At 43.1% G+C, this 501584-nt stretch overlaps 4 protein-coding genes, 2 non-coding genes and 1 pseudogene across 13 annotated transcripts; 3 read left to right on the top strand and 4 right to left on the bottom strand.

Moving 5' to 3' along the window:
* Positions 1 to 109259: 109259 nt before the first annotated feature.
* MKKS (McKusick-Kaufman syndrome) lies at positions 109260 to 132634 on the bottom strand. 7 transcript variants are annotated; one of them, XM_027560306.1, is made up of 8 exons: positions 132509 to 132586; positions 129872 to 129933; positions 126136 to 126251; positions 120870 to 121100; positions 116088 to 117498; positions 112911 to 113086; positions 111899 to 112009; positions 109260 to 109763 (listed from the first exon to the last, which is right to left on the bottom strand). In XM_027560306.1, exons 5-8 carry the CDS (start codon positions 117070 to 117072, stop codon positions 109323 to 109325), a joined length of 1713 nt encoding a protein of 570 aa, XP_027416107.1. In that variant the 5' UTR covers positions 117073 to 117498; positions 120870 to 121100; positions 126136 to 126251; positions 129872 to 129933; positions 132509 to 132586; the 3' UTR covers positions 109260 to 109322. The 7 variants fall into 7 exon arrangements, with proteins under 7 accessions (XP_027416107.1, XP_027416103.1, XP_027416106.1 ...); XM_027560302.1 differs by lacking the exon at positions 129872 to 129933 and having other exon boundaries at positions 132509 to 132596; XM_027560305.1 differs by lacking the exon at positions 129872 to 129933 and having other exon boundaries at positions 126151 to 126251; positions 132509 to 132596.
* Positions 127937 to 128044, bottom strand: LOC113903769. Its single transcript, XR_003514306.1, has one exon. It is a non-coding gene; the product is annotated as a U6 spliceosomal RNA (small nuclear RNA).
* Positions 132635 to 133071: 437 nt separating the features above from the next.
* SLX4IP (SLX4 interacting protein) lies at positions 133072 to 351885 on the top strand. Its single transcript, XM_027560309.1, is given in 13 exon segments — positions 133072 to 133147; positions 154310 to 154400; positions 155524 to 155579; positions 271765 to 271854; positions 278899 to 279019; positions 317772 to 317849; positions 325623 to 325711; positions 346887 to 346990; positions 348076 to 348306; positions 348308 to 348525; positions 348528 to 348640; positions 348642 to 348685; positions 348687 to 351885. Coding segments are annotated over 11 exon segments (1260 nt in total). The 5' UTR covers positions 133072 to 133147; positions 154310 to 154400; positions 155524 to 155552; the 3' UTR covers positions 348832 to 351885.
* Positions 351886 to 365328: 13443 nt separating this feature from the next.
* On the bottom strand, positions 365329 to 409745 carry JAG1 (jagged 1). Of its 2 annotated transcripts, XM_027560299.1 has the most exons (26): positions 409153 to 409745; positions 408428 to 408733; positions 399830 to 399881; positions 394462 to 394716; positions 392799 to 392859; positions 388941 to 389071; positions 388614 to 388733; positions 387797 to 387910; positions 386550 to 386663; positions 385851 to 385964; positions 385392 to 385438; positions 384878 to 385051; positions 384231 to 384381; positions 383246 to 383410; positions 382670 to 382783; positions 382056 to 382169; positions 381858 to 381971; positions 381605 to 381721; positions 372126 to 372153; positions 371637 to 371722; positions 370180 to 370293; positions 369426 to 369535; positions 369106 to 369339; positions 368767 to 368898; positions 368215 to 368365; positions 365329 to 367511 (listed from the first exon to the last, which is right to left on the bottom strand). In XM_027560299.1, exons 1-26 carry the CDS (start codon positions 409231 to 409233, stop codon positions 367054 to 367056), a joined length of 3657 nt encoding a protein of 1218 aa, XP_027416100.1. In that variant the 5' UTR covers positions 409234 to 409745; the 3' UTR covers positions 365329 to 367053. The 2 variants fall into 2 exon arrangements, with proteins under 2 accessions (XP_027416100.1, XP_027416101.1); XM_027560300.1 differs by lacking the exon at positions 382670 to 382783.
* Positions 372444 to 376424, top strand: LOC113902850 (annotated as a pseudogene).
* Positions 409734 to 411700, bottom strand: LOC113902740 (translation initiation factor IF-2-like). The gene is made up of 2 exons (XM_027558133.1): positions 411680 to 411700; positions 409734 to 410681 (listed from the first exon to the last, which is right to left on the bottom strand). Exons 1-2 carry the CDS (start codon positions 411698 to 411700, stop codon positions 409734 to 409736), a joined length of 969 nt encoding a protein of 322 aa, XP_027413934.1.
* Positions 411701 to 420241: 8541 nt separating this feature from the next.
* Positions 420242 to 420314, top strand: TRNAG-CCC. Its single transcript has one exon. It is a non-coding gene; the product is annotated as a tRNA-Gly (tRNA).
* Positions 420315 to 501584: the final 81270 nt, after the last annotated feature.

Genomic DNA, 501584 nt, shown 5'->3' with positions numbered 1-501584 from the left:
CCAGGGAGCAGGAATGAGGGCTCTGGTAAGGAAGAAAAGCCAATACAAGCATGCGTTGTCAACATCACTGCTCTGAGCAATGGAGCTCAGTTCCATGGGCACCTCTGAAAAATTTACAGAATGCCTCTCAGAATCCTCCATTCTAAAGAGGAGAGACAGTAGCACACTTTTTTCTTTTCTTTTCTTCTTACTTTACTAAGATATAATTAGCATACAACATTTTGTAAGTTTAAAGTGTACAAGGTGATATTTGATACGTGTTCATATTGCAAACTGATTATCACAATAAAGTTAACTAACACATCTGTCATCTCACATAATTACAATTTTGTGTGTGTGTAAGAACATTTAAAATTTACTTTCTTAGCAACTTTCAAATATATAATGCAGTATTAACTATAGTCTCCATGCTGAATATTATATCCCCAGAATATATTCATGTTATAACTGGCAAGTTTGACCCTTTGACCAAACCTCCTGATCACCCTCATCTGGAGCTCCTGACAGCCACTATTCTAGTCTCTGTTTCTATGAATTCAGCTTTTTTCGGGTCCCACGTGTAAATGAGATCACATAGTATTTGTCTTCTTTTATCTGGCTTACTTCATTTAACATAATGCCCTCAAAGTTTAGTCATGTTGTCACAACTAGCAGGATTTTCTTCCTTTTCTAGCTGAATAATATTCTATTATGCATAAATACATTTTTAAATGTAGTCATCTGCTGATGGATACTTAGGATTGTTTCCATGTCTTGAATTATGAATAATGCAAGCAGAAGCCTTTAATTCATTAATTCACATTCACATGAGTGTGATTGATTCCCCCACAGAGGTATTAATTCCCCAATCCCTCTAAGATTGCTTGTACTGAGCAAGCTGTCACTGGTGCGCATGGCATTGGAGAAGTTCCGGACAAAAGGGAATACTCTAAGTACAAACCAGAGGCAAGATGATGCCTGCTCGAAAAGGCCGTACAGGACTATTTACCCAGCCATGGCTGCAGTCAAAGCTGAGGCCAAGAGACCATGGATGGATCTCCTACTGAGAAATAGTTAACAACCCTTGTTGTCTCCATTTTCTTGTCTACTCTCTGCAATATATCTCTGACCCTTCCTGAACTTTAATTCAACTCTTGGGCAGGAACACCATGAAATTCAGCATAGTTTCTGGATACAAAACCAAGAAAAAACTTTCCAGCCTCTCTGGAATATTTGATACTTTTGACCTCTGACTTCAAAACTCAATCTTCATGTTTTAAGAAACCACTTTCTTCTGAAACTTCTCAGTCTCCTTTCTCTTTTCTCAGTCTCTGAATGTTCTCTTCCTCTGCCCATCTTTTAGGAGTTGATGTTTCCCTAAGGTACTAAATTTGGTTCACTTCTCACTCTACATAAAGCCAACATTCCCTGTAAAAGCTTCAGCTACAGCCTCCAGGCAGATGTTTAAAACTGGGGCTTCTCTTCTGAAGCCCCAAATCATATCTGCCTGCCTACTAAACACCTCCTCCCAGCTCACCCACAGACATTTCAAATTCATCATGACCCACAATGAAATGCTTACCACTCCCCCTTACAAAGTTTTCTCCTTGGGACTGAAGCCAGGTACCACTCACTCCCTCACAAAATCTGTTGCCAAACCTTGTTTACACCACTTCTTAATATCTCCCTTCTCTTGCCCTCTTCTTATCTGTGGCTATATCTGGAAGATCATTGATTCAAGACTAGCCTCCCCCAGGGGATAGATGCTTGGGTTCATACCACTCCCAGTGGAGAAGGCAATGGCACCCCACTCCAGTACTCTTGCCTGGAAAATCCCATGGATGGAGGAGCCTGATAGGCTGTAGTCCATGGGGTCGCCAAGAGTTGGACACGACTGAGCGACTTCACTTTCACTTTTCACTTTCATGCATTGGAGAAGGAAATGCCAACCCACTCCAGTGTTCTTGCCTGGAGAATCCCAGGGACGGGGGAGCCTGGTGGGCTGCCATCTATGGGATCACACAGAGTCGAACACGACTGAAGTGACTTAGCAAAAAAAAAAAAAAATTACCACTCCCAGAATGAACTTAAAAAATCACCAATCTGTTCATGTTATGTACCTTCAACCTTTCAATGGCTACCTTTAAGATAAAGAACAAGGTTTTCAACAGGACATATAAAGTTATTCATGATCCAGTGGCTGCCAAGAAATAGGACTCATTTATTATTATTGCTCCCTAGCTTACTAAGATGCTTAAGTTTTCTGAAAAAATGGGCTTCCCTTGCACCTACCTCAATCTCCCAACCCACTCTAGAAAACACCTGCTCATGCTTAGGACTTCATTCAGGCATGAGCTGAAGTCTTCCACCGCCCTGACTGCTCTGAGGGATATTTAGGCACTGCCTACTCACTCTTCCAGAGACCCTATTAGATCCTCATGTATGACATGCATCATGTTGCACTGCAAAATTTGCCTGTATATTTGTCTCTTTCTTGACACTATAAACTTGTATCAGTTACTATTTTTGTGTAACAAGCAATCACACCAGCTCTGTGGTGTGCAACAATAAATATTAATGTCTCACATTCAGTTCAGCAGATCTGAGCTGGCTGGTTCTGCTGGTTTCTGCTGGGCTCCCTCATGCCTCTGTGGGTCGTTGCATTTCCCTCTGGTCTTACTTTGGCTGGGACGGTTTAGCTTGGATAGCACTGTTCCATCTGTATCTTATCCTCGAAGGTAGAGGTTTGACTTCATTCATCATGGCACTTGATATTGAATTGTTGAGTTGAAGGATGTAGCAAGATAGCTAGTTCATATTGAGTATGTTAAACAGAAAGCACTAAACTGAAGCCAGCAGCACCCCCTACTCTTATTCTCATAAGTATGACTCTTTGTCACTATTTCCATGATTATGATGTAAGACTTTATACCCCTTGCAACCTCTCAGCAGACCATTCACATACCGGTATTTTATCCACATACCGGTATTTTATCCACATACCGGTATTTTATCCACATACCGGTATTTTATCCACATACCGGTATTTTATCCACAGGGTAACTTGTTTGCCTTCTCTGGAGCTATTGGAAGGAAAGCTCCTCTGGTGGTTTAAATTCCTTGATGTTCCCTCCAGTAGATGAAGCCTAATTCTCTTCCCTTTTAGTGGACATTTAGTGACTCACTGCCAAGGAACAGAATAAAGCAGAAGCGCTAGTGTGTAACTTCTAAGACGAGGTTGGCAAAGCCCTGTGACTTCTTCCTTGTTTCCTCTGGGACCACCAGCTTTAGGAGCAGAAGGCAGTTTCCAGGTCATGAGGTCACTCAAGCATCCCTATAGAGAGGGCTTCATGACAAGGAACTGAGGCCTCCAGCCCAGGGGCACAGGAATCAGCCTCCTGAAAGCAGATCCCGCGGCTCCTTCTGAAGGCTGTAGTAGTCCTGTTATCAACCACAAGTTCATGTGCCTGGTGCACAGTGAGGCTGAACAGTAAAACACTGGAGTTTGGAGCAGAGAAAGATTCATAGACGGGCCATGCATTGCAAGGTTAAGTGGGTGGTCATGTCCCTCAAAATTCTAAATTCTTGGAAAGGGTTCAGGAAAGCATTTTTAAAGGCCAGGTGAGGGAGGGGCATCGCCAGATGTGTGATCAGCTTGTGCACAATTGTCTGATTGGTTGATGATGAGGTAACTGGGCAATTAACATTGTTAATCCTTAGGCGCCCAAAGATCTGGGGGCTAAGTGCTCATGATCTTCAAGTAGTTTATTTCTTCCACTTGGTGTTGGTTTTAGCATCTGAAAAACTCAGGGATTATGCATGAGATACGACTATCTGGGTGGGCTTCCCAGGCAGTGCTAGTGGTAAATAACCGGCCCGCCAGTGCAGGTAGACGTAAAGAGACTGGATTTGGTCCCTGAGTTGGAATGTTCCCCTGGAGGAGAGCGCAGCAATTCACATCAGTAATCTTGCCAGGAGAGTGCCACGGACAAAGGAGCCTCATAGGCTGCAGTCCATGGGGTCAGTCAGACCTGACTGAAGCAACTTAGCACACATGCATGCACTATTATCTGGGTACTTCAGAGAGGAGCTACAGCAAAAGATATGGGGGTGGGATCTGTCCCAGGAAGGCCCATAGGGTCCTACTCAGTTACAGCCCCAAACAACATTTTGACAGGAACTTCACGAGAGACCCTGAATCAGAATAACCCCTGATTCTCAGAAGCTTTGTGAGACAGTCTATGCTTGTTGTTTTAAGCTGCTAGGATTGGGGAGAGTTTGTAACATAGCAAAAACCCTCTTTAATGGACTCTACACATGGACATCATCAGATGGTCAATACCGAAATAAGATTGATTATATTCTTTGCAGCCAAAGATGGAAAAGTTCTATACAATAAGCAAAAACAAGACCAGGAGCTGACTGTGGCACAGACCATGAACTCCTTATTGCCAAATTCAGACTTAAGTTGAAGAAAGTAGGGAAAACCACTAGACCATTCAGATAGCACTAAATCAAATCCTTTATGAGTATATAGTGGAAGTGACAAATAAATTCAAGGGATTAGATCTGTTAAACAGAGTGCCTGAAGAACTAGGGACAGAAGTTCCTGACATTGAACAGGAGACAGGGATCAAGACCATCCCCAAGAAAAAGAAATGCAAAAAAAGAATGGTTGTCTGAGGAGGCCTTACAATAGCTGAGTAAAGAAGCTAAAGGCAAAGGAGAAAATGAAAGATATACCTATTTGAATGCAGAGTTCCAAAGAATAGCAGGGAGAGATAAGAAAGTCTTTGTCAGTGATCATTGCAAAGAAACAGAGGAAAACAATAGAATGGGAAAAATTAGAGATCTCTTCAAGAAAATTAGAGATACCAAGGGAACATTTCATGCAAAGATGTGCCCAATAAAGGACAGAAATGGTATGGACCTGACAGAAGCAGAAGCTATTAAGAAGAAGGGGCAAGAATACACAGAAGAAATGTACAAAAAAGATCTTAATGACCCACATAACCATGATTGTGTGATCACGCACCTAGAGCCAGAGCCAGACATCCTGGAGTGTGAAGTCCAGTGACCTTAGGAAGCATCACTACAAACAAAGCTAGTGGAGGTGATGGAATTCCAGTTGAGCTATTTCAAATCCTAAAAGATGATGCTGTGAAAGTGCTGCACTCAATATGCCAGCAAATTTGGAAAACTAGGCAGTGGCCACAGGACTGGAAAAGGTCAGTTTTCATTCCAATCCCAAAGAAAGGCAATGCCAAAGAATGCTCAAACTACCACACAATTGCACTCATCTCACATGCTAGCAAAGTAATGCTCAAAATTCTCAAAGCCAGGCTTCAACAGTACATGAACTGTGAAATTCCGGATGTTCAAGCTGGATTTAGAAACACCAGAAGAACCAGAGATCAAATTTCCAACATCCGCTGGGTCATCCAAAAAACAAGAGAGTTCCAGAAAAATATCTACTTCTACTTTATTGACTATGCCAAAGCCTTTGACTGTGTGGACCAAAATGGGAAATTCTGAAAGAGATGGGAATACCAGACCACCTGACCTGCCTCTTGGGAAACCTATATGCAGGTCAGGAAGCAACAGTTAGAACTGGACATAGAACAACAGACTGGTTCCAAATAGGAAAAGGAGTATGTCAAGGCTGTATATTGTCACCCTGATTATTTAACTTATATGCAGAATACATCATGAGAAATGTTGGGCTGAATGAAGCCCAAGCTGGAATCAAGATTGCCAGGAGAAAGATTAATAATCTCAGATATGTGGATGACACCACCTTTATGGCAGAAAGCAAAGAAGAACTAAAGAGGCTCCTCTTTCAAGGAGAGTGAAAAAGTTGGCTTAAAACTCAACATTCAGAAAACTAAGATCATGGCATCTGGTCCCATCACTTCATTGCAAATAGATGGGGAAACAGTGGAAACAGTGTCATACTTTATTTGGGGGGCTCTAAAATGATTGCAGATGGTGACTGCAGCCATGAAATTAAAAGACGCTTGCTCCTTGGAAGAAAAGTTATGACCAATCTAGGCAGCATATTAAAAAGTAGAGATATTACTTTGCCAACAAAGGTTCATCTAATCAAAGCTATGGTTTTTCCAATAGTCATTTATGGATGTGAGTGTTGGACTGTAAAGCAAGCTGAGCGCAGAAGAGTTGATGCTTTTGAACTGTGTTGGAGAAGATTCTTGAAAGTCCCTTCAACTGTAAAGAGATCCAATCAGTCCGTCCTAAAGGAAATCAGTCCTGAATATTCATTGGAAGGACTGATGTTGAAGCTGAAACTCCAATAATCTGGCCACCTGATGTGAAGAACTGACTCATTAGAAAAGACCCTGATGCTGGGAAAGATTGAAGGCAGGAGGAGAAGGGGATGATAGAGGAAGAGATGGTTGGATGGCATCACCAACTCAATGGACATGAGTTTGAGTAAACTCCAGGTGTTGGCAATGGACAGGGAGGCCTGGCGTGCTGCAGTCCATGCGGTCGCAAACAGTCGGACATGACTCTGCAACTGAACTGAACTGAACTGTAACACAGCAACAGATAACAAATATTTGTTATTTGAATAACAAATTCAAATAATTGTGAATAAATTATTGCACCTTCCCCTAATGATCAGGTTCCATAATTGCAACCTTACAGTGGCTTCTAAATAGCGTAAAGGGGGGAAAAGGCAGCAGCAAAACCCTTACCTTGGAAGCCGTCTTTTGTTGTTGTTGTTTAGTCACTGAGCCATGTCCAACTCTTTTGTGACCTCGTGGACTGTAGCCCAAAAGATTCCTCTGTCCATGGGATTTCCCATGCAAGAATATTGGAGTGTGTTGCCATTTCCTTTTACAGGGGATATTCCTGACCCAGGGATCAAACTTGAGTCTCCTGTGTCTCCTGCATTGCAGGTGGATCCTATACTGCTAAGTCACCTAGGAAGTCCCTGGAAGACTTCTGCTGCTGCTGAGTCACGTCAGTCGTGAATGACTCTGTGGGACCCCAGAGACGGCAGCCCACCAGTCTCCCCTATCCCTGGGATTCTCCAGGCAAGAACACTGGAGTGGGTTGCCATTTCCTTCTCCAATGCATGGAAGTGAAAAGTGAAAGTGAAGTCGCTCAGTCGTGTCTGACCCAGTGGTGCGCCATTGCCTTCTCCGGGAAGACTTCTACCTAATACTTAAAAAAAAAGAGAGAGAAAGAGAGAGACAAAAAATATCTCTCTACCTTCCTTGGAGGCTAATGGAAAACAATCAAGTTTTAGGAGGGACTGTTAAATCTGACTACAAACACTGTCCCGGAAATCTGAGTTGGGAATTTGTAGAAGAACTAAAAAACTCTAACATCATCCCTTTGACTGAAACCCAATTCCTAATCTTCAGATTCCATATTTATCCACTACCCCCTCAGAACAACTAGACTGCCAGAACTCTAAAATGACACCCAGTTTCTTGAAGTGTCGCATGCTTTGTGTTCCCTAGGTTGGCTCTGAGACATGAAACACTGCTGGAGAACTCCTGTTTTAAACCCAAAGGTGATAATGAGGGAAATTGTGAAACTCCTAAAAATCGTGGGAAAAGGGATCCGCGTTTGTGGTTGTAAGTTACGGTTGTTTAGGAGGCAGGAGAAGGAAAACGGACAGAGGAGGAGACTAGAAAAAGAGCATGGCAGAAAATAAACACAGGCTCTGCAGGTGCAAAGCGGAGGGGAGCCCCAGGTCAGAGGCCTCAGGAAGCTTCCGAGCAGGCTGAGCTGGAGGTCTTGATGGGCGGGTTCACAGGGGAGCGGCCACCCACCCACACACAGCCAGCTCTGGCCAATTATGTGAGGCCTTGGGGATCCTCACATCTCCCCATTAGCCACTGAACAGCAGCATCTACCTCCTCTTCATGCCAAGAAACAAACACTTGCTAAGATGCCACTTTGCACTCAGCATGGTACCAAACCCAGAAAATACAAAAATTAATAAGGCCCTTGGGGATTCAGAACTTAACAGGGAAATTGACTTAGGGACAGTCATACAAGAGAATAGGGGGAAAAATAATAGAGCAAAAGCAACGAGAGAGGATTGTTCAAGGAACTGTGGGAGGGACTTCCCTGGTGGTCCAGTGGCTGAGACTGTGTGCTCCCAAGGCAGGCAGCCTGTTCCCTCCCTGGTCAGGGAACTAAATCTCAGAAGCTGCAGCTAAGAGTTCACATGCCACAACTTAAAACAACAACAAAAAAATCCCACATGCCATAACAAAGATGGACGTTTCTGCGTGCTACAACTAAGACCCAGTGCAACCAAGTAAATATTCTTTTTTTTTAAAAGAAAGAAACTGTGGGAGACGGAGGAGGTGTGTTGACTCAGACTGGGGCCTGGAGGTGGTGGGAGGAGGGGTCTAGAAGTCTCCCTGGAGAGGCAGCACCTGAGCTGCAGACAGGCATCATTCTGTTGGAGTGTGTGTTGCAGGGACAGGTAATACCAGAAAAAGGTAATATTCCAGTTGTAATACTTTCTGATGGTTTCTATAATAAATTACCATAGTTGGGTGGCTTAAAATCATAGAGTTTTATTGTCTCACTGGTCTGGAGGTTACAAGTCTGAAGTCAGGGTGTTGGTAGAGCCATACTCCTTATAGAGGCGCTAGGGCAGAATCTGTTCCTGCCTTTTCCAGCTTCTGGTGGTTGCAGGTACTCCTTGGCTTAAGGCCACATCCATCTCTGCCTCCATCTTTACAGGGTCAAATTTCCCTCTGCCTGTCTTATAATGATACATGATTGCATTTAAGGCTCACCTGAAGAATCTAGATAATCATCCATGTCAAGATCCTGAATAATTATAAAGATGTAAAGATCTGTACAGATCCTTTCCCTTGTCAGACTAACAGTTTCCAGGGATTAGTACTTAACATCTTTGAGTGACTTTTATTCCATGTGCCACAACAACCTAAGACCTACATGTGCAAAGACCACAGTAAGTGGGTATTTTAGCCACCCTCCAGCTGAAGGAAGAGTGAGCAATGAGGAAGGTAGACATCTAAGCATGAAGCATGTATTTACAAAGATTGAGGACATTGGGGAAAGTCAGGAGGTCAGTGAACGTCAATGGAGGGGTCCCAGGGCCTGCAAATTCTTACTGAAAGCACTGATGGGAGGTGCCCCACGCAGACGATGCCACATGAACCAGGGCAACCCACCACCAAGGCTTGAGTGACATTGGGGTACTAAAGGGTGGTCCCTGAGCTAAAGTGGCACGTCTCTTAGTGCCCTTCACGCCCCAGAGCTCCGCAGGGGCTCAGGTTGAGGCTACAGATGAGACCACACCTCCGTCCCACTCCTGCCTGGCTTTGCCCTGCTCTCCTCACTCCGTCAGTTTCCTCCTTAGTGCCTGCCCTAAGTAAGAATCCTCATCTCAATCTCAACCTAAGATAGTTTCTTCCCCTTATGACGATGTGGATCTTAGGATGGTGTTAGCTAAGAGGTCAGCAAGCAGAAGTTCAAAACAGTTGTCAATGAGTTCTGGGAGAATGCTAATTCTATACGCACTAAAATGAGGGAAGAAAGTTTTAGCAACAAAATTGATATTCAGTAAGTGTTAATAGATACCAAAAATTTGATGGTCTGCACAAAGTAGAGTGTTTTTCCCTTTTCCCCATAACTGGTTTCTAATTAAAGTCTATTCCTTTGGCACTTATCTCATTCCTCCTTGCACTGAAAATTTGTTTTTGCAACACATGTTTCGTTTTCACTAACTAAAGTCTTAAGTCTTTGTGGATGAGGGTCATGCAGTAGGGCCTTCCCCCCATAATGCCTGTCACCATAGCTGCCATTCAATCAGGTGCTTCACTAACACTCAAAGTTCACATTCACCTGGTTTACATGGGCTTTAGCATTTACAGGGCACTTCACGTACCCAAAGTGTGGCCGTGGGCTGGTAGCACCAGATTCACCTGAGAGCTTGTTAGAAACGTAGAATTTCAGCCCGCAGCCCAGATCTGCGAGTGAGAGCCAGCAGGAAACCACTGGCAATGGATAGATTGGAGAGACGATTGTGGACAGAAAGCCACAAAGAAGTGCGAGAGCAGCAGGAGCTGATCCTGCCCCAAACCTGCCTCCACTGTGTCCTGCCTTAGGAGTGCTGGGCCAGGCCAGTGCAGCCCCATTCCACCACTGAGCTTCAGACCCCATGTTCAACACAGGCTGCTTCAGCAAAGGACTTCCCTCAGCCTCTGTTTTCTCATCACTGAAACAGGAATAATCTCAGTACTAGCTCACACTGCATAAATAAATTGTGGTTCATCCATGGTACAAAGGAATACTGTGCAACCTGAAGAATGAGGTGGGCTTATATCTATTGCTATAAAAAAATGGTCAACTTATATTTCTATGTAACACAAGATTCTGAACAGTAAATTGTGCACATGTCTGTGTGTGTGGTTAAATATAAAAGATGTTGCGTGTATATGTGCATTATACACATATGTATACATTGCCTATGTGTGTTCCACATATGCATTACATATTGTGTGAAGTTAAAGGATTCATTAACATAGACACACAAATAATTATTACTTATATATTGTGTATGTGTGTGTGTGTGTAAGAGTTCTCCAGTTTTAACCTCTCATACACACATACTGATTATAGGTGAGATTCAGGAATATCAGTGAAAATAAGAACATCAAATTCTTGTATATGAGAAATGTACTTTCTAAGAAGGCAGCCAACAAAGAATTAAATACATGAATAGGATAATTATAGATTGTGACTAATGTTATGAACGAAGCTATCTAAATGGTCTGATTGCAGCTTGGGAGAGGCTTGTTGATAAAGGACAGTGAGGATCTCCAGGAGGAGGTGATGCTTAAGCACAAACTGATGGAGAGTGTGGTGACTCACATTGCTAAGGAAAGGGCATTCCAGAGGGAGCAGTATGGGCAAAGGCTCAGAGACGGAAGGGGCTGGGCTTATTTGAGGACAAAAATAGAGCAGGTCAGTAGAATAGGATTATAATAAAAGGATGGAACAGTGTTTTATAATAAAACTCAGATGAGCAAGCATGGTATGCAAATCTTGAGAACTGTGCTAACATATTGGATTTTATCCTAAGAACATCATGGACATCACCAGATGATCAATACCAAAATCAGACTGATTATATTCTTTGCAGCTGAAGATGCAGAAGCCCTATACAGCCAGCAAAAACATCACCACAAGTTGACTGTGGCTAGATCGTGAACACCTTATTGCAAAATGCAGAAGTAAATTGAAGAAAGTAGGGAAAACCATTAGGCCATTCAGGTGCAACCTAAATCAAATCCCTTTTGATTATACAGTGGAAGTGACAAATAGATTCAAGAGATTAGATCTGATAGACAGACTGCCTGAAGAACTATGGACAGAGTTTGGTGACATTGTACAGGAGGTGGTGATCAAGACCATCCCCAAGTAAAAGCAATGCAACAAGGCAAAATAGTTGTCTGAGGAAGCTTTACAAGTAGCTGAGAAAAGAAGAGAAGCTAAAGGCAAGGAGAAAAGGAAAGATATACCCATCTGAATGCAGAGTTCCAAAGAATAGCAAGGAGAGATAAGAAAGCCTTCCTCAGTGATCAATGCAAAGAAATAGAGGAAAACAACAGAATGGGAAAGACTAGAGATCTCTTCAAGAAAATTAGAGATACCAAGGGAACATTTTATGCAAAGATGGGCTCGATAAAGGACAGAAATGATATGGACCTAACAGAAGCAGAAGATATTAAGAAGAGGTAGCAAGAATACACAGAAGAACTATATTAAAAAGATCTTAATGACCTGGATAACCACGAAGGTGTGATCACTCACCTAGAGTCAGATATCTTGGAGTGAGAAGTCAAGTGGGCCTTAGGAAGCACCACTACAAACAAAGCTAGTGGTGATGATGGAATTCCAGCTGAGCTATTTCAAATCTTAAGATGATGCTGTTAAAGTGCTGCGCTCAATAGCCCAGCAAATTTGGAAAACTCAGCAGTGGCCACAAAACTGGAAAAGGTGAGTTTTCATTCCAATCCCAAAGAAAGGCAGTGTTCAAACTATAACAAAATTGCACTCATCTCACATGCTAGCAAAGTATCAGGTTTCAACAGTACATAAACTGAGAACTTCCAGATGTACAAGCTGGATTTAGAAAAGGCAGAGGAACCAGAGATCAAATTGGCAACATCCATTGGATCATAGAAAAAGCAAGAGAATTCCAGAAAAACACCTACTTCTGCTTCATTGACTACACTAAAGCTTTTGACTGTGTGAATCATATGAAACTGTGGAAAATTCTGAAAGAGATGGGAATACCAGACCACCTTACCTGCCCCCTGAGAAACCTGTATGCAGGTCAAGAAGCAACAGTTATAACTGGACATGGAACAATGGACTGGTTCCAAACTGGAACAGGATTACATTAAGACTGTATATTGTCGCCCTGATTATTTAGCTTATATGCAGAGTACATCATGCAAAATACCAGGCTGGATCAATCACAAGCTAGAATCAAGATTGCGGGGAGAAATATCAATAACCTCAGATATGCAGATGACACCACCCTTATGGCAGAAAGTGAAGAGGAACTAAAAAACCTCTTGATGAAAGTGAAAGAGGAGAGTGAAAAAGCTGGTTTAAAACTCAACATTCAAAAAACAAAGATCATGGCATCTGGTCCCATCACTTCATGACATATAGATGGGGAAACAGTGGAAACAGTGACAGACTTTATTTTCTTGGGTTCCAAAATCATTGCAGATGGTGACTGCAGCCATGAAATTAAAAGATGCTTGCTCCTTGGAAAAAAAGCTATGACCAAGATAGACAGCATATTAAAAAGCAGAGACATTACTTTGCCAAAAAAAGGTACGTATAGTCAAAGCTATGGTTTTTCCAGTAGTCATGTATGGATGTGAGAGCTGGACCATAAAGAAGGCTGAGCACCAAAGAATTTATGCTTTTGAATTGTGGTGTTGGAGAAGATTCTTGAGAGTCCCCTGGACTGCAAGAAGATCAAACCAGTCAATCGTAAAGGAAATCAGTCCTGAATATTCACTGGAAGGACTGATGCTGAGGCTGAAGCTCCAATACTTTGGCCATCTGATGTGAAGGACTGACTCATTGGAAAAGACCCTGGAAAGATTGAAGACCAGAGGAGAATGAGATGACAGAGGATGAGATGGTTGGATGGCATCATGGACTCAATGGACAAGAGTTTGAGCAAGCTCCAGGAGATGATGAATGATGGGGAAGCCTGGTGTGCTGCAGTCCATGGGGTGACAAAGAGTCAGACCTGACTGAAACACTGAATAACAACAACAATCAAAAGTTTTATCTAGGGGAATAACACCCTCTGAAATGTGTTTTTAAAAGATCCTTTGCCTGCTGAGTGGGAACAGCCTTGTGGGGAAAAGTGAGGGAAAGTGGGGCTGCTTCTAAGAGGCCCTAGCACAGATGCTTTAAACTAGGGCAGTGACTGTGTAGGTGGAAAGAAGTGAGCAAACTCGAGAATGACATTGGAGATAAAACCAGAACTAGACCATGGATCAAAAGATAAAGGATTGGTATGGGAGTCAGTCGGCCCTTGATTGATCTAGATTGTCTCTACCTGAGACAAATGTAACAACTCAGTTCTGCTCCATATATCTCTCATTCTCCAGCAAGAAAGGCTGGGCACATGTTCCTGGAGACAGCAGAGACACAAACCACAGTGGAAAGGAAGAAGCTCCTTTTCAAGCCTCTGCCTGAGTCACATCTGCTCATATCCCATTGGCTAAGGCCAGGTAATATGGATAAAATCAGAGTCAAAGGGCAGGGGAGCAAGCTCAGCCTCTGGAAGGAAGACGCTGGAAAGCCACAGGGCCAAAGGCGTGGATACCAGAAGGGCTGAAGAATAGGAAGACAGAGCTTTTCAAAGGACTGGCAATGCTACATTAACAGCTGGGAACCGGAGACAACAGAGGTTAACATGGTCCTGAAATGTTGAAAGTGATAAGTGCCTGTCACTTAGGAAGCCAAGGATTAAAGTGATGAAATCAGTGCTAGTCTGTGAAGTGCCTTAGGGTCCAAGGCTATGCCAAATATTCAGGATTCTCTGCTCTCTGACCAGTTTTATTTTATCTCAGTGAAGCAGAAATTGTGGGACAACACGAGATAGGCTGGTAAACAATTTCATTTTCCCTTTAGTTAAACTATAAGTCCTTCTCAGTTATTATTTAACTGGTGCCTTCCCTGAGTGCCTCCCTGATAGCTCAGTTGGTAAAGAATCCACCTGCAATGCAGAAGATCCCAGTATGATTCCTGGGTCAGGAAGATTCCATGGAGAAGGGATAGGCTACTGACTCCAGTATTCTGGCCTGGAGAATTCTGTGGACTGTATAGTCCATGGGATCCCAAAGAGTCAGTCACACCTGAGCGACTTTCACTTTTTCCCCCTGAGTGAGATTTGCCTGGGTCCCACACCCCCAGCCTCGCAAAGCCCATAGTAATTTCTCTAGAGGAAGCAGAATTTCTACTACTATCCTCAGGCAACCCATTCCAACAGTCAGGTGAGGGTGGTGGTGGTGGTGATGTATGGTCACTCTTTTTTTTTTCCACTTAGGACATAAATTATAGGTCCTTAACGGCATCAATTGTAATGTAACCTCATTGGGACAAGAAAGGATAAGCAAGCATCTCCCTAAAATTTCTAGAAACATAAATAGCAAAGAAATAGGACATTTAAACCAACAAGAGCTTTTAGCATTAGGTCTGCAGATGTTGCTTGCTTCTCTCCAGCACTGTAGATCTGTGGCCTGTCTCTGGGAAGGAGCGGGAAGCCTTTGGGCACCTTGCTCAAGAACAGGAGATAAAAGTCATGCTCTGGCTATCCCATCTGCTTCCTTGAAGAGGGAAATATTATAAAACAGTAATGCCAGGGCTCCAGGCAAAGCAGTTTCTCAAGGGATCTCTGAGTTAATTCAACCAACATGTCTTCTTCCATGTAAACTTAGAATCGTGATAAGGGTGGGGCAGACGGCTGCTGAATGCACTGGCTGTTGGCGGACAGTGCAAATGAAAAGGTACCATCTGTTCAGTTGTTGAAAAATGATGATGCATAAATGCGACTTTTTTTTAATGTTCCATCTGGGTATAACTGAATTGCCTCTTTAAAATAAAAAATATCCTTCTTTGATATAAATCCTTTCTTTTAATGTTCTCCGTCCATTCTTTGTTTTTTTCTGTAGGGTTTATTTCATGAGAAGTATGATGTGAAATATTAAAAGCTAAGAACGAAGGCCTCTAGGGGATGACTGTGGTGTTTTTGTTTCTTTGCCTGACTTGTTCTTTATTTTCTTGTCATTTCAAAAATACTTTCCATATGCAAAATTTCCTCTCACCCCCCACCCCCCAAAAAAATACCCTTACTGAATAACTGGAAAGACATGCGGAAGGAAATTATCAGTCTGTTTTCTACATAGAGGAAGAAAACAGCAGATGAATTTGCCAAAATACCCAGTCGCCCACATTTCTAAACCAAGAAAAGGTGTAATTAATCTCCTTTTAGAAAAATTGTGTTGGTTCTCAATAACATTCTGAGAATAATAGTAAGGGCAATTAGAAGCACAACTTGAGTTCAGAGTGACTACCTTTTGAAGCATTGAAAGCATAAGCAGGAACAAAAGTATATGGAGGAGTCTTTAACGTGCCTCTCTCCAGGTACAATTATAGATTTGAAATCTGCTGTTACTTTACCATGGCAACCTTCATACTTAATTTCCCAACCGTTGAACTCCTGTCATCCTATTCCTTTGAGAGAGCCCTTCAACTACTGCTTTCCCTGAACCCATGTCATGTCATTGCCTTAAAAACCTAATATTCCTCCAAGTACATGCTATGAGCACACTTGCCCAGACCAAGAACAACAGCAAAGACTAGGAAGAATTTAGCTATGTTCTCAGCAAAAGCACTTAGATGTGTTCTATCTGAATGATGGATACCAACAATTGAATGTAACTCTGAACAGTGCCGACTTTGAAAATAGAAACTTGGTTTCTTGTTCTATGCAATTCCCTTTAAATAAAGTTATTAACTATCTACAGTTGCTGGGAGCCTCAGGAAATACATGATTAGAATAAACCATATTGTCTGATCTCAAGAAGTTTACAAATATGGAGGGAGAACTAGAAAGCTGCATCACCTGGGACTTTGTTAGAAATGCAAATTATCAGACCCCACCCCGCCCCCACCCCCTGCCCCCGCCCAGACCTTCTGAGTCCAGATCTCGGGGAGACAGGCATAGAAATCGATTTTCACAATTCTTCCATGTGATTATGATGCTCTCTAAACTTTGAGAATCACGGCTATAAAGCAATAGAGCCATCGCACTGTAAGACAGATACAAAGTGCTTTGAGTAAAGGGAAAATCACATCTGCTTTGGAAGGAGGACTTCCAGGATTGACTGTTTCTATAAAGCTTTAAAAGCTTGCTAAGATATTGAAATGTCGGGAGTGCAGTGGAAGAGGACATTCTGGATGAGTGAAGTGAAGTGAAGAAACAGAATTAAGAAAGCAGAAGGCAAATCAGAGAGTCTAGATTGATGAGCATGGAGGGAGATGGAGAATGGGATCAGAAGACAGGTTGGGGTCTCAAGTGCCTGCTGAGGAATGAGCTGTCTAACTTGGTGGGCAATGACAAGCCACTCCGGTTTTTAATCAGAAGAGTAACAGGATTAGAGGGGTGTTTTTGGAAGATTCATCTAGGGTTTCCACAAGATAACGGTGTAGGAAGACATGCAAAAAGTGGGAAACAATTGAATCGACAATTGCAATGGTTTGGGTAGGTGATAATAAAAAGTTTCAACTAGGGAGTTTTCAGCAGAGATAGAAAAATGAGGAAATTAATTGGAGAAGATTTGAAGGACTAGACCAATAAGATTTAGCAATTAATTCTACATTAGGAGGGAAAGAATAAGGAGAATCAAAACCTTGGTTTACAGCAAGAGATTAGTAATGTCATAAACCAAAGAATAAAGTAATTAGGAAGAGGAGTTGGATTTGGTAGGGATTTGTTTTGAACGTGCTTAAGGCTCTGTGGTAGGGTCATTATGAAATTGGGAATGCAGGCACAGAGTTTATAATATTTACAATGTTTCAGCTGCGTAGGGCCCTGCCTGGCTAAGCACATGACCTATAATATAGGCACATGACCTATATTCTGCGAGTCAACCTCACACTGACTTTGTGAGAAGCATTATTATACCCATTTTTTTATTACCTAAATTAGATTCTGTGGCATATACAGAAAATCTGAGCTAACAATGGCTTAAACACATAGAGTTTATTTTAGCATGTAGAAGAGATCATAAAGTGCAAGGCTGAACAAATATGTCACAGCCAACAGAGTCATCAGGGAGTCAAGTTTCTTCTAAAGTGCTCTTCAGCATCCTACAGTGGGGGACTCCATCCTCAAGGGATCTCAACATTCAAGATTGCTACTGAAGCTCCAGCCATCAGGGAGGGGATGGCTAAAAAATATGAGAATGGATACTTACTGAATATAAAGAACAGGAGGCTGGAAGAAAGAGCCTTTGAAGAATGACCTGAAGGGAGACCTGCAAGGATGCCCAGAAGAAAGAAGCATCGTCCTCACCACAGGCAAGGAAACAGGCTTCAGTACGAAAGGTGGAGCAGGCAAGCGGTGTCCAGTGGTGCGGCCCTCAGGGCTGGAAAATGCTTACTGGATCGGAGAGGGTGAGGTCCTTGATGAATTCCAAAGAACAACATAATTCAAGTGTTCTGTGGCAGTAGATCTTAGAATCAAGGAAATATTAGGTGGTGAAGCAATAACATCTCTACCATAAAGTTTGGTGCTTTGGGGAAAGAGAAAATCATGATAGTGGCTGAGTTGAACAGTGTTGAGGTAATGTTTCCTTAGATTAGAAGACCTGAACATAATTTCCTTTTATGATGTCAGGTCTCTGGGAGACTAGATTTAAATTGCTTGAATGTGCATTGAGACAACAAAGTATGACTTCTTCCATGATCAGCAGCTCCAATCTGATTCCTCCCAGGGAAAGTGAAGCAAATATTCGCTGATATTATATCATAATAAACGGCTGATATTACATTTTGTAAAGGCTGTCTGATAATCTTAATTAATTCATTTTTGTTTTTCACTTCAAAAGCTGGCTGGAAAATCATCTAGCCCTGCCTTGTGTTCTTGAAGAAAAATTAAATTGCAAAAGCGAGGATGTTTCATTAGCCTCTGCCCTTTCTCAAGGTCAGCGAAGGCTCTCTGGATGCTTTTGCAAGGCTGCAGAATCTGAAATAGCAGGGCTATGGCTCCATTTCAGCAAAAATAAATATCATATTACAATACATTGTTTTTGCAGCTGACTGAGGCTTTGGTGTAGGGGAGATTTCATTCTACAATTGCAAATAAAGAGAGAAGTTGCTGGCAGGGCAATGTACAGTGTTTGCATCATTCTTTATGAAGCCATTTTCTCCCCTCAAGGAGTGCATTCCCAGAAGACTTTTTCCCCCAACAAGCATCTGGTGTTTCTGCAGTGCTCAGCATGCATGACTTGCTTTGAAGGCTGTTAAAAATCAAGACAGATAGTTGGACCAGCTTCCTTGGTACATTTCATTCCTCACTCCCTAACTTTATCCCTCCCCCTATATCCTGCCTCCCCCAAACCCTTATACTACAAAACTATAAAAGACGGGCAGAGACTAAAACTACAACATACTTTGAATGTCTAATTTTTTAACCTGAAGCTAGTGAGCCATAAAACCCTAGGAGCTAAAAGCTGCCTCAGACAAATCCAAATCTTCTAGCTTTAAAATAGCTACATATATTTTACCATTTTAGCTATTTTGAGGTAGATTTTCTCACACATGTGTGCTTATTGAAATTAAATGTGTTTCATCTTAATCCTCTTTTTTCTGCTGGAGAGAGAACAGAGGGCACTTGTTTTCTAACTCGTAAAGAATAAATTTGAGCACCTGGGGTAGGCATTAAGTCATCTGACTATGTGATTTCTATCTAAACTGATTATGTCTGATGCTGCTTTGGAAACTAGGTACATGTAGGCAAGGGAGTTGACTTACTTGAACCTGCCTTTTAGTGTACAGGTGTTACCACAGGGCTGTCATGGTTTGTATCCCTCAGAAACAAATCCTAAGAAGAGATTTTGAGGAAAAGTATCTTATTTTGGAGGTGATCACAGGAAACACTAGTAGGGGAGTGGGAGAGTGAGCAGGGAAGAAAAGATATTTAATAAGATCAGATCAGATCAGTCGCTCAGTCGTGTCCGACTCTTTGTAACCCCATGAATCGCAGCACGCCAGGCCTCCCTGTCCATCACCAACTCCCGGAGTTCACTCAGACTCACGTCCATCGAGTCAGTGATGCCATCAAGCCATCTCATCCTCTGTCGTCCCCTTCTCCTCTTGCCCCCAATCCCTCCCAGCATCAGAGTCTTTTCCAATGAGTCAACTCCTCGCATGAAGTGGCCAAAGTACTGGAGTTTCAGCTTTAGCATCATTCCTTCCAAAGAAATCCCAGGGCTGATCTCCTTCAGAATGGACTGGTTGGATCTTCTTGCAGTCCAAGGGACTCTCAAGAGTCTTCTCCAACACCACAGTTCGAAAGCATCAATTCTTCAGCACTCAGCCTTCTTCACAGTCCAACTCTCACATCCATACATGACCACAGGAAAAACCATAGCCTTGACTAGATGAACCTTTGTTGGCAAAGTAATGTCTGTGCTTTAGAATATGCTATCTAGGTTGGTCATTCCTTTCTTTCCAAGGAGTAAGCGTCTTTTAATTTCATGACTGCACTCACCATCTGTAGTGATTTTGGAGCCCAGAAAAATAAAGTCTGACACTGTTTCCACTGCTTCCCCATCTATTTCCCATGAAGTGGTGGGATCAGATGCCATGATCTTTGTTTTCTGAATGTTGAGCTTTAAGCCAACTTTTTCACTCTCCACTTTCACTTTCATCAAGAGGCTTTTCAGTTCCTCTTCACTTTCTGCCATGAGGGTGGTGTCATCTGCATATCTGAGGTTATTGATATTTCTCCTGGCAATCTTGATTTCAGTTTGTGTTTCTTCCAGTCCAGTGTTTCTCATGATGTACTCTCCATGTAAGTTAAATAAACAGGGTGACAATATACAGCCTTGACGAACTCCTTTTCCTATTTGGAACCAGTCTGTTGTTCCATGTCCAGTTCTAACTGTTGCTTCCTGACCTGCATACAGATTTCTCAAGAGGCAGATCAGGTCTGGTATTCCCATCTCTTTCAGAATTTTCCACAGTTTATTATGATCCACACAGTCAAAGGCTTTGGCATAGTCAATAAAGCAGAAACAGATGTTTTTCTGGAACTCTCTTGCTTTTTCTATGATCCAGCGGATGTTGGCAATTTGATCTCTGGCTCCTCTGCCTTTTCTAAAACCAGCTTGAACATCAGGAAGTTCACGGTTCACATATTGCTGAAGCCTGGCTTGGAGAATTTTGAGCATTACTTTACTAGCGTGTGAGATGAGTGCAATTGTGTGGTAGTTTGAGCATTCTTTGGCATTGCCTTTCTTTGGGATTGGAATGAAAACTGACCTCTTCCAGTCCTGTGGCCACTGCTGAGTTTTCCAAATTTGCTGGCATATTGAGTGCAGCACTTTCACAGCATTATCTTTCAGGATTTGGAATAGCTCAACTGGAATTCCATCACCTCCACTAGCTTTGTTCATAGTGATGCTTTCTAAGGCCCACTTGACTTCACATTCCAGGATGTCTAGCTCTAGGTCAGTGATCACACCATTGTGATTATCTGGGTCGTGAAGGTCTTTTTTGTACAGTTCTTCTATGTATTCTTGCCACCTCTTCTTAATATCTTCTGCTTCTGTTAGGTCCATACCATTTCTGCCCTTTATCGAGCTCATCTTTGCATGAAATGTTCCTTTGGTATCTCTGATTTTCTGGAAGAGATCCCTAGTCTTTCCCATTTTGTTGTTTTCCTCTATTTCTTTGCATTGATTGCTGAAGAAGGCTTTCTTATCTCTTCTTGCTATTCTTTGGAACTCTGCATTCAGATGTTTATATCTTTCCTTTTCTTCTTTGCTTTTCACTTCTCTTCTTTTCACAGCTATTTGTAAGGCCTCCCACAGCCATTTTGCTTTTTTGCATTTCTTTTCCATGGGGATGGTCTTGATCCCTGTCTCCTGCACAATGTCACGAACCTCATTCCATAGTTCATCAGGCACTCTATTTATCAGATCTAGGGCCTTAAATCTATTTCTCACTTCCACTGTATAATCATAAGGGATTTGATTTAGGTCATACCTGAATGGTCTAGTGGTTTTCCCTACTTTCTTCAATTTAAGTCTGAATTTGGCAATAAGGAGTTCATGGTCCTAGCCACAGAAAGCTCCTGGTCTTGTTTTTGCTGAAAGGATGTTTTAATGAGAAATTGGGAGCTTCCCTGGTGGTGCAGATGGTAAAGAATCTGCCTGCAATGCAGGACCTGCTGAGTCGCTTCAGTCGTGTCTGACTCTGTGCCACCCCATAGACGGCAGCCCACTAGGCTCCGCCATCCCTGGGATTCCCCAGGCAAGAACACTGGAGTGGGTTTCCATTTCCTTCTCCAATGCATGAAAGTGAAAAGTGAAAGTGAAGTCACTCAATCGTGTCCAACTCTTAGCAACCCCATGGACTGCAGCCTACCAGGCTCCTCCATCCATGGGATTTTCCAGGCAAAAGTACTGGAGTGGGGTGCCATTTGAGATCTGGGTTCAATGCCTGAGTCGGGAAGATCCCTGGAGAAGTGAATAGCTACTCACTTTGGTATTCACTGTGGGAAACCGGTGCTTGAACCTGTGGAGACCTCTAGGAAGCTCTGCGGAAAATGCACAGAGATGTCACACTTGAGTAGCGGGAAAACTTGGGCATTCATCAACCAACTCCCATGAGTCATTAGTGACAGTCCTGGCCAGAGATGTCGATTCTTCCCAAGTTTATCTGTAGATGTAATGTAAAACAAATCAAAATCCTAGCAACTGTTTTGTAAATATCAAAGGATTCTAACATGTATATCAAAAAGGAAAAGACCTGGAATAACCAACACCATATTGAAAAAGAACAGAGACTTAAACTGCCCAATTTCAAGACTTACTAGATAGCTACCATAATCAAGACAGCATGGTACTAGGGGAAAAAATAGATACATAGATCAAAGAAGCAAAATAAAGAGCCCAGAAATAGACCCACAGAGTATAGCCAAATGCCTATCACACAAAGTCTAACTGATCTGTGACAAGGGCTCAGAGGCCATTCAATGGAGAAAGAACAGTATTTTCAATAAGTGACACTAGACACTAGATACAGGCCTAACACTTTGACAAAATTTAACTCAAAGTGGATGCTGATAGACTTAAATGTAAAGTGAACAACTGTGAAACTTCTGAAGAAAATGGCGAAAATCTTTATGACCTTGCGTTGAGAGACAGTTTTTAGCTGCAAGACCAAAACTGATATGTTGGATTTTATTAAAATGTAAAACTCCTGTTCTAAAAAGACACTTAAGAAATAAAAGACAAAATAGAAGAAAACAATTGCAAAACACAAATCTGATAAAGGACTAGTATCCAACATATACAAGGAATTGTTAAAGCTCAATAATAAAAAAATCCAATTAAAAACTATAAAGATTGTCATACTGGATAAAAACAGCAGGTAGAATATGATCCTGATTTTGTAAATAATAATCATAACAAATAAATTTTTTTCAATAGCCAAATCCTTTATTCTCTCATTTTTCTAAAGGGAGTTGTAAATTGTAAATATTTCCTTTCTTAGATCCTGTTTTTTCTAAACTTGCATAAATGGGATTATACAATGGAAGAAGGAATTGCAGGACAAAGAGTGACAGGCAGATAAGGTAAAATCCTTAAAGGGGAGTAGGTACACAGAGAGCGTGGAGGCCTCGGGCCCCATGCTTCATAGACTGTGTGTTGTTACTGTTGTTTAGTCACCAAGTTGTGTTCGCCTCTGTGTGACCCCATGGACTGCCAGGCCTCTCTGACCATGGGATTTCCCAGGTAAGAATATTGGAATGGGTTGCCATTTTCTTCTCCAGGGGATTTTTCCAACAGAGGGACTGAACCCTTGTCTCATGCATTGGTAGACCGATTTTTTACCACTGAGCCACCTACCCTTTGGTGGTGACAAGACCTCAGAAGGAAGCTTCCATGGGTAATGAGCCTCCCATTGGAGCAGAGCTCTCTGTGCTCTTGCAGGCTCTGAAATAGTACAGCTCCTGTCCTCCTGAACTGCTGGACAACAGACAACGATGAAGGATACCATGGTGGGTAGAAGGGCAAAGGCCTTCCCCAACTCTGCAAGTAGTGATTAAGCCTCTCTGTTTTCTCTTTGACTTCAAGGAAAGTCAGGAGCCTCAATACTTACAAGGATCTTTGGACAACCTTGTAGGTTGAAAATCAGAGATACACTTAATTTTATTTGAAGAAAATAAAGACACAATGAGTTTGCTTATACGATGTCATATGTGCTGGAAACACGTGAATGGAAAAACAACTGTAAGAATGCATATAAAAATGATTATAGATGGGGAACACTGGGTAAAGATTACTGATGATTCTTTTTTATTTAGCTGTGCTCTTTGATTTCCATACAATGAAAAAATATTACCTATCGTAAAATGGGGAAGGGTAAGCTGAGTGGTATGGTATAGAGGGCCTAGGTTTTAGACCCACATAAACCTGGGTTTGAATGACTAATTCTTTTACTTATTAGCTGGGAGAATCTGAGAAAATTATTTCCATTTCTAAACTTCATGTCTTCATCTAAAAATGCCAGTGATGTCAATCTTGCAGAGATATCATAGAGATTATAATGAGCATAGAGTGCAGAATCCTTTTCTACATAATTGTACTCATGATAATTGTACACTTTAGACTGGTGAACTTTGTAGTATGTAAATTATATCTCAGTACAATTGTCAAAACACACACACAAAATACCTATAATACTGTTGTATGAATATTTAGACCAGCTATGGAAATAGCTAACTTAGATACCTTGAAGCATATTTATAAGTTTGGCATATATCCATCATTTATATCTTTAAATTAAAGACAAAGAAAAGAGCATTGCTTTCTTTTTCTCTAATGCCAACTCTGAAATTTTAAGGTCTCCTCCTAAGAATGACCTTAAAATGAGTCCTAAGAATTAGAGGTCTATCTGTGTTCCTTACATTGCTCAGAGGTCACTTAGTCCCTGAATACCTGGCATTTGTCTTCTACTGAAATAGAAAGAACAGTCCTTGTTAAGGGATGAATTATGGCCCTCCAAAATTCATATATTGAAATCTTAGCTTTCTTACCTCAAAATGTGACTGTGTTTGAAGATGGGGGTCTTTAAAGAAAGAGTTAAGTTAAAACAAGATCATTAGGGTAGGCCCTAATCCAATGTGACTTGTGTCCTTAAATGCAGAGGAGATTGGGACACAGAGGGAAGGCCGTGTGAAGACACTGGGAGATGTAGATAGACATCTACAACTCAAGGAGAGGGGCCTCAGAAGAAACCAACCTGGAAACACCTTGATCCTGGACTTCTAGCCTCCAGAATTAGGAGAGAATAAATTTTTGTTGTTTAAGCCATCCAATCTGGGGTACTCTGCAACAGTAGCCCTAGAAAACAAATACAGTCCATCTGCTTGCTGAATTTTGAGACTGTCGAGAGAAATCCAGTTAACATTTAGAAAAAGCTCAAGAATCCTTTCTCAGAAAAGTTACCATTTTTATAAAAATTGTTATCTAGTATGGTGCACATACTTAAAAGTATGATATGTGGCAGCTATTTATATTCCAAGACATATAGCAAAGAGACTTAATCTTTAGATGGAAATAAAGTGTGACAAGAAGGAACATATCAAATTACAAGTTTTTGTGGTATCCCTCTTCATTCACTTCCAAGGATATAGGATTTGCTTGGTTTTGTTTGGCAGGACATCGTGCTGAGAGACACAGTAGAAACAGAAAAATTGAAGATGAGAAGATGAAGTTATTATCTCTATTTAAAAAAAGAAATAATAAGGGGAAGAGTTTGCACAACTGAACACAAGTGAGAGAGAAGAGATTCAGGAACAGCCATTAGAGGTGGGATTTGGGGGTTAGAGAAAGAGGTGTAAGAAAGTAGTCAAGAAGGCTTGCTGGACAGAATGAAGTGTGGTGTCTTGGTGTCTTTTGATTTCTCATGAAAATTGTCATAAGACTTTCACATTATTCTCCAAAGCATTTGATTCAAGGTTCAAGGATTCACAGTGCTTTTCCTGACGTTCCAAAATGTTGAAACTCGTGAAATCAAAAGAGTGTAGCTTGAAGGACATCTCGTTCATGTAGTGTTTCTCTTAAAATTTTCCACACCGTGAAACACAAAGCAATATGCTCTAAAGACAATGATTAAGCAAAGGGTATTTTAAAGTTTACTCTCCTTCCCTTTGATTTCTCCAGCTCCCAAGTACCTGCTATTCAGTCCGTCTGTTGTCCTGTTTTGATTGTTTCTGGCAAACAGACGCAGGAGGAGAGCACGGTTGCCTTTTCTGTTTTATAGAACCTTAGAGAGACAGACATGATGTTAGTCAAGTTTTCTTTTGTAGGAAGAAGTTATGAAGGACTGAAATACAGCCAAAACATTCTCGGATGTTTTCAGTGGAAAACTAGCAATGTTTGTCTCCAAGTTATCTGATTCTGCAGGGCCTTTACATCTGTCATTGTATTAATGTTCTCCACAGATCTTTAAGTTATAGACAACTGAAAGAGATAAAAATGATTCTTGTCCACAGATATGCAAATGCATTTGGAGGAGGTTCTATTAATTTTCCTCCCTCTCTGTGGAAGAAGCGATTTTGGCACCAATGAAGCAAATCCAAATTCACTGCAACATTCCTGATAGCCTACATACGTGTATTTTTTGGGAGTCTCCTTTGAACTGGTGGTAACATCCTAGCAGTTCTCTCACTAATTAATGAATTAAATAAAATCTTTGACGTGTGCACATTTTTTATATTTATGAGGATTTTTTAAAAAATTATCTTTTAATACTTTCATAAATTGACTGTCTCTAAGCTTCTAGGAGCCCAGCTGAACCTTTTACCTGAGATTGAACTAGACATAATAAAGTGAACTACTCTTTTGGAGTGAGGAATAGCAGGGGATGGCTGGGGAACAGCATAGCTGAACTGACCTCTCTGTACCTTGTCAAGAGTCTCAGCTGTGTCCATCTCCAATGAACCCAGGATAACTGAGTTATGATCTGCATGACATTTTTATCTCTGACATTCAGTTTGACTTTCAAGTCAAATCAAAGAGTAGGAAAAAAGAAAAACATGATCCAAAATGAAACAGCATATTTTGCAGCTTGTCACTACACCATCTAGTCTAATGTGAAAGAAAATCCATTTCATTTTGCCACTGCCTGCTGATTGGCGTGAACTCGGCTCTCCTTCAAAGGTTCAGCCTCTCCTGAAAGTCGGTACAGTCGGTACAGTCGGTATAGTCATTGCTGTGAGCCGAACTGGAGTTGGAATTTTCAAATTCCCCTATGGCTTGCTTTTTGGGGAAAAAATACATTTAATGAATGGTTTTAGCATACACTATTACTTTGCCAACAAAGGTCCGTCTAGTCAAGGCTATGGTTTTTCCTGTGGTCATGTATGGATGTGAGAGTTGGACTGTGAAGAAGGCTGAGTGCCGAAGAATTGATGCTTTTGAACTGTGGTGTTGGAGAAGACTCTTGAGAGTCCCTTGGACTGCAAGGAGATCCAACCAGTCCATTCTAAAGGAGATCAACTCTGGGTGTTCTTTGGAAGGAATGATGCTAAAGCTGAAACTCCAGTACTTTCGCCACCTCATGCGAAGAGTTGACTCATTGGAAAAGACTCTGATGCTGGGAGGGATTGGGGGCAGGAGGAGAAGGGGACAACAGAGGATGAGATGGCTAGATGGCATCACTGACTCGATGGACATGAGTCTGAGTGAACTCCGGGAGTTGGTGATGGACAGGGAGGCCTGGCGTGCTGCGATTCATGGGGTCGCAAAGAGTTGGACACGACTGAGCTACTGAACTGAACTGAACTGAATAGCTACTTTAATTCTATCTCACTTTCATGTATGGAAATAAAGGTAACATCAGAGAAGCAGAGAAGCGGGGCAGGCCAGAGGCCGGTACACCGGCTGCAGGGACTTGGGAACCTGGCAGAGCAAGGCCACGCAGGCATGTGAACCAGAAAAGGCCGCCTCCGGGGTGCAACGCTGCGGGGTCTTTCGGCTCCGGGGTCTTTCGGCGGCGTGCCATGAAGCGCTATCTTCACGGATGCTCAAGTGTCGAGCGCAGTGTTCCAGCTGAAGCGCATCACCGAAGGCATCCTGGAGCGGCCGCCGGACCAGAGTGGCTGTGTACAAGGAGCCCTAGCTTCTGGACGAAGGCAGGGCATTGGGCGAGTGTGGCTTCACCAGCCAGACAGCGTAGCCCCGGGCCCTAGCCACAGTGGGGCTAGCCTTCTGGGCAGGTTTTTTGAGGCCCTGCGCACCCACCGAGGCCTTCTCCAGCCCACCTGAGCTACGAGGTGTGATGGAGCCACAGGACCCAGGAGGCAGTACCAATGAACAGGCTGTGCGATGAGAGCGACCCCTCTCCCCATCCACCCAATAAAAGAGATTTGAGTATTTAAAAAAAAAGAAAGAAAAGAAAAACCAGCCCAGATGTTGGTATTCCGCTCATCCATATTCTGGTATTTTCCTTCAGGCATCTGGAGATAGCACTTAAAAGGAAAAGTAGCAGGTAATCTTGCCTTGGTAACCATGTATACAAAAGGAGATAAATAAACATACAGAACCGGTTGTATTTTTGGAAATGGTGTTGGAGCAAAGGTTTTCAGACAGCCATCCAGATTAATCCAGTCCGTGTTGTTTCTTTAGAGGCCTACTGTCGCTAGACCACAACCAGTGTGAATTACAGACGCTGGTGAGATTCTGTAGACTCCCTGGTCCCATCTGCAAACAGGAGTAGGCAAAACGCCATCTTAACCTCAATTCTAAGAAATAAATATTGACAACATTTTCACCTAGGTTATCCGCAGGGCTGAGTTTCAGCCAGCACGAGCAGTTTGTGAACTGGTAGTGCTGACTGGTAGTTAACCATGACTGTGAGCCCCTTGGGTTATCCTCAAGTTATCTCAGTCATCCCATCCTCTCTCCCATAGATCCCCAGAATCAGCCAGCTCTGAGACTTAACTCGGGCTCAGAGTAGAGAAACAACCTTCATTGATGAGTCCATGGCAATTGCCAAGTGTCCTCAATATTTGTGTGCTAAATATTCTTCACTTTATACCCCATATTACATTCCTCACATTACCAAATTTTTCACAGTCTATTTTTAATTCAGTTCCTCTAGGCATCCACCAGCACAAATCAATGCAAATCTCTTTAAAAACAGCAAGTACAAGTAAATAAATAAATAATAGTGTTCTCAGGACCAAAAAAAAAAAAAACAGGGACAAATAACAAAGAAAAATTCAGGAGAACCAAACCAATCTTGACCCAACCTAGACAGCATACTAAAAAGCAGAGACATTACTTTGCCGAAAAAGGTACGTATAGTCAAAACTATGGTTTTTCCAGTAGTCATGTATGGATGTTAGATTTAGACTATAAAGAAAGCTGAGCACTGAAGAATTGATGCTTTTGAACTGTGGTGTTGGAAAAGACATTTAAGAGTCCCTTGGACTAAAAGGAGATCCAACCAGTCAATCCTGAAGGAAATCAGTCCTGAATATTCATTGGAAGGACTGATGCTGATGCTGAAACTCCAATACTTTGACCATCTGATGCGAAGAACTGACTCATTGGGAAAGACTCCCATGCTGGGAAAGATTGAAGGCAGGAGAAGATGGGGACGACAAGGGATTAGATAGTTGGATGGCATCACTGACTCAATGGACATGAGTTTGAGCAAGCTCTGGGAATTGGTGATGGACAGGGAAGCCTGGCATGCTGCAGTCCATGGGGTCGCAAAGAGTCGGACACGACTGAGTGACTGAACTGAACTGAAGCCAATCTTAATACTACATCCTGGGGTCTCAGATTCAAAAAGGATTGTGAAAACTATTCTAACAAAGGACTCTAGCACAGTCAAGTGAAGACTGAGTATTGAAGAACTACACAGCCTGGTCTAGTGGAAATGACTGGGATGTTTATCCACCCACTGGCAGAGGGGCCCCCAATTGGGAAAGTCTGTAGGGCAAGGACAAAAAAAATAGAAAAGAGAGGAAGCTTTGCAGATTACTACCTCATGTAATAAAATACACTGTTCTGTGGAGGTCTAAAAAAAAAAAGGAAAAAAATCTCTGATTTTATACATGTGCTCAATCCAACTTGTGTGCTCAGAAAAACTTATCCATTTTGATTTCGTTTTGTTGTTGTTTAGTCGCTAAGTCTTATCTGACTCTTGTGACCCCACGGACTATAGCCCACCAGACTTCTCTGTCTGTGGGATTTCCCAGACAAGAATACCGGAGTGGGTTGCCATTTCCTTCTCCATTTTGATTTCTAGTTTCCCTCAGTTACTGATACTGTGCTTCTACACACCAAAGATCGGATGCTGCTGCTGTCTCGCCCACATCCCCCTACTCCTCTGAGTGGCTTGGTGCACACTGGCCCAGCTTTCAACAGCCAGTCTCTGCATTTCTTTCCCCAGGGTTTTCACTGTCCTCTGGAGCCCCCTCTGCCAGTCAGTGTATAAATGTCCCAGTTCCTTTGACCCTAACCCTGACATATTCTTCACTAGCTTACAGAATTTCCCCAGCAAAATAAGCTCCAGTTCTCCATAATGGTAACTGACTCAGTGAGACACATCACTGACTCTTTCTTCCCCGTCTTAGAAGATTGCCAGTGTGTATTTCCTTCACCTCCTAAATAATCCTGAAACCTTGCCAATTTACACTCAAATTAACTCCCAAACTACTCTCAAATCCTTGTCTCAGGACCTGATTTTTAGGAGAACCCAAAATAAAACTCAAGAGACATTCATTCACTCACTAAACTCTTTTGAGTATTTCTTATTTAAAAATCAAATATTTTACAGTTTAATAATCATTTCAGGTACAGTAAACAGTATTAGGAAAGCATAGTTGATGATTATTTTCATATTATATGCTTTTATTATTAAATTCATTTCTGTTCAGTTAAGCCTTAAAACCACAGATATCCAGTATCATTCCTTATGATATGAATATAATATTAAACACTTCATTTCTTTGGTGTTGTAAAAATGTTTTGTTGAAAAGGAAGAAAGGAAAATAAAACTATTCTACATACACTACAATGGTGCCCAACTTTATAATCCAGTTCTTTTCTTGAAGTATATAGAAGCCACTTATATACAGGAATTACAGCTATATAAATGGCACTAGGTAATTTTGATTTTATACCTTTTAAAAATCTGTCTTCTCCAAGTTATCCCCAATAAGCATATGTAAATCATAATAGCAATCATTAGAAATGAAATTCTTAAGAATAGGCCCTCTTTTCTTCAGTTTCAGTGGTACAGGAGATTCTGAGGTTGTTTAAGCAAGACAACCACAAAGAAGAAAGCAAGCGTGGGAGCAAACTTTTCATGATTATCCACATAAATTAACTATGCCAGTAACTAATGACAATATGTGTTTTCTAGAACCCAAAACCTTCTCAAATTATGATACAATTATGTGTTTATTTTGTTTAGCTGTGTATCTGACTTTAATAGTAGATACTGTTTAAAAGAAAATACTTAGAGGGTCTTCCCTGGTGGTTAAGACTATACACTTGCACTGTGGTGGGCATGGGTTCAATCCCTGCTCAGGAACTAAGATCCTGCCAGCAGCGTGACATACCCACCCCCCACAAAAAAAATTGCATTTGGATGCAAGCTAACACTGTACTTATGATTTGGTCAGGTTGTATGTTCCTCTACCACTGTGTATTCTATATTTTACAGTTTAAATGAGAATGATTAATAATATAAAACTTTGGGATTTTGAAGAAACTGGTTATTAAAGTCTTTTCAAGTATTTCTACTTTTTGGAATTTATTGAGTTTTTTGTGTCCTGATTTTTTTTTTAATGTGGTCATTTTTATGAGTATTTCATGGGATGTTGAGGAAAAAATACATGTGCTCTATTTTCAGGGTATAACTTGATACATATCAATCAGTTCTACTTTAAAACTATGCTATTTAGACCTTCATTTATCCTTTCATATTTTTTATCCACTCAAGCTATTATAAACTCCAGAGTAATTTGAAGTCCTTTACTACAACATGCTTCTATTTCTCTTTTTATCATCTATATTTTTGCTCTATGATTGTAGTTGCTATGTTATTTGATACATAGATATTTATAACTGGTATGTTTTTTGGATTCTTCAAAACTACAAAGTGCTGAATTTGGAGCTGAGTCATACTTTTCTGATACCATTATCCTAATCCCTCCATTTTTTAAAATGTGTCCTTTTTTACTAGATTTTGCCCACTCTTCTATTCTAAGCATCCTGAATCACTTTGTTTGGCGTGTCTCTTATGTGACATAGAATTCACATATTTTTAATTCAATCTAATCTGAAATTCTTATTTTAATATGTCGGTTAAACCCGTTTATAAATACTGAGATGGCATATGTTTGTTCTTGGTTCTATCATTCTGTCTTCTTATTTTCTGCTTTTATATATTGTAAAGACTTTCTCTGTATAGTCTGTTGGTTTGTTTTCTGTCTGTAGCTCTGAGTTTTAGGAAGATCTGTAGTTCTGTTCTGGTGATTACTCTTACTAATGCATTTAGCTAGTACCTAATAGTCCTCTGCTAAGTGACTTAGCAGCAGCAGCAGCAGCAGCAGCATGAGAAATAATAAAAATAGCATTTTCTCTTTCTTCCACAACCCTTTCTCTCCTCTACCACTCATATCAATAATATTACCTTTCTTACTGTTATCTTTGCATTGTTAAAAACGTGTGCATCTATTCTTTGATTGAAAGTGAAGGTGAAGTTGCTCATTCATGTCCGAATCTTTGCAACCCCATGGCCTGTAGCCTACCAGGCTTCTCAGTCCATGGGATTTTCCAGGCAAGAATACTAGAGTGGGTTGCCATTTCCTTCTCCAGGAGATCTTCCTGACCCAGGGATTGAACCCGGGTCTCCTGCATTGTAGGCAGACGCTTTACCATCTGAGCCACCAGGGAAGCTAAACACCATAGTGGCAGTCGTCCAGCTTTTAATGATGTTATTTAAGTCAGAGTCACTATGGATGAGAAAATCATCACATTTAACTACCATCTGAGCTTCAACTTCTGTAGGTTGTAAAATTTCTGTATTGTCCATAGTCCTTTCACATGAGTGCATCACCTTCTAAAAGTGTATTCTTACAGTGCTTTCTGAGATCTGTTTTTTCCGGGTCCTTTTACTAATTTCTTGCTTTCTTCCTTCTCTTCCTTCTTGCAGCTGTTGCTCATCTCTGTTGCTTTATTTATTTCATAGTCTGTGGATCGTATTGTCTCCTACTTTCACAGAAGATGACATCTATGAGGGAGTAGAAGTTTTTTATTCTTCTAGAAAATATTATACAATTTTCAGGAATTAAAGAAGAAAGAGGCTTGCTTATACAGACTTGCTCATACCTGAAGTCCCTAGATTGGTGTTTTCTGTTGTTTTGCTTTCTGAACATGTGACCCTTACCCATTCAAATTCAGAATTAAGCCCCTTGAAGAAACACAAAAGAATGACTCCAATCATAGGAATTGTAGGTGTTTTAACAAGACAATGAAGGAGTCATTGGTAGGATAATCTTTTCTAGCACCTCTCAAGGTGCAGAAGTAGATGGCTCACTATTCTGGCTAAATAATTATCTGCGCCAATTTAACCATTCCTCATTTGGTAATAACCATTTTCCTTTCAGTTCAGTTTTTACATGTCTAATTTCATAGAATTACAGATTATTAGCAATAAGACTGATGCTAAAGTTTATGTTCCCAAAAAAGTTTCAGCTGTCGATGTTTTTTTCTTGGAAGAGAAACATCTTTTGCTTATTCTTAATTGCTCAAAGGCTTTTAGAAATTCAAACATGACAAAAACTCTCCAGGCAAAGATTTCAGTCAGTGAACATTTCTATCTAGATTACTTCAGCAAGATTAATAAAATTGAAAAGAATTGTTTGTCTATAAAGTTAAGGAACTGAGAACACAACCTATTGGTTAGGTCATGGTTCCCCCTTGCTTAATTCTCCCACCTTCGTGAAATATTGGCCCAACTGTAACAAGGGTTTGATGGAAATTCACTAGTAAGAAGATTCAAGCCACTGTCTATTACAGGCTAGGGAGTCTGACTTTCAATGTAGTCTTACTGATTACTTTTGCAAATGCTGTGAATACTCCAAAAGGAAAGGCTTTGCATGTCTTGATATTCCACTGGGAATCACTAGAACTTGAGGGATAAGGACGAGAGCAGTCTGGTGCAGTAGAACAAAAATGAGCTTTTGGACCCAGCAGTCCATATACTCAGCCCCACCACTTACTGGGCCTCAGATGCCCATCTATAAGATAAAGAAAATGACACCTTTCTAATACAATGGTATGAAGACTGCCTAAGGTCATGTACATAAAGCACACAGGATGTAGCAGATAATTGATAAAAGTCACTGGCCCTTCTTTGTGCTTCCCAGCTCCTCCTCTATTTCTTTCTTTATTTTTTTTAAATTTTATTTATTAATTTATTTTTGGCTGTGCTGGGTCTTCATTGCTGCATGAGTTTCCTCTAGTTGAGGCAAGTGGGGGCTACTCTTTGTTACAGAGCACAGGCTCTAGGAGTGAAGGCTTCAGTTGTTGCAGCGCGTGAGCGCAGTAGTTTGGTGCATGGGCTTAGTTGCTCCATGGCATGTGGAGGTCCCCTGCGTTGGCAGGCGAATTCTTATCCACTGCACCACTAGGGAAGTCATAATTCTTCCTTTTTGCCTTGGACTTAAAGTAGTGCATTTCTTTGTTGGGAGAAGGTAATTGTTTACCTAGTGGAGCGTATATAGTCCTCTAGTGATCTGGAGATCACGGAGAAGGCAATGGCACCCCACTCCAGTACTCTTGCCTGGAAAATCCCATGGACCGAGGAGCCTGATGGGCTGCAGTCCATGGGGTCGCTAAGACTGAGCGACTTCACTTTCACTTTTCACTTTCATGCATTGGAGAAGGAAATGGCAACCCACTCCAGTGTTCTTGCCTGGAGAATGCCAGGGATGGGGGAGCCTGGTGGGCTGCCGTCTATGGGGTCGCACAGAGTCGGACACGACTGAAGAGACTTAGCAGCAGCAGTGATCTGGAATGAAATGGAATTTTTGCTCCCAAGTCTTATTTGGCTTACTAGTGACCTGCCCGAATATGGCATCTCTCACTTTGTTTTGTAGTTGCTTTTTGCATATATATCAAGGGAAGCCTCTTGATTTCAAAATATTCAAAGGCTATATTTTCTTCAAATCTAAATATTTACCCTGTTAGTTATCTATTGCTGTACAAAAAATTACCCCCAAATTTAGCAGCTTAAAACAACAAATGCTTATTTCCTGGTGTTTCTCCAGAAGAAACTGAACTGGGTGATTCTGGCTTGGGTTCTCATAAGATTGCAGTCAAGGGACTTCCCTGGTAGTCCCGTGGCTAAGACTCTGTGCTCCCAATGCAGGGGGCCAGAGTTTGATCTCGGGTCAGGGAACTGGATCCCACATGATGCAACTAAAAATTCACATGCTGCAAATGAGAAAAAAAAAAAAAAGATTGTAGTCAAGCTGTCTGCTATGGCTACAGTCATCATTTTTCATATTTTTGGTTTTGTTTAATATCACGTCAAACAGATTCTCTTTCTGCCTTTTTCTTTTTGAGGTTCGATTCTTTATGAGACAGAAACTCCAGCATCAATTTACTTTTTAAAAAAACACTCAAATTACCCCTAAAGACAGTCTATATCCTCTTCAAAGAATTTAATACAGTTAAAGGCATGGATTAAGGCCGGTGACGATAGTTGGCTTGGCAATAGGTGACATGTTGTATGAAAAATTATGCACCTTTAAACACAAGAATTGTATTCAGCTCACACACACGGAGTTCAGGGACTCAGGAAGCTGAGGGAACAAAGACTCCCATCTCACACTGACTGTGGGCTTACCCCAAGTCAATGAAATGGCAAGTGCTAATTGAAAGGTGTGTGTTTTTGCCAAGTTGAATTCATATAAGTTAAATACATTTATGTTCAATACAGATGTGTTGAAATGTAAAGACATTTTCTAATTTATGTGTAAGCACTGAATTATTAGTTTTATAGGATTTGATATCTCACCTTATGCATTTTCTTTCCAGTATTTTAGAGCTTTGCTCTGCTTGTTCATTAATGTTCTAGTATTTAAGTACTTGGAAACCAAAGACCTTTTCCCAGAATTTGATGAACTTTTGGTATGTCTTATTCCAATCATATAGATAATAATTTAGCTAAAATTATATGCTTGATTTTTTACATTTATCTTGAAGGAAATCCTTAATTTAATTAAATTTATGCAGTATGAAAGGCAGTAGTATATCTCAATCACAAGTATAAAGTCCAACTAGACACGCACAGGCTTTTGAATTAAACCTATCCCTCAGTATTGGTTTGTCGTGCTCATTCCTCTAGCTATTGACTGGATCTCCTGGCTGATAATCAATGGCTTGAAAGTTTAAGAAATATTATATTTTCAAAAGCATTGTTGAAAAACAAATTTGAGAAAAATTTTATTGATCATTTTCCCTAAACTGGAATACTGTTTATCTTTATAGCTGAATCCCTTGTCCTTGTTCACAGGAGGTCAACATTCTACTGCAGCTGAGTGGACAAACCAACTCTAAACTTTCAGTTGAACAGAAATCTAGAGGTCATTAAATGTTGAATGTCTTCCTTCTGTTATCATTGTTAAAAAATAATATCTCCTATCTGAAAATCTAGTGCTTGCATTCTCCATGGAGAACAATTTCTTCCCAAGCTGTTATGTAATCTCTATTCACTGAGTGATGTCTTTACCACTGCTGTGTTTAATAATTTGCTCTGATGTGTAGGTACAGATGCAAAAACATTTTGGTTAAAGGTAAAGGAGTTTTAAATAAATTGGCTCCTCTGATCAGGAAGAATACTACTGAAACATATATGCCATGACTACAGTGGTTTCCATCAAGTTTGCCCACTGAGTTTTTCTAGAAAAATGCCTGGCACATAGTACATGCTCAATGAATATTTGTGGAATGGTTTTATGGTTGGAGCCATCTTTTAGGTGCCATTAACTTTTGTCACATATTTTACTTTATTTTAATACCTCTGTATGAGTTTCCTAGGGCTGCCATACCAAGTTACCACAGACTTAGTGGCCTCATTACCAAATTACCACAAACTTAGAGGCTAAAGAGCCTCTTGTTGAGGGTGAAAGAAGAGAGTAAAAGCTGGCTTAAAACTCAACATTCAAAAAACTAAGATCACGGCATCATTTCATATTAAATAGCATCATTTCATAATAAATAGAAGGGAAAAAAATGGAAACAGTGGGAGATTTTAATTTCTTCGACTCCAAAATCACTGAAGAAGGTGACTGCGGCCATGAAATAAAAAGATGTTTGCTCCTTGGAAGAAAAGCTATGACAAACCTAGATAGTGTATTAAAAAGAAGAGACATCACTTTGCCGACAAAGGTCTGAATAGTCAAAGCTGTGGTTTTTCCAGTAGTCATGTATAGATGTGAAAGTTGGACCATAAAAAAGGCTGAGCAATGAAGAACTGATGCTTTCAAATTGTGGTGCTGGAGAAGACTCTTGAGAGTCCCGTGGGCAGTAAGGAGATCAAACTAATCCATCCTAAAGGAAATCAACCCTGAATACTCATTAGAACAACTAATGCTGAAGCTGAAGCTCCAATACTTCAGCTATCTGATGTGAGGAGACGACTCATTGGAAAAAATCCTGATGCTGGGAAAGACTGAAGGTAAACGGAGAAGGGGGCAGCAGAGGAAAAGATGGCATCACCGACTCAGTGGATGTGAATTTGCACAAACTCTGGAAGTTAGTGAAGGACAGGGAAGCCTGGAGTGCTGCAGTCCATGGGGTGCCAAAAAGTCAGACATGACTTAGCCACTGAGCAGCAACAACAGTGGCTTGAAACCAATGAAATTTTCTCTCACAAGTCTGGAGACCAGAAGTCTATAACCAATCTGTTGGCAGGTCACACTTCCTCCAGAGGCTCTAGAGATAAATCCTTTTCTTGCCTCTCTGTTGCTTTGTGGCTCCATAACTCCAGTCTCTGCCTCCAACTTCACATGGTCTTCCCTTCTGTCGGTTTCTTCTTCTCTTCCTGTAGGGATATTTGCCCTTGGATCTAGGATACACTTTATTAACCCAGGTGGATCTCATTTTGAGATCCTTCCCTTAATTATTACAGACATATTTTTCAAAATAAGTTCACATTTACAGGTACCCTGGGGTTAGAATGTGAACATACATTTTTGGTACCCCAATTTAATCCACTGTAACCTCTGATTATCAGTTTTAAAATTCTGTCCATTCAACACACATTTTGTTAAATGTCTATTTTGTGTCAGACCCCAAATGAAGTGAGGATGCAAACATCACTGTGATACAGCCACTGACCTTCTTCAGCCAGATAACACTATTTTAAAGATTTTTACTCTAGATCTCTCAGACTTGGAATAATATAAAATTGAAATTTTATTTAAAATAGAACAGAATTTAAACTCACATAAAATAATGTCCTGTCTACTCTGAAATCTCTTCATGTTAGTTTTTCCATGAGTTCTAATGAACACAGTTCATTGCTGTTAATTTTTCAGTTGTGATACCATTCATCATTTCAGATATTATTTCACAGTAATCCCTTTCAAAAAATTCCATGATGTGAGACACTTTTAATTAGTTTCACCATATTTTATTTCACTACAAATCAGAGTTTGTGCAGGACCATTAAACTCAGTGAGAGCCTATTTACCTCTGCGCCTTTGTGTCATTAAGGTGTCATCAGTATTTCTCTGACTGAATTTAGCAGTATTTTGTCTTCAGCTGGTTTCTCCGGCAAGCACAGCCTGCAAAAATGTAGATAGTATATTTGCAAAATAATCTCAGGGAATAGGAATATGGTATAGAAAGAGGACCCCAGGGCAGGAAAGAGAAACAAAACAGGAATATCAAGTAAGACACCACTATGTGGCAACTGGTGCTTGACCACATAAGACTTTTTTGAAGAATCTTATAAAATATATCACAGGGACAAAATAGGGACCATTTACCCACCCATTGGCTTCCATTACTCATTGGTTAAGAGTCCACATCCCCTCTCATCTGGTTGCACACGTGTAGATGCTGAGCTGTTCCCTAAGGTACTTGCATAAAAAGGGAGTGGCTGGTCTTAATGAAATACATTCCCCAAAGATGATCAAGGAATGTCCTGAACTGGTCACTGTAGCAAAAGGTGGAATAAAAGGGCCAAGTTCAGTTCAGTCACTCAGTCGTGTCCGACTCTTTGTGACCCCATGAATCGCAGCACGCCAGGCCTCCCTGTCCATCACCAACTCCCAGAGTTCACTCAGACTCATGTGCATCGAGTCAGTGATGCCATCCAGCCATCTCATCCTCTGTCATCCCCTTTTCCTCCTGCCCCCAATCCTTCCCAGCATCAGAGTCTTTTCCAATGAGTCAACTCTTCACATGAGGTGGCCAAAGGACTGGAGTTTCAGCTTTAGCATCATTCCTTCCAAAGAAATCCCAGGGCTGATCTCCTTCAGAATGGACTGGCTGGATCTCCTTGCAGTCCAAGGGACTCTCAAGAGTCTTCTCCAACACACTATAGCAATAGGTGGAATAAAAGATAGGGCCAAAACGTTATGCAAATGAGCATGAGGGGTCCAGCATACTTTTACTTCCATACTGCCAAATGGGTTATCCTCAGCTTATGAGACTGTAGTTTTAGGAGCAATATGAATCACATCACTGGAATTTCACATCAAGAAACAAGGCCTCCAGATGGCTTCAGAGGTGAATTCTATCAAACATTTAGAGAAGAGCTAATGCCTATCCTCCTAAAACTCTTTCAAAAAATTGTAGAGGAAAGACCATTTCCAAACTCATTCTACAAGGCCACCATCACCCTGATACCAAAACCAGCAAAGGCAACACCAAAAAAGAAAACTACAGGCCAATATCACTGATGAACACAGATATAAAAGTCTTCAACAAAATTCTAGCAAACAGAATTCAGCAACACATTGAAAAGCTCACACACCATGGTCAAGTTGGGTTTATTCCCAGGATACAAGGGTTTTCAATATATGTAAATCAATCAATGTGATACACCATATCAACAAATTGAAAGATAAAAACCGTATTATAATATCTATAGATGCAGAAAAAACCTTTGACAAAATTCAGCACCCATTTATGTTAAAAACTCTTTAAAAAATGGTAATAGAAGGAACCTACCTCAACATAGTAAAGGCCATATATGATAAGCCCACAGCAAACATTATTCTCAATGGTGAAAAATTGATAGCATTCCCTCTAAGATCAGGAACAAGACAGGGGTGTTCACTCTCTACACTAATACTCAATATAGTTTTGGAAGTACTACTTTGGCAATCAGAGAAGAAAACAAAAAAAAGGAATCCAGATCAGAAAAAAAGAAGCAAAATTCTCATTGTTTGCAGATGACATTATAATGTATAGAAAACCCTAAAGATACTATCAGAAAATTACTAGAGCTAATTAGTGAATTTAGCAAATTGTGGGATACAAAATCAATACACAGAAATCACTTGCATGCCTATATACTAACAATGAAAAATCAGAAAGAGAAATTAAGGAATCAATCACATTCACCATTGCAACAAAAAGAATAAAATATCTAGGAATAAACCTACCTAAGAAGACAAAAGAACTGTATAAAGAAAATTATAAGACATTGATGAAAGAAATCAAAGATGACATAAACAGATGGAGAGAGATTCCATGTTCCTGGGTAGGAAGAATCAATATTGTGAAAATGACTATACTACCAAACGCAATCTACAGATTCAATGTGATCCCTATCAAATTACCAATGGCATTTTTCACAGAACTAGAAAAAAATTTTTCACAATTCATATGGAAATACAAAAGACCCTGAATAGCCAAAGCAGTCTTGAGAAAGAAGAATGGAGCTGGAGGAATCAACTTTCCTGACTTCAGACTATACCACAAAGCTATAGTCATCAAGACAGTATGGTACTGGCATAAAAACAGAAATATAGACAAATGGAAGAAGGCAGAGAGCCCAGAGAAAAACCCACACACCTATGGGTATCTTATTTTTGACAAAGGAGGGAAGAATATACAATGGGGCAAAGACAGCCTCTTCAATAAGTGGTGCTGGGAAAACTGGACAGCTACATGTAAAAGAATGAAATGACAACACTTCTTAACACCATACACTTTAAAGATAAACTCAAAATGGATTAAAGGCCTAAATGTAAGACCAGAAACTGTAAAACTCTTAGAGGAAAACTTAGGCAGAACACTCAATGACATAAATCAAAGCCAGATCCTCTATGACCCACCTCCTACAGTAATGGAAATAAAAAACAAAAGTAAACAAGTGAGACCTAATTAAACTTAAAACCTTTTGCACAGGAAAGGAAACTCTATACAAGGTGAAAAGACAACCCTCAGAATGGGAGAAAATAATAGCAAATGAAACAACTGACAAGGAATTAATTTCCAAAATATACAAGCAGCTCAGACAACTCAATAGCAGAAAAACAAACAACCCAATCAAAAAGTGGGAAAAAGACCTAAACAGACATTTCTCCAAGAAGAATATAGATGGTTAACAAGCACATGAAAAAATGCTCAGTATCACTCATTATTAGAGAAATGCAAATCAAAACTACAATGAGATATCACCTCACACTGGTCAGAATGGCCATCATTAAAAAGTCTACAAACAGTAAATGCTGGGGAGGGTGTGGAGAAAAGGGAAGCTTCTTTGGGTTCCAATTTTGTGGGAATGTAAATTGATACAGCCACTATGGAAGATGGTACGGAGATTCCTTAAAAAGCTAGAAATAAAACCACCATATGACCCACCAATCCCACTGCTAGGGATATATCCTGAGGAAACCAAAATTTAAAAAGACACACGTACCTCAGTGTTCATTGCAGCACTATTTACAACAGCTAGAACATGGAAGCAACCTAGATGTCCATCGACAGATGAATGGATAAAGAAGTAATGGTACATATACACAATGGAATATTACTCAGTCATGCAAAGGAATGCATTTGAGTCAGTTCTAATGAGGAGGATGAACCTAGAGCCTATTATGCAAAGTGAAGTAAGTCAGAAAGAGAAAGATAAATATCACATACTAACACATATATATGGAATCTAAAAAAGATGGTACCCATGAATTTATTTGCAGGGCCACAGTGGAGAAACAGACATAGAAAACAGACTTATGAACCCAGGAAAAGGGCAGGAGAGGGTGAGATATATGGAGAGAGTAACATAGAAACTTACATTACCATATGTAAAATAGATAGCCAATGGGAATTTGCTGGATGACTCAGGGAACCCACACAGGGACTCTGTAACAACCTAGAGGGGTGGGGTGGGGAGGGAGATGGGAGGGAGGTTCAAGAGGAGGGGACATATGTATACCTGTGGCTGATTCATGTTGATATTTGGCAGAAAACAACAAAGTTCTGTAAAGCAATTATCCTTCAGTTAAGTAAAATCAGATTAAATCCCCCAGAAAAGAAATCTTAATAACTAAATGTGCCATTTAGATTTGAAACTATTTTTTGAAGTATTACTTAAAGATTTTTAATATAATAAATCTAATGTATGTTAAACCTTAAAAAAAAAAGAAAAGAAAAGAAACCAGACCTCTGATCTTGGAGAAGTGTGCCTTAATTTCCTCATTTGCATAAGAGGATAACAAAAGCCACACTTACCTCATGGATTTACTGTAGTGAAGCCAAGATGAGAAAATATACAGAGAGTGCTTAGCCCAGTGCTAAGGATTTTCTGACACTAACTTTCTGATACCAGCTGGGTGTCCAATAATCCAGTTGCATTCTGATGTGCATTACCAGGAGCTAGCACATACCGGATGCGACTGGTGCACTTAGCACGGGCGGCTGCGACTGGCGCACTTAGCACAGCCAAGAGGAGCTACCCCACGTCCGAGGTCAGGGGCAGAAGCCGGGAGGACCCCATGCCCGAGGATCCGCTGGATCATCGAAAAAGCAAGAGAGTTCCAGAAAAACATCTATTTCTGCTTTATTGACTATGCCAAAGCCTTTGTGTGGATCACAATAAACTGTGGAAAATTCTGAAAGAGATGGGAATACCAGACCACCTGATCTGCCTCTTGAGAAACCTGTATGCAGGTCAGGAAGCAACAGTTAGCACTGGATATGGAACAACAGATTGGTTCCAAATAGGAAAAGGAGTACGTCAAGGCTGTATATTGTCACCCTGCTTATTTAACCTATATGCAGGCTGGAAAATCCCATGGACGGAGGGCCCTGGTGGGCTGCAGTCCATGGGGTCTCTAGGAGTCGGACACAACTGAGCGACTTCACTTTCACTTTTCACTTTCATGCATTGGAGAAGGAAATGGCAACCCACTCCAGTGTTCTTGCCTGGAGAATCCCAGGGACGGGGGAGCCTGGTGGGCTGCCGTCTATGGGGTCACATGGAGTCAGACATGACTGAGGCATCTTAGCAGCAGCAGCAGCAGCAGAGTGTATCATGAGAAATGCTGGGCTGGAAGAAGCACAAGCTGGAATCAAGATTGCCAGGAGAAATATCAATAACCTCAGATATGCAGATGACACCACCCTTATGGCAGAAGGTGAAGAGGAACTAAAAAGCCTCTTGATGAAGCTGAAAGAGGAGAGTGAAAAGGTTGGCTTAAAGCTCAACATTCAGAAAACGAAGATCATGGCATCTGGTCCCATCACTTCATGGCAAAAACATGGGGAAACAGTGGAAACAGTGTCAGACTTTATTTTTTGGGGCTCCAAAATCACTGCAGATGGTGACTGCAGCCATTAAATTAAAAGACGCTTACTCTTTGGAAGAAAAGTTATGACCAACCTAGATGGCATATTGAAAAGCAGAGACATTAGTTTGCCAACTAAGATCCGTCTAGTCAAGGCTATGGTTTTTCCAGTGGTCATGTGTGGATGTGTGAGTTGGACTGTGAAGAAGGCTGAGCGCTGAAGAATTGATGCTTTTGAACTGTGGTGTTGGAGAAGACTCTTGAGAGTCCCTTGGACTGCAAGGAGATCCAACCAGTCCATTCTAAAGGAGATCAGCCCTGGGATTTCTTTGGAAGGAATGATGCTGAAGCTGAAACTCCAGTACTTTGGCCACCTCATGCAAAGAGTTGACTCATTGGAAAAGACTCTAATGCTGGGAGGGATTGGGGGCAGGAGGAAAAGGGGACGACAGAGGATGAGATGGCTGGATGGCATCAGTGACTCAATGGACATGGGTCTGAGTGAACTCTGGGAGTTGGTGATGGACAGGGAGGCCTGGTGTGCTACGATTCATGGGGTCGCAAAGAGTTGGACACGACTGAGTGACTGAACTGAACTGAACTGAGCACATACCTCCCAGGTTGATGGCTCAGTCCCATGAGACTGCCCCCTCCCCACCCTCAGATGCCAGCTGCATGGCCACAGGGTCCCATGCCACCTACACTTATGGTTGAAAGCTACAAATTCACAGCTTCCTATGCCTGCTCAAGTTTGATAATTAACTGAAACAACTTGTAGAATTCATCAAAACAATATACTTACAATGATCATTTTATTAGGAAGTATACAAATCAATAGTCAGATGAAGAGACACATGGGATGCAAGGTCTGGCAGGTCCTAACGCCTGTGCAGTTAGGGTCCACTACGCTACCAGCACATTACATGTATAAACCCAAGCCTCACTGCTGAGCTTTTTAATTGAGGTTTTATTGAGTAGACCCGCTTGATTAAATCATTAGCCACATGATTAAACTCCATCTCCAGCTACTCTCCCCTCCTTAGTAGTTGGGAGATGGGGCTGAAAGTCTCAACCTTCCAATCAGGTGTTTGATTTTTCTGGTCACTAGCCCCCATCCTGAAGCTCTATAAAGCCCCCATCTTAAGTCATTTCATTAGCATAAACTCAGTGGAAAGCGGTGGAAAGCGGCTCATTATGAATAGCAAAAGATACTCCTATCATTGAGGAAATTCCAGTGGTTTTTGAAGCTCTATACCAGGAACTAGAGACAAAAATCAAATGTATTTTTAAAAATTATACTGCAGCATGATACATAAGAAGCTTTTGTTGAACATGGATGATAATTATTCCTAATTTCTGGAAGTTCTACCAGGTACCACCATCATCTATCATCAACACCCACACAACAACTTTGCTTCATTAACTTTTCAATTAAAAAGTAAATCTTTATATGTTGTTGCTGTTCAGTCACCCAGTCATGTCCAGCTCTTTGCGACCCCATGGACTGCAGCACGCCAGGCCTCCCTGTCTGTACCCATCTCCTGAAGTTTGCCTAAGTTTATGTCCATTGCATCGGTAATACCATCCAGCCATCTCATCCTCTGATGCCCTCTTCTTCTGTCCTCAATATTTCCTAGCATCGGGGACTTTTCCAGTGAGTTGGCTGTTCGCATCAGGTGACCAAAATACTGGAGCTTCAGCTTCAGCATCAGTCTTTTCAATGAGTATTCAGGGTTGATTTCCTTTGATTCACTGGTTTGATCTCCTTGCTGTCCAAGGGACTCTCAGAAGTCTTCTCCAGCATCACAGTTCAAAGGAATCAATTCTTTGGTGCTCTACCTTCTTTACAGTCCAACTCTCACAATCCTCCATGACCACCGGGAAGACCATAGCCTTGACTATACAGATCTTTGTTGGCAGAGTAATATCTCTGTTTTTCAACACCCTGTCTGGGTTTGTCATAGCTTTCCTGCCAAGAAGCAATCATCTTCTGATTTCATGGCTGCAGTCACCATCTGCAGTGATTTTAGAGCTCAAGAAGAGGAAATCTGTCAGTACTTTCACATTTTCCCCTTCTATTTGGCAAGAAGTAACAGGGCTGGTTGTCATAATCTTAGTTTTTTTTTAATATTTAGTTTTAAGCCAGCTGTTTCACTCTCCTCCACCCTAATCAAGAGGTTCTTTAGTTCCTTTTCTCTTTCTGCCATTAGAGTGGTATCATCTGCATATCTGACATTGTTGATGTTTCTCCCACCCGTCTTGATTTCAGCTTGTAATTCATCCAGCCCAGCATTTCTCATGATGTGCTCAGCATATAGGTTAAAAAAACAGGGTGACAACAGACACCTTCTGCCGGGGACCAGCCCCGGCTGATCCAGGGTATTCGAAGCGGGGACTGCGTCGGCGAGGATCAGGAAACAACTGCTTAATTAAACGTTAATTAAGGATATAAAGAGTAATAGAATGAGGATAGCTCAGTGAAGAAATTCAGTGGAGAAAAGAGGCTGAATAATTCAGCCAGAAGGTAAGAGAAAGAACGACATGGTGAGACCAAGTTTCGGTGAACAAAGCCCGTACTTTATTTTCCAAAGTAGTTTTTATACCTTAAGTTATGCATAGAGGATAATGGGGGAAGGGGTAGAGTCTTGCAGCAAACCAGGCTTTCTTCCTGCAAACTTATCATATGCAAAAGCTTAGGTGATTTGCATTATCTTCTGGCCCGGAGGCCTGTGAACATTTTAAGACCTTTTCTTCAGAAAACTTATTTTTCCCTAAAGGTGATTGGTCAGGAGCCACCCTCCAAAAGCATTAGATAAAGTTGCATTCCTACAGCGCAAAGGTGTGGTGGGCTATAACAAGAAAAAGAATTAACTCAAGGGTCCAGGTTACAAACATTAAAGCTACTACTTACACCAATTATATTAATCAATACACTGCCAGGGACACAGCAGGTAAGGGATATGGAAACTTAGCAGCAAACATTGGCCCAACAAGTGAAAATCCCTTCACCAATACAATTTCTAATCAATCTTTTAACTATTCAAAAGAATCTGTGTTTACACAGTTTAGAACATCTCCTGCCTCTCACAGTTGGGAGGCTCTGAACAATCACATGTGGCCGGAAAAACCTATTCAGGCAGGCAAGAGGATTTCCAAAGGAGTTTGTAGGTTGAAACACTGTCGCACCCAGGAATTATTAACTGGAGCTGTAAGCTAACTCTTTTTTCAGAGAGAGGTAGTGGGGGACAGCCCCCCGTAAAGTCAGAGGTGTAGCTGAAAGCACAAAGCAGAAAGTAGGCAGACTCTGGTTTTGGGGGTATATGCTCGAGAATTTCCAGGGGGACTCCTGAAGCTCGATCCCGCCTTTGCGTATGCCGAGCCTCCTTCCTCATGACCTTTGTCATGGGCGGAGTTCCTCACGCTGGCTACCGGCAGTGATAGAATTCCAGTTGAGCTATTCCAGATTCTGAAAAGTGCTGCACTCAATATGCAATATGCACTCAATATGCAATATGCCGGCTCCCGGCAACCTTCACAGATCACTACCTGGTCATGTATCACTAATATGTCCTGCATAACTCAATGAAACTATGAGCCATGCCATGTCAAGCGACCCAAGATGGATGGGTCAGACTGGCAAGTTCTGACAAAACATGATCCACTGGAGGAGGGAATGGTAAACCACCCCAGTATACTTGCCATGAGAACCTCATGAACTGTATAAAAAGACAAAAAACTTTATGCATACATACATACACAGAGTAAAAGAGTTGGAAGTGGTTAAAGTACCAGCTCAATTTAATTTCCTTTGGCAAAATGTAGGAAATATATGTTTAAAACAAAAATACAAGCAATAATTCCTGAAAGACCTCCTAAATGAAGGCATTAGATGGAGTAGGGTGCTATTACCTAGAAGCATAATCAACAGTTCTTGTTCTCAAGGTTAAAATTCTAGGCAGGGAGAAGTGCCATTAGCTTGAAACTGAACATTATGAAAGATAAATATGTGGTACAGAGAGCAAGCAAAGTAATATTGCAAAGCCATTCTTGAGCAAATTAATAAATGTATTCTACAAACAATACATGTCAGAGACAATCTATACAAATAAAGGAAGTGTTTATAAGCAATTTTTAATATCGGGATTGGTAGAATTTAAACCTTTGGAGGAACAGGAGAGGACCTTGAAAGATGTAGAAAGTGAAAGTTGCTCAGTCGTGTCCGACTCTTTGCAACCCCAGGGACTATACAGTCCATGGAATTCTCCAGGCCAGAATACTGGAGTGGGTAACTTTTCCCTTCTCCAGGGGATCTTCCCAACACAAGGATTGAACCCAGGTCTCCCACAGGTGGAGTCGTTACCAGCTGAGCCACAAGGGAACCCTGAAGGATGTAGAAGGGCAGGAGCAAAATCCAGGAGAAAAGAAAGACAAAATGCAGCCCAAACTTTTGTCTGAATAACTAGCTCACCCTTGCTCATGTTTTAGGTTTGAAATTAGCAACACAAATCTAACATTAGCAATGTGTCTAATGTTAGACACATTAGCAAAGGGTCTCATGTTTATTCATGGTCTTTTCACTATAAGGAGCCTGTGAGGATCTGTTGGGGAGTTTATTGTAGCAAAGGAGGGAAAGATATTGAGGTCAGTTGTAAAAATGGAATCTATGAAACCAGTGAATTCAGGACAATGTATTCAGGTCACCAAAACTTTGTGAAGAAACAAATATTATGAAGAGGGGAAAAGTGGGAATTTTTTATATTCTTGAAATCATGTAAGTGATCTGAGCCAGAAACATAGGTGGAATGTGACCCAGTAGGGCAGGGAGTTCCACCGAGCATGAACACATACCCACTGGGGGCTGCCTCCATGAGGACCTGGCTTCTCCCATCTGTTAATGAGAAAAAACATACCCAAGTGAAGTAAATAGTAATTAGAGGTGGACCTAGCAGTGGCCTCTAGGGCCACCTTGGCATTTAGATCACAAAGGATAAAGTCAAAATGAAAACACTCTTAAGTTATTTATAAAGGGATTAAACTGAACCTATTTGTGCAGGAGTTTCTAGGCCCAAAAGATATTTCTCTCCCTGGCCTTGGTCAGGGTCAGTCTATAACAAATCTAATGATGCTATATCCACATGGTCTGACTATTTTCCTATTGGCATTGCTACATGGAAGGAATCTTAAGCTGAAAATGACAGCTGAGAATGCTGACTTAGGATCTATAATATTGTGATTTATATTAACAACAAGAAATATACATTTGGTGTTCTTTTCACTTTCCTGGTACAGAGCTCCTAAAAGACTTGTAGTTTAAGTGTGGAGAACCATAATGGTATCTTTTATTATGTTAATGAGGTGACTTTCAGAAAGCCCTAGGTTCCCTAAGAATGTGAGAGAGAGATGTGAGAATTGGACCTTAAAGAAGGCTGAGTGCCAAAGAATTGATGCTTACTATTGTGTTGTTAGAGAAGACTCTTGAGAGTCTCTTGGACAGCAAGGATATCAAACCAGTAAATTCTAAATGAAATTAACCCTGAATATTCACTGGAAGGTCTGAGGATGAAGCTGAAACTTCAATACTTTGGCCATCTGATGCAAAGAGCTGACTCATTGGAAAAGGCCCTGATGCTGGGAAAGACTGAGGGCAGGAGGAGAAGGGGACAGAGGATGAGGCAGTTGGATGGCATCATCAACTCAGTTGGCATGAGTTTCAGCAAATTCTGGTAGATAGTGAAGGACAGGGAAGACTGGCATGCTGCAGTTCATGGAGTCCAAAAGAGTTGGACACGACTTAGTGACTAAACAAAAACAACAGCCTAAGAATGCAGGCTTCTAGCTTGTTAGAGGGTCAGGACTTTCAGTCCCCTGCGCCCTCCACCCACCGCTGGCAACCATGGGGGAGGGGAAAGGAGATGGAAATTGAGTTTAATCATCCATGGCCTATGATTTAATTAACCATGCTTATGTAAAGAAGCCTCCATTAAGAAAGACAGAAAAAGAGAGGAAAGAAAGAAAAAAAAAAGAAGGAAAGAGAGCTTCTAGGGCAGTGAACAAGTAAAAATTTGGGGACAGTGGCATGGTCAGAGAGCACAGACTCCTCATACATCTCCCATACGTTGACCCTATGAATCTCTTCATCTTGCTGTTGATTTGTGTCATTTAAAATCCTTTGTAATAAATCAGTAATCCAGTGAGTAAACTGGTTTCCTGAATTCTGTGAACCACTCTAGCAAATTAATCAAACACAAGGATTGGGTTGTGTTTGAGTGTGGTTGGCTATATAATTTACAGCCAGTTGTTCAGAAACAAAGGCAACAAAATGGACTGTGATTGGTATCTGAAGTGGAAGTCTGTCTTGGGGACTGAGCCTTTAACTTGTGGAATCTGATGCTCTCTCCAGGTAAATAGTGTCAGAATTGAGTGGGATTATAGGATACCCAGATTGGTGGTGTGGGGAAAAGACTCACATGTTGAAACAGTGCAGAATTGTAGGAGTACAGTGGTGGAGCCTGCCCACAGAGCATACTGGGAGGAGCACAAAAGTCAATAGTAGTGGCTATTATTTCATTTGATCTTTACAACCCCAAGAGAAGAATACGCTTTATTGTTTCTATGTTCTGCAGATGAGAAAACAGAGCTCCAGGAAGATTAAACAATTTTAATAGTGATAGCTCATCTAGAAACTAAAGCACACAGGTGCTCTGACTACAAAAATAAATGCTGTGAGCTTTCTATGCATTAATATTTTTCTGTCTAGTCCATGAATATTTTCCATGATACAGTTGCGGACTCTGTTTTCTGTATTTAGTATGTTTAGAACCTGAACAATAAGGCACAAATCACCTCTCAGGAAGCTCAATATGCTTTTCATTCTTTCTAACTCAGTGTTTCATTTTGCTTTGTTTCTTAAATAATTCATTACTCATTTATAACTTAATAAAATAAAATTCTTCTTCCTAAACAATTGGAAATCTGAAGCAATAATAATTTTTATGGACAGAGATTCTGCAAAGGCATATGAAATTGCTATGTGGGGAAATTTATAATGTTCTGGGAATCTGAAAAAATAAAAACAAAAGCCAATACAAACTGTATTGCCATAAATCATCAGTCAGTTCAGTCACTCAGTCATGTCCGACTCTTTGTGACCCCATGGACAGCAGCACGCCAGGCTTCCCTGTCCATCACCAACTCCCGGAGCTTACTCAAACGCATGTCCATAGTATTGGTGATGCCATCCAACCATCTCAATGTTGTCGTCCCCTTCTCCTCCCGCCTTCAATTTTTCCCAGCATCACGGTCTTTTCAGATGAGTCAGTTCTTTGCATCAGGTGGCCAAAGTATTGGAGTTTCAGCTTCAACATCAGTCCTTCCAATGAACACCCAGGACTGGTCTCCTTTAGGATGGACTGGTTGGATCTCCTTGCAGTCCAAGGGACTCGCAAGAGTCTTCTCCAACACAACAGTTCAAAAGCATCAATTCCTCGGCGCTCAGCTTTCTTTATAGTTCACATCCATACAGCCACTTTTCCTTTTTGCGTTTCTTTTTCTTGGGGATGGTCTTGATCACTGCCTCCTGTACAATATTAGGAACCTCTGTCCACAGTTCTTCAGGCACTCTAACAGATCTAATCCCTTGAATCTATTTCTCACTTCCACTGTATAATTGAAAGGGATGTGATTAGGTCATACTTGTATGGTCTAGTGGTTTTCCCTACTTTCTTCAATTTAAGTCTGAATTTGGCATTAAGGAGTTCATGATCTGAGCCACAGTCAGCTCCCGATCTTGTTTTTGCTGACTGTATAGAGCTTCTCCATCTTTGGCTGCAAAGAATATAATCAATCTGATTTCGGTATTGACCATCTGTTGATGTCCATGTGTAGTCTTCTCTTGTGTTGTTGGAAGAGGGTGTTTGCTATGGCCAGTGCGTTCTCTTGGCAAAATTCTGTTAGCCTTTGCCCTGCTTTGTTTTGTACTCTAAGTCCAAATTTTCCTGTTACTCCAGGTATCTCTCGATTTCCTACTTTTGCATTTCAGTCCCCTATAATGAAAAGGACATCTTTTTGGGTGTTAGTTCTAGAGGTCTTGTAGAACCATCCAACTTCATCTTTTCCGGCATTGCTGGTTGGGGCATAGACTTGGATTACTGTGATATTGAATTGTTTGCCTTGGAAATGAACAGAGATCATTCTGCCATTTTTGAGACTGCATGCAAGTACTGCATTTTGGACTCTTGTTGACTATGAGAGCTACTCCAGTTTTTCTAAGGGATTCTTGCCCACAGTTGTAGATATAATGGTCATCTGAGTCTTCTTTGTTAGAGCCACATCTGGTAAAAAAAAAAAGAAAAAAGATACTAATAAATTAAATGGAAAATTTGCATTCGAGTATTATCTCTATAGCTTCTAATCATAAACTGTTAGGTGGGACAATGGACCTTAGTTTTAGATTCAATAAAATGAGGATAATAATATTTACCCTTTGAAATATTGCTAAAGTTATGTCAAATGTGACATCAAGATCTCCATTGGGTTACCATTATCAAAACCAGAGACCCAGAGAAGAAAGGGAGAAAGGTGCAGAGTACTTACTTAAAGAGATAATGACTGAAAATTTTCCAAGTCTGGGGAGAAATTTGGAAATCCAAGTTCATGAAGCACAAAGTTTCCCTCTAAAATTTCAACCTGCAAGATATTATCCAAGACATAGCATAATAAAACTGTTCAAAGAAAGAGAGAATTTGAAAAATAGCAAGAGAAAAAAAATGTCATATACAGAGAACCACTATGTCAGCAGATTTCTCAGCAGGCAAATTATAGTCCAGGAAACATGGTAATATATTCAAAATGTAGAAAGAAAAAAACTGCTATCCAGAATACTTTACTTGGCAAAGCTGTCCTTCAGAAATGGAGTGGCAATAAAGACTTTCCCAAACAAGCAAAAGCTGAGGAAGTTCATCATGACTAGACTTGCCTTTAAGAATGCTGAAAGGAGCTTTTCAAGATGAAAAAAAGGATTCTAATTAGTAACACTAAAACATATGAAAATATAAAACACCTGTAAGGATAAGTATTAATATATGGTCAAATATAGAAAACTATAATACTGTATTATGTTGGTGTGCTAAGAACTTAACTCTAATATAAAGCCTACTGTTGCCGTTGCTAAGTCACTTCAGTCATGTCCGACTCTGTGTGACCCCATAGATGGCAGCCCACCAGGCTCCTCTGTCTCTGGGATTCTCCAGGCAAGAACACTGGAGTGGGTTGCCATTTCCTTCTCCAATGCATGAAAGTGAAACGTGAAAGTGAAGTCGCTCAGTCATGTCTGACTCTTTGTGACCCCATGGACTGCAGCCTACCAGGCTCCTCCATCCATGGGATTTTCCAGGCAAGAGTACTGGAGTGGGTTGCCATTGCCTTCTCCAAATATAAAATCTAATGGAAAAAATTATAAAAATAACTTGTAGCTACAATGTGTCAATGAATATACAATATAGAAAGAGGTAAATTGTGACATTCAAAACAAAATGTGTGTGTGGTTATGTAAAAGGGTAGAATTTTTGTATGCAATTGAAGTTCAGTTGTTATTAGAGTAGAATAGACTATTATGACTATGTGCTCAGTCACTCAGTCTTTGTGACCGCATGGACTGTATGACACCAGGTTCTCTGTCCATGGAGCTTTCCAGGTAAGAACGCTGGAGTAGGTTGCCATTCCTGCTCCAAGGGATCTTTATGACTGAGGGATTGAACCTGTGTCTCCTGCTTCTCTTGCATTGGCAGATGGATTCTTTACCAGTGCCACCTGGGAGTGTTTTATATAAATCTTATGGTGAAAATGAAGCGAAAATCTACAGTAGGTACACAAAAGATAAAAGGAAGGGAATAAAAAACTACCAGTATGGAAAATCATCAGTTACCAAAGGAAGACATCAAGGGAATAAAGGAACAAGAAAACTACAGAACAACCAGAAAACAATTCAGAAAAATCATACTATAAGTCCTTACCTATTAATAATTATTTAAGTGTAAAAGGATTAAATGATCCAATCAGAAAGTATACAGTAGCTGAATGGATTAAAACAAAAAAACAATGCCCAAATATATATTGCTTACAAAGACTCACTTCAGTTTTAAGGACACATGTAAGTTCAAGGTGGAGGAATTGAAAGAGATTTTCCAAGAAATTGGAAGTCAAAAAAGAATAGGAGGTAACTATATTCATATTAAACAAAATAGATTAAAAAAAGTAACAAGAAACAAAGAAGGTTGTTATATGATGATAAAGAGGTCAGTTCATCAAGAGAACACAACAATTTAAAATATATATGTGAGATTCCCTGGTGGCTAAGTGGTGAAGAATCCATCTCCAATGCAGAAGACATGGGTTCCGTCCCTGGGTTAGGAAGATCCCCTGAAGAAGAAAATGGCAACCCACTCCAGTATTCTCGCCTGGAGAGTCCTATGGATGGAGGAGCCTGGTGGGTCCTTCGGGTCGCAAAAGAGTCAGACACAACTTAGCAACTAAACAACACTGGCAAATATACATAACAACAAATATATATGCACCCAACATCAGAGGACGTAAGTTTACACAAATAGTAACAGATCTGAAGGGAGAAACAGACAGCAATCAATAATAGTAGGGGACTTCAATAGCCTGCTTTCAACAATGGATAGATCATTCAGACAGAAAATCAGTAAGGAAGCATTGAACCTGACCTGTACTTTAGACCATATGAACCTAAAAGGCAGACCCAGAACATTTCATCCTACAGCAACAGACTATACATTCATCTGAAGTACACATAGAACATTCTCCAGGGCCGATCGTGTCACAAAGCAAGTCTTAGGAAATTTATGAAGACTGAAATATACCAAGTATCTTTTCTGACCAAAATATTGTAACACTAGAAATAATGACAGGAGATCAATTGAAGAATTCACATATATGTGGGAATTATACAACTCCTGAACAAAACGTTAATCAAAGAAGAAATCAAAGGGAAATAAAAAATATCTTGAAACAAATAAAAATGGCAGCACAACATACCCAAACTTACAAGATGCAGTAAAAACAATTCTAAGAGACAAGTTTATGAATAATCACTTGGAAAAAAATGAAATCTGACCTCTGTCTTATACCACTCGCAAAAATTAGCTCCAAATGGATTAAAGGCTTAAATTTCAAATGTGAACTAAAAAACTGTTAGAAGAAAATATGGGAAAACCTCCTTGACATTGGTTTTTGCGATGGTATTTTAGATATGACACCAGAAGCACAAGGAACAAAATCAGAAACAAGTGTAACTCCATCAGACTGACAGCTTTTTACAGCAAAAGAAACAACCAGCAAAATGAGAAGGCAGTCTAAGGAACTGGGGGAAATATTTGCAAACTATCTGATGAGGGGTTAATATTCAAAATGTGTAAGGAACTCATATGACTCAATAGCAAGAAACATAAACAAATAAGCTAAATAATATAATTTAATCCAGTTCAGAGAACCTGAATAGACATTTTTCATACAGAGAGATTGTAGAATGATCATTGCCAGTGGCTCAGGGATGGAGAAAATGGGGAAATGTTGGACAAAGAGTACAAACTTTTAGTTTTCAGATGAATAAATAGTAGGGATCTAATGTACAGCATAGTGACTACAGTTAGTAATACCATATTATATATTTGAAAGTTGCTATGGGGGTAAATCTTAAATGTTTTTAACATACACACAAAGATAAGCATGTGAACTTACGGAGGTATTTACTAACTTTATGGTGGTAAAGGTATTATTTCACAATATATATGTTTGTGAAATCATTAAATTGTATATTTAAACTTATATAATGTATATGTCAATTACATCTTCATAAAATAAGTACTGCTATTTTGACCTTGTGTTACCTCAGTCTATAACTAATTTGTAAAACATCAGGAGCAGTGGTCTTGAGGTCCTCTGCATTGACTCAACAGAAAAAGATTATTTGGGGGAAACATGACGACAACTTTGCGATAACCTGTCTATTCGTACTAGAAAAATAACCCAATTGTTTTAGGTTCAAAGTCCAGCCACTCTGTTGCTATAGTGCGTAAAGCTCTATACTTTGCTTGGTGTTATTTCTTGCTGCCTCTGAAATATATTGCAAGCAATCTTTTAATTAACTTCAGTGTTGTTAGTTCTGCCTAATTATTCTCTAGAGGCAAACCAGAAAATACAGACATGAAAATAAAGCTTGGTATTACAGTGAAAACAGGTTGGTAGTGGGTAGTGAAAATGACTGAAGAGTAAGTAGGTGATATTTCTGCATAGTCTATATGTAGAATAAAAATCTCTACAGCCATGAACTTTTCTAAATTGACACCTCTGGTTATAAAAATTATAATAATAGCTTCATAGAGTTTTACACAAACAATATAATTAATATATTTTTGTATTTCAGTTTCTGCTGATATCTTAGTCCTGATTTTTACAGAGCCCTTCCCCTTGCATGGAGAAGGCAATGGCACCCCACTCCAGTACTCTTGCCTGGAAAATCCCATGGATGGAGGAGCCTGCTGGCTGCCGTCCATGGGGTCGCTGAGGGTCGGACACGACTGAGAGACTTCACTTTCACTTTCCCCTTGCAAGTTTCTAATTTTAATTCATTAAGTAGATTGTACATTTTCTATGAAAAGACCATCACATAGTACATTCAGTTGCCAGGATTTAAAAACTCAAGCTAATACAAACAAACCAAAAACCACAAGCCAAAAACCATTTTTTAAATAAGCGTTAATAGAGACTTTTTGTGGGTTTATTCTCTATTCTCTAATCACTTAATATTGGACCCGCAACACAGATACAATGCAAAGAAGGATGGTCAGATTTTTTGAAATTAATCTTAGGATTGCTTATTATGGCAAAAATGGAAGATAGAGTAAATGGAAGTTTCTGTTCCCTGCTACTTCTAGATTTCTATTTTGTAGAAAGAATATCTTTTAGTAAAGTACAGGAAAGTGGTTGCTTTTTCTTCCTTGTGACAAATGAAGCTGAATAAATACATATATATTTTTTCCATAACACCTTTTGTGTTCAAAGGTTAAGCAGGCTTCTAGAGGGACAAAATGATGCTATTAAATAAAATGCAAATCTTTAAAGAGCATCTGTATTATATGAAAGTGAAAGTCACTCGGTTGAGTCCAACTCTTTGTGATCCCATGGACTATACAGTCCATGGAATTCTCCAGGCCAGGATACTGGAGTGGGTAGCCTTTCCCTTCTCCAGGGGATCTTCCTGACCCAGGAATCCAACTGAGGTCTCCTGCATTGCAGGCAGATTCTTCACCAACTGAGCTATGAGTTAAGCTCTCTGTATTATATATCTTAGTTCAAAACCATCCAATGCTTATTAGATCAATTCTGCAACCTCACATGCACTTAGGCACTTAGAGGATTTCTACTTTAAATATTCTCACACTTTTCAGAATTTTTCAGCATCTTAGCAGCAGCTCAGAGGCTGCCAAGTGTGCTAAGGACGGACTTAACATAGACTGATGCTGAAGCCCAGGTTATGTCCTCCTCACTGTAATCCATGGGGTCACAAAGCGTCGGACACGACTGAGCGACTTTCACTTTCAAGTTCAAGGGGACAAAGTTCTAATCTCAGCTAATCATTCATGAAATAAAGAACAGGGAATGGTTGACAGCTAGAATATATAAAGAACTCATACAAACTTCCCTGGAGTCCAGTGGTTTAGACTCTGCACTCCCAATGCAGAGAGGACAGGTTTGATCCTCAGTTGGGGAACTAAGGTCCTGCATGCTACACAGTATGGCTAAAAAAAAAAAAAAAAATAGAACTCATACAACTCAGCAGCAGATCTGACAAAAATTGGCAGATGATCTGAATATATATATTCTTGAAAGTTGCTGAGAGGGTGAAATGAAATAAGTAGATGATATAATGCAGATGTTAGTGACACTTTGGTGGTGATCATTTTATAGTATAAAAATGTACAAATCAACACGTTGTATCCCTTAATTACACAGTGTCATATGTCCTTTATGTCTCAACAAAACTGGCATAAATAATTAGAATAGAATAGGATAGGAATATTGCTCCTAGCACCCTTACATGATCTTCAGTTCAGTTCAGCTCAGTCACGTCTGACTCTTTGCAACCCCATGAAATCACATCACGTCAGGCCTCCCTGTCCATCACCAACTCCGGGAGTTCACTCAGACTCATGCCCATCAAGTTGGTGATGCCATCCAGCCATCTCATCCTCTGTCGTCCCCTTTTCCTCCTGCCCCCAATCCCTCCCAGCATCAGAGTCTTTTCCAATGAGTCAACTCTTCGCATGAGGTGGCCAAAGTACTGGAGTTTCAGCTTTAGCATCATTCCTTCCAAAGTAATCCCAGGGCTGATCTCCTTCAGAATGCACTGGTTGGATCTCCTTGCAGTCCAAGGGACTCTCAAGAGTCTTCTCCAATATCACAGTTCAAAAGCATCAATTCTTCGGCACTCAGCTTTCTTCACAGTCCAGCTCTCACATCCATACATGATCACTGGAAAAACCATAGCCTTGACTAGATGGAGCTTTGTTGGCAAACTAGTATCTCTGCTTTTGAATATGCTATCTAGGTTGGTCATAACTTTCCTTCCAAGGAGTAAGCGTCTTTTAATTTCATGGCTGCAGTCACCATCTGCAGTGATTTTGGAGCCCAGAAAAATAAAGTCTGACACTGTTTCCACTGTTTCCCCATCTATTTGCCATGAAGTGATGGGACTGGATGCCATGATCTTCGTTTTCTGAATGTTGAGCTTTAAGCCAACTTTTTCACTCTCCACTTTCACTTTCATCAAGAGACTTTTTAGTTCCTCTTCTATTTCTGCCATAAGGGTGGTGTCATCTGCATATCTGAGGTTATTGATATTTCTCCTGGCAATCTTGATTCCAGCTTGTGCTTCTTCCAGCCCAGCATTTCTCATGATGTACTCTGCATATAAGTTAAATAATCAAGGTGACAATATACAGCCTTGACGTACTCCTTTTCCTATTTGGAACCAGTCTGTTGTTCCCTATCCAGTTCTAACTGTTGCTCAAGAGGCAGGTCAGGTGGTCTGGTATTCCCATCTCTTTCAGAATTTAAGAAGGGCTAATTCAGATAAAGTGTCTAAATCAAGCACTTCTCAAACTCTAACATGTATTAGAATCCCTTGGACCTCTTGTTAAAAGGAAGGTTCCTGCTCATATCTGGGTGGGACCTGAGCATCTCTTTTCCTAGCAAGCTCCCAGATGATGTCCATGCCATGATCCACTTTGGGGAACAAGAGTCTAAAGCCTAGATCACACTCCTTGACACACAGTCAGCACTTAACGAATAGGTGTTATCTTATTCGCTTATATACCCATGCATAAAATGAGGCCACGACTACATGAAACATGACATGAAACGTTTTATAAGTTATGTGCAGAGTCTACATATTCTTTGCCTTATGAATGTACATAAATGTGGCCACAAAATAATGGGACATAGAAACTGCATGTGATAATCACCCTGGTACCTTGACAGTCTCAAGTTAGGGTCAATGTTAGATTTTGCTAGAATTGAGTACACTTTCTCATTTAACTTTCCAACTTCTCATTGATTAACTTTTAAGACTGAATATTGCTCCTCAAATTATAAGTCCCTTAAACTGCTCTCTAAAAGTTCAGAAATGGTTAAATCAGTACACCTGTTTTGGCTGACAAAAGCTAGTCATTGAAGAATATGGAAGGCTGCAGCATGCTGTGATGCTAATGAAACAGTGAGTGAGGGACTTTTCATTTGAAACCTGGAATTACTTTATTTTTTTTTAATTGAAGCACAGTTGATTTACAATATTGTGCCAATCTCTGTCCAGCAAAGTGACTCTGTTTACACATACATATTTTTTAATATTCGTTTCCCTGATGGTTTACCAGAGGACATTCAATATAGTTCCCTGTGCTATACATTAGGACCTTGTTCATCCATTTTAAATACAATGGTTTGCTCTACCAACCCCAAACTCCCAGCCCACCCCTCGCCCTACCCTCTTTCCCCTTGGCAACCACGTCTGTTCTCTATGAGTCTGCTTCTGTTTTGTAGATAGGTTTTTTTGCACCATATTTTTGATTTCACATGAAAGTGATACCATATGATGTCTGCCTTTCTCTTTCTTACTTACTTGACTTTGCATGATAATCTCTAGTTGCACTTATGTTGCTGCAAATGGCATTATTTCATTCTTTTTAATGCCTGAGTAGTATTTCATTATATATATCTACTACATCTTCTTTGTTCATTCATCTGTTGATGGACATTTAAATTGTTTCCATGTTTGGCTATTGTGAACAGCGCTGCTGTGAACATAGGGGTGCATGTATCTTTTTGAATTATAGCTTTGTCTGTGTGTTTTCCAAAGTTGGATTGCTAGATCATATGGTAATTCTATTTTCAGTTTCCCGAAGAACTGGCATACTGTTTTCCACATTAGCTGTGCCCACTTATATTTCCACCAACAGTGTAGGAGGGCTCCCTTTACTTCAAACCCTCTTTAGCATTTGCTACTTGTAGACTTTTTAATCATGGCCATTCCAACAGTTGTGAGGTGGTACCTCATTGTAGTTTTGCTTTGCATTTCTCCAGTAATTAGTGATGTTGAGCCTACTGACCATCTGTATGTGCCTACTGACCATCTGTATGTCTTCTCTGGAGAAATATCTATTAAAGTCTTTGGCCCATTTTTCAGTTGGGTTATTTTTTTGTTGTTTTTGAGTGGTATGAGTTGTTTATGTATTTTGGAGATTAAATCCTTGTCTGCAGTATCATTTGCAAATATTTTCTCACATTTTGTAAATTATCTTTTGTATGTGTGTGTGTGTGGTTTCCTTTGCCATGCAGAAAGCTTTAAGTTTGGTTAGGTTCCATTTGTTTATATTTGTTTTTATTGCTATTACCTTGGGAAATTGACCATGGTATATCTCTGATATACCATTTATGTCAGAGAATGTTTTGCCTATGCTCTCTTTTAGGAGTTTTATGATGGCTTATGTTTAAGTCTTTAAGCCATTTTGAGTTTATTTTTGTGTGCGACATGAAGGTGTATTCTAACTTCATTGATTTAGTGCATCTGTCCAACTTTCACAGCACTTATTTGCTGAAGAGGGTATCTATTTTATATTCATGCCTCTTTTGTTGAAGATTAATTGACCATAGGTGTGTGGGCTTATTTCTGGGCTTTATATTCTGTTCCATTGATCCATATGCCTTAAAAAAAATACTGTTTTGATTATTGTAGCTTTGTGATATAGTCCACAATCTGGGAGAGTTATGCCTCCTGCCTTTTTATTCCCCACCCCTCAGGATTGCTCTAGCAGATCTTGGTGGGGGTGGGGGGTGGTTATGGTTCCAAATAATTTTTTGGATTATTTGTTCTAGTTCTGTGAAAAACATCATGGGTAATTTGATAAGGATTGCCTTAAATCTGTAGATTGCTTTGGGTAGTATTATCATTTGAACAATGTTAATTCTTTCAATTCTGGAGCACGGGATATCTTTCCATGGATCTATATCCTCTTTTATTTCCTTTATTAATGTTTTATAGTTCTCAGTATGTAAGTCTTTTACCTCCTTGGTCAAATTTATTCCTAAGTATTTTATTTTCTTCGTATAATTTTAAAAGGTTTTTTTGTTTTGTTTTTTTTTTTACATTCCCTTTCTGATATTGTATTGTTAGTGTAAAGGAATGCAACCTTTGGGGTTACTTTAAACCATGAGATTATTTTAAGACATAAGGAAAGTCTTGAAGTTTAATTTTGAGTATCCTTACAGATGGAATACAGAGGGACAACTTCAAACACTGAACTGAAAAATATTACCATACATGGAAATCTATTTCAAAATCACCATGGAATACCCATGTACTGCTGGTGTGAGCATTTTGGAAAACCCATTGGCAGCGTCTGCTAAAGCTGAAGGTCTGTATGCCATATGACCCACTTATGGAATCCCACTTGTAGGCACACAACAGGAAAGTATTTGCATGCTTACTGAGGGACATGCACGAGAGAGCTTAAAGCAGTACTAGTCACTGTAACCCAGAGCAATCCCAAACCAAAGGGCCACGAATGGTCGCAGCCTATCATACAACGGAAACCACACAGCAGTGCAACCAGTGCAACTCCAGCTGTGGCAACAATGTGGGTGAATCTCAAAAATATGTTGACCAAAGAAATAAAATTAAAGACAAGGAAATTAAATACAGACATGGAAAACCAGCTTATAGTTACCAAGAGGGGAATCAGGGAGGATAAATTAGGAGTTTGGGATTAACATATGCACACTACTATATACAAAATAGGTAACCAATAAGGACCTATTGTATAGCAAGAGAAATTATACTCAATATTTTGTAATAACCTAAAAGGGAAAAGAATCTGAAAAAGAATATTATATATCTATAACTGAATCACATTGCTGTATACCTGAGACTAACATATCATTGTAAATCAAATGTATTAAAAAAAAATAAAACTTAAAAAAAAAGTGAAATTAAAACCAAACAAAGTTAACCTATAGTCTTAATTTTGGATGGTGCCACCACTTGGGGTGGGGACCATAGGAAAGACTGCTGGAGTGCTGGTCATGGTCTATTTCTTATCTGGACACTGGCTACAGAGCATGTAAGCTTTGTGATAAGCTGTCTATCTGCTTGCTTGTAATTTGTGCAGTTTACTGTATGTATGCTATGTATTGATAAAATTTACAATACAAAACCCCCTGAGACTGTCTTAAAAGTGATTAATACTTTTGAAGTGCTTGGTTATTCTAGTCAGTAAAGTATTTGAGAAAAAATAGATGATTTGTTTATGAATTTTTAATCTGTCTTTGATCTGACACATCTTAGCTCAGATCCATTCTTTAAAAGATGATGTCAAAAGAAAAATCTTCAGAAATACACTTAGAAAAAAAAGTAGCATGTTTCTTAAAGGAGGGCTACAGCTTCCCAATTTCTATTTTCTTTTCATTAACCTGTGAGGTTCCTTGAGCAAAAGCCAATTAAACAATCACAGACTCAAGGGACCCCTTCCTTCTTCTGGCCGAGAAAGTCAGTGAGCAGAACTTGGGAGGCAAAAATCGGAAGATCTGAAAAGGATTCCTGAGTTTTCTCAAAAGCTGCAAGAACAATGGATCTGTCCTGAACCACCCACCATTAACCACACTGAAGTAGATGAACTTTAAAAAGAAAGAAACAAACGCTGTAAACTTCTTGGGGAATGAATCATCATTGAAAATTATTAGCCCACATGCAAGATGCCATTTCTAGGTGCTCCCAAAGCTTTTTAATATTCCCCTCATTTCATCTCTCCCTAAAACCCATCTCTCAATCCAAATAAGTCTCTTCTTTTATTGCAAGATCTCCTGGTTGGGTTTCTAAGGTTGGTCCCTGAGGAATCATACAATTTTCATTACAAATCCAGCTTGTTTGTGGGAAGAAATCTGTTAAATGAGCTTTTCCAGTGTATACCACTGTTCCTGTTCATTTGTTTCCCTTCAGCTTTTCCCAGCTGAAATTCACTTTTAAAGCTTTTTTTTTTAAACAGCAGCTTGCAGTCTACAATCTCTTATTCATAGTGCCCAAATAGGAAAAGCTCTGAAAACTAAGTTTCCTTTAAATTTAATGACAAAATCAGAACTCACATAAAACTGTTTATAGTGTCTATTTATCTCTCTTACTGTGAATTTTTATGTTTCCTTGCAGAGATTTAAATGTGTTTATTACAGGATGCTGCTTTGGACCTCCCTGGAGATGTAATACAATATGCCAGGTATGCACTGCATTAACTTTCTACACTTCCCGAATTTCCAGTTCCAAAGCACATCTGGGATTGTGGAGCTGTAAACAAGAATTCCTCTCCAGGAGTGGAAATGAACTTATTCAGCTACTAGAGAGATTTAGGTTAAATTTAAACAGCAGTCTTATGGCCAGAAGAGTGTTTCAAATGGATATTTTCTCCCAAAAGCCTGTATAGAGAGATCAGAACCAATATTTAACTTGGAATTCAAGCTTAAAAGTTAATTCCAGGCTGACTACAGGACTCTGAACCCTACGTATCAGGTCTTTTTCCTACTGGTGAGATAAGGAGGTAGATACAGGATGCAACTCAACACGTTTGGGGTGAGTCACATAATTAGGAAGAATGGAGGATAAAATATGAATGTTATTGCAAACGTTTGATGTGCCTATTTTTAATGTCTGAAGCAGGTGATAAAACTCAGTTCCCTGAATCCATTTTGTGGATTCCTCAATTGAGAGGGTTATTAGAGTGATAATCTTGGTGGAACCTACTTGCCTCCCACTTAAAAGTCTCCTCTGTGTGATAATAAAAAGATTGTGAGACTTTGCAAACTAAGAAACCTCTGTATTTCATTTGCTTGAACTTCCATTACCATAAATGTCAAGCTTAGCTGCACAAGCCATGTTGCATAGAGGAGGTATGGTAATTTAACCAAACTGTAGATAGCTGGTTCTCTAGTTTGGTGCATCCTTTAGAAAGAGATTAATGCTTGTAGCCCACACTCAGAAATTCACATTTGTCTGGAGGGCTTCTTGAATATCAGAAGTTTAAAGTTTAAAGTTACGAGGTGATTTGACCACATAGCCAGACCTGGGACTCCTGCTTCAAAGAAGCCTCTTAAAAAATTCGAAGATATACCATCTCCCAAGATGTTTGGGGGATATGCCTTTATAATGACATTGATAAAGCTATTATAAGGGACATTATATCAGCTAGTTATCACTGTGTAACAAAACCAGGGGTAAGGGCTAGACAGAAGGTAGAAGAGTTTTTGCAGTAGTTATGGAGAAGGAAATGGCAACCCACTCCAGTATTCTTGCCTGGAGAATCCCATGGACAAAGGAGCCTGGCAGGCTACAGTCCACGGGGCCGCAAAGGGTTGGCCACGACTGAGAGACTTCACACACACACACACAGACACACACACACACACGCACACAAATGCCAACCAAGGATTAAAAAGGAACAATGTAGACAGAACAAAAGAATGGGATGAAATGGACATCTGCTTACCAAGCAGAAGAGTTAAGAAGAAGTGACAAGATTACACAGAAGAACTATACAAAAAAGATTTTAATGACATGAATAACCACCATGATGTGGTCACTCACCTAGAGCCAGACTGCCTGGAGTGTTTGTTGCCTCAAAGAGCATTTCTAGGAACAAAGCTAGTAGAGGTGATAGAATTCCAGTTGAGCTATTTCAAATCCTAAAAAATAATGCTGCTAGAGTGCTGAGCTCAATATGTCAGCAAATTTGGAAAACTCAGTCATGGCCACATGGCTGGAAAAGGCCAATTTTTATTCCAATCCCAAAGAAAGGCAATGCCAAAGAATGTTCAAACTACTGTACAATTGTGCTCATTTCATATGTTAACAAAGTAATACTCGAAATCTTTCAAACTAGGCATTAGCAGTATGTGAATCAAGAACTTTCAGGTGTACAAGCTGGATTTAGAAAAGGCAGAGTAGTAAGAGATCAAATTTCCAGCATCCGCTGGATCATAGAAAAAGCATGGGAATTCCAGAAAAACATCTACTTCTACTTCATTGACTATCCCAAAACTTCTGATTCTGTGGATCACAACAAACTGGAAAATTCTTAAAGAGGTGGAAATACCAGACCACCTTACCTGTCTCCTGAGAAATTTGTATGCAGGTCAAGAAGCAACTGGATATGGAACGACGGACTGGTTCCAAATTGGAGAAGGAGTACCTCAAGGCTGTATATTGTCACCCAGTTTATTTAACTTATATGCAGAGTACATCATGCAAAATGCCCAGCTGGATGAATCATAAGCTGGAATCATGATTGCTGGGAGAAATATCAACAACCTCAAATATGCAGATGATACCAATCTAGTGGCAGAAAGCTAAGAGGAACTAAAGAGCCTTTTGATGAGAGTGAAAAAAACTGACTTAAAACTCAACATTCAAAAACTCTAAGATCACAGCATCCAGTCACATCACTTCATGGCAAACAGAAGGGGGAAAAGTGGAAACAGTGATAGACTTTATTTTCTTGGGTTTCAAAATCACTGCAGATGGTGACTGCAGCCATGAAATTAAGACATGCTTGCTCCTTGGAAGGAAAGCTATCACAAACCTAGACAGCATATTAAGAAGCAGACATCACTTTGTTGACAAAAGTGTGTACAGTCAAAGCTATGGTTTTGCTGGTAGTCATGTATGGATATGAGAGTTGGACCATAAAGAAGGCTGAGCACTGAAGAATTGATGGTTTTGAACTGTGGTGTTGGAGAAGACTCTTGAGAGTCCCTCGGACTGCAAGGAGATCAAAGCAGTCATTCTTAAAGGAAATCAGTCCTGAATATTCATTGGAAGGACTGATGCTGAAGCTGAAGCCCCAGTACTTTGGCCACCTGATGTGAAGAACTGACTCATTGGAAAAAGCCCTGATGCTGGGAAAGATTGAAGGCAAAAGAAGGGAATGACAGAGGACGAGATGTTTGGATGGCATCACTGACTCAATGGACGTGAGTTTGAGCAAACTCCAGGAATAGTGAAGGACAGAGAAGCGGGCGTCCATGAAGTCACCGAGTTAGACATAACCTAGAAACCGAACACCACCACTACTGGTTGAATTGAGTTTAGTTGTCAGTCTGAGCACAGGTCACTCAAAGCCACTGGTCTTTCATCACTCTCAGCTGGTTAGACATGATGAAGCACAGGGTTCATTTTGGTATATTTTAAAACTAAAACTCTAAAAGAGTGGGGCTCAGGCTTTAATGTGCACACAAATCCCTTGGGCATCTTGTTGAGATGCAGATTCTAATTCTCTAGTCTTGAGATGATTCTGAGATCCTATCAGTGGCCAGGAGACTGTTTTTCAAGGCCTGAGTTTTTCAAACTTCACTGTGCATTGGAATCACCTGGAGGGATTGTTAAACACAAGCCCACCCTCACATCCTGATTCTGTAAGTCTAGGGTGGACCTGCAGAGAAGGCAATGGCAGCCCACTCCAGTACTCTTGTCTGGAAAATCCCATGGATGGCAGAGCCTGGTAGGCTGCAGTCCATGGGGCACGAAGAGTTGGACACGACTAAGCGACTTCACTTTGACTTTTCACTTTCATGCATTGGAGAAGGAAATGGAAACCCACTCCAGTGTTCTTGCCTGGAGAATCCCAGGGACGGGGGAGCCTGGTGGGCTGCCGTCTACGGGGTCTCACAGAGTCAGACATGACTGAAGCGACTTAGCAGCAGCAGCAGGGTGGACCTGAAATCCTGAACATTCCTGCCAGGTGATGCTGCTAATTCAGGACCACACTTTAAGATTTTAAAAAAATCAGTTAAATAAAACAGTTACTCTTTTGGATTTATTGTTAATATCTGAATATTTGCTTTCAAATTGAAATAAGCATCTAGATAAAATATTGAATAAAAATTTCCTTGTGAGCTTTATGTGCTAAAATTCAATCATTCAGCTGAAATTTGTATTTATTACTGAAAGAGTAAAATACTATTATAATGAACAACTGTGAAAGGTTTTTACAATTTTAGGTAAAAAATTAATTATTAAAAACTTTTAAATAGTTAAATCGATAAAGAAATAAATCAGCCTAATAGGAATATTAAGCATGAATGCTGGGTAACTTTAGGAAGAATAAATTATTCTTCTTGAGGCAATAAATGTTTGTACAATTTTAAATGAGAATAGAAGGCTGAATAATTGAGATTATCTACAAATCATGTTTATAGAGTTTGCATAATTATTAGATTTGTATCATTTATGAGATTGAACAAAATATCTTCAAAAACTATATTTCCATTTTGCTATTTAATTCCATTTGGGCTGTGAGTTTTTAAAGAAAATAACCTGTCCTAGAAGTTCATTTTAAGTTGACAATATTTGGCTTCAGCCTATTATTTATTTTAACACTAGGCTATTTGGCATTCAGCCAAATTGAGGATTTGGTACACTTCCAACATGACTCAAGAGCTGGATTAAGGGAGCTCCCAAGATACTGGGTCAGGCACTGTCCCGAGGGTTTCTGCTCCTGATGAACTGGAGCATCTCACATCTCCCTAGCCAGCTCCCCTCACTGAGGATCTTTGGGAAGTCAAAGCCAGTCCATTGAACTCCTTTATTTCAAGGATCAAGTGAGATTAGGGTTGCCAGATTAAATACAGGATGCCCAGTTAAATCTGAATTTCTGATAAATTATTTTTTAGTGGACGGATGCCCAATGCAATGTGTGAGACATTCCTGTATTTCTTTTTGCTATGTCTCACATCATTAGGCCCCAGGTGCAAGACACTTGTCCATGGATTATAATACACCTTTATTTCAGTAATTTTAAAATGTGGGGGGAAATGAATATCTTAGAATTAATAAATATGATACTTTGACTTGCCTCATTTATATAATGAGAATATCATTATCGTATTGAATAAATATGAAGATCCGACCAAGAAATTAATAATCAGTTCTTGTTGCTCAATCCAGTTTTGAATTGCACAACAGGAACTTTAGCTTCCAAGGTAGAATGTTTTCCAATGACTGCTCCTGTCAAAGCAGCACAAGAGGAGGTTACAACTTCTTATAGACTTTTTAGGACAAATACTGTATAATTCCATTTATATGAATTATCTAAAATAGTCAAAATCATAGAAAGTAGAAAGGTGATTACTGTGAGTTAGTGGGGGATGGGAGGTAGAGTAATTAATATTTACTGGGTATACAGTTTCAGTGTTACAACATGAAAAAGCTTTAGAAATCTATTGCAAGAAATGTGAATACCTTTAACTCTGCTTGACCACTTACAAATGGTTAAGAAGGCAAGTTTAATGTCATGTATGTGTTACTTCAATGAAAAAATTCTTATAGTCTATTCGTTTAAAGTTCCTTCCTGTGTGGGTCAATACTAAGTCAGTCTTATGATCACTGAGTGAAGAATTATCTTTATTATTAAAATGCATCAGAATTCAATGTCATATAAACAGAAAGTAGCTGAATCCATGAGTCTGTATCACCTATGCACTCATCCATCCTTTGATCCATTCATACATGCATGCATCCATCAATCCATCGATTTATTCATTTAATAATTCATCTGACAGCTATTGAATTTCTATTCTGTGCCCAGTACTGGGATTAGATATGAAGGAAACAGAAACAGAAAATGTCCTTGTGTTCAAGGAAAGGTCCAAAAATGTATTGCAATGCCCTACTTCTTAAGAGACTATAATACTTTTTGCATCTCAAATCTCTGGAAAATAGTTAATTTCTTCTTTCACATGTAATTCTCATCCCTTTCCCTTATTGACTATTCAAATCCCACCCATTTCTTCAAAGGCAACTCACACCCTCCTATTCTATGAAGTCTTTCCTGGATATTACAAATCTCTCCCTTCCTCAGATTCCTAAGTTCATTAAAGTACATAATTTGGCTGCTAACTGGGTATTGGATGAGTAAAATATGTAAAGTGTTAGAGAGTTATATGAGCTAAGAGGAAAAATCAAGTGGGAAGAGAGGATATTAATATCTGCAAAAGAGCTGGGTTGAAATTTTAAATGAAGTAACCAGTAAAACTCTTACACAAAAGCAGAATTCTGAGTCAGATCAGATCAGTTGCTCAGTCATGTCCGACTCTTTGTGACCCCATGTATCGCAGCACGCCAGGCCTCCCTGTCCATCACCAATTCCCGGAGTTCACTCAGACTCACGTCCATCGAGTTAGTGATGCCATCCAGCCATCTCATCCTCTGTTGTCCCCTTCTCCTCCTGCCCCCAATCCCTCCCAGCATTAGAGTCTTTTCCAATGAGTCAACTCTTTGCATGAGGTGGCCAAAGTACTGGAGTTTCAGCTTTAGCATCATTCCTTCCAAAGAAATCCCAGGGCTGATCTCCTTCAGAATGGACTGGTTGGATCTCCTTGCAGTCCAAGGGACTCTCAAGAGTCTTCTCCAACATCACAGTTCAAAAGCATCAATTCTTCGGTGCTCAGCTTTCTTCACAGTCCAACTCTCACATCCATACATGACCACAGGAAAAACCATAGCCTTGACTAGACGAACCTTTGTTGGCAAAGTAATGTCTCTGCTTTTGAATATGCTATCTAGGTTGCTCATAACTTTCCTTCCAAGGAGTAAGCATCTTTTAATTTCATGGCTGCAGTCACCATCTGTAGTGATTTTGGAGCCCAGAAAAATAAATTCTGACACTGTTTCCACTGTTTCCCCATCTATTTGCCATGAAGTGATGGGACTGGATGCCATGATCTTCGTTTTCTGAATGTTGAGCTTTAAGCCAACTTTTTCACTCTCCACTTTCACTTTCATCAAGAGGCTTTTCAGTTCCTCTTCAATTTCTGCCATAAGGGTGGTGTCATCTGCATATCTGAGGTTACTGATATTTCTCCTGGCAATCTTGATTTCAGTTTGTGTTTCTTCCAGTCCAGCGTTTCTCATGATGTACTCTGCATATAAGTTAAATAAACAGGATGACAATATACAGCCTTGATGAACTCCCTTTCCTATTTGGAACCAGTCTGTTGTTCCATGCCCAGTTCTGTTGCTTCCTGACCTGCATACAAATTTCTCAAGAGGCAGATCAGGTGGTCTGGTATTCACATCTTTCAGAATTTTCCACAGTTTATTGTGATCCACACAGTCAAAGGCTTTGGCATAGTCAATAAAGCAGAAATAGATGTTTTTCTGGAACTCTCTTGCTTTTTCGATGATCCAGCGGATGCTGGCAATTTGATCTCTGGTTCCTCTGCCTTTTCTAAAACCAGTTTGAATATCTGGAAGTTCACAGTTCACGTATTGCTGAAGCCTGGCTTGGAGAATTTTGAGCATTACTTTACTAGCATGTGAGATGAGTGCAATTGTGCGATAGTTTGAGCATTCTTTGCCATTGCCTTTCTTGGGGATTGGAATGAAAACTGACCTTTTCCAGTCCTGTGGCCACTGCAGAGTTTTCCAAATTTGCTGGCATATTGACTGCAGCACTTTCACAGCATCATCTTTCAGGATTTGGAATAGTTCAGCTGGAATTCCATCACCTCCACTAGCTTTGTTCATAGTGATGCTTTCTAAGGCCCACTTGACTTCACATTCCAGGATGTCTAGCTCTAGGTCAGTGATCACACCATTGTGATTATCTGGGTCATGAAGATCTTTTTTGTACAGTTCTTCTGTGTATTCTTGCCATCTCTTCTTAATATCTTCTGCTTCTGTTAGGTCCATACCATTTCTGTCCTTTATCGAGACCATCTTTGCATGAAATATTTCTTTGGTATCTCTGATTTTCTTGAAGAGATCCCTAGTCTTTCCCATTCTGTTGTTTTCCTCTATTTCTTTGCATTGATCGCTGAAGAAGGCTTTCTTATCTCTTTTTGCTATTCTTTGGAACTCTGCATTCAGATGTTTATATCTTTCCTTTTCTCCTTTGCTTTTCACTTCTCTTCTTTTCACAGCTATTTGTAAGGCCTCCCCAGATAGCCATTTTGCTTTTTTGCATTTCTTTTCTATGGGGATGGTCTAGATCCCTGTCTCCTGTACAATGTCATGAACCATAGTTCATCAGGCACTGTATCTATCAGATCTAGGCCCTTAAATCTATTTCTCACTTCCACTGTTTAATCATAAGGGATTTGATTTAGGTCATACATGAATGGTCTAGTGGTTTTCCCTACTTTCTTCAATTTAAGTCTGAATTTGGCAATAAGGAGTTCATGGTCTGAGCCACAGTCAGCTCCTGGTCTTGTTTTTGCTGACTGTATAGAGCTTCTCCATCTTTGGTTGCAGAGAATATAATCAATCTGATTTTGGTGTTGACCATCTGGTGATGTCCATGTATAGAGTCTTCTCTTGTGTTGTTGGAAGAGGGTGTTTGTTATGACCAGTGCATTTTCTTGGCAAAACTCTATTAGCCTTTGCCCTGCTTCATTTCATATTCCAAGGCCAAATTTGCCTGTTACTCCAGGTGTTTCTTGACTTCCTACTTTTGCATTTCAGTCCCCTATAATGAAAAAGACATCTTTTTGTGGTGTTAGTTCTAAAAGGTCTTGTAGGTCTTCATAGAACCATTCAACTTCAGCTTCTTCAGCATTACTGGTTGGGGCATAGACTTGGATTACTGTGATACTGAATGGTTTGCCTTGGAAATGAACAGAGATCATTTTGTCATTTTTGAGATTGCATCCAAGTACTGCATTTCGGACTCTTTTGTTGACCATGATGGCCACTCCATTTCTTCTGAGGGATTCCTGCCTGCAGTAGTATATATAATGGTCATCTGAGTTAAATTCACCCATTCCAGTCCATTTCAGTTCGCTGATTCCTAGAATGTCGACATTCACTCTTGCCATCTCTTGTTTGACCACTTCCAATTTGCCTTGATTCATGGACCTGACATTCCAGGTTCCTATGCAATATTGCTCTTTACAGCATTGGACCTTGCTTCTATCACCAGTCACATCCACAGCTGGGTATTCTTTTTGCTTTGGCTCCATCCTTTCATTCTTTCTGGAGTTATTTTTCCACTGATCTTCAATAGCATATTGGGCACCTACTGACCTGGGGAGTTTCTCTTTCAGTATCCTATCATTTTGCCTTTTCATACTGTTCATGGGGTTCTCAAGGCAAGAATACTGAAGTGGTTTGCCATTCCCTTCTCCAGTGGACCACATTCTGTCAAATCTCTCCACCATGACCCGCCCTCTTGGGTTGCCCCATGGGCATGGCTTAGTTTCATTGAGTTAGACAAGGCTGTGGTCCTAGTATGATTAGATTGACTAGTTTTCTGTGAGTATGGTTTCAGTGTGTTTGCCCTCTGATGCCCTCTTGCAACACCTACCATCTTACTTGGGTTTCTCTTACCTTGGGCGTGGGGTACCTCTTCACGGCTGCTCCAGCAAAGCGCAGCCATTGCTCCTTACCTTGGACAAGGGGTATCTCCTCACCGCTGCCCTTCCTGACCTTCGATGTGGGATAGCTCCTCTAGGCCCTCCTGCGCCCGCACAGCCACGGCTCCTTGGACGTGGGGTTGGTCCTCCAGGCCACCACCCCTGGCCTCGGTCGTTTGGTTGCTCCTCCCCGCCGCCGCCCTTGGCCTCGGGCTTAGGGGCGTGGGGTATCTCCTCCAGCCCGCTGCCCCTGGCCTCGGGCTTGGGGTGTGGGATATCTCCTCCCGGCCGCCGCCCCTGACCTCGGACGTGGGTTAACTCCTCTCCTCGCTGCACCTGGCCTCCGGTGTGGGTTGCTCCTCCCTGCTGCCGCCCCTGGCCTCAGGCATGGGGTGTGTGGTAGCTCCTCCTGGCCGCTGCCCCTTGCCTCGGGTTTAGGGCCGTGGGGTAGCTCCTCCCGGCCGCCGCCCCTGACCTCTGACGCTGGGAATCTTCTCTTGGCCGCACCCCCGACCTCGGATGTGGGGTAGCTCCTCTCGGCAGTTCCTGTGCCGTGGCAGTCTGGTATTCTTGGCCGCTGCCCCTGATCTCGGAGGTGGGGTAACTCCACTTGGCCGCTGCCCTTCGGGCATGGGGTCCTCCCAGCTTCTGCCCCTGACCTCAGACGTGGGGTGGCTCCTCTCGGCCGCGCTACGGCGCGCCATGTCGCAGCCGCCTGCGCTAGTGACCTGAATAAAGTAAAGGGTAAGCAATCTGGGTATTTGGGAGTGTCCGTTCAAGCAAAAAGAATAATTAATAGAATGGTCCTGATCTGGGAGAGTGCCTAGTATGTTGGAGGAACAGGAAGGAGACCACTGTGGTTGCAATGAAGTCAACAAAGGAGTGAAACTGGGAATGAAGTCAGAGAAGACATAGAACCAGGTCACGTGGAGCCTGTAGGTTTTACTAAGAATTTTGGCTTTTACTCTGACTGGAATAGGGTGCCATTGAAGGGTTTGGGAGGAGAAGTGACCTGATCTAATATTTATTTTCTCTCTACTTATTTTTAACATTATCTCTTCATCCTCTGAGTTGAGAATAGAATATGAAGTTGGGTAGAAGTGAGGAGGCTACTGTAATAATTTAATCAAGAAATAATGATGGCAGGAATCAGTGGTGGCAGTGAGGTAGACAGAAGTAGTTGAATTTGGACTATATTTTAAAAGAGCTGTTAGGATTTGCTAATGGATCAGAGGTGGGATGTGAAAGAAAGAAAACAAAAGATCACACTTGCGAAGCTAGAAGCAGCCCTTGACTAAGAATGGAAAGATTGTTTGGAGTGTATATCCAGTTTGGAGTACACAGATGGTATTGAAAGCCAGGATACTGGGTGAAACCAGCTAAGGAGAGCATGTAAGTAGAAAAGAGAAAATATCCGAGGACTGAGCTCTAGAGATGTTGCTGTAATTATCTCCATCAGAGCAGAACACTCTGTCCTGCCAGAAAGGAGTGTTGCCCAAGTCTTCATGATCCTTAAATCTTAAGACAGGTTAGGAAATCCTCTGGAGTGGAAATTATAAATGTTCACTGGGCATCTTTGGCATTAAGGAGAAAACAGAAAAGAGAGAACTTTGGAGATAAAAATTGTGCTACAATTCACGGGGTCGCAAAGAGTCAGACACGACTAAGTGACTGATCTGATCTGATCTGGTCTGATGAGCACTCTGTGATACCTGTAAGCTGTCTATAGCATGTGAAGTGGACACAATCTATATAAGAGAGAATAAGACAAAAAATAAGAAATGATTTGGTAACTGAAGAAGAATCAATGTCACAAGTGTGACCATCTGACACCAATTCTGTACTACCAACTGGATGTCCAACAAATAAATTCTGATGCTAACTCCCCAGCATTAGTGCAGACCCCACAGACAAGGCCTGAGCAAGACTGACCCCACCTCAGACACTAGCCACAAATCAGATTCCAGGACATCTGCACTGCTTAACAGTTGGTTACAAATTCAGGAGCTGCATGAACCTCTCACTGTTTATAATTTGCTAGAATAATTTGTGGAATGCAGGAAAGTACTATTCTTAACAATTACAGTTTTCTATTAAGAGTATGGATCTGACAGATGGAGCAAGGCATGGGGCAAGGTTGGAAGATAAGGCAGAACTTCATACTGTCTTCTCATGGAATTCAGGTACGTCAATTTCCCGGCACGTCGAGTTATTCACTCACCAACCAGGAACCTCCCATGAGCTTCTGTGTAATGGTAAACCGGATGTATCAACTTGATTGGGTCACTAGCTGCCTAGATATTTGGTTAACCATTATTTCTGGGTATGTGTGTGAGGTGGTTCTGGATGAGGTTACCATTTGAATCAGTAGACTGAGTAAAACAGATCATCCCCCACCAACGGAGGTGGGCCTCACCCAATCCATTGAAGACCTGAAAAAGCATGAGTAAGAAAAAATTCCTTCTCTCAGCCTGGCTGTCTTTGAGCTAAGACATTGCTCTTCTCCTTCCCTTGGACTAGGGTTTGGATGGGAACTATATTATTGACTCTCCTGGGTCTCCAGTTTGCCAGCTGCAGACCTTGGGATTATCAGCCTCCATAAGGAAATGGCAACCCACTCCAGTATTCTTGCCTGGAGAATCCCATGGACAGAGGAGCCTGGTGGGCTACAGTCTATGGGGTTGCAAAGAGTCCGACATGACTGTGCAACTTCACTTTCACAATAATATGAACCATTTCTCATAGAAAAATCTATGAACATAGAGAAACAGGAGATCTCTTCGTCTCTCCCCCACTCTCTTATGCTCTCATTTGACCCTTCAACAACATGTGTTTGAAGTGCACACTCCACTCATATGTGGATTTTTTTCAATAAATTCTATAATACTACATGATTTATAGTTAGCTGAATTCACAGATGCCAAACCACAGATATGGAAGATTGACTATAAAGTGATACACAGATTTTCTAATGCACAGGGGTCAGTGCTCCTGACTGCCACATTGTTCAAGGGTCAACTGTATACTGCTGGTCCTTGAGAACCCAGATTAACGCACTCCAGAGATTTTCTTGTGGTTTCAGTACTTGGGTGTGATTGATCATATCACTGTCATATGATTGAACTCCATCTCCACCCCCCTCTCCTTCTAGGAGGTTGTTGTTCAATTGCACAGTCGTGTCCAACTTATTATGACTCCATGGACTGCAGCACGCCAGGCTTCCCCATCCTTCACCACCTCCCAGAGCTCACTTAAACTCATGTCCACTGAGTCAGTGATGCCATCCAATCATCTCATCCTCTGTCATCCCCTTCTCCTCCTGCCCTTAATCTTTCTCAGCATCAGGATCTTTCCAATGAGTCAGCTCTTCACATCAGGTGTCAACGTATTGGAGCTTCAGCATCAGCATCAGTCCTTCCAAAGAATATTCAAGACTGATTTCTTTTAGGATTGACTGGTATAATCTCCTTGCTGTCCAAGGGACTCTCAAGAGCCTTCTCCAACACCATAGTTAAAAAGCAGTAATTCTTCGATGCTCAGCCTTCTTTATGGTCCAACTCTTATGTACATACATGACTACTGGAAAAACCATAGCTTTGACTATACGGACATTTGCTGGCAAAATAATGTCTCTGCTTTTTAATATGCTGTTTGTAATAGCTTTTCTTCCAAGGTGCAAGTGTCTTTTAATTTCATGGCTGCAGTCACCATCTGCAATGATTTTGGAGTCCAAGAGATAAAGTCTGTCACTGTTTCCATTATTTCCCCATCTATTTGCCATGAACTGATGGGACCAGATGCCAAGATATTAGCTTTTTGAATGTTGAGCTTTTAGCCAGGCTTTTCACCCTCCTCTTTCACCTTCATCAAGAGGCTCTTTGGTTCCTCTTTACTTTCTGCCATAAGGATGGTGTCATCTGCATATCTGAGGTTATTGATATTTCTCCCGGCAATCTTGATTCCGGCTTATGCTTCAATCAGCCCAGCATTTCACATGATGTACTCTGCATAGTAGTTAAATAAGCAGGGTTACAATATACAATCTTGATATACTTCTTTCCCAATTTGGAACCAGCCCATTGTTTCATGTCTGGTTCTAACTGCTGCTTCTTGACTTGCATACAGGTTTCTCAGGAGGCAAGTATGGTGGTCTGGTATTCCCATCTTTTTAAAGAATTTTCCACAGTTTGTTGTGATCCACAACAAAGGCTTTAGTGTAGTCAGTGAAGCAGAAGTGGAGGTTTTTCTGAAATTTTCTTGCTTTTTCTATGATTCAACAGATGTTGGCAATTTGATCTCTGGTTCATCTGCCTTTCCTAAATCCAGATTGAATATCTGGAAATTTTTGGTTCAAGTACTGTTGAAGACTTGCTTGGAGAATTTTGAGCATTACTTTACTAGCATGTGAAATGAGAGCAATTGTGTGGTAGTTTGAACATTCTTTGGCACTGTTTTTCTTTGGGATTGGAATGAAAATTGACCTTTTCCAGTCCTGTGGCCACTGGTGAGTTTTCCGAATTTGCTGGCATATTGAGCACAGCAGTTTCACAGCATCATTTAGTATTTGAAATAGCTCAGCTGGAATTCCATCACCTCCACTAGCTTTGTTTGTAGTGATGCTTCCTAAGGCCCATTTGACTTTGTACTCCAAGACGTCTGGCTCTAGGTGAGTGAGCACACCATTGTGGTGATCTAGGATAATTCCAACTTTTAAATCATGGTTGGTCTTTCTGGTGACAAGTCCCCATCCTAAAGCAAACTCACTATGAGTAACCTCATTGGCATGACAAAGACATTTTTATTACAGAAAATTCCAAGGGTTTTTGAGGCTCTGTGTCAGGAACTGGAGATAATGAGATATTTTCTTTATTATACCACAGTGTGAACCATTGCATTCAATATTTTCCAAAATGGCTGCAATGCTATGTCATTTGGCACACTTTTCTTTGTAATTCACTTGGCTGCACCAGGTCTTAGTTGCAGCATGGGGGGATCTAGTTCCCTGACCAAGGAGCAAACCTGGGCCCCCTACATTGGGAACATGGAATCTAAACCACTGGACCACCAGGGGAGTCCCCCCACCCCCTACTCTTCTTACTGTCCTCCTAAGGAGACATGGTAACTATATTATTGTTTAGTCACTAAGTTGTGTCCTACTCTTTTGAGACTTCATGGACTGTAGCCCACCAGGATCCTCTGTCCATGGGATTTCCCATGCAAGAATACTGGAGTGGCTTTCCAATTCCTTCTCCAGAGGATCTTTCTAACCCGGGGATTAATCCAGCATCTCCTGCATTGTCAGGCAGGTTCTTTATCACTGAGCCACCAAGAAAGCCTGATGACTTCATTTCCTCCCCTTAAATTTGAGTGTGCTTGTGACTACAGTGACAGTGATGCTAGGTGACTTCTGAAGTTGGTTTGTAAGAGGTAAATGCAATTTTTGCATCATCTCCCTTGGGACACCTGCTCTGGAAATCCAGACACCATGCTGTGAGGAAACTCAGGCTACGTGGAGAAGCATCTATATGTGCTTTGGCGGACAGGTTCTGCTGAAGCCCCAGCAGAGAGCGACACCCATCGCTAGACATCTGACTGAGGAATACTTCAAGAGGACTCTGGCCTTAGCTGCCACCTGCCTGCAATTGCATGAGAGACTCCCAACTGAGAACTGTAGTTGAGACAGTGAGCCTCCAAACCATGAGAGATAATAACAATAACAAGTTATTGTTGCTGTTTTATACCACAAATATGTTGTGGGTGGTTTTGCAGCAATACGTAATTGATACACAGGGATTTCCCATGAATGAAATTTAGCTGATATGAACAATTTGCTATTTTTTTTCATCTTGGGAATAAAATCTAGATGAATGCACCCAATAAAATGAATATGTTGAAGGAGAATTTCATGCCTGGACTCTACTCCTAATGGAGTTTTCTCATTTGCTCCCTATATGACCTTGGACAAGTCCTGACATGCGTTTGGCCTCTGGCTTTTCATCTGTTAAAGGATGGGAGTGATGTGGATGACTAGAGTGTACTGTTCAGCCAAGTTTCTTGCTTTCTCTGTTCTCAGACATGAAACTTCCATGGTTATATTCTTCTTTCACAACAGATAACAATGGAAGGTTGGTTCATGTTGACATTTTATACTACAGTTAAAGGAAGAAACAAGTCTTAGCCCACAGGCTGATAAATCTTAAATATTATACATTTTTATAAAGAAAGAGTAAATTGTCCTGGAGTAATTAAACTCCAAGCTAAGACTTGAGCAAATTGGTTTGAAATATTATAAACTGATCACGAAGCACCTTTCACTCAGAAAATTGTTGTCAGTTCTTTTTAAAATGTGTGCTTTGAAAAATTACCTGTCACTGATGATTTTCCCTCCACTCTTCTGAGGCTGAGAATGATTTAACTCAAACTCTATAGTCAAAGCTATGGTTCTTCCAGTAATCACATACGGATGTGAGAGTTGGACCGTAAAGAAAGGTGAGCACCAAAAAGTTGATGCTTTTGAATTGTGGTGCTAGAGAAGACTCTTAAGAGTCTCTTGGACTGCATGGAGATTAAATCAGTCAATCCGAAAGGAAATCAAGCCTGAATATTCATTGGAAGGGCTGATGCTAAAGCTGAAACTCCAATACTTTGCCCAGCTGATGTGAAAAGCCGACTGACTGGAAAAGATCCTGATGCCGGGAAAGATTGAAGGTGAACAGAAAAGGGGGCAGCAGAGGATAAGATGTTAGATAGCATCACAATTGAATGGACATGAATTTGAGCAAACTCTGGAAGATAGAGAAGGACAAGAAAGCCTGGTGTCCTGCAGTGCTTGGGGTCACAAAGAGGCAGACTCGACTTAGCAAGTAAACAAGAACAACTGTAGTTTTTAAGCCTAGGCTTTCAAAGTTAAGAAGCTAAATAAATTTCTGTAATTTTGGCTTTTGATGCTCCTCTATATGTAATCTGAGGAGCTGTGGCTGTGCGGGCACAGGAGGGCCGAGAGGAGCTATTCCACGTTCAAGGTCAGGAGGGGCGGCCATGAGAAGATACCCCTTGTCCAAGGTAAGGAGCAGCGGCTGCGCTTTGCTGGAGCAGCCGTGAAGAGATACCCCACAACCAAGGTAAGAGAAACCCAAGTAAGATGGTAGGTGTTGCAAGAGGGCATCAGAGGGCAGACACACTGAAACCATACTCACAGAAAACTAGTCAATCTAATCACACTGAGCACAGCCTTGTCTAACTCAATGAAACTAAGCCATGCCATGTGGGGCCACCCAAGACAAGTGGGCCATGGTGGAGAGGTCTGACAGAATGTGGTCCACTGGAGAAGGTAATGGCAAACCACTTCAGTATTCTTGCCTTGAGAACCCCATGAACAGTATGAAAAGGCAAAATGATAGGATACTGAAAGAGGAACACCCCAGGTTGGTAAGTGCCCAATATGCTACTGGAGATCAGTGGAGAAAAAACTCCAGAAAGAATGAAGGGATGGAGCCAAAGCAAAAACAATACCCAGCTGTGGATGTGACTGATGATAGAAGCAAGGTCTGATGCTGTAAAGAGCAGTATTGCCTAGGAACCTAGAATGTCAGGTCCATGAATCAAAGCAAATTGGAAGCGGCCAAACAGGAGATGGCAAGAGTGAACATCGACATTCTACGAATCAGCAAACTAAAATGGACTGGAATGGGTGAATTTAACCCAGATGACTATTATGTCTACTACTATGGGTAGGAATCCCTTAGAAGAAATGGACTAGCCATGATGGTCAACAAAAGAGTCCAAAATGCAGTACTTGGATGCAATCTCAAAAACGACAGAATGATCTCTGTTCATTTCCAAGGCAAACCATTCAATATTACAGTAATCCAAGTCTACGGCCCAATCAGTAACACTGAAGAAGCTGAAGTTGAATGGTTCTATGAAGACCTACAAGACCTTCTAGAACTAACACCCAAAAAAGATGTGCTTTTCATTATAGGGGACTGAAAAGCAAAAGTAGGAAGTCAAGAAACACCTGGAGTAACAGGCAAATTTGGCCTTGGAATATGGAATGAAGCAGGGCAAAGGCTAATAGAGTTTTGCCAAGAGAACACACTGGTCATAGCGAACACCCTCTTCCAACACAAGAGAAGACTCTATACATGGACATCACCAGATGGTCAACACTGAAATCAGATTGATTATATTCTTTGCAGCCAAAGATGGAGGGGCTCTATATAGTCAGCAAAAACAAGACTGGGAGCTGACTGTGGCTCAGACCATGAACTCCTTAGTGCCAGATTCAGACTTAAATTGAAGAAAGTAGGGAAAACCACAAAACCATTCAGGTATGACCTAAATCAAATCCCTTAAGATTATACAGTGGAAGTGAGAAATAGATTGAAGGGACTAGTTCTGATAGATAGAGTGCCCGATGAACTATGGACAGAGGTTCGTGACATTGTACAGGAGACAGGGATCAAGACCATCCCCATAGAAAAGAAATGCAAAAAAGCAAAATGGCTGTCTGGGGAGGCCTTACAAATAGCTGTGAAAAGGAGAGAAGCAAAAAGCAAAGGAGAAAAGGAAAGATATAAGCATCTGAATGCAAAGCTCAAAGAATAGCAAGAAGAGATAAGAAAGCCTTCCTCAGGGATCAATGCAAAGAAATAGAGGAAAACAACAGAATGGGAAAGACTAGGGATCTCTTCAAGAAAATTAGAGATACCAAGGGAACATTTCATGCAAAGATGGGCTCGATAAAGGACAGAAATGGCATGGACCTAACAGAAGCAGAAGATATTAAGAAGAGGTGGCAATAACACACAGAAGAACTGTACAAAAAAGATCTTCAAGACCAAGATAATCACGATGGTGTTATCACTGACCTAGAGCCAGACATCCTGGAATGTGAAGTCAAGTGAGCCTTAGAAAACATCACTACGAGCAAAGCTAGTGGAGGTGATGGAATTCCAGTTGAGCTATTCCAAATCCTGAAAGATGATGCTGTGAAAGTGCTGCACTCAATATGCCAGCAAATTTGGAAAACTCAGCAGTGGCCACAGGACTGGAAAAGGTCAGTTTATTCCAATCCCAAAGAAAGGCAATGCCAAAGAATGCTCAAACTACCACACAATTGCACTCATCTCACACCCTAGTAAAGTAATGCTCAAAATTCTTCAAGCCAGGCTTCAGCAATACGTGAACTGTGAACTTCCAGATATTCAGACTGGTTTTAGAAAAGGCAGATGAACCAGAGATCAAATTGCCAACATCCACTGAATCATCAAAAAAGAAAGAGAGTTCCAGAAAAACATCTATTTCTGCTTTATTGACTATGCCAAAGCCTTTGACTGTGTGGATCACAATAAACTGTGGAAAATTCTGAAAGAGATGGGAATACCAGACCACCTGACCTGCCTCCTGAGAAATCTGTATGCAGGTCAGGAAGCAACACTTAGAACTGGATATGGAACAACAGACTGGTTCCAAATAGGAAAAGGAATACATCAAGGCTGTATATTATCACCCTGTTTATTTAACTTATATGCAGAGTACATCATGAGAAACGCTGGGCTGGAAGAAGCACAAGCTGGAATCAAGATTGCCAGGAGAAATATCAATAACCTCAGATATGCAGATGACACCACCCTTATGGCAGAAAGTGAAGAGGAACTAAAAAACCTCTTGATGAAAGTGAAAGAGGAGAGTGAAAAGGTTGGCTTAAAGCTCAACATTCAGAAAACAAAGATCATGGCATCCAGTCCCATCACTTCATGGCAAATAGATGGGGAAACAGTGGAAACAGTGTCAGACTTTATATTTTGGGGCTCCAAAATCACTGCAGATGGTGATTACAGCCTTGAAATTAAAAGACGCTTACTCCTTGGAAGGAACGTTATGACCAACCTAGATAGCATATTTAGGTTTAAAGCAGAGACATTGCCATCAAAGGTCCGTCTAGTCAAAGCTATGGTTTTTCCAGTGGTCATGTATGGACGTGAGAGATGGACTGTGAAGAAAGCTGAGCACTGAAGAATTGATGCTTTTGAACTGTGGTGTTGGAAAAGACTCTTGAGAGTCCCTTGGACTGCAAGGAGATCCAAGCAGTCCATTCTGAAGGAGATCAGCCCTGGGATTTCTTTGGAAGGAATGATGCTAAAGTTGAAAGTCCAGTACTTTGGCCACCTCATGTGAAGAGTTGACTCATTGGAAAAGACTCTGATGCTAGGAAGGATTGGGGCAGGAGGAGAAGGGGACGACAGAGGATGAGATGGCTGGATGGCATCACCGACTTGATGGACGTGAGTCTGAGTGAATTCCGGGAGTTGGTGATGAACAGGGAGGCCTGGCATACTGTGATTCATGGAGTTGCAAAGAGTCAGACACGACTGAGCGACTGAACTGAACTGATACGTAATCTGACCTCTACATACCTTACGTGAAAATATATTCCAAATGGGTTGTAGATTTAAGTATGAACGGTAGATTAATAAAGTAAAAAAAAAAAAAAATAGAATATCTTCATGACTTTGAATAGGCAAATTTTTTTCAAAGCCCAATACAGAATTCTCATCATAACACAAAGAATTGATTAAATTTGACTATATTAAAATTATAAACTTCTGTTCATCAAAAGACACCATAAGGGAATTAAAACACAGCCCACAGAAAGAACCCTTGTATTACATTTATCCAAGAAAAGACTTTCGTCCAGAATATATAAAGAACTCCTAAACAATCAATGAGGAAGAAAAAAGATGGCCATCTGATAGAAACAGGAAAAAGACTTGAATAGATACCTTATTAAACAGAATACCTAAACAGCCAGTAAACACTTGAAAAGGTACTCAACTTTATGCAAATTAAAACCATAAACAAAATAAAATCCACCAGAATAACCAATTATAAAGACAGAAAAGATTAAATGTTGGGTAGGGTGTGGAGCAACTGGAAGTTTCACACGGTTATTTGTGAGTTGCACTGGCTTTATCTACTAATGCTGTGAGCATACATGTTTCAGCAGTTCCACTCCTAGTTATATACCCCAAAGAAATTCATACATATGCTCACCAATGACATGTACAAGAATATTCTTAGCAGTGCTATTCGTAATAGCCAAAACCTGGAGACAACTCAATGTTCATCAACAGAAGAATGGGTAATGAATAAACTGTGATCTATTTAGACAAAAAAATAGCCAGAAGAATGAAATATCAATAACTTCACAAAACAACAAGGATGACTCTCATAAATGATAGGTGAAAGAAGATGGACATGAATACTGCTTACTGACACTATGCTGCCCATTGAAGCAAATTTAGAGATAATCACTAATGTCTTTACCTATTACCCATGAAGGGAATCAGAACATGCCAACTGAAGACATGCCACAATGGCATTTTGATTTTGCTGTTGTTCAGTGGCTGTCATGTTAAGCTAAAGGCATTTGAGAAATAGCAGGTGCCAGAAAGCCTCTCTGAACTCCCTTTCTACTCAAACACACTTTATAACATTTCCCATAAGAAAGCTTCCCTCCTTGTACCAGGAAGAGAAAAGCATTCTTATCATTGGAGATGATTTGATGCCAAAATGGATTTTTATAAAACAGCCCTACTAAAATAACCCTTATCTCCCATTGGTTTCCACTCAATATTTCCTTGCTGTGCATCCTGGGACACTCAGGCAAATCACATATCCTCTGCGCCTCAGTTTCCTCATCTGTGTTACTATTATTTGGTAGGGGGAGAGGAGGCATGCCATGGGGCTGTGGGATCTCGGTTCATTGCAAGGGATTGAACTGGGGCCACTGCATTGAAAGCTCAGAATCCTAACCATGGGGCCAGCAGGGAACTCCATCCCCATATATTTCCTAGTCCCCTTCGCATGATTTACTGTCCCAGCCCAAACTCCTTTGTCTTGTCACTTCCTCAAAATTTATCATGTCTTTGTTTACAAAAAGTATTTGAGCTCTTGATTCTAACTGCTTTTTTTGTGTCTCCATTTTTCTCCTGAAGATTCTTGTGTGCACATAAAATTATTAAATAAAATTGGTATGCTTTTCTTCTATTAAGGAAGTAGGATTCCATTTATGTAAAATACAAAAAAACAGATGAAACTAATCTAAGTTAGAAGTCAGAATAGTGGTTTCTGTTAGGAGGAGGTGGTGACTGAAGGAGACTTAAAGAGAACGGTCCTGTTTCTTGATCTGGGTGCTGGATACATAACAATGTTCAGCTTGCGAGTACTCATCACAGGTGTGTTTATGTGCACATTTCTCTATGTATGCTGCAGTTCAATAACGTGTAAAATAAAATAGCAAAAACATTCTCCAATCTTTTAGAAGACTGCACCTAAGAATGTAATTATAGTTATTCTATCTGATGGGTGTTTTCTTAAAAATAATAGAGTTAATCAAATTTGGATTATTTATTTCAAGTGCTCAAGTGGAAGCAACTCTCTAAAGAAGGCTGAGATGAATCCTTTGATACATGAATAATTACGGTTGGTGACATTTTGGAGTTCAGATGCTCTCAGAGTGAGACTTTTCTAAAATCTAGTTTCATATTTTGATTCTCGGATCAATATATGTAAAAATAAAATTAAATTTTGCTCACTTGGGAACCTAATCATATTAAGACCTTTTGAAGATTTCTGAATCATGACTCCACTTTTTAATGTTTATTTCCACCTGCATTGGGCCAATATAGCCAGAAAAGTTCTTTTGAACTTCATAAATAGCAAAAGCACTTAGAGGCAGAAATTTAAATGTATGCTCTGTTAATATTTTCATGTCAATGATATTATCAGATATGTGAGAGAATTAACATGGCATTCAATAGTTTAAAGGAAAAAAAGTTTTGTAATATTGAAATTGTTAGGACTTGTTTACAGTTACTGCTCTTCTTGAGGGCAAAAAATATATATATATCACATATATGTATACCCTATCCCCTTTATCCATTCATCTTTTCATGGGCCCAGTGGTGGGTGAGGACAAGTCCTGGAACTATTGTCAGCCCACTGGTGGGCAGAACTGAGTTCTGGGGTCTCTGGCTGCCCAGTACATGGAGGTCCTGGAGTTGCTGTTGACCTGCTGGTGGGTGATGCTGGAGCCCAGGTGGTCCCAGGCTTGTGTTCTCCCCATGGTGGGTGAAGCTTATCTTGAGGCTAGCGCCAGCCCACTAACAGTGAAAATGTAGCCCTAAGGTCTCTAGCTGTGGGACCAAGGATCCAAGAGCTAGTGTCCACCCTCTGATGGATGGGTCTGGGTTCTGGGCCCTCTGGTGGATTGTACCTGGACCTGGGGTGGCTGGTGGTTCAGGGAGTCCTACAGCAGCTATTCTGTGGTGGGTGCAGCTGTGTCCCCAGCTGGCTAGCTTCTTGGCCTGAGTGGGTCCTACTACTGATGCCTGCAGGCTGGGTGAGTGGGTTCAGGTCCCAGAGTCAACAAGCTAGAAATAGGACTTTCCAGCACCAATATCCCTGTGGTAGAAGAGCTCCCCCAAATGGCTGCCACCTGTGCCTGTGTCTACAGAGTGAGTCCAGGTGCCTGTTCCCTCTTCAGGAGTCCAAGATCAGTAGGTGGGTCTGAGCCAGACTCCTTTCACATTACTGCTTCTGCCCCTAGTCTTATAGCATGAGAGACTTTGTGTGTGCCTATAACAGTGGAGTCTCTGTTTCTTCCAGCCAGCTGTCTGACGCTTCCAAAAGTGAGCCCTGTGTGAGTGTGTGGTCGGTCTCTTCAGTTGTGTCTGATGCTTTGTGATCTCACGCCTGCCAGGCTCCTCTGCCCGTGGGGTTCTCCGGGCAAGAACACTGGAGCCAGTAACCATGCCCTCCTCCAGAGGATCTTTCCAACCCAGGGAGTGAAACTGCACCTCTTACATCTCCTGCATTGGCAGGTGGGTTCTTTACCACTGGTGCCACCTGGGAAGCTCAAAAGTAAGCCCCCTGGCCTTCAAAGCCAAATGTCTGGGGCCTTGTCTTCCTGGCCCAGGACCCCTGGTCTGGGGAGCCCAATGTAGAGCTCAGACCACTTGCTCCTTGAAGAGAACTTCTTCAGCTGTAATTATCCTATTTGTGGGTCACCATCCAAGGGGTATTGGTCTTGACTATATGCCATTTCTACACTTCTACCTGTCATGTTGTGCTTCCTCCTTTCTATCTTTGGTTGTAGAAGACCTTTTCTGCTAGTCTTTAGGTCATTCTCATCAATAGTTGCTTTGTAAATCGTTGTAATTTTGGTGTGCCAATGGGAGGAACTGAGAGCTTGGGGTCTTCCTACTCTGCCATCTTGGCCACTCCCCCTCAATAATTTCTCATTATCGATGTGAAAATCATCATACTTGAATTCATTTTGATATTAAATATCCTTTAAAAATTATGCAATTTTGCAGACATGTCTGACAATCCTAGATATCAATTAACTGTTTTGCAGATTAATAATGATATGTAGCTTTTTATTGTTCAGCCTGGTTGACTATATCCTGAATTCATAGCTGCACAATCTGTTTAATGTACTTTAGGCAGATTTATTTTTGTAGCAACTTGAAATACAAAAGAAAGACAAAAGCAGTGGTTTCCACTTCACTGTAATAAATGCAATAATTATTTTAAGAGTAGTGCTCACTAAACTTTCATTATTCTATTTAGATGGCAAGCTGTTATTAACAGGAAGCAAAATGCTATTAACAACACATGCTACAGGGTCATCATTAACTGTGCTAGACTATTACTTTTGTAGCCCTTTAGACATACATGCACTTTAGTTTGGCATGATGTCCCTATCATTTTCTATGTTTGCCTGATATATTTTAGGATGTAGATCTTCAACAGGAAAACCAAAAAGAGCTTTCTTGTTTGGAATTGCTAGGTCCATGTTATATCAATAGGCTTTTTTAATCCATTTAAACAGTAAAACAATCTTTTGAGATATAGTAATAATGATGTTAAAGCCCATAAATTATTTTATATATTTCTCACTTTCAATGTTAATTTAAGTATTTGAGGACACTATTAAATGATATAACCTTCCTTATTTCAATATCCCAAAATATATGTTTCTCATTGACTAGGGAAGATGTAAATTTATGAAACTTTTAACATCTCAAAAAAAAGTTCTTTAAAAAGTTCCAACTATCCCCTCTTACTATTCAAATTGTACTGTCAGTCTAAGTCAATGCAATGAGGTCAAAAAAGGGGGGGGGGAGGAGAAAACTCTATTCACTAATAGTATAACTGTTTATCTCCAAAGCCCAAGACAGTCAACTAACTAGAACTAGCAAGGAAGTTCACTAAGGAAATTGAATTAGAGTGTAACACACAAAATTGCTTTCTGCAGGTTTGTTTTAACCAGTGGAGAAACATGACATAAAGATATCATTCACTGTAACAAAAAACTTATAAAATAACTAGGAATAAACTCAACTATAGAACATGAAAGACATAATGATACAAAATATATTAAAGAACTAAATAAAATCAAAGTTAAGTTTGGAGATAGACAATTTTTCAGGATTAGCAGCCTAAATATTACATAGATGTCTTTACCATCTGAGCCACCAGGGAAACCCAACATAGGTGTCAGTTATGTACAAACAACGAAATCCCAATTAAAATCCCAAAGAATTTTCATGGGCCTTGTCAAGATAATTGTAAAATTTACCTTGGAGAGGAACAAAGTGGTGGAGGAGTAGGTGGACATGGAGTACATTTCTCTCCATGGATACATCAGGGATATACCTTCAGACACAGAAGTGCTTGCAGAACACCAGCTGAGAGCAGGCAGGAGTACCTGACCAGTGGAAAAGAATATATGCTGCTGCTAAGTCGCTTCAGTCGTGTCCGACTCTGTGCAACACCAGAGATGGCAGCCCACCAGGTTCCCCCATCCCTGGGATTCTCCAGGCAAGAACACTGGAGTGGGTTGCCATTTCCTTCTCCAATGCATGAAAGTTAAAAGTGAAAGTGAAGTTGCTCAGTTATGTTCGACTCCCAGCAACCCCATGGACTGCAGCCCACCAGGCTCCTCTGTCCATGGGATTCTCCAGGCAAGAGTACTGGAGTGGGGTGCCATTGCCTTCTCCAAAAGAAGATATAGAACCATGCAAAACTCGATAGGATGAAGGAAGTAGGGGGGGAAAGAGGAGAGTTTATAGGATTGGACCTGCCCTCAGCAGGTGGGGAACTGAAGCAGGAGTTTGATCCCAACATTAGGCAATTGTTTGGGACAGAGGAGAAACAATTGATGTTGAGAGTGAAGCAGCTGATCTGTGACAGTCTAAATGGAATGAAAATCACACAGACTATCTTTGCCGCAGCCATCCATATCCCGTACAGGAACACAAGTCCCCTAGATGGCACCGTGGCTGGAAGCTGGAGTATAGGGGTTGTGGGGAAATCCCAGGGTGAGTTCTGCTATTGACTGTGGGGAGACATCTCTGGGTGATATGAGGAAGGAGATTGTGGTGTGAAATTTCTGTGGAGAAAAACCAGGCAGCCATGGAAGCAAAAAACCTCACCTCTTCCCACCAGAATGCAAGCACAAGTCATATAAACCACTGGACCAACCTTATGAGGGCAGAAACCAAAAGGAAGAAAGAATTCAACCTCAAAGCCTGGGAAAAGGAGACCTCAAACATGCTAAGTTAAAAAAAAAAATAATGAAAAGGCAGAGAAATACTGCACAAATGAAGGAATAACCTAGAAACACATAAGTTCAAATAAATTAAGAGGAAATAGGGAAATTACCTGAAAACTGATTCAGAATAATGATAGTAAAGATGATCCAAAACCTGGAAAATAGAATGGAGAAAATGCAAGAATCAATTAACAGAGACCTAGGAGAAATAAAGCATAAACATACAGAAACAAAAAACACAATTACTGAAATTAAAAATACTCTAGAAGAAACCAACAGCAGAATATCTAAGGCAGAAGAACGAATCAGTGAGCTGGAAGACAGAATGGTGGGAATAACTGCTGAAGAGCAGAATAGAGTAAAAAGAATGAAAAGAACTGAGGATAGTATCAGAGACCTCTGGGACAGTATTAAATGTACCAACATCCCAATTATAGGGGTCCCAGAAGCAGAAGAGAAAAAGAAAGGGTATGAGAAAATTTTTGAATAAATTATAGTTGAAAATTTCCTCAATATGGGAAAGGATATAGTCAATCAAGTCCAAGAAGTGCAGAGTCTCATACAGGATAAACCCAAGGAGAAACACATTAAAACACATACTAATCAAACTAAAAAAGATGAAACACAAAGAAAGAATATTAAGAGCAGCAAGAGAAAAGCAGAAAGTAACATACAAGGGAAACCCCACAGGTTTAACAGCTGATCTTTCAGCAGAAACTTTGCAGGCTGGAGATGGAAGGATAGACAGAAAGGGAAAAATCTTTCTGTCTATCCTAACCAAGATTACTCTACCCAGCAAGGATCTCATTCAAAATTGATGGAAAAATCAAACAGCTTTACAGACAAGCAAAAGTTAAGAGAATTCAGTACCACCAAACCAGCTTTACAACAAATGTTAAAGGGACTTACATAGTCAGCAAATACAAGAGAAGAAAAAGATCTACAAAAGTAAACCCCAAACAATCAAGAAAATGGCAATAAGAACATATATATCAATAATTACTTTAAAGGTAAATGGATTAAATGCTCCACCAAAAAACACAGACTAGCTGAATGGATACAATAAAAGACTCATATACATGCTGTCTAAAGAAACCCACTGCAGACCTAAAGACACATATAGACTGAAAGTGAAGGGATGGAAAAATATATTCCATGCAAATAGCAAGCAAAAGAAAGCTGGAGTAGCAATCCTCATATCAGACAAAATAGACATTAAAATAAGGAATGTTACAAGAAACAAGGATGGGCACCATGTAATGATTAAGGGATCAATGTCTTCCAAGAGGAAGACATAACAATTGTAAAGATGTATGCACCCAACATAGAAGCACCTCAGTACATAACACAAACACTAACAGACATAAAAGGAAAAATTGACAGTAACACAATAATACTAGGAGACTTTAACACCCCACTCACACAAATGGACAGATCATGAAAACAAAAAATTAATAAGGAAACACAAGCCTGAAATGACAAATTAGATCAGATGGATCTCATTGATATCTTCAGGACAGTCCATCCAAATGCAGAAGAATACACTTTCTTCTCAAGTGCACATGGAACATTCTCCAGGATAGACTATATCTTGGGTCACAAATCAAACCTCAGTAAATTTAAGAAAATTCAAATGGTGTTAAGCATCTTTTCTGACCACAACATCATGAGACTAGATATCAGTTACAAGAAAAAAAGCTGTAAAAAACACAAACCATGGAGAGTAAACAATACATTTCTAAAGAGCAAACACGTTACTGAAAAATCAAAAGGGGAATAAAAAATTCCGAGAAACAGTTGACAATGAAACCACAAAAACTCAAAACCTATGGGATGAAGCAAAAGCAGTTCTAAGAGGGAAGTTTATAGGATTACAATCCTACCTCAAGAAACAATAAAAACATCAAATAGACAACCTAAAGAAATAAATGAATCAGAGAGAAAAAAAGAAAAACAAATTAAAAGAAATGAGGACAATCTCAGAGACCTCCAGGACAATGTTAAATGCCCCAACATTCAAATCATGAGTCCCAGAAGAAGAATACAAAAAGAAAGACCATGAGAAAATTCTTGAGGAGATAATAGTTGAAAACTTCCCTAAAATGGGGAAAGAAATAATCACCCAAGTCCAAGAAACCCAGAGAGTCCCAAACAGGATAAACCCAAGGCGAAACACCCCAAGACACATATTAATCAAAGTAACAAAGATCAAACACAAAGAACAAATATTAAAAGCAGCAAGGGAAAAACAACAAATAACACACAAGGGGATTCCCATAAGGATAACAGCTGATCTTTCAATACAAACTCTTCAGGCCAGGAGGAAATGGCAGGATATACTTAAAGTGATGAAAGAAAATAACCTACAGCCCAGATTACTGTACCCAGCAAGGATCTCATTCAAATATGAAGGAGGAATCAAAAGCTTTACAGACAAGCAAAAGCTGAGAGAATTCAGCACCACCAAACCAGCTCTCCAACATATGCTAAAGGATCTTCTCTAGACAGGAAACAAAAAAAGGGTGTTTAAACTCAAACCCAAAACAATAAAGTAAATGGCAATGGGATCATACTTATCAATAATTACCTTAAACGCAAATGGGTTGAATGCCCCAACCAAAAGACAAAGACTGGCTGAATGGATACAAAAACAAGACCCCTACATATGTTGTCTACAAGAGACCTGCCTCAACACAGGGGACACATACAGACTGAAAGTGAAGGGCTGGAAAAAGATATTCCATGCAAATAGGGACCAAAAGAAAACAGGAGTAGCAATACTCATATCAGATAAAATAGACTTTAAAACAAAGGCTGTGAAAAGAGACAAAGAAGGACACTACATAATGATCAAAGGATCAATCCAAGAAGAAGATACAACAATTATAAATATATAAGCACGCAACATAGGAGCACCACAATATGTAAGACAAATGCTAACAAGTATGAAAGGGGAAATTAACAATAACACAATGATAGTGGGAGACTTTAATATCCCACTCACACCTATGGATAGATCAACTAAACAGAAAATTAACAAGGAAACACAAACTTTAAATGATACAATAGACCAGTTAGACCTAATTGATATCTATAGGACATTCCCCCCCCAAACAATGAATTTCACCTTTTTCTCAAGCACACACAGAACCTTTTCCAGGATAGATCACATCCTGGGCCAAAAATCTAGCCTTGGTAAATGCAAAAAAACTGAAATCATTCCAAGCATCTTTTCTGACCACAATGCAGTAAGATTAGATCTCAATTACAGGAGAAAAACTTAAAAATTCCAACATATGGAGGCTGAACAACACGCTGCTGAATAACCAAGAAATCACAGAAAAAATCAAAAAAGAAATCAAAATATGCATAGAAATGAATGAAAATGAAAACACAACAACCCAAAGCCTGTGGGACACTGTAAAAGCAGTGCTAAGGGGAAGGTTCATAGCAATACAGGCATACCTCAAAAAAACAAGAAAAAAGTCAAATAAATAACCTACCTCTACACCTAAAGCAACTAGAAAAGGAAGAAATGAAGAACCCCAGGGTTAGTAGAAGGGAAGAAATCTTAAAAATCAGGGCAGAAATAAATGCAAAAGAAACAAAAGAGACCATAGCAAAAATCAACAAAGCCAAAAGCTGGTTCTTTGAAAGGATAAATAAAATTGACAAATCATTAGCCAGACTCATCAAGAAACAAAGGGAGAAAAATCAAATCAATAAAATTAGAAATGAAAATGGAGAGATCACAATAGACAACACAGAAATACAAAGGATCATAAGAGACTGCTATCAGCAATTATATGCCAATAAAATGGACAATGTGGAACAAATGGACAAATTCTTGGAAAAGTACAACTTTCCAAAACTGAACCAGGAAGACACAGAAAATCTTAACAGACCCATCACAAGCACAGAAATTGAAACTGTCATCAGAAATCTTCCAGCAAAAAAAAAAAAGCCCAGGTCCAGATGGCTTCACAGCTGAATTCTACCAAAAATTTAGAGAAGAGCTAACACCTATCCTACTCAAACTCTTCCAGAAAATTGCAGAGGAAGGTAAACTGCCAAACTCATTCTATGAGGCCACCATCATCCTAATAACAAAACCTCACAAAGATGCCACAAAAAAAGAAAACTACAGGCCAATATCACTGATGAACATAGATACAAAAATCCTTAACAAAATTCTAGCAATCAGAATCCAACAACACTTTAAAAAGATCATACACCATGACCAAGTGGGCTTTATCCCAGGGATACAAGGATTCTTCAATATCTGCAAATCAATAAATGTAATACACCACTAACAAATTGAAAAATAAAAGCCATATGATTTTCTCAATAGATGCAGAGAAAGCCTTTGACAAAATTCAACATCCATTTATGATAAAAACTCTCCAGAAAGCAGGACTAGAAGGAACATACCTCAATATAATAAAAGCTATATATGACAAACCCACAGCAAACATTATCCTCAATGGTGAAAAATTGAAAGCATTTTCCCTAAAGTCAGGAACAAGACAAGGGTGCCTACTTTCACCACTACCATTCAAGATAGTTTTGGAAGTTTTGGCCACAGCAATCAGAGCAGAAAAAGAAATAAAAGGAATCCAAATTGGAAAAGAAGAAGTAAAACTCTGTTTGCAGATGACATGATCCTCTACATAGAAAACCCTTAAGACTCCACCAGAAAATTACTAGAACCAAACAATGAATATAGTAAAGTTGCAGGATATAAAATCAACACACAGAAATCCCTTGCATTCCTATACACTAATAATGAGAAAATAGAAAGAAATATTAAGGAAATCATTCCACTCACCATTGCAACGAAAAGAATAAAATACTTTGGAATATATCTACCTAAAGAAACTAAAGACCTATATATAGAAAACTATAAAACACTGGTGAAAGATTCAAAGAGGACACTAATAGATGGAGAAATATACCATGTTCATGGATCGGAAGAGTCAATATAGTGAAAATGAGTATACTACCCAAAGCAATATATAGATTCATGCAATTCCTATCAAGCTACCAATGGTATTTTTCACAGAGCTAGAACAGATAATTTCACAATTTGTATGGAAATACAAAAAACCTCGAATAGCCAAAGCAATCTTGAGAAAGAAGAATAGAACTGAAGGAATCAACCTGCCTGACTTCAGGCTCTACTACAAAGCCACAGTCATAAAGACTGGCACAAAGGCAGAAATAGAGATGAATGGAACAAAATAGAAAGCCCAGAGATAAATCCATGCACCTATGGACACCTTATCTTTGACAAAGGAGGCAAGAATATACAATGGATTAAAGACAATCTCTTTAACAAGTGGTGCTGGGAAAACTGGTCAAGCACTTGTAAAAATGAAACTAGAACACTTTCTAACACCATACACAAAAAGAAACTAAAAATGGATTAAAGATCTAAACATAAGACCAGAAACTATAAAACTCCTAGAGGAGAATATAGGCGAAACACTCTCCGACATACATCACAGCAGGATCCTCTATGACCCACCTCCCAGAATATTGTAAATAAAAGCAAAAATAAACAAATGGAACCTAATTACAATTAAAAGCTTCTGCACAACAAAGGAAACTATAAGCAAGATGAAAAGACAGCCTTCAGAATGGGAGAGTTCAGTTCATTTCAGTTCAGTTGCTCAGTCATGTCTGACTCTTTGTGACCCCAAGAATCGCAGCAGGCCAGGCCTCCCTGTCCATCGCCAACTCCCGGAGTTCACTCAGACTCACGTCCATTGAGTCAGTGATGCCATCCAGCCATCTCATCCTCTGTCATCCCCTTATCCTCCTGCCCCCAGTCCCTCCCAGCATCTGGATCTTTTCCAATGAGTCAACTCTTCCCATGAGGTGGCCAAAATACTCAAGTTTCAGCTTTAGCATCATTCCTTCCAAAGAAATCCCAGGACTGATCTCCTTCAGAATGGACTGGTTGGATCTCCTTGCAGTCCAAGGGACTCGCAAGAGTCTTCTCCAACACCACAGTTCAAAAGCATCGATTCTTCGGCACTCAGCCTTCTTCACCCAACTCTTACATCCGTACATGACCACTGGAAAAACCATAGCCTTGACTAGATGAACCTTTGTTGGCAAAGTAATGTCTTTGCTTTTGAATATGCTATCTAGGTTGGTCATAACTTTCCTTCCAAGGAGTAAGTGTCTTTTAATTTCATGGCTGCAGTCACCATCTGTAGTGATTTTGGAGCCCCAAAACATAAAGTCTGACACTGTTTCCACTGTTTCCCCATCTATTTCCCATGAAGTGATGGGACCAGATGCCATGATCTTTGTCTTCTGAATGTTGAGCTTTAAGCCAACTTTTTCACTTTCACTTTCATCAAGAGGCTTTTGAGTTCCTCTTCACTTTCTGCCATAAGGGTGGTGTCAAATGCATATCTGAGGTTATTGATATTTCTCCCGGCAATCTTGATTCCAGCTTGTGTTTCTTCCAGTCCAGCGTTTCTTATGATGTACTCTGCATATAAGTTAAATAAACAGGGTGACAATATACAGCCTTGACATAGTCCATTGTCCTATTTGGAACCAGTCTGTTGTTCCATGTCCAGTTCTAACTGTTGCTTCCTGACCTGCATATAGGTTTCTCAAGAGGCAGATCAGGTAGTCTGGTATTCCCATCTCTTTCAGAATTTTCACGGTTTATTGTGATCCACATGGTCAAAGGCTTTGGCATAGTCAATAAAGCAGAAATAGATATTTTTCTGGAACTCTCTTGCTTTTTCCATGATCCAGCAGATGTTGGCAATTTGATCTCTGGTTCCTCTGCCTTTTCTAAAACCAGCTTGAACATCAGGAAGTTCACGGTTCACATATTGCTGAAGCCTGGCTTGGAGAATTTTAAGCATTACTTTACTAGCGTGTGAGATGAGTGGAATTGTGTGGTAGTTTGAGTATTCTTTGGCATTGCCTTTCTTTGGGATTGGAAAGAAAACTGACCTCTTCCAGTCCTGTGGCCACTGCAGAGTTTTCCAAATTTGCTGGCATATTGAGTGCAGCACTTTCACAGCATCATCTTTCAGGATTTGGAATAGCTCAACTGGAATTCCATCACCTCCACTAGCTTTGTTCGTAGTGATGCTTTCTAAGGCCCACTTGACTTTGCATTCCAGGATGTCTGTCTCTAGGTCAGTGATCAGACCATTGTGATTATCTGGGTCGTGAAGGTCTTTTTGGTACAGTTTTTCTGTGTATTCTTGCCATGTCTTCTTAATATCTTCTGCTTCTCTTAGGTCCATACCATTTCTGTCCTTTATCGAGCCCATCTTTGCATGAGAATGAGAGAAAATAATAGCAAATGAAGCAACTGACAAACAACTAATCTCAAAAATATACAAGCAACTCCTGCAGCTCAATTCCAGAAAAATAAATGACCCAATCAAAAAATGGGCCAAAGAACTAAATAGACATTTCTCCAAAGAAGACATACAGATGGCTAACAAACACATGAAAAGATGTTCAACATCACTCATTATCAGAGAAATGCAAATCAAAACCACAATGAGGTACCATTTCACACCAGTCAGAATGGCTGTGATCCAAAAGTCTACAAGCAATAAATGCTGGAGAGGGTGTGGAGAAAAGCGAACCCTCTTACACTTTTTTTGGGAATGCAAACTAGTACAGCCACTATGGAGAACAGTGTGGAGATTCCTTAAAAAACTGGAAATAGAACTGCCATACGACCCAGCAATCCCACTGCTGGGCATAAACACCGAGGAAACCAGAATTGAAAGAGACACGTGTACCCCAATGTTCATTGCAGCACTGTTTATAATAACCAGGACATGGAAGCAACCTAGATGTCCATCAGCAGATGAATGGATAAGAAAGCTGTGGTACATATACACAATGGAATATTACTCAGCCATTAAAAAGAATACATTTGAATCAGTTCTAATGAGGTGGATGAAACTGTAGCCTATTATACACAGTGAAGTATGCCAGAAAGAAAAACATCAATACAGTATACTAATGCATATATATGGAATTTAGAAAGATGGTAATGATAACCCTGTATGTGAAAGAGCAAGAGACACTGATGTATAGAACAGTCTTTTGGATTCTGTGGGAGAGGGAGAGGGTGGGATCATTTGGGAGAATGGCATTGAAACATGTATAATATCATATACGAAATGAAGCACCAGACCAGGTTCGATGCAGGATACAGGATGCTTGGGGCTGGTGCACTGGGATGACCCAGAAGGGTGGTATGGGGAGGAAGGTGGGAGGGGAGTTCAGGATGGGGAACACGTGTACACCCATGGTGGATTCATGTTGATGTATGGCAAAACCAATACAATATTGTAAAGTAATTAACCTCCAATTAAAATAAATACATTTATATTAAAAAAAATAGACAACCTAACTTTACACCTAAAACAATTGGAAAAGAACAACAACAAAAAAAAACCAAAGTTAGCAGAAGGAAAAAAAAATCATAAAGATCAGAGAAGAAATGAAAGAAACAACAGTAAAAATTAATAAAACTGAAAGCTGGTTCTTTGAGAAGATAAACAATATTGGCAAAACTTTAGCCAGACTCATCAAGAAAAAAAGAAAGAAGAATTAAATCAATAAAATTAGAAATGAAAAAGGAGAGATTGCAACAGACAATACAGAAATACAAAGGATTATAAGAGACTATTATGAACAACTATATGGCAATAAAATGAACTACCTGGAAGAAAGAGATAGATTCATAGAAAAGTTCAATCTTCCAAGATTGAACCAGGAAGATACAGAAATTATGAACAACCCAATTACAAGCACTGAAATCAAAACTGTGATCAAAACTGTCCGAAAAAACAAAAGCCCAGGGCCAGTTGGCCTCGTAGGTGAATTCTATTAAACATTTAGAGAAGAGTGAATGCCTATCCTAAAACTCTTTCAATAATTTTCAGAGGAAGGAACACTTCCAAACTCATTCTATGAGACTCCTGTCACCCCGATTCCAAAACCAGGAAAGACAACACAAAAAAAAGAAAATTACAGGCCAATATCACTGATGAACATAAATGTAAAAATCCTCAGCAAAATTCTAGCAAACAGAATTCAACAACAGATGAAAAAGCTCATACACCATGATTAAGTTGGGTTTATTCTAGGGATGCAAGGATTCTTCAATATATGCAAGTCAATCAATGTGATACACCATACTAACAAATTGAAAGATAAAAACGACATGATCATCTCAATAGATGCAGGAAAAGCCTTTGACAAAATTAAACACCAATTTATCACAAAAGCTCTTCAAAAAATAAGCACAGAAGGAACTTACCTCAACATAGTAAAGGCCATATATGATAAGGCCACAGCAAACATTATTCTCAATGGTGAAAAACTGAAAGTATTCCCTCAAGATCAGGAGCAAAACAAGGGTGTCCACTCTCATCACCATTATTCCACTTAGTTTTGGAAGTCCTAGCTATTGCAATCAGAGAATTAAAAAAAAATAGTAATAATAAAAGAAATCCAGATTGGAAAAGAAGTAAAACTCTCATGGTTTGCAGATGATATGACACTATACATAGAAAACCATAAAGATAATATCAGAAAATTACTAGAGCTAATCAGTGAATTTAGCAAAGTTGTGGGATACAAGGTGAGTACACAGAAATCACTTGCATCCCTATATACTAACAATGAAAAATCAGAAAGAAAAATTAAGGAATCAATCCCATTCACCATTGCAACAAAAATAATAAAATATCTAGGAATAAAACTACCTAAGGAGACAGAAGAACTGTATATCGACAGTATAAAACAAAAGACGCTGAAGAAAAGAAATCAAAGATGACATAAAGAGATGGAGAGATATTCCATGTTCTTGGGTTGGAAGAATAGATATTGTGAAATTGACTATACTTACCAAATGCAATCTACAGATTCAATGTGATCTCTATCATATTACTGATGGCATTTTTCACAGAACTAGAACAAAAAATTTCACAATTCATATGGAAACACAAAAGACCCCAAATAGCCAAAACAGTCTTGAGAAAGAAGAATGGAGCTGGGGGAATCAACCTTCCTGACTACAGACTATACTACAAAGCTACAGTCATCAAGACAGTATGGCACTGTCTTGAAGAGAAATATAGACCAATGAAAGAAAGAAAAAATATAGACCAATGGAAGAAGATAGAGAGCCCAGAGATAAACTCATGCCCTTATGGGTACCTTATTTTTGACAAAAAAGGCAAGAATATAAAATGGAGCATAGACAGCCTCTTCAATAAGTGGTTCTGAAGACACTGGGCAGCTCCACTTAAAAGAATGAAACTAGAACACTTCCTAATGCCATCAACAAAGATAAACTCAAAATGGGTTAAAGACCTAAATGTAAGACCAGAAATTGTAAAACTCTTAGAGGGAAACATAGGCAGAACACTCAATGACATAAATGCAAGCAAGATCCTCTATGATCCACTTCCTAGAGTAATGGAAATAAAAACAAAAGTAAACAAGTGGGACCTAATTAAACTTAAAAGAGTTTGCACAGTAAAGGAAATTGCAAACAAAGTGAAAAGACAATCCTCAGAATGGGAGAAAATAATAGTTAAGAAAACAACTGGAAAATAATCAATTACCAAAATATACAAACAGCTCATACAAGTCAATAGCAGAAAAACAAACAATGCAATCAAAAAGTGGGAAAAATACCTAAACAGATGAAATGTCTGTCCAAAGAAGACATACAGATGGCTAACAGATACATGAAAAGATGCTCAACATCATTCATTGTTAGGGAAATGGAAATCAAAACTACAATGAAATACCATCTCACTCTGGTCAAAATGGCCATCATTAAAAGTCTTCAGACAATAATAGTTGGAGACAGTATGGATAAAAGGGAACCCACTTTCATTGCTGATGGGAATGTAAAGTGATATAGCTACTATGGTAGTCAGTATGGAGATTCCTTAAAAAACTAGGAATAAAACCACCATATGATCCACCAATCCCACTGCTAGGCATATACCCTGGAGAAACATTGCAGCACTATTTATAACAGCTAGAACATGGAAGCAACCTAGATGTCCATTGACAGATGACTGGATAAAGAAATTGTGGTACGTATATACAATGGAATATTACTCAGCCATAAAAATAAATGCATTTAAGTCAGTTCTAATGAGGTGGATGAGCCTAGAGCCCATTATACAGAGTGAAGTAAGTCAGCAAGAGAAATATAAATATTGCTTACTAATGCATATATGTGGAATCTAGAAAGATGGTACCAATGAATTTATCTGCAGGGTAGCTATGGAAAAACAGAACAGACTTAAGGACACGGTCAGGGGGAGGGGAGGAAGGAGAGGGTGAGATGTATGGAGGGAGTAACATGGAAACTCACATTATCATATGTAAATAGATAGCCAGTGGGAATTTGCTGTAACACTTAGGGAACTCAAACAAGGGCTCTGTGACAACCTAGAGGGGTGTGATGGAGAGGCAGATGGGGGGAGGCACAGGAGGGAGGGGACATGTGAACGCCTATGGATGATTCATGTTGATATTTGGCAGAAAACAACAAAATTCTGTGAAGCAATTATCCTTCAATTAAAAATAAAATAAAATTTATCTGAATCCCCAGAACCTAGAACAGAACCTGGCATATAGTGATAGTGTTACCCATGTGGGGTGATTTAACAATCAGTGAATGGACAATTTTAACTTCTACCTATTCCCAGGTAGCTCAGTGGTAAAGAATCTGCCTGCCAATCCAAGAGGTGCATGAGATGTGGATTGTGTCCCTGGGTTGGGAAGATCCCCTGGAGAAGGAGATGGCAACCCAGTCCAGTGCTCTTCCCTGGAGAATCCATATGGACAAAGGAGCCTGGAGGGCTACACTCTGTGGGGTCATGAAGACTTGGTCATGACTGAGTGACTAAACACAGCACAGCAAGTAAGAATCATGGATCAAAAAACTGACTGTGCATACTCTATATTTGATTTCATATTTTGAAGTTGTTCCTGCAGCAGAGTCCCAATGTTTCCATTAATTCATTGATTAAGATGAAAATAAAAACAGAAAAGATTCAAATATGAGAAGAGAGGTTCATCCATGAAGATAAACAGGATTTAATTTATAATAGAAAATGGTGAAGATATTTCTTGTAATGCTCAATAATAAAGCAAAATACAGCATTTAAACAAGACCTTGAATTCATCTGTGTTTTAAAGACCTTATTTTCACGTGCCATGAAGATAAAACATTCTATTATACTTCATCATCAAGTGTAACCTAATTTGGTAAAATATTCATGCACAGTAAGTCCACAAGTAAAATAAGAAAGAATGGCTGACACTTTCTCCTGAGAAGTTGATGGAAATTCCTATCTTAGTTTTAATAAGTCATTTAATTTTCATGAGTAATCTAAGAATTTTCAAGTTGCTTACATAATTATAAAATAGATTCAAACATTCTTCACATATATTTACTCATTTCAAAACATATATAAACAAGAGTAAAGAGATTCAGAATAGTACCTTTGAAGTATCTTAAGCACCATTGATAAATCAGTTCAGTTCAGTTCAGTCGCTCAGTCATGTCCGACTCTTTGCAACCCAATGAACCACAGCACGCCAGGCCTCCCTGTCCATCACCAACTCCTGGAGTCCACCCAAACCCATGTCCATTGAGTTGGTGATGCCATCCAACCATCTCATCCTGTCGTCCCCTTCTCCTCCTGCCTTCAATCTTTCCCAGCCCCAGAGTCTTTTCAAGTGAGTCAGCATCAGGTGGCCAAAGTATTGGAGTTTCAGCTTCAACCTCAGTCCTACCAATGAACACCCACGACTGATCTCCTTTAGGATGGACTGGTTGATCTCCTTGCAGTCCAAGGGACTCTCAAGAGTCTTCTCCAACACCACAGTTCAGAGGCATCAATTCTTCGGCGCTCAGCTTTCTTTACAGTCCAACTTTCACATCCATACATGACCAATGGAAAAACCATAGCCTTGACTAGACAGACCTTTGTTGGCCAAGTAATGTCTCTGCTTTTTAATATGCCGTCTAGGTTGGTCATAACTTTCCTTCCAAGGAGTTAGCGTCTTTTAATTTCATGGCCGCAATCACCATCTGCAGTGATTTTGGAGCCCAGAAAAATAAAGTCAGCCACTGTTTCCCCATCTATTTGCCATGAAGTGATAGGACTGGATGCCATGATCTTAGTTTTCTGAATGTTGAGCTTTAAGCCAACTTTTTCACTCTCCTCTTTCACTTTCATCAAGAGGCTCTTTAGTTCCTCTTCACTTTCTGCCATAAGGGGGTGTCATCTGCATATCTGAGGTTATTGATATTTCTCCCGGCAATCTTAATTCCAGCTTGCGCTTCCCCCAGCCCAGCGTTTTTCACGATGTACTCTGCATAGAAGTTAAATAAGGAGGGTGACAATATACAGCCTTGACATACTCTTTTTCCTATTTGGAACCAGTCTGTTGTTCCATGTCCAGTTCTAACTATTGCTTCCTGACCTGCATACAGATTTCTCAAGAGGCAGGTCAAGTGCTCTGGTATTCCCATCTCTTTCAGAATTTTCCACAGTTTATTGTGATCCACACAGTTAAAGGCTTTGGCATAGTCAATAAAGCAGAAATAGATGTTTTTCTGGAACCCTCTTGCTTTTTTGATGATCCAGCAGATGTTGGCAATTTGATCTCTGGTTCCTCTGCCTTTTCTAAAACCAGCTTGAACATCTGGAAGTTCATGGTTCACATATTCTGAAGCCTGGCGTGGAGAATTTTAAGCATTACTTTACTAGCATGTGAGATGAGTGCAATTGTACAGTAGTTTGAGCATTCTTTGGCATTGCCTTTCTTTGGGATTGGAATGAAAACTGACCTTTTCCAGTCCTGTGGCCACTGCTGAGTTTTCCAAATTTGCTGGCATATTGAGTGCCATTGATAATAAATGTTAATGATTTGTTGACATAAATTCAATCCATTTTTCTTAAAAAGTCAGGGAATATTAAATTTCTTTGCAATGAAATCACCTAGTCAGTATTCATAGATGTGGCTGAGTCACTGATAAAAATAATATATAACACATTTATCTATGTTTCTAGTGAACCAAGACTGCCAGAGGGATTTAATAAATATGCCCATCATGCATAGTCTCTGACATAACCTAAGATAATTAAAATTATGCTGTTACTGTCTATCTGATTACTTGAAAATTAAGCAAATGATTGAATATCCTTGTGATCACTCCACCAAAGTTTATAAATTTGTAATTTCACTTTATCACAAGTAAAATTTTTAAACTCTTTCTAGGAGTTTCTAAAATAATGTGGAATTCCCAGCCTGTTGAAATCTGCTGGAAGATTTTTCCTAGCTCCTATTTATTAAGTGCTGCTTACATGCTTACATTCTGTGCTAAGAGCTTTAAATTCATTATTTAATTTACATAACAATCACTTGAGATTAAAAAGCTCACAAGAATTAAGAGCTTAGTTAAGTATTTAAACTAAGGTCTCTCTGTCTTCAAAACACCAGAATTCTCAAATACCTGTATCTTGACTCCTTCTATCTATATAGATTGCATAGATCTGTCTATGTCCTCAAATCTGTGACAGTCTATAAAACACATCATCAACTTAATAGTAACTATTTTGTGTGGGGAAAGAGACACCCAAATAATGTATACTTTGGTTTTAAGACACTTCAATATTAGAAAAGTTAAATGTAAAAATATGCAACAATAACAACAAAAACCAACTCATAGTTATTAAAAAGATCTATGGTTTATTAGCAATGAACAGTATTCATGGTCTTCTAAAATATAAAATCAAAATATTTTCTGGTAATGGAAAATCATTCTATTCAAAATAGCAACAGAACAATGAAATACTTAACAATTCATATAAATCCCATCCCTTGATCTCCAAGGAGAGTAGAAGGGCTGGAGGTTGAATTAGTTGCCAGTGAACAATGATTTAATCAATTATGCATATGTAACAAAGCCTCCATAAACCCCAAAAGGAGAGCATTCTAAGAGCTTCCCGGCTGCTGAACAGGTGGCAGTGTAGGGAGAGTAGCCCTCTCTGAGAGAGCGTGAAAGCCCCTTGCCCTTTCCTCATGACTTGCTCTGTGTATCTCTTCCATCTGGCTGTTGCTGAGTTATATGCTTTTTATAGGAAACTGGTGATCTTGTGAGCAACATGTTTCTGTGAGTTCTGCAAGTCACACTAGCAAATTAATCGAATCCAAGGATTGGGTCATTGGAACTGCTGATCTATAGGATCTATAGCCAGTTGGTCAGAAGTACAGGTGATATCCTGGACTTATGATAGGTGCCTGAAATTATTTTATTTGAAATTTGATTATTAGTGCATTTAAAAATATAATGTGACTTCTAGTTTCTCATCCAGTATATTAGGAACTTAGAAATCATCTCTACATCCAAACAAGTAAAAAGTCGAACAAACTGAAAAATCGACAACTTGCCTTAGATCTGTGAAATGTTGCTCTGATCACCAAATGTGTGTGAGTGTTTGTGTGTGTGTGTGTGTGTGTGTGTGTTGGAGGTGGGATAGACACCTTTCCCCACACCAGCAAGCAATTCTCCAGATATCAGCAAGGTCCTACAATTCAACTCAATTCTGACACTCTTTGCCTGGAGAGATAACATCAGATTCCATAGGCTCAAGGCTTAATCCAACAAGATCTCCCCCTGCTCTTCCTAAGGAGGGAAAACCCTGAGAAGCGCTGGTGAAGTTCAGAGTCCAGGAGCACCAGCTCACTGGAAGACCAAGACCTAACCATAGGACCTTAGAATGCCACTCTTCTCAGAATTTACCACTGCCTCATGAAAGACCTCTTTACCAAGATCCCTTTTACACAGTGTGACATATCTGCCTTCTAACACCTGATGAGAGTAAGCATGACGATGGTGCAAAGAAGGGGAGTACCAGAGGCACAGGGTGATTTAAGGAAGAAGCGGGGCAAGGAGATAGAACCCTACAAAAAAGATGATTGTAATTAAAGGACAACAATAAACAGAAACGAATTGAAATGTTTGGTGGTGAAACCTGGTTTATGGATGCCCATTGTCTCTGCTGGACAGATTTTACTCTATGTACAGCTGTAGCCCTGAAGAAGGAGGATTTACATCTTGACAACTTTAGCTATCTATAGGGAGTTGAGCGGTGAAACCCTCAAAATACCTAAGTCCTGTGCCCTATCCTGTGAACACGATCTTATTTGGAAATAGAGTTTTTGCAGATGTAATCAAGTTAAGGATATAATCAAGTTGACATCAGATCATCCTGGATTTTGAGTGAGTGCCACCAGGGAAGTCCCCCAATGTGAATTCTTAGTTGGAAATTGTCAAGTTTCTTCATTTCCCTCTTAAGTCACAGTTTATTACAGATAATGGTATTCCACTAATTTTAGCATACCTAGTCTATTGATTATCTCTCCAACAAATGGCTTAGTATACATATAGGAAAAATTTAAGAGATCAGATACTCTTTTTTGAGTATTACTATGTCCTATATAAAGAAGCATAAAAATCTACTTGTAATCCCAAAATACAGGCTAACATTGGGTTTAGAAACATCTAAACTCAAATTTTGTACATGAATGGCAAAAATTTACAAGGATTATGGGATACTTCCCTGGTGGCTCAGATGGTAAAGAATCCGCCTGCAATGCGGGAGACCTGGGTTCAATTTGTGGGTTGGGAAGATCCCCTGCAGGAGAGCATGGCAACCCACTCCAGTATTCTGGCCTGGAGAATAGCCATGGACAGAGAAGCCTGGCAGACTACAAGTCAGACACGACTGGGCAACTAAGCACAGAGTTACTAAGTGGAAATACTTAGCTACTTGAAAAAAAATTATAAAGCTATCAGATGTTCAAACTTCCCTCTTACTTCAGATTAAAAGATAGATTTATTTATACAGCTGAAACAGGACCCTATAACATATGTTTAGTCTCCTTGACTATTCTCCAAAGATTATCAGAAATGAATAACCTGACTAATCAGATATTTTGACAGGGCCCACATTGATTTTGAGAGTGATTTTTTTTACATGATATTCTTAAATAGTAACCTATATAATTTATGTCATTATAAACAATATTGTTTTATTTTAAACTTATCCAAAAAGCTGTTCAACAATATAAGAATACAGAATACGATAGGTCTTATAAAAGTACTTATAAGTTCTTTTCAATCATATGAATGCCTAAGTAGTTTTGATCATCAAACTGAGTCTGAGAATACCTATGATAATAAAAAATAATACTACTAATAATTTAAATATACTGTGGAAAATACTTCACTCTTAACAGTTGATTTAAATGTTTAACATATAAAAATTCTCTAATAGTATAAGTGGAAGAATTAAGAAATTGGATATTTACTAGACCAAATGAATATTTTGATGTAAAATGTCTTAACTTGTATTAGTTCTCCACTTTTTTTTCTGTGCTGCCAAAATCCTAACTTCTTTAGATTAATAAGATGCTAATCCCTACGGTTCAGTAAACTTCACTAATAAATAATAATGATAGAACACGAGACATGTTCTGTGAGTCCCACAGACATGCTGAGCCATGTTCATGGGCTTCATTCTCCTCTGTATGATGCTCCTTTCCCTTTTTTTCTGTAGCTATCAGGGCTTCCTGTTCTGTCCCCCGAGGAAATGCAATACAATGGTTAGACTTCATCCTACTTTATCAGAAAACAATGCCCAAAGCTTAACTCAGTTGATATTTTATTGTTGTTATTTCTGACAAGATGAGCTCCTTTGAAATTATTTTCTTCAAGAACTTGCATCTCATATTTTACCATCTGAGGTTGAATGATGATTTCCTTGTACTGTTGTTGTTGTTTTTAATTTCCAGTGTTTTCTACTTAAGATTGTATACCACTTTAGAAAACATGAATTTATAAAAATACTTCAACAAATTTATGACACACTCAAAATGAGAGCACTGGTGTTTCACAAAGAGACGTTACTGAACTCGGCAGAGTTAAAAACGACAATTAGAGATGGCTATCCTGAGAAGTGGAGACCTCCATAACTGATGAGGTCGGGTCGAGAGGTTTGCTCCAGCGTCCCTTCTTGGGCAACAGTTGAAATGCAGTCGAGGGCCAAGGAGACCCGGGACACTTCCCATGTTCCTAAGTGAGACCCTTTCTTAAGTGAATATAAAAACCCCTTGGTAAACACGTGTGAAGAACACTACCTTTGTGTTCGGAGTGATAGTGAAATGCAAAGCCATGGCATCAAGAATTTTTTTTCCACTTGTGTGATCAAATTTTTAGTATGTAATTATAAATAAGCTTTACTCTTGCCTTTATTAGGGGTCGACTGCTTCCTAACAAATTACACCCAAAACTTAAAGCAAAGTTTATTATCTCATAGATATATGAGGAATCAATCCAGGAGTGGCTTTTTTAGATGCTCTGCTTCAGGGCGTCTCATGAGGCTGCAAGGATAAACGTTAAACTCATCCTGAGGCCCACTAGGGAGAAACTGCTTCCAAATCCACTTCTGTGGTTACTGGCAGGATTTAGTTCCTTGTGGGCTGTTGGCTGGAGCCTCCCGTAGTCCCTTGTCCTGTGGGCCTCTACTTAGGGAAGCTCCCAACCTGGCCAATGGCTCACTCCATCAGAGTGATATTGAAAAAGAGGCCTATCTTTTGATCACACAGTATCGGAAACAATAGCCATCACTTCTGTGGTATTCAACTCATTAAAATCTAGTCATTTGGTTCCACTTACACTCAAAGGGTGTACGCCAGAGGTGAGATCAGTGGGAGCCATCTGGGAGGCTGCCCATCACGTGCAAGATACATCCACCTCCTTCCCAGATCCCCCAGATACTCATCACATTACAACATGAGCTAAAAGTCTAGAACCTCATTACTGAAGTCAAGTCAGGGTGGGTGAGGCTCCCGGGGTGTGATTCTTAGCTCCAGGAGCACAGGTCCTCTCCATCTGTAGACCCACAAAAACGAGTTATGTCTTGACATACAGTGATGGATCAGGCATAGGATAACCATCCTAAGACACTCCTGTTCACCAAGGGAGAACAGGGAAATGCAAAGGAATTTACACGCAGCCCACACTCAGACGGAGGGATTAGACCGGGGTCTACAAACCAGGAGGCGTCTCGAGGCTGCCCACCACTCTACCTGACTGACCCTAAAAATAAAGGACATGAAATTTTAGAGAAATATTTTATGAAGCTTGCAGTGTAGCTGATTTTTGGATATATATTGTATTGCTGTGAGTTTGTATTACAATTATTTTCTTTGACTTAGGATAAAAATTCTTTCAGATTTGTAAGAATTTTGGAGGAAATTGCTAAACCATTCTATCTCCCTCTATCATGACTATAGATATGACCACTGACTCTTAGGTTGTTTAATTTTTCCAAACTTTTCAAGATGTTTTCCTAAAATTTAATGTAACATGTTATAGCTCCATACTGACTATTCTAGCTATATTCTGTATTTCTTCTTCAATTTATCAATATATTTTGCTTTTCAAGTTATATTCCTTGATATGACATGTCTTTGAGTATGAGAATTGTTGTAGTTTCTTTTTGGCACTATTGACTGAAATAGAGAAATAGTTTTTCCACTTCTTTATGCTGTTTAAAATGAAAAAGTATGAAAGTGAAAGTTGCTCAGTCATGTATGACTCTTTGTGACCCCATGGACTATACAGTCCATGGAATTCTCCAAGCCAGAATACTGGAGGGGGTAGCCTTTCCCTTCTCTGGGGGATCTTCCCAACCCAGGGATCGAATCCAGGTTTCCCACATTGCAAGCAGATTCCTTATCAGCTGAGCCACAAGGGAAGCCCGAAAATACTGGGGTGGGTAGTTTATCTCTTCTCCAGGGGATCTACCCAACCCAGGAATCAAACCAGGGTCTCTTGCATTGCAGGCAGATTCTTTACCAACTGAGCTGTCAGGGAAGTTACTATATAAAGTCTATTTTTTTCTTGATTACACATTTCCTCAGAATAACAGAAATGAAGAACAATAATACAAACTAGCAGTTGCAGGTAGAGCAGCTTCTACATCAATTACCCAATTACTGAATGATACAGTCTCAGATAAAGAACCTGGAAATTTTACTGAATGTGCAGTTTGAACACTTCTTTTGAATGAACAGTCTGTATCAGATGCTTTGTGATACTTCGGAATCTAGCTTTATACTTTAAAAATATGTAATTACTACTAAGTAAAAAATATCTATAAAAGTATATCCAAGCAAGAACATAGACTAGGATGTTTTAAAATTTCTGTATGCTCTTAGAATGACGTCAAAATAACGAGAACAGAAACTTATAACAATCTACAGCGGTACCTATGAACTCACTGACATAATTACCATATTTTCAACAATGCTTCATATTTTTATTATTCTATAGTATTTCTATTCAAGAATCAATTCTTTTTTCCTTAAATAAGTAAATCTATGATTTTATGAATCATCAATCTCAATATGGAGAACAGGCCTTTCAGAGAGAACATATAAACTCAATGCTTTTCTTTATTGACACGTCACTAGTTTTTCTTTTTGTAAGATAACATTACATCAGTTTGTATCTTCAATGACACATGAAAGATCCAAAATCAAACTGGCAGTCTCCACAGCCACCTGCAGGCCACTAAGCTTCGCGGTAAAGCAGTCCAAGGTCAGGGTGTCGGCCGAGCCTGTGGCTTCACGGGAAAGGCAGGTTTGCGGTGGGAAGGGATGACGAGCACTTCTTAGGAAGGACCAGCTGAGTTCTTCCTGGCTGCTGTAGAGTCCACAGCCACATCTGGAAGGCAAATCTGGCCAGTTCACAGCAGAAGGCAAATTGGCCTGAACCGACCAGAAGTGTCCGTATTTGCTATCGGTAAGAATTTCACCTCCGTCGTGCTCTAGAGAGCCAGCGAGAGATTCAAGTGCGCTGCAGAATGCTTCAGTGATCAGCTGGAGTTCTGTCTGAGAGCATCTCTCATCTCGAAGAACACTTTCTGGCTCATTACGGGTCTAGAGAGTAACAAAACCATTGAAGACATAGAACAGAGCAATTAGGATGACAAAAATGTTTCTGAAAAATACTTGATCAAACACTTAGTCATACAGTACTTGGCTGTTGGCACAAGGCTAATGGGCAGGGATGGGCCAGCTGGCCAGGCTAATCCATTAACCTGGTTGTTACAGTAAAAGCATCCACTGCTACTGCTAAGTCACTTCCATTGTGTCCGACTCTGTGAGATCCCATAGATGGCAGCCCACCAGGCTCCCCCATCCCTGGGATTCTCCAGGCAAGAACACTGGAGTGGGCTGCCATTTTCCTTCTCCACTACCAGTCATTTTATCAGAATGAATGACTCAGAATTAACCCCACCATCAATTTGTTCTGAAGGATTGCCAGTAGCGGTAGTGCCTTTGTACAACACGAAGGACAAGGCATAATAAGTGAATCACAGGCTTCCATACACCCAGAAGGAAGCTCGTGAAGACTAATGAAGTCACAAACGAAGTACTTATTTATACTCAGTAAACATTTGAGATTTGTTTAAAATGCAAATACATGTGTTATAACTAAGACAAAAACCATCTAGGGACATGTATCATTTTCACCTTAATGTTTAAAAAATAAGTATTCTTCACTTTAATTAATGACAAGGTTATATAATTTTGAATTGCTTTTCTTCCACCGTTCTAAAAAGTTTATTCTAGAAATTTCATGAGAGAAAAAGTAACACATTAACAAACTCATCACTGAATGATCGTTAAAAATCTGTATCTTAATTACTCAAAAACAATGACCATTTTTTCCTTTTGCCCAGGAGACTGGAACCAGATATCATGTCTACTGCACATTCCCTCCCCACATTTTCAGTGCTATATTGTTTCCTCAAAAATCCTATTCACTGTCCTTCTCCAAAAGACTTTTTCCAGTCTACTCAGTTCCATTTGCAGACTATATTATTGTCTCTTCAGCATCAATAGATTGGCAATGGTTTTGTTTTTCATAATGTACATTCTGATAACTTTTCATGAAGAAGCTTTATATTCATACAGATTTTAAGTTATTTGGGGAAGCAAGTTATTTGGGCATGTCTGTGGAAAACATTCACACACTCACCAATCCCAGGCATCCCAGAGACTCTGCACTCCTGACTGATCAAAGAACCAACTGCAAGCACTTGGAAAACACATACCTTTTTGTAGCTACTTTCAAAGAAAGTAGGTCAGTGTTAATGAAATAATAAGAAATATGATGTGTGACATTTATCTACTATTAGGATATGGAGTCTCATAGATTAATAAAAACAATTCTATTTAATAGAATTAACATGTATCATAAATGAATACCATTTAAAATTATAACAGAATCTAATAATTAGATGCTTTAATAAATGAAACTTTTTCTGGAATATTCAGAAGGTACTGAAGTTTTTTTGTAGAATCTCAACACTTTCATCATGAATATCAATTATTACTGTATCTTAGCAGTAGAGATCTCTAGGACGACAACTCCCATCAACAGAATACTCATTCAGTACAAATGAACTTACTTAGAAAACAGAAACAGACTCACTGATTTTGAGAACGAGCTTACAGTTGCTGGTGGTAGTGGTGGGAAGGGATAGTTAGGGAGCTTGAGATGGACATATACACACTGCTATGTTTTAAATGGATAACCAACCAACAAGGACCTGCTGTGTAGCACACTGAACTCTGATAAATGTTATGTGGCAGCCTGGACGGGAAGGGGGTTTGGTGGGGAGAATAGATACGTGAATATGTATGGCTGAGTCCCTTTGCTGTTCCCCTGAAATTACGTCAACGTTGTTTGTTAATTGGCTATACCCCAATACAAAATTAAAAAGTTAAAAAGAAAAGAAACTAGAAAAAACCCCAGAATGCTCATTTCAACAGGCAGTATATTTAGACAGTCCTCAAAGAATGTGATCATCTGCTAAAAGGCTGGATTAATAATCATTGTGATAAAGATATGAGCTTATATTTTCAAGTATTATTTTCCTCAAGTGTTTTTAAATACAATATTGATTTCAAGACTACTGAGAAATTAAGCATTAAAGGCTCTTATTATCTCATAAAATGCATGTTGCTGAGAATTCAGATAATTTAGGAGGGACTATCTAACCTACCTTGTGTCTGATATATGCCACCAGATGAGTTTCAGTACAGCCACCTCCCAACAAAGCATACGGGTCCTTGATTGTTAACTGCAAAGCATGCAGTGCTGTTTGACACGTGAGCTAAAAAAGAAACAATCACCAGAATCTGACGTTGACATCATAAACACAAGGAAATAGAGCCATGTTTTCAAGGCAACTTAGACAGTGGACACAAGGAGCCTGATTTTAATTGCAAAAGAACAAAACTAGTGTCACCATGGTTGTCATGTGATGAATACATTTTGGAATAATAAAAATTAGAAACGAAAGACTACTTTAGCCAGATGTTTGTTTTCATGGACTGGATTAATATTCTCCTTCATATACATTTAGCTCTTCAAATTGAGATTCACAAACACAACTGGATCAGCAGAGTGCTAATATTTCTAACAAAAATACCTGCATCTAAATAAATTAGCTGTATAAATGCTATATAGAATTTATTTCAAGCTGCTATGGAAATGATCCAATCCAGCAGCAATAAAAACACACAGACCTTGAATATTTACCAGGCTAGAGCCTTGAGTATCCATTCTGCCAGTCTGTGACAGTACCATTGGGCATCACTTTCACTGTATAAAAACTGCATGTGTTATTGCTGTTTGTGAACATCTCTGTTAAGAAGTGGATGATGGGTATAACTGGGGAACCTATTTCTAAGTGAGTTATTCATACACATTAGCATCAAGTACACAATTCAAATTAATTTCTTAAGAAAATTTCCCATCAAGGACTTTTATATTGCTTGTAGATTACTAGAAATAATAAGAGGCAACATATGCCAAGTTTCTGTATCACAGGAAAATAAATCAGCTTACTTATAACTGTAATTCTCACATTTTGGTTGTTTTTGCTTTCTACACCACCTAGGAAAGTTGTGAAAAAAGCACAGCTGACTGATGTGAAAAAAATTATAGTACCTATCTGATTCTTTAATCCCTGCCCCAGTCCCTAGATAAGGAATTCAACATTTATTACCTACCTTCAGCTCATCCCAGGCTGTGTCATTTCTGTTGCAGAGAAGCAGGCTACAGATAGTTGTTTTGTTAGGAATAAGATGAAAAAAATGTTTGCAGCCAAACTTTGCAATGCACAAATCTTTTACACTTCCATAACTACTGGGGGAGATTGAGCCCAAGGAACCAATAGGCCATGTTCCTATTTTTTAAAAAAGTTTAGAAAACACAAAATAGATGAATAAACATGGAGCTTACAATCATTTAAAATTACAATATCCATTCCTAGCAAATATAAAAGTCCCAAAAGCACAGCATTTAAAATATGAAATATAGGATAAAGAAATAATAAGATGCATCTTCTTAAACTATAAATAGTATTCTATTATTCAAATGATGTGCAAATAAAGCAACGGTTCTTTTGATTTATAGACTTCTTTGAACATTTGTTAGAAGCAATTCTGCACTCTCCAGAAAAAGGCATGCACAATTTTGCATACCTTTTCAGGAAGTCCAGGAACCTTGGAAGCCCATTCAGGGATCAGAGACCCCAAATTAACAACCACACTAATCTGAAATAAGATGAAATTAGGAGACAGGATATTTTTAAAAGGTGTTATTATTTTTACCTTAAAACTCACAAACTAAGCTATGCAGAGGGCTGTATCACTGAATTCCTTTGGGGCTCCATTTAGTGAACATACAGGATTTTTTTTCTTTGCCAAACAATTGTTTGTATGTAAACAACTACCTAAAGCATGTCAAAATAAAGTATGTGAACTTATTATTTCATTTTGTTATTCTTTATATTTTGCCCTCCCTCCTGCATAGGTAAAATAATAAAATTTTACAAAACACAAATTAATAAAAAAATGAATGAAGGAGAAGTTAGGATGACTTGAAGGTTTCTAAAATCTCTAAATGTAATTAAGTTATATAAGAAATGGCAACAAACTTTTAAGAAGTAACAATGGTTTAAAGTCTTAAGATTAAAACTATAATTCAGCAATGCACCTCCTTGGGCCAGTTTCCTCTCAAACGAATGGAATTAAAACAATAATGTCTAAATATTCTTGCAGCTCATGAACAATTTCACTTCTTTGAATATCCTTTCTTCTTTACTTCTGAAGTCTCAAAGAACAAGGAATACTTGAGGGATCTAAAATTTAAGAAAAAGAAACAAACCCTACATCTTGTACAACTTCAATGGTGGAACCAACAGAAAATTTGTAAGGCAAGGCTCAGCTTTCCTGCTGCCCAGCCTCTGATGTGGAGCAAATCACTGAACTCTTCTTGGTGGGCTTCCCCATAGGACAGTAAAGTGGGGGTGATCATGTCCATTTCACAAATCAAACCAAAAGTTAAAAATGTTTTGTAAGCCATGACAAGCCTCATACCCACCAGTCTACCAAGCACAATAACCCCATTACTCATCCTAAATTATCCAAAAAGAGGAATTAGGTTTGAAGCAGGAGGGAGAGGTAATTTCAACCTAGATAAAATGGATTAGGCCCAAACATACTTCATCTATTGTTTAATGGAGCCACAGGGGCCTGATAAAGAGTTTTTCTCCCCGCTTTCTCTTTTGTCTCAAAAAAGTTTCTGTCCCCAAGATCCAGGACTATAATTCTGGCTTTATGTAAAAGTGTTGGTTGCTCAGTTGTGTCCAAGTCTTTGCAACCCCATGGACTATAGCCTGTCAGGCTCCTCTGTCCATGGAATTCTCCAGGCAAGAATACTGGAGTTGGTAGCCATTCCCGACTCCAAGGAACCTTTCCTACCCTGGGATCAAACCCGAAATTATGTGGGGGAACAGAGCACAGCATGTCTATAAAAGAAGTTCACACTCTCCCCAATCCCAGGCACCCACTGGTAGTGCTGCAGTCTCTCGATGACACTGCTAAGCAACCAACCAATCAGCAGCAAATACTTGGAGAACGCTTAACTTTTTGTATCCATTTGCAAGTGAAATAGGTCAGCTCATGTTGTACAACACTCTAGTTATCAGTGGGATAAAAATCAGTTGTGGGCTGGTGTGGAAACCAAATGCCCACTTACACTATTTCTATGGAAAAATTCTTCAGTTTAAAAACTGACATCATAGTATTTAATACTCAATATTCGTAACTTGAAATCACCTGCTCATGAAAAGCCAGTAAATACTTAGGGATGTGGGTCTGACCCACAACATCACTAATGAGTTCCAAAGAGTGATTGCCATTATTTCTTAACAATTTCCACTCTGATGATCGTCTGACAATAGTCCAGATATACTAGGGATTCGATACTGGCACTCACACTTCTTCTCTGATGACTTATAAAAATAGTCAACTTTAACAGTTTTACCAAAATTTATTAAACTCTTAAGTCCAACCACTTATAAATTGAAATTTATCCAAATGAAATGATTCTGATAGGTTATCAATGCAGTTAAGAGATAAAGACAAGTGGCTCAAATCAGGAACTCTCTAACTTGTCATTTCTCTTGGTCTCTATTAGGTGACTACCAACCTGTTTCCAATTTGCCAGGTTTGTAAAATACAGTGAAATTCTTGCCTGTTATAATTTTATATGTTAATAAATGTATTATTGTTAATTCAACAAACATTTTAGAACCCCTACTATGGACCAAGCTTGTTTTAAACACTAAAAGTAAAAGGCAACCCCAGCTCTCAAGGAGCCTAGCCGGAAATATCTGGGATATTTAATCATGTGCTAGCTTTAAACAAACATACACCCTAATAATACACACACATACCCTAATTAGAAACCACTATTTAGGCAGAAGTACAGTCGATTGTTGGAGTTAGATAACACAAAGTGACTTAAGAGCTTTGTAAAACTCAAGTAGAAGAAATCTGTTTAGATTATGAGACTTTATATGACTGTAAGAATGTTAGCTTTCTCGATAATCTGTTGAATGTTTGGGGGTTAATAGCTGTAAATTATGGCAGACTCTGCAGTACATTTGGGGCTGGAAAATACCTACAGAATAGTCATCATCACTCAATTTTTAGTAAGTGAACAATACAGGATCTTTTTCAGAAACAACCTTTGCTGCCAGAAATGATACACACACACACTGTGAGGTTGGCAGCTTTTCAAATTGTTCAATATGTTAACACAACACACCAAGAATATCTTTGTCCAAGGGAAGTGTGATTTATTAACTATAAAGGGCAAAAACTGAGAGTGCTTTTTACCTGTCACTTTACTCAGGGGTTCCATCAGAGACACGCCAATTCTGTCTACAGCAATAACATGATGAGTTCTGAGAAACTGTTTCAAAGATGGGTGTATAACTTTTTGACACAAGACAAGATCTACATGGTCACTAACTAGTTGTTTTCCTAGGTTAAACAACTGGTCCAGAGCTGCATTTTCAAGAGAAACTCCGTAACTGACCAACAGTGTTCCTTCTCCAGTATCAGAAAGGTCTCCGGATAAAGACACACAAAAGAGGGCCACCTTGAAGGAATCTGATTTTTTGATAGGTAGTATCTTCATCAATTGAACTTCTGATACTTCAATAAGTATTCCAGGTAACACAGCAGAATCTATAACCCTTTGCCCTTTTAAAGGAACAATTATACTCTTTCCTAAAATGATGTGCTCTTGGGCGTTCTCTGGAATTGTAAGCAGAAAGGCTCTCAGAATCAGAGTACTGATATGGTCAACTTCCTTTGCGATGAGCATGCAGGCAGGTTTACTTGTTAATATGCTGCGTACCAAACTCAGGAGGATCTGGGTGCTACTAAAGTCGACTGGGATTCGGCAAGCACAGCCCTCAGATTTCAAGTAACTGGTGCAGAGGCTCAAAAGATGCTTATTTAACTTAATAACCGTGGTGGGTGCCAAGCCTAGTCTCTGAACATTTTCGACAAGGTTGCAGCAAAGAATGGCTGTGAATAAGCCGCCATCGCTGAAGCAGGCCACGTGATTCCGCACGGCGGCCGTCAGGACCTTTAACACGGGGTGGCTGACGGGCAGGCCGGCGAGGAGGGCAGCCGACTGGGACGTGGTGACCACGGAGCCGCCCCGGCCGTTGTGCAGCTGCTTCAGCCTGCCCGCTGGGCCGTAGCACGACATGACGAGGCCCTTCAAGGCCGCCAGGCTGGCCCTGGCACGCTCGCCCGTCAGGGGGTCACTTCTGCAGATAGAGGGCTTTTTAGCTTCTAAACGAGACATGTTACTGCAAGGTAATTTGTGAAGAAAGTTTTTATTTTGTTAACCAGAGTTTTCTATTCATTGTATTGTCGTGGGTTTTAACATTTAACAAGATTATCTTTTAGGAATCAAGAGTTAGGATTTACAGCATTGTGGCTCTAAAATTAAATATTGAGCTCCATGCTTATGAAGCGAATCGGCACATAAGGATCGATATAATGACATTTTAGTAATTCCAAATATTTATTTTACTTCATTATTCAAATTCTTTTGTTTGCCTTCAGGCTGAGACTTTACAGACTGTTTTGCAGCCCTCTGTATAAAATACGTTCCAAGATGGACACCTATGAAGGAAACCACAGCTACAAGAAGCCAGTTCTTTCTGATCCAACTGCTATTTTTCATCTCTTCTTTCTAGCTCAAGCTCTGACTCAGAGCTGCTTCTTTCTACAAGAAATAAAAATAAAAAACATTTTAGAGAAGTAACCCCAAAACATTTTATAATTGAAGCTTAGTAATTAATTTTAATGCTCTGCTCCTTCTTTAGAAAAAGGAACCACCCACAGGTACAAATCTCCAGAAAATGAGAAACTTAAGACTAAAAACATCCATTTCTTTATTCTTCAATGAATCTCTACAAGGAAAAGTACTGGTATTTTAATAATTCTGGAATGCACAACAAAGTCAGGAAGCTTATAGTACACAGTTTTTTAATATGATATGGTTCTAGAAAATGGTGTGTGTATATATGTGTATATATATATAGTAAAACTCATAGAATCTGGTCTCGAGGTCTCAAATGTTTTTATTCTCTTGCATCAAGATCTAGTGATATTTTTTTCTCTAACTTTGGTTTGCTTGGAGACCTTAGGTCTGAATATAAGTGCATTTGTATCAAATCCTATTTGTAAATAATTATGAAAATGAGATAACCGTCAGGATTCCTAATATAGACACGATCTAATGTACACTATCTAGTCTACATCTAGCTGGACAAATGTGTACAACACATTTACCAAAGAAAAAACCATGTTTAAAATATCTGGCTAAAGTCAGAGCAATCCTATGTAGTTTTACCCTATCAGTTAATGATACTCAGTGTTGATATCTTACAACTAATCCACTCCCAAACTACAGCTATGACAATAAATACAAAAGCCGGGGAATGTGCTGGATGACAAGGAGAAAGACAGGACTGGATTGGCAATCTGGCCTCAAAGAGGGTAAATAATGTACAATGCTGCCGTTTACCAGGTGTGCCCGCACTTGTACTAGTTTCCTTAATGAGGCTGGAAGAAGGGAGCCGGAGGCGTAAACTTCTGATACTATAATAATGTGTGGAGATCTGTTGAGGTTTGGTGCTTTGAAGGTAAAGGTTCAACCAATTAGCGGTTGTTTTCATGAATATACTAACCCTGCTAACCACGTGGACTGTGTTTAGCATAAATAAAACTAACTGAACTACTCAGACTACAGTCCTGCCCAGAGTAGACTATGGCACAGTACTATACAGACCAGGAAGGTGATCTGAAGACATGCAAAGATGTGAAGAGAACAAAGGAATGTTATGCAAAGTGTTATTTTGGTTATCACACCTCCCAATTTAGTTACAGGGCTGTAACCATGGCAACTGGGCCCAAATAAAGTGAAAGCAAGGATGGCCAGCTTTCTCACTGCAATGATAAAGCTATAGTTGTGTCTTTTTACAGCACAAGGAAACAAAGTTTCTGTTCATCTCATATGAGAAAGAGCCAAATAACTTAAATATTATTTCAAAGCTTATTTTAGATTCAGCAAAATCTGTGAAATACATTTAAATGCAAGCTTAGTGAAGTGACTTCCATATGTAAATTTGCATATTACAACACCCACACAAACCACAGAAACCACAAATCTTAACAGACTGTGACCAATAAAGTGATTTACCTGGTTACTTTTCAATACATAATAGTGACATGCGACTTTTCAAAAGGGGCTAAATTGGCCCCTCTCACGTCTTGTGGTAATTGGACCAGTAACCACATCTTTTGGCTAGTATCTTTATGAGAAAGGAACAAAGTGTTGGTGACCGCCAAATCATTTTCAGGATGTCAAAACTGCTGACTCATGGTCCTATGTCTTTCTCTAGACAACATAACGTTCAACTGAGAAAATGGGGGACATAAAACACAGGGCTGGCTTATAGAATAGGTTTGGAAGTGCCAATTCAGTTCTTTCTTTCTTCCTAACAATGTGACCTATTATTCCTAAAGTTAACATCACATGAATGGCCCTGACTATTCCTGGATGCACTGGCCTGGCAGATGGTCTTTTTGCAGTGATGCATAACAATTAAATATTAATAATACTAAAACTTCCATGACTGTATTCTCAATTCAGAGCTATAAAATATGATCTAAAGAAATATAAACAGGTAAAATTTTTTCCTAAAAGGAAGCAGGGTTCTTTGGAGAAATGGCTGAGGCAAGAAAGAAATGAGACAAGCTAGGGACTTTTCCTGTCAAAAAGTAATAGTTATTAAAAAATGACACAGGAAACAACTGACAAAGGATTAATCTACAAAATATACAGCAGCCCATGCAGCTCAACGCCAGAAAAACAAACAACCCAATCAAAAGGTGGGCAGAAGACCTAAACAGACATTTCTCCAAAGAGGACATAAAGATGGCCGACAAACAATGAAAAGATGAGCAACACTGCTCATCGCTAGAGAAATGCAAATCAAAGCTGTAAAGGGTGTCACCTCACACTGGTCAGAATGGCCATCACGAAAAAGTCTACAAACAACAAATACTGGAGAGGATGTGGAGCAAAGGGAACCCTCCTGCACTGTTGGTGGGAATGTAAATTGATAGAGCAACTATGGAGACCAGTATGGAGATGTCTTAAAAAACTAGGAATAGAACTACCATGTGACCCAACAACCCCACTACTGAGAAAATTGTAACTGGAAGAGATATGTGTACCCCATGTCCGTTGCAGCACTTTTTACAACAGCTAGGACGTGGAAGCAACTTAGATGTCCACTGACAGATGAATGGATAAAGAACTTATAGTACATATATACAATGGAATATTACTCAGCTATAAAACATTAACACATTTGAGTTAGTCTTAATGAGGTGGATGAACCTAGAGCCTGTTGAACTGAGTGAAGTTAGCTGGAAAGAGAAAGACAAATATTGTACATTAACGCATGTGTAGGGAATCTAGAAAGATGGTATTAATGAACCTATTTGCAGCACAGCAATGGAGAGGGACACATAGAGAACAGACACTGGACACAGCGGGGGAAGAAGAGGGTGCAACAAACTGAGAGAAGAACATGGAGACATATACATCACCATATATAAAACAGATAGCCAGGGGGAATTTGGAGGGAATCTAAGATGGGACAATTTAAGCATTAAAAAGAATATTGATGATAATGACTGTGATAATTCAAATTTATGCCAACTTCTGAATTCATCAAGAGCAAAAACTCTCATTGCTACTAGAGCATTAACTTGTTATTATAAAAACTGATGAAGGGAAACAAGGGCTTCCCTGGTGGCTCAGTGGTAAAGAATCAGCCTGCAATGCAGGAGATGCAGGTTTGATCTTTGTGTTGGGAAGATCCCCTGGAGAAGGAAATGGCAACCCACTCCAGTATTCTTGCATGGAAAATTCCACGGTCAGAGGAGCCTAGTGGGCAACAGCCCATGGGGGGTTGCAAAGAGTTAGACATGACTTAGCTGCTAAACAACAACAAAGGAAAACAAAGCCTATATTTTGCTTTTCCTATATAAATGCATTTTGAGGGGGTAAATCAAACTCACCTGAAACTTGCAAGCCTGCTACTTCCCTGGGAGGTGGTTCTTCTTAGGACTTGTAAGTGCCAGACTGTCTGGTTCAGAGAGGTTGTCCTTACTAGGAATTTGGAAAACAGGGCTGCTTTTGATCCTGTGCCACCCCAAATGTATGAACCCAATCAGAGGTACCATAACAACCAGAACTTTGTAGTCTTTCCAGAACTTCTGAAAGCCCATAGTACTTCAGCATCAGTGTACCTAAGAAAAGGTTGACAGTTAAAAACAAAATTAAAAAAAAAAAAATCCCTCTAAAATTACACCTCTAAAGCACAAGCAAAATACTGCCCTCTAATAAAAGCTACCTGTTAAAAAGTTTCTAAGTACAATACATTGCAATGTTATTTAACAAAAAGAGGTAAGTTGCAGACTTACAGGGATAGCAGGAGATCAGGCTTGAAAACATACAGGACAACACTAAAAGTTTAGTCAGCAATTATGAAGGAGCAACATCACCTACTGGGAAAGCTGCTGGAAACTTTGGGAACACTCATGCATCAATGTTATTGTCTTTATATAATTAATTTCTCTGACCCACAACAAGTTAAATCTACTTAGTCACAATTTTAACAGATGAACCAAATGGCAATCCTTAAATATGCAGTGAGAATTCAGATTCTGCATTCTGATAGGGTGTGAGTGATGATCTTTCCACTGAAATGTTGTCAAGCATTGGTCCCAATTGTAGCAGAAGACTTTTGGCTTGAACTCTGTGAATGCCATCTCCACATTTCTGTGCTGAGCCTCTGCATTTAGAGTGTTTACCCTTATCACTAACTATATCCTGTAAGGGTTATTTCTCCTTTACTGACTATGCCAAAGCCTTTGACTGTGTAGATCACAACAAACTGTGGAAAATTCTTAAAGAGATGGGAATACCAGACCACCTGACCTGCCTCTTGAGAAACCTATATGCAGGTCAGGAAGCAACAGTTAAGAACTGGACATGGAACAGCTGACTGGCTCCAAATCGGGAAAGGAGTACCTCAAGGCTGTTTATTGTTACCCTGCTTATTTAATTTACATGCAGAGTACATCATGAGAAACGCTGGGCTGGATGAAGCACAAGCTGGAATCAAAATTGCCAGGAGAAATATGAATAATCTCAGATATGCAGATGATACCACCCTTATGGCAGTTAGTGAAGAAGAACTAAAGAGCCTCTTGATGAAAGTAAAAGAGGAGAGTGAAAAAGTTGGCTTAAAACTCAATATTCAGAAAACAAAGATCATAGTATCTGGTCCCATCACTTCATGGCAAATAGATGGGGAAACAGTGGAAACAGTGGTTGACTTTTTTTGGGGGGCTCCAACATCTCTGTAGATGGTGACTGCAGCCATAAAATTAAAAGACGCTTACTCCTTAGAAAAGTTATGACCGAACTAGACAGCATATTAAAAAGCAGAGACATTACTTTGCCAAAAAAGGTCCGTTTAGTCAAAGCTATGGTTTTTCCAGTAGTCATGTATGGACGTGAGAGCTGGACTATAAAGAAAGCTGAGTGCTGAAGAATTGATGCTTTTGAACTGTGGTGTTGGAGAAGACTCTTGAGAGTCCCTTGGACTGCAAGGAGATCAAACCAGTCAATCGTAAAGGAAATCAGTCCTGAATATTCATTGGAAGGACTGATGTTGAAGCTGAAACTCCAATACTTCGGCCACCTGATGCGAAGAACTGACTCACTGGAAAAGACCCTGGGAAAGATTGAAAGCAGGAGAAGGGGACGACAGAGGATGAGATGGTTGGATGGCATCACCAACTCACTGGACATGAGTCTGAGTAAACTCTGGGAGTTGGTGATGGACAGGGAGGCCTGGCGTGCTGCAGTCCATGGGGTCACAAAGAGTCAGACACGGCTGAGTGACTGAACTGAACTGCTAAGGGTTATTGTCAACAAAGTTTACTTGAAGAAACTAGGGCTAGGAACTTGTCTGCAGTTTCAAAGCTCCATAGTATTAAGAACAGTTTTTTTGCTCTGTCTGTTCTGGAAAGCATGAAATGTGGCCCAGGAGGTCTGTTTCTGATGATCTCTTGGGTTTGGGGTTGTAAGTCTAGATGACCTCTAAAGACTTCTTACACTTTTTTACTCAAGGGAGCTCACTAGGCTTTAGTGATGAGCTTATACACTCATAATGCTCTGAATGGACCCGCTCTCCAAGCTCCCTTCTGGGCAATGAAGGACAATAAGGACTGTTAAGAATTAGGTTCAGTGGCATATATGTGAGTTCCATTATGAAATCACTTATGGTAATTTTGTGTGAATGTGTTTAGAAAAATGTCTGAACATAATTTTTATTTATACCTTCCCTTTTAAGGCAAGATTAAAATATAGGACTAATGAGCTACATATCTGAACTGTGTTCTGTATGTACATATTAAAAATAAACAATGCTTAGAGTTATGCCTATGTACATATATTATTCCCAGCATTAGAAACGATTTCTCCTCGAAGTACAAATTCACATTTCATAAGGACTTTTTTGCTAACTTAAACAAATTGCTAGAGAAATCATGGCCTGCTTTGTAACTTCAAGTATTTTTAGCCCTCTCTCTTCCCTCAAGGGCTTTGGCATTCTATATGCTTTTTTGCAACCTTTAGGACCATACCTTTTATTGACAAACTCATGTTCTAATCTTTGGAGAAAGTCAATCACAAATAACTGTATCATGATTACATTTCTTTGTGGAGCCCACTGTGCAAAAGCCTTTGGGGCATTTGAGATTTGAGGAACAATAAAACCTCTGAGGGAGGCCCTGGGTGATCAGGAATAATGAGGGAAGAGCTTGAAGACTTACTTCTGAGATGGAAGGAGGGACTTGAAGCTGTGCCAAAGTCAATGGTCTGTGTTGACAGGTGGCATTTTTGTCCACAAAATACCTTCAATTAAAGGATCAGGATATACTGTCCTTTCACATCCAGTCTCAATACTTAAGGTGACTTTAAGCATCTCCAACTCTGTCCCTTTTGACATGAGCTTGTCAAGTCACAGCACTTTTCATAGACAGCACCTCTGCCCCTGTTTACTTCTCATGATCACTAACATATCATCATATTTGTCACTTTTTCGTGAGTTATGAACTTTTAGGAAAACAGCTTATAGAAAAGACTCATTAGGAACGGGGGTAGTAGTGGTTTAGTTGCTAAGTCATGTCTGACTCTTGCGACCCCATGAGCTGTAGCCCACTAGGCTCTCCTTCTCCATGTTTGGAATGAAAGAATAAAATAATAAAGCTGAGATGAATAACTCAATAACCAAACTTCAGAATAAATCCAGGTCCAAGCTGTAACAGCAATGTCTGGACTGTGGTACTATTCCCTCCATGCACAACAGATCACAGTATGGAATGTCATGTGCTAGGAGCCCTCGGATTAGGATCAACGTGGCTCCCTGTACTCAACGTCTCTTTGGGTCTTCCCTGGGTTAAGACAAGGGAGGTACTCCATTCTGTTTATAGTGTGTTTAACAGGTGAGTATCCTTTTCCACTAGAATAAGATGCATTAAGGATCAGTGCATCTTTTTCTAGATTTAGGTTTAGTTCAGCCTTGCAATTAGTATCTATTTTGGCTGAAAACTCATTATTTGCCAAATGATCACTGAGGCCCAGCAACAGCACTTCCTGATATAATAATTTTAATATTTGCTCAACACCTACATGCAGCCATTTCCTCATATTCTCTGCGTCTCATATATTGATTTGGCTAATGGAGGTGAAAAAGCAGGTAACTGACTTCCAGTGATTATTCTGTCGTCCTTTGTGAGGCTTGGAAGATGATAAAGATCAGAATGACAGGGCATTTTACTTTACAAAGTACTTTTAGAGTCTTCACATTTAAATCCACATAAACACGCTGAGTATCACACCATCTCCAGCAAGTAAGATAGACTCACAATGGCACAGCAATCTTCACCTACTTTGTTTCTTTTACTTAGCGTCTTTCCAGCATTTTATATATACTGTCGCTTGTATAAATCACATACCAGGGCAGACACGTTAGACTTTACTAAATAAGGCTCCTTGCTAGTTGTAAGAAAAAGACAACAAAGTAGTTAGTGAAGCAATGTGTTCCTTATTTTTCTCGTATCTTCTTGTGGGGCTTTTGCTATGCTAAGTCACTTCAGTCGTGTCCAACTCTGTGCGACCCCATAGACGGCAGCCCACCAGGCTCCACCGTCCCTGGGATTCTCCAGGCAAGAACACTGGAGTGGGTTGCCATTTCCTTCTCCAATGCATGAAAGTGAAAAGTGAAAGTGAAGTCGCTCAGTCGTGTCCGACTCTTAGCGACCCCATTGATTGCAGCCTAACAGGCTCCTCCGTCCATGGGATTTTCCAAGCAAGAATACTGCAGTGGGGTGCCATTGCCTTCTCCGTGTGGGGCTTTTAAATACAATCAAATATACTAGGGGTATACAATTTGATTTAATCCATTTTTTTCTTCTAAAGTCTTTTTGTGGAATATTTTCAAAATGAAACTTAGTATCACTGCCCTTTTCTAAAAACTATAACACAGGCTTACTTTTTAAAGTTAGAAAATACAGTAATAAGAAAGCTAAAAAAATCTGTAATCTTTTTGGTTTTAACAAAAATATGACTGCAATATACACTCTCTCTTTGTAATCTCTTCTCCCTCCAATAATATAATCTTCATTATGATTTTTAGTAGTTATATAGCTTTTATGGCGATATCCTAATTTAACAGATCACTGATTGATAGGAATCTGAGATTTTTTTCAGTTTTATTGCTAAACATGCTGAGTACTCTTGTAAATCCTCCAGAGTCCATGCTATAGCCTCTCTATGCTGCTTCTCAGGATAATCAAAGTCTTACTAGAATTCCTAACAATTAACTCATTTTTCAAATGAATTTAACAAGAAGGTTTTTAAAACTTTGACTTTTATAAAGGTTCACAGTGCTGAACAGCAGGGAGACAGGGAGTTCCAACTTGGGGATGGAAAACAAAGCTGGATACAGCTTTTCTTGAGATGGCCCTTCCCTCAAAACATTTGGCAAAGAGTTATTCCAAGTGGTGTGGAACTATTTTATGGACAGAAGAGATTCCTAAGTCTGAAGCAAGATTTTCTCAAGAATATGCTCCAAATGATCACATTTGCCAGGCAAAAACAGGCTGGCTTCTAAAATGAGTTAGTGCTTCTTCATTCACAGAGCGTTTCAAGTTTGCTTGGACTAAAGCAGTGACACAGACCACAGCAAGAAGACGTCTTCCCTCTCCTTACCCTCCTCCAGTCTACCTGCCACTGCCGGTATCTTTCCTGGGTCCTCTCTAAACACACTCCTAAGAAAAGCAAATGAAAGCAGAAGGTGTGGGGCTCTTTTGCAAAGATGGAGGAAACTAAGAAAAAGGAAAAGAGATTAGTAAATTTTACATTAGTAAACAGAAAGTAGATATTTACAGTTTTATCCATTGAAATGCCTCTGTTAAGTATAGAAAATGTTTATACACCATTGACACAGATGCTTTCTTATATCCTTCTTTCCAAAACAAATACTTTGTATTATTCAAAAAGTTTCCTATTTTTTCTATTTGTTTCCATAGCAATTTTATGAGACCAGTTTATATATGAGGAAACACTAAATGATTCTAAAATTATTGTCAGTTAATATGGCACACGTCTTGGAGTTTGGAGTCCTAAAGTCTAGGCTGGTATTCTTAATGGCAATTTTCAAAAGTTGAGTATTAGTATCTCAGCTTTGGCAAGAGTCAATCAGAATTGCCAGTGCATAATGATGTGTGCCAAGAACATTCTGGGCACTGCTGAATAGCTGTGCGGGTCGCTGAGGTCAGGTTCCCCAGTGTATTACACCTGGCATGTCTTTATTCTCACAGCGGGATACATTAGAGGTTAACAGGTCTTGTGCCACTTGGTCCAAAATGAGAGGGCAAACAAGCCCATATCCTCTAAACACACACCCATGATCTAGTAATGGATGAGTGGAGCTAATTTTAGCCGCTATTTTTTTTTTTTTTTTTTAGCTCAGTTCTTAGTGCTGAATAAATAGTGAGAAATTAATGAGCAGAATGGAGAAAAACTGGTTACATCTCTGCCCCACTAAAATATCATAATCTTTTTGACTGCATAGAACTGATCAGTAACGTGAAGGGCAAAAAGAGCACTTAATTCTAAACAACCTGGCCCTGGCTATCAGATTACTCTTGTATGCACACAGTTAAAACCCTATCCATTAGGCCTACAATAACCCGGATGCAGGCAATGCGGGGAAGGCTCTCATTCTGCCTATTGGGCTTGCGGGGCGCCATCTGCTGGCCTCTTGAACACAGTGTAAGGCAGATTCTTACGTCTTCATTTGGCTCCGTTTAAATTTGAAAAAAAAAAAAAGTTTAAAACATTTTTAAAAATTATTGAATGTAATTTAAACATGAAGAGAACACTAAATGGAAAGTTGAACAGTTAATTAACCCAGCTCTTGTGGCTGTGATATTTCATTAAATTTATTGGAATTGTATAATGCCTTTTCTTCTGGCGTGACAAATGTTGATTTTAAGTATCTGTGAATTCCTCATTCCTGAAATCTAATTACTGACCCTGAAAGTAGTTCTTTTTATCCTCAATTTTAATACAACAGTTCACATTTTGGCAATTTTGTGTACACGTTAGAATGGACTGCATGGTGTCTTCAGGCCTATTGAACTGACTGGTATGCCAAACAGAACAATAATTTCTTTTTCTTTTCCCCCTTTTCTAACTACATCACCTAAAATAACAGCTTTGCTGAACTTTGTCTTGTCAAAACACAGACAACAAAAAAATTACTGTCAATCCTTGATTAACTGAGTGGACCATGTGTCTTAGTGGCTTAGTCCTGTCCCGACTATTTGTGACCCCACGGATAGTAGCCTGCCAGGGTCTTCTGTCCATGGAATTCTCCAGGCAAGAACAGTGGAGTGGGTTGCCATTCCCTTCTCCAGGGGATATTCCCCACCTGACCCAGGGATCAAACCCGAGTCTCCCTCACCGCAGGCAGATTCTTTACTGTCTGAGCCACCAGGCTTACAAAAAAATAATGGAACGCTTCATGAATTTGCCTATCATCCTTGCACAGGGGCCATGCTAATCTTCTCTGTATCGTTCCAATTTTAGTATATGTACTGCCGAACCTGAGCTCTAAGTTTCCTTTCTGCAAAATCTTTCCCCTACCTTGACCAGTAGGCAGTAACTGGTCAGAATCAGCTGACCAGCACAGCCTGGTCTGGAGCGGGTCAGGACCAGGCGCAGAGCATGGTAAAAGCATAAGCATTTTACGATCTCTGATATCCTCTACTCCATTACTGTGAATTCAGTGTCTTTATAAATAAGTAGTATACTGGAAGCATCACAAGTTTTATATGGGAGCTTTTAACTGTCCACAACCTAAAATTTGAACAGCAAGTGAATAAGTAGCAACTAACAAGGAAAAGACGATCAGCTTTCTGGCAGGCTGTGGCTTATCAGAAAAGTGTGGAAAGTCGTTATAAAACTTCGGGTTGTCTGAGAATCTTTCCAGTCCCTTTCACCATCTTTACACCTGCCATTTGACATGGAAGCTGGTGGGGAGTTACTGAAGACAGTGGAGTGGGCTCTTAGTGCTGCAGCAATGCCTTTATGTTCCCCTGGTCAGATCTGAATCTCAAAAGGGCTGGTTTCTGTCCTCACCATTTCTGAGATTTCTATTTTACTCTCTAACTTGGTTTCTTCAGATAACCTACTGGCCAGAGGACACTGTGGCTACTGGGTCTGAGCCCCTCTGCTTCCCGCTCCCATGTGGTAAAACTTCCGTCTCAGCTCCCATTTTCACGTCCTTCCTCACTGTCTCGGAGGAGGACCAGACACTTCTGGTCAGTCAGTCCCACCTGCCACTGTGTCTTCAGGGTCCCAACTCCATCACCCCTCCCCCCCCCAACTTCTACTTTCTATCTCCCACTTGGAACTGGTCTTCCTCCTTGGCAAAACTGTTTTTCTCCACTGAAAAGGACCAAAAGCAAATTCCCTAAAGCCACTACCCTTTACTGGCCCTTCCTTCTAGGTACTAGACACTGATTCCTTTCAAATAACACATTTCTAGAGCCAATTCCCAGGAGAAGGCAATGGCACCCCACTCCAATACTCTTGCCTGGAAAATCTCATGGACAGGGGAGCCTGGTAGGCTGCAGTCCATGGGGTCGCTAAGAGTCAGACATGACTGAGCGACTTCACTTTCACTTTTCACTTTCATGCATTGGAGAAGGAAATGGCAACCCACTCCAATGTTCTTGCCTGGAGAATTCCAGGGACGGTGGAGCCTGGTGGCTGCCGTTTATGGGTCGCACAGAGTCGGACACGACTGAAGCGACTTAGCAGCAGCAAAGCTAATTCCCACTTCCATCTTCACACCCAAGTAATTTGCTTTTGTTCCACTCTCCATGGAAACCGCTTTGACTATAAAGATCACGAATCTCTCCCTATAATCTCTCTACAGCACTTTTGATGAATTCTTGAAACTCTTTAAGTACCTGAGACTAGTCTGATCCTTCTCGGTCTCCTTTAATGGTTCCTTGGTCTCCATCCACCTGTTCACCCTTCTCAAAGCTCTGTCCTTGGCTGTCTTCTCCCTCTGTTCATTTCCTGGGTGTCCTCATTCACAACCAAAGCTTTTACTTTAGCTTTGTGACTCCCATGCCTTCATTTCCAGCTTAGTCCCACATGTCCCATGCTGCTGTTCCCCACAAGTGTCTAAACTCATCTCATATAAAAATGAATCCTCTTTCCTTCCCAAATTGCTGTTTCTCCTCTACTTCCTGCCTTTTTTTTTTTAAATAAAGAAATTATCTACCTCACTGTTCAATTAGAAAATCTAAATACGGTGGATTCTGCTGTTTCTTAAACTCCCCATCAAGTCAGTCACCCAATTCTCCATTTGACCTGACATTTCTTTTGCACAATTTCTCCCTACCGCCATAGTCCAGACCCTCATTACCTCACTTGCTTCTAGTCCAATGGTTCTCAGTGTGGTTCCTTCGCCACTGGCAGTAGCATCACCTGGGAATTTATCAGAAATGTAAACTCTTGGGCTGCCCCGGAGCGACTGAATCAGAACTCTATACTGGGATTCAGTAATCTGTGTTTCAACAAATTCTTTAGGTAATTCTGAAGCTTAAATCTGAAAACCACTATTCCACTCTCTACCCTCTTAACACTGCTATCTTGGTGAAAACAACAACAGATACAGTTGTGTTGCTCAGAAGCCTTCAATGACATTTTTGACTAGAAGTGAAACCTACACTTCTTTGTACAGCACAAAAGATGGGATCTAGTTCCTGCCTACCAGTTTCCACAAGGTAAAGCACAATACATCGTCTTAGTAAGAATGCACTGTTGTGTAGTGATCAAGTGGACAAGCTGTGGAATCCTATTGCCTGGGCTTTGCATCTCTGCCTTATTACAGTACAGCTGGCTGTGACCCTGGATGATTCCTTAACCTCACAATGTACATCATCCATAAAATGAGAGTAACACTGACAGCCATATCACAAGGTTGTTGTGCAGTTATCACACACCTGGCACTCACGCTGGACTCTGTTACTAGATTTCAGGATGTTATAGAAAAGGTTGCTGCTAAGTCGCTTCAGTCATGTCCGACTCTGCGCGACCCCATAGACAGTAGCCCACCAGGCTCCCCCGTCCCTGGGATTCTCCAGGCAAGAACACTGGAGTGGGTTGCCATTTCCTTCTCCAATGCATCAAAGTGAAAAGTGAAAGTGAAGTCGCTCAGTCGTTCCCGACTCTTAGCGACCCCATGGACTGCAGCCTACCAGGCTCCTCCGCCCATGGGATTTTCCAGGCAAGAGTACTGGAGTGGGGTGCCACTGCCTTCTCCCATAGAAAAGGTTAACAGGCTCCAAAAGTGAGGGCCAGGAAAGTTCATCATGAAGGAAAGAAGGAAACTCAAGGACAAAGCAAAACAGCAAAGACAGGGTGATAAATTCATATTTGTTTCTCTGACAACAATTAATGAAGTTAATGGTGCTAAGTGATTAAATATGAGGGTTCCATATGAGGGTTCCATCATCCATAATGATGCTTTGAGTAATGATGGAAATCAAATTCTAACCTCCCCCACTAAGTATGATCTTAAGCAAAAGACTTATTTCTTGCCTCAATTTCATAGTCCATAACATGGTGCTATATAATGAGAATTCCTATGTATTTACCTAGGACTTCCCTTGTGGCTCAGACGGTAAAGCATCCGCCTTCAATGAAGACCAGGGTTTGATCCCTGGGTCAGGAAGATCCTCTGGAGAAGGAAATGGCACCCCACTCCAGTACTCTTGCCTGGAAAATCCCATGGATGGAGGAGCGTGGTAGGCTACAGTCCATGGGGTCGCAAAGATTTGTACACGACTGAGCGACTTCACTTGGTCTTGGTCTTACCTACGTAAATATTTATTGTTTATCCAATATCTGATATGTGAACATTCAATACAGGGCAGCAATTATTCTTATTGTATGTACAATATCTTCAATACAAATCAGATATAAAAACAGGCACTTCTGGAGACTCCTGTCTGATCCAAGCTCTGGGGAGTGTGCAGACAGATGTCAGTCCCAGGACTGACTGTGGGAAGAGTTGAAGTTATGCTGTCTTTCGGGAACAGTGGGTATCCAATAACTGATCACTGCAGGGATATAGTCTTGATTCTTCCCTCCAACTTAGGACAACTCTCAGAGTTACTGTGAGACTTGGTAGATACTCTCCTTGGGACCATACTGCAGCTCAACTTTTTCTACCCACCATTCTACCTCTTTTCTTCCTTGGTAAGATCCAAAAAGTACTAATAAATGTCCTGGTCATAAATCTCCTTAGGTCTGCTTCCCAGGGAACCCCATCTAGGACAATCTGGAAACATCTTGTTCATTTATCAATGTACTTGTTGACTGTTGCCCCTCCCATTATTAAATATAAGGTCAATGTGATCAGGGCCATGCTCGTGTTGGCCACTTCTGTATCTGCTAACTAGGCAGTGTGACAAATATGAATATAAACTGCCGGTGTTAATGAATGCATCAATGAAACTGCGGGTAGAGCGAGCCTCTGAAACACCAACAGGATGTGAGCCTGCTCTGGAATGGGAGGAAGAAGCATATGACCTCAGGAGGCCTCCATCTCAACAGGGTTTCCATGCCCAGAATGTCCAAAGCGCCAAGTCCTGCTTCTGCCGTCCGAGCTAGTACTGCCACACGCTGCGGAGTGCTCCCGTCAGAGGGCGGCTCTCCAGGCAGACACAGGTCTCAGGGCCAGGGCATTCGGCGCCTTCCCTCGGGCGCCTTTTCCGTCTACGTTTCGGTGCGGCCGCGCGGATCCGAGGGAGGAGAGTGCACACCCGGCGCTGTGCGCACACCTTCGGAGCACCCCCGCTCCTCCGCGTTCCTCCCGGCAGCAAGCGCCCAGCGCCGAGGCTGCAGGTTAAACGCAGTCTCTAAGGAGCCGGCCCCCCAGCCCCGCCCCCGGTCTCCTTCAGTGACCTTTCCGAGCGAGGACGAGGCACCGAGGAGCCCCGGCCCCCCTGCAGCCGGGCAGAGAGTCGGCTCCCCGCGGCGGCCCTGGCCTTCTCACCTGCCTGCCGGCCGCCGCCCGCAGACCCCAAGGCCGCACCTCGCGCCGCCGCAGCTCCCGGAGTTAGGCCCGCTCTGGGAACCGAGCATGCGCAGCCCCGTGCTCGCGCAGGCCCGCGGCTCCTCCGGGCGTTGGTGACGCTTTCGGCCGGGGACGCGGTGGTGGCGACCGGAAGACCGGGGGCGGGGCTCGTCTGGTGTCTCTCTAGGCACACTGTCGGAAGTGGAAACGTTAAATGACGGGTCACACGGCCTTGCTGAGGCACTGTGTCTCCCTTTTTGCCCGCGCTTAAGAGGCGCTCATGGAATGGAAACGTGACCAACCGCTCTCGGCGGGTCCCGGGCCTTCCGGCCTTGACCAAGGGCGACGCGCCGGATCCCGCGGCCGCTCACCAGCCCTGGTTTTCCGGAGCGACCGCCCAGAAGACCCGGAGAGAGGGCGCCGCCGCGGCCGCCCCTGTGGAGTGGGGCGTGCGGGAGGCCCTCAGCGGTGCGGCGGCCGCCCCTCGTCCACGCGGGGGCTTACGGGGGTCGGAGGCCCCTGAGTCTGTGCGCTCGCCGGCTAGCTCATGTCCGTGCCGTCACCCCTCCCGCTGATGCGCTCGAGGGCCAAGACTGCATTCTTCCGTTCAAAGGAACTGTAAGAGAAGTTATGTTCATGGATAACTGTCTCACAATGCACCCGCCATTGAGAAAGCCACCTTCATCTGCCAACCCGTGTTTTCTATACTCGTTCCCATCAAACATTCGGGAGACTTTTCCCCTTTTTGTGCTAGTAATTTTCAAGAAACATTCTGTGTCACAGAAATGTTGAGTTTTATTTTTCTCTGTTTCGATCGCCCTTCTCCCTGGCATAGCGGGTAACTGGTTTGTCACCGGCCAATCGAGCTCGCCTTGTTCGCGGTCCCTAGATAGAGGTCCTTCGCCGCCATGATTGTTTTGGGCCCTCGTTGGAAGCCGCGAGACCTTGCACGGAGGACATTTTTGTTTTTGGAAGATCCCGCGCGCTCTTCCGGCCGTTAGCTTAGTGTTCGCCGCCATCTTAAGTCCTGGTTGTGGCTTCAAGCGGGCCTCGAAGCAACCCAGGCCATCTTGTGTTTGGGCGGCGGCTGCAGGGCTTCTCTGCGCGCCCGGGAAGCGGGAAGGAGGTCGGCACCCGGAACACCAGAGCTTCCAAAGGCTGGCTTGGGAGCTTCTGGCCTCCTTTCTAGTCTGAGTTTGCACAGCCAGGTACCCTGGACAGTAACTAAACAAAAGCCCGACCCCAAACCCTGCCACCATCGTAGGTAAGAACTTGGAAATGCTGGGAACCTAAGACGTTCCTTCCCTTGCACTCAGCTGTGAGCCCAGCTCCTCTCCCGCTTCGGTTATTTCCTTTGATTAGTGAACCTTTCCTGAATCCTTATCCCTGTGCTTCCTCCTCTCTGTTTTAAACAGAAGGGTGCCGGAAGCCTGGGCTTGACAGTGGAAGTTTTGGCCTGGGAAATTGTTATTATTTGGACGAAATGGAGTACAGTGACAGGGCCAGGTATTTATATCAAACATCTACATTGTATGGAGAAGGCGAAGGCACCCCACTCCAGTACTCTTGCCTGGAAAATTCCATGGATGGAGGAGCCTGGTGGGCTGCAGTCCATGGGGTCGCTAAGAGTCGGACAGGACTGAGCGACTTAGCAGCAGCAGCAGATTCTCCTTCCCAGTTTTCAGTTTGTGACATACAGATTGTGTTTGTATATACATTCATTCATTTATTCAGTACATTTGTTGAGTACCTGGTGTGTACTAGGTTGTAAGGATTCTGTAGTAAATGAAAACCACTTTATTTCATGAAGTTTCCATTCTGTCACCTTGAGAGCTACTAGGTTGGGCAAATAACAGTGTTTTCTGGTTCTTAGACCTGCTATAATATACAAACAAGTATTCGTTTGCTCCTTCCCCTATCTTCCCCCGCTCCTTTTTCCTCCTGGACTAGGAATAAATCATACTGACACTTTATTTCTTGGATCCTGGACCTGACTGCATTTGTAGATGAACTGGTTAATTTTACAAACAATATTCAAGGTACTTAAGGCCTTGCTGCTCCAGTTGTGAACTGTGTATCAACCGCTTGAACATCACCTGGGAGCTTGTTAGAAACGCCGCTGACTCAGAATCTGCCCTGAGAAGCACATCTTAAGTTCAGACAGCACTGACTGAGGGCACGGACTAAAGACAAAGACTTTCTCTTTACAACTTGTGCTTCTGAAACAATATATGGTCAGTATAGTCACGCTTTAAATGAAGTGGACGTGTGGCTTTATATTCATCAGTTTAATGTCAAGATGCCAATTTAGCATTCTAAAAAGTTGAGGATTTGTCAGCCCCATATACTGTTATGTAACATTTGCTATGCAACACCTTTTGTCCTATGTGCATGTTTTATTTTTAATTTATTTGAAGTTGAACTCAAAATTCTGTTTGTTTTCAGTAGTTCAATATCAACTTGGAAAACCTTGGAGCATAGTTTACCAAAGCTTTTTTGGCACCTTGCATTCTGTCATTTTAAAATAACAAATCTAAATTTAATTTATTTCAGGGGTTCTCAGCTTTGGTTCTCAGCTATGAAAAAATCACTTGGGGTGCTTAAAAAAACCAACAACCCAGACCAGTATCAGTAGACTCTGAGATCTGTGGATGGAATTTAAGGAAGTTAAGGTATTTGAGAAACAACAAATGAGTTTTATATTTTCTGTGTTGCTATTTGTTAGATTTTTCTCGCTTGTAGATTTACTTAAAATAATTATGAAGAGAGTTGGACTGGAAATGTGGTGAACTAGCTTCTTAGTAACCCATCAGCTTGCTGTTTATTGTGTCCTAAGCAAGTTATTCAGTCTTTCTTTCCTTTATCCATCTAAATATTAATTGGGAAAAGAAGAACGAAGGTCCTGTTATGTTTTATTTAGTCTCTTGTGTATGTTGCAAAATGTAGTGGATATTTATATTCTGTGCATGTGAGGAAAAGAAGTATTTTGCAAGTGCAATATTCACTGCTTCTGATTTTCCTATACTGTATCTTGTATATGCTGGTAAGCATAATGGGTCTGGAAATGAACTCTAGAGCCAGACTCTCTGGGTTGAAATCCTAGCTCTTCCAGCTACCAGCTTAAACTGATTACTTAACCCTTTTGTGCTTCAGTCTCTTGTTTAGTTGCTAAGGGGTGTCTGACTCTTGCTTACCACATGGACGGTAGCCTGCCAGGCTCCTCTATCCATGGGGTTTCCCAGCAAGAACACTGGAGCAGGTTGCCATTTCCTTCTTTAGGGGATCTTCCCAATGCAGGGATCAAACCCGAGTTTCCTAAATTGGCAGGCAGATTCTTTACCACTGTGCCACCTGGGAAGCCCTATACCTTAGTTCAGTTCAGTCGCTCAGTCGTGTCCGACTCTTTGTGACCGCATGAATCGCAGCACTCCAGGCCTCCCTGTCCATCACCATCTCCCAGAGTTCACTTAAACTCACGTCCATTGAGTCAGTGATGCCATCCAGCCATCTCATCCTCTGTTGTCCCTTTCTCCTCCTGCCTTCAATCTTTCCCAGCATCAGGGTCTTTTCCAGTGAGTCAGTTGCTTCATCTCAAAAATAGGGTTGATATGAGGGTCAGATAAGTTAATATAAGAAAAGTGCTGAAAACAGTGCTTGGCACATAGTCACAGCTATGTAAATGTTAATTAGGTATTATTCTATTTAAGTCTTCGGATTATTAAAGTTTTGTTCATACATTCAAATCACTAATGGGTAAAGGTATTGTAGTTCCATGACTTTTTAGGCCACGTATCCATTTGGGAAAGAGGGTGATTTAAATACAATATGCCAAGCCAGGAAGATGTGTGAGTGAGAGGTTTTTTTAATGATCTTTTTCTTTTCTCTGAATAGCTTTATGGAGGTATGATTGTCGTACAGTAAACAGCACATACTTAAAGTATACCGTTTGATGGTGATTTACATGTATATACCAATGAAATCAACACTTGAGTCAAGATAGTGAATGTACTCATCACCTCCCAAAAGTTTTCTCTTGTCCTTTTGTAAACCCTCTGGGCTCTTCTAGACAACTGCTGCTCTGTTTTCTGTCACTCTAGCATTTCCCAGAATTTTATCTAAATAGAATCTTCATGTATGTGCTGTCTTGGGGGGTGGCGTAGTCTGCTTTTTTTCACTCATTATAATTGAGGGCCATCTTTGGTGCAAGTATCAGTGTTTCATTCCTTTGTAATTGCTATATTCAGCAATTTGTTAGACTAATTTGTTTGCACATTGTTAATTGAAGGGCATTTGGATTGTTTTTATTTTGATAGTGGTCATTTTCACATTGGAAAAAAAAAAAAATAATTATTTGGTGGCCAGTCAGTTCAGTCGCTCAGTTGTGTCCGACTCTTTGCGACCCCATGAATCGCAGCACGCCAGGCCTCCCTGTCCATCACCAACTCCCAGAGATCACCCAAACTCATGTCCATTGAGTCGGTGATGCCATCCAGCCATCTCATCCTCTGTCGTCCCCTTCTCCTCCTGCCCCCAATCCCTCCCAGCATCAGAGTCTTTTCCAATGAGTCAACTCTTCACATGAGGTGGCCAAAGTACTGGAGTTTCAGCTTTAGCATCATTCCTTCCAAAGAACACCCAGGCCTTCCATATGCAGAGAACCTAGGAGGTGCCAGTGGTAGACTGTGTTTGTTTGGGACTTTGTCTTTGACATTATTTAGTTTATGCATTCACGTTTTCTGAATGAAACGTTATAGTTTTTTAGATGCCAAACATGTCATCTATATTGAGTTGTTAGTGGGTTGGATCTCTTTTATTGAGATATAATTTATATGTAACGTAATAGTTTCATATGTACAACACAATTGTTTGATATATGTATATATAGTTAAACAACTCAGGGGGTTAGGGGTGCTGACCCTCTGTGCTGTTGAAAATCTGCATACAACTTTACAGTGACAAGCTCACAACTCAGCCCCCATCTGAGATTCCACATCTTTGAATTCAACCAACTGTGGATCATGTGATACTGTAGTATGTATTTATTGGGAAAAATCCAAGTGAAGTGGATTCTCATAGTTCAAACCTTGTTGTTCAAGGGTTATCTGTATAGTACGGTTTTATTAACTGGTCACCATGTGGTACATTCCCAGGGCTTACTTATTTCATAACTGGAAGTTTGTACCTTTTGACTCCCTTCACCCATTTCACCATCCCCTACCATCCCTTCCTCAACACCCCACCCCCTGCCCTTGCCCCACCAACGACCACCAATATTTTCTCTGTATCTGAGTTTGGTGTTTGTTTTGTTTTAGATTTCACAGAAAAGTGGATCATATTATATTTGTCTTTCACTGTCTTACTTATTAGAAGAATGCCCATTCATGTTGTCGCAAAGAGCAGGATTTCCTTTCTTCATGACTGAATAGCATTCCATTATATATGTGCATACACCGTAATTTCTTTATCCATTCATCTATCATGGACACTTAGGATGTCTCCCCTGTCTTGGCTATTGTGGTTAATACTTCAGTGAACATGGAGGTGCAGATTACCTTTTCAAGTTAGTGTTTTTCTTTTCTAAAGATAAATACTGTGAAGTGGAATTGCCACATCATATGGCAGTTATATTTTTAATTTTTTGAGGAACCTCCTTACTGTTTTCTATAGTGGCTAACCAATTTAAATTCCCATCTACAGGACACAAAGGCTCCCCTTTTTTCACATCCTTACCAATACTTCAGTTGCTCAGTAGTGAACGACTCTTTGTGACCCCTTTGACGTCAGCACGCCAGGCTTCCCTGACAGTCACCAACTCTCGGAGCTTGCTCAAACTCATGTCCATCGAGTCAGTGTGTCGTCCCCTTCTCTTCCTGCCTTCAGTCTTTCCCAGCATCAGGGTCTTTTCCAGTGAGTCAGTTCTTCACATCAGGTGGCCAAAATATTGGCCATCACCAGCACTTATTTGTTGTCTTTTTGATGATAGCTATTCTGACAAGTGTGAGATGACATCTCATTGTGATTTTGAGTTCCTTTTCTCTGGAGATTTGGAGGTGCTGAGTAGGCTGTCTGAGGTCATGTAAAAAGGTAGGATTTGAACGCATGTCATTTTTGCTAGAACTCGAGACCATGACTGCCTTGTGGGTCAGCGCCTGTTTCTGACAAAGTATTAAATAAAAATTAGATGCTGTTTTTTAGTGAAGCAACCACACAGGGCCAGGTGGGGATTTTCTGTGGGCCCCACAGGAATGGGAGGCCCAGAACTTGGCTTAGATGACCACGTTAAGGGTATAGAGTGAACTGTGGACTTAATCTTGGTGGGAGATTTCAGTATATGACCTACATTTAAAGAAAAAGAAAACAAAATCCTAATTTTTTTTGTGTCACTTGCATTATTTTCCTGTTGTTTCCATTTGTTTTTTGTTTTTTTTTTTCAAGTTCACTTTGGCATTCAGAATTATCATATGAATAATAGGAAAAGCTGATTCACTACTTTTTTACACTGTAATTACCTTTTCAAATTTTATCAGAGTTGTCAGCAAGATCTTTACTCATTTATCATTTTTCCTTGGTATTTTGTTAAGGTTTGTGATTTCTTCTTCATATTGTCCTTTTATGCGTGTGTGATAAAATTAGATTGGGGGAGTAGGGGCAACAGGTTATGAAATGATTTCTCATTCCTGAATTACAGTTGTTCCTTCATAAATTCTAGGGCCTTTGTTGTTTTAAGACAATAGAAGAGAGTATAACATATTCTTGGTAAAGTTTGAAATCTGGAGATTAGAAGCCTAAAGCTAATTTCTGATCTTTTAAATCCTGAGTAGGTGCTTTGGCTTGTGATGCAGACCGGCAGTGCTAGATGGAAGACAAATGTGAATTTCAGAGTGCCTTGAATTTTCCCACAGAATAATCTAGAAGGTCACAAACTTTAATAGAGTTTATCTCTGCTTTGTATTTAAATGACAGGACAATCATGATATTGTTTCATCTACTTCCATTCCCTCCCCAAATTAATTTTCTTAAGGATTTTAGGATCTTTCCCTCTCCACTAAAAACACATATTTTTGGTGAGGTCAGACGCTATTGAAGACTTTTTGTGAAAGAATGCCTGTTTACAGGTCAGAGAAAATGGGCTCAAGAATGCAGGGTAGAGGATGAGATACTGTTTGTAAGACATATACTTTAACTTCTCAGTATGTTTATGAAGATTATATGCTTTGAGATATTTGGAAAATTGATCTTTTTGGAGCTTGTTCTGAACTTCTTAAAAACAGGGTGTAAAGTAAAAATTCTACTGCATGTAGACTCGAATCGGCAGCTCTGATAAAGCTTTTTTAACATTTATGCTTTGAACCCCAGGCCCTGAGCTTGCTGTTCCCTCCTTAAAGTAATGCTAGGAGCCTAGGAAGGTAATTTTTTAAGGTGCATGTTTGCTTTTTAACTGTGTGTGTGCACATTTATCTTTTAATGATCAGTATGTAGAGGCTAATAATACCTTTTTCATTCAGATGAATGTAAGGATGTCAGTATTTTAAGGACAAAAACAAGTCACTGAAAACCTCACATTTATGACCTAATAAGGCTGAAACTCCAGTACTCTGGCCACCTCATGCGAAGAGTTGACTCAATGGAAAAGACTCTGATGCTGCGAGGGATTGAGGGCAGGAGGAGAAGGGGATGACAGAGGATGAGATGGCTGGATGGCATCACCGACTCGATGGACGTGAGTCTGAGTGAACTCCGGGAGTTGGTGATGGACAGGGAGGCCTGGCATGCTGCGATTCATGGGGTCGCAAAGAGTCAGATACTACTGAGCGACTGAACTGAACTGAACTGAACTGATGACCTAAAACTTCAACCAGGTATCTCTTGCCCCTTATGTTCAATACAAACACTTCCATATTTTCTTTACATTTATATGCATCTTAGCTCTCTCAACTTCGGCTGCATGATATATGTAACTTACGTGTTATTTGTGTATTGAAATAGGACCAGAGTACCTTGACCTCCTGTTTAGAGGGTTTAATAAGGAATTTGGGATTTGGAGACAGTAAAGATGTATTAGATTAATAGGTATAAGTCTAAAACAGTAACACAGTCTGTAGCCACTGATTTCAGTAACATCAGCAGATTCCAATTAGCAGGCTTGACACTTACCTTTGCCCTGCTCCAGGTTATCAGAGGGAATAAGAATGGCCCCTGTTCTCAGAAAGCTCTGGTCACAGGGAGGGGAGGGACTGAGGAGCAGAGTTAAGTGAGTGGAGGGGGTGTGGAAGGGCTGGGCTGGCCCAGAGAAGGGACCCTTCACTTTGGGGATCCCTAGAGAGCTCCCGAGGAGCAGGCGGCAGCTCAGTTGGGTTTCCAATGATAACTCGATCTTAGGAAGAGAGGACCTTCTCTAGTGTGACACGCATATGTACACATATGTGCTGGCCCTGCGTGTTCAAGGTCACATGCCCAAGTTGGCTGTGGAGGCCTCGGAGCTGTGACGGTCCCTGAGCCGGGGGTGGTGGGGCTCATACCTGCTCCAGTTCCTCGCCTGACGGTTTCGAGGCTGGAGAGTGCCAGGATGGAGACTGGAGCTTCTTGGAGAGGCCCGGGCCCTTCAGGACGACCAGCTCTTTGGGGCCTGAGACCGCCTGGCACCCCCTCCTGTGGTTTTCCCTCCTTGGGGGAGGCAGACGGCTGTCTGCGGCTTCCTCTGTCCTGTCCCGGACGACAGGCGCTGAGAGGAGAGAGCGCCCTGTGTGCTGCCCCAGGCCCCTGGCAAATGGCCTTCCTGTGTTTAGACTTCAGCCTCCCAGGGTTTCATAAAAGGACAGTGAAGACCTTGCCCCTCACCGCCCCAGGGTGGTCGTCAAGGCAGCAGTAACGCAAGGGGTCAGTCAGAGATGCCTACGGGCACCGCCGCCACCTCACCAGATGTGGGGAGACTCAGCAGGGAGGCTGGTGCTCTCTGGCGCTTCTGCTGCCCCTCCCTTCTGTTGGTCTGTTCTGTTATGAATACGCGTCTGCACGTCTTACACACACCTTCTCTCAGTTTGTGGTTCCACCTCACCCCCCTCCCCAACTGAAGTTTAATTTTTTTAACCTTTTTGTTTTGAAATAATTATAGATTTGCCCCAAATTGGCATAAAAGTACATGGAGTCCCCTGTACCCATCACCCAGCTTCCTCCAGTGGTGACATCTTTTGTGACTAGAGTGCAGCTATTAAAACCAGAAAGCTAACATCGGTACAACCTCCAGAGCTTATGAGATGGAACCAGTTTACATGCATTTGTGTAGCTGTTTTTATCATGTGTTTCTATTCCTGTAACCAGCACCATAAGCACAGTGTAGAATTCCATTGCCAGAGCTTCCTTCTGCAGCTTCCCTATTCCTAACCCCTGGCAACCACGAATGTGGTCTTCGCTTCTATAATTTTGTTGTCTGAAGAATGTTATATGAGTGGGATCATACATTCTATAACCTTTCAGATTGTCTTGTTTCTCCTGAGGATCATCCCCTTGAGATGATCCAGCCAAGCGGTCGTGTGTGTCAGCGGTTCAGTTATGGTTGCTGAGTGATGTCCCATGGTACACATACGCCAGATCTGTTTAACCACTCACCCACTGAAGGACACCTGGGCTGTTTCCAGTTTTTGGCTGTTATGAATAAAGTCACTATGAACATTTGGCTACAAATTTTTATGTGAGCCTAGGTTTTCATTTTTCTGGGGTGAATTACCAGGAGTGCAAATTTTAGATTATGTGGTAAGCACATGGTTAGTTTTGTAGGAAGCTGTCAACAATCTCTTTTCTAGAGTGGCTCTGTGATCTTTACAGTCTTTCCAGTAGTGTAGGAGACATGCCTGTTCTCTGCATCTCCACCAGCATTTGTTGTTACCTGTTTTTTTTTTTTAATCTCTTTTTTTATTAGCCATTCTGGTAGGTATGTAGTGATGGCTCATGATGTTGAGTGTTTTTTTTTTAATTGAAATATAGTCAGTGTATACTGTTATGTATAGTCAAGCCAACAAAGGTCTATATAGTCAAGGCTATGGTCTTGCCAGTCGTCACGTACGGTTGTGAGAACTGGACGATAAAAAAGGCAAGGCTTCAAAGAATTGATGCCTTCAAACTGTGGTTCTGGAGAAGACTCCTGAAAGTCCGTTGGACAGCAGGGAGATCAAACCAGTCAATCTTAAGGGAAATCAACCCTGAATACATGTTGGAAGGACTGATGCTGAAGCTCCAGTACACTTGGCACATTGGAAAAGTCCCTGATGCTGGGAAAGATTGACAGCAGAGGAGAAGAGGGCGTCAGAGGATGAGATGGCTGGATGGCACAATGGATATGAACTTGGGCAAACTTCAGGAGATGGTGAGGGACAGGGAGGCCTGGCATGCTGAAGTCCATGGGGTCGCAAAGAGTCGGACATGACTGGATGACTGAACAACAACTGTTTTTTAGTTTCAGGTGTACTATATAAATGATGCCTCATTTGCATACAGCATAAAATGATTCGAGTGTCTTTCATGCTTATTTCCCATGTTTGTCCTCTGCTGACATACCTGGTAATGTCCTTTGCCCACTTTTTGACTGGATTGGTTTTATTTTTTTACCATTGAGTTTTGAGAGTTCTTTATGTGTTCTAGTTTATAAGTTGTTTACTGGTTATGTGGATTGCAAATATTTTATTCCAGTCTGTAGAGAAGTTTTAATCTTAATACTGCCAAATCTACCATTCTTTTTCTTTTTGGGTTATACTTCTTGTATCTAGTTTAAAAATACCTTCCTTTCTCAGAGCTTATGAAAAACATTTCCTGAAAGCTGCTAACCGTTCACATTTGAGTTTGTAGCTCATCTGTAGTTGATCTTTATGTGCTGTGTGAAGTAGTGGTCCAGTTTTCTATTTTTCCAAGTAGACACACGGTTGTTGGACCACAGTTTGTCAAATGAACAGTCTCCTTATTTCCCACTGATGTGCACCACTGCTCCCGTCACCGTTTCCACGAGCCCAGGGGCTTGTTTCTGGCCTGTGAAGTCTGTTCCTTCGGCCTGTTTGTTTCCCCTTTGCCAGCACATTATTTGATTTACTCTGGCACTGTGGTAGTTTTGCAGTATCTGGTAAGACTGACTCCCTTCATTGTTTTTCTTTTTTTGTTTTCCTTCTCTCTTAGTCCTTTTTGTTATTCTTCAGATTCCCTGTTTAGGATTGTGCCTTGGATTGCATAAAGTTTGAACAATGTGATGAGGTCTGGCACATGTCTTATTAAATTCATCTCTAGATATTTTAAGTCTGTGGAATGCTAGTATGATGATATTTTCAGAAATCTATATCTTCTGCTTGTTTCAAAGAAATTGCTTTTAACATTCATCAGTAAACATGTTTGCTACTTTTTTTTTTTTGGTAGATGCTTTTCTCACATTAGCTTGTTTCTATTCAGAGATTTCTAGTGTTTTTCTTTTTTTTCTATTTCTATGAAAATGATCCTGTGCTTTTATTCTGCTTCAGTTTTTCAGTATGGTAATTGTTGTAGTATTAAACTGACCTCGCCCTGCTTGGATAAACCTCACTTGGTTCTGAAGTATTTTGTACTGTATCGCTTCTGTTTGTTCAGGACTCTTGTGTCTAGGTTCAGGCGTAGAGCTGGCTGTGATTCTCCCTTTCGTGGTCTGCCCTTGCGCAGTGTCAGTCTCCGGGCTTCATAGGCTGAGTTGCACGGTGGGAGGGGCTCCCTTTCACCCTCTGCTCTGGAATCATGTGTACATTTTGGCATTATTTATTCTTGGAAGAGCTGCTGGATTTTGGATCTCTTCTTAGATCACCTCTAAGAAGAGACCTTAGAGGTCAGCCTGTCCAACAGCATTGTTCTTCTGAGGCAGAAAGAATTAAATGCTGAGGCTCCAGTCCAGAAGGCCTGGTCCACTGTCTCAGGACTCAGCAGCCTCATCATTGTAGAAGCCCTAATCCCGACGTAAAGGTAACAGCCATTTTATTACCTGAGAGAGAGGGCACAAAGCCTTCACATCAGAGTCTACACAAATTCATAGGGAGACTTGAGAATCATCCCATCAGTATGACAAACAGGTCCCCTAGGTTTCTAGGGTCATCGGATTAAGTTAAAGAACCGAGAGGGGAAAGGGAGCCTTGGGCAGCACTCTGACAGCTCATGGAAAGCTGTGGGGAACAGGCAGAGGCTTCCCTGGCTCCACTGTGAGCAGCTCTGTGTAGGAATAACTCAGCGGGCCATTAATGCATGTATTGCCCTTTGTGATGACAGGTGATAATTTTCACCTGGAATATCAAATATTCACTGTATGGTGTTTTTTCATGAAAGTCAATAAAGATTCAGTGTATTTTTTGGAAAATTTCCCAGAAACAGCAAACATAAAATAGTGTCAGCTCCTGTTTCAGGATTATTTCTTCATCCAGCAGACTTTCTTGAGCACCTTCTAACTTTGATAACCTGCTCCTTCCAGGATGGATAAGTGTGCTTTTACCTGTTTGGAAAACAGCAAATTGTTTGGGTTCATTTTATGCTTCAGCTCCTCCTGTAGTTCATTTCTAGCCCCTGTGCATAAAGCTGTAGTGAGGCAGAGGATATGCGCCTTATTTAAAGGACTTCAGCAGGTGTGCAGGTCAAGGTCTACACAGCTGCTGTCCAGATGCGTTACGTGCTTTATCTTGGTGCCCTGTCACATAGCATGATGGTAATTAAATTGATTCAGGCCACATTTGCCTTAGCTGTGGAGTCCCTTCCTCCCTTCTCCACACCCCCTACCTCTTCTGTCTCTTACCTTTCCCTCTATTTCTCTTTCTTTGATGAGCAGGAGAGAACCACCCTCCTGCAGCCTTGTTTGAAGTTGTGCTCCGTGTTGGGAACGTCTGCCTTGGCCAGGGGAACAAGGACATGCCTACCTTGGCAGCCCAGTTAGCCTTTGACCTCGCAGTTCTGCAGGGGACAGATGATGCTCAATGGCTCTCAGTGAGGTGACCTGACTCTTCTCCTGCCCTCGATCTTCAGCTGTGAGACCCTGGCATGATCCCCCAAGTTCTTGTTGGGGGAATAGATGTCAGGCCTGGGAATAGATGGTCTGTAAGGGTGTCTTATAGTTCTAAAATTGTTAGTTTTTTGAGATTGCAAACACTGTGGGAACAAGTGAAAAAAAAATTGCATTGAGAGGCAGAATGCCATATGGTATTAAAAATGGGTTAAAAATGAGAGTAAGGTTATACAGTTGCTTTTTATTTATTTATTTTTTGCATGCAGTCTGTTTTATACTAGAGATCATATTATTTCATATAAAAATATGCCTTTCAGTTCTGGATTCTTACAGATTGTATTTTTGAGACGGGGCTTTGATGATGCTTTTTGAAGAATCCAGATCTTAAAACATAAATGCAGCTGCTCTTGCTTTACTGATTAAAGGGGGGGGAAATGAGCATTTTAAGAGTCAGCTGGAACCTTATTGTGAATTGAAAATATAACTTTCACTATAATATAGCTCTTAATCTATCTAACAGCAGATATGGTCTAAAGCCTTGTAATAGTCTTCTGTGTGGGCCACCTGTCCTTCTGGAAAAGGAAGACATACTGGAAAACCAGTGTGTAATTAAAAATAATTAGGGCGCACGTGCTTCAGATTTGGTTGGATACTTGTTGGCAGTACTCTTTTCCCTGTTCCTCTGTCTAGCTGAACTACTAGTATCCTCTAAATATCCCCAGAGAGGGACTCCCTAAATTCTTAACAGAAGTTACTCAAACCTGATTTAATATATTTAAAGGAGCTGACTGTGTGTTTATCTGGCTCAGATAATACAATGTAATTTTAAAGATTTAACTAGTTTTCAGAACAACCTTTATGGATGTTGTTTTAAAGCACATGTTCTTGACTTTCTAGAAAGTTATTTTTTCCATTTACACCTCTGTAGAAATGGGCTTGCTAAGATGAACATGATTAAAAAACATTCTAAAGCATATGCATTGCATTGTTCAGGGAACAGAAGTGAATAGATTAAAATGAAATTAAAATGATTTAGGGTTTGGATAAAGAAAGATATTTTTGTCTATTAAAAAATAGAATCAAAGATTATAAGATTTTTTTTTTAAATTTCCCATTGACTAAGTAATAATAACTGTTAACACTCATCTGGGGCCTACTATTTGTAAATGATGAGACTGTTTTCATGTACTTAGTCCTTTCAATAATTTTAAGTTAGGTATTGCTACCCCTATTTTATAAATAAGGAATCTGGGATTCAGAATAACTGCTTTTCTTCTTTTGCATTATGATTTATTGCAGGATATTGACTGTAGTTCTCTGCTGTGCAGTATCATATTGTTGTTTCTCCACTGCAGGTATGCTGGTTTGCATCTGCTAATCCCAGAGTCCCAGGCTGTCCCTCCCCAGCCCTTTCTCCCACTGGCAGCCCCCGTCTGCTCTCTGTCTGTGAGTCTCTTTCTGTTCTGTAGACAAGTTCACTTGTGTCATATTTTAGATTCCACATGTGAGTATTTGTCTTTCTCTCTCTGACGTACTTCACTTAGTATGATAATCTCTAGGTCCATCCAAGTTTTGCAGATGGTATTATTTCATTCTTTCTCATGGCTGAGTAGTAGTCTATTGTATGTGTGTGTTGGAGAAGACTCTTGAGAGTCCCTTGGACTGCAAGGAGATCCAGGCAGTCCATTCTGAAGGAGATCAGCCCTGGGATTTCTTTGGAAGGAATGATGCTAAAGCTGAAACTCCAGTACTTTGGCCACCTCATGCGAAGAGTTGACTCGTTGGAAAAGACTCTGATGCTGGGAGGGATTGGGGGCAAGAGGAGAAGGGAACGACAGAGGATGAGATGGCTGGATGGCATCACTGACTCGATGGACATGAGTCTGAGTGAACTCCGGGAGTTGGTAATGGACAGGGAGGCCTGGCGTGCTGCAATTCATGGGGTCGCAAAAAGTCGGACATGACTGAGCAACTGATCTGATCTGATCTGATCCTACGGAAAAAAAGAGAAATTCATGGGCAGTTCACATGGCCCTTGTGATAGTTAACTGTCAACTTGTTTGGGCTAAGGGATGCCCAGATAACTAACAGACATTATGTCAGACATTATGTCTGTGAGAGTGCTTCTGGAAGAGATCACCATTTGAATTTATGAACTGAGTAAAGCAGATGACCCTCCCCCGTGTGGGTGGGCATCATTCAATCCACTGAGGGTCAAAATAGAACAAAAAGGTAGAGGAAAAAATGAATTCAAGATCTAATTTGGGATATCCATCTTCTCCCGCCCTTGGCCATTACCACTCCTGGTTCTTGAGCCTTTGGACTTGGACTGAATCACACCACTGGTTTTTCTGGGTCCCCAGCTTACACACAGTGTATCGTAGGACTTCTCAGCCTCCAAAATTTCATGAGGCAACTCCTTTAATAAACACATGTATATATGCATACATGTGTGTGTGCATTTATATCTTCTATTCATTCTGGAGAAGCTTGACCAACACACCCCTCTATCCTGCTATAGTCTCCAAATAGAAGACTGAAACCTCCTCTTTTAGGGAACTGGATCTAAAAGTACTGACATCAGGGGTTCCCCAAGGAAACAGTCAAGACAGATGGTTCTAAAGTGAAGGCCACACCCACAAACCCCACATCTGTGTGCAGAACTAACTTCCATCTCCTAGTGCCCCACTCCCAAATACACACAGATAAACAACGACAAATCATCTACCATGTAAGGAAAAACTCTATTATGAAAGAAAGTTAAACAGAAAAAAAACTACTTGGCTGAAACCCAGACTATGCAAGGAGAAAGATACTTTCACTGATATCAGCAGGATAGAAGATATTACATCAATAAATATTTTTTTAAAGGAGCTTCTGAGAAGGATAAATATCATATTCTAATGCATATAAACAGAATCTAGAAAAATGGTACTGAAGAATTTATTTACAGGGCAGCAGTGGAGAAACAGACATAGAGAAGAGACTTATCAACATGGGGAGAGGGGAGGAGAGGGTGAGATGTATGGAAGGAGTAACATGGAAACTTACATTACCATATGTAAAATAGATAGCCAACAGGAATTTGCTGTATGGCTCAGGAAACTCAAACAGGGGCTCTGAATCAACCTAGAGGGGTGGGATGGGGAGGGAGATGGGAGGGAGGTTCAAAAGAGAGGGGATATATGTATACCTATGTCTGATTCATGTTGAGGTTTGACAGAGAACAACAAAATTCTGTAAAGCAATTATCTTTCAATAAAAAAATAAAACATAAAAAGGAGCTTCTAGAAAGCAACTAAAACTATGATAAGTGAAATTTAAAACCTTAATAGAAGGACTAAAGGATCAAGTTGACTAAGTCATCCAGGAACTTCAGAAATAATAAAGATGAAAAATAAGAGAGAATAAATGAAAAAACTAAAGGATCCATACAAAAGTACCAACATGTAAAACTTAGGATTGAAACAGACACATATCAGGGCATATATAACAGGAAAATTTCAGACATTGTTGAAAAAAGGATTTTAAAGTATGTGTACAGGAGGGTGAGTTGAGGGAGTAGGTGAGTTGGGAGGAGGGGGATGGGAAGAGAATATTTGGCTCCAAACTACCCAGAGCAACTCTGGAAGCTAAAATAATGGAAAACTATCCCCCAAAATCTGAAGAAAATTCTTTTCAAACTCCGACTACATTTAAACACAAGGGGGTGTGGGTGAAAACATTTTTAGATGTGCAAGATCTTAAAAAATGTATATTCTGTGCATCCTTTCTCAGTAAGCTACTAAGGATGTGCTTCACCAAAATGAGGAAATTGATCCCAAAAAAGGGAAGAGACAGGAAAAAGGAAGGCTGAGATAGGCAAAAGGCAAGAGGAAATCCCTGGATCTGGTGAAAGCAGATTCCTGCCTGGGACCCATGGGCTAGACAAGCAAAGAACCACAGTCCCGGAGAGGTGTCTTCAGGAAGTGTCTGGGCAGATGCAGATGAACTTCAGACAACCAGTATGGAATATGAGATTGAATTAGGACAGGTATGTGGAAAGCAAAGCAACTGAATAATACAAAGCAATCGCTGATTCCAGGATAAACAAAAAGTATGCAGAAAATAATAAGTAAAGAGTACTTCACACAGTTCAGTTATGACTAGCATTTATAATCATGATAATAAACAGCAAATATTGGCCTAAATAGTACTATGCTTTCAACAAAATTTAAAGAATGGGAAATGTGTGTGTATGTATGCGGTATGTAAGGTTAAAGGGAGCTCCCTTTAACCTTAATGGAATGTTTTAGAAACAAAACCTAAAACCAATAATAGCAACAATCTACACAGCCACAATAGTAATCATAAAGCAGCAATACAGCATGAAATTTAGTGATAAGGACTCAATTCCTTTTTTAAGTATATAGTTGATTTACAATGTTGTGTTAGTTTCTGCTGTACAGCACAGTGATTCATTTATACATATATATATACGTTCTTTTTTATATTCTTTTCCATTATGGCTTATCACAGAATACTGAATATAGCTCTCTGTCCTACAGAGCAGGACCTTGTTATTTACCTATTTTATATACACAGTTTGCATATGTTAACCCCAAACCCCCCCTTCATTCCTTCCCCATCCCTACCCCTCTTCTCTATGGATACGGATCCAATTCTTAAATGCTAAATTCTGCTCCAACCTGCAGAGCAAGCTGGAGAGAGCTGCTGTGGAGGAAGGGATGGGGTGGGAAGGATGCCTTAACTCATGAGTCTTGTGCGTGGAATTATCTGCCTGTTTAGATCCTGCACAGATACTTTTTGAGCAGCACTGTCCAAAAGAAATGTAATGCAAGGCACAGATATAATTTTAAAATTCCTAACAGCTACATTTAATAAAAAGTTAAACAGAAATGGTTAATTTTAATAATGTGTCTTATTTAACCCAATAAACCCATCCCGTTATCACTTCAGCATATAATCAATATAAAAATGTTTACATTCCTGATGTTTTAACTAAGCTTTCAAATCAGGTATGTATTTTGTTTCCAGAAGCTTAATTTGTACTGGCTACGTGCTAAGGGCTCAAGAGGTACTTGCAGTTAGTGGTGACCATAATGGACAGTGCAGTTTAAGGGATTTTGGTTATATTATAAGAAAAGCACTTATTATACAAACAGCTTGTGTGGCTCAATATTAAAAAAAAAAAAATCAAAAAAATAGGCAGAAGACCTAAACAGATATTTCTCCAAAGAAAACATACAGATGGCCAATATGCACATGAAAAGATGCTAAATATCACTAATTATTGGACAAATGCAAACTACCATGAGGTACCGCCTCACACCTGTCAAAATGGCTATCATTAAAAAGTCAAATAACAAATGCTGGACAGTGTGTGGAGAAAAGGGAACCTTCCTACCCTACTGGTAGGAATGTAAATTGATGCAGCCACTATGGAAAACAGTATTGAGGTTCCTTAAAAACATCAAAAATAGAACTACCACATGATTTAGCAATCCCATTTTTGGATATATATATATATGCAGACAAACCTATAATTCAAAAAGACACACACCTCTATGTTCACAGCAACACTATTTACAACAGCCAAGACATGGAAGCAACCTAGATGATCACTGACAGATGGGTGAATAAAGAAGATGTGGTCAGTTCAGTTCAGTCGCTCAGTCGTATCCGACTCTTTGCGACCCCATGAATCACAGCACGCCAGGCCTCCCTGTGCATCACCAACTCCCGGAGTTCACTGGGACTCAAGTCCATCGCGTCAGTGATGCCATCCAGCCATCTCATCCTCTGTCGTCCCTTTCTCTTGCCCCCAATCCCTCCCAGCATCAGTCTTTTCCAACGAGTCAACTCTTCGCATGAGGTGGCCAAAGTACTGGAGTTTCAGCTTTAGCATCATTCCTTCCAAAGAAATCCCAGGGCTGATCTCCTTCAGAATGGACTGGTTGGATCTCCTTGCAGTCCAAGGGACTCTCAAGAGTCTTCTCCAACACCACAGTTCAAAAGCATCAATTCTTGGGTGCTCAGCCTTCTTCACAGTCCAACTCTCACATCCACATATGACCACAGGAAAAACCATAGCCTTGACTAGACGAACCTTTGTTGGCAAAGTAATGTCTCTGCTTTTGAATATGCTGTCTAGTTTGATCATAAACTTTCCAAGGAGTAAGCGTCTTTTAATTTCATGGCTGCAGTCACCATCTGCAGTGATTTTGGAGCCCAGAAAAATAAAGTCTGACACTGTTTCCACTATATGCTGCACCTGGTATTTTCCAGACCAGAGATCCTCTGTCTTACTTTCTCCAGAAAATAATTCTCTAGGCTTCTAGGTAGGGTGAAAAGAGCAGTTGCCTGGCTGTAAAAGGTATAAGAATTTGATTCCTTTTATAGCCAAATAATATTCCATTGTTTGTATATATCATATTTTGTTAAGCATATAGCGATATAAGCTTACCTCAGAAAACAAGAAAGATCTCAATTATTCCATTATGTTTACCCATTCATAATTTGATGGGCATTTGGGTTCTTTCCACTTTTTGGTTATTATGAATAATGCTGCTATGAACATTCCTGTATAAATGTTTGTGTGGACATATGTTTTTCTTTTCCTAGGTACATATATAGAAGTGGAAGTGCTGAATCATATGACAACCCCATGTTTACCTTTTGGAAGAATTTCCAAATTGCCAAATTATTTTCCAAAGTGGCTCTAACATCTTACATTTCTCACCAACTATGGATGAGAGTTCTAATCAATCCATATCTTTGTCAACGCTGTTGTCTGTTTTTTGTATTTTAGCCATCTTAGTGGGTGAAAAGTGGTGTATCATTGTGGTTTTGATTTGTATTTCCTCAATAGCTAGTAATTTTGAACTTATTATTTGTGCTTATAAGTCCATTTGTATATCTTCTTTGGAGAAATGTCTGTTCAAATATTTGGTCCATTTAAAAATCAGGTTATTCATCGTTTTTTTTTGTTGTTCTAAGTGTTCTTCATGTTTTCTGGACATGAGTCCCTTACTTGAGATGTGACTTGCAGATATTCTCTCCCATTCTGTGAATTGTCTTTTCGAGTTCTTGATAGTGTCCTTTAAAGCACTCAAGTTTTAAATTTTCATGAAATCTGATTTAACATTTTTTTTTTTCTTTCATGACTTGTGCTTTTGGTATGTATCTAAAAAATTATTGCCTTATGCAAGATCAGTGATACACTGGTAAAGAGCCCGCCTGGCAATGCAGGAGATGCAGGAGACAAGGGTTTAATCCTGGGTTTGGAAAGCCCCATGGAGGAGGAAATGGCAGCTGACTCCAGTATTCTTACCTATGAAATTCCATGGACAGAGGGGCCTGGCAGGCTATAGTCCATAGAGTCGCAAAGAGTTGGACGCGACTGAGCATGCACATATGTAAGGTCATAAAAACTTATGCCTATGTTTTCTTCTAAGAGTTTATAGTTTTAACTCTTACGTTTAGCTCTTTCATCCCTTTAGAGTTCATTTTTTATATAGTAGAACATAGGAGTCCAACTTTATTCTTTTGCATGTGGATACTCAGTTGTGACAGAAACATTTGTAGTAAGGACTGTTTCCCCATTAAATTGTCATGGTATATAGGTTAAAAATCAACCGAAGATAAATGTAAGGATCTGTTTTTGAATGCTCAGTTTTAGTCCACTGATTTATGTGAGTTTTATGACAGTACAGTACCACACTATTTGGATTACTTTGTAGTAAGTTTTCAAATGGGGAAGTATAAATTCTTCAATTTTGTTCTTTTTAAAGATTATTTTGCCTACTACAGAAGTCTTATATTTTTATACGAATTTTGGGATGAGATTATCAGTTTCTATAAAGGTCAGCTGAGATTTTGATGGAAATATGTTATAGATTGATTTGGGGTATATGGCCATGTTAACAAAATTATTAAATGTTCCAATCTATGTATATAGGATATGTGTCCATTTACTTATGTTTTAAATTTCTTTAAATAATATTTTATGGGTTTTGTTGTATAAATTTTATTGGGTTTTTTTTTTTTTTGTTAAATTTTTTGTAAGTATGCTGTCTGACATTATTTTAAACATACTTCTTTTCTTAATTTCCTTTCAGGATTATTCATTGCCAGAATATAGAAATGTAGTTAATTGTTTAATATATTTACATCTTATAACCTTAGTTCATATGCTTTGTAATCTAGTAGTTTTTTTTTTTTTAAATTAGGATTTTCTACATATAAGAATGTGTTACTTGTGAACAGAGATAGTTTTATCTCTTCCTTCCCATTCTGGATGTCTTTTATTTCTTTTTCTTGCCTAATTGCCCGGCTGCTGCTGCTGCTGCTAAGTCACGTCGGTTGTGTCCGACTCTGTGTGACCCCATAGACGGCAGCCCACCAGGCTCCCTCGTCCCTGGGAGTCTCCAGGCAAGAACACTGGAGTGGCTTGCCATTTCCTTCTCCAATGCATGAAAGTGAAAAGTGAAAGTGAAGTCACTCAGTCATGGCCGACCCTTACCGACCCCATGGACTGCAGCCCACCAGGCTCCTCCATCCATGGGATTTTCCAGGCAAGAGTACTGGAGTGGGGTGCCATTGCCTTCTCCAATTGCCCTGGCTAGTACCTCTGATACAATGCTTTGTGGAAGTAGCAAGAGCAGACATCACTGTTTCTCCTCCTTAAGGAGAAAGCATTCAGTTGTTCATGATTTAGTATGGTTTTAATAGTGGGTTTTTAGTAATGGATTTTCTTTTTTTCTCTTTTGGATGCACTGCATGGCTTGCAGGATTGGAGCTCCTTGACCAGTGATTGAATCTCAGCCCTCGGCAGTGAAAGCAGAGTGTTCTAACTACTGGGCCTTCAGGGAATTCCTAGGTGTGAATTTTCTATAGATGTTCTTTACAGGTTGATAATACTTCTTTCTATATTCCTAGTGTGTTGGATTTTTTTGACTAAAAACTGTTGGGTTTTGTTACTTATTTGAGATAATAGTGTGCTTTTTCTTTTATTCTGTTAATATAGCAAAGGTTGCATGCTCTTCCTTCAGATTTATATATAGTAAAGAATGTAACCATTTGGGGTTCCTGGGTGGCACAGTGGTAAAGAATCCACCTGAATGCAAGGTGTGGGTTCCATCCCTGGGTTGGGGAGATCCCCGGAGGAGGAAATGGCAACCCACTCCGGTATTCTTGCCTGCAAAATTCCATGGACAGAAGAGCCTGGTGGGCTATAGTCCATAGGGTCACAAAGAGTTGGACACGACTTCGCACCATGATGATGATAGTATGTTATACAGGTTAGTTTTCAGATGTTAGACCAATCTTATATTCCTGAGATAAATGTATTGTGGTCATGATATATAATCCTTTTTATATGTTGCTGGCTTTGGTTTGTAGTGTTTTGTTGAATACTGGTGTGTAGTTTTCCTTTCTTCTGATTTTTCTTTTTGGTATTGGTACGTGTGTGCATGCCAAGTTGCTCAGTCGTGTCTGACTCTTTACAACCCCATGGACTGTAGCCCTCCAGGCTCCTCTGTCCATGGGATTCTCCAGGCAAGAATACTGGAGTGGGTTGCCATGCCTTCCTCCAGGGAATCTTCCTGACCCAGGGATTGAACCCACATCTCCTGCATTGGCAGATGGATTCTTTACCACTGAGCCACCTGGGAAGCCCCTTGGTATTGGTATCAGGATGTAACTGGCCTCTTAGAATGGTTTGAGAATTTTTGTTATGCTTCTTTTAAAGGGTCTGTGAAGGACTGATATTAATTCTTCAAACATTTGGTACAATACATCTGGGCCTCTGCCTTTCTTTGTCAGCAGATTTTAAATTGCTAATTCAATATAATATTTTTGTTAAGACCAGTTATAAGTGGGCATTCATCTTGCAAAAATACATATTGATATTTGATTCTTTAGCCAACCTTTCTCTGATATAATATCCAAATAGAAAGAAATTTTAATATACCTACTTATAACTTTCTTTTTTCTTTTGTTAAAGGTCTGTAATTATTCTGGAACCAGTAAACCATGGCATCAAAGAAATTTGCTGTTAAAGTAAGTGTTGCTTAATAGCTTTCTTTAAAATGATTAATCACTTTCTAAAATAACCAAGCCCTGTATTAATTGAAAATAGAAGCCCTGAACTTTCCTTTTGCTTTTTAAATTTGGGAGACCACTGAAAACTTGAAGTTGGTGATTGAAAATGAGAAAATGAATAGTTCATATGGTCATGGCAGTTTCTTGATTAAAGTCTTTTATAAATGCCTTTGGGGCTAACTTGGTCCTTAATGTTAAAAATTACGGTTCACACTGCATGTCCATGACATGATTTTTGATTATGACAGAGCAGGCAAAAGAAAAGAGGCAGGCAGCCCGTGCTGCACCCCAGTGAGTAGCAGGAGCTAGTTCTCCTGCCTCATGGCCCTGCTTTGTTTTCCTCTCATAAGCATCTCTTCTTTATCTGTTGATGACTGGGTCTGACCCTTGCCTGTGAGGGAAGGGTCACCTGAGAGGGAAAAGAGAGGAGAAGAATTGATAAGTAGTGACTATGATTGGCCCTCCAGGTTGTGCAGCCAGGGGTCCTGCCTCCCAGCAACTACAGATTCCGTCTCCCTAGAGGGACCACTGCATGAAGGATGCTTTCACATACGCGTGCTCTTTAGGGCATGTTCTCTATGCTAGTGTTTCATTAAGCAGAAATTGAAAACATCAAATCACACCAATTCTAGTGGTTGTTAACCAGATCAGATACTATATAATATTGTAGTCATGTCTTACCTTTATGGAGCCAGTGCTCATTAGATTTACAACCTATTTATAAATTTCATCACTTACAATTATTTCTAGTATTTGTATATTCTGTATGTAGTTTTCTTTCTGTGAGAGATTATAAGGTGAACTTTCACTATTTGTCTGTCTAGAAATGTATTTGGTTTTCCTCTAGAGAGTAAAGTTTGTTTAGAATTTCAAGTTGCACATCATTTCTCCTCAGCACTTTAAGGTATTTTCCCTTGTCTTCTGAAATCTCTTACTGCAAGTGAGAAATGTTTTAATTATCAATTGGTACTAAAAAACCACCTGAAAATATAGTGACTTGAAACACAAGCCGTTTTACTCTCAGGATTCTGGAGGTCACCAGAAAAAAACGGGTTGGTTTTTCCATTTGCGGTTGACTGGGGCTGCAGTCATCTGGGACCTCAGAGCAGCTGTTGCATCGAAGCTGACGACTGTAATGGCTGACTGTGCTGCAGTCTCACCTGGGCTGTTAGTGCTGCCCTTCAGTTCCCATTCAAGTGGCTGCTCAGTATGGCTTGGGCTTCTCCTAGCTTGGTGGCTGAGTTTTGAGGGATGGGCTCCCAGGGCAAGAGTTGCCGGAAGAAGGAAGTGTGTAATTCGTCCAACCCTTGAAGACCTGGGCTTAGAAGTCTCAGATGCATTTCCTCCACATTCAGTTGGTCAGGGCACTCAGAGGTCAACTCCAGGGAAGATGGAGCTCTTGATGTGAAAAGCAGCTTGTGCTCACAAGGAGGGGAGCCTCTGAGGGTGCAAATGTGGAGACCAGTCAGCTCAGAAATCTACTTGTGATTCCTTTCTCTGTTACCTTGCTTATCAAGCTATCTTGGTTCTCTGTGGTTACTTTTAAGGTTTTATCTTTGTCTTTGATAATCTACAGTTTCCCTGTGAAATCTTGAGATATAGACTTATTTTTATTTATCTGGCTCAGGATGCAATGTACTTCCTTTGGAGGAGTCAAGTCTTTTGTCAGTTTTGGAAAATTTTGGCTTTTTTCTCTTCAAGTACTGCGCGTCTCTGTTCTCTCTGTTTCGTTCTCAAAAAACCAAGATCATGGCATTCGGTCCCATCACTTCATGGCAAATAGATGGGGGAAACAATGCAAATAGTGACAGACTTTATTTATACAAAATCACTGTGAACGGTGACTGCAGCCCTTGGACGTTTGCTCCTTGGAAGAAAAGTTATGACATACCTAGACAGTGTATTAAAAAGCAGAGACATTTCTTTTCCAACAAAGGTCTGTCTAGTCAAAGCTATGGTTTTTCCAGTAGTCATGTATGGATGTGAGAGCTAGGCCATAAAGAAGGCTGAGTGCCATAGAATTAATCATTCTGAACTGTGGTGTTGGAGAAGACTCTTGAGAGTCCCTTGGACAGCAAGGAGATCAGGAAATCAACTGTGAATATTCATTGGAAGGACTGATGCTGAAGCTGAACCTCCAATACTTTGGCCAACTGATGTGAAGAGCTGACTCATTAGAAAAGACCCTGATGCTAGGAAACATTGAAGGCAGGAGAAGGGGATGGCAGAGGATGAGATGTTTGGATGGCATCATCAACTCAATGTGCATGAGTTTGAGCAGAATCCTGGAGATGGTGAACGACGGAATCCTGGCGTGCTGCAGTCCTTGCAAAGAATCAGACAGGACTGAAGCTCTGAAAGACAGCGATTCTTCTGGAACTCTTAAAACTTGTGGATAGTCCTGTATAATTGTTTCTTATATGCTGGAGGGTGATATTAACTCATCCAAGACTGAGCCCTTGCAGACTCTCTACTCAGAAAAAGACTGGGCCTCTTGCAAAGCTTTGCCCAAACTGACTGATCCGTTTGGGCAGACAGTACTCATCAGGGGCAAAGCGTGGGCCCCAGGCACCTGATTATGTCAGAGTTGGTCTGTTGATTTCCAAAGCATACACCCTGCTGTGACAAGTTCTGCTCCCAGATTGCTCAATCTCACAGCTGCACCAGGTGGCGCTAGTGGTAAAGAACTGGCCTGCTTGATCTCTGGGTTGGGAGGATCCTCTGCAGGAGGAAATGGCTCTCCACTCCAGTATTCTTGCCTGGGAAATCCCATGGACAGAGGAGCCTGGCAGGCTGCAGTTCATGGGGTCGCAGAGAGTCACAACTTAGAGACTGAACAACAGTAACAACAAAATATTTTCAGAATCTTTAAAAAAAAAAAGAGATACAAATGAGCATATTTACAAAACTTAAGCATACAGACATAGACGTATTTCCACTGTTACTTAATGTTTGAAATACGTGGTGGGAAGACCTACAAGCCTGGCCCTGCAGAGCCGTGGAGCGGTTTCAAGTTTACTTCTGCTGGAGCCATTGGCACTTGGGTGGTTTTGGACCAGGTTTATGTTCATTTCAGGGCTTGGAATTCTACCACCTGTGGGCAGTCTGACTTTGTAGCCCACAACCAAGTGTGGCACAAGCTTCGTGCTTTCAGTCTTTTCCACTCTTGTTCTCGCTCTTCTCCTTCCCCCTTCCCTTTCTCAGAACCCTGGGTCGGGGGCAGGCTTCCATGCTGCCTCCCTTGGTCAGGGAGCAGAAAGGTTTTTGCATTTTCATGAAGGGCACAGTTTCTCAAGAGAAAGAAGGAAAAGCTCTCTTGAATAGCTTTTATTCCAAGAAATTGTGGACAAACTTATCCACATGAACTAGAGTGTATTATATGAGATATCTCCAAATTGAATATTTATTTCTATAATATTTCTGTTTCAAGCTTTGTATTATGTCTTTAAGCTATTATGAAGAGCTGAAAGTTTTCTCCACAACTCCTGACTTAACTGGAATCAGTTTATTCCCAACTCCTCTCTCTCCTTTTCCTACCCTCTTTGGGCATTAGGATGCCAGCTCTCAGCTATCCTGGCTTCCAGATACTCTGACAACCAGGCTTGAACCTTTCAAAGGCATGATTATTTTTTTTTCCAGCTTGATTGAATTATTGACATAAAACCCTTTTGTAAGTTTAAGGTGTACAGTGTATTGGTTTGAGAAACATATAAATTGCAAAACGTTTATTTACCATAATGTTTAGTTAGCAAACATATCCTTCACTTAATTACTGTTTTCTTGTTACGGTGACAACATTAGAGCTTTACTCTCAAGTATACGGTACAGTGTTGCTAACTATAGTCACCAGGTTGTATATTAGCTCCCTGGAACTTTGTTGTTTTTTGGTCACTAAGTCATGTCCTAGTCTATTGCGACCCCATGTACTGTAGGCTGCCAGGCTTCTCTGCATGGGATTTCCCAGGCAGGCTTATCTTATAACTGAAAGTTTCTACCCTTAAACCAGTATCCTTTCATTTACCTACCCCCTCAACCCCGTACATCCACCACTCTACTCTGTCTCTGTGAATTCAAAGGTTAAAGATCCCACATGTAAGTGAAATCGTACAGTATTTGTCTTTCTCTAAGGTACTGACTGCACTTAGCATAGTGTCCTCGGAGTCTATGTTGTTGCAAATGGCAGAATTTTCTTCTTTGCTATGGCCAAATAATATTCCACTGTATGCATATACATTTTCTTTATTCATTCGTACGTGAATGGGCATTTAGGTTGTTTCCATGTCTTCACTGTTGTGAATAATGCTGCAGTGAACACAGGAGTGCAAATATCTCTTCAAGATAGTGATTTCATCAACATTGTTAATAGGCTATACCCCAATATAAAATAAAAAGTTAAAAGTAGTAGTGATAAAAAAGATAGCAATTTCATATTTCATATCCTTCACATATAATCACAGGAGTGGGATTGCTGGATCATATGGTACTTGTATTTTAAAATTTTTTTGGAACCTCTATTTTCCGTAGTTGTGCCACTAATTTACATTCCCACCACCCGTCTACCAGGGCTCCCTTTTCTCGACATTCTCACCAGCATTTGTCTTTTTTCATAATAGCTACAATAGCTTGTGTGGTTATAGCTCATTGTGGTTTTTAGGTATATTAGGATATTGACTAATACTGTTAGGGATTTATTAATTTTATTATTCTTTTCAGAGAACCAACTTTTGGCTTTGATTTTTTTTTTTTTTCCTGTAGGGTACTTGTTTTCTGTTTTATTGATTACTTTATTATTTCCTTCCTTCTATTTTCTTTGAGTAAATTTGTCCTTTTTCTAGCTTCTTAAGGTAGAAGTTTAAACCACTGATTTTGAACATTTTTTTTTTTCCTAATATATACACTTAAAGCTATAAATTCCTAAGCACCTACTTCGGTTCAGTTGTTCAGTCATGTCCAACTCTTTGTGACCCATGGACTGCAGCATGCCAGGCCTCCCTGTCTATCACCCAACTCCCAGAGGTTACTTAAACTTATGTCCATCGAGTCAGTGATGCCATCCAACCAATGATGCCATCATCCTCTGTTGTCCCCTTCTCCTCCCACCTTCAATCTTTCCCAGCATCAGGGTCTTTTCCAATGAGTCAGTTCTTTGCATCAAGTGGCCAAAATATTGGTGTATCAGCTTCAGCATCTATCTTTCCAATGAATATTCAGGACTGATTTCCTTGAGGGTGGACTGGTTGGATCTCCTTGCAGTCCAAAGGATTCTCAAGAGTCTTCTCCAACACCACAGTTCAAAAACATCGATTCTTTGGCGCTCACCTTTCTTTATAGTCCAACTCTCACATCCATACATGACTACTGGAAAAACCATAGCTTTAACTAGATGGACCTATGTCAGCAAAGTAGTGTCTCTGCTTTTTAATATGCTGTGTAGGTTGGTCACAGCTTTTCTTCCAAGGAGCAAGCGTCTTTTAATTTCACAGCTACAGTCACCATCTGCAGTGATTTAGGGGCCCTCCAAAATAAAGTCTGTCACTGTTTGCATTCTTTCCCCATCTATTTGCCATTAAGTGATGGGATCAGATGCCATGATCTTCATTTTTTGAATGTTGAATTTTAAGCCAACTTTTGCACTCTCCTCTTTCACTTTCATCAACAGGTTCTTTAGCTCTTAAACTTCACTTTCTGCCATAAGGGTGGTGTCATCTGCCTATCTGAGGTTATTGATATTTCTCCCGGCAATCTTGATTCCAGCTTGTGCTTCATCCAGCCCAGCATTTGGCATGATGTACTCTGCATATAAGTTGAATAAGCAGGGTTACAATATACAGCCTTGACATACTCCTTTCCTGATTTGGAATCAGCCTGTTGTTCCTGTCCAGTTTATTAACTGTTGCTTCTTGACCTGTGTACAGATTTCTCAGAGGGCAGGTCAGGTGGTTTGGTATTCCCATCTCTTTCAGAATTTTCTGTAGATCATAGTTTATTGTGATCTACACAGTCAAAGGCTTTGGCATAGCCAATAAAGTAGAAATAGATGTTTTTCTGGAAGTCTTTTGGTTTTTCGATGATCCAGCGGATGTTGGCCATCTGATATCTGGTTCCTCTGCCTTATCTAAATCCAGCTTGCACATCTGGAAGTTCATGGTTCATGTACTGTTGAAGCCTGGCTTGGAGAATTTTGAGCATTACTTTATTAGCATGTGAGATGAGTGCAGTTGTGTGGTATTTAGAACATTCTTTGGTACTGCCTTTCTTTGGGATTGGAATGAAAACTGACCTTTTCCAGTCCTGTGGCCACTGCTGAGTTTTACAGATTTGCTGGCATATTGAGTGTAGCACTTTCACAGCATCATATTTCAGGATTTGAAATAGCTCAACTGGAATTCCATTACCTCCACTAGCTTTGTTCTTAGTGATGGTTCCTAACGCCTACTTGACTTCACACTTCAGGATGTCTGGCTCAAGGTGAGTGATCACACCTTCATGGTCTGGGTCATGAAGATCTTTTTTGTACAGTTCTTCTATATATTCTTACCACCTCTTTTTAATATCTTTTGCTTCTGTTAGTTCCATACCATTTCTGTTCTTTATTGTGCTCATCTTTGCATGAAATGTTCCTTTGGTATTTGTAATTTTCTTGAAGAGATCTCTAGTCTTTCCCATTCTATTGTTTTCCTCTATTTCTTTGCATTGATCACTGAGGAAGCCTTTCTTATCTCTCCTTGCTATTCTTTGGAACTCTGCATTCAAATGGGTATATCTTTCCTTTTCTCCTTTGCCTTTCGCTTCTCTTCTTTTCTCAGCTATTTGTAAGGCCTCCTCAGACAACTGTTTTGCCTTTGTGCATTTCTTTTTCTTGGCGTGGTCTTCACCCCTGCCTCCTATACAATGGCATGAACCTCTGTCATAGTTCTTCAGGGACTCGGTCTGTCAGGTCTAACCCCTTAAATCTATTTGTCACTTCCATTTGTTAAGCACCTGCTTCCATCTGTTTGTCAAGCACATAACTTATTTCTATCCTTTTGCTTTCATAAAGATGCAGTTCAAGTAGTAATTTTGCTTTGATTCATATCAAAATATTTTCTAATTTTCATATTGTTTCATTTTTGATTAATGGGTTATTCACATGTGTAGCTTCTAAGTGTTTGGAAATTTTTTAAAAATCATTTTGTTATAGGTGTTTTGTATAATTCCTCTATTTTGGTTAATATTTTATAAACACTTGAATAATCTGATGGTTGTTGTGTACAGTAAACTATGTATCTGACTCATGTCAAGTTTGTTATATGTGTTGTATAAATTTGCTATGTGTTTACTATATTTTGTCTACTTGATTAATCAGTTGAGAGTGCTGTATTAAAATTTCCAACTATGATTTTAGATTTGTATATTTGTCCTTTTGTTGATATTTGCTTTGTATATCCTGAGGGCTTCCTTGGTGACTCAGTGGTAAAGAATCTACCTGCCAGTGCAGGAGATATGGGTTTGATCCCTGGGTGAGGAAGATCCCCTGGAGAAGGGAATGGCAACCCACTCCAGTATTCTTGCCTAGAGAATCCTATGGACAGAGGAGCCTGGCGGGCTATAGTCCATGGGGCTACAAAGAGTCAGACACAACTTAGCAACTAAACAACAGCATTATCTTGAGGCTCTATTAATAGATATATACAAATTTATCATTGCTTTTTCTGTTGAATAGAATCTTTAATCAATATGAAATATCTCTTTTTATTTCCAGTCATGGTTACCCGAAAGTCTACTTGTCTGATATTAGTAGGGCCTACATTTGACATTCTCCAACCAAATAGCTGGGACTCCACTGGATTCCTGAAGCCCAGTAGTCATTCAGTGCCACCCATGTAAGGAAAGTTTTTAATTAGCATTTCCTTGTCTGTTCTTAATTATGAATGGACAAAAGATACCACCATAGATGTAAGGATGACTTGAGAAACAGAGTTCCAAAGAATAGCAAGGAGAGATAAGAAGGCCTTCCTCAGCGATCAATACAAAGAAATAGAGGAAAACAATAGAATGGGAAAGACTAGAGATCTTGTCAAGAAAATTACAGATACCAAGGGAACACTTCATGCAAAGATGGGCTCAATAAAGGACAGAAGTGGTATGGACCTAACAGAAGGAGAAGATATTAAGAAGAATACACAGAAGAACTGTACCAAAAAGATCGTCATGACCCAGATAATCACGAAGGTGTGATCACTCACACTCACCTAGAGCCAGACATCCTGGAATTGAAGTCAGGTGGGCCTTAGTAAGTATCACCACGAACAAAGCTAGTGGAGGTGATGGAATTCCAGTTGAGTTATTCCAAATCCTAAAAGATGATCCTGTGAAAGTGCTGCACTCAATATGTCAGCAAATTTGGAAAACTCAGCAGTGGCCACAGGACTCATTTCAATCCCAAAGAAAGGCAATGCCAAAGAATGCTCAAACTACCACACAATTGCACTCATCTCACACATTAACAAAGTAATGCTCAAAATTCTCCAAGCCAGGCTTCAGCAATACGTGAATCGTGAACTTCCTGATGTTCAAGCTGGTTTTAGAAAAGGCAGAGGAACCAGAGATCAAATTGCCAACATCCGCTGGATCGTTGAAAAAGCAAGAGGCTTCCAGAAAAACATCTATTTCTGCTTTATTGACTATGCCAAAGCCTTTGACTGTGTGGATCCAATAAACTGTGGAAAATTCTGAAAGAGATGGGAATACCAGACTACCTGACCTGCCTCTTGGGAAACCTGTATGCAGGTCAGGAAGCAATAGTTGGAACTGGACATGGAACAACAGACGGGTTCCAAATAGGGAAAGGAATATGTCAAGGCTGTATATTGTCATCCTGTGTATTAATTTGTATGCAGAGTACATCATGTAAAATTCTGGGCTGGATGAAGCACAAGCTGGAATCAAGATTGCTGGGAGAACTATCAATCACCTCAGATAGCAGATGACACCACTCTTATGGCAGAAAGTGAAGAGGAACTAAAGAGCCTCTTGATGAAAGTGAAAGAGGAGAGTGAAAAAGTTGGCTTAAAGTTCAACATTCAGAAAACGAAGATCATGGCATCCGATCCCATCACTTCATGGCAAATAGATGGGGAAACAGTAGAAACAGTGGCTGACTATTTTTCTGGGCTCCAAAATGAATGCGGATGGTGATTGCAGTCATGAAATTAAGACACTTGCTCCTTGGAAGGAAAGTTATGAACAACCTAGACAGCATATTCAAAAGCAGAGACATTACTTTGCCAACAAAGGTCCGTCTAGTCAAGGCTATGGTTTTTCCAGTAGTCATCTATGGATGTGAGAGCTGGACCATAAAGACAGCTGAGTGCCGAAGAATTGATGGTTTTGAACTGTGGGTGTTGGAGAAGACTCTTGAGAGTCCCTTGGACTGCAAGGAGATCCAGCCAGTCCATCCTAAAGGAGATCAGTCCTGGGTGTTCATTGGAGGGACTGATGTTGAAGCTGAAACTCCAGTACTTTGGCCACCTGATGTGAAGAGCTGACTCACTGAAAAGACCCTAATGCTGGGAAAGATTGAGGGCAGGAGGAGAAGGGGATGACAGAGGATGAGATGGTTGGATGGCATCACCGACTTAATGGACATGAGTTTGGGTAGACTCCAGGAGTCGGTGATGGACAGGGAGGTCTGGTGTGCTGCGGTTCATGGGGTCGCAAAGATGACTGAGTGACTGAACTGAATTGAACTGAGAAAGAAAACTGAGAAAGAGAGGGGAAAAAAGCTAATGAACCAACTAGGGGGGGTAGGGTGATTCTAGTGAGTAAGAAAAGACTTTGAAAAAATTTGAAATTATATCTTCCTAGCAAAAAAGGAGACTGTTAAAACTATCTAACAAGTTGTAACAATAAGCATGTTATGAATAAGGGAAATTCCCCAGAAAATGTAAGTGTTCTTGTAAATTGAAAATATAATAGAAATAAAAATTTAGTAGTATACCGGACAATAGATAAATATCTGCCCAAATAGTAGAGCAGAAAGATAATAGATAAAAAAATGGAAATATACCATGGGCACTTTTTTTGGTGGTCCAGTGATTAAAACTCTGAGCTTTCACTGCATCAAGCATGGTTCGATCCCTGATCAGGAAACTAAGATCCCACATGCCATGTGGCAAAAAAAAAAAAAAAAAAAGGTGAGGGGGAGGATAGCGCAAAAATATTAGAAATTAGAGAGAGGTATAGTCTTAGAATGAAAAATTAGCATTCTGGAAAGGAAAACAAAAAAATGATGGAGAAGAAAATTATGAAGAAATAATAAAATTACTAGAAATGATAGCACAAAGTTACTATTTGAAAATTTCTGTGAGTGGACACCTAAAAAAGGCAGTGAGAACAAGTAATACTTAGTCATATTGTGCTAAAATTTCCTAACAATGGGAACTCAGAGAAGATCCTGAAAGGAAAATAGGTCACATGCCGAAGATCAGATTCAGAGCAGCCTCCTCAGCAGCCGGAGCTGGACAGTGGAGCAGGGGCTTCGGTATTCTGAAGATGATGGATTCCAACCCTGAATTCTTCCCTCAGCCCTGTTTTAGATCACATGGTCAGCTGGAATAGAAGTGTTTTCAGACTTGCAAAGACTAAAAAAAGAGTCCTTCTAATGTACTCAATTTTAGGAAGGATGTGATTTCTCCCAAATGCAAATGTGAACAGAGAAAGGATCAGATATAGGATCTTGGAAATAGGGAATCTAACAGGTGAGGGTCTCAGCAAATCCCATAATGATGAGCTATGTCTTATGCTTGGAAAGTAATGTTTGGAACAGGACAGATGGTTCCATGGACAATCTCCCCAACAAAAAATGAAATAAATAAAATAACACATGCATTTAAATGTATCGAAAGGAGTTTTGTAGGCCTGTCAGAGAGTGTGGGAATGATTTAGTGCTAGAAATAAGGGAACCTAAACAAAAGGAAAGTGACGTAGCCCTTCATCTAAGCAAGCAAAAGACTATGCAAGATAGAAAAGTAAGCATAGTATACTACACTCCTCAGCTTTGAACATTTCCTATGTTGTGGTCTCCAAATTTTGGAAGGCTGGCAAAGGGGATGTGTGAGAGAGTGGGTTGTAAGCATTGTGTTTTCATTTTCCACAGATAGTGCTTACATTTGAAATAATAAGAGGTTATAGTATAAACAAAATACCTAGAACTATTTAGTAAATACGAGGTGAAATGTCTAAAAGTTTTCAGTGTGGTTGCTCCTAGTGAGTGAGAGTTGGGGTGGGGGTGGAGGCGGGATGGGGCGGAAGAGGCCTGTTTTTTATATTTCATTTTAATCTGTGTACATAAATTGCTATGACAAAAAATCAAATGAATAAATGTAAGTTAAAAAGAATTAACCTATGCAGATTTTCATACTGATGCATTTACTTTTGACCCTTAGGGTTGAAAAATACCTGGATAGAACATGATTTCCAAAGTAACAGAAAACCAGATGAACACCAGTTTGCCACTCGCACCTCAGGTGTTTATTCTTACTCCAAATAGTATTAATTATCCATGCAGACAGATTATTCTTATTCAAATGAAGAAAGGTCTTCTGACCTTCCTTTGAGGAAGAGGGCTTTTTTTTTTTTTTAACTGCTGTGACCCTGGTCTTGATCTTTCTTATGATTGCTACCTAGGCTAGAATTCCAGGAAATGGCAGCAGTGTATGAGATGAAAAAGTCCTTGGAACCCCAGCTTTCAGGGTCTCAGGGCAGGAAGACATGTCCTGAACTGCAGTGAAGGCTTTCTTAGCTGAGAGTAGTAGTGGCAGCAGACACATGTCTTCCTGGGGCTCTTGAGTGATCCTAATTCTAGCTCTGCAGCCTCCCCATTATTTCAGAACTTCCGTAATTATTAGTTCTTTAGAGAACCAGGGGGCAGCAAATTACATCTGACACAGAGGAGCTGCCTGTTTTTGTAAATAAAGTTTTATTGAAACACAGACACTCCCATAAAAGCACCCTTGCTGATTTTATGCTATAATGGCAGAATTGAATAGTTCCAACAAGAGCCTTATTGGTGCAGAGTCTGAAACATTTATGATATAAGCTGATTTAAGTGTATAAATGTATCTCTCAAGGCACATCTCAGTTCCTGCCAGCCAGGTTTCAGAAGCTCAGTATTCACACGTGGGTAGTGGTTGCAGCTGGATTGGACCACTCGGATCTGAATCAGTGCTTCCTTCTGTACCCTTGCTTCCTTGTATCTTGTCAGAGTAGGCTTTCAACGAAGATACCTTGGGTTAAACTGGCTGCAAGGGCTGGGTAAGTTCGGAAGGTCAGGGCAACGCCATTTCCTTTGCAAGTGGAAGCAGAAAATAGACATGGACATATAATGTATTCAGAGTTTATTAAGAAAATAAATTTAAATAATAAATTTCTATTGAAATTGTCAAATCAGTATTCATGGCATCTACCTCTGAAAAGTTTAAGGATTGATTCCACTACAGGTTTTTAAAAAAACTATGCAGTGTCATCAAGTCTCATTCCCATGCAGTTATAATTACAATCTTATTTAAAGTGTTCAGCTTTGGTTCCAGCAGAGCAGTACTGTGAAAGGTTCCTACTTCATTGTCTGTCTCTGTTTGTAGATCATTTCCTCTGCTTCCTGCATCTGTTTTCTTGGATTAGTTAGGTATTACACCAAAGTCTAGAATTCTTTGGCTACAAAGCTTGCTCTGCTGTTTCCCCTCCCTGCAGCCCACTTTATTGTGGGTGGGAAAATTTTTGTTGGGAGGGTTTGATTAATTAGAAGGGATTCCTGGCTTCCCTAGCATTGGCAGCCTGGGAAGATTAGAGCCTGGCTTAGTGACAGGCCAATCTGTATTTAAGGAAAAACTCGGACCAGCCAGATTTCCCTGGAATGTGGATCTGGCTTTGTCTTCTTCCACAGGGAGTGTGTAATGACCGCTGCCTCCTCCTTCCCACCCACTCCAGGAGACCTGAGGCTTTTACTTGTGTTGATAGTTGTCTACTTTTTATTTGGCGGAAGGGGGTGGGGAGAGCAGGGGTGTGGTGTGTTAGACTACGGTTTAGGAAGGCTGAGTTATTTTCTAATTCTAAAAGTAACAGATTTAAGATTTTATTAATGTTAGCACAGAGAGGAGAGATTTTCACGTTTAAAAAAGTCTCCTTGCATCTTTACTATCAATGTTTTTCTTTCTACTCCTTTGTAGCAATTATAGTTTTATGTGTTCCCCTCTAAATTTCAATAACCTTAATCTCTGCATTCCTAAGAAAAACTGCAAAAAGAGAAATATGTCCAAGAATTGACAGTAGTTTTCCCTTTATAGTAAAAGTGAAGAGCAACTCTTTGAACTTCCAGAGAGAGAAAGTTTATGAATAGCAAGTAGCAAATGGGCTTTTGTCTTGCTGGTGTGCCTCAATGAATAACTTAAGTTCTGTGTCCTAGGTTTTTCAGTTACCTAAAGGGGAGTGCAGTACTTTGTCATCAGTACTCAATGCAGAAAAAGTTACACTGATGTTATGTATTGAAAAAAGATTTATGCAAATATTTTCATACTGTTTGAGTTCTAGTTAATGACTGTTAAGTTTTAAGAAAGAATAAAACTGATGTAACAAAATAAATCACGCAAGTTTTCAATGGTTACTTTTTCACCCCAGTATTTATGTATTTATTTGGCTGCACTAGATCTTAGTTGTATCGTGTGGGACCTAATTCCCTGACTAGGGATCGAATCTGGGCCCCCTGCAATGACAGCTGAATCTTAGCCCCGGGACCGTTAAATGGTCACATGTGTGTGTCGTCAGTCACTCAGTCATGTCCAACTCTTTGTGGACCTGTGGACTGTAGTCTACCAGGCTCCTCTGTCCATGTAATTTTCCAGGCAAGAATACTGGAGTGATTTCGAGTTGCCATTTCCTATTCCACAGGATCTTCCCTACCCAGGGATCCAACCCACATCTTGCATTGCAGGCGGATTCTTTACTACTGTGCCACTTGGGAAGCCCAAATGGTTACATTCTTTACTAGAAATAAATCTAAAGGAAGAGCATGCAACCTTTATCCTTGAGAATGTTTTTCCAAAGGAATTTGTCTTTGTGAAACTTTTCAAGGTGAAAGAAGTACCTCTGTCCTTCTCCCAGTACTTAAAGTCTTCATCTTCCAGTTCCTTCTTAATTCTGCCTATTCTTTGGGCAAACTTGAAGTTTTAAAGACATACAGGATCCCTATGAGTTTGCCTGGTGGAGGATGACACACACCAAGTTGGCTGCTCTTCCTTCCCCACTGCACAGTAAACTTGTTCTGTTTCATTGCTCCTGTTGGGAACTCAATGTGTGCTGAGTACTTGATCTGGAATAAAATTCATAGACGTTCACCAGCTATCACCCAATTAAATTCTGCCTCAGGCTTAAAGCTTTCAGGGACCATCACATTCCAGTGAGAGCATTTGTTCTGCGTGTTGATGACTTTGAAACCAAGTTCTTGTTGGGTCTGAAATGAAACTTCCAAGTGTTACCTCTGCCTCTCTGGCCAGACACCCAGTTTTCTGGGCATTATTTCCCCCATTCCTTCCCACATGTGTCAGCACATCTTTTCTTTTGGTCGGGGGTGGGCGGGGGGGGGGGGGTTGGTGTGATTAGAAAATGTTTAAATACAATCCTGGCTTCTCAAACCCTCTTTTCAGATTCAACTTTCCACCTGCCTGCTGAAGTCTATGCCTAAATTGATCCCTGAAACTGCACACTAAAAATTCAGTTTATCCTATTTTCTTCTAAATTGGCTTTTGCTTTGGATGTCCCTGGACTTAGCAGCCTACGCTGTCTCCTGGTCCTTCCCTCACCGTCGTGTGTAATGCATCCATCCTTAACAAAGTGTCCTGGACTTGCTTCTTCTCTCTCCTTTTCTTATAATTCAGCCTTTATTATCCTTGTTGTTTATATTTCTGCACTGATCTCAGCATGATCTCTATGCCTTTCTTGTGTTGCCATTCCAGTGCCTCTAGAGAAGTGCCAGGATAATGTTTTCTTAACACCATTTTCACCATGTTATTTCCTTGCTTAAGCGATCAGAAGTAATTCTTTCTGTTAAATGAGATCTAATCTAAACTTGCCAGCTGACTTCAAGCCACTCTGATAACTCTTTTCCCTTTCCTCTTTAACTTTGACCCATATTTTCATCTTGAAACTTGGGAACGTGTCCACCTGTTTCTATGAAACTGATGAATTTGCATTTCCTGCAGTGGTCTGGCCTGTGGTTTTCTGTCTTCCTGTGCCCTCTCACCTTTTCTTGCAAAGTCTGTAGCATCAACTTTTCCCAGGCTTGACCAAAGCCTTGCTTTTATTTTCACACAAGATCTAAACCTTTCCTGTGTTGATTACCCTCACACGTTGTTCCTCTGACTACGCGCAGTTACACCATCATGTGTTATATACACACACACACACTCTCTCACAGCATATTCCTCTTAGCTACATTTCCCAAGACAAAGGACCTGTGCTCTGCTTCTTGGGTATCTGCCTTGAGTAATTCAGAACTTTTCTGAGGCGCCCAGTATCCCTCATTTTCATATTACAAAGATGAGGAATTTCTTTCCTCATGTCTTACAGAGAACAGGGAAGTCACTCCAGCTTAGAGTTATTTCATACTGGTCTTTTTTCAGTCCCAAACAGGAAATGTTATAATCTCCAATTTTATTTCTTTTCTTTTAAAAAAATTTCATCTCAACCTGTTTCTCCTTTTAGGAGTTCCTGTTTGAAAATATTTTAAGTGATTCTTTTGAAAATAGTCTTTGTTAATAGCTAAAATGACGTTGTGTAGAATTTGCTTCTATGAGGCCTTTAGGAAAGTAAATTGTTTCAGTACAGTGATGTTAATTCTTTGGACATCTTTTTATTTTATTTTTATCAGGACCTTACTGTTAGACTATGTAGACTATGGTATTTAGATTCTTTTCCAACATGCATACAAAACACATGTATATTATTAACTTATGCTAGTGTAAAAAAAAAAATCTTAGTAGAAAAGCAGATTCAGGATGTCTCACAGATACAAGAGCTCATTCTGTCTCTTGAATTCTCTCTGAGGGCTGTAGAGGGCATCATTGTTCCACGAGTAACTCAGTAGACATGGCGATCCAAGAAAGGACAGCAGCCCAAGTGCTTTTAAAATTGCTGGCACGTTCCTACATGATCGTGACATCCTAAATGCCGATGTTTGTCAGCCTGGGAGTTGTTTGTTTACTGCACCAATAGCCTGCTAGCCCGTGGATGTGTAGATCGCCGTCTCATGGACCTCCTGACCAGGAAACACAACTGTTAACCACAGCAGTAGGAAGCAGTCAATCCAAGCTATCCACAGAGGCCTCAGAGAAAGCCTTCTCAGTGACACAAGACTGCCTCTGGCGTGCCGCCCTTCCAGATTCTGGAAGCGGAAGCAGGGGGCTGAGGGTAAGGGTCCTTTTGGTCCTGGGAAGGCTTTGGGACCCCAGCCCAACCCTGGTCCTAGCAGTAAAGACTGGAAGGATTCGGCTGGGACAAAGTCCTTGAAGTCACAGTGTTATTATAGTACTGTACTTCCTACTCACCTTTCCTTATTGTTATTGTTACATGAACTTTGGAGATGTGAGGCTGAAGAAGTGAGCTGTGGGGTGGGGACTCACAGAGGGTCGTTGCATTCCAGAGCCCCTGGGAATGGAGATGATACTTCACTGAATGGCCCACATGTGCAGCAGTCCAGTCATGAGCCCAGTGATCTAAAGGTGCACAGTGTCCATCTATTCTTATTGTCCTCTTCAGGGCTTCTCTGGTTGTAACCTCTTGGAATACCCATGATTAAGTAATATAGGAAACTAGGCCACTGCATATGTCACTTTTTTGCACGTGAGTAGCATGTGACAATAACATTCTGATTTTCGGACTACTAGAAACACCAAAGAAGGAATGAGTTTGTAATAGTCACTCTACACAGCAATAGGCACGTGCTATGTTTTGTGAGTGTGGTCTGAGATAAGGGAGAATGTTACGCCATTTGTTTCACAGAGATTTGGTGTCATATAGGTTCTGGCAAGGCCTGTGCCAAGTCTGACATCCTAGTTCTCATGACCTGAAAAACGCACTCTTATGGGTCAGTATTGAGATCATGTCTTATAAATTTCTGTGATTCTTTGTATCCTTTTCATGTGACTAGGTTCTTTTACAGTACTTCTTGAGATTTAGATCCTCAGATTTTTGAGGAAGATATCCTAGAAGATGAAATTAGCCTCAGACTTGCAATCAGGGTTCCTGATATCATGTCATGGCCTCACTTGTGAAACGTGGATGACTGGATGAATTGTGTTTACCCCTCTGAGCATCCATTTCTTCAACTATGTGAAAGTGCTGTTATTCCTGTCTGTTTAACAGAGTTTCTTATGGGTATCAAAGTAATAATTAAAGACAGTGCTGTCAGAGTGTTCGGGAAAAGAACACTTTATGCGGTAGTTATTTTACAGTGACATTCTGTACAGTGTTAGAGGGACTTGGCCTGGGTGTCTTACTTGTTCTTGCTGTCATAATTCTTTGGAGTGAGGACTAGTCTAATTCTTTTCATATGTGAGGTGTCAGTTAGCAGATCTTCATTTATCCCTAGTGTGCAAGGCCCTGGGTTAGGCACTAGAGACACAGACAAGGGTGATGATTGCCTGTCCGCCTCCTCAAGGTGGTTTGTAATGAGAAAACGTGTCCCAGTTTAAACAGCAGTAGGTTAGGTGACATAGACGCTGCCTTGCAGAGCTGAGTTGTGAACGAATGAGTAAGGTGATTTTGTTCAGGTCTCTCTCTTTATGGGACATTGTGGCAAAACCATAGATCACTCAGGTTTTGGGGAGTATCATTTGTGTGTCAGTTTCCCTGGTGGTGGGTAGCCAGGGCCAGAAACCAGAGGGCTTAGATTTCAATCCTTGTTGTTGGTTCTTGACTATGGGCAAGTCAGTTAACCTTTTGTTTCAGTTAGCCACAGCTGTATAACCAAGCAGCCCCAAACTTTCATAATTCCACGGGTCAGAAAATCTAGGTGGACAGTCTCTCTGCTTCACATGGCATTGACTAGGTCAGTCATTTGGAATGCATTCAGATACCCACTGGGTCGGAAAGCTCAAGAGGACTTCGCCCCCATGTTGGTTCCTTCTCCCCAACGCCTTTCTCTTCCCAAGGTGTCTTGTCATTCAGTTGTTTAGCTTGAGCTCCCTTACAGCATGGTGCTGGCCCTCCAGAGGCCATGACGCTGGAAGCTTCTCGGCTTCCTAAGGGCTGTGTCTAGAGCTGGCAGGCTCTTCCTTCTACCATACTCTAGCCATATGCATGTGTGCTCAGTCAGATCCAACTTTTTGCAACTCCATGGACTGTATAAATAGTGCTGTTCATTGATTTTTCCAGGCAAGAATACTGAGGTACGTTGTCTTGCCCTCCTCCAGAGGATCTTGCCAACCCAGGGCTCAAACCTGTGTTTCTTGCATCTCCTGCATTGGCAGGCATATTCTTTACCGCTGGCACCACCATATTCTGTTGGTCAGCAAATCACAGGGTCTGGAGAGAGAAAATAGCCTCATCCTCTTGATGGGATGAGCAGCATGCTTGTGCAAAGCGGGGAGGATTGTTGGTGGCCATCTTTGGAGACTGTAAAGCATTTCTTCGTATCTCTTAGATCTTATCTGTTCAGTGAGGTATTGAATTACTGAGTCTCCAAGGCCCTGTCTGGCCCTATATTTTTATAATTCCATAAATTCTTACTGGAGGAATTTTTTGTGTATGATGCAGTGGAAAGAATTTGGGCTTTGGCTGCAGAAAGGCCTGGGTTTGAACCTGGTCCTCACCACTGACCTGCTCTTTGGAAAGTGATATAAGTCTTTGTTCCCATCTGTTAAAAAGGGTTAATTAGTGTTAATATAAACTCCCTTCTGGGTTAATTGTCCATCTCAGCACAAAGTCATCACTTAGAAATAGTTAGCATTGTTTCCCCTTTCACTTCCTCCTTACCTGATAGGCGCCTTTTCAAAGCCAATATTAGTTGAAGACTTTAATTGCCATTCATTTTGCTTAATTTTGATATAAAGATGATTAAGTATTTAATCTTGTTTTGCTGGTACAAGGGAATTTTTCTAGTTCAAGTAAGACTGTTCAGTTTATCTGTTGTGGTTTTATATATTATTCCTATAACACTGTTGCTCCTTAGAAAGCATATTTAAAAATAAGTATTTTGAAAACACATTTTTGGTCTTTGAACAGCTGACTTATTTGGCCCCTGTATCTAGTATCTTTTGTCTGGAAGAAACAAAAAGCCATGTGCAGTGGCCAGCATGCAGTCTGCCTGTTTGCACTGTTGCGGTGCCTGGCCTGTGGACCAGCACTGGTGTGTGAGGATGGGACGTGCAATTCTGTCAGCCTAACTGGGTCCGAAGTGAAGCTCAGAGACAAAGGACAAGAAGAGAAAAGACAGAGTCTGGTTTTCAAAATATGTTCCCTGAGCCCAGCATAAGCATTTCTAGTGCTAATTGCACTATTTTTATATCAGTGTTATTGTGAGGGCTAAATGAGATGATGGACTTCCCTGGTGGCTCAGACGGTAAAACGTCTGTCTACAGTGTAGGAGACCCAGGTTCTATCCCTGGGTTGGGAACATCCCCTGGAGAAGGAAATGGCAATCCGCTCCAGGACTATTGCCTGGAAAATCCCATGGACAGAGGAGCCTGGTAGGCTACAGTCCATGGGGTCGCAAAGAGTCGGACACAACTGAGCGACTTCACTTTCACTTTCACTTTTCACAAGTGCTTAGCAGAGGTAACCATATTAATAAAAGTTAGGCACTATTTCAGTAGTAATCATCATCATAACAAAAAATATGCATTACTGAGATTAACTTTTTTCTTCCAGTGTTTCATGAAGCAGCTTGCTGGGTTTTCTTTTGTTTTTTGTTTTTTTTTTTAAAGCTACCAGAGTTCTTATTTATCCTTTAAAAATTTTTTTATATAAATTTTTTTATTTTAATTGGAGGCTAATTACTTTACAATATTGTATTGGTTTTTTGCAACTGATCTCAGTCTAAGAACATTTCATGTTGTCAAGTAAATAAAGTCTTGTTTAAGCAGTGTCTGAAGGTACTTAATAATTCTGAAGATAATCCTCCATTTAAAGTGGTGTTGAGAGATCATATAACATAGCTATGCAAATATATTCAAAGCCTTAATGTTTGTGGGAGTAATTAATGCTATTGAATGAGTCCTCAGGCAGTGTCTGAACTCTGGTTGTTGTTTGCTGTTAAAAAAAAAACCTATTCTTTCTCTAGACCTCCTTTCTTCATTTAGACAATCTGTATCCTTAAAAGTCCACATGGAGTCGTTTTCCTTTCCTTTCCTTCCTTTTCTCTTCCTTTCTCTCTTTCTCTCTCTTGTTTCTTTCTTTGATTTGTGGTCAAGTAAGGATCATGGTTAACCCCAGAAGGAAGGCCAATAGGGCCGCAGAGGGCCTGGACCCAGCAGGACCTGGGCCTGGGGGCCCGGAGCCTTTGTGCTCATCAGCCTGCTGCCTCGGTCGCTTCCTCTTTTTCTCGCCTGTAACCACTGTGTGTAAGCCAAATCCCCAGATGAAAGCTGTGCATTGGTCTTTGCGGCCTGGTGATTCAGAGGCATGGGTGCTCTTGGGTGTCGGTGTCTGACCGCGGAGCTGGCTGTCACTTACCTTGGCCCCCTCTGGCACCTCCATCCAGCGGGTGCTCTCACTGAGGGAGCCTTGGGCTCAGGGTGGCCACGGCAGCTGTCTTGCCTGCGCTTCCTTGTCTCGGCTTGAGGCTGGTCTCATCGTCTCGTCTGTCTCCTTTGGGCCAGCATGTGGAGAGGCTAATGTAAAGCTGCTCTGCCCTTGGCGGGTGGGATTCTGGGCAGAGCCAAGGGCCCCCGAGAGCGCTGTGCTCTGGGGTTTGTACAGCACCCCCTGGGAGTGCGGCCTTCCAGGGGAGTGAGCCAGGCCCTGGTCCCAGCCCCATCCAGGTGGCTCAGCTGCCGTGGCTTTGCTCATTGGGCCCGGCACAGAATTTAACTGGGAGCGGGACCAGGGAGGGAGAGATGGCATAGAACACACAGAAAAGCATGATGTAGTCCAGCTCCTTCACAGACAAGGTGAGCATCCTCGTGGGGCAGAAGGTGAGGCTCTGAAAACTTGCTCAGGAGAACTTCAGTTCAGTTCAGTCGCTCAGTCGTGTCTGACTCTTTGCGACCCCATGAATTGCAGCACGCCAGGCCTCCCTGTCCATCACCAACTCCCAGAGTTCACTCAAACTCATGTCCATCGAGTCGGTGATGCCATCCAGCCATCTTATCCTCTGTCATCCCCTTCTCCTGCCTTCAATCTTTCCCAGCATCAGAGTCTTTTCCAATGAGTCAACTCTTCTCATGAGGTGGCCAAAGTATTGGAGTTTCAGCTTTAGCATCAGTCCTTCCAAAGAACACCCAGGACTGATCTCCTTTAGGATGGACTGGTTGGATCTCTTTGCAGTCCAAGGGACTCGCAAGAGTCTCCTCCAACACCACAGTTCAAAAGCATCAATTCTTCGGCACTCAGCTTTCTTCACAGTCCAACTCTCACATCCATACATGACCACTGGAAAAACCATAGCCTTGATTAGACGGACCTTTGTTGGCAAAGTAATGTCTCTGCTTTTCAATATACTATCTAGGTTGGTTATAACTTTCCTTCCAAGGAGTAAGCGTCTTTTAATTTCATGGCTGCAGTCACCATCTGCAGTGATTTTGGAGCCCAAAAGTCTGACACTGTTTCCACTGTTTCCCCATCTATTTCCCATGAAGTGGTGGGACCGGATGCCATGATCTTCATTTTCTGAATGTTGAGCTTTAAGCCAACTTTTTCACTCTCCTCTTTCACTTTGATCAAGAGGCTTTTTAGTTCCTCTTCACTTTCTGCCTTAAGGGTGATGTCATCTGCTTATCTGAGGTTATTGATATTTCTCCTGGCAAACTTGATTCCAGCTTGTGCTTCTTCCAGCCCAGCATTTCTCATGATGTACTCTGCATATAAGTTAAATAAGCAGGGTGACAATATACAGCCTTAACATACTCCTTTTCCTATTTGGAACCAGTCTGTTGTTCCATGTCCAGTTCTAACTGTTGCTTCTTGACCTGCATATAGGTTTCTCAAGAGTCAGGTCAGGTGGTCTGGTATTCCCATCTCTTTCAGAATTTTCCACAGTTTATTGTGAACCACACAGTCAAAGGCTTTGGCATAGTTAATAAAACAGAAATAGATGTTTTTCTGGAACTCTTCCTTTTTCCATGATCCAGCAGATGTTGACAATTTGATCTGTGATTCCTCTGCCTTTTCTAAAACGAGCTTAAATATCTGGAAGTTCATGGTTCACGTATTGCTGAAGCCTGGCTTGGAGAATTTTTTTTTTTATAATTCAAAATATTTATTTTTTTTAATTTAATTTAATTTTTTAACTTTACATTATTGTATTGGTTTTGCCATATATCAACATGAATCTGCCACAGGGTATACACGTATTCCCCATCCTGAACCCTCCTCCCTCCTCCCTCCCTGTACCATCTCTCTGGGTCGTCGGAGTGCACCAGCCCCAAGCATCCACTAGCGTGTGAGATGAGTGCAATTGTGTGCCTTATTTAAAGAGTAAGGACTGTATATGTTAGTCACTCAGTTGTGTCTCACTCTGTGACCCTATGGACTGCAGCCCGCCAGGCTCCTCTCTCCTTGGGATTCTCCAGGCAAGAATACTGGAGTGGGTTTCTGTGCCCTCCTCCAGGGGATCTTTCCAACCCAGGGACTGAACCCGCATCTCTTACATCTCCTGCATCGGCAGGTAGATTCTTCACCACTAGTGCCACCTGGGAAGCCCCTAAGGACCATATAGGGCTGGTGCTAATCAAGGCTTTTGGAGGAAGAAACAAGCATGTGCAAACTACCGAACTGGAAAGGGTGCTTTAGGATAGGGAGGTGGAGTGTCTCAGAACCCTGGCCCGGGCTCTCTGGTTGAGCCCGGGAAGGTCGCAAGACAGCCTCAGGCTGCCCGTGGCAGCTCCCTGTGGGCCTCTGTTTGAGGAGTGGAGCCCTGTTCTCTGTCTCTGCTTGTTACCCATGCTTTGCTCTCCTGTGCATGATGTGCACCATCGCAATGGTGCCTCACCTCCCCAGTGATGTCTTTTATAAGCCTGCAGTGCCTTCCACCCCAGTGCAGCCTTCTGGAGGGAAATTTGGGTAGGCATTACTCCAGTGACTGTGGCACAGGGGCAGGGGCACTTAGTGTGTCATGACTGTCCATGCCCCCCTACCATTGGGCCTGGCAGTTGTCAGGATTAAATGCACAGATGAGCCTAAAAGTTACACAGCAATATTTTAAAGTTTAGAGACTTCACTATAAAGTTTCTCTTGGCAGTTCCATAGAAGGCCTTTTTATAGAACATAACAAGTACTTCAAGTATGTGGTGAAGCCTCTGGGGCATCCAAGAGGTAACTGGAATAATCTGACCCTTGAGAAATTTCTCTTGGTACTGAGGATGAGGGCGATCATAATTACTGCATTGGCTCAGACAGTAAAGCATTCATCAGCAATACCAGAGACCTGGGTTTGATCCTTGAGTCAAGAAGATCCCCTGGAGAAGAAATGGTTACCCACTCCAGTATACCTGCCTGGAGAATTCCATGGACAGAGGAGCTTGGCTGGCTGCTATTCATAGGGTTCCAGAGAGTCAGTCACGACTGAGTGACTAGCGATATTTACACTTTGCAACTTGCTTCATTGTTGATGTGCTTGTTGAAGCATTTTAGGGTCATTCACATCCTCAGTGTGTATATGTGTTATAACAGTTAAAATATTGCAATAATCAAGTCAAGTACCAAAGAGGGTGTCATCCTACCAGAATTTTTGAGTATCTACTCTATGGTTGGCATTCTGAATCAGGACTCTCAGTAGGATGCATCTGGCCTTAAATCTTGAGTTCTGAAGCACTGAGTGCATTCCAACAAACCCCTAGTTAGCCATGAGTCTGCATATTTGTCTCTGACTCAGCATTCCATTGTACTTTGCCCTGAGTGCAAAACTATAGAAAGTGCATTGTAGCTTCATTTTTAATTGTCATCAAGCAGTGCTGCATGCCTCTGTGCAGTCTCCCAACAGCTGATGAAATGCTTACTCTTTTAAAGATGGCCTGATGGAATCAGATGGTGCCGCGTCATTTCCGACGCTGCTGGGGTCTGTTTCACTTCCTACAATGACTGATCCTCCATCTGCCATGACATTGCATTCCTGGGCTGCTGCCCCTCACTGGGTTGGTGGCTGGACTGTTTATTTTTAAGAAAAGTTAAAATTATCCAGGGAAGGATGTCTTCTGTAAAATTTACATGAATCAGCCTCTCCCTGCAGGGATCTTGGGAGGGGTGTGTATGTGTATAGACTAAAAAAAAAAACATTTTCTGGAAAATTTTAAATCTATTAAAGGGGAAGGAGTATAATGAACATAGAACCCATCTTCAAAATTGTGGATAGTTTTAAGTAATATTCAAGCTAAAGGCTGGTTTAAGAACAGCAAGTGGTACCATGTGACTCCAACACTCGTGTGTTTAAGCTGACTTTTCCAAATTTCAGCACTGTTTGTAATTCTTCTCTACAAAACCAGAAAAGCCTTAGTTCTACCATCAGTCTTTGGTTTAAATAGTATGAGAAGTATGAGATCTTACTGGGGCCTTAGTGTGAGTTTTCTCATGACAAAAGCAGCCACCCAAACATTTTGGTGACCTTGGTTCTGAAGATGCTAATATTCCTTAGATTTCTGAGTTTACTGTGAAGGGAATTCTTGTTGAGATATCAGTGCATGGTGGTTAGATGGGCCCACCTCTTTTCCTACCTATGGGATCCTGATTCCTCCTCTCCAGTGTTGGGATGGCTTCCCCCATGGCTCAGCAGGTAAAGAATCTGCATGCAGTGCAGGAGACACTGGAGACAAATGTTTGATCCCTGGGTTGGGAAGATCCCTGGAGGAGAAAATGGCAACCCACTCCAGTATTCTTGCTTGAAAAATCCCATGGGTAGAGGAGCCTGGCAGGCTACAGTCCATGGGGTTACACAGAGTCAGACATGACTGAGTGACTAAGCAAGCAGGGTGGGGATAATAAGTGCCAACCTTCACATTGTTGTTACATAGAAAGTATTTAATCCAGTGCCTGGCAATTGTTAACATTCACTAAATTGAGCCCTTAGCAGTCAAGTTAAAGATACCAGCTGGGAGAGATTCTTACATTGTCTCGTATCTTGGGATCCATTGCCTATTCCAGTTCTTAAGTTATCTTCCTTCAGGATGTGTCTTCCTATTAAGTAATTTTTATTTGCTTTCCATGTTTATTAGGTTTTCTCTAATTGTTTTAATCTCCTTTTTCTTATATTTTTCATTCTGAAAAATGAGTATAGAAACCATACCACAGTAAACATGGTCCTAATGTATAGCACAGGGAACTATATTCAATATCTTGTAATAAACTATAATGGAAAAGAATATGAAAAGAATATACACACACATACATTTAACTGAACACTTTGCTATATACTAACACAACATTGTAAATTAACTATACTTTTCAAAAAATTGCACCATGACTATTGAAACCTTTTTACTGTCAGTTCATCGATATTCAGGGTTGTCAATTTCTTGACTGTCTTATTTTCACTTATTAATTCTGTAATAATACTGATTTTGATTCTCAATTTGTTTCTTTATTTTCCCCCTTGATAGTAATCTACTATTCTTTACCAGATTACTCCAAAATTTAGACATTAAGACAACAAACCTTGCTGACCTAGCTAGGTAACTTTTCTTCAGTATCTCTCACAAGGATTCCGTCAAGATGTCAGCTGGGCAGCGGTTATTATCAAGGCTTGATTGGTGGAGCCTTATCAGTACTTCCAGGCTCCCTCAGTGATCCTGACAGGAGATCTCAGGTACTTACTTGCTGTTGACTGGAGACATCTACACATGGGCGTCTCCATAATGCAGCTCACAACATGACAGCTGACTTTGCTCAGAGAGGGCAAGAGAGAGTGCCCAAGAGGGAAGCCACTGTCATTTTGTGAGCTTCCATCAGAGTGACATCACACCATCAGCCCTGCCATATTGTTTGCTAGAAGCAGATCGTTGAGCCTGGCCCACACTGAAGAGAAGGGGAGCGTGGAACCAAGAGATGAGGACAACTGGAGGCCGCCTTAGACGCTGCCTGCCTCACCCTCTTTCTCATGTTGTTGTGTTGCGTCTATCTTTGGGCTCTTGAGTTAGTGAGTTTAGCTCCTAACTGCTATTTATCACATTGTGTTTTATTTTATTTTTAAAATTTTTATTGATGTGTAATTGATTTACAGTGTTGTGTTAGCTTCAGGTGTGTAGCAAAGTGATTCAGTTATACATATCCAATATCCGATTATACATATACACTCTTTTTTAGATTCTGTTCCCACATAGGTCATTACATAGTATTGAAGGGAGTTTCCCGTGCTATGCCATAGACCCTTATTATCTATTTTGTGTGTAGCAGTTTGTGTATGTCAATCTCAATCTCCCAGTTTCTCTCTCCCTCCATTTTCCCCCTGGTAACCGTAAGATTGTTTTCTACAACTGTGACTCTATTTCTGTTTTGTAGATAAGTTCATTTGAACCATTTTTTTAGATTACTTATAAGTGATATCATGAGATTTATCATCTTTAGGGACAAATAAGTGACAAGTGAGTGACTTACTCCACTTAGTATGACAGCTTCTAGGTCCACCCATGTTGCTGAAATCACACTGTGTTGCCTTTTAGGTTGGCCTTGTACCTTTTGTTCTCCTCTCGTATTATGTTTTTGATGGAAATGCACTTAAAACCGTGCCATTTATTTCAGTCTTGATTTCTTGGTGCTCCTCCTCAGACATTCTCTTTGCTTTGGTGTAGTATGAGTGACTTTTTAATATTCTTCCCTCTGTATCTAAAGCCAGTTTGATTTCCTTTCAAGCTGTAGTTTGAGAACTAGGTATTTTGGCCAGCCTACTTTTATGTAGCTCTTAAGGATGGCCTCTGGAGGAAGGAAACAGTTGAGGTGAGGAGGTTAAACACCAGAATACCTGGATTCCTCCTCTCTTCTGAGGCCTTGTTAGCCACCCTGTGTTAGAGTTCACCTCTAGTCGGGGAGGGCTTGGGCAGCGCTGGATCCTCTTCCGTTGGGACATCCTGTTGTTAACTCTGCCTCCCAAATGCTCATTTACCATACTTCATAGCAGGAAGTTCAGTTCAGTGCAGTGTCTGACTCTTCGTGACCCCATGGACTGCACCATGCCAGGCTTCCCTATCCATCACCAACTCCTGGAGCTTGCTCAATCTCATGTCCATCGAGTCGGTGATGCTATCCAACCATCTCATCCTCTGTCATCCCCTTCTCCTCCTGCCTTCAGTCTTTCCCAGCATCAGGGTCTTTCTAATGAGTCAGTTCTTTATATCAGGTGGCCAAAGTATTGGAGTTTCAGTTTCAGCATCAGTCCTTCCAATGAATATTCAGGACTGATTTCCTTTAAGATGGACTGGTTGGATCTCCTTGCAGTCTAAGGGACTCTCAAGAGTCTTCTCCAGCACCACAGTTCAAAGGCTCAGTACTTTGGTGCTCAGCTTTCTTTATAGTCCAACTTTCACGTCCATACATGACTACTGGAAAAACCATAGCTTTGACTGGATGGAACTTGGCTGGCAAAGTAATGTCTCTGCTTTTTAATATGCTGTGTAGGTTGGTCATAGCCTTTCTTTCAAGGAGCAAGTGTCTTTTAATTTCATGGCTGCAGTCACCATCTGCAGTGATTTTGGAGCCCCCGGAAATAAAGTCTTGTCACTGCTTCCATTGTTTCCTCATCTATTTGCCATGAAGTGATGGAACTGGATGCCATGATCTTTGTTTTCTGAATGTAGACAAGCATATTTCCTGGAGTAGGTAAGTGGGCTGAGGAACTTTGGGGATAATGATAGAATCACTCTAAAACTGAATTATGATGATGGTAGAACAAGTCTACAAATTTACTTAAACTCATCAAAGGGGGAACTTAAAACAGGTACATTTTATCATATGCAGATGGTTTGCTACTACTGATTGGAAGATGTGTGAGAGTCCTACCTAAAAATGCAAATTCGATTTTAATTACTTTCTAACTGTAAAAGAAACCAGTACGAAAAACGTGGAGAAAATGAAAGTAATGCCTTCCTAAAAGTATTCTGTGATGAGATAGCCTTTTATTTATTTTATCCTAATAGTAAAACATGGAGTCTAGTAGAGTCAAATCTTGATGGGCTTTAGATAACAAAGATAGAAATAATGTGGCTGCTGCTGCTGCTGCTGCTAAGTCACTTCAGTCTTGTCGACTCTGTGTGACCCCATAGACAGCAGCCCACCAGGCTCCCCCGTCCCTGGGATTCTCCAGGCAAGAACACTGGAGTGGGTTGCCATTTCCTTCTCCAATGCATGAAAGTGAAAAGTGAAAGTGAAGTCGCTCAGTTGTGTCCGACCCTCAGCGACCCCATGGACTGCAGCCTTCCAGGCTCCTCCGTCCATGGGATTTTCCAGGCAAGAGTACTGGAGTGGGGTGCCATTGCCTTCTCCGAATAATGTGGCTGAAGGAATTAAAAAATAACCCCCACTTTTTTTAGCAGCAGCTTCATTAATATAGCTAAGGAATATTTATTACGGGCTTGTTACTCTGGTGATCAATTAGAAAGACAGACAAAGAAATATGGCAAGCTTCCCATCAGTCAGCCTTCCAGTAAACAGATGGGCAAAGACTTCTGTGTGCTTGTCGCTGTGTGAGGCACCACGGGATGTACAGAAATTGGGAGGTCCTTAGGGGGAGGGCTGTGTTTTATGAATTCTTCCTTTCTTTTTTCCTGCTGCGCCCCATGGCATGTGGGATATGAATTCATTTCTATGGCTGTGATTCTTCATATATAATAGGTGCTCCGTGGATAATTAGCACATAAATAAATGAAAGAATAAGTAAGATAGAGTCCTTATCCTCTGGAAAAGTTGTGTTCTGCTTAGCACACTAACCCATGTAAGGGGGAATGGTCCCATGTCAACACCAAGTGCTCATGTTGTCCATGTCGGGCCTGAGGAGAAGGAGCTGGCGGCCAGGACTGCTCAGCAGAGCCTGTGCAGTGAGTGGTACCCAGGTGGGTCCACCTGAATCCTTGACAGAGAATACATTTGAATGCTGTGCATACACAGGCTACAGGGTAGAAAAGAAGTTGGTTTGCGGGAGACCTCAAAGAGCAGGTGCTGACTCTGGTTGTAGAGGGAAGAACTGGAAGTTGAGTTGAGTGGTGAGAGTGGCTGCAGACTGCCTAGTGCCCAGGATTTGAAACCCAAAATGAGATTGGGTTTGTTTCATGGGGCATAAGGGAATTGGTGGTTCTTGAGCCAAAAGTGATTAGATTAAAATTTAGAAACTTGCTGTTAAAGTTATTGATGGACCGAGTGGGCAGTTTGGCTATTTTCACATCTTTTACCCAAGATGCTTATGTATTTAGCAAAGTTTGTATATTTGTTGTGACATGTTCTTTTTTTTTTTTTTTTTCCTGGCAGCTTAAGCAAAATAATCATCAATTCTTCACTTTTTCTGTTTGTTTGTTTGTTTTGCTAGATAGGAATTCTCACACTGTCTTGTAAGAACAAAAATGTTTTATCTGAAACATTCAAGCAGAAATTCTTTTAGGGCATGTCATATATAGGACACCAAGTGCTGCCTGGAGGGTTCAAGTGGAGCTATGGCACACACAAGCGGAGCAGACAGTTAGAAAAGTAGCTATGTGGTGTCACTAGGGTTGAGAGGAAGGAGGAGCCAGGAAGGAGAGGTTTGGCCCATGTGTGTGCGAGACACTTTCCCATGTCTTCATAATGTCTCAGTAACATTTTTAATCCCTACATGACAGAGAAGAAATGAGACCCAGGGCCAGTGTCTATGGACATGAGCATTTCAGGTATCAGGTATATGCTTGGGTGAATTTTCTGATAGAATTCTTTTTTGTCTTTTGTAAAATTAATTTTTATTGGGTATAGCTGCTTTGGGCTTCCCAGGTGGCACGGTGTATGTATAGAATCCACCTGCCAAGCAGGAGGCATGGGTTCAATCCAGAGGTTAGGAAGATCCCCTGGAGAAGGAAATAGCATCCCACTCTAGTATTCTTACCTGGGAAATCCCATGGACAGAGGAGCCTGGCGGTCTGCAGGCCATGGGGTCGCACAGAGTGGGACATAACTTAGTGACCAAATGGCGGCAGCAGTCGCTTTCCAACGTTGTACAGCAAAGTGAATCAGCTATGCATATGTATACACACATACACATAGACATACGTATACATCCCCTCTGTTTTGGGTTTCCTTCCAGGTTAGGTCACCACAGAGCACTGGGTAGAGTCCCCTGTCTTACACAGTAGGTGCTCATTCGTTATCTGTCTTATATGCATATCAATAGGGTGTGTGCGTCAGTCCCAGCCTCCCAGTCCCTTCCACCTCGCCCTTTCCCTTGGTACACATACATTTGTTCTCTACATCTGTCTCTCTACTTCTGCTTTGCAAATAAAATCATGTATACCATTTTTCTAGATTCCACATACATGTGTTAATATACAACTGATAGAATCTGGGTAGGAAAGGCAGTCAGGTCTGTGCGTCTTGTAAGTCAGCACTGTTACATGTTTGCTGGGATGGATGATCAGGCAGACGGTATAACCAGGGCAGCTCTGTGTATGTCCCTGTTTACAAAGTGTTAGACTCTCAGATAATAGTCCTTCAAATATTGCTTAGAATCAAATTCGTTACACTAAACATTCAACCCTAGCATTTCTTGGAAGGTTTAAAGATTGAACCCTTTGGAAAGATTCTAATCTGAAAAAATTTCTCCTGTTGGAACAAACTAATGCTTGAATTTCAGCACTCAAACTTGGTTTCTTTTGAATCATCAAATGAAGGGTGCAATTAAGTGTTAATTTAGTTTGCTTGATCACTGACTTTGATCCACTTAGCGTGGGCCTTAGTTCCTACTCAGTAAACAGAGTTTTTGGATTAGAGCAGCCCTCACACCCTTGCAGCTCTGAACTTTCTGTCCTGTACTGTAGAAAACTATTTATTCCTAGAGACAGTAGCTCTTTGAGGGTTAAAAATGAAAACAACAAGAAGGAAAGCCACATCCAGTCTAATCCTGCTCAGCTCTTATTTACTCCGACATTTTTGGGAACTGTAATAACTTGTTAGATCTTGTGCAGTAAAACATGATTCCAAATTTTCCAAGCCCAGCTGTAGATCAGGATTCTAAAGGCCTAAATGGAAAAGGGTGGGCGTGTGTTTGTCAAGAGGCCACTTAGGGAAATCAGTTCCATGTAATTTTTAATACAGTTCTTTGGATAGACTTTTTTATGACTCAGTGTTACAGATGTCATTAATTTATAATGGAAAATAGTGAGACAATATGAAAATTTTCTTCAGCCTCAAGAACACTTAGGCAACAGGGTGAGTGATGGTTGAACAGTTTGAACAGAGGCTGCTATGAAATACCACTGCTAGGCACCAGGCTGAAGGGTCAGTCCGGCCTCTGGCCTCTGATCCTGCTGGGTTGGCAGCCAGTCCCTGGGTTACTAGGGCAGCAGAAAGAACCAGTCTTGTTGGAAATGCAAGGCTCTCAAGGTTTCTTCTCACCAGAGGAGATTCTACATGCATTTCTGCTCTGGGCAAGCTAAGAAAGGTAGTCTCGGATAAAATAGGAGAGTGGGTTTAATTTGTCTTCCTTCAAAGGCTTGTTTCCACACACTCACCTCCTCTGAGCAGTAGACACTTTAGAGATGAGTACTGCAGAAATATTTCAGGCGTCTTTGTGAGGGAGGAAGTTAAAATATCTTGGTGAACGTTGATCAAAGGGTAAGATGTTTTCCTTTCTCTGGTTTTGAAGGTTTCATTGCCTTTTTCAAAATATCAACATATTGTGGGTGACTTCATAAGTAGGGACTCCATAGCCTAAGCTAGAAATAGAGAGAATCTTGTGAACAAGAAAGGCTGCTGGTGTGAAATTGTGAGACTTGGGTACAGCTCATATCATGATCAGAGTTCCTCCTGCTTAGTCCTTGTTCTGGGTTGAATTGTGTCCACTTCCCACCCACCAGAAGATTTGTTGAAGTTCTAAGCCCTGGTGCCCCAGTAGGTGACCTTATTTAGAAACAGTGTCAGTAAAGAGGTAATCAAGTTTTAGTGATGTCATTAGGGTGGGCCCTAATCCAGTAATACCGCTGCCCTTATAAAAAGGGGAAATTTGGATACAGTCACAGGCAGAAAGAAGGCCACGTGAAGATACTGGGAGAAGGCCATTTTGCAAGCCCAGGAAAGACTGAGGCCACCAGAAACCGGGTGAAGCCTGGAACAGCTTCTCATCATAGCCCTTGGGAAGAATCCACCCTGTGACAACCTTCTTTGCAGACTCCCAGGCCAGAAACTGTGAGACAATACATTCCTATTGTTTTAAGCCACCCAGTTTTTGGTACTTTGCTACAGCAGCCCCAGGAAATGAATATAGTTCTGATCCCTAAAAGGCACAGAACTGTGAGCAAGAATCTCAGTGTCCTGGGCTTCAGCTTCCCTATTTGTAAAGTAGCAGTCTGAGAGTGGATGATGTCAGGACCTTTGTGCTCTGACACTTGGTGATTAATTCTTCAAAAAGTGCACTTGATTTCCAGCAAAGTCACTGCTGTTGTATTTCCTAATGTAGCTTTAAATACGCAACAAATACATGTTTTTTTTTTTTTTTTTTTCAGTTCCCACTTTTCTTCTGTTCACTCAGGAGTCATTGATGATACTTCCCTTAAACTAGATATTGGGCAAGGCTGTCCTTCCAAGTTAACCCACTAGACAAATGACAGCATGTCTAGTCTGTATAGAATGTGTAACCAAAAGCATTTAACTGTCATCTACTACCTGGAGGTTAAAGTATTTTGAATGTCAGTTCTTTAACTTTTCATCCCTAGATTTGTGGCTTGATTTCTTTTAGACATCCACAGACATATTCTAGTTTCCCAGAGGAGCCTGCCACATAGACATAGGACACTTCTCAGCTCCATAATCAGTAGTGTAGGCAGCGTACAGATAGTAAAATAAGGGAAAGCGGTGTTACCTTTGAACCTTGTTTTTTCCTTTTCTTTTCCTTAATCCCTATATTACTGTGGATAATTTTTTTAAATGTGCCTTAAGCTTTTTAAGGAGAGATAAGTAATATAAAGTTTTCTTCTCATTCTAAAAGAAATCACTGTGTGTTAGGGTCAGAGTACAGGAAGGACAGGTCATGCGATGACTGGTACACTTGCCCTCCTGAGGTTCTCTCATGGTCTTCCTGTTTCCCTCAGAACCCTTTTAGAGCGTCTTCCTCTAGAATATTCGCTGTCCTCAGTCTGCCAGCACTGAGAGACCGAGGGGCCAGGTGAGGCCTAGGGAGAGAATTTTAAATGGGGATAGGCGGAGCCCTGGTGGGCTGTGGCTGGATGGGCCTTCATTGCCCTGTTTTCTCTGCGCTCCTTAGTGAGAGGGTTAGGAAATGGCTAATGAGGACAGTTTCACTGTATTCAGCCAAATTAAAGGTAATGATTTTATTCCCATGTTTAATGTCACTTGTCTGGTTCTTCAAGAATTGCTATGCCATCTTCTGAAGTATTTTAACACATGCCTTGTTTTCATGCCTTATGTCTCCCTCCAGTCTGACTTAAATTTTCTTTTTCTTCTTCATATAATTCTACTCCACCCCAAAGATAAATAATCTTTCATAGATTAAAACACTGGGAAGGGCCTAACATTAAGGTCCTTAGTGTTGGTGTCTATTCTAGCGAGGCTCCAGTGAATCACCGGTGTGGGTTATAAAGAATGACACACCTTAGGAAAACATCGTCACCATGAGAGGCCTCAAGAACAGCTCTGCCACCTGAACCTAAGACTTGTGTTTTAAAAGGAGATATTTTTAATATTTAAACTAATGAAACTCTGTTTTTTAAAAGATTACAACAATCTTTGTTAAAGTTCTATGCACAAATTATTTATGACTGTTTTTGATTTCATTTTGTGCCTGAACAAATTATAATAATTAAAATATTCCCCTTCCGGCTGTCTCTTCATGTGGTTCTAAGCCTCTGCCCTGGGCTGGGTTTAGCAGATCAGTGGAAACAAAGGACTTGTTCAGCTGAATTGTGCATGTGGTTTCCTGCAACATTTTCTTCTTATGGTGTTAAGTATAGATTAAAGATAAATATATCTCCCCTTTTTATATTAAGATTCATGGTATCATAGATTCCTCTGACATCACATTGTTGGGTCTAGTCATTCATTAAAATTTTGTGAATTTTACCAGCTCTTTGATTCCAGTGCCCTTTTTTTTTTTTTTTTTTCCTGGAGAATAGTGTTTTGGCATTTTATTTCTTCCTCTGTGCCTTTTCTGAAAGACTCAGTGAAATAAAGGAAGGATTTGAGACTCAACCAATCTTGCTACTAGTTAATAGAAGTTGAAAAGATGTAATGGGTTTTCTGCAGCTTAACATTACTAACTAAAATAGTGACTTAGATTTTTTTTTTTCATTGCTGTTTGATCATTTTATCTTAGTGTCTCTGTCGATTTCCCTTCTCCCTCTGAACATAGCTTCTCCTGGTAAGAGTCCAGTTTGCATTCATTATTTGATTTGAATGCTCTGATTCAGTGGTTCCCAACTTGTTGCTTTCTGCTGCCACACAGATGGCTTTCACATGCCTCACACGCTCACAGGGGTGTACCCAGGGTTGTGCAGAATGCTAAGCAAGCTCCTGGTAATTCCGCCCCTCTCTTTCCCATTCAGGATGGGACAGAAGGAAGCAAGTGAAAAAGAACTGTTTTGTCGCATGGCCGTCAGTTGTTCCACTTTTTAATAAAGCAAATTGTTATAAATTCTGGTGCTTGAGATTACTGTCTTGCCTTATTCATTTATAGGTTCAATGGCTTCTTAAAAATAGTTCTATTTGAAATACTAAATAAAATGAATAATAACAGAAGGGAGCACCTCTGTACTCATTCTCCAGATTGAACATTTCATGACATTTTCCCAAACATAGTATCTGCCACTTTGTTTTCTAGATAAGAAAGGAATTAATACTTTTGCATTCCCCCTCCTTCTCCCTTGGGTTCCCTATTTTTACATTATTTTTTTTCTTTTTATTTTTTTATTGAAGAGTAATTGCTTTACAGAATTTTGTTGTTTTCTGTCAAACCTCAACATGAATCAGCCATATGTCCCCTCCCTTTTGAACCTCCCTCCCATCTTCCTTCCCATCCTTCCCATCTAGGTTGATTCAGAGCCCCTGTCAAGTTTCCTGAGGCATACAGCAAATTCCTGTTGGCTATCTGTTTTACATATGGTAATATAAGTTTCCATGTTACTCTTTCCATACATCTCACCCTCTCCTCCCCTTTCCCCTTGTCCATAAGTCTGTTCTCTATGTCTGTTTCTCCATTGCTGCCCTGTAGATAAATTCTTCAGTACCATTTTTCTAGATTCCGTATATATGCATTAAATACAATATTAATCTTTTTCTTTCTGACTCACTTCACTCTGTATAATAGGTTCTAGGTTCATCCACCTCATCAGAACTGACTCAAATGCGTTCCTTTTTATGGCTGACTAATATTCCATTGTGTATATGTACCACAACTTCTTTATCCATCTGTCAGTGGACATCTAGATTGCTTCCATGTTCTAGCTACTGTAAATAGTGCTGCAGTGAACAATGGGATACATGTGTCTTTTTCAATTTTGGTTTCCTCAGGGTCTATGCCTAGGGTTGGGATTACGAGGTCATATTATGGTTTTATTCCTAGTTTTTTAAGGAATCTCCATACTGTCTTCCATAGTGGCTATATCAATTTACATTCCCACCAACAGGGCAAGAGCATTCCCTTTTCTCCACACCTTCAGCATTTATTGTTTGTGGACTTTTTGATGATGGCCATTCTGACTGGTGTGAGATGATATCTCATTGTGGTTTTGATTTGCATTTCTCTGATAATGAGCGATGTTGAGCATCTTTTCATGTGTCTGTATGTTGTCTTTGGAGAAACGTCTGTTTAGGTCTTTTTCCCACTTTTTGATTGGGTTGTTTGTTTTTTTTGGCATTGAGTTGTATGAGTTGCTTGTGTATTTTGGAAATTAATCCTTTGTCAGTTGTTTCATTTGCTATTATTTTCTCCCATTTTGAGGGTTGTCTTTTCACCTTGTTTATAGTTTACTTTGCTGTGCAAAAGCTTTTAAGTTTAATCAGGTCCCACTTGTTTACTTTTGTTTTTATTTCTATTACTCTAGGTGGTGGGTCATAGTGGGTTTTGCTTTGATTTATGTCATGGGGCATTCTGCCTATGTTTTCCTCTAAGAGTTTTATAGTTTCTGATCTTACATTTAGGTCTTTAATCCATTTTGAGTTTATTTTTAAAGTGTATGGTGTTAAGAAGTGTTCTAATTTCATGCTTTTACATGTAGTTGTCCAGTTTTCCCAGCACCATTTATTGAAGAGGCTGTCTTTGCCCCATTGTATATTCTTGCCTCCTTTGTCAAAAATAAGGTACCTATAGGTGCGTGGGTTTTTCTCTGGGCTTTCTATCTTGTTCTATTGGTCTGTATTTCTGTTTTTGTGCCAGTACCATACTGTCTTGATGACTGTAGCTTTGTAGTATAATCTGAAGTCAGGAAGGTTGATTCCTCCAGCTCCATTCTTCTTTCTCAAGACTGATTTGGGTATTCGGGCTCTTTTGTGTTTCCATATGAATTGTGAAATTTTTTGTTCTAATTCTGTGAAAAATGCCATTGGTAATTTAATAGGGATCACATTGAATCTGTAGATTGCATTTGGTAGTATAGTCATTTTCACAATATTGATTCTTCCTACCCAGGAACATGAAATATCTCTCCATCTGTTCATGTCATCTTGATTTCTTTCATTGTTGTCTTATAATTTTTTTTGTGTACAGTTCTTTTATCTCCTTAGGTAAGTTTATTCCTAGATATTTAATTCTTTTTGTTGCAGAGGTGAATGTGATTGATTCCTTGATGTCTCTTTCTGATCTTTCATTCTTAGTATATAGAAATGCACATGATTTCTGTGTATTGATTTTGTATCTTGCAACTTTGCTAAATTCACTATTTAGCTCTAGTAGTTTTCTGACACTATCTTTTGGGTACAGTATCATGTCATCTGCAAACTTTACTTCTTATTTTCCAATCTGTATTCTATTTATTTCTTTTTCTCCTGTGATTGTCATAGCTAGGATTTCCAGAGCTGTGTTGGAAAATAGTGGCAAAAGTGGACATCCTTGTCTTTTTCCTGAGCTTAGGGTTTATGCTTTCAGTTTTTCACCATTGAGAATGATGTTTGCTGTAGGTTTATCATATATGACTTTTACTATGTTGAGGTAGGTTCCTTCTGTGCCCATTTTTTGAAGAGTTTTAATCATAAATGGGTACTGAATTTTGTCAAAGGCTTTTTCTGCCTCTATAGATATTATCATATGGTTTTTATCTTTCAATTTGTTAATATGGTGTATCACATTGGTTGATTTGCATATATTGAAGAATCCTTGCATTCCAAACCCAACTTGATCACGATGTATGAGCTTTTTGATGTGTTGCTGAATTCTGCTTGCTAAAATTTTGTTGAGGATTTTTGCATCTATGTTCATCAGTGATATTGGCCTGTAGTTTTATTTTTTCATGTTGTCTTTGTCTGGTTTTGGTATTAGGGTGATGGTGGCCTTGTAGAATGAATTTGGAAGTGTTCTTTCCTCTGCAGTTTTTTGAAAGAGTTTTAGAAGGATAGGCATTAGCTCTTCTCTAAATGTTTGATAGAATTCTCCTCTGAAGCCATCTGGTTGTGGGCTTTTGTTTTTGGGGGGAGATATTTGATCACAGCTTCAATTTCAGTGCTTGTAATTGGGTTGTTCATAATTTCTATTTCTTCCTGGTTCAGTCTTGGAAGATTGAACTTTTCTAACAACCTGTCCATTTCTTCCAGGTTATCCATTGTATTGCCATATAGTTGTTCATAATAGTCTTTTACGATCCTTTGTATTTCTGCATTGTCTGTTTTAACTTTTTCATTTCTAATTTTGTTGATTTGATTCTTCTCTTTTTTTTTTTCTTGATGAGTCTGGCTAAAGGTTTGTCAATTTTGTTTATCTTCCAAAGAACCAGCTTTTATTTTTATTTTTCTCTACTATTGTTTCTTTCATTTCTTTTTCATTTATTTCTGCTCAGATCTTTATGATTTCTTTTCTTGTACTAATTTTGGGAGATTTTTTTGTTCTTCTTTTTCCAGTTGTTTTAGGTGTAAAGTTAGGTCATCTATTTGATTTTTTTTTTTCTTGTTTCTTGAGGTAGGATTGTATTGCTATAAATTTCCCTTAGAACTGCTTTTGCTGCATCCCTTAGGCTTTGAGTTGTCGGGTTTTCATTGTCATTTGTTTCTAGAAATTTTTTGATTTCCCTTTTGATTTCTTTAGCAATTTGTTGGTTATTTAGAAACATGTTGTTTAATCCCCATGTGTTTGTGTTTCTTACAGTCTTTTTCTTGTAATTGATATACAGTCTCATAGCATTGTGGTCAGAGAAGATGCTTGATATGATTTCAATTTTCTTAAATTTACTGAGGTTTGTTTTGTGACCCAAGATGTGGTCTAACCTGGAGAATGTTCCATATGCACTTGAGAAGAAGGTGTATTCTTCTGCATTTTGATGGAATGTCCTGAAGATATCAATGAAATCCATCTCATCTAATGTATCATTTAAGACTTGTGTTTCATTATTAATTTTCTGTTTTGATGATCTGTCCATTGGTGTGAGTGGGGTGTTAAAATCTCCTACTATTATTGTGTTACTGTCCGTTTCCTTTATGTCTGTTAGTGTTTGTCTTATGTATTGAGGTCTTCTATGTTGGGTGCATGGATATTTACAATTGTTATGTCTTCCTCTTGGACTGATCCCTTGATCATTATGCACTGTCCTTCTTTATCTCTTGTAATATATTTCATTTTAAGGTCTATTTTGTCTGATATGAGGATTGCTACTCCAGCTTTCTTTTGCTTCCCCTTTGCATGGAATATATTTTCCCATCCTCTCACTTTCAGTTTTTATGTGTCTTGAGGTCTGAAGTGGGTTTCTTGTAGACAGCATATATATATGGGTCTTGTTTTTGTATCCATTCAGCCAGTCTCTGCCTTTTGGTTGGAACATTTAATCCGTTTACATTTAAAGTAATTATTGATATATATGTTCCTATTGCCATTTTCTTGTTTGGGGTTGATTTTGTAGATCTTTATTCTTCTCTTGTATTTCTTCACTATATGAGTCCCTTTAGCATTTGTTATAAAGCTGGTTTGGTGGTACTGAATTCTCTTAACTTTTGCTTGTCTGAAAAGCTTTTTATTTCTGCATCAATTTTGAATGAGATCCTTGCCGGGTACAATGATCTTGGTTGTAGATTTTTCCCTTCCATTGTCTTTAATATTTCCTGCCATTCCCTTCTGGCCTGCAGAGTTTAGGCTGAAAGGTCAGCTGTTAATCGTATGGGGTTTCCCTTGTATGTTACTTGTTGCTTCTCCCTTGCTGCTTTTAATGTTCTTTCTTTGTGTTTAGTCTTTATTCATTTCATTAGTATGTGTCTTGGCGTGTTTCTCCTTGGGTTTATCCTGTATGGGACTCTTTGTGCCTCTTGGACTTGATTGACTATTCCCTTTTCCATGTTGGGGGAATTTTCAAGTATAATCTCTTCAAAAGTTTTCTCATACCCTTTCTTTTTCTCTTCTTCTCGGACCCCTATAATTTGAATGTTGGTGTGTTTGATATTGTCCCAGAGGTCTCTGACACTATCCTCAATTCTTCTCATTCTTTTTACTTTATTCTGCTCTTAGAAGTTATTTCTGCCATTTTATCTTCCAGCTCACTTATTCATTCTTCTGCTTCAGATATTCTGCTATTGATTCCTTCTAGAGTATTTTTAATTTCAGTAATTGTGTTGTTTGTCTGCATGTTTATTCTTTAATTCTTCTAGGTCTTTTTAAATTGATTCTTGCATTTACTCCCTTTTGTTTTCAGGGTTTTTTGATCATCTTTACTATCATTATTCTGAATTCTTTTTCAGGTAGTTTGCCTATTTCCTCTTCATTTATTTGGACTTCTGTGTTTCTAGTTTGTTCCTTCATTTGTGCAATATTTCTCTGCCTTTTCATTATTATTATTATTTTTTAACCTAACTGTGTTTGAGGTCTCCTTTTCCCAGGCTTCAAGTTTGAATTATTTCTTTTGGTTTCTACCCTCCTAAGATTGGTCCAGTGGTTTGTGTAAGCTTTGTATAGTGTGAGATGAGTTTTTGTTTGTTTGTTTGTTTTTCCTCTGATGGGCAAGGCTGAGTGAGGTGGTCTGCTGATGATTGGGTTTGTATTTTTGTTTTGTTTGTTGTTTAGATGAGGCGTCCTGCACAGGGTGCTACCGGTGGTTGGGTGATGCCGGGTCTTGTATTCAAGTGGTTTCCTTTGTATGAGTTCTCACTATTTGATACTCTGTAGGGTTAATTCTCTGGTAGTCTAGGGTCTTGGAGTCAGTGCTCCCACTCCAAAAGCTCAGGGCTTGATCTCTGGTCAGGAAGGAAGGTTCCACAAGTGGTTTTTTATGGCATTAAGTGAGATTAAAGCAAATATCCTACAACGAGAAACCAAAGATGAACTGCAGACAAATGGCAGTTACAGGATCATGAAAATAATAATTAAAATAATGGAATATACACATATACTCATGAGCAAAGTCAAAACAGTCCAACAAAAATAAAGTAGAATAGATTGACTCAGCAAAAAAGGCAATCATAAATTGTATTTACCAGTTAAGAACAAAACTAACTAAAGCACAAACTGGAAAACAAAACTAAAGCAAGGTGCCAAGTGGGAATAAAGTAATGAAAACAAAACTAACAAATATATTGAGAGGACAGGAAAGAAAGAAAACAAATAAAGAATAGATATGCAAAGTTAAATAGAGGTAGATGAAGAAGATTTATATACATTAAAGATTAACTGCAAGAGGAAAAGACCAGTAGGAAGGGCAAACAAAGGTATAAATGTATAAAAAATATAATAGAGTTTTAAAAATTAAAATTACAAGAAAGAGAAGAGAGAAAAAAAAAGGAAGACGAAAGAAAAAAGGAAAACTCCACAGAACTGCAAAAGCCCAATGTAGAGGCAGAGGTTTATAACAACAATAAAAAAATGTGACTGAGAAATATAAGAAGGAAAAAAAAGCTCAAAAGCTTAATTAGATTTCATCAGTTCTGTTCAGTTTAGTCGCTCAGTCGTGTCCAACTCTTTGCAACCCCATGAATTGCAGCACGCCAGGCCTCGCTGTCCATCACCAACTCCTGGAGTTCACTCAAACTCAGGTCCATCGAGTCGGTGATGCCATCCAGCCATCACATCCTCTCTCGTCCCCTTCTCAATCCTGCCCCCAATCCCTCCCAGCATCAGAATCTTTTCCAATGAGTCAACTCTTCGCATCAGGTGGCCAAAGTATTGGAGTTTCAGCTTTAGCATCAGTCCTTCCAAAGAACACCCAGGACTGATCTCCTTTAGAATGGACTGGTTGGATCTCTTTGCAGTCCAAGGGACTCACAAGAGTCTCCTCCAACACCACAGTTCAAAAGCATCAATGCTTCGGTGCTCAGCTTTCTTCACAGTCCAACTCTCACATCCATACATAACCACAGGAAAAACCATAGCCTTGACTAGACGGACCTTTGTTGGCAAAGTAATGTCTCTGCTTTTGAATATGCTATCTAGGTTGGTCATAACTTTCCTTCCAAGGAGTAAGCGTCTTTTAATTTCATGGCTGCAGTCACCATCTGTAGTGATTTTGGAGCCCAGAAAAATAAAGTCTGACACTGTTTCCACTGTTTCCTATCTATTTCCCATGAAGTGATGGGACCAGATGCCATGATCTTCGTTTTCTGAATGTTGAGCTTTAAGCCAACCTTTTCACTCTCCTCTTTCACTTTCATCAAGAGGCTTTTTAGTTCCTCTTCACTTTCTGCCATAAGGGTGGTATCATCTGCATATCTGAGGTTATTGGTATTTCTCCCGGCAATCTTGATTCCAACTTGTGCTTCTTCCAGCCCATCGTTTTTCATGATGTATTCTGTATATAAGTTAAATAAGCAGGGTGACAATATACAGCCTTGATGTACTCCTTTTCCTATTTGGAACCAGCCTGTTGTTCCATGTCCAGTTGTAACTGTTGCTTCCTGACCTGCATATAGGTTTCTCAAGAGGCAGGTCAGGTGGTCTGGTATTCCCATTAGATTTCATAGTGCCTATAAAATTGACAACTACAACTGAGTGGGTGGGGGGAACAAAAAACATCGAAAGGAATCTACAGAACACGTCAAAACATAAGAATAATAAATGTTTTTCTTGAGTCACTGCTGTCAGAGTCCTTTCCCTTGCTGGGAGTCAGTCTACCTCACCTCCCTTGGATGCCCTCCAACACTGTGCTGATCTCGGACCTGCTCTGGGGGCAGCTCAGATTCTAATCTGGTCCTACTCCTCTGTGTTCTTGCCTTCAATGTCCACAGCTATCAGAACTAGTGAGTTTTCTTTTGTGGGAGCTCTCAGTGGCCTTTTATATATTTCATAGACACAGAGTCTGCCTAGTTGATCGTGTGGATTTAATCTGCAGCTTGTGCAGCTGGTGGGAAGGTTTTGGGTGTTCTTCCTTAGCCACACTGCCCCTGGGTTACAGTTGCGGTTTTATTTCCACCTCTGCATGTGGGTCATCCACGGGGGTTTGCTCTTGAGGCTTCCCTGGAGGACTTGGATTTGCCCCTGTGAGGGCCAGGTGTGGAGGTGTTGCAGCTGCTTGGGTCACAGGGGTTCTGGCAGCACCAGGTACTCAGGGGAGTTGGCGGCGAGGGCAGCAAGAAGTACAGCACTCTAGAAGGGTATGGCAACCAGTATTGGCCAATATGCTCCAGTATTCTTGCCTGGAGGATCCCCCTCCCTGACAGAGAAGCCTGGCAGGCCACAGTCTGCAGGGTTGCAAAGAGTCAGACACGACTGAGGTGACCCTGTACACACAGATGCAAGAGTTTTTTTGCCTGTGGCAACTCTGCCCCAGTGAGGGTTGAGTTTGAGGGTGGTGCAGCTGTTTGGCTTGTGGGGACCCTGGTGGCATCAAGTGTGCAGGGACATGGACTGCCTCAACCCCAGGAGTTGTGGCCCTATCAGAGTCTTTTTTGGAGCCTCTTGTAGCTGGCGATCAGAAGGCCTCTTTGGCCAGTCTTTCTCCATAACTCTGCCACTTAGCTCTCCATAGCTCAGGCACTTAGAGGCCTCCCTTGCCTGGAGTCCATCTCTGTTGTTCAGTGCATCGGGCATATAGAGGCCTGCCCCCTGGCTGGGGTCCTACTCTGTACATTGGCACGTCAGGCACTTAAAGGGGCACCCTGGGTGGGGTCCTCTGTAGATCGGCGCATCAGTCACTTAAAGGGGCACCCTGGGTGGGGTCCTGCTCTGTAGTTCAGTACGTCAGGCATTTGATGGGCCAGCCTCTCTACTGTTCAGCTGCGGATGCTGGCATGTGGGGGGAGAGAGGCTATGATGATGGCTCCACCCCCTATGCATGACTCAGCAGTATCGCCTTGCTTCCATGGCTGCCTGGCTTTCCTCCACAGGCATTTCCCACCACAGTCTCCTCCCTCACATCCCCTCAATCCATCTCTTCACAGTCAACAGCAGCCCTCGCCCTGGGATTGCTCCACAATCCCCAAACTCCAGCTCCCAGCCGTTGTGCCTTTTAGGGGACCAGCGTCCTATCTGGGGTCTGTAGGGGTCAGCAAGGTCTGTCTGATTCTCATTCCGTTTAGGTTGCCACTGATCAGCTGTTTCACTCCCAGCCTTAAATGTTTCTTCTCAGACTCAGACAGTTGCCCTGATGTGGGGATTGGACCCCTGCTTCAGTTGCCCCGCCCTCTGAGGTCCAGTCCTACTAACACTCCTGTTTCCCCCCTAGTTCCTTCGTCCTACCGAGTTTTGCGTGGTTCTGTATATTCTTTTCCGCTGGTCGGGTCCTCCTGCCTGCTCTCAGCTGGTGTTCTGCATGCACTTCTGTGTCTGAAGGTGTGTTCCTCGTGTGTCCGTGGAGATGTATACTCCATGTCCTCCTTCTCCTCCACCATCTTGTTCCTACATTATTATTTTATCCAACTAGATTTTTTATGTTTATTCTCTGTAATCCTTTTTATGACACATTTTGTCCTTGGTTCTTTGTGTAAATGGGTTTCATGTTTATCGCTAGGCCCTTCTCCCTCTCTGCTTACCTCTCAGTGGGCTGGGGTTCTTCAAACTAGAGAATCTTCAAGAAGGGCTTCTGGATATTATCTTCTCTGAGGTTTTTGTTTTTTATTCCTTCTTGACATATGCCTTCTTGTCAGGTATGTTGGGACCAGTGACTTGGATGGATGGATGTTCTTGGGTTTAACTTTCTTTCCTTCAGAGCACTTAGACTTTGTACCATTGTCTTTTCCATTAAATGATGTGGAGAAACCCTTATGACTGAATTTTCTGTGTGTACAGCTGACAAATTCCTGACGTCTGTAAAGTAAACAGCTTTTTAGTGATTATGCTCTACCAGTTTTCCCCAAAACTTGATGTATCTTTTAGATAACAATAATTTTTTTCCCCTTAACTTCATATATAGGAGGTTTATTCTATTACATTTTTAAACTTTTGTATTATGTGAAAATGTGATCAGATCAGATCAGATCAGTCGCTCAGTCGTGTCCGACTCTTTGCGACCCCATGAATCGCAGCACGCCAGGCCTCCCTGTCCATCACCAACTCCCAGAGTTCACTGGCACTCACGTCCATCGAGTCAGTGATGCCATCCAGCCATCTCATCCTCTGTCGTCCCCTTCTCCTCCTGCCCCCAATCCCTCCCAGCATCAAAGTCTTTTCCAATGAGTCAACTCTTCGCGTGAGGTGGCCAAAGTACTGGAGTTTCAGCTTTAGCATCATTCCTTCCAAAGAAATCCCAGGGCTGATCTCCTTCAGAATGGACTGGTTGGATCTCCTCGCAGTCCAAGGGACTCTCAAGAGTCTTCTCCAACACCACAGTTCAAAAGCATCAATTCTTTGGTGCTCAGCCTTCTTCACAGTCCAACTCTCACATCCATACATGACCACAGGAAAAACCATAGCCTTGACTAGACGAACCTTTGTTGGCAAAGTAATGTCTCTGCTTTTGAATATGCTATCTAGGTTGGTCATAATTTTCCTTCCAAGGAGTAAGCGTCTTTTAATTTCATGGCTGCAGTCACCATCTGTAGTGATTTTGGAGCCCCAAAAAATAAAGTCTGACACTGTTTCCACTGTTTCCCCATCTATTTCCCATGAAGTGATGGGACCGGATGCCATGACCTTCGTTTTCTGAACATTGAACTTTAAGCCAACTTTTTCTCTCCCTACTTTCACTTTCACCAAGAGGCTTTTTAGTTCCTCTTCACGTTCTACCATAAGGGTGGTGTCATCTGCATATCTGAGGTGATTGATATTTCTCCCGGCAATCTTGATTTCAGCTTGTGTTTCTTCCAGTCCAGCGTTTCTCATGATGTACTCTGCATATAAGTTAAATAAACAGGGTGACAATATGCAGCCTTGACGAACTCCTTTTCCTGTTTGGAACCAGTCTGTTGTTCCATGTCCAGTTCTAACTGTTGCTTCCTGACCTGCATACAAATTTCTCAAGAGGCAGATCAGGTGTTCTGGTATTCCCATCTCTTTCAGAATTTTCCACAGTTTATTATGATCCACACAGTCAAAGGCTTTGGCATAGTCAATAAAGCAGAAATAGATGTTTTTGTGGACCTCTCTTGCTTTTTCCAAGATCCAGCGGATGTTGGCAATTTGATCTCTGGTTCCTCTGCCTTTTCTCAAACCAGCTTGAACATCAGGAAGTTCACGGTTCACGTATTGCTGAAGCCTGGCTTGGAGAATTATGAGCACTACTTTACTAGCGTGTGAGATGAGTGCAATTGTGCGGTAGTTTGAGCATTCTTTGGCATTGCCTTTCTTTGAGATTGGATAATGTGATACAAACGAAAAAAAGAATACGGGCATACCTTGTTTTATTACAGTTTGCAGATACTGCTTTTTTTTTTTTTTAACAAATTGAAGGTTTGTGGCAATCCTGTGTTGAACAAGTCCATAGATGCCATTTTTCCAACAGCATTTGGTTTCTTTGTATCTCTGTTTCACATTTTGGTAATTCTTAGAGTATTTCAAATTTTTCATTATTATTATTTTTCTTATGGTGATCAGCTATCTCTGATGCTACTGTTGCAAAAAATTACAACTCACTGGAGAGTCATGATGGTTAGTATTTTTAGCAATAGAATATTTTTTAATTAAGGAATGTACATTGTTTTCTATACACAATGCTATTGCACACTTAATAGACTACAGTATAGTCTAAACATACCTTTTACATACTCTGAGAAACGAGAAAATTCATGTGGCACCTCTTATTGCAGTGGTCTAGGACCGAAGCCCCAGTGTCTTCGAGGCCTGACTGTGTATGTAAACGACATCCAACAGAAGAGATCCTTCTGCCTTTTTCATTTTCAAAGTTTCTTGGCTGCTTTGGGTCTTTTGGTCTTCCTTAAAATTTTGAGATTTTCATTCAAGTGAGATTGAGTTTATACATCAGTTGGAGAATGTTGTTATCTTTATGATTCTGAGTCTTCGAAGGCCTTAAGCGGGATTTTTTGTTAAGTTTATTTGTAGACATTTTGTTTTTCTTGCTTCTGTATGCTATGCTAAGTATGCTAAGTCACTTCAGTCGTGTCCGACTCTGTGCGACCCCATAGACGGCAGCCCACCAGGCTCCCCCGTCCCTGGGATTCTCCAGGCAAGAACACTGGAGTGGGTTGCCATTTCCTTCTCCAATGCATCAAAGTGAAAAGTGAAAGTGAAGTCGCTCACTCGTGTCCGACTCCTAGCGACCCCATGGACTGCAGCCTACCAGGCTCCTCCGTCCATGGGATTTTCCAGGCAAGAGTATTGGAGTGGGGTGCCATTGCCTTCTCCAGCTTCTGTAAATAGGATCTTTTATTTTATTATGTTTTGAAATAGATTATCACAGGGTTTAGGAGAAACCACCAACCTTACTAAACTCTCTTATTTTAATAGTTTATTTTAAATAGTTTTATATTTAATAGTTTCTGTAAGATTCTCTTGATTTTTCTAAATGTATTCAGTCATTATCCACAAATAACATCAATTTTGTCTCTAGTATTCACTTCTTACATTTCCCCTTTCTATTTCTTGAGTCATTGCATTGGGTAGGGCCCCTAAATCAGCAGGAATGTAGTGAATGCTTGTCTTATGCCTAATTTTAATGGAGAGAATCTTTAAGTCTCACTGTTAAGAACAGTTCCTGCTTTAGGCTTTGATAGGTACCACTTTTCAGATCAAAAATGTTCCCTACTGATCTGGGTTTTGACCACATTGTGTCATGAATCAATGTTAAATTTTATTGAAGATTTTTTTTTAAATTTATTGAACTGATTATGTTTTTCTTTTAATCTCTTGTTATGGTACATTACATTAGTATATGTATATATGTATATAGTGTATGTATATAGTGTAATATGTGTTCTGCTTTTGTCAATATTATTATTCTTGGGATAAACTCTGCTTTGATTTGCCAGTATTACACTTAGGATCATTGAAACTATTTTCAGTTAGTTTGAAATTATTTCAAACTAATAAATGAGCTTTATCTTTAATTTTCTTTCTTTCTTTTTTTGGACTGTCTTTTTTACTGATCTTAGTAAGTGAATTGAGTAGCTCAGTTTTTTAAAAAAATTATTGTAGTTTAAATAAGATTGAGGTTATCTATTTCTTGAAGACTTTGTAAAACTCTTCTGAAACTCCCTGGGTCTGAGTTTTTGGGTTGGAGGATATTGACTTTTTATTATTGGTTCATTTTCTTTAACACTTATTGATTTGTACATATTTTAGTATTTATTTTAGGTTTGATTTAGTGATTAATATTTGTTAGAGAAGCAGGCATTTCATCCATGTTTTCAAAAATATTGATACGTTGAATTGAGTTATAGTTTTCTCTTGTTATTTTGTTTTAAAAACATTACTCTTAAGATTATGTCATCCTTTTCATACAGGATTATTTATTTGTGCAGGAGGTTTACCTGCTTAATTTGTTTTTCTAGTAAACCAGAATTAGGTTTTGTTAATGTTTGCTATTTTTTAATTTTCTGTTTAATGTCTACTTTATCTCTTTCTCACTTTCTCTCTCTACTGCTCCCCCACCACTGTCCCACCATTTCATTCTGTATGTCTCTTTCTTTGATTTATTTTGTTTTAAATTGAATTTATTGTAATTCCTTCTTGTGTTTTAGAAAATTCAAAAAATGCTATAAAATTGCTTCCAAGTATCACCTTTACTTTAACTGCATTTTATATATTTAGATGTTAATTTCTAAATATTTTGTGATTTTCATGGTTTTTTTTAATTGCTTTTTATTTAGGATTATATCTTAGATTTTGCAAATAAGTACTTAAAAGAACATTTTCTGTAGTCTGAATGATAGCAACTGTTGGAAATTTGAGACTTCCTTTTAGACCTCAGTCAGCTTTTGTAAATGTTCCATGTATAATTGAAAAGAATTGGCATTCTACATTTACTAAATACAGGATTCTATTTAAATAGCAGATCAGGCTTACTAATTTTATTTCTCAAATATTCTACCTGACTTCTCAGTTTCTGATGCTATCTCTGATTGTTGTTAATAGATTTATTATTTTCTCCTTATAATTTTGTTAATTTTTGTTTCATATATTTTGAAACTGGTGCTACTAAGCACAAACAAATGTATGATTTTCTATTATCCTTACATATTTTTCTATTTTTATTATCAAATATTAGTCTTTTGTCATATTAATGGTTTTTTGCTGAAATAATATTTTGTTTGGTATCAGTATTTTTTTAACCAGTTTATATTTTGGTTGAACATGAGACCTTTGTTTTTCCAGCTCTTTGCAGCTTCTTTTTTGTAAGCATCAAATAGCCAACTTTTGTTTGGTTTGTTTGCCCAGTATTATAATCTATACTTCTGTGTCAGTTACATTTATTGCAAATATTGTGATATACTTGGATGTATTTCAACTGCAGTATATTTTGCTTACCATTTATTTTCTTTGGATCTTCCCCTTTCCTTCCTTCTGCCAAATTAATCAGAACCTTTTCTCATTCCTGCCCATGTGAAGTCACTCTTGTGGTTTGAAATACATATATAGTAATTCTTTTCTTATAGAACTTTAGGTAAAATAATGTCCAACTACAAGTAGCAGAAACCAAATAGAGAGACACAGACAAGTAGATGTTACTCTTCTTGCACAACACAGAAGCTGGAGGTGGACCTGCCATCAGGGACCTGACTCTGGTCCAGCATCGTCAGCCTATCCCCTGTGAGGGTTTTTCCTTGGTTTTGCTGCTTCATGGCTGTGAGCTGGTTGGTGCACTTCGGGCATCAGTTTCCTGCGTGCCATGAGCCTCCCATAACCGGAAGGAGGCTGAAGAGAAATTGAGAATGGGGTTTGAGGTCAGACCGTCTGCAGTGTCTCCCACATATATTTCATTCTAAAATTTTCTATCGAATTCTGTGGTTGGTCAATATTTCTATCCTTTTTGCATATTTCACTATAATTTAGTATATTTTATTAAAACAAGCAACTTCCACACTGTTTTCTTAATACAAAATAAATTGGTTATTGACTTTTTTTTCCAGTCATAAGTTTATGCGTAAATGGATGTGTGTGTCTCTTTTTAAAAATTAGTATCTAGACTGATTATTGCTTCCTTTATACCTTGCTTTTCCTTCAAGACTCCTTAAGTGAGAGATTGTGGGGGTCTTTGGGGGATAGACTGTGTTAGTTGTTTGATGTTAGAAATGTTTCTGCAGAATCTTGGATGGTAGTTTACATGGATATAAATTTTTAGGTCAACAGTGATTTTCCCTGAGCATTTTAAAGGTATTACTGTTCCACTGCCTGCTAATTAGAAATATTCTATAAGATTTTATGATAACTTTTAAGCTTCACAACTTTCTTTTAATCTCTAGTATTTGTGGTTTCACTCTAGTGTATCTAGGTGTGGATTTGTTTTATGCTTTGTACCCAAAATCGTTTTCATCTGAGGAATCATTTCCTCAATTTAGAACATTCTTCACTATACTCTCTTGAAATATTGTTTTCCACCATTATGTCCAATTTCCTTTCCTTAACCCTTATTCTAACCTTATTGCAGCCTTTCAACTTGTCTTCTGTGATATATGTGTTCTCTCATACGGATGTATTCCTCTGTTTGTTTTTCTCTCTGTTCTGTTTGGGGAAGTTCCCCAGTAGTATCTGCTAGCTTACTAAAATTTTTTTCTCAGTCAACTTACTTTAGTCTAGACCTTATGCTGTTTAAATTTTTTTCAAAATATGTTCTAAGATTTCTTATTTTTTCGTTTTCTATTTTTCTTACCAGTTTATTTTTTTGTCTCTCTATTATAATTTCTTTATATTTTAAATGAAAAGTGTTTTCATGTATCTCTTTAAAGTTCTCAAATATATTTATTTATAAGTCTACTAGAATTTTCCAGAAAATTAATTTTTTTTTTTTTTTGTGGATGTGCCTTGCAACATGCAGGATCTTAGTTCCTTGACTAGCAGTGTTTGAACCACATGCTCTCTGCAGTAGAAGTGTGGAGTCTTAACCTCTGGGCTGCCACGGAAGTCCCTAATTATTTTTGTAATTGGTTTTATTGCCTACCTTTCTATCCATTAGAATTCTGTATATATTTTGGAATTTGGTGTTTATAGGCTCATTTTGAGTAGGTGGTGGTGATGGCTGTTGCTACTGCTGTTTCTTCTCTTCTTCTTCCTCCCCCTCCTCTTTCTTTATTGTTTTATTTTCCTCTATTGCTCTCTGTATGAAACCCTTATCTCTAATTTGCATTTTCTATAAAATTGTCTCTTCTCACTGAGAACCAGTTCTCTCTTCTCTTGGCTTCTCCAACATGAGGTCTAGAACCACATCTTAGAGTATATTTAATTAGTTCCCAAGTTCACATTGTTCTCATGTTTTAAGGTCTTTTAGTTTGGGACGCATCTGTAATTCATGGTCAGTCATGGCTTAGTTGGTGATTTTTGTTCCTTAGTTATATGTAAAATTATATTATGCCTTACAATTGATGACGTTATAGATTTGATGAAATATCAATAGCTAGTGTAGTTTCAGATCATCTGTCCTGCAGTCTAATGGGTGCTGTCCGGCTGAACCAGTGAGCAGCTCTGTTTAGCTGTCAAGGCTGTGTTTGTATTCTCCTGCCTCCTTGTGACCGCAGCATTCTTTCATCTTACTGTCTTAGGTCATTTGTTAACAGTTTTCTTCTGGGTAGTCCTTCCTCAGGCTTCAGTCCAGCCTTAGGGTTCTCTTTCCAGTTGTTCGGCAGGAGACTCCCCTGCTCCTGCCTCAGGTCCTGGCATCTACCCTGCCCCTAGCTTATCTCACAGTCATTTCTTTGAATTAATGTTTTAAATTGAAGTGTAATTGATTTACAATGTTGTGTTAGTTTCAGGGGTTCATCATGTATATATGTATAGATTCTTTTTCAGATTTTTTCCCATATAGGTTATTACAAAATATTGATGTAGTTCCATGTGCCACCCAATAGGTCCTTGTTTATCTATTTTATATACAGTGATCTGTTCATGTTAATCCCAAATTCCTAATTTATTTCTCCCTGTCTTCCCCTGTGATAACCATAAGTTTATCGTCTATTTTGTGAGTCTGTTCTGTTTTGTGAATATGTTCATTTGTTTTTTTTTTTTTTTAAGATTACGAATATCTGTTGTTATTGTTATTTAGTCACTAAATTGTGCCTGACTCTTTGAGAGCCTATGGACTATAGCCCACCAGGCTCCTCTATCCATGGATTTCCCAGGCAAGAATACTGGAGTTGGTTGGCCATTCCCTTCCCCAGCTGATCTTCCCAACCCAAGGATCAAGCTTTGCATCTCCTGTGTTAGCAGGTGGATTCTTTACCACTGAGCCACCAGAGAAGCCCAGATTCCATATATAGCTGATATTATATGGAATTTTGTCTTTGTCTGTCTGACTTACTTCACTTTGCATGACCATTCTAGGTCTATCTGTGTCTCTGGCATTATTTCATTCTTTTTTTAATGCAGATATATATATATTATATATATGTATCAATTTATCAGCATATCACATCATCTTTATCCATTCATCTTCATGGTCATTTCTCACCCGTACCTGAGTTTTGAACTTTGCTTTATCAATCATTTTGCTAGTTTGTGGATGGTTTAAAAAATTTATCCTTGCCACAGGGATGCTACAAGATGAGAACTTAATAGATTATAATGATGACTATTCTTGTTGACCTCTTTTCCTCTAAGTAGAGAAAATAACTTAAAGTAATTGGACTGTGTGTTCTTTGTTGAGGGTTTAACTGAATCTCACAGTAAATAGAGCTAATTGTGATGATGACTGCTGTCCAAGATGCAGATGAGCTCAATAATTGAATCCAAGGAAATGGCATATGTCAAAGATGAAAAAAAGAAAAGCTGTAGTTATTGTCCAATTCTTAGGTGATTAATTTAAGAAGCATGCACCCCTTGTTCAGGAGACCAGAAGATTCTTTTTAAATTGTATTCCTTTATTAGATATTGCTGTCTGAGCTCTGGGGATAGGAGAGGGCTTTGCATTTATGATATTCTGTGTCAAGATTCTGCCTTTTTTTTTTTTTTTCACATGAGGGAAAAAGATGGACTTTCCTAAGAGTCTGTTAGTATATTCTTTGCCCCTACCTATGCACTGGGTACTCATTTTGGGATTCTGTTTTGTAGCCGACTTTGTTTTATGTGGTCATGTTCTCAAAACAGATGCTTTCAAACTGCATCAGAAGCAGCATATGTGGTGTGAGCACGTTAAGCCATGTCTGCAGGGGGACTGTGCATCAGAGCACTCTACAACAGTCTTTTCCTGAGTTTGTTTGGCCTGGTCATCCTTCTCCACTGGCCTGATGAAGTTTGATTAGATCAATTTGTTGTTTTCTTTACATGAGTTATGTCTGTGTAAATCTGGAATGTTCCTCTAGGAAGCACTAACTTAGCCATATGTATCAATACTTACCTTGATTGTGGTTAACCTAGGTGGAGCTATCGCAGTTACTATTTAGCAGAAACCCTAGTGCCTTGGTGGCAGGGATAACGGTGATGGTAACTAGCGTGTATGTATGTATGAGCCCCTTCAGTCAGCACCCTGCAGTGCGCTGATTAGCGCTTCGCACGGAGCACCTCATGTAAGAGCCACAGCACCAGCCGTCTTGTGACCGTTCACTTACTTTTCAAATGAGAATCTGAATGTGATAGCTCACTCTTTGTGTCATCTTGGCTAGGCCATAGTACCCAGTTTCTGGTCAAATACCCATCTAGATGTTGCTGTGAAGGTATTTTTTAGATGAGGTGTACATGTCAACCTATAGACTGTGAGTAATGCACGTTATCCTCCATAATGTGGCTTCACTGCATCCAGTCAGTTGAAGGCTTTAGAGAAAGAACTGAACCTCCAGACTGCCTTGTAGACGTAAGCTTGCCACACTAACTCCTCCCTGGGTGTCCAGGCTGCCAGGCCCACCAGTCACTAGCCAGTTTGTAAAAATACATCTATCTGTCCCTCCATCTCTGTCTGTCTTCCTCTCCCACCATCTCTACAGTTCTGTTTACACATACGCACACACATGCCCCTACACTGAGACATCCCAAGCTGTCTAGCTCCAGAAGCTGTGTCCTAAGGCAGTACCGAAAAATTTCTGCCACACAGATAATTCAGTTTACATTTGAATTTTATTTATTCTCCTTCCCCTCTCATTTATCCACTCAAAAAGAGATGCTAATAAGTAGGAATTCAAGCTTAAAAGGAGAAGGGTCTTCATCTTTAGAGTCACTGCCTTCACTGAAGAGTTATGGTGGCTGTTTGGAGTTGCCAGAGAGCTGTGGGCCCTCCCTGGGGTCCTGGAGATGCAGTGCTCGTGTAGCACAGCAGATGCTCTTCCTTCAGGTGTCACTGTTCATGAAAGATACTTCCGTCTCCACAGCAGGTGCCTCGCTTTATCACCTCTCCACCATCACCACTCTGCTCGGCATTGGAGTCTGGTCGCCAAAGGCCCTCCCCTGTCAGAGAGCTCTTAACTTATTGAATGGCTGCAAAGGTGATGGTCATGCTAGATGGCAGGTTATGCTTGCTTCTGCTTAACCAGGCAAGCAGACTCTAAAAGGTCTGATGGTAAAATGAGAATTTTGGTCACCATCAAGAAAGGTCGATGTCTCAATGTATTCATTTCTTTACATTTTCTTCTGACCCACAGACTAAGAAACTTTAATGCTTCATTATTTTTGAAAACGTGTTCATACTTTGTAATGTTCTAACTACCCATATAAAAATGTAATGGGTACAAGTGTTTTTAGAGTCATGATGACTAGGTAGATCATTTCTCCTTTAGTAAATGTAGACGTGATCTCTGATTTGTGTGCAGTTTCACGTAGCAAAGAATGAACAGACTTTTCATTGGGTGGAGCTGAGAGGGCAGTTTATTATTTTTTCTTTAGGATAAGTACTCAGAAGGGTGTCCCCACACGTCCCCCCTGCTTCCACTGATGAACGCCTTTATTCTCTGAAGGCTCCAGCCTCCATCTCATGCTCATGCCCTTTGCTGTCTACCCCTCTGCCTACAATGCTCTTCCCCCAGATAACACCTTCTCTTTGAGGTCTTTCTTCATCACCCCATTAGAGGAGAATGTAAAAGCTGGCTTAAAACTCAGCATTCAAAAAATTAAGATCATGGCATTAAGTCCCATCACTTCATGGCAAATAGATGCGGAAAAAGTGGAAACAGTGACAGATCTTATTTTCTTGGGCTCCAGATGCACTGAGAACAGTGACTGCAGCCATGAAGTTAAAAGATGCTTGCTCCTTGAAAGAAAAGCAAGGACACACCTAAACAGCATATTAAAAAGTAGACATCACTTTACCAACAAAGGTCCACATAGCCAAAGCTATGCTTCTTCCATTCGTCATGTACAGATATAAGAGTTGGACCATAAAGAAGGCCGAGTGCCGAAGAATTGATGCTTTCAAATTGTGGTGTTGGAGAAGACTCTTGAGAGTCCCTTGGACTGCAAGGAAATGCAGCCAGTCCCTCCTAAAGGAAATCAGTCCTGAATATTCATTGGAAGGACTGATGCTGAAGCTGAAGCTCCAATACTTTGGCCACCTGATGTGAGGAGTCAAGTCATTGGGAAAGACCCTGATGCTGGGAAAGATTGAGGGCAGGAGGAGAAGGGGTTACAGAGGATGAGATGGTTAGATAGCATCAGTGACTCAATGGACCTGAGTTTGAACAAACTCCCAGTGATACGGAAGGACAGGGAAGCCAGGCACGCTACAATTTGTGGGGTCGCAAAGAGCAGGACATGACTCAGCCCTGAACAACAACAGTCTGCTAACTACCCATGCCCCTACTTTTTCTCTTGCTTCATCCTTCTCTGCTACTCAAATACTTCACTTTTTTTGTAGGGGTGGGGTTGTCTGTCTTCATTGTAGGGATTTTTACCTGACGTATTCTCTGCTATGTTCTTAACACTTGAAATAATTTTGGGTCTACAGTAGGTACTCAGTAGATATTCAGTGAATTTCTAGTCCTGATATAGCCTTTCAGAATGTGTCTCTAGATCTTTAGACTTGATGGTTAGTACTGCCTTTCCTGCTCTTTGACCTTGGCATTAGTGGCCACAAGCCTGGTTCCCCCTCAAGTTATAGTGCCTTGGGTGGCTGTAGGCACCCCTCCAGCCTTGGTACAACTGTGGCCCACCAGTGTTAGAGCCTTCTGTGCTTGCTGTCTTTTCCCCATATTCCCTTAACTCATTCATTCAGCCTACATCCACTTAATCCATTCCTTCTGGGTGTGAATGCAGGCCTCTTGGGAGCTCCTAGTTCTGCAGGGCCCACTGTCCTCAGAGCTCCTGTGAGTGAAGTAGCTACTGCGTGTCCTGAACAGCTGCCCAGTGACTGGTGGGCGGATTTAAGTAGAGGTGGCCTAGAGGCACGTCTGGGTTGGCTGGACCATGGAGACAACCAAGGAAGTGTGGCAGTGCTGAGCTGCCCCTGACGAGTAGCCACGTGGGCCGTTTGTGTGACACTGCTCTTTAGGCCACCTTGCTGCCAGCATGCATGCAGGAGGGCTGGTGTGTGTGCCCTGGGCTTTCACATGCCGCAGTGCTTGCATCTGAGGGACGCTTGCATTCACAAATGCCAGATTTCTTTTCTTAGCTCAAGACAGAAATCACCTCTGTGTATTAGTTTCCTGGGCTGCTGTAACAAAGGACCACAAACTGGATGGCTTAAGAACAAAACCTGAGGAGCTTCCCTGGTGGTCCAGTGGCTAAGGCTCCACTATTCTAGTGCAGGGGGCTGGGTTTGATTCCTGGCCAGGGGCTTCCCTGGTAACAAGTGCTAGTGGTATAGAACCCTCCTGCCAACGCAGGGGACACAGGAGATGGAGGTTGGATTCCTGGGGTGGGAAGATCCCCTGAAGAAGGAAACGGCAACCCACTCCAGTATTCTTGCCTGGAGAATCTCATGGACAGAGGAGCCTGGCAAGCTGTAATATATAGGGTCACAAAGAGTCGGACACGACTGAAGCGACTTAGCGTGCACGCACACAGGGAATTCTATCCCACATGTCGCAACTAAGAGTTGGCATGCTGCAAATAGGTCCTGCACGCTGCAGCTCAAAGCTCGTTGTCCTCAGTGAAGATCGAAGATCTGAGTGCTGCAACTGAGACCTGCCACAGCCAAATACAAATTAAATACTTAAAAAAACAAAAAACAATATTTTTTGTCTCATAGTTCTGGGGGCTGGAGGCCAAAAATCAAGGTGTTGGCAGGGCCTGCTTTCTCTCTGAAGACTCTGGGGAGGATCCTCTCACCTCTTCTAGTCTCTGGTGTTTCAGTCTTTCCGCCCCCCCCCCCGCCCCATCATCATCATCATCACACTGCGGCCTTCCCTCTCTCTGTTTCTGTCTTTTCTTCTTCTTATAAGGACCTCCTAACCTCAACTTGGTTGCATCTGCACAGTCCCTATTTCCAAATAAGGTCACATTCACAAGTTCAGGGAATTAGGACTTTAATATCAGTATATCTTTTTTTAGTGGGAAGTGGGGTGGGAATACAGTTCAGCCAGCAGCACTCTTTTTGAGGCAGAAGCAGTAACCAAGGAGAAAGGGGAGACATTTTCTAAGGCTAGAGAGCAGAGTTGTGTCTTTTGGACAGTTTCAAGTTTCCCTCAATACTTTTGTCTTTATTGAGTGGCTTGTCCTAGGACGAAAATCTTTCCTCTCCAGACCCTGGAGTGCAGTTTACTTGGTTAAGTAATCCTGTGTACCTTCTCTCTCTGGGGTCTGGGAGCCCTGGTAGAATAGACAGATGAGCTATGAATGGAGAGTTCCCTAAAAATGCAGGAAGAAGCATCCTGCTGCAGGTGGAGGCCAGTCCCGTGGCGGGGGTGGGGCCTCAGCCCTCCAGTGGGGCAGTCGTGGACGGCTGCAGCAGGATGGGGTGGTAGAAAGGTGGTTGGAGACTTTGATGTCAAGGGCTCCCCTCCAAAGGTGTCCTTAGGGCTTTGCTGCTCGTTGCTCTGTGGCAGTGTGTGGCAGGTGGGCGGCACTGCAGTTGCTTGGTGGACTGAGGAGGCATCATCACCTGTTCTCCTCATGGAGAGGCAGAACCCTGGCCCCCTATTTGCCCCCTTGTAGTGCAGGAGCCCAGTTACCGGGTCTGTGCAGGAGCCCCAGCAGCTAGAGAGAGGCCTCCGAGAGGCTGGAGGGATTTTCCTGTCTGGAAAGATGGTGGCCACCGTGGAGGAAGGCCAGCTTCATGGCCATGACCCACTGTCTGCAAGGAAGAGTGTGCAGCACACACCCAGCAGTGCTTAGGTAGCCGGAAACGTGGCAACTCCATACCCCCAAAGTGATCTTTAAAGTGGACTTATTTACACTGTTGTCATAGCAACAGGAAAACTCTTCTGACCTATAAGCAGTGGAAGACTCTGTAAAAGAAACTGTAGACGGAAAAAAAAAATAATGCAGAAAAAAAAAAAAAAAAACCCTGTAACAACGTACCATTCTTTCACTTATTCAGTCAATTGAGAATAACAGTTTGTGCGTTTGGCAGTCAAATGGGAAATGGCCTTGCGTGTTACAACATGAACCTGATTACATGAAGTGATTTATTTTCTTGTTTAGACACAGTGTACCAAGAACCTTCTTCAAGTGGAAAGCTGTTAAAAACGTGAGAACCAGCAGTGCTCACTAACTTAGAGGAATGATAAATGCAAACAGCCCAGAATCCAGAAACTGTCTTGAGAATAACAGTTTATACTGTCTTTTCTTTGAGCATCTAAACCCTAGACTCTGGGAGTAAGTATGCAACTTTAGTCCATCAGATGTAGGTCATTTTTCTTTCTGTGAGGTCTATTTCACTTATATCTTGTCTGGACAGGGTGGAGCCCCTGCTTAAATTCTATTTCTAGCTTGCAGAAAGACTGAATTATCGTAGACCAAAGCCAGTGCTACTTGGAAAATGGGAAAGGCGAAGGAGACAGGACATGTCTTCCTGTCTGGCCCAACTGTGAACTTGGCTGGGACCCTGTCTCTGGTGGGCGCTCCTGGGAGGTTGCACAGGCCTGGGTCAAGCTTCTGGGCCGGGCCTGTTAATGCCTCTCATCTCGTGTGAAGGCCGGTCCTTGGGGACTCTTTCCTGGCTCTTTCTGCCACTTGACTCTGTGGTCAGCATATTTGTATGTGACCTTCACTAGAAATCTTTAGCCCAGAGACCTGGTATGCTGCTCCTGTCCTCTTTCTCAACCGTTTTCTATCTCTTACATATATATATAAAATTCTGTACTGTATATATGCACATATAATTCAGTTATATCAAATTATAATTTTTCTTCAAAAACATACTGCAGTGAGATTTCCTGAAGCCCTCCTGCCCCTCCCTGCTGCCTTTAACCCGTACCTCTGTCCCTTAGCCCCCACATGTCACATCTCAGTTCCCGCTCTGGCTGGGGAGCTGCATCCAATGGGCCCGTTGTATGCGGCTCCTCTCTGTGTTCATGGCTATGATACTGAAATATGATTCAGGACCACACACAGATAGCAAAGTCTCTGGCCACTTAAGCATGTAAACAGTCTAGCTTTTTATAAAGTGGAAAAATATTTCTTGTGCACTATTTTAACATGATCAGCATGTTGAAACTTGGTGAGCAACTGTGTCAACATTTCTTTGGCTGGAAAGAGCCAACCTGGAGAGCCTGGTGGTAACATATAAAAAGCGAAGCTGCTTTGTTTACTACTGGGATTTGGGCAGCAATTACAGCCTGCAGTTGACTTGCAGACTTGAGACATAAGTGAATAAGTGAAATCATTATTTTTTGCATCATGATTAGGCTAGTTGAAATAATGATTCCTTGTCAGATAGCTAAGATTCCTTCAGAGAATCAGAGGAAAATGGATAGCTGAGTTCCCATGAAGTCCTTTTATAGAAAAACTCACATCGTACCTGGTCTGCCAGTGTCTTCTTTTGTTTCAAATATTTACTGAACACCTCAAACATGTCAGATTCTTTTTTACACGCTGGGCGTGCGGATTAAGTGGGATAGACGGGCTATTGGCTCATGGTGCTTGCTGCTGCTGTCTCAGGGGAAACAGTAAATAAGAAATCAGGTACACAAAAAAGACAATATTTGTGATTGCTCTGAGATGGGTTTGCTCAATGTCAGATATTTATGGAGGGCACTTTTGAGTCTATTAGGGTAGCTCAGAGTCTCCAAACTAATGCATTTCTTCTCTTACAGGTCTCCCATGCTAGCACAGGAGGCAGACAGTAAGCAGTAACTAAAATAAGTACATACATTAGGGCTTTCCTGGTGGCTCAGTGGTAAAGAATCCACCTGCCGGTGCAGGAGACACAGGTTGAATCCCTGATCCGGAAAGATCCCACATGCAGCCAAGCAACTAAGCCTGTGTGCCACAGCTATTGAGCCTGTGCTGTAGAGCCTGAGAACTGCAAACTCTGAAACCTGCGCACTCTGGAGCCCATTCCCCACTGGAGAGGCCACCACAATGAGAAACCCAAGAACCCCAGCTAGCGAGTAGCCCCCACTCGCCACAGCTAGAGAAGACCCCACAGGGCAATAGCCAAAAAGAAGACCCAGCATGGCCAAGGGTAGATAAATAACATTATAGATAGAAAACAACATGCATTCGATAGTGTGTTCGTCACTGGTAAGGACTATCCAGCAGCAGAAAGTAGAACAAGGTGAAAGGTTACCAGCAGTGAGACCGGAAGTGGACAGGCTGCAGTTTTAAAGCGATGATCCTTGGAAAGCCTGCCCGAGAAGGCTGGGCGAGCTTGACAGGTCAGCTCAGAGGTGTCTGGGGAAAGAAGGTCCTAGGCCTGTGGAGATGCCTGTGTTTGAGGACAGCCAAGGGGTAAGCGTGGCTGGAGCGGGAGGAGTAGGGAAGGGCAAACAGGACACCCAGGTAACTGAGGGTGTCGGTGTGGGAGCAGCGCCACAGCTGACAGAGCCATGAGGCTGCTGTTTGGTTTTTTAAATTTTAACATCACAGACTGATTTCTGTCTGACTGTGCTGGCTCTCGTTGCTGAGTGCAGCCTCTCTGGTTGTGGCGAGCCAGGGCTGCTCCCTAGTTGTGTGTACAGGCTTCTCTCTGAGAGGGATTATCTCGTTGCGGAGAACAGGCTCCAGGGCGTGTGGGTTCAGTCGCTGTGGCACACAGGCTCAGTTACCCTGTGTGTGTGGGCTCTTCTCCGACCAGGAATCAAACCTGTGTCCCTTGCATTGGCAACCGGATTCTTAACCACTGGACCGCCAGGCAAGTCCTATTGCTTTATTAATTTTTAAAACACGTATTTATTTGGCTGTGCCAGGTCTGAGTTGAGGCATGCAGGATCTAGTTCCCAGACAGGAATGAACCTGGGCACCCTGCACTGGGAGCATGAAGTCTAAGTCGCTGGCCCACCAGGGAAGTCCAGGGGCCGATCTTTGGGGCACAGGATGTCAGGGAAGGCTCTGGATGAGGTTGTGAGGCTTGAACTGAGACCTGAAGGGTTTGACGAGCCTTTCGCCTGTGGAAGAGTTAGGCAAGCCTGGTTCAGGCCTGGGAAACGAAGGAACAGCAGGGACCAAAGGCTCAGGATAGGAAAGAGCACCTCCCCGTCCTCCATGTTGCCGTGTGAAAGCGGGGCCGGGGGAGCTGGGGAGGGGGAGACGGCTCAGTACGCACTGTGTGGTCTGGGCAAGGTGTGCAGGTTTCCCTTGAAGTGAACGAAAGAGGTAGAGGAATGTGGCGATGCATGCCTTTCTACTGTCTTCTAAGGTTTGATAGCGGGAGGAGAAGGCAGCCTAAGCCACATCTGGAGGGAAAGCTGCATACGGGCTGGGGCTTGATGCCCTTCCTCCGTCCCTGGCCCCTGAAGCTCAGCCCGAGTCTGCTGATGAAGGAGGCACACAGGCAGGGGGCGTTTGCGTGGACGGACACGTGGACCAGTGACTCACTGACATACCTCCCAGGCGGACAGAAGCCTGTTACCTTTTATTCTTTGAGTTATTTGGAAAACACAGACACAAGATTCGAAGAATAATATACCAGCCATCCAGAATTTATAGTGCTTAATATTTTGGCGTATTTGCTTCCAGCCTTTGTAAAATTGACTTCTCTGAGACCTGGGTTTGATCCCTGGGTTGGGAAGATCCTCTGGAGAAGGGACTGGCTACCCACTCCAGTATTCTTGCCCGGAGAATTCCATGGACAGAGGAGTCTGGTGGGCTCTATAGTCCACGGGGTTGCAAAGTGTCAGATACGACTGAGCAACTAACACTAAGACTTCGTAAAATTAGCACGTGTGTGTGTGTGTGTGTGTGTGTGTGTGTGTGTGTTTATTCTTTTCAATTCCGTCCTCAGTTGCTTTCCCAACTCTAGAGGCAGCCATGTTGAGTTGACCGAATTGGCTTTTAGCAGATCTTCTGTTTCTGGTTTGCACCTGGGGATAAGGAAGGCAGAGAGCAGAGCTGGCATTTCCCAAGGCTGGTGGCAGGCGTGGGGACCCAGCTCTGCCCTGTCTGGAGTCAGGCGGTATCTGTGCATGGACCTCGCCCTGGAACGTCAGGCCTGTTCCTCGAGCCTCCCACAGCGCTGGGCCCCAGGCCCACGTGGACAGAGCCTGTGACAGCCCCACCCTGAAAGCCCCTCCCGTGTCTCTCACTGGCATCTCTTTAGCATGATGTGTCCTGGATCAGCTTGTCCTGGCTCCTGACATCATCAGGATGCGTGACAACTTTTCCAGATAACCAAAGCATATCCCTTTTTTATTTGAAACACTTTTGGTGGAAATTATCCTCAGATGTCTTGCAGATTTAGATTTTCTGAGTGTCTTAGATAAGATCTGTTAATCTTCTGTGGAAGATTAAGATCTGTGGATTGACCAGGGTTATTCCTTTGCGCATCAGCGGCTGTGTCCATTGATGTTCCAGGGACCGCACACAGCTTCCTCCAGCACACAACTTAAGGCTGCTTTGCTGAAGCTTTGCTACCAGCGTTCGCTGATTTGCAGCCCTCTCTCTCCATCAGCCAGCAGCTCTTCCCTCTCACTGTTGTCAGTAGACTTGCCTCTGACTCTCCCTCAGTTCCACTTCTCACTCCTTACCTAGGAGTCCCCCTCTGCTTTGGCCTGGGAAACAGATAATCAAATGAAGAACATGCTGGGTAAAGTCACAGAAGGCTCCAAGTGGGTGCTCTCCACTGAGGGCTCTCTAAGTGAGGGTGTCTGTTGGACTGGCCGGCAGACATGGTTCGACATGTGGTCTCTTCCAGATGACTGGTGCTGAGAGTAGCACTGTCCTCTGAGGCCCAGTGGCTGCATTTCTCCCTTCCTCACTCACTCCTCCTTCCTTGAGATTCTTCCCACCTTCCCTGAACAAGAGCTTGGGACACAGGGCCTCTTAGGAGCTGCTGTGGTGGCTGCCCTCAAGTTATAATTCAGCGTTAGAGAAATATGACTGTAAAATTGTTGAGGAAAGTCATTACTGGGTCTGTAAAGCTTCTTTTTTCTAGAACCAGCTGTTCAGTTTTAAAGGCAGGAGGGAACATTGAGAGGATCTCATTCTAGCACCTAGTTTTACAGCTGAAGAAAGCAAAGCCCCAAATGAAAACTGACGGAGTTCACCAAGTCCGTAGTTGCTGACTGAACAGTGCTTCCGTCGTGGAGCTGTCTGGCCTTCGTGGTCAGAGGCGCCGGCTGTTCACTGTCATGACCTGAGCACACAGGCTGGTAAGGGCCGTGGGAGTGGGGAAAGTAGATGCTCTCTCTTCTGTGCCTCGTTTCCTGAGCTTGGTGGGATGCCACCTCAGTGTAGACTAGACTTTTTACTGGTTAATAAAAGTGATTGAGAACGTATTCACTGTATCAGCAAAGGTTTATCCAGAAAGATGTTCATTGCAGCATTATTTACAGTAGTGAAAAATTGGAGATAGGTGGTCCACCATTGGGCTGATGAATAAATTTTGAAATAGCTCTGAAATTGAATATTACACTGTCATTAAAGCTGCATGTACAGAGTTATTAATAATAAAGGTATGACAAAGTCACTGGTTATCTTTGAGTGTACTGTTATTAAGTAGGCAAAATTAGGAAGTAAGGAAAATAATATTGAAATTATGTACCATATCACCTTAACTATATAAAAACTTTAAAGAGAGGAAAGACTGGCAAAGGAATATCCAAAATGAGAGTTTTTTTGGTGAAAGGCTTTTTTTAAATTATTTTTTCCTGTACTTTAAGAGTTTCTAGAATGTCTGTCTACTATTTTTATAAGCTAAAAAGTATTCTTTGATGATGCAGTGTGGGGAGGGGAGTGCAGAAACAGCACTGAACAGGGAGACAAGCTGAGAAACCATATTCAAACCTGCACAGAAGGAAGGCCCATCCTAGCAGCCCTGCCGAGTGTGGTGCCACCAGACAGACACACAGGCCAGGCTTACCCTGCAGTTGTTGCTGTTCACTTAGTTGTGTCTGCCTCTGAGACCCCGTGGACAGCTCCCTGTGCTTCACCCAGAGTTTGCTCACACTCATGTCTGTTTCCTTACCCCTAAATGTAATTGTCTGGTTCTTAACCAGAGAAACAGTGATTTGCTCCAGCACTGGAGGGAAGAAAGGAAAAATTGGCCACATTGGATTGATTTATACACAGACAGTCCCACACAGTGTTTTATTTCTTTTTACATTTAAAATGTTTTCAGGAGTAACATTGGTGTGTTTAGAGCCCAGTTGTCATGTAAGCTCTGAGTCTGCTGTCTGTGCCCAGTGACAGAGGTCCTTGTTGGTGGTGCTCCTGTGAGCCTGTGTGTGAGGCCCTGCCCTCGGCCTTGGCCCTTGCGGGTTTTGTTGATCAGCTTCTTAAACAGAGCCTAAGAGGGAAAGAGGACAGGCGGGACAGGGCGCACAGGCGGGGAAGAGAGGAGCCCACCGCCCAGCGCTCTCTGAACACAGGGGAATAGAGCTCATGCTTGCTCACTTGCTGCTCTGTGGTAGACGGCAGGTGGGAAGGGCCAGATTCTAGCAGATGCAATCTTACTGAATCTTCACTGCAATCTTCTGAGATAAGAATCATCACCCCCTTGTTTCAGATAAGGTAACTGAGACTCAGCTAGCACTTGGTAGAGTTGGAGTACCTAGCCAGGTGTACAGAGCTCCAAGCTCAGGTGCCTCCTACAGTGAGGGCAGCTTACACTCCAGGGAAGTCAGGAGAGAGCCCCTGGCCGAGGACCACGGTGGGCTGGCCTGTGTTGCCACGACAGACGTTACTGGGGCGGTAGGGGAGCCGCAGGGTTCACTGTGCCCCCAGCACACTGGCCGTGCTGCCCATGTGGTCTGCCCGGGAAGGCCGACGTGGAGCTGGGCTCCAACAAGTTCCAACAGAAGTACAAACCCTGACCTTTTCCTCCTGCCAGTTTTATGGAAATTTCTGCAAGGCACAAGGCAAAGGGTCTCTGAGGGCTCAGGCCCACTCTCCCGGGTGGCAGGTGGGGATGGGTGGGCACAGACGTGGAGAGGACATAGCTGCTGCTTCAGCAGCTTTGTTAGGGTTGAAGTTCCTCCTCTTTCCGCCAAGTCAGAGACTGAACTGCAAATTGCTGTCTCCTCTGAGGCGGCGGTGGCTGAGCCTGCACCTGGGTCATCCGCATGAGCCCTGATGCCAGGTCCTCCTGGACCTCTCCCAACCCCATCCCCTTTCCTTCTGCTGAGACTTGTCCGCCCCGGGCCATTCTCACCGTATCTCCTGCCGTTCCTCCTGCGTGGGCTCTGGCACTGCATCCTGAAGCTGGTGAGGGCCTCCTCCTGGTCAAGATGTGTCTCTCCTGCCCTTAGGCCTCCACATCTGCTCTCAGGCCACCTGGAGGTGGGGGTGGTACCAGGCACTGGTCCTCATGTGATCTTACGCTTCACCTCTCTGGGTTCAGTTGCCACGTTGAGGAAAATCATACACACCCAACAGGGTGGGCATGGGGACAGCGGGAGGACAGGTGATGGGTGAGAAGGGGTCTCGCCGCCTCCTTCCCTCTGTCCCCACTTCCTCCTCCTCCACTCAGCCTGAGCATCCTTGCTCCAAAAACCTGTCTCATTGATAAAAAGCTTTGGATTGGTGGACTGGACTCTTCTTAGCTGTGGGATTTTGGCCGAGTTACTTACCTCCTTTGAGCCTGTTTCTTCATCTGCAAGGATGAACATAGAACCATCTACCATACTATTTTCTGTATGTAATTTGTTTTATAAACTGTAAAGCACCACGTGCAGGAGGAGCATTTATTATGCATCCTGTGTCCATCTGGCCTGAGAGAACTTGAGGTGAAGGTGCGAAGATGCAGTAGCCTTATGAAAAGGCATTTCGTGCTAACAACTCATGAAGCAGACGGACGGTGTGGGTTCTAGTAGTATGCTCACCTTCATCCGTTTATCCAGTGCCCATATTCTCAATGTTTCAACTGAGAAAGCACACCCATGCTTTCTCCTTCTGCTCTTTAAAAGCCCTTGATTTGGGTTCGGCTTATCAGTGAATGACGCTTCGTCCCTCAGGCACTGAGGAGCGCCTGAGTCGTGCTCGGTGGCCACACTTGCGTGCTGTGCACCCGCAGCGGGAGCCACGGGCCTCTGACGCCATCAGCTGGCCTCGCCCTGCCACGGTGAGCGGGTCAGGGCCACTCCACTGCAGACCAGGCCGCCGCAGCAAGAAGGGGCCTGAGCTTAGCCCCTGGCAGATGATCAGTGGGTCTTGGTTGAATGGACCCAGCATGAATTGGGCACAGTGTGACTCTGCAGAATCCTGCCAGGCAGAACCACTGGGTCTGTTGTTTGGGACCAGCCACTTCCTGGATTAATCCATCAGCCACGTTGGTCTGTTGGCACTCTGGTCTTGCCCCTCCGTTCACCTTTCTGGCAAAACAGAGTTTCTGGCAAAACAGTTGTTTTCTTACTGTTTTGAGTTGCTAGTGGTCCTTTAAAACTTAAAGTTTGCGAGACACTGTTCTCATGATCTGGGACATCTATTTAACCTTTGGTGTGTCATACTTCCCTATCAAGAAGATGATATGCACTCGTTTTTCAGGGACACATAAAACTTTCTTTATCATAATCACAGAGGGATAAAAGAAAAACCCCTGAAGTCATTTAGTACCAACTGTCACCCTTCGGCAGCTCCCTCTGCACCAGCCCTGGTTGGTGCTGCCTCCTGGGGCAGCGTGTCGGGCACGTTGGACCCTGAGAATGTCTGTTTATCCACCTGTCCACAGGCAGTAAGTGAGCTGAAATCTGCCTACCTAAAACCCGCCCCTGGTGGTTTTAATTTTGTCAACAGAGTATGTTTGCCAGTCCTTCAACAATAATAACAATAATATACATGATTAATTTAATAAAAGCAGCAACAGCAGTGGCTCTTGTGATCTGATTTGCTGCTCACCATCTGCCTGTGAGGAAGGTACTGTTACTATGCGAGCTCACAGATGAGGCTCAGAGAAGGCAAGGACCCCAGGTAGGACCTCACTCAGGACCAAGGTGCTGACTCCCTCCGTCCCTGGGTGCCAAGACTGGCGCCTGTCCTTCCCACCCCAAATCTTTTTTTCTTCCATATTATGTACTTCATGCTATTGGGCCTCCCACATAGAATGATGTTCTCAGTCCTGACACCCGGATAGTCCTACTTCTTTGTATCCTTTCTAGTTTGACAGAATGCTCTGAAAATTTGGTGCCCATCAGGAAGCTGTGTTTTGATAAATTTTAGTTTCATTTGAAATATAGAATTGCTACATAGTAGAAATCCATGTTAAAAAGAAGTGATTTGCTCTTATATTCTTGTCGAAGAATAGCACACAGATGTGACTGTGGGCTCAGAGGACAGAGTCCATGAGTTCCGATAAGCCTAGAACAATGGTTGTCAGATTTTTTCGGTAAAAAGCCAGATGCTGGATATTATGGACTTGCTGGACCATACGGTCTCTGTGGCATGAACTGAACTCTACCAACACTGATGAAAGCAGAGGTGCTGTGTAAACAAAGGAGCACGGCTGCGTTCTAGTAGAACTTGATTTACAGAAACGGGCAACAGCTGGGTTTGGACCTTGGCTCAGTTTGCATTAACGGGATTGTCCTTGATGGTGAGAAAAGGTTTACAAGTGGATGTTAAGTAGGAAAGTCCTAGTTATTTTGCAATAAATATTAATAATACACCCTTTTAGTTTCAAAAGTGTCTTGGTCAAGAAATTAATATGTTGTCACCCTATATGTTCCATCATTTAAGGTTTTATTTTTAAAAGCACATTATTTGGCTGCCCTCGGCCCTCGTTGTGGTGTGCAGGGCCTTCTGGCTGCGGCATGTGGGCTCTGGGCTTCCCAGGCGGGGCAGGGGCAAAGAAGTCGCTGCAGTGCAGGAGATGGCAGGCTCCATCCCTGGGTGGGGAAGATCTCCTGGAGGAGGGCATGGCAACCCTCTCCAGTACTCTTGCCTGGGAAATCTCATGGACAGAGGAGCCTGTTGGGCTGCAGTCCATGGGGTCATGAAGGGTTGGACACGCCTGGGCACAAACACATAAACACACATGTGGGATCTAGTTCCCAACCAGGGATCAGGGCCCCCTGCATTGGGTGTGCAGAGTCTTAGCCACTGGATCACCAGGAAAGTCCCACCTGAAGATCATTAAATGAGACCACGATGAAATAGGAACTGTTCTTACTTCTGTTTTGTGACCTTTCCATAGATTTCTATGCTTTTCTAGTCTGAGAGGAGGGCCTGGCGTGGAGGGGAGCACTTGGAGGTGGGGATGCAGAGACTTTCCAGGGGAGTGGTTACAGCTCAGCTTTGTGCAGAGCTTCCTCTGTGCAGGGTGTGATATAAAGGGCTTCACACAAACCATCTCCAGAAATATATACTAATCCCATGCGTGAAATAGGATTATTATTCCCGTTTTACTGATGAGGAAACTGAAGCACAGAAGGTTAGGAAATTTGCTCAGGGTTGCAGAGCTTGTGGTTGGATTTGGATTTGAACTGGATGATCTGACCTCAAATCTTCATGACCTAGATAATCACGATGGTATGTGATCACTCAGCTAGATAGAGCCAGACATCCTGGAATGTGAAGTCAAGTGGGCCTTAGGAAGCATCACTACGAACAAAGCTGGTAGAAGTGATGAAATTCCAATTGAGCTATTTCAAATCCTAAAAGATGAAGCTGTGAAAGTGCCACACTCAGTATGCCAGCGAATTTGGAACACACAGCAGTGTCCACAGGCCTGGAAAAGATCAGTTTTCATTCCAATCCCAAAGAAAGGCAATGCCAAAGAATGCTCAAACTACCACACAATTGTACTCATCTCACACGTTAGCAAAGTAATGCTCAAAATTCTCCCAAGCCAGGCTTCAATAGTATGTGAACCATGAAATTCCAGATGTTCAAGCTGGTTTTAGAAAAGGCAGAGGAACCAGAGATCAAATTGCCAACATCTGCTGGATCATGGAAAAAGGAAGAGAGTTCCAGAAAAACATCTATTTCTGCTTTATTGACTATGCCAAAGCCTTTGACTGTGTGGTTCACAATAAACTGTGGAAAATTCTGAAAGAGATGGGAATACCAGACCACCTGACCTGCCTCCTGAGAAATCTGTATGCAGGTCAAGAAGCAACAGTTAGAACTGGACATGGAACAACAGACTGGTTCCAAATAGGAAAAGGAGTACGTCAAGGCTGTATATTGTCACCCTGCTTATTTAACTTATATGCAGAGTATATCATGAGAAACTCTGGGCTGGAAGAAGCACAAGCTGGAATCAAGATTGCTTGGAGAAATATCCATAACCTCAGATATGCAGATGACACCACCCTTATGGCAGAAAGTGAAGAGGAACTAAAAAGCCTCTTGATGAAAGTGAAAGAGGAGAGTCAAAAAGTTGGCTTAAAGTTCAATGTTCAGAAAATGAAGATCATGGCATCTGGTCCCATCACTTCATGGCAAATAGATGGGGAAACAGTGTCAGACTTTATTTTCTTGGGCTCCAAAATCACTGCAGATGGTGATCGCAGCCATGAAATTAAAAGACACTTGCTCCTTGGAAGGAAAGTTGTGACCAACCTAGACAGCATATTAAAAAGCAGACATTACTTTGCCAACATAGGTCCGTCTAGTCAAGGCTATAGTTTTTCCAGTGGGCATGTATGGATGTGAGAATTGGACCATAAAGACAGCTGAGTGCCAAAGAATTGATGCTTTTGAACTGCCATGTTGGAGAAGACTCTTGAGAGTCTCTTGGACTGCAAGGAAATCCAACCAGTCCATCCTGGAGGAAATCAGTCCTAAATATTCATTGGAAGGACTGATGCTGAAGCTGAAACTCCAATACTTTGGTTACCTAATAAGAAGAGCTGACTCATTAGAAAAGACCCTGATGCTGGGAAGGACTGAGGGCAGGAGGAGAAGGGGACTACTGAACAGAGTGGAACATCCACGTCCAGCAGCAGCATCTGTCTGGGACACGTGTGACTTCTAGTGGGACAGGGGAGTGAGAGTGGCTCCTCTTATTTCTGGACTCTTAGTGGGTAGTTCCATGTTTCTAGCTCAGTGACTTAAAGAGAACACCAAGTTGCATATAATTTTCAAAGGGAGTTGCCTTCTTTCGATAAACTAGAGCCAAAAGGAAATCTTCAAAACTAATTCCATCAATTTGTATTATTCTGGGTGGTATTTTTTTGTACAATTTCCAAAGCAGTGACCCTAACCACAGTGAGGACAGTCCTTTGGAGTTTTTGCAACCTACTCAGTCAGAGAAAAGCACAAAGGAGGGGGCCTGTAGGTTTGGTTAGAAGCCTCCTCCGGGGGCTGGGAGGTGAGAGGAGAACCAGGGCTCTGGCCCCGCCTTTCAGTGTGTGTTCATCGAGGTGTAGTACACGCGGTGTGCTTTCCCAGACTTTTGGTGTTGCCCCAGGACAGCTAAGTTCATTTTGGCATCAGAACAAATGAGAGGATGTTTCCCATTTGCCGGACTCTTGCCACAGGTTCTTTCTCTGTTCTGTTAAGCTCCTGGCTGAGTTCTTTCCTCTTGTCCACATTTTAACTGGTGCTAAGGCACCAAGCGCAAAACTCTGCAAACAGCTTTCATCTTCGGGCATTCTGGTCGGAGCACACTGCAGTTAGAGTTCACACAGCACGGAAAGCTCCCCCTCTGCATGATGCACTAAACATTTAATAACTGTACAGTAATCCTGGATAGTTTCAGTGGGCCACACGGGAGCCTTAATGTGGTAAAAATGTACTTCTTCACTGTCAAGTTAACTTGTGGCAAACTGAGAGAAATTCTTCGAAGCAACTTTGAGGGGTTGGACATTTATAAGCCTAGAAACAAATAGCGTATTCTGAAAGTAGTGTTTATGTAAAAAGAGATAATTGAAATAGAGTATTAACCCGGAGTTTGGTGCGTTTCTTTGCAGAGCAGTCCTTTTTAGGTTGGAGAGCCGTGTCCCTCCATGACAATGCAGAGAGGTTGTGAGTAGGGCCTGTGGCCAGACCAGCAATGGGACACAGGTCCGTCTGGCCCCAAGATCATGCTCTTTGATTCAGAATGTGGAGTGTTTGAATTTGACCTCTCTTGATGTAAAATCCTGCACTTTTGGAAAAAAGCAATCAAAGGTCAATGTGTATTATTAGTTAATTGAATTCATATTTATTTCTAAGTGGAAGCATTTCTTAAGAAATTGTTCTCTGTGAGACAGGTGTGCATCTGTACCAATGCAGTTGTTTCCAAAAGCTCAGAAAGGACTGATTGAAACAAGGACCAAGTCCAGTATTGTAATTTTCCTTTGTTTTGGCGTATTTAAAATAGTCTTACTCCAAAGGAAATCCAGTCAAAACACTCACAGGTATAATGTGCATAAATTAAGGATTTAGGAAACTGATATTTCTCAAGTATTTGGGGAGGAAATGATGTCTTCTGAATTAGCTTCATGACATAAGCCTGGCTCATTTCACTTGCCCGAGTACTGTATCTGAATGATATCTATATCTATATCTATATCTATATCTATATCTATATCTATATCTATATCTATATTTATTTGAAACATTTGTTGTTGTATTTTAGGTCTGTTTACATGGTTGGTATCAGAATATCAAGTAATTTGTTTTTTAAAGCCAAGATTATTATAAGAGCAATAATGTCTTTACCTCTGACTTTGTTGTGTGGTCACTTGCAATCTCTCACTTGCTTTTTGAGGCTATTTTTATCTATAACACAGTACCTGGCCTACTGCCTTCTTGCCCATGGTTAGTACACATACACACACACACACACAATCTAGATCCTGGCAAGCCCTTACTGTATGAGGTGAGACTTTGATTTTTGATTCAGAGAAAATGACAGTCACAGTCTACAGCCTGTGGTAGACTGCGACTCTGACTGTGGTGGTTATTGAGTGACACTGAGCTATGGCTCTGGGGGCTGTTTCAGGAGAAAATTTCCCCACGTTGGCAGCACTCAGGAATGAAGGTTGTGCTTCTCAGACATGTGTTTGTTTGCACGTCAATTCTGGGATGTTTTACAATAAGTCAGATTCTTGCTTAATGGCTCTTCACCATCAAGATGGGTCTGACAAGGAGACGCTCCCAAGCTCACCCCACTGAAGGCATTCATGAAGCAAACATCAAGTAATAAGTGGGCTGCTGTGTTTTTAGGCAAGAATTTGCTGGCATTAGCAAAGAAAACCCCAGCATGGCTCAGGTTGTCTCCATTGACTTCTAATCGTCTTTCCCTTTAACAGAGTGAAAAATGTCTGGGCAGTTACAGCTTTGTTCTAAAGTGGCCCATAATTTTGTCTATGTTTTACATCCCAGTGGATTCCCAAGACCAAATATGGTATCGTTTCTCAGAGAGGTCTCCTTTTCTTTCCCTTCAATCTATACAGTATTTAATAGATTTATTTTGAGGTCATGATTATCTTTTAGGTCAGCCTGCAACTTAAAACCTGGTAGACTGATGTGGTGAGCACGATAGTAGCTTAGAGGGACTGTGGGATGAACTGTGCATGTCTGTTCTGATCACTTTAAATTAAAAGCCATCATGTTTCAGAAAGCATTTGTAAGAACACATGAAATTGTTTAGACCAGTCTTTTCTCTCAACTCCATGCCATCATTTCTTACTGGTTCCATGTTTCCATATATACCGCATGCAAAAAGACTGCTTCTGTTTTATCCACCCTCACGTGGTTGATGCCCTGCTGGGTGTTGTTGCGCTGCTGAAGATCAGGGGTACTGCCATTCCCCTGAGTCCGGCTTGATGAGGGGCACATCAGCGAGAAGAGAAGGGTGGAGGGGCTGGATTTGAGACAAAAGACACATGGGCCGGAGCTCCCTATGAGGTACGGTTAAACAGAGGGTTCTAACAGAAATGAGGTCGGTGAGCATCTCCTAACATATAGGAAATGTACAGTGCTGACGTTTATCAAAAGAAATGAACAGGTAGAATGTGCGCTCTTAGGGTAGTGGGAGTCTCTTACTTAGAAGTTCAGTTTCTGGAGACGTGGCAGCCAGCGTGGGGTCCCAGCTCCGTTGCTTCAGCTCATGGACTGTGAGCTGTGGACTCAGGGCTCGGTGACTAATTTCTGGGGAATGGGTGTGGGTCCCCGCTTCACTGGATCAGTCTGAGGAGTGAGTGGAGAGCACTCCCTGTGCTGGGGGGGCCTGGTGCTCGCACCCCACCCGCTGTGTGTGCTGACATGGGACAGCTGTCCCTGGGGCGCGGGGCTGGGACCATGCTGGACCCATTCACGAAGGTGCCTGGTGCAGCGTGTCAGCTCCCATCCCTGCGATCCTGAGCAAGGCTGTTAGCTTCTCTAGGCCTCAGTCCATGGACAGGTCTGTCAAATAAGAGCTTTGCTCTCCAAGATCCTTCCAGAATGAAAAAAAAAATTTTTTAATTGAGAATAAATAGTACTTTAATATTTCAGAGTGCTGTTCAGGAAAATGAAGAGTTCTGCTAGGAAGGCACTTGCTAACTTTGGGAAAATGTTGATTAAACCGACATTGTTGCTTTCCTGTTGGAAATCGAGTCTTGTCACTCTGACAGATGGCTGCTCTCCGACCAGCATGTTAGCCCTTTCTAAGGAAGGCAGAGGATGCCTGCCTAGCGCCGATGATTAATGCTGTCCCCAGAAAGGTGGTAATGAGTTTGGTATTTTTTTTTCCTGCTTTGTGTTCTGAAAGTAATATTTCTATAAATTCACTGTAATAAAACTGTTGCATTAGATACATTTAAAAAAATTTTTATTTGGCTCTGCCGGGTCTTAGCTGTGGCATGCAGAATCTTTAGTTGAGGGATGCAAACTCTTTAGTTGCTGAATGTGGGATCTAGTTCCCTGACCAGGGATCAAAAAATAAATCCAGGCCCCCTGTATTGGGAGTGCAGAGGCTTAGTCATTGGACCACTAGGGAAGTCCCTGGATACATTTTTAAAAGTCCACTTATATTGAGTACGACTTACATGCAATAACATGTACCCATTTGTGTGTAGAGTTGAGCGAGTTGTGACCAGTGTCTGCACATCTGTGTAGTAACCACTGCCTTGCTGCTGTTTGGTTGCTCAGTCGTGTTCCACTCTCTGCCACCCCAGGGACTATAGCCTGCTGGGCTCCTCTGTCCATGGGATTCTCAAGGCAAGAATACTGGACCGGGTTGTCCTTTCCTTCTCCAGCGGATCTTCCCAACCCAGGGGTAGAACCTGGGTCTTTTGGTTGGCAGGCAGATTCTTTATTACTGAGCCACCTGGGAAACCCAACCACTGCCTTAAAGATGTTTAAAAGCAACTTTATTGAGATATAACTCACATACCATAAAATTCCCTCATGAAAATGATATTTAAATCCAGTGAGTTTTAGCATATTTGCAGGGTTGTGCAACCTTATCACATAGTAAGTTTAGAGCATTGTCTTCACCCTAAAAAGAAACCCCAGGCCCATTAGCAGTCACTCCCCATTCCTCCTCCATTCCACCCTCCAACTCCTAGCCCTAGGCAGCCATCATTCTACTTTCCATCTTTATAAATTTGTCTATTTTGGACATTTCATATAAGTAGAACTATACATACAGTATGTGGTGTTTTGTGACTGGCTTTTTTCACTTTGCAATTTGTTTTCAGGGTTCATCGATATTGTGGCATATATCAGCACTCCATTCCTTTTCATGTTTGAATAATACTCCATTGTATGGATATACTATCTTTTGTATATCAGTTAATGAACATATTGTTTGTTTCCACTTTGGGGGTACTATGGATAATGCTGTTACAAACATTTGTGTAAAAGTTTTTGTACGCTTGCTAGGAGTGGAATTGCTAAATTGTATGGTAAGTGTATGTTTAACTTTTTGAGAAACTGTTTTCCAAAGTGGTTGTATCATTTTACATTTTTACTAGCAATGCATTGGAGAAGGAAATGGCAACCCACTCCAGTGTTCTTGCCTGGAGAATCCCAGGGACGAGGAGCCTGGTGGGCTGCCGTCTGTGGGGTCGCACAGAGTCGGACACGACTGACGTGACTTAGCAGCAGCAGTAATGTAGGAGGATCCAACTTCCCCCACAATCCTCATCAACACTTATTGTTGTCTGTCTTCATGATTATAGCCATCCTAGTGGTGTGAGGTGGCTTCTCATTGTGATTTTAATTTGCATTTTCTTGATGGCTAAAGATGTTGAGCATCTTTTCACATGCTTGCTGGCCATTTGTTTATCTTTTTTACTGAAATGTCTATTGAGATCCTATGCATTTTTAAATTTGGTCACTGTCTTTTTTCTGTTGTTGTAAGAATTCTGTGTATATTCTTATCAGATACATGATTTGCAAATATTATCTCCCATTTTTTGAATCATCTCTGCTTTCTTGATGGTGTACTTTGAAGCTCAAAAGTTTTAATTTTGGTTAAGACTACCTTATTTTTTTCTTTTTTCACTGTGTTTTTGGTATCATATCTAAGAAATCTTTGCCTAACCAAGGTCATAGAGGTTTACATCTATGTTTTCTTCTAAGAGTTTCAGAGTTTCACATTTGGGTCTGTAATCCATTTAGAGTTAATTTCTGTATATGGTTTGATGAACAGATCCAACTTCATTCTTTTGCATGTGGTATCCAATTGTCTCAGCAGCATCTGTATTACATGTGTGAACATGTATTTTTTTTGCTTTTCTTTTTTAATTCTTTCCCCCATCTAAATTGTCTTGGCATCACATTATAGACTTTGAAAGAAAAGCAGTAGTTTTATTCAACCCTCTCCCTTCCCAGAAGTGATGACTCTAAACCTACTTAGCTGTTTTTTTCTGATTTTTACCTCTATATTTCTAAATACCATGCTTATGTAGCAATTCTTGAGTATTATGATGAAACTCTCAATATATTTGAATTTGAACCATTTTAATGTACATCCATATTGTGTTTCATTATTACGACAATGTTCTATTATGACATTGTTTACTGCTGAGCTGAGTAGTAGTATATGCTGAGTACATTTCTTTTTCTTCCTGTGTCATTTTTGTTTTCCTTTGCATTGACCTGTTCCTCCCCCCATCTTGTTTCCATTGCTTGCTGTCTTCTGCGGTCTGGCCGGTCTGGCCCCACCCCCGCCCCCCCACAGCGGGTCTTTAAAGCTCCTGCCAGCGCGGTTCTCCACATGGCCAGACCCCACAGGTGATCTTCTATGCCGTTTGTCCCCTGTGTCTTGCCGAGTTCTTTGCTCAGGAGGGGTCATCCTTCCTGCAGCTGTCTTGCTTTATTCATTCCAGGCTGGGTGCTCTGTGGGTTGCTGTCTTCCAGAGGCGCCTCCTGCTCTTCTTTTTGCTTCTCCTCTCTACTCTTCCTGAGATCTCCTCTTCCCAGATTAGCCAGAGATCCTTACATACACCTGAAGAACCTGATGCCCAGATTAATGAAGCTCCTTATTAATATCCTTGACTCTTGATTCTTTTAATATTTATTAGTATCTGAGCCACCAGGGAAGCCCTTTAATAGATATTAACTATTAATAGATATTAATGTCTATTAGGATAGTCTACCCTATCCTTCTCATAGCTACCAAAAATGATTTGAAAGCAGTTAAGAATCCTGAGTCAAGAACACCTTCCTTTCCCAGAACGAAAGTCTCAGCCATCAGAACCACAATTCTAGGAACCAGGAAGTTCCCTGGAGTCCACAGGTGGTTCTGTGTCCCCAGTCATGGCTGCCGAAGGCAAACACTTTCCTCCCCATAGGCCTGTCTTCACTGAATCTGCGTCTCTTTTGCATACAGTCCTGGGTTGGCTTGACTTCTGGGGCACATCAGAGAAGAAGTTGGAAACACTTTCAGTTAGGAGCAGAGGGAATGCTAGAAAAAGAAGTGCCAGTTAGCCAAGGGACAGAAGGCAGAATGATTGTTAAAGTCAGCTTATAGTTGATAGACCTGAATTACACAGCATTTAGTATCTCGTTTAATGTCACCACAGAAAGTTCTGCACTAGCTAGGCTCACAGAGGTGTCGCTTCATCATGGCGCTTCTGGTGGCTGCCTGCCTCCTCTCCCCCTGCCCGCCTCCAGCTGTCTATCACAGAAGCTCTGTGTGAGGCGTTGTGCAAGGTGTTCCTCATAGACACCAGACTGTTTAAAGGAGTAAGTGAGTTTGAATTTTCTGGAAAGTAATTTTATGTAGGACAACCTTTTGTCACAGTTACAAATAAGAGAAATATTACCTTACATCCTTATGAGAATAGGGTACCTGGAGGCCTGACTTAACCCCCTTTCTCTGCTTTTGAAAGAGGAGCCTGGGGACTTCCCTGGTGGTCCAGCAGTTTTGAATCTGCCTCCCAATGTGGGGGACACGGGTTTGATCCCGGTCCGGGAACTAAGGTGCCACGTGCCACGGGGAAGCTAGGCCTGTGTGCCACCAACCACTGAAGCCCATGCACCCGAGAGCCTGTGCTCTGCAACAGAGTGCCCGAGTGCCTTTGCAACAGAGAGCCGCATCGAAGACCCAGCACAGCCAAACATCAAATAATCAATTTAAAAATAGCTTTTAAAAGAAGTGTGATTGGTTTTTCTAAAAATTAAAAGAATTAAAGCACAGCCTAATGACTGTCCTTATAAATGGCATTTCTGTCATTGAAACTGTTTAATAAGTTAAAAAAAGTATGTATGTTCATATGTATGTATATTTCAGTGGTAATTTTAGAAATCTCCTGATCTCTCTCTTCATCCCATCTCCTTTTCTCCTTGTGTCTTACTGTTGTAACATCATCTTGCTTAACTAGGAAATCTATTATTAGAACATGTCAAGGTTCTAGAAAGGCCAGTTTTGCACAACATGTTGAAATAAAAACATATTGAATGTGTTCTTTGGGATGCTATCTTTAAATCTGGCCACTTCTTAGAACAAAAAATCTGAAAGTGGTTTTAGCCAGTATCAGTCCTGGCCCCTTCAAGATTGTCCAAAGGAGATTGAGGTTAAGATTTTTCTAGCGAACGCAGGACGGAAGTGGAACCAGAGCATCTCCGGCTGGGCTGCCTCTCACTTTGACATCAGGAGGGAGCAGCCTTCGGTTCTGGGGCCTGAGCGAGTCCTTGCACCATCAATGGAACTAGCTCTTGCATTCAGCACGTTCTCCAAGCCAGAGCAGCCACTGTGGCAAGTGACAGAGGAGGCGGAGTGAGCGGCAGGCTGGGGGCAGGCGGCTCAGAGAAGGGGGGTAGGCATCTGAGCGTGTGGTGATTCGCAAGCCTTAGAAATGATTACTAGTCAGAAAAAAACGTTTTGATCTTTCACTGTCAATAGAAAATGCAGGTTGTGTTACAGTTAATGGGAAGGGATTATTAATTTCTCCCTAGTGTTGCCTTTTTCTTGGGATCTTAGATCTTTTTGAAAAAAAAAAATAAAGCCCCCTCCTCCCAAAGCTCAGTGCTCCAAACTGGTGTTTTTCGTGTTGCTCCTTTATGCCCCACCCCCCCCAGGAGAGTGGAGGTGCCCTGTGGGGGGAGCTTGTCCCCTCTTTGCCCCATTGCCCCAGGCAGCTCCACAGGGAGCAGAGGGGAGGGGGAGGGGGGAGGCGCCCGGCTCCCGGCCTCCGGAGCCCGTGGGAGGAACTAAAACCTGGGTTTTGCCCATCTGTTGGTCCTCACCTGGTGCCTCCCCGCAGGTCCTCACCTGGTGCCTCCCCGTGTCCTCCCCTTCCCGCCCGCCCACTGGGTGTTCCAGAGAAGGCGGGTCGTTTCCTTTGTGCTGTCAGCCCAGGCGCTGTTACTGCCTTCCCCACAGAGCACCCTCTCATTCCTGTTCACAACCACTGATGCCGTTAATCCACGCATGCCCCTCGACCCGGGTGCGCAGTGGAGACGGGGGTCTCTCCCTTCTGGTGCAGCCTGCCGGTGGGGAGCAGGCCACACTGCCTGGGTCCTTTCTGAACACAGAGTTTGGTAGGATGGCAGGGCGTCACCATCAGCCTGAGCACAGAGCCTGCCTCGCTTCCTTCTGTGTCTGTGCTGGGTCTTTGCTGGTCTGCTTCCTTTGGTTGTGAGTTGTAGGGCGCAGGCTTCTCATTGTGGTGGCTTCTCTTGTTGTGGAGCACGGACTCTGGCGTGTGCGGGCTTCAGTGGTTGCAGCACGTGGCTCAGTAGTTGTGGCTCCTGGACTCTAGGGAAGTCGGGGACCACGACTACTTATTCCCTCATCCTCCCCAGCACCTGGCAGAATGCCTGGCATCAAGGACCCAGTACTGCCTGAGTGAATGAGTGAACAGTGTGTTGCAGGAGATGCTGCATGGGAGCTGGAGGATATATTTTGTGAGAAGCGCATGTGAAGCTTTAAAATCATGAGCAGATTAAGGAGGTGAAGTACTTTTTAAAATGTGAATGAGCAGAGGTGGGTGTGATGTTGGGCAGTTTGCCTCTGTTCCTGCCTAACACAGGCCTAGGAGGGTGGGCGGGCTGATCTCACACAGAGCCCACAGCAGCTCCGGGGTTGGGAGGCAGGGCCCCGCGAGGGCAGAGAGCTGCGAACTTCGTGGGGTAGTAAAGTGGACAGGCCGGGTCCCCTTGGCACTGACTGTGCAGTTACAGGCCTACTTCATGGAGCTCCGGGCGGGTGCCAGGGGCCTTCTGCAGAGTCACCTTGGTTCTTCCCAGACTCTGGTGCAGCCTCAGTGGTTTCTGAGTTTACATATTACACGTTACAGGCGTGGCCGTGGTGGGAGACACTCTGGACCACGTGCCTTGCCCGAGTCCCACATTGCTGAGCGATATGAAGTGATCGTTCTGTCCTTTAGGGCCAGGCCAGCGGATGAAGTCAGGTGCACACAGGGCTCCCCAGGGGCCACTCTGTGGTGACTAGTCGAGAGTCATAGGGAAGAGATTTAACTGGGAATGCAGCTCACTGTACACATACGAATGTCTTTAACATCTAAAATACTAAATAATTTTTCAGATTGGTTTCAAGTTTTCCTTTGACCCATGAGGGTGCCGGATGGTAGTGGAGCTATAAAAACATTAGGCATGTACATTTGTACATTGAGAAGACAATGAAACACGGTGTCAAGAAGGACAAGTGGGATCCAGTTACTCACTATTTGATCTTATCTTTTCAAAGCCTTAGTTTATAGCTCTCAAAAATGGGGATCGTGATTTGTGCTTATCTGTATTGTAAGATTTTCTGTTGATGGGTGGGGCTGTGTTCTCTCCCTGTTATTTACCTGAGGAAATCAGTCCTGAATATTCATTGGAAGGACTGATGCTGAAGCTGAAACTCCAATACTTTGGCTACCTGATGCCAAGAACTGACTCATTTGAAAAGACCCTGATGCTGGGAAAGATTGAAGGCGGTAGGAGAAGGGGATGACAGAGGATGAGATGGTTGGATGGCATCACCGACTCTACAGACATGAGTTTGGGTGGACTCCAGGAGTTGGTGTTGGAGAGGGAGGCCTGGTATGCTGCAGTCCATGGGGTCGCAAAGAGTCGGACACGACCGAGCAACTAAACTGAACTGATGACCTCAAGTGCATCAAGCCTAAATTTCAGTGAAGCCTCTCCATCAGACATCTGAAGGTCAAGGTGTCCAGAAATCTCATCTCTTACCCTGTTACACTTGCTTGTTTCTTGGACATTTTCCCCTTCCTCTCTCTCTATTTCTGCCGCTGTCATCTTGGTTTAGGCCACTGTCTTCTGTTGCCTGACTCTTGTAGCCACTTACCTAGTTGCATGCCTTTGGTTTCTCCCTTTGTCACTGATCCTCTCATCCAGAGCCAGGGTGATCTTTTTTATTTATCTGTGTGTATGTTTCTTGTGTAAAAGACACATGTTTATCATGTATGATATAAAGTCCACAGTACATCATCTAAAAGGAAAGAAAGAGAACAAGAGAGTCTTATCCACTCTGCTTTGTTTTTGTGTTTTTGTTTTGTCTTTTCTGGGGGGAGGGATGGGGAGGGCTGCACTGTATGGCCCAGGGACTCAGTTTCCTGACCAGGGGTCTAACGTGGGCCCGTAGCACTGAGACCGTGAAGTCCTAGTGACTGGACTGCCAGGGAATTCCCATCTCCCTTGTTCTTTTGTTTTAGATGTGGTTTTCTTTATAGCTTATGTAGTTTCAAATATCAAATAGCAGTACTCCAGGATTGTAATGAAAAGTAGCAGACCCTGCTCCTCCACTTTTCCTTATCCCTAAATCTTGTGCCTCAGAAGGTACTTCTTTCTGGCTGTTTATATTGTACAATTGCTTGCTTTCCAGACTTTGACATTATCTCCTCGCTTCTGTAGATGGGAATTAGCACTGCTGTGCCTCTTGCTTCTCACTTGCCCACGAGGAAATGTTCCCTCTTGGTGTCCTCCATAGTTACATCACAGTGTTTAGTTGAGACTGTCTTTAATGTTTATATTATTATAACTCTACAAGTATTTTCATTGCTGTGCCAGACTGTGTTCCACGAATATTTCCTTATTTTTATGTTTTGTTTTCCCTGAAGTTTTGAGTTGCTTGTTTGTTGTTGTTATAGTTTTCTTTGTTGCTGTCACTCTTTATCTCCGCAGTCATGCAAATGAGCTATAAAGTCCTTCCAAAGACTGTTTCCGCACAGCCCACGCCACCAGGCGATGCATCAGTGCACTGCTTCGTCTGGTCCTGCAGCTGCCACCCCGCTGCCTGCTCTGGACCGGTGGCTCGTAAGGCTCAGCACGCGGGCATCGCCCTCAATGCGTTGTCACCCCCGTCCTATGTCAGGTCCTCTTCCTTACAGTACTCTTCCCACTCTCTTGATTTACTGTCTGCTTGGTGCTTCACGTCTTAAGAAACCCCTGAGGAGGGGCTGTGGACGCGGGGTGAGGGCTCGGGGACCCTGTGGCACGTGTTCCGCTGCCTGCCCTCCTGGAGCTGAGCATCTGAAGGACCGCACCATTTACAGACGTCCTCTCCTCACCTCCTTGCCAGGCCTGCTGACTGGTCCTGTTTGTCCTTGCCTACATTGGAGGCACGAACATCACCTTTCCCACCACAGCTTCCTGTGTGATTTGACATCACTGCATACTTTCACACCTTTGCATTTGTTGGTGCTATTCCCGTGGTCTGGAGGACTCTTCTCCAATTTTCCACCTGGTAAAAAAGTCTAGACATCAACCCAGATGTCTGTTCAGGTAATAAAATTGTAGCTGAGAAGGAACATTCCTACTTTTGTGCAGCAAAGTGTGAAATAACAGTTTTTTTTAGCAGGAGTATGGCAGTTGTTAGATTTAGGTTTGTCAACTGCCTTGATCTGTTTTGGAAGGACTAGGGTGTGTAATTCACTAACAAATCTGGTGAATACCATTTCCTCAGTTTCAGCATAGCAGACTTCAGAGATGGTAAGCAAGCTAACCGATGCCGACTGTTGGTCAGAGATAGATCTTCAAGATTGTCATTCAGTGGTTGTTTCCATCAAGTTATTTTTGACTTTCTGAGATATTTTTAGTAGACCTCTGTTCTCTCTCAGTGGTGAAAGCTGAAGTCTGAAATCAAGTCTGAAGTTGGTGGGGTCTTGCTCCCACTGGAGGCTTTGGGGGAGAACCCATCCTTGGCCTCCAGCAGCTTCCAGTGCAGGTGGCCGGCTCCCTTGTCTTGTGGCCACATCCTTCTTTTTGTCTGCAGGTCATCTTCTCACCTGTGTGTCCTTGTTCTGTGTTTCTTGTATGATTGGATTAGGGCCCATTTGATAAACCAGGATGATCTTGTCATTTCATAATCCTCAAAAACATGTGCAAAGACTTTTTCTCTAAATAAGGTAACATTCACATGTTCTGACAATTAGTCACCATGAGGGCTGCCATTCAACCCATGAAAGCCTCCAAGGTAAGGTGCCCTTCGAGATATATGGTCTCTGCTGATAAACATACATTGTTTTTTGGTCATAGTGACCACATCAGTCAATATGTTGCAGGTTCATTCAGTCATTTTAACAGATAAACCTACCACGAACCAGGCCCCGTGCCAGGTCCTGGCTTTATAAACACTAACACAGACACAATTCTGCTCTTCAGACGCCCACAGTGCTGCAGGAGGGATCAGCTTTCCCCAAGCATCCTCATCTATTATTTGAATACATAATTTTATTTTGAATAACAGGAGAGATACGGAGTTAGAAATACAAAGAGAAACTCTGGCAAGTGTTTTAGATATGTGGAGAAGGTACAGAGGGGACTAGTCAAAGGACTGTTAATATTTAATAACTTACCAACCAGCAGTGTCTTGAGCAGACTTTTAATGTGCGAAGTGACTTGATGGTAGAAACCCAAATTCCTCGGTAAACCCAATGAACTCTACAGAATCCTCTCAGTTTATTTCACATGAGACCCTTGACTTCTTGCCCTAAAAGTTTACTCCATTCTATTCCCAAGGAAGGTGTTTTCATAAGGTGCAGATCAAATGGAGGTTAGTCTTCAGCCTTTGGAAATGCTTTATTGCTTTCTTTTGTTTTAGGGCTTTATTGTACTGAAAACGGTTTTTTTTTTCAATTATTCTTATAAGGTTCTCTTGGACTTGGGTAATAAGGAAGAATAACTTACAATCCAAAATTATAACCTCTAGTAGATGTTCTAATCCAAATTTTCTTCACAGTGCAGTGTGTTCTAGACAAGCTGTTATCATGAATAAAGGACCTAAGTTTGTCAGTGATTTCCTTACTGGGGGAAACAAAGATTGACACACATGTAAGATTATCCATTAATATAAATACTCCTTTTCATTTGCATTCCGTCCTGCATTTTCATCTGGGAAAGACAAGGGTGCAGGGACAGCTGGTGCCTCTGTAATTGCACACAACCCCCAGCCTGCCTGTCTGTGCACTCCCGGGAGTGTGGGTCACAAGTGTCTCCCTCTGTCGTGCATGTTCCAATAAGATGAAAAGGCTGACACACCTGGTTTTTCTTCCACACCTTCCCCAAGTAATTGATCATTATGGGTGCTGTGTAGCCATTTATCAGGTAAGAATAGAATTGATTTTATGTTTACTTTTTGAAGCTAGAAAATAGTTTTAAGCTCTTAGATAATTTAGGAAATTTTCCAACTTTGTACTATTTTCCCAACTTTGCTAAAGTTTGAAATGATATCAAAACAAAACAACATTAAAGCAACTTGTAAAATCCTTGCAAACATGACAAGAACTGGAACCTTCCTGAGAACGTGACGTTAGTTTCAAGCATCGCCACTGTTGAAATGTAGTTAGTTCTCAGGGCGAGAGTGACTCGTTCAGTGGGGTTTGTGCCTCCCGTTGTCACTTGTCTCTGCACCCTCCCTCTTCGCTCTGCTTCATCTGACGCTCACAAGTGATAATGAAAACACCAACTGACATTGACAAAAGTGAAAGAAAGTGAAGTCACTCAGTCGTGTCCGACTCTTTGCGGTTCCATGGACTGTAGTCTACCAGGCTTCTCTGTCCATGGGATTTTCCAGGCAAGAGTACTGGAGTGGGGTGCCATTTCCTTCTCCAGGGGATCTTCCTGACCCAGGGGTCGAGCCCAGGTCTCCTGCATTGCAGGCAGACGCCTTACCCTCTGAGCCACGGCGGCAGCTTCCATCGACATCAACAAAGCGGAACGTAATTTTACTAGGTCACCTGGGAGGGTTGAGAGGGCCAAGCTTCATTGGCTGGTGTTCTATTTGTGGATTGTTTTCCTTTCTCTCTTCTTTTTTAAACCCCTGGGAACTTGCATTATTATGCCAGACTAGGTCTTCAGAATAAGCCCTGGACTTGCTTCCCTGCGTCCCGGGACAAGCAAGGAGGGCCTCGACTCCTCAACCTCAGTCTGAAGACCCAGAAGAAAGAACGCGTGAATCTAGGTGAAGACCCACCCTGACTGTAGTGCTGGCCAGGATTTGTCCTCCAGTACTGTTGCCCTGGCCTGGAAAGTTTGCCTGGTCATGTTAGATGTTCTTGCAATTTGGGATTTTCCTTCCAGGCATAGATGTAAACATCTCACCACCCTTAAACTCTGTGTCCAAATGCAACCCAGGTCAAAGTTGAAGCTATTGAAGATGTCTGGAGTTTTCCATTGTATCACATGCCTCATCAACATGGGAGCTATTTATTATTTCACTTTGAGCTGTGCATGGAAAATACCTGGTGATATATTCATGATTGCTTGGATGGATTTCTGAGTCTCTTTGCTTTGAAGTAATAAGTTTAGTATGGTGTCTGACCAAAAGTAGATTCAGATTTTGCTCATAGCTTTAACTTTATTAAAGGTCCAGCTTGAGGAGGAGTAGGTTAATGTAATTTCTCTGTCATGCTAATAAGATATGTGTGATTTTTATGTTTAGATAGTATGTGTTTTGCTTTTGCAGCTTGTGAAAGAAGAAGATAAAATAAATGCCTTGTTGGTGAAAAGTGATCCTGACCACTCACATTCTTTTTTTTTTTTTTAATCCTAAATTTGTTAAAATTCCATATCACTATGAAAGGAGGATCCGAAGTCTTTGAAAATCCGAAAACCCTTTCCCACAATTGCTGTCATGTAAAATGTTCTTTTCAATTCTAGCCCCCTGGGATATAAATTAGCTTAAGCCAAAATTAACAATACTCTTGATGCCAGGACAGTTTCATGAGTTCAGGAAGCTTTTTGAGCCTCTGCCCTCAGAAAAGACTCATTTTGGCAGTTGTTTTATTTCTCCATTATTTCTCCATGGAACGTCCAAGGCTACGTGAAGTCCCAGAGCTTTCACTTAGGGCTGGGCCTCGGGAGTCCACCAGCAGGGCTGGGGAGGGGAGGTTCTGGTTCTTGCTATCGGGGTGTGGCGGCCTAGGCAGGGCTGAGCCCATAGAGCATGGTGCTTCTTGGAATTTTTGGGAATTTGTACTGGGGAGCCAGCTCTGAACAGCCTGGAACTCTGTCACTTAATGTTGAAGTGAAGCTGCTTTGTAAAGACACACACAAAAAAAGTCAAAAAGTATTTCAGGGGAAATAAAGACTGTTTTTGGAAACAATAATAGCATAGAAAGCCTTTCCTCTGTTACCTGCCTCAGAGTAAGGCAGTGAATACAGTCGTGGAGGTTCAGCTTTGGCGATCTGAAGCACAGTACTACTCTGGTTTGTACTGCCCTTTATCATGTCTGTTTGTTTCTGGTGTAAGTCTGTATATTTAGATGGTTCTGTGAGTCTGAGCTTTTTTCTTTGTGAGGTCTGTTTATACATTTGGAAACATTGGTGAGCATGGTACCCCTGGTGTTTTGTGGCTTTGAGCTTTTGATTCTTTTCTGAGGCTGCCGCCATGACGTTAAGCTTCGATGGAGTCAGGAGCATCAGAGGGGAGAAGAAAATGATTACCAGTGGTTAATAGTATCCCAGAGCTTTAGGAGTTTGGGAAGAGTGCCATTTCCATGAAGGAGTCTGAGAGCTCACATGGTGAGAAGCTCCCTGACCACATGTAAATTGAAAAACAGATTTCAAAATCAGTTTTGATTAAAATGGGAATTTGAGCCTGCTGCTGAAAACCAACCCTCTTGCTATAAATTATTTATGGCATGAGCACAAGGGTTTGGTATAGAGGCTGTAAGCCTTTTTTTAATCTCACTTCAGATACCGGTTTGATTATAAAAAGAAAATAATTAATTTTGGTATTGAAACAAATTTTTTAAAGGGAGGTTCTGTTCCTACAGTGACTCTAAGGTAGAAAAAGAACAACCACTGATGCTTTTCAAAAGAGCCAGTGTTGCACTTGGGTTCAACGTAAAACTATAAGTGGCAGGTCTCAACTAACACAGTTCATCATGTTAGACGCTTGACGAGGTACTCCTTAAAGTGGGTGCATCAGTGGCCTATGGAGCAAACATTTGTGGAGTCTTGAGCTTTAAACATATAGTTAGGTTGATTCTGGCTAACTAGGTTGTGCCGTGTCTGTCTCGTGGAAAGACTGCTGAGCGACAGGACACTAGTGTGGGGTGCCTAGTAGATGGTATCGGGCAGCAGCCCAGCCTGTGGCATTGCCTCCCTTTCTGGGATCAGAACCCCCACCTCTGGCTGCTGTGGGATCAGACCCTCACCCTCGCCTCCTGCCTGCAGGGAAGTTCAGATAGTGAGGGGAAACTGGATTTTTAGACACAGATACAGAGACTGGTGAATGTTCGCAAAGATGGTGTAGTCTCTCTTTTCATTGTATAGGGTTTATGAAAGATATGTATATATCTCAGATGTATCGATCTATATTTCAGATCAGCATTATGTTTATATGTCCTTTTGGTCTTATTTATGTTTGCCTCCTTGTTCTAACATAGACTGAAAGAAGTGGATTCAGTCTCCTGAAACTCTGGTGTTTCTCTTGTTCTTAAACATTTTATTTATTCATTGAATATTTATTGCTTGCCTCCCATGTACCAGGAATGGTTCTTGGCCTTGGGAACACAATTTTGAGTGAGATTGACAAGGTCCCTGGTCTCACAGAGGTAACACTGTGCTGGGGGAAGACAGATGCTGCCAAGGGAAAAAACAAGATGATTTCAGATGCCAACGAGAGGAAGAAAGGGAGCAAAAGACAGGAGATGGATAAAAAGGGACTAGAAGTGGCTTCAGTTGAAATAGGCTGGTCAGAGAACCTCTCCCAGGGGAGGGAAGGTAGCATTCGTAGAAGTCCAAGTAGAGAGAGGGAGGTGCTCCCCGGGATCTGGTGGAAGCAAGCTGTGGCAGAGGAAACAGAGGGGCTGAGGCAGAAGTGACCGTGGCGTTTTGGAAGAGCAGGTGCAAGGGGTTTCTGTCTGCATCTGTCAGTGATGCTGGGTTCTCGGGAGAGCTCCCATTTCCGTGTAGCTTTCGTCCTCTGTCACTGTGAGTGTCCTCCCCCAGCTCATTTCCTCCTGCTGCTGCGACTGATCGGTTGTGTGTCAGCGGTGTTGGTGGCTTTGCCTCTGCTGGCGGGGCGGTGCCTGTACTGAGTCCTGGGCTCCTCTGAGTCACCCAGAAGTTTCTCCGGTTGACCAGAGTGGTCTCCAGAGTTATGTGTGCACATTCCCCGGTGGCACTTGGAGGGAGGGAGATCGTCCACCTTACTCTGGGGAGAACATTAGAACTCATATCTGACTTTAGCATAATAAAAGATTAATCAGAAGACTGCCCCCAGCACTCTCGGCTGGGGCTTCTCTTTCTGGACAGGTGATCCACGGGAGGAAGGGGGCCTCTGTGGAGGGCGCACCTGTGGGGCCCTCACCTGCTGTCACTCTCCGGGCTGGACATACTGTGCAACAGACTTTGCATGGTGTCAGGGTGATTGTTTCATAAAGCACAACCAGTCTCCAGTCCCCACCTCACCCCAGCTCCTGTAGTGGGATATTGTGGTGAAAACTGCCAGAGTCTTGAATAGAGTTTTACCCTCTAAGTGACACCCCCACCCCAAGGTAGGTGGGTGTGCCCCCGCTGAAGTTTGGACTTGGTGATGGCTTGCACATGGTTGCTGAGAAAAGAGTAGTGTCAGGGTCTTGCAAATGAGCAGGTGTTGGTGCCTCTGGCTGAGCCAGAGCAGGGAGGAGAAGCAGTCTGGGGAGAAGGTGTCGGTCTGGACAGGTGGGGAAGTCACGGTATGAACTTGAGGTTTCATCCTTAGACTCATGAATTCCCAAATGGTGAGAGAATAACCTAACTCCACACATGTTGCTGGACTCATGCCCTAGCCCCCCACCCATCCACCACTCGCTGTTGCATAACTTTTTATTAACCAAAAGCAAATTATTTGCTTCATGAAACGCAGACAATGAATAAGCCTGCACAACGGAGTGAATGGTTTGTCAGATGAGGTCGAAGAGTGCTCTGTTCAGAAAAGATCAAAGACGCTGAGCTGGAGAAGCACTGTTTGGCAAGATGAACTTGGAAACATAGGGAGCTGAGTCTGACGTCAGGGACCCAAGTGAACTGGTGATCTGCCCGCCGGTGCAGAAGATGCTGGAGACATGTGTTCTATCCCTGGGTCGGGAAGATCCCCTGGAGGAGGAAATGGCGACCTACCCCAGTATTCTTGCCTAGAGAATCCCATGGACAGAGGAGCCTGGTGGGCTACAGTCCATGGGATCTCGGGGTCAGACACAACGACTGAGCAACTGAGCACACACACACAAACCCACACACACACACACATGGTCGCTCCAATTTGCAGCCTTCTAATTTGCTATTTACATAAATTCTCCATTCAGAGATCTTTAAAGCAACATCTTGTTTTTGGAATGTGAAGTTTTATGGCTAGTAGGACCAGGGAGAGATGGTAAGGTTGAAATGTGTTGGTTGGGTTGCAATGAGCTGTACTTCTGCATCATTCATTGGAAATATTGGAAAGGTAAGTATTTCAGCTGCCTGTTAATTCATCCCAGGGAAGGTAAGGAAGGCAGCAAGCCCGGGTCTTTGCAGGCGTGCTCCTTAGGAGCCTGCCCGTGTGTTTCCTGAGGTCTGAGTGCTTTGGCAGGTTGTTACCCTGACTGCAGGTAAGGCCTGGCCTCCGCTGCCTGCCAGCCAGGCCGCCGTTGCCCTCTTCTGGTAAGGGGCTCACGCTGCAAATGTCCCGAGTTTTACAGGGAGGGAAAACTCCAGCTCATCTTTCACTGTTGGTCAACTACACTGCCAGCTGGCAGAAAGTCCTATAGTGAAGTGAATGTTTGGTTTAAGATGTTGTAAGATATACTCAGACCATGGAACCATGTGAGGGTCTAACCTTACTTACAGTTTTGGCTCTTGGGGGCTACCTTCAATATCCATATCGTTTTCCACAGTCAGGCAACTTTCTCTTTGGCGAAAAAGAGTTCCTTCAACCTTTTCTCTGCCTAGCAAACCCCGTCTGACTGCTTCATTAGCTCACACATGTGTGAGTTTGCATCCCTGATAATGGCAGCAAATGCAGGGAATATGGTTTTAATAAAATTTTCGTATCTAATATCTCTGAAGCATTAGGGCCCAGAACACTATAGGCCTGGGCTAAACAATTTATATCCAATAGGAGCATTTTAGCCTTGCTTGATGACATACTTACACAGTTTTTAATTTAGAGATGAGTTTATGTTACATGGGAAAACTTAAGAATATATTAAAATAACTAACTGTTGGAAAGGGGACGTGAGGATATGGGGTTACCATGTATGGTGGTGAAGCTGTAGCCAAAAGCCAGTTTCTGTTCTGCTGAGGCTTGTTCTTTCCGGATGCGTCTCTGACTGGCAGCCTGTCTCTCTCTCCCCACCTGGGAGGGAGGTAAGCCCTCGAGTGAACCATCTGGGCTTTGCTGTTTCAAGGACCATTGTCGTGAGTACCTGGAGTGGAAATACTATTTTGTGAAGCATTTAAGCACTTCCTTAGTACAACACCATTTAATAGATTTTTAAATGACCCATTAAGTAGCTTTTGGCACTTAAAACCTTGAGAGTGTCCCCAGTCCAAGCTAGCTACCCTCCTTGTTTTGGTTACTAAGGATCTAAACACATAATGTTGATCTTTTTAAGCTGGATCAGTTTGATGTTTGCAGTTCGTTTATCAGTATAATTTTTCTAGGAAGTTAATAATGACAAGACATACATCAAATAGTCATGATCTCAGTATGATATTAATGATGCATGAGACGACTCTTCAGGGTTACCCCATCCACCCTGTGCTGAGACCCCCCACAGACTGCCCCGAATAAAAAAGGTCAGACAACTGTCTTTCCCACGAATGGTCAGTTACCATTTAGATTTTTACAAAAGTAGTGACATAGTCGATTCTAAAAATGTTATCTGTTCAGAATTCCTGCATTTATTTTTTCATTCATTCATTCCTTGGTTTAGGCCTTTTTTGAGGTTAGTAGTAACACACAAATGCTTTATAGAGTGGAGGTAATCTGTCAGTTGGCCTTGTGATTAATCATGGGACAGAATTGTTTGTTAGCAAATTATATCTTCAGACTCATGGAAAAAACCCTCATTGATAACATCCATCAGGATCATGGCTGAGAGGACCCTTTCCGTGTTTTCTGGGCAGTAGGGCAGGAGGAGCAGTAGCCCCGGTGCGCTCCTCCAGCTGGGCATTTGGTGGGGCATCTTTCGCTCTGGACTCTCTGCCCTTCTCTGTCGCCCACCCCCGCTGGCCCTGGATCTCAACCTGTCCTCCAATGCCTGAGAAAGCCCTCTGACTTCACATGGGAGTTTCTGGAGCAGGACCTCTTTCCTTAGGCACTAATGACAGCATGAACCAGATGATCCTTTGTTGTGGGCCGTCCTGTGTATTGTGAAACATTTAGCAGCTATTCTGGACTCCACCCTCCGGATGCCATTGAAGACAACCCTAAATGCTTCCAGACGTTGCACGCTGGGGAGTGCAGGGGGAGATGGGGGTGATTTTTGCCTCAGAACCGCAGTTCTAGACTATGAATGGTGTATTCCTTCTGCTTTAGCTGCATTACTTGGAGGTAAATTGCACTGTCACACTTTCTCAGTAGGTGCTGATATATGGCCCATGATGTATTTTAGCCTGAAGATTCATTAATTTGAGGAATTCAGGGTAAGGAATAGATTTTCTGTTGAAGGCTAATGCTCAAGGGAGAGTTAATCAGGGGGTGCATACCAAAAACAATTTAATTTAGCTTCTTTTTTCTCACCAAGAAAAATATTTAGTTCCCTAGTTTGTTTAAATTAGGAACAGGCATAATAAAACTTTATTTCATAGTAATAACTAACTGTAAACTTCATCCTTGCCATGTTGAGGCAGAGATGAGGAGGAGAGGATCAAAGCAGGCAAATGATGTGTAGAGATAAGGAAGAGTAAAATCTAAAATGGAAAGAAGGGACAGGAATTTGAGGAGAACAGAAAGCAGGTTGGAGGAAGAAAGACTTGACATGATAGTGACTGTCTTGAAAATTGCTCCTGCTGCTCATCTAGCGGCAGAGTTCTCTTTTCAAAAATTATTACTTGTTACCTACTAATGATTAGTAAATTTATCAGATCAGATCAGTTGCTCAGTCATGTCCGACTTTGCAACCCCATGAATTGCATCACGCCAGGCCTCCCTGTCCATCACCAACTCCCAGAGTTCACTGAGACTCACGTCCATCGAGTCAGTGATGCCATCCAGCCATCTCATCCTCTGTTGTCCCCTTCTCCTCTTGCCCCCAATCCCTCCCAGCATCAGAGTCTTTTCCAATGAGTCAACTCTTTGCATCAGGTGGCCAAAGTACTGGAGTTTCAGCTTTAGCATCATTCCTTGCAAAGAAATCCCAGGGCTGATCTCCTTCAGAATGGACTGGTTGGATCTCCTTGCAGTCCAAGGGACTCATAAGTGTCTTCTCTAACACCACAGTTCAAAAGCATCAATTCTTCAGCACTCAGCCTTCTTCACAGTCCAACTCTCACATCCATACATGACCACAGGAAAAACCATAGCCTTGACTAGACGAACCTTTGTTGGCAAAGTAATTTCTCTGCTTTAGTGAATATGCTATCTAGGTTGGTCATAACTTTCCTTCCAAGGAGTAAGCATCTTTTAATTTCATGGCTGCACTCATTTTGGAGCCCAGAAAAATAAAGTCTGACACTGTTTCCACTGTTTCCCCATCTATTTCCCATGAAGTGATGGGACCGGTTGCCATGATCTTCGTTTTCTGAATGTTGAGCTTTAAGCCAACTTTTTCACTCTCCACTTTCACTTTCATCAAGAGGCTTTTTAGTTCCTCTTCACTTTCTGCCATAAGGGTGGTGTCATCTGCATATCTGAGGTTATTGATATTTCTCCCAGCAATCTTGATTCCAGTTGTGTTTCTTCCAGTCCAGCGTTTCTCATGATGTACTCTGTGTAAATTTATCAGTGTGCATAAATCTTCAGTTGCTCTCATTAGTAAATCTTCAGAGAATTCTTGGAAAGACTGGGAGGGAGGGGAGAGAGGGAGTGTGTGCAGGGGAAAGGGGTTTGCTGGTACAAAGGATCATTATATTTTGGTTCGTAGGGGAAAAAAATGACCAGTGAAATATATCACCTCCAAGGGTAGGAAGAATCAAGCAGATACCAGGGTCTGCTTCCCTGTCTCTAGTTTGTAAGGGCAAATGCAGACTTCAGATTGAAATCGTTTAAAGATGACCTTTTCCACAGTGGTTCTCAACCCAGCAAGCAGGCTACAATCAGGTAGGGAGATTTTAAACAATACTGATGTCCAGGCCCAATTCTGCTCTCTCCCAGTCTGATTACGTTGGTCTGGGGCAGGCTTGGACACAGGCTTTCAGTATTACCCAGGGTATCCTGATGAGCTGTCAGGGGTGCACAGCCCTCTTCTTAGGCCGATGGGCCTCAAAGTGTGGTCTTCAGCAGGAGCAGCATCACCTGGCAGTGTTAGAAATGCATGTTCTCTGTCCCACCTCCAGCTGTGAAATAAGAAACCCTGGGCGTGAGCCTTGGCAATCCGTGTCTGTAATCTGCTCTCCTGATGAATCTGATAAATGGTCAAGTTTGAGAAACACTAGTTCAGGCAGTAGGTAGCAGTGCTTGGAAGATGTTGAATCCCGAGTCAAGAAAATGGAGTAGCAGCTGGTAGAAGTATCAGCTGCAGTCGCTGAGACCGTCTTCAGAGTTCAGTCGCCTCGGGAGACTCCTCACTTATGCAAGGAGAGCGCCTGGGAGCTGTAACTTTCCACCGAGAGCCTTCATGAGGCTTAATTGCTAATGTGTAGGTAGCAGCTGATACCAAGTTGTCTCTCCCACTGGTTTCTGTGAAGCTTTCAACCTTGCTCTCAATATTCCTAATTAACGATCTTCAGCTTCTGAAGCCATTTCATCAGTGGTCTCCTGTCCCAGCACGTTTCCCTTTGAGCTGTCCTTGAAAGCGGTGTTATTCCCAGCAGTCAGTTAGAAAAGGAAAATGGAAGCGGCTCTACGCAAGTCCTGTGACCAATTAACTGCCTCCCTTCTCTCCCCTTTGCCATTCTGTAAAGAGGGCTCGGGGAAGAAAGCCTCCGACTCCCCCAGCAGGCCCCGCCCGTGGTCGTCCAAAGTCTTCTGTCATCCCATTTGCTATTTCAATTTCCTGCCTTAGCCACGAACTAGTTGAAAATTCCCTTTGAACTCGGGCGCATTTTGTAGAAACCTGATGAAGCAGCCATGAAAGTCGTTAAGAGTCCTGAGATGCAGGGCAGGGCTATAAGGGAAATTCAAGCACCAAATTTTAAGGTTCATTCTCAGGGAAAGCCAAGGGATTAGGAGCGATTATGGTGGCTGCAATAATAATTTTAAGAATTCTCCTTGAATTTTGTTTTCTAATTTGATAAGGCAGGGTCAAAGTGAAAGGGGTGAGAGGTGAAGGGAAACTTAAACTGCTTAATCCTCTAATTGTCAGTAACAGCTTTTACGGCTTCACTTTCTCTTTACAAGGAAAACACCTTGAACTAAAAAAGTTCTGTTGGATCAGCACCGACTGTGGTAAAGTTCAGAGAAATTTCCCAGGTTAGTCCCTATCATTCCCTCACATGCCATCCTGAGGAGGCTTCTGGAATTCCCTGCAGGATGGGAATCCCCTTGCATCACCAGGCACTTCCTATTACAGGGGTCCCAATGTTTTCTCTTTTGGTTTTAGTCTCTCGTTCAAATAACAGGACCAGGGTTTCTGAACCAGGAGTCACTTTAGGGAAGTATCTGTGCTGTTCAGGACAGTAACTACCAAGTAAAGTAGCCATAAGTTCATTAATAAGTCAATTGCTAATAAATATGCCAGCAAATTTGGAAAACTCATCAGTGGCCACAGGACTGGAAAAGATCAGTTTTCATCCCAATCCCAAAGAAAGGCAATGCCAAAGAATGCTCAAACTACCACACAATTGCACTCATCTCACACGCTAGTAAAGTAAGGCTAAAAATTCTCCAAGCCAGGCTTCAGCAATATGTGAACCATGAACTTCCAGATGTTCAAGCTGGTTTGAGAAAAGGCAGAGGAACCAGAGATCAAATTGCCAACGTCTGCTGGATCATCAAAAAGCCAAGAGAGTTCCAGAAAAACATCTATTTCTGCTTTATTGACTATGCCAAAGCCTTTGACCATGTGGATCACAATAAACTGGAAAATTCTGAAAGATGGGAATACCAGACCACCTGACCTGCCTCTTGAGAAACCTATACACAGGTCAGGAAGCAACAGTTAGAACTGGACGTGGAACAACAGACTGGTTCCAAATAGGAAAAGGAGTACATCAGGGCTGTATATTGTCACCCTGATTACTTAATTTATATGCTGAGTACATCATGAGAAACGCTGGGCTGGATGAAGCACAAGCTGGAACTAAGATAGCTGGGAGAAATATCAATAACCTCAGATATGCAGATGACACCACCCTTATGGCAGAAAGTGAAGAGGAACTAAAAAGCCTCTTGATGAAAGTGAAAGAGGAGAGTGAAAAAGTTGGCTTAAAGCTCAATATTCAGAAAACAAAGATCATGGCATCTGGTCCCATCACTTCATGGCAAATAGATGGGGAAACAGTGGAAACAGTGTCAGACTTTATTTTTTGGGACTCCAAACAAAATCACTGCAGATGGTGATTGCACCCATGAAATTAAAAGATGCTTACTCCTTGGAAGGAAAGTTATGACCAACCTAGACAGCATATTAAAAAGCAGAGACATTACTTTGCCAGCAAAGGTTCATCTAGTCAAGGCTATGGTTTTTCCTGTGGTCATGTATGGATGTGAGAGTTGGACTGTGAAGAAAGCTGAGCCCCGAAGAATTGATGCCTTTGAACTGTGGTGTTGGAGAAGACTCTTGTGAGTCCCTTGGACTGCAAGGAGATCCAACCAGTCCATTCTAAAGGAGATCAGTCCTGGGTGTTCTTTGGAAGGACTGATGTTGAAGCTGAAACTCCAATACTTTGGCCACCTCATGCGAAAGTTGACTCATTAGAAACAACCCTGATGCTGGGAGGGATTGAGGGCAGGAGGAAAAGGGGACGACAGAGGATGAAATGGCTGGATGGCATCACCGACTCGATGGACATGAGTTTGGGTGAATTCCGGGAGTTGGTGAAGCACAGGGAGGCCTGGTGTGCTGCAATTCATGAGGTCGCAAAGAGTCAGACGTGACTTGAGCGACTGAACTGAACTGAAACTTATAAACTAAAAACTTAAATGAACTAGAATTAAACTCCTAAGTTATATAAGCCTCAATGCAGGTGCTCTGTAGCCACATGTGGCTTGTGGCCAAGGTGTTGGACAGAGAGACACAGAACATTTCTGTCATCACAGGAACTTATCAGATTGCGCTTTGTTGATTTTGTCACCCCCATTAGTTGGAATACTGCAACTGCAAATGATACCATTATTTGTTAACTATTCCCAGTTTTGGCTGGATGGCATCACCGACTCTATGGACCTGAGTTTGAGCAAGCTCCAGGACTTGGTGAGACAGGGAAGCCTGGCGTGCTACAGTCCATGGGGGCAAAGAGCCTGACACGACTGAGTGACTGAACTGAACTGATTCCCAATTTATTAGTTAGCTACTCTTTTTAACTGCTACTCTGTTTTTTTCTCTTTGAATTTAATCCTAAGGATATCTCTGTGAGAGCTATCCCCTTTTATAGACAAGAGGATGAGGTTCAGAGAGCCTGAGAAACTTGCTCCAGGCTTTATAGCCAGTAAAAGCTACAGGTGGTGGTGGGATACACGCCTGCTTGAATCTAAAAGCCCATGCTTTGTATGTGAAATTGTTTCCAAAGGTAGCTTCTCAGATTCTTGAGATTGGTAAGCCCACATCCTTAGGGGTACGTGAAGAAAAAACAAAACACTAACCAGTGTTGTGCTGGATGATTGCAGTGGCCAGTCAATCAAATGCAGCAAATCAGTAGCATACCTTTCCCTTTGTCGTTTTCCTGACTGCTCCCGACTAGCCCAGTGCCCCGTAATAACAAGGCAGTGTTTATACAGTTGTCTGTTTTCATGTGTTCTCTGTCAGCACAGTGTAGTCTCCCAGCTCGGCTGCTGAGCATACCCCGTCCCATGGCACATCGTTTCCTGGTTGGAAAGCCTGCTGGCCAGAAAGTCTTCCTTATGTGAAGCTGATACTTGTCTCCTTGGGATTTCTCTGCTCTTAACTGGTTTTGTATCCCTAAGGCCCTAAAGCACTGAAAAGGATCATTCTTCCACCTTTAAAAGTCCTGGTAATATTATTTTATCCTGATTGTTTTCTTTTTTAGGTTAATCATTTCACTTGCTTCAATTGATCCTCATAACGTGATTTTCAGTGTTGCTCTTATCCTGGTCTCTCTTATGGTTTGTCTCTATTTGAATGTTGATTCTAACTGAGCGTTAAATGTGTAAAACATAGCCATTGTAATGCTTATCCTGGCCAATACTGTGAAGGCAAACTAAAAGGACATTTCCATCATCAACCACAGCATTATGCTGTCCACTCACAGAGCTTCCCCTAGACTAAGATGACCTCTGTGCTCGGGCTGTTAGTTTTTTTGAATCAAATGTTGACCTTTGTGCTTGCTTAGTTGCTCAGTTGTGTCCGACTCTGTCCAACTCCATTGACTGTAGCCCACCAGGCTCCTCTGTCCATGGGGATTCTCCAGGCAAGAATACTGGAGTGGGTTGCCATGCCCTCCTCCAGGGGATCTTCCCAATCCAGGGATCAAACCCAGGTTTCCTGCACTGCAGGCTGATTCTTTACCGTCGGAGCCACCTACATATATTCTTGTTAAATCCCATCTAGTTAAGTTGAGGGCTTCCCAGGTGGCACTAGTGGTAAAGAACACGCCTGCTGATGCCAGGAACATAAGAGACTGCAGGTTTGATTCCTGAGTTGGGAAGATCCCCTGGAGAAGGGCATGGCTACCCCTTCCAGTATTCTTGGTGGGGAAATCCCATGGACAGACGAGCCTGGTTGATCTCATCTTTCTGAGTTACAGAGATCTAGGTTTTTTGTTTGTTTCTTGTTTTTGTGCCAGATTCAGTTTTTGCTGTGCAGCCTCATCCATTGACTTTGTGGCATGTTCACCGCATCTTCATGTCACTGCTGGGAATGTGGACCAAGACCAGGGTCAAGGGAAAAGCTCTTCACCATCTCCCTCCATTTTGTGGTTTAGCCATTAATGACTTCTGTGGTTATCGTTGTTGAACAAGTTATGAATCCATCTAAGTGTCATTTCATCCATGATGAAATTTTTCTGTTTTTTCTTTACCAAGATTCATTTGTTCATTCACAGATTCATTCAGTCAATATTTGCTGGGACCAGGCAGGCCCTCTTGCAGGGAGAACTGTTCAGGTTCGTTAACAGATGGGTTGCAGAATATGAGAGACACAGAGGCATCCGGGATGACTCCAAGGTTTTGACCTGAATGGCTGCAGAGTGGAGTTGTCATTTCCCAAGTCAAATCAGGTAAACCTAGTGGGAGCAGATTTGAGGTTAACGTGTTAGTAGTTTGGTTTTGAACTTGTGAAGTTGTAAATTTCTATTTGGAGATGGAGACTGTCTGACTGGATATGTGCATCTCCAGCTGGAGAAAGGTCTGGGTTGGAACAGAAACATTGGACATGACTGATATGTGAAGCCTTGAGACTAATGGGAGTGTAGGTGGAGACAAAGACATCAAAGGACTGAGCTCTGTTTAGATGTTGGTGCAGTGGGGACAAGCGTGCAAAGGAGGCTGAGGAGCGACCAGTGAGGAGGGAGAACCAGGAAAAGCATGGTGGCCTGGAAGTGAGGGTTTCAAGGATCAAGTGAATGAACCACTTTGTTACGATGGCACCGAGGGCTTCCCTGGTGACTCAGTGGTAAAGAACCTGCCTGCCAGTGCAGGAGACATGGGTTCGATCCCTGATCCAGGATGATCCCACATGCCACAGTACAACTGAGCCCCTATGCCACAACTTTTGAGTCTGTGCTTTAGACCCTGGGAGATGCAACTCCTGAAGCCCATGTATCCTAGAGCCCATGTTCAGCACAAGAAAAGTCACCGCAGTGAGACGCCTGCACACCACACTAGAGAAAGTCTGAGCAGCAGTGAAGATCCAGCACAGCGAAAAATAAATAAATAAAATTATTTTTTAAAAAGGTGGTGCCGAGAGTCACTTACTGTGAGAACTGAGAACTGTTTACTGGATTGGCTGTGTGAAACGTCATAGGTAACCTTGACAAAAGCTGCTTTGGTTCTGTTGTTCAGGCAAAACAATGTTACGGGAAACTGCCTGATTCCCGGCTGAGGTTCGTGTCTGCTTTGTCAGTCAGATTTCGCCAGTTGTCACAGACTAGGCGCCGTGGCAGAGGGTACTGAGGTTAGTTGTCGTAACTTGGCTTCTTCTGGATCCTCTCTAATAGTCTCTTAGGGCTCAGGTTTACGGCCACAAAGCCTGCCTTCCTCCCCCTTCTGCAAAGCGCAGTGCCGTCTGCCCCTCTCCAGGATCTCGTGGCGACTCCAGCGCTTCTCATTACCCCAAGCTGTGTAATGTGTAAAGGGGCCAAGCTGTGTGCAGTGCTCACCCTCTTTGTGCTTCAAGGTAGGTTTCCCTGAACCCAGTGGTCTGGACTCATTTAAAGGACTTAAGTGCAGTGTGTGACCTCCCTGTCTGTTTTGGGCTTACAGCTTCCTTCCTTTCCATTTCTGGGCTTTACTTTCCGTTTCTTCCTAAGACCCTACCTTGGTCCATCCAGTAGTTTTCCTTTTCCCTTTGGATTTCTGTCACCATCATCCTCATCCAGAGGGCAGTTTTTAAGATGCTCAGGGAAGCCTTATTGTATCTGTGGTTCTCAACCCTGGCTGTACATCACATGTATCTTTGAAGGGTTTCTGGTTTTTCTTTTTAAGGAAAATAATAATTTGTGTTTCTTAGAATTCTAAGACAATTATCGTCTTATCATTATGATAAAATCGTGGTGTACTTTGCTCGTGGGTTTTAGAATTATATTCTGATGACCTGTTGCCATCTGTTGTATTACATTGTGAAACCCAGTCAGATTTTTTTCCCCTTCCTTTCTAATGTAACCTCCAGAAAATTTCCTGTATTGTATAAAGCACGCCAGAGTAGTCCTCAATGAGGTATAGTAGCCTATAGCAGAAGTTCGTAGACTTGAACCTGCACCAGAATCATCTAGAGGGCTTGTTAAAACACAGGCTACTGGACTCCACATCTGTAACTTTTGGTGGAGCAGGTCTGAATTTGCATATCAGACAAGCCCCGGAAAATACTGATGCTACTGATGCTGTGAGCGCTAGACCTCCAGACTCTAGTGGACAAATATCCTTAAGGCTGTATGCACAGAGAGCTTTCCTGAACCGGCAGAACCAGGGTGGCCGGGCGCAGAGGGGGCTGGTGCGTGACGGGGCTGGGCCTCTGAGACGTCAGTTGCCCTGGGCCCTGCAGCAGTGGAGACTCCTCATGTGCCGGAGGCCTCGGGTCCTCCCTCTGAGGTGGGCTTTGGCTGCACCGTGTGCCTGGCTCCCTGTGACTTCCTGTGATGGTTATAGTAGCCTTGTCTTGAGCCTGTCAGAGTCGGCTTGGAAAAGCCTTAGCCCTACCCAGGTTAGAAGAGTAAAAGGAGCCCCTTTTATCACCAGAACCTACACAAAAATAATACTCCAGAGACAGTTAGATGACAGCTGGATTGAACAGAGGTGCCTGTCACAGCTCTACTGGACAAGTCCTTTGTTATATTTGAAAATAGAGCAGATTCCAGAGGAAAATTACTAATGTGAAGAGCTCCTTAAGATATTTTACATTAACCAGATAAACAGAATTCCTCCAAGGTATCCAGAGCCACCTGAGTGCTCCTCAGAGATGCTCTGGTTCCCCCACGCCCACCCCAAGAGGCAGGAAACCTGTGCTACCATCCTGGATCTCCCTTCCTCTTTCAAGAAACCTCCCTCCAGGACTGACCACCCTGTCGAACAGTCCACACATTCTGACCATTGATTACTAGGGGAATATTTACAGGATTTTTGTTTTCATTTTTGATTCATTTATATTCTGTGATAAATTTCTGTAACTGATAGGCTGCACTGCTTTCCATTTGTTCTTGACATTGAAGAATGCCGTAATTCTTTGGGAATATAAAAGAAAGGTTTTTAACATGTTAATTTTTAAGGCTTACATTGAAATTCACATTCCAAAGCTTCTTTTTTTTTTAATTTATTTATTTTTTAATTGAAGGATAATTGCTTTACAGAATTTTGCTGTTTTCTGTCAAACCGCAACATGACCCAAAGCTTCTTGATGACATAGAGGGTAAAGCGGGGAGCAGAATTTGGTGACATAGACTGGGTAAAGCGGGGAGCAGAATTTGAGGACATAGACTGGGTAAAGCGGGGAGCAGAGTTTGAGGCGCCAGCACCCCTCGTGTTCACCACTTTTCGTTTTCAGCTTACTAGGTGGTTGGCCATTAGTAATCCTGAGCACCCTTCTGACCAGCCGAAATGCTACTAAACTGAATGGGGCTTGTTTTTCTAGCAACTTAAGACCCTCTCAAGATAAGTTCCCTATAGACAAGTACAGAATAATTTCTGTCACAGCATCTTTTCATTTCATGCTCTCCGTTACAGAAATACATGAGAAGAGGGTTCAGTGTAACCCAGTGTGATTACAAGCAATCTGTTCTTCTTCTGAGAAGCAGCGTGTGGTCAGAGTAAAGGGATTATGAGGCATTTATTAGCTTTTAAGAGGAATAGGTGGAAACCTGTGCCCAGGCTGTTTGTAACTCTTTTGGAACTGACAATTAAGACTTCATTTAAAATAATCTGGAGTTGGAAGCAGATTCTACCTTTGGAGACAAACAAAACAAAATAACCACTTTGATATTTGGCAAAACTAATACAATTATGTAAAGTTTAAAAATAAAATAAAATTAAAAAAAATAAATAAATAAAATCTAAAAAAAAAAAAAAAAATAACCTGTATTTCTTTCTTGAGCCCTTTGGATGGTTAGCACTATGCTCCAGTCTTGTGCCTGGATTCTCTCACTTAGTCCTCAGAACAGCCCTGTAAAGCATCTTTCCTTATTGTCCTGTTGTGCTCTAAGGGCCTTAACCTGGGGCCTGTGGTCTGAGGTGCAGGCAGGGGGCTGTGCCAGGCCCATGCTGCCCCTCACCACCCTGTTGCTCGCTGCTCACAGGCTCTGTACGTGGCGCAGGCTGGTCTCCTAGGAATGATGGCCTGGGGGTTCCACTGAAAAGGAGAAATTTTGGAAAATCATTGAGGTTAGTGTTTAAAGAAATGAAGTCAGTTCTTACCTTTCCAAGGGAGTGACTGAGGGTGTGTTTCTAGCTGTACTCTTCATACAGTAATGGATTGTAGAGGCTGCAATTCGTCCTCAAATGCTTCGTAAAGGTTCCAGAGCATCTGTGAAACTTAAACCAGCCTTCATCACACCACTTTGTTGTCTGCTTTCTTCTGAGCGGCACTTTGCTCCCCTTCTCAGATCTTGTCCATGGAGACTGTGAAGCACTGTGTGAGCACTTTAGGTAAGACCCCCCAAACCCTTTCTCTGCAGGAGACCAGAGACAACCTACCGAAGGACACCAGCCCCTGGCTCTGTTTTCTCCCCCTTTTTGAAGCTGTCATCGCAGCTGTTAGCTCTGCTCTACTGCCATCTTCTTTCCTCACTCCTGTGTGATTTGCTCCCTGCCCATGTACAACCTTTTCCCAACCATGGCAATAAATCTGTTAAGAAAAACAAACATGTGACTGGGAAGGCCTATAATCCCTGACCTATAGTCAGACGCCCTGCAGCAGAAACCAAACAAGAGAGACACTCTCACTCCTCTTGATCCCTCAGACAAGTGACACCCTGCCCTGCATCCCTCTCTACCAGGAAAAACTTGACTTCAAGGGACCAGCCATCCATTCACAACCAAGGGAAGCCCTGAGTGCATTCCCTCTAATGGGTCTGAATTCATGTAGGCGATCCGGGGTTTCATCAGAAGGTGGGACCCTGATCTTCTGGCATGGGGTGGTGGACATGTCTACCTGTTTTCTAGAGTGACAGCATTCTGTTCACGTAGGAAGGACCCTGAGTTACACTGAACTTGATGCTGTTCTCAGGACGGGATATAGGTGAGAGGGTGGTAATTTCTCCTAGTGAGAGAGCAAGCCAGACACTTAAGTACTTTTCATCACTGATGTAGTTTTTAAATTTATTGGGCAAACAATCTTCCCTGCCATCTGGGTGCTAGACTTGGTACTAGCCATTGATAACCCAGAGGTAACGGGAAGGCGCACCTCCCCAGAGTCAGCCCCGGGAGCGGGGAGGCAGGTTGTCCTGCGTGGACAGCCTGTGACGAGTCCCACGACAGAAGCACAAATAAAATCCTGTGGTGGCAGAGAAGAGCCCATTCTCGCCTAAATCTGGCCAGATAGCGCTCTGGGGGCAAGAGCTCGTTGGTTGCTGCTGTTTTTGTCTCAGCTGACTCCACTGAGCTTCTCCGTGCCCTGTGGTTTTTACCGTGATGTCTAGCCTCGAGACAGGTTGCCAAGACGAAGTGGAGCCCATGCTCTCCTGTTGTCTGTTCTAGAGCGGAGGGTTGGGGGGGGGTTTGCCTGCTGTGCTTGGGGGACCTGCGTGAACCAGCGGATACCGCATCAGGTGCCAGACCTAGAGTGGCTCTTTGGGAAGCCTTTACAGGAGCAGACACATTGTGGGCCAGCAGAGTCCAAGTACAAGGTTGTAAACCCAAATACCAGCAGGAGATGGGACCTGAGAGTATACGGCATCTTGAAGGAGACCCAGTTATGTCCTTTGATAAAGGGGGATACTGATACCCAGTATCAGTAGAGGGGAGAGGGGAGCTGGGGCAGCCCTCCTAAGCCAGGCTGTGGTCAGAGGAGCTGGCGGTCTTGGAGTCTCGGTGCCGGCCATCCTCCTGTTTGTCAGCAGAGGCCTCTCTCCAGGCCGTCTCTGTGCTGGGCCCCTGACTTCACCCTGTCTAATTCTGTGCCTAAGATTCTAGAATGTTCCTCGCGCCTGGCCTGGCAAGTACTGTTGGCCAGGACCCACACCAAACAAAACCCAGCCCTGATCACCAGGGATCTTTGGAAAGAGAGAGAGCTCTCAGGCTCCTCGGTGTCTCCAGAATGCTGAGTTGGGATGTCTGTGCCTCTCCTGGGTGTCAAGAGTTAATGCAGGGCTGTACCGCAGGGCTGGACCCGGGACCTGGCACCCCGCAGGTGCTCTGCGAATCGGGGCTGCTGTGGTCGCCAGCTTGTTTCCCCCCGGGAAGTGTCTGCTCCGGGAGATGGTCTCCTCCACCGCCCCCTAACCTGCCTTGCCGCGACCACTGGTATACGCCCTCCTAAAGGGGTGCTGCTTTCTCCTCTCAAACATAAACTCCAAGCTGGGGTTTCCAGAGTGAGTGAGTGAATACGGAGCAGGCCCAGGGAGTTAAATGGCCAAAATACTTGCCTTGGCTTTTCTTCACCCTGAGCTCTCTGGCAGGGCTGTCAGCGTCATGCCTGCCACCCCACCCATCTTGGGCTCAGGGTGTCATGGTGCCCTCTGCACCCCCTTCTCCCCAGCCCCACCTGCTTGCTCCAGGCCCTCCATGGCGGGGCTATAGCCTCCAAGCTGCCCCGTCGTCCAACAGGATGCCTGCTCCCCAGTAGCAGCCGCAGGAGCTGAACTCTGGGCCTGCCTCCAGCCCAGGAGAGGGAGCTGCGTGGTCCCATTCAGAGCCTTAGGGTACCCTGCCAAGTGTGGCCCAGCTGGGTGTTATGGGTCAGCTCGGCACTCATCTGGAGGAAAAGGGGGCCAGTGTAATGGAGGAGGTTCCAGGCCAGGTGGCCCTAAAGGGGCCCCCACGAGGGGTCAAGAAGTGAGTCCCAAGGGGCCTTCACCAGGGGGGGATTCCTTCAAAGCAATGCATGTGGGTGGACTCCAGAATCCGGCACCTCTGGACCTGACTCCTGGGGCTGTCACTTCCCGCCTGTGTGATCTTAGACTTCACCTTTGCCTTCCCTGACTCCACTTCCTTACCTCAAAAAGTGTGAGCAACAGTCCTGTTCTTTCATTGCTCAGGGGCGAGCTTTACATCAAATACTGTGAATTAAAGGGAGAGTTTTAGACTGTGCCTTTTCTTGAGAAGTCATGGGACTTTTAAATTTTGTGCTCTATTGGTTCGTCTTGATATGAATGTGTGTAATATTTTGTTGAAGTCTTTAGTAAAGTTGATGCTCTGGGAAGACAATTCCCTTGTGCTTTTATGAAGACCTTTAGGAGAAACGTCTTTCTGGATTGCGTATCAGGATGGATTGGGTTATCCTCAGCACTGATTTGTTCTATCTTACAGCTTCTGATGGGCCTCTTATTTCTCACGTTGGTAACTGGTGCAAAGAGAGCAGAGTGCTACAGAGACTTAGGACACGGTGGGGCTTTTGTTCAGACCTATCACACCTGTCGCTGGCTTCATTTTATGTCTTGACTCTTGTTTTCCTCATTTATTTTCCCATTTAAATCTTTGCCTTGTTAAGCCAAGCTGCCTTAAATCCTTCATTCCAGGTGGGTGTATGATGCCAGTGACACGTGACAGAGCTCATATAGGAGTTGCCCCCAGGGGAATGGCTGGACCTGCCCATACGCCCACCCTTGCCCTTCCTCCCCGTACCCACCTGCAGCTCCTGACTGTCTTCCGAATGTCCTCACGCCCACCCCTCCTCTCCCAGAGCTACCTTCTGCTGACTTTCATTAGGGGGTTTTATATATATATATAGTATGTGTGTGTGTGTGTGTGTGTGTATATATATATATGTATGTGTGTGTGTGTGTGGACTGTTTGGGTTTATTTTTTTCCTTTTTTATACATTTTTAACTTTTAATTGGAGAATAATTGTGTTACAGTACTGTGTTAATCTCTGCCATATAGAAACATGAATCCACTATGGGTACACGCACATCCCCTGCCTCTTGAGCCTCCCCACCAGCTCCCACCTCCCACTCATTAGGGTTTTGTGGTGGCTTTGAACCTGGAAGCCTGGCCCTGGGCATTTCTGCCTCCAGCCTTGAGTCTCCTTGCCCCTCGGGGCACGTCTGCGGCTCCTCCGTGTGCTGAGCCCTCCTGCCCTGTGGCCTCAACTGCTGACCTGCCCTGTGTCCACATAATGAGACTCAAGTGTCCCCAGAGCACCCCCGGCTCTCTGGGCTCTTTCTCCACCATTCGGCTGTGATGCCTCCCCTCCGCCCTGGCCTCCCTCGGGCAGAGTTGGGAACTCCCTCTGGTCCAGGGGTGTTCGCTGTGGTCATACCTCCTGCAGGGCTTGAGCTGGGGTGTGCGCTGTGGTCACACCTCCTGCAGGGCTTACCCTGAACCCCCCCGCCCCAGGAGGGAATAAATAACTGAATGAATGAAAGAGAGAATGTGGGGAACCTTCCACGCGTCTCAGAGTTCTGAACTTGTGTCTGAGATGCCAGCATGAATGAGAAGTGTCAACATCCTCACTTTGCACTTCATTGTAAAATTAGAGGACAAGATTTCTCTCATCTGGAGGAGGAAGCCTTGGTACTCATTAAGTTTTGGCTCTGGAATTTTTAGGCAAGAGATAGGAAAAATCACCAACATACTTGGTTGGCAGTGGGTTTGGGGTGAAGTAATCTGAGGATCCTTGAATTCCCTTTTTCTAAAAGATGGAAAATGAGCGGTTGTCACTGGTGATGACATAGTTGTCACCACTCCAGAATAAGGAGGGAGAAAGTGATTCCCTGACACATCAGTGTATGGAGCTGTCTGAATGACCCTGGCCCTGGAGCGGGGAGTCCCCAGTTTGCAGATGAGGCTGTGCTTTGCCCTAAACTCAGAGCTCAGGTGCCCTTCTCCCTCCATCTCCCTCTCCCTCTCTCCCTCCCTCCCTCCTTCCCTTTCTTCTTCTCTGCCTCTGCATAGTAAGCATTCACTCTGAGCCAGCACTGTGCTGATCCCAGGGGTTGCAGAGGGACAGAGGTGTGGTCACTGTCTCCACCCAGGAGCTGCCAATCTGGCATGGGAGGCCCCTTCATGGAGCAGCCACTTCATGCAGAAGCAAGCACAGGAAACATCACTGATCTGGAGGAGGACGGGGTAAACCCTTCAGAAAAGTTCCAAAGGAGTGGCCACACTCCTTCAGGGATGTGCAGGGGCCCACTGAGCACGGGAGCACTGCTGCTTTGGAAGCAAAGAGCACGTGCCCAGGAGCCACAGGAGACGGTGAGGATGGGGCCTTAGCAGAGCTCGGGCCTCTGCATGGCGGGCGTGGCTCTGCTGGAGGCTGAGGCTCTGAGAAGTGGTGCTGATGCTCCAAGTGGGAGATGACGTGAGCGAGGAGCCAGAGGGGAGGGGAGGGGGGAGGAAAGTATTTTAACTCTTGAAGAAGCAGAACTGGCCAGGCGTGGTGACCGATGGTGCAGGCTGAGGGGAAGGGAGGAGTGAGGGGTGACTCCCAGGGTTTTGGCCGAAACCTCTGGGCGGAGGAGAGAGGAAGCTGGACCGGCCCTGGGCTGGCTGACTCCCAGCCCAAGCCGGGATGCAGCGCTTCCTCTCTCTGCAGCCACTAGGCTGAGAGAGAGCGTGGCCTGTGTGGAGGACTCTGAGAGCCACTGGTGCTCTGTGCAGAAGAGCTGGCGAGAGGAGAAGCAGGCTCTAAGTGTGGAGGGGAGGGCTGGAGGCCTCGCTTCTGGCTGCCATCAGAGCTGGCTTTCCTGCTTTTTTCCCCTTTTCACTGCTGTTTACTCATGAGAGAAAAGAAGCAAAGCTTTGAGAGCAGGGACTTCAGAAAGGCAGAATACCTGTGATTAGTGTGGGAACTGCAGAGTTCTTGTTGGAGAGCTCAGAAGGCTGGCTGCACCCCTCTGCGGGAGCAAGGAGGCGGGGTCTGGCAGAAAGCTTAGGAAGGTTTGAGTACCAGACTGAGAGTCAGTGATTTTTTTTTTTTTTTAAAGACATTCTGGTCAGGCTGCTGATAAGCAAACAGACTAGCTTTTTTTTAATTTTTGTTTTATATTGGAGTGTAGTTAACACTCCAACATTAACAATGTTTTGTTAGTTTCAGGTGTACAGCAAAGTGATCCAGGTATACAAACACGTATCTATTCATTTTCAGATTCTTTCCCCATTTAGGTTACTGCAGGATATTGAGCGGAGTTCCCTGTGCTCTGCAGTAGATCCTTTTTTATCTGTTTTAAATACAGCAGTGTGTATGTCTGTACAGCAGTGTATATGTGTACATAGCTTATTTGTGATCAGAGCTACAAATGATGAAAAGTGAAAGTGAAAGTCACTCAGTCGTATCCAACTGTTTGCGGCCCCATGGACTGTATAATCCTTGGAATTCTCCAGGCCAGAATACTGGAGTGGGTAGCCTTTCCCTTCTCCAGGGAATCTTTCTAAGCCAGGGATCGAACTGGGGTTTCCTGTTGGCAGGCAGATTCTTTACCAACTGAGCTATCAGGGAAGCCTGCACAAATGATGAAAAAAATAGCAAATTGGATCTTAATATTCAGTTCTTTTTAGAAAGATTCTACACAGTATCAGTTCAGGTTGTTGAAACATCACTATTTGTTTTTAATGTTCTATTTTGTATTGGAGTATGCTCAAAATTCTCCAAGCTAGGCTTCAGCCATACGTGAACCATGACCTTCCAGATGTTCAAGCTGGTTTGAGAAAAGGCAGAGGAACCAGAGATCAAATTGCCAACATCCGCTGAATCATCAAAAAAGCAAGAGAGTTCCAGAAAACATCTATTTCTGCTTTATTGACTATGCCAAAGCCTTTGACTGTGTGGATCACAATAAACTGGAAAATTCTGAAAGAGATGGGAATACCAGACCACCTGACCTGCCTCTTGAGAAACCTATATGCAGGTCAGGAAGCAACAGTTAGAACTGGACATGGAACAACAGACTGGTTCCAAATAGGAAAAGGAGTATGTCAAGGCTGTATATTGTCACCCTGCTTATTTAACTTCTATGCAGAGTACATCACGAGAAACGCTGGGCTGGAAGAAACACAAGCTGGAATCAAGATTGCTGGGAGAAATATCAATAACCTCAGATATGCAGATGACACCACCCCTATGGCAGAGAGTGAAGAGGAACTAAAAAGCCTCTTAATGAAAGTGAAAGAGGAGAGTGAAAAAGTTGGCTTAAAGCTCAACATTCAGAAAACGAAAATCATGGCATCTGGTCCCATCACTTCATGGCAAATAGATGGGGAAACAGTGTCAGACTTTGTATTTTGGGGCTCCAAAATCACTGCAGATGGTGATTGTACCCATGAAATTAAAAGATGCTTACTCTTTGGAAGAAAAGTTATGACCAACCTAGATAGCATATTCAAAAGCAGAGAAATTACTTTGCCAACAAAGGTCTGTCTAGTCAAGGCTATGGTTTTTCCTGTGGTCATGTATGGATGTGAGAGTTGGACTGTGAAGAAGGCTGAGTGCCAAAGAATTGATGCTTTTGAACTGTGGTGTTGGAGAAGACTCTTGAGAGTCCCTTGGACTGTAAGGAGATCCAACCAGTCCATTCTGAAGGAGATCAGCCCTGGGATTTCATTGGAAGGAATGATGATAAAGCTGAAACTCCAGTACTTTGGCCACCTCGTGCGAAGAGTTGACTCATTGGAAAAGACTCTGATGCTGGGAGGGATTGGGAGCAGGAGGAGAAGGGGACGACAGAGGATGAGATGGCTGGATGGCATCACTGACTCCATGGACGTGAGTCTGAGTGAACTCTGGGAGTTGGTGATGGACAGGGAGGCCTGGCGTGCTGTGATTCATGGGGTCGCAAAGAGCTGGACACGACTGAGCGACTGAACTGAACTGATACTCAATTAAGTGTGTTGTGATAGTTTCAGGTGAGCAGCAAAGAGACTCAACCAGACATACATATCTGCATTCCCCCCCAAAGTCCTCTCCATCCAGGCGCCCACGTAACATTGAGCAAAGTTCCGTGTGCTATGCAGTGGGTCCTTGTTGGTTAGCCATTCTAAATATCACAGTGTGCACATGTGCATCCACAACTCCCTGACTATCCCTCACCCCCGTCCTCCCTGCCCCACCCTGGCAACCTTAAGTTCCTTCTCTAAGACTGTGTATCTCTGTTTTGTGAGCTCATTTGTTTCATTTCTTTTTAGATTCCACATATAAAGGATCTCATACGATATTTCTCCTCTGTCTGACTTACTGCACTCAGTATGGCGATCTCTAGGTCCGTCTGTGTTGCTGCAAATGGCATTATTTCATTCTTTTTAATGGCTGTGTAATATTCCATTGTGTATAAAACCATCACTATTTTTTTTTTTAATTTGGAAAATCATCTTTGCTAATGACAAAGGAATAGCAGAGAACTTAGTTTGACCGAACAGTCGGGCGGAACACCCACAGGAGACCGGGTGGAATGTGTGTGAGGCACGTCTTCCCTCTTTGGAGGGGCTCTTGTTCTGGGATCTCTGGAGCCCTGACAGCCCATGGGCACTGAGCTTCCATGGGAGAAAAGTTACATCCTTATTTTGACCGAGTTCTAATAAATTTTGTTTTTATTGTGAATGAAGTGTTCAGAAGACAATATTATTAGCGGTATTTGTTACCATTAGAAATCACAGCTCTTTCCATATTGTAATATAATCGTGGCAGATACCTGAAAACATCACATGTGTTCGTCATTGATTTGGATTTATAGATTATTATTGTTCAGTCACTAGGTCGTGTCCGACTCTTTGCCACCCCATGGACTGCAGCACGCCAGGCTTCCCTTCACCAACTCCCAGAGTTTACTCAAACCCAAGTCTATTGAGTCGGTGATGCCATCCAACCGTCTCATCCTGTGTTGTCCCCTTCTCCTCCTGCCCTCAATCTCTCCCAGCATCAGGGTGGTTTTCCAATGAGTCGGCTCTGTGTCAGGTGACCATAGTATAGTAATAGCCAGTGCTTTATTGAGCAAGTACATCCATTGCCGTATCACAAATTCTAAAACGTAAATAACTGTATTTCAGTGTAATTGGTTTTCTGTTTAGTTATATGCATTGTGTCTCCGTGCATGTAAAACATTATTATGAACAGGTTTCATCAGCTTCACCACTGACCCAAGAGGTCTGTGTCGCATGAAGCTTAATAACCCCCGGCTAAGATTCTGTAGTTGTGGCGTGCTACCTCCACCTGGTGGCAGCATATTCCTTAAAGGTTAAATTGATAACAGAAGAAACTTTTAAAATAACATATTTGGATATGGTTTTCAAACCTTTTTGACCACAGCCCACAGTAAAAATTAGGCTTTATATCCTAACTCAGTATACTCATACTTAAGTTTCACAAAACAAGACTTAACTTTACCATGTGACACACTGATAGCTTTTAGCCCATTTCTGTTTCCTTAAAATGCTGATTGCAACTCATTAAACAGTAATTCTGGGGTAACACTGTGCTGTTTGACGTCGTGGGAGACCATCTTTTATCATACTTCACGATTTATTACCCAGGCCAAAGTTCACTTATTCCCACACATTTTCAGGGACATAATATTTACATTTAAAGTAACTGTCAACAAATATGAGTGTATCTTTACACAGTATTTTTAAAAATGTATAATATTGATATGTGCAGTGGAATGAGCTGATTTTACTTGTATCACAAGACAGAACAATCCCATCATCACAACACGTCAGTCTCTGCCTAGGCAGTCAGATCAAATCAGATCAGTCACTCAGTCGTGTCTGACTCTTTGCGACCCCAGGAATCGCAGCACGCCAGGCCTCCCTGTCCATCACCAACTCCCAGAGTTCACTCAGACTCAACGTCCATCGAGTCGGTGATGCCATCCAGCCATCTCATCCTCTGTCGTCCCCTTCTCCTCCTGCTCCCAATCCCTCCCAGCATCAGAGTCTTTTCCAATGAGTCAACTCTTCGCATGAGGTGGCCAAAGTACTGGAGTTTCAGCTTTATCATCATTCCTTCCAATGAAATCCCAGGGCTGATCTCCTTCAGAATGGACTGGTTGGATCTCCTTATAGTTCAAGGAACTCCCCAAGAGTCTTCTCCAACACCACAGTTCAGAAGCATCAATTCTTCAGTGCTCAGCCTTCTTCACAGCCCAACTCTCACATCCATACATGACCACAGGAAAAACCATAGCCTTGACTAGACGAACCTTTGTTGGCAAAGTAATTTCTCTGCTTTTGAACATGCTATCTAGGTTGGTCATAACTTTCCTTCCAAGGAGTAAGCGTCTTTTAATTTCATGGCTGCAGTCACCATCTGCAGTGATTTTGGAGCCCAGAAAAATAAAGTCTGACAGTGTGTCCACTGTTTCCCCATCTATTTGCCATGAAGTGATGGGACCAGATGCCGTGATATTTGTTTTCTGAATGCTGAGCTTTAAGCCAACTTTTTCACTCTCTACTTTCACTTTCATAATGAGGCTTTTTAGTTCCTCTTCACTTTCTGCCATAAGGGTGGTGTCATCTGCATATCTGAGGTTATTGATATTTCTCCTGGCAATCTTGATTCCAGCTTGTGTTTCTTCCAGTCCAGCATTTCTCATGATGTACTCTGCATATAAGTTAAATAAACAGGGTGACAATATACAGCCTTGACATGCTCCTTTTCCTATTTGGAACCAGTCTGTTGTTCCATGTCCAGTTCTAACTGTTCCTTCCTGACCTGCATACAAATTTCTCAAGAGGCAGATCAGGTGGTCTGGTATTCCCATCTCTTTCAGAATTTTCCACAGTTTATTGTGATCCACACAGTCAAAGGCTTTGGCATAGTCAATAAAGCAGAAATAGATGTTTTTCTGGAACTCTCTTGCTTTTTCCATGATCCAGCAGATGTTGGCAATTTAATCTCTGGTTCCTCTGCCTTTTCTAAAACCAGTTTGAACATCAGGAAGTTCCCAGTTCACATATTGCTGAAGCCTGGCTTGGAGAATTTTGATCATTACTTTACTAGCATGTGAGATGAGTGCAATTATGCTGTACTTTGAGCATTCTTTGGCATTGCCTTTCTTTGGGATTGGAATGAAAACTGACCTTTTCCAGTCCTGTGGCCACTGCTGAGTTTTCCAAATTTGCTGGCATATTGAGTGCAGCACTTTTACAGCATCATCTTTTAGGATTTGGAATAGCTCAACTGGAATTCCATCACCTCCACTAGCTTTGTTCGTAGTGATGCTTTCTAAGGCCCACTTGACTTTACATTCCAGGATGTCTGGCTCTAGGTCAATGATCACACCATCGTGATTATCTGGGTTGTGAAGATCTTTTTTGTACAGTTCTTCTGTGTATTCTTGCCATCTCTTCTTAATATCTTCTGCTTCTGTTAGGTCCATGCCATTTCTGTCCTTTATCGAGATAGCCCATCTTTGCATGAAATGTTCCTTTGGTATCTCTGATTTTCTTGAAGAGATCCCTAGTCATTCCCATTCTGTTGTTTTCCTCTATTTCTTTGCATTGATTGCTGAAGAAGGCTTTCTTATCTCTTCTTGCTATTCTTTGGAACTCTGCATTCAGATGTTTATATCTTTCCTTTTCTCCTTTGCTTTTCGCTTCTCTTCTTTTCACAGCTATTTGTAAGGCCTCCCCAGACAGCCATTTTGCTTTTTTGCATTTCTTTTCCATGGGGATGGTCTTGATCCCTGTCTCCTGTACAATGTCACAAACCTCATTCCATAGTTCATCAGGCACTCTATCTATCAGATCTAGGCCCTTAAATCTATTTCTCACTTCCACTGTATAATCATAAGGGATTTGATTTAGGTCATACCTGAATGGTCTAGGGGTTTTCCCTACTTTCTTCAATTTAAGTCTGAATTTGGCAATAAGGAGTTCATGGTCTGAGCCACAGTCAGCTCCTGGTCTCGTTTTTGCTGACTTTATAGAGCTTCTCCATCTTTAGCTGCTAAGAATATAGGCAGTCACTGTGCTGATTATTTTGACCATGGATTTAATCTTGGTTTTCTAGAACTTTATATAAATGGAGCCATACAGTTCTCATTTTAGCCTCACTTTGCTCAGTGCAGTGTTACTGAGATCATTCCATGTTGAGCAGGTCAGTGGTTTGAAATATAGTACAGTTTGTATTAATATATTCTCCTGGTGAGAGACTTCTGGGTTGTCTTCCATTTCGACTCTCGAAATTAAAACTTTCATGCACGTTTGTATACATGCCTCTGTGTGCACATGTTTCATCTCTCGCAGGTAAATACCTGAGGTAAAATTGCTGGCTCAGATGGTAAATAAATGTGTTTAACTATAGTGAGCAGACAAACATTTGCCAGGGTGGTTGATCCATTTTCCGTTTCCACTAGCAGTGTGTGAGTGTGGGTCGCTTCCCATCCTTAACCTACGTGTGACGTGCATCAGTCTTTATCCCTGCTGGCACTGCCTTAGGTATGTAGTTGTGTCACTTAGTAGTGAGTGTTAATTTGCATTTACTTGATGAATGATAATGTTGAACACTTTTCCACGTGCTTATTCACCAGTTGTTTATCTTTGTCATGGAGTGTCTGTTCAAACTTGAGTTGTTTTTTAACATCAATTTGTAAGAGTAGTTTTTACATATTTTGGGCACCAGTCCTTTATCTCATTCATATGCACTTATGAATATTTTCTCCTAGTCTGTGACATACATATCTATTTTATTAATGATGTCATTTGATGAGCCAAAGTTTTTTAATTTTGATCAAGTCTAAGGTAGTGATTTTTTCTTTTATATTTAATTTTCTGGGTCTTGTCTAAGAAATCTTTTCCTACCCCAACATTGGGAAGATAGATGGTATTTTTTTTTTAATGTTTAGGTCTGTGATTCATCTCAAATCAGTTTCTATTTATGGTGTGAGGTAGGTGTCAAGTTGCGTTTTTTTCCCCCCATATTTTGTCTCGTATTCTCACTATTTGCTGAAAATATTTTTTTCACCATTGAATTATAGCACAGAATTTAAAAAAAAAAACTGTTTTGCCAAAGGGCTACAAAATTGAATTTCCCTGCTGGCCATAAACCAACCAACAATACTTTTCTTAGTTAGTTTAGTTCATCCATTTATCTTGTGATTCTCAAGTTACTTTATTCACATAGTGTGAGGTTTTATGAAGCTACATCTTTTTATAGGGTCTGTAGCCATGCCACAGAGCTACTGGTTCTGTGGCTTTTTAAATTAGATTGAAATTAGGTAAAATTAAAAATTCAGCTTCTCAGTCAACAAAAGCCACATTTTAAATGCTCAGTAACACATGAGGCTATTTTCTTCCCTATTTACCAGTGCAGATAGAGATGTTTTCATTTCTTCCACAGTACTAGATAGCACTAGCCTATAGAAAAAGAAAGACTGGTTTTATATAGTTTTGAGGCATATTTTAATGAAACTTACTTAGTTTTGATACTGTCATTCAGCATCTTCCTTGCCCATTTTCATCTGTCTGTGCTTCTATTTCTATTCCAAGATGTATAGTCCCAGCCAGTGCTTTTGTTAGTCTGAAAATGCAGTTACTTCTGTCTGCTCTCTCCCACCTGGAAGAAAGAATTTCCCTGTGTGTGTCTACCAGACTCCTTTTCTGGAGCCTACCTGGCACTGACCTTTTTAACTCTTCTCAGTGTTAACTGCTGAATTTCTGGGCATCCTCCGACAACTTATAGTGTAGAGATAGGTATTTTCTCTTTCCTGTCCTGATTAAAATTAAATTTCTCCCTGGCATTTCTATAATAAATATTAAAATTGCAAAAAGCAACAAGTTATGAGTTTTATCATACCCCATATTAACATTTCTGTCCAGCAGTGAACTTTGTTGCCATTTCATCATGAGCAACCATGTAGGAATTTGTAAGCTTTTCTCTCATTGTTCACTGGGTGTGAGCTAAGTCTTTCATTAATGTCTTTCAGTGTGGGAACTTTGCTGTCCTGGTGGATCTTCATGTATTGCCGCAAGGCTCAAGCAAAGACACTAGCTGGTTTTCTGAACAGAAGAAAGAGGTACCAGGAAACTTTTCACTATTTTTTAAATTGAAATGTCGTTGATTTACCATGTTTCAGGTGTACAACAAGTGATTCACTTATACACACACACACACACACACGTATGTTCTTTTCAGATTCTTTTCCATTATAGATTATTACTTGATATTGAATATAGTTAGTTCGCTGTGCTATACAGTAGGTGCTTAAAACTTTTTCACTATTTTAAATGCAAGGAGCTGCTCTTAAGAGGAACATTAGCTTTTTTTCCAGCTCTAATTTTCATTAATGGACAGTAAATCTTGAGTGCTGTTTAATCCTTGAAGAAGAGTTGTCTTTGCCACAACAGACATACTCCTGCTTTTTCTGTTGTTGTTCCTTCAGAAACTGACACATCCATCTATTTCATATATTTCATTTGCCACTCTAGTATTTAAACCAGAAATTCCCTACCTCTTTGTTTGAGGGAAAGGGTTCTTTGTATTAAAAAAAAAAAAAAAAAAAAGATGATGAAGAAGGAGAAGTTAAAGTGACTTTTCCAGGTAAGCAGGGATTGTAATCCTCACTGGTCGTAATGGATGGACTGAGCCCCTGGAGCAGGTGTGGGGTTGACACAGGCTGGTTTTGGTCACCTGTCTGAAATCTTCTCCTGTACCACATGATCCTTTGGCAAAAGTATGGGGATGGGTGACAGCAGCCCTCCTCTTACAGTGGCCAGTTGCAAAGCAGGTGGCCAGTCAGTAAAACAATTGATTGTATGACAGGACTGTGGTGTTGAACCTCCTCAAACCTCAGCCGCCTCCTCTGTGGATGAAGGGTTCCCCCAGACCCTGGCTGAGTCCCTCCCAGCCCTCATTTCTGTGGTCCCACCAAGTGCTGCGGTGGCAAAGGCAGAAGGTGCCTCCAGCTCTCATCACGTGCTTGGCTTCCTTCTCGAGACCCTTCCTTATGAGCGAGCAGGACAGTGAGCCTGTGGCTTTTACGTAACTTGCCAAACGTAACAGCCCTTGGTATCTTCCATGATGTTCGTTGGTCACAGTAGCTTTTTAGAGCTAGAAATAAATCCTATTACCAGGTGGTATGTGGAGAAAAACTAGTGATGGTGGTACTTTTTGGCACCACTTCTTTACCCCTTTACTGTGACGACTGTTTTCACTCAGCTTTTGGAGATAATGAGAAATCTCCTAAAAGAAAATTTATAAGTAATACATTTTCAGTCAAAGGATAATATTATTAGGACTTTGTTGATCTCTGTTCATTTCCAAGGCAAACCATTCAATATCACGGTAATCCAAGTCTATGCCCCAACCAGTAACACTGAAGAAGCTGAAGTTTAACGGTTCTATGAAGCCCTAGAAGACCTTCTAGAACTAACACCCAAAAAAGATGTCCTTTTCATTATAGGGGACTGGAATGCAAAAGTATGAAGTCCAGAAACACCTGGAGTAACAGGCAGATTTGGCCTTGGAATACAGAATGAAGCAGGGCAAAAGCTAATAGAGTTTTGCCAAGAGAACGCACTGGTCATAGCAAACACCCTCTTCCAACAACACAAGAGAAGACTCTACACATGTACATCACCAGATGGTCAACACGGAAATCAGATTGATTATATTCTTTGCAGCCAAAGATGGAGAAGCTCTATACAGTCAGCAAAAACAAGACCGGGAGCGGACTGTGGCTTAGATCATGAACTCCTTATTGCCAAATTCAGACTGAAATTGAACAAAGTAGGGAAAACCACTAGAACATTCAGGTATGACCTAAATCAAATCCCTTATGACTATACATTGGAAATGAGAAATAGATTTAAGGGATCAGATCTGATAGACAGAGTGCCTGATGAACTATGGACAGAGGTTCATGACATTGTATAGGAGACAGGGATCAAGATCATCCCCATGGAAAAGAAATGCAAAAAAGCAAAATGGCTGTCTAAGGAGACCTTACAAATAGCTGTGAAAAGGAGAGAAGCAAAAAGCAAAGGAGAAAACGAAAGATATACCCATTTGAATGCAGAGTTCCAAAGAATAGCAAGGAGAAATAAGAAAGCCTTCTTCAGCAATCAATGCAAAGAAATAGAGGAAAACAACAGAATGGGAAAGAATAGAGATCTCTTCAAGTAATTAGAGATACCAAAGGAACATTTCATGCAAAGTTGGGCTCAATAAAGGACAGAAATGGTATGGACCTAACAGAAGCAGAAGATATTCAGAAGAGGTAGCAAGAATACACAGAAGAACTGTACAAAAAAGAGCTTCACAACCCAGATAATCATGATGGTGTGATAACTGACCTAGAGCCAGACATCCTGGAATGTGAAGTCAGGTGGGCCTTAGGATGCATCACTACAAACAAAGTCAGTGGAGGTGATGGAATTCCAGTTGAGCTATTTCAAATCCTAAAAGATGATGCTTTGAAAGTGCTGTACTCTATGTCAGCAAATTTGGAAAACTCAGCAGTGGCCACAGGACGGGAAAAGGTCAGTTTTCATCCCAATCCCAAGAAAGGTAATGCCAAAGAATGCTCAGACTACCACACAACTGGACTCAACTCACACGCTAGTAAAGTAATGATCAAAATTCTCCAAGCCAGGCTTCAGCAATATGTGAACCGGGAACTTCCAGATGTCAAGCTGGTTTGAGAAAAGGCAGAGGAACCAGAGATCAAATTGCCAACATCCACTGAATCATGGAAAAAGCAAGGGAGTTCCAGAAAAAACATCTATTTCTGCTTTATTGACTGCCAAAGCCTTTGACTGTGTGGATCACAATAAACTGTGGAAAATTCTGAAAGAGATGGGAATACCAGATCCCCTGAGTTACCTCTTGAGAAACCTGTATGCAGGTCAGGAAGCAACAGTTAGAACTGGACACAGAACAACAGACTGGTTCCAAATAGGAAAAGGAGTACATCAAGGCTGTATATTGTCACCCTGCTTATTTAACTTATATGCAGAGGACATCATGAAAAACGCTGAGCTGGAGGAAGTACAAGCTGGAATCAAGATTGCCAGGAGAAATATCAATAACCTCAGATATGCAGATGACACCACCCTTATGGCAGAAAGTGAAGAAGAACTAAAGAGCCTCTTGATGAAGGTGAAAGAGGAGAGTGAAAAAGTTGGCTTAAAGCTCAACATTCAGAAAACAAGATCATAGCATCCGGTCCCATCACTTCATGGGAAATAGATGGGGAAACAGTGGCTGACTGTATTTTTCTGGGCTCCATAATCACTGCAGGTGGTGACTGCAGCCATGAAATTAAAAGACGCTTACTCCTTGAAAGGAAAATTATGAACATCCTAGATAGCATATTAAAGAGCAGAGACATTACTTTGCCAACAAAGATCCGTCTAGTCAAGGCTATGGTTTTTCCAGTAGTCATCTATGAATGTGAGAGTTGGACTATATAGAAAGCTGAGCGCCGAAGAATTGATGCTCTTAAACTGTGATGTTGGAGAACACTCTTGAGAGTCCCTTGGACTGCAGGGAGATCCAACCAGTCCATCCTAAAGGAAATCAGTCCTAGGTGTTCATTGGAAGGACTGATGTTGAAGCTGAAACTCCAATACTTTGGGCACCCGATGCGAAGAGCTGACTCATTTGAAAAGACCACGATGCTGAGAAAGATTGAGGGCAGGAGGAGAAGGGGACGACAGAGGATGGGATGGTTGGATGGCATCACGAACTCAATGGACATGGGTTTGGATGTACTCCAGGAGTTGGTGATGGACAGGGAGGCCTGGCGTGCCACAGTTCATGGGGTCACAAAGAGTTGGACATGACTGAGCGACTGAACTGTTGTCATAATTTTGCTAAGGATACCCAGCGACCTCAAACTGGGAGCAGAAAGGCATAGGGTTCTGTGTGATGGGATTTATCATGCTAGTGGCATGAAATGTTGACATTATCATTCAGGTAAATAGCCCTGGACTGTGCTCTGCAAGACTTTGTGTTTGATAGGCCATTGCCTGCTCCTCCAGTCCACCTTCATGTCATTCCAACCTTTGGCTTCTCAACATATGTCTCCGTGATTCAAAACATTTAATTCATACCCCCAAAGTGACCAATATGCATCCAAGGGGACCTCATCCAAGAAGTTTGACTTACATTAGCAGCATCCTCGGAGAAGGCAATGGCACCCCTCTCCAGTACTCTTGCCTGGAAAATCCCATGGACAGAGGAGCCTGGTAGGCTGCAGTCCATGGGGTTGCTAAGAGTTGGACACGACTGAGCGACTTCACTTTCACTTTTCACTTTCATGCAATGGAGAAGGGAATGGCAACCCACTCCAGTGTTCTTGCCTGGAGAATCCCAGGGACGGGGGAGCCTGATGGGCTGCCATCTGTGGGGTCGCACAGAGTCGGACACGACTGAAGCGACTTAGCAGCAGCAGCAGCAGCAGCATCCTAGAATCCACCTTTCCAGGCCCAGATTTTCCTCCATTCTCTCCCAACTCTGCTGCCTCGGCTTTAGACCTTTTATGTTGATATGCTGTCATTTTTGCCAAGAGTCAGTTAATTTGGAAGGCTTTACAATAAATCTGTGAGTACATGACTCACTTCCCAGCCAACGCGTGAAGCCAGAATTTTCCAGGGTGCCACACGCAGCTGCAGTGCCCTGCCTGTGCTGCTGTTGGGGCCACAGGGCGCGCCTTAGCGACGGGACTCAGGGCGCGATGGGGCCTGCACGGCTCCGCTGTGGGCCGTGAGCGGGCTCTCCACTCAAAGCCAAGGATACGCTCTGTGGCTTCTACCTCACGCTGTTTCTTCAAAATATGGTCACTGACTTTAAAATGGATCTGGGATAATGTGTGTGTGTTTAAGAGAAGAGAAGAGCTAGTTGAGGATATGACTTTAACCTATGTTCAGTGTGCCAGGACTTTTATGTTTTTTAAATCATTAGATCATCTCAAGATTGGGATATCATGAGCAATCAGTTTGATTGCATTTTAATAGCTACTCTGAGTAATGAAAGTCTTAAGAATATCCTGTTTCTTTTCAGAAAAGGAACTCATCACATGTATTAAACATGTGTTTATTTTGAGTCCAGCCTGAGTAGTCTTTGTACCCAAACAGTTGAACTCAGGCTCTTCCCCTTGTAAACCTAGGAAGCACAAATGAACCCCTGGGAGCCTGGAGATGTTGGGTACAACTCTGTCTTGCTCATTGATTGGTCTTCCTGCTGCCCCTCGAGTTTAGATGGGAATTTGTCTTTCCTTGTCTTGCCCTGGTTCTGAAGAGAACAGTGCTTCGCCAGGTGTGCTGTGGTCAGTTACTAGGGGACCTCGACGCAGCACACAGGATCCACCTTCCATTTGTCAAACCTGCTCAGGAAGGAAAGCCCCGTAACTACAGGGAGAGAGTTTGCATATGTGGGCCTTGGCTTTATTTTTGTCCTCCTATTTTTAGTTCTGGCCTTATAGGGCATTTATGGCCAAATTTTAGCAATCCTTGTTTCCATGTACGTCTTTCACATATTTTCTAGCTCAGTCATCGTTGAACCCTGCATGTGAAGCAAAATTCTTTAATTGTTAAAACAACAGTATGAGCAAGGCTGCCTTTCTGTTGCACCAACAATGCCAAAACCTTCAACTGTAAATGAATACCTCTGTATTCCACAAGGCACCGCATCTTTGGGCTGCAAAATGAGATCAGGAAGGAGGAGACCAGAGTTTGTATTTTATCGAGAAACTCATGTTTGTAAATTAAGTCCGGTGTTTTCTATACTCTTTGAAGAGTACGTGTATTTGCAACAAAAGAAAAGCTTGGCTCTCGTTGCCCTTCAAAGCAGCTTACAGCTCTGTCCTCGTTTTAATTTATGAAGATTCTAAGAGATCAACCTGAGATGGCATCGCAAGAAACCAGTGAAACAGGTTTGAGGTGACCTGAAAACTCTGAACCTTCTGCAGAGTCCTTAGGAACTGAACCAGAATTATCCGTCCTTATACACCAGTTCTTAATCTGGGTTAAGAAATTTAGATTTGGGAGCAATTTTATTTTCCCTTTCCCTACATCAGATTACGTTTTTCTGATTGTATAGCTAACGTGAGCAGTGTCATCCCATTGTACAGTTAGGCTTTAAGTTTTATTTTTCTTTTTTATAAATAACACTGATACGTTAAAAACAGTAGCTCCATAAATTTGGGATGTTGACATTCAATTAAAACCATGTTTTTCTGTTGCCTAATAAATATTAATTTACTTTTGAGCAATAAAGAAGTTAAATTATTTTTTACTGTGAATAGATGAATAAAGAGCAGTTTTCACAGAAGCTTATACAATGTCATCAACAAGCCTATGGAAGAAAATCAGACTCTTGATTTCCAGTTCTGTGTTCAACTTACCATCAGTGCTGTTGTTTTTCAGTAGATTTGTAAACCCCAGAAACTAATGAATTATAGTGGTTAGATATTAAAGTTTTTTGAACCAAGTTTTAAAAGTAGGAAATTTCTGTGTAAAAATCACTGTCTCTAGTTCCTCTTAAATCAGAAAATCTGGTGGCACTGTGCGGTGGGTCCCAGCATGAAGTCTCAGGGCACTGCCCCTCCTGACTGTCTGGGGCTCCCCCTGACTTGCCCTGACTCTTTGGCTCCTCCCAGTCTGCAGTCCCTGCCCAGTAGGCCCATCTCTGGGGCTCCCGCTTGTAGCCAGAGTTGGCTCTGTTCTGTCTTCTACTTGTCATAGTCCCATTGGTTGATATTTACATGAAAACAGCCTTTCCCTCTCTGATTTTCTCACCTCCTTGCCCTGATTTTTACATTGGTGTTTTTATCTTCCTTTTAGAAATATGAAACTGAGGCAGAGAGAAATGAAGAGAGGCAAAATATATTTCTTAGATCACAGAGTAAGCCAGCATCATGGTTTCAAACAAAGCTTAGTGGCAGATTTAAATCTTCAGCATTACCCATGAACATATGTAAATGCCTTTATTCATAGCTAAACTAAAAAGCAAACAAAATGAAATGTTTGATTTTGGCTTTTTCATATGCATGATACTGACTTTTTTTGCACTGTGTTGAATTAGAAAGTTATGTGTAATTTTTTTTTATTTACTTTAGGAAGTCTGTTTACTGTTAAAAGAAACCATTGATTCAAGAGTGAAGGAGTACTTACAAGTTCGTAAACAGCACAGGCCATCAGATACAGAATTCACAAGATCCAATCCCTTGTCCTTAAAAGGTAGGCACGAACTACTTTGATTTCGGATAAAATTTCTGCTTTGTAGAGATGGCAATTATGTTTGACTCTGACTGTCAGAGTCAGAGTTGTGTTGTTGTGTAGTGATACATTTTAAAAATACAGCCTAATGAATATGCTTTGTTTGGGTAAAGAAAATTAATCAAAAAGCCCTAAAGGGCTTTTAATGGTAGGCAAAATATATAAAAATAGAAAATACAACATTCCTAAGGAAACTATAAATTCTTTAAAGGATTTTTTTTTGACAAGTAGTCTTGCAAATAGATTTGCAATAATACTTAATTTGGGGTTTTATGCTTTTCTAAATGCTTTCATATATGTCACTATCTCAGAGGTTCTCAGCTGGGGGTGGTTCTGCCTCAGGGGACATTTGGTAATGCCTGTGACAGTCTGGATTGTCATACCTGGGGTGGGAGCCATGGTAGAGAGCTGTTGGCCCCTGGTGAGTAGGGGCCAGGAATGCCACTAAACATCCTACAGTGCACAGGGCAGCCCCCTTCCTGCCAACCAGGCAGTGTCCCCCAGATGTCAAGGGCACTGAGGTTGGAATATCCCAACCCCTTACCCTAACACCCTGTTACCCTGAGAATGGTAATATCTTTGAGTTATGGGTGAAGAAGCAGAGGATTGTGAGATTAAGGGGGTTGCTTGAATAAAATGTCATCTTCTTGAGGACCAAGATCATCTCCTGTATCTGGCATCTTCCCCTCCCTTCTCCCCACCCCTGACACTTAGGCTATCCCTAATGCAGAGATTTGGGGATATGAATGAAGGACTTCCCTGGTGGCTCAGACGGTGAAGCGTCTGCCTACAGTGCAGGAGACCTGGGTTCAGTCCCTGGGTTGGGAAGATCTCCTGGAGAAGGAAATGGCAACCCACTCCAGTATTCTTGCCTGGGAAATCCCATGGATGGAGGAGCCTGGCAGGCTACAGTCCATGGGGTTGCAAAAAGTTGGACAGACTGGGCGACTTCACTTTCTTTTACCTTTTCACTTTCAATGGAGGAGGACTTAGATGACAAGTGGCAGAGCCTGACCCCTCAGCCCAGTGTTCTCTCCACTCTGTCATCACTGTGTTTTTTAAACTTTTTAAGTTAGCGTTTCATGGCACTCTGTTGCACAAATACAGTCTACCCCTGTTAATCCTCAGAGGTCAGTACTGCATTGCTGTGAACTAGATTATGCTAATGTAATAGTCCTTTAGGGAAACAACGGTTAACGTCCTCCCCTTTAAAGGCAGACTCAGTCTGCACCGTGTACTTGGGCACAGCTGGTAAGGAGGCAGATAAAGTTTTCTCAACAGAAAGCCTCAAACAAACAGAATTTTCAATCCAAACAATATTGTATTAGATGACACTTTGTGGCATTTTGCTTAGGAATAGTTGAAGTCTTGAGAAAAACTGTAGCAGACGTAGTGAGTGGCCCTTTGTAACTAACTGAGACGGAAAAGGAGCAGAGAGAGTTCTGAGACCCCAGCTCCACCATGGTCATGGCTTGCTCAGCACCAATTCTCAGGTGGTCCCTGCCCTGGTCTCCTCTCCTCAGTTGAGTTCAGTTCAGTTCAGTCACTCAGTGGTGTCCGACTCTTTGCAACCCCATGAATTGCAGCACGCCAGGCCTCCCTGTCCATCACCAACTCTCGGAGTTCAATGAGACCCACATCCATCTAGTCAGTGATGCCATCCAGCCATCTCATCCTCTGTCGTCCCCTTCTCCTCCTGCCCCCAATCCCTCCCAGCATCAGACTCTTTTCCAATGAGTCAACTCCTCACATGAGGTGGCCAAAGTACTGGAGTTTCAGCTTCAGCATCATTCCTTGCAAAGAAATCCCAGGGCTGATCTCTTTTAGGATGGACTGGTTGGATCTCCTTGCAGTCCAAGGGACTCTCAAGAGTCTTCTCCAACACCACAATTCAAAAGCATCAATTCTTCTGCGCTCAGCTTTCTTCACAGTCCAACTCTCACATCCACACATGACCACTGGAAAAACCATAGCCTTGACTAGATAGACCTTTGTTGGCAAAGTAATGTCTCTGCTTTTTAATATGCTATCTAGATTGGTCATAACTTTTCTTCTGAGGAGTAAGCGTCTTTTAATTTCATGGCTGCAGTCACTGTCTGCAGTGATTTTGGAGCCCCCCAAAATAAAGCCTGCCACTGTTTCCACTGTTTCCCCATCTATTTGCCATGAAGTGATGGGACCAGATGCCATGATCTTCGTTTTCTGAATGTTGAGCTTTAAGCCAACTTTTTCACTCTCCACTTTCACTTTCATCAAGAGGCTTTTTAGTTCCTCTTCACTTTCTGCCAAAAGGGTGGTGTCATCTGCATATCTGAGGTTATTGATATTTCTCCCGGCAGTCTTGATTCCAGCTTGTGCTTCTTCCAGCCCAGCGTTTCTCATGATGTACTCTGCATATAAGTTAAATAAGCAGGATGACAATATATAGCCTTGACGTACTCCTCTCCTCAGAGAAGTGCTAACTGCTCACTCTCCCAGCCTCTCTCCCAGGCGGGGAACTCACAGTGTTCTGACCTCAGGATGAAATCCAGAGCCTTTCTTGAGCTCATGTGGGCAAGAAGTTTGCTTTAAAACAGAAAATTAATCTTACTCTACACACAATTTTAATTTGTTTTTCCCACCTAACATAATGTAAAAGTCCTTGATTCATTTTTGGCTGGGCTGAGCCCCAGGTGTTGCATGGGCTTTTCTCTAGTGGCCCGTGGGCTCCCCTCTGGAGCACTGCACAGGCTTCATTGCAGAGCCTCTCCTGCTGTGGAGCCTGGGTTCTGGGCACATGGGTTCAGGAGCTGCAGTCCCCAGGCTCCAGCACACACACAGGCTCAGTAGTTGTGGCGTACTGGGCGTGGTTGCCCAGTGACACGTGGGATCCTCCTGGACCAGGGGTTGAACCCATGTTTCTTGCATTGGCGGGTGGATGCTTTACCACTGAGCCACCAGGGAAGCCCTTATAGAAGTCCTTTAAAACATGCATCACCATTTTAAAAATTTAATAGATAAGAAGTGGTGTCACATTCTGGTTTTGGTTTGCATTTCTTTAACAATTAGTGATACTGACCATCTTTACATTATTAACTATTTGTGTATCTTTGGAGAATTGTCTGTTGGCCCGTTATTTAATTAGGTTGTTGTAGGAGTTCTCTATATGTTCTGGATATTAATCTCTTATCAGATATGATTTGCAAATATTTTCTCCCCTTCCTAGAGAAATGGAGAAAACAAAGCCTTTTCCCATCTTTATAATGTCCTTTGACACAAAAGCATTTTTAATTTTAATGTAACCAGTTGATGTCACATCCATGAAATCATTTCTAGATTCAATGTCATGGAGATTTTCCCTGTTTTTTTCTTCTAAGAGTTTTATGGACTGCTGTTAAATTAGGCCTTTGATTCATTTTGAGTTAACCTTTTATATGGTTTAAGTTCAGGGTCTCACTTCATTCTTTTACTATCCAGTTTTCCCAGTGCTGTTTGTTGAAAAACCTGTCCTTTGCCCCACTGGGTGGCCTCCGCATCATTATTGAAAGTCATTTGACCACAGTCGTAAGAGTTTATTTCTGGGCTCTCTCTTCTATTCCTTTGGTGTGTATGTCTGTCTTTATGCCAGTACCACACTGCTTTGATGACCATAGCTTTGTAGTAAGTTTTGAAATTAAAAAATGTGACTCCTCCAACTTTGTTACCATTTTTCAAGGTTTATTTTGGCCACTTGAGGTCCACATTACTGTTTTTAATAACTACATAGAAGTCCATCAGTTGTCCGCCGTCTGATTTATCATTGGGACATTTAGGCTGAATCTCGTACTTTCGCTGTTGTAAACAGTGGTACAGTGGACATCTTGATGATCTAGATGTTTGCACGCTTCAGTTTCTTTATAACATTTCTGTCTGTCTGTCTGTTTGACCGTGTCAGGGCTCAGCTGCAGCTGAAGGGTCGCCGTTGCATCACGTGCAGTTTTCCCTCATGCACAGACTCTTTAGCTGTGGTGTGTGGGCTCAGTAGTTGGACTTAGTTGCTCCTTGGCATGTGGGATCTTAGTTCCCCAACCAGGGCTCAAGCCCACGTCCCCTGCATCACCAGGGAAACCCTAGTATTTCTGTTTCATGTTCATACTTTTATTGGTTTGTAAGAGCTCATTAATTAAGGATATTCATACTTTGTGTGATATATATATTGCAAGTAATTTGCCTCTAGCTTGGTTTATTTAACACACAACTACAAATGCGCAGCCTCTTTTTGCCTTCGGGAGCCTCTGAGGTGCACTTGTGGGATGAATGCCAGGCTTCCCTGGCGGGGATTAGTCGTGTGGTTGATGGCTGGATGGAGGCAGGGGCTGCTGATGCAACAGTGTGCTGCTCACTCTTGGGTGGAAAGGCTGTGCAAAGTATCCCTCTTGGAAAGTCACCTCAGCGTGACAGCCCATCTTCTTTCTGCTTCTGGGGACAGATGGCCTCTGAGCACACCTTCTGCAGCCCACCCCCTATCTGGCCCCCTTTCTGCTGCCTCTGGCCAGTCCTCGGCCCCACCTCGCTGGACACTGGACGCCGCCAGCAGCCCCCTAACTGGTGCCCCTGCGTCTGCTCTGGCTGGTGCTCCCCCTGCGGTCAGCACCCGAGTTAGGGTAAGACCTTCACGTCACAGCCTCATCTTGCATACAAAGCCCTTCAGGCTTTCCCCTGTGCTCCAGGGTGAAGGCTGGTACTCTGAGGTGACCACCTCTGCAGCCTCATCTTGTGCTGCCCATTCCTTCTTTCATGCTGCAGCACAGCGGCCTCAATCCCTCTCTGGCACTCACCCAGGGGCCTGTGCTGGCATGGGCCCTCCCCGTCTCCTTCCGCTCTCCACTCCAAGTCCTCCTGTAGGGAAGCGTATCCTTGTCCACAGTCCCCAGGTTCCAGGCCCGCCAGCACCCTGTGCTTTGGTTCACACCATTTGATTCATGTTCATCTCTGCAAATGGGTAAGTCGCCTGAAAACAGGTTCTGCCTCTTTTATGATCTATAGCACATTTTCCGGTTCTTAAGAACTGTTTGTCCAGGTGACGAGTTACATGCATGAATGTAGCTCTCCTCTTCCCAGGAAGGCCAAGACTGCTGCAACTCACCTCTCCTGCCCTGTCTCCTCCCATGGCTTCCCTTTTCTATTTCCTGCAAACCTGCATTTTTGACACCTCTGTGCCTTTATACTTTCGGGTTTCTCTTTTGTCTGGAAAGATCCTGTTATTCAGCTTTTAAGACCTAGCTCAAATACTTCTTCTCCAAAGTCTCCCTCAGTTTGCTGTCTTCCTTGCTCACAGCACTTTATAACACTGGCCACTGTATTATGACTGTAATGTAATCATTTTGCCTGTGATTTCATTTCTCCCTCTCTTTGGTGGTAAAGATTGAGGGATTGTCACCCCATGGCTTCTTCTTTTTTTTTTTTTTCCTTCGAATTTCCATGCTGCTTAACTCGAGAGCAGAAACAGACAACTCTGCTTCACCTCATTGCAAACTGTTCATTTCTAAAGGTCAGAGCATTGTCCACCCATCTCCCCAAGGCTGCCTTCCACAGGGGGCCAAGGCTCATCATCTCCTGAGCCAGGTACACCTGCCAGGATGAAATGGGCACACACGGTGATGCGCCCATCCAGACTGTTTATTATCAGCATCACTTGGCTGCTCCATAGTCTTACTTTAAATGACTTTTCCCAAAAGCACTTTCAAAGCTCCGAGCCGTAAGGAAAGCCTTGCCTGTTTACTCCTCAGTGTTCCGTTCGGTGTCTCGTGTGCCCTGAAAACAGAGTTGTTCTTACCGTCTTGGTGGCTTGGGTGAAAGTTGTATGGTTTTCGCTTTTGTGTAAATTGGCTGTCTTCTCTCATGTGCACGAATTTCTTACCTTTCTTATTTCCAGATCTGAGTAATGATATTGTGCTTCATCCTGGGGTAGACACTGATGCTGGGTGAACTGAAGTCAGTAGGCTGGTAACTTTGCTGATTACTCTAAAAAAATTAATATGTTTCATGCTCTGAGTTTCATGCTCTAAGTTATCCTTATTAAAACTAACATAAATTACTTTGAGGCCATTTCCTTAATCATAAAATACTGAGGAATACAGAGACTGCTGACAAAAACTCAGTCAGCAAACAGCATAGCATAGACATTTGCCAACAGCGTCATCCTTCTTAAGTCACCTGGAATAACTTCAATTGATTTAGTAAAATTAACGTTGGAAGAAAGTTTTTTTTTTAAGACTTAACTGTCAATTTCTGTCAACTCTACCTCATTAATATTTTTCCTCTTGGCCTTGCCAATATTGGGTGTTACCAGTATCTTTTAATTTTTGCCAGTCTGACAGGCCAAAAATAAAAGAAAAAAAAAATGTCTTGTCCTTTGATTTTTATCTTTCCTTTTTTGTGTTCGTTGACTGAGCTGTGTGTTTGTAGCCCATGCTTACCTTTGTACTGGGGCATTCACCTTTTTCAAGTTTTTCACTTTTTCTCAGTGTCACTTCCGGGTCAAGGCTGTACTTAATCAGCTCTTGAATCACTACCACAACCTTCTGATTTCACTTTCAGTTCATCCACATCTCACTTCCAAAGTGCTTCTAAAATGACCTTTTGAAAACAAAAATGTGATAATCTTCACTGTAAAGACTTTTGTGGTCAGGAACCTTAGTTGCCTCATGAAAAGAAAAGTGAAAGTGAAGTTGCTCAGTCATGTCTGACTCTTTGCAACCCCATGGACTGTGGCCGGCCAGGCTCTTCTGTCCATGAGATTCTCCAGGCAAGAGTACTGGCATGTGTTGCCATTCCCAACCCAGGGATCGAACCCGGATCTCCCACACTGCAGGCAGGTGCTTTGCCTTCTGACACCAGGGATAGGCTTTGTTTAATTTAATTTCTCCTTGAGGCTAGCTGGCATCAGTCTGGCTCTTCAGTGGAGAAGCTGTTGATTAAAGATAGTATAGATAGTTCACAGGATCTACCTGTGGGAAAGCCAGGCAGCCTGGTTCTGAAGCTGCACAAGACAGCACAGCCTCAGCCTCAAGATGAGGGGCGGAGCTTCCCTGGTGGTTTCAGTGGTTAAGAATCCGCCTTTCAATGCAGGGGCACAGGTTCGATCCTCTGTCAGGTAACTAAGATCCCACATCCCACAAGGCAACTAAAGCCTGCAAGCCGCAACTAGAGAGAATCCTGCATGCTGCAGTGAGAGACCCCGAGTGCTGAAACTAAGACCCAAGCAACACAGCCAAATTTAAAAAAGAAAGAAAGAAAGAATCTTATTTTTTAAAAAAGATGGGGGAGAATGGCTTTGGTACGTGAGCCCTTTCAGTTGCCATCTATGAAGCTCAGGACTGAGCCTGCAGGAGCGTGGCAGCCTGGCCCATGGCCACGGCACTGTCTTCCTCTGAGCTCACCACAGATCCCATGGCCACATCCCGGTTACCGGTGAGCCAGGGAGCCTGAAATGCTTCACTGTTTTTACCTTGGAAAAGTGGGGCTTAACAGAGTATGGGAAGTTACCAAAGCACAGGGAAGATGGTCAGAAGTTTTGGGAAGGTGGAAACGAGTTAGCGAGGTCCCCTGAAGGTCTCGTGTTGGCTTCCTTCTTCATAAACTTCTGAGCAATGATGAGCTTTTGCAAGAACACAGCTTTCCCAACTACAGGTGAAATATGCTCAGTACCCCCTCCAAGAAAGAGAAGCCAAGTCTCACATCTGAGCTCCACACCCGAGATTTCTGTGTGATATTTATTCCTCTTTCCCATCATTCAGAACCCATATTGGTTTATTTATTGGCTAAATGATGAAGCTAACTATTGCCAACATACCTCGAATAAAAAGCCAAAAAACTTGCTTAATATGTAAATATATACGTGGTGCAGCAAGGAAGACAGTTTAGGAAGATGCTACCGTTCTAACTTCTATGGTCAGTTACATGAAATAAATGGTTGGTGTTTATATCTTCCTACTTGTAATTTTATTTCATATTCCCTTTGTCTTTAGGCAGTAATTCAGCTGATCAGGACTCTTGACTTGGCAAGGTGACTGACATCTTCCTTCCTAAGGGGTTTGAGCCCTCAGTGGTCCTGCCTTTCTGAGGCTGCCATTTGTTGTTTTTCAGTCACTCAGTCATGTCTGACTCTTTGCGACCCCATGGATTGCAGCACGCCAGGCTTCCCTGTCCTTCACCATCTCCCAAAGCTTGCTAAAACTCACATCCATTGAGTCAGTGATGCCATCCAACCATCTCATCCTCTGTTGTCCCCTTCTCCTCCTGCCTTCAATCTTTCCCATCATCAGGATCTATTCTAATGAGGCATCTCTTTGCATCAGGTGGCCAAAGTACTGGAGCTTCAGCATCTGTCCTTCCAATGAATATTCAGGACTGATTTCCTTTAGGCTTGATTGATTTGATCTCCTTGCAGTCCAAGGGACTTTCAAGAGTCTTCTCCAACACCACAGGTCAAAAGCAGCAATTCTTTGGCCCTTAGCCTTCTTTATGGTCCAACTCTCACATCCATACATGACTACTGGAAAAACCATAGCTTTGATTAGATGGACCTTTGTTGGCAAAATATTGTCTCTGCTTTTTAATATGCTGTCTAGGTTGGTCATAGCTTTTCTTTGAGGAGCAAGCATCTTTTAATTTCATGGCTGCAGTCACCATTTACAGTGATTTTGGAGCCCAAGAAAATAAAGTCTCTCACTGTTTCCATTGTTTCCCCATCTATTTGCCATGAAGTGATGGGGCCAGATGCCATGATCTTAGTTTTTTAAATGTTGAGTTTTAAGCCAACTTTTTCATTCTCCTCTTTCACTTTCATCAAGAGGCTCTTTAGTTCCTCTTCACTTTCTGCCCTAAGGATGGTGTCATCTGCATATCTGAGGTTATTGATGTTTCTCCCTGCAGTCTTGATTCCAGCTTGTGCTTCATCCAGCCCAGCATTTCACATGATGTACTCTGCATATAAGTTAAATAACCAAAGTCACAATATACAGCCTTGACATACTCCTTTCCCAACCTGGAAGCAGTCCATTGTTCCATATCCAGTTCTAACTATTGCTTCTTGACCCGCATACAGGTTTCTCAGGAGGCAGGTAAGGTGGTCTGGTATTCCTATCTCTTGAATAATTTTCCACAGTTTGTTGTGACCCACACAGTCAGAGGCTTTAGCGTAGTCGATGAGGCAGAAGAAGATGTTTAGTTTTTGCTAACTTTTAGCACTGGATGCACTCTGCTTGGTCACACCCATTGTATTGTATGTTACCTGTATACCTTGTATGTTACCTGTATACCTGGTTGCTTCTTTTGTACACCATGGACCAGCATTTCAACCCCACTTTGGTCTGTTTGTCTAACGTGATGAAAGAGGTCTAATGTAATTCACCCTCCATGGCTGGCCGTCTCCTGCCATGTGAGAGTTGGTGGTGAGTCTCAGATTAGTTGCATTTGGCAGGGCTCAGCCTCAGTGCATTTAAGTCTGTGTTGTTGAGCCCAAGTGTAATATTCATCCTTGCCATTGTGGCCACCTCCCTTATGAATCCTTGAGCAGCTACTTTGGCCCCTGTGAGAAGAGGCTGGCCAGCGCCCTTGGGGCAGGCTATCTGGTCCAGCTTATTATGAGATCCTCTTGCTGGGGCCTTTCAGAGAACGTTCACATCAGATCCAGATATTCTCACATGCTGGCTAACTTTTCCCCAGGTGTCCCTGTCCCAGCGTTTCTGTCCGTTGCAGAGTAAATCTTTTCCAGTCTTATACTCAACACCGAGAAGACATTTTCACAGAGCTGCCCAGCCCTTTGTGAGATGACCTGAAGCCAGTTTCTGTTATCCCCCTCTGATGGGTTACAGTGGCAGTCAGAAACTCCAAGACTTAGCACTGTCTCAGAGCCAGTGTCTAGTCATCCTCAAAAGCTCTGGTATTTCCCTTTTATCACTGTTGTTCGTGTTTAGTTGCTCAGTCATGTCCGAGTGGACCATAGCCTGCCAGGCTTCTCTGTTCATGGGATTTCCCAGGGAAGACTACTGGAGTGGGGTGCCATTTCCTTCTCCAGGGGATCGTCCTGACCCAGAGATTGAACCTGTGTCTCCTGCATTGGCAGGTAGATTCTTTACCACTGAACCACCCGGGAAGGTTTTCTCACTGTGCAAATTCCCTGGTAAACAGTTGCAGACCCGAAAGGGAACATTACAGAACAGACTTGCAATATTTTTGAGGATTTCCTATCAGCTTGGCACTGTAGCCTGACTGACAGGCCCCAGAACGTCGCACCATCTCCCTCTGGCCTTGGCGTGTGCTGTCTCCTCCCCTGACACCCTTCTCCTCACCCGCCCCTGGGCTCGCTCTGCATCGCCCTGCAGGCTTGTTCTTCCCGTCGTTTCCCTCCGGGAGCCTTGTCTGGCTCCGGGCGTCTTCTCTCTCAGGGAGCTTTTCCCCCATCTTTTGGCATCCTGGCCAGTGGCATGCTCATCACTCCCTTCTCCTGGGGCGGGGGTTCTCCCGACAATCACTCGGCAGGAGGACACATGGTAGAGGCAGTGAAGGAATGAGCAGAGGCTGCACTCAGCGGTGTTTGTTGGCCCTGGCTTCGTGCTGTGCTTGTGTCACGGCATCTGTTGCCCCTTCATCAGAAGGCAGGTGAAAGCAGCCTGGGGGTTACAAACTGTTAGTGTTCCACAGTTGGTCTTAAGAAAGGCAAAACCACATCCTGTGCCATCCTAAGAGGAGCCGCGGTATTTTCTGTCCTTTCTGAGGAGAGCTGCCCTCCGGCCCCGCCCATCCCAGGTGACCTCCAGCATCACCGCTCGTCCTAGTTACTGTTTCTGCGCGTCAGCCTGCTGGGCGCCAGCGCTGTGCTGGGACTCCCGTGTACCCACGGTGGATGCTCAGGGCTCCCCTTTCTAGCAGCGTCCTTCCCCTTGGTTCTGAGGATGAGAACCACTCAGCATTCAAGCAACTTGGCCCAGCTCCGATGACTGGCAAGTGTCAGGGGCATCTGACAACATGGCTGTCAGGGTGCCAGCTTCTGTTCACTACTCTGGCGTCTCTGTTGCCGTGGCAGGACTGTGTGTGTCTGTTTTCTCTTTTAGTACATTTTCCCTCTAATCATGAAAACAAAGCTGTGTTGAACCATGTGGAAGCCAGGAATAGCGTTCTACTTGACCTACTATGTGGGAATCTTTGTTTTAGATTTTTCCCCCCTCCTCTCTTGTTCACAAGGTAGAAGAGGAGAAAGCAACTCCAAAAGAGGGCTCATCTTCTAGCTCCAAGCACTTACCTCAGTGCGTTGTCTAACTGTTCAGTACACTTTTGTGTTTGTAGGGCAATTTTTTTTTTTTTTTTTACTGCCATTGTTCCATTCTGTGTAACCTTTTTCTTGCAGTTAACATCTAAGAAACCCAGTCCTTTGGAAAATGCCATAAAATAAATTAAATTTTCCTGGGCACTGTGGTTTCTGTCTGCCTTGGCTTTTGATTTGGCTTTTCTTCTAAGCTGAATGCTCCTCTAAAAATCTTAGCTTGAATCTCCAGCCAAAGTGTGTAGCTTGCTCTCCTATGGCATCCGAGGCATCTTCCTCGAATGTTCAGGGCTGGGTGGCCAGGCCCCCTCCCTTCGTCTGCACCCACGCAGCATCCCCAGGGGTGCTTGGAGGAGGGCACTTTACCACCATGTTAGGAAATCAGCGGGTGTTCATACTACAGGAGGAGCACAAGAAAAAGACGAGAATTGCCAAAACAAGCAAGTTCTTCCTATTCTTCCCTCCGCCTGAAAAACGCTCCCCTCCTTTCCCCAATGACCGAGGTGCTGTCCCCGCCAAAGAAAGCTTTCCCCCTGCTCCCCCGACACAGGCCTCATTGTGAGCCATGCTCCCCATGTCCCCAGGAGCACACATTCATCTTTGTGCTGTTTGTTTGGGTTTGTATTTATTTTCCCAGCCCATTGAAAAACAGCACCTTTTCCTATTTAAAAGAAATTTTAGAAGCAAAACCCTTTTCCCTTTGAGCCCAGCGCTTCCTCCGTATAAACCATCAGACATTTTTAGTGTTAGTTGCTCAGTCATGTTCTACTCTTTGGGACCCCATGGACTGTAGCCCGCCAGGCTTCTCTGTCCATGGGATTCTCCAGACAAAATACTGGGGTGGGCTGCCATTCTGTCTCCAGGGGGTCTTCCCAGCCCAGGGATTGAACCTGGAACTTCTACACTGCAGGCAGATTCTTTACCGTCTGAGCCACCAGGGAAAGCCTTCAGCGAGGACAGTGAAGGCTTGCTCTCGGAGACACCATCCTCACACACTCACGTTGCTATCCTTTCCTTACACATTAGGGACAGTGAACATGACTGTCTTTCTGACAGTCTTAGCCCTGGTGAAGCACAGACCCTGGGCGGAAAGCCCACCTTAGACGTCACCTCGGCCTGTATTACCACCCGCCCCTGCCCGTCAGCCACGGCCTGGGGCTGTGGGCGCCGTCAGCACTGCACTGAAAGGGTGCCTCTGACTTGGAGGGAGGAACCGGGCACCCGTGTGGTTTTACAGACAGTAAAACCGCACCACAGAGTTTCAAAGATCTGTCGTTCTGCTAAATATCCTTAATATTGAGACATTGTTTTTTTTCCTATTCACAGATCTTTACAATAGAAATGGATTTCCCTAGATGTGTCCTAGGGCACCGTGGCAACATGTGTTTTCTCTTTACACATGTGTTTAAATAGCTTTGGTTATTATTTACATTTCTTCCCATAATGTACTCCATCAAAACATTTGCTCGGCTTTCATCCACATGTGAGAAGCTCACCAGGGCAATAATGGAAGCCAGTGCCCGTAAGGCCTTTGGGGAATGTGCCACAATTCCAGCAGAAATGACTTTTTCCTGGAACTGGAAATTTGTAAAACTTGGTTTTACACTTTTTACCAAAAGTGTGCTAAAGCCGCCCTGATAGCACGAGAGGCTCTGCATCTTCAAAAGCTGGGGAGACTGGGCCAACCGTTTTTGCAATAAATGGAAAGAAAGGCAAAATCTGTGAACTTTTACACATTATGTTTCCACTTGTTATAGTTACCTGTTGTGGACATTGCTTAAGTTGTAGTAACTTTTCTTTTATTTTTTAATTTTATAAGAAATTAAAACACACAGAAAAACTAATATGCAAAGCTTTGAAATATATAATATAATATAAATATAATATAATATAAAAGCTTCGAAAAACTTAGGATTCTTTTCACCACATCAGGAGGTTGTCGAGTACCAATTTGAACTACCTAGAAGACCTTTCCGTTAGTATAAACTTGATTAAATGGACCCTGCTGGCTGGTGCGTCAGCTGCTTCCCCCCGTGCACCCTGGCCTTCTTTCAGAAGCCCCTGCCGGCACATAGGAGATGCAGTGATTTCTCCCTCATACAGCAAAGTCTGAGTTGCCATTAGAAGATGTGCTCAGTCACTCAGTTGTGTCTGACTCTCTGTGACGCCATGGACTGAAGTCCATCAGTCTCCTCTGTCCATGGGATTCTCCAGGCAAGAACACTGGAGTGGGTTGCCATTACCTCCATGGGATCTTCCCTACCCAGGGACTGAACCCATGTCTCCTGTGTCTCCTGCCTTTGCAAGCAGATTCTTTACCACTGAGCCACCTGAGGTGCCATTGCTGAGGTTCAAATTACTATGCCGGTTCCATTGGGGCTTTTCTGGTGATGCAACCCCTGGCTTAGTGGTAAATAATCCGCCTGCCAAGGCAAGAGGCTCAGGTTCAATCCCTGGGTTGGGAAGATCCCCTGGAGAAGGGAATGGCAACCCACTGCAGTATTCTTGCCTAGAAATCCCGTGGACAGAGGATCCTGGCGGACCGCAGTGCATGGAGTTGCAAAAGAGCAACTTAACAGCAACAGCAAACCCCATTTTTACTGTTGAGTTTGCTTGGGCTGGTTCACTTTCTGCTTCCAAATTTCTTCATATTCAGAAACTGGGAAGTGCAAAACAACTTTACCAAATCCCCTGGGACTCTTATGATTCTAGAAAGATCTTTGTCATCAGATGGTGGTTGCAAGACTTTTTTAAGGAGTTCTCAATTGGCTGAGAGCCCAGCCCATTAATCAGCTTTATGAAGACGGACCGTGTATTAACTAGAGCTTCCAAAGATGCGTCCTCCTTGGTGGCAGGTGGGACTGGCTGGCTTCCTGCCCTGTTGGGAGAGCCACCTGCCACTGATGAGAGGAGTGGGATTGCACCATTCTGTGAGTGAGCTGTCTGTTCTGCCACAGTATTTCTAATGGTGACAGCTGGATGGGGGAGCCTGAAGTTCTCATGGTTTACCCAGGGAAAACTATGGTTTTTCCCTTGCATGTTGCAAATATGGCCCTTGGGACACTTGCCTTGTATTATTCAAATGGTTTGGCTGTCACATTGTGTGTGTATGTGTGTGTGTGTGTGTTCAGGTGACAGTTGGGGGTCAGAGGAGATAGTGAGACGCACCCCTACTAAAAAAGCTGAATTTTCCTTTGGCAAATCCCAGATAAAATCTTAAAGAGTGACAGCCTCTCCTGAGTTTGACATATACTAATGAGGAAAGTTCTCCTCCCCTACCCCCCCACCCCTCTCCACCCCCCGCTCCTCAGAAGGCAGTGGCCGTTTCTCACAGAGGTTGCATATAATTTGTTAATGTGTGGGATGACAAGGTATAGTGGAAACTGTTTACCTTGGCATGTACTATGCATTTCTTGGGAGTTTTATGTCCATTGCCCTGTAGCAATAGCCTTCCTATGTCTGGGAAGCACTTATGGCATTTACCAGCTTGTCTGTTCCCTTCAAATTCTTTTCCTTTGGCCAGAACTTCTGATCACAATGCCAAGATTTTACAACTTGTCGCAATTGAGTTTCACATCACTAATATTAATAGCCACTGGGAAGCTCCAGAGAGAAAGCAGATAGTAGTTATCTGACTGACTAAATGTCTGTAAGAATCCTTTGACTTTGAAGGACACAGAGGGCACGTGAAGAGGCTCTGTCTAGTGGAGGGGAGCACGCGGGGGTTTTGTGTTTGGGACTGGGAGCTGATAATTAGTTATCTTGGGAATTTGGGGGACGGTAACCCAAGTGATGATTAAAAGCTGGAGTGCTTTCGTTCTCAAATTCCCTAACACGACACCCTTTTATTCAGAATAAAGATGGAGAATCTAAAATGATGGTTGTTGCAGTGGTTGTTTTCAGCTTACTACTGCAGTTGTTTGCAATGAAGACAATTTTATATTCACTGAAATGTATAATATATGAACTGGGCAGAGTGTACCCACTCCCTTTGGTACAGGAGACATTTATATCACCTCTAAATGAATCCACCGCAGGTTTCTGAGGGAGGTGGATGTTCATGAAGCATTGCAAACCCCTGGGCTATTCCCAGGGAGTTGAGGAGAGGCACATTTAATACCTGCTCAACCACACTTAATTGTGGAGCTGGTTTATATTTGTTGTTGCAGTGCAGTGCTGTTATTACTTAGAGCCTAAACTCCAATCAGCTTCAAATGGATCTCAGCTATTTGATCATAAACTATTTCACTAATGGGAAACTTGGCTTAACCTATTGTGTGGAATGTCTTGAGAAAGTCATCCATGTCTACATTAAGCAAAACCCAGACTAGCTCCACACGACCTCATACCTAAAAAATGAATCCCTGGGAAGAGATGCTGGTTTTAACTTTGAGGCCAAGTTCTGGGGTCATAGGTTGGTGTGTATGTGCTCGTAACTGTGTATGTTTGTGTGTTTCCGTGTGTCTTTAATGCATAATATAGATATGTATAAACCCACAAATATAAGCTGCTGCTAGAGAAAATAAAAAGTTACAAGGCCTGAAAGGAGACACCAAAAATATGATTTCCGTCCAAATATTTGTAGGAATTTTACTTAATTGCAACCAGAAGTCTGACCTGGAAGTGTAGTGTTTTGACCTCCTAGCTGTCTGGTTTCCTATTTGCAGTGTTTCGCTCTCCCCCAGCTGTGAGAAAATATATTTTACACGGTTTTAACCCTGTGTATTCTTAGAAACACTGAAGTAGGAATTATTCTCCTGGGGGAAGAGAAATTCTCATTATTTACAAGAATGACTCGTAAAGGTTTCTTTTAAATAGAAAACATTTTTGAAACACTTAGCAAATCTTTCTCTGTAAGATATGTTTGAAAATAAAACAGCTTCTGGATTTCCTTTCAAGGTAATGTGAACTTCTGGGAGACTATAAGATTATTGTGATGTGTCGGTTTATCCTCATTTTAGTAAAATACTGTTTAATAACAAAAGTGTACGCTTTAGAAATAGTTCTCTTGTGAAGAGGCTTTTTTCCAGTTCTAGCTTATTAAATCTTTTGTTCCTAGCCTTTTAGAAAAGTAAAAATAGGGCTGAATAAACTTTGGGAGGCTGTAGTGGTGTTTGGTATCTAATGGGCCAAAAGACAACACTGCCTTGTAGTTAGGGTGACTTAGGTCTAGGAGGCCTACTGTTGAAAAACTGTAGAATTGACACATCCGTTGCTCATAGAGGCATTTGCTGAATATAGCAAGATGATGGAGAATGTTGTTTCTGTGTAGCCTTAGAGAGTTTGCCTCAGACTTCATGGATTTAAGAGTGAGAAACACTGACAGTTCCCATCCATTTAGCTCAAGAACATTTCATCCCATGCTCCTTTTTTGTTTTTTTTTAATAATAGCTTTCTTGAGATATAATTCATATACCAGGTGATTCACTCATTGGACATAAACGATCCAGTGGTTTTTGTATATTCAAAAAGCTGTGCAACCATAACCAGAAAACATCTGAGAACATTTTCATCACCCAGTGAAGCCATTACCCACCGTCTCCCCCAACACCCGTCTTGCCGTCAGCAATTGCCGTTTCTATCGCTTTGCTTAGTCTGGACCTTGCGTATAAGCTGAATCATACAATATGTTGTTTTTGTTAACTGGCTTTTTAAATGTATCATGATGTTTTCCAGGTTCTTCCATGTTGTAGCATTTATCAGTAGTAGTTCTTTTTACTGTCAAAATAGTCTGTGGTATGGCTATATCACATTCATTTATTTGTTCATTGGTTGATGGACATTTCTTTTGTTTCAACTATTTGACTATTAGGAATAATGCTGGTATGAACATTTGTATAGGTTTTTGAGTGGATATTTATTTTAAATTCTTGTGAGTATATACCTAAGAATGGAGTTTCTAGGTTATTTTATACCTCTGTATTTAGTGCACTGAACTTTCAGCCTGTTTTTCAAAGTGGCTGTACCATTTTATATTCCCACCAAAAGTGTAAGAGGGTTCCATTTTCTCCACATCCTGTCAGCACTTGTTATTATCTGTCATTCTGTTTATAGCCATCCGAGTGGATGTGAATGGAATAGCAAATGGCAACCCACTCCAGTACTCTTGCCTGGGAAATCCTGTGGACAGAGAAGCCTGGCGGGCTACAGTCCATGGGGTCCCAAAGGGTTGGACACGACTGAGTGACTAGACAACAACAAACGGATGTGAAGTAGTATCTCGTGGTTTTGATTTCCATTTTCCTGATGGTTAATGATGTTTTCCATCTGTTCAGATACTTGTTGGCCATGTGAATATTTTCTTGACAAGATATCTTTTCAAATCCTTTGCCTATTTTTTAAAATGAGTTGCCTTTGTATTAGTGAGTTTTTATAAGAGTTCTTTACATATTTGAGATACAAATCCTTTTTCAGATATATGACTTGCAAAATTTTTCTCGTTGTCTAAGGATTGTCCATTCACTTTCTAAATGGTATCCTTTGAAACACTTAAAGTTTTAAATTTTGATGATGTCCAATTTATCTGGTTTTTTTTTTTCTTTTCATTGCTTGTCCCTTTAATATCATATCCAAGAAGCAATTACATGAAGCCTGTGAACATTTACAAGTATCTATTTTTTAAGACTTAATAGTTTTGCCTCTTACATTTAGCTGATTAACCCATTTTGAATTAATTTTGTATACAACGTGATGTATGGGTTCAACTTCATTTCTTTTACATGTGGATATCTAGTTGTCCCAGTACCATTTACTGAAAAGATTATTCTATCTTCATTTAATTGTATTGGCAGCCTTGTCGAAAATCAGCTGACAGTAAATAAGAGGGTTCATTTCTGGACTCTCGATTCTATTTCTGTTCATTTGTCTTTATGCCAGTGTTGCACTATTTTAATTACGATAGCTTTGTAGTAAATTTTAAATCATCCCCCCATTCTTTTAAAGAACTATTTTCTTGTCTTCCCAGCAAGGTTAGAGCTGACATTTACTGGTCAGGATCAAGACTCTGTTTTAACCTAGTCAGTGTAAGCACCATTTTAAATTACTGTAAGCAATTGTTTTGACAATTGTTATAAAACAATTGTTTTAACAATCATTATAAAACAGTTGTTTTAAGAATCATTATAAAACCTGACTTTAAATGAATTAATTAAATATTATTGATTCTGCCAGGGTTTTAAATTAAACTCTTTCACAAATGTATCAACTCCAGTTACTCCATTTTAATCAAATCAATGAAGAGAAAAGTGATTCTTGTTATAGTCAAGGTCTTCGTATTAATGGGAAAACCTCGGGGTTATCAGTATTCGTGAGGCATGACTGGGGACACGCATGAGTCTCAGTCACTCTCATTAAAATCCTTTACTTTAGGTTGTAAAGTTGACTGTGACTTAAAGTCTGGTCTCCTTTGCTTATCTGTCCAGCCTCATCCTTCATCCCTTTCCTTCTGTGCATTTTGAACCCTGCCCACCAGCATCCCCAGGAGCCACCAGGAGTGGCCTGTGGTTTTACACAGACGTGGGTGCAATGCCCCCCGCCCATCCTCAGTCCTCCTGGTGGAATCCGCCTGACGCTTCCACACTCTGCCTGGATGTTCTTGGGGGAGGTTCCTTGGGGATCTCCCTCCTCCCAGATGAATCCGTTTGTTCTACCCTTTGTTTCATTAGACACACCCTTTCTTGGCACCCGCAGTTCCTGCAGCATCTGTTGTTGCCCTTCATGGTCCTTCTCCTCTGTCTCTTCTCTGGGGTAGATGTAGGAGCAGCAGGGCTTGGATGCCTCTGGTTTGAGTATTACTGTTAGAGGAACAGCTTTTGACAGAACAGCATATATATATATATATATATACACACACACACATATATATTTCCTATTCATGTTGGTCCCTATAACTCCTCTTCCACAGTCATTTTCGGTAGAATGCCTTGAGACTATGGGGAAACTCCAGTGTGCTGCCAGCCTGCACCTGCATGACAGCTCATCAGTGTGATGTGTACTGTCATGTTCAACTTCTGTTACATGACTAACAGAATTTCTGGGCAAAGATGAGCATTCCAAGCTTGTTTAACCCTGATGGCCTTACTGCCATTTCCAAGGAATCTCTGATTTTTACTAAGTTCAGTAAAGTTTTTGTTGGTGGGTTTGTTAGAAAAACTGTATTTTGAGAAGGGAGCTGAGAAAAAGTTGACCCTTGCTCCACTGCCTTGAGAGGGGATTTTAATGGCGGGAATGAGCAGAGTGGAAGGGCAGACACAGGTGGATGGGAAAGAAATGGGCCTCAGAGCTTGGGACCTCAGGGCAAGTCCAGGGCCCAGGGCTGGGGGTGATGACAGCAAGTATGGGCAGGGCTGGCATGTCGGGGGACTCTGAGAAGTACTAGAGCTTCCTGTAGAACCTGGGCACAGTAGGCTTGGTGGGAGGCAAGTGCCCCTGAGAAAGGGTGAAGGCAAATGCAGTAACCCAGCAAGTAACGCAAGGCCAGGGAGGAGCACAGGAGGGACCAGGCAGGGCTGGAGGCTGGAGGAAACGCACGCGCTCCTGCCCTTGTGTGGGTGGCCTCAGCTTTGAGGCTCATAGTGGCTCCAGGACCCCATTGAGAGCCCCGGAACTCCCCGTGGGCCACTTCAGGTCCTGCAGAGGGCCAAGCATCCTCAGATAGCAAGCAGAGAGGCTCACATCACATGGCCCTTCTCGTAAAAGCAACTAAGGGAAGGGAGAAAGTTCCTGTGAAAAGAGCAGGGAGCTGTGTCTCAGATCTCAGTTAAGTGAGTTTAAGCGTGATCTTGAAAATGTGAGGGGAGAGAGAAAGAACAGGGGAAGGAGAGTGGTTCTGTGGGAGGCACCGCCAGGAAGCTGGGAGGTTTGGGATAATGAAACGTTCTGGGAGGCTTTGTGGAGCCTCAGGGGATGGTGAGTTCTCAGCATTCAGCAAAAGAAAAATACGCAAGTCAAGTGGGAATGGGGTTTTCATGGAAGGATGGAGCAGCGCCTCCTCCCAGGGCTGGGCGGCTGCACGGGCTACGGCTAGGGGACAGCTCAGTCCCCGCCCGGGTGCATCTGACCCTCTCCATGGGCCTGAGAGGGTCTGTTCACTGCGGTTCTACTCTGGCCCTCTCCATTGCTCATATTTCCTGGACACCTCTCTTTCTTTCAGTCTTAGCCATGTATTTAAACCTGTTTTTTCTTTTTCCTGGATTCTGTGTTTTTAGTGGGAGGGTCTCCTTGAGCTCAGCCTGTCAGATTCCTCAGATTCAGTTTTTAGCAGTATGCTCATTTTACTGCAAGGCTGTATCTTTTAAAGAATGGTGGACTTTTTAATTCCATACTTAATGTTGATGTTGTGGCTTGAGTCTGCAAACTATATATATATCTGTATCTATACCTATCCATATAACTATATCTGTAATCAAGTTATATTTTCAGCTTGGGCTGCTAATAGTTAAAGAATCTGAGAGTGAGGTTACGATTCCTGTTTTAAGTACAGTGGTGTGTTTACTGAGGCTTCATAAAGATAGAGCTTTATACTTACCTGTTGGGCTATTTCTGCTTCAGTTGCCTTTTAATCTCCTTAGAAAAGATGATTCTAAAGATTACTGCTGAATTTCACAACATATAAAGAATACTTTTGCATTCTTTATAAAATATTATTTCCAAAATGAGCAAATTACCTCAAAAAGCAAGCTTTAATCAAGATTTATGTTCTGAGACTTTGAAAGAAGGCTGTTGTTAACACAAAATATTTAAAAGAAAAATATGCATCTTTTTTAAGATTCTTGAATATTTTCATCCAGTGATGGTGTTTCTTTTTTAAAAAAATAAGCTTCTTCAAAAGAATCTTCACTCTCATTTTGTAACCTAGAAATTTCAAATACATACAACAACAGAATCCTGCAGCGAACCCCCACTTCCATTGTCCAGCATCACATTTTTAACATATGGCCAGTGTTATTTCATTTGTCCTTTTTCCTGTCCCTCCCCCCAATTATTTTAAAGTAAATGCTGGATATCATATTATTTTACACAAAAATGATTCAATATGTATAGCTCTAAACGATGTGTTTTTTTTTTTTTTTTTTTTAATGATCAGAGTGCCACCCAGGAAAAGAAATATATTGATGTCATCAGATATATAGTCTGTTTTCAGAGTTCTCTGAATATCTCTTCAATTCCTTTATAATTGGTTTGTTCAAATCAGGGTCCAAACAAAGTTGATCTACGCGTTGATTGCATTCCGCTGATTCTCTTTACCTAAGATAAATATCTCTTTGAACCATGAGAACACTCCTCCCAGCTTTTTTTCCATGTTATTTACTTGTTGAAGAAACTGGGTCAAGTGTCCTCTGGAATTTCCCACATTTGGGGTTTGGCTGCATCTGCATGGTGGAGTTCACATGCTCTTCCAGCCCTGTGTTTCCCGTAGCCTGGCAGTGAGCGCTCTGATGAAGTCAGGGCCCCTGTGCTTGTTCCTCGTGCAGGAGCCCTCTGTGGTAGTTGGGCTGTACTTACCACAGCCTCTCATTGGGCAGCACATGATGCTTGGTTGTATCTCTTTTACTCTCATGTTAACAATGTATATGTGGCAATAATGGAGTTTCTGTTTTATGATCTTTTTATCAGTCAGTATTTTCCATTGGTTCTTTTGATATTTCTACTATAGTACATCAAGGCTGTATATCGTCACCATGCTTATCTAACGTATATGCAGAATACATCATGAGAAACTCTGGGCTGGAGGAAGCACAAGCTGGAGTCAAGATTGCTGGGAGAAATATCAATAACCTCAGATATGCAGATGACACCACCCTTATGGCAGAAAGTGAAGAAGAACTCAAAAGCCTCTTGATGAAAGTGAAAGTGGAGAGTGAAAAAGTTGGCTTAAAGCTCAACATTCAGAAAACGAAGATCATGGCATCCGGTCCCATCACTTCATGGCAAATAGATGGGGAAACAGTGTCAGACTTTATTTTTCTGGGCTCCAAAATCACTGCACATGGTGATTGCAACCATGAAATCAAAAGACGCTTACTCCTTAGAAGGAAAGTTATGACCAACCTACACAGCATATTGAAAAGCAGAGACATTACTTTGCCAACAAAGGTCCATTTAGTGAAGGCTGTGGTTTTTCCAGTAGCCATGTATGGTTGTGAGAGTTGGACTATAAAGAAAGGTGAGTGCAGAAGAATTGATGCTTTTGAACTGTGGTGTTGGAGAAGACTCTTAAGAGTCCCTTGGAATTCAAGGAGATCCAACCAATCCATCCTAAAGGAGATCGGTCCTGGGTATTCATTGGTAGGACTGATGTTGAAGCTGAAACTCCAGTACTTTGGCCACCTGATGTGAAGAGCTGACTCATTTGAAAAGACCCTGATGCTGGGAAAGATTGAGGGCAGAAGGAGAAGGGGACAACAGAGGATGAGATGGTTGAATGGCATCATCGACTCGATGGACGTGGGTTTGGGTGGACTCCGGGAGTTGGTGATGGACAGGGAGGCCTGGTGTGCTGCGGTTCATGGGGTCGCAAAGAGTCGGACACGACTGAGTGACTGAACTGAACTATAGTAAACATAAGCAAAATAAAGTTTAAAAGACCACATTATGTATTCTTCTAAACTTTGCCTGTAGCATCTATAGTTGGTTCCTTTTTTAACCAGAGCCTCTATGAGATCTGATTTAGCATCTTAATTAAGATCATAAGTCATTGTATACCTATCGCTTTAAGTTTTACATATCAAAATGATGTACATTTTGTGTAAACTCTAAGGACTTAAGGAAGATAAAAAAAAGGAAAAGCAGGTGGTGAGGTTTTTGGTTTCTTTTCCATATGAAAAACTTGATCAGTGGGCAGTTAAGAAAGAGAAAAGAAAACAAAGAAGGCATGAGAGATGTTCTTTGAAATCTTCCAGAGGTGCAATAATAATTGAGCTGATATGCACTGGCTTCTCATAAATTGTCTTGGTAGTCTGGGCATTGAGTACCTTAGAAATTAGCTTTCTCCATGCCTCTTCACTGTTGCTATAATATTCTTGCTAAAGGCCTATTTGTTTGTGTTTAAGGAGCCAGGGTAGTTTCTCTCTTATATTCACTTACAGAACTTGCGTTTTGTTTTTGTGTTCCAAGAACTTTGTCAAGTACCACCATTACTTTACCAAGCCTCCTGCTACTAATTTTATTATAACAGACCAGTAAATCAGCAAAATAAGATTTAGAGCAGTGACTTCCAAACCTAAACTGTGCATCAGAATCCCCTGGAGCTTTCTAAAAACAATCTAGTTCTCTGGCACCTCCCCAGCTCTACATAGATTATCAGATATGAGGGTTGCAGGAATCCTATGCATGTGTCAAAGACCCTAGCTTTGGAGATTCAGATTCCCCAAGTGATTTAGATATGGGAAGGGAGCTCATGCTTGGGAGTTGGAAAAACTCGAGACCCATAGATGGTTGCTTGAACTTCACAGTGGTTTATTTAATAACTAGAAGAGACAGTGGGATTGATGATAAATGTTGGACATATTTGGTGTTTTCATCCATGGCTGGATGAGTGCATCAAAAATGGCAAAAAAACCTAGCACCTCGTAAAGGAGATACGAATCCCAAATGACTGACAGTCCTGAGAGGAATGTTCGTTGCAGACGTAGGCTGAGTAGCGCATAGAGAACAGAAAACAGCCTACCTCCACCCGGAGGAGAAAGCAGCGACCGCCTGTGTGAAGGCCAGAACCACAGTAAGGGCCTTACTGACTGAGAGGCAGGGCCTGCTGAGAAAGCCGGCAGAGCCTGGGCAGCAAAACGGGGATGCGTGATGCGCTCCCTTCACTTCTCCAGTTTCCCCTGGAGCGCCTCATCCTTGCAGAGTGCCTGGAATAGACGCTTGTCCTTCTGTGCCCTCTTTATCACCCTCATTCATCCTTCTGCTGTGGAGTTACTCAGAAGTGCTCTCAGCCACCTCTTGTTGGTCAGCTCCTAGTGTTTCATTGTATTTCTGCCTTTGCTAATGCGTTTGATCTTGAAACTCTTTTCCCTTAACTTCTAAGACCTCTCTCCCCTGGTTGCCCCTCTTCCTGTCCGGCCATGTCTCCTTGTCCTCTTCACATCTCTTTTGACATGCTCCATGGTGGACGTTTTTGCCCTTTGCCCAGAGTTGACTCAGCATTTTCTCCGGTCTTCACGTCCCTCTGAAGTCCACGCCTCATTTCTGTGTGCTTCCCAGACAGCTGTGCTCACTGTCTGAAGCTTGGGTCATGGTCTTACTGATTCCCACCACCACCAACCCCCCGCCCCGTTCCCGCCTCCATTCACCCCACCAACAAAGCCGAGACCCTCCTCTGCCCTCGTTGGTTGTCGACCACCAAACCTGTCTCTGCTTCTGTCCCTGAAGCGTCCCTTGAACGTGTCCCTTTCTCATTAGTCCTGTGACGACCTGCGATCCTCATCTTGCCCTACTTGGCTTGCGGGAAATTCTACCAGTTTCCGCCGCTCTGTGCCATCATGGAAATGCAGGCCCATGTGCTACATATTCTGACATTTCAAGCAGAGCTGGAAGTCCATATTTTCATGTAAACTTTCTGAATCCTTAAAATGCTTGTAACTAATTTAGAAACTTTGATAACACCATGTGCACCTTCATAGGCCACTAGTTTGTAATGTTTTACTTAAACATAAGGTAAAAATATCAAAGAAAATGTGATTTTGTTGTCTTTTGGCATGAGAAAAAGCTTTATATCAGAATTTCAAAACAAGACATGTATTTGACTAAATAAAATTGGAAAACACTTTGGCCAAATAAAAATACTATAAACAGTTAAAATATAAGTGATACTATGGGAAGAAAAAATTTTCAGTTAAAGGTCAATGTAGTTCTTATAAAATTATGCTTATAAATCAGTGTAAAACATAAGTTCAGAAAAGCTCTGTTCCCTAATAGAAATAAACAGAGGACGTGTAGAAATACAAATGAATCTGAAATAAAGCTTGTCCTTACTTGCAGTCAAAGAAATAGAGATTAAAAAGCCGTGAGCAGTGGTGAAGCCATGCGCACCTGTTCTGTATTTGAAGGTCCAGTATTGATGCGTATGTGGGGAAATGGACATGATCGTATACTCCTGGTAGGAATTTAAATTGGGCTTCCCTGGTGGCTTAGGTAGTGAAGAATCCACTTGCCATATGGGATACCTGGATTCGATCCCTGGGTCTGAAAGATCCCTGGAGAAGGAAATGGCAACCCATTGTAGTATTCTTGCCTGGAAAATTCCATAGACAGAGAAGCATGGTGGGCTGCAGTCCATGGGGTCACAAAGAGTGGGACATGACTGAATGACTAGCACTTTCACACTTTAACTTTCACACTTTTCTGGAATGGAAGGTGGCAATTTCACATTGGTCAAAGTTTTAGCAGAATTCTGGAAATTAGGAAAAGAGAAAACAAATTTATCATTAAAAAAAAAAATCAAAGTTCCAGGAAACAGTAAAAAAGACACTAGGAGGCAAGAATTGAAGTGGAAAAGACTAACAACTTTCTAAAGCATTGAAGGATATGTTCATATGTTCTCTGGTTTAAGAAATCTCAGCATCCCAGCAGGATAAATTTTTCAAAAGATCCTGGATATATTGTAGTAAATTTCAAAACACCAAAGACTTAAAGTGTTAGTCAGTGTTAGACAGGCTTCTCTGTCCCTGGAATTCTCCAGGCAAAAATACTAGAGTGGGTAGGGGAATCTTCTCAACCCAGGGATTGAACCCAGGTCTCCCACATTGAAGGCAGATTCATCACTGTCTGAGCCACCAGGGAAACCCCTGATGCCCCAATGTGGGGCCAAAAAAAGAATAAATAGAAAACCGTAATAACCCCTGTTAAAGAATTTAGACCACTATTTCAGAAGTACCGGATCTGAACATTTTACCAAGGAATTCCCTCAAAATTTAAGAAATAGGTAATTGCAATTTTGTATAACAGAATAATAGCTAACATTTCCAACTCATTTTAGTATAACTTGACACTAAAACCAGATAAGGACAATACAAGAGAGGAAAGTTACAAGCCAGTCTCACTCAAACAATAAAAATAGAAATCCTAAACTAAATGTCAGCAACCCAAATTTGACAATGTGGAAGAATCATGACAGATGCCAAGTTGGTTCATAATTAGAAAGCCTATTAGTATTTATCATAATTAGAAAGCCTATTAGTATTTACAACATTAATATGTTATAGGAGAACAATGCATATGGTAACTAGATTGAAAAAAAAGTAGCTATCATTCATGATAAAAAATTCTTGGAAAGATTAGGATCATGTCTACAAAAGTCTATAGCAAATATTGTTCTCAGTAGTAAAACATTAAAAGTGTTCCTTTTATAACTGTGAGGACCACAAAAGTGGTTACTACAATATTCAACAATTACTGGAGGTTCCAGCCCAAACAATAAGACAGGGAAAATAAAACAGGTGAAATATTGGAAATAAAGAACAAAATTTTAGGGGGTAAATGTATACATAGAAAAGTCTAGAGGAAATATGCAGACTAATTATTAGAATTAATAAGATTTAATATCTTTTTCAGCTGTAGGTCAGCATATAGAAATCATCTTATTATAGCAGACAGTTGGAAAATGTAATTTTTAGGAGCTGATACGTATAGCGGTAGCAATTAAAAAAAATGGGAAGTTCCTAATAGTAAACTTAATAAAGTATGCAATAAATTTATGTAGAAAATTTTTAAACTTTATCGAAAGACATTTTAAAAGTCCTTAAAAATAACTGGGAGACTTACCATGTTAAATGCATATGAAATCTCATTATCATAAAGATCTTATTTTCCCCAACTTAATCTATAGATTGAAGGCCTTTCTAACCACAGCTCCCAACAAAGTTTTTTCCATGAAGTTTGACAAGCTAATACTAAAAGCTGTTTGACAGTCTGCAGGACCAAGAATAACTCTAAGTAATTTTATGAAGAGTGGAAACTGTGTTGAGGATCAGGAGAGGAACTTGCACTACTGGATATTGGGATTTACAAATGCAGCTCAGGTAATTACCACAGTGTGCACTGACTCTTGGTCAATGGAATAAAATAACTCAGAGAGACCAGTTTATATATGACACAGCTGGCAGTTCAGATCATTGGGGACCTTCTGTTTGACTGTTCAATAGAGAACTGGGGAAAGAATAAAAGTGGATTCCTAATGGATACCATACACAAAGTCAATGTACATCGCATTGAGACTTGTTAAAAAATCAGATCATAAAGCAGCATTTCTAACCTGTCTCCATTTGTGTAAAAAGAGACAAGAATATGTGTGTGATTATATATCCTGAGAAAAGATCTGGAGGATATTGAAGTTAAGGTGACAAGTGACTCTCTCTGGGTGGTTGGATTTTTGCTGATTTAACCATCTCTTTATGCCTCTTTTTTGTTTCTGTTTAGTTTTTTTTTTTTTTTTAATACATTAAGTGTATATTACTTTTAATTAGAAATTTTTTTTCATTTTTAATTTTCTGCCTATTTGGTATCTATTTTATTTTTAGTCTTCTTTGAGATTATCTTTTCAAATTCTTCTTGGCAACTTCCAAACTGCCTCCTCCTTTCACGCACAGAAATAACATTTTCATTGTAATTTTGATTGAAATTGTCTGGCGCATAATAGTCAGTCAGTACATGTTTGTTAAATAGATAAATATGGGGACAATTCACATCTTAACACTGGTTAAGCCTTCCAACCAAGAACATGATATGTTACTCAAATCTTTTCAAGTCTTTTTTTTCCTAAATGTGAGCTTTTCTGTTTTCTAAAAATACAGATCTCACACCTTCATGCAATTATTGTTTTCTAAAATGGTATAATCTTTTCTTTTCCCCCCACATTGAGTCAGACCGTTAACTGTGTAGCTTTGCCATCAGGACTTAGAAGTGTCAGAAAGATGATTAAATGTAGATAAGCATATCCTGTGTAGTGAGGTCAAGGACCGGGGTTTATTTAGCTTAGAGTAAATGACTGCATTGAAACTGAATACCTGTCTCCAAGCACGTGATAGTGGCCAGCTTTCCTTCAACTCTGCTGAAGACAAGACACAGGAAAATGAACTTCAGCTAGAATGTGAGTGACTCAGATTAAAGATTGCAAACTGACAGTGTGACGCCAAAGTGGCCCTTGGGAACATTTTCTTTGGACTGTAGAATATATTATAAAACTTTGAATTCATTGCTAATTTGAAATTTTGGAGGTCTCACATGAAAATTTAGATTTCCAGCTTTTCTGGCAAGGCTTAAAATCTAGTATCCTGTGCCGGAGTTTCAGTGGCAGCTGATGGCTGGAATTCCGAAGCGACTGCCCCTCTTTAAAACAGCTGTGTGCTTTCTCCAGTTCTCCATGTCAGAACCCAGCCCTTCCTGTTATCTGCCTTGCCCTCTAAGCATTTTAGTCTGCAACCTCAGCTCCAGTGATAAAGGAAGAACTGAGTTGCCCATACACAGGCATGGCATTTTTCATTTTCAGGGTTGTTTTTAAAATGTGGTTTAAATATGGTCTGACTACTAAGCAAGAAGTGGACCAGGTGATTTCTCAAAGGTCTTTCCTGTCCTGTGAGTCTGTGATCCTGTTGGAATAGTGCCATGGTTCAAGAACTCAATGCATATGGTTGTCGAAGCTGCAGTGCGCCCATTGCAAGGCACAGAGCCCACAAAGCTCATCGTTCATCTGGTATTTCTTCATGTTGGGCATAGGAAGTTTGACAGATTTTGCAGAGGACCTGTTTCAAGAGCCTAGAGTTCAAACAACTAGCTACTTAATTTAGAAGATTTGCTAAAAGTCTGGTTCTTTTGTACATAGTTATATAAATGTGAGTGAAGGACTTTGTGAGTAACTTTAAGTTTTATAAGTATCCAGTATCACATCACTCCCATCATTACTGTGGGGCACCATTGTTTTGAATATCATTTCATCTGTGCTTGAATATCATCTAAGCACAGTTTTCATATTTAATGTTAAGGGTATATATACTCTTATAAACAAAAAAGTAGGAAAGCAGTGTGGGAAAAAAATCTGAAGTGATAATGTCTCAGTCTGTGGAAAATTCTTAAAGAGATGGGAATACCAGACCACCTGACCTGCCTCTTGAGAAATCTGTATGCAGGTCAGGAAGCAACAGATAGAACTGAACATGGAACAACACACGGGTTCCAAATAGGAAAAGGAGGATGTCAAAGCTGTTTATTGTCACCCTGCTTATTTAACTTGTATGCAGAGTACATCATGAGAAATGCTGGGCTGGAGGAAACACAAGCTGGAATCAAGATTGCCGGGAGAAATATGAATAACCTCAGATACGCAAATGACACCACCCTTATGGCAGAAAGCAAAGAACCAAAGAGCCTCTTGATGAAAGTGAAAGAGGAGAGTGAAAAAGTTGGCTTCAAACTCAACATTCAGAAAACTAAGATCATGGCATCTGGTCCCATCACTTGATGGGAAATAGATGGGGAAACAATGGAAACAGAGACTTAATTTTGGGGGGCTCCAAAATGACTGCAGATGGTGACTTCAGCCATGAAATTAAAAGATGCTTGCTCCTTGGAAGAAAAGCTGTGACAAACCTGGACAGCATATTAAAAAGCAGAGACATTACTTTAACAACAAAGGTACATCTAGTCAAAGCTATGGTTTCTCCAGAAGTCATGTATGGATGCGAGAGTTGGACCATAAAGAAAGCTGAACACAGAAGAATCAATGCTTTTGAACTGTGGTACTGGAGAAGACTTTAGAGTCCCTTGGACTGCAGGAAGATCCAACCAGTCCACCCTAAAGGAAATCAGTCCTGGGTGTTTATTGGAAGGACTGAAGCTGAAGCTGAAACTCTAACTTTGGCCACCTGAGGGGAAGAACCAACTCATTTGAAAAACCCTGATGCTGGGAAAGACTGAGGGCAGGAGGAGAAGGGGATGACAGAGGATGAAATGGTTGGATGGCATCACCAACTCAATGGACATAAGTTTGAGCAAGCTTGGGGAGCTGGTGTTGGACAGGGAAGCCTGGCATGCTGCAGTCCATGGGGTTGCGAAGAGTCAGACATGACTGAGCGACTGAACTGAACAGCACTGAACTGATGGATCTTGTAAATAATAATAGCATGTGGCCAGTGGTATTACATACAGAGTCTGTAATACTGAGGCTACAGGTAGAAAAATTGTTTTGTTTTTTTCCTGACTAAATTTCAGTTCAGTTCAGTCGCTCAGTCGTGTCCGACTCTTTGCGACCCCATGAATCGCAGCACGCCAGGCCTCCCTGTCCATCACCAACTCCTGGAGTTCACTCAGACTCACGTCCATCGAGTCAGTGATGCCATCCAGCCATCTCATCCTCTGTCGTCCCCTTCTCCTCCTGCCCCCAATCCCTCCCAGCATCAGAGTCTTTTCCAATGAGTCAACTCTTCTATGTGGTGCCCAAAGTATTGGAGTTTCAGCTTCAACATCAGTCCTTCCAAAGAACACCCAGGACTGATCTCCTTTAGAATGGACTGGGTGGATCTCCTTGCAGTCCAAGGGACTCTCAAGAGTCTTCTCCAACACCACAGTTCAAAAGCATCAATTCTTCGGTGCTCACCTTTCTTCACAGTCCAACTTTCACATCCATACATGACTACTGGAAAAACCATAGCCTTGACTAGACGGACCTTTGTTGGCAAAGTAATGTCTCTGCTTTTGAATATGCTGTGTAGGTTGGTCGTAACTTTCCTTCCAAAGAGTAAGCATCTTTTAATTTCATGGCTGCATTCACCATCTGCAGTGATTTTGGAGCCCCCTAAAATAAAGTCTGACCCTGTTTCCACTGTTTCTCCATCTATTTGCCATGAAGTGATGGGGCCAGATGCCATGACCTTCATTTTCTGAATGTTGAGCTTTAAGCCAACTTTTTCACTCTCCACTTTCACTTTCATCAAGAGGCTTTTGAGTTCCTCTTCACTTTCTGCCATAAGGGTGGTGTCATCTGCGTATCTGAGGTTATTGATATTTCTCCCGGCAATCTTGATTCCAGCTTGTGCTTCTTCCAGCCCAGCGTTTCTCATGAGGTATTCTGCATATAAGTTAAATAAGCAGGGTGACAATATACAGCCTTGACGTACTCCTTTTCCTATTTGGAACCAGTCTGTTGTTCCATGTCCAGTTCTAACTGTTGCTTCCTGACCTGCATATAGGTTTCTCAAGAGGCAGATCAAGTGGTCTGGTATTCCCATCTCTTTCAGAATTTCTACAGTTTATTGTGATCCACACAGTCAAAGGCTTTGGCATAGTCAATAAAGCAGAAATAGCTGTTTTTCTGGAACTCTCTTGCTTTTTCCATGATCCAGCAGATGTTGGCAATTTGATCTCTGGTTCCTCTGCCTTTTTTCAAACCAGAGAAGTTCACGGTTCACATATTGCTGAGGCCTGGCTTGGAGAATTTTGTGTATCACTTTACTAGCGTGTGAGAGGAGTGCAATTGTACAGTAGTTTGAGCATTCTTTGGCATTGCCTTTCTTTGGGATTGGGATGAAAACTGACCTTTGCCAGTCCTGTGGCCAGTGCTGAGTTTTCCAAATTTGCTGGCATATTGAGTGCAACACTTTCACAGCATCATCTTTCAGGATTTGAAATAGCTCAACTGGAATTCCATCACCTCCACTAGCTTTGTTCGTAGTGATGCTTTCTAAGGCCCACTTGACTTCACATTGTAGGATGTCTGGCTCTAGGTGAGTGATCATACCATTGTGATTATCTGGGTCGTGAAGATCTTTTTTGTACAGTTCTTCTGTGTATTCTTGCCACCTCTTCTGAATATCTTCTGCTTCTGTTAGGTCCATGCCATTTCTGTCCTTTATCGAGCCCATCTTTGCATGAAATGTTCCCTTGGTATCTCTAATTTTCTTGAAGAGATCCCTAGTCTTTCCCATTCTGTTGTTTTCCTGAATTTCTTTGCATTGATCACTGAGGAAGGCTTTCTTATCTCTTCTTGCTATTCTTTGGAACTCTGCATTCAGATGCTTATATCTTTCCTTTTCTCCTTTGCTTTTTGCTTCTTTTCTTTTCACAGCTATTTGTAAGGCCTCCCCAGACAGCCATTTTGCTTTTTTGCATTTCTTTTCCATGGAGATGGTCTTAATCCCTGTCTCCTGTACAATGTCACAAACCTCCATCCATAGTTCATCAGGCACTCTGTCTATCAGATCTATCCCTTAAATCTATTTCTCTCTTCCACTATATAATCATAAGGGATTTGATTTAGGTCATACCTGAATGGTCTAGTGGTTTTCCCTACTTTCTTCAATTTAAGTCTGAATTTGGCAATAAGGAGTTCATGGTCTGAGCCACAGTCAGCTCCCAGTCTTGTTTTTGCTGAATGTATAGAGCTTCTCCATCTTTGGGTACAGTATTTGGCCACAAGTAATTATTTTGCTCACAGGTTTTTTTTTTTTTTTCTTTTTTTCTTTTTAATGGGTCTAACCAGTTTGCCCATTTGTTTTGGCATCAAATAGACATAGCTTTATTGTGACTCAGAGTCCAGTACTGTCCTTATTTAAAGACATGAAATGTTATCTCAAGGGAAATGTTTTGGAGTCTCTAAATGTCTTGGGTAATAAGTGAAATTTTTAACCCAGGACCAAATATTCCATTTACCCACCCAAATTGTTTCCCAGTTGTGGTCTTAGACTAGGCTCCTGTGTGTATTCTTAAACTTATGAAGGGCTCTTGTTTTTGGTTCCCACAGAACAATTTCTTTCTGCATCCACACCCACATCAGCAGTGATGAAGGTCAGACTGAGACCCACAGAATGTTTCAGAGGGCTCCATAAAGTCTTTTCCCAAGGCCACGTGTCACACTTGGTTTGTCCTTTAAGTTCTAACAGATGGTATCAAACTCATGACTTTTCTAGCCTTGACCGTCTGATAAGGACAGGTATCACTTTCCAAATAGGCACAGTTCCCAAAGTCATGACTTATGACATCATCTCTCCTGAATGAAATAGCTTTAAAATAGATGCAGTCTCCATCTTTTAAGTATGTTCTGTGTTCTGGAGTAATCCAGCACCAAGACAGTGTCCGTACTTGATAGGTATCAGCCCCTTTCTTCATGCGGTCTTATTAAATCTTACTCAAGTCTTCATCTGGTGAGTGAGCCCTGACTCACGACCTCAGCCTGGAAACAGTCACAAGTCTGAACCGGCTCACAGGAGGGAGCTGCTGCTAGTTCAGCCAGGAGGCATCTGGTTGCCACCAAGTGCCCTTTCTTCCAGCAAAAGTAGACCAATATGAGACCACTCTCCCACCTGCTTAAGTAAGCTTACCTTAGCTGAAAGTTGAAGTATTTATAAATTTAAGGTTTTGTTTCTTTGAAATCAACTTTAGGACTAAATCTTCAAATCATCTCTGTTCTAGACTTCAAATTGTGATCACAGCTTTAGTTTAAACTTAAAATTTCCTGCAACAGCTAAAGAAGCCATCAACATTAATAAGTGGCTGGCATTCTAAAAGAGTGGATAAAAGGGAAAGAGAGAGATTATTCTAGGTGAAAGAGACAAAACCAGATGCAGTGTGTGACCTTTGGTTGGATTCTAATTCAGGAGTATCAGTAATTTGGGGGACAGTTTGAGAATTTCAATGTGGACCATTTAAGCAATAATGTCATGTCAGTTACGATTATGGGATTTTGTGATGTAGGAGAATGTCATTGTCTAGGAGTCTGTATTACATATTGTGGAGTTATCTGTAAGGATATCTATTCTGAAATGGTATATAGCAAGTGTGTATGTGAAATATGATACAATATTAACCATTATTGAGTCTAGATGGTGGGCTTTGGGTGTTCATGGCACTGTTTTTCCACTTTTCTGGGTGTTTGAAATTTTTCATGCTTGTGAGTAATGATACAAACGAAGCAGTTGTCTCAGGGAGAGGAGTGCTGTGAGCCACAGTAAGTCTTGCTGAGGGCTTCCTGTGGTTTGAGAGAAGGCTTTGCTGGAGGGGATTCTGAGTGGTGGGTGGAGCGTACTGTGAGTGGTACTTTCCTGCCCAGGCCCCAGGCTAGCCATCCAGGGGCTCAGCAGGTGACCCCAAGGCGGTTTCCCAGGCTCCTGTGAATTGCTTTCCTAATCACAGTGGGAGAGGGCTTCCCACCACAAGCTGGACCGCAGCTTCCCCTTGGCAGTCTTGCGGAAGCTCAGGTCACATTGGCCAGGAATCCCTGGAAAACAAGCGAAGCTGCATGGCTTTACAGTAAAAACTCCATGTTGTAGATTTGCTCTTAGCATCTTGGGATTGTGAAATATCAATATAACGACCCAAATAAACGACCACTTCCTTCAAAAGTACTATTACTCATTGGAGCACAGTACTACTTAAGACTAATCTGCTGCCTCCCTAAGTCAGGGTGGAACTTGTTCAACTCACATTTGATTTTTTTGTTTTTTTGTTTTTCCTTTCTATTTCATAAAGTCTCTAAATTTCTAATAAAGCCAGTTGGAGCAGTTTATTTTAGACAGAATGCAAAATGAAATAGTAGCAGAACTCTGTCCTTAAAGCAGAGACCACCCTTTCTTTATCTCACAAAATGACCCCATCTCCTTTTTTTCTCGGGTTCTTGATGTTCTTTGGAGAAGAGTAGAAGGAAGTGCATGTGGCAACAGGTCGGCATCTAGAACGTCACTGGGGCATTGGGAGGTTGTCTGTTGGGAGGTGGTGGGCAGTATGGTAGCTCCTTATAAAGCATGGTGCTTGGGAGGCGCAGGGATAGACTTTGGGGGCTGCTGGGGAGACGCTGGCCTCTGGCTGGGACTGGACGCCTCGTACATCAAGCAGTGCAGTGTGTGTCTGTCAGTCTGTCAGTCGTGTCTGGCTCTTTGTGACCCCGTAGACTGAGGCCCGCCAGGCTTCTCTGTCCTTGGAGTTCTCCAGACAAGAATGCTAAATTGGATTGCCGTTCCCTTCTCCAGGGTATCTTCCCAGCCCAGGGATTGAACCTGGGTCTCCTGAATTGCAGGCAGATTCTTTACTGTCTGAGCTACCATGGGAACCCAATTATTTTTTGAAATAGACCTACCTGAAGACTACTGGTGGTAAGATGCTTCCATGATAAAGCAGTTCTCTCTCTAATCCTAGTCTCTATTTGTGGCTAAACATAGATTTTTCAGGCTAAGGAGGACCACAGTAGCTCTCAAGAAAATAGGCATCCTTAATTGTGATTTACAAGTGCCTCTAGATTTTGGAATACCATTGCCATGTAATTTTCAGATGAAAAGGTGTATGATTTATGAAAAGGTAAAGATGAAATCACTTTATGATTTCCATTTTGCTTCTTCCTCCCAGCCCTGACCCCAGTTCTGGGCTTTTAGAGCATCAATATTGCAAGCCTGTAGCTGGTGCCCAAGAAGGGGGAAGCAGAGGGTCCCCTGGATTCTTTGCCAAGCTGCCATTTAGCTTTCAAGCATAGTGGAGCTTTGCTTGAGCCCCGGATTAGTACACAGTCTCAGAGGCCTGCTCAACTCAGTGAAATCAATGTCATTAAAGAGCAAAGATAATGCAGTCTTTATCACTGCCTGTTATCTGTGGACAAATGAAATACAGCTCCCTAAGTATGTCAATTCAGTGTATTTCAACAGCTGTGAGTTTCTTACGTATCAGAGTTAGGTTACTGTAAGAACAGACACAAACACTTTTTGTGTTTTCTCTCTCTTCTGCTTTCTCTTTAAACAGTAAGGTTTCCCACAGCCAGTATAATTTGGACTAAGCAAGTGCAAATCTCTTTTACATGGTAAACTTACCATTTCTCTTATAGGTGTGTTCAGCAGGGTTTTCCACTAAAACCATAAGAAGATACAGGGTTAGGAAGGATTCCCTTCAAGATAATCCTGTCCTGGGGGCAGTGAGGGGAGTGGGACAGAGGAGGAAAGATTTCAGTAAACTCCACTCTCCTAATAATGTCAGTAGTAAAACAGTCAGAGTTTGACTTATGCTGCTTTATTTTCCTAGAGGGGGAGGCGGTGTATTGAGACAGCTGACCAAGCAGGATTTAGTTATCACTCAAGTGGTATCTCCAGATACCAGGCTTCCTGAACTCATACTGGAACTTTCCTAGTCAACTTCAGATTTAGCCCCTTCCTACCAATAACACTTTATTCCTGGAGATTTTGTACAGCGAAAAGAGTTTGGAGAATTGGAGCATGTTCTCTGACCCCTAATCACGTGGAACTATAAGCGTTAAAGTGTGATCCGCAGCAAAGGCAGAGTGACTTTGATAACATATTCTTGTTGTTGTTCAATCCTTTGCAAAATTCACATAATAAACCATTACTTTGAAAATCACTTCTCTTTGTGTGTTTCTATGTCCCTGACTACCATCCCCCTCCCCCAGCTGCAAGACAAATAAACAGATGTGGATGTCACTTCCACTCTCGCGGTGACCTAAGGTCCGAAGTATTTGTTTTAAAGCACTCAGAATAATGCCAGTGGTGTGCATATTTCATTTGACATTTTAAGCAGAAGAAAGCCACATGACCAAAATGCAATCCACTTCAAGTGTGTTAGGAAAAAACATATTTCATCTCTGTAAACCTGGAGATTATCCTGTCATAGATGTCACTGTTGTTGCGAAATCCCCACGGCTAAAGCAATTGTGTAGACAGAACATCAGGTCTGTGGTCACTGATGTTCTGGATCTTTCTGCTGGATATCTTTCTGAGGATAACAGAAGGATACTTGAGTGTAGAACTGGAAACTTCTTTAATTGTATTTTTTATATATAAATTATTTCAAAACAAGGATCGTATTGGTCTTTGGAGAGTCCAGTGGACCTGGAGACCACCTCTTTTAAGTCCTGGACCTTCCAGTTTTATGACTAAAACCCTGACTCTGAGGATAAGCGATTTGCTGAAGTTGTTTGAGGACCTGGGAACCCTCACCCTTCTTCGGTGGGCCTTTCACTTCTGATTCTTCCACCGGGTACCCAACTGTGTTTACTAGACATTTTTACTTGATCATTTCTGGAGGCTCGTTGACAGAGTGCTTTATACTTGGAGCAGAGCTGGAAGGGAGGAAAGAAGGGAGGGATGGAGAGAGGAGGGAACTATGTTGGTACTTGCCGTGACTACGGAAGTTTTGTTGCTGCAGAATTTGATGATGGTAAGAGGAATGGTGATGTCTCCATCGTTACAGATGGTGGAGTGCACTCCTTCAGACCAGGTTTCTTTAGCTTAACTTTATGCTTGTGATATTTAGTCCTGATATGGCCTCTAGCTGAAGTTCATTTACTTTTAGGGGCAGAGTAGGATTTGCACTGTGTGACTGTTACCTCCCCCACACCCCACTTTGTTTTCAATGAAAAATTCTACTTTTGATGGATATTTGCATCAGTTCCGGTTTGGGACTTCTGTGAAAAGTGCTATTCATGCACCCTGTGTTTATGCTTGAGTTCAGCTTTAGATTCTGAAAGCAGCTGTCAGTGCATGAGAATTCCTGTTAGCCCACATTCTTGCCAACAGTTGGTGTTCATGGCCTTTTCCAGTTTGGCCATTCTGGTGGTTGGAGAGTTTTTTCTGCCTCTTTTTTGGGGGGAGGGAGGGGGACTTATGTCATATTTCGTTTCATCACATCCTATATAAAGACTTTATTTGAATTAGAATAACTTATAGGCAAAACACACTCCTCTTCAAATACTTTAAACTCTTCGTTATGTGAGCTGATAAGCGTGAGCATCAGAAAGTGGCCAGTGGTACAACCGCTCAGCCTGAATTAAGCATCTTACCTGAGGGCCTGATTGTTAGGCCTGTTTGGTCCGACCTCCTCAGTTAGGCCATTTTCCAGATAGAGTAACTGAGCCGTTTCAGTGATTGGAGGCCATTGCAGGTGCCGTGGCCAGGCCTCCTAGGAGTTACTCAGGCATGTGCACCTCTTCCTCTGGAAGAGGCCTCTACAGATCCTCCTACTCTGACTCCCTAGGCAATCACTGAGTGCTCACTGGGCGGCAGGCGCTGGGCCGGGCCTGTGGGGTTCCTTCTCAGACAAGCGTTTAGTCTGATGCTGGCCTCTTTCACTTTACAGGCGTTTTCATTTTACTTTATTGCAGTGTAGTTGATTTACACTGTTGTGTTGGTTTCAGGTGTACAGCAGAGGCATTCAATTATACGTATATATATATACATTCTTTTTCATATTCTTTTCCATTATGGTTTATTAGAGGATATTGAACGTAGTTCTCTGTGCTATACAGTAGGTCCTTGTTGCTTATCTTTTTATATATAGTAGTGTGTATGTTAATCCCAAGCTTCTAATGGATCCCCCTTCACATTTCCCCTTTGGTAACCATAGGTTTGTTTTCAAAATCTGTGAATCTGTTTCTGTTCATAAGTAAGTTCATTTGTATCATTTTTAAAATTCGATCCCACACATGAGTGATGTATGATACTCACTTTTCAGGTTACGGCTTTAACATCACAGCCTACTTCCTAAAAAGAGGAATACGTCTCCGCTGCCTGAGGGGCTCACCAAGGACAGGTAGGAAGCCGATTTCTTGGGTCATTCTGCACAGTGAGTGTGTCCTTAGAGAAGGAATGAAAATTAAGGAATGACGATTCCTAGTGGCCACATAGCCTTCATGAAACTGAAGTACTAATTAAGAGTGTTTGCAAGCGCTTGAGATTATTTTTTTCCATCTTGCTCTGTTCACTGCCTGCCTCAGTCCAGTGAGCGGGGCCATGCTCCGCCTTCCTTTCCTGCTGCCTCTCGGCACTTGAGCATCCAGAGTCACTTCAGGCAGTTAGACCGCTGTCTGTGAACACTGAGGCCTTGGAGTACAGAGCGAGCGTGTGTGTGAAAAAGTGCATTCCCGGCCCTGAGCTGCCAGGGCCTCTCCGTAGGTGTGTGATGGGGCCCCCTGCCCCCACGACTCCCCGAGTCAAGATGTCCACTGAGGAGATGAGGTCAAATGTGTCCAGCCAACAACAACAGAGTCAGATGCTAACAACTGCTCTCCAAGTCCATCTGAGCTTTGGAAAGAAAATTTAACTCAGCTTCCTTTGCTGATTTTAGTAAATAAGATATGAAACAGGGACATTAAAAATGAACTATGCGGCAACTATACTCCAATAAAAACTTAGGAAAAAATAAAAGCAGTAGTACTTCTGGCACCCCACTCCAGTACTCTTGCCTAGAAAATCCCATGGACGGAGAAGCCTCGTAGGCTTCAGTCCATGGGGTCTCGAAGAGTCGGACACGACTGAGTGACTTCACTTTCACTTTTCACCTTCATGCATTGGAGAAGGAAATGGCAACCCACTCCAGTGTTCTTGCCTGAAGAATCTCAGGGACGGGGGAGCCTGGTGGGCTGCCGTCTATGGGGTCGCACAAAGTTGGACACGACTAAAGCGACTTAGCAGCAGCAGCAGTACTTCCAAGTAAAATACAGTATTCTAAACAAAGCAACAACAAAAAATGAACTGTGTAAAGGTTTGGTCTTGGGATCTTTGCAATTATCTGCACTTTCTTAACTTTAAGTGTCACTTGACTGTATTACTCTCACGGTGGGGCCTTCCACTCTGTTCAATCCTCTTAGTCAAATAAATCAGTTAACTTTGTATCTGTTAAAATACAGCCTAGCCACCCTTCATGGTAGGGACTGCCATTGCCTAAATTTTTATTTAAATGTTCATGAAAATCTCAGTTACAACCTAAGCAGAGTGAAGGGCTTTCTGTTGATAAATACCTGGCACCAAATTGCTTAAAATCTGCTGTTCTAGCATTCTTATTTTTCAGAGGAATCATTTGATCAGATCAGATCAGATCAGATCAGTCGCTCAGTCGTATCCGACTCTTTGCAACCCCATGAATCGTAGCACGCCAGGCCTCCCTGTCCATAACCAACTCCTGGAGTTCACTCAGACTCACGTCCATCGAGTCAGTGATGCCATCCAGCCATCTCATCCTCTGTCGTCCCCTTCTCCTCCTGCCCCCAGTCCCTCCCAGCATCAGTCTTTTCCAATCAGTCAACTCTTCGCATGAGGTGGCCAAAGTACTGGAGTTTCAGCTTTATCATCATTCCTTCCAAAGAAATCCCAGGGCTGATCTCCTTCAGAATGGACTGGTTGGATCTCCTTGCAGTCCAAGGGACTCTCAAGAGTCTTCTCCAACACCACAGTTCAAAAGCATCAATTCTTCTGCGCTCAGCCTTCTTCACAGTCCAACTCTCACATCCATACATGACCACAGGAAAAACCATAGCCTTGACTAGACGAACCTTTGTTGGCAAAGTAATGTCTCTGCTTTTGAATATGCTATCTAGGTTGGTCATAACTTTCCTTCCAAGGAGTAAGCATCTTTTAATTTCATGGCTGCAATCACCATCTGTAGTGATTTTGAAGCCCAGAAAAATAAAGTCTGCCACTGTTTCCACTGTTCCCCCATCTATTTCCCATGAAGTGATGGGACTGGATGACATGATCTTCGTTTTCTGAATGTTGAGCTTTAAGCCAACTTTTTCACTCTCCACTTTCACTTTCATCAAGAGGCTTTTGAGTTCCTCTTCGCTTTCTGCCGTATGTCATCTGCATATCTGAGGTTATTGATATTTCTCCCGGCAATCTTGATTCCAGCTTGTGTTTCTTCCAGTCCAGCGTTTCTCATGATGTACTCTGCATATAAGTTAAATAAGCAGGGTGACAATATACAGCCTTGACGAACTCCTTTTCCTATTTGGAACCAGTCTGTTGGTCCATGTCCAGTTCTAACTGTTGCTTCCTGACCTGCATACAAATTTCTCAAGAGGCAGATCAGGTGGTCTGGTATTCCCATCTCTTTCAGAATTTTCCACAGTTTATTGTGATCCACATAGTCAAAGGCTTTGGCATAGTCAATAAAGCAGAAATAGATGTTTTTCTGGAACTCTCTTGCTTTTTCCATGATCCAGTGGATGTTGGCAATTTCATCTCTGGTTCCTCTGCCTTTTCTAAAACCAGCTTGAACATCAGGAAGTTCCCGGTTCACATATTGCTAAAGCCTGGCTTGGAGAATTTTGATCATTACTTTACTAGCATGTGAGATGAGTGCAATTGTGCGGTAGTTTGAGCATTCTTTGGCATTGCCTTTCTTTGGGATTGGAATGCAAACTGACCTTTGCCAGTCCTGTGGCCACTGCTGAGTTTTCCAAATTTGCTGGCATATTGAGTGCAGAACTTTCACAGCATCATCTTTCAGGATTTGAAATAGCTCAACTGGAATTCTATCACCTCCACTAGCTTTGTTCGTAGTGATGCTTTCTAAGGCCCACTTGACTTTACATTCCAGGATGTCTGGCTCTAGGTCAGTGATCACACCATCGTGATTATCTGGGTTGTGAAGATCTTTTTTGTACAGTTCTTCTGTGTATTCTTGCCATCTCTTCTTAATATCTTCTGCATCTCTTAGGTCCATACCATTTCTGTCCTTTATCGAGCTCATCTTTGCATGAAATATTCCTTTGGTATCTCTGATTTTCTTGAAGAGATCCCTAGTCTTTCCCATTCTGTTGTTTTCCTCTATTTCTTTGCATTGATCGCTGAAGAAGGCTTTCTTATCTCTTCTTGCTATTCTTTGGAACTCTGCATTCAGATGTTTATATCTTTCCTTTTCTCCTTTGCTTTTCACTTCTCTTCTTTTCACAGCTATTTGTAAGGCCTCCCCAGATAGCCATTTTGCTTTTTTGCATTTCTTTTCTATGGGGATGGTCTTGATCCCTGTCTCCTGTACAATGTCACAAACCTCATTCCATAGTTCATCAGGTACTGTATCTATCAGATCTAGGCCCTTAAATCTATTTCTCACTTCCACTGTATAATCATAAGGGATTTGATTTAGGTTATACCTGAATGGTCTAGTGGTTTTCCCTACTTTCTTCAATTTAAGTCTGAATTTGGCAATAAGGAGTTCATGGTCTGAGCCACAGTCAGCTCCTGGTCTTGTTTTTGCTGACTGTATAGAGCTTCTCCATCTTTGGCTGCAGAGAATATAATCAGTCTGATTTTGTTGTTGACCATCTGGTGATGTCCATGTATAGAGTCTTCTCTTGTGTTGTTGGAAGAGGGTGTTTGTTATGACCAGTGCATTTTCTTGGCAAAACCCTATTAGTCTTTGCCCTGCTTCATTCCGTATTCCAAGGCCAAATTTGCCTGTTACTCCAGGTGTTTCTTGACTTCCTACTTTTGCATTCCAGTCCCCTATAATGAAAAGGACATCTTTTTTGGGTGTTAGTTCTAAAAGGTCTTGTAGGTCTTCATAGAACCGTTCAACTTCAGCTTCTTCAGCGTTACTGGTTGGGGCATAGACTTGGATTACTGTGATATTGAATGGTTTGCCTTGGAAACGAACAGAGATCATTCTGTCGTTTTTGAGATTGCATCCAAGTACTGCATTTCGGACTCTTTTGTTGACCATGATGGCTACTCCATTTCTTCTGAGGGATTCCTGCCCGCAGTAGTAGATATAATGGTCATCTGAGTTAAATTCACCCATTCCAGTCCATTTCAGTTCGCTGATTCCTAGAATGTTGACATTCACCTTGCCATCTCTTGTTTGACCACTTCCAATTTGCCTTGATTCATGGACCTGACATTCCAGGTTCCTATGCAATATTGCTCTTTAAAGCATCGGACCTTGCTTCTATCATCAGTCATATCCACAGCTGTGTATTGTTTTTGCTTTGGCTCCATCCCTTCATTCTTTCTTGAGTTATTTCTCCACTGATCTCCAGTAGCATATTGGGCACCTACTGACTTGGGGAGTTTCTCTTTCAGTATCCTATCATTTTGCCTTTTCATACTGTCATGGGATTCTCAAGGCAAGAATACTGAAGTGGTTTGCCATTCCCTTCTCCAGTGGACCACATTCCGTCAAATCTCTCCACCATGACCTGCCCACCTTGGGTTGCCCCATGGGCATGGCTTAGTTTCATTGAGTTAGACAAGGCTGTGATCCTAGTGTGATTAGATTGACTAGTTTTCTGTGAGTATGGTTTCAGTGTGTTTTCCCTCTGATGCCTTCTTGCAACACCTACTGTCTTACTTGGGTTTCTCTTACCTTGGGCGTGGGGTATCTCTTCAGGACTGCTCCAGCAAAGCGCAGCCGTTGCTCCTTCCCTTGGACGAGGGTTATCTCCTCACTGCCGCCCTTCCTGACCTTCAACGTGGGGGGACGAGGGGTATCTCCTCACTGCCGCCCTTCCTGACCTTCAACGTGGGATAGCTCCTCTAGGACCTCCTGCGCCTGCGCAGCCACGGCTCCTTGGACGTGTGGTTGGTCCTCCTGGCCACCACCCCTGGCCTCGGGCGTGGGGTTGCTCCTCCTGGCCGCTGCCCCTGGCTTCAGGTTTGGAGCGTGGAGTATCTCCTCTCGTCGCCCCCCCCGACCTCGGACACTGGGTATCTCCTCTCGGCCTACCTCCCTGAGCTCGAACGCAGGGTAGCTCCTCTCTGCCGTTCCTGTGCCATCGCAGTCTGGTACTCTCGGCCGCTGCCCCTGACCTCGGACATAGGGTAACTCCTCTTGGTCGCCACCCTTCGGGTATGGGGTCCTCATTTGATAGAACTGGCAATTTTGAATTCTAGTTCTTTTTTAAAAAAACTATTTTATTTATTTATTTAGCTGTGCTGGGCCTTAGTTGTGGCATGTGGGAGCTAGTTTCCTGACCAGGGATTGAACCTGGGCCCCTGCTTTGGGGGGGTTAGGGAGGTCTCTTGAATTCTGGTTCTGATTCACTGATGAGCTACTGTATTTCAAGATTGTCATGTTGGGAGAGGAAGTACAAATAATGAATTCTGTGGCTTCATTTCCCTTTCCAGAAAGCCGGAAACAGACTGGTTATCACTTATCTCAATAAGATGTTCTAAGCATTAGTGAATAAATATTAACTGCTTTGTTAACTTTGTTTTTCTGCCTTTTCAGTGTCCCATCTATAGTTACCTAGCCAGATAAAGCATCCATGTAGTGAAAGTGAAAGTCACTCAGTCGTGTCCGACTCTTTGCGACCCAATGGACTATACAGTCCATGGAATTCTCCAGGCCAGAATACTGGAGTGGGTAACCTTTCCCTTCTCCAGGGGATCTTCCCAACCCAGGGATGGAATCCAGGTCTCCAGCATTGTAGGCGGATTCTTTGCCAGCTGAGCCCCAAGGGAAGCCCAAAGCGTCCATGTGGGGTCAGAGGTTAAACACACCCAAGCCCCCTGCAATGGGGGTTTCTGCCTGAGGACCAAAAGGGAGAAACAGAACAGCATGTCAGGCCCCGGTTGCAGAGACTGAGCAGCTGCACGTCTTGTGGTGAGCTGTGAAGCACCAGGGCAGGGTTCTGAGCAGGGTAAGCGGAGCTGTTGTTGAAACTGCTAACCCACTTGCCCCAAGTAGAATGAGTTGGAGGAGAGAACGCGACCCCCAAGGAGACAGCAGGTGAGGAGAGAGTGGATCCCAGAACATCATTTTGATGTAATTTAGCCTCTCCAAGTGGTTGAGGCACTGACTGTGCAGGAGTCATGTGTCTGTGTAACTGACACTTTCACGCCTGTTCTCTGTCTCTGTCTCAGGGCCCTCCCACTGACATTTCTTGTGGGCAGTGTGCATTGTATGTAAAAGGCTTCACTTTCATGACTCAGAATAATAAAAATTGGTTACATCTAAAAGGAAGGCTTTCCCTTTTAGAAACAATTAGCTTTCTTTCCATTGTAAATACGATACATGTGTATTATACAAACACTGAGGCAGTTGTTTAGGCGCTGAGTCATGTCTGACTCTTCTGCGACCCCATGGACTATAGTCTTCCAGTCTCCTCTGTCCATGGGATTTCCCAAGCAAGAATACTGGAGTGGGTTGCCATTTCCTTCTCCAGTTCAGCCAGTGAAGTGAAGTGAAGTCGCTCAGTCATGTCTGACTCTTTGTGACCCCATGGACTGTAGCCTATCAGGCTTCTCCATCCATGGGATTTTCCAGGCAAGAGTGCTGGAGTGGGTTGCCATTTCCTTATCCAGGGGATCTTCCCGACCCAGGAATCGAACCCAGGTCTCCCACATTGCAGGCAGACACTGTACCGTCTGAGCCACCAGGAAGATCCAAGTAAGAAAAGGGGGAAGAGAAGACCCTCCCACTCCCCATCCCCCACCCCAGAATATTCACTGTCAACATGGGCTAAACGTCACTCCAGACATCACCCCAGAGGTCCATGGGGGCTGCGTGGATGAATAGAGAGATGGACAGACAGACAGAGAAGCAGGCACATTTACTATTCAATCATCCTTTCATTGAATGTTGAGGAGTCTGGTTCTGTGATTCATTTCACCTTCCCCACCCGGAAGTCAGTGGTTTTGCTTTAAGAAATTGTAATCATAGGTCGTTGCAACTGTGGTATAGTTGGACCGGCTTTCCTATTGCACATCTTTTAAAATTTATTTTATTGTTTCTGGCTGCGCTGGGTCTTTGCTGTGCGCAGTCTTTCTCTAGTTGTGGCGAGGGGAAGCTACTCTCTAGTTGCGGTGTACCAGGCTTCTCACTGCAGTGGCTTCTTTTGTGGCAGAGCACAGGCTCAGAGCAGGCTTCAGGAGTTCAGGCTTATGGACTCGAGAGCACAGGCTCAATAGTTGTAGTGCACATGCTTAGCTGCCACACCACATGTGCAGTCTTCCTGGACCAGGCATTGAACCCACATCTCTTCCATTGGCAGGCAGATTCTTAACCACTAGACCCCCCAGGGAAGTCCTTCTATTGCACATTTAACTGTTTCCTTAAGAATGATCATTAATTCCTAATCTCCAACACTGCTATTTTCATAGCCTGGTTCAGACTGGGAATTTGCCCGGCAGCCTAGGGAACCTCTCCAAGGCCAGGTGACTGAAGAGGGGAGAGGGAAACTAGCAAGAACACTGACAAGGTGTGTTTTCAGATTTCCTCCCTCTTCCTATGTATGTCTGAACACTCAGCAGTAAATGTTGATCCTGTCTCCCAAATGTGAGTCTGAACAGAAAACAGCAAACTGACCCAGGAGGAAAGCTGTGATGGCCCTGGGTGCCTGGGGCTTTCTAGGGATACCATGGTCCAGGGGCTCAGGTGGATCCATCTGCAGCCTCCTCCTCTGCCCCTGGAGCTTTGTGCTTGTCCTGTGCTGTTGATGGCAAACCCTGGAAGGAGGGGAGGGGAAAAGACACGTGTCTGATACGTACATGCTTATCAGTGTAAGGCAGAATTCTTGGACCAAGCATTTCTGTGTTCAAAGTCTTTTGATACCTCGAGTGATGTGATTTCTTTCCTTTTGTACAGAACTGCAAGTGTTTCCCGACAGGTTTGTGGTCTGTGTAAGTCAGCTTGCATTCAGTCGTGATCTTTCGGCAAGTCAGAGTGAAGATTTGGTATGTATTAAAAACTCTATAAGCAAATCTGCTTGAATGAAAAGTTACTGTAATAAATAGAACTGTTGAGCCCTCAATGCATGTTTTAAGGAACCAAAAATATCCTATTTTGCGTGATAATATTGATTCATTGATATGCTCTTTTTTTCCTGAAGACTTCTTGAGAATTTAGCGTGATCAGTAGTATAGCAACATAAAATGAGAAAGCACATACTACAAAAACCATGAAAATGCTTCTGATAGTATTTAAATGAAATATAAAGCATTCTTTAAATGAAGTGAGCAAAATCCACATGTTTCCACTGGAAGCTTTCATTGGGGTCAGTGGCTTTTGAATTCTATTCCATGGTGAATCACTGACATTTTCATGGAAACCAGTACTTTTCCCCAATGTGCTGTTTCTTAGCTGATAGGATTTGTTTTCCCTCTCTTTTCTTGTGCTCAATTTTGAGCTCCGTCAATCTTATTTCTGTTTCAGCAGAGCTCTTTATGCAGACAAGTAGATTCTGAAAATTCACTCCTAATGTTATAGCTTACAGCCTTGTCTTTTAAGCTTAGCACATACATTTGAGAGTCTCCGTGGGGTGTGTGTGTGTGTCTTGCTGCAGTCACAGCCCAATCTGTCTGAGCTTACCTCTGTACCAATTTTTGTTTTTCATATTTTTGGACTTGTGACTTGAAACTTTAACAAAAAGGAAAAAGCGTCTAGCAGACCTTGAACCTGGACATGATATATGTCATGATTATTATGCTTCTAAAATAATTTGTGAGGATATTAGATTACCCCTTATGTTTGTTATCTTTTAATCCATTTGAAATTTGGCCCTCATGGTCCAAAACCAGCTTCTTATCTCATCTTAAATAAATACATAAGAAAAGTGTTTTAGAGACTAGAAGGCTGAACAGAGACCCAAGAAGAGTCTTCTGAGGATTCATATTTAAATTTAGATACCTTTTCCAGAACAGGTGAGCCCTTCAGAAAATGCAATGAGGCACTTATTCCATCTAGCAGCTAAACTCTTAAGTATACACATTAAGTGCAATAAATGAAGCACATCTAGTGACAAGTGTTAAAAGTTTATTTCAGAAGCATTTCTAGAATGTTGAATTATCTTAGTAAATTAACAAATACTAAAGTAATAATGCTGCTGGCAAACAACTGTAATGTAATATAGCTTAACTGATTCTCAGACCAATGAAAACAGTGATTTGTGGTTCGAGAAGACAATTGTACCACAAAGTATTACTGTTTTCAGATAGAATACAGAAAAAATTAGATCTTGTATGACATGTAATATTAATACTTAATATTTTAAATTATTAAGGATGAGTTACAACATCTCCATACAAATGAAATATCATCCTCCTTAGGGGCACTGGTATTTGTACAGATGTAAGCTTTCTATAGCTGCTGTCATATAAATCTTATAATCTGGAGGACTTCCTAAATGTGAAGAATTTTCATTATGAAAAGTTGACTGGTCTGAGCGTTTTGCACAAGCCAGTTCCGTTTTCTTATCTTCGAAATGTTCTGATATCCAGGGATAACACTGGTAGCTCACCAAGTCAGCTTATGAGAAAAGTGCCATTTCCATCTTGAGGCTCTTTCACTGTTTTGCATGCTTCCCTTTAGCTGTGGTCAGCCTTCAGCTTCCCTTGTCCCCACCTCTGACCATCCTTCACATGCACACTTCCCTCGGTCAGCTAATGCTGGGCACTGACGGGGCAGCTTCAATCCCTGGCACCTCCGAGCCCCTCTCTGTGTGTCCAGCCCACCTGTGCAGCCCCTCCTCGTGGTCCTGTCCCCCATTTCCTTTCAGCGCCTGCTCCAGGAATAATAGCACACCCAAGTCAAGCAGGGGGCCCTGTCACCCACAAATGCCCCATCCAGCCAAGACCCTAGTCCTTCCGTCCCAGGTGCCTCCGAGTCAGTCCTCCCTGACGCTTGGCCTCTGCAGAGCCCTCCCCGTCCCGGCTACGTGAAGATCAAAGAACACCTTTCCCTGCCAGGATGGCCTCCTGCTGGTAGACGCCCGTGGGGTCTGGCCCTCCTCTGACTAGCCCTTGAACTTCCTTTGTCCCTTAAAGCTTTGGATCATTTTATCCGTTCACAGGGACACTCGCCCCAGGGCCAGATCCATCTCGTTTCTCTCAGTAGTTACTTTCCAGGAACTAGGGGAGGCCTGGGAGTGGGCTTCCTGACTGGCGTATTGGAGCCGTTTTGGGGAAGAACATCAATCATTTGTCCGGTAACTGTTGACTTCGCTCCCTCTTCCCCAGCTGCAGAAGTGGCGGGGGAGAGTGGGCACCGGGCAGAGCCTGGCCGCCTTACTTGTGCTGTGGCCCCAAGTAGAGGTTGCTTCCTCCTACCCCTTTCCTCTTTTCCTATCGGATCTTCAGTGTTGAAGTGATGACTGGCTGGAAAACCTGGGAGCGTCTGTTCAGAGCTGCTCCGCCTGGATGCAGGGCAGCCCAAGAGAGCAGCCGTGCCAGACGAAGGAGCGCCCAGGGAGCACCCCACCTTTGGGGGCCGAGTGAGTGCAGCCACGCTGCTGCCCAGCACTGGGAAGGTCTGTCTCCCGCCCTGCACGAGGGCCCCATGCGGGGAGGCGCTCCGTGTTGCAATAGCTCTGTCCCTCATGCCCTCATGCCAGGGATGTGGGAATCGTGCTGTGTACTTTGGGAAGAAAGGGCATGATTACGGGATGAGTCACTGTATTTTTCTTACTACAGTTTCTCATAAGAAATCTCGAAGCCCTTATAGTCTCAGTTTTGGAACTATTGCTAGAAGTGGGTCCTTTTGCAGTTTTTACCTTTAGTTTCAAAGTTTTGCTTTTCCCCCACCTTCTTTTTCTTAAAAATATGAACAGCAGGAAGCTCAGCAATGTTGTCTTGCATGTTTACAAACCCAAGTCCCTGTGTCAAGACTGCTTTCTCTGATGTAAAGCCTGGGAACCTTTGGGAAAGTCAAAATTATTTCTCATTTTTATTATTCCTTTATTAAGGGAAATAACCAATAATAACTGAAGCCATAACTTTACTTTCCAAAGTAATAAGTTTATTGTGTAAATAATCACAGACCCATCTGGATCTGGGACATTTCAGAGTCAGCACAAAGCTGCTGTCTCACAGAGCGTTGGTTACAGCCACTCCTAGTCTCTGGTGGCCCTTCCCATCTGTTCTTACCATCACATTCTAACATAATTTGCTGAGTGCTGACTCTGTGCCAGGAACTCTGGCAGGCACTGCGGAAACAAAGAAAAAGAAAGAAATCATTCTTGCCCTCAAGGAGCTTACAGTCTTGCAGATCAAGGGCTGTGAAGGTGACCTGGCGACCCAAAAATTTTAATTTAGGTAGAGCCTCCCTTTTTTTTAAGGCGTATCCATTCTGTACCTTAATGGTTCATTTGGCCCCTCTCTACAATTCAGAAGGAAAGTTCAAAAGTCTTATTTTCTTTTAAACCTAAGCTGTAAAAACCTGTGATTCTTTGGGAAATTTAAAAAATGGTGTTTAATACTAGTGCTGCAGAAAAGTAGATGTGGGCGCTAAGATGTTTAGGCTGTCTTCCTCACCTTCCTTTGACATGTGACCAAGCTGTGAAAGCATCTGCCAGGAGTCTTCAGAAAGCACTACCCCTCGCCAGAGCATCCTCTCAGTGGAAGGGTTGCTGGCATGCCCGACAAGGGACAATAGTTAAGCACTAAACTATCGTTCAATCTTAAAGAACACTCCATCTAGTTTATGAGTATAAAATTGAAGTGAAAATGAGTCTAAAGAAGCAATAAACTGCCCTTGCCTGGGTTATTTTTAGCCTGGCTGTCCTATTTCTCAGTTGTGAGTAACTGAACCTCGGTGGGCCTTAGTCCTCCTGTCAGTCAAGGGAGAGAGTATCAGAGTATATCAAAAATCCTTTCTCACACTGTTTCTACCAGAAAAAGTGGATGAAAATACATCTAAATAAAAATCACAAAATAATTTTACACAAAAGAGCACTTGTAGCTTTAAAAGTTGAGATTGGAAAAAAAATTCAGGGGAGGATTATATTTTAATCTTAGGAAAGATAAATAGAAATTGAAACATTTTAGTCCTGAATTTTTTGTTGTTGATGTTCAATCACTAAGTCATGTCCAACTCTTTGTGACCCCGTAGACTGCAGCATGCCAGGCTTCCCTGTCCTTCACTATCTCCTGGAATTTGCTCAAACTCATGTCCATCGAGTCAGTGATGCCATCCATGTCGTCCCCTTCTTCTGCCTTCAATCTTTCCCAGCATTAGGGTCTTTTCCAGTGAATCAGCTCTTCGCATCAGGTGGCCAAAGTATTGGAGCTTCAGCTTCAGCATCAGTCCTTCCAAATGAATATTCAGGATTGATTTCCTTTAGGATTGATTAGTTTGATCTCCTTATAGAAGAAATAAAAGAATTTGTGTACTAACTTCATAACCCAACAACAGAATTCTTTAACTTTCATGAGCAAACTTCCATATAAGTTTAAAACAGATCATTCAAGAAAAGAACTCTTTTTTAATACCAAAAAAATTAATAAGTAGTGGATGATTTTTCTATGCTTTTCTTACTGTATCATAGACTTTAAGAATCCATTCTTCTTATTGTATTTCCTAAACAGTGCTAGTGGTAAATTATATGGAAGCCATTAACAAGAGATTCATGTAGCACTAGGAAATTTTCCTTGAGTGGGAAGAGGTAATTTCCATATTTCACATTTCCCACAGTGTTTTGAAGTTGGTTTTTTACTTAATAACAGCTTACCAAAATTGTACATGTTCACTGTACAAAAAATTTCAGAATCAAAACATATACAAAGAAAGTAAAAATTACCCATAACTCCCAACCCAAAGATAGCTTCTGTTAATGACCTAGTCTGCACTCCTCTATACTTCATACTTGATAACTGAGGTTGGTCTGTATTTAGTTAACAGGACCCATTCATTTGTGAATTGTGTGTTTATGTCCATTTTTCTATTGGTATTTTTGTATTTCACAAACTTCTTACTATATAAAAACTTCTTACATAGTAAGGAAAATAACTTTCAGTGAGTTTATCATTTTCTTTTCAATCACATGTCATTTTTGCTGCTTGGTAGATGTCTGTGTCCTCGACAGGGCCTGTGGATGGGCCGGATAAGGATGGGAACTATAGCAGCATCCATCACACACCTGTCCTGCGCTTCTGTGGATTGGCAGGGGAATGATCCTAATGGAAATGCTGTGTGTTGGGGGATGAAGATGCTCTTGGTTGGTCTGGTCTGTCTACAATAGTTTTTTTAGACAATGACAGAGACCATAAGAAAGCTTTTTCTCATGGAATATCATTTTTTTTTTAAAGATGAGCTATCCTTTGTTGGTATGGGACTTCCCTGGTGGCTCAGACGGTAAAGCGTCTGTCTACAATGCGGGAGACCCGGGTTCGATCCCTGGGTTGGGAAGATCCCCTGGAGAAGGAAATGGCAATCCACTCCAGTACTATTGCCTGGAAAATCCCATGGACAGAGGAGCCTGGTAGGCTACAGTCCATGGTTTCGCAAAGAGTCAGACACGACTTAGCGACAGGGCAGGGCTATCCTTTGCTTGTATGTTCCAGTAGCCTGATCTTTTGTTCTCCTTTCCTAATAATAAAATTCTCCCAAACAGTTAGCCAGCAGTGTTTGTTAATGAGTTGTCTCCTGTCCCCTATTTCCAGCCCTCCAAAGGAATCTGCCCTGGCCGAGTTAGAACAGGAAGGATAGATAATTTAGCGTAGAAATTGGCTTGGTTAGAATAGTTAGAGAGGGTAGATAGAATGGGGAAGATCAAAAGGGTAGTTAGAATAGGCTGTGTCTATGCCCCCTGATCCTTTGTGCCTTTGCCCCATCATGTACCTTCCCTTCTGAGAAACCTATTGTCTCCCTTTGATGACCACTTAGATGATTGATTGACTTAGGAAAAACATGACAGGGAATAAAACAAGTGAAATGGGGACCTGACTTTGACCACCACCTCTCCCCTCACTCACTTGATGACCTTGGACAAAGCATTTGGCTTCTTGGGATTTGTTAAGCAGAAGTAAAAGTGATGCCCGGGACTTCCCTGGTCCAGTGTTAGAATCCTCCTTCCAGTGCAGGGGACTCAGGTTCAATCCCTGGTCGGGGAACTGAGATCCCATACGCCTTAGGGCAACTAAGACTGTGCCCTACAACTACTGAGCCCTGGTGGCACAACTGAAGAAGCCTGCGTGCTGCAACAAAGACCCAGGCAGTCAAAAAAAAAAGAAGTAAAAGTGATGCCTGCCATGCAAGTGAAACGATGAATATAAAAGTGTCTTGTAAATTCTAAAGTGCTGATGCAGTAGTAATTATCATCACCATCATCATCTCATCATTCCCGTCCACCATTCTTCCTATTCTTAACCTGAAGAAGAGCTCATTTAAGTGCCATTAATGCTAGATGAAATTAAAAGACGCTTACTCCTTGAAGAAAAGCTATGACAAACCTAGACAGCGTATTAAAAGGCAGAGACATTACTTTACCAACAAAAGTCCATATAGTCAAAGCTATGGTTTTTCTAGGAGTCATGTATGGATGTGATAGTTGAGCCATAAAGAAGGCTGAGCACCCAAAGGTTGATGCTCTCAAACTGTGGTGTTGGACAGGGTTGTTGAGAGTCCCTTAGACACCAAGGAGATCAAATCAGTTAATCCTAAAGGAAATCAACCCTGAATATCCATTGGAAGGACTGATGATGAAACCGAAGCTCCAATACTTTGGCCATCTGATACAAAGAGCTGATTCAGTGGGAAAGACCCTGATGCTGGGAAAGATTGAGCACAGGAGAAGGGAATGACAGAGGATGAGATGGTTGGATGGCATCATCAACTTGATGGACATGAGTTTGTGCAAGTTCTGGGAGATAGTGAAGGACTGGGAAGCCTAGCATGCTGTAGTCAGTCCATGGGGTCACAAAGAATCAGACATAACTTAGCGACTGAACAACAACAATACCAGATTAGCAAAGAGCTAAACACCTTACCCTCTGTGCTAGTGAGCTTCTGAAGAAGCTCAGTTCTTATTTTTCATCTCATTTGCCAACCCAGCATCATTTTGCAGCTATAAAAACTAACGTACCAGAGAGTTAAGTGACACATCCTCGTTTAGCCAGCAAGTCGGTGATGGACAGAGGGACACAGCAAAAGCATAAACTTGTGACCTCCTGTGGGAGCTCTGCTCACCACCATCCACAGGGGGAGGAGGGAGAGAAGAGACCACCCACTTAAAATGCCTTTCTTTCCAGTAGCTGCCAGTAGACTCCCAGTGAGACGCTGCTTTGGAGGAAGGACCCGGCCACTGCTCTAAGGTGCAGAGGAGTTGGGAAACAGCAGATTTTTCAGGCTGGGTTCCTAAAAGTGCACACAGCCCCTAGAACACCCACTGTGAGAGAGCACAGACCGAGACGACGTGCAAGGGGATCCTGTCGGGAACGTTCATTAGTAAACAGATGATTTAGAATTCGGTGCTTCCTTTCCCAAGCAAGCAAGGCTGTATGTGGGGCGAGGTTCCCAGACTTGTCCACAGAAGCCGTTGCTATCATGAGATTGGAGACTTGGAAAGGGGGTCTCACTGTCTGTTCGAGGGAGATGGGAAGAGCTGTTCCTTCTGTATCCCTGGGCAGAGGGCCAGCTCTGAGCAGAATTGTGAAATGAGACAGTCATCTAATGGCTTTGCTCAGGCTCTCACGCCTCTTTCCCACCAACAGCCAGGCTTGTAGTGGGCCTCGCTGGCCAGGCCTGCCACCCGCCTGCTGTCCTGAGCGTTTCCTCACCTCTTTCCTCTCCCATCCTGTCCAGACCCACCTGCTCGGCCACAGGAGACGCTAGGGTAAAGATAACCACCACCAATGAAGGACTGGTGACCTTCCTGCGGGTGCTGACAGTTTGCAGCCCCAGGCTTCTGTGCCGGAAGGTATTTTTGAATAAGAGGTAGAGTAGTTCTGCCGGGGTGATTGCCATTAAGTTTCTATTTTTCACAGCTGTTTCCCTTCAACTTTTAAACTGGGTATTATTAACCTCTGATTCATGAATCATCTGAATTTTTTTTTAAAGGGGGATATGAATTTTTATGACCAGTGCATTTTCTTTGCAAAACTCTATTAGTCTTTGCTCTGCTTCATTCCGTATTCCAAGGCCAAATTTGCCTGTTACTCCAGGTGTTTCTTGACTTCCTACTTTTGCATTCCAGTCCCCTATAATGAAAAGGACATCTTTTTTGGGTGTTAGTTCTAAAAGGTCTTGTAGGTCTTCATAGAACCGTTCAACTTCAGCTTCTTCAGCATTACTGGTTGGGGCATAGACTTGGATTACTGTGATATTGAATGGTTTGCCTTGGAAACGAACAGAGATCATTCTGTCGTTTTTGAGATTGCATCCAAGTACTGCATTTCGGACTCTTTTGTTGACCATGATGGCTACTCCATTTCTTCTGAGGGATTCCTGCCCGCAGTAGTAGATATAATGGTCATCTGAGTTAAATTCACCCATTCCAGTCCATTTGAGTTCGCTGATTCCTAGAATGTTGACATTCACTCTTGCCATCTCTTGTTTGACCACTTCCAATTTGCCTTGATTCATGGACCTGACATTCCAGGTTCCTATGCAATATTGCTCTTTACAGCATCGGACCTTGCTTCTATCACCAGTCACATCCACAGCTGGGTATTCTTTTTACTTTGGCTCCATCCCATCATTCTGTCTGGAGTTATTTCTCCACTGATCTCCAGTAGCATATTGGGCACCTACTGACCTGGGGAGTTTCTCTTTCAGTATCCTACCATTTTGCCTTTTCATACTGTTCATGGGGTTCTCAAGGCAAGAATACTGAAGTGGTTTGCCATTCCCTTCTCCAGTGGACCACATTCTGTCAGATGTCTCCACCATGACCTGCCCACCTTGGGTTGCCCCACGTGCATGGCTTAGTTTCATTGAGTTAGACAAGGCTGCGGTCCTAGTGTGATTAGATTGACTAGTTTTCTGTGAGTATGGTTTCAGTGTGTCTGCCCTCTGATGCCCTCTTGCAACACCTACCATCTTACTTGGGTTTCTCTTACCTTGGGCATGGGGTATCTCTTCACAGCTGCTCCAGCAAAGCGCAGCCAATGCTCCTTACCTTGGATGAGGGGTATCTCCTCACCGCCGCCCTTCCTGACCTTCAACATAGGATAGCTCCTCTAGGCCCTCGTGTGCCCACGCAGCCACGGCGTGGGGTTGGTCCTCCTGGTCACTGCCCCTGGCCTCTGGCATGGGGTTGCTCCTCCCGGCTGCTGCCCCTGGCCTCGGGCTTAGGGGCATGGGGTATCTCCTCCCGCCCGCTGCCCCTGGCCTCGGGCTTAGGGGCGTGGGGTATCTCCTCCCAGCCGCTGCCCCTGACCTCGGACGCGGGGTAACTCCTCTTGTCGCCGCCCCTGACCTCAGACGCTGGATATCTCCTCTCGGGCACCCCCCCCCCACCCTGCCCCGACCTCGGACGTGGGGTAGCTCCTCTCGGCCGTTCCTGCGCCGTCACAGTCTGGCACTGTCGGCCGCTGCCCCTGACCTCGGACATGGGGTAACTCCTCTCGGCCGCGCTTAGCGCACCCATCGCAGCCGCCTGGGCTTTAGCGCACCCGTCGCAGCTGCCTGCGCTTTAGCACGCCTGTCACAGCCACACGCTAGTAAAGTAATGCTTAAAATTCTCCAAGCCAGGCTTCAGCAATATGTGAAATGTGAACTTCCTGATGCTCAAGCTGGTTTTAGAAAAGGCAGAGGAACCAGAGATCAAATTGCCAACATCCGCTGGATCATGGAAAAAGCAAGAGAGTTCCACAAAAACATCTATTTCTGCTTTATTGACTATGCCAAAGCCTTTGACTGTGTGGATCACAATAAACTGTGGAAAATTCTGGAAGAGATGGGAATACCAGACCACCTGATCTGCCTTTTGAGAAATTTGTATGCAGGTCAGGAAGCAACAGTTAGAACTGGACATGAAACAACAGACTGGTTCCAAATAGGAAAAGGAGTACGTCAATGCTGTATATTGTCACCCTGCTCATTTAACTTATATGCAGAGTACATCATGAGAAACGCTGGACTGGAGGAAACACAAGCTGGAATCAAGATTGCTTGGAGAAATATCAATAACCTCAGATATGCAGATGACACCACCCTTATGGCAGAAAGTGAAGAGGAACTAAAGAGCCTCTTGATGAAGGTGAAAGTGGAGAGTGAAAACATTGGCTTAAAGCTCAACGTTCAGAAAACGAAGATCATGGCATCTGGTCCCATCACTTCATGGGAAATAGGTAGGGAAACAGTGGAAACAGTGTCAGACTTTATTTTCTTGGGCTCCAAAATCACTGCAGATGGTATTGTACCCATGAAATTAAAAGATGTTTACTCCTTGGAAGGAAAGTTATGACCAACCTAGATAGCATATTCAAAAGCAGAGACATTACTTTGCCAACAAAGGTTCATCTAGTCAAGGCTATGGTTTTTCCAGTGGTCATGTATGGATGTGAGAGTTGGACTGTGAAGAAGGCTGAGCGCCGAAGAATTGATGCTTTTGAACTGTGATGTTAGAGAAGACTCTTGGGAGTCCCTTGGACTGCAAGGAGATCCAACCAGTCCATTCTAAAGGAGATCAACCCTGGGATTTCTTTGGAAGGAATGATGCTAAAGCTGAAACTCCAGTACTTTGGCCACCTCATGCGAAGAGTTGACTCATTGGAAAGGACTCTGATGCTGGGAGGGATTGGGGGCAAGAGGAGAAGGGGATGACAGAGGATGAGACGGCTGGATGGCATCGCTGACTCGATGGACGTGAGTCTGAGTGAACTCCGGGAGTTGGTGATGGACAGGGAGGCCTGGCATGCTGCAATTCATGGGGTTGCAAAGAGTCGGACATGACTGAGCGACTGATCTGATCTGATCTGATCTGATGAATTTTTATGTTTTTCTGGCGAAACTATAACAGCTCTCCTTTAGTTTTCAGAGTGCTCGATGAGCACCCTCCCTTCTTAAGAAGCACTCATTGCAAACCTACATATTTTCTCGAGCGTCCAAATTTTGTCACACTTGTGTGGCACCAGAGACTCAACTCTAAGGCCCCAGGTTGTTTAGGATTTATCGTTAGGCTCTCGAGGGTTAGATAAGTATAAACTGGAAAATCCCTATGAAATGTGTACTGCCTGCAAGATCACTTCCTTGATTTTTTTTCACTAATTTCATTTTCAGGTTAGCATTCTTTGCAGCTATTTTATTGGTACTCCCAAAGGTCTGTACAAGATAGCTTCATAGTCATTAATTCAGAAGACATGAAAACTTTTAAAAAGTATTTAAAATTTAAAAAAAAAAAACATGCTAGGGGGTCTGCTGTTAACCCAAGTGGCAACATCATCAGCAAACGTGTGCTCCTCTTCCCCTTAGAGACGTGTCCTTTCTTGTGAGGGTAGAGAAGCAGAGGGACCAGGGGCCAGAGGAGCCTGCTGAAGCAGAAAGGCTTCCCGCTCACAGTGGGAACTAGGCTGATGACAAGGCCTCATGGTCGTCAGTGTCCTCATCTCTGAGATGGAGGAGGGCGTGTCTGCCAGCGGGGCATCCCAGGAGGACTGGTCCCTCTCCAAGTGCTTCTCTCTATAGCGTCTCAGGACAGCTGCCCTCCACCATTATCACGTGTAAAGAAAGCATCTGCTGGCCACAGTGGGATCCAGAAGATTACACTTTGCTCTTCATTTCCCTGTGTTTGCTGTGGTTCCAGTGAGTCAATGCACCCATGTCTATTCCTGTATTTCTTTTCATTGTTGATGACTGCTCCATCCCACCTGATTTTTCCTTTTCACTGCCTTCACTTATTAAATATCAAATAATGTAAGAAAATCTTAGAAGTGAAATTTGGGAGAGACAGACCTCTTCCTCATTTTAGGACCATGGCTTCTACATGGCCGTGTTGCATCGTAGTCCAAGGCTGTAGTCATTGTCGTAGTTCACGCTCTACTTGGGCTACTTGGAATTCATCAGGCATCACACAAGAATAACTTTTCTTTGTGCTTTTATTATTGTAAAGTCATGAAAAACTGAAAGTAGTTTGTTTATTACTTTAATATTAGTATTTGCCCCCCCAAATAAGCTAATAAGATATAACTTTTGCTTTGCTTTTTAAAAGAAATTTTTAAAATTTATTTTTGGCTGTACTGGTTCTTAATGGCTATGCACAGGCTTTCTCGTGTTGCAGTGAGTGGGGGCTCGCCTCTCGTTGTAGTCCATGAGCTTCTCATTGTGGTGTCTACTCTTGTTGCAGAGCATGGGCTCTAGGCATGCAGGCTAAGTAACTGTAGCATACGGGCTTCATTACCCCTTCGCATGTGGAATCTTCCTGGACCAGGGATCCAGCCCCTGTCCCCTGCATTGGCACATGGATTCTTGACCTCTGGACCAACAGGGAAGTCCCTGCTCTGCTTTTAATTGTTTGCAAAAGACTTTTATTGTTTGTGAAGGGCTGTTGCATACAATAGCTTGTTCTGTGCAGCAAACCCAAGAAGAGATGATATCAGCCTTAAACCTTTTAGTTTTCAAAGAACAGGAAGGCTAACTAAATGTTAGGAAAAAAAGGAAGGTTTTTGGCTCGTGTGCCTCAAAAGCCCACACTGTGAGTATGTTGATCAGAGGCACAGACTTTCATCAGGACTGTTGCTCACAATCCATTGGGTCTGCCTTCCACACTGTTTGACACATGCTCAGCCTGTGTGTGGTAGTGGTCCTGGTGGCTCCAGGTTCATGGCAGAAGAGAGCAGGCCCCAGCAGTCCATGTGTCTCTGTGAGGCTCACAAATTCTGGACTCGACTGGCCTGGCCTGGGTCACAGACCCACCTCTGGAGTCAGGCTTGGACACGAGACCTCCTGAAATGCCTGGACATTAGAAGGACCTTGGGGACATGATTCCCTAAGAGAGAAATCCATTTCCAGGAGATGGTGAGTGCCCACTGTGTAACTATCATTATCCCCCCACTTAAAAAAAAAAGTAGATGAGGAAACTGATGCTCAGAGAAGACAAAGGGCCTGTCTGGACGCCACAGTGACATAGTGACCAAGACAGCAGATGACCCCGGGCACATGGGGAGGGTGCTGTAGGGGACCAGGCCTTCTTCCTCAGTCCTGGCCCAGCTAGATGTGTGGCTCGAGACACTTAGCCGCTTGGGCCTCGTGCCATCAAATAGGGACACAGCCTGTCTGTCAATCTCAGTGAGGCCCCAGTGAGGGGTGGGAAAAGGACTTTAATCACATAAGCTTCCTACAGATGGAAAGCATCCTTCACCTTCTTATAAACCCATGTGGTCTGTGCAGGCATCAGATTTTCTTTCACAACAACGTCAAGAAAACATGTTCAGTCCTTTCCAGTTTCCAAAGTGTGCTTCATATACCTCGCTGCGGTTAAATTCCCTACACAATCGTGAACCAACTCTAAGGGACTTCAGGAACCGGCTCTGGGACCAGCCATCAAGGGGTCCGTTCCTTGGCCTCTGTCCCCTTCGCCTCTGTGCTCCACCCCGCATCCCGGGAGCATGGAGCCCGTCTGATCGGTTCTGGGTGTTCCATTCTCAGCAGATGTGATTATGAGGAATTCAGAGACAGCCACGTTATGACTGTAACTTAGGCTGCATGTTCTACTAGTCCATGAATTACCTACTTCTAAAATATCCTGGTTGAGTTGTTAATTATTTTCATTTGGGGGTAAATAAAATAGAATCCGAAGAAACTCGTATATAAAACCATGAGAAAATGGATCCAAGTCTGAGAAGATCAAGACTGCGAGTACCATACTGCTACATTAAGTGTTACTGTGAGAAAAGTTCTTAACAACACTGAGGGTCTTTTCTTCCCCTTCTCCCATTATTGCCTTCATACCTTGCAGGATGTTTTACAGTCCTGGACACAAGCATTTGGCGGCTCTGTCATACCATCTAGCTGGGGCTGAGAGGGGGGCCTGTGCTCCAGGCAGCAGGTGGGCGGTGTGGCTGGTGTGGGCTGTGACACTCGTGCCCACACAGTGCCTGACCTCATGGCCTTCAGGCTCTGTGCACCTCGGCTGGCACTGATATCCTGGGGGCCTGCAGCATGACATTCCCAGCACAAGCCACAGTCTCAGGTGAGCAGCGCTTGGCCATGCTGCTCGTCCGCCAGTGGGACGTGATAGTGACAAAACTCCTCGTCTCCCCAAACGCTTTTGAAGGTGGCATTGGTGAATACACAGAAGCAGTGCCTGGCACTCAGTTTCAGGTTCGCATGTAGTGGGTGGTCACTTCTGGCCAGATATGCCTGCTCCAGAGTCATCCCTAACTCCATTACCCACCTGGCCCACAGCTACCACCCTGTGTCTCTGCTTCCCCTATACTGCAGAACTCCTCAAAGGTGTCATCCACACCTGTGCTGGCCAGTGCTGTGGCCACCAGCCACATCTGGCTGTTAAGAGAGTGAGAAAGTACTGGAAGTGTCTAATACACCCCAGATTTCATAAGCAGTCCACAAAGGTAAACTCTGTCAGTAATCGTATATTGATCACTTGTTATGAAGATAACATATGGATTCCTTGGTGGCTCAAGGGTACAGAACCCACCTGCCAATGCTGGAGACATGGGTTCAATCCCTGGGTTGGGAAGATCCCTTGGAGAAGGAAATGGCAATCAACTGCAGTATTCTTGCCTGGAGAATCCCATGTATCAGAGGAGCCTGGCAGGCTACAGTCCGCAGGATGACAAAAGAGTCAAACATGACTCAGTGACAACAACAGTGTGTTATTGAAAACTGGTGTCATCGATTTCCTGTTTTTCATGGGTCTCTGGGAGATTTAGTTACCTGCACAGCTCAGCTTGTATTTCTACTTGAGAGTCCTTGTCTCCACTGTGCCTCCGCTTCACTCTTGAACCCCTTCCAGGTACACTTAGGTCCCAGCACTTCACCAAAAATAACTTTTGTCAAATCACCCTCTACTAATGACTTTTCAGTCCTAAATGTTCAGCAGGCTTAGACGTGGTTTTCACTGTTGATGAAGCCCTTTCTCCTGTTGCCTCCAGGGACACCAGGTTACCTTGCCTCTTCCCTCTCCTTACTGAAAATTCCTTCCTAGTCTCCTTTCTGAATCCTCCATGTCTTCTCAACCTCTGTTTTCTCACCCAAGGGCACTCCCCCTGCAGCTCATCCACACAAAGCCTTTAAGTGCCTACCACCTCTGTGGACTTCCCAGCTTGGTGTCTGCAGACAGAACTCTCTGGAAGCTGTAGCTTAACCACCTGCTCAGCATCTCCATTTAGACATCCAGGACAGCTCTGAAAGCCTACATACCTAAAACGGGCTTCTTGGTTTCATTTCCCCAAGCCTGCCCCACCCCCAGTACTTCCTATATTAGTAAAGGGTAACTTCCCTCATCCAGCTGTTTAAACCAGTACTTCTTGTATGGTTAAAGGGTAACTTCCTTCATCCACAGATCGTGGAGTTATCCTCAACTTTTTTTCTTCTTCTCACTTTTTGTATATAGTCCATCAGCTCATTCTGTTGGGTCTCCTTGATTTCCGATCAAACTACTTCTCACCACCACCTGCCTCCTCCAAGACCTGTCATCCTCAGATGGACCATTACAGTAGCCTTATCACTGGCCTCCCTGCCTCCACCCTTGTCCCTCCATTATACCCAAGGTGATCCTTTCAAAATACCAAGTCACTTTTCTTGGGATCTTCTAGTGGCCTTACCGTCATCATCAACACATACACACCTACACACAATATGTGTGCACCTCACCCCTGTTCCCTGATCCCTGCCCCTCTTCTTCATAAGTGGCCCACCCTCCACACAGATCTCTGGGAAAAGCTGTCCTTCATACCTACCACAGTCTTCCCTGACCACCCAGCGACCCCTTCGAGGTATGTTTCTCCTCGTGACACCGTCAGCGCCTGACACTGTCTGTCTGCTTGCTGTCCTCCCCGCTGGAATGGGGACCCCATGAGAGGAAGAGCATGTTCTGTGGGTCCATGTACTTTCCAGGTCTAGGTCCTCAAGGACCTCCTGCAGCGGCTGGCCCTGAGTCCAGTGGTGCCGACTGGATGACTCTGCTCAGTTTTCAGTTTCACACCCTTGTAGGACAAGAGTTTAGTAACTCTGCCGGGCATCAGGATCACTGCGAAACTTACCTAAAATTCACATGCCCTCACCCCACCCCACTTTGGAGACCCAAAATGCAGTAGATTCTGGGGTAGACTCCTGCATGTTTTTGAACAAGCTCCTCAGGTTATTTTGAGGCCTGATACACCTGGGCCACCCTCTACCAGATGCTGCCGCAGTGAGCAACTCTACACTGTGTACCTGTCACTCTGCTCTGAGGATCGTATTTCCATGTGTTATCAGCAGTCCTTGAGTCACCTGGGAACCTAAATATAGCTCTCGTAGCCCCACCCCAGATCTTGTGAGTCAGAACTTCCAGGGATGGGTCTCAGGAATCTTTTTTTTTTTTGAAGCCTCTGAGAGCCTTTGGGAGGCCCAGTTGTGCTGTGTGCCCTCCTGGAGGAGGATGTAAATTAAGAGTGAGTATTTTTAATGTCTTTTTAGGCCAGCTTCACTCCCCATCCCTCATTAATCCAACAGTATCCTATTCAAAAGTAGTTGTACTCAAGTAAGTAAATCCTTGATTTGTCCACGATTTAAACTTGCTCTGTAATTTGAACATCCACCAGTGTTTCTAACTATTGGGTTGGCCCAAAAGTTCATTCAGGTTTTCCCTGAATGAACTTTTGGGCCAACCCAGTACATTGCAACACAGCCTCATTCTGGTGGCTACTTTCTTTGTCATCTTTTGTATTTAAGAATTTAAAATATGTCTCCCAGGTTGGACTGGACAGCACTGGAGGTAATGCCTACCCCACCATACTCAGATTCACCTGCTCAGCCTTCGCATTGAACCCGTGGTGGAGCACGTGGCTTTGGCTGTCCTCAACTTCATATGCATACACTCTCTGGTCTCCAGAGCATCCCCAGGGATGGAGGCAGTCCTGACTACTTGTTCTGGGCACCCACATGAGCTGCTCAAGCTGCTGAGGAGGGTGTCTCCCTAATTAGACTTCTGGGTCCAGTAGCCTTGCCCTACTGCTGTTTGTTTTTTTTCCTGAAACTGTATGTGGACAGCTTTACAAGCCAACCCAAATTCCATGGACAGATGAGCCTGGTGGGCTACAGGTCATGGGTCACAAAGAATCAGACATGACTGAGTGGCTTACACTTTCACTTTCACGGGTGGAAATTTTTAAAACCACAATCCTCAACGTACTACCAAAGATAAATAATTGAGAGAGGGGGCTGGCCATAGTTGCAGCATTGTATTCCTTAGCTGGACTCCAAGCTAGCATCCAAGTGGTGAGGGATCATGGTGATTGATGAGGGCCCAAAGCAATCCTCTTGGTTTACCTGTTTCTTAAATCCTGAGTCCCCATGGGGTGCTCTCTCTGGGCTTTGGATAGCCTGTGCTGTGCTGTGCTTGGTCACTCAGTCGTGTCTGACTCTTTTTGACCCCATGGACTGAAACCCTCCAGGCTTCTCTGTCCAGGGGATTCTCCAAGCAAGAACACTGGAGTGGGTTATCATGCCTTCCTCCAGGTGATCTTCCCAACCCAAGGACTGAACCCAGGTCTCCTGTATTGCACATAGATTCTGAGCCACCAGGGACAGCCTACCAGTAGCCTTTTGGAGTATGTTGTGTTTGTCTGTCTTCTTTGCAGATAGTGTCAGGGTCGTTAGTCACATAGAATCTGGAAAGAAGCAGGGTCACCTGGGTAAGCCCCGGAGGCACTTGCCACCTTCACAGCCTTAAGAGTCTTGCCTCTGGATAAGCTACAGTTGCATTTTGATGCCAGATGTGAGACACCATTAGTAATCAGGATGAGTCCCATGGGATATCCTGTTCCCAGGTGAGAGCTGCTTCCTCTAGAGTACGTGTTCAGGGCACCGGAGGCTGCAGTGTGGTGACAAAGGGGTGTGAATAACCCTGGAGATGTGAGAATGAGAGATTTCTAATGAGCTCTGACAGTTCAAGGGCTGAAGGAGTCTAACCTCTTTTTTCCCCTGCCCACCCAGTCCTCATACAAATGTAAATATGCCTCCTTCGACAAATTGACAAACTGCCAAATGTGGTTTTAATTTGTAAGCAGGAGACCCTGCCTTGCCTTTTTCTTTCTTCTTTTTATTTATTTTTCTTTCTTTCTTTTTTTGAAAATATGAAGTCACAGGCTTTGCACTTTTTGAGCCGGACATTTCCTTCTGTCACTCTTGCTGCTGCTGTTGTTTTTCTCTTCCAAGGACATTTTCCTCCATTGTTGTCAGAAGAATTCGGGATGAGAGTCCGTTGTCCTGTTTTTTAGAGGTGTTTTTGAAGTTCCCATAGGAAATGCAGAGTGCTCTTTAAGCTTAAAAAATAAATAAATAGAGGCAGCGGTTAAATCCAGTGTGAGATGCGAAGAGTGTCTGTATCACGGCCTTATGTTTTGTGGTCTGTGCAGTATCCATTGTTGTTATTTATGACCCTGTCTCCCTCCATTGTGGACTTCTTCCAGCCTTGGGGAATTTACATCATTCCTAATAGCAAAAGGCTTTCTGGTTCCCACAGAGTTGTTCAAAGCCTGACTCATGCTCCTTATGTTAATTGTGCAGCTCTGAAAATACAGCACTTTACAGGGTGTGGTTGTAAGGGGAAAATCTACTGTACTTACAGGGCATGTTTAGAAGCGTTTCACACATAAATCTCAATCTCTCTCTCTCCCTCTCTTCCTCTCTCTCTCTCTGTCATTTAACTTTTAAACTAACACTTTTGGGTCAACAAACCTAGACAGTGTATTAAAAATGTATTAAAAAGCAGAGACATCACTCTGCCCATTAAGGTCCGTATAGTCAAAACTATGATTTTTTTTGATATTCTTGTACGAATGTGAGGGTTGGACCATAAAGAAGGCTGAGTGCCAAAGAATTGATGCCTTTGAATTGTGCTGGAGAAGACTCTTGAGAGCCCCTTGGACAGCAAGGATATCAACCAGTCAGTCCTAAAGGAAATCAATCCTGAATATTCATTGGAAGGACTGATGCTGAAGCTGAAGCTCCAGTGCTGTGGTCACCTGATACGAAGAACTCATTGAGAAGATCCTGATCCTGGGAAAGATTGAAGGCAGGAGGAGAAGGGGACCACAGAGGATGAGAAGGTTGGGTGGCATCACTGACTCAGTGGATGTGAGTTTGAGCAAACTCCAGGAGATAGTGAAGGACAAGGAAGCCTGGCATACTGCAGTCCTTGGGGTTGCAAAGAATGGAACAGGACTTAGCGACTGAACAACAGGAAGTCTTAAGGGAAAGAAAAGGGACTAGCATTAAAATGCAGTGTAAGTGAAAGTCTCTGAGTTGTAAGTCTGACTCTTTGTGACCCCATGGACTATACAGTCTGTGGAATTCTCCAGGCCAGAATACTGGAGTGGGTAGCCTTTCCCTTCTCCAAGGGATCTTTCTAACCCAGGGATCAAACCCAAGTGTCCCACATTGCAGTTGGATTCTTTACCAGCTGAGCCATAAGGGAAGCCCCAAAATGCAGTATAATCCAATAAAACCAATTCTATTCTGTTCACTAACTCTTAAAACTGACTTGGGTTATAACTAGACCCTGAGTGACAATTGGTCCAGGTCTAAACCTCAGGAGAGTTCATGAGAGCAAAAGGTTGGTGCTCAGTGGTGCAGGGCAGTGATTGGACGAAGTTCATAGCATCGCTCTGTGGGACATGCAGGCATTATTCCAATGGCTGCAGCCTACTAGGCTCTCTGGCGTGTCAGTCTTACTTCCAGTGTAGGTCTGCTGGTACCTTACCAATACCATTCCTTGTGGCAGCAACATTTTACTATGAAATTTCATGGAGAAGGGTACTGAGAAACATACTAGAAATTGAAAGAATTTAACACCTTGTCTGAATTATCTAGGTGCTAACCAAAAGGAAACAACTTTCCAAAAGAAAGAAATTGGTCAATATTGATGATGGTTGGGAGATTTGTACTTTTTATAGCTACTTCTTTATGAAGCTTCCATGTTTAAGGATAGATAGATAACCTAAGAATTATCTAAAACCATGTTAGTGCTGTTAGTTTAAGGGGGAAATAACTCGGGAGTGTTTTAGTAACTAGGAATCTCAAACTCTGGTTTTCAAAGTACCAGTATTGAAAGGCTGAACTCCTGACATGTTTTGCAAAGGCCATACTCTATTTTTATAGATAGAGAAGATGTAAGAATTCTGAAGTTCATCAGGGTACAGACACTGTGCCCCCAGTTCTCTCTGGAAGGCCAGGCCCACAGCCACGTGGTCACCTGGCTCGGGCATCGTCACATCCGGGGCCTCAGAGCTCTTGGTTCTGGCCGAGAGTTCCCGGATGGCTTGGAGTCACCATCTTGCATGTTTGTGGCACACATTCACGAATGAAACGTGTACTGGGAATCCAAGAGAAGTGGTGGTGTTCAGTCGACAGTTGGGTCCGCCTCTGTGACCCCATGCACTGCAGCATGACAGGTATCCCTGTCCTTCACCATCTCTTGCTCAAACTCATGCCCATTGCGTCAGTGATGCTATCTAAACACCTCATCCTCTGTTGTTCCCTTCTCCTTCTGCCTTCCATCTTTCCCAGCATCAGGGTCTTTTCTAATGAGTTGGCTCTTCACGTCAGGTGGCCAAAGCATTGGAGCTTCAGCTTCAGAATCCATCCTTCTAATGAATATTCAGACTGACTAGTTTGATCTCCTTGTAGTCCAAGAGACTCATAAGAGTCTTCTCCAGCTTCACAGTTTGAAAGCATCACTTCTTCAATGCTCAGCCTTCTTTATAATCCAACTCTCAGATCTATACATGACTACTAGAATAACCATAGCTTTGACTATACGGACCTTTTTCGGCAAAGTGATGTCTTTTTTTAATACACTGTCTAGGTTTGTCATAGGACATTCTAGACTGAAAAAAATTAAAATAACCTAACACTATGTAGTTTCAACCTGTCCTCACCAAACTAAATCTGTTCACTGGGGCATTTGGAATGGAAATGTTTTCCTCCTGTGCAGTTAACAGATTACTGGTTGACTTTTGTTGTCTTTTGCAGCAGCCAGGAAGAGCTCTCCACAGAGCATCAGGGGATCGTACTGGGTGTGTGGAACAACTACTTCCTCCCGGGGCAGAGCCCAGGAGAAACGTTCTGCGAGAAATGTAGGTCCTGTGGGTTTCATCTTGTTCTCTCCAAACTGTCTGTATAGATGGGGACACAACACGAGGGCTAGAATTCAGCAAGAGTGCATGGACCCTAATCACAGAAGCCCCTCTGGCACTGATCCTGTCCAAAGTCACAGAGCTGGGACTTTTTCTACCTTCCAGACTTTTTCTCTTGCTTTCTGGACAGTGGGAAACAAGGCCTGGCTTCACAGGTATGTTGCAAGGAGTAATTAGTGACAAACACTTTGAAGATGAAAAGCACCTGTTGATGGTGTTTCATACAACTTTCCAAGCAACCCCAGACAAATCGGGAAACATACACTGCTTTCCTCAGGGGCCTCTTCTGACCCTCATGTCATTATGATAATCTTTGGGAGAATGATAGCTGTAGTAAGAATATGAATACATGTATTGGTTTCCAGATGAAAGCTTAACCTAAAGAAATATTTCAGCCTCAGTATTTTGAGTTTGGTGGTTCAAGAAACGTCTTTCCATTCACAAGTCTACAAATATATGCCAAAATCTCTGGTCTGTAAAATCTCCCTGGCCAGCTTCTATCCTGCCCCTCCAAGTGAATGTCACACAGTACAATCTGCATTGTCTGTTGTATATATGTTATAGACAAGGGAAAGTTTAGAAAGTTTCTGTGTGTTATAGAAAAGTTTGTGTGTGCGTAGAAGAACATGCTTGTGTGTACACACACACACACACAGACTCTGCTCTGTGTATTTGCTTCTGGGGAAAAAATCAATATATCAAATATAGGTAATGTTGATATTTAACATCTGAAATGAATGCCTCCCTGCCTTAGTTAAAATATGAACTCCATTATAATGCCATTGTTAACCAGTGATCAATAAGTAAAGTGTGTCCCAGTGTGTTGGAAACTGTGAAAGCTCTTGCTTGATCCAGTCTGCATATCAATAGACACTTGGGATTTTTTGTGAGATTGGCCAGGGGGTGAGGAGAAGGGAGGTTAACACATGCCTCCTGCTTCAAGTGTAAGAAATATGACATGGGGATTCCAAGGGAAACCTGGCCATCACAGGTTTACGAATCAAAAAATTCTTTGTTTGTTTTAGTGTGAACAGAACTGAGACTAAAAGCAGCACCATGAGTGGATCTCGGAGCAACAGGACCAGTGTGGGAGCATCCAGTCACTCGGTGGCTGCAGAGGGAGCATGGAGGAGGCGGGGGCTGCCAGCCTCATCCAGCCCCCCGGCCATGGGACAGGCGGAGGATGACAGGAAGGCATCTGAGACCCACCAGGGGCTTCCTGCTCTGAAGCTGGAGAAAGGTCATCAGGCCTGGCCAGGAGCAGCAGAAACCTCATCCCAGGGTGCGGTTGCAGACCGGGCTTCTAAGCAGGAGCCTTGTCTGTGGCTGTGAGTCAGCATTCCCTTGTCCAAAGCAGAGTCCTCGAGGGGCCAGAACACCGCAGAAATGCAGGAAGCGCAACCCTGCGGGAGATGCCGACCACCACAAGAGAGTTTCTCTTAGAAGTGATCGATTAGCCCCGAGGGAAATAATAGTGGGAAAAGCAAAGTTGCCAGGGTCCTGCCAACTTGAGAGCTGTCAGATCCGGGGTTACTTTTGAAACAAGATTTGGCAGAAACTGCATCTAATGAAGAGTTGCATGTTTTGGAAAACTCTCTCCTCCAGACATCTTACGAAAAATAAGCCAGGGCAGGCATAACTCAGCCACAAACACTGAAAGCTTAGCTCTGACTCAGGGCAGCCCAACCAAGAAAAGAAAAGGGTGGAAGCAGCTACTTGCTCACAGAAGAGGATTGCAACCCCGTCGTGGAGGATGTCGTGACCAGACCTGGGACAAATGAGCAGTGTGCCTAGAAGCCAGACTTACAGGAATTCAAATGATCATTTTCAGTAGAAGATATGTACCTGCATTGGGCTTAACTTTCAAATCAGCAGCCTCCGGGAGCTTGTTCTGACAACACCGCTCCTTTCTGGTTCACACTTTAACATCAGAAATTTACTTTAGTGCTAAAGAGCCATTAGCTTTGTCGGCAGTGACAGCATCCATAGAGGAAGCACATGAAGAAACCAGTGGTGTGCCTCGTCACATCCTTGCATGAAGCACAGTGACCGTGATGCTGTCTTTGCTGGCCAGTCCTCCTGCCCTGCAGCCTGAGTCGGGCAGCAGTGGTGAACAGGCTTACGGGTCACCCCATCTGCTTGCGGCCCCAGCGTCATATCTGAAAGTATGTGAGAAAGGCAGAGCCTGGGCCCCACCCAGACCTACAGAATGAGAAACTGGGTGATTCTGAAACCTGCTCAAGTTTGGCAACCCCCGGGCTAATTGCAGACCCCTTGGGATTGGTTTCCTGCAGCCTGACTGTCCTGGCCCCCAGCGCATCAGCAGGGCCCATGTGTGGACATGCAGCCGTCACGACCCCTCAGACTTACGAAGCACCTGGCTCAGGGTGTGAAGCACTGTTCCCAGGTCCTTAAGCATGGTGGCCACAGCACCCCGGGAGCTGTGACTGCGCTAAGAGTTGCAGGACATTTACATATAGTTTGGCCTGACATTAGGGGGAGACGTCAGAGAGGCTTGTTCTTTCTTGTAGTTCAGGCATGTCCCTACCCCTTGCCCCTGCCCCCACCTTTAAGACTCTGGTGAAGTTCAGAACAGATCCAAGCCCAAGAGGAATTCAGTGGGCAGAGTTTGCAGTTCCCCACTTGGAAGGCTGCCTTGGAAATCTAAGGGCAGCTTAGATTTCACACCAGGAGACTTCCATTTGCAGGATCACCCACTGTTGTCTCCAATGGGCTTGCTGAAATGTCATGTAGTGAATCATAGCAATGACTTATTTTGGATGGACAACTACAGTAGATTTTCTTAACCAAGTTTTATTCTGAAATAAGGAAGGAAACTATATTCAAAGGCCACCCATCAAATGTGTCTTTTTTTCCTGCTCAACATTGGGTGGTCCTTTGAAGTAATACCTCCTCCCTGGTAACACGGAAAATCAAGATATTCCCCAAAGTGTAGGAGTTAGCAAAAAAAAAGAAAAAACAGAAAAAGCCCAACAAAATGAAAGAATATGGAAATGGACACAGTGTAAGTTCATTCTTAAGATTAGTGGTTTCTCCCAGCTCATTCTGTCCATCCCCCACTCGCCTTTCCTTAGATTGTAGGGCAGGACTCATGAAGAGGCAGCCGAATTTCATGGCACTATTTTGGGTCGTGAAGCTAAGTCTTCCTTGCCATGCCTGGCTGTGGATGCAGGCCTTCTTCTTTGATGCTCCAGACTCTTCTGGAGACTTCTTCCCTTCCTGGGAACCCCAGCCTCACCATCCCCACCAGAAACGTAGCCCTGCCTACTGACGTCTCTTCCTCTTCCCTCCTAGCTCTTAATCTTCCCCCAGGTGCCTCCGTTCACTGGGCTCCACAGTAGAAGAGGTAGCCCAGCAGAATACCAACCACAGTGGAGTGGAGTCCACTCCTCCAGGAAGTGCAGACTGCCCAGGGCAGAACCCTCCTGAGGAGGTGATAGAACATGGTCTGTCCTGAGCCCCCTCTCAGAGTCACCCATTTTCTGGGTGTGCTTGTCACTGAAGTGTTGTTGAGTCTTAAACAGAAACAGTTGTTGCAGTAGTTTAAGCAGAGAGGGCACAAAATAACAACCCAGGTGATAGGCCAAGAAACAGTGAGCTCCCTGGAAGAGTCTGGAATAAGGAAGAGCCATCCCAATAGCTGCTGCCTGCCCCAGAACTAGGGGGAGCTGTTTGAACTAGAGGCACCAGAGAAAGTTTTTATCAGGTTTTTATTTCATTAGTTAATCTGGGCCTGGTGGTTAAAGCCAGTACTTGTATGTTTAATGATTATCTTTCAAGAAAATTCTTGGCTTTAGAGTTTGGTGTATTTGTGGATATAATGATGACTGAGTTTCAGACTTCCCATCTCCCAGTGCAGAGCACATGGTTCAGTCCCTGGTCGGGGAACTAAGATCCCACATGATGAGGGGCAACTAGAGAAGGCCGTGTGCCGCAGCTAGAGAAAAGCCTGTGCAATGCAGTGAAAAGCCAGTGCAGCCGAAATTTAAAAACAGAAAAGTTGTTTAACAGCTGTGTCATTGCACAGCTGTAGATCAGTAGGGTCTTTCTCACAGCCTTCATGTACATGGGTTTTAACAGTATTAGCAAAGGGACCAACTTTCTGCTTCTGCACAGGGGCATGTGTTTGAGGAATTTCGCCTTTAAGCATTTTCCTTCCACATGTCTGAAACACCCCTGGTTCTCTTGTTTCTTGAGTGGTTGTTTGATTCTTTGGATATTTGGAAGTTCAGAGGGGAAAATGGATGCCAGGTTTTTTGTTGCTTATTAGGTGGGAAATGAAGAATTGGTTCTCTACTGCTGGAAGTGGGTGTGTTTTGATATTCTTGATAATCTTAGTAATTCATCTACAAATCTGAGACTCTGTCAGTATTCTTGGTTAAAAAGAATAAGTTCTTCAGCCACTCACTTAATAACCCAAATTAAATGTATATTCAAGTTCCTGTAACTCTGATGCTTGGAAGAAATATGGATACTATTGATTAATGTTATAACTTTGAACTCCTTAACTTTCTCAATGTCATGGCTTCTAATTCACCTCCATGTGCTTCCAAATGACTTTTTAATAGATTGTTTTTTTGTTTTTTTTTAATATCCATAAATGTCTGAGAACAGTCAGTGTGACTTTTCTTCCACATTTTTCTTTTCTTTGCCTCTGGAGGTTACCTGTCATCCAGCCGTGCATGTAAATTGTGAAATGCAAAGGAGCAAACATTTGGGCAGAGAGGAATAAATGTTGTAGCTTTTGTTCACTCATTTTAAATGAAGAAAGTAGGAAAATGTATTTCATTTAATAAAAAGCACGAGTCCCAAAAGCCCTCTGTAGTTTTATTTATGGAGAACATAGCTTCTCTCTAAAAAATGTTTCTCAAGATATATCTTGAAAACATCAATGGGATCACAGTTTGTTTGCTTTCAGTGTCTTATTTGTACTTTAACCTGAATTGTGCATGTTGGTGGCCTTTGACTTCAGGCCGAGCTGGGAGAGGGCAGTGCACAGGAGGGAAGGGAACCATCACAGGAGAGTGCTGGGGTCACGGTGCTGCCATCCCGTGGCCTTGAATTCATTCTGGGCAGGCCCCACTGCAGTCTAACACACAGTTCTGGAGACTGGTCCTCCCTTGGCTTTCCTGAGAGCCAGCACCACTCTCCAGCATGCTGTGCTATGGCTTGCATATAGAAATCCTTTTCATTTCTTCTTTTCTTTCATGAGGAAATCTCCATGCATGGTTTGTCAGGACAGGAGAGTTCAAACCTTGTTATTGAAATACAAATCAATTGAAACGTGTTGGAACAAGTAGGAAAACAAAGTTAAGCTGATTTCTGTTAAACAGTTTAAAGTCTTCTTCGGTACCAAATAAATTAAGCGTTGTAAAGTGAAGTTAATTCGGATAATCACTCAGGGCAGAGGTCTAACCATATAGATCACGGGTATTACAATTTATGGTATAATTAGATCCTCAGAAATCTGCAGAACTCCCTCTCAATTGGTTTCTGTGTTTACTTAACAAGACACGGAACAAATACATGTCAATGTGTAGCTGAACTGAAGGGACTTGAGTGGATGAAGTTACTGCCTTTAACTGTCAAGAACTACTCAGGGTCAGGGTTGGATTTAATCATGTAAGTTGTGTTATGCAGCATGATTGCCATTACAGTTACTTATTAAAAATCTTGTTAATTAAACAAATCAGTAAAATGAGGAAAACCATACATTTGATCCCAGAGCACCTGACCAGGCAACTAAGGGTGTGGCTTTTTGTTGGTTTTTTTTTTAATTGTGGCTGCTCTGGGCCTTCACTTCATGGCAGCATGCGGGCTCTTCATTGCGGGGTACAAGCTTTTCTGGTTGTGGCACACAGCCTTCCCTAGATGTGGCACTCAGGCTTAGTTGCCCTACAGCATGTGGGATCTTAGTTCCCCAACCAGGGGTCGAACCCACGTGTGCTACATCAGAAGGCAGAGTCTGAACCACTGGACCAGCAGGGAAGTCCCCTAAAGATGTGGATTTGACAGAGCCCCAGAGTAGATGTTCTCCAGTCAAGGCAGAAAGCCAGTCGCTGCCTTCATCACCAGGCGAGGCGTCTTCTCCCACTGACCTTACTCTCTTGTTTGGTTTCAGCTACTAAAATAGTTTCCCTGGTGGCTCAGGTGGTAAAGAGTCTGCCTGCAAAGCAGGAGACCTGGGTTCAATCCCTGGGCCTGGAAGAGCCCCTGGAGAAGGGAATGGCTACTCACGCTGGTATTCTTGCCTGGAGAATCCCATGGGCAGAGGAGTCTGGTGGGCTACCTTCCATGGGGTTGCAAGAGTTGGACACAACTGAGCGATTAACACACACTAAAATAGTTTCAATGGTTGTGCATTCCTAGGGGATGAAATTAGTGTGTAGTAGTAAATGAACCTATTTCATGAATAAAAAATAAAATTGTTTTAGTGTGTATCACTTTTCTTTAAAGCAAGTAAATTAATTAATCCTAAGGAATATGCATTCAAAATGCCCTTTTCTGAACACACAATTTAAAATCATCTTTCATTGGTTGGAGACTTTTTCCTCCTTGGAGCAGTTCTGATGGTTTGAAGACTGTTAAAATAATCAAAGGAGCTCCTCATTTGAACCATTGGCCCTAAAAATTGAGGCCTGGAACACCCTGTGCAGATGTTGCGATTAAATGTAAGACTAGGGGTGGTCTTTACAATGTAGCTATATTCCCACTTCTCCCATTTGTGAGCTGAGATAGACTCCTCTAGTGAGGGGTTAAAGTATGTGACCTTGACTTCTTTCCAGAGACTCTTGACATTTCCCAAGGGGATTCCGCTCCATTTCCGAAGTACAGCACTGAGTGAAGTCCTGGGCCGCTGCCTCCTCTGCGCTGCCTCTTATGACAGGTTTCGAGGCCTCTCTGGTTGCTTGCAAATATATTTCCCTTTGGATCCTATGCATAATTTTTTAGAAGCATTTCAAATCAGATTGGGATAATACTACCTGACTCAGCATGAAACGCTGAGAGCCACTGCACCCAAGCCATTTCTTGGTGTTTCAGTCACAGGCCCCAAGTGCCAGCCCAGGAAAGCCACTCTTCCCTGTCTGCTGCTGCTGCCAACCCTGGTACTTTGCCACCAATTGGTTCCTGTGGTTTGGAGACAAGTCACATAACCTCCCAGGCCTCGGTTTCTTCATCTGTCCAATAATATTTGACAGTAAGTGCCACGCCTGGCTCCATAGAACCCCGAGGTAAACGTACCACTCTATGCGTTAAAACTCGTCTGGTTAAAAATGGGTTCAGTGTATGGACACTGGTCACACATTGGAAGGACCTTGTGGGTCATTAGTAGCTTCTAGTTAAATCAGAATCCTTGAGATTTGGCCTAGGCATTGGCAGTTTTAAAAGCTCCTCAAATTCCCATGAGATGCCATAGTTCAGAACTGTTGTTTAAAAGTAGGGGTGGCAGTTTTTGTGTGTCTAAATACTGGGTGCTAGAAGAGGCAGGGTCTACGAAGAGCTGAGTATCCTTGAGAAGGGCTTTGTGCAGGTCAGAAGTGGGCCTGACAGACAGCTGTGGGAAGCTGCGTGCAGCACAGGGAGCTGAGCTCGGGCTCTGTGACGACCTGGGGGTGGGCTGGGGTGGGGACGCCCGAGAGAAAGGGGGTGCGTGTGTACGTGCAGCTGATGCAGTTTGCTGTGCAGCAGAAACTACCACAACGCTGTGAAGCAGATACACTCCAAAAACGAAACGTTTCTACTGGAAACTGGAAAAGGCTTAGGTGACAAGGTACCAGTAGGTGTACGTTTTACTCCCACAGAGAGACCCGTTCTCTCTTCTGCAAGTCCCCCTGTGTTAGTTAGCTCTGCTGCTTTACACTCGACACATCAGAGCCCAGCTTCCTCTTTGTAGGCACTGAGACATTGTTACCCTCCTACAGAAGATGGGTTTTTAAAGCACCTAAGTAATTGTCTGGGCTTTGCCTTTGATCCACTATCATTAATATCATTAATAAGCTCTCAAAAGTGCGTGTGAATCTCAAGTTCACGCTTAGCAGGGCAGTGGAAGAAAGAACGCTTTTAAAATAATTTGGCTCAGAAAGCACATCTGAAATAACCCTGTGGGAAAAAGAGGAGAATTTCTCATCCTTGGAAGGATTACCTAGGACAGAGATGCTGACCTTGTGTTTTAAGTTCACTTACATTTCGTAAAACCTCATTCATCCCCCAGCCTGATTTATTTTAGGAGGTGAAGCAGGCTGTGGGAGGGGAGTCTGGTGCTATGCAGTTTTCATGTTTGCTTTCTGTTTTTTTTTTTTTTTCCACAGTTACCCAAAGATCATAACATGCATATATTTCTTTAAAAAAAAAAAAAAAAAAAAAGGCTGCTTCATGAGCTTTACTACAGCTTTTCTCTCAGAAATCAGCGCTGAAGAATTCTTTGCTCTGCAGGCTTCCACAGCGATCCAGTCCCAGAAGGCGGGTGCCCAGGGCGAGCAGAGCAGTGACCTCTGTGGGGGAGAGGTCAGCTGAGCAGCGAGGCTCAAAAGGGAGGAAGAAAAAGCAGCTCCTCAGCGGGGAGTTTGACTTGCTTCAGGGCAGAAGAGCTTTTATAAATAAGGTCCCAGGCTCCCACGCCCTCTCGCCGGTCTTCTGTTACCAGTCCTGTCTCTGCCCTTAGACACATGCGCACACACTCATGGACTCACACAGACATACAGACACATTCATGGACACACAGTAGTGGATGCACACACACACTGACACACATTCAGACACAAAGACACATGGACACACTTAGACACAAACATTCATGGATATGCATACACAGTCATGAACACAGACGTACACACTCATGAACACAGACATACACACAGATACACATACACATTCATGGACACACAGACACAAACATTCATGGACACCTACAGACATGATCATGAACACACAGACACACACACACTAGTGGACACACAGGAACACAGTAGTGGATGCACACATAAAGACATTACACATGGGCATACATACACACTACACAGTCACACTCATGACACACGATACACTGGTGGACACAGACACTGATAGACACACATGGACACATGCACACAGTCACACTCATGGACACACTCAGACACACAGACACAATCCTGGACACACATTTGTGGACACATACTCATTGCTACGCAAACTAGTGGACATGTACACACAGACATGCTCACGGACACACCCTGGTGGACACACACCCTGGTGGACATGGCCCCGGCTCTCACTTGCCGTGCCTGCCTCTCCCCACCTGCCTCTGGATCTTCGGTTGGACAGACATCCTTCTCCAGAGGAGCAGGTGATGGATTGGCTGGGGATTTTTCTAGGCCCAGTGGCTCCTACGGCCCTTTCAGTTCCTCCACAGGCTCAGCTGGTGAGAAGAATGTGGAGTGCTTGTTCCCAAACCCACCGTGGGTGCCTGGGAGGACTGAGACCAACCCATCCGTCTGTGCCTGCTGTCAGAGGGAGGAGGGGGATGGTCAATCAGGACGACCTCCAATCTCCATGGGACACACAGGGCCAGAGCTGGGAATGTGTTCTCACAGGAGGGGCCTGGAAGACCTTCCCCAAATGATGCCGGTGTGGACAGGGGCTTGTGAAACAGCAGCTTTGCTTTGCTGTGTATATTCTCCTTCCGCATGCTTTCCTGTGAGCCTCTTGCAGTGCCCTCTGCTCCGTGACCCTGCAGAGCAGGGTGGAGCCTGCCTGGGCGGAGCCTGGGGCATCTAGCAAAGCGTACTCAGGCGGCTCTGCCATGGGAGGAATGACTCTCCGAGTCAGAGACACAGGTACAAGGTCTGCTGGTGGCTGGCCGGGGGCAGCGCTCAGCATCTTCTGGCTTTTCTCAGGACCTAATGCAGAAACCCCTTGTGCTGAATCCCTTTCCTATTTTCAATCTCTCTGACTTCTGTAACCAGCCAGAAAAAACTCCCTGCTTTTAAATCTCCACTTGGATAATCATTGCATTTTAAGGTGAACTGATTTGGTAACTTTAATTATGTAAAAAAAAAAAAAAAATCCCTTCACAGTAGGACCTGGATTAGTGTTTGGTCAAATAACCAGGGGTAGGAGTCTCTAGGGACCGTCCACCACCATATCCAACAGCCCTTGGCTCTTCTCTAACACAGGTGCAGTTCAAGGGAGAGAATGGGGGGGCTTCCTCGGTGGTCCAGTGCCACCAAGTGAGAAGAAGGCCATACTGCCAAGGCAGGGGGCAAGGGTTTTCATCCCTGGTCTGGGAACTAAGATCCCACGCATTGTGCAGTATGGCCAAAAGATTTTTTAAAAAGTGAGAATGGAGACAGTCATTGAAATCTAGCTGGACTTCATGTTTTAATGGACTCTGGTCTCACGTGACTTAGACTAATACAGAGGGTGCGTTCTTTCTTGCTGCCCTCCCTTTCTGTGAATACTGACCAAGTGACACACATTTCTTATCACCATTTTGCAGATGGGGAAACTGAGGCACAGAGCATTTTGGAAACTTTCACAAGTTAGTAAGTGGCAGAACTGAGAATCCAGGCCTGTCTAAACCCCAAAGCGCAGTGACTTCTGTTGAGCCACAGTGGTGTGAGCCTAACACCGCCCAGACAGAAGATACTGGCGCCAGGACTCAAGGAAGAAAGTGCTGCAGGGAAATCAAGGAGGTGTGGCTCCGGAGTGCAGGCCCTGACTACTCAGGGCTCGGTAGCTGAGAAGGCGAAAGTGACAGGCGGCCAGCTAGGCCGCGGTGGAGGCCTGTCTGTTTGAATTTAACTACAGTTGACTTAGTATTGTGTTAGTTTCAGGTGTACAGCTTCAGATGCTTTGCTTTACAGATAATTACAAGATACTGAATATAGTTCCCTTTGCTATACAGTAAACACTTATTGTTTATTCTATATATAGTGGTATGTGTCTTTTAATCCCATACTTCTATAATAATTTATCCCTCCCTCTCCCCTTTTGCCTTTGGTAAACACAAGATTTTTTTCCTCTGGCTATGAGTCTGTTTCTGTTTTGCAAATAAGTTGATTTGTATTATTGTTTTTTAGACTCCACATATAAGTGATCTCGTATGACCTAAATCAAATCCCTTATGATTATACAGTGGAAGTGAGAAATAGATTTAAGGGCCTAGATCTGATAGATAGAGTGCCTGATGAACTATGGACTAAGGTTTGTGACATTGTACAGGAGACAGGGATCAAGACCATTCCCATAGAAAAGAAATGCAAAAAAGCAAAATGGTTGTCTGGGGAGGCCTTACAAGTAGCTGTGAAAAGAAGAGAAGTGAAAAGCAAAGGAGAAAAGGAAAGATATAAGCATCTGAATGCAGAGTTCCAAAGAATAGCAAGAAGAGATAAGAAAGCCTTCTTCAGTGATCAATGCAAAGAAATAGAGGAAAACAACAGAATGGGAAAGACTAGGGATCTCTTCAAGAAAATGGGAGATACCAAAGGAACATTTCATGCAAAGATGAGCTCGATAAAGGACAGAAATAGTATGGACCTAACAGAAACAGAAGATATTAAGAAGAGATGGCAAGAATACACAGAAGAACTGTACAAAAAAGATCTTCACAACCCAGATAATCACGATGGTGTGATCACTGACCTAGAGCCAGACATCCTGGAATGTGAAGTCAAGTGGGCCTTAGAAAGCACCACTATGAACAAAGCTAGTGGAGGTGATGGAATTCCAGTTGAGCTATTCCAAATCCTGAAAGATGATGCTGTGAAAGTGCCTATTTGAATAGGCCAGCAAATTTGGAAAACTCAGCAGTGGCCACAGGACTGGCCAAGGTCAGCTTTCATTCCAATCCCAAAGAAAGGCAATGCCAAAGAATGCTCAAACTACCGCACAATTGCACTCATCTCACATGCTAGTAAAGTAATGATCAAAATTCTCCAAGCCAGGCTTCAGCAATACGAGAACCATGAACTTCCTGATGTTCAAGATGGTTTTAGAAAAGGCAGAGGAACCAGAGATCAAATTGCCAACATCCGCTGGATCATGGAAAAAGCAAGAGAGTTCCAGAAAAACATCTATTTCTGCTTTATTGACTATGCCAAAGCCTTTGACTGTGTGGATCACAATCAACTGTGGAAAATTTTGAAAGAGATGGGAATACCAGACCACTTGATCTGCCTCTTGAGAAACCTATATGCAGGTCAGGAAGCAACAGTTAGAACTGGACATGGACCAACAGACTGGTTCCAAATAGGAAAAGGAGTTCGTCAAGGCTGTATATTGTCACCCTGCTTATTTAACTTCTATGCAGAGTACATCATGAGAAACACTGGACTGGAAGAAACACAAACTGGAATCAAGATTGCCGGGAGAAATATCAATAACCTCAGATATGCAGATGACACCACCCTCATGGCAGAAAGTGAAGAGGAACTCAAAAGCCTCTTGAAGAAAGTGAAAGTGGAGAGTGAAAAAGTTGGCTTAAAGCTCAACATTCAGAAAACGAAGGTCATGGCATCCGGTCCCACCACTTCATGGGAAATAGATGGGGAAACAGTGGAAACAGTGTCAGACTTTATTTTTCTGGGCTCCAAAATCACTACAGATGGTGACTGCAGCCATGAAATTAAAAGACGCTTACTTCTTGGAAGGAAAGTTATGACCAACCTAGATAGCATATTCAAAAGCAGAGACATTACTTTGCCAACAAAGGTCCATCTAGTCAAAGCTATGATTTTTCCTGTAGTCATGTATGGATGTGAGAGTTGGACTGTGAAGAAGGCTGAGCACCGAAGAATTGATGCTTTTGAAGTGTGGTATTGAAGACTCTTGAGAGTCCCTTGGACTGCAAGGAGATCCAACCAGTCCATTCTGAAGGAGATCAGCCCTGGGATTTCTTAGGAAGGAATGATGCTGAAACTGAAACTCCAGTACTTTGGCCACCTCATGCGAGGAGTTGACTCGTTGGAAAGGACTCTGATGCTGGGAGGGATTGGGGGCAGGAGGAGAAGGGGATGACAGAGGATGAGATGGCTGGATGGCATCACTGACTCGATGGACGTGAGTCTGAGTGAACTCCAGGAGTTGGTGATGGACAGGGAGGCCTGGCGTGCTGCGATTTATGGGTTCGCAAAGAGTTGGACACGACTGAGAGACTGATCTGATCTGATCTGATGATATTTATCTTTGTCTGGCTTCACTTTGGTATGATAATCTCTAGATGCATCCATGTTGCTGCAAATGGCAATATTTCATTCTTTTTGTGGCTGAATAATATTCCATATCACATCTGCTTCATCCATTCATCTGTTGATGGACATCTGTCTTGGCTGTTCTGAACAGTGCTGCGATGAACATTGAATGTGAAAGTGTTAGTGGCTCAGTCATGTGGGACTCTGCGACCCCATGGACTGTAGCCCGCCAGGCTCCTCTGTGCATGGAATTCTCCAGGCAAGAATACTGGAGTGGGTTGCCATGCTCTTTTCCAAGGGATCTTTCCCACCCAGAGATCAAACCCAGGTCTCCCACATTGCAGGCAGATTCTTTATTTACCATCCGTGCCACCAGGGAAGCCCCTCTATGAACGCTGAGGTGCATGTATCTTTGTCAGTTCAAGTTTTCATCTTTTCCAGATATATGCTCAAGAGTAGGATTGCTGGATCATATGGTTAGCTCTATTTCCAGTTGTTGAAGGAACCTCCAGACTGTTTTCCATAGTAACTGCGTCAGTTTTTCTTCTGTTCAGGCCTTTTTACCCATGTTGGATCAAGAACTCACAGTTCGCAAAGGTAAAGATGCCAGCCATGGACGCAGCTGAGCGAGGTGGGAGGCCTCGCTCAGCGCCCCACCCCCACACTCCTTTTCTTTTATGTCTTGGCCACTTCGTCCTTAGTTTTGTGCAAACCTGTTGCTGTTTCACATTTGTGCTCTTCCTTTCTGATTGGTGCCTTGGATTCTTTCAAAAACACTTCCAGAAACCGTCCTGCGGAGCCAGAGAGCCCCCGAGGATATCTGACTGTCATCATCCTGAATTTGGGGGGGTGTACATTTCTGTCTCCAGGACGGCGTTTTCCTAAATGGGTCCTCGAGGGTGCCTTGGCGCATAGGAAACTTTAGCATAAAGCGTGTAATTCTGGGCTCCCCAGCATGAGCAACAGGTTGAAGACGTGGGATCCGCTCCGGCCCCTCCTCGGCGGGTGGGGACACGTGGAGGAATCCAGTGGCCCATGGGCGGTTCCGGGAATCCCCGGATGTGTCTATGCTGGCCCTGGCCACGGATGGCATCACGTTCAGCCGCCTGGGAGTTTAGTCCTTTAACTAGTCGGGTGCTATTTGCTCTGTAGCCTGCCCTGGAGGCAAGCATGGTGGAGGGGCTGTGAGAGCAGGCCTGCTGCAGTGGCAGTCACCTGACCCTGCCCGCCCCTCCCAGCTGCTGCCGAAAGGACCCTCTTGAAAACCCGGTGAGGTGCGCCTGTGCGTGCAACGCAGAGGGAGGGGCAGGATGTAGGCGGCTGTCGCTTGCTTTCCTTTCTCACCCTCTTTTCCTGCGATTCATTTTCTAATTCCGTGAAGCAGAAACTCAAAAGGAAATCCGAAGCTGGCCAAGAACAAGGGATCGCCTCCAAAGGAGCAGGGCCATGTCTGCCTTTGCTTTGGGGAATGTGCATTGTTCGTGGGGTCGTAAAGCTGTCAATTTCTAGGCAGAGTCTGGAGGAGGCAAGCTCGGATGGTCACACTGACTTCGTGGTGGCATCCTGTGCCTTCATTTTGGTCCCTTGCTCACTTCCCAAGTTTGCATCTTTGACAGTCACATCAAGGGCAGATTCTGGAGATAAACCTGACAAATCCCCAGAAGACGCTGAAAACACAGCAACCCAGCTGACAGCCCCAGATTCTAGCCCTAATTCTTGCTTACTCCGTGTGACCTGGAATGGGTCCCTGATCCTCTTTAGGTCCCAGTTTTCCCACCTGGGAAAGGAAGGGCGGATCCTTTGCTTGGGAAGGTCTCCGATTGCGTTACTATCCAGTGAGTCTCCCATTAAGTCTTTTCAGCTGCACTTTCTGAGAAAGGCTGAAGTAAAGCAGTTTTTCCCCCTTCAGGTGGAAAACAGAGCCGGGGCCAACCCTTCTGGGTGCGGACCTGTCATTAGGAAGCCAGCTGCCAGCTTGTGTTCCCTTGGGATGGAGGAGGAGCCCCGCGGTCCCTGCCAGGAGAGGGTCCCTTTAACAAAAAGCTGGTGCCGCCATCTGCTTTCGCCCTCTGGGTAATTCAGCTCCTGGGTGCCCTGATGTGGAGAGTGGCGAGGGAGGCGTTGGGGGGGGGCGGGCGGGTAGGTCAGTGGGCAGGCCTCGATTCAAGGTTCTTATTGGACTTTAGAGCCTTTACTCGCCGAGTTAATTTCCCCAACTTGCCTATCACAGGTTAATACTGGACCCGTGCATAATGATACATAATTTAAGACTTGTAAAAGCTGCCCAGGACTTGAAAGGAACACAGTCTAAGCCAGGAGCCTGTGCCTGGCATGCAAGAGCAAGTAACACAGGTAGAATTTATGTCCAAAGCGGGAGAGCCGCACCCTCGTGACACCATCTCAGAGGGTGCCACGCTGTGTGCAGGCCCTTCTGTGCCAGGCGGCAGCACCCGAGCCCTGCAACCATCACCCCCACTTGCACTTAACCACCACTGGAAAGCAGTTAGTTGTTCACAAGGGGAAGTTCTTTATTCTAAGACCCAGGAATATCTCATGGATGTAAAGTGACACAACATGATTGCCCTAATGGTTTCTGAACTCTGTTTTTAAGACTTCTGGGGCCAGAACCCCACAGAACTGCCCTGGGGCACCCTTCTACTTCTGATAGCCAAGCTGTCTGTTGGCATAGTTGGAGCCTGACATAGCCTGAGTCGGGATGTTTAGCTGCTTGTGGGATGGAAAAAAAATGTTAAGAAAAATAATTGTTGTTTTTGCAAACTATCTATTTAAAACAGAACCTCAGGAAGCAGATTTCTGTTTCAAGGCTCAGATGAATCAGAGCTTACAAAGTATAAATACACATTAGCAGGAGGAGGCTTCCCATAACCCAGTGCTGGTGTGCCTTCCCAGCCCCGGAACCTCTGACTCCTGCTTCTCATTCCCAGCAGAGGCAAGAAAGCAAGCCTCCATGGAAGCGGAAGTGCTGGAACCTCGCTCAGCCCGAGTTGCAAACCTCTGCAGGCCAGTGGAAGTTTTGTATTTTTTCTTTAAAAGCAACTGGTTGTTCACCACACACTCGCTCACTTTAGGGTCGACAGGTGTATGCTGTTCGGAAATGTGGCAAACCCACAGGCTGATTCCTTGGGCTCTTTGCTACCTAAGAAAGATTACCAAATAAGTTAACTTTGACTCACTGACCCCTCAGATCAGCCAATAAAATGAAGCGCTTACACCACAACTTGCTCAAGGGGTAGTGTAATTGATTTACTTAAAAATGATGTCAGGTGGCAATTGAGCAACAAACTGGCTTCCAGACTGCTTAATTCAGTTTAACAAGGAGGAAAAACCTTGTAATTAACGGAAGAGCTTGAATACTTTGGAAGCTGTTTTCAAAGTCTGCCATACCTAAGCTGGGGAGGGTGGGGGTAGGAGGGGACAGCTTGTTGAAAACTATAAGTTCCCAGGCCCCGCTTGCAAGTCAGGGGCCAGGCCTGGGATTCTGCATTTAAGAGAAACCCCTTTGCAAGTTCTGCTTCTCTGTTCATCACCCAGTCTCACTTGACTTTTAGTTAAGCTATACTCCCTTTTCTGTTCTAAGTCTACATTGTATATATATGTCTAGAATCCTAGGAGTTTCCCATCCTAAAGCAACCAGCTTTGAGCTGCTGTTTTCCTGGAGTTTCATGGTATATATGTACTAATGTTGGAATTCTAGTTCATCACGTTTCTGATGGGAAAATTCTTCATCTTCCAGAGCCTGATTATAGAGGGCATAGAGCTTTCAGGGGGTGGGGTGGGGGGAGGTTCTGGGGCTCTTCTCTTGCAGTTCCCTGCCCCCAGGACAACCAGGACTCCAGTGCAGGATGCCTGCTATCTGAAGAAAGGTTGACACCTGCCCTTAACAACCAAGGTCCTGGCTTCGAACTGTGTCCAGATGAGCCTGTCTCCTCCTTTCCACCACCCAGTGTGACCTGTGTAGACGGCTCCTTGAAATAACAAGATCACTCCTCTCTTAGAACAAAGAACTGCAGAGGTCATCAAACTTTTTTCTTGGCACACAAGCATCTGGCAACTACCCAGGGAATTTGGGGGTCCTGCAGAATCCAAGTTTACAAACCACCAGAGCAAGGTAGTATTGGAATTCAGATTTAGTCCTGCTGGTCGGTCTGCTCCTCCCTCTGACCCCACCCTGCAAAGAGCCGCACCCGGACAGGGAGCCGTCATGGGGACCACCCAACTCCACAGAGAGCCGCGCCCAGACGGGGAGCCGTCGGGGACCAGGCTCGTCTCGGTGCTTGTCCTTGGTGGCACCTCCCAGGTGAGCCAGAACTCCGTCCCCGCCCCCGACCATGCACAAGGAACAGGGGCCTGCCATCCGTTCTTAACCACGACACCCGCTGGGACACAGCTCCTAACCTGGTAGAAAGAGAAGGGTCCCAAGAATGAAGCAAGATCAACATCCGCATGGCTTTTCCTGCGCTCAGCCTGGCGCTCCAGGTGGACGTGCACCACGAAGACTGGATGGGGTGCACAGCCGGAGAGCAGCCGCTGGGCAGAGGGCAAGCTGGGGCTTCCTGCACAGAGGAGGGCACTCCTGGCAGCTCCCTGAAGCTGCTGGAAGCTGTCCACGAGCCCGTCACTGGCGGCTCAGCCTCCACGCAGAAGGTGCCAGAAGTAAGACCCCCCCACACACACCCCCGACACCACGTTGGCACGCCTGTTGCCCACAGCTCTCCTGCCCGTCACCGGCGGGACAGCCCAGTGCCGGCTCCCAGGGCTGACCAAGAGGGAGGCCGGTGGCGGCTCACCCCTGGGAGCAAGGTGATGAGCGGTGAGACGGGCCCTCACCCCCAGAGCCTGGCATCACCACCTCCTGGAGGCCAGCCTGGAGGCAGGAGCATGCACAGAAGCCTCGAGGGTGTGGTCCGCAGTGACGCCAGGACAGTCCTATTCATCCAAGTAGCCAGAGAGGAAGAGAAGGCATCCTGCCTCCCTCCTAATCCCTCAGCACCGATTCCAAGCTATTTAAAACCCTCTAAGGTGGGTATCGCCCCAAAGTTGCTCAAAACAATTCACATCCACACTGCAGGCCATTAATCCAGTGGTGTTTATTCAAGCAGTATTCACACTCGCTGTTGAATAACAAGGGCATCAAGACCCCGAAGATGGGGCTCTCACAGCTCCAGCTTCACAGCAGCCTCTCTGGGAGGGGTTTCAAGAACTTAAGATGAAGGTGATGGCTGAAAAGGCTTGCCGTTCTTGCTCTGGGTCCCCGAGGAGTACAGCCTGCTTCTCTCATCCCGGTCACCAGACAGACCCAGGCCAGCGGCAGAGGCACAGCTGGGCAAAACTACGTAAGCTCAGAAGAGGCCACACTGGTCCATGTTTTCGTACAAAAAATTTAATAAATATGACTTTTCAAAATGTATTGCCAGGAACAACACCAAGATGCATGTTTATGTTCGTATAACACTAAGAGGACAATACAAAGGATCTTCATGGTCTCAATGGTGAACAAAATCAGTTTTGAATAAGCCTTTTTGAACTTAAACTTCATCATAGCGTTTTGATTTCCTCACTTAAGGCAGGCAATGGACTCTATGGCAAATCTAAACAGTGATCTTACTGGACATTTTATGGTTCAAGTATTCAACTAGCTTATTAGAATACTCCCTAAATGCAGTAGATAAAAAAATCAAATCAGTCTTACATAACGAATGGTGAAAAGAAATCAGAATTTACAAAATAAGATTGGTGTGCTTCCAACTTCACACAATTAATTTGATATTTTTATTGATCTTCAACCACTCAACATTTTGGCTATGTTTAGTCATAGCTCACCTTGTTCCCTTAAACTGCTAGGCAGCAGATCATCTGCCTGTCTCTCTTCAAGTCTTAAAAAAAAAAAAAAAAAAAAACCTGTTCTAGACTAATTCTCAAACTGCCTCTCAGTCGGGGTTTTAAATATCTGACGTCGTACGGAAAAAAAAAAAAAAAAAATTCCACCAGTATTCCAGGCACAAAAGGCCCACCCTATTGTCTTAAACTATTTTCAAACACCTTAATTTTGGCTTATAGGCAACACATAATAAGAAAATAGGTTCAAAAAAATAAAGCCATACGCTTATAACGCTATCAAAAACCTTCAATTCTAAACACGTACATATAAATAAAAAGGAATGATGTCTTAAGGCTCTTGATTATTAAGTTAATAAATCAAATATACACAGTGATTAATAAAAAAAAGAATTATTTACATAACTATACAAAATTCTACTTTTGACACATTTTTCCTCTTTAAATTCTTCATTTTACCAGCAACTGCTGACATCAAAGTCCCCCCTCCCCCAACAACAACAAAATACAATAAAAAAAAAATAAATAATAAACTCATTTGTGATAGTTGCTGTGGTTCTGAGCTGCAAAGGCACTTTTCAAATACAGAACTACTTGGACGTCATCATAAAACCAATATACAAAAACAACTCAAGAGTCAATAAATATAAATAAAAACTATGATCCTAAGACTGCATCACCATCGGGACATCTGGCAGAAATGGAAGCTGGGCGTACTCCTGGGAGCCTGATCCGGAGGTGCAGGCAGGCGGGGGCGGGGGGCCCGGTGTTTGCATAGCTGCGCGGTGCGGTGCCACCCAGCCAACCACGGAGACTACCACTGCCAGTGTAAGCCAGCTTGTCAGAACTTAAATTAACACGCGACTCTACATCCAGGACAGCGCGGGTCCGGAACACGACAGACAGGGCGGCTGCGGGAGCGGGAGCCCCGGGAGCCCCTGGACAGCGCCCGCCCGTCTGCTATACGATGTACTCCATGCGGTTCAGGCTCTGCGCGCTCTCCAGGTCTCTGTTGTCCTGTTTGTTTGTCCAGTTGGGGTGTTTGGCCGGCGTGCCATGGGCGGGCTTCTCCTCTCGGTCGACCAGCGTGTACGTGGCCTGCTTGGCGAAGCGCGCCTTCTGCTGGTGCTTGTCCATGTCGTCCTCCTCCACCTCCGAGTTGTGTGTCCTTATTTTGGACATTTTGGAGTTCTTGCTCTCGTAGTCCTTGACGGGGACCGTGTTGGCCCCATGCTTCTCGATGGGGTTCTTAATCTGGTTCAGCTGCTCGCGCACGTTGTTGGTGGTGTTATCCTCAGAAGCGGCGCGCGCGTGGCTGCCCGGCTTCCGGCGCTTGCGCACGCACCAGTAGAAGGCGGTCACCAGGCAGCAGACCCAGGCCACGGTCAGCACCGAGCTCAGCAGCGGCACCAGGAAATCTGCACGGCAGGGCGGCAGCGGGGAGCCCGGTGAACCACACCGCAGCCCCAGCCCTTTCCCCACCCGTACCGTCCCTCCCAGCGTCCTCAGAGACCCTGCTGGCCTCCCCAGAGAGACCGGGCCAAACGGCAGCCCATACGGGTGCCCACCTCCGTGTGGGGAGGGGCGTCTGGGCCAGGGGTGGGGAGTCCGGCTACTGAGACAGCTCATGAGATGAGTGGTTCTCAGAATCTTCAGAAAGAGGGCCCTGGGATGCATGGCTCCAACGCCCCCGGGGGTCCCTTGCCAGCTATAGCACAGTGATGCTCCAGGGATCCCCGGGGGACTCCGGCTGCCCTGCAGGGCCACTGAGCCATTCATCAAAGCTGTGCTTAGGATGGACTGTTTCCCAACCCCAGAGCACAAGCAGGCTCCACGAAGACACATACTCAGGGTACGGCAACACTCTGCCAGGGCGGTGCCTGACAGCCAGAGACAGCCCGCAGGCAGGGGACAAGTCAGGCCACCTCTGCCCACAGTCATGGGATCCAGTCATGTCAGCCAGCCTCTGTCTTCTTGCTAGTTAAAAATGGGGGTCCTTGAACAGGGAACCGGCAGGTAACTTCCCGCCTGGGGGTTTTCCTGGATGTAGGTTGTGCTGGTCTTATTGATGAGCTGGACAGGACGGTCCCCACAGAAAGGGACCCCGACCCCACCACCTACCTGTTCTGCTCTTCAGAGGACGCCTCTGAACTCTTACTTCCGCAACGGCAGCAATCAGCGAGCTGTTCCCGTCACGTTTACTGACAAGATTTATGATTTTGTCGGTGATCTCCTTGATAGGGTTTCCATCATCCCGGATGTCTTCAGCAGACTGGAAAAGGAAGCATCAGACCCAGGGGGTCAGGGACACTCACCAGTCACTTTTACTCAAAATTATTTGACCATACATGTATGCTATTCCCTGGCGGCTCAGACGGTAAAGAATCTGTCTACAGTGCTGGAGGACCCAGCTGGGAATTTCTGGGCTGCGAAGATCTCCTAGAGAAGGGAATGGCAACCCACTCCACTATTACTGCCTAGGAAATCCTATGGACAGAGGAGCCTGGTGCGCTATGGTCCATGGGGTTGCAAAGAGTTGCATACGACTGAGCTCCTAACACACATGTACGTCAAGCTCTCCTTCCATGTATCTGTTCATCTGGATACCAGCTAAGTGAGCTTTCTGGGCTACTTCCAGTGAAACGACTCGGTGTGAATGGGTCTCATACTCACAATGGCCACGTGTATTTCATTGTTTGCAGAAGGGGAAGGCTCGCAAGCTATGTAAATCGAATATTCGGCAGAAACATTCTTCAAAATATTCAAATTTCGCAGTTCGCTGCAAATATGCTCCGTGGTGAGACCCTAGAATGATATTTTAAAATCCACAGGTGTGTAAGGGAGAGGAATGAAAAAAGACTGCTGTTTACTTGAAAGGGAGGCTGCGTGCAAGCCGAGCTTTGGTGAAGGACAAGAATCCAGGCTAAGGAAGAGATCCGAGCTCATGATGTCTCTGCTTTAGGGCAAGTGGACACACCCCACCCTCCAGAGCCAGCCAGAAGTGTTCCATACCGGCGACATCATCTCCTTGTTGAAGGTGAACGTGATGTTGGCACAGTTGTCCTGGTAGTAGGGGTCGGACGCACACTTGGTCTTCACGGGCTGGAGGCTTGATGACCGGCACTCGCCCACCCCAGTGCAGGGGCGCACAAAGCACTGGGTGTCCAGGATGGGCACGCAGCTCTGCCCGCTGGGGCACTCGCTGTGCCCTCTGTGCAGTGAGCAAGGGCGGGGGCCACACCACACCTGCAGAGACAGAAGGAGTGCAGCTCAGGAGGCACCCGGCAGCGGCCCGCATGGCCCCAGGACAAGGGTGGCCAGGCTGTGCCTACCTTGGAGCAGGCCACCCTCCCATCCAGGCACTGGCAGGCGTTGCAGTCGGCGTCCCACTTGGCCCCGTCGGGTATCACGCTCCCCATAGTGACGCACGACCTCCCTGAAACTGAGACAGAGACCTGTGAGTGGCAGGAGCTGCCCTTTCTGTGGACCGTCCTCCTGATTCTTCACTCCCTGCCCAGCAGGAGATGCTGATGCCCGTCGCCCTCTGCCCTGTGACAACGCAGCTGCTCCCAGCGGGCAGGCATTCTTGGCCACCCCCCAGCGGGCCCTGCACCTGGCCACGCGACCAGCTATGGTCAGTGCAGCGTCCAGGGACGGGAGTGAGCGGAGTCTCCCCCTGGGAGTGAGCTCGGCCCCTCGAGAGCCTGCCATGTGCCAGGAAAAGGACACACCCTGGGTAGTGCTGGTCCAAAAAGGGTGGGGTGGCACACAGAACAGAACTGGGTGCCCAGCGTGAGGCATCCAGCACTCTGCTTGCCCTGTGTGCCCACGAGCATCACAACTGCCTGCTGTAGGCACAGAGGATGGGGAGGGTTGTTACAGAGCATAATGGTGACAAAAGCTGGCTAAAACTAAGTGACTCTACTTTCAAAGGACCCTCAGGTTTCCCGGTCCTGAGGGTCTCCAGCAGATGTGCCCTCTGTGTTCTCTCCCTGAGCATGATGTCCTCACACAAACAGTCAAAAAGGTGGCTGCAATGCCTGCTCAGCCCAGGGGACCCACGGCAGCGGGACCTGGCCCACATACCTTCCTGGCATTTGGCACCACTGTGCCCTGGGGGGCAGATACAGCGGTAACCATTGATCTCATCCACGCAGGTCGCCCCGAAAGCACAAGGTGAAGACTGGCACTCGTTGATGTCTAGGAGAAATGGTCAAATTTAGGCTCCAATGGGAGGCACCAATGCTTTTCTGATAAAATACACAGACAGGATCTGCAGGCCTAAGTATAGGCTGAGTGCATTTTCATCATGTGACCAGCACCCAAATGAAGAAATGATCATCATACTGCCAAAGTCTCCGGTCACTGCCACCCAAGGGTTACCACTAGCCTGACTTCTAACAGCTTAGAATTTCTCATTCGGGGAAACAGCAATTTTTAATTAAATGCTCCTTTTCTCTGATAGTGTAATTTAGAGAACAATGGCCAGCAAAGATCTTGAAAAGGGTCAGCTAGCAAGTATCTTAGGCTTTGTGGGCCATGTGGTCTCTTGTCACAGCTGCTCAATTCTTGCAGCATGAAAGCAACCCTTGACAGTACATAAACAAGAGTGTGGCTGTGGGTCAATAAAACTGTATTTACAAAAACAGGCAGTGGGTCAGATTCGGCCCCCAGACCATCATCTGCCAATCCTTGATTCAGAAACATGAAATAGACACAAAGTCCCCCACCCAGTGGAGCCCCTGGTGGCTCAGTCGGTAGAGTCTGCCAGAAGTGCAGGATACCCGGGTTCAATTCCTGAGTCAGGAAGACCTGGGAAGATCCTGAGTTGGGAAGACCCCCTGGAGAAGGCAATGGCAACCCACTCCAGTATTCCTGCCTGGAGAATCCCATGGATGGAGGGGCCTGGTGAGCTACAGTCCATGGGGTCACAAAGAGTTGGTCACAAGTGAGTGACTTCACTTTCACTTTTCTTTCCCCCACCCAGTAGTTCTTAAAGATTCAGACTTGGGGACTCAAGGAGGACCAGTTTAAAAGTTTAAACAATTATTGAGGGATAAGAACATACACAAAGAAGCACAACTGATCTATAACTTTTTTTGGCAAAAGAAAGGGCATGTAAAAAAGTAGGGAAAAGGCTCAGAATAAACTGTAAACTTCCTAAAAAACTGGATTTCCTGACCTCATTTTGTCTGAATCATTTCAGTGGGGCCTGATCAAGCCTTGGAAACCACAGCCTCAGCCCTTCCTGTGGCTGAGGTCTGAGGCTATGCATCCTTGCCCATCGCTTCATGCTACCACAGGAGAAGCACACTTTTCTTATAGCCTCAGAGTAGATTAACCATCAGTTGCTGTGGCCGAGCTCTCCCCAGGAGTGAGGGTGGCTGTGCACCCCAGGGAGAGTCCAGCCAGGGGCATCTTACTCCCAGCTGGAAGCAGGAGACTAATTGTCAAGGCTACTCAGAACCATGGCCATAACTGTTTTAGAGATGAGAACTTTTAGACTAAGGGGTGGGGAGACAGCAGTCAGAGGTGGTCCTTACTTATTCTGCAGTCGGGCCCAGCGAAGCCAGGGGCGCATTCACAGCGGTACCAGTTCTCACCATCCACGCACGTGCCGCTGTTGTAACTACGAGAGCAAAGGCCACTTGGTTACCACCTCCCTGTCTGCCACTCCCCCGCCAAAGGTGGCCCCACACCGGTTATGATGGGCAGCTCTCAGCCCTGCCCACACGCACCAGTGCCTGGGTCCCACCCCCAGAGCGTCCAATTCACAGTTCCTCGTTGCAGGAGCTCCGGTTGCGTCCCAGGCACTAAACCCTCCAAGTCTGAGCATCACTGCTCTAAACGTGGACACCATCTGACTGAAGTGTGGCCCACGGACTGGAGTGATGGGCACTGCCTGGGAGCTTGTTGGAAAGAAGGAATCTGCAGCAACCCCCAGCTCTCCTGAATCAGAAGCTGGATTTTATATAGGAGGCCCACACCTGTCACAGCCAACAAGTGCCTGCATAATAGGGCACCATGCTTACCAGGGATGAGGACTGCAGTCGTTGGTGTCTGCAAAGTAAAAAAAAAAAAATTTAAAAACTTAACAGAGAAGCCTTCTTAGCCCTAAGTGAAAACACCCGTGATTTCCACGATACCCAAATGATAAGGCTGTCATTAACGCCAGCAGGAGCTTAAGACCCCTGCTCAGTTGGAACCAGGCCCATATCACACTGCTGCAGTCACCATGGGACACTCATACACAGGAAGAGGCCCTGGGAGGGGTGGGCAGGGGGCTGTGAGAATGGTTCTTGGTCAGACCAGGGCCGGGAAGCAAGCCACCATCAAAGCCCACAAGCGAGATGCCGGTGGCCGTGGGTCCCTATGGACAGTCCTAGCCAAGCTGCTTTGACCGCGTGAAGATGGGCTTCGTGATGCGTTGCACCGTGGGCACAGCGGCAGGGGCGCTCTTCGGCACCTTTTCCTGTCTCAGGATGGGAATGCGGGGTCGGGAGCTGATGGGCGGCATTGGAAAAACCACGATGCAGAGCAGTGGCACCTTTGGCAAATTCATGGCCATCGGATGGGCATCCAATGCTAATCAGGGCAGTGGTTGCACACAACATCCACCCCCTCCCGTCAGTTCCATCCCATGTGTACTATAATAAAGCAAGTCTTTGAGTATTCGGAAAAAGAAAGAAAGATTAATCATAATGGAAACGATTCTACAAATAAAAAATGTTTCTCTTGTGGCCAAATGGGGCATTTTTGCCAGCAATGTCCTGCCAAGTAGGGACAACAAGCCGTGCCAATCAACCTCAGGTAGCGCAGGACTGGACCTCAGTTCCACCAACGAAACAATATTAACCCCTGACGTGCCGGTTACTCCGATTCCAACGGGAGTGGCTGGCCCCCTACCTGAGGGCGTTGTAGGACTTGTGCTGGGGCGTGGCTCGCTTTCCCTTTAAGGGATTTCGGTGGTGCCTGGTGTAGTAGATTCTGATTATACTGGGGAAATTAAAGTTTTGATCTCGCCGCCTACTAAAACTATGCAAATTAATAAAGGTCAAAGAATAGCACAGCTTTTGCTTTTACCTTATTATCAGATAGGACTTCTCAAGCTAGGGGCCCCAGAGGATTTGGATCCAGCGATCTAGGTTTTTGGGTGCAGGAAATTACAGCTTCTAGGCTTTTAAAAGATCTTTTAATTCAAGGAAATAAAATGTCAGGGCTGTTAGATACTGGAGCAGACGTCTCTTGCATTGCTGGAAAAGACTGGCCCTCGTCCTGGCCAACATGCTTAACCAGTGCCAGCTTTGTAGGAATACGGTCAGTGCCCTCGGTTGCTAAGAGCTCACAAATTTTGACATGGTCAGATGAGAAGGGGGCACAAGGCACTTTTTGTTCATATGTGGTTCCTTCACTACCTTTTTCTTTATGGGGGAGAGATATATTATCTCAGGTGGGAATGCTTTTATATAGCCCAGATGAAAATGTTACTAATCAAATGCTGCAAATGAGGTATAATCTTGATAAGGGGCTTGTTAAAGATCAGCAGAAAATTGTTTCTCCATTAGAGGCGGTTCCTAACAAGGATAGAGAAGGTCTGGGATATTCAAATTTACCCTAGAGGCTCTTGCTCTTGCTGCCGACCCTATTACCTGGAAATCTGATAATCCGGTATAGGTGGAACAATGGCCCTTAACAGCTGAAAAGCTATAGGCAGCTGAGGATTTAGTTATGGAACAACTGACAGCCAGCCATACAGAGCCTTCTAATAGCCCTTGGAATACTCCTATTTTTGTTATTAAGAAAAAATCAGGAAAATGGAGATTGTTACAAGATTTGAGGGCTATAAACGCAACTATGGAAGACACAGGGGCCCTCCAGCCGGGCCTCCCTTCCCCAGTGGCTGTGCCTTTCCAGTATAATGTGATAGTTATAGACCTACAGAATTCTTTCATTACCATCCCCCTGGCTGTTCAGGATTGCAAAGGGTTTGCTTTCAGTCTCACTTCAGCTAAAGGGAATGAAAAATAGGCTCATCTTGTGTCAGAAATTTGTAGGCCAAGCTGTGCAAAATGCTAGAGGAAAGTATAAAGATCTATATTTGATACATTATATGGATGATATTTTGGCAGCTCATAAGGACAGAACCTTGTTACAACAAATTTTATCTGAATTGATTGAGGCCTTGGAAAGATGGGGTTTAAAGATAGCTCCAGATAAGATACAAGTAAATCCTCCTTTTTCTTATTTAGGGAGGGTATTAAATACCCATACCATGAGTCATGCCCCTTTGCAGCTGCGGAGAGATCGTTTACTAACTTTAAATGATTTCCAAAAATTATTAGGGGATATGAATTGGATATGGCCACATTTAAAACTGACTACTGCAGATTTAAAGCCTTTGTTTGTTTGCTTAAAAAGCGATCCTAATCCCAGTTCTAAGAGAAAGTTGACTAGTGAGGCAGAGTGGGCTCTTATTAAAGTGGATGAGGCTTTAAATGATCAGTTGATTAGGATTAATATTACCAGAGGATGGGGTTTAATTATTCTCGCCACAGAGCATACACCTACAGGATGCTTGTGGCAAGAAGGCCCATTGGAATGGCTCCATCTACCAGTGACCCCAAGAAAAATAGTTTTATCTTATCCCAGCTTGGTGGCACAATTAATTATAAAAGGTAGAAAAAGAAGTGTGGAACTTTTTGGAAAAGAAGTAGCAAATATAGTGATTTCATTCAATAAGGATCAACTGCAATTTCTTTTACAAAACAGTGATGATTGACAAGTTGCCCTGATAAGATTTCAGAGGTCAAATTTTGTTTCATTTGCCCTCAAGCCCCCTACTGCATTTTTTGAAAGCACATCCAGTGATTTTTCTGAAGAAATTTTCTATTCAACCTTTGGAAGGGTCAATTTTAGTTATCATAGATGGTTCCTCTAATGGTAAAGCAGTCACAATTATTGATGGAAAATCCCATGTTCAGGTAACTGAAGAGACATTGGCCCAGAGAGCTGAGTTGAGGGTGGTTATTTGGGCTTTTCAACATTTAAGAGACCACACCTTCAATCTTCCGACTGACTCCCGATATATTGTAGGGTTATTTCCTCATATTGAGACTGCTAATATTCCAGAAAATAAAACTACCATCTTCTCCTTGTTATTTGATTTACAGAAGGAGATTAAGTATAGAGATAAGAAATATTTTGTGGGACATAGTAGAGCCCATTCCAGCTTACCTGGCCCTTTGCATGAAGGAAATGCTTTGGCAGATGCATTAACTAAAGTAATTGCTTTAAACTTACATGAAAAGATTGACAAGGCCAAAAATTCTCACAAAATTCATCATCAAAATGCAGCTGGTTTAAGGTATGAATTTCATATCTCTAGGGAAACAGCTAGACAAATAGTCATGTCCAAATTGCCCAATATTTAATCCATCGCCACCATTAGGAGTAAATCCCCGAGGCCTTAGGCCTAATGCTCTCTGGCAAATGGACGTAACTCATATCCCGGCCTTTGGAAAACTGTTCTTTGTGCATGTTACCCTGGATACTTTTCTCATGTTATTACAGCCTCTGGTAGATCAGGTGAAGCAACAAGAGATATAATTCAGCACCTGTTTCAATGCTTTTCCCAAATAGGACTCCCCGAACAAATAAAAACAGATAATGCCCCAGTTTATACTTCTGCTGCTTTTAAGAGATTTTGTCAACAATTATCCATAGTACATTCAACAGGAATACCTTATAATCCCCAAGGCCAAGCCATAGTGGAAAGGACGCACCAGACTTTAAAAAGTCAGATAGCTAAATGGAGACAGGGAGAATTTAAATATTCCTCTCCACATCATGTTTTACATCATATTTTGTAATTAATCATTTAAATGTGGACACACAGGAGCAGACTGCAATGATGAGATACTGGACTCCTGAAGGGGCTACGACTAGGCCTCTGGTTAAGTGAAAAGACGTCCTTACAGGAGAGTGGAAAGGGCCAGATATACTGCTAACTTGTGGGAGAGGGTATGCTTGTGTGTTTCCACAGGATTCCACTTCTCCTGTTTGGACCCCTGAGGTTACTAAAATCCCTGGGGTCCTGGATTCCGGGACCGAGGAAAGATGAGGAGACCAGAAGCTCGTCGGGTCCAGACCTGAGGGAGCCAAGGAAATGCCAAACCCTTCGCCTGAGGCTTCACGGCTAGTGCATCACTTCAGGCACCTGGCGCTTCAGGAGAGACATGCTGCTCGAGCTCAACCCTATTCTGCCCCACCTCGTCGCTGTCATCGTACTTAAACAACCACCTCCAGCACGGTACCAACTTGGAGCCAGCTAAAACATCTCGCTCAGTAGGCTGAAGAGTTAATAGAAAGGGGGAGATATGAGGCTACTCCTACGATAATGTTTGTGGCTATGCTTGCTGTGTTGGCTTGTCAGCCGAGGCCCTCCAGTGAAGAAAAGGTACATTGGGCCTATTTGCCTAATCCATCTTCTTTCCAGCCTGTTGATTGGATGAATGAGCCCATTCGTGTTTTTGTTAATGATACTCTTCTTTTTGCCAAGTTTTGCCAAGAAAATGTACTGGTCATAGCAAACACCCTCTTCCAACAACACAAGAGAAGACTCTACACATGGACATCACCAGATGGTCAACACCAAAATCAGACTGATTATATTCTTTGCAGCCAAAGATGGAGAAGCTCTATACGGTCAGCAAAAACAAGACCAGGAGCTGACTGTGGCTCAGACCATGAACTCCTTATTGCCAAATTCACTTAAATTGAAGAAAGTAGGGAAAACCACTAGACCATTCAGGTATGACCTAAATCAAATCCCTTATGATTATACAGTGGAAGTGAGAAATAGATTTAAGGGATTAGATCTGATAGATAGAGTGCCTGATGAACTATGGACTAAGGTTTGTGACATTGTACAGGAGACAGGGATCAAGACCATCCCCACGAAAAAGAAATGCAAAAAAGCAAAATGGCTGTCTGGGGAGGCCTTACAAATAGCTGTGAAAAGAAGAGAAGCGAAAAGCAAAGGAGAAAAGGAAAGATATAAACATATGAATGCAGAGTTCCAAAGAATAGCAAGAAGAGATAAGAAAGCCTTCCTCAGAGATCAATGCAAAGAAATAGAGGAAAACAACAGAATGGGAAAGAATAGAGATCTCTTCAAGAAAATTAGAGATACCAAGGGAACATTTCATGAAAAGACAGGCTCGATAAAGGACAGAAATGGCATGGTCCTAACAGAAGCAGAAGACATTAAGAAGAGGTGGCAAGAATACACAGAAGAACTGTACAAAAAAGATCTTCATGACCCAGATAATCACAATGGTGTGATCGCTGACCTAGAGCCAGACATCCTGGAATGTGAAGTCAAGCGGGCCTTAGAAAGCATCACTATGAACAAAGCTAGTGGAGGTGATGGAATTCCAGTTGAGCTATTCCAAATCCTGAGAGATGATGCTGTGAAAGTGCTGCACTCAATATGCCAGCAAATTTGGAAAACTCAGCAGTGGCCACAGGACTGGAAAAGGTCAGTTTTCATTCCAATCCCAAAGAAAGGTAATGCCAAAGAATGCTCAAACTACCGCACAATTGCACTCATCTCACACGCTAGTAAAGTCATGCTCAAAATTCTCCAAGCCAGGCTTCAGCAATACGTGACCCATGGACTTCCAGTTGTTCAAGCTGGTTTTAGAAAAGGCAGAGGAACCAGAGACCAAATTGCCAACATCCGCTGGATCATGGAAAAAGCAAGAGAGTTCCAGAAAAACATCTATTTCTGCTTTATTGACTATGCCAAAGCCTTTGACTGTGTGGATCACAATCAACTGTGGAAAATTTTGAAAGAGATGGGAATACCAGACCACTTGATCTGCCTCTTGAGAAACCTATATGCAGGTCAGGAAGCAACAGTTAGAGCTGGACAACAGACTGGTTCCAAATCTGTCATGAGTATGTCAAGAGTATGTCAAGGCTATATATTGTCACCCTGCTTGTTATATGCAGAGTACATCATGAGAAATGCTGGGCTGGAAGAAGCACAAACTGGAATCAAGATTGCCGGGAGAAATATCAATAACCTCAGATATGCAGATGACACCAACCTTATGGCAGAAAGTGAAGAGGAACTAAAAAGCCTCTTGATGAAGGTGAAAGAGGAGAGTGAAAAAGTAGGCTTAAAACTCAACATTCAGAAAACAAAGATCATGGCATCTGGTCCCATCACTTCATGGGAAATAGATGGGGAAACAGTGGCAGACATTATTTTTGGGGGCTCCAAAATCACTACAGATAGTGACTGCAGCCATGAAATTAAAAGACACTTACTCCTTGGAAGGAAAGTTATGACCAACCTAGATGGCATATTGAAAAGCAGAGACATTACTTTGCCAACAAAGGTCCATCTAGTCAAGGCTATGGTTTTTCCTGTGGTCATGTATGGATGTGAGAGTTGGACTGTGAAGAAGGCTGAGCACCGAAGAATTGATGCTTTTGAACTGTGGTGTTGGAGAAGACTCTTGAGAGTCCCTTGGACTGCAAGGAGATCCAACCAGTCCATTCTGAAGGAGATCAGCCCTGAGATTTCTTTGGAAGGAATGATGCTAAAGCTGAAACTCCAGTACTTTGGCCACCTCATGCGATGAGTTGACTCATTGGAAAAGACTCTGATGCTGGGAGGGATTGGGGGCAGGAGGAGAAGGGGACGACAGAGGATGAGATGGCTGGATGGCATCACTGACTTGATGGACTTGAGTCTCAGTGAACTCCAGGAGTTGGTGATGGACAGGGAGGCCTGGCATGCTGCGATTCATGGGGTCACAAAGAGTCGGACATGACTGAGCAACTGAACTGAACTGAACTCTTTTGGGCGGGCTTCCATCTATCCTAATAATGTTAAAACAGTGGTCAGCACTCCCTTCGATTTTTCAGGCGTGTCCATACCTTCCTCTCTACAAGGAGCAGCTCCAGTTTTGAATGGATGCGTTAGCACTTCCCTGAAAGGCATGCTTACTGATTCTCTGAGAAGTGATGGCAAGAGAGACTTTTGGTCTTTACAGCTGCTGATGCCAGGGGGTGCAAGAAAGACTATTTGATGCCTTAAAAAAGGCAGCCCCTCATTTAAAGGACTATCCGAGTTGTGCAGTCCCCACTTCGGACTCTGATGAACAAGGACTACAGGCTTGGGAAAGCATAAGCAGAATTTATGGCTTTCCTCATTGGAAAGAATGCATGTACGCCATAAAGTTATCTATTCCCATTGCTGCCACCGGACATTTTCTGACCGAATGGGGGTGCCCCTATCTTTCTAATCAACGATGGGGCTTGATTTATGTAGAACCTTATAGGTCCACATGGAATAATTCATTTCTCCCTATGGCTTTAGTAATTACTAGGTGGCATGCTGATGGATGGGTTCCTCCTTTAGTGAGCTTCAATGGGACGGGTCCCATGCAGCCTGAGTTATGGAAAGGACTGGCTGCCATGGCACCTGTGACTTTACATAGACCTTTAAATGAACAAAGATACATTGTACGGGCCTGTGTACATTCTCCCTATGCCTTTTTGTTGGCCAGAAATCAGAGTGATTTGGAAGTTTCTGAAGGAGAAACTGTTTACAATGTTATATGTGTGAATTGTTTTATATCAAATTGTGTTGATGGGAATGATTACAATTATAAGGTTGTGATGATTGTAAAGCAACCACCGTATTTGATGGTCCCTGTAAAATTAGAGGGACAATCGTTTGATGATTATGCACTGAAAGTTTTATATGAACTTAATGGCTTAATTTCTCGATCTAAGAGATTCATTGCAGCTCTGGTTGTGGGAATAACTGCCTTGATTGCCATAATTGCATCAGTTACGGTTTCTGCTGTTGCCCTGTCAAAAGAAGTGCATACGGCCTCGTTTGTCAATCAGCTGTCCAAAAATGTCTCCATAGCTCTTACTATACAGGAAATTATAGATAAGAAAATAGAAAATAAGGTCAATGCTTTAGAAGAAGCAGTTTTGTTTATGGGGCAAGAAATTACAATTTTAAAAATTAAATTGTCTTTAAGGTGCCATGCTGAATTTAAATGGATGTGCATTACCCCTCTACAAGTGAATGAGTCCATGTGCTCTTGTGAACGCATTAGGAATCATATTTTAGGCATCTGGAATCATTCATATTTTAGTATTGATATTTCTAAGTTACATCAGGATATTCAGAATATGAAGCAGGCAGAGTCTGACTTTTCCTCTCAATGGCTTTCTAATTCCCTCTTTGAAAATCTGGAGGGGTATCTTTCCCATGGATCCTTTTCTACAATAATGATTAATGCGGCCATGTGCTTTTGCCTGTTAGTTCTGATTTGTGTAATGGCCCTGTGCCTTTTTAGAATACTCAACTAAAGTGTTTCTGCTCTATCTACTGAGTTTCATACCTATGCTCTAAAAAATAGAAAAGGGGGAGATGTCAGGAGCCGTGTTAGGCATTACTGACAAAATGGAGGCACAGCCCCCAGCCCCCTCTCCTCATTCTGCAGGCACAGACCTGGGATTAAGGAGTTAGGCCTTGTAATTCTGACTTGTCTTTTCCTCTCCTTGGCTGAGTTGACTGAAAAGGAATATTAAGGTGCTTATTGTTCTTGAAAGGAGTATGAGAAGGCACAAAGCCTTCTGCAGCTGTGCTCAGAAAATAATTCATAAAGTTAATCATTGACATTTGTTCAAAGAGTTACAAAAGAGTGTTCCAGGATGAGCACATAGGCCGCAGCTTGAGGACATGGGAGGGATTGCTATCTGAAGCCTATTTGTGAGGAGAATGTTTATGGCAAAGAAGTTTACTGAATGTAGGGCTTAGAAATAATTAGAACACTTAGAAGTTAAAGATTTAAGGAATGTTGTAAAGTTAGCATATTTTACTATAGCTTATAGAAGTTAGGAATTTTTAGAGACACTATAGCTAGAAGCCTTTTTAAGAGATAGTGAGCTTAGGATGTTAGGGACAAACAGGATTTAGGAAGATAAGTAATAAACTGAGGAATGTAGCATGAGTTACAATGTAATCACATGTTAACTATAGGACACATTAGAGGAGGTAGATAATATATGATAAGGCTGATTCCCAGAGAATCACTGAAGCAGGAACTCTGAAGAACAATGATTTATGGAGATAATAAATCTGGGAGAGGGGAAACTGAAAATGTCAAACCTCTGGCCTAATGTTTTTGTAAAAGTATAAACGAGAATCTTAAACTTGAAATAAACAGGCAGTCCAAAGAAAACTGAGAGGCTGTCTCATTCACTGACACCGTTCACCTCTTCAGGTCAAATCCCTGGCTGCTGGAGTTGGACTCCAGCAGTGGGTGACTTTCTCATGCCCGGGGCAGGGCTGCCTCCCATCAAGGCCCAGGTGATGTGCACGGAGCCATCACACAGCTCCGCTTCTGGTTTCCATCGCTAGCCCCCGGGGGTCAGGATGGGCTCTCGCAGAGCTCGGGGTTGGGGGGACACTCACTCTGTGTGCAGATGGGCCCTTCCCAGCCTTCCTTGCAGACACACGTGAAGGACTCGCCATTGACCACGCAGGTACCCCCGTTGTGGCAGGGGCTGGGCAGGCAACTGCTGTTCCGAGCTGCGAGACAAGAGCAAACAAGACCATGCTCCCTGAGGCTCCAGAGACCTCGCGAGGGACAAAACACAGGCCCCGGAGAGCGGTCCCAGGGACTTGGATGCCCTGCGTGCACCACAGCCGCAGGGGCAGAACGTACCTATGTTGCAGGTCGTGCCTTCCCAGCCTCCAGGGCACATGCACTTGAAAGCGTCCCCCTCGTCATAGCAGGTGCCACCGTTATTGCACGTGGCCTCGTCACACTGGCTGTCACCTGGACGAGGAGATCGGTGTGAGCCCAGGCCGCCCTCCCTGCACCCCCAGACACAGGCCAAGGTCCCCGCCGGCCCCCACTTACGTGAATGGCACGTCTTGCCTTTCCACCCGTTTTTACAGTCGCAGTAAAAGTCATTGACCAGGTCGCGACAGGAGCCTCCGTTGTGGCAGGGGTTCTGGCTGCAGTCGTTAATGTCTGCAGTGAGAGCAGACACCCAGCTGAAGCCACTCCCAGGCCCTTCAATGCCCTACAACGTGCAAGAGGCACGTCTCTCCACCTTCACCCCATTTTCCACTCCCAGTTCAAAAACCAGCACAGCCAAGCCGGGACTTAAGCAGGGTCAGCCTTTCCCAGGAATAAGGAGCCCGGGACAAGTCATGGAAGTTCAACTCAGGATAGGCAGAAAAGATGACCCCTTTCTTTGTAAGCTGGGATGTCAAGCATGCTAATTCCGGGGGCTAATTCTCAAAGCATCTCCACAGACACTCCCTCCCATGGGCTGGCCAGAGCACCACTACAGTAGTGCACATAGGCTCTCCTGTCCCATGGCAGGAGCTGCTGGGGCCTTGCTTCCAGAAATTCTCACTAAAAGGAAAGGCCTGCCGGGCTGCCTCTGCCCCCCGCCCCAGCGCGGCCATCCCGGGCTGCCTCTGCCCCCTGCCCCAGCGCGGCCGTGCCCAGGGAGCCCGACGCACTGGTCTCGCAGTGGGCCCCCTCCCAGCCGCCGCTGCAAATGCACGCGTAGGAGTTCACGCCATCGATGCAGGTGCCGCCGTTTCTACAGGGGTTGCTCTCACAGTCGTTAATGTCTGGGGAAGGAGGGGACACAGAACCTGGGTGAGTGCAGGACCAGCGATGCCACCGCCAGCGCTCTCCTAGGAGTTTCAAGCTCCTCCCGAGAAGAGCCACCCGACACCGCCACGCTGAACTCCATCAGGACTGTCCTGCAACCTGACAGGCAGCTGGGGAAGCAGGGGCCTCCAAAGGGCAACCCGTCCATTCGACTGAACATCCTCACACGAAGCTGCTCAGTGAGGGTCAGGAAGAAACTGCGATGGAAGGCGGACCCCCCTACCTATGGAGGTTTCACAACCTTCTGAAACATATGTGCTAAAGACCCCAGAGGCATCAGTGATCTCAGTTAAGCACCACCTCGGTCTTGGATCCTAGACGGCACCCCTGAGCTGGTCTTGCCTAAAAGGATCCAGGCCCCAGCCCCGCCCCCACGGCTAGGCCAGGCAAGGTGGGGCCCTGACGCCACGTGGTCTTACTTTCATGGCAGTACGTTCCGGTGAAGCCTTTGTTACAGTCACAGGTGAACTTGCCTCCCGACTGACTCTTGCACTTCCCGTGCGGGCCGCAGACATTGGAGGAAATGTAGCGCACCCCTTCCGGCGTGTCATTGGAGGCCATGGCCACTGTGCAGCTGTCAATCACTGCAAGACAGACCCGGGCTCAGTGCCCCGCCAGGGACCCAGCGTTCCCAAACCCAAGACCCAGGCCGCCTGCTCTCCCAGAGGCAAGCGCCATTGGCTACTGAGGGTAAGAAGCCCCAAGGCACCTCGGGGGCCAAGATGGCCATGTGCTGCATGCACTGTGACAGGCAAAGCCAACATTCCACGCAGAGGAGAGTAGTAGTTGCTTTTTTTTTTTTTTCTGCGGTATTTATTTCCTGTGGAGCCGAGCAGCTCATGCACGCAGGCCCTGTCCACCCTTCCTGCTACATCCACCAATTCTGCTGGAAGCTGGCTGATGAGGAGGAATGGCTTTCCCCTCCACTCAGTGGCACACAGGGCTGCAGGACGGACTTGCAGAACCTAGGGCTAAGCCACCTCACACGGCCACAGGCGCTAGTTACATCTAAGTAAATTAAAGTTAGGTAAATCAGGGTTTCTACTTGCCCCGATCGCTCTCTAAATGCCCTGGACCACATGTGGCCTGAGGCTCTTGTACCTGCTGGTGCAGAGACCACCAAGGCAGAAGGCGCTGCTGAAGTGGGTGCCCCAGGCAAAGTCTCGGCTTGCAGACCAGCCCGTCCCAGGACAGGATGCTAAATGAATTTCCTTCTCTCCCCAGGCTACTTGCAGGCATGGCCCCTCCACTGGCGGCCTGGGTAGATTGTTTCCACGTGTTCTGGCTTCCCTCCAAAGGGGCTATCAATCTACACTCCCCTCGAGTGTCCCAGGGCAGTGACAAATGGCCAGAGAGGAGGAGGAGCTTCGCAGAGGAGCCAGCGTTGAGCGGGGCAGACGGTACCTTCGCAGGGGGTGGTGCGGCAGTGGTCTTTAAGGTGGGAGCAGTTCTTGCCTTCATAGTCCTCAGGACACTTGCAGAAATAGTCGCTGGCTCGGTTGTAGCACTGGGCACCGTTTTGGCAGGGATTGGGCTCACAATAATCGATGTCCAGCTGTGGGACCAGGGACCAGGCAGGGAACAAAGTAAAACAAAGGCGTGATTACGACTCCTCTGGGGCAGCGGCCCCCGGAACGTGACCCTTCCAACTGCTTCCGTCAGGAGGACACGCAGCACGATTTATAGCTGTGTCCTAGACACTGTCCAGGTAAGCATTTGAAAAAGCAGGGCAGAGTGGGAGAGCGCTGGGTCTGAGATGAAACAGACAAAAAGAAGGGGCGGGAGGGAGGTTCAGGAGGGAGAGGATACGTGTGTCCTCATAGCTCATTCACGCTGTTGCATGGCAGACACAACATCGCACAGCAATTATCCTCCAGTGAAAAATAAAGAAATCAACAGACACCCGGAAGACAATCACTCATCAGTCTCCTTTCACGGCTTATCTCGAAGAGATCCCTAGTCAAGAGGAGACTCCAGGCAGTGTTGGGGGATGGAGGGAGAGGAGGAGACATCTGTGAAAACCTGGCCATCTGCGCTCCAGCCTGGCTCACCTGACAGAGGTTTCCAGAGAAACCAGTGGGACACAGACACTGGAATCTGTTGATTTCGTTCTGACAGTGACCCCCGTTGAGACAGGGGTTGCTGGCACACTCATCGATGTCTGTCTCACAGTGATCACCTGCATAGCCAGGTGGACAGATACAGCGATAACCGTTAACCAAATCCTGGAGGAGGAGAAGGAGGGGGAGAAACACATGCATTTTTTTCGAGGTGCTGCACAAACACGGGGCTTCGGTGGTTCAACGTGACTGTTTTGGTTCAGCTGATTCACTGAAAGAGAGGCCATGCCTTTCCAAACATGAAAGAGGAATTTCTATGTGCATGCCGTCAAGATGATTCCCAGGAGGGAGGCTGGGGGTAACATGAGCCCGGGCGAAGCGTCCAGAGCCTCACTTTTCATCTGCAGTTTAAAATCCCCCAGGGACAGAGCTTTCCGGGGGTCCCATCAATCTTTAGGCTTGTTGTCAATCAGTAAGGTTTTGACTGAAGTAAAGATTTACATACCCGACAGGAGGCATCATTCTGACACTGGCCGACGCAGTCATTAATATCTAAAAAATAAACAAGCCATCACATCAGAGGGGCAGTTTACATTGAAATTGGGCTTAATTGAAAAGCCTTCTCCTCTCAGGACAGATTAAAAACCTCCAATCAGATTTCCTGTGTGCTTCCCATGAGATAAGGTTATTACTGGGTGGGAACACTCCCTAATTCTTCCAGACTGAGCAACTGTAACTTCACATCATTGTTTTAACCACCTTATCAGTGTACGGCCTTTTTACCAGCTAATGAGCCTGATAACAAGTATGTTTTCACTGAACACTCCTTCTCCAAAAACATTCCCTCTATAAGGTTTTCCTTCTACTCCTCAAGTCTTAAACCTGGAGCCTGACTATATATAGCCGGCCAACACCTTCAACACCCTGGCGTCATGAAAATCAAAGTGCTGAGAACCTCACTCACTTATGTCACAGTTTTGACCCATCCAGCCTGGGAGGCAATTGCAGTAGTAGCTGGCAATCAGATTCTTGCAGGATCTGGCATTTACACAAGGTTTGGCCTCGCATTCATTTGCATCTGAAAGAAAGAGGATGAACAGTGAGAAATGGGGTTCTACTCCCACCCCAACCCTCCCACACCCACAAAAGAAACCACCAATAGTTTGTCTGAAGTGAGACATTTCAGTAAGCTCGCTAAATAAGAGATACTATCTGGAACATCTGAATCCTCCTAGCCATGATCCAATAAGGCACGCTGACTGATCACTTCCCAGCTGCTGTGAACAGCCAGCCCCCAACCAGAGGGCAGAAAGCACCAGGCACTTCTGTGCAGAACCCAGCGCAACCTAGTTGCTGGGATTTAAAAGTGGCAGAAAGAATGCAGACAGCTCATTCCTCATGAGATCATCCCCGTTTGGAACCCAGCTGAACACTTCTCGGACAGACGATTGACATGGTTCGAGGAATCCCACGACTTTCCCACAGGGCCTCCAAAAGCCAAGCCATTTGCATACGAGGGATTTCTCCCAGGCTCGCTGGAGCGACCCTCGATAATAAATGACTTCTCGGGAGGGACGGCACGTGAACTGGCACAGCCGGTCACATGCGTCTTCCCCAACAGCTCGGAGGACTCACGCTAACCCTGGTGCGGGGGCTCTCTTACCTAACTGGCACGTTTTGCCAGTCCACTGGGGCGGGCACACGCACTGAAATCCGTTAACCAAGTCCTGGCAGGTGCCCCCGTGGGCACAGTTATTTGGAGAACAGTCATCAATGTCTGTTCGACAGAGAGAGGAGAGGGTTGGCAACTTAATCTCAGTCCATTTGATAATCAGGTAGTTTAACACCACCCCTCACATGAGGGACCTTCACTTAAGAGCAAGGCACCTGAAGTGACAGCCACGATGACGGTAAGGCCCGATTTTAGCTTTAAATCCCCCACTGGCCCAGTTCATCTAATCCCCGACCTAAGCAGGCAGGAGAGCCAGCTGGATTCCTAAGCGTTAGCCCTTGGTAATTTGGGACACCATCTCTGCCCACCTTTATTTCTAAAGAAAAGTTTCATCTCAGCTCAAAGGTAGCTAAGGAGCAGTAAGGATAAATAACTTTCTTCACTGGTGAAAAAGATCACATTCTTATCTGCTCACAGAGTTCTCTCAAAATAACATGCCTGGGGTACCCAACCTCCCACTTCTGCACTGGACTCCAGGGCCTTTGGAGGGGTGGTCTCCTGCACACTCAGGAGGTGGCAGACTCTCCCTATGAACCTGCTCGCTGAGCCTTCATGCCCCAGGAAATGGGAAGAAAGGACGCCACCTTTCTCTGTTGAAACAGGGCACAGCTGGCAGCAACCAGAGTCCCACAAGCAGTGGGGGCGATCCCAACCCCAGGCCAATCCTTAACTGTGTTGCCTCCTGCTCTCAGGAGTAGATGACAGCGGACCTCAGGCCTGGCGACACCCCAGGAATCCAGGGGCTTGTTAAGGAGTACAGACTCCCCACCTCCAAGGGAAATGGTAGGACCCACACATCTTGGTAACTTGGTAGCCCTGGTCCCTCTTGGAAAATGTTTGTCCCCACAATGAACTTCAGTAGTGACAACCTCCCCCACAGGTGGTGTCTGCAGGGCTTCGAGGAGAACCACCGCCCCCAGGATTCAATCCAGAGGAGGCGGGGCTCCAGGGGGAACGTGCAAAGGGAGAAGCTTTCCCGGGGAGCCTCTTCCCGTCAGAGCTGCACGTGCTGACTTAGGAGGCTGCCTCAGACAGGGGAGCCCCTCCCACAGAGACAGACCCGGCACTGAGATGACATGGGGCCTCGATAGCCCTGCATCTCGACACAGTGATCCGCGGCCCCCACCACACACCCACCCCCGCACCGAGAAAGGACACGGGTCAAAGCCCGGACTTACTTGTGGAGCACGTAGGGCCAGTCCAGCCCGGAGAACACTCACACTCAAACCCCAGGGAGGTCTCCTTACAGCTGCCTCTGTTGTGGCAGGGATCAGAGAGGCAGGCGTGCTCCGCTGTGGACACCAGAGGGCCATCAGCATGGGACGCCCACCAAGAGGCTAACCGGACGCAAGCTCCCCGCCCACCCCACCCAAAGCCCACCCCTGGGCCACCAGCTCGAGCTTGTTCAAGAAATGATGCATATACACTAACATGTGTAAATAGATAGCCAATGGGAATTTGCTGAATGACTCAGGGAGATCAAACTGGGGCTCTGAAATAACCTAGAGGGGTGGAAATGGGTGGGAGGGAGATTCAAGAGGCAGAGGACACAGGCGTACCTGTGTTAACATAGGTACAACATATTAATTCATGTTGATGTATGATCAACAAATCAAACCAATGTTGTAAACCAATCATCAATTTAAAATAAATAAATATTAAAAAAAAAAAAAAAGCAAGCAAGCAAGCGTGGGACACAACCCCACTGTGTCTGGGGAAAAAGGAAGTCATCTTTCTTGCTAAGCTCTGGTCACCTTTCTCCCAGCTTCCGACTGGAAGCTGGGTCACTGCCCTGCACACGCTGCCCCGATGCAATCAGCCACACCCAAAACACCTGAGCAACTGGAGGGAGGTTTCAGAGAGCCAGGGAGCTGCTGGGAGCACAGGTCTTAACACCGGAGGGCAGTTTCACCTTTTCCAAGTCTCTAAGTGTATTTGAGTTGAGCAGACAGAAAGAGTGGAAAAGGGGGCTTTCTTTGCACCTAGACTGCTTACCGATTTCACAGTTGGGCCCGGAGTACCCTTCGGGGCAGGAACACTGGTATTTGTCAGGCCCTGTGTTGCTACAAGTTCCCCCATTGAGACATGGCTGGTGGGTCCCGCAGTAGTTGAGATCTGCCAAAAAGACCCCAAAGAAGTCTCTCAAAAATCAGAGAGACGGCCCATCTGCTGCGTTCCTAGACCCATTCCTCTTTACAAACTAAAACCAAGAGAAATAAACCCAAATTCACAGCGTTAAAGGCAAGTTCAAGCAGATTTGGAATAAAAGCCCAACAAACAAACATAAAGGAAAGTGGAAACCCAGTTCCCGCGTGGACGCACCTTTGTCGCAGAGCTGGCCGCCCCAGTTGGTCTCGCAGAGGCACTGCCAGGGCTCGTTACACGTGCCGTGGACGCAGCCGGGGTGCGGGATGCACTTGTCGCAGTACAGGCCCTGCCAGCCGTACTGGCACCTGGGGACACACAGCACGCCAGCCTTACCCTCCAGAGCTGGCGGGGAGAGCTGAGCCAGAAAATACAAGCCCTCGAAGCCCAGGCTTGCTAGTTTTGGTGACCGCCTGGTAGACGCTCAAGGTCCGTCCAGGGGTTCCCTCTGAACAAACATTTTCACAGTGGGACCGAGGGCCCCTCCCAGGCCCAGGTGACTCCCGACAAAAGGCGGGCTGTCTAGGGAGAGGCCCTTGCAGGGCCTTCCTGCACAAAGCCCCTCTCTCTTCTCGGGTTCCTGCAGGAGCCCAGGGTGGGGAATCAATCAAGCCCTAGGGGCGGAGGAGAGGGATCTCCCTCCAGTGACAGCAGCCATGCACAAGTCCTGCAAATGTGGCGAGTTTTACACCGCAGCTCCACTGGGGTCCCTTTCAGAGCAAGGCATGACCCCAGCACACAACAAGGCATCAAGATATCAAGGGTGGCAGAAAACTGCCTCCCACGGAGGCGTCCTGAGACGGGACAAGGAGGGAGGAGGCACCCTTCCTCGCAGAGATGGGGTTGGATCTCTGGACACATGTCTGCAGGGACAGCGAGGAAAGCGGACCGTGCTCAGAGCCAGCTCTGTGGGTGACCTATGACCCATCATCGTGGCTGCTTATGCTCTCTATTCTATAGCAGTTATTTCTCACTTTGCAAAAACCGAGTCAACTCAGTTTATCCAGTATTGGGGAAGGGAGGTGCGTTTCCTTGATAAATAAGCGCATCACTAATCGGACTCTTTGGAGGCCAGAGAGTGCCTTTGATCCTCAAACAAAACCAGAAGCACACACCTTCACCTGGGACAGGGCTCAGCTACTCTTCCCTCAGGTTTCAAGCCCTCTGCAACTGTGTCTTCTCAGAAATCCAGCTTCAGCAAACAGGTTGGAGCAGAGGGGAGGGGGCCCCCATGGCAGAGTGAAGGGGGAGTAAGCAAGGGAGAGCAATAGGCAAGCATTTCCACGGCGGGCCCACGAAAGCTGTGTCAGAACCGTCTCCCCCTTCCCACTCAGCTGAACTTGGGAAAACAAGCACCCCAAGACGCAAAGGCTTTCTGCTTCCAGAGAGCTGAAGGCAAGTTAAAAATCTTCGTCATGGGAAAATTATAGGGATCCAGCTAATGGCTAATCACCCATGGCCGCGAGTCAACTTAGCCCCTGAGAATTCTGACTAACCACTTCCTAACTTCTAAAAGCAAGCCATCCACGCCCCAGTACAAAGAACCACCAGGATGTGCGGTTTAAAAATCAGACACAGGATTCCGGTTGATCTGAAATGAAACTTCAGTCTAAATGACAAATGACTATTTAATGGAGTAAAAGAAGAACAAAGTCAATGCTTTGGTAGCAATTTCTTTAAAAGTGGACCCTCAAGTTGGTGGGAGTTCACGGTGATGCTCTTGATACTCTTAGCCTAGAAGGTAGATATTAAGAGGGAGTTGCTTTTGAAATAGCATTCTTGTCACTGTCTTTCCCCTATTCCCTCCCAAATGAGGGCTTGCTACACCTCTTCAATTTGCTTAACAAAATGCAAGAAGAGACAGCTGAGGACCTGCCCTCAGCTCTTAATTAATGAGAGCTGGATCCCCAAGCATAAAAAAGGAACCACAAGAGGCCACGGATGACTTCAAAAGAAAACAAATAAAAATACTGACCCTAAAACAGGCATCCACAAAGTTGTCCCAGTTTAATAATATATGATTAAGGTTCTCATGAGAAATTGAAGCGACTTTCCTCACAGGATGATTCACAATTAAGTTTGATATTATTGGCAGGCTTGCAATGAAGCAAGACCGTGCATCCAGGAAAAGGAACCCAGGTCGACTGGGGAGCAAGAGAGGCAGGCAGGTTCTCTCATGTGGAGGAAACAGAACAAAAACACACCCTTGTCGGCCACCATCCAGAGGGCTGCTTACAGGTCGCGGGCCATCCAGCTACGGAGCAGCAGACCAACCAGAACTTCCTCTGGCCGCAAGAGGGTTCTGTTATCATTTTTCTTTCAAGGGAAGGGGAAGGAGCCGGGTGGAAGGCTATGCAAATGCCGTGTGGGAAAGTCACACCTTCAGTCAGTAAGGGCCTGCGTGTCCAGGCAGGAGTGGGAGGGAGACTTTGAGAGAGGAAGGGCTCAGCTCTGGAGACAAAGCCTGTTGTTCTGGCTGGGAGGGCCTCCCCTGGCAGCGGCGTGTTTATTCTGATGACGGGAGCAGAAATCAGCCCCTGGCTGATAGTCATCTGAGCCCAACACAGGCGGGTGCCCGCGAGCTCGGCTGCTCTGAACCCGCGAGCACCCTTCAGGAGCAGGGCCTGCTCCCCACGATGGTGCCAGCTGCCCCCACTGGTAGGGTCCGCCCCAAACCCCCTCGGCTTCCGGGAGCATAACCGCCTCTCTGGAGTGCAAGGACAGGGACATCTCAGAGCAGCCTCTTCCGTTTGACCTCAGTGGCCCTGAGCTCTACTTCAGCCTCAAGCCTCAGAGCTCAGCGCTCCTGGCGGCGAGCAGAGGTGGCAGGGAGCACCCCGAGGTGCAGGCGACCAGGGCGGTCCTCTAGACTTTCTGAGCAGCAAAACCATGTGGCTGAGGTGGGCCGGTCAAAATGCAGATTCCCTGGGCCCAGCCGAGGGAGTGGGATCATCTAGGTGCAGGGTGGTACCCTGGAACCTGCATTTCCACACACGCCCGGTTAATTAGGGGAATGACACAGTACCGAGGTTTGTCCCTCCATCAACAGCGGCATCACTGGAGGCTTGCTGCAACTGCTGAGACTCGATATCCGCCTGCCCCTCACCCGCCCCCGACTCAGAATTCGAGACCTCACAAGAGCCCCAGGTAACGTGAGTTTGAGAGGCACTGCTCTAGACTATGGATTCGTAAGCTGCCCTTGGCTCAAACTGGAGTGGCTTTGGGGGTGAAAACAACAGGTCCGAAGGACCCATGTAGTGTCACATTAAATCTGCTAATCCTTCAGGTCTGGGAGGGGAGTAAAGTGGGTGCTCCTGTCAAAATGCCACAGACAGCCACAGCATTTCCTGAGACAAGCCTTTCCCAGATGGGCATGATGCACATTTCAAGAAGTTCCAAAAGCTGTAAGCGGGAAGTTGGGGACGGGGGGGTGGGGGGGGGGTGGGAAGGTCTAGGTTTGGCTTCTTGCATTGTCCCGCGCCATAAAAGAACAGACTTCAAAGGTCGGCAGCAAAAGTCTGCATTCATCAGGCTCAACTGACAAGATTCCAGCCCAGCCATTAACCTCTCAGCACCGGCCGGGCTCCCGCCTGCGAAGGGGGCCAGGAGCTCGTGCTAATCCCATTCTAAAGAATGCTCCACTTTCCCTACTGATGGGAAAAGTGGGGGAGGGCCGGGAGACCGAACACCGCGGCGGTGGGGGGAGGAGAGAGCCCCCAGCACCAACCCAGTCCTGGACAGTCCATTAGCACTTGAAGGGGAAGATTATAACAACGTGTTATCAATTTACAGAACCGTTAATACATGAAGTCACTCGCTATGCCCAGAAGTTTTTTTTTTTTCCAAGAGAGAAGCATGTACATTCCAGTGGACAGCTGGTATAATTTAATAAGCTTCGGATGTGCTTATTTGAATTTTTTTTTGGTCAAGTTTTCTTGTCCTCCAATGAAAGATAGGCATATTCACAGTAGAGTCAGTCCTCTTTTTGCATTAAAGGGATAATTATTAGGGGGAAAAAAAAGTCTAGTTGTTTACCTGCAATCGCCTGGGAGTTTGCAAGACCCATGCTTGGGGCTACAGCCCTGTCGGCAAATAGCTGTAAAAAAGATAAAAAAGGGAAACAAAGAAGGGTGCATCAGTGCTGCCAGTCTCTCGCAGGGCCACAGTCACGGGAATGGCCTCATCCGACAAAATCCACTGTTTTAAGAGATCTCATTTCAAGTACACTATAAGGAGAGGAAGATGGGAGGTGCCCCAAGAACGAATCCAGCTTTAAACTTCAAGGCCACACGAGCAGATCCTCAAACGCGACGCTATGTGTGGACAAAATGCAGGCAAGTGGGTAGGGGAAGGGGTGCCTCTGAAGGATGCCTGCCCTGCTCCCACCCTCGCCAAAACAAAAAGAAGGCCTAATCCTCCCCTGGTCATCTTCCTTCCTCCATCCTCCAGCCTTCCTAGAACCCTCCGACGAAACACCTGGGTCTCAGAAACCCCACGGGACTCACAAAGCCAACCAGGCCGACCTTGCTTGGCAGGCTAATCCACTAGCCGGATCTAGTGGTACTTTTTTTTGCAAAGTATTCCTACAAAGCAATTCTGCTTCTTTTACAGAAAAAAAATTTTTGAGCAGACATTAAAAAATAGTGGGCAGATACTTTTAAGTAACTGTTACTGATTTTTAGGACATCAACTATTTAAAATATGTTTATCAGTCCTTTTATTTGGATCCCAGAAAGGCTACCTTTTCAAATTCCTGTCTCTAATTATTTAAGAAAGCATTTTTGCCTGAGAGACCAGCAAATTCTTCTTTGCTCTGCCCTTCAGCCACAGTTCAAAAATTCATTTTTTAACTTGAGTTTATCTTAAAGGAATTTACCAAATTATATGAACCAAGCAGAGTGTGTTAATGTTCTTAAGGGCCTATTATATGGTTAACTAGAATTACCCACCAATTTGCTCTGAATGAGAAGCTTTGTAAAGGTGAAGCCCACAGACAATTCTGTGCACATCTGTGAACTGGTGCCAACTCCCTGAATTCTAGCAGTCAGGGCTGACAATTGACGGGACGTCTGAGGTGTATCCCACTGTAGATACATTCGATTCACCGCTCACTCTCTCCCCCAAAGCCCTGCCCCCAGAGATGCCCAGTGAAGGTTGCCGGGAGGCCACCTTGAGCCTAGGGTGTTGTTTCTCACAGGCTCTCAGACACTGGCTGGGTAACCCCATCTCAGCCAGGATCTGTGTGAGGTCAGGGGCCTTAAGCACGGACCCTGAGAAGCGGGGTCAGGCAGAGAGAAGGCGCTGACGGCAGCAAGCAGAAGAGGAGCGGCTGAGCCGGAACTGGAATGAGCCGGAGCCTGGCCTTGGCCCGATCCCAGGTGCAGCTCTGGAGTGCGGACTGCAGCCCTGAATCAAGGCCTCGGGGGTGTGGCCCGCACACACCCGTGTCAGCCACTCACAGGCTGAGCCGGAGGGGCTAGGCGTCAAGCAGCATCCGTTTAGCCCAGGACAGCGCTCCGGAGATGGAGCCACTGTGCGGGGTTAGTGGGCAAGACTCACTGGGGGAGTAGGTACCGACAGCAGCTTTGTGTCTGGGGCCTAGAAAACAGCCCCCATCTCCCAGCCCGAGATGCCACCTGACCGGAGGCGGGTGAGACTGTGGCCCTCACGGTGACAGCGGTCGAGCACGCACACACACCTTTGTTGCACTCGGGGCCCATCCAGCCTTCCATGCACGTTTTGTTCCCATTCTGGTCGCAGGCATAGTGTCCAAAGAAGTCGTCTCTGGGTCGGCAGAACTTATTGCAGCCGAAGCCATAGTAATAGTCATCGCAGGTTACTCGGATCTGATACTCAAAGTGGGCAACCCCTGTGTTCTGCTTCAGTGTCTGCCACTGCCGGCCGGGGTTGATCATGCCTGAGTAGGAAGCCTTTTCAATGATGCTGTCAGGTTCTAGAGTGGGGGGGAAAAAAAGGATTAATCACAGTGACCTTCACGTCGGAGATTTCTCCCCCAACCATTCTGATGATTTTTAATAACAAATGCACCTGGTACAAAATGGCAGAAAATAAGCCATTCACCTCCCTCTCCAGAGGCAACCACCATACATTTACCTTCTTACTTCCAGTATTTCATTGTTTGCAAATAAAGTGAAGTTAGCTACCTCACTTCTGAACTGTGCACTGAGGTTGTTTTTGGCCTTTTGTTAATAAGGAAGGCCACAAGGAACGGCCTTGAACGTATTTGCCTGCATGTTGTTCTAAAAGAAAGAAGTATCCCCGAAACAGAAGTACTAGGTCAAAGACACACACACAAACCCACTTCCACCCAGAAAACTCCAACCACCAGAAACGAAGCCCTGTCCTCCTGCTCTCCCACCAGCAGAGCAAACTTTGCCAACAGCAGTGCCAACACTGCGTGTTACTGGACCTTCTCATTTAATGGGTGTTTAACCGATCGTGAGGACCCTTTTGACAAAGCCGCGTGTATCTCTTCCTCTGAACTGCAAGCCTGTTTCTCTCCTTCACCAACTCTTCTATTGCTGCTGGTAATACTGGTTTGCAAAAGCTCTTTATATGTAATAGAAAGAGGCCCCTCTCTTATGGAAGGCTACTCTCCAAGAAATTTCCTTATCCCAGGTCAAGGTTAGCAACCTTTCTTTTCTGGTTTTAGAGTTGTGTATTTTGCTTTAGAAAAGCTGTGTCTCTCCCAAACTCTCCACTGGAAGCCAAAGAGTAATTCTGGGTGTTTTTTTTTTAAGTTGAAAACTTTGCTGCCTCTTAAGCTGGTGTTTAAACAGCAATACCACGAACTTGATGTATTTGAACTTTCACCTTTGCCCAGAGGGTAGATGGGAAAATCATTCACCCCAGTTTACCAACAGGTGGACTGAAGGTTTTTTCCAACCAAGTCAAGTTCCTTAAAGACTGCCTAGACTCAGCCGGGGCCAAAGCGGCTCCAGAAAGAGGCAGTGGTCCCTGCCCTGAGGTCACGCATCATCTAGTAGGGTAAGAGACAAATACAAAAACAGCTCCAAACTCAAGTGTCCAGAGCTCAGAGCAGGGTTGTGAGAAGGAAGCGAGGCCCCAAGTCAGCACCCAGCCTGGTCCTGTGTTTATTTTCTTAAACCTGCTAGTACCAACCCTGGAAGCCTTGTCAAATCTAAGGCCGCCTTGGAGCGACCGTTAGGGCCTGCGTGCAGTGTCTCTGTGATTCTTACCCACCCACACCCCTGTTTTTCTAGGCCCAGGGCCTGTGCTCATTTGCAAGGCTGGGCAAATGCCACGGGTGACCAGGACACGGGTCTCCTGGGTGGCCTCGGCCACCCTCCACCTCAAACAGCACCCAGTCCACACCCTCTGGGCGCTTACATTTGGGCAGGACAAGCCTTGGACAAGCCCGCATACCTGCAGACCTACACCCCAGCACGCATGAAGCACCTGCAGAGAACGCTTTCCTAACCTGAGTTTTGCAAATAAACACGGGCCAAAGAATGACAAAAATGTCCCTCTATTAACTGTGTGTTTGCTCTGCTGGTTCAATTAAAAAGTGGAGTGAGCTATTACCATGTGACGATGAGATCTTAATAAAGGAATTACTTAAACACACTGGCCCTGGCTCCGAGGCCTCCCCTCCACTCAGGCAGGTAACAACAAACAGTTCAGACGGCAGTCCAGAGTAATCCGAAAGGCACAGGCTGCCGTGTCAGTGCTCTGGTATGCTTTCTGTTTCCGGAAGATGTTGTGGGACATCATGTTGGAATCCTCAATGGGGCGAACAGGGCTGTACAGCTGCCCTCATACCTGCATGACGGATTCTCCCTAAGGGCTGAGAGGGAGCCTAGTGTGTCTGTGACACACTCCTGGCATCCGGGTTACAGAGAGCATGTCTACTGACTGCTTCTTCTAAGCTCCTGCCACCTGAATCATTCTTCCTATCAGCTCAGGGCACTACCAGTGTTTCTGGGCGAGTTCAGTTGGCAGTCCAGCTTTAAGACTGGAAGGGGGACTTCCCTGGCGGTCCAGTGGTTAAGAATCCACATTCTAATGAAGGGGACGCTGGTTCGATTTCTGGTCTGGGAACTAAGATCCCACAGGCCTTGCAGCACAGCCAAAGATAACAATGATAATAAATAGTAATAAAGAGAGTAGAAGGGGATGTTAGCAGGCCTTCCTGCAATTGTGAACTGCGTGAAGATGGAAGGCAAAGTACCCGCAACAGTTCTGCAGGCCAAGGAGGAGGGCATGAGAGGCGAGTATGAGCAGAACCCTGGAACCACGCCAACCACAAACCTAGATGGCAACCTTGGCCAAGAAGGCTAAGTAAGATATAAGGAAAACCTGGTCTAAGGATGCCAACTCGTGCTTACATACCTATTGATCAGAGTGATAAAAAGAAATCATTTGCTCTGGGAAACAGTAAAATCTACACCCTTAGATAGCTCAGTCCTGAGAGGTAACAGCAATGACCTTGAGGGCAGATGACAGCAAGGCCATCCTATACTTCCTGACACATGTGTATCTCCTGGGCTTCGAGTGGGCCGGGCTCTGCTCCTGAGGGTTCACTGCAGAGCTGCTGTGAGAAGGAATTCTCAGTTCCAAAGCTCAGGGCTCTGCCTCTAAATCTGAAGCCTTGTTTGGTCCCTAAAGCGCAGCCAACTCCATTTGGGTTACTACACATCTTCAGGTTCTGCCCTCATGGAGGACAGTCCCCTTGGGAGGCATAGAGTGTGAAGGGAGTAAAAAGCAAAAGTCTCCAGGGAGAGGGAACAGCACGTGCTTGAGGCAGGAGAGAATGTGATGCATTCTGGTGACTGGTGGGGTACGATTATATGTGACAGACGACAGTGTGGCATGTGAGATGGAGCAGACAGGGAGACAAAGCCGGGCTGTGAGAGGGGCTTTGGGGCCACACAGATGTCCCAAGGACAACAGGAAGCTGCCAAATGGCTCTTAGAAAGGTGACACTCAAACGTTACACTTTGAAAAGATGAAGATGGCAGGAGAACACAGAAAGCACCAGAAGCGGACCAGGGCAGATAGAGGTCCATTAATTCAGCCGTTACTATAGGAGTTCAGGCATGAGCAGAAGGTGGCGCAGACCAGGACTGCAGTGAGACGCCAGTGAGGTGCTGGACACAAGACTTTCAGGACTCGGAGGTGGATTAGAGGCCAATGCGGAGAGAGGGCGGTACATAGGGAGTGCCGCCCAGACTCCTGGATTATGGTCCTGGGCGTTCAAACGCTGCTGCCAGTCACCCATCGAGGGCCCTAGGCAAGCTCCGCTTTGGGAAGGGAAGATGACACATTGGGTTCTGAACGTGCTATAATTCAGGATACCTTAGAAGCACTGCGAAGGGAAGCTGGAAAAGCAAGTGGGTAAGCCACTCCCAGCAAACCCCAGCCCCTCCTCATTGGGTTAACAAGGTGAGCTCAGTGCCCTGCAGGGGACACCCTGCGACTTGGAGGCAACCCTTCACTGTAGGAGTAAAGGTCTGAAAGGCCTTTATCCCCACCCCAACATTTTGATGCACTTCCATGGTTTTACCTCCCAGCAAGGACGAGAGGCTCCAGAACCCCCAAATGGAGCAGACAACCCTGGGCAGCTCTGGGCGGGCCCCCGCTTCCGGGGAAGAGCCCCCTGACCTGTGGGTTGATGGGAGGCCTCAGAAGGGCCCTGCAGATGCTCGGGGCTCTCTGCACACCCCGGCAGGTATCCTGATCCGGCTCTCACCAGGAGCCAGCAGGAACCTCAAGGATGCTCGCTCCACCAGCCTGTGTCAACATTGACACCGGGAGAGCTGAGGAGCCTATCCCTGCCCCACCCCCGTCACCCCAATGCTTAGTGACCACTGCAATCAGGTCCCTGTGACATAACACTCACCCAAACCCCAACACATGGCAGGGGAGGGAGCAGAACCAACAGGTGCCCACAACCCTGCCTGGCACCAGCCACAACCCAGGCTGGGCACAGACTCCCCTCCCCCCACCCCCACCGCAGGACAGGGCATCACCCGGGGACGGGACAGACGACAGATCTCGACTCAGATGCTAAAGGGAGGGGGTGACCCAAACAGCCTGCAGCCTCTGGTAACTGGCTCAGCAGCAACCAGGTGGGCCCAGGCAGCCCAGTGAGACAGGGCTGGCCCTATGGTGCCCCTTCTGATGTTCACCGATCCCAGAGTCAGGAAGAAAAAGTAAGGTGAGAAGAGAGGGAAATGTTACCAGCAGCAACACTCCAAGGGTCAGGGTCAGAGGATGAGCCCCGCGGAGGGAGAGGTCAGAGACAGCGGGCTGATGAGCCCCTCCTCTTGTGCAGAATCGGATTTCAGCATGAACCAAGATTCCCCATGACAACCACCCAGATCCTGCTGGCAAAAGGGGTACTAACAGAATCAGCCAGGGAGGGGAGGCGTAGTTTGAAGGTACAATTCAGGAGCAGAGGCCCTGTTCTAGCCAGACAGCTGCCATTCCCACTCGCATCCTCCAGGGCTCCCCCAGCCCCTGCGCCCACCCGCCCGCCCACCCCCAGAGGGCAGCCCGTGCTGAGAATAGGGTCAGCTTTCAGAAGGGGACAAGGCCAGCGTGGTGGCCGCGAGGCACTGGAGCCAGCTTCAACGAAAGGACTGTCATGCCCAGTGTGGGAAACAGACCACTCAGGCCTCACCTGCTCACCAAGTGAAATTCAAGGTCGGTCTTTCGAGCCCAGAGCCACCTCTGGGGCTTTATCTTTCTGATGAGAGATTAAACACTCACTTAAAATTTAAATGGACTTTTTAAAAGTCACTACTTTGATCCTTTCACAGTCTACAAGGTTTTAGAGTTGTAAAACCATTAAGATCTCTATCCTAAAGATAATCTAAGGCCTGTATTCAGGGGCTGAGTTAACTAGAAATCTGTTCTGGCCACTTAATATTCCAAGGGAACATTCTAGGGGAAGGGATGGAAAAAGACTCCATGGAGAGGTTCAGGATGGGGAGTGGGTGGGTACAGAGGAGCTCTGACAGGCCCGGGGACTTGCGGTGTGCTTCCAGACTCACAGCTTGAGCCCGTGGTTTGATACTTACGGACAGTGTCATTGCTGGAATCCCACGCCTCCACGAGCAAAGTGTAGGACCTCTGAAACACAGATAAACAACAGCTCAGTATTCAGAAACCGGGGTCAGCTCGCAAAGGTCAGGCTTTCTCGGCCTGCCTGCACGCTCTGCCAAACAAAACCGTGCGCCAAGACGGGACCCATCTTCGCCGTGAAGCGAGGTCCTGGGTGTTCAGACCCAGACCAGCTCCCCACCCACCCCCAGCGCCCACCCCAAGTTGACAGAAGACGCAGCGCTCCCTGTCGTCCACAGGCAGGTCGCCCCAAGTTCCGAGCAGGAAATGCCCCCTCCCGATTTGTGCACACTCGGCGGGTGGTTTCCCCAGACGTCCCAGCCCCTGAGCCTGTGGCCTGAGAAAGCTGCACAAAGAACTGATTCTCAGCTAAGCTACCAGGTATCTGGGCTGGGGAGTGGGGGTGCTCGTCCACTGAGGAGGGCTGCGGACTGCTGTTTCACTCCGGGCCTTGCTGGGGAGGCCCCCGGGGGCCCCCTTTCCTTTTCAGAACCCTTTGAAAGCCCTGTCTATGTGAGACCATCTCGGCTCCCACAAGTATCAGGTGACTCTAGGAAGCAGGAGGGGTGGGTAGGTGCAAAAAGACTCTGAAGACAAAGGCAGCAACCTAACTTAGGGGTGCACAGTGCTGGGGGTGGGGGTGCGGTGCTGGTAGAAGATAGGAAAGAAAGTATAAAAGGAAGAAAGAGCTGCACTCCATGGTTATATTTATTGATAAACTTTATCTGTCAATAAGATCTAACATTCCAGGAATAATCAGAGTCCACTAACCAAACAAATTCCCTGGATACTGGCGGGATGCCAGCCATTCTACTGAAGGCACCTTTTATCTTACAGCTTATCTCAGAATTCCACCTCTCCCCTCAAAATCCAAGCCATTAGCAAATTCCCACTTTTACTCAAATCTTCATTTGTAACTTAGGATGAGGTCAGTCTCACAAAACACCAGGCTTTCAAGAAAGCGTCTGCTGTCTTCGTGATGGGAAATATGTCCAGGAGGGGGTGGAATGGGACAGGCGGGCACATGAACATTTCTCTGCACCCCTGCCTTTCACTGTCCAACACCAGTATGCTGGGAAGAGCAGCGTATATCGATCAAACACTGCGCCACAAGAAGGTAACTACAAGGTGAAGGCAAAAACAGAAGGGGGGAGGAAGAAATTTTAAAAAAAAGGAGCTTCATTCATAACTCAAGGCAAGCTTACTGCTCACACAGCAACCCAGCAGGTCTTTGAATATAAAAGTATCTTGTGATAGACCCTGCCTTGGAATTCAGCCGAAATATGTTTCATACTCAAAGCAGAGTAGGATTCCATTTCGTTCACTGATAACTGTGGGAAAATGCTCTGAGAAGCAAGCAGAACCAGGCAAGCCGGGGCATATACCCAGCCCTCTCCTGCAACCAGCCAGAGGTCCAAATTCACTGCTGTCATTGTTGATATTTTATTAGCGAAAGTTACACCTTATTTACTGCCTCTGCGTTTCCTACGATTTCCTACAAATTACAGGACCCCTCCCTGAGAACAGCAAGAAGTGAAGTTTCTCTACAGACGTGAGATGAGAGCCAGGTCCAAACGAGGCCACACGTGGGGCTGATGCTGGATAACGAAGCCCTTCACTTACAGGTCACGACGAGACCCACCTCTCCACTTGCACATATTGCTGCAATTTATCCTCTGATTAAACGCACCAACACGTGGAGTTCTGACAGACTTGCACCAGCACTAAACACGTAATGCCCACAAGCCCCACGCAAGGAAGGGCCTCTGGGATCAGCTGGCGTGACAGCAGCAACTGCTTAATGCTCAAGGGAGGGGGCGGCATCGTTCTCACACAAGGTCCTAGGAGGCCAGGCTGCCTTCAGACTCATCCTCCCAGAACTGGGAGACCTCAGAAGCCGCTGGCCAACTCGCCCCGCCTTGAGGGGAAGGAAGGCCTGCATCTGGGTCTTCCCACGAACCGCCTTCTAGGAAACAGACGTGGGCTGGGGGCTGCAGCATTGGCGGTCTTGGACGGTCTCACTCCCAGGCTTCAGAGCAGGGACCACAGGTCTAAGACTCACCTCCCAGGGCAGGAGGACTCCTCCCCACCCAACCTTCAGGGCAAAGAATCCTCTCGGAGGCCCCTATTAGGGGGCACTCTCATCCCCCACTCCGTCCCCACACTATAGATCAGCAATCGAGATCATTTGGCAATGATTATTAGTTGCCAGGGAGCTTTAACTTTTCCCAGGCCCATGCTTGACCTCTGTGCATCCCAGAAGGTACATCCAGACTCCAGGGTCCAGACCACGCATGCTCACCTTATGCTGTCAAGGCCAGGTACCAGGTCCCAAATCGGCATTCCACTACAATCACATCACATCCAAGTGGCCACTGCCAACCTAACCCCAAGGGAGGCCGAATCCCAAGGCCCTCCTCACAGCGTGGCATGGGGGGCAGGTGAGATGACTGGCAGGTGTTCCAACTTACTAATAAGTTCATACAAACACCCCCACCCCCAAAGAAACACAAAAGAAAACTGCACACACCTGGATTTTTCTTGGTTTCAAGCTATAAGAATAGGATTCTTATATAAAGCTACCTGGCATTCACCTATTTTTCCTTTTTATCCCCAGAAAAACAGCCAGGGGGCAAAGCAGGAGGGATGGGCAGGATCAGGCCTTCAGTTTGGGCTCACAGAGTGAATGGCTCTGCCCCTCCCCAGCTCCAGGGAACCTGGCAACCCGGGAGGTGGGTCTCCATTCTGTGCAGCAGGAAGGGGTAATGGTCAGCTTTCAGAAGGCCCTTTGGAGAGGATGCCCTGGGATTCTACTTCGAGGAGGGTCCTGGCCTCAAAGCGCCCCCGTGCCTGCCCCGTCCCTGGCACCTGGGCTGCGGGAGGCCTGAGTTCCGCACCCATCCTGCCTGCGGGGGTTACCTTGGCACCGGGCAGAGTGGCCAGCACTTAATTGCCACATTAAGAAGGGGGGATGTGAGAAACAAGGTGATTGTGCTGAGAGCTGGGAGCTTCCTTTTCCTGGCAACAGTGGCAGCCAAACCAAGCCCTGAGAAGTGGCGGCTTCCCCTCCTGCAAAGCTGACAGACACAGACAGCCCACCCTGCAAACAGCACGCGTGCAGCGTCCAGAGGCCCTGGTGGGTGGCGGGGGCACGCCCTGGAGCGCCCAGCGTGCCCGGGGGGCCACTGTATGCAGTCATCGCCCCGGTCAGGCTGGGGCCCTGGGCTCTGCTGACTCGACGGTCGCGTCCTGTGGCTGGCCCTGTATCTGCACTATTTGTGAGGCGGCGGCATTATTCCCTGTAATCCTTGTTTCAGTCAATCCGGCCACACTATTGTCCTGCCTGCGTCTGGGTGGCCAGAGTAGAATATATTCCAGGCACAAACACATTACATAAAGGCTCCAGAAATGCCATGTGTGGGCACACACGTGCTCACCCCGACAACTCACGTGTGTGGCAGGGTTTGGGCAAAGTGAGGCACACAGCAGGGACGGCCACCCCATGGCGGCCCAGCTGAAACCTCAGTCATAGAAAGCAATTTAGTCTGCAGGGCTTGACATTTCAATAGAGTCTGATCTGGTTACAAAGGGTGATTTTCTCATGAAACTCCACCTCAAAGACTCACCAAGCGGGGCCCCAAAGCTCGGATCCAGATTGGAGACTCTCAATGAGATGCCCCCACCCCCTTTCCCATCATTACCCCTACCTGTTTGAAAAGCATCCCACTGATAATTAAATGCACCAGTTACAAAAGGGTGGCGAGGTTAATAGATAGAATACCGAGAAGCCAGCCAAGCACAACCGTCCGGTTCACACAGAGCAAGCCTGAACAAGATGCCTTTCTCCTCATTTACCAAAAGGGCAGAGAGACTGGGCTGAGCTGGTAGAGGACCCTGGACGTTTGACTATTTATGTAGCACTTTTAACCACTGGGACCCACGCTGTGGAACTGCCTCCCTGCACACACACTGCACCAGAGACAAATGTCTTTGGTGCCATAAAATCAAGGGCCACAGGGGAGGGATCAGAGACCAGTATGGGAGTCACAACACAGGCACTTACCCCCCCACCAAACCACCCCCCAGCAACTCCCCACCCCCCACCGGAGCCAAGATAGAAGCAGGACATTTCAGAATCCAGAAGCCTACTCCTCCTCCCCTACCATACTCCTCCTCCTCTAGAAAACCCAAGAATCATCACTTTCCATGTGTACTATTAAAAACATCTTCCTAAAGTTTAAAACTAGGTTAGCTGTGTTTGGGTCTAACTTTTTTTTTTTTTTAATGTATTTAAAGACTGGAGCAGCTTGGCACCTCACCTCGGCAGAGAGGGTAGAAACATGTCTCTAGAAGTTTACCAAGGGGAATTCTCAGGAATATTTGCCTTTACGGATTACCATGCTAATTGTATGCATGTCCAGAGATTATGCATTCTTACACGGTAACTAATCTTGAACGCTTGGCACTAGAACCAGGTTCTGGCCCTCCTACAATGGGCCAGCAGCTGCTCCGAATCCAGCCCAGGCCTCTGTATTCCTGTTTTCAGATCAGGACATGAAGACTCTGTTGCCTTGGCTTCGTTTTTTCCTGAATAACATTTTTCCTCCAAGCTAAACTTTACACATGCCTTCATCCAAAGGTCCGTTACAACCCTTTGCTGTATAGATTTTAGGCAGCGTTCAGATTTTTAGGCTGGCTTTCCAGGAGGCTGCGTGCTTTGCAAAGGGCTGCTGCCCCTCCTCCTCACCCATCCAACTTCCCTAAGTGCCTGCATGCCAAAAGCTCTACCAGTCTTGAGAAATGTTTGAAATCCCTGTAGAATGATGGGTGTGGAGTTGGTGGGTTGCAAACTCATGTAAGTACTGGAGATTTGAATAAGTTGCTAAGAAACAAGACAACAAGGAGAAGAACACACCGAGGCTACACCTGGAAGAGGAAAAAACTATGAGAAACCTAGTACCTTGCACAGGGAGTCCAAGCAGGGAGCAGCCATTGTGCAGACCCACAGCACCAAGCGAGCACAGCTCAATTTTCTCCCTGGCCAGGTTTTGCAATGTAGACATATCATTTCATCGCTTTAGTATGGGGGAGGTGTTTTAGGGCAAAGGGTGTTTTCCCCATACACAGAAAGTCCCTTGCTGTGAGCATGTGCGCACGTGAGCTGTTTGTGTGCACGCACACTGATCACGTGGGTGGCACATTCTGACTGCAGAAAGGGGCCAGGTCCAATGAGAACTCCATCCCTCCACTGGCTACCCAGGGACCAGGGACCTGGAAAGTGAGAGTCGCTCAGTCATGTCTGACTCTTTGAGACCCCATGGATGATACAGTCCCTGGAATTCTCCAGGCCAAAACACTGGAGTGGGTAGCCTTTCCCTTCACCAGGGGATCTTCCCATCCCAGGGATCGAACCCAGGTCTCCCGAATTGCAGGTAGATTGTTTACCAGGGAATTTACAAGGGAAGCCCCAGGGACGCGAAGGACAGCATAAAAGGCAAAGGCATGTCAGTTGCAGTCTGTAACTAACCTTATAGCATCTGATTTACCCAGTGTCAATGGCATTTAAATAAGAGGCAGAGAGGTGAGGTGCCTGAACTGCTTCTGACAAAGTTTCTCCAGATTCACTTCACTCTAGGGCCAGCAAAACAGCAGTAGAGCGAACTGGGGTTCCTAAAAAGCTTTTCAGGCTGGATAGTGGTAATTATACTAATGTATTTTTAATGAGCAGGCACTCCTGGGATTTAGTACTAATTTTGGAAAGTGCAACTTACCCATTTCAGTGATTTCTAAATGGTTATTCCCCAATCTTTTCCGTTGAGCCCAATTACCTTTGATAATGTATGGTCTTATCACTGGGTTCCCTGATTGGAGGATCGTAAATCAGGCTCATTGCTTCAAGTCAAGCCCCTTCCAGCAGCACCACTAGGGTAATCAGAGCCACTGAAGAAAACCACCACCAGGCTGGGGCAGTGGACCCAAGTGGGACATAATCAAGAGGGCAGACCCACACCACAGAGCTTCTCACAAGGGCACTGTGATTATACTTCACATCTGACGGAATCATTTCCTCCTCTCCCATTCCAGACCATGATCAGTTGTTTGATTTGGGTCATAATTCCAAACAAAAGACGTGAATTACACCACCTTCTAAAGTGACCTTCTTCTCTGCACTCTGAACCACCTCTCTGCCACTTTCAGCAAACCTGGGAGGACCCATGCAGATGGTAACTGTGGCTGCCTAAGGGTTAGAAGCTTTGGGGCCTGGAAGTTCAAGGTGTTTGTTTTAAAAAACCATATTCTCCTGAATTCTGTACCCAATTCAGCTATCACCTATTCAAGATAGCCCCTTTAAATAGACACACTCATTAATATTTAATTGGTAAGCTGATATGAAGCTGTGCAATCTACTTCGATACTTATCCAGCTACCTGAGTGCTTTCACTTCAGTTAACACTCACGCTGCAATCATTCTTGCACGTTACAGACGTTAGGGTTTCTCCAGCCACACTGGAGCAAACAACAGGGCACACCCCAAGTCCACACTCCCGTGGGAAGTCAGGCTTACATGGCACAGCAGCCCTTCTGGGGGTGATGGGGTGGGGACGTGTTTATGAGGGACACAGGCATTTGGCGCAGCTTCAAAAGAACCACGCTCGCAGTGCAGCCCCAGCTGTCTTCCCCATTCGAGAAAAGCCAAGAGTCTATTTCATGGTTGGTGACCCGTGGGGCCTGGAAACCACAGAAGAGCACCAGCGAATCAATCGGCTCCCTGCCCTCAGACACCACTTCCGCTCGTTCCCATCTAGGGCTCTCTGCCAAATGTCAAAAGGAGACAGACACACCTCTGGGTCGGCCTCCCCAGCCAGCCTGGGGAGCAAGACTCCTCGTGCTCATCCCAGCTGGTTCTCTGACCCTGCTCCCCACGAGGAGCCTCAGCCAGCCCTGAAGCTTTCCCACATCACTAATAGGATTCCTTTTATGGTCTTGTGAAAAGCGAGGGGCTCCACACAGATCCTGCCGGCGGTGGAGCCACCTGCGGGCCCCTTCCCCCTAACTCCAAACACACGGTCAAGGGCGAGGGCCGTCAGTCCTCACAGTAAACTTGGGTCCAGCCAGATTAAAACGTGGCCAACCTCTTTAGCTTAGAGTTCTCCCTAATAGGGGATTAACAAACAAGATAAACGCTCTGTAAAAATGAAATCCCGCAACAGGCCCAGTCCTCCGTTCTCAGCGAATCCCACAAACCATAGGGGTTTATAAGCCCCTTTTAATGGCACGTTTCTGATAACTGTCTTATCTCAGACAGGCAGAGGGCACTTTGTAGTGCCAGCTCCAGTCAGCGCGGGCCTCGAGAGCCGCCGGGGCTTCCCACACACTCCGAGGCCAGCTCCCTCCCCCCTCTCGCAGTCAGGATCCCAGCCCCAGCCCCGCCGTAGGAGGCGGCAGAGCGCGCCCCGTCCGAGCACGTGGCGGAGAGGACCCCGCGGGGCATCGAGCGCCCCCTCTCACCGCCCGCCCGCCCGGCGCAGGGCCGGCAAGCCCCGGTCCTGGCACCGAGTCACGCCTCCCGGGCGGCGGGAGTGGGCCAGAGGGCACCCACACGTCCCCCTCCCCTTCCTGCTGCGACCGCGCTCATCTCCTTCCTCCCATCTCGGGATGCTGCCGGGGCCCCGCCGGCAGACCCTGCCGCGGGGGGCCCGGGCCTGGAGCGGCTCTGGAGCCGGGGGTCTGTGTATTTGCTCCCGCAGGGCCTGCCTCAGGCGGGCCGCCCGTTCTAGGCTTCTGCGCGCCCCCCAAGTGCTCACGGGGGCCGCGCGCCTGCCGGACGAGGGCGCACCCCCGCCCTTCCCGGGGAAGTTTGCAAACACAGCTGTTCCAGAGCCCGGGAACCGCTGGAAGTGAGGCCACCAGAGCTACGCCGCGCGGGGGCGAGGGCAGGAAGGGAACTGCAGGGGGCGGAGGCTCCCGGGCCCGCGGCGCGGGCGAGAGCCCGGCCAGCCCGCGGCGCCGGCCCCCCCAGGCCCTAACCCGGCCCGGAGCGCGCCCCCGCACGCACCGAAATCTCCCGGGGAGCAGCGGGAAGCGGGCTCCCCACACCCTCCAGGAAGGACACGCCCGCCCTCCGGGCTGCTCACGGGAAACGGGAGGGTGCCAATTGGACGGCTTTGAGAGGCCAGAATTGTGCCCAGCCGCCTTCCACAGCGCATCAGGTTTAATTGGTTGAGCAAAGATCATCCATAATGACCTCCTGGCTCGGGCGGTTACTCTGGGGCCTCCAAGTTGCAAGTTTCAACCGGCCCTCCCGGGAGCCTTGCCTGACAATACCCTCTCGAGCCCCACTTTCCACTTTTTTTTTTTTTTTTTTGCGCGGAGCAAAAAGCATCCGGACTGGGGCTTGCCAAGATCTAGCACAGAGCCCCGGCTCCCTGACCACCACCCCCATAGACGTCCCGGGCCTGCGCCGAGTTTCCAGCCAAGGCCCTTTAAATCCCTCTCCTCTCGCAAGAGAAAGCAGAGCTCGGCCCGGTCCGACCCCGGCCCGGTCCGCCACTCACCGGCCAGGCGAAACTGAAAGGCAGCACGATGCGGTTGCGTTCGTTGCCGCGACTGGCTTTGAGGTCGAAGGTGTTGCCCCCGATGACAGGCGTGGACCCCGAGCCGAAGCTGCACGGCCCCCCGGCCGTGACGCGCGACTGGTACTCCTTGAGGCACACTTTGAAGTACGTGTCACACTCGTCGCGGGAGCACTTGCGGTCCCCCGGGTTCCGGGAGCCGCCGCAGCAGTTCCCGTTCTGAAGCTCCCCGTTCACGTTCTCCATGGACAGGATCTCCAGCTCGAACTGCCCGGAGGCCCCGCACACCTGCCGGCGAGGGAGGGAGAGAGGTCAGCGCAGGGGAAAGTTGTTTTCTTCGAGGGTGGAAGCGGCGACTCCCTCCCCGCCCTCCCTGACGAGCCCTTGGCGCCAAGTGAAACTCATTTTGCAAAACTGGGTGCAAGGACTCAACGCGATTCCCGGGCTTAAGAGACTCGAGTGTGGGAACAATCCGACACGACGGTCCCCTGGGAACAGGAGCGGCGCGAACCCGCCGCCTGGAGGGTACATTTGGGAGCCCGGGGGTCCCCCTGGTCCAGGTGCAGCCTACCGGGCGCAGGGGCCCAGGCGGGAGCCGGAGCCCCAGGGCTCCGAAGCCCGCTCCAGACGCTCAACCGCAGGCGTCCAGGAGCGCCGCGAGGGGAAAGAGAGGATGGGCCGGCGAGGGAGGCCCGGCGGGCTCCTACCTTGGCTCGCAGGGCGCAGAGCAGGGCGAGCAGGAGGCTCAGGGGGCGCCCGGGCCGGCCGCGCGTCCGTGGGGACCGCATCGCTGCGCCGCGCGCCGCGGGCACTCGAGACGCCGCCGCCGCTGCTGCTCGCGCTGGTGCTGCCGCCGGTGCTGCCGTCGCCGCTGCCCCTGCGGCCGCCGCGTCCCGGCTCTAATATACTCCGCCGATTGGAGCATGCACGACTGGAAAACAACACCACTTTTCAAAAGCCCTTTCAAGAGCGGCCCGTTCCAGAAGGCAAAGAGCCCGGCCTCCTTTTATTATTCTGATGGCTTCTTTGAGGCGCTCCCCCTCCTCTTCCACCTCCTGGCTTTCTTTCCTTCTCTCGAGCTCTTTTATTATTATGATTATGCGCAGCCTTTTATTCCCTTTCAGATCAGCTGCTTGAAGAGGAGGGAGGGAGGGGAGGAAGAAAAAAAAAGCCGGAGCCCAGCTCGCGGTCCAGCCGCAGGTAGCACAATGACGCGTGCCCGCCCGCCCGGCTCTCGGAGAGGGACTCAGGGAGCGGGTCTGGGAGCCGCGGCCCGGGCTGGCCACCTCTACCCAGCGCGCGGGGCCGGCGCATGCGCCCGTTCATATTCATGAGGGGCGTGCCCACCCGCGCCACGCCCCCGGCGCTGGGGGGAACGGGGAAGGGCCCGGGGGCTCCGCGGCCCGCGGGGCGGCGCGGGTGCTTCGGGGCCGGTGCAGACCCCCTGGCTGCCGGCGGTCGGGCCCGGCGGGAGCGGGTGGAGCGCGGGGGGACGTGAAGGCTCTATTGCTCGGGTGCGCGCGGGCCCCGCGCAGACCGCCCCCTCGGGCGCTCCGGGCAGTGAGCCGCCGGCTGCACGTCGGGGTGTAGGCGCCGCGGCGCTGCGGAGCGGTCGAAGCGGGGTGGCTTCCGCCTTCCGAGCCGCCTGCGTCAGCTGCGGCTTCGCCCCGGGCGCCGGGCCCGCTCCCCGAGAGCGAGCGAGCGAGCGAGCGCGTCGCCCGGAGCGCGCGGCTGGCGGCGGCGGGGCTGGCGCGCGGGCCGCCGGCTGCTCGCCCCGCGGAGGCGACCTGGGCCGGCGCTGCTGGGAACTTGGGAAAACTTTCCCGGAGCCGGGCTGGCCGCAGAGGCGAGGGGAAGCCTCGGCCGCGCCCCGCTGCCGCCCAAATCCGAGTCTGCGGAGCCCGGGAGGGCCCCCGGCTTCCTTCTCCAACCGCGCCCGGGCGGAGGCGGGGAGGTCGGCGGGGTAGGGGGCGAGGGCCCCACGCAGGCTCGGCGAGCGCCCGGTGGTGAGGCCGGAGCCCTGGGACTCGCGCCTACCCGCCCCGCCGCCCGGGACGCAGTGCCGTGATTGCACCTGTAGGCGGCCTCGGAGCCGCTCTGGGTGGCCGGAGCCCAGCCTGGGAGAGACTGTCTCCCCGCCGTCGCCCAGCAGCACAACTGGGCTTCTCTGGGGGTAGCAGTGGAAACCAATGCTATTTTCTACCTTGAGGCGAGCCTCGCAATTAACAGCGACACTCTAGGTCACAACCAAGGTCAAAGGAAACCTGCCCAACGCCTCTATCAGCCCCTTTCTGGGGGGACCTGCTGCTGTGTTGGAGGGGATCTCTTTAGGGAAAAGATCGATTTCCCCTGAAAGGTGCACCAAGTTAGACCTCTATATGGGGTACGTTCTACGGGAAAGCGTGACTATTTAGGAGCCGGATCATGGCTCAAACCCTCAGAAGCTGTTGACCACGATGGGCTGCAAGGGTCAAGGGAAAATATTTTCCAAGCTCCTGTGTCAAAAGAGAATAAAAAGATAGCTAATTGTGGTTATTTGTGGGTGGGTCGATACGGACAGTATTTTCAGTACTTGCTCTCATCAGGCTAGAGAATAAAACAAGGCAGCTAACTGACCTCTTTACACTGGTTCAGGATCACCAAGGATGGTTTAGGAATACTGGCATTTTAACAGCCTAAGACGGAGAAGACAATGGCACCCCACTCCAGTACTCCTGCTTGGAAAATCCCATGGACGGGGGAGCCTGGTAGGCTGCAGTCCATGGGGTCGCTGAGGGTCGGACACGACTGACCGACTTCACTTTCATTTTTCACTTTCATGCATTGGAGAAGGAAATGGCAACCCACTCCAGTGTTCTTGCCTGGAGAATCCCAGGGACGGGGGAGCCTGGTGGGCTGCCATCTATGGGATCACACAGAGTCGGGCACAACTGAAGTGACTTAGCAGCAGCAGCAACAACAGCCTAAGAGAGACAGCTTTTTAATGGTAATATGTCCCATCTTGATGGTCATTGGTGAGAGAACTAGTCCATATTTTGGAAAGGACATTTCCAAGAGCAGAATCATAAGCAGTAGCACCCGGGGTGTTTTGCCGTAATGTACCCCAGTCCTAGCTCCCCCCAATTATCCTAAATACAAGGCATCCATCTTTCATACGTAATCACATCTAGACTTTTCTCACCAACATTTCCATACAAACCAATCTCTCCCACCTCCTATCTGCCCCCTTCTTACCTCTGCCCCCAAATTTTCCATAATTGGGGTGCTAAGTAATGGTTTAAAAGCAAAAGGTTGGTATTGGAAAAAATTCACAAAGGCTAGTAAGGTCTTAAAATGCTCACTCCTTGCTGTTCCCCACGTCTGAACCCGTTTTGTTTCTGTGCCCCTGTGACCTCTTCCACACACCCCTCAGGAAGGAGTCAAGCCGTTAGCTGAAGAGTTTAGATCCAGCCACCCAACTTAACTGAGAGGACTGCCTGAGACGCCAGATGCCTTCAGGTGGGAATATGATGTGCACATAAGCTGAGGTTAGCTCCAGGCCACAGGTGAGGTTAGCCCCTTGAATAATAACATTGATTTCTGAGGGATGGAAACTGATTAACCCTACCCAAAATGAGTGACTGAACTGAACTGAAATGTCAAATCACAAATAAACATGAAATTCTCGGGTGAAGAGTATGGTGCCCCTCACCTTCCTGAGCTTGGGAACCCACTTTTAGAGAAGATAGCTGTGGGCTAGAAGGGATTCTTTGGAAAATTTTCAGTTGAGCCTTTTGCAGCTAGTTGGTACTCCCCCAAAAAGCCAGTCACGTTTTCCACAACCAACATCAAGGAGACGCTCTGCCCTCTACTTCCTCCCAGCCGGTTCTCAGCCTCCCTCCCTGGAGAATGGGGAACTACTGCAGAAAAAACTCCAATATGCAAAGTCCCCCTTGGCCAGAAGTCCTCAACCTTTTTGACAGCAGGGACTGGTTTTGTAGAAGACAATGTTTCCAGGGACCAGAGATGGGGAGGGATTGTTTCAGGGATGGTTTTGGGATGATTCAAGTGCATTACACTGGTTGTGCGTTTTACTTCTTTATTACATCAGCTCCACTTCAGATCACCAGGCATTAGATCCCAGGGGATGGAGATCCCTGCCCTTGGCCACTTGCATCCTGACTTTGGGTGTAGCCTCTAGTAAGTGACCATTACGGAAAAACGTTCCCATGAACACCATCACACCTGTAAGAAGGGGAGAGGCTGGTGGCCAGTTCCTGTCTAGCTAGTCTTGTGCGCAAATCATAACTGTCTTTGAGTATATTTCTATTTTAATTTTAAAAAGATGATGCATTGTTTTTCTTTTTCTACCAAACTTCCCTACCTTTGCTGAATCATCGACAAACAGTAATACTGAACCCCCTCCCCCAACACACATACAACAAAGGCTTACTTAAAGACATTCAAGCTATAATAACTGTATTTAAATACATTTAGTTGGCTTAAGTCCCTGGTTAATTGACACTGTGATGAAAATCAGCAAGTCAATATTTATTGAGAACTTCATGACGTGCAACAACATGGGTGATCTCAGAAATATGAAGCTGAGCGAAAGAAGCCAGACACGAAAGACTGCATCCTGTCTGAATCCATTTCTATGACGTTCTAGAACAGACAAGACTAATCTATGGTCAAAAAAAAAAATTGAAAGAGTGGGGAGATAGGAAGGTGGAGAGGAGCTGGGAATGGCCTGAGGCCTCTTTTGAGGGATGGAGAGAGGGATAAGGATCTGTCTCTTGATAAGGCTTTGGATTACACAAGTGTATGCACTTGTCAGAATTCTATTAAATAGTACACTTAAGATTAGTGCATTTCATTGAGTGTTCAAAAATAAATTAGTAATACTCAAACTAAGTTAGTTATATGAGTGCTGAAGTATTCAGAGGAAGAGAAATGCTATTTGCAACTTGAAAATGCATAAAAAATTAGAGGGACTGATGGATGAAGAAGGCTGGATCACTTGATATATGCAGGAGCAAAATATTAAAGTGTTAGTGATAGGATCTAGGTGGTGGGCACACTGGTGTTCATGTAAAATTCTTTCAAACTTTTCTGTGTTGAAAATTTTTCACTATAAAATGTTAAGGAAAATAGCTATTGATGTGTCAGGTATTATTTAGGTCCACAGAATAATGGACTGAATAAACTAGAGGGCATGCTTCTAAGGGATGATGATAGTTTTTTTTCTTTTTTTTGTATTTCAAATGTTGTTGTTGCTTATCAACCAGATGATGATAGTTTAGATTGTGGTAGTGAACACACGGGGCTTCCCAGGTGGCGTGGTAAACAATCCACCTGCCAATGCAGGAGATGTGACTTCTATCCCTGGGTCAGGAAGATCTCCTGGAGAAGGAAATGGCAACCCACTCCAGTATTCTTGCCTGCAGAATCCCATGGACAGAGGAGCCTGGCAGGGTACAGAGTTGGACATGACTGAGCACACATACAGTGAACACGAGGAAGGCAGTTTCATTCCCCCACACTTTTTCTCCTAATCCTTTCTTTCCAATAAGTAAGAGTGAGAGTGAGGTTGCTTGGTCGTGTCCGACTCTTTGCGATCACATGGACTATAGCCTACCAGGCTTCTTTGACCATGGGATTTTCCAGGCAAGAGTACCGGAGTGGCCATTTCCTTCTCCAGGGGATCTTCCCGACCCAGGAATTGAACCCACATCTCCTGCATTGCAGGCAGATGCTTTACCCTCTGAGCCACCAGGGAAGCCCAATAAATAAGAGAAGAAAGAAAGAAAGTTGTTCAGTCGTGTCCGACTCTTTGTGACCCCATGGACTGTAGCCTACCAGGCTCTTCTGTCCGTGGGATTTTCCAGGCAAGAATACTGGAGTGGGTTGCCATTTCCTTCTCCAGGGGATCTTCCTGACCCAGGGATTGAACCTGGGTCTCCCGCATTGTAGGCAGACGCTTTACCATCTGAGCCGCCAGGGAAGTCCACCATAAGTAAGAAAGACAGGTCCAAATACAGAGAAAGGGTGTGTGAAATATCTTTCAGTATCTTCCTTTTTCTTTGAGGATGAAGTTTGTGCAAGTTCATGAGCCCCCTTCCATGGAAAAGTAGTTGTGATATGTTTATGTCCCTTTACAGCAGGAGCAAAGAACACATCTGTGTCCTCCAAGCTCTCTACCATATGACCGTCTCAGAAAATATAAGCCTTTGTAAACTCTGTGTAGCTAGCTCCCCAGAGAAGCACATCATTTGATTACACAGCCACCTCCGTGGATTATTCTTATTCTTCCACATCACAAGGAGTCCTGGACCAGAAAGAAAGAACCACCTATGGGCAATAAATTAGACATTAACAAATCAGGATAAAGTTATACTTCCCACCACCATCATAACCAGATCGCAATTTATACACCCAAGCACTGAGTAGATCTAACCATTTCCCCCCCAAAGCTTCATTTTACATACACAAGAGATCTGAATTCATTTTCTTTGGAAACTAGAACGATGAATTTCTTGAATTGTCAACAGTAATTTTGTATGAGCTTTGCTTTAAACATTGTTTTGGTTTTGCTTTGAGCTCAGGTATTTATAATTTTGCCTGTCTTGCCCCAACCCTGTTTCACATTCATTATCTGGAAATCTATCAGGCCAAATAGTTACGTGTCCATGTCCTCCTTAACAAGCCAATCACAGAAAGTCGGGAAAATCCCCAAGATAGAGAATTCAGGAACCCTGGGACTAATTTCCTCATTTCACTCCTTGAATTAAAACCAAAAGGGTTTTAAATGACCTTTCATAAGTTTGTATCTGCCTGCCTGCAATGCAGGAAAGCCAGGTTCGATTCCTGGGTCAGGAAGATCCCCTGGAGAAGGAAATGGCAACCCACTCCAGTGTTCTTGCCTGGAGAATCCCATGGACGGAGGAGCCTGGCAGGCTACGGGCCATGTGGTCGCAAAGAGTCGGACACAACTTAGTGACTAAACCACCATAGTTTCATCATTTAATGGGGCAGGGAGAGTACTTATAGAATGTCCTGTTTTTTAATTTTTATTTTTTATTGTGGAGAGTCTTTGAAAGTGAAAATCTTGTGTGTAAATTGCTGTTAAATTGGCATTCTCAAACAACCATAAATGATTCACCCACCTTCCTTTTTCTGGTGATAACGTAGTGAGTTTTCTGTTCTGTGAATGACACCTGAATGACTTGACCCATGGATGTTCTGGGATAATATTTTTGAAACTAAATTACCATTTGTACAGTTGACTGATCTGAATGAAACTACCAATTTTCTATAATTTGAAAGTGTGACTGAACTCTTATAAATCTTTTCATCTCCTAAAAGGCTCTGAAAATTACACTTCCAAAAGCAGGTGAAGTGAAGTGAGTGAAAGTCACTCAGTCGTGTCTGACTCTTTGCGACCCCATGGATGATACAGCCCATGCAATTCACCAGGCCAGAACACTGGAGTGGGTAGCCTTTCCCTTCTCCAGGGGATCTTCCCAACCCAGGGATCGAACCCAGATCTCCCTCATTGCAGGCGGATTCTTTACCAGCTGAGCCATAAGGAAAGCCCTAAAGCAGGTAGCATTTGGAAAATGTTTAATACCGCAATACAATTCACTTTTCAGCACTTTTTCATCTTGTTTGCACTCAACTTTCTAAACCTGTGCAAACCCAAATCTGCCTCCAGAACTCAAAAAAAAAAAAAAATCAAAGTGGTTGTTGGAACTAGAGAAAAGGAGAGCTAAATATATCCAGTTATCTGAGAAAGTTTTAAAACATGCATAAATGTGAGAGTCAAAGAAAGATAATTACACCTGCCAATGGCATGAAAGCCACAGGGCTTCGAATCCCCAGATTTCATGTTTGGGTTAATGGTTCTCAATAAATAACAAGATTGTGTCTGTGTTTGACATTTTTGTTCTCAAGCCAGTGATTTCTTTACTGATGGCTTTCTCTCAGAAGTTACTAAGGACATAAAATGTGGATGATTGCAATACTTAAGGTTATTTTTTCATTTGGAAGGTAAATAACTGTTTTTATTATTATTTTGATGCCAAGAGCACTCAAGGATGGCTAAAGAAACATTAGCTTGAGCACAGAAATATTGGCACAAGGAGTAAGTTTCAGATCTGTAGTTACAGGTCATAACAGGTTACTGACACACAGATTTTCACAGACATCATTCAGAAATAATTTAGGAACACATCATAGATTCTTTTTTGTAAATTAAGGCATAGAAAACTTTGAATGATTATAAAGAAAGTTTCAATTCTAAAAGATTTCAGTGAACTGGTAATTTTTTTTCAAAGGCAGGTAAAAACTAGAGAAGCCAATTACATTATTTTAGGATAGTTTGGCAATAATTCATGTGAGGAGGAGGTGGGGGTTTTAATAGACCACACCTGTGACATACCTTAATTGTGTAATCAGGCTGCTAAGAAGTAGGGCCACAGTACAAGGTTGAATTACTAGAAATGCAGGGGGTTAGCAGTCATGGAAAAATAGCCCCAGCATACTCCCCACTAGCCTTAACACAACTGAAGGGTTCTCACCAGCTCTCAGCATTATTTTTTAACAGTTGTGGTAAAATACACATAAGATAAAATTTGCCAACCTAACCATTTTTAAGTGTACAGTTCAAAAGTGTTAATTAAATCCACATTGTTGTGAAAACAATCTTCAGAACATTTTCATCTTCTCAAACTGAAAGTCTGCACTCGTTAGACAATTCTCCATTTCTCCCCTCTCTTGACCCCTGTCAATCACCATTCTACTTTTGGCCTACAAATGTGACTAGGTACCTCACGTAAGTGGAGTTATACAGCATTTGGCTTTCCGTGGCTGTCTTATTTCATTTAGCTGATGTCCCCAAAGTTTATCCATGTTGCTGCATATGTCAGAATTTCCTTCCTCAGGCTGAATAATAACCCATTTGTATGCATATGCTACATTTTGTTTATCCATTCTTCTGTTGATGGACACTGGGCTGTTGTGAATAATGCTGCTATGAACATGGGTCTACAAATATCTCTTCAGGATCCTGCTTTCAATTCTGTTGGGTATATGCTGGGCACCGTTTTAAGAGGCATATCGACCGATTGGGTCATGCTCAGAAGGTGGTGAAAGATCAAAAACTGGAGACCTTTAAGGAAAGCATTTGAAGGACTTGGGAGGGTCTTGTTGGGAGAAGAGGGAAGAGGAGGCGTAGCAGCTGTCTGCAATATTGGAAAGGCTGCCTTAAGTTGGGGGAGCAGACTTGGGATGCTATAAGTGGCAGACTCAGCTTAACAGGTGGAGGTTATAAGGAAGTTGATTTTGACTCAGCAGAAAGACAAGACTGTTTCCATAAAAGCTATTCCTCAATGTAACAGGCTGCCTGGGAGGTAGTGAGTCCCTACTCTTGAAGGTAATCAAACAGGCTGCTGGGACCACTTGTCAGCAGCAGGAGAGAGGGAGGTTCCTCATCCTGGGTGGGATGTTGAACTTGGTGGTTTCCTAGGAACCTCATCTCTATGAGGCAATGGCAAAGTAAATGGGTAGGGTGGGAATTCAGATCTCTACCCACAAAGACAATCTAGGAGCCAGTTTTGGACAAACATGATGCTGACCCCACTGATTGGGGATCAGCAGAGCCTGGTGTGCATGGGTGAGAATGGCATGGACTTATCCGCTTTCCTGAACTGACTTGTTGAAACTGTCACACTCATGTTCACCTAATGGCTGCAGCAAATAAATCAAGTATAAATGTTGCAGAGTTGGTCACCTTAGCCCCGGCCTATTACCTTCATCTCTCCCTTGCTCCTCTGCAGACCGTCTGAGGCCAGCAGCATTGGCTCCCCCTGGAAGCTGGAGAGAAAGGCAAATTTTCTGGCCCTCATCCCAGACCATCCTATTGGAATCTGCAATTTCACAAGATCCCCAGGTGATTCATATGCACGCTAAGGTCTCATCCACACTGAAGACAGAAACAGTCTTTGCATTAGATAAGCAGAAGTTATCAGAGGTTCTTTCCACTGACTGGTGGCCATATTGCGTTACTGGGTTGGTTACTCAAATCTACATTTTGGGGGTCCCATCAATCCTGAGCTCCGTGTCGTAATGGGAATTTCTTACATTTATTTTTCCAACTATATATTTATACACCAGCCTAGTCTTTAAAAAAAGATTTCAAGTGACTTTCAGGTAAAATATGTGAACAGATAAATATCAGGACCAGGGAAAAGGGAGCTTGAAGGTAGATCTTAACCAGGGAGGAAAAATAATAATAAGTGAAGACAGGTCAAGCGCAACTACCTGAGTGGAGAACTGGATGATGAGCTTGCCAGCGGAAGAAAACAGTCAGCTGCAAGATTATCTGCAGAGCGCCAACAAGCTGGTCCCTCAGATGGAGCAAAGCTTTCCCTGGTATTTTGTGATGCAAGATACCCACGTTTATGAAGGTGCATGATTATGAAAATATAGAGGGGCTTGGGTCTTATATTTATGTAACTCTGAAAATACAACTGTTTCTCAGAATGAGACACCTGGAGTTGAGGCCTGACACCAAGCACTGCTCTGAGAAAGTGGTGTGGGGGTGGGCAGGAGAGGAAGATAACTTGGTCCCAAGGGTACATCTTTCTGCGAGTTATACTTAATCCAAAAATGATCCCCAACTGTCTAGCGTGGCGGCTTTTTTTTTTTTTTAATACTGCTCAGCAACTATTACTGAATCACTGAATAAATTCTCATGTGTGGGAAATGATTACAGATTAAAATCCTAGCAATTTAATTGTTCTTGTTCAAAAAACATTTCACAAATCACCCTGCCCAAAGATTGACCCAGTGTAAGTTCTAACAATACAGTCTGAGATCTCTGATCTTCTAGTTTACATGGTTGTAATTACCTAGGTCAGTAATAGAGTGAATTTCTTTCTTTTTTTTTCAATTGAGTTCTCCTCTTGTGTAAACTTATTGATTTTGATGAACTCAGTAAACTTTTTCTGGGGAGTAAAACTAATGAGATATAAGTACCTTAATTGTGAGAGAGGGTACTTATAAAAAGCTTTTTTAGATAAGTACTGAAATAAGCCATTTAACTTTCTCAAAAACGTGAGTTTTATGAGGAAAAAAATGGCATTTTGGCTAATCTTCAATCAAAAGATACTAGACTTCATTGTTTTTTTAATCTTGATTTTTTCCAGACCTCCACTCCACAGATAACAGTAATAAGGTTATAAGCTTAGAGCCAGGGAGTTTAAATTTACTTCTCAAGCTTTCTTCATCTAGCCTTTCCTGCTTTCAAAATTGCATTAATACTTCACCTGGCACAAACCCAACATTATATATTATGTCCAGTTCTGTTTTATTTTAATCCTCTTCATATTAGCTCACAGTTAAAGCAGCTCTCTAGTGGTAGCAACATGAGAATAAACTGGACATCAAAATTACATGAATAACACCTAGCATAAGGTGGTCATATAAACAGTACAGTATATTCTTAAGGAGGCATTTGATATATATTCATTAAAATACTCTGTAGACCCATTTCATAAAGGCATTGCATAAGAAAAGTGCTCAATTAGCTCTAAGATAGTTTTTTTTTTTTTTTTAATTACAAATTAATCTATGACTGGTGAATTGCAGAAAATCGCCCCAACAGTTTGCCACCTCCTTCTGCCCCAGCCCCATGTCTGTACTGGCCTCATGACTTGCTGTGGCCACGAATCAGTGCAGAAATGACAGTGCACCAGCTCAGGGCACAGGCCCAGAGAACTTGCTTCCCTTTCGCTTCAAGACTCTGCCATGGGGACTTCCCTGGTGGTCCAGTGGCTGAGACTCTGCACTCCCAATGCAGGGGGCCCAGGTTCGATCCCTGGTCATGGAACTAGATCCCACATGCCGCAACGAAGGATCCTGCGTGCTGCAACCAAGATCAAAGCTCCCACGTGCCACAGCTAAGACAAGGTACAGCCAAATAAATAAATATTAAAAAAAAAAAAAAACACACAAACTCTGCTACAGTCATGGGGCAAGCTGCGTTAACTGGCAGGAGGGTGAGAGATTATGGGCAGGAGAACTGAGTGATCCCAGACCAGATTTTTCTTGACCAGTCTCATCTGACCCACCAGTTGACTCCAGACAAACCAGGAAGCCCAGCCGACATCAGGAAGCCCAACCTCCCAGGTGACTCACAGACTTGTGAGAAATAACTGCTCCGTTTTAAGTCAATAGGTTTTGGAGCTGGTTTGTTATACAGCACTATTGTAGCCGTAGATAACAGTATGGTTTCCATGCGTGAAATTTTTGAATAGTTTTCATTCAGTTTATTTAAATGAAATTCCCCCAAAAAACCACTCACTTCTTACATCCACCACACCCATCCTCTTGCAACTGCCAACCTGTTCTCTATATCTAACAGCTTTTTTAAGTTTCCCCATATAAGAGACGTCATATGGTATGTCTTTGACGTATTTTATTTAATACCCTCGACATCCACCCATATTGCTGCACATGGCAAGACTTGTTCTTTTTATGGCTGAATAATATTCCAGTTTACATATATATCACAATTTCTTTAGCCTTTCATCTACCCATGGCATGTAGGTTGTTTTCATATCTTAGTTGTTATTAAGTAATGCTGCAATGATCCTGGGATGGGGGAAGTGCAAACGTCTTTTTAAAATATTGTTTTTGTTTTCTTTGGATAAATACCCAGAAGTGGAATTGTTGGATCATATGGTTTCATTGCAATCCCAAAGAAAGGTAATGCCAAAGAATGATCAAACGGTCACACAATTACATTCATTTCACATGGTAGCAAGGTAATACTCAAAATCCTTCAAGCCAGGCTTCAACAGTACATGAACTGAGAGCATACAGACATAAAAGCTGGGTTTAGAAAAGGCAGAGGAACCAGAGATCAAATTGCCAATATGCCCTGGATCATAGAAAAAGCGAGGGAATTCCAGAAAAGCATCTACTTCTGCTTCATTGACTATGCTAAACCTTTGTGTGGATCACAACAAGCTGGGAAAATTCTGAAAGAGATGGGAATACCAGACCACCTTACCTGCCTCCTGAGAAATCTGATGCAGGTCAAGAAGCAACAGTTAGAACCAGACATGGAACAACACACTGGTCCCATATTGGGAAAGGAGTACGTCAAGGCTGTATATTGTCACCCTGCTTATTTAACTTATCTGTAGAGTACATCATGAGAAATGTCAGGCTGGATGAAGCACAAGCTGGAATCAAGATTGCTGGGAGAAATATCAATAACCTCAGATATGCAGATGACACCACCTTTGTGGCAGAAAATAAAGAGGAACTGAAGAGCCTCTTGATGAAAGTGAAAGAAGAGAGTGAAAAAGCTGGCTTAAAACTCAACATTCAAAAAACTAAGATCATGGCATCTGGTCCTATCACTTCATGGCAAATAGATGGGGAAAAGTGGAAGCAGTGACAGAGTTTTTTTGTTGGGCTCCAAAATCACTGTGGATGGTAACTGCAGCCATGAAATTAAAAGATGATTGATCTTTGGAAGAAAAGATGACAAACCTAGGCAGTGTATTAAAAAGCAGAGACAGCACTTTGCCAACAAAGGTCCATATAGTCAAAGCTATGGTTATCTTCATAGTCAGAAATGGATATGAGAGCTGGACCATAAAGAAGACTGAGTGCCAAAAACTGATGCTTTCAAATTGTGGTGCTGGAGAAGACTCTTGAGAGTCCCTTGGACTGCAAGAACAAACCAGTCAATCCTAAAGGAAATCATCACCAAATATTCATTGGAAGGACTGATGCTGAAGCTGAAGCTCCAATATTTTGGCCACCTGATGTGAAGAGCTGACTCATTGGAAAAGACCCTGATGCTGGGAAAGATTGAAGGCAGGAGGAGAAGGGGGTGACAGAGAATGAGATAGTTGGCTGGCATCATCAATTCAATGGACATGAGTTGAGCAAAGTCTGGGAGATAATGAAGAATAGGAAGCCTGGTGTGCTGCAGTCCATGGGGTCACAAAGAGCTGGACATGAGTTAGCAACTGAACAACAACAATGGTAGTTGCATTTTTAGTTTTTTGAGGAACCTCCATACTGTTCTGCATAGTGGCTGCACCAATTTACATTCCCACCAACATCGCACAATTGTTCCTTTTTCCACATCCTTGCTGACTCTTGGTATTTCTTTTTGATGTCTCTTTGATGAATAGTCATTCTGACAAGTGTGAGTTGACACCTCTTTGTGGTTTTGATTTGCGTTTCCCTGATGACTAGTGATGTTGAGCACCTTTTTGTGTACCTGTTGGCCATCTGTATGTCTTCTATGGAAAAATGTCTATTCAGAGCTTTAGACCATTTTTTAATTGGATTTTTTTTTTTTGGTGATTGAGTTCTTTTGGATATTAGCCTATTATCAAATATGTGATTTGCAATTATTTTCTCCCATTCAGCTGATTACTCTTTCATTTTCTTGATTGTTTCCTTTGCTGTGCAGAAGCTTTTTAGTTTGATGTAGTCTTACTTGTTTATTTTTGCTTTTGTTGCCATGGGTGAAATTTTAAAGAAAACAGAACCACAAAAATTACTTGTAAGCATGCAATGAGTAGTAATTACCACTAGTAAACTTCTGTGAGTTAAGCATAGCCTGGGCTAACCAACCTTACTCAGTGGCCTCCACTTCAGAAAGGAAGCTGAAATGTGAGCTCAGGTGGCATTTTTATACAAATAACCTTGCGTCTGCTCAAGTTATCTTAAAAATATGTTATTTGCAGGATCCCCTAAAAAAGTCAAGATAGAGGCTCTTGTAAACATCCTTTGCTTAGCCTAGTCATCGATTTGAACTATGTCCTTCATTCCTTCGTTAATAAATATTAACTGTAACCCACAGCATGGAGAATTCTGGCAGCTAATAGGCTAATTTCTGTTCCAAAGAGGGGTAAGATGTTATATTTTCCAATAGTCAGTTTGGATGAGCTCCCAAAACTGTATATGCCAGTTGTACTTGTTATTGTAGTTACATCATTTAATTCACTATCACATAAACCAATGAAATATGAGTGCTGGAGGAAACATGTTGCTTCTATGCAAATTAAATTGAATATAGCTTGATGAGAGTAAGTGTGAATTGCTAAAAATAAATTCTTAGTGAGTGAATATGAGCAAGACAGCTTTAAAACAGAGTGGGAATCCTCAAACATCTTGTGAAAAGGCAGATCCTTATTATCAGTCTGGGGCAAGCCTGGGAGTCTGTATTTCTCATGAGCTCCCAGGTAAGGCCAATGCAGCTGGTCCCAGAATGCACTTGGAGGAGGGATGCTCTCAAGGCCATCGGCACTGGTGCAGAGGCCGGGATGTCCCTTGGCAAGAAGCAGCGGTCCCAAATGGTCCTTTAATCATGTTATCCAAACAATATAATTTGCCTTTCATTTTTTCAATGAAGAATTTGAAGAGGGAACAAAAAGGGAAACTGTATTAAAAGGATGAGAGCAAAGAAGGATGCCAAGGCCATGCATTCTTCGTGAGATAAAGGAGGAAGCCCCAAGGGGAAGGAGTTGGGACCATCTGAGTAAGAAAACCCACTGCTTGTGTCTGAATGTGATCTCCTCTGGGAAGTAAATGGAATATAGTCACTTGGTCACCAACTGCAGGAACATGTGATGGGATCTAGAACGCTCATTGGTTACCACCATCAGGAAGAGGGAGGGTGTGGTTACGGGGGAAGCCGCACTAGGGCAGAGAGTTTCAAAACTTCTATTCACACCATTCATGCCATAAGTGTTACTATTCCCTGCACATGGTCGTCTGATCACCACCATCATACTCAAGATCTGGATATTCCCCCGGCCCGTCGTGGCTGCCCCTTTGGGCTCAACCCCCTCTCCCCAGCCCTGTGGCTTTGCCTTTTCTAGAATGCCATATGGATGGAGCCACACAGCATGCAGCCTGAGTCTGGTTCTTTCACTTCACATAATGCATTTGGGATTCTCCGTGTTGGTTGGTGTGTCAACGGCTCAGTCCTTTTTCATTGCCTGGTGATGGTTCGTTGCTGGGATGTACCGCAGCATGTTTATCCATCCCCAGCTGGGAGACCTTTGAGTTGTTTGGGCTCCTCATGATTACGAGTAGCTGCTATAAATATCTGAGTGCAATTTTTTGTGAGAACATAAGGCACCATTTCCGGAGAAGGCAATGGAACCCCACTCCAGTACTCTTGCCTGGAAATTCCCATCGACGGAGGAGCCTGGTAGGCTGCAGTCCATGGGGTCGATAAGAGTCGGACACGACTGAGTGACTTCACTTTCACTTTTCACTTTCATGCATTGGAGAAGGAAATGGCAACCCACTCCAGTGTTCTTGCCTGGACAATCCCAGGGACGGGGGACCCTGGTAGGCTACCACCTATGGGGTCACACAGAGTCGGACACGACTGAAGTGACTTAGCATAGCATAGCATAAGGCACCATTTCTCTTAGGTAAATGAATACCTAAGACTGAGATTGCTGGGTTCCCATGGTAAGTGTATGTTTGTAAAAAACCTGCAAATGAACCACTGAAGAGAAGCTGCGGTCAGAGGCTCTGCAAAAGTCAGGGAGGCTGGGGTTACCTCCCCCAGCCACTGTCAGCTTCTAGACCCATCTGCTGAAGCTCTGTGCCTCCTCTCTGAGGGAGGCTTGGAGCCCACCTTTCTCACCAGCAAATGTGCAACCTCCCAAACACCACCCTCCGGGGTCAGGCTTTGTTGCCAGATAATGTGACTTTGTAAAGAAGTCTCCTCCCTCCTCCCTTCTCCTCCCCCCAAAAAGGAGGCTAAGAAAGGCTCTCAGATCAATCCTCAGCAGATACGCAGAGTCACAAAGCTCCAGCAAAGCCTTTATTCTCCCTTTGGAGCAGCTGCTGCAGCACCCCGCCCTGCAGAGCTGGCCCCCAGTGGAAACCTGAAAACTATTCATATCATTTAATCCTGTTGAAAATCCTCTCTGCTCTTTCACTGAGGTGCGGTCGGCCGAGGTAAACCTGGGCTTAATTCATATGTTGGAAGGGAGATGAAAGGTGTCATCACATGATCTGACATCCTATCCAGGAGGCTGACTCTTCCCTAATGTGGAAGAGTCATAACCCCTGACTGAGAGGAGCTAAAGTCAAGTCTTCAAGGAACAGTCCCATTTGGACTTTGTTTTACTGTGCACTCACTTTAGAAGACAGCAAAACTGCAGAAGCAAAGTAGGCGGTGTGAGGGGATTTGAGAAGCCCTTCACTATGGCTCATTCATGTTAAGAATCTACCAGATTTTTTACACTTCATACCAGACATGGGGAAAAAAGACTCTTAAGACCATTTTTACCCTATTGCCAGTCATAGCCATGAGGCTTGGGTTTCTCCTCTGGCACCAAAAAGTGTGAGATCTTAGAACCAAGTTCTTTAATTTTAAGAAACTGATCCTAAGATACTGATATATCCAGAATGATCATCAAACCTACTCTTTTTTCTTCTAGAACTCATTGATACTTAACAGTACCAACAGGCCCCCAGACCTTCTCTGTTCTTTCCAGGCTGGGAAAAGACTTCTTATGAGTTCCATGGGTCATACAGTTAGAGAGAAAGCAAAAGAACATAAGAAACTGGATGCATAATTTCACAGAATACATTCTTTCTGGCTTGCTTTGAGACCCAAGTAGGATTTGGAGAATAAGTGGTCCCAGGTGGGCTAGTTTAGGGTGACTTCCTTATGAGGAAAACTATTATAAGGCCCCCATGAAAATGCCAGTCTCCTGGCAGATGACATTTAAATGCCTTCCACTGGGTGAGGGATGGCCCAGGAAGCACGCTGGAGAAACACAGATGGAAGGACCATCCTGGAGAGTTTGTCATCCTACGGTCCTTGAAATGTGAGGACAGCAGCAGGCAGATGAAACCTGTGATCAGTGTTCCCCATCTCTGTTACCTGTTGGGGTCACCTGGGGAACTTTGAAGAGTATAGAGGCCTGGGTCCCACCCCCAGAGACCTTAGTTTAATGGGTCAGGGTTGCAGGCTGGGCACTGAGACTCTTTAAATCTTCCAGTGTGTAGCCATGGTTGAAACATGCCTCTGGACAAACTACGTCCCAAGTGGGCAGATAAATGCATGACATAACCAGAGCCTTCTCTCCCCTGGAGGGCCCATCAGGTGTGTGTCTCATGGTGCTATGGGCCAGGGAAGTTAGGTGAGAGGAAGCTGTAGGGTATGTAACAATTGGGATCTGCAGTGGTCATGAGAGAGAAACTGGGAAAATGCCACATTAGCATTTGTCAAATGGGGAATGGGACTGGGTGCCAGAGAACTAGGAAAGCGTGGAAGAGCCCTGAGTACAGTGTGTTTCTTCTGGATCATGCTTGCTTTGTGATCAAAGTTCAGATTATTTTCATATGTGTTTTCTCATGCCTCTAGAGGCAATAAAGCATAAGGAATAAAAGATAGTCTTGGGTTGGAACCCCAGCTATGCTTTGATTAGTGCTGCCATTTGGGCAGGTGAACCCCTCCAAGCCTCAGTTTTCCTATCTGTAGAATGGAAATAATAGTACTTTCCTCATAGGGTGGTTGGGAAACTGAAATAATTATGTAAAATAGTTAGCTCGATGCTTGGCATGTGGAAAACTTCTCATGTGTTTTAGCTTCATTTACAGTTATCATCATGCACAGGGTGTGGGGTGGAGACCAAAGTCCATGGGTGAAGATTTTCTGACTGAGAATGGGAACTAAAAAATATTAAAAACTCCAGAAGCTAAGACTGATGGAGCTCTTCAAGAGAGACAACCTGGGGCTTCCCTGGTGGTCCAGTGGTTAAGAATTTGCCTAACAATGCAGAGGACACGGGGTCCGATCCCTGGTCCAGGAAGCTCCCACCTGCCTCAGAGCAGCTAACCTCTGGAGCCCCCGAGCTTCAGCTGCTGAAGTCCCGTGCCGGGCTTGCGCTCTGCAAAAAGAGAAGCTGCCAGGGCCGGCAGCCCTCACCCTGCGGGGAAGGGGGACCCCGCTCCCGGCCACGGAGGAGGGAAACGAAAATAAATACACACTTTTTTAAAAAGAAAGACACCCTGACGGGTAGCTTTGAGCTCTGAGCAGCTTCTTCTCTCTGAGGAGGTCTGTGTTGGTCGCACTTTCACAGAGGAGGCTAGAATGTAACCAGGGCTAGAGGCTGGGGGTGATGAAGTAATTGTGCCATGAAGAACTTGTCGGGTCGGTTTGAGTTGAAAGTGGAGCGTCTAGAGGAACAGTAACACTGGCCTGTGGATGGAGCTTGACTCTATAGGCGGCGCAGCAGAGTGGGTGCGGGGCTCGGCCCGTCAGCGAAAGGGGGTGCGTCCTGGGCCCGAGTGAGCGCACCCAGGGGAGGAAGGCGGGGGGAGACACTGGGTGTGCTACGGTCGTTGGGAGGCGTGTGTGTGTGTGTGTGTGTGTGAGAGTGTGTGTGTGAGAGTGTATGTGTGAGTGTGTGTGTGTGAGCATGTTAGTGAGAGTGTGTGTGTGTGATGAGTGTGTGTATATGAGTGTGTGTGTGACTGAGTATGTGTGTATGTGAGTGTGTGTGTGACTGTGAGTGTATGTGTGAGTGTGTGTATGAATGTGAGTATGCGTGAGTGTGTGTGTGTATGAGTGTGTGTGTGAATACGCATGAGTGTGTGTATGAGTGTGTGTGACTGTGTGAGAGTGTGTGTGTGACAGTTTGTGTGTATGTGAGTGTACGTGTGTGTGTGAGTGAGAGTGTGTGTGTGTGTGTGTATGAGTGTATGTGTGTATGTGAGTGTGTGTGTGACTGTGAGTGTATGTGTGAGTGTGTGTATGAATGTGAGTATGTGTGAGTGTGTGTGTGAATATGCATGAGTGTGTGTGTATGAGTGTGTGTGACTGTGTGAGAGTGTGTGTGTGACAGTTTGTGTGTGAGTATGTGAGTGTACGTGTGAGTGTGTGTGAGTATGTGTGTATGAGTGTGTGTGTGTCAAGAGAGGCCCAACTTGAGGCCAGTGAAGAGCCCACTCTCACGTGAGACGGCTTGTTGAGGTTTCTGGCCTTGAACCTGCACTTCTTTTGTGTGGCCACCGGAAATGTGAGAAGGCTGGCAGGAAGGGTCTCGAGTTCACTAGAGATGGAATTGAACACCTCCCTGTTGGATGGACACGGCTGCAGCCACTTCACACACGCTGCTGGGTGGGTGAAGTTCCTCATCTTAAGGAGCTGTGGCTGACTCTGAAGCCCCTTTTCATGGCAGGGGCGTGGATGCTCCCAGTCCCCTCTGGGAGGCTCTGCTCCCTGGCCCCTGCTGAGCCCTTACTGCATTTATAAAGTCCTGCAGGGCTGACCTGTCAGCTGCCAAGCAGCTCCCTAAGATCTCCCAAGTGGGGTACTTCTCACAGTCCAATGTACAGAAGAATTGCTTTGAAAAAGTGTTAAATAGGGACTTCCCTGGTTGCCCAGTGGTTAAGACTTTGTGCTTCCAGGGACCTGGGTTCCATCTCTGGTCAGGGAACTGGATCCTGTGCATTGCAACTAAGACCCATTGCAGCCAATAAATAAATAAAATTGTTAAACAGATTAATTCCTCTCACCCACAGCAATGCAGATGTAACACAGCAGGGGTGGGGCCTGAGAAGCTGCTTTTTAACAAGCTTCTAGATGCTCCTGCTGCTGGAGAAGGCGATGGCACCCCACTCCAGTACTCTCGCCTGGAGAATCCCATGGACGGAGGAGCCTGGTAGGCTGAAGTCCATGGGGTCGCTAAGAGTCGGACATGACTGAGCGACTTCACTTTCACTTTTCACTTTCATGCATTGGAGAAGGAAATGGCAACCCACCCCAGTATTCTTGCTTGGAGAATCCCAGGGATGGCGGAGCCTGGTGGGCTGCCGTCTATGGGGTCGCACAGAGTCAGACACGACTGACACGACTTAGCAGCAGCAGCAGCAGATGCTCCTGCTGCTGGGCCAAGGTCTACATTTTGCACAGCCTGCCCCAGCCCCTCTGGAAGTTTTGAGTATGTGCCTTTGCTTACCGGCTGGGGTCGGGGTGGAGGGGGCAAGTGGATATTAGTCAGTTCTCCAGGTGCTGTGGGTTGGGATTTTGGCCTCATGTAGGGCTTCTTGGGGCAAGCTTATTAATAGAACTCAAATGTTGACCCTTTTAGAGGAGAATTTTCATAAACCAGAGTCTGGATGTCAAGTTCTTCCAAGAAGAGCTGCCATTTCTTACTGGGTCCCGTTTTGGCACATGAGACATGAAGGATAAGATGAGGATGAGACATTTTGTAAATCTAGAATCTGTATGCCAACAATGCTTTGGTGTAATATACTTTTTTTTTTTTTTTTTACACTGGGGGGTGCTGAGAAGAAGGCAGGCTTCTCCTCTTAATGAACGTCTAGACAATTTTGTCCACTCTGCTGAGTTTCCTTTGCAGTTTGAATCTCAAAACCAAAATTTTCCACAGGGGATCCTTTTGTTTCTTCTGGATCTGCCAGAATGAAATCCTCAATTCGGTTTGACCCCACCCCACTTTCTTTCTGGACCTCACAAATAACACTTAAAATGTGAACAGAATCTCTTTTTTGAAGGAGCAAAGTCTAATCTCAATGTTCTGTTAAAAGAAAGACATCTGGATTGACAGTCCTGGTTTTTTCAAACACGTGGACTTCTGAGCTTCGGTAACTGAAGGAGGGTGTAAGTTTCTGCTGCCTCTCAGAGCCTCAAAGGTTCCCCTATGATGGCCGAGCTGAGAAATCAGAACAGTCCAGAGTTTGGTGTAAACAAATCCTCTTAATTCCTATTTGGGGTTTGTCACTGCCTGAATAGCTGAGCAGTCTCTATGTGGAGTCATTTTACTTAACCATTCTTATTTTGTAGACTCACCACCCATCCCAAGGTGGCCCTAAATAGAGTGAGGCCCCGTGTCTCCACGAAAGGAGGTGATTCTTAGGCAACAACTGGAGTTTATTTTGATCTCTATCTTTTGAAGCCAGAAACTGTTCATGTGTAACTTTAAAGAAAACTGTGATTTTTTTTTTTTTTTCCTAGAGCAAAGCTGTAATTTGAAGTCAGGATTCTATTAAAAACAGACAAATAATTCCCATTCCTTCCTGGTCCTGCCTATTGTTTTCTTAAGTTTGTTTGGATTCTCAGATTGAATCCTGCTGGCTAACCTTCCAAAGAGAGGGTCCCGGCTGCTGCCATCCAGCGAGGTGACTGTCTCCTAAGCTCTTTGGGGAACACATCCTGTTTCCCCATCAAAGAGGCATTTGGAGGATGTGGGAGACTGTCTCTTGTCTTCCCTGTTCAGGCAGCCTTTATTTCCTCCCCGTGTTTTGTCTATAGACTGCTTCAGTCTTCCGAAGAACTGTCCCTAGGAAGCAATGTTGGTCGAGAGCCAATCTCATTTATAGGTCATAAGCAGTAAACCATGGGATTGGTTGAAGGAACCCATGTCCTGCCCCTAACAAGTGGTCCCCCTCCACCATCCTGCACACACACACATCAGAGACAAAGATCTGATACACGGTACCTCTAGATGCCTTCACTGATGATGCTCTAAGTGTGCCACATCCTTCCACGCCATGGAGGGCATCCCTAATCCTGTGACTGTGGCTCCTTTTTCTCGGGGGGCCTAAGGTGACCAAGATTTTTCATGTAGCCAGTGTTCACTAATCAGAGCCTGGGTGTGAGTTGCAGCCTAGCAGCCATACATGAGTCAGGTGTTGACTTTTCTTTTGAAAGGAAATTATTCTGGAGACCGTGACACAGAGATATCATCACTTTTCTGTGACTTTGACTTTTTCTTTTCCTGGGTCCACACGGCCATGCTGGCCTACATCAGGAGAGCAATGCCACCCTGCCCTGGATTTTCTTGCTCTGAGAATGGTGTAGGTTCTTACCGGGGCTTGCCGAGAAAATTCCTAGTTGAGCAATAATGAGAGAGGAAACTTTTTTCCCCTCAATCTAAACCTGAAAGATCCACTACTGATTAAATATATCTGGTCAAGAATCACTTCTCTTAAGCTCTAAACTGAAACCTCTAAACCCTGAATATTCTTTCCCAGAATATTCCAGAGACAACCGGGCAAGCTGTATGATTTCCAAGTTGCTTTTTCCTTAGGGAGAATGAGTGATGTTTGAGCTGGGCAGACATGGAGCTCTGCGCATCCTGATAAAGATAGGGACTTTAGGCTAGCAGAAAAAAAAAATCCAAATAAACAGATTTTCAAACAAACCAGCTTTCCTTTTGGTAGCTGAAAAGGAAACCCCACATCCAGGAGGAATGCAGATCAAAGCAGAGTCTACAAGTGATGCAGAAACACATAAAATAACAAACAAGCCTGGTGGGAAGAGGGACCTTTTTGTAAAAGAATAGGCCTCTTCAAATTACACTGAAATTGAATGCAAGATTGCAGGCAAAGATACATGAATTGGGAATACAAAGCTATAGTTTCTTTCCCCTTTTTTGGAGCCGAGGGTATACCTTTGATAGGTCAGATTGAAAGCCACTAAAAGCAACGGACAAAAGATAGCCCCTTGTTGGAAACCTTGCCGAGCCTACCTTTTGCTTTGCCTTGGTCTCCCTCTTTCTTGGTATAAAGTGGACAGAATAATGAATCTGTTCTGGTTGTAAAAGTGGAACCCGAATCGTAGTGGTCTCTGAGCATTCCATGTCAAAAATTGGGCCTTTTCACTCTGGCAAACCTAGTTCTAGTTAAAAGTTTTCCCAGGTGAGTTGCAGGTTTTAAATTGTTGACCTGATGACATCCTCATTCAGAGGCTATCCTTTTCCCTGGCGTTAAAATTTATTTGGGTCAAAGTCTCAATTGGATCATAGGTGGCAAGCTGCAAAACCAGTCTTAGGACACTTGATCTTTGGGAATTAAGCTCCTTTAAAATCCTATCTGTGTTCTGATAGTGAGGTGCTGAGTGGCTACCGAAGACACAGACTTCTATTGGTTGCTATCACTCACAATTTAAATGTCGAAGTAACTGTCAGTGTTAAGCATCTGCTTTTTGAGAACCATTGGAATAAGTGCTTATGCTATCTGTGTAGCTCAGTTGGTAAAGAATCTGCCTGCAGTGCAGGAGACCCAGGTTTGATCCCTGGGTCAGGAAGATCCCCAGGAGAAGGCAATGGCAACCCACTCCAGTATTCTTGCCTGGAGAATTCCGTGGACAGCGGGGCTGGTGGGCTGTAGTCCATGGGGTTGCAAAGAGTTGGGCACGACTGAGCGACTAACACTTACTATGTACTAAGTCACTTCAGTCATGTCCAACTCTTTGTGACCCCATGGACTGTAACCTGTCAGGCTCCTCTGTCCATGGAATTCTCCAGGCAAGAATACTGGAGTGGGTTGCTATTTCCTTCTCCAGGGGATCTTTCTGACCTAGGGAGCGAAACTGTGTTTCTTATATCTCCTGCATTGGCAGGTAGGTTCTTTACCACTAGCATCACCTGGAAAGTCCTGGAATAAATGGTTGGTGGAGTTTGAATCCTCTTTAAAGGACCTTGGGGTGTTAACTGTATGTTTAGTTGAGCTTTTAGCTCATTTCCTACCTCCGTTTGGAAAGGGGAACGAAGCAGTATTAGCTTCACCTGGGAGCATTGCCTGAGGTCTATTCCTCAGAGTGGAATTTTGAGTCCCAGAAGGCAATGGCAACCCACTCCAGTATCCTTGCCTGGAAAATCTCACGGACAGAGGAGCCTGGTAGGCTGCAGTCCATGGGGTCGCTAATTGTCAGACATAACTGAGCAACTTCACTTTGACTTTTCACTTTCATGCATTGGAGAAGGCAATGGCAACCCACTCCGGTACTCTTGCCTGGAGAATCCCATGGATGCAGGAGCCTGGTGGACTGCTGTCTATGGGGTCACACAGAGTCGGACACGACTGAAGCGACTTAGCAGCAGCAGCATGTTTATAGTATCTTCCAACATATTGGCTGGTGCCAAGTTGTTCTCCAGGGTGGTTGCCTCCATTCCAACCCTGCCACTGTGTAATAATAATTCTGTGTCCTATTGTTTCATACTTTCCCTAACACTGATATCATACTTATTCTTTTTTTTTTTTTAACCAAATTTTGATGACTGGAAAACAGTACTTTGTTTCAATTTGCGCTTTCCTACTTGTGAAACTGATTCCCTTTCTAGATGGGAATTTCCTCTTCAGTAAACACATCTTTTGCCCATTTTCTCCCCTTTTGAGTTGTTGGTCTTTCTCTTGCCTGTTTGTGGGAGTGAGGTCCCTCTTCCAGACAGTGACTATTTACCATGCATGACAAGCAGTGCAGTATGTGGCTTGAGTTTATTTTTTTTAATGGTGTCTTTTAAATATATATAATTCTATTTATTTGTTTTGTTTTGGGCTGTGCTGGGTTTTCGTTGCTGTGTGGGCTTTTCTCTGGTTGCAGCGAGCAGGCTGCTCTCTGGCTGGCGTGTGAGGGTTCCTTGCGGTGGCTTCTCTTGTTGGGCAGCACAGGCTCTAGGGCACGCAGGCATCCGTATTTGCAGCGGTGGGCTCGGTCAGCTGTGGTTCCGAGGCTCAGAGCGCAGGCTTAGTAGTTGTGGTACCCAGGCTTTGTTGTTCCACAGTATGTGGAATCTTCCCAGACCAGAGATTGAACTCATACCTCCTATGTTGGCAGGCAGATTCTTTGCCACCGAACCAACAGGGAGGCCTTGGTGTCTTTTAATAAATAGAAACATTAACTTTTAATGTTGTTGAATTTATTCATCTCTATTTTTGTGATTTGTGGGTTTTTTTGGGGTTTTTTTTTGGTATATTGTTGAGAACTTTACCCCCAAATCATAACAGATTCTCCTGTATTGTCCCCATTAGGCCTTTAGACCACCTGAATAGACTTTTGTGTGTGGCATAGAGCAGGGACCTAGCTTTGTGTGTAATGAGCTGTCCCACCTGCAACATAAATACGTAGTCCACTGTTTGCTCGATAACCTATGGTTCCTCATCTATTACCTGTCACCTTTTCATGTATGAATGGGACTGTTTCAAGAGTCTCTATTCTGTTCTATTTATATTTATCTTTGTGCCAATTCTATACTATATTCACCACCATCACTGTACTTATTGATACAAATATTGAATATTTGGAAAATGAGTTTCTCCCTTCATTCATCCTCATTCTCTTTAAAAACTGACCTGGCTGTAATTGGGCTTTTGTGCCTATGTGTGGATTTTATAATCTGATTATTAAGGTTCATAAAAAAACATATAGACATTTTTACTGAAATTACATTAAAATTATATTTTAATTTGCTGATTAACATTTTATGATTTTGGCTTTCCATCGATGAACATGGTATAATACTTTGAGTATTAAATTTATTTATTAATGACCTTCAATAATTCATTTGTCTATGAAATATTTGCATATTTTTGTTAGTTTCTTAAGTACCTTATATATATTTTTGGCAGTTTCTATTGTTTGCCACCAAGAACTCTGGCATATGCATTCACATTTACGCTCCCAGCTGAAAATGTCTTAGGTGTTCAGTGAAAGTGAAAGTCGCTCAGTTGTGTTTGACTCTTTGCAACCCCAGGGACTATACAGTCCATGGAATTCTCCAGGCCAGAATACTCGAGTGGGTAGCTTTTCCCTCCTTCAGGGGTCTTCCCAACCCGGAAATGGAACTGGGTCTCCTGCAGGAGGCTGTATAATACATGGCTTTTGCCTTTGTATCTCACATTTTCACTGAGGAGCCAGGACACATGGAATGCCAATCATCGTCAGAGCAAGTTGGTGCTGAGTAGTACAGAAGAGGGAAGAGGCTATAGATGAAGTGTTTAGTCGGAGAGGGTCTCATAAAACAAGTGCAGCTGGAAAGTTGAGTTAGATCTTGATAAAGAGATAAGATGTATAAGTTGGAAGAAAGTCTGTGAACATAAATTTAAGCCTATGAACATCAACATGTGTTTAAGCAACAGAAATTTGGGGTTAATGAGAGACAAGGGTGTGGCCAGACTCTTGATGGACTTGAATGCCAGGATAAAGCACTTGAGCTTCATTTTTTCCATAGCGAGGCTTCCGAAGCTGGATGATACGTCAAATTGTAATAGTGTGATTGTTTCCTTTCTACAAAGAGGCATAAGAAGTCGGCTTTCCTTGTGATAAATCTTTTAAATTTATTTTTGTTCAGAGCTGGTGAGAGTGGAGGCACAGCAGTTGCTCTACATGGAATCAGTACCTTAAGGATAGGTTTTAGAGTGGGCATTGATTTCAAACATTAGGAAAAGCTTTTGTTCTAGGAACTGCCAAGGAAGTGTGGCCCAAGTACAGTGAACAACGTGTCTTCTTTTTACCTTCATTTTCTTCCTGTAAAAAGCATCTTATTATCAGCATTTCCCAGGGTACTATCTTGGGGTTTCCTGAGAAATGGTCAAAGCTGGGCTAGAGCTTCCTGAGAAACACAAAGGGACCTCCAGCTATCCATGACCCTCATGACATAGTTCTCCTGACTTTCCACGGCCCAACAGGTGATTTATTTCCTTCTCCCTCAAAATGTGTTTTCAATTTTATTGAAAGTTTGCATGTTCTTTCTTCACTGGGCATCATGCCCTCTTTCCTGAAAGAGCCAGAGACCTGTCTCAGCTGCTATGGCAGGGCCGCCTGACAGTGTTGGGGAACTGATAGGACCTGTGCAGTAGGGGCTGGCGTTGGGGCTGCCAGCCGTCAGAGGAGGCCTCCGGGACGGGCCACCTTCTCCTCTTAAAGCCCAGGAGACAGCTCTCTGCAAGAGCCGCAGAGCATGCCTGCTGGGCCTGTGCTAGCACTTGGAAATCCAAGGAGGTATCATTCATCGGGGATGTTGAAGTTCCAGGAAGACAGTAGCAGACAATGCTGCTGTACATTTCATTCTCAGAAGCATCAGGAGGCTCTGAGTCCACAGTACCATTCAGTTCTTTCCCCTCACCTGGAATCTCTGCTCTTTCAGCTGCCCCCTTCCATTCTTCCTTCTCTAGCCTTCATCCCCTACAGTGGGGAAAAGCATTCCTGGCCATTTTGCAATGAAAGGCCAACAAAAATGCACCCTGTTATTTCTGAACACCACCCCCCCCAACTCCTGCCGACACACACGTGTATGTCAATGAGTCACCACCCAGTACTCAGTGTACCGTGAGCATCAGGTTTCTAGGCAATGGGCAGCCTGTCCCAAGTGAGATGTATGTCCTGAGACCACATAAGCCCCTTTGGAAACAACAGCTCCAAATAAACTTGACAGTAGTTAGGCTGTTATCTCTCAGCTCTCAGCTCTCCCTGTACACTCTGTAATTCTGGAGCTCAGACCCCGTTAATCCTGGTTTAGCTTTGCCAGCTGCTGCCCATAGTGGGTGCTAGATTGAGACGACAAGGTTGGAGGAGGCAGTCCGAGCTTTCTGTTTGAATGGGCATCACCAGAGTATCCTTTATTCTCTGGCTGCTAATGCTGCTAAGTCACTTCAGTCGTGTCCGACTCTGTGTGACTCCATAGATGGCAGCCCACCAGGCTCCCCCGTGCCTGGGATTCTCCAGGCAAGAACACTGGAGTGGGTTGCCATTTCCTTCTCCAATGCATGAGAGTGAAAAGTGAAAATGAAGTTGCTCAGTCGTGTCCGACTCCTAGAGATCCCATGGACTGCAGCCTACCAGCCTCCTCCATCCATGGGATTTTCCAGGCAAGAGTACTCGAGTGGATTGCCGTTGCCTTCTCCGTTATTCTCTGGCAGTAGGAGTTAATTGATTTGTGGTTTATTTCCCATTTGCAGCATCAGCTTGCTCGCACCCCCTCAGGCGCTCGGTACCAGTCGCCGGGGTCCCTCCTCAGAAGCCTGGGTCTCTCCCTCTGGAGTGGCTGAGTCCTGATCCTTTTCAGTGGCCCCTTCTCAGTCCCACAGGGCCCCTCCTCTCCTCCATCTAAATTTTAATAATTCCAATCTCTTACCTTTGTTTCCCCAGCCCTGGGAGGGCAGCCTGCTTTCTCCAGCTTCTGTCTCCTTGAGACTCTGGCCTTCCGTTTTTGTCTCTTCAGTTATTAGCTGGAACTTTATACCTGGTTAACAATTCCTTCTATTACATTCTCTCTTCAGTCTGGTGTGATTTCTGACTGGACCTGAGCAGACCAGCGGTTCTCAAGTCTTAAAGTGCATCAGAAACGCCTCATGAAAGCACAGATTTCTGGGCCCATTTCTAGAGTTTCCAATCCAATAGTTCTGGATGGGTCCAGGGATTCGAATTTCTAGCAAGTTCTCATGAGATGCTGACCCTGCTGGTCCAGCAGTCACACTTGGAGAACCACGGCACTGGACAAGGCCACCTGCCCCACATAAACCCCATTGGTTAATGAGTTAATGGTTTTTTTAAATTTATTTTTCTATTTTTGGCCGTGCTGGCTCTTCATTGCTGTGCATGTGCTTTCTCTAGTTGCTTGAGTGGAGGCTACTCTCTAGTGGTGTGAGGGTATCTCATTGCAGTGGCTTCTCTTGTTGCAGAGCATGGGCTCTAGGCATGTAGGCTTCAGTACTGGGCATGTGGGGTTATTTGTTGTAGCACACAGGCTTGGTTGCTCCATGGCATGTGGAATCTTCCCAGACCAGGGATAGAACCCATGTCCCCTGCATTGGCATGTAGATTCTTAACCACTGGACTACCAAGAAAGCCCCTTAATGATGTTTTAAAAATGAAGTAATATGAGGTCCAGGATGCTGCCACTTGCCAAAATAATAAGAGGGGACCAACATCTCACCAGCTTTCCTGCAGTGTGATGGATCAGAAGGTGTCACTCCAGAACGATGTGTGAGACATACTTCTGGCACTTTAGAACCCACAGGTCTTGGATCAGGATGGATTCAAGGAGGAATGACATCTCAGTGGTTCTGCACAGTAGTATATTTCAACAAAGAACAAAAAACTCCATATCCTACACCTGGCCAAGCTGAATGGCTTCATCTTTGACTGTTCTTCACACTCTTTACTTAGAGTATACATAGTGATCTTATCTTTTTTTCCCACCCTGCATGTTATGGGATGGCAGTGAGGATCCTAAATCCTCCTCAAAGGAATAGAAACCATGTAATAAGGAGACACTGCTCTTCTGCAATTCCTTAGCACCATGCTTGGCTTGGTTGGCAGTGAGGTGAGGAGACCAGACAAGGGAATTGGAGCATGAAGGTCATCAGAAATCCAGATGAGGGACGAGTCCAGTGAGGGACAAGATGGGAATGCCAAAGCTCACTGAAACCAATTACTATAACTATGCAACAGATTCCCCACAAACGAAGGACTCAAACCAGCAGCAGCAAAAATATTCATTAATAACAATATTTATTTTCTTGTGAATCAGTAATTTGGGCAGGGTTTGGTGGGAATAGCTCATCTCTACTCGATTCAGGGTTCTTTGGAGCAGCTTGAAGGCTTGACTGGAGGTCCTGTGATGGTGTCCTATGGTGGATGCTAGTCGCGGGGCGTTAGGTGGGACTGTTGGTGGGAGCGTCAACATCTGACCTTTCAATGGGACCTGGGTTTCCTCACAACCTGGTGGCTAGGTTCCCAAGTGTGAATAGGGAGAGAAGGATACAGAGAGAGATGGAGAGAGTCGTGAGCACCAGGCAGAAACGGCACCTTTTCCATGACCTAGCAGCCTCGGAATTTCCATCGCACCACTGCTGCCATATTCTATTGATTGGCCAGAGCAGCTCGAGCCTTGGTTCAAGAGAAGGGAATCAGACCCCCGCTTCTCAAACTGAAGAGTGTCAAGGGTCTCAAGAGTACAGAGGACTGGTGGTTTGGGGAAGAAAACAGTCTGCTATCCCATTTATTTTCATCGGAAGCCCTGGCCATCTTTACACAGACAGACCCATTCTTCTCATTCTCTGGGGATTGGAGCAGAGGGAGATACATGACGTGGGAATGGGGCCAATTGGATTCCACCCTGGCTGAGAGTGTAAGTAACTCAGAGAGTGAGGTGTTGTATACCTGGATCTACTCCTGGAGCTGTGGTGGCCTGTGGACTGGAGAACTGGGGTAGGAAAGAAGGAAAAAAGGAAAGAGGAGATGGAGTCTGTTCCTAGTGGTTCCCCAACTTCTTCAAATTGCCCCACTGGATTTTGCCATCTTGAGGCCCTCTTGTGTGGTAAAAAAAACAATTCCCTCTTTACTGAGCTAGTTTGCATGGATTTCTCTAGTCTGGGTGGATGGCCAGGCAGGGGAAGATGGATTGATTCCTCTCTGTTTTGCACTAGGTTGTCCCTGGATCTGTTTTCCATGGTTCCTGCCCTTTGATTTTATGCTTCTTATCAAGGATGGCCCCACCTACCACGCCCATAATTCCTCAACAGATATTAAAGGCTCAAGCAAATGTCTCATGGAAAGAGGCCAGGGTAAGTAAATGAGCATTTATTTACAAATTAGCTAGGTTTATTTTAAGTTTTATTTACACAAAAGGCCACATGGGGAGATGTTTCATGAACACATTTTATTGATAAAAATAGGTGGAACACTGTCACGGTTTCCATCAGGCTGTTCCCCACGTTCCTGGACCCTCTACTGGCTGAGAGTGTCATGCCTCGGCCTCTGTGTGCTTTGATGCCAGCAGTGGGAACTGCTGACCTTCTTCAGAGGACCACCCTTGGGCTATTGGCGCTGCTTTGCCCATCCTGCAAGCAGGGATCCAGAAGTACCTGGGAACTTCTGTCTGCTGGCGCAGCCTGGAGCCGGTAGCTGGCAGTGTGGGTGTGTGGAAGCCCCACTCACTTGCTTCCAGGTGGGACAGAGCATGTTCCATCATTCATGCCACAGGAGCCCACAGAAGCCCACAGAATCAGACTGGGGCTGGGACTGGGTCTAAAATTGCCACTTCCTGGGACTTATTTCTCCTGTCCTGTTTCCCCATCCTTCTCCTATTTCTCTGGGAGTTCTTCCTGAGTAAAAGAAGAGCTTGATCCATTTAAGCACATGAGACCTTGTCTCAGGTTCTGCTTCTTGAGCACCCGGCCTAAGACATGGAAATTCTCTAAAATGGAATGTGATATCATGGTAAGAGAAAAGTCTTTCAAATGGTAGAATTTGGACTCAAATCCTTGCCTGCAGAATTGATCTAATATATACATCCATGGACTCAGTTCACTTTCCTAATTTTGTCTCCAAACCTAAAAATTGGAGGTAATAATCACTGCCTTGTGACTACAATCTTGCAAACATACCTATTTTATGTCTATAAATCTGTAATTATATCCTAAACAGTATTTGAAAGCTATAGGTCAACACTGTCCAATAGGCCTTTCTGTAACGATGGAAATGTTCTCTGTACAATTCAATACAATGGTCCCTAGGCATATACGGCTGTTGAGCGTTTTAAATGTGGCTCATGTGACCAAGGAACTGAATGCTTCATCTTAATTAGCTTAAATTTAAGTATAAATAGTCACATGTCACTAATGGCTGCCATATTGGACAGTTTGAGATAGATCAGGTGATAGAATTGTAAAGTTAATTTCCTAATTTTTAATAATTGTATGGTTGATTGTGTAAGCCTTGATTTTGGAAATACACACCAAAATATTTAAGGGTAAATAAACATCATGTCTGTTTTAACTTATTTTCAAAAAATTTAGAGGAAATACATACTATCACTGTTATATATACATATATATATATATATATATATATGCTTCTATCATATTCTCTATGGTAGAAATCAAAGAATATCATATATATATATTCATATATCATGATTCTTGAACAATGCAGTGTGGGAACTGGGGCACTCAGCTTTGGCAGAGTCAAAAATGCACATAGAATTTGCAATCAGCCCTCTGTATCTTTGGTTCTTCTGTATCCATGGTTCCAAATCTGCAGATTCAATGAACTGTGGATCATGTAATAGTGAAATGTTATTGTTGTTTAGTCACTAAGGTGTGTTTGACTCTTTTGTGACCCTGTGGACTGTAGTCCACCAGGCTCCTCTGTCCATGGGATTTCCCAGGCAAGAATACTGGAGTGGGTTGCCATTCCCTTCTTCAGGGTATCTTCTTAACCCAGGGATTGAACCCCAGCTTCCTGCATAGCAGACAGATTGTTTACCACTGAGCCACTGGGCAACCCACTGAGTTCAATCATATGTTCTTCAAGGGTCTATATATATATATATATTATATCAGTATATAAAATATATATTTTGTATCAGTTTTGTTAACTGTTAACATTTAAAGAATCTGAGTGAAAGGTATACCAACTTTTTGAGGTAAAGAAAGGGAAAGGGACTTCTCCGGCTGTCCAGTGCTTAAGATTCCATGATTTCACTGCAGGGAGCATGGGTTTGATCCCTGATTAGGGAACTAAAATCTTACATGCTGCTGGTGCAACCAAAAAAAAGTGGGGGAATAAAAAAGATAAGCTCTTTATTATAATAATAAACCAGAAAGTCATATTTGAAACTGGTTACTTCAGAGGTAGCTATACACATGTATTTTGTAGAAATATGAAAGTAAATACTAGAATAAAACTATTCAATTACTTGAAATATTAAAAATGTCCATCAATTCTTTCCATTCCATTCTGCATGCCCCTTGCAGTATAATTTTGAAAGTGTGATCATCATTTTTGAAACTGGAGTTAGCTTGTGACTTGCTTTGGCAGGTGGAATAGTAGCAAATATGATACAAGCAGAGGATTGAAAGTACTTGTGCTTTGGTATTTGCCTTACTTAATGCTCTCAGGCTCTTGGAAACTGTAACTATCACCATGGAAACAAGCCTTGACTGGCCTGCTAGAGGAGGAGGGGCCCTGTGGAGGGAGGCCCTGACATGTTGGTCATCCTGGCTCTCCCAGCTAAGGTCCCAGATATGAGTGTGAGGCCATCTAACTCATCTAGCTACCAGCTAACTCAACAGCTGACCTCGTACATGAGTGAGCCCGGCCAAGACCAGCAGAAGAACCATGCTGCTGAGCCCAGCCCAAATTTGCCACCCCACGGTATCAAGGGCTAAAGGAGTGACGGTTATTTTAAGCCACCGTGTTTTGTTTCCCAAGAAAAGGTAACTGACAAAAAATGCTCCTCTAGGGAGAAGGATAAGATTGCAATATGCAAATATAACATGGCTTTAGGAATGTGGATTTTTGAGCTAGAACCTACCTTCAATCTCCTAGCTGTGTGAGCTTTAAAAATTTCATTAACCGATTGCTTTTTCACATCTGAAAAGTAGAAATGATAATACAACTTCTTATATTTATTTTGAGATTAAATTTTTTAAAATGCAAGTAAAAGACTGAGATAGTACTTGGCACATAATAAATGTTCCATAAATTGCTGGAGATGTGTGTGGGGTGGAGAAAGGCAAAATAACACTGGGGTTGCAATCAGAGGTGGAAGATAATGTTAAGTACACTGCATTAGTAAGAAAAAGGAGAGTTTGATTCTTCTCTCTAATATCTTCTGGCTCTGTCATTTTTGTTTTCTAGACCTTGGTTACCTTGGAAAAAATTTTTTACTGATGGAATAAACTGCCTCAGTAGATTTTTTCAGATTCCAAGGACTGTGATTATATTTATTTTAATTCTGTTGTTTGTAAGAATCCCTTACTTTTCCAAAAAGAAGGTCATAGAGATCAGTCAGAATTACTAGGGTATAAGATGAATACAGAATGAAGCAGGGCAAAGACTAAGAGAGTTTTGCCAAGAAAATGCACTGGTCATAGCAAACACCCTCTTCCAACAACACAAGAGAAGACTCTACACATGGACATCACCAGACGGTCAACACCGAAATCAGACTGATTATGTTCTTTGCAGCCAAAGATGGAGAAGCTCTATACAGTCAACAAAAACAAGACCGGGAGCTGACTGTGGCTCAGATCATGAACTCCTTATTACCAAATTCAGACTTAAATTGAAGAAAGTAGGGAAAACCACCAGGCCATTCAGGTATGACCTAAATCAAATCCTTTATGATTATACAGTGGAAGTGAGAAATAGATTTAAGGGCCTAGATCTTATAGATAGAGTGCCTGATGAACTATGGAATGAGGTTCGTGACATTGTACAGGAGATAGGGATCAAGACCATCCCCATGGAAAAGAAATGCAAAAAAGCAAAATGGCTGTCTGGGGAGGCCTTACAAGTAGCTGTGAAAAGAAGAGAAGTAAAAAGCAAAGGAGAAAAGGAAAGATATAAGCATCTGAATGCAGAGTTCCAAAGAAGAGCAAGAAGAGATAAGAAAGCCTTCCTCAGTGATCAATGCAAAGAAATAGAGGAAAACAACAGAATGGGAAAGAATAGAGATCTCTTCAAGAAAATTAGATACCAAGGAAACATTTCATGCAAAGATGGGCTCGATAAAGGACAGAAATGGCATGGACCTAACAGAAGCAGAAGATATTAAGAAGAGGTGGCAAGAATACACAGAAGAACTGTACAAAAAAGATTTTCACGACCCAGATAATCACAATGATGTGATCACTGACCTAGAACCAGACATCCTGGAATGTGAAGTCAAGTGGGCCTTAGAAAGCATCACTACGAACAAAGCTAGTGGAGGTGATGGAATTCTAGTTGAGCTATTTCAAATCCTGAAAGATGATGCTGTAAAAGTGCTGCACTCAATATGCCAGCAAATTTGGAAAACTCAGCAGTGACCACAGGACTGGAAAAGGTCAGTTTTCATCCCAATCCCAAAGAAAGGCAATGCCAAAGAATGCTCAAACTACCACACAATTGCACTCATCTCACATGCTAGTAAAGTAAAGCCCAAAATTCTCCAAGCCACGCTTCAGCAATACGTGAACCGTGAACTTCCTGATGTTCAAGCTGGTTTTAGAAAAGGCAGAGAAACCTGAGATCAAATTGCCAACATCCGGTGGATCATGAAAAAAGCAAGAGAATTCCAGAGAAACATCTATTTCTGCTTTATTGACTATGCCAAAGCCTTTGACTGTGTGGATCACAATCAACTGTGGAAAATTCTGAAAGAGATGGGAATACCAGACCACCTGACCTGCCTCTTGAGAAATCTGTATGCAGGTCAGGAAGCAACAGTTAGAACTGGACGTGGAGCAACAGACTGGTTCCAAATAGGAAAAGGAGTTCGTCAAGGCTGTATATTGTCACCCTGTTTATTTAACTTATATGCAGAGTACATCATGAGAAACGCTGGACCGGAAGAAGCACAAGCTGGAATCAAGATTGCTTGGAGAAATATCAATAACCTCAGATATGCAGATGACACCAGCCTTATGGCAGAAAGTGAAGAGGAACTCAAAAGCCTCTTGATGAAAGTGAAAGTAGAGAGTGAAAAAGTTGGCTTAAAGCTCAACATTCAGAAAACAAATATCACGGCATCTTGAACCATCACTTCATGGGAAATAGGTAGGGAAACAGTGGAAACAGTGTCAGACTTTATTTTTGGGGGCTCCAAAATCACTGCAGATGGTGACTGCAGCTATGAAATTAAAAGACGCTTACTTCTTGGAAGGAAAGTTATGACCAACCTAGATAGCATATTCAGAAGCAGAGACATTACTTTGCCAACAAAGTTTCGTCTAGTCAAGGCTATGGTTTTTCCTGTGGTCATGTATGGATGTGAGAGTTGGACTGTGAAGAAGGCTGAGCACTGAAGAATTGATGCTTTTGAACTGCGGTGTTGCAGAAGACTCTTGAGAGTCCCTTGGACTGCAAGGAGATCTAACCAGTCCATTCTGAAGGAGATCAGCCCCGGGATTTCTTTGGAAGAAATGATGCTAAAGCTGAAACTCCAATACTTTGGCCACCTCATGTGAAGATTTGACTCATTGGAAAAGACTCTGATGCTGGGAGGGACTGGGGGCAGGAGGAGAAGGGGACGACAGAGGATGAGATGGCTGGATGGCATCACTGACTCGATGGATGTGAGTCTGAGTGAACTCCAGGAGTTGGTGATGGACAGGGAGGCCTGGTGTGCTGAGATTCATGGGGTTGCAGAGTCGGACACGACTGAGAAACTGAACCTAACTGAACTGAAGATGTAGATTTAAGGAACAGGCAAATTCAGACACAAACATAGCTGCACAAATTAATGTTGTTAGAAAAAGCTAATTACTAAGGAGTTCCAGGAAGGAAGTATATCTTTTGAAGTTCATGATGGGTAGATTTCTATAAGAAATAGTGCCTTTCAGAGAGATTAGTAATGGCTGAATCAGTGTAAACTGAGACATTAAATCATGTCACAGACTTCCTAGCAAGCTCAAAGGCAGGTGTGCTGAGGTCATGTTAGCTGCTGTAACAAAAGAACTCAAAATGCATAATCACTCAAACATGATAAAACTAGTTTCATTCCTTGCAGGTGGATCTGCCAACCTGACATCTTTCTGTTTTTAACACATGGCTTGATTGCATCAAGTGGATGAGAAGAGAGCAGGGATGAGCACCTGTGAGAGATTTTATAGCAGTTACCATAAAGTGAGCCCTTACATTCCACTGGCCGGACCACACCTAGCTGCCAGGGAGGATGAGAGATAAAGTCATGTGTGTTCAGAAAGAAGAGGAATCATGTTTTGTGAACTTCTCTCTAGTTTCTGCCTCGGCAGGTACACACTGAATACAAGTAATACTGGGGGCACAACAGTGAGGAATGATAGGGAGTCCTAAAGGGAAATATTGCCTCCATGTCTAAATGGTGCCAGGTAGAAATGCAAACCATGGACAGCCAGACCTCCCAGTCTCTAAGGAGCAGTGAGGCTTCTCAATTGATATGTAAAATCTCTTGACTGTAAAATGTTGGTGATGAATTTATTTAAACAAACAACAATATGTGGAATGTAGCAGCAGCAGTAGGGACTTCCCTGGTGATTCAGTGGTTAAGATTCCAAGCTTCCACTGGAAGGACCTGGGTTTGATTCCTGGTTGGGAAAATCAGATCCTACATGCTACAGGGCGGCCAAAAAAAACCAGTGTAGAGTATAAAGAAAATGCCTGTGCAGGTCCAGCATTCCCTACATATTTCAGGCTACCAATGTGTAGTACCTATGTGTAGTACCTATGTGCTACATGGGAAAGTCCTAGAAAATCAGATAAGAGCCTAGGAGGCAGATAACCTACAGGTGACAATCAGCCTGGACTGCCCTAGGCAAAACGATAAAGGGGAGAAATCAGCCCGAGTGCTTGTTAGGCCTCCCTCCCAGGGCCTAGGAGAAGCTCCAAGGGGACGGGGAAAAGCCCTTTGATTAGACGTTTCCAGACCCTTTTCAAAGAGGAACTGGTCTTGTCTTCTGTTGCCATGCAGGACATGGTAAGAAAGCAGCCATCTACAACCCAGAAAGAGAGCTCTGACTAGGAACCCAACTGCCTATCACCTTGACCCCAGTCTTTTCAGCCTTCAGAAATGCTCAGAGGATCAAACATTGTGGAGACCACTGAGTGATATAGGATGCCCATTGTCACCTGAACTCATTGTTAAGGTGACAAGTTCAGCGTTCCAAGCTGCCTAAAAGCCTTTCAACTTGGGTCTATGCGTGACCCTGAGGACAAATTCTTACATCTGTTTTTAAAGGAAAATAAATAATAGTTTTTATAGGGAAAAAAAAAAAAAAAGCAAGGATTGGTGGCAAAGCTGAGGATGGTGACTAGAAAGAAGGGAGAAGTAAAATGGCTGAGAAAGGAAGACCCATGTCTGCCTGTCTTCAACTGTGTCCTGCCTGCCTGTGACACCCAGAGAAGGTGGGAAGGGAGCAGGGTATGGTCTTGGGAAACGGGTGATTTCACGCTTAGTCACAGATGCAGTGTGTACTTACCGGTCCAAGACAGAGGTCCAGTCTGCATAGACACACATTTCCTGTAACCCTGTGACTAGCTATCAGGTTCAAGTTTTATACAAAATTGTGGTTGTGTCCTAGTCATACTTTTGGTGATTTAGAAAAACTATAAACACTGGAACTAAATGCCTATTGTTTTCTTTTGTTCTTGGTAATTTGGTAATGACCTCAAAGGTAAGCCATGAATGCATATTTATATTGTACAGCAGTGTGGAAAATTCTGTCTCTCTGGTGTTTTAACCTTCATCCTAATGGTCAGTGGCATGCTAGGAAATGCCATTTTGTGCTGGACACTGAGAGAAATTGGTTGATTATATACCCCTCCATCCTGCTGAAGGGTTTTATGATCCAGGGAAAGAGGCAAGAAATACACAGTACTGAAAAAAGCAAAACAGTGTTCAATACAGGCAGGGCATATAATTGAGAAATGAATGGTGGAAATGGAGGAGCTTGAGGCATAGATGGGGAAGGGAGATGGACTGGTGTAGGGTTAGGAGTAGACCCACTGTCCTGTCTTACACAACAGTCCTTCCTAAAGATGTGTCAAATATTATTCTCCTTGATTTTCTTATGCATAGATTGATGGTGCTCTCAGTTCAGTTCAATTGCTCAGTCATGTCCGACTCTTTGTGACCCCATGGACTGCAGCACGCCAGGCTTCCCTGTCCATCACCAACTCCCAGAGCTTACTCAAACTCATGTCCATCACGTCGGTGATGCCATCCAACCATCTCATCCTCTGTCGTCCCCTTCTCCTCCTGCCTTCAATCTTTTCCAGCGCCAGGGTTTTTTCCAATGAGTCAGTTCTTCACATCAGATGGCCAAGATATTGGAGTTTCAGCTTCAGCATCAGTCCAACCAATGAATATTCAGGACTGATTTCCTTTAGGATGGGCTGGTTGGATCTGCTTGCTGTCCAAGGGACTCTAAAGAGTCTTCTTCAACACCACAGTTCAAAAGCATCAATTCTTCAGTGCTCAGCTTTTTTTACACTCCAACTCTCACATACATACATGACTACTGGAAAACCATTGCTTTGACTAGATGGACCTTTGTTGGTAAAGTAATGTCTCTGCTTTTTAATATGCTGTCTAGGTTGGTCATAGCTTTTCTTCTAAGGAGGAAGTGTCTTTTAATTTCATGCCTGTAGTTACCATCTGCAGTGATTTTGGAGCTCAAAAAAATAAAGTCTGTCACTGTTTCCACTGTTTCCCCATCTATTTGCCATGAAGTGATGGGACCGGATGCCATGATCTTCGTTTTTCTGAATGTTGAGTTTTAAGCCAACTTTTTTACTCTCTTCTTTCACTTTCATCAAGAAGCTCTTTAGTTCTTCTTCGCTTTCTGCCATAAGGGTGGTGTCATCTGCATATCTGAGGTTATTGATATTTCTCCAAGCAATCTTGATTCCAGCTTGTGCTTCATCCAGCCCAGCATTTCTCGTGATGTACTCTGCATATAAGTTAAATAAGCAGGGTGACAATATATAGCCTTGATGTACTCCTTTCCCGATTTGGAACCAGTGTGTTGTTCCACGTCCAGTCCTAACTGTTACTTCTTGGTGCTTTAGTCCCTTTTGAAAAAATAAAAAGAAGTGAAGGCATTTTAAACAAAAATTTGGAATATTTTGTTGAATTTGAAGCTTATTTTATTACAGTAACTTTCATTTTGCCAGATGTGATGGTCACAAGTATGGTGCATGGTTGTAGGCTATGTTGATGAAGAGACCATGGCTTCCCACTGAAGGACTGACCTCCTGGATTGGAAACTTAGAAATGCCCTTTCCTCTGAAAAACTCTCCACCAAGAAATCAGCAAAGCTCCCAGAAGTGTCTGCTTAGAAGGGTTGAATAAAAGTCCTTGTATGGTTTTGCTCATTATTTATGTCAAAATGAAAAATACGTTCTTTACCCATGATTAGAAGTATCTTTTTCATGGCTATAGCACTAGCACTTGAGATGATGTCCTCCATTTGGCAGTGAGATAAGTGGAGAAGGGAATATCATGCCAACTTTGGACAACATATGATTGTGTATTTTTAGTTATGATCCAAAGTCACAATTTGGCCTGTGAAGCTGGTTCTACCTCTTTGCCAAGTTGGGCAAGGAATCTTGGCTGAAAGATGCTTTTTAAAGACCTGGAGTATTGGACTAGATGTCAAGACATTTGTATTTGGACTTCTTTGGTGCCACTGTTTGAAAAAGCAAAGGTGTCCTGGCTTTGCTGTTTCTTTCCATTTTAATGTACCAGGAATGATCCCGGAGCCCTCTTACAGAACATTGTATGGCTATATCAGAACTTCATTTAGAAATATTTAGAATCGCCTAAGTTGGAGTGTCTAGAATAATTATTGTTTAATAATGCTACTATTATAATATATAATAGTGTCTACTATTATTATTGCTGCTTTGTTATTACAGTTTTGGTCATGGTTATAGTACCAATGTCTCTGTTTATTATAAAGTGAGATGATGACTGGTATTCTTTCCAGACAGCCCCAAACTGTCCCAGAGAAATTAAAAGTGAAAATAATTTATGTCACAGTGCTGAGGAAATGAAATACCCAGTGGTCAAGAAATAAATATGTCAAAGCTTCTAACAAAATATGAAGTGGGAATGTAGCTCCAGACTGTGTGGACCTACTCACTGCCTTTCACTGTGGAACCAGCTTTAATATTTTTGACCTCACCATATGGCATGTGGGATCCTACTTCCCTGACCAGAGATTGAACAAGTGCCCACTGTGCTGGAAACACTGAGTCTAAACCACTGGACCACAAGGCAAGTCCCCAGAACCAGCTTTAGATCTCAATATTCTGCTTTGTATTAACTTTCTTTAGACCTACCTAACTTAAAAATCAATATTTTAGTTTATAGTAACCCTGTTTAGACCTACCTGAAGTTATACACAAAAGTAGGATTTTGACTTTGCAGTTACATTGTCATGGATGATAATGCTCTCCCAAGTCACAGATTTGGAGACAAATAGGAGATCATTTTAGCACCAGCATCTCCTTCCCTGACTACTTGGACACTTCTATATTGTCAGTCTCTTTGGATAAAAATTATTTTTAAATTTATGAAAAAAAAAAACCCATCCAGGACTCAGAAACAATCTGGGCTTCAGAGTATCATCCAGGAAGTCATGTACAGGAGACTGCAGGTGGCAAACGAGGGTGAAGTCCACGGTCAGAATGAGAAGTAGCCAACACCAGCCTTGGCTGGGAACCGGGGACCAGTGCAGTAATGTGATTATGATAATGTTCCACAACTCTTTGTGTGCTGCCTGTGTTCCCTGCAATTCACTTTTGGGAATCGCACAGTCTCTGTCTCTGGGCTCATCAGCTGGCCCAGCCTTTGTGTTCCTAGCCTGTCATTCCTCCCCGGGTCCGGGAACCTCTGAGTGCCTTGCTAAATGAATTCATTGTGGGAACAAAGATGGGGTGGTCGCATAGAGATGGCTATCTTTTGTTGTCAGACATTCAATCCCATAGAGCAATCCAATTACTTAAGCTGTTTCTCTCAGTCTTATTAGGGCTGGCCACGGAGGCCGGCTTGGATGCTGATTGCTGCGTCTCAGAAGAATGTGGTGGAACAGATTAGCGCTTTAATGAGAGACCTTCTGAAGGCCAGATCGTTTCCATTGTATATGTATTGAGATCTAGGAATCATTTTTAGGCAAAAGCCCAGAGTCACTGTTACAATGACTGATCAAAGGATGGCTGGAAATCTGTACAACTGCTTGAAGAAATTTTATGGGTTATAAAATATTGGCATGGCTTCTGTCTGTTATGGGCTATCTGCTAAAAATCTTTGGTAGGCTGGGAAAAGGAAATTGCTTATTGGCATTTTATTCTGTGGGGTGGATATCTTTGGAGTTTGCATTTGAACTCTTTCCTCACTGTGTTACAGGTCAAATTCTATGCTCAGTGCTAACATTCCAGGAATGTGGACTGCACAAAATCAACACAAGCCTTACTCTATATTCTGCTGCTCAGAAAAACAGACCGTGAGAGGGTGGCTCAGACAAGGGTGAATGGACGATTGCTAGGAACAGATAGCAAGGGTGGGGTAAGATTGCCATGGTTAATGTGTAAGGTTGAAACTTGATGTTAGAATGAAAGTTAGGAATTAAGTTTGAGAAGCAGCTTAGGAAACTCTTGCTCTGGCTGTTGAGAAAAGATGATATTGGGGTTTTGTTTTGGCCATTAGTTTTCATGCTGAAAGAAACAATATCCAGGCCTTATAGGTCATGCCTATGGCTCTGGGAATATTTCTGAAATATCAGATGCAAAGAGCTTTTATTTTAAAAGAAGGGCAGCTACTCCCATTTGGAAGGTTTTAAATAAATAGAAAAAGTTTTTTTTAATATAAATATCTTATTATTTAAAACAGACATAAAAGTACTCATTACTCAGCTTCAGTAATTAATTGTAGCTAATCTTTCACTTATACTTTCTAATGTTTCTGGAAAACTCCCCATGACTACTACACTCTAAAAAACAGGAACTCTTTAGCAAAGCTTCAACTGCAATAGCATTATTGTGCCTTAAAAATATTAACAGTAGTTTCTTTTTTTTTTTGAACAATAATTTATTAACAGCCAGGAATTTTTACTAAATTAAATTTCTCATAAGCATAAGATACTAAAATACTTGGCCAATTTCTGGAAGTATTTTTGGCATGGCATATTTTAGATAATTTTAGATAATAAATGCATCTTTTTCCCAGGAGGGTATTGCTCATCTCCTTCTATGCAGACTTATTCCAGATTCCATCAAGATGTTAGAATAAGAATAAATTCTATTTGTATGGAATTTTGTAGTTTTCAAAATACTTTTATGTGTGTAGATATTTTGGTTGTTATATTAGCCTCTACAAAACAGCTGAATGTATTAGAAATAAAGAAACAAACATAACTGGTACTTGAATTTAACTCTTTAACGTCAGCAAAATGTTCTTTCTCCTTTACTGTTGATTTTCACTCTCTTTCAATATAATGTGGTAAGTTGTTTTCGATTCTTTGTGACCTCATGGACTGTAACCCACCAGGCTCCTCTGTCCATGGGATTCTCCAGGCAAGAATACTGGAGTGTGTTGCCATGCCCTTCTCAAGGGGATCTTTCTGACCCGGGGATCAAACCTGCATCTCTTATGTCTCCTGCTTTGGCAGGCAGGCTTTTCACCAATAGTGCCAATGATTTCTATCAAAAAGTAAAATTCCATGGGCTTGGTGTTAGACTGAATTTCAGATACTGATTATACTCAGTTATATATAATCTTAGGTGAATTATTAACCAAGTGGAAGCTCAGTTTCCTCATCTGTAAACTGGTGAGTGTAATAATGTAACTTCCTGGCTTATAGCAGAATAAAGTGAGCATGAATAAAGGGTAGCGGAGGATGCCTAGTTGCTTGTATCTTTGCTTCTCAGATAATGGCCTGGATGCAACCCCACCTTTCACAGTGTGACTTTACTTCCTCACATCTTGAATCTGAGCTGGACTTGTGACTTGCTTTGGCAAGCAGAATCAACAGAAGTACTGTCTTGCCATTTCCTAGGTCAGACCTGAAGACGCTTATGTGCTTATCTGTTTTCTTGGGTGCCTGCCATGACCATACAAGCCTTGGCTAGGCTGCTGGGTGGTAAGAAATGACCTGGAGAGCCCAGTTGTCACAGTGGAGACCATCCTAGATCAGTCTGTAGTCAGTGACCTTCATAATGTGTGAGAAAGCTTAGCTAACATCAACAGAGTTCCCTCTCTACCCAGCCTGACACTGACCACACACGTGTGAGTCCTGCCAAGACCAGAAGAACAACCCGGCAGACCCAGACAATTATGAGTGGTAATACATGCTTATTGTTTTAAGCAACTAAATCTGGGGGTGACTTGTTATACAGCAATTGCTAACTGTTACACAGTAATTAGAGAGACAACATTAACATTTATTAAGTTTGAGGGGAGTTAGATAATGCTTCCATTCTCTTACCCTCATTCAATCCATCTGTTTTATAAATGTTAGATAGATCACCTCAATTAAGTGATTTTTGCATGTTTCTTTCTACTGTTTACAACTTTGCAGCTCTTCATTCCTGTAGGAAGTAGCTCAAAGTCTTCAGCATGTGACTCAGCAAAATCTGACTCCAACTACCTTTCTGTTATTTTCTTCCAGTACTTTCCTATGCTAATTTTTTCTAATAAACTTCTTTTTATGAAAATCCAACTTTAAGTGTTTCTTTTTGTGCTTTTGCTCTGTCTCTAAGTCTCTACCTAAAATGTTCTTCCTTCTGGCTACATGCTATTCAGGGGAGCTCTTAACTTCCCGAAAGCTTTCCCAAATGCCTTTAGTCATGTTATTGGCAGCATGTCTTTATGTCACTGGCTTAGCAATGAGCCATTTTTGCATTCTGACCATTTATGTTGCATCTTTTATTACTGTATGACTTTCTAATTGTATCCTTCTTGGTGATAAGAATCACATCTCATGTTTTTGTATCTAAGACAGTTGTTAACACAAAGAGTTCAATAAGTATTTGGTCACCATTGAATTGAAGGTTAAAGGGTATGATGGTACATATCCATAGAGAGAAAGGGGAGATCATTGTGGCATAAATAAATTAGGAAGGCCTCTTGGAGAAAGAGAACTTGTGCTGGATCCAGAAGCCTGAGCAGAACTTCAAAAAATAGGAGGAAGTAGAGAGAGGGCATATGTATAGTAAAAATGCTTGGAGGCAGGAACCAGCACAGTGGGTGTATTAGTTAGGATGGGCTAGCTTGTGATAGAGCAACAACCATCCCCCAAATCTCAGTGACAGATGCAGTGGAGTATCACATATCAGTAGGAGGAATCTGCTGAAACTCATCTTCACTTAGGGATCCAGGGCAATGGAGTTGCTACCATCTGGAGTTAATCGGTCTTTGTGGCAAAGAGAAGAGATGAGAAAAATGAATTGCTTCTTAAATACTTTCACCCAGAGGTTGTATATGTCACTTCTGTCTGCATAGAATTCATTGGCCAGAGGTGATCACATGGCCACACCTAACTTCATGAGTACCTGGCTGGAGATGTTTAAAAGATATTAGTAAATAGTTTTAATCCTCTTGGGTAGTGGGAGGTGGTAGCCTGGGACAAACTAGCCTAATCAGATAAAGGTTACACAGTGGAGAAAAAGGTAAGAAATTAGATAGATTGGATAAAATGGGTCAAAATTATGGAAAGTCTTTTGGCCCAGGAGGAGGAATTTGTTGTTGATATTAGGCAGTAGGTAGCCATTGTAGAGTAGATTTTTGAACAGTGAAAGGGCATGATGACAGCTGTGTTCAAGTAAGATAACCATTACCTTGCAAATAGGATGAAGAGGAGACTGATAGGGAGCCGTTCCATAAACTTTAAGGCTTGGAGTGCTGAGCACTGGTGGGGACTGAGCTAAGGGGGATATCTGTGTATGTGTGTGTGTGAGAGAGATACAAGATACTTCAAAGTAAGATGCCACAGGATTTGGTGATGGATTGAAGTGGTAGACTGAGATCTGGAGGATCGATGTCTTTAGTATATGCAGCCCCTTTCCTAAAGTAGGAAGAGGAGGAGCAGGAGGATGAGGTTCAAGCTAACTCATACACTAAGCTAGTTTCAGACCTTCTGAATCTGTGTGGACTTCATAAGATAGTGACTGAAACAAAAAAGAGAGGATCTCATTCAAGTCACAAGTATGGTGTGTGTGTCTGTCTGCCTGTGTGTGTGTACAAAGAAAAATAGACTTCCTTGGATCACTTCAATGCCCTGCTCATTTCTTTATAAAGCTGTAAGAACCAACCAAATGCAGAATTCTGATTTTGTTTTCTACTGAGACATGCAAAGTCACTGGTGCCTGCTTTCTTTGGTTTAAGAAAAAGAGAGTTGGAAAGGTCATCCAAGATAGGAATAAATAGAGGCAGAGGCAAATCAATGTTTAACTTGGAAATATTTTTCAGTTAATCATCTCTGACCGCTCACACTAAGAGGGCAGTCCCAGAGTGCTGGCACGCTTGTACTGCAAGCCACCAAGCTTCCAGTAAAAGAGCCAAATGTCAGGATCCGTACAATCAGAAGGACTGCCTACTGTAGGTTTAACCTAAAATGGGGAGGAAGTCTTCCACAAATGTATATCTAGGGCTATTTTGACTTACAGATTTTTGCTTCCAAGTCAGAAGTCATGAAGCCATAAGATTTTCCTTGTTTGGGGGATTACCATTTAAAAGTTGGGACTTTTACCTGGTAGGAAATTTGTTGAAATGTGTGGGAAATCATCTTGAAATCTGTTTTCTGGCTTTCTTTTCCTGTTTTTACTGATGGTATATGTAATTTTACAGAATACTACATAATATGGTTTCTTAGTTGGGGGCTGTTTTGATGACTTTTTTGGTCACTTTATCAAAGGAAGCCAATCAATAAGAAAAGTTTGGAAACTTTATGGGGCCCATGGGGCTAATATTTGGTCTTATAAGAAATAGATTTTTTAAGTTTTTATCCATTTTAGTTTGTTTGCAGATGGTCAGTGATGAGGAAGCACAATGATTTGACAGTCTGTGTTCATTCTCTCTTCTGTAGGAGGTGAAATAATGATCTATCAGACAAGAGAGGTAACTTATCTGGCCTTTGAATATAACGTTCCCATTACATTCATATAAAGCCCAGTTTGTAAAGAGAATTCTTAACCCAAGCATCACCTTTGACTTAAGGCCATCGTTCTTGTGAACCTCAGAGCATATGGTGTGTTCTTTTGCAACCCAGCACTCCAACGAGTTTCCTATACCACAGACATTGCTTTCCAAGCAGACAGTAATACAACCAGTGCCAAAATAATAAATACTCTAGGAGCGCAAAGATGTATTTCTCTTAGGAGGCCTGGTCTTTCTAGCATTCTCATTCTAGATGGGTGAAACAGCTTGTAATAATTCAACAGCAGGGAAATTCAGTGAAGCTGTGTTTGAATTAAGGGATGTCTTAATTTTGGTTTTGCCTTTGTGTGTGTGTGTGTGTGTGTGTGAGTTGCTCAGTTGTGTCCGACTCTGTCACCCCATGGACTGTAGTCACCAGGCTCCTCTGTCCATGGAAGTCTCCAGACAAGAATACTGGATTGGGTTGCCATTTCCTTCTCCAGGGGATCTTCCCAACCCAGGGACTGAATGTGGGTCTCCCACATTGGGCAGGCAGACTCCTTACCATTTGAGTCATCAGGGAAGACCTGGTTTTGCCTTTGGGGAGCTTTTAAAAAAATCTGATTTTGAATGCTTTTGAGGAATTCACATAGATTCTATGGATTTTACAGGAAATATAAAATACTATGTTACATGTGTCTTATATTCAAAAGAACAAATTCTATATCTTTTATGTTCTTTTAGGGTGAATGGACAGTAAGATACTGATGGAACACTAAAGAAAGTCTTTTATTATGGATTGGATCTTTAATCTTGTAATGTCTTTAAATGATGTCACTTTAGATTTTTATTCTTAACAATCCCATTGCTTGGGCTTCCCAGATGGCTGAGTAGTGAAGAATCTGCCTGCAATGAAGGAGACACAGGAGACATGGGTTCAATCCTTGGGTTGGGAAGATTCCCCAGGAGGAGGGCAAGGCAACCCACTCTAGCATTCTTGCCTGGAGAATCCCATGGACAGAGAAGCCTGGCGGGCTACAGTCCATATGGTCACAAATAGTCAGACACGACAGAGGCGACTTAGCATGCACGCATTCCATTGTTTGGAACCTGGGTTTCAGACTTCTTATCTTGTACTGTATCCTCAGTCATCACCTTGGTCCACCAGTAAAGTTTGGCCATGAATTTATTATTTATTTATTTAGGTCAAAATAAGAGGTGTGTTTCCTTCCTGTTGCAAGATTCAGTCTCCTTCAGAGTACAATTTATGGCTCTTGGGTTAGATGGACAGCTCTTATGCTGTTGGTAAGGCTCGCCTCCTATCTCCTGCCAGCAGTGGCCAGGTAGGGAGCTCTGCATTTCTAGGCTGACTATGGGCTGGTCTGAGGTCACCTTGAATGGGACAGGTGGTGTCTTCTTCACGAAGGCTCTCATTGTCCAGCAGTCTTGTCTGGACCTGTTCACATGGTGATAAGGATCTGAGAGAGACACGTGATTGTTTTTTCAAGACGGCACACTGACATTTCCATTGCAAGTTGACCAGCAAGCCACAAGGCCAGTCTAGACACAAAAGGTAAGAAAGTAGACTTCCTCTTGATGGGAGGAGCTGTAGAGTCTCTTGGAGAGAGTGTAGATACAGGGAGGCCATTGCTTGGAGTCATCAGTGCAACCAACTGATTGCATCATAATGGGAACTAATCATCAACAAGGCTAGTGATCTCTGCCCCAGGTGAAAGGTCCATGACTTACAGCCAACTGCTCGAGCCATATTTCAACAAGTGCAGTCTGTAGGTGCTCTACCTCCCACATCAGAGTCACTGTAGGACTTGAGGTGCCCTAAACCTACCGCATTATATTTTGGGGTGAGTCCTACAAATCTGCATGTTAATCAATATTCCCAACCCTACCCCACAACACACTCAAGTTTCAGAATCTCTGCTTTAGAGTCTCCTACCCAGCATGAAAACATGTAGAATCAAGTAAGAGTATGTTTTGTCAGATATATAAAATTTATTTTGAATTTAAGTACAAAAAATATAGATAGACATTTCCAATGTATTGCCTTAGACAAATTCTTACCTTTTCCCAAATTATGATAAATATAATATGACAAAATTATATTAATTAGTAAACTCATACTGGTAGGATAATCACTACTTTTGCTCCTTTGATTTTATACCTGCAAAGGGTCCCTAAAACCTGATGCATCTCAAAATTGGGCTATTTCCCCTTCCTCAACGATAATGTCCAAGTCAATATTCCTTTGGTTTCTTTCATAAGAAGACTCAGAAACTTACCAAGATGTTACCCCCTCTAGGAGCCTGTGGTATAGCAAAGATGAAATATTCATAAATTTATATTTCAGGAGAAAAGGACATAGATATATGGGGGTCATAGGTTTTATCCAGTGCCTCCTAGCCTATGAGTAGGGATGGAAGATACTGTTATATGTTTGAAATCTATCTTTATCTTCCACTCAGAAGGCTTCAGTGGGAGTCAGATGCCCTTCAGGTAGAGACCAACTCTGCATATGTGTGTGTGTGTGTGGTGAGTGTGTACATGTGTGTGGTGTGTGTGTGTGGTACATGTGTATGTATATGAGTGGTATGTATATGTGTGTGTGGTGTATATGTGTGTGTGTGTGTATGTGTGTATGTGTGTGGTGTATATGTGCTTTTGTATGTGTGGTGTATGCATGTGTGTAGATATATGTGAGTGGTGTGTCTATGTGAGTATGTGGTAAGTCTGTGTGTGTGTGTGTATGTGAATGAGTGGCATGTGTGTGTGTGGTGTGTGTGCACAGTGTGTGAATGTGTGTGTGTGTGTGGTGTCTGTGTATGTATGTGCCTGTGTGTCTGTAAGTGAGAGTAGTACTATCATTTCACTGGAAACTGCCTTTGAGCCATAGACTGAAAATTTAAGATATTCTGGAAGAAACTTTTGAGATCAACAATGTATTTTAATGAACACTCAAAGGGAAAAAACCTGAAAGAAGCAAAAAGAGCTTTAGAAAAGACCAGTTCTCGAGTTAAACTAGTCGCCTTGATTCCAGTCTTTACTGGAACAAATTTAGCAAGTGCGGAGAGCAGATGAGTGTCTGGAAGCAGCCTTGGCCTCTCATTCTCCTCCTTTGCTTTGCAGACCCTTCACGGCACCAATTGCCTCACTGGGTTGCCAAATGCAAGTACCTCAGGGATGGGGAAAGCACAGGTGAGTGAGGCTGTGTGGTTCTGAGTATATATAATAGCGGTGGGGGGCCTGTGGGAAACTGGAAACTGGAAGTCTCATTGAGAAGTACTCAAAATCATATTTTTAGAAGAAAAATTGGACCTAACCAAAAGAATACACATGTGGGTCAATTCATGTCTTAAACCACCTGTGTGCTACCCCTGGGCTGGCTCAAGTTCAAGCATGATAATCTGGCATTTAAGATTCTCTATGGCCTGGCTTCCCTGGTGGCTCAGATGGTTAAAGAGTCTGCCTGTAATGTCAGAGACCTGGGTTCAATCCCTGGGTTGGGAAGACCCCTTGGAAAAGGGAACAGCTATCCACTCAGTATTCTTGCCCAGAGAATTTTATGGACAGAAGGGCCTGGAGGGCTACAGTCCATGGGGTCGCAAAGAGGCAGACATGACTGAGCGACTTACTTTCAAATAGAGTAAGGTTTTCCTGCTCACTTTTTAAAAAGATGTTTTTGATGTGGACCATTTTTAAAGTCTTTACTGAATTTGTTGCAATATTGCTTCTGTCTGAAGTTTTGGTTTTTGGCCACTGGGCAAATGAGATCTTAGTTCCCTGACCAAGGATCAAACCTGCTTGATCAAGAAGCAAAACCAAGGATTTCCCCTGCAGTGGAAGTGCATGGTCTCATCACTGGACAACCAGTGAAGTCTCTTCACGCTCATTTTTAATTCAGCGAGGTGTAGGGAAAGATCACTGGGCTTTGGAATTCTTGGGACTGAATTCTGATTCCACCACTCACTGGTCCCCACAGCCTCAGATGAGTCTTGTGTATTTTTCATATGTGCATTTTGGTTTGTGATGCCTGCCCCGCCATGCTCATTTTTTCCCTAGGAACATACAATCATACCATTCAGAGCTGTGCCACCGGTATGGCAGCCACTGGCCTCATGGGGCCACTGAGCATTTGGCAGAGTGTTAGTGCCACAGAGGAACTTGATTTTTTAGTTGCCTCCAGGTTTAATTCATTTAAATTGAAATTGAAAACCTGCTTGATTTACTTTTCAGAAAACTTTTTAAAGAATGACTGGAATAGCTGACTTTATCAATCTAGTTTTTTTTAGTTGTAATTTTTTCTGAAATATAAATGCAGATCAAACATTTCTCATGAAAATTAAGCATCTGAATTGAGAGACCTAAATGGTACTAAAGTACACAGTGAATTTTGAAAATACAATAAAGAATATAAAATAGCTCATTAATAACTTTTTATGTTTACTACATGTTAAATAATATTTTGGACATAGTGGGTTAAATTAAATATAGTTTTTTTTTTCTTTCTACCCTCTACATCAACCCCCTTCCCTCAATTTAAGTATATTGTTACATTGATTTCACCTCTTCACATTAAAAAAAATGTAAAATATCACATGTGGCTTACATTACATTTCTATTGAGCACTGCTGATCTACATGAAAACTTTGAATAAACTATGATGTTTTTATCAGCAATAAATACTGTACAAAGAGGGTCCAATATTTGTGAGAGTAGCTATTACATCTGTCTTATTCCCCATCTTATAACTGGGGCCCGGCTTGTTCCCTGCACAAATCAAAGGTGATAAAGATTCTTCCAACAAATGCATATTTAAATAAGTTTAAATATTTATGAAATGATCACGTATTCAAATGGTATCTGTGTTGCATTGCCTATAAAATGAGGGAGCTGTAAAATGATATCGAAGTGGCTTCCAGCTCTAAAAGACAGTGAAACTGACAAGGTAGATACTGTACAGTATAGTGCAACATGCTGCCACTCTATGTGTAGATGTGTGGTCTTTTCACTTGGCTGCCCTATTTTGGTAGAGTATCTTTAAATTTGGTAGAGTATCTTTAAATACAACACATCCCAATGCAAGAAAGACAAGCAACTCTTCATTGGATGACAAGAAGTGCCTCGTGTTGCCAGACTGTGTTTAGGAATGAGGGAAGCAAGCCTGGCCCAGGCCAGCATCTGTGTCGTGGACCTGGTCATGTTGTCTTTGCTAGTTTTGCTTTTCAGTCAAACTACAGTCTTATTGGAAAAATCACTTTTGTAGACTTTCTTGCCTACAGATCAGAAAGTGTTTTGTGTATCTGAATATTCTACACCTTGAAGTGCGAATTTGCTCTTGGAAAGTCACATGCTTTCTTAGAGAATGAATTGTCACCTCACATGTTCCATCTGTCCTCCAGGAAATATGTTTATTTTTAGTGAGCAAGATAAACCCTAGAGGGGTAAGTGTAGACTCCCCCCACTTCCTTTCATTTTGTATGGAGTGTAGGATTCTCTTGACAATTAGCATGTCAGGTTTCTGAGGTCCCTGGAGCTCTTCTTGCAAGGAAAAGTGTGTATGGTTGTAAATTCTATGTTTAATATATGTATATGTGTTTCTGTTTCCATGGGAGATGTTACAGTATGATTTATTGCCATAGATGAAATTTCACATTTGAAAGACCAGCTTTTTCTTTTGGAGTATAGTTGCTTTACAATGTTGTGTTAGTTTCTACTGTACAGCAAAGTGAAGCAGCCTTAGGTACACATATATTCCATCTTTTTTGGATTTCCTCTCCATTTAGGGGAAAGACCAACTTTCATTACATGGGATTAAAGGTGAGAAGCTATACTGTGTTGTGGCATTTCTTTGGAAATGAATGGGAATTTGGCATTTTCCTCTGCTTCTTACTGATGGAAGTTGTGAGGATTCCAGTGTCTTCCCCTGAGAGTTATCTTCCCTTGGCTGCCATCCTAAGTTTTGAGATGTTTATTCTAGAAGCAATTTAAACAAAAGAGAGGAAATGCCCTGGACTAGTGGCTGCATGTAATCATCATGAAAAATGCTTGATATTGAATCAAAGGAGTAGAAGATGTTATCGATTCTATACACTCTTATCTCTCGGGATGGGACTCTTTTGGAGAAACGAGGATAAAAGAAAAGAGTGTTGGGGCAAAACTGGCCCATTCATAGTGCATGTATTTCCCTCTGTCCTTCTTTTCATTGTCACCCTGTGAATGAAGAAACCTGATGAGTTGTGAGCTAATACAGTCTAAGGGTTTTTCTCCAAAAAAGGGTTTCTACAAAACCCTTTCTCACTGATGGTGTTCAGTGAGTTAAGTTTCTATAGTGTTACTTAAATAAAAAAGAAAACTCGTGAGCATTATAATGAAAATGGATTCAGGCAGGAGTCCTCAATGGATACTTAATCTAGAGGTGGAGATTCCATGGAGAACAGAATACTTACATCATCTCAAGGTATCTTAAAGTCCAGAAGGGAAAAGTTAACTATGCAGTAAAAACATGGGACAGCACTGTCATCAGATGATAGACATTAGCATCACCACAAAGGGGCAAATGGTATTACAGGCTCAGAGATGGGACAGTTTGGGAAGAACACATCCTGATGTAGTATTCCAGCCCCAAAGGTAATCCATGAACTGGATCCTTCATCCCCCAAATAATTGTTACAATGGTCATTATTGGGGACACATGATGAAATTTGTCTGTCGACTGTAGATTAGATGAAAAAGTATTATGCCATTGTTAAATTTCTCAAATTTGATAGCTGTACTGTGATTATGTAAGACTATTCTTTCTTTTTTTTTAAATCCATTTTATTTTATTTTATTTTTTCTAAATTTTTAAAAGAAAATCCATCCTGAACCCTTAGACTATTCTTAAGAAATACACATTGATATATTACAGAGTAAGGCATCAAACATGGAGCCTACTCTCACATGGTTCAGAACTAATTATATTTGTGTGTGTGTACACCTATATACACACACAGAAAGAAAGGGCTGCATTAAGCAAAAGTAGCAAAATATTAAAGTTTATTAAATGGGTGGAAAGGGAGTTTAGCCTTTGCAACTTTAAATGTGAAATCATTTCAAATGGAAAAGTTTTTAAAAAATAGAGCCAACCTCTCCACTACACACACATACACATGTATCTCTTGGGGTAAAGGTTTTCTAGGAGAAGAATTTAGAATACAAACAGCCTGAACATTAGAGGGAAAATGTGAGGATGAACCGTGGAAGCACCTTCTCATAAATATTCTTGGAAGCAGTCATTTTACGATGACAGACTCCAGGATTTCTGGGTCCATCAAGGTAATCCCGTTAAAGAAATTTCAGATGCCTGCAAAGCCCCGAGAGTCCAGGGTGTAGGGTGATGAAGCCCTGGTTGGAGGGTTGATTTATTGGCTGGCTTAACCCGCTTGTTACTGGGAACTTGCAGAGCAGCGGTCTGGGTCAAGGCTGTGTGCCCTGAGCTGTCCCTCCGGAGGCAAGGAGCGCATGCGCTCTCCTGTAAATTGCATTGTAGGGGCGGAGATTAGCCAGCCACCTTCTGTTGGTGCCTGGGCATGTCTGCGGTGGCTCCACCGTCGCTTGTGAAGCATGTGGAGGAAAAGTTGGTTCTTCATGCAAGCTCCGGCATCCGGATGGCAGTCATCAGTGACTCACGAGGTTTTAATTGTGCAAGCTTGCCTTTCTTGTAGACTCAAGGCTGAGACAGTGCACCCATGGACGCTGTTAACAGAGCCTTCTAGAAAGGGGAGCGCTTGCTAACCAGCCCATTAGCATGAGAGAGAATGAAGCTGTTGTTCAATCAGTCCTGAGAAAAATCTCAGTGGGATCTCCTTTAACAAACACCTGTAATCTGGGGTTACACCAACACACAGTTAATTCTTTATACAGACCTTTGTCGTGCTTTTGGAAGCATCCTGTGGGGGTTACATAGAAAGAAAAATTCAGCTTTTTATTACTTAATCACATCACTCAGTATTAGAGGTTTTCATTGTCTCATAAATTGCTTTCCAGGGGTAAGGAAAGGGGGTTTGGAAGAAAGTTTGTTATTGACTTGCCTCATTTCCAATTTTGTGAGCTTTCAAACAAAAATTCTTGTGTTCTCTTTTTATTTGTTGATTTAAAAAAATATGACTTTTGGGCAGGCAGGATTGGTTCATTTCCATGGCCATTTTGTCCTGATATCAGTATGCTTTAAGAATTATTTTTCTTAAGTGTAAATGGCATAGAGAGCTATAAATTATCCACATGCATTTGACTATGACAGTAATTATTTTTGAGTGTCACAGATCAAAAACACAACAGAGGATGGAGCCAGTGTGGATCTAGCAAGCTTTCAAAGGTATTTGCTTTAAAAGAAAAATGAAGTCCTAAGATGAAGGCTTCTACTTTTCAATGTGCTGTGCAGAATTTCAACCTCATGATCTCTTATCAGCTCTGAAAGGGGACACGGTTGTTGTCTTTGCTTAGCAACAGTTTTAAAAGTTTCCATTTTTAGTTTCATGGGTAGGGCTGTGATTATTTTTTTTTAACATGATTTGAAATGTTTTACAGGGGGCTCTCCGTTCAAGTCGGGGACTACAAAACTCTACTTTTTCACTTAGCACCTAGAAAAGAAGTCAAAGAATGAAAGACAAGGATTTTATTTTTTCAACAAAGACTAGACTAGAGACACACCTAAGCACAGCGTGAAGCTTTCTAGCAGGGAGTTCATTTTCCATGTATATGACTTATTTGGCAGAGTAATATGGTCCCAAGACTTCTGATTTAACAGTTTTAAAAAATTCCATGGCTTAGCATGCAAAATGGGTGTGGGATTTCTAAGGCATAATTGCAGTGGAGGCCGAAGATCTTTGGAAGCCTGGCGATTAAGGTGGGTGACTGAGATCTCTTTCTGAACAGAGAGATGCTGGTGTCTCTCTGGGAAATGCTGGTCTGGAGAGGAAGCAGGGGGGTTCATTTCAGTGCCTGGTAAACTGGAGCAACTGTCTGGAGCCCTCGAGATGGTGCTGCCTTTCACTGAGTGTTTCTTACCTGGATTGTGCCTTTCTTGTAAGAAAGAAGAATGATTTCTTGGACTATGGTCTTCTTTAGCTGGTGGGTGTTTTGAGGCATGCGCGTGTGTATCTATGTATATGTATGTGCACATATATACATTTTTTAAGTTGGATAATTTCTAAATTTATTCTTCATTCTTAAGACCCTGTGGTATGGTATCATGAGTACCTCTCTCGTGTGGCAGGAGCAAGTCTCAACCACGACTTGAGAAGTCTCAGTCAAGTGAGAAGTAAACAAAAGGCTTTCTCTTTGCAGACCTTCCCACAGGATCCATTTCTTCTCATCACTGTTCACAGCAGTGACAGAAAAGGAGATAATTTTCCTTCTCTTTCTCCTTCATGTTCTGGCAACTGGACAACTTTCTCTTGGGACCAAAAGCATTAAGGCTGACCCTGGGTTTCCTCAATGTGGCAGATTGACTTTGCTTAAAGAACCCAGTGAAACTCCTCTGGGAACACCAGGGCCACCAACTCTCTTTCCCAAAACACTGACTATCTACAAGATTTATCCATGCATGGTGCTTTTTTCCCACCAGTTATTTTAATGGCACTGAGCTCTGGCTGTATTGTAAACTATGTCTACTCATTTACTGCATTAAGAGAGAAGCAGGTATTTATTCCATTTCGTGAGGTGCTGATTGGTTGTAAAATGTCCTTGTAAAATCTATTCTTACTGTTAGCCTCATTTGCACAAAGAAAAAGTATTTGGAATTTTCCAGAACTGCTGAGCAGTCACTCTGACAGCCTCGTGTTTGTTGAATTATTAGAAAATCCTGAGCCTGTGAGAACCCCAGGAAGTCTTCTAGTGTGCTCCTCTGGCTCTGGGTGAATCAGCCACTCTAAATGGTCATGCGTGTTACTGGGGCTTTCCTGTCTCACATCCAGGCATCTCCTGGGAACAAGATTACAAGACTTCCCTTTGTAATCTAATATGATACGTATCAACTTATGCACGAAGAATTCATCCTAAAAACTAAGCTGACATCTTTCTGGACTGACTTAAAGCCCATTTTTGGTTGTTTTCTCCTCGGTGATAGGGGGCTTTGATCTAATAACACTCCATATATTACTCAGCCACCCTGAGGGGCCAATCTCAGTTCCTTTAACCATTTCTCTCCTCTGCTTTTTTCCAAATCTATAACCAGTCTAGTTTTTGTCTTCTTTAAACAATATATTCTTTAGATGTCTACGACTCATTTGTTTTGTTTTAAGGTTTTGTTTTGTTTGTTTGTTTTAAATTGAAGTATAGCTAATTTTCTTTCCTGATGGCTCAGCAGTAAAGAATCCACCTGCAAGGAAGGAGACAAAGGAGATGTGAGTTCTATCCCTGGAATTGGAAAGATCCCCCGGAGGAGGAAATGGCAGCCCACTCCAGTGTTCTTGCCTGAAAAATTCATGGACAGAGGAGCCTGATGGGCTACAGTCCATGGGGTCGCAGAGAGTTGAACACAACTAAGCAAGAGAGAAAGCTAATTGTAAATGTGTTAGTTTCAAGTGTACAGCAAAGTGATTCAGTTATATATACATATTTATATGTTCTTTTTCAGATTCTTTTCATGTATAGGTTGTTACAAGATTTTTTTAACATTCAAAATTTTGTGCTACTTCTGTTCATGTTCCCACTGTTTTCTTCTTAACCCACATGCCAGCTATGCCTCATTTAGCCAGGCCAAGAACATGCATATTATCCTGTGGTGGCACAGCCCTCTGTCAGAGGTGCCTGCAAAAGATGCAAGCAAAGAGAATGGGAAAAAGGATCAGGCATATCAACCTGTGTTTTTGTCTAGAACACAGACTACAGAGGAAGTACATATTTAATAAATGAATTCTGCCTAAATAAAATTTCATTCTTGTTATTTTCCTTGCCACTGTACCACCTTTACTATTAATCTAAAAAGTTTCCTATTAAGATATTTTGAAACTTAAAAGCTATTCCTCTTTTTTATAACCTTAGGATAATGGAATGTGTTATACTGGAGATTTTTGCATTAATTAGACACTTTCTTGGGGTACAGAATTAGCAGTTTGGTTGATCTTTCAGTGACTGGTATTACCAGAAGCTGTTGTGTTCTCCAGACTAACACTGATAAAAAGGGACTTCTCCCAGAACGCCATGGGCCTTTCCAGTTAAAACTAGGATGGGTGTAACTTCTTTACTTCCTGAAGCTATATCAGTTACAAATATGTGGAAACAGAGAAGATTAAGCTATTGTGGTGAATTTGTTTCTGAATAATTCATATTCTTTTTCCCATGTAGAACTGTTCATTCTCCCTGTCGCCTAGATATAAACTAATTATTGAAGGCTCATTACATTTCTTCTGAATATCAGAATTTAACCATGATGTTCAGTTTGGGAACAGGATGAGTTTTTAGTGTCCCAATGAACAGGATGTAGTAAAAGTTTTTTAAAGAGTCAACTCTTTGCCATGTACTTTGACCATTATGTTTCACTAATAGTGTTTTTCTATCTTTTAATGATTGAGGAAAAGCAGTTTACAATTTTAGCTTTATGCATGGCTTTAAAGTAAATCAGGGCTTCCCTGATGGCTCAGCTACTGGTAAAGAACCTGCCTGACAATGCAGGAGATGCAAGAAGCATAGATTCAATCCTTATGTCAGGAAGATACCCTGGAGAAGGAAATGGCAAACTGCTCCAGTATTCTTGCCTGGAGAGTTCCATGGAGAGAGGAGCCTGGCAGGCTACAGTGTATGGGGTTGCAAAGAGTTGGACATGACTGAGTGCACACACACACACACACACACACACAGTGAGCTAAATCAAGATCATCTTCCAAATCATGTTTTAGTAAAAATCATCCTACCCTCAATTTTAAGTCAATGAATTTTTAGGTTTTGTCATCTTATTGATAAATGTCTTCCCTTCTGGAAGGGTTGCTAGCAGACTGACTTTCTGCATGATTTGGTTTTCTGTCACTCTTGTTGAATGCAGTGCCGTCTTGCTTAGTAGGAAACGAGCTGTTTGAGCGCCAGTGGCTAAGGAGCTGATGTTGTTCAAGTCTGTCTGGTACAGGGCGCCCCTGGGGCTATTTACACATGCTTGGCCATTTGACTTGTTGATCTCCCTTGTCAAGTAACTCATCTAGCATCCTGGGTATTTCTTCTCATGTCATTTTCCTGGAAATGGCTTAAGGTCTATGTTTTCTCATCTACATCATATAAAGGCTTAATCCTGGGCATAGAACAGATAATTCTATTAAATGCCCACCACTTTATACTCATGTCCTACCTTTTAACAGATATAAGAATCCCTGGCTTTTCCTGGTAAAACATCCACAGCCCTAATCTCTTCCTTCCTCTTCACCTCCTTCATCTTAAAAAAAAAAAAAAAGCCTCAGATAGACTGATAATTTTTTAAAGTACCATGCTATACATTCTGAATGCCTTAGTGGAGGGAGGATTAAGAGGGCAGATTTTAATTACTCAAGTATGTGTTAGGCTCTACTAGATGCCAGCTCCTGAGGTCAACTGAGGTCGAAATTTCACATTTCTCATCTCCAAAATGGCAGTGGTTGAGGACAAGCAGGAGCAAAGGTGTTCTGACCTTGTGTGCAAATGTTATTAGAGATGACTTCACAATGGCGAATTGGAACAGAGCACCTGGGACCTAGGCCACAGGAAAGACGGTAAACAGCTGTGCCCTTCAACGAGGTGTGGGGGACGAGGTGTGGGGGACTCTTTCTAGGCTGTCTTTGAGAAATAGAATGGAAGTGTCTACTGGCCAGGGGAGGGATTTACCTGGTTGAATAGGCTTCTTACTATAGACAAAACCAGAACATTCAAGAAGACTGTGGTTTGTTGCTGAGGTGATGAGACAGATGGGGCATAAATACTCTTTTTTACCTCTGTTGCCTAAAATGCTAAAGCTCTGGAAGAAGAAGTAAGAGCTAGCACTCATGGGGTGTTCACCATGTGGCAGGAATCTATTTTCATCCTTCTATATACTATCTAATTAGATGTCATGGTAAACTTTTAAGCTAGGCACTATTACTATGATTTTTTCAGATGGGGAAACAGATACGAAAAGCATGAGTACCTTGCCCAAATCCATGTAGCTAGCGGAAGGTGGAGCCAGGCAGTCAGATTCCATAGAGCTCTTAACCAGAAAACGGGGCTCCTCCCTGTGTATGATGCTTCTTGTGCTACAACTTGGAAGAAAGAAACACATCTTTCTTTCTTTTTTTCAAGATTTTTCTTATGCGGATCATTTTAAAAGCCTTTATTGAATTTAAAGACTCAATAAAATTCAATATTATAGTTTCAATATTGCTTCTGTTTTATTTGTTCTTTTTTTTTTTTTTTTTGCCACAAGGTATGTGGTATCTTAGCTCACTGACAAGGGATCAAAACCCGCACCCCTTGCATTGGAAGGCAACATCTTAACCACTGGACGGTCAGGGAAGTCCCCTTTCTTTTTCAAAAGTTAGTTTCCTAGAGAATTAGAGTGGTTTTTGTCTACTTGAACATAGGCATCCAATCATATAATGTGGGGGGAAGCATATGATTGTTTTTAATGAGCGTAGACATTTCCAGGGAATTAACTCAGATTGTGGAAACATTTCTGCCTATGAAACTCTTGGAGGTGGTTTTGCTCTTCCAGAAAAACACATACTCTAAAGTTTGCACAGAAGAGCCCTGGAGCCCCCCTGGGAGAGTGGGAAGAAGTTTCTTCTTAAGCTGATTGATGGAAGCCCCAGCAAAGTGGCATTTGATGGAAGAGGCTCGATCAAAGCCAGTAAAGCTGAGTGTAATTCCTTAAATGTATCTTTATGTAAACAGGAGGACTCCATACAATTTAAAAATAACACAGTCGAGTAAGTAAAACAATTGGAGATATGCATCTGATTCAGATCGAATTCAGCCACTGCCACAAAATTATCTGATGAGGGAGATTTTGTGCCACATGTTCAAAGCCGGCTTTAAGTCCTTAAGAGGTATCAAAATAATCAAAGTGTTTTCTTTGCTCTTAGCTGGCTTGTGGAAGAATCATAAATGGTTAAAACGTTTATGTTGATCAGAAACCACAGTTGGAAAATGGAAAAAAAGTGTTTCTGTGCAGGGAGAAAGCAGGGAGAAAGGAGACTCCCACTCTTATCGCAGCCTTTCTCTTAGGACTATAAAGATCTCTGCCTCAAATCCCAGCTCTAAGCTAGCAGACACTCCTTAGAGGGGCGTATGTCTTTTTTTTAATTGGGGTACAGTTGCTTTACAATGTGTTAGTTTCTACAGTCCAGCAAAGTGAATCAGCTATGCAAATACATATATCCCCTCTTTTTTTGAATTTCCTTCCCATGCTGCAGAGCATTGAGTAGAGTTTCCTGTGCTATACAGTAGATTCTCATTCGTTATCTACTATAGCCATGAAATTAAGACACTTGCTCCTTGGAAGAGAAACTACCCTGCACAATAAAAAGCAGAGACGAGAGACATCACTTTGCTGACAAAGGTCCATAGGGTCAAAGCTACGATTTTTCCAGTAGTCAGGTATGGATGTAAGAAGTGGGCGTAAAGAAGGCTGAGCATGGAAGAGCTGATGTTTTGAATTGTGGTGTTGCAGAAGACTTTTGAGAGTCCCTTGAACTGCAAGGAGGACAAACCAGTCAACCCTAAAGGAAATCAACTTTGAATATTCATTGGAAAGACTGATGCTGAAGCCAAAGCTCTAGTACTTTGGCCACCTGATGTGAAGAGCTGACTCATTGTAAATGACCCTGCTGCTGGCAAAGACTGAAGGCAGGAGAAGAAAGGGACAACAGAGGATGAGATGGTTGGATGGCATCACCAATTCAATGGACATCAATTTGAACAAACTCAAGGAGATGGTAAAGGACAAGGAAGCCTGGTGTGCTGAAGTCCACGGGGTCACAAAGAGTCAGACACGACGGAGTGACTGAACAACAACAACGTAGTATCAATAGTGCATATACGCCAACCCCCAAATCCCAGCTAATCCCGCCCCCTCCCCCCATGGTGTCCGTACATTTGTTTTCTCATCCGGGTCTTTATTTCTGTGTCACCAATAAGATCATCTATACCATTTTTAAAATGAAGAGGAACTAAAAAGTCTCTTGCTGAAAGTGAAAGAGGAGAGTGAAAAGTTGGCTTAAAGCTCAACATTCAGAAAACGAAGATCATGGCATCTGGTCCCATCACTTCATGGGAAATAGATGGGGAAACAGCAGAAACAGTGTCAGACTTTATCTTTTTGGGCTCCAAAATCACTGCAGATGGTGATTGCAGCCATGAAATTAAAAGACGCTTACTCCTTGGAAGAAAAGTTATGACCAACCTAGATAGCATATTCAAAAGCAGAGACATTACTTTGCCAACAAAGCTCTGTCTAGTCAAGGCTATGGTTTTTCCAGTGGTCATGTATGGATGCGAGAGTTGGACTGTGAAGAAAGCTGAGCGCTGAAGAATTGATGCTTTTGAACTGTGGTGTTGGAGAAGACTCTTGAGAGTCCCTTGGACTGCGAGGAGATCCAACCAGTCCATTCTAAAGGAGATCAGCCCTGGGTGTTCTTTGGAAGGAATGATGCTAAAGCTGAAACTCCAGTACTTTGGCCACCTCATGTGAAGAGTTGACTCATTGGAAAAGACTCTGATGCTGGGAGGGATTAGGGGCAGGAGGATAAGGGGACGACAGAGGATGAGATGGCTGGATGGCATTGCCGACTCGATGGACGTGAATTTGAGTGAACTCTGGCAGATGGTGATGGACAGGGAGGCCTGGTGTGCTGTGATTCATGGGGTCACAAAGAGTCGGACATGACTGAGTGACTGAACTGAACTGAACTGATACCATTTTTCTAGATTCCTCATATGTGCATTAATATACAGTATTTGTTTTTCTTTTTCTGATGGGAGTGTATCTTTTAATGTGAAGAGAATCAGAATTGGAAAAGGGATTCCCAAACTTGACTGATTATTTTAACTGCCTGGAATACTCTTTTGAAGGTAGAAAGTTTCAGGCTCCTCCCCAGGAAGGATTTAGCAGATTCAGATTGGAATCTAGGAAAAGGAATTTTAACAAATCTCCCTAGATGGGAGTCTTATAATCAGCCAGGACTGAGGACCACAATCTAGTGCACACATTTTATAGACAAGTAGAATGACATTTGGCAAGGGTAATTAACATGCTCAATTCCTATTCTAGAGGTAAGCTGAGGCTAGAATTTCTTTTCTCCCCCGCTTTTTTTCTTTTCTTTTTTCCCTCCCCTCTCCTTTGCCTCCTCCTCCTTCTTTGTCCTCCAGCTTCAAAGCTTTTTTCCAAGTCTCTGAGTACATATGCTTCGGCAGTTAGGGATGAGAGTGTGCTTGTGTGTGTGCGTGCCTCAGGATGAGGATCTGTCAGTGGAAGATGTTAAGTGTTGGCCTGTTAATCTGAATTGTCATCAGATGGGTAAAAATCTCTGACTCTGGGAACTAAAATGTTTGTCCTGTGAAAATATAATTATTTAATGCAGTCTCCTGGGAGAAGTAAAAGGCACACACACATGCACACACACACAAGAAATAAGATACATTTTTCAAAGAATTTTTCAAGAGAATATTTAATTTACTTTGTCCAAGGCTTGCAATCATGTAGAAGAGTCAGGCCTTACATCCTAGAAAAGATAATTAGACAAGTGGAAAAGCAACGTTTTCCTACTGGTATTTCCCCTCCCCAAACCATTTTCTCCTCCAGTGAATTTTGTACTTCTTGAGGTCAGGGACTACATCTTACTCCTACATAGATCTACAAATGCCCACCCCAATGTCTAATATATAACAGTGATGATCATAATGATGATTTATTGAGCATTTATTGAGCATTTATTGAATCTTCAAGACTATCCTATAATCTAGGTGCTCTTAAAACCCAATATCCCATATGGGAAAATATCTATGCAAACACCATCTGGTTTTTTACTGAGCATAGCGGAAGCACCACTTCTGTCCTTGAATGGATGAAAAGAGGTTCAGGACCAGATGGGACTTTTGCCAAGGCATGGGGGTGGGGATGAATCAGATGAAGAAAGAACTGGGGCAGGACGATGCCTGGCAGAAAGAAGGATTGGCAGTCTGCTTGAGATGTTGGGAAGCCATAAAAGTGGGCAAGCTTGAGAGCACAGAGAGGATATCTTCTTTAGAAGGTTTGAGCAGAGAGGCAGTAGGAACCACTTTGGGAAAGGGAACTTGGGTTGGACCCAGGGTGGCCTTGAAACCTTGGTTGAGAACCTTAGATTTTATTCTGTCCATATCAAGGAGCTGGAAGGCTTTGAGCAGGGGTACAAGCATGGTAGGAAGTGCTATTCTAGAATGACTGTGTCCTGAGTGTGGGGAGGTGTGAGGCACCACAACTTGAAGTCCCTGTTCAAAGAAATAGGGAGATTTGGAGGAAGGACCAGTTAAAGGGGAGAGAAGAGGCTGAACTCCTCTGTGCCTTGATTGGACTAGAATGTCCAGGTCAGGTGCCATCTCTAGCAGGTAGCTGGACCTATAGGGTTGGAGACAAAGATATGGAAATTGGATTTTTTTGACAGTAAAATTTTGTTGATAGTAAATGAGATCTCTGAGCTGGAGAACAAGGAGCAGGAAGAAAGAGCATTCAGGAACAAGATCTTATACACCTGATGTATTTGGAAAGCAAATAGAGTCTAGCATGTAATAAACATTTGCACTTTATTTAGAAATAGCCTCTTGTTCTATACATCATTGTCTCTATTCCTGCCCAGCAAATAGGTTCATCTGTACTGTTTTTAAGATTACACATACATGCATTAATATACATTTGTTTTCTTCTTTCTGACTCACTTCATTCTGTATGACAGACTCTAGGTCCATTCCACATCTCTACAAATGACCCAGTTTCATTCCTTCTTATGACTGAGTAATATTCCATTGCATATAATGTACCACATCTTTATCCATTCATCTGTTGATGAACATCTAGGTTGTTTCTATGTCCTCGCTGTTGTAAATAATGCCACAGTGAACATTGGGGTGCATGTGTCCTTTTAAATTATGTTTTTCTCATGGTGTATGCCCAGGAGTGGTATTGCTGGGTTGTACTGCTGGGTCATACAGTGGGGAATGGCGGAGAAGGCAATGGCACCCCACTCCAGTACTCTTGCCTGGAAAATCCCATGGATGGAGGAGCCTGGTGGGCTGCAGTCCATGGGGTCACGAAGAGTTGGACATGACTGAGCGACTTCATTTTCACTTTTCACTTTCATGCATTGGAGAAGGAAATGGCAACCCATTCCAGTGTTCTTGCCTAGAGAATCCCAGGGATGGTGGAGCCTGGTGGGCTGCCGTCTCTGGGGTCACAGAGTCGGACATGACTGAAGCGACTTAGCAGCAGCACAGTGGGGAATGGACGTGCGGACACAGTGGGGGCAGGGGAGGTTGGGACGAATTAGGAGATTAGCATGTGTGAGATGGATAGCTGTGGGAAACTGCTGTGAAGCACAGTGGATCAGCTAGGCACTCTGAGCCGACCTGGAGGAGTGGGACCCGGGTGGGTGGGAGCGGGGCTCAAGAGGGAGGGGCTATGCAACTGATTCACTTTATTGTTCAGCAGGAACTAACACAACATTGTAGAGCAATTACACTGCAATAAAAGAATCATACCACTCAAAAATTTCACTCTGAATATTATCTGATATAAAACTTGATTTCAAATAAAAATGCTCTCCTGTATATGATTAACTGTCTCATGTGCTCATCTCACGTGTGTGTTTATTCAGAGAGATTTTTTTTCCCCTCAACTGCTTGCAAGTCATTTCCATCAAGCTGTTTGCCCCCTGGAAATCTTTCCAGAACCTCAAACTTAACACTATTTCCCTAACTTGGCTTTTCAGGTCCCAGACTTGACTTGTGTTTGGTGTCCTCTATTTCTGTGACAGCCTCCTATCTTCCAGGCTCAAAACCCTGGATTCTCCTTCGTGTTCTATTTGCTTCCAAGGCCCAAAATGTTGACTTCTTTGTACTGCTGTTAAGTGGCCAGTCTCCTCTCCTCTTCCACATTTCTGGGCTTGATTTTAGGCCCCCAGTACCTCTACCTGGGTATGATGCAATAACCTCTTAATCCATCTTCCCATGTTGACACTCCCCTCTGTTGAATCCATCATATACGCTACTACTACCAGATTCATCTTTTGGCAATGAATCTTCTGACTCACCCAACCCTCTTAAAATGCTTGCACAGATGGAATTTACTGACAGTAGTGGTTTTTTATGTGGCTTCCTAATCTTGTCTAGAAACTCTAGTAGATCAACTGGATAAAAGCAGTCTGTTCTGGTCACACCAGGAGAGTATCCTTAACCATTGCCCATTCTGTCTTCATGACATCCAGAACTCAGTGGAAGAGATGTGAATAAACGCCAGTTTCCTGAGCCTCATCATCATGGCCCTCTGAAATCTCCTCTCAATGTATTTTTTCAATCTTACTTCTCATTTGTCCCCATTTAGTCCTAAAGAGTTGAGTCAAAGGGAACTGTTATTTCCATGCACCCTCTCTGCTCTTCCCATTTGTATCTTTTGCTCATATGAATAGAATTCCCTTCTGTTTAGTTTATGCACCCTGCATCTGCATATGTTTTTCAACATCCACACAGGGAGCTCTACTCAGGACTCTGTAACAAACTACATGGGAATAGAACCTAAAAACGAGTGGATCTATGTATAACTGATTCACTTTGCTCTACACCTGAAACAAACACAGCTTTGTAAATCAGCTATATTTCAATAAAAGTTAATTTAATTTAATTTTTTTTAAGTTAATTTTAAAAATGACCTGCTCAAAATCTTCCTCAATCCATCCTCCCTTACTTCTAAGTAATTTCCATTCTCCTTAATGCCTTGTTGTCCATTATCTGGGTCTCTCCTAGGAATGTGTCACTTTCTGCTTTATTTATTAGAAGTATTTAACGCCAGTTTTCTCTCCCTTTGTAGACTGTGAGTGAAGTCCCGGAAATCAGGGTAACTGATGGATTTGCCCTCGTATTCTTTCTCAGGGACACACCTTAATCTTGGTGCTTGCAGTTATTTGCTGAACAAGTACCTGATTTGTGAGCATCTTGAAGGAAGAGATGAGGGCTTCGTTATGACTATGCATTTCCCATCATGTCTCGTGCAGGGCTGGGTTTGTAGCAGGCCTCATATTGAGTATATAAAATCAGCAGGTGCTTTCCTTTGCAGCTGTGATATACTTCCCTCCCTTTTCAGACGTCTTTTGGAAGCCACAGATGGGAGACCCTCTGGAGAGCCACAAAAGAGGTATTTGTTAATCCAGTATAGAGGTAATGGGAACAATATTGCTATCACCATTGTGTTCATGGCATTCATGGGCTAAAAGGGGGTAAAATGCACTTCAGACAGTTAGAATTTTAAAATGCCTTTCCTTGTTTTGTCTCTTCCATCCTAGATCATCTTTCCAGTAAGTATTCTGCGGCATGTTCCCTTTGAGGTAATTTACTGCATGTCACTGTCTTTAGGGCAGACCTTCTGAAAGGATCTGGAAAGAATCTAAACTAATGGTTTGGAACTTTTATAGTTACACATTTCTAGTGAGGTGTATAAAGGGTTTGAGTTGAAAGAGCCCAGAGGACTGTGACAATAAGCTTCTGGTAAGGACAGAGGGAAGTCTGAAGGAGTAAATTAAAGTACTAGATGCCCTTTATACTGCTCAACTTCTCAGCATGAGTCAGGCCCAGTTTCCCAGCTTGGGTCACAAGTTTATCTTCTCTAAGGGCTGTGAAAGCAGCCGCAGAGGCAGGGGATGATGGATGGAGTTGTTCTGAGGAAGGGCGTGCTTGGAAGATCTGCTGGGGTCTTGAAATTCTCCAGGAGGGTTCAAGAACTTCTTGTGGTCTAAATTCAGTAAAATGAAAAAAAAAAAAAAGGTTTGACATAAATCATTTGACTTAATTGTATACATTCAATATCATATAGGAGAGCTTGATTGCTTGTGTGAAGTAACAGTGGGGAAGATTTTTGTGATCTCTATTTTTTAAAAGTAAAAATAAAACATAAAATTAAATATTTCAATTAAAATTTTGATTAAATACAAGTTACCATTCCTCACATATATGGTATTCTCTTAAAGATGTCAATCTCTTAAAGCATACAGGCTCAGAGATATGCCTGTTCTAACCTTAAAGCATACAGGCTCAGAGATATGCCTGTTCTAACCTTAAAGCATACAGGCTCAGAGATATGCCTGTTCTAACCTGTTCCTCATCTCTTTTGCCATTGCAATTGCTCTGAGTTTTCCATTGCTAAGAAAATCAGGTATTTTTCTTTGGCATAGATGATCTTATTTACAAAGCATAAAAAAGACAGAAGTAGAGAACAAATGTTTGGGTACCAAGGGGGAAAGGCATGAATGAGATGAATTGGGAGATTGAGTTGGACACATGTATGTTTTTGATGCTGTGTATAACAGATGACTGATGAGAACCTGCTGTACAGCACAGGGAACTCTACTCAGTGCTCTGTAGTGACCTAGATGGGAAGGAGATCCAGAAAAGGGGATATTTGTATACCTATAGCTGTTTTACTTTGCTGATTCATAGTAGAAACTAAATTTAAAGCAATAATGTGCCCCTTCAGTTTTGTTCCACTCTTTGTGACCCTATGGACTGTCAGGCTCCTCTGTCCATGAGGATTCTCCAGTCAAGAATACTGGAGTGGGTTGCCATGCCCTCCTCCGGGGGATCTTCCCAACTCAGGAATTGAAACTGCATCTCCATGTCTCCTGCATTGGCAGGCCAGTATTTTTTTTTTTTTTTTTACAACTAGCACCACTTGGGAAGACTTAGAGCAACTATACGCCAATAAAAATTAAGAGAAAGAAAATCAGTTATTTTTCAAAGTAACTCACTATTCTCATGAAAATGGAAATAAAGTGCATAAATTATGGACCAATGATTGGACATTTTAGTGTCATTTTTTGGTTACAATATTCACAGTACTTGTATGTTAAATGTTGGCCCATTTACAGATCTTACCATCTTTTGTTGTTGTTCAGTCACTCAGTCGTATCTGATTCTTTGCAACCCCATGGACTTCAGCACGCCAGGCTTCCCTGTCCTTCACTATCTCCTGGAGTTTGCTCAAATTCATGTCCATTGAGTTAGTGAAGTTATATAACCATCTCATCCTCTGCTGCTCTCTTCTCCTCCTGCCTTCAATCTTTCCCAGCATCAGAGTCTTTCCAGTGAATCAGCTTGTTGCATCAGGTGCCCAAAGTATTGGAGCTTCAGCTTCAGCTTCAGTCCTTCCAATGAATATTCAGGGTTGATTTCCTTTGGGATTGACTGGCTTGATCTCCTTGCAATCAAAGAGATTCTAAAGAGTCTTCTCCAGCACCAAAATTCAAAAGCATCAGTTCTTTGGTGCTCAGCTTTATTTATGGTCCAACTCTTACATCCACACATGACCACTGGAAAAGCCATAGCTTTGACTGTATGGATATTTTGCCTATGGAATGTATAGCAAAGTGATGTCTCTGTTCAAGAATGGTTAAAGACCTAGGATAGCTCAGTTGGTAAAGAATCCGCCTGCAATTCAGGAGACTCCAGTTTGATTCCTCGGTCAAGAAAATCCCCTGAAGAAAGGATAGGCTACCCACTCCAGTATTCTTGGGTTTCCCTTGTGGCTCAGCTGGTAAAGAATCTACCTGCAAAGTGGGAGACCTGGGCTCAGTCCCTGAGTTGGGAAGATCCTCTGGAGAAGGGAACTCCAGTATTCTGGTCTGGAGAATTCCATGGACTGTATAGCCCATGGGATCGCAAAGACTTGGAAATGACTGAGTGACTTTCACTTCACTTCACTTTCAAAGACTTAGGAAATAAAATAACCATATCTTGGTTGGAGTTGGAACTCAAAGGTCTGTTAACATTTCTTGTAGAATGATATCACAATATTTGTTTCTTTCTATCATTGAATATGCATTATAAAGCAGGGCATAATGATGCTGTTTTAGAGTTTCATTGTTTGGTTTAAATTTTATCTTCTCTAATAATTTATCTGTGTGACCCTGGTCAAGTCACTTAACTTTCTGTATCTGAATTACTTTATCTGAAAATAAGAACAGGCCATGTCTGTATTAGTTAGCTTTTACTACAATAGTGCTGTGTGACAAACATCTCCTTCTCCAACCTCAGTGACTTATGACCATAAATATTATTTTCCTTCTCAAAAGTCTGTAGGTCAACTGGGAAGCCGTGTTCTAGGCTGAAAGGTAGATTCAGTTCTCCATCATAGGTACCAGGCTGAAAGGGAAGAGGTTCTGTGAAGGGGATGTTAGGAGCACAGGAGAGTGAGCCAAACCACTGAACAATCCCAGTCAGAACTTCCATTTGTATAAATTCACATTTCATTGCTCAAATAAGTCATAAAGCCAAGTTCAGCATTGAAAGGCAGGGCAATTATCCTTTTCTCATGGAATGAGGAAAGCAGAATGAGTACTTGTTCACCAATAACATCTACCTTACTAACCTAGAGTTGTTTGAGTGATAATTGTACAATAGCTTATAACTCTTAGAATAGTTACTTGTCACATAGTAAAAGATCAGTAGCATTCGTTACTATTACTTATAAAAAGATGGTTCCATAAATTGAAAGAGAGAAACAAAGGAACCTCTGGAAACCCAGTCAGACCTTAATGAGATTCATGTGACAACTTATCCAGAGGCTCTTCCTTGTGCCCGACTTCTTCCACTCCTGCTGCAGAATGTAAAGACTGTTAGCAACATGAGAGCAGAGGAGAGATGCTTCTTTTTCTCTCTCCCTCATCCAGGATGGTGCTCGCTTGGCCACTGATTACATAATGGTTGAAAAATGCCACAGATGTCAACTTCTCAGAACCCATGTAGTGAGTTGTGAATCTCAAGAAGTACTTAGCCGCCATTAATTGCCTCTCCTCTTTCCTTATTTCCTTTCTTCCTTCCTTCTTTTCTCCTTTGCTCCCTCCCTCTTTCCCTTCTATCCCTCCTTTTTTTCTTCCTTCCTTCCTCTGCCTTTTCTCTCATTTCTTCTTTTTAAAAGTAAAACGAGACTTTTAGCAGATGAATAGCCTGGATCTCAGTACTTACTGTAACCACTGACTCTTATGAATGAATATTTCTTAGGGTCTTCAAAGCAGACATTGGTACAATGCTTGGGATGCAAGATATTTGTTAGGGTTTGGGAAAAAGGAGAAGTCAATCTAAAACTGTGATAAAGCCTTAGCCAACCAGGCATGGGCTCTGGAACTAGAATTGCCTTCTAGATCTTTCCTGAGTTGGATCAAGATGATCACACCTTTATATTTCTTTCTAGACTAGCCATTTGATGTGGACTGTCCAACAAGTGGCATGGCTTGGGCTTGGGAATGCTGTGACTGAGGCAGACACTGAAGGAGCTGGCAGCTGGAGGCAGGTTGTAGAATGCATACCCTGCAGCTAGACACAAACCTTTACTACAGAGGGGTCTGTGTGATGCATCTCCATATCAACAACAGTACTGAGCCCAACGTTGTTGTTGTTCACTTGCTCAGTCACGTCCGACTCTTTGCAACCCCAGGGACTGCAGCACACCAGGCTTCCCTGTCCTTCAACATCTCCTGGAGTTTGCTCAGACTCATGTCCAGTGAGTCGGTGATGCCATCCAACTATCTCATCCTCTTTCTCCCCTTTTCCTCCTGCCTTCAATCTTTCCCAGCATCAGGATCTTTTCTAATGAATCAGCTCTTCGCATCAGGTGGCCAAAGTATTAGAGCTTCAGCATCAGTCCTTCCAATGAATATTCAGCATTCATTTCCTTTAGGATGGACTGATTTGTCCCTCTTGCAGTCCAAAGGACTCTGAAGAGTCTTCTCCAACACCACAGTTTGAAAGCATCAATTCTTCTGCATTCAGCCTTCTTTATAGTCCAACTCTCTCATCCATACATGACTACCGGAAAAACCATAGCTTTGACTATATGGAACTTTGTTGGAAAAGTGATGTCTCTGCTTTTTAATGTACTGTCTAGGTTTATCATAGCTTTTCTTCCAAGGAGCAAACGTCTTTTAATTTCATGGCTGCAGTCACCATCCACAGTGATTTTGGAGCCCAAGAAAATAAAGTCTGTCACTGTTTCCACTGTTTCCCCATCTATTTGCCATGAAGTGATGGGACCAGATGCCATGACCTTAGTTTTTTGAATGTTGAGTTTTAAGCCAACTTTTTCACTATCCTCTTTCACTTTCATCAAGAGGCTCTTTAGTTCTTTGCTTTCTGCCATAAGGATGGTGTCATCTGCATATCTGAGGCTGTTGATGTTTCTCCAGGCAATCTTGATTCCAGCTTGTGCTTCATCCAGCCCAGCATTTCACATGGTGTACTCTGCATATAAGTTAAATAAGCAGGGTGACGTACTCTGCTTTGACGTACATATACAGCTTTGAAGTACTCCTTTCCCAATTTGGAATCAGTCTGTTGTTCCATGTCTGGTTCTAACTATTGCTTCTTGACCTGCATACAGATTTCTCAGGAGGCAGGTTAGGGTATGGTATTACTATCTCTTGAAGAATTTTCCACAGTTTGTTGTGATCCACACAGTCAAAGGCTTTAGCATAGTCAATGAAGCAGAAGTAGATGTTTTTCTGTAATTCTCTTGCTTTTCCTATGATCCAACAGATGTTGGAAATTTGATCTCTGGTTCCTCTGCCTTTTCTAAAACCAGCTTGAACATCTGGAAGTTCTTGGTTCATGTACTGTTGAAGCCTTGTTTGGAGAATTTTGAGCATTACTTTGCTAGCGTGTGAAATGTGTGCAGTAGCATAAACATTTTTTGGCATTGTCTTTCTTTGGAGTTGGAATGAAAACTGAAATTTTCTAGCCCTGTGGACACTGCTGAGTTTTCCAAATTTGCTGGCATACTAAGTGCAGCACTTTAAGAGCATCATCTTATAGGATTTGAAATAGCTCAGCTGGAACTCTGTTCATAGTGATGCTTCCTAAGGCCCACTTAACTTGGCACTTCAGGATGTCTGGCTCTAGGTGAGTGATCAGATCATCGTGATTATCCATGTCATTAAGGTCTCTTTTGTATAGTTCTTCTGTGTATTCTCACCACCTCTTCTATTTTTTTTCTATAATTTATTTATTTTAATTGAGGGCTAATTACTTTACAATATTGTATTGGATTTGCAATACATCAACATGAATCCGCCACGGGTGTACACGTGTTCCCAATCCTGAACCCCCTCCCACCTCCCTCCCCATACCATCCCTCTGGGTCATCCCAGTGCACCAGCTCCAGGCATCCTGTATCCTGCATCAAACCTGGACTGGTGATTCGTTTCTTATATGACATTATACATGTTTCAATGCCATTCTCCCAAATCATCCCCCCTCCCTCTCCCACAGAGTCCAAAAGACTGTTCTATACATCTGTGTCTCTTTTGCTCTCTCACATACAGGGTTATTGTTACCATCTTTCTAAATTCCCTATATATGCGTTAGTATACTGTATTGGTGTTTTTCTTTCTGGTTTACTTCACTCTGTATAATTGGCTCCAGTTTCATCCAACTCATTAGAACTGATTCTAATGTATTCTTTTTAATGGCTGAGTAATACTCCATTGTGTATAACTACCACAGCTTTCTTATCCATTCATCTGCTGATGGACAGCTAGGTTGCTTCCATGTCCTGGCTATTATAAACAGTGATGCGATGAACATTGGGGTACGTGTGTTTCTTTCAATTCTGGTTTCCTCAGTGTGTATGCCCAGCAGTGGGATTGCTGGGTCATATGGCAGTTCTATTTCCAGTTTTTTAAGGAATCTCCACACTGTTCTCCATAGTGGCTGTACTAGTTTGCATTCCCACCAACAGTGTAAGAGGGTTCCCTTTTCTTCACACCCTCTCCAGCATTTATTGCTTGTAGACTTTTGGAACACAGCCATTCTGACTGGTGTGAAATGGTACCTCATTGTGGTTTTGATTTGCATGTCTCTGATAATGAGTGATATTGAGCATCTTTTCATGTGTTTGTTAGCCATCTGTATGTCTTCTTTGGAGAAATGTCTATTTAGTTCTTTGGCCCAATTTTTGATTGGGTCGTTTATTTTTCTGGAATTGAGCTGCAGGAGTTGCTTGTATATTTTTGAGATTAGTTGTTTGTCAGTTGCTTCATTTGCTATTATTTTCTTCTATTCTGAAGGCTGTCTTTTCACTTTGCTTATAGTTTCTTTTGTTGTGCAGAAGCTTTTAAGTTTAATTATGTCTCATTTGTTTATTTTTGCTTTTATTTCCAATATTCTACGAGGTGGGTCATAGAGGATCCTGCTGTGATTTATGTCGGAGAGTGCTTTGCCTATGTTCTCCTCTAAGAATTTTAGAGTTTCTGGTCTTACATTTAGATCTTTAACCCATTTTGAGTTTATTTTTGTGTACGATGTTAGAAAGGGTTCTAGTTTCATTCTTTCACAAGTGGTTGACCAGTTTTCCCAGCACCACTTGTTAAAGAGATTGTCTTTTCTCCATTGTATATTCTTGCCTCCTTTGTCAAAGATAAGGTGTCCATAGGTGCATGGGTTTATCTCTGGGCTTTCTATTTTGTTCCATTGATCTATATTTCTGCCTTTGTGCCAGTACCATATTGTCTTGATGACTGTGGCTTTGTAGTAGAGACTGAAGTCAGGCAGGTTGATTCCTCCAGTTCCCTTCTTCTTTCTCAAGATTGCTTTGGCTATTTGTGTGTTTTTTTTTTTTTTTTTTTTTTGTATTTCCATACAAATTGTGAAATTATTTGTTCTAGCTCTGTGAAGGATACCGTTGGTAGCTTGATAGGGATTGCATTGAATCTATAATTTGCTTTGGGTAGTATACTCATTTTCACTATACTGATTCTTCTGATCCATGAACATGGTATATTTCTCCATCTGTTAGTGTCCTCTTTGATTTCTTTCACCAGTGTTTTATAATTTTCTATATATAGGTCTTTAGTTTCTTTAGGTAGATATATTCCTAAGTATTTTATTCTTTCCATTGCAATGGTGAATGGAATTGTTTCCTTAATTTCTCTTCCTATTTTCTCATTATTAGTGTATAGGAATGCAAGGGATTTCTGTGTGTTGATTTTATATCCTGCAACTTTACTATATTCATTGATTAGCTCTAGCAATTTTTCTGGTGGAGTCTTTAGGGTTTTCTATGTAGAGGATCATGTCATCTGCAAACACTGAGTTTTGCTTCTTCTTTTCCAATTTGGATTCCTTTTATTTCTTTTTCTGCTCTGATTGTTGTGGCCAAAACTTCCAGAACTATGTGGAATAGTAGTGGTGAGAGTGGGCACCCTTGTCTTGTTCCTGACTTTAGGGGAAATGCTTTCAATTTTTCACCATTGAGGATAATGTTTGCTGTATGTTTGTCATATGTAGCTTTTATTATGTGGAGGAATGTTCCTTCTATTCCTGCTTTCTGGAGAGTTTTTATCATAAAGGGATGTTGAAATTTGTCAAAGGCTTTCTCTGTATCTATTGAGAAAATCATATGGCTTTTATTTTTCAATTTGTTAATGTGGTGTATTACATTGATTGATTTGTGGATATTGAAGAATCCTTGCATCCCTGGGATAAAGCCCACTTGGTCATGGTGTATGACCTTTTTAATGTGTTGTTGGATTCTGATTGCTAAAATTTTGTTAAGGATTTTTGCATCTATGTTCATCAGTGATATTGGCCTGTAGTTTTCTTTTTTTGTGGCATCTTTGTCAGGTTTTGTTATTAGGGTGATGGTGGCCTCATAGAATGAGTTTGGAAGTTTACCTTCCTCTGCAATTTTCTGGGAGAGTTTGAGTAGGATAGGTGTTGGCTCTTCTCTAAATTTTTGGTAGAATTCAGCTGTGAAGCCATCTGGACCTGGGCTTTTTTTTTTTTGCTAGAAGATTTCTGATTGCAGTGTTTCAATTTCTGTGCTTGTGATGGGTCTGTTAAGATTTTCTATGTCCTCCTGGTTCAGTTTTGGAAAGTTGTACTTTTCCAAGAATTTGCCCATTTCTTCCACGTTGTCCATTTGATTGGCATATAATTGCTGATAGCAGTCTCTTATGATCCTTTGTATTTCTCTGTTGTCTATTGTGATCTCTCCATTTTCATTTCTAATTTTATTGATTTGAGTTTTCTCCCTTTGTTTCTTGATGAGTCTGGCTAATGGTTTGTCAATTTTGTTTATCCTTTCAAAGAACCAGCTTTTGGCTTTGTTGATTTTTGCTATAGTCTCTTTTGTTTCTTTTGCATTTATTTCTGCCCTAATTTTTAAGATTTCTTTCCTTCTACTAACCCTGGGGTTCTTCATTTCTTCCTTTTCTAGTTGCTTTAGGTGTAGAGTTAGGTTATTTATTTGCCTTTTTTCTTGTTTCTTGAGGTATGTCTGTATTGCTATGAACTTTCCCCTTAGCACTGCTTTTACAGTGTCCCACAGGTTTTGGGTTGTTGTGTTTTCATTTTCATTCATTTCTATGCATATTTTGTTTTCTTTTTTGATTTCTTCTGTTATTTGTTGGTTACTCAGCAGCATGTTGTTCAGCCTCCATATGTTGGAATTTTTAATAGTTTTTCTCCTGTAATTGAGATCTAATCTTACTGTATTGAGGTCAGAAAAGATGCTTGGAATGATTTCAGTTTTTTTGAATTTACCAAGGCTAGATTTATGGCCCAGGATATGATCTATCCTGGAGAAGGTTCCGTGTGCATTTGAGAAAAAGGTGAAATTCATTGTTTGGGGGGTGAACTGTCCTATAGATATCAATTAGGTCTAACTGGTCTATTATATCATTTAAAGTTTGTGTTTCCTTGTAAATTTTCTTTTTATTTGATCTATCCATAGGTGTGAGTGGGGTATTAAAGTCTCCCACTATTGTTGTGTTGTTGTTCATTTCCCCTTTCATACTTGTTAGCATTTGTCTTATGTATTGTGGTGCTTCTATGTGGGTGCATATATATATATACGTAACTGTTATATCTTCTTCTTGGATTGATCCTTTGATCATTATGTAGTGTCCTTCTTTGTCTCTTTTCACAGCCTTTGTCTTAAAGTCTATTTTATCTGACATGAATATTGCTACTCCTGCTTTCTTTTGGTCTCTATTTGCATGGAATATCTTTTTCCAGCCATTCACTTTCAGTCTGTACATGTCCCCTGTTTTGAGGTGGGTCTCTTGTAGACAACATATATAGGGGTCTTGTTTTTGTATCCATTCAGCCGGTCTTTGTATTTTGGTTGGGGCATTCAACCCATTTACATTTAAGGTAATTATTGATAAGTATGATCCCATTGCCATTTACTTTGTTGTTTTTGGGTTGAGTTTATACATACTTTTTGTGTTTCCTGTCTAGAGAATATCCTTTAGCATTTGTTGGAGAGCTGGTTTGGTGGTGCTAAATTCTCTCAGCTTTTGCTTGTCTGTAAAGCTTTTGATTTCTCCTTCATATTTGAATGAGATCCTTGCTGGGTACAGTAATCTGGGCTGTGGGTTATTTTTTTCCATCACTTTAAGTATGTCTTGCCATTTCCTCCTGGCCTGAAGAGTTTCTATTGAAAGATCAGCTGTTATCCTTATGGGAATCCCCTTGTGTGTTATTTGTTGTTTTTCCCCTGCTGCTTTTAATATTTGTCCTTTGTGTTTGATCTTTGTTAATTTGATTAATATGTGTCTTGGGCTGTTTTGCCTTGGGTTTATCCTGTTTGGGACTCTCTGGGTTTCTTGGATTTGGGTGATTATTTCCTTCCCCATTTTAGGGAGGTTTTCACCTATTATCTCCTCAAATATTTTCTCATGGTCTTTCTTTTTGTCCTCTTCTTCTGGGACTCCTATGATTCGAATGTTGGGGCATTTAACATTGTCCTGGAGGTCTCTGAGATTGTCCTCATTTCTTTTAATTCGTTTTTCTTTTTTGCTCTCTGATTCATTTATTTCTACCATTCTGTCTTCTAGTTCACTAATCCTATCTTCTGCCTCTGTTACTCTACTATTTGTTGCCTCCAGAGTGTTTTTGATCTAATTTATTGCATTATGCATTATATATTGACTCTTTTTTACTTCTTCTAGGTCCTTGTTAAACCTTTCTTGCATCTTCTCAATCCTTGTCTCCAGGCTATTTATCTGTGATTCCATTTTGATTTCAAGATTTTGGATCATTTTTTCTATCAGTATTTGGAATTCTTTATCAGGTAGATTCCCTATCTCTTCCTCTTTTGTTTGGTTTGGTGGGCATTTATCCTGTTCCTTTACCTGCTGGCTATTCCTTTGTCTCTTCATCTTGTTTATATTGCTGAGTTTGGGGTGGCCTCTCTGTATTCTAGCAGTTTGTGGAGTTCTTTTTATTGTGAAGTATCCTCACTGTGGATGGGGTTGTATGGGTGGCTTGTCAAAGTTTCTTGGTTAGGGAAGCTTGTATCGGTGTTCTGGTGGGTGGAGCTGGATTTCTTCTTTCTGGAGTGCAATGAAGTGTCCAGTGATGAGTTATGAGATGTCAGTGGGTTTGGAGTAACTTTGGGCAGCCTCTATATTGGAGCTCAGGGCTGTGTTCCTGTGTTGCTGGAGAATTTGTGTGGTATGTCTTGCTTTGGAACTTGTTGGCCCTTGGGTGGTGCTTGGTTTCAGTGTAGGTATGGAGGCGTTTGATGAGCTCCTGTCGATTAATGTTCCCTGGAGTCAGGAGTTCTCTGGTGTTCTCAGGATTTGGACTTAAGCCTCCTGCTTCTGGTTTTCAGTCTTTTTTTTTACGGTAGTCTCAAGACTTCTCCTTCTATACAGCACCATTGATAAACATCTAGGTTAAAGATGAAAAGTTTCTCCACAGTGAGGGACACCCATAGAATTTCACAGAGTTACATGGAGAAGAGAAGAGGGAAGAGGGAGTTAGAGGTGACCCAAACGAGATGAGGTGGAATCAAAAGAGGAGAGAGCAAGCTAGCCAGTAATCACTTCCTTATGTGTGCTCCACACAGTGTGGACCGCTCAGAGATGTTCATGGAGTTATAAAGAGAAGAGAAGAGGGAGGAAGGAGACAGAAGTGGCCAGGAGGATAAAAGTGGGGAATCAAAAGGAGAGAGACAGATCCAGCCAGTAATCAGTTCCCTAAGTGTTCTCCACCATCTGGAACACACAGAGATTCCCAGAGTTGGATAGAGAAGAGAAGGGGGAGGGAGGAGACAGAGGCGACCTGGTAGAGAAAAAGGATAGTCCAAAGCGGGAGAGAGCAGTCAAGCCAGCAATCTCGCTCCCAAGTAAAAATGGGTACTGAAGATTGGGTTCTTAAAGGTACAAAATTGATAACAAATATCAAAAAGCAAAGATTAAAAGTCTAGAGTAGATGTTTTCAAAAATACAATATTAAAGAAAAGAAGAAAAAAAAACAAAGGAAAAAAGTCACAAAAATTATATATGAAAAAAATATATATATATGAAGTTTGCTTTAAAAAAATAGGGTCTCTTTTTTGCAAAGTAATAGTAGTTTATAAAAATAAAAATAAAGTAATAATAGAGGACTTAAAATTAAAAAAAAATTAAAAGAAAAAAAAAAAGAATGATCATAAAAATAGTAAAAATATATCTAGGACTTTCCCTGGTGGTGTTGTGGGCAGTGTGGGGTCAGTTCATTTTTGGATGGTTCCTTGATCCAGCTTATATTTCTCAAGATCTGTTATGACCAACCTAGAGAGCATATTGAAAAGCAGAGACATTACCAACAAATGTCCGTCTGGTCAAGGCTATCGTTTTTCCAGTAGTCATGTGTGGATGTGAGAGTTGGACTCTGAAGAAAGCTGAGTGCCGAAGAATTGATGCTTTTTGAACTGTGGTGTTGGAGAAGACTCTTGAGAGTCCCATGGACTGCAAGGAGATCCAACCAGTCCATTCTGAAGGAGATCAGCCCTGGGATTTCTTTGCAAGGAATAATGCTAAAGCTGAAACTCCAGTACTTTGGCCACCTCATGTGAAGAGTTGACTCATTGGAAAAGACTCTGATGCTGGGAGGGATTGGGGGCAGGAGGAGAAGGGGACGACAGAGGATGAGATGGCTGGATGGCATCACTGACAAATGGACATGAGTCTGAGTGAACTCCGGGAGTTGGTGATGGACAGGGAGGCCTGGCATGCTGCAATTCATGGGGTCGCAGAGAGTCGGACACGACTGAGTGACTGAACTGACTGAACTGACTGATAGGCCCCTTCCTATGTAGTTGGTACTAATGACAGGGTCTTAATCTATTGCACCTGTCACTTCCAAGGCAGTTCCCTCTGTTTTAGCTTCTTCTGTTTGCTGGTCTCTTCAGTGTCTGATTTCTGCCCTAACACAAGGGGGACGATGGTGGACACTTTCTTTAGGTTCATTTGTTCGGTTGCAGTGTGGGGAGGGAGGGACACTGCAAACAAATAACACTGGCGTGTCCTCATAGTGTCTCAGCAACACTGGGTCTGCCCCCTCTCAGCACATGTGCCCTCCCTTCCCACACTGCTCAGGCTCTAGGTTGATCCACCGGAAACCGTCCGAGGCTGGCCCTGGGCTGCCTGGACCTCCCAGGTCTAAGCCGCTCAGGTTCAGGCACTCGGGTAGTCCTCAGAGGCACAGAGTCCATTGGGCCTGCGTTTTGTGCCCTTCCCAGGTCCAAGCAGCTCAGGTGATGAGGTGTTTGGTGAGCGAAGTCACTGCAACTTATCTCCTTCCCCATCCCTGCTGCTCGGTTTTCTGGGTGTACACCTTCTGGCGCACCTTCACAGGTGGATGTCCAGAACCCCAGAAGTTTTAGTTAGCAAAGAAGGCTGCTTGCAGTTTGGTAGATAATGTCTCTCTGGGGCTGTGATTGCCCCCTTCCGGCTCTGGCTGCCTTGTCACTGGAGGGGGATGGTCTGCAGCGGGCTATCTCTGTTCAGTTCTTTGTTCTGTGCACGGGCCTGGCGGTTTCTTAGGTTAGGGCTCTTCGCTTTGTAGGTATCCTGCAGTCTGGTTTGCTGGCCCAAGTTAGTTCCCTCAGATTGCCCTCAGGGCATTCAGGCCTGGTCCTTACTCTAAGCAATGCAGCCCGCACCTCCCTGCCCAGCCTCTGCTTGCTAGTGGCGGGTGCAGGCATCTATGCTGCTTCTCCGCTGGGGGAGTTACTGCTGGGCTCGTAATCTGTGGGGTTTAATTATTTATTTTTCCTCCCTGTTATGTTGCCCTCTGTGCTTCCAGGACTCGCCACACACTCGGCAGTGAGAGTGTTTCCAAGTGTTTGGAAACTTCTCTCTTTTTAAGACTCCCTTCTGGGAACGGAGCTCCGTCCCTCCCTCTTTTGTCTTTTTTCTTGTCTTTTATATTTTTTCCTACCTCCTTTTAAAGACAATGGGCTGCTTTTCTGGGTGCCTAATGTCCTCTGCCGGCATTCAGAAATTGTTTTGTGGAATTTACTCAGCATTTAAATGTTCTTTTGATGAATTTGTGGGGGAGAAAGTGGTCTCCTGGTCCTATTCCTCTGCCATCTTAGGACCGCCTCTCCCACTTCACTTCTCTTTTCTGAGCTAGTCATAAGCCCTCCTCTGACAACCATTTTCCATTTTTGCATTTCTCTTTCTTGGGGATGGTTTTGATCACCGCCTCCTGTACAGTGTTACAAGCTGATTGTACACATTCAATAAATGCTGCTCATGGTTGTTATTGCTGGCTATCTTTGATATTTAGATTTATGTACTGTTTTGCTCTCTCAGCTCTCTTCTTGCCCATCTCCACCACTGCCCCCAAACAGCCTATCCCCTACCTTCCTTGGCATGAACTCCAAGAGTCTATTTTCTATTCCAAGGGCCATGATGATAGCAAGTCCCATCAGGACTCTTTTTCTTTGAGCCCTTGAGAATACTCTTGCTCCTTCATTGCCTTGGGTTTCCAACCTCAGTTCATGTAACTTTAAGTAGTAGGGCAGAAAATATTTCTAGACTCAAGTGCTCTTACAGTCTAAAATATACATGAATCTCTCAAGAATCTTGTTAAAATGAAGATTCTGATCCAGTAGGGCTGAGACTCTTCCAGCAAGATCCTGAGCTATATTGATGCTGTAGGTCTAGAATGTTGAGTAGCAAAGTCTAGAATGTTGCTCTCAAAAAAAGTTTCTACAATGATGGAAATGTTCAATATCTACATTGTCCAATACACTAGTCCCTAACCATATGGGGCTACTCAGTATTTGAAACGTGGCTAGTGAAGCAGAGAAAATAAATTTAAATTTAATTCAGTTTAATTTTGTTAAACGTGGCTAGTGGTGAATGTGCGGGTTTAGAGAACAGGATTCATGGCATATTTAGCTCTGAATTCCTAGGACATAGCCAGGATATTGAAGCACTCAATATACGTTTGTTGCGAGCAAGGAGCTTATTGCCTGAGGCAGGGGGCTAAGGTGCCATGGGAGACACATTCACATCTGTTCCACTTGATTTTTCCTAGAAACTGTATTTTGGGTGGTGTTGTATAGCAAGTGGATAAGACTGCAGAGTTCAGAGCTCATTTGTCTGGGCTTGAATATGGACTCTACTGTTTATTAAGCTTGCCTTCTTGATTCCTATGCCTCACTGTCATCATCTGTAAAATGGAGACACAGGAATACTTCATCTTATTGTGCTTCATTTTAATGTACTTGGCAGATACTGTCATTTTTTGCAAACTGGGTGTTTGTGTAAACTCTGTGTTGAGCAAGTCTACTGGTGCCAACAGCATTTGCTCACTTTGTGTCTTTGGGTCACATTTGGGTAATTCTCATAATATTTCAAAGTTGTTCATTATCATTCTATTTATCATGGTAACCTGTGATCAGTGATCTTTGATGTTACTACTGCAACACACCAAAGGCTCAGAGGATGTTTAGCATAAAGTATATTTTGGTCATATAAAGAGCAGTATATATTTGATGTATACAACTGGAAGAGTATGGAGATCATTTTATACCCATTAAATCATCTTCATAATCTATGCCATAAACATATACATCACCTCTGAAAGTTTCCTCCTGTCCTATTGGTATTATTATGATTATTATGGGTGCGTGCATGTGGTGGCGCTAGTGGTAAAGAACCCACCTGCCAATGTAGGAGACAGAAGAGACACAGGCTTGGTCCCTGGGTTGGAAAGATTACCTGGAGAAGGAAATGGCTGCCCACTGTAGTATTCCTGCCTGGAGAATCCTATGGACAAAGGAGCCTGGTAGGCTCCAGTCCACAGGGTTGTAAATAGTCAGACATGACTGAAGCGACTTAGCCTGCACACACGCATGTGACAGTCATAATCATGTTCTTCTTGCCTTTTGATTGGCAGCTCCAGGTCATTATTTCAAGGAAGGTATGTCCTATGTCCATTTTCTTAGACATGGTGCTATTTTACACTTAATAGAGATAGTGTAGTATGAACTTAACTTATCTGCCTTGGAGAACCAAAAGATTTGTGTAACCCACTTTGTTGTGATATTTGCTTTATTGTGCTGGTCTGGATCTGAGCTTAAGTTGTGACTGTAAAATAGTGTGTCTTATAGGCTTATGGGGGCTTCCCCAGTAGCTCAGCTGGTAAAGAATCTGCATGCAATGCAGGAGACCCCAGTTTGATTCCTGGGTCGGGATGATCCTCTGGCGAAAGGATAGCCTACCCACTCTAATATTCTTGGGCTTACCTGGTGGCACAGACAGTTAAGAATCCACTCACAGTGCAAGAGACCTGGGTTCGATCCCTGGGTTGGGAAGATCCCCTGGAGGAGGGCATGTCAACCCACTCCAGTGTTCTTGCCTGGAGAATCCCCATAGACAGGGGAGCCTGACAGGCTACAGTCCATGGGGTTGCAAAGAGTTGAACACAGCTGAGTGATTAAGCACAGCACAGCACAACACAGCACATAGCCTGGAAGGATTTAATCTGTGTGCAATTCTTAGAAGAGCTCTTGGAACATGCCAAGTTCCCACGTGTACACATGGTCTCCTCCTGGGTTAAGCCCTCATGCATCTTGGCCTTCTTTCCACCTTTCAGAAAAGTTGAGCAACACCGTGAGCTCCATGTCCTTGTGTAGAAGGGCTTCTTTCATGTTGCTGATGCTAATTTGGATAACTCAGTCTGGTTGTGTTGTTAGCCCTGAAACATTTATTCCAAACCTCCATCCGTACATGGAGCCAGTTAACCAAAGTGTCTGGTGGGAGGAGTGAGCTTCAAAACAATGAGGTCAATGCTCCGAACCAAACAGGGTAATGCTAGCTGGCCCCACAGAAGATACGACGGCTAGGAAATTCTGCACCCGTGTTTATACAAAACAAGCAGGAAATGTTTGCCAGTGGAATAAATAAAGGAGCCTTCTGGTTACATAATGTTTTGTTGTGCCTCAGTTTGAGGCTGCTTTGGAATCGTGGCTTGGTCTAAGGTTTGTAGTTTGGAGCTCAGGGTGCCTGTTTCCTCTTTTGTTGCTTTGCTCTTGATACTTGAAATGTCATTCTACTCCAGGTCCTCAGGACATGAGTTAAAGCTGGAGCTGAATGTGACTTCATTGCTTTGCTTTAGACAGCTCTCATGACCTACTTTGTTTCTGCACCTCTGACATGGGGATCGATTTGGAATGGGCAGGGAATGATGCGATGGGAGTGCTGGGGCTCAGAGACAGTGATCCCATGTGCTTAGAAAAAGGGGAAGCTCTACTTACTTGTTGAGATCTTACTATGTGCCAAGCATTCTGCTAGGCTGGTCTCAGGCTCCCACCATAAACTTGCAGTGTAAGCAGTTATGATCCAGAGATGGAGAGTGGTCTTTAAGTACCTCAGAAGTTAGGCTGAGTTAGCTCCTGCATCTCTGCTTTTTCCTTTCTGTTACATCACCTTTCTTGAACTGGAAATTAAAGTAGATATTTCAGCTCAGTTTCCAAAGTTTCCCCGTGTAACCCAGGAAAACAAAATTTATTCTCACCTGGAAGAAAAAACATCTGGTTGTAAAATATCAAAGAAAATCCTTGTGAGTCAACATAATTTAATTTGTCTAGAACATGTATGTTTATTATAGTGAGATTTGAATGTCTCACTACCCTGAAAAGAAGATACCTTTCACTACCCCACCAGTACATATTTCATAAATGCATTTACTGAGTGCCTGCTGGATGCAATGTCTGCCTGTAAGTCGGAGGGGGCAAGTAGAGCAAGGTGCAAAGTCCTAACCCAGTCTGACAGATTGGGGACTTTGTGACACCCACTTTACTATCTTGAGCTCCACTGGGCTTAAGTATAAAGGATAAAGCCCCTTGAAGCTCTAGGGTGTGGTGACCCTGGCTGAACACTTAGGCACTTAGAGAGAAAACTCTACTCTCTGGTCTACTATCTCTTGAGGAAGCTCCTATCGTTCATTCAGAAGTTCAAGAAAACATGCATGACCATTGCCCAAGTGCCCCTTAGGATCAAGAGGGCTGAAGGAAAAGTAGAAAAATAGACAGAAATGGGAGCTGTGATGGTATCTGACATTTATTGGGCATTTGCTACGACTCCAGCACTGTTGTAACTGTGTTACTTGGACTATCTTTACTCATTAAGTCACTTAGTCCAGTGATTTACAACAGTGTGTGGGCCCTGTGGGGCTTACCTGATAGTTCAGCTGGTAAAGAATTCACCTGCAATGCAGGAGACCTTGGTACGATTCCTGGGTTGGGAAGATCTGCTAGAGAAGGAGTAGGCTACCCTCTCCAGTATTCTTGGGCTCGTGAGTGAATCTAGAAAGCTGAGAAGATGGACAAGTGTTTGCAAGTGTATGGGGAAGGTGGCTGGGTCTGGGTGACTGACTGGCTAAGTGATTTGAGGTTCACACTGGTGGCCCCTGAATTTCTGAGCAGGAGAGTCAGGGACCTGCAAATCAGTTGGAAAAGGGTCTATGGAACTTGTCTTGAAGCTTCATTTGCTTGGCATACACATTATTTTTGCTTCAGTTCAGTTCAGTCGCTCAGTCATGTCCAACTCTTTGTGACCCCATGGACTGCAGCACACCAGGCTTCCCTGTCCATCACCAGCTCCCGGAGCTTGCTCAAATTCAGGTCCATCAAGTCGGTGGTACCATCCAACCATCTCATCCTCTGTCATCCCCTTCTCCTCCTGCCTTCAATCTTTCCCAGCATCAGAGTCTTTTCCAATGAGTCACTTCTTCGCATCAGGCAGCCAAAGTATTAGAGTTTCAGCTTCAGCATCAGTCCTTCCAATGAATATTCAAGACTAATCTCCTTTAGGATGGACTGGTTGGATCTCCTTGCAGTCCAAGGGACTCTCAAGAGTCTTCTCCAACACCCACAGTTCAAAAGCATCAATTCTTTGGCACTCAGCTTTCTTTATAATCCAACTTTCATATCCATACATGACTACTGTAAAAACCATAGCTTTGACTAGATGGACCTTTGTTTGCAAAGTAATGTAGTTTTGCTTAGTTTGCATGTTTATTGGCTGCGGGAGGTCTGTTGGTAGAGACTGGAGTCTGAGTCCCCTCGCAAAGCTGTTCATTGGTGCTGTCATTTGATCCCGTGCAGATCCTCTTGATACTGGGGTCCAAGTGTCTGAAGCTGCACCACTGAAGACTCATTCATTAGCATCCTGCCTTTTCCCTGAAGGTTTGCCTTTTCTAAATTTATTTTTTCTTGAGGATTAATTTACATTCAGTGAAATGCACAGATCTTAAGTATTAAAATATGGTTTGAGTTTTGAGAAATAGGTATTCCCATGGATTCACCACCACTCAAGATTTAGAATATTTTTATCTTTCCAGAAAGTCCTTTTTTTCCCTTTCTAGTTGATCTCTGCCTCTCTTGTCACCACACCTGACAACTATTCTGATTTTTATCCCTATAGATTAGTTTTACCTGTTGTAGAACTTCACCTGGGCTTTGCTTGCTAAGTTGCTCAGTCATGTCTTTGTGACCCTACAGACTGTAGCTCCTCTGTCCCTAGGATTCTCCAGGCAAGAATACCGGAATGGGTTGCCATGCCCTCCTCAAGGGGTTCTTCCTGACCCAGGGATTGAACCTGTTTGATAGGTTGCATTGGCACCTGCATTGGCAAGTGGGTTCTTTACCACTAGCACCACCTAGGAAGCCTGACCTTTGTCTACTTGAAACCAAATGGTATGTACCTTTTGAGTCTGTTTTTTTTTCACTTGATATAATGATCTTGAGGGTTTTTTTTCACATTACGATGTGTACCAGGAGTTTCTTCCTTCTTGTTGCTGATAAGTATTCCATTATATGAATACACCACTGCTTTTAGAATCCATTCCCAGAGATGGACTTTAAGGTTGTCTCTCATTTTTGGCATGATACCCAAAGCCAGTAGGAAAGTTCATGTGCAAGATTTGTTGGCACATGCACTTATTTCCCTTGTGTAGATACGCAGAAGGGAATTGTTGGGTCAGAGGGCAGTTTCCCAAAGCTGTTGTGCCATTTTATATACTTACTCAAGATTTTCTCTTAAAAGATCAGCAGTGCTGGAAGAGGGATCTTTGTACTACTTTCTCTTTGATCTTCCATCTTCCTCTCTTCCTATCAAACAGGGTCAACGAGCCAAATCTAAACACAGGGCAGGAGTCAATTAGCAGATATTCTCATTTCTGATTACTTAAGCTTTTTATTCGCCAATTCATTCTGTTCAAAAATCGTATTTTCAAAATGTATAAATAAGTGAAAATGTGAAGGACTTTAAAAGTCTAAGAAAAAAAGCAACAGCTAACATCATACTCAGTGGTGACTATTGGGTGTTTTCCCCTGATGATCATGAAAAAGATGGGGATATCCACTCTTACCACTTCCACTGACATTGTATTAAAGGTTACACCAGTCCAGTAAAAGAAGAAAAAGAAGCATAAAGATCAAAAGGGAGAATATGACTTTACAAAAGTTATTTTTATCTATGTAGACAATCATAAGGATTCTGTAAAAATCTGCTGGAACTAGTATTAAGTTCAGCAAGGTTTTAGTATTCAAAGTTGATATGCAAAATAGATTGTATTTATATATCCAACAGCAACCATTTGAAAAATGAAAAATGTTTAAAAAGCATCAAAAATCGTAACAGACCAAAATTTATTTCTAGCAAAAATGTGCAAGATGCATATTAAAAAAATACAAAACATTTCAGGCAGAGATGACCTAAAGAAATGGAGAAATATACCATATTCATGGATTGGAAAACTCACTATTATTAAGATCAAATTGATCTCTAGAAGGTGTTGGCAAACATTTTCTGAAAGGGCCATGAACTTTAAGTTTTGTAGGTCATGTGATCTTAATTGGATAGTACTCAACTTTGCCTATATAATATGAAAGCCTAGACAATATATACAGAAAAATGTGGCCAGGTTCCAATAAAACTTTATTTACAAAAACAGACTGTGGGCCAGATTTGTCCCGCTTTTATTACTCATCAGCTGAAAAATGAGAAGACCAAATGGTCTCTAGAGTTTCTTCCAGCTTTCACTTGGGAAAAAATGAAAGGTTCTCTTCTCTGATCATGCTAGATGAAGACAGCATGTAATAACTTATATTAGTTTGACTAATATAATTAGTCTACTAATTAATTTGACTACTAATTCTCTTGCCAACCTCCCCTTCATATATAAAGTGGTGATAATGATGCTTACTTGATAGTGTTGATGAGAATGTTTAGTGAAATAATATAAAGACATAGATATCTGGATAATGCTGGGCTCATTCAAAGAAATTCATATCCTTCACTCCCAAACCCTGTTCCAGTTTTTTCCCATTTGTTTTCAGGATTTAGCTTTAGAGGCTGACATGTCCAATACTGTTTCCAGTCCATCAACTGAAGCTTCAGATCACAGGCTTGTGTATGTCTGAGGAACCTAGTGTTAGGTGTTCAAAACACATGTAGACTGGCCCAGCTGCCATATCACCACTTTGCAGAGTGAGGTGCTGGGGTTTGATCCCCAGTAATTAATACTGTAGACTTCCAGGTTCATAGCTCTGAAGGACTCAGCTTTATTTCAGGGGTTACAGGGAAGAAACAGTTCAGGAAGCCCTGGGGCGGTAGCCCAGAAACAACAGGCACTTAAGCTCCTATTGCCTTTTTAAGAAGACATGCTTCTTATTGTAAATATTATGCTCCAACCTCCCAGCATAATCCCAAATAATGTCATCTCTGGGAAAAGTTGACAAGTGGAGAGAATTTAAGGCCTTCCATCTGTTGGGAAAGAAAGCTGGTAGATGTACAGGAGTTTCTTTCCACCTTATACTGTTGGGTCATCCCTTCATTGACTTTTCTTTTACTTTCTGGTCTTGAGTTGGCTAAAGATGAGGGGTGATATGCTGCTTGCTTCAGTCCTGCCCTGTATGGCATTTGTCTTGCAACTTTCCCATGCTTGTTTCAACAGGGAAAAAAAATCAAAGAGATTGACATATAGCTGCCCCGAGGCTAGATTGTCACTGAAATAGACTTCTTCAAATAAAAATAAGGGCCATTTTTGCTTGCATGGCTTTGGAATGAAACACAGTTAATAAAAACTGCATGGGAAACTCACATTGCAGCTATAAAAAAATTAGAAAATAGAATTCTTAGCTAAAGTCAGCAGTGATTGTTGGCTCAGGGTAGGAATTAGGGAGGAAAACATTCTGAAACTCATTGAAAGTGAAGAGAGAAGATTTATTACCCTTTATCCATCTGTTTAACCCTTCAGAAGGAAAGTTAGAGTCACATTTGCTTAGAAAGTGATTGAGTCCTGGGTTTTAAGATAAGGATAGACCATTTTCTCCTTGTGGATAAACTGTTAAACAGAAAATAGGGCTACTTAGCTTAAAAAAAAAAAAAAGCAAAAACCCAAAACTGCTCCAAAACAAAGACTGGATAAAATCATGGACGACAAGCTTTCCTATTTATTTTTCCTCCTCTGTCAACCACCATCTTTGTGTGGGTGTATCGAATGTTTCTGAGGTTAGATTGTGTATCTTTCCAGGTGGGAGGGCGGGGACACCTCTCATCACTCTCTGGTCCTTATCCCAACATCATCATCTGGAATATCTCTTAAAACCCTGGAGAGATGGTTTGTTTCTAGAGCACCCCACTGGGCAGGGGCTATGCCTTCTAGAATGGAATATCCAGGATCCTTCCAGTTTTAATGTGAAGTGCCACTAGGCCATCAGGAAATGGTGATTGATTATCTGAGAAGTTTCACCGTCTTTCTGCATTCACCAAAGCCATTACTCTAATGGGAAGCTGAAGTCTTGACCAATTCCCATTTAAGGCGACAAACATGAAAACTCACAGCATCTAGACAAGTGTGCTTGTCCCTGGTTGCTACAGGAGAGTTTATAAGAATATTTAGGAGTGACTTAGGGTCCTTTCTTTCTCTCTCCTTAAAACCTATAAACTGTAGTCATTTTCACAGGTTTTTGCTAATTAATGCCACCATTGTGGAAATGGGACTGTTCTGCAAGCAAGCTGCAACAAATGGGATTTTTATTGCTGGTGGAAAAACCTGGGGAATAATTAGCAGATCCATGGAGATCCCTTGACTCTAGGCATGTGCATGGTAATGGCCAACCCTGGAGATCACTGAGGGAAATGGGGTCAGAGTTTCTACCTTAGGGCACGTTTATATTGTCAGTTACAGCCTTCAAACTGCAGTTGGACAAATGTGGGAAAATGCTCTGTGAAATGCTAGACAAATGAATCTGATGTGGACCAATCTCAACTAGGAAAACTGGCTCTGCTTTGCTAAGTGCTGTACAGCTGCCAAGACTTGCAAATGAAATATTTTGATATCTCGTTAAACTTGAGTCCCCAGAGAGGCTCACACACACACACACACATGGTTGATGAAGGTCCCCCTCAAGGTGCTTGGCTGGAGGAGATTACAGAAATGACAGACTCGTCAGGCCAGAAGAGGACCTGGGGGTCATCTGGTCCAGAGGTTCATAACTGAGGATCCTTGGGGGAAAATAATTATAATTTTTGTTTTTACTAATCTCTAATTGAAATTTATCATTTCTTCCCATTTCAAATGTGGGCAAAAACCACAGGGACATCACTTGTGCCTGTGATTTTGACACAATAAAAGTCAAAGATGTCTTTGTATCACATTTCAGTGTTGCACATTATCTTGAGATATCGTTCATGCCCATTATGTCTTTGAAATTATGGGATTTAGGAGATCGACTGTTAGATATTATTATTTGTGTTACTAAAGAATATACATATAGTATTATATCACACATTTAAAATTATTTTTAGCTCTGTGTTTTATGTGATTAATTGTTTTGTAATTGTATGTATTTTCTTTTATCCACTTAAAAATACTATTGTGAAAGAGGTCATAGGCTTCATCAGACTGCTCAAGAGGTCCATAATACAAGGTTTAAGAGTGCTTCTGGGGATTTTCCTGGTGGTCCAGTGGCTGAGACTCTGAGTTCCCAGTGTACGGAGCCCAGATTCCATCCCTGGTCAGGGGACTAGATTCCACAAGCCACAACTAAGACCTGGCATAGCCAAAATGAATAAATAAATATTTACAAAAAGAGCATTTCCTTACACAATCTCTATTTGCAGCTGAGGAAATTGAGGCAGCATGGTGAGGGGCAGAGAAAGAGCCAGAATCCCATAGTGCTGTCTTTGTTCTGTTCCCACCATTATGGGACTCTGCAGAAGAAGAATGTACCCTCAGGAAAAACAATATACAACACCTCTGGCAACAAATGTTTTTAAGCTGAGGATTCAGGGACGATAAGAAATTCCTGAGGCTAATATTAGCAAATTTGTTTCCAAACTCAAATGTACTTTTCTACCTTCCACTGTCTAGAGTGGACATTGCCAAGTAAAATTCATGTCATTATTTAAAAAAAAATCAACTCAGAGGCGCAACGATGCAGGTCATCTTTAAACTGACCCACAGAATACATTATTTGCTATTTTCTGCACCCCCAGCAGAAGTTTTATCTCCTGCATAGACTGCAGCCATGAAATTAAAAGACGCTTACTCCTTGGAAGGAAAATTATGACCAACCTAGCTAGCATATTCAAAAGCAAAGACATTACTTTGCCAACAAAGGTCCGTCTAGTCAAGGCTATGGTTTTTCCTGTGGTCATGTATGGATGTGACAGTTGGACTGTGAAGAAAGCTGAGCGCCGAAGAATTGATGCTTTTGAACTGTGGTGTTGGAGAAGACTCTTGAGAGTCCCTTGGACTGCAAGGAGATCCAACCAGTCCATTCTGAAGGAGATCAGCCCTGGGATTTCTTTGGAAGGAATGATGCTAAAGCTGAAACTCCAGTACTTTGGCCACCTCATGCGAAGAGTTGACTCATTGGAAAAGACTCTGATGCTAGGAGGGATTGGGGGCAGGAGGAGAAGGGGACAACAGAGGATGAGATGGCTGGATGGCATCACTGACTCGATAGACGTGAATCTGGGTGAACTCCGGGATTTGGTGATGGACAGGGAGGCCTGGTGTGCTGTGATTCATGGGGTCTCAAAGAGCTGGACATGACTGAGTGACTGAACTGACTGAACTGAACTGAAATGAAAATTTTAATCTGTGAACATTCCAATTGTGAATGGCAGGAAGCTGGGTGTCAGGCAGTCTAGGCTAGAATGAGTATGGATTATTTGGTTTATTTTCTAGAATAAGATGCATTAATGATACATGTATGCTAAGTTGTGTCC

This window comes from Bos indicus x Bos taurus, chromosome 13 (genome assembly GCF_003369695.1).
Source record: "Bos indicus x Bos taurus breed Angus x Brahman F1 hybrid chromosome 13, Bos_hybrid_MaternalHap_v2.0, whole genome shotgun sequence".
Lineage (NCBI taxonomy): Eukaryota > Metazoa > Chordata > Mammalia > Artiodactyla > Bovidae > Bos > Bos indicus x Bos taurus.
This window is presented reverse-complemented; position numbering and strand designations above follow the sequence as displayed.

What these genes read in the sequence shown, in the direction of transcription:
- MKKS (XM_027560301.1), bottom strand. Translation starts at nt 117,072, where the DNA reads ATGTCTCGTTTAGAAGCTAAAAAGCCCTCTATCTGCAGAAGTGACCCC. An exon ending in CAGCCTGGGATGAGCTGAAG is followed by an intron (nt 112,010 to 112,910) that starts GTAGGTAATAAA and finishes TTTCTTTTTTAG; the next exon opens with CTCACGTGTCAAACAGCACT. An exon ending in TGGCATATATCAGACACAAG is followed by an intron (nt 109,764 to 111,898) that starts GTAGGTTAGATA and finishes GTTACTCTCTAG; the next exon opens with ACCCGTAATGAGCCAGAAAG.
- JAG1 (XM_027560299.1), bottom strand. Translation starts at nt 409,233, where the DNA reads ATGCGGTCCCCACGGACGCGCGGCCGGCCCGGGCGCCCCCTGAGCCTC. An exon ending in TTCCAGCAATGACACTGTCC is followed by an intron (nt 394,717 to 399,829) that starts GTAAGTATCAAA and finishes CCCCCACTCTAG; the next exon opens with AACCTGACAGCATCATTGAA. An exon ending in TCTCTGGAAACCTCTGTCAG is followed by an intron (nt 384,382 to 384,877) that starts GTGAGCCAGGCT and finishes CTGGTCCCACAG; the next exon opens with CTGGACATCGATTATTGTGA.
- LOC113902740 (XM_027558133.1), bottom strand. Translation starts at nt 411,700, where the DNA reads ATGGAAAATTTGGGGGCAGAG. An exon ending in TGGAAAATTTGGGGGCAGAG is followed by an intron (nt 410,682 to 411,679) that starts GTAAGAAGGGGG and finishes GTTGTGACCTAG; the next exon opens with AGTGTCGCTGTTAATTGCGA.